Consider the following 513073-nt stretch of genomic DNA (forward strand, 5'->3'; position numbering starts at 1 on the left):
ACATGACCCCTGTGGGGGCAGGACAGGAAGAAGAGGAGGAGGTAGAGGAGGACATTTGTGCTCAGGAATTATTGAGTGAAATGGGTGGTTTTTCCACTCAGCGGACAGGAGTGGAGGAGCAGGAGCATCTGGTAGAGGAGGAGGAGGAGGAGACAGAGGACCCAGACGCACCGTGGCAGTATGCTGTGGAGATGGAGGCAGGGAGTCCCTCGCATTCCTTGGCACAAATGGCCCATAGCATGCTCGGTTGCTTGCGTAGCGACAGCCGAATAATAACCATCAGACAGAGGGATGACTTTTGGCTGTCCACCTTGTTGGACCCTCGCTACCGGTCCAAAATGGTGGCCTTTTTCACACCTGCTGAGAGGGAGGCCAAAATTACGTACTATAAAAACCACCTATGTAGTCAGTTGGTCTCTGCCTTTGTGCGCCAACGTCCATCCTCAGACACTGTGGGCCCTGTGCGCTCGCGTTCCGCTGGCATGGCAGCAGGGGAGGGGTGGGGTGGTAGGAGCAGTGGCAGCTCCACCAGCAGCGGCTGCCTCAGTCTGCAGTCGATGATGAGTAGCTTTCTTCACCAGCGCAGTGAGGAAACTACTAACCAGCCGCAGCAGCAGCAGCAGCATCAGGTGGACCTGGAGCAGGAGCTCAAACAACAGGCTTGGGCCTACTTGGACAGCACCCTGCCAACCGAGGTAGACAATCCCCTTGACTACTGGGCAACGAAACTTGACCTTTGGCCCCAACTAGCTGAATTTGCCCTTGAAAGGCTGTCATGCCCGGCCAGTAGCGTGGCATCGGAGCGCGTGTTTAGTGCGGCAGGAGGTATTGTAACTCCGCGGAGGACACGACTGTCCACCCAAAGTGTGGAGAGACTCACGTTTGTGAAAATGAATCAGGCGTGGATTAGTCTGGATTTCAAACCACCAGTTCCTGACACAACTGACTAAATCCGCCATGAATCATGCCTCAAACATGTGCCACTTTCAGGTCTCCTCACACTGCTGGTGTGTTTAATTTTTTGACATAGGGTGCTGGCAGATTACGGGCCTCCTATAGCTGCTGCCAGGCCCCTAATCTGCCATAGGCCCCTATATACCGCCTCCTCATGCTGCTGCTAGGTCCAGAGTCTCTCATGGGTCCCTGTACGGCCTCCCATTGCTGCTGTCTCCATCGCCACACTCTGCTGCCATGTGCCACTTTCAGGTCTCTTCACACTGCTGGTGTGTTTAATTTTTTGACATAGGGTGCAGGCAGATTACGGGCCTCACATAGCTGCTGCCAGGCCCCTAATCTGCCATGGGCCCCTATATACCGCCTCCTCATGCTGCTGCCAAGTCCAGAGTCTCTCATGGGTCCCTGTACGGCCTCCCATTGCTGCTGTCTCCATCGCCACACTCTGCTGCCATGTGCCACTTTCAGGTCTCTTCACACTGCTGGTGTGTTTAATTTTTTGACATAGGGTGCAGGCAGATTACGGGCCTCACATAGCTGCTGCCAGGCCCCTAATCTGCCATGGGCCCCTATATACCGCCTCCTCATGCTGCTGCCAAGTCTAGAGTCTCTCATGGGTCCCTGTACGGCCTCCCATTGCTGCTGTCTCCATCGCCACACTCTGCTGCCATGTGCCACTTTCAGGTCTCTTCACACTGCTGGTGTGTTTAATTTTTTGACATAGGGTGCAGGCAGATTACGGGCCTCACATAGCTGCTGCCAGGCCCCTAATCTGCCATGGGCCCCTATATACCGCCTCCTCATGCTGCTGCCAAGTCCAGAGTCTCTCATGGGTCCCTGTACGGCCTCCCATTGCTGCTGTCTCCATCGCCACACTCTGCTGCCATGTGCCACTTTCAGGTCTCTTCACACTGCTGGTGTGTTTAATTTTTTGACATAGGGTGCAGGCAGATTACGGGCCTCACATAGCTGCTGCCAGGCCCCTAATCTGCCATGGGCCCCTATATACCGCCTCCTCATGCTGCTGCCAAGTCTAGAGTCTCTCATGGGTCCCTGTACGGCCTCCCATTGCTGCTGTCTCCATCGCCACACTCTGCTGCCATGTGCCACTTTCAGGTCTCTTCACACTGCTGGTGTGTTTAATTTTTTGACATAGGGTGCAGGCAGATTACGGGCCTCACATAGCTGCTGCCAGGCCCCTAATCTGCCATGGGCCCCTATATACCGCCTCCTCATGCTGCTGCCAAGTCCAGAGTCTCTCATGGGTCCCTGTACGGCCTCCCATTGCTGCTGTCTCCATCGCCACACTCTGCTGCCATGTGCCACTTTCAGGTCTCTTCACACTGCTGGTGTGTTTAATTTTTTGACATAGGGTGCAGGCAGATTACGGGCCTCACATAGCTGCTGCCAGGCCCCTAATCTGCCATGGGCCCCTATATACCGCCTCCTCATGCTGCTGCCAAGTCTAGAGTCTCTCATGGGTCCCTGTACGGCCTCCCATTGCTGCTGTCTCCATCGCCACACTCTGCTGCCATGTGCCACTTTCAGGTCTCTTCACACTGCTGGTGTGTTTAATTTTTTGACATAGGGTGCAGGCAGATTACGGGCCTCACATAGCTGCTGCCAGGCCCCTAATCTGCCATGGGCCCCTATATACCGCCTCCTCATGCTGCTGCCAAGTCTAGAGTCTCTCATGGGTCCCTGTACGGCCTCCCATTGCTGCTGTCTCCATCGCCACACTCTGCTGCCATGTGCCACTTTCAGGTCTCTTCACACTGCTGGTGTGTTTAATTTTTTGACATAGGGTGCAGGCAGATTACGGGCCTCACATAGCTGCTGCCAGGCCCCTAATCTGCCATGGGCCCCTATATACCGCCTCCTCATGCTGCTGCCAAGTCCAGAGTCTCTCATGGGTCCCTGTACGGCCTCCCATTGCTGCTGTCTCCATCGCCACACTCTGCTGCCATGTGCCACTTTCAGGTCTCTTCACACTGCTGGTGTGTTTAATTTTTTGACATAGGGTGCAGGCAGATTACGGGCCTCACATAGCTGCTGCCAGGCCCCTAATCTGCCATGGGCCCCTATATACCGCCTCCTCATGCTGCTGCCAAGTCTAGAGTCTCTCATGGGTCCCTGTACGGCCTCCCATTGCTGCTGTCTCCATCGCCACACTCTGCTGCCATGTGCCACTTTCAGGTCTCTTCACACTGCTGGTGTGTTTAATTTTTTGACATAGGGTGCAGGCAGATTACGGGCCTCACATAGCTGCTGCCAGGCCCCTAATCTGCCATGGGCCCCTATATACCGCCTCCTCATGCTGCTGCCAAGTCTAGAGTCTCTCATGGGTCCCTGTACGGCCTCCCATTGCTGCTGTCTCCATCGCCACACTCTGCTGCCATGTGCCACTTTCAGGTCTCTTCACACTGCTGGTGTGTTTAATTTTTTGACATAGGGTGCAGGCAGATTACGGGCCTCACATAGCTGCTGCCAGGCCCCTAATCTGCCATGGGCCCCTATATACCGCCTCCTCATGCTGCTGCCAAGTCCAGAGTCTCTCATGGGTCCCTGTACGGCCTCCCATTGCTGCTGTCTCCATCGCCACACTCTGCTGCCATGTGCCACTTTCAGGTCTCTTCACACTGCTGGTGTGTTTAATTTTTTGACATAGGGTGCAGGCAGATTACGGGCCTCACATAGCTGCTGCCAGGCCCCTAATCTGCCATGGGCCCCTATATACCGCCTCCTCATGCTGCTGCCAAGTCCAGAGTCTCTCATGGGTCCCTGTACGGCCTCCCATTGCTGCTGTCTCCATCGCCACACTCTGCTGCCATGTGCCACTTTCAGGTCTCTTCACACTGCTGGTGTGTTTAATTTTTTGACATAGGGTGCAGGCAGATTACGGGCCTCACATAGCTGCTGCCAGGCCCCTAATCTGCCATGGGCCCCTATATACCGCCTCCTCATGCTGCTGCCAAGTCCAGAGTCTCTCATGGGTCCCTGTACGGCCTCCCATTGCTGCTGTCTCCATCGCCACACTCTGCTGCCATGTGCCACTTTCAGGTCTCTTCACACTGCTGGTGTGTTTAATTTTTTGACATAGGGTGCAGGCAGATTACGGGCCTCACATAGCTGCTGCCAGGCCCCTAATCTGCCATGGGCCCCTATATACCGCCTCCTCATGCTGCTGCCAAGTCCAGAGTCTCTCATGGGTCCCTGTACGGCCTCCCATTGCTGCTGTCTCCATCGCCACACTCTGCTGCCATGTGCCACTTTCAGGTCTCTTCACACTGCTGGTGTGTTTAATTTTTTGACATAGGGTGCAGGCAGATTACGGGCCTCACATAGCTGCTGCCAGGCCCCTAATCTGCCATGGGCCCCTATATACCGCCTCCTCATGCTGCTGCCAAGTCTAGAGTCTCTCATGGGTCCCTGTACGGCCTCCCATTGCTGCTGTCTCCATCGCCACACTCTGCTGCCATGTGCCACTTTCAGGTCTCTTCACACTGCTGGTGTGTTTAATTTTTTGACATAGGGTGCAGGCAGATTACGGGCCTCACATAGCTGCTGCCAGGCCCCTAATCTGCCATGGGCCCCTATATACCGCCTCCTCATGCTGCTGCCAAGTCTAGAGTCTCTCATGGGTCCCTGTACGGCCTCCCATTGCTGCTGTCTCCATCGCCACACTCTGCTGCCATGTGCCACTTTCAGGTCTCTTCACACTGCTGGTGTGTTTAATTTTTTGACATAGGGTGCAGGCAGATTACGGGCCTCACATAGCTGCTGCCAGGCCCCTAATCTGCCATGGGCCCCTATATACCGCCTCCTCATGCTGCTGCCAAGTCTAGAGTCTCTCATGGGTCCCTGTACGGCCTCCCATTGCTGCTGTCTCCATCGCCACACTCTGCTGCCATGTGCCACTTTCAGGTCTCTTCACACTGCTGGTGTGTTTAATTTTTTGACATAGGGTGCAGGCAGATTACGGGCCTCACATAGCTGCTGCCAGGCCCCTAATCTGCCATGGGCCCCTATATACCGCCTCCTCATGCTGCTGCCAAGTCCAGAGTCTCTCATGGGTCCCTGTACGGCCTCCCATTGCTGCTGTCTCCATCGCCACACTCTGCTGCCATGTGCCACTTTCAGGTCTCTTCACACTGCTGGTGTGTTTAATTTTTTGACATAGGGTGCAGGCAGATTACGGGCCTCACATAGCTGCTGCCAGGCCCCTAATCTGCCATGGGCCCCTATATACCGCCTCCTCATGCTGCTGCCAAGTCTAGAGTCTCTCATGGGTCCCTGTACGGCCTCCCATTGCTGCTGTCTCCATCGCCACACTCTGCTGCCATGTGCCACTTTCAGGTCTCTTCACACTGCTGGTGTGTTTAATTTTTTGACATAGGGTGCAGGCAGATTACGGGCCTCACATAGCTGCTGCCAGGCCCCTAATCTGCCATGGGCCCCTATATACCGCCTCCTCATGCTGCTGCCAAGTCCAGAGTCTCTCATGGGTCCCTGTACGGCCTCCCATTGCTGCTGTCTCCATCGCCACACTCTGCTGCCATGTGCCACTTTCAGGTCTCTTCACACTGCTGGTGTGTTTAATTTTTTGACATAGGGTGCAGGCAGATTACGGGCCTCACATAGCTGCTGCCAGGCCCCTAATCTGCCATGGGCCCCTATATACCGCCTCCTCATGCTGCTGCCAAGTCTAGAGTCTCTCATGGGTCCCTGTACGGCCTCCCATTGCTGCTGTCTCCATCGCCACACTCTGCTGCCATGTGCCACTTTCAGGTCTCTTCACACTGCTGGTGTGTTTAATTTTTTGACATAGGGTGCAGGCAGATTACGGGCCTCACATAGCTGCTGCCAGGCCCCTAATCTGCCATGGGCCCCTATATACCGCCTCCTCATGCTGCTGCCAAGTCCAGAGTCTCTCATGGGTCCCTGTACGGCCTCCCATTGCTGCTGTCTCCATCGCCACACTCTGCTGCCATGTGCCACTTTCAGGTCTCTTCACACTGCTGGTGTGTTTAATTTTTTGACATAGGGTGCAGGCAGATTACGGGCCTCACATAGCTGCTGCCAGGCCCCTAATCTGCCATGGGCCCCTATATACCGCCTCCTCATGCTGCTGCCAAGTCTAGAGTCTCTCATGGGTCCCTGTACGGCCTCCCATTGCTGCTGTCTCCATCGCCACACTCTGCTGCCATGTGCCACTTTCAGGTCTCTTCACACTGCTGGTGTGTTTAATTTTTTGACATAGGGTGCAGGCAGATTACGGGCCTCACATAGCTGCTGCCAGGCCCCTAATCTGCCATGGGCCCCTATATACCGCCTCCTCATGCTGCTGCCAAGTCCAGAGTCTCTCATGGGTCCCTGTACGGCCTCCCATTGCTGCTGTCTCCATCGCCACACTCTGCTGCCATGTGCCACTTTCAGGTCTCTTCACACTGCTGGTGTGTTTAATTTTTTGACATAGGGTGCAGGCAGATTACGGGCCTCACATAGCTGCTGCCAGGCCCCTAATCTGCCATGGGCCCCTATATACCGCCTCCTCATGCTGCTGCCAAGTCTAGAGTCTCTCATGGGTCCCTGTACGGCCTCCCATTGCTGCTGTCTCCATCGCCACACTCTGCTGCCATGTGCCACTTTCAGGTCTCTTCACACTGCTGGTGTGTTTAATTTTTTGACATAGGGTGCAGGCAGATTACGGGCCTCACATAGCTGCTGCCAGGCCCCTAATCTGCCATGGGCCCCTATATACCGCCTCCTCATGCTGCTGCCAAGTCCAGAGTCTCTCATGGGTCCCTGTACGGCCTCCCATTGCTGCTGTCTCCATCGCCACACTCTGCTGCCATGTGCCACTTTCAGGTCTCTTCACACTGCTGGTGTGTTTAATTTTTTGACATAGGGTGCAGGCAGATTACGGGCCTCACATAGCTGCTGCCAGGCCCCTAATCTGCCATGGGCCCCTATATACCGCCTCCTCATGCTGCTGCCAAGTCTAGAGTCTCTCATGGGTCCCTGTACGGCCTCCCATTGCTGCTGTCTCCATCGCCACACTCTGCTGCCATGTGCCACTTTCAGGTCTTTTCACACTGCTGGTGTGTTTAATTTTTTGACATAGGGTGCAGGCAGATTACGGGCCTCACATAGCTGCTGCCAGGCCCCTAATCTGCCATGGGCCCCTATATACCGCCTCCTCATGCTGCTGCCAAGTCCAGAGTCTCTCATGGGTCCCTGTACGGCCTCCCATTGCTGCTGTCTCCATCGCCACACTCTGCTGCCATGTGCCACTTTCAGGTCTCTTCACACTGCTGGTGTGTTTAATTTTTTGACATAGGGTGCAGGCAGATTACGGGCCTCACATAGCTGCTGCCAGGCCCCTAATCTGCCATGGGCCCCTATATACCGCCTCCTCATGCTGCTGCCAAGTCCAGAGTCTCTCATGGGTCCCTGTACGGCCTCCCATTGCTGCTGTCTCCATCGCCACACTCTGCTGCCATGTGCCACTTTCAGGTCTCTTCACACTGCTGGTGTGTTTAATTTTTTGACATAGGGTGCAGGCAGATTACGGGCCTCACATAGCTGCTGCCAGGCCCCTAATCTGCCATGGGCCCCTATATACCGCCTCCTCATGCTGCTGCCAAGTCTAGAGTCTCTCATGGGTCCCTGTACGGCCTCCCATTGCTGCTGTCTCCATCGCCACACTCTGCTGCCATGTGCCACTTTCAGGTCTCTTCACACTGCTGGTGTGTTTAATTTTTTGACATAGGGTGCAGGCAGATTACGGGCCTCACATAGCTGCTGCCAGGCCCCTAATCTGCCATGGGCCCCTATATACCGCCTCCTCATGCTGCTGCCAAGTCCAGAGTCTCTCATGGGTCCCTGTACGGCCTCCCATTGCTGCTGTCTCCATCGCCACACTCTGCTGCCATGTGCCACTTTCAGGTCTCTTCACACTGCTGGTGTGTTTAATTTTTTGACATAGGGTGCAGGCAGATTACGGGCCTCACATAGCTGCTGCCAGGCCCCTAATCTGCCATGGGCCCCTATATACCGCCTCCTCATGCTGCTGCCAAGTCTAGAGTCTCTCATGGGTCCCTGTACGGCCTCCCATTGCTGCTGTCTCCATCGCCACACTCTGCTGCCATGTGCCACTTTCAGGTCTCTTCACACTGCTGGTGTGTTTAATTTTTTGACATAGGGTGCAGGCAGATTACGGGCCTCACATAGCTGCTGCCAGGCCCCTAATCTGCCATGGGCCCCTATATACCGCCTCCTCATGCTGCTGCCAAGTCCAGAGTCTCTCATGGGTCCCTGTACGGCCTCCCATTGCTGCTGTCTCCATCGCCACACTGCTGCCATGTGCCACTTTCAGGTCTCTTCACACTGCTGGTGTGTTTAATTTTTTGACATAGGGTGCTGGCAGATTACGGGCCTCCCATTGCTGCTGCCAGACATGTAATCTGCCATGGGCCCCCGTACCGACTCGTCATGCTGTGACGTTGCAACAAGGTGTAATTCAACCCTACATATGTTAGACCGCCTTTACGAACAGCTAAAGGCCATCACAGATTTCCTGATGTTAAAAGCGGATAAAGGTACTCCCTGTGTAACTTAGATGTCAGCCATTGTCAGCTCATGTGTGACACCTGCGCTTGCTCAGGCCCTTTGAGGAGGCCACGCTATTCGTGAGTCGGCAGGACTATGGGATGAATGAGGTCAAATCGGCCATGGGCCCCCGTACCGCCTGTTCACGCTGATGCTGGTCCCACAGTGTGACCTGGGTCCCTGTACGGCCTCCCATTGCTTCCACTCTGCCATGTACCTCTTTGAAATCTCCTCACACTCCTGCGGTTGTCCATTTTGTCATAGGTTGCTGGCAGATTAGCGGCCTTCCATAGGTGCCGCCAGGCCCCATATCGACCATGGGCCCCCGTACCTCCTGGTCACGCTGCTGCTGAGCCCACAGTGTGACCTGGGTCCCTGTACGGCCTCCCATTGCTTCCACTCTGCCATGTGCCACTTTGAAATCTCCTCACACTCCTGCGGTTGTCCATTTTGTCATAGGTTGCTGGCAGATTACAGGCCTTCCATAGGTGCCACCAAGCCCCATATCGGCCATGGGCCCCCGTACCGCCTGGTCACGCTGCTGCTGGGCCCACAGTGTGACCTGGGTCCCTGTACCGCCTCCCATTGCTCCCACTCTGCCATGTGCCACTTTCAGGTCTCCTCACGCTCCTGCTGGTTTCCATTTTGTCATAGGTTGCTGTATGGCCTCCCATTGCTGCTGCCTCCACCGCCACACTGTGGCTCCAAACACTGGTTTTGGCCCCGTGACTGGCCAAAGGAGTGAAGTGTGCAGTGATTCTAAGATCGACGGCACTCATCTGCATGTCATACTGACAGACAGTATTATTTCTCTTCCCCAGCAGACTCCAAGGGCATTTAAATTAAAGGTACAGTGTTCTGCACTAATATTAAGTCTCTCTGAAGCCTAGAAACACCCTTTTTTAAGTTAAATTCACAGCGAATTTATTCGACTCGAATCGAATATTGTCCACGAATTCGCCGAATCAGTCGAATCGAATTTTTCATTTCTTCGCTCATCTCTAATAATGATCAAAGAAATCACCCAAATGACCATGATCAAAAGGAATGTTTGGTACAGTTGGTACAGACACACAAGGTGACACACACAGGTTAAAATGGCAATTAAAGGTTAATTTTGCACGTCTGCAGCTTTTTAAATTGCAGTTAGTTTTTGTGTATAAATAATCAATTAGTCTGTTAGCTCTCATGTGGATGCACTGAGCAGGCTAGATACTGAGCCATGGGGAGCAGCAAAGAACTGTCAAAAGACTTGCGTAACAATGTAATGTAACTCTAAAAATATAAAAGGATATAAAAAGATATACAGTACAAAGCTTTCGAATATGCCAGTCAGTAATGTTTAATCACTTGTTAAGAAGTGAAACATTCAGAAATCTCTTGATACCAAGCCAAGGTCAGGTGGACCAAGAAAGACTGCAGCCACAACTGCCAGAAGAATTGTTTGGGATACAAAGAAAAACCCATAGGAAATATACAGGCTGCTCTGAAAAAAGACGGTGTGGTTGTATCAAGGAGCACAATATGACGATACTTGGACAAAAATGAGCTGCATGGTCAAGTTAACATAAAGAAGCCCCAATGCCATAGAAATCCTAGTTACAATATGCCAGACAACACACTGACACACCTCACAGCTTCTGACACACTGTCATCTGGAGTGACAAGACCAAAATAGAGCTTTATAGTCACAAACATATGCACTATGTTTGGAGAGGGGTCAATAAGGCCTAAAGCGACAAGAATCCCATCCCCTTTGTGGAGCATGGTGGTGGCTCACTGATGTTTTTGGGTTGTGTGAGCTTGTGAAAATTTATGGCAAGATGAATGTGGCATATTATCAGAAATTACTGGCAGACAATGCACAAAAGCTGTACATGGGACGCTCTTGGACTTTCCAGCACGACAATGACCCTAAGGACAAGGCCATGTTGGCCATCCAGTAATTACAGCAGAAAAAGGTGAAGGTTTTGAAGTGGCTCTCACAGTTTCCTGACCTTAATATGTTCGAGCAACTCTGGGGAGATCTCAAATGTGCAGTTCATGCAAGATGACCAAAGACTTTAAATGACCTGGAGGCATTTTGCCAAGATGAATGGGCATCTATACCACCTGCAAGAATCAGACAACTAATACAAAAGACTGCCCACTGTCATTGATTCTAAAAGGGCAATACACAGAATTAAGAACTAAGAATGTGCAGACCAGGGGCCATTTCATTTGTTTGCCATGTTTTGTTTTATGATTGTGCCATTCTGTTATGACCTACAGCTGAAAATTAATCCCAAAAGAAATAAAAGAAATGTGTTTTGCCTGCTCACTCATGTTTTCTTTAAAAATGGTACTGAATATTACCAATTCTCTAAGGGTATGCAAACTTTTGAGCACAACTGCATATATAATATGTTTGTATAAGTGTATAACACATCTCATGAGTTTTGTTTGCAGAGAACATATATGGTTAATTCATTGATCATGTGTAACTTACGCTAATTTAACATTTATGGATAAAATCTGCCTGCTCTCTCCCTCTGAAATAGCAACCTATCCAAATAGGCTTAAAAGCTGTTGTGCAATTATGTAAAATTTTTCTTTCAGATGCACTCTGCCTGTTCTCTCTCTCAGAAATTGCAGCCTGTCCAAAAAAGGCCTTAAAAGTGTGCTTGAAATTGGTACAATTGTTCTATTTTCAAATTAAAATACAAAGACCATTTTTTTATTTACAGATGAAATTTTCTTGCTATATTCTTCAGAAATTGCAGTTTGTCCACAAAAAGCTTAAGACTTAAGGCTTTGGTTCAAATCTGAACTGAAAATCAGTAAAAACATTTTCTGTTTTCAAATTAAAATAAAAAGACAGTTTTTCCACATGTAATCTGCTTGCTCTCTTCCTCAAAAATTGTTGCTTATCCAAACAGGCTTAACAGCTATGCTGCAAATCTGTAAAACTTTTCCAGTTTCTAGGTACAATATGCTTGTTAAAACCCTTGAAAATGCAGCCTGTCCACAAAGACTTAATAGCTGTGATGCCAATGTGTGACATTTTTTGGTCTTCAGTCCAGATGCAATGTGCTTGCTCTCTCCCTCAGTAATTCTGACCTAACAAATAAAGGCTTAAAGTAGTAGTAAAGTCTCATTTCTATTTTTACCTACAGGTAAGCTTATAATAAAGCTTACCTGTAGGTAAAATTAATATCTCCTAAATGTGCACCGTTTAGGAGATATTTTACAGATCAGCAGCCGGTGACATACCCGTGCCGATCCTTCACAGGCGTGTGCCGTGGCCGAAACTCCCATGCGCATGCGAGGAAGTGACGTCATCGGCAGCTCAGCCATTGATGCAGCTGCAGCCCAGAAAGAAGATCGGGTGAAGATGGAAGCCCTGTCAGTGGAGACAGCGCACTGCTGGAAAGCTTTGTTTTAAGGTAAGTTTCACATAATGTGAAATGTAATGTATACTATCATATTATGATATTACCTTTCAGGGGGAAACTTTTTTTTTTCGAATAAGTTTACTACTGCTTCAAGGGATGTGTTGCAAATCTATACAATTGTCCTATTTTCAATAAAAAGTAAAAGCCACTCATTTTAATTAGAAGATGTAATATGTCTGCTTGGCCCCTTAGAACATGAAGCCTGTCCAAAAAGGGTTATTAGCTTCAGTCTTCATGCTTCAGTCCTCAAAAAAAAGATACAATTTGTTTTTGTATTTCCAAATGTGATGTGCTTGCTTTCTCCCTCAGTAATTGCAACCTAACAAATTAAGGCTTAGAATAGGTGCTGTAAATATGTGGATTTTTTTTGTTTTAATATAAAAACAAAAAGACACCCATTTTCGTGTTCCAGATGCAGTATGCCTGATCGATCCCTCAGAAATTGCGGCCTATCCACAAAAACCTTAATAGCTGTGGTGCAAATATTTTAACTTTTTCCACCTTTCATCTCTGATGTACTTTATTATGAAAATAAATCTGCCTACTTTCTTTGAAAGAGTGGACTATCAAAAAGATTTTACAACCTGCAAATATGTACACTTGTGTAATCTTCAGTCTCAGAAAAAAACATTTGTAATCTGCATACTCTTACCCTCTTACATTGTATGTTGGAAAAAAGCAGTACTGTTTAACAAATCAGTTTTTTTGTCTGCCTTTTGGACAGTTTTATCTGTCATTCTTCCATTGCAGCTTAGTAAGATTTATTATTTGTTGTGCAGCATGTGCTTGCAATATTTCTGGCTGTTGACTGTGGCATAATAAATTTACCTGTTTTTTCCACAATAACGTATGCCTCACCTCTCCCTCCAACATGTTTACATTATGTACAACCATTTAATACAATATTTCTGGATGCTGTTTTTGAAATAACACACTACAATTGTTATTTCTTGATAGAAAATGACCCATCTCTGCAACTTGCATTGCTTCCCAGTGCCCATTTAAGCTGCTTACATACTCTTCGGCCACTGTGCTGTATGTTTGACAGTTATGTTCACAATATGGAACTTTTTTTTTTTTTAAATTAGGCATAACAACTGCCTGATCTCTGGAATTTGTGTTTGTGGTTTCGAGGTGTTTAGGTGTGTTGACATTTATTAAACTTTGTACACAATAGAATGTGGTAATGAAAATTAGTTCAATTTATTGTGTCTGTGGCTTTGATTGCTGACCTATTGCTGTTATATAAACAATTACTTATCTTTGCAAAAGGTACTCATTAAACACTTTGTTGAGTGGACATCAATCATATTGGTTTGCTTATTCTGTATGTAAGTAAAGGAATACTGTATAAGTAAGCAAAATATTACACATGCAATTTATGTGATGCCAAAATGTGGTGTTGCTGATGCTGTCCAAGAGAATTGTACTTGTCTGTCTTGTATTACACATGCAATTTATGTGATGCCAAAATGTGGTGTTGCTGATGCTGTCCAAGAGAATTGTACTTGTCTGTAAAAATATGTATAGCTTTGAGACATCCGCCAATCACATTATTTATTTGGATTTTTTGTATTTTCAATGTTGTTCTTTAACTGCTTGCAGTCCAGCCACTGTAGAAAAATGGCCACAAGGTGGCACCACTGGGCAAAGTCACGTTTTAAAATGTCACTTTGCAAAACAGGTAGGGGGCGCGGGCGAGGCGTGCGCCCGCCCTACCCGTCCTGCCGATCGCGGCAGTGGGAGTCAATCACCGAGTCCCAGCCGGTCATTGCCCGCCGGATCCCGGCGATTGCCGGCAAACAGTGACACAGAGCACAGCTGCCTTGTTTACAAAGCAGCTCTGCTCCCTGTCAGTTCCAAGTACACTGATCTTGAGAGAGGAGTTTATCTCTGGGGATCAGCGTGTTCCTGTGAAGTACACACCCTCCGCCCACTAGTAAAACACTCCCCTCACACAGTTAACCCCTTGATTGCCTAAAAAAGTTAACCCCTTCCTCTCCAGTGCCATTAGTACAGTGTCAGTGTTTTTTTGCACTGATCACTGTATTGGTGTCACTGGGGATGTCAGTGACCCCAAGTCAGTTCCCCCCCAGTGTCAAAATGTCCACCACAGTCCCTCAGTCCCGCCATAAGTCACTGATCACTGTCATAAATCGCTGATCACCGCCATAAGTCGCTGATCGCCGCCATTATTAGTATAAAAAAAAATCCCAGTATCTTTCCCGCCATTTGTAGACACTATAACTTTCACGTAAACCAATTAATTTACACGTATTGGGATTTTTTTTAGCAAAGACATGTCGCAGAATACATTTTGGCTGAAATTTATGACGAAATTTGATTTTTAAATTTTTTACTGGACATGTTTTATAGCAAAAAGTCCAAAATATTGTTTTTTTCTCAAAATTGTCAGCCTTTTTTTTTTTATATCACAAAAAATAAAAAATGCACAGGCAATCAAATATCACCGAAAGAAAGCTCAATTTGTGGGAAAAAAAGGCCCTAAATTTAATTTGGGTGCAGTGTTGCATGACCGCGCATTTGTTAGTTAAAGTAATGCAGGTTCCTGACCGCCCTATAGCAGAAATACTGCTACAGGGCGGCATGGGTGTGCACACATATATACTGTGTATATATATATATATATATATATATATATATATACACATGATTTGCGCTCCCGTGGTTTTCACGCCCCTCCCAGATACCGTCAGATTGCCCGTCAGTACACCAGTCATCACATTTAACCCCTTGATTGCCAGGAGCACGCTCATGCACAATAAACCTCCATTGCTAGTATAGTGTCTGAACGGATCAATATCTTTGATCAGATCAGCACTATACCACATTAGTATAGCGTCCCCAAAAACGCAGCGTTAGCGGGATCAGCCCCGACACCTGCCAACACCTGCCTTTAGCCCCTACTCTTACCCCCCCTCCTCTCCCAGCAAGTGCAGTGTCAGTAGGTCACTGTCACTTGATACATTGCACACAAAACCGCAGTGTTGGCAGAATCAGGCCTGATCTCTGTTAGCACTTGTCAGTAAAGTTTGATGACTCTCATATGCAGCAGAGTGCCAGTACTAGTGCCACGCTACCTTCTGTTGAACTGGTGAGTACTAGTGGCCTAGTATATCCTGGTCTTTCACATACCTCTTGGATTGTAAGCTCCCAAGATCAGGGAACCCCTAACCCACTTGTATTGAACTGTATTGTTGCTGTATTGTCTCCCGTTATACTGTAAAGCGCTGAGCGAATTGTTGGCGCCAAATAAATCCTGTATAATAATAATACCAGCACTGCAGTATGACTTGGTGATGTGATGAGTCCCATAAGTCCAGTACAAGCCGGTGCGGTGGCAAGCACAAGTTTTGTCCAGCAGCCACCAAGAATTCGCACACAGGCCCACTGAGCTCCTAGTATCCTTCCGCATGTGCTTGCAAATCTCAATTGATAGCCCACAAATTCTGCAGCACCCGTACTTCCCCCATTCACTGCCCAACTCGGAATTCAGGTGGAAATAGCAAATTTAACTACTTCCCTTGATTTTTGGAGTTGATTTTCACGGAATATCTGTATGCGTTGATTGTGGATCAAAGCAATTTATATGCACAACAATTTATCGCCGCCAACCCAAATTCAAACCTTTCCAGACCAGTTGCATGGAAACTCATTACGGTTTCCGAATTTACATTTTTTTGGGCCTAACCCTCAACATGGGCATTACTAAAATAAATGAATTGTGGTTGTATTGGTCCGCAGACTAAATTCATCATATGCCCATGTTCTCTGCTGCCATGGCCAGGCATAGATATGAGAGTATAATGTGTTTTATGAATTTCAACGACAATACACTCTGTCATCCTCGGGGTGACCCTGAATTTGATTGGCTCCACAAAATTCAGCCCCCCGCAAATCACCTTAACCAAAAATTTGTAGATGTCTATACTCCCCAGTAAAACATCTGCGTTGATGAGTCCCTGATTAATTTTTCTGGCCACCTTGCATTCAAACAACTTCTCCCCAGCAAGCGTGCCAGATATGGGGTCAAGATGTAGAAGACCTGTGAGAGGACAACAAGCTATACTTATAAGTTTCGGATTTACGAGGGAAAAGATAGTCACTTGGAGCCCCCCGGATGCCCAGACTACAAGGGGAGCAGTGGCAAGATAGTTTGGGACTTGGTGTCATCCTTTTTCCATATGGGGTACCACTTTTACGTGGACAATTTTTATTCAAGTGTGCCACTATTTAGACATTTGTACAATCTTGGAACTGGCGCATGTGGCAAAGTGTGATCTAATGTGTGCCCACCATTAGAAGTGGGTGGATGCAGGGAGGAATATTTTAATGGTAGGCATACCACACACTTTTTCTGGCAGAGATTTCTTCTCTTTTTTTCATTCAGTCCACAGGCTGCATACAAAAAAAAAAGAACATAGCATATACACCCAACAAGGACCAGCGACGTACTGGTACATCACTGGACTTTGAATTGTTATACCAGGATGATGCCTACAGCTGCAGGCATCATCCTGGTATTGTTTTTTTCAGCCGGCGATCGGCTTTCATGTAAAATCAATCCTAGTGGCTAATTAGCTGCAGAATTACTTTTACAAGCAGCGGGATATGATGCCCCCCTCCTCCGCTGCCTTCCACGGCCTTCTCGGGGAGTCCCGTACCATCGGAGGAACCTGAGAATGCAGCCGGTGTTTCTGCCAGCTGACCATAGAGCTGATTGGAGACCAGAGTGGTGCCAATCATCTCTATAGTCTAAGAATTCGGAAACTACAAGCATTTCATCACTTTCACAGGATATAAACAGCGCCATTTGTAAATTGGGAAAGCATCTGATCACACCGATTTTTGTTTGCTTAGATAATATAAGGGCAGAGGAGATATCTAGAGCCTGATAGACCCCAGATTTCTCAAAAAAGAATATATGACAATGCCCATTGAAGTTATAGGGGATATTTGCATTCCCTGTGATAGCATTAAAAGTGATCAAAAAAAAAGTGAAAGGTACAGTGTAAACGTAATTAAAAAAATAAAAAGAACTTTAAAAAGTTTACATACCGACACAAGCGTTGACCTTGTGTCGGTATGTAAACAGCAGTTGCACCATACATGTGAGGTATCGCCATGAAAATCAGATCAAGGGCAGTAATTCTAACACTAGACCTCCTCTGTAAATCAAAAATGGTAACTTTTAAAGCGTTGCCTATGGATATTAAAAATGTATGCAGTTTGTCGCCATTGCATGGGGCATGCAAACGTTTTAAAGCATGTCATGTTTGGTATCTATTTACTCGGCATACCATCATCTTTTATATCTTACCAAATAATTGGCCAATATATTGTGTTTTTGTGCATTAAAGGTAAAAAGTGTATTTGTTTTTTTAAATTGCTTTTGAAAAATCGCTGCGCGAGTACTATGTGCCATAAAAAATTGTATTACCCACCATTTTATTCACTAGGGCATCTGATTTAAAAAAAATATATAATATTTGGGGGTTCAAATTAATTTCCTAGTAAAAAATACAGATTTTTTTCATGTGAACAAAAAGTGTCAGAAATGGCTTGATCTTCAGGTGGTTAGAAGAGTGAGTGATGTGTGGCATAAACTTCTAATGCTGGGTATAAAACGCCCTTACCCTCCAAAATGACCCCTTTTTGGAAAGTAGACACCCCAAACTATTTGCTGAGAGGCATGTTGAATCAATAGAAGAATTTATTTTTTTACCACAAGTTTTTGAAAAATTACACAAATTGTTTTTTTTCCACAAAATTGTCACTTAAATGATTTACTGCTCACACATGCCATGGGTATATGTGGAATTACTCCCAAAAAATACATTCTGCTACTTCTCCCGAGTATGAGGGTACCACATGTTAGAGACATTTTGGCAGTTTAGCCAAGTACAGGACCCCAAAATCCAATAAGCACCTTCAGGCTTTTAAAGGATTTTATTTCCTCATTACACTTCCAGACTACCTATCACATCATCTTTTATAGGATTATATTTCCTCATTACACTTCCAGACTACCTATCACAGTTTCGGAGGCCCTGAAATGCCAGGATAGCACCTAACCCCCCCCCCCCCAGACACCCCAAGGAATTTGATAAGAAGCATGGTAAGTATTTTGCAGGTCTCATTTGTTGCCACAAGTTTTTGAAAAATGAAGAAAAAAAACAAAAACATATTTTTTCTATACTTTTTTATATTTCAAAAGCTTGTGAGAAAAAATGAGATCTGCAAAATACTCACTATGCCTCTTTTTAAATTCCTTGGGGTGTCTACTTTCCAGAAAGGGGTCATTTGGGGGGGGGAGGGTTGATGCTATCCTGGCATGCCAGGGCCTTCAGAACTGTGATAGGTATTGAGGAAGTGAAATGAGGAAGTTAAGCACCTTCAGGCTTTCAAAATGGTCATTGGATTTCAGGCTCCTGTATGTGGCTAGGCTCCCAAAAAGTCTCACACATGTGGTATCCCCATACTTGGTAGAAGTAGCAGAATGTATTTTGGGGTGTAATTCCACATATACCCATGGCTTGTACAAGAAATAAATCATTTAACCACTTGAGCTCCAGAGGATTTACCGCCCTTAATGACCAGGCCTCTTTTTGCTACTCGGCGCTGCACTAATTCAACTGATAATTGCGCAGTCATGCAATGCTGCACCCAAACAAAATTTACGTCCTTTTTTTCACACAAATAGATCTTTCTTTTGGTGTAATTTTATCACCTGTTTGCTTTTTATTTTTCACGCTATAAACAAAAAAAGCCCAAAAATTTTGAGGAAAAACAATATTTTTTACATTCAGCTATAAAAATATATAGTAAACTCAAAGTTGGTTATAAATTTAGGCCAAAATGTATTCTGCTACATGTTTTTGGCAAAAAAAATCCCAATATGTGTGTATATTAACTGCCGCCCTATATGTACAGTGGCTGGGCGGAATGCGGTTAAATGACAACTTTGTGTAAAAAAAAAAAAATGTTTTTGTCATTTTCTAGAAACTTGTGGGAAAAAAATAAATCTTTCATGGACTCAATATGCCTGTCAGCAGAAATTTTAGGGTGTTTACTTTCCATAAAGGGGTCATTTGAGGGTGTTTGTACTACCCTGGTATTTTAGCACCTCAAGAAATCTGATGAGCAGTCAGAAAGTAAAAGCTGTGTAAATTCCATTATCTATACCATAGTTTGTAGACGCTATAGCTTTCACACAAAGCAATAAATATACACTTATTGGGATTTTTTTTAACCAAAAACATGTAGCAGAATACATTTTGGCCTAAATTTATGATGAAATTTTAGTTTTTTTGAATATTTTTTATTACCGAAATGAGAAAAGCTAACAATCGGTTGCCCCGCAGAAGCTGTCATATTTACTAGCATTAGTACTACCACTGCTAAATGTTATTTTTCCATGCAGCCGGGGTTTCAGGGCTTGCAAAATGGCCAACACCCTATTCATTTAGCCAAACTCCTAAGAGCCACAAATTGGACTGAACATTAGTTTGGTCCACACCTGAGGACAATCCCCAGTTTGAACTTTCGAGCAGTTTGATGAATGGTTTTGGCTCATCCCTACTCACCAGAGTTTAAACCATGGATAAACCAATCCATACTGTATGCCTTTGGTGTCAAAGTAGCTTAAGTGGTCAGGAAGCCCATCTATCAAATGCAACAAATGGACTTCATAGAAGTCAGTCATGATGGTTTTCAATCATGGGAATTTTTTTTTTTAACAAAAAGTTTTTTCAATATGTTGGAAAGCTTATTTGTAAAGAAAGAAATTATTTCTATTTTACATGGAGCAATGAAGCTTTTGCACATGTCAAATGTCCTTATATCAACTGAGTTGGGAAGATGATGTAAGGTTCTAGCAAAAAGCAGTTAATTCAAGGACTAGCATCTGTCCCCCTCAGTCTCATTCAGACACCTAACAGACTCTGGCCACACTTAGGGGTCTATTTATATATCATTTGTTGCATGAATGTCAGAAACATTAGTACAAGCTGAGTGAAATGTCTCTGTAATTTTTCTAAGAGATTAATGCCTGTATCGTCTGCTCCATCTAGTGGCCAAAATTTGGTATAGTTTTCTGAAATACCCCAATGAGAAAACTATATTGTGTTTTGGCAACTAGATAGGGTTGATGATGCAGAAATCTCTTAGAAAAATTACAGTGAAATTTCATTCAGCTTGCATGAATGCTTCTGACATTTTTTTCATAAATAGACCCTTTAGTCTCTCTTTCCTATGCTAAATACCCTTTGTAATGCAGATTTTGTGAACAAAAACTGCAGTCCTATTATTTAAAAAATTCTAAAACCCACTAAACTTCTGCTTTTTACTGATGTAAAGAGAAATGTGCAAAGTTTATTTCCCCACAGCAATCAAATTATCCTATATTATTTATACTATACAAAACCATTGATAGATGAAATCTGATTACAGCAGATTGCTCCACTCGTAGGAACCTATAGGTATATCTATCAGTGTGCATGCTTAGAACTTACAGTATTTCATATTTCACAGACTGGTGAGTTTGAAAGTACAAGCAAAATAAAAAATTGCTTTACTTTTTTTTCTGCTGTCAGTCAAATTCCAATTCAAATTCAGTTTGTATGAGATTACATTTTAAATAATAGCTCCAACATATGCACATAAAATACAGCACACAATAAAACATATAAAAAAAATTTAGACAAGTTTCATTACAAATCTAGCTTCATAAAATTTGAAATTGTTCTAACAAGAATTCAGATGCATAATAATGCTGTAAGAATTATATACATGGATACAAAATAATATACAGAATAAAACAATGTGCAGCACAGAATAAAAAAAATAATATGCGTCTGTAACTTGCTGTTCAATTTCTGTTCTGCAACCCCCCCTACCTTCCCCAGTGCTGTGGTAGCAAACATAAAGTGCAATATATACCAAACCCACTTTTGTTTTAATTACATTTTTACTTCATCGTATAGAGAAATAGAAGCTTGTAAGAAAAAAGCATCAATGTTTTTTTTTCCTGAAGCTGGCAAAATTGAACGCAATTCAACTTTTGGCTGTAGAGAGCTGAGATGTATAATGAAGCAATAACATCCACTGCCTGGCCACCTGTTCCATACCTCCAAGGGAAACCTTTGTTTAGTAAGAAACAGGCAGCAGTAATTTACTGTGTAGACTTTTATTGTGCCTTGGCAACAGGATGAAAGAACAACTTGTTACAGATTGATTCAGGATAAAAGGAACCAAAACCTATGACATTACACTAAAACAATAATAACTTCTCAAATTACCTTGCTGGGTCTAGAAACTTAATGTTCACTTATGTCAGATAAGGTTTTGTGTTTTGATCCATTTTGTATGTAAACATCTGAGTATGAAATACTTAAGAATGAAAAAAAAAATGTTACATACTGTAACTGTACATAAATGAGTAATGTGAAAAGATTAAACTGGACATGCAAATTACATTTTATCATAGTGTTTAGTAGATAATACTGCTGACATAATATTCAATTCCCTGTAGAGCAAACACCGTGGTAACAAAAGAAAATATAAGTACATTACAAATGCACAGAGGTGTTTATGATACAACTAAGCAACCAGGAACCATAAATGAAAAAAATAAATATTCTTCTAAATAATAACATTAATTTTAAACCAAAAGAAAATATATTTTGTGTATTAAAATTATAATTTTTTTATAGGTGCCAAGAGTGCAGTGTTATGAGAACTTCTCTCTGTAGTCCTATGGAATCCTATGGAACTCCCTACCCCCAATCTGTCCAGCTGTTTCCTAATCTTTCCACCTTTAAACAATCCCTGAAAACCTTTCTCTTTAGAGAAGCCTATCTTGCTTCTACCTAGTAAACTGCCATTTATTTCTTCCATCAGCTCATTCCCCACAGCCAGGGGTGGACTGACAACTCATGGGGCCCCCGGCCAAAGGGGATCATGGGGCCCCTGTGTCCTTGCCCAAACTCAAAAAAGCCTATGAAAAAGGTACCAGGGGCATCTCATGGGGCCCCCTACTGACCCCGGGCCCTCAGGCAGTGCCCGAGTTTCCAAATGGTCAGTCCGCCCCTGCCCACAGCTATTACCTTTTGTATCACTCAACCCTTCCTCCTAGATTGTAAGCTCTAACGAGCAGGGCCCTCTGTTTCCTCTTGTTCCAAATTGTATTGTAACTGTAATGTCTACCTTCATTTTGTAAAGCGCTGTGCAAACTGTTGGCGCTATATAAATCCTGTATAATAATAATAATAGTCTTTTGACAGGTCAAAATGTAAAAGTCAAATCTTCAGCTGATGAGCTCATGTCAGAGGCCAATTTGATCATCTATCATTACAAACTGTACTATCTCCTATATGCAAGTGAAAGGAATGTTCTGATTTTTTACCCCTTTACCCTTCAAGTAAAATACAGAAAGTCTCCCTGTTTCACTGGTAATCACTCCTCCAGGGTCTGTTCCTCCCACAAAAAACTCAGCAAAGTTCTGGAACCACTTCCAAAGGGTAAAAAGTCAACCTTATTGTTCAGGCCAAGCACAGACACTCCAGCCAGAATCTTCCACCCACCTTCTACTGGGGCTTAATCATAGAGCAAGAGGAGAAGGAGGAGGAGAAGCGCAAGAGGACAAGGGAGAGTCAAAATTTATATACAGTGGGTATAGAAAAAAACATATTGAATATATTTTAATTAGGTAAATATGGAAAAGGGTATTGAAAAAGAAATATTATTTACGATGCACAATGAACATCCCTGGTAATGTTCAATTTGCAAACTAACTAAATTGGAGAAACTTTTTTGGTTAGAAAAGAATCACCCCCTCTAAAATAATTTTGTTCCACTGTTTTATTTTATCTAGCTGTATTTACTCAATAGAACTTATTTTTTTAAAATCAAAACAATCTTTATTAGAGATCTGTTTCGTTAACAGTTCAACAATATGTCAAACTGGTAAGATCCCATGTCAGCGTTTTAACAATGTATAAAGAACGAAAGCCAGGTTCTATATTCAGTTCATCTAATGACTACAGAGCTGTATTGTTAAAAGACAAGTGTCGTACATAAACCAGATTAGGCTGACAATGAACTACATAAAACTGAGCTCATGTATCCTGGATTATACAGTTATAGTAGACGGGAAGTCTAATGGACATGTAAGACATATTGGGAAAGCTAATTTGGATGGCAGGAATGTATAGGGAAAGTTAAGGAGTAAAGTGGCAGAATCTCATTCCTAGATCGGGGAGGCATTGCAACTTATAACATCCAAGTGAAATCTGTAACACCAACATGTCAGAAAAATCAATCAATCAATCAAAAACAGAATCACTGAGTTGGAAAAAGGTTCACTCCCTTGTGCCAGTATTTTGTTGAACCACCTTTTTAATTACAACCTTTAGTCTGTTGGGATATGTCTCTACTAACTTTGCACATCTAGCCTTTGCAATATTTGCCCACTCTTCCTTGCAGAACTGCTCACGTTCAGTTAAATTTGATGGTGACTGTTTGTGAACTGCAGTCTTCAAGTCATTCCACAGATTTTCAATGGGGTTTAAGCCTGTGCTCTGACTAGGCCATGCAAGGACATTCACCTTTTTCTACTTCAACCACTGTGTAGTCATTTTTGCTGTGTGCTTTTTGTCATGTTGGAAGGCAAACCTTCTTCCCATTTTTCTGGCAGAGAGCATCAGATTTTCCTCAAGAATTTGACAGTATTTTGCCCCATCCATTTTTCCTTCTATCCTGACAAGTGATCCAGTCCCTGCTTCAGAGAAACCCCCATAACAGGATATTACCACCTGCATGCTTTACTGTGGGAATGGTGTTATTTGGATGGTGAGCTATATTGGATTTCCACCAGACATATCATTTAGTATATCACTCAAATCATTCAATTTTAGTCTCATCTGACCATACCATCTTTTTCCATGTGGCCTCAGAATCTTCAAGGTGCGTTTTGGAAAAGCTCAGTCATCACTGCATGTGGCCTTTCTTGATGAGTCGCTTTTTATCTTGCAATCCTCCCATACAAGCCACATTTGCGGAGAAGTTATGATTATTATTATACAGGAATTTATATAGCGCCAACAGTTTGCTCAGTGCTTTACAATATAAAGGGAGACAATACAGCAACAATACAGTTCAATAGAAGAGGGATAGGAGGGACCTGCTCCTTGAAGCTTACAATCTAGGAGGGAGGGGTTAGTGGTACAAAAGGCAATAACTGTGGGGGATGGACTGGTAGGAAGAGTAGAAGATTCCATTATTAGCTGAGGGCAGGATAGGCTTCCCTGAAGAGATAGGTTTTCAGATATCGCCTAAAAGTGAGCAGAGTAGGCGATAGTCTGATAAATTGGGGTAGAGAGTTCCAGAGGATGGGGAAAGCTCTGGAGAAGTCCTGGAGATGAGCATGGGAGGAGGAGACAAGGGAGCTAGAGAGCAGGAGGTCTTGTGAGGAGGGCAGAGTACGGTTTGGGTGATATTTGGAGACAAGATTGGTGATGTAATCTGGGTTACAAATGGCTTTATATGTTATTGTTAATGTTTTGAATTTTATCCGATGGGCAATGGGAAGCCAGTGGAGGGATTGGCAGAGAGGGGTGGCTGATAAAGAAAGGTTAGTAAGGTGGATGAGTCTAGCAGCAGCATTCATGATAGACTGAAGAGGGGAGGTAGGCCAATGAGGAGGGAGTTACAATAGTCAAGGCAAATTATAACAAGGGAGTGAATAAGTTGCTTAGTGGTTTCCGAGGTTAAGAACAGCCGTATCTTGGAGATGTTGCGGAGGTGAAGTCTACAAGATTTGGAGAGCTTAGTAGGTTAGTAATGCGAGAGGAGACTGAAGGGGTGAGGTGAGGAGTAGAAAGATAGATTTGTGTGTCATCAGCATAGAGATGGTACTTAAAGCCATGGGAGTTTATCAAGTGACCAAGGGAGGAGGTGTAGATGGAGAGGAGTAGGGGCCCAAGGACAGAACCTTGAGGGACCCCTACAGAAAGAGGGAGTGAAGAGGAGGAGCCAGAGTTATAAGTAACGCTGAAGCAGAGCTGTTATAGGTAGGAGGAGAACCAGGAGAGAGCAGAGTCTCGGAGTCCAAGAGAATGGAGTTTTTTGAGGAGGAGGGGATGGTCAACCGTATCAAAAGCCACAGAGAGGTCGAGTAGTTAGAGTACGGAGCAGTGGACATTGGTTTTAGCAGTTAGTAGATCATTAGTGAGTTTTACCAGGGCAGTTTCAGTGGAGTGTAGTGAGCGAAAGCCAGACTGTAAAGGGTCAAGAAGGTTTTTGTCAGTGAGGTAGGAGCTCAGGCAATTTGTAGAGTAGGCGTTCTAAGAGTTTAGAGGTAAATGGGAGCAGGGAGATGGGTCTTAAGTTGTTCAGGTTGGTTGGGTCCAGGGAGGGCTTTTTAAGTATGGGAGTGATGTGTGCATGCTTTATAGGGGAGGGGAAGGCACCGTTAAAGAGGGAGAGATTGAAGATGTGAGTGAGGGAGCATAAGACGGAAGAAGAGGGTGACCGTAGTAGTTTTGAGGGGACAGGATCCAGGGGGCAGGTAGTGAGACGGGCTTCTGAGAAAACCTTAGTGACCTCTTCAGGAGTAGCAAGGTCAAAAGAGGAAAGTGTTGAGGGAGGTTTAGTATAAGGTATGCTAAGTGGGATGGATGTCTGTGCAGTGGCAATACCCCTACAAATTGCATCAATCTTGCTTTTGAAATGATTTTCAATCTCGTGAGCAGTGAGTGAGGTGCTGGGTGGAGGTGAAGGTGGAGAAAGTAGAGAGTTAAAAGCAGAGAAGAGACAACAAGGACTGGATGATAAGCTATTGATGGGAGTGACAAAGTAGGCTTGTTTGGCAGCATGGAGGGAGGAATTGTATGTTGAGAAAGTGATAGTGGGTAATTAAGAGGAGAGAAAGTAGGGTAGCCAGGCAGAGAAATCATCAAGAACGCGTGACACCGGTCCAGGAGGCCGATAGATCACTGCAATCCTCAGAGAAATGGGAGAAAACAGCCGAATGCAGTGAGTCTCGAAAGAAAAGAAGCATAGAGAGGGAGATTTAGGGAGGACTTGACAAGTGCTCAGTGGTGATAGAAGCAAACCAACCCCTCCTCCTTTCCGACCACTGGGTCTGGGTGAGTGGGCCCAGAGAAGGCCTCTATAGGAAAGTGCTGCAGGAGAAGAAGAATCTGCTGATTGAATCCAGGTTTCTGTAATTGCTAGTAGCTTAAGGGAGCAGGAGACAAAAAGGTCATGGACAGAGGTGAGCTTATTACAGACAGAGCGGGCATTCCAGAGTGCACATGAAAAAGGGAGGGTGGTTTTTTGGAGCATGGGGATTGATATTAAATTGAGGGGATTGCAGCTATTCCTGGAGGAAAGAGGGTGGCTGGTGTGGGGGTGAGATACTGGAGGACCAGGGTTTGGGGCGATATCCCCAGAGGTTAGGAGAAGAAGAAGGGTGAGGAAAGTAAAATGGGAGTGGGATGTACATGAGTGTAAATGCCTTCCAGTCCTGTTGTTTGGGTCAGCAGGAGAGTGAAGTATCAGCAGGAGGTGATGAGAGCAGTAGTAGGGAGATGGTAGCAGTGAGGGTGAGATGTGTAATCTTTGGGGTAGAGCAGAGGGGTAAAGAGATTTTGGGAACGCAGGATAGTGACCTGAAAAGGAGGAGTAGAGACGGCATATTTAAAGGCAGATGGAGTGAGACTTGTAGGAGATGTTTCCCAGGGTGTTTGCTTGCAGATCATCCAGCATGCAGTAGAGTTCTTTGCTGTATCTTCCTGCTGCTTGAGTTAACCTGCTTTAGTTAAACTGCTGTGTTCAACTGCTGCTGATTTGCACTCCTGCAAAAACCGCACTCATGCACAAAACTGAACTCCATCTGTGACTGTGCCCCCCTTTCTGTGACCTCCCCCCATGAGCTCATCTAAATTTATAGGGAGATGATAATGTTGTCACATATAAACAACTATCATAAATTCATGCACCTGCTTCAGAGTTGTAGGCCTCTTGGTAGCCTCTCTGTCCATTTTCCTCCTGGCTCTTTCAACCAGTTTGGGCAACATCCTGATCCAGGGAGGGTCTGTGTTGTACCAAATACCTTCTATTTCCTAATAATATACTTCACTGTGCTTCTAGGCATTGCTAAAGCCTTCACATATTTTTTTTATCCATCTCCTGATTTATGCCTGTCCAAAACTTTATTCAGCAGATCTTTCGGCAGTGCCTTCCCACCCATAGTTCATTGTTTGCTTCAGTTGCACTGCCAGGGACTGAAGTGCTCCAGGAAAGCTGAAGTGATCAGCTACACATGATTGAGTTAAGTCGTTTTTAGCAGGGGGTGATCCTTTTTCCATATAGTGATTCTGTTTTTGAATTTTTGAATTTTTTTTCTGACATGTTGGTGTTATATCTTCCACTTGGATGTAATAAGTTGCACTGAGTAAATGCAGCTGGATAAAAAAAAACTGTGTCTGTCTTCATTTCAGGCTGTAAAGCAACAAAATGTGATTATTTTAGGTAGATTATTATTATTATTATTATACAGGATTTATATAGCACCAACAGTTTGCACAGCACTTTACAAAATGAAGGTAGACATTACAGTTACAATACAAAGAGGAAACAGAGGGTCCTGCTCATTAGAGCTTACAATCTAGGAGGATATGATTCTTTTCTAACCAAAAAAGTTTCTCCAATCTAGTTTCATTGCAAATTGAACATTACCAGGGATGTTTATGGTGCATTGCAATTAATAATTCTTTTTCAATACCCTTTTTGCATATTTACTTAATTACAATATATTCAATATGTTTTTATTATCTTTTTTTTATTACAAACCAAAATAATATACAAAAAATAATCAAAGCAGCTGAAAAGGGTAAAACAGGTAAAAAAAAGTGGGAGACCAAGGGGAAACCCAAAAGGGAAGGGGGGTAGAAGGGGAAGGGGAAAGGGGTAATGAAAAGGGGTGCCCTAAAAGCAGAGGGGGGTCAAAAAAGGGAATAGAGGAAGAGTGAGGAGAGTAAAGTGGAGGGGTAGGAGAAGTGATAGAGGGGGGATGAAGAATAAGGTTAATGTATATAGAAGTGGAGATAAAGAAAGACCCTCTTCATTCATAATAGAGCAAAATATGCTATCCATAGCTTAAACCTTGTGGAATCCTTGTTTCCTTTCCAAATATCTAGTATACCTCCCTCCAATTCAGCAATGCTATTTTACCACCTTCTCTCACTATTCCATCCACTCTCTATATAGCCTATACCATTAAAGAATCAGTTTTCTCATCATTACGTTGTTTTCAAAATCTGGTTACACTGATATATTTATTTGATTTGATATCATACAAGTGATGCCTAATCATATCATGAGCCTAATACTTGTTTTACCCACATACTGTAGCTTGCAATTCTTGCAAGTCAACAAACATATAACAAAATTTGTATTACTCTTGAAAAAGTTTTTCTCTCTTATTTTAGTAGTGCAGGAAGTTATGACTATGCAGTCTCCCAAAAGGGTGCAAATTGAACATCTCCAGTATTACCGCATCTATGCCCATAGTGGATGATTTACTAAAACTGAAGCACTCAGAATCTGCCGCTGCTGTGCAGGTAGCCAATCAGTTTCTAACTTCAGCTTGTTTAATTAAGCTTTGGTTTTTATGCAGAGCTGGAAACACTACATGATTTGCAGGTGTGAAAGTGAAGACATGTTTTGTGTTGAAAGCGGAAGTGATGTAACATTCTTTTGCTTCCGCTGTGTGATGAAATACCTAGTTAATAGGTGGTAAGCCTCACTATTATCATTCACTGAGCTTCTAGAAATACAAAGTCATGTCAGAGCTTACAGAGCTTCAAAGAGGGCAAATTGTTCGTGCCTGCTTACCTGGTGCCCCCTTGACTAAAGTTGCCAATTTATTTGTGAAATACAGTATACAGTAAAGTTCATAATGGCATATATAGTTTCTGGGAAAAATTCATCTGATAAGCATAATTGCGGTCGACATGGCCAACTGACCGCAAGAGACAAAAGGACATTGCGCAGGATTGTGACCCCTGAATAAAAAAAACATCTGCTGCAAAAGTGACTGCAGAGCTCAATTTCAGTCCTGTAAGACTGAGATTGAGCTCTGCTGTCACTAATCTAGAGGGTGCCCACCACCAGATTGTAGGGATATTGTAATTATATATATATATATACTTTATGTGGTGTATTCTCACATTATTGACTAAGCCAGAATATGACTGAGCTAGGTGTATTTTACACAACAAAACCAACCAAGAACTCTTTGCGATGTTAATTTTATGCAAGATAACCTGGGCACTCACACTCCTTATATTTCAAAGGAGGTAATTTGCAAATTTGCAAGGGTGATAAAATGCAGATAGCTCAGTCAGACTTGAAAGGAGTTGGTCAACATCTTCTAAAAGAGGTATTAAGTATGGTAAATAGCATTCTTCAAAGGGTAACTTGTTTATCTAATTGATAGTAAAAGAATGTAGTTTAGGAAATATCTGGACAACTTTGATTGAAATTATGACTGCAGCTGTCCAAGCCCAAAAGGCATTACCTGTCACCCAAAAGTTCAAAGGGGCTGCTAAAAGTGGCCCATGAGAGTGCTTGCCATTGTACTGATAGGACACAGGAGAAAGGGGTTCTCTGAAGGTTTCTAATAATTGCATGAATATTCTAAGTATCCTGTCATCTGCCTTGTTTGTACCTCTACTTTACGAATTGTTTCTGGGCTGAATAAATGCATCTCTCTAGAAAAGAACTGTTGGACTAATTGCTGCGGGAAAAGTACATTTATAAATATGCACTGGTCATATGTCCTACTTCATTAATGTAAGACAACACAGATGTAAGAAAAAATTACAGCGACACCCTGAGAAAGAAAGGGGGTTTCTTTCCAAAGCACCACCAAAAGATGGTGCTTCCAGATAAAGATACATGTATTTTATATTTGTCAGTGATTCCACTATCTGTTTTTGGTTATGTATTCTCATGTGTCTGCACATCCAGCAGTTACTTCCAATTAGTAACAGTTACATGTGGATACATTCTTACAGCTACAAACAACACAAACACATTTTAGCCTGTCATTGGCTGTAAAGGCTGAATGGCTGCCTTTGCAGCACCTATAATAACAAATAACAGAACCCATCCCAGTCACTATGACTCAAACTAAAAATGGTATCGGTGAATTTAAAAAGAACTGTCTCCACAAGCCAGACATGTTACAAAATGAGACTAGACCACAGCCATCTCACAAACTGACTGTAAATTGCCAAAGAGTATATCCAGGCCTGTATTAGATAGATTAACAAAGTCACCTCTGTAAAAGCCAAATATACCACTTTCCAATTATACAGTAGGTGTCTTAATGTGAAATCTCTTAATAAAGGTATAAACTTCTCAATTGCCCTAATCACCCTTTTTTTCTATTTACTCCAGTTGTCTCAAAAACTGAAAATTCGAACTAGCAAAGGCTGTGAATAATCTAAGAAAAGACAGTCATCATATTTGGGAAATTACGTTTTTTTATGTCCACTGTCATTGCCCCCAAGGTGTAACATTAGGATGTCAGCGGCCAGCCATAACTGAAATGAGTTAACAAAGTCAAAAAATAAATCATCCCACAACACATCCCTCCTGCCAGTCCAAATGTTTTTTTTTTACTATGTAGGATTAAAAGATAAATGATCAGGTTAAGACTTCCTGGAAGTTCAATTTGGGGCCAAAAATGTAGGTTTCAAAGATGTAAGTTTAAAAGATGTAGGGTGGATATAAAGTTTTTATTAATCTGAACTCCATCTCCCTATTCCTTTAATGTTCCCCTTTTCTAGACCTAATCGATATGCCTGTTTCAAGAAAATAATAAAATGAGAAATATATGATATGATCCAGATTCAAAGCCTTTAAGCATTTTTAAATGCACTATTGAACTGGTATTTAGTTAAAGGAAGCCCATCTTAATGAATAAAAATGCAATACCAGCCATAGACTTCATTTAAATTATTTTAATAAAATAACAGGGCAAACAACAGAACGGAGTTTACAAAACCACATTCCTTAACCCAAATGCTATCCTTTTTTTCTTCAAATAAAACCTCATTTAGGAAAATACCAAATTTACCTTACTTTTTTTAGAGGCCATGTCATAAATCCTTTAAGCTGCAAAAACGACTAGAGTAAAAGCTGTTCTAAATAAAAGTGCTTTAGAGCTATAGATACACACAGTGCTGATAATAGAGCAACACTTAGACATCAAGTTTAAACTATGTTTTTTTTGTAGGTACACAAGGCTTGTCTCACTGAAAGGAAACTGTTACAAGCAGGGATTTTTTAAAATGTAAGCGATACCTGATTTTGTTTTATTATTATGATTAGAGATGAGCGAATCGAACTTGGCGAAGTGGAATTTGTTTCGAATATTAGAAAAAATTTGCGAATCGAAATTTTTCCAAAAATGGCGGCGACATGTGTGGCGACGGAGCGGGGATCTCTGGGAAGGCAATCAGCAGCCAGCCAGCCAGCACTGTGTAATGGTGGAGCTATAAATTGCAGCCATCTTACAATTCTCCATTTGCCTCCGGTCATTCAAGAGAGACAGACCTCTCTGTATTAGGGACAGAGTTAGGGCCACAGATACTTTAGGGACACAGAATCGTTACTTAGGGACACAGAATTGTTACTAAGGGACACAGAACTGTTATTCAGGGACACAGAACTGTTACTCAGGGACAGACACAGAATTGTTACTGAGGGACACAGAATTGTTACTGAGGGACACAGAATTGTTACTGAGGGACACAGAATTGATACTCAGGGACACAGAACTGTTACTCAGGGACACAGAACTGTTACTCAGGGACAGACACAGAATTGTTACTGAGGGACACAGAATTGTTACTGAGGGACACAGAATTGTTACTGAGGGACACAGAATTGTTACTCAGGGACAGACACAGAATTGTTACTGAGGGACACAGAACTGTTACTCAGGGACACAGAACTGTTACTCAGGGACACAGAATTGTTACTCAGGGACACAGAACTGTTACTCAGGGACACAGAATTGTTACTCGGGGACAGACACAGAATTGTTACTGAGGGACACAGAATTGTTACTGAGGGACACAGAATTGTTACTCAGGGACAGACACAGAATTGTTACTGAGGGACACAGAATTGTTACTCAGGGACACAGAATTGTTACTCAGGGACACAGAATTGTTACTCAGGGACACAGAACTGTTACTCAGGGACACAGAATTGTTACTCAGGGACAGACACAGAATTGTTACTGAGGGACACAGAATTGTTACTGAGGGACACAGAATTGTTACTCAGGGACACAGAATTGTTACTCAGGGACACAGAACTGTTACTCAGGGACACAGAATTGTTACTCAGGGACACAGAATTGTTACTCAGGGACAGACACAGAATTGTTACTGAGGGACACAGAATTGTTACTGAGGGACACAGAATTGTTACTGAGGGACACAGAATTGTTACTCAGGGACACAGAATTGTTACTCAGGGACACAGAACTGTTACTCAGGGACACAGAACTGTTACTCAGGGACACAGAACTGTTACTCAGGGACACAGAATTGTTACTCAGGGACAGACACAGAATTGTTACTGAGGGACACAGAATTGTTACTGAGGGACACAGAATTGTTACTCAGGGACACAGAATTGTTACTCAGGGACACAGAACTGTTATTCAGGGACACAGAATTGTTACTCAGGGACACAGAACTGTTACTCAGGGACACATAATTGTTACTCAGGGACACAGAATTGTTACTCAGGGACACAGAACTGTTACTCAGGGACACAGAATTGTTACTCAGGGACACAGAACTGTTACTCAGGGACACAGAACTGTTACTCAGGGACACAGAATTGTTACTCAGGGACAGACACAGAATTGTTACTCAGGGACACAGAATTGTTACTCAGGGACACAGAACTGTTACTCAGGGACACAGAATTGTTACTCAGGGACACAGAATTGTTACTCAGGGACACAGAACTGTTACTCAGGGACACAGAATTGTTACTCAGGGACAGACACAGAATTGTTACTGAGGGACACAGAATTGTTACTCAGGGACACAGAATTGTTACTCAGGGACACAGAACTGTTACTCAGGGACACAGAACTGTTACTCAGGGACACAGAATTGTTACTCAGGGACAGACACAGAATTGTTACTGAGGGACACAGAATTGTTACTCAGGGACACAGAATTGTTACTCAGGGACACAGAACTGTTACTCAGGGACACAGAACTGTTACTCAGGGACACAGAATTGTTACTCAGGGACAGACACAGAATTGTTACTGAGGGACACAGAATTGTTACTGAGGGACACAGAATTGTTACTCAGGGACACAGAATTGTTACTCAGGGACACAGAACTGTTATTCAGGGACACAGAATTGTTACTCAGGGACACAGAACTGTTACTCAGGGACACATAATTGTTACTCAGGGACACAGAATTGTTACTCAGGGACACAGAACTGTTACTCAGGGACACAGAATTGTTACTCAGGGACACAGAACTGTTACTCAGGGACACAGAACTGTTACTCAGGGACACAGAATTGTTACTCAGGGACAGACACAGAATTGTTACTCAGGGACACAGAATTGTTACTCAGGGACACAGAATTGTTACTCAGGGACACAGAATTGTTACTCAGGGACACAGAACTGTTACTCAGGGACACAGAATTGTTACTCAGGGACAGACACAGAATTGTTACTGAGGGACACAGAATTGTTACTGAGGGACACAGAATTGTTACTGAGGGACACAGAATTGTTACTCAGGGACAGACACAGAATTGTTACTGAGGGACACAGAATTGTTACTGAGGGACACAGAATTGTTACTGAGGGACACAGAATTGTTACTCAGGGACAGACACAGAATTGTTACTGAGGGACACAGAATTGTTACTGAGGGGCACAGAATTGTTACTGAGGGACACAGAATTGTTACTGAGGGACACAGAATTGTTACTCAGGGACACAGAACTGTTACTCAGGGACACAGAATCGTTGAATTAAAGAGTATGTCAGACAACACGCAGAGGAGTGTCAGAGGAGGCCATGTTTTAGGAGCGAGCAGACGTGGCAGCAGAGGAAGGGGTCGAGGCAGCACTAGTCGCAGCCAGAGGCCAGTGCTCCCGGTGTCATCCAGCGGTCGTGTCTCCACCGACAACCCTGCCGTCATCGATTGGTTGGCTCGGTCGTCTTCCTCTTCCCAGGTCACCTCTGACACCTACAGCCAACGGTCGGTGGGTACGTCAGACACAACCGTTAGTTGGCATGGCCCGGGAGCAAGCCCACTGAAATCACGTGTCCTCTACCTGCCCCTGTCCTTTGGTGTTCCCTCACCAAGCGAAGTATCGCATGCTGTGGGCTCAGCCCCACTGTACAGTGAGGAAGAGCTAACAGAGGGCGGTCAGGAACGGGGGGAGACATCCGCCTCTTCAGCAGCCAGGTGAAGAAGTACTGGCGAGGAGAGTGGCTCGGTAGCCGGTCTAGAGACAGGTCTGTCTCCTGACCCACACGCAGCCGAGGAGGCTAGTAGTGAGGCGGAGACCCTAATGGATGATGATGAGGCTGATCGCACTTGGCAGCCTCGTCGTCATCAGGCTATTTCTTCCGCATCATCAGGAGAAGAGGGTGCCAGCTTGGCAGCGAGCAAAACAGTCGGTGGGTTGCCCAGGAGGCAGCAGGGTCGCAGCAGTGTCAGTGGAGGCAAACGGCCACGGAGTAGAGCACCAGCTCCACTGCAGCCTACCACCACGGCCAGTAGTGGTGCCGGTGTGCACGGAGGAAGTAGCAGTCAGCCAGTGAGCAGTCAGCCCTACTCGGCGGTGTGGCAATTTTTCGTCAAGCCGCCCGAGGAAGTAAACGTAGCCGTATGTCGACTATGTGGGCAGAAAGTCAAGCGTGGCCAGGGGGCCCATGTTGGGACTACAGCGTTGCGTCAGCATATGCAGCGTCGCCATTCGGTGGCCTGGGAAAACCGTGATAAAGATATGGCGGTTCTGCCTGCCCCAGCCCCCGCTCCATCACCCGCTCCGTTACTTGCTCCATCACCCGACGTCAAACGCCCTCTATCAGCCAGTCAAGGCTCCAACACCTCTGCTGAGGGGAGTTGTCGCTCGTTGGCATCTTCCGCTCGTTCAGATGCTCCTTCTCCTGCTACTCCTCTTCACGGATTCCGTCAGCAGTCTTTCTTGGAATCCGTTTCCAAGAGACAACAGTTTGCGAACATGCACCCGACGGTGCAGAAGCTGAACGTCCTCCTGTCCAAGTTGCTGGTGCTGCAGTCCCTCCCTTTCCAAGTGGTGGACTCAGCACCTTTCCGAGAAATGATGGCTTGTGCCGAGCCGCGGTGGAGAGTGCCAAGCCGGCATTTCTTCGCCAAAAAGGCAGTGCCAGCCCTGCATTCACATGTAGAAGAGATGGTGGGCCAGTCTTTGAGCATGTCGGTCTCTGCCAAAGTGCACGGCAGCGCCGACGTGTGGAGCTGTAACTACGGTCAGGGACAGTACATGTCATTTACGGCCCACTGGGTGAACGTGGTGCCGGCACAGCTGCACCAGCAACTTGGACAGGTCACGCCGCTTTTGCCTCCACGTTTGCACGTCCTTGGTCCAGCAAAGATGTCCGCCTCTACCACCTCTTCTTCCGCCGTGTCCTCAGCCGCCACCCCCGTGCCAAGTCCCATTACCCGATCGGCATATCACATGTGCAGGGCGCAACGGTGTCACGCTGTGCTGCACCTGGTATGCCTTGGCGAACGTAGTCACACAGGGGAGGAACTTCTGAGTGTAATGAACAGAGAAATCGACAGATGGCTGTCTCCGCGCAAACTGAAAATCGGAACCATGTTGACCGACAACGGAAAGAACATGGTGTCTGCTCTGCGTCAAGGAAGGTTGTGCCATGCGCCATGCATGGCTCACGTGTTCAATCTGGTTGTCAAGCGGTTCCTAAAATCCACCATCCCACTGCAAGACATCCTTAAAATGTCACGTAAACTTTGCATGCATTTCAGCCATTCCTACACCGCAAAGCACACCCTCCTTGAGCTGCAGCGGCAGAACGGAATTCCACAGCATCGCCTGATCTGCGACGTTGCAACAAGGTGGAATTCAACCCTACATATGTTAGACCGCCTTTACGAACAGCGAAAGGCCATCACCGATTTCCTGATGTTACAAGCGGATAAAGGTACTCCCCTGTGTAACTTAGATGTCAGCCATTGGCAGCTCATGCGTGACACCTGCCGCTTGCTCAGGCCCTTTGAGGAGGCCACGCTATTCGTGAGTCGGCAGGACTATGGGATGAACGACGTCATTCCTCTGTTGCACGTCCTGGAACAAATGCTGTTAACAATGGCTGGTCAGGGTGCGGTAGACGTGGCGCACAGATCTCAACGCCACATGACCCCTGTGGGGGCAGGACAGGAAGAAGAGGAGGAGGTAGAAGAGGACATTGGTGCTCAGGAATTATTGAGTGAAATGGGTGGTTTTTCCACTCAGCGGACAGGAGTGGAGGAGCAGGAGCATCTGGTAGAGGAGGAGGAGGAGACAGAGGACCCAGACGCACCGTGGCAGTATGCTGTGGAGATGGAGGCAGGGAGTCCCTCGCATTCCTTGGCACAAACGGCCCATAGCATGCTCGGTTGCTTGCGTAGCGACAGCCGAATAATAACCATCAGACAGAGGGATGACTTTTGGCTGTCCACCTTGTTGGACCCTCGCTACCGTTCAAAAATGGGGGCCTTTTTCACACCTGCTGAGAGGGAGGCCAAAATAACGTACTATAAAAACCACCTATGTAGTCAGTTGGTCTCTGCCTTTCTGCGCCAACGTCCATCCTCAGACACTGTGGGCCCTGTGCGCTCGTGTTCCGCTGCCATGGCAGCAGGGGAGGGGTGGGGTGGTAGGAGCAGTGGCAGCTCCACCAGCAGCGGCTGTCTCAGTCTGCAGTCGATGATGAGTAGCTTTCTTCACCAGCGCAGTGAGGAAACTACTAACCAGCCGCAGCAGCATCAGGTGGACCTGGAGCAGGACCTCAAACAACAGGCTTGGGCCTACTTGGACAGCACCCTGCCAACCGAGGTAGACAATCCCCTTGACTACTGGGCAACGAAACTTGACCTTTGGCCCCAACTAGCTGAATTTGCCCTTGAAAGGCTGTCATGCCCGGCCAGTAGCGTGGCATCGGAGCGCGTGTTTAGTGCGGCAGGAGGTATTGTAACTCCGCGGAGGACACGACTGTCCACCCAAAGTGTGGAGAGACTCACGTTTGTGAAAATGAATCAGGCGTGGATTAGTCTGGATTTCAAACCACCAGTTCCTGACACAACTGACTAAATCCGCCATGAATCATGCCCCAAACATGTTAACTCTGCCATGTGCCACTTTCAAGTCTCCTCACACTGCTGGTGGGTTCCATTTTGTCATAGGGTGCTGGCAGATTACGGGCCTCCCATTGCTGCCTGCAGGCCCGTAATCTGTCATGGGCCCCTGTACCGCCTCCTCATGCTGCTGCCAGGTCCAGAGTCTGTCATGGGTCCCTGTACGGCCTCCCATTGCTGCTGTCTCCATCGCCACACTCTGCCATGTGCCACTTTCAGGTCTCCTCACACTGCTGGTGGGTTCCATTTTGTCATAGGGTGCTGGCAGATTACGGGCCTCCCATTGCTGCTGCCAGGCCCGTAATCTGTCATGGGCCCCTGTACCGCCTCCTCATGCTGCTGCCAGGCCCGTAATCTGTCATGGGTCCCTGTACGGCCTCCCATTGCTGCTGTCTCCATCGCCACACTCTGCCATGTGCCACTTTCAGGTCTCCTCACACTGCTGGTGTGTTCCATTTTGTCATAGGGTGCTGGCAGATTACGGGCCTCCCATTGCTGCTGCCAGGCCCGTAATCTGTCATGGGCCCCTGTACCGCCTCCTCATGCTGCTGCCAGGCCCGTAATCTGTCATGGGTCCCTGTACGGCCTCCCATTGCTGCTGTCTCCATCGCCACACTCTGCCATGTGCCACTTTCAGGTCTCCTCACACTGCTGGTGGGTTCCATTTTGTCATAGGGTGCTGGCAGATTACAGGCCTCCCATTGCTGCTGCCAGGCCCGTAATCTGTCATGGGCCCCCGTACCGCCTCCTCATGCTGCTGCCAGGTCCAGAGTCTCTCATGGGTCCCTGTACGGCCTCCCATTGCTGCTGTCTCCATCACCACACTCTGCCATGTGCCACTTTCAGGTCTCCTCACACTGCTGGTGTGTTCCATTTTGTCATAGGGTGCTGGCAGATTACGGGCCTCCCATTGCTGCTGCCAGGCCCGTAATCTGTCATGGGCCCCTGTACCGCCTCCTCATGCTGCTGCCAGGTCCAGAGTCTCTCATGGGTCCCTGTACGGCCTCCCATTGCTGCTGTCTCCATCGCCACACTCTGCCATGTGCCACTTTCAGGTCTCCTCACACTGCTGGTGTGTTCCATTTTGTCATAGGGTGCTGGCAGATTACGGGCCTCCCATTGCTGCTGCCAGGCCCGTAATCTGCCATGGGCCCCTGTACCGCCTCCTCATGCTGCTGCCAGGCCCGTAATCTGTCATGGGTCCCTGTACGGCCTCCCATTGCTGCTGTCTCCATCGCCACACTCTGACATGTGCCACTTTCAGGTCTCCTCACACTGCTGGTGGGTTCCATTTTGTCATAGGGTTCTGGCAGATTACGGGCCTCCCATTGCTGCTGCCAGGCCCGTAATCTGTCATGGGCCCCTATACCGCCTCCTCATGCTGCTGCCAGGTCCAGAGTCTCTCATGGGTCCCTGTACGGCCTCCCATTGCTGCTGTCTCCATCGCCACACTCTGCCATGTGCCACTTTCAGGTCTCCTCACACTGCTGGTGGGTTCCATTTTGTCATAGGGTGCTGTATGGCCTCCCATTGCTGCTGCCTCCACCGCCACACTGTGGCTCCACACTCTGGTTTTGGCCCCGTGACTGCCCAAATGAGTGAAGTGTTCGGTGATTCTAAGATCGACGGCACTCATCTGCATGTCATACTGACTGACAGTATTATTTCTCTTCCCCAGCAGACTCCAAGGGCATTTAAATTAAAGGTACAGTGTTCTGCACTAATATAAAGGCTCTCTGAAGCCTAGAAACACCCTTTTTAAAGTTAAATTCGCAGCGAATATATTCGCCTCGAATCGAATTTATTCCTCGAATTCGCCGAATGAGCCGAATCGAATTTTTGAATACTTCGCTCATCTCTAATTATGATACTAGAAATTTTTGAGAAAAAAATATATACTGTAGAGCATTGCTATACAAGCCATTTTAGAATTTACTGTTATTCAATTTTTTTTTCCATTTCAATCTGCAATGCTGAAATTTTCAGTATAATTCAAAGCAATAGGGTGTTAGGTACACCATTGGTGTACAACATGCCTCCAAAAATGTAATTTCAAGTAAGATTTTAGCCATTCTCTGGAACAGAAATGTCATTTTATTGAGATACTCCCTAGGGGTTAACTACTTCTAAGGGGATGCACAGACTTCAACTTTTCTCATCAGAACACAGAACATGCACCAACTGATTATAATGGGCCAATCGCTCCCATTCAGAATTATCCAATGGACATAGTTAAAGAAACAGTCATTTCTTCAGGGCAGAAACAGATAGGAATTTAGAACAAAGTTTGTTCAAATGCAATGTACATTGATCATTCAAGAATGAATTCAAGGACAGCCATAAAACCCTCACTGCTTAGCAAACAGCCATCGGGGAAGGTGATCCTTTATTGCTTCCATAGATGAGGCCCAACTAAAATCCCATAGATGCTGAGAACACAACATTCCCTTCTTTTCTAAAAAAAAAATATTTATTGAATGAACTAAAAGGATTTTTGTATCCCTAAAACCATCACCCCAAATTTCAATTGCTATCTGTCACAAAATCCTTTTGAAACAATGATCTACTATTAAAGTGTAACTAAAGGCAAATATTTTTCTTTTTTGTTTAGTTTTGGATAGAGTGGAGAGGGATTAGAATCCCTGCTATTTTTTATCGCTGTCTGTACCCTTGTTAGGGAGATTTACCCTCTCTATTTGACCTGTTTACCATTAGCATTGAAAAAAAAATAAAAGAACATCCCAAATTCTGGGTTGTCCCAAAAAAAGTATTATAGGGAACTCCTATAATAGGCACACTAGTTCTGGTGGTCTATGGGTCCCCAAGGGATTCCCTTAATTTGCAGGGATTTTCTCTCACTTCATGTTTTGACTATGGGACAAGAAGTGAAGGTAAATCGCTACAATGGGGCACAGATGGCAAACAATAAACCAACAGGGGTTATAACCCTCCCTTACTCTATCTGAAATGAGAAAAAATAGCCTATAGTTCTACCTTAAAATTAACCAGAAAATATGACCAAAAAAGCATACATTCTTGCATATATTATTTATTCAAATATAAGAGGAAGAGAAATTGAGACCAGAAATAGATAAATATAAAATTTTAAAAACTGGGAGGACTCTAAAAGTAATAGCTAGGACAGGGCTTGAAATTTCCACTTGCCTGCTCACATTTGGCTAGTGAAAATAACATGTGGGCAAGTGTGTCCCAGGCGCCGCATGGGAGGGTGGGGAGCAGGTGCTACCAACAGCACCAACCTGCCCCAAGCACTGTGTCGAGGGGGGGCGCACTGCTGGTGCCGCTCCTCAATGACCGGAGTGATCACAGTTTCACTCCTGTCACAGGGAGCAGATGCTGACACTTGCTGGAGGGAGGACTAGGCTTTCTCCTCCCTCCTGCCTTCAGGGGGCAATAGACAGCCGGCACTAAGGAGTGAAGGCAGAGTGTCCTTCCTCTCTCCCCTTGTCATGTGACTTATCACATGACCGAAGGAGGGAAAGAAGGAGAAGCTGCATTCACAAGAAGATCTGTGAGTGCAAGGGGGAAGGGTGAGGTTATACTTATGGGGAAACCTGATGTAAAGGGGGGCTCTGATGAGAATATCTTATATAAAGGGGGACTCTGATGGGGACACCTGATGTAAAGGGGGACTCTGATGGGAACAACTTATATAAAGGGGGACTCTGATGGGGACACCTGATGTAAAGCGGGACTCTGATGGGAACACCTTATATAAAGGGGGACTCTGATGGGAACACCTGATGTAAAGGGGGACTCTGATGGGAACACCTTTTATAAAGGGGGACTCTGATGGGGACACCTGATGTAAAAGGGGACTCTGATGGGGACACCTGATGTAAAGGGGGATTCTGATGGGGACACCTGATGTAAAGGGGGACTCTGATGGGGACACCTGATGTAAAAGGGGACACCTGATGTAAAGGAGGACTCTGATTGGGACACTTATTTTCATTTTATGTTTACATTGTTTTATGTTAACTACTTGCTCTCTGGACTCTATTAAGCTATTGCTGTTATGTTTAAATTGACATAATAAAGCTATGTTATAATTGTTGTTTTTTATATTTTGGACTCTTTATTCTAAAGAAAAATATAATTTCATAATCTTTAAGGGGGTGTGGTTGGGGCAGGGCTGGGGGCGGGGTTGGGGGATGGGCCTGGGGTGGGGTTGGAGGCGGACCTGGGCAAGGTTTGGTGGGGCAACTGGTGGAGAGTAAGGTTTTTGCCTGGCTAGTAGGTCTAGACTTGAAATTTTAAACCTTGAGCTAGGATACCAAATAGAGATTGCATACATTTGAAAGAGTTAGTTCCCCATTTCAGAAAAATGAAACTGAAAAAAAACTTACAAAGCAGTGTGCTTACAGTTGAAAGCACACACAGCACATAATGTGAAACAGCCCACGGCACACAGTTAACCCTTTGATTGCCCCACATGTTAACCCCTTCCTGCCCAGTGCCACTAGTACAGTGTCAGTGCTTTTTATTAGCACTCATCACTATATTGGTGTCACTGGAGATGTCAGTGACACCAAGTCTGTTCCCCCCAGTGTTAGAATGCCATTACTACTAAAAGAAAAAATCCAGTATATACACCGCCATTTGTAAATGCTATAACTTTCACATAAACCAATTAATTTACACGTATTGGGATTTTTATTAGCAAAGACATGTAGCAGAATACATTTTGCCCTAAATTTATGACAGAAATTGATTTTTTAAATATTTTTACTGGACATGTTTAATAGAAAACAGTCAAAAATATAGGGGTTTTTTTCAAAATTGAAGATTTTTTTTGTTTATAGTGCAAAAAATAAAAAAAGCAGAGGCAATCAAATACCACCGAAAGAAAGCTCAATTTGTGGGAAAAAAGGACGTAAATTTAATTTGGGTGAAGCGTTGCATGACCGCACAATTGTCAGTTAAAGTAACAGAGCGCCGTATCACAAAAAAAGGGCCTGGTCATGAAGGGGGGTGGGGATCCCTTGGAGGGCAAGTGGTTAATGACAGCTTCTTCAAAAGACACAGTTAACGGATGATACATTTTCATCTATTTGATCATTTAAGAAATTTCCTCTCAGGAATATAAAGATGATGGATGGGTCTATAGGTATTCAGTTCTTTCTTTGTTATAATCCCTTGCATAGAGATCCTGGTTTTTTAAAGAAGGGGAACTCAAAGGGCCAGCAACTTATCCTTTCTCAATGTCTAATTTTCCCCCTAAGTGGGCAGATTTTATAGTATTCATCACAGTAAAACCTTCAAATTTAAGAAGTAAAAAAAAGTTCCTCAAAATCTTTACAAGTCACACCCCTTTTTAAGTCTTTGTACTGAAGCAATTAAGGCAGCATATTTGCAGCTTCCCTGGCATGTGTGCGTTTGGGGAAAAATAATCCCTACCCTGCTGCTGATTTGATGGTCATCATTGTTTGAAACACTTTGAAATAGGGTGGTCTGCTGCACAAAAAAATACATTGATATATTTATACTGTTTAAGCCTGGCCATTTACACTGGTCATTGTTGAAAGAAGTAACAGATTCCTTTTTTACAGCTAGACACCATGGCCCCATCATATGTTTTCCTAGCAGCAGCTGATTTTTGAATAAGGAAGAGGTTAAGCCATAGCCCAACAACCACTAATCCTCACTTTAAACTGGGATGAACTGCTAATTTCTATATGAAAGATTCATCACAAGGAAACCAAGCAATTCCTTTGAAATTTCTATAAGCAAAAATTATGTTATTATGCTGAAAAAATTGCACTTTTTATTAGTAAACGTTTTACAGATAATGCTTGCATATATCCAAAAAGTCTGTAACTAGTTACAAAAAGTATAGCAATAGGCTCTCTTTATCAAGTTTGTCATGCTTCCTATATTTCTTAAAAGAAAATTCCTTTGATGAAATAAAAAAAAAAACATGTAAAATATAACTATAGGCAACGTTTTGTTTTTCATTTCGGATAGAGTAAGGCAGGGTTATAAGCCCTGTCATATTGTTTTTACTGTCTGTGTCTCATTGCAGAAGTTTCTCAACCCCATAGAAAACCTTTGGAGGCAGTTGAAAGTCCGTGTTGCCCAGCGACAGCCCCAAAACATCACTGCTCTAGAGGAGATCTGCATGGAGGAATGGGCCAACATACCAGCAACAGTGTGTGCCAACCTTGTGAAGACTTACAGGAAACGTTTGACCTCTGTCATTGCCAACAAAGGATATATAACAAAGTATTGAGATGAACTTTTGATATTGACCAAATACTTATTTTCCACCATAATTTGCAAATAAATTCTTTCCAAATCAGCCAATGTGATTGTCTGGATTTTTTTTCTCATTTTGTCTCTCATAGTTGAGGTCTACCTATGATGCCAATTACAGGCCTCTCTCATCTTTTTAAGTGGGAGAACTTGCACAATTGGTGGCTGATTAAATACTTTTTTGCCCCACTGTACTTGCATGAATGGATCTTCTGATTTTCCAGCACATATCACTCTGCACTTACTAAATAGTGTAATTGCCCTGAAAAGGCAATATTAAGTAGAAATTTAACTATTTTCCTTTAATTAAAAATAGTTAGGTATTCACATCTTTGATACAATATCATAGATGCCACCAACAATTCAAGAGCACACAGGGTTCCTTTATCAAGTAAATCTCTCATAACATAACCCAGTACAGTTCTAAAACCTTGGTCGACTGCATCATGACATATTGAAGATGTCTTTTAGGTGAGTCACTTTGACTAAACTAGCACTCATTCTGTACCATTACTTAAAGGGGAACTGAAGAGCAAGACCAAATGTAAAATGTTGGACCCCAAGGAGCTTTCGTCATACTGTGCAAGTACAAACAGCATACTTGCTCATTATGGCAGACTAACCTATCAAAGTGATTATCTCTGGTGTACATTCAACTCCTGCACGTGTGCATGTGAGTTACTACAGAATCATAGTGCGAGTGTACACTTAGCTGCACATATGTGGCTCAATATACAGTCTTGCCACATTTTTGCACGAAGGTTTATGATAGCCAAAAAAGATAAGGGGGAAAATAAGATTTTCTGGTGTATTCAACCCATTTACAATGAGCCACAGCTTGGAATGGAGGTGAAGGCTGGGCACATGGTCTTAAGTGCTAGAGGGCCTTGTCTTGTCTCTGTTTTTCTGTTTTTAACATAGCCAAAGGTAATATAAACATTTGGCAAATTGTGGAAAATGTACTTTTTAATCACAGTACAAAGGACAATGACACAAAAGTAGTCTGTGTGTGAGATTTTACTATCAAAGTACGAAAAGTCCTCCTGTATAAGATAGTAACATTAAAAAATGATATTTAAAAAAGAGGTTTGGATGATTTCTCTAATAGAATCCAAAACAAAATCTACTAAGGACAGTTTAGTATTATTTCCAAAGAACAATTCCAACTGCCTTATAGGGAACGTAACAGTAGTTTCTTTCCTTATAGTCAAAATGAACATAGTTGCCTGGTTGTCTTGTCTTTCCTTTCTCTGCATCAAAACTGTTGGAGTTTGTAATAGGTTAAACTTCATGCAGCTGATACTAGCAATAACAAATTTTGTAGAATTTCTTTGAGGGCAACAATATATGTTTTTTGATATGGCATTTGCAAAAGCATTTTCCCTTGCCTGTTTGTTACTGCGGAAGTAAGAATGTGTAATCACTGCAATTTAAAAATCCTCTACCAATACCAAAAAACCTACTGGCTTAGACTGATGTGAAATTGTACGCTGTAAAGGAGACTACATGACATTTTACCCACCTGCAAGGCACAGCATTGGCCCAATCAGTGAACAGCGGGGACCATAACTTGGAGTAGGCAGTTACAAGATCAAGCTGAAGAGGACAATTTTGCAGTGACAGAGAATGCAATGAAACATTGGGGTTTATTTACTAAAGCTGGTTCACTCAGAATCTCAGGCAATTCTGCATGGAAACCAATCAGTTTACAGGTTTTATTGCTAAAGCTTAATTTAACAAGTCAAGGTTAGAAGCTGATTGGCTACCATGCACAGGTGCACGAGATTCTGAGTAAACCAGCTTTAGCAAATCTACCCCATTGTGTGAATAATGACACAGAAACCTACCAGTAAAGAGACTGTAAGTGATCTCTGTAGCAGGTGTAACAGCTCCAGAACAAGTCTGAAGGTGATTCTGCTGTTAGAATCTCAGATTTGCAGTTATCAATGTCAACTTTCTTTTTCTTTCCTTAAGAATGAGCATAATTGGTGAAGCAGTCAGTGTCGAATAAGAAAACCCTCAGAGACAGAAATTGTCACTGAAGAAGAGAAGGAAAGAGGGAACTGTATTGACAGGCAGTCATATGATATTTAGCCATCGCGGAAGTTACTGACTAAAGTGACAATTTATGTCTAGAGAGAATAATTTTAATTTGTACGGGGATGCTAGTACAGCAGTTACTGAAAGGAGTAAGAATAATCTGACAAAGTTGTGAAAGATACTTAAAATAGGCACCAGGAAAGAGGTTACTTGAAACTGAACTCCAAACAGATTTTAAGCACTTTAATCCAGTCAAACATTCATTAAAAAGTAGCTAGGTGTATACAATACATACCTGAATCTGTCTTTATATTAGCAACACATAATTTGAACAGAAGAACCCAGACTTGATGAAGGAGGGTCAACACTCTGTACTGTTATTGTTGTGGATCTGATACAAAAAATTCTGTAAGTTACCTTTTCAATTTTATGGGAAGTATTTGACCTCTTGTTACAAATTTTGGAGGTGTAACTGTTTGACCTTTCTTCAGCTTGGTCCTTGTGTACCCCCTGTGATCATTTGGTGGACTCCAAACCTTGCCTGTGAGACATTTTGAGTAAGCTTGACAGACTATAGGCAGCAGATAAAAATGAAAAACTATATGGATTGTTATTTATGTGGTTTTTGATTGAATATGTTTAGAACTTGTTGTATATTTTTGTATGTAGCTTTGGAATAATCAGCAGTCATCTCCACAGTAAAGTCTTCTTTCTGGCACCTCGACCATGCAGCTAATTTTTGTTCAAGTGTCATCATATTGTGATCCTTCAAAACAATCACATTGTCTTTTTGCAGAGCAGCCTGTATTTTTCTTCTGGTTACCTATGGGTTTCCCTTTGTATCCCAAACATTTCTTCTGGCAGTTGTGGCTGCAATCTTTCTTTGTCTACCTGACCTTGGCTTGGTATCAAGAGATCCCTGAACTTTCCACTTCATAATAAGTGATTTCACAGTACTGATTGACATATTCAAGGCTTTGGACATCTTTCTATGTCCTTTTCCATCTTTATAAAGTTCCATTACCTTGTTACGCAGGACTGATGACAGTTCTTTTCTGATCTCCATGGCTCAGTATCTAGCCTAGTCAGTGCTTTCATGTAAAAGCTAACAAACTCATTGACTATTTATACACTGACACTAATTGCAATTTAAAAAGCCACAGATGTGGGACATTAACCTCTAACTTGCATTTTAATCTGTGTGTGTCACCTTGTGTGTCTGTACCAAGACCAAACATTCCAGGGTGTGTAAACTTTTGATCATGGCCATTTGGGTGATTTCCGTTATCATTATGATTTAAAAAGGAGCCAAACAACTATTTGATAATAAATGGCTTCACATGATCATCATCCTTCAATAAAAGAGCATTTTGTGGCATGATCAGTCGTATTTTCAATATCAATGCCAATATTTCACAATTTCTGCCAGGGTATGTAAACTTTTGAGCACAACTGTATATATATATATATATATATATATATATATATATAGTGCATATTCACGTTACTGACCAAAAGAATAGCCAAGGACTCCTTAGTATGTTAATTTATGCACGAGGTAATTACCGGTACCTTACCTTTGTTATGTTGGGCTAACCTGTCTTTGGATAAATATGTGGAAAGTCAGGGGGAGTTTCAGAGCAGGTTATTTGCAATCTACCAGCATTGTAAAATGCAAGTTTATCTTATTAGATTTGGAAAGGTCTTAAATATTCATGAGGCCCTTGTTTATGAGAAATTGCCTTTTAAAGAAGTGGAGTCTTTACCTATACAAGAAAGGTAAAAACATGCAATTTTCCCTTAAACATTATGAGAAGTATATGGTAAATATATTTAAGGTGTCCTAAATATTCATAGTGTACTTGTTTATGGTACAGAGAATTTCAAAGTGGGTGTCCTGTCCACCTTTGTACAAGGATGTTAAAGATTGCAGTGTTGCCATAAACAAGACAAGGAGTATCTATTTAACTTTTTAATTAAAATCTTTGCATACAGCTGTTCTAGACACATTGTTTGTTAGCACATAAGATCAAACATGCTCATAATACCAACCAATCAAATTGCTCGAAACTTTGGTCAGTGGGAAAAGGTGTATATTAGGGAAGGTTTTTTGGTTGAGTGGGGACAGGAGAAAGTGGATCCTCTGAAGATGTCTGATGGTTGCATAAATATTCTAAGTACCCTGTCATCTGCTTTGTCTGTATCTCTGTCTTATGAATTGTCTCTGAGCTCATTAAAACTCTCTCTGGAAAAGAACTGTTGGACTTGTTGCTGCGGGAACATACATTTATAAGTACACTCGTCATCCTTCAATTGATATAAGACAACAGAGGCGGGTGGGAGCAAATAAACCCTGAGCAGACCAATGCAATCAACCTTTGCACCATTCGCTACAATGGAGCCAAAAATGAAATTTACCTAGAAACCAAACCAGAAGTGTGCACTACAGGTTTACAAGAGGGGGGAGCAATGAATGACTTAATTTATGTGCTGCTATTTTTTTACTGTCCATTCACAGGATGGAGTGGATCCTTGACCAGTCTATGTTGCTTCAGTTCAGTCTACAGGGAGGTTGCATATCAGGCTGTGTTATCTGGCAGAGGTGCCTGGATCATTTAACTGGCTAGAATGAAAAATCTTTTGGATATTAAAGCAGTTTATATTTAGTATGTGTGTGTGTATTTTGAGTGTGTGTTTAGCCGCTATTTCTTTTAGTGAAAATAGCCATCAGTTGAGAAAATGCACTACACCTTCACCCCAAATTATTCAGTTTAAAAAAATAAACTACACCATTGTCCCGAAAAACCTAATAAACTGCAACAAGGATTTTAAAGAAGACACCCGGAGTTGACTGCAGGTATATTTGTTTACCTTTGTGAGCACTCCTGGAACCTCGAAACAAGATCATGCTCAGTCATGTAAATTCCAATTGAATGTACCTCTATACCTACTTTACAATCTTAATTGTAGTCTAGTATTATCATTCTGGACATGGTTTATTTTCAATTCTGGTACTGGGTGCAATAGGTTAAAAACACATACAGTTGCTTCACACTTCCCTGAACAATTTGCTGGCTACAGAATTCACAAAAGCTCACAAAAAAATCCCTACATATATAATGAATTCTGTGCTTATTTCATACATGACTCATCCCAGTGAGAAATTTGCTCATGTCAAATGGCGTGATAGGGTACAGTTCCTGTAAAACCCATAAAATAATACCATACTGTAACATTTTATAGTAACATTACCACAAAAGTACATATTTGTACATATTTTAAGTTGAAACAGAATAATGAGGAAACCCTGCTTAAAATTTCAAACTTGGTTAATTGAATTTCTTTCTGAAGTTCCTCAGTCTTAGTAATTTACAGAGAATGGTTCCAAAATTTGAACTTTCAAGAACATTTCACCAAAGTAGTAAAGCAGAGTATAATTGCTTTGATGAGGTTTTTTAGGAGCTAAGGTGTCCCTTACATAGTAAACTTCCTATTAGGGAACTGATTATAATAGGGATATTTTATTGCTTAGCTATCTAAAGGATCATGATAACTAAACATGGTGAGGCTTTTTAAGAACAATTGTATGGTATATTCAGATTCTTTCTTCAATAAACTTTCTCTGTCGCACATGTGTATGTGGGATGCTTCAAGGTTTTAGTGACAGATAATGCCTAGATCATTTTCTTTTTGCAGCTACCTGTAGGATGCTGTTCAAACAATACTGTACCATGCATTCATGTCCACTTGTATGTATCATTTACCTTTTCAAAAGTTGACTGTCAAAGGCAGACAGCCTGGGAGCATTCTAAAATATAATTTATTGGAATTAACCCAGACTAACCTTACCACACGCCTGCACATCCAAAACAAATAAAAAATGTATATATATATATATATATATATATATAAATATATATATATATATACACTGTATCATCCCTGAAACATATATTAACCTTGTAAGCATGTCAGCTGTTTTCTCTGTCATTTAAAGACAGTACATTAAGCCATGTTGTAAAGTTGACAGTGATTCAACTGTAAGATGATTAATGGAGCTCATCAATTGGAGGTAGACCATAGAGCTGGCGGGTGGGCTTACAGACTCCCAGAATAGTAGAAATGACTGGCAAGTTTATGTGTTTGTTCTCTTGTCCTTCTTTTTGATGGATTGTTCTCTACACAAAATATCAATAAGAAGAATGGGATAGAATAAGTTGGCTTTTTAAACACGTGGGGCTTTCATGGTGCTGCTACTGATTATAGCAACTTCCAGCTGTGTGAACTGATTATTTACTGAAACCTGATCTCATAGTATTCTATAGTCACATACACAAAACCGAACTACTATTCATTATATTCTAACTGATTGAATATCAGTATTGTGACAAAATAGTAGCCAACCTGATGCACTACCATGGCACCAAGAGGGCGGCCTTTTCCTGGGCAAAGAATATATTGACCCCTAATCTCCTCCTGTATTCCATAGCCTGTTGGGGCCTGTAGCTCAGAAAGTCAGCTTTTTCATTATATGGCCTCCACCTCGAACTACATCTTCCAAAATTCCAGATGTCTTGCAAGGAAGTCTATGGATTCACATTGACTTCACTCTTCCCCTGCTGGCCGGAGGAGAATTTTGTAGCTCAGCGTTAACAACCCAAACGAGTTGAAAAATTATGACAGAGCAATGTTTTTGGCTCCATATTTGGCTCCAAGTACCTGGCTACATACGAATTAAAATATACTGTATATATAAATATGTCACACTCCTTTCTCCTGGAATCCAGCACAATTTCCTTTCCAGCACAGGGCCCCTGTCTCAAGGTCCTACCTTTCTTCAGAGCTTGTGCATCTCCATGAGCTGGCATCCATCTTGGATTTCTGCAAAGCATGGTGGGAACCTTTATGCCTTCAGGCTTCTGCGGCTCCTCCTCAGAAGGGTGTGGTTGAGCACATTTAAACCTCCTGTCTGCAAGTGTGCGCTGCACTTGTGTCCTGTATGTTGCCCTGTTGCAAGCTCTTGTGTTGTTCCCATTTCTCTCCTGGTAACCGACTCGGCTTGGACAAGACTACTCTCTGCGTTAACCCTTTAACTGACCTCCCGTTGCTGAACCCGGCCCGTGACCTGAGTATTCTTTGCCTACCGTCTAGTACTGTCTGCTCCGTTGTTATTGACCCGGCTTGTCTGACTACTCTACTCGTGTTCCCATCTAGCTCCCACCAGCTGTACGCCATTGGCGGCAGTCGTTATCGCAGCTGGGGTCACTCGGGGGCCGCGACCTGGTCTCAGGCTGCATCAAGTCCATCCCCACCATCAGGGGCCCTGGTGAAGGGTAGCCTGGGGCTTAGATTCCGCGCCCTGAGGGACTCTGGTCTGTGGGTAGTGGCTGTCGTCAGTCGCAGCGTGACCTTACCATAGGCCTGCCTGCCCATTCCAGCGTTCCTGCCCTGACATTACACAAGTGCCATGAATCCTGACGGTGCAGGTACGCCTTCGATCCCTATGTTACTCGCCAGACTTGACCAACAGGATCGCTTGTTGGATCAGTTCGCTCAGGCGTTGCAGGCTCTGCTTGCACGCACAGCGCACCTTACCCCTGGGGCTATTAGGTCAGTTGTTACTCCGGTGGACTCTCCCACTGTTGCTCCGGTTGTTGTACCTACCTCCGCATCTGTTGCGGAACCCGCGGTACCCAGAGGTATGACTGGTTCTGCCCCTCTTCCTCAGCGATTTGGGGGGGAACCGAGTCAGTGTCGTGGTTTCCTTAACCAAGTGGGGATTTACTTTGAATTAATACCTCACGCTTTCCCTACTGAGAGGGCAAAGGTGGGCTTCCTAATCTCGCTACTCTCTGATAGGGCCTTGGCCTGGGCTAATCCCTTATGGGAGAGGAATGACCCGGTGATTCACGTGTTTACACGTTTCGTTGCCTCCTTCCGTACGGTATTCGACGTGCCCGCTCGCTCCGCTTCTGCTGCCAAATTGCTCATGTCCATGCATCAGGGTTCACGAACCGTTGCCGAGTACGCCATCGAATTTCGTACTTTGGTGGCAGAGGTGGGTTGGAACAATGAGGCTCTAGTAGCTGCTTTCTCTCATGGTCTCTCTGATGCGTTGAAGGACGAGATCGCAGCCAAAGAACTGCCTGTGGAGTTAGAGGCGCTCATCTCCTTCCTAATCTTGATTGACACCAGGCTCAGAGAGAGGCCTTCATTTAAGGAGCATCTGCGGAGGCCTCCTAACCGTTTGGCGCCTACGTTTTCTGTCCCACCCGTGCCTCCCTCTCCTCCCACGCCTCCTGGGGATGGTTTGTCTGGTAGTGAGCCCATGCAGCTGGGGTTTGCTCGCCTTTCAGAGGGGGAGCGGGCCTCTCGGCGTCGGGAGGGTCGCTGCCTGTACTGTGGTCTCGGGGGCATTTTTGGCAGTCCTGTCCCGTCCATCCGGGAAACGCCCGCACCTGAGATCCTGTCGGGGGCAGATCTTGGGTGGAGTTTCCTCGTCCCCGGTTTCCCGTAAAGATAAACCGCTTATCACCGTTGTCCTCTCTTGGGCAGGAGGCTCGGTGACGGCCCAGGCGTTGGTAGACTCTGGGGCAGGCAGTTTGTTTATGGACAGTTCGTTTGCTGCCCAGTACTCCATTCCTCTGCAGGCTCAAGAGACTCCATTGGTTCTCGAGGCGATAGATGGCAGGCCCTTGCAGCCGTCGCAGGTTACCCACGAGACCCTGCCGGTGGAGGTAGCTATTGGGGCTGTTCACAGGGAATTGGCCTGTTTTCAGGTAATTTCTTCCCCGCACTACTCCGTGGTTTTGAGCTATCCGTGGCTTCAGAGGCACAATCCGACCTTTGATTGGCGATCGGCCGAGATTCTCTCATGGTCACCACGGTGTGGGGCTGGTTGCATTCGTGGTCCGGTTAAGGTGCTGTGCACCTCCTCGGACTCTGTGCTGCCCACTGAATATGGGGAGTACCTGGACGTGTTTGACAAGGTGCGCGCCGGTGCTCTGCCTCCTCATCGTCTATACGATTGTGCCATAACCTTACAAACTGGTGCCACTCCTCCGCGTGGCAGGGTGTATCCTCTTTCGGTGGCAGAGAATCAGGCCATGGAGGAATGCATTGCGGATGCGCTTTCCCGGGGGCACATTCGCAAGTCTACGTCTCCAGGAGGAGCTGGGGTTTTTTTCGTGAAAAAGAAGGGAGGTGAGCTGAGACCCTGCATTGATTTTAGGGGTCTCAATCGGATCACGATTAAAAATGCTTATCCTTTTCCGTTGATCACCGAGTTGTTTGACCGCCTCAAGGGAGCAACAGTCTTTACTAAACTCGACCTTAGGGCTGCCTACAACCTCGTACGGATCAAGGAGGGCGACGAGTGGAAGACCGCGTTCAACACCAGAACCGCCACTATGAATACCTGGTTATGCCCTTCGGGTTGTGTAACGCACCCGCGGTCTTTCAGGAGTTTATTAACGATGTCTTACGTGACTTGTTGCAGCAGTGCGTGGTGGTTTACTTGGACGACATCCTGGTTTACTCTGCGTCTATGGAGACTCATATCCAGGATGTTAAGCGGGTGCTGCAGCGGTTACGTGAAAACGAGCTTTTCTGTAAGCTCGAGAAGTGTGAATTTCACCAATCCCAGGTTGCCTTTTTGGGCTACATCATTTCCCCGGTGGGTTTTTCTATGGACCCTGAGAAGGTTTCAGCGGTTCTGCAGTGGCCTCGTCCCAGTGGTCTTCGGTCCATTCAGTGCTTTTTGGGATTTGCCAACTATTATCGGAAGTTTATCAGGAACTTTTCCACACTGTCCAAGCCTCTCTCAGATCTGACCAAGAAGGGCAGTAACCCTCACGAGTGGTCACCCGAGGCCATCTCAGCTTTCAAGGCTCTGAAAGCCGCCTTCACTTCGGCCCCAATTCTGTCTCATCCCAATCCTGGGTTGCCTTTTGTTCTCGAGGTTGATGCATCTGAGACAGGAGTAGGCGCCCTCTTGTCCCAGCGTCGGTCACCCGAGGGACCCCTACTTCCTTGTGGGTTCTACTCCAAGAAGCTTTCCTCTGCAGAGTGCAACTACCAGATTGGAGACAGGGAGTTGTTGGCCATTATTCTGGCTCTCAAGGAATGGAGGCACCTGCTTGAGGGTTCTGTGGTCCCAGTCCTAGTTCTCACTGACCACAAGAACCTCACATATCTCTCGGAGGCTAAGAGGTTGACACCCCGTCAGGCCAGGTGGGCTCTGTTTTTGTCACGTTTTAACTATGTGGTCTCTTACTTGCTTGGTTCCAAGAATGTCAGGGCCGATGCCTTGTCGCGGCAATACTCTGAGCTGTCCAGGGAGGACACTGAGCCGACCTCGGTCATTCCTCCAAACCAGATCCTGGCTGCCATTCGTACCAACCTGACTTCTCCCCTTGGGGAGCATATTTTGGCGGCTCAAACTAACGCTCCCCCTGAGAGACCGGCTGGAAGATGTTTTGTACCTGAGGGATTGCGTATTCGCTTGCTACGTACCTACCATAATTCCAAGACTGCCGGTCATCCTGGTAGGAACCAATTGTCCTGGGTCGTTTCTCGGTTATTCTGGTGGCCATCTCTTCGTTCTGACATCGCCTCATATGTAGCAGCTTGTTCGGTCTGTGCCCAGAATAAATCTCCTCGGTACCTTCCATTGGGCCTTCTGCAACCCATTCCCAATGGGGAGCGTCCCTGGTCACACCTGGGCATGGATTTTATTGTGGATCTTCCTGCGTCTCAAGGTCATACGGTCATTCTTATGGTGATCGATCGTTTTTCTAAGATGTGCCATTGCGTTCCGTTCAAGAAATTGCACAAGAACTGGCTACGGTTTTCGCAAAGGAGATCTTTCGCTTGCACGGGTTGCCCAAGGTGATTGTCTCGGACCGTGGGAGCCAGTTTGTGTCCAGGTTCTGGCGCGCCTTCTGCTCCCAGTTGGGTATCGAGCTTTCCTTCTCTTCGGCCTACCACCCTCAGTCCAATGGGGCTGCGGAGCGTTCCAACCAGGCCCTGGAACAATTCCTTCGTTGCTATATATCGGATCATCAGGACAACTGGGTCGATCTCCTGCCATGGGCAGAGTTTGCGAGGAACTCGGCTGTCAACTCCTCCTCTGGGATGTCCCCCTTCATGGCCAACTATGGGTTCAAACCCGTTGTATTGCCTGAGTTGTTCTCTCCACAGGACATTCCGGCTGTGGATAACCACCTGGCTGCTCTGAGCTCCTCATGGGGGCAGATTCAGAGGTCCTTGAAGGACTCAGCACAGCGCCAGAAGCTCCAGGCTGATCGTAGACGATTGCCCGCTCCCTCATACCAGGTCGGAGATCGGGTGTGGTTGTCCACTCGCAACCTCAAGCTTCGGGTGCCCGCACCAAAGCTGGCCCCCCGTTTTGTTGGTCCTTTCCGCATTCTTCGCAGGGTGAACCCGGTTGCCTATGCCCTTGCTCTTCCTCCTGGGATGCACATCTCCAATGTCTTCCACGTATCCCTGTTGAAACCTCTGATCTGTAATCGCTTTACTGCCTCTCCGCCTCGGCCTCGTCCTATCAGGGTCGACGGCCATGAAGAGTATGAGGTGAGCCGCATCTTGGATTCTCGGTTGGTCCGCGGTCGGGTACAGTTTCTGGTCCATTGGCGTGGTTATGGTCCCGAGGAACGTTCCTGGGTTCCTTCCGCGGATGTTCATGCTCCTGCCCTCCTCCGCGCATTTCACGCCCGATTTCCTCAGAAACCTTTTGTTGAGCCGCGGAGGGGGAGGGGCCCTTGAGGAGGAGGTACTGTCAAGGTCCTACCTTTCTTCAGAGCTTGTGCATCTCCATGAGCTGGCATCCATCTTGGTTTTCTGCAAAGCATGGTGGGAACCTTTATGCCTTCAGGCTTCTGCGGCTCCTCCTCAGAAGGGTGTGGTTGAGCATATTTAAACCTCCTGTCTGCAAGTGTGCGCTGCACTTGTGTCCTGTATGTTGCCCTGTTGCAAGCTCTTGTGTTGTTCCCATTGCTCTCTTGGTAACCGACTCGGCTTGGACAAGACTACTCTCTGCGTTAACCCTTTAACTGACCTCCCGTTGCTGAACCCGGCCCGTGACCTGAGTATTCTTTGCCTACCGTCTAGTACTGTCTGCTCCGTTGTTATTGACCCGGCTTGTCTGACTACTCTACTCGTGTTCCCATCTAGCTCCCACCAGCTGTACGCCATTGGCGGCAGTCGTTATCGCAGCTGGGGTCACTCGGGGGCCGCGACCTGGTCTCAGGCTGCGTCAAGTCCATCCCCACCATCAGGGGCCCTGGTGAAGGGTAGCCTGGGGCTTAGACTCCGCGCCCTGAGGGACTCTGGTCTGTGGGTAGTGGCTGTCGTCAGTCGCAGCGTGACCGTACCATAGGCCTGCCTGCCCATTCCAGCGTTCCTGCCCTGACACCCTGGTCCTAGGTTTAACCAAGAGCACTCGCACCATGGCCATTCAGGAGACAGCTCTCCTGATTCGCACTGCAGACAATTGGAGGACAGCTCCCCTTATTGTCACTGCCTTCGGTTGCAAAGCAACATGTGGGTTGACATTCGATCAATGTGTATTCCCATGTCTCCTGATTGCTCTGTATCTGCCTCCAGGTCCTGGGAATTCAGATTCACTAAGTGCATCCCTAGGACTCCATTATTTACACTACTCTTTTTTAGCACAGACCCCCTATTGTGGTTACCACCTATATTTCGATTCCTCCTGTGTCTGCCATATCTGCTTCCAGTCTCTGGCAACTCAGTGTTATACTATAAGTTTTCCCCTGAGACATCAGTTTTCCCAATGTGCCCTGCATCATTTAGTGACCCCATGTGCACCCCTATCAGCCCCTTTGTCTCCAAGTTCACCACAGTGTTCCCCTGTGTGCTCTGTGACTGCAAGTGAGCCCCTGTGAGACTTTGAGTCTCCAGGTGCACCCCAGTGCACCCCATGTCATCTAGTGGCTCCAAGTGTGCCTCTATGTCTCCAAAAGCACTCCAGTGTGTCCTGCATCTTCATGCAGCCTCCAATACTCTCCTGCATCATCTGAACACTTCTTCTCTCAGTGTATATGGACCAATGATAACAAGAGTTTTCTTGAGCCTGAAGAACCCCAGTAGCCTAACGATCTGTACAAGAGGCTCTCTCAAAGAGTTGATGCCCAGGAAGTCAGGCAAGTCCATGTGATTCAATATGTTTATGCCTTCCCTGCCCAATCAGATCAATTTTAGGCCTATTTTTCAACCCTTTCTCTGAACTTTCATCACATCGCACCCTTCTCCTGCTCAGCCATTTGTTATTTCTTTGACCTCTATGCTTCACTTGATGCCTCCTTCATGCTTTTCTGGGAGTTCCAAAGGTCTCTTCTCTATGGGGAACTTTGGCCTGGGCATCACAACTCTGGGGAAAAAAAGGTGATCCTGTGACAAGAACTGTTTTTTTCTGATTCTCTTCCAAAGAATCTTAGAAAAGCCTGCTTGAGCCTTCTCTTTGGTTAGTGTCCTCCTACGCTGCTGCCAAGGTTCACTCACATTAGGACAGTATGTGATACAGCTTCCAACTCTTGCAACTGAACTCACTTAGAATAATCTGGCCCTCACAGCCACCTTTTAGCAGAGGTGAATTAAATGCAAACTGGCTGGATAAAAAAATTCTGGTGTGCCTAGAATAAGGAGTGCTGAACCACGCTTCTCATCCATCTTCCCAACAACCTATGATTCCAATGCATCGGCATCTTGGAAGCCTTCATGGATTCAGAAGTAGCTAGCAACATAATTTCTGCAATCCTAATCAAAATATTTGCCTGGCCCCTTGCGTTTCTTTCTAAGTCCCTTCAAACCTTTGCAGAAAATGGGCAAACCTTTCTTGTGGATCTATCCATTCTCAAACCATGCCTACTAAGATGTCCTTTGATGTGCTTCATGAAGAGGCCATTCACTTCTTATTCTGACACAATGTACTTCCACTCTCCTCCTGGGATTCCCCTGGTTCCAATTACACTCCCCAGTTCTAGATTGGTCTTTCTTCCAGTTAGTCAGCTGATGGCCCTCCTGTTATTCTATGTACCTCACCAAAGTCATGCCTGCCAAGTCTCTTCATTTGATTATCTCTGAGGTTACCTTCTCCATTCCAAGAGCAATGCAGATCAGTTACCACCAGATCGTCCCTATGATTGTGTCATCATCCTAATTCTGTAATGTACTCACTTTAGAGGATGGGTATGTCTGGTTTAGTCTTCCATAGACCAAAGCCACATTTGTATATATCTCTTAATCTCAAATCTCTAAAAAGACTTTATCCACAAATCTTTTTCTCCTGCTGTAACATGATTCTTCTTTGTAGAAAAAAAGAAGGTACTCTCCGCTCCTGTATTGATTACCAGGGACTAGACACCATCATTGTAAAAAACTACTACCTGTTGAGACATATTAAAGAGCTTTTTGATTGGTTCCATGGAGCCCAAATGTTCACTAAATTAGATCTATGAGGTACATACAACTGAATTCACATCAAGGAATAATGAATAGACAACTGTATTTATTATCAGGGACTTTCAATACCTGCAATGCCTCTGTCAAAATGGACACTTTGCTAATAGACACTAAGCTAGCTTTATTTCTGAGCTAGTCTCTAAAGATGTTCTATCCATGTACCCTGAGACAGTTGCTGCTATCTCCAACTGGCTCCATCCCAGAGGTCTCAGCAGTACACAGTGCTTTCTAGGATTTAAATTATTATCAGCAGTTCATCAACAACTACTCTGTTCTTGTTGCTCCTATTACCACTCTCATCAGGAAAGATGCTGACCATTGAAATTGCATTCTGATGAAATTGAAGCATTAAACACCTTGAAGCAAGACTTCCTTTCTGGTCCAGCCCTTATAAGATCCAACATTGCAAGAAACTGCTGCATTGAGGTCAATGCATAATCTGTAAGACCCAGTAAAGTCCTTTTTCAATGCCCCTTAAATGAAAGGGCTTAGGCCTTGAAGAATGATCCTTGGGCCTCACAAATAATGTTTTGGCTACCCAGTAAATAAAATATATTTCCGCATTCATTTTAAATCAGGATGCATTGTAAAAAAGGATGAGGGAGGGAAGTGTTAACATTACACTCCAGCACTAGGTCTCCTCTTCAGTGTGTGATGGTACTTTTAGGTTTTAGTTCGAGGCCTGGCACTTTGGCCAATCAGGAGATAGCTTTCCTGATTGGTGCTGTTCTACTTGAAAGCTGTTAGAATGCCAATATCAGTATGTGACTCACCTTCCATTCTTAGTATTGAGATTCTGACAGCTTACGAATGCTCTGGAGCTGAGCAGAGGTGCAATGTTATGCAGAGGTACTGGGTGTGTTGAGAGACGCTTGATACAAATGTGATACATTTGTTTGCATTGGTACTGAGGTTTAATCAAATTAATCTCATCATGTGAACACAGACTATTGCACCATAGAATGTGAGTTAATGTACAAGTGGTGTTTTTGTTTGTCATTTTAAATAAAAGGTGTTTTAATGTATAACACTATTTGGAGCATTGTATATTTTTTACATGATGTCTGGGTCCAATGTGATGTGGATATTACAGCAGTGAACCAGAGGAAGAATCATACCAATAGTGGGTTGATACCACACAAGACCTAAAATAGTTAAGTCACTTAGCCTTGGTGCACAAAAACATAGGAACTGAGGTACATAAAAATGGCAGCAGGTGCTCTGGACTGATGAGTCAAACTTTTGAAATATGTGGCTGTAGCAAGAGGCAGTTTGTTCTTGAAGGGCTGGAGATCAGTACAATAATGAATGTCTACAGGCAACAGTGAAGCCTGCAACAACTGAGGTTGTTTGGAAGTTTGAAGCTGCATTTCTGCAAATGGAGTTGAAGGTTTGGTCAGGGTCCATGGTGTCCTCAATGCTGAGAAATACAGGCAGATACTTATCCATTTTGCCATACCATCAGGGAGGTGATTGACCCCAAATGTATTCTGCGGCAGGACAACGACCGCAAACATGCAGCCAATGTCATTAAGCACTATCTTCAGTGAATAGAAGAACAAAGAGTTGCAGAAATTATGGTTTGGCCCAGAGTCCTGATCTCAATATCATCAAGTCTGTCTGGGATTACTTGAAAAGACAGAAGGATTTGAGGCAGTCTGCATCCACAGAAGATCCGTGGTTGGTTCTCCAAGATTTTTGAAACAGCCAACCTGCTGAGTTCCTTCAAAAACTGTGCAAGTGTACATAGAAGAATTGATGCTGTTTTGAAGGCTAAGGTTGATCACACCAAATATTGATTTGATTTGGATTTCTCTTCTGTTCATTTACTTTCCATTTTGTTAATTGATACAAATAAACTATGACTGTAACTTCTGAAAAGCAATTTGTGAAAGCATTTTTCCACATCTGCCTAAAACTGTTGCACATTACATTTCCCTGGAGGCTGCAGGATCAGTACACAGAGCAGCTGGTGAGTGGGTTGGATGTGTCATTGGAGGTGGCTGCTGCACCCAGAAGAGGTAGCCAACTGAGGAGAACCAAGATGTATGGCACCTGAACAGTGGATCACAGCAAGACAATGCTGGATTCGCTAAGTGGGTGAGTATGCTGCACTACAAGTAAGAGGAAAAAAACATGGGCGGGGAAGTTGAGTACCACTTTAAGAATCCTAGAGTGCACATTAATCATAAAAGGTATGGTATTGTATTTATTGATTGATCACAGATAATATAATATTTAATGGTGGATGAACTAAATATACATTAATTAGTCTTTTGGGGGCATCGTCCTGGTAGAATACGTATGACTATGGTCAACAAAGAAAAATGTGACTTTAAATTATGCCACCAAGAAACCTACAACAATTCATTATAAAATAAAAATGGATAAGAGCTATACAATATTTTTTATTACCTAAACAATGTCATAAAAAACCCACAAGGGCTTAGTTAAAGTGAATATACATAGGAGATACAGAATATATTGTGATAGACAGAATGGATGTCCTCACTATGTAAAGTCTACGCATTTCATGGGTAACCTACTTCTTCAGGACTAGGACATATTGCCCATATCTTTAAGTATGTATATATTCAGTCTAAAAAGAAACAGATACACAGTAACAGAAAAATACAAAAAAATAATCTAACAATATGATATAAAAAGCAAATAATTTATTTATTACAGGTACTTATATATTGCTGTCAATTTATGCAGTGCTTTACATATATATTGTACATTCACATAAGTCCCTAACCCTCAAGGGGCGTACAAACTAAAGTCCCTAACTTACATTCATACATACACAATTAGGGCCAATTTTAACAGGATCTAATTAACCTACCAGCATTTCTCTTGGGTATCAGAGGAAACCCAGGCAGGCACGGGGAGAATATGCAAACTCCAGGCAGGTAGTGTTGGGGTTTGGATTTGAACCAACAACCCTAGTATTGCCAGGTGGAAGTGCTAACCATTTAGCCACTGTGCTGCCCGCATAGTGAAGCAGCATAATAGTAGGACTGTCGATCACAGCAAGGTGGAAGGAAAAATATATAATAAAAAAAATAAAAGACCCTTATCTAACAGAAAAGGCCTCTTTAGAGGACATGAGCAGCTATGGGTGGCAAACACACTTCCCCTGGCCCATGTGGAAACCCTGTGGTTCCACAGACAGCACTAATAATGGCCAAAACAATAAATTATATAAACAATAAGAAATGAAAATCCATAGGCCTAAAAGGGCTTTGCATAGTACCTATAATGCAATACTCACCTCCATGGGGAGTGTGGAGAAAAAGGCCACAGTCCATGGGTCAGAAATTATGTAGATGGAATGTCATACTATTTATTAAAAACAACTTTAATGCTACCTGATAAAAAAAGAAACATAAATATTTAATACATGTTGGAATTTAGAAAAATACTAATTACTTCTAGTAAAAACAAAGCTATCTACCACTCTGCTTTTGAGGTTACACTCTTGTTGGTTATTCTAGACTGCTTCCAATGAGCTTGAGGAAAGATGTTAAGTGATAATCTCCCCCAATTGCTCAGTGCTGCATTATAATTTCTTCGCATGACCTTCAATTCATTAACTCCTCCTTAGGTTATTTTAGGCAGGAAACACTCATTAAAGAAGGAAACAAGAACGTTGTGTTTTTCTTTTTTTTGATGATTACTCTCATGAGATTAATCACATTTAATTGTACCTAATCACACTATTTTGTCATAAGTGGTACTTTTTGCAGCATTAACATTGCTACTATGGCCTAGGCTCAAGTATTTCTGTAACAGGAATCTCATGAACCCTTACATATTTCTTAAAGGGTAAACATAGCAAATAAAAAAAAATATAGCGTATAAATGTGCTACGCCAGTCATATTGTAATTTAATGTTATTAAAAATTACCTTTCTTTTTCCATCTGTAGAGCTGTAATTTTCTGTAATATACAATACAATATGGCAACCTGTAAATGTTATGTAATGTAATGTCCTGCTTGTGTGACTGGCTCACTGTTTTTTCCCAAAAGTCTGCACTAAGATATGTCAGAATAGGTCATCTTCTGCAATGAAAATGTAATTTTTGGTGAAATACTCTCAAAGGTTTAATAACTTCTAAAGGGATGCAGACCCTGTGACATTCCTCATTAGAACACTGAAAGTGTATCAGCTGATTGATAATTAAAAAGCCACTCCCATGCGGATTCACTCAGCACACAATACATAGCTACAGTATGTCTTCAGAGCAGAATCCAAATCAAAGTTTATTAAGGTCCATGCAATGTACATTGATCACCTGGAGGGGATAGTTTTTTTCTCAACAAAACTGTTAAGCAGGCCATAGTTAATGCAATTTTCTTTCCTACAACCAGCCCCGGAGGAGCTATTGTGTTTCCTGGTGGAGGAGTGCAGGGCACCGTCCCTGCCAGGAGAACACAATGGTTTTTGCAAGTGGCTATAGCCGCTGGCAATAATCACATGCTTCGATCGACTTGGGTGAAGTCAGCCTATCAATAGATGGAACAAATCTCGACTGGTCCCTGCAGAAACAGCTGAAATTCAATCCATCTATGGCTGGCTTTACTCTTTAACTAACTAAGGTTACCTAACTATAGGTAAGTACATATACATCGCATATATCTAAATATACTTTCATTTTGGGATGTTTGACCATTTTTACAAATTAAAAAACTGCACTCATACATGAACATTTTCGGAGTTAGATAACCGGGAGACATGACCTACTTTGACTTGAATTCTCGATATACCATTTACCTTCATCATCCGGCAACCGTACTAGTTAAAATTTCATGAATGCCAGAATCCTAATCTTTGGCATGGTTCCAGGGCTGAATTGTTACCATTATGGGCCATGGTCTAGGGTGGGCCATGGTCAAGGACTGCCAGGGGCAGCACAGAGCTAACTACGCATTAGAGTCTATTTATAAAAAAATTGCCGTGCAAATGTCTCATCTTTTTTATAAAATTACAAATAATATATGTAAATGTAATGTCTCTTCTGCAGTAAGACAAATGTACCTGCTTGTTAGAAAACTTGAATGTACACTGAGCTGCAAATGCAGACATACCCAGCATATGGGTGGCCTAGTGTCAGATTGAATGACTCCTGTCCTCAAGTCAAGTCATCACCAGCTGACCAATCAAGAGGCAGAAGGCTCAACACACACAATAGAAGCCTGAGGAAAAGGAAATTTGCATCACTGGAATGGACGATGAGTATTCTTTAAAAATATTCAACCAAAAGAATTAGAGAACATTTGACCAACAGAGAAAATAGACTAATAAAACTTGACTGGAAGAAAACAATAAAAAGGAGACCTTTGTACTGAGTACAAAGTGTATAGAGATTCATGTGCTCATCCCCGACTGTATAATAATTCAGATTCTGTGAGGAGTGAACGGTTATACAGAATTGATACACTGTTTCAGAGACAATATTGTGGACAGGGGCGAACTGACCAATTGGAAACTCTGGCACTGCCCGAGGGTCAGTAGGGGGCCCCATAAGATGCCCCTGGTACCTTTTTCATAGGCTTTTTTGAGTTTGGGTAAGGATACAGGGGTCCCATGATACCCTATTGCCCGTGGGCCCCATGAGTTGTCAGTCCACCCCTGATTGCGGGTAATGTATTCTGGGCATAGGACCCTAAATGCTAAACAGCTAAATGCTAAACTCTATCCAGCTGCAGTATTTTTTAGCCTGGCATAGGCTTTGACAAGAAGCAGGCAGCAAGGCTGAATGTTGCACCTGTGCCTCCTGGACCCACTAAAATGCAGGGATTCCAACTGCAGGCGCCAGATGCCATATGTACAAAGGGTCTAACCCAACAATACACACCAAAAATGGTGTATGCACTATATTTTGTAATGCAGCATACCACAAAGAATAGTATTTTCAGTTACTCACCATGCTCAGATGCAGGCTCAGGCACCTTTAACTCAATTTTCCCTTGTGTTACTAGACATTCCCAGGCAGTATAATTTCCTAAGCTTCCCTCCCTGAGTTCAGAGAGGCCACACCCGATTAAGAAGAGGTAGCTGGGCAAGTGATCTACAGCCAGATGCTAGGCCCTCCACTGTCAGAAATGGTGTGTAGGCAGCCCGGCTTCTCTACGAACCCAGATACTATGGGAAGCTCCTCCCTGATTGCTATCAGAGTACTCCAGTTCCAGTGAGGTATCCCTTTGTCCTTGGGCCTTGGATCCCTCCAGTTGTGCACCTGTGTTAAATGAGCTCCCCTGAGCTTCACTGAGAGAGACCATGTTTATGAGGATAATCACTAGAGATGAGCGAATCGAAGTAGGCGAAGTGGAATTTGAGTCGAATATTGGAAAATTTTTCCTAAAATGGCGGCGGACATGTGCGGCGACGGAGCGGGGATGTCTGGGAAGGCGCGCAGACAAGGCGCGCTGACCCATAATGCATTCCTTAATGACATGTGATCGCATTAGCCAATCAGCAGCCAGGCAGCCAGCACTGTGTAATGGTCGAGCTATAAATAGCGGCCATTTTAGAATTCTTCATTTGCCTCCAGTCATTCAAGAGAGGCAGACCGCTCTGTATTAGGGACAGAGTTAGGGCCACAGAAACGTTACTTGGGGACAGAGAAACGTTACTTAGGGACAGAGAAGCATTACTCAGGGACACAGAATTGTTAATGAGGGCCACAGAATCGTTACTTAGGGCCAAAGAAACGCTAGTTAGGGCCACAGAATTGTTACTCAGGGACAGACAGAATTGTTACTGAGTGCCAGAGAATTGTTACTTAGGGCCACAGAAACGTTAGTTAGGGCCACAGAATTGTTACTCAGGGACAGACACAGAATTGTTACTGAGGGCCACAGAACTGTTACTTAGGGCCACAGAACCGTTACTTAGGGCCACAGAATTGTTACTCAGGGACAGACAGAATTGTTACTGAGTGCCAGAGAATTGTTACTTAGGGCCACAGAAACGTTAGTTAGGGCCACAGAATTGTTACTCAGGGACAGACGCAGAATTGTTACTGAGGGCCACAGAACTGTTACTTAGGGCCACAGAAACGTTATTAGGGCCACAGAATTGTTACTCAGGGACAGACAGAATTGTTACTGAGTGCCAGAGAATTGTTACTTAGGGCCACAGAAACGTTAGTTAGGGCCACAGAATTGTTACTCAGGGACAGACACAGAATTGTTACTGAGGGCCACAGAACTGTTACTGAGGGCCACAGAAACGTTAGTTAGGGCCACAGAATTGTTACTCAGGGACAGACACAGAATTGTTACTGAGGGCTACAGAACTGTTACTTAGGGCCACAGAAACGTTAGTTAGAGCCACAGAATTGTTACTCAGGGACAGACACAGAATTGTTACTGAGGGCCACAGAATTGTTACTTAGGGCCACAGAATTGTTACTCAGGGACAGACAGAATTGTTACTGAGTGCCAGAGAATTGTTACTTAGGGCCACAGAAACGTTAGTTAGGGCCACAGAATTGTTACTCAGGGACAGACAGAATTGTTACTGAGTGCCAGAGAATTGTTACTTAGGGCCACAGAAACGTTAGTTAGGGCCACAGAATTGTTACTCAGGGACAGACACAGAATTGTTACTGAGGGCCACAGAATTGTTACTTAGGGCTACAGAAACGTTACTCAGGGACACAGAATTGTTACTGAGGGCCACAGAACTGTTACTTAGGGCCACAGAAACGTTATTAGGGCCACAGAATTGTTACTCAGGGACAGACAGAATTGTTACTGAGTGCCAGAGAATTGTTACTTAGGGCCACAGAAACGTTAGTTAGGGCCACAGAATTGTTACTCAGGGACAGACACAGAATTGTTACTGAGGGCCACAGAACTGTTACTTAGGGCCACAGAAACGTTAGTTAGGGCCACAGAATTGTTACTCAGGGACAGACACAGAATTGTTACTGAGGGCCACAGAATTGTTACTTAGGGCCACAGAATTGTTACTCAGGGACAGACAGAATTGTTACTGAGTGCCAGAGAATTGTTACTTAGGGCCACAGAAACGTTAGTTAGGGTCACAGAATTGTTACTCAGGGACAGACAGAATTGTTACTGAGTGCCAGAGAATTGTTACTTAGGGCCACAGAAACGTTAGTTAGGGCCACAGAATTGTTACTCAGGGACAGACACAGAATTGTTACTGAGGGCCACAGAATTGTTACTTAGGGCCACAGAAACGTTACTCAGGGACACAGAATTGTTACTGAGGGCCACAGAACTGTTACTTAGGGCCACAGAAACGTTAGTTAGGGCCACAGAATTGTTACTCAGGGACAGACACAGAATTGTTACTGAGGGCCACAGAATTGTTACTTAGGGCCACAGAAACGTTACTCAGGAACACAGAATTGTTACTGAGGGCCACAGAACCGTTACTTAGGGCCACAGAATTGTTACTCAGGGACAGACACAAAATTGTTACTCAGGGACACAGAATTGTTACTGAGGGCCACAGAACCGTTACTTAGGGCCACAGAAACGTTACTCAGGGACACAGAATTGTTACTGAGGGCCACATAACCATTACTTAGGGCCACATAATTGTTACTCAGGGACAGACACAGAATTGTTACTGAGGGACACAGAATTGTTACTGAGGGCCACAACCGTTACTTAGGGCCACAGAATTTTTACTCAGGGACACAGAATTGTTACTGAGGGCCACAGAACCGTTACTTAGGGCCACAGAATTGTTACTCAGGGACACAGAATTGTTACTGAGGGCCACAGAACCGTTACTTAGGGCCACAGAATTGTTACTCAGGGACAGACACAGAATTGTTACTGAGGGACACAGAATTGTTACTGAGGGCCACAGAAACGTTAATCAGGGACACAGAATTGTTACTGAGGGCCACAGAACCGTTACTTAGGGCCACATAAAAGTTAATCAGGGACACAGAATTGTTACTGAGGGCCACAGAACCGTTACTTAGGGCCACAGAATTGTTACTCAGGGACAGACACAGAATTGTTACTCAGGGACACAGAATTGTTACTGAGGGCCACAGAACCGTTACTTAGGGCCACAGAAACGTTACTCAGGGACACAGAATTGTTACTGAGGGCCACATAACCGTTACTTAGGGCCACATAATTGTTACTCAGGGACAGACACAGAATTGTTACTGAGGGACACAGAATTGTTACTGAGGGCCACAACCGTTACTTAGGGCCACAGAATTTTTACTCAGGGACACAGAATTGTTACTGAGGGCCACAGAACCGTTACTTAGGGCAACAGAATTGTTACTCAGGAACACAGAATTGTTACTGAGGGCCACAGAACCGTTACTTAGGGCCACAGAATTGTTACTCAGGGACAGACACAGAATTGTTACTGAGGGACACAGAATTGTTACTGAGGGCCACAGAAACGTTAATCAGGGACACAGAATTGTTACTGAGGGCCACAGAACCGTTACTTAGGGCCACATAAAAGTTAATCAGGGACACAGAATTGTTACTGAGGGCCACAGAACCGTTACTTAGGGCCACAGAATTGTTACTCAGGGACAGACACAGAATTGTTACTGAGGGACAGAGAATTGTTACTGAGGGCCACAGAACCGTTACTTAGGGCCACAGAAACGTTAATCAGGGACACAGAATTGTTACTGAGGGCCACAGAACCGTTACTTAGGGCCACATAAACGTTAATCAGGGACACAGAATTGTTACTGAGGGCCACAGAACCGTTAGGGCCACAGAATTGTTACTCACGGACAGACACAGAATTGTTTCTTGAGGGACACAGAATTGTTACTGAGGGCCACAGAACCGTTACTTAGGGCCACAGAAACGTTAATCAGGGACACAGAATTGTTACTGAGGGCCACAGAACCGTTACTTAGGGCCACGTAAACATTAATCAGGGACAGACACAGAATTGTTACTGAGGGACACAGAATTGTTACTGAGGGACACAGAATTGTTACTGAGGGCCACAGAACCGATACTTAGGGCCACAGAATTGTTACTAAGGGACACAGAATTGTTACTGAGGGCCACAGAACCATTACTTAGGGCCACAGAATTGTTACTTAGGGACACAGAATTGTTACTGAGGGCCACAGAACCGTTAATTAGGGCCACAGATTTGTTACTTAGGGACACAGAATTGTTACTGAGGGCCACAGAACTGCTACTTAGGGCCACAGAATTGTTACTCGGACAGACACAGAATTGTTACTCAGGGACACAGAATTGTTACTGAGGGCCACAGAACCGTTACTTAGGGCCACAGAATTGTTACTCAGGGACACAGAATTGTTACTGAGGGCCACAGAACCGTTACTTAGGGCCACAGAATTGTTACTCAGGGACACTGAATTGTTACTGAGGGCCACAGAACTGTTACTTAGGGCCACAGAATTGTTACTCGTACAGACACAGAATTGTTACTCAGGGACACAGAATTGTTACTGAGGGCCACAGAACCGTTACTTAGGGCCACAGAATTGTTACTCAGGGACACAGAATTGTTACTGAGGGCCACAGAACTGTTACTTAGGGCCAGAGAATTGTTACTCAGGGACACAGAATTGTTACTGAGGGCCACAGAACTGTTACTTAGGGCCACAGAAAGGTTACTCAGGGACACAGAATTGTTACTGAGTGCCACAGAACTGTTACTTAGGGCCACAGAATTGTTATGCGGACAGACACAGAATTGTTACTCAGGGACACAGAATTGTTACTGAGGGCCGCAGAACCGTTACTTAGGGCCACATAAACGTTAATCAGGGACACAGAATTGTTACTGAGGGCCACAGAACCGTTACTTAGGGCCACATAATTGTTACTCAGGGACAGACACAGAATTGTTACTGAGGGACACAGAATTGTTACGGAGGGCCACAGAACCGTTACTTAGGGCCACAGAATTGTTACTCAGGGACAGACACAGAATTGTTACTCAGGGACACAGAATTGTTACTCAGGGACACAGAATCGTTGAATTAAAGAGTATGTCAGACAACATGCAGAGGAGTGGCAGAGGAGGCAATGTTTTAGGAGCGAGCAGACGTGGCAGCAGAGGAAGGGGTCGAGGCAGCACTATTCGCAGCCAGAGGCCAGTGCTCCCGGTGTCATCCAGCGGTCGTGTCTCCACCGACAACCCTGCCGTCGTCGATTGGTTGGCTCGGTCGTCTTCCTCTTCCCAGGTCACCTCTGACACCTACAGCCAACGGTCGGTGGGTACGTCAGACACAACCATTAGTTGGCATGGCCCGGGACCAAGCCCACTGAAATCACGTGTCCTCTACCTGCCCCTGTCCTTTGGTGTTCCCTCACCAAGCGAAGTATCGCATGCTGTGGGCTCAGCCCCACTGTACAGTGAGGAAGAGCTAACAGAGGGCGGTCAGGAACGGGGGGAGACATCCGCCTTTTCAGCAGCCAGGCGAAGAAGTAGTGGCGAGGAGAGTGGCTCGGTAGCCGGTCTAGAGACAGGTCTGTCTCCTGACCCAGACGCAGCCGAGGGGGCTAGTAGTGAGGCGGAGACCCTACTTGATGATGAGGAGGTTGATCGCACTTGGCAGCCTCGTCGTCATCAGGCAATTTCTTCCGCATCATCAGGAGAAGAGGGTGGCAGCTTGGCAGCGAGCGAAACAGTCGGTGGGTTGCCCAGGAGACAGCAGCAGGGTCGTGGCAGTGTCAGTGGAGCCAAACGGCCACGGAGTAGAGCACCAGCTCCACTGCAGCCTACCACCACGGCCAGTAGTGGTGCCGGTGTGCACGGAGGAAGCAGCAGTCAGCCAGTGAGGAGTATCGGGGGCAAAGTTTCCTACTCGGCGGTGTGGCAATTTTTTGTCAAGCCGCCCGAGGAAGTAAACGTAGCCGTATGTCGACTATGTGGCCAGAAAGTCAAGCGTGGCCAGGGGGCCCATGTGGGGACTACAGCGTTGCGGCAGCATATGCAGCGTCGCCATTTGGTGGCCTGGGAAAACCGTGATAAAGATACGGCGGTTCTGCCCGCCCCAGCCCCCGCTCCATCACCCGCTCCGTTACTTGCTCCGTCACCCGACGTCAATCGCCCTCTATCAGCCAGTCAAGGCTCCAACACCTCTGCTGAGGGGAGTTGTCGCTCGTTGGCATCTTCCGCTCGTTCAGATGCTCCTTCTCCTGCTACTCCTCTTCACGGATTCCGTCAGCAGTCTTTCTTGGAATCCGTTTCCAAGAGACAACAGTTTGCGAGCACGCACCCGACGGTGCAAAAGCTGAACGTCCTCCTGTCCAAGTTGCTGGTGCTGCAGTCCCTCCCTTTCCAAGTGGTGGACTCAGCACCTTTCCGAGAAATGATGGCTTGTGCCGCGCCGCGGTGGAGAGTGCCAAGCCGTCATTTCTTCACCAAAAAGGCAGTGCCAGCCCTGCATTCACATGTAGAAGAGATGGTGGGCCAGTCTTTGAGCATGTCGGTCTCTGCCAAAGTGCACGGCAGCGCCGACGTGTGGAGCTGTAACTACGGTCAGGGACAGTACATGTCATTTACGGCCCACTGGGTGAACGTGGTGCCGTCACAGCCGCACCAGCAACTTGGACAGGTCACGCCGCTTTTGCCTCCACGTTTGCACGTCCTTGGTCCGGCAAAGATGTCCGCCTCTACCACCTCTTCTTCCGCCATGTCCTCAGCCGCCACCCCCGTGCCAAGTCCCATTACCCGACCGGCATATCACATGTGCAGGGCGCAACGGTGTCACGCTGTGCTGCACCTGGTATGCCTTGGTGAACGTAGTCACACAGGGGAGGAACTTCTCAGTGTAATGAACAGAGAAATCGACAGATGGCTGTCTCCGCGCAAACTGAAAATCGGAACCATGTTGACCGACAACGGAAAGAACATGGTGTCTGCTCTGCGTCAAGGAAGGTTGTGCCATGCGCCATGCATGGCTCACGTGTTCAATCTGGTTGTCAAGCGGTTCCTAAAATCCACCATCCCACTGCAAGACATCCTTAAAATGTCACGTAAACTTTGCATGCATTTCAGCCATTCCTACACCGCAAAGCACACCCTCCTTGAGCTGCAGCGGCAGAACGGAATTGCACAGCATCGCCTGATCTGCGACGTTGCAACAAGGTGAAATTCAACCCTACACATGTTAGACCGCCTTTACGAACAGCGAAAGGCCATCACCGATTTCCTGATGTTACAAGCGGATAAAGGTACTCCCCTGTGTAACTTCGATGTCAGCCATTGGCAGCTCATGCGTGACACCTGCCGCTTGCTCAGGCCCTTTGAAGAGGCCACGCTATTCGTGAGTCGGCAGGACTATGGGATGAACGACGTCATTCCTCTGTTGCACGTCCTGGAACAAATGCTGTTAACAATGGCTGGTCAGGGTGCGGTAGACGTGGCGCACATATCTCAACGCCACATGACCCCTGTGGGGGCAGGACAGGAAGAAGAGGAGGAGGTAGAGGAGGACATTTGTGCTCAGGAATTATTGAGTGAAATGGGTGGTTTTTCCACTCAGCGGACAGGAGTGGAGGAGCAGGAGCATCTGGTAGAGGAGGAGGAGACAGAGGACCCAGACGCACCGTGGCAGTATGCTGTGGAGATGGAGGCAGGGAGTCCCTCGCATTCCTTGGCACAAATGGCCCATAGCATGCTCGGTTGCTTGCGTGGCGACAGCCGAATAATAACCATCAGACAGAGGGATGACTTTTGGCTGTCCACCTTGTTGGACCCTCGCTACCGTTCAAAAATGGTGGCCTTTTTCACACCTGCTGAGAGGGAGGCCAAAATAACGTACTATAAAAACCACCTATGTAGTCAGTTGGTCTCTGCCTTTGTGCGCCAACGTCCATCCTCAGACACTGTGGGCCCTGTGCGCTCGCGTTCCGCTGCCATGGCAGCAGGGGAGGGGTGGGGTGGTAGGAGCAGTGGCAGCTCCACCAGCAGCGGCTGCCTCAGTCTGCAGTCAATGATGAGTAGCTTTCTTCACCAGCGCAGTGAGGAAACTACTAACCAGCCGCAGCAGCAGCAGCAGCAGCATCAGGTGGACCTGGAGCAGGACCTCAAACAACAGGCTTGGGCCTACTTGGACAGCACCCTGCCAACCGAGGTAGACAATCCCCTTGACTACTGGGCAACGAAACTTGACCTTTGGCCCCAACCAGCTGAATTTGCCCTTGAAAGGCTGTCATACCCGGCCAGTAGCGTGGCATCGGAGCGCGTGTTTAGTGCGGCAGGAGGTATTGTAACTCCGCGGAGGACACGACTGTCCACCCAAAGTGTGGAGAGACTCACGTTTGTGAAAATGAATCAGGCGTGGATTAGTCTGGATTTCAAACCACCAGTTCCTGACACAACTGACTAAATCCGCCATGAATCATGCCTCAAACATGTGCCACTTTCAGGTCTCCTCACACACTGCTGGTGTGTTCCATTTTTTGTCATAGGGTGCTGGCAGATTACGGGCCTCCCATAGCTGCTGCCAGGCCCCTAATCTGCCATGGGCCCCTATACCGCCTCCTCATGCTGCTGCCAGGTCCACAGTCTCTTATGCCATGTGCCACTTTCAGGTCTCCTCACACTGCTGGTGTGTTCAATTTTTTGACATAGGGTGCTGGCAGATTACGGGCCTCCCATAGCTGCTGCCAGGCCCCTAATCTGCCATGGGCCCCTATATACCGCCTCCTCATGCTGCTGCCAGGTCCAGAGTCTCTCATGGGTCCCTGTACGGCCTCCCATTGCTGCTGTCTCCATCGCCACACTCTGCCATGTGCCACTTTCAGGTCTCCTCACACACTGCTGGTGTGTTCAATTTTTTGACATAAGGTGCTGGCAGATTACGGGCCTCCCATAGCTGCTGCCAGGCCCCTAATCTGCCATAGGCCCCTATATACCGCCTCCTCATGCTGCTGCCAAGTCCAGAGTCTGTCATGGGTCCCTGTACGGCCTCCCATTGCTGCTGTCTCCATCGCCACACTCTGCCATGTGCCACTTTCAGGTCTCCTCACACACTGCTGGTGTGTTGAATTTTTTTACATAAGGTGCTGGCAGATTATGGGCCTCCTATAGCTGCTGCCAGGCCCCTAATCTGCCATGGGCCCCTATATACCGCCTCCTCATGCTGCTGCCAAGTCCAGAGTCTGTCATGGGTCCCTGTACGGCCTCCCATTGCTGCTGTCTCCATCGCCACACTCTGCCATGTGCCACTTTCAGGTCTCCTCACACACTGCTGGTGTGTTGAATTTTTTGACATAGGGTGCTGGCAGATTACGGGCCTCCCATAGCTGCTGCCAGGCCCCTAATCTGCCATAGGCCCCTATATACCGCCTCCTCATGCTGCTGCCAAGTCCAGAGTCTGTCATGGGTCCCTGTACGGCCTCCCATTGCTGCTGTCTCCATCGCCACACTCTGCCATGTGCCACTTTCAGGTCTCCTCACACACTGCTGGTGTGTTGAATTTTTTGACATAGGGTGCTGGCAGATTACGGGCCTCCTATAGCTGCTGCCAGGCCCCTAATCTGCCATAGGTCCCTATATACCGCCTCCTCATGCTGCTGCCAAGTCCAGAGTCTGTCATGGGTCCCTGTACGGCCTCCCATTGCTGCTGTCTCCATCGCCACACTCTGCCATGTGCCACTTTCAGGTCTCCTCACACACTGCTGGTGTGTTGAATTTTTTGACATAGGGTGCTGGCAGATTACGGGCCTCCTATAGCTGCTGCCAGGCCCCTAATCTGCCATAGGCCCCTATATACCGCCTCCTCATGCTGCTGCCAGGTCCAGAGTCTCTCATGGGTCCCTGTACAGCCTCCCATTGCTGCTGTCTCCATCGCCACACTCTGCCATGTGCCACTTTCAGGTCTCCTCACACTGCTGGTGTGTTGAATTTTTTGACATAGGGTGCTGGCAGATTACGGGCCTCCTATAGCTGCTGCCAGGCCCCTAATCTGCCATGGGCCCCTATATACCGCCTCCTCATGCTGCTGCCAAGTCCAGAGTCTGTCATGGGTCCCTGTACGGCCTCCCATTGCTGCTGTCTCCATCGCCACACTCTGCCATGTGCCACTTTCAGGTCTCCTCACACTGCTGGTGTGTTGAATTTTTTGACATAGGGTGCTGGCAGATTACGGGCCTCCTATAGCTGCTGCCAGGCCCCTAATCTGCCATAGGCCCCTATATACCGCCTCCTCATGCTGCTGCCAAGTCCAGAGTCTGTCATGGGTCCCTGTACGGCCTCCCATTGCTGCTGTCTCCATCGCCACACTCTGCCATGTGCCACTTTCAGGTCTCCTCACACACTGCTGGTGTGTTCAATTTTTTGACATAGGGTGCTGGCAGATTACGGGCCTCCTATAGCTGCTGCCAGGCCCCTAATCTGCCATGGGCCCCTATATACCGCCTCCTCATGCTGCTGCCAAGTCCAGAGTCTGTCATGGGTCCCTGTACGGCCTCCCATTGCTGCTGTCTCCATCGCCACACTCTGCCATGTGCCACTTTCAGGTCTCCTCACACTGCTGGTGTGTTGAATTTTTTGACATAGGGTGCTGGCAGATTACGGGCCTCCTATAGCTGCTGCCAAGCCCCTAATCTGCCATAGGACCCTATATACCGCCTCCTCATGCTGCTGCCAGGTCCAGAGTCTCTCATGGGTCCCTGTACGGCCTCCCATTGCTGCTGTCTCCATCGCCACACTCTGCCATGTGCCACTTTCAGGTCTCCTCGCACACTGCTGGTGTGTTCAATTTTTTGACATAGGGTGCTGGCAGATTACGGGCCTCCTATAGCTGCTGCCAGGCCCCTCATCTGCCATAGGCCCCTATATACCGCCTCCTCATGCTGCTGCCAAGTCCAGAGTCTGTCATGGGTCCCTTTACGGCCTCCCATTGCTGCTGTCTCCATTGCCACACTCTGCCATGTGCCACTTTCAGGTCTCCTCACACTGCTGGTGTGTTGAATTTTTTGACATAGGGTGCTGGCAGATTATGGGCCTCCTATAGCTGCTGCCAGGCCCCTAATCTGCCATAGGCCCCTATATACCGCCTCCTCATGCTGCTGCCAAGTCCAGAGTCTGTCATGGGTCCCTGTACGGCCTCCCATTGCTGCTGTCTCCATCGCCACACTCTGCCATGTGCCACTTTCAGGTCTCCTCACACACTGCTGGTGTGTTGAATTTTTTGACATAGGGTGCTGGCAGATTACGGGCCTCCTATAGCTGCTGCCAGGCCCCTAATCTGCCATAGGCCCCTATATACCGCCTCCTCATGCTGCTGCCAAGTCCAGAGTCTGTCATGGGTCCCTGTACGGCCTCCCATTGCTGCTGTCTCCATCGCCACACTCTGCCATGTGCCACTTTCAGGTCTCCTCACACTGCTGGTGTGTTACATTTTTTGTCATAGGGTGCTGGCAGATTACGGGCCTCCCATAGCTGCTGCCAGGCCCCTAATCTGCCATGGGCCCCTATACCGACTCCTCATGCTGTGACGTTGCAACAAGGTGGAATTCAACCCTACATATGTTAGACCGCCTTTACGAACAGCAAAAGGCCATCACAGATTTCCTGATGTTAAAAGCGGATAAAGGTACTCCCTGTGTAACTTAGATGTCAGCCATTGGCAGCTCATGCGTGACACCTGCGCTTGCTCAGGCCCTTTGAGGAGGCCACGCTATTCGTGAGTCGGCAGGACTATGGGATGAACGACGTCATTCCTCTGTTGCACGTCCTGGAACAAATGCTGTTAACAATGGCTGGTCAGGGTGCGGTAGACGTGGCGCACAGATCTCAACGCCACATGACCCCTGTGGGGGCAGGACAGGAAGAAGAGGAGGAGGTAGAGGAGGACATTGGTGCTCAGGAATTATTGAGTGAAATGGGTGGTTTTTCCACTCAGCGGACAGGAGTGGAGGAGCAGGAGCATCTGGTAGAGGAGGAGGAAGAGGAGACAGAGGACCCAGACGCACCGTGGCAGTATGCTGTGGAGATGGAGGCAGGGAGTCCCTCGCATTCCTTGGCACAAATGGCCCATAGCATGCTCGCTTGCTTGCGTAGCGACAGCTGAATAATAACCATCAGACAGAGGGATGACTTTTGGCTGTCCACCTTGTTGGACCCTCGCTACCGTTCAAAAATGGTGGCCTTTTTCACACCTGCTGAGAGGGAGGCCAAAATAACGTACTATAAAAACCACCTATGTAGTCAGCTGGTCTCTGCCTGTCTGCGCCAACGTCCATCCTCAGACACTGTAGGCCCTGTGCGCTCGCGTTCCGCTGCCATGGCAGCAGGGGAGGGGTGGGGTGGTAGGAGCAGTGGCAGCTCCACCAGCAGCGGCTGCCTCAGTCTGCAGTCGATGATGAGTAGCTTTCTTCACCAGCGCAGTGAGGAAACTACTAACCAGCCGCAGCAGCAGCAGCAGCAGCATCAGGTGGACCTGGAGCAGGACCTCAAACAACAGGCTTAGGCCTACTTGGACAGCACCCTGCCAACCGAGGTAGACAATCCCCTTGACTACTGGGCAACGAAACTTGACCTTTGGCCCCAACTAGCTGAATTTGCCCTTGAAAGGCTGTCATGCCCGGCCAGTAGCGTGGCATCGGAGCGCGTGTTTAGTGCGGCAGGAGGTATTGCAACTCCGCGGAGGACACGACTGTCCACCCAAAGTGTGGAGAGACTGACGTTTGTGAAAATGAATCAGGCGTGGATTAGTCTGGATTTAAAACCACCAGTTCCTGACACAACTGACTAAATCCGCCATGAATCATGCCCCAAACATGTGCCACTTTCAGGTCTCCTCACACTGCTGGTGTGTTCCATTTTTTGTCATAGGGTGCTGGCAGATTACGGGCCTCCCATAGCTGCTGCCAGGCCCCTAATCTGCCATGGGCCCCTATACCGCCTCCTCATGCTGCTGCCAAGTCCAGAGTCTCTCATGGGTCCCTGTACGGCCTCCCATTGCTGCTGTCTCCATCGCCACACTCTGCCATGTGCCACTTTCAGGTCTCCTCACACTGCTGGTGTGTTCCATTTTTTGTCATAGGGTGCTGGCAGATTACGGGCCTCCCATAGCTGCTGCCAGGCCCCTAATCTGCCATGGGCCCCTATACCACCTCCTCATGCTGCTGCCAGGTCCAGAGTCTCTCATGGGTCCCTGTACGGCCTCCCATTGCTGCTGTCTCCATCGCCACACTCTGCCATGTGCCACTTTCAGGTCTCCTCACACTGCTGGTGTGTTCCATTTTTTGTCATAGGGTGCTGGCAGATTACGGGCCTCCCATAGCTGCTGCCAGGCCCCTAATCTGCCATGGGCCCCTATACCGCCTCCTCATGCTGCTGCCAAGTCCAGAGTCTGCCATGGGTCCCTGTACGGCCTCCCATTGCTGCTGTCTCCATCGCCACACTCTGCCATGTGCCACTTTCAGGTCTCCTCACACTGCTGGTGGGTTCCATTTTTTGTCATAGGGTGCTGGCAGATTAGGGGCCTCCCATAGCTGCTGCCAGGCCCCTTATCTGCCATGGGCCCCCGTACCGACTCCTCATGCTGCTGCCAGGCCCGTAATCTGTCATGGGCCCCTGTTGTCGCTTGTTGGAATATTCCGCTCGTTCAGATGCTCCTTCTCCTGCTACTCCTCTTCACGGATTCCGTCAGCAGTCTTTCTTGGAATCCGTTTCCAAGAGACAACAGTTTGCGAGCACGCACCCGACGGTGCAGAAGCTGAACGTCCTCCTGTCCAAGTTGTTGCTGCCAGGCCCGTAATCTGTCATGGGCCCCTGTACCGCCTCCCCATGCTGCTGCCAGGTCCAGAGTGTGTCATGGGTCCCTGTACGGCCTCCCATTGCTGCTGCCAGGCCCGTAATCTGCCATGGGCCCCCGTACCGACTCCTCATGCTGCTGCCAGGCCCGTAATCTGTCATGGGCCCCTGTACCGACTCCTCATGCTGCTGCCAGGTCCAGAGTGTGTCATGGGTCCCTGTACGGCCTCCCATTGCTGCTGTCTCTATCGCCACACTCTGCCATGTGCCACTTTCAGGTCTCCTCACACTGCTGGTGGTTTCCATTTTTGTCATAGGGTGCTGTATGGCCTCCCATTGCTGCTGCCTCTACCGCCACACTGTGGCTCCACACTCTGGTTTTGGCCCCGTGACTGCCCAAATGAGTGAAGTGTGCGGTGATTCTAAGATCGACGGCACTCATCTGCATGTCATACTGACTGACAGTATTATTTCTCTTCCCCAGCAGACTCCAAGGGCATTTAAATTAAAGGTACAGTGTTCTGCACTAATATTAAGTCTCTCTGAAGCCTAGAAACACCCTTTTTTAAGTTAAATTCACAGCGAATATATTCGACTCGAATCAAAATTTTTCCACGAATTCGCCGAATCAGTCGAATCGAATTTTTGAATACTTCGCTCATCTCTAATAATCACAAGTAGCTGTGTGCTAGACTGTTTTACTGAAGTAGTGATTCTCAGTTTGAACACGTGTTGCTATAGAATTATAAAGAGACTATGATATGCTGCCACATGTTACCCTGACTGTGTGACAGAGACATAGCTATGAAGAGTCCATGTCTGTGCATTTTTCCTATGTTTGTGAAGTGTAACATATTTTGTTTTCCATCCTGAACCTGTTTTGCATTAGTGCTTCTAAATGTGTACCTGCTTGGTAAATTGCAAGTTACAGTTATTCTGATGCCTGATTATTCAGTTGACTGCTTATTTTGTTAAAGTGTGTTATTATGCATTGTGGTGCACTTTGGGGACTATTAGGGATGAATTGGGCTGCAGGTCATTAATGTAAATAGCAATGAATTGTCAACACAGCATAAAGGCATGCACGAGGACTTAAAATTAACCTGTGCCCAGACTAGGCACAGTACAGTATTTACATAGTCAGGTCAACCTGTTACACAATCTGCTCAAGCAGTAGCAGCACTTTAAAACAGACCCTTAAGAACCTCTGTAGCTATAAGCATTGTGGAGATGTTCATCCTCAATATTCATAACAGGAGCACAGAAATCTAAGTTTGCACCCCTTTTAACTTCTGTGGAGAGCAGATTCTTTGCAGCTTGCCAGCTCTATAATGTAAACACACAGCCATAATGAACAGCTTGTTATATTTTATTATCAGCAAAGTTAACATTTGAAATGGATCTATAATATGAATGATATATTATTAGACTGTTCATCCTATTATTATTATTATTATTATTGCTGCCGATGATGATGATGACAATGATAGTAATACTAATAACAACAACAATAATAGTAACAATATTTCTATAGCACTTTTCTTCCTGTGGAACTCTGATCAAGCCTGTTTTGGGTGACAAATTACAAAGGAGCAGTCCTGGGGGTGGGCTGCAGTGTGCTATGTCCAGGTTTAACCATGTAAAGACTGGCATTTTAAATCCCTCTCCTACCCAGGCCATTTGTTCAGTTTTCAGCACTGTGATATTTTGACTTACAATTACTGGGTCATGCAACAGTGTAAAAAATAATTTGATATCATTTTTTTAGATATAGAGAATTTTAATTTGGTGGTATTATTTATTACTATATAAAGGGAAAAGGACCAACATTTTTTAAAGAAAAACTTTCCCTTCTTCGGAAACAATGTTACAAACTTATATGTAGCACTTTAATGTTGGCTCAAAATCACAAAATGATGTACCTTGTGGGCCTTTGCAGTTCTTGGATATGTCTATAAACATCTACATATCAGACCCTGCTGTAGCCTTTTATCTTGTAACCTGCTTCAAAGGTACAATGTTGCCAAGGTTTTCTGCAGCAGGCTGGTTACACCATATTATCCTACACAAAGCGACTCAACTGGAGCTTAGGAACTGCTTTTTAATTATACAAAATACAGGTTTTTGGAAAATTATACTATTGATATATATTGTGATATGCTAGGAATGTATTCATAAAAACTTGTGAAGTTACTGATAGGCCTAATTTAAATTATTGCACACAGATGTCATCATTACAATAATAGCAGTTAACCTTTGTTTATAATAATATATTGTGTTGCGGTCACTAGGTCAACTTCCATACGATGTTTAAGGGAATACTTAATTCCACTTTATTTGCCTCAAAATCAGTCAATATTTGAAGATACAGAGATTCCCGTTCTCCATTTTTTTATTTAGCTGTGTTTTTAGAAGATATGATCTGCATGATGCCTTTGTTGATCTAGCAGGGCATTCTTAGGTTACAACTTCAATGTGGCTGTGAAAGATAACAGATGTGCTGCTCTTTTCCCATGACACTATGGAAGACCCTGAAAAGACTGTGAAGATGATTATGGAAACGGATCTTGATAGCAATGCTAAAACAAAAACAATCCCTTTATCATATGTTATAATATGGTACATCAGGAAGCTGCGTCTCCATCAGGAGTCTGCAGGCTGATCCTCCTGAAAGCCCCAACTCATTTATTAACTAAATCTATTTAAACCCTTTCTTTCTCAGCATGTAACGGTAAAAACATAGACTGATTTTCCTTTCCAAGATCATACACCTGCAACTTGCCCAGCACGCACAGCTCATCAGATACAAGCAGCATGACACAAATGATAAGCCAGCAAATTTAAAGCACTCAGAGGGAGAACTATGATTGTCCGAACTGGTCTGAGAAGTCAAGTGTAGCTGTAGGTGGTGAAAAAAAAAAGAAAAGTTTAATACATTGTTCAAAATGAAGGCCACTTTGAAGGATATACACTATATTGCCAAAAGTATTGGGACACCCCTCCAAATAATTGGATTCAGGTGTTCCAATCACCTCCATGGCCACAGGTGTATAAAATCAAGCACCTAGGCATGAAGACTGCTTCTACAAACATTTGTGAAAGTATGGGTTGATCTCAGGACCTCAGTGAATTCAAGTGTGGTACCGTGATAGGTTGCCACCTGTGCAATAAGTCCATCCATGAAATTTCCTTGTTACTAAATATTCCATGGTCAACTGTTAGTGGTATCATAACAAAGTGGAAGCAACTGGGAACAACAGCAACTCAGCCACCAAGTGGTAGGCCACGTAAAATGACAGAGCAGGGTGAGCACATGCTGAAGTGCACAGTGCACAGAAGTCACCAACTGTCCATAGAGTTGATAGCGAAAGACCTCCACACTTCATGTGGCCTTCAGATTAGCACAACAGTGCATAGAGAGCTTCATGGAATGGGTTTCCATGGAGAACAGCTCCATACAAGCCTTACATCACCAAGTGCAATGCAAAGCGTTGGATGCAGTGGTGTAAAGCATGCCGCCACTGGACTCTAGCACAGTGGAGACGTGTTCTCTGGAATCACACTTCTCTGTCTGGCAATCTGATGGATGTGTCTGGGTTTGACGGTTGCCAGGAGAACAGTACTTTGCCTGACTGCATTGAGCCAAGTGTAAAGTTTGGTGGAGGGGGGATAATGGTGTGGGGTTGCTTTTCAGGGCTTGGGCTTGGCCCCTTAGTTCCAGTGAAGGGAACTCTTAAGGCATCAGCATACCAAGACATTTTAGACAATTTCATGCTCCCAACTTTGTGGGAACAGTTTGAGGATAGCCCCTCCCTGTTCCAACATGACTTTACACCAGTGCACAAAGCAAGGTCCATAAAGACATGGATGAGTGAGTTTGGGGTGGAGGAACTTGACTGCCCTGACCTCACACCTGACACCTTTGGGATGAATTAGAGCAGAGACTGCGGGCCAGGCCTTCTCATTTGACATTAGTGCCTGACCTCACGAATGCACTTCTGGAAGAATGGTCAAACATTCCCATAGACAAACTCCTAAATCTTGTGGACAGCCTTCCCAGAAGAGTTGAAACTGTTATAGCTGTAAAGGGTGGGCCAACTCACTATTGAACCCTACGGACTAAGACTGGGATGCCATTAAAATTCATGTGCGTGTAAAGGCAGGCGTCCCAATACTTTTATCAATATAATCTGTCCATGGCTGGTTACTAGATTTGATTGTAGATATGTGTATAAGGTTACTAGATTACCATTGCTAAAAAAAATGGTGTCATTCTATCTGGATTCAATTCACATAGAATTTGGCAAATCTTGTTCGTAATTGGGTGACCCTAAATTAGAGGTGAATGCATTTCAAGTCTACAGGGAGAAATCTTGTCTTTAAAGTGTTACTAAACCCACAACAGTAAAATCAGTCTGTATATTCAGTAAAGCATGCTTGTTATACTCACTGTGGAACCTAAGGGGTTAATCCTCCGCATTGTGTAAAAAGGCCATTTGATCTTGTCTTCTTTGCTCCTCCTCTTGTACAAATGTCCATGTCTTATCTCCTGATAAGGCAGACTGAACCGTAGCCACTCTGCACATGGTTAGTTTGGTGTGAGAGGTTTTTTTTTTTTCTTTGGAGAGTGCATGTTATCAGTACAGGGCCAATCAGCACTCTAGACAGAGAGTCAGGGGTTCTTCATCCTCCTAGAGCAGAAAGAAAACTCCTCCTACAAACTATAACAGACATTTGCCTGCCCCTAAATGCCCCTCTATGTTAGCCTATCTGTCCATGCACACATAGGCATTTAGAGGTGCTTGGAGGCAGGGGCATTTAGGGGCATAAATCTGACCCAACCCGCATAAAGGAGAAGCGCTTTTGAGCCGAAAAGTTGCTCAACGCATCTAAACACCTGTAAATGCATCTAAACACACCTAAACGCTAGGCGCCTTTAGCACTTGAGGGTTTTTCATTTCAATGGCCAGAATAAATTAATATTCTGGCCAGTGAAACAAATAAATGCCTAGGTGCATAATGCTCCTAAATACAATGATAATGTAATAACACTATGGCTGTGACCCCCTCCCCCCACTTCCGTTTTTCCATTTTTATAGTGAAGAGGCTGCCTAAACCAAAGACTCTCTTATTAGCCATTCTGAGCCTGCTGGCCATAGTTCAAAGGCTATGCAGTGCATTATGGCTTGAAGAAAAAATTCACCCCCACACATTTTGCCACCTAACCTGTTTTCTCTCCTGCTGGGGTTCGCCTCTCTATGAGGACTTTACATCAGTCACGCAAAGTCATAGGTGCTCGACGTTTCCTTGCTAGATAACATATGTATGGCCATGCAGGCAAAATGTTCTTTCCAATGGCATAATTGTCTTCTGTACCTGGAAATCAACCTTACCTCTTCTCACCAAACTTGATATGCAGCCAATTATCCATCTTTTATCAAATCCTTCATCCAAATGTTTAGCTCGTGGGACATACCCAGTATCACTTGGATTGGCTGTATACATGAGGTGACACATGTACGTGACCCTATCCCTTTTTCTTCAATACCATGGAACCATTACTACAGAAACTTCTCAACCCAGTACTGGCACACACCTTAGTGATCTGGGACTCTATTAAGTATTCAGCCTGTTTGCTTCCCCACCCCAACTTACCATTATTGCCGCTATTCAACTGCCCTCTCTTCTCCCCTGGGATGGATAACCCCCAAAGTTACCAATGGTGGAGCACCCATGGTTTTACATTGGTCTGCTCCTTCATAATCATGAGGGGTGTTTATTAAATCCAACAGCTCTGGGAATCTTATGACCTTCCAGATTCTAAAGGGTTTTATTATCCTCAGATCTGCCACTTTGTTGAATCCTTGCCTAAAAACTATGACTGGACTCGACCTTCGACAATATTTCAGTCAAATCTGATGACTCGAGGCTTATCTTTTCCTCTGTTCAGGGTAATATTGATGATCAGGCTTCGTCATACTGTATGCGATGGGAGCTTGACTTCGAAACCACTTTGCCTCCCACAACTTGAAGAAATAATTGGGAAGCTCTGTTTAAATTCTCATGCAATGTCCTGGCTTTGGATAATTCTTTCAAAGTTTTGTCCCAATGGTATTACACTCCTGCCAGGATAGTGTGTTGTCTTCTTACGTTTAATTCCTCCTGTTTCTGAGGTTGCCCTAAAGTTGTAGATTGCGGATATGGGTATACGCTATGGTCAATACAATACTCCATGCCAATTTGCGAAAGAATCCCTGGGAAGCGCTCTTGTACCAACCGATCAAACGATGTCACTCATTGAGAAACATACTTTAATTACTCATATTTTCATGGCAACAAACAAATGATAGTGAGGGTGTGGAAATCACCAATTGTTAGCTTTGATGAGGTTAAACACTGCATACAAGGTACAATGGTTAATGAAAAACTTACAGTGAACCTTAGCAATACACATGACAAATTCTTAAGTACCTGGCAGCCTTGACTTGACTACTTTCCACCTTCTCAACTGACTGTGTGCTTTTTGAAGTTTTGATTATATGCCGTACACTATGCCATCCATAGTACCAGCCTCAGAGGCTTCCCTCAACCCCCCCATATTTTTTTCCTATTCTTTTACTTTCTTTCCTCCTCTTGTCCTCATTTTTCCTCCTCCCCCTTTTTCTTTCCTTTTCTTTTTCCATTTTTCAGCTGATTATTCTAGGCACCTTCAGATGGATTGATGGGCCCACTTTTGCTCCCTTTTTTACCTACCTGTGGGTGACCATTAACTAATAGTTAGACCTTCCCACATCTATGAAATATCAGAAAGATCTATGACCTGTCAAAATTTCCTGAGCTCATATGCTCATGGCCTTACTTGTGAATTTACCTTCACAGTTTTACATGGTCACAACATTGTTGAGCTAATATGAATATGCTAGACTCCATTACTGATGGGTTCTTTACTTAAGGTTACCTGCTCTAAAAACCTGTGGTCAGCTGCACCAATGAGTAGAATATTTTGTGTTATAGAATTGTATACAATCCTGTTTATATGATGACCATCTCCACTGGCTGTATTTCAAACAAATATATAAAGTGGGAATAAACTCCCTTGGTTGATATTTAACCGTTTAGGAGATATTTGCTTTAGAAGCAGCCGTTGAAGTCACTAGCACATGCACTCTGAAGGAACGGCATACCCGTCCCATTCCTTCAGGGCCCTGTGCCGTAAACAATGACTCCTGCGTGCATGCATGGGAGTGATGTAATCGCGGCTTTCGGCCATTCAGACTGCTGAAGCCCACGAACCTGGAAGGAAGACCATGTGAAGATGGAAGCACCTACAACGGTGACAGAGTGCCGCTGGAAGGCTTAATTTTCAGATAAGTCTTGTCACAATGCGCTAGTATGCGGTGCATACTAGCACATTATTACTTAAATTGCCTGGGGCCCAATTTTTTTTCTTTTTGTTGCTGTGGTCTACAACCACTACGCTTTAATGAATATTGATTCTATGTTCTTTTTAATTTTCTCTTAATAAAAACCAAGTGAAAAAAAAAAAAATCACCAAGGCATATCTGCATATAAATTCACCAGGACCACGAATCATGAACCTGAAGGATTAGCGGCACCACTCCATCAGCATTTCCACTGACAAGCAGCTTCCCTCCTCATACAACTCGGTAGCCTGAGCTCTTGGAGTATCCATCCTGCTTTATTCCTGCAGGTATAGAGCAGGATGGATACTTTCCAAGAGCTGAGGCTGCCTGTTTCTTGCCCATGTATGTTCACGGTTTCCCAATCTCTGGTATCTGTGACACTTGTGTGGTCCATTCTGCCCTTGTGGTTGTGTGCCTTGCCTCTTGACTGTGTTTGTGAGTGCGTATTGTTTGTTTTTTATAATGAACACTCTGTTTTCAAACACAATACACTATTGGCCTTTGCGTTTTCTTTCTGTTTATTTTTTGCATGCTCCAGAGCTCCCCATTGGCCACCCAGCAGCAATGGATGTTTTCTATTTAGCTCAGCTGTCAGTTGTTTAGTGCCTGGGTACGCAAGACCTACACACCATTTATCCCTGTAATTTGTACATAGTCTGTGGGGTATTGTTATTGTACTGCATTTTTACATTGTTTTATATTATTTATTATTCCATTTATTGTTCTGGGTCCTCTGGTTTTCACCTTTTTTTATGGCAAGGAGGTAGAGAAACAGGTGAAAACCTCTACTTGTTAGATTGAAAGGAGAATACAAGTACTTAAAAGAGAAGTGTGGATTTTTTTTGCCCCCATTTATACTTACCTAAGTGGATGCAGCATCGGTCTGATGCTGCATCTGTCCACCACTGGCTCTAATTGTGAGAACTCAGTGATCACATGACCACTGATCACTGAATTCTCACAGCTGCTCTGAGCAGAGAGCGGTGACTGTCAGTCACCAGCTCTCTGCTCTGCCCGTGGAGGGGAGGGAGTGGCTGGCTCAGATTTTCTTAGGCTTGCTGAGAGCCTGAGCCAGGTGCCGCTCCAGACTCTGGGGTGGATTCTAACTTTGAAACTGGGATCTTTCCCCAGCCTGGACCGGCTGAGTGAAATCAGCCAACAATGGGCTGAAAATGAAGAATGGGCAGAATGAACTGCACCCCTGTGATCCACAGGAGAAGTACAGCCCCCCCTTTCCTGACCTGCCAGGCTGCATGCTCGGATAAGGGTTTGGTGTGGATTTTGGGGGGATCCTAAACCATTTTTGGGGGGTTCCCCTCAAATCCATACCAAACCCAAAGGGCTTGTTATGGATGGGGGGACCCAGTGCCTTTTTCTTAAGTTTTAATTGTCTCCAATTCTTTTTTTCTTTTCTTTTTTTTTTTACATTCAGCTGTCAGCAGGGAACCCTGCTGACATCTGATGACTCATCGGTGGTTAAGGATGCCCGCTCCTTAACAACCAGTACATATTGCATGCCTCAACCACTACTTAATTACCACATGCATTTACTTATTTATTTCCTTCTGTGAATTGACTTTAAGGTCTTTTCATGCAGTATTTACAGAGCGTTTTTGCTATTTGCGGTAAGTACTGCATACTAGCGTTAATGAATTGACATTGTCACTATCGCATGCGATATGCAGTCACCTGACCGTCATAGCGCATGCAATAACCTTTAGTGAATTGTCCCCTTTATGTTTTATAAAAATTATATTTATGTGTAATTCACAGTATATTTTGTTTTCAGAAACCGTGACAGGTTATAAGAAAAAAATATGCTAATTAAAGGTAAATGCAAGTGAAATTCTACAGATAAAAATAATTTGCGATTTTCCTGCACTGTAAGCTTACAATATATCTAACATATTAATGAGTAGATTTTCAATTAAGAGTACTCGTGCATATAGTCTCTGAAGACCATATTGCAGATTTCAAACACAAGATTAATTTCCCCTGCAAATTTCAGTTCATTTTCTGTAAGTTCAGCTTACAAGGTAAGCAATGCATGTAGCCAACCACAGTATACTCCAATGTTAGAAAAAACTTGCCCTCCAGAAGATTTACCCCCCTCCTGACCAAGCCATTTTTTGCTATTCAGCACTGCACTATTTCAACTGGTTATTGCAAGGTCATGCCACACTGTAACTAAACAGAATTTATGTCGTTTTTTCACACAAATAGAGCTTCCTTTTGGTGGTATTTGATCACCTCTGGGGTTATTTTTTGCATTATAAACAAAAAAAACAATATTTTTCTAATTTCTGTTATAAAATATATCCAATAAACTAAAATTTTGTCATAAATTTAGCCAAAATGTATTTTGTTATATGTCTTTGGTAAATCCCAATATGCGTATATTAATTGGTTTGTGTGAAAGTTATAGCGTCTACCAACTATGTTATAGATACTGGAATTTCTACAGCTTTTACTTTCTGACTGCCTATCTCATTTCTTGAGGTGCTAAAATGCAAGGGCAGCGCAAAATCACAAAGTTGTCACTTAAATTATATATTGCTCATATATGCATATAGTTACATATTTACATAGTTAGTCTGGCTGACAAAAAAGTTATAATCCTATACCCACCATTGATCCAGATGAAGGCAAAAAACCCCAGCAAAGCATGATCCAAATTGCTCCTGCAGGGGAAAAAAAATCCTTCTTGATCCCCCGAGAGGAAATTGGATATTCTCTGGATCAACCTTTACCTATAAATATTAGTATCCAGTTATATTATGTGCATTTAGGAAAGAATCCAGGACTTTTTAAAGCAATCCACTGAGCTGGCCAGAACCAACTCGAGGGAGTCTATTCCAAATTTTCACAGCTCTTACTGTGAAGAAACCTTTCTGTATTTGGAGATTACATTTATTTTCCTCCAGACATACAGAGTGCCCCCTTGTCCTCTGTGATGACCTCAGGGTGAATAGCTCTACACTGAGTTCACTATATGAACCACTGATGTATTTATACATGTTGATTATATCCCCCCTTAATCTCCTCTTCTCAAGAGAGAATACATGCAGTTCATCTAATCTTTCCTCTTAGCTGAGCTCCTCCATGCCTCTTATCAGTTTGGTTGGCCTTCTCTGTACTTTCTCCAGTTCCCCAATGTTCTTTTTGTGAGTTGGTGTCCAAAACTGAACTGCATATTCCAGATGAAGTCTTACTATTAATTTGTACAGGGGTAAAATGATATCTCTCTCTCTGGAGTCTATACCTCACTTTAGAAACCACAGCTTGGCATTGCATGCCATTATTAAGCTTATAATCTACCAGAACTCCCAGATCCTTCTCCACCATTGATTCCCCCAGTTGTACTCCCCCCTAGTATGTATGATGCATGCATATTCCTAGCTTCCAAGTACATAACCTTAGATTTATCAACATTAAACTGCATTTGCCACATAGCTGCCCAATTAAACAGAGCATTGAGGTCAGCTTGTAAGTTGGAGACATCCTGTAAGGACGTTATTCCACTGCAAAGCTTGGTCATCTGCAAAGACTGGAACTTTGTTTATAAATATATTAAAAAGTAAGGGTCCCAACACTGAACCTTGGGGTACACCACTGACAACTCTAGATCTTTCAGAGTATGTATAATTAACCACTACTCTTTGAATATGATCTTTTAGCCAGTTTTCTATAAATTTACATACGGATTTTTCCAAGCCTGTAGACTTTACCTTACACATTAGCCGTGTGTGGGGAACTGTGTCAAACGCTTTTGCAAAATCCAAGTATTCCACATCCACTGCCTCCCCTCTGTCCAAAGTTTTGCTCACCTCCTCATAAAAAGAAATCAGATTTGTTTGACAACTTCTGTCTTTCATGAATCCATACTGTCTGTTGCTTAAAATATTTTTTTCCAACAAAAACTCATCTGTGTGGCCTTTTATTAAACTCTCCAGTATCTTCCCAACTATAGAAGGTAAAATAACAGGTCTAAATTACTTGTTAATGATTATTATTTGTGCTATTTTTCAAGGTCACATGAATTGACTGTTATTTCAAGAAGCCCCCCTCCTGTCAGAATGCAATGGCACATCAGGGAGGATTCCTGCATCCTCCTCAAATGTGTGGATGGGGAGAATTGGTTTAGTTTCTTCTGTTCAGCTTACACACTGAACAAAAAAATCTGAACCATTTATGGCTAGTTTTAGACTCCTTTGGCTGAGGAAGATTGGTGCTCTTGTCATCTGAGGCATCGTTAATGAGGGCATCAAGAGCAAACCCAAAGAGACATTGCTTAAAGACCATCAGGGTTCCACAGTGAATTGACAGTGCCTGTCATCACTGTAGTTTAGAGCTACAGTCAGTTGTTCCAAAGGTTCTATTACCATGGGATCAAATGCAATAGTAACTGGGGCCCTTGTAATAGCCTAGACCAGTCAGTCAAGGTTTGACAGATCAGGGAAAATGAGCTCTAGAAAGGGCCTCCAGATGCTTACTGGTGGGGTCATTGAAAAATCTTCCAACAGAAAGGTGGATGCTTTGTTAAGACATGACACTGCCAGATCTACAGAGGTAACAAACCACTTTTTACAAAGCGCTCTTTAAATGGGTACAATGCTAACATGTGCTTGTCAGGATGTTTTGTAATCTCTATAAAAAAAGACTTGGAACAGAAGGTAAACTGGAAAGATCTCAGTAGTCTTAAGGGGCTCTAAAGAGACTGGTGACATAAATTGAAGAGACAGGCTGATCCTTTTAGCTTCAAGGTGGTGTGCACCACATCAATAAGAGCCAAAGTTGTTTTTTTAGTTTGAGAGTGATGACAGAACACTGCAACTCCTCAGAGGCAGGTTTGTCCAGCAAGTACTAGAGACTCAGCATCATCCATGCTCAGAGACAGCAAACATCTGCGCTATTTGGCCTATAAGGTCGAGCATGACTAAGGTAAAAACCTACTTAGACATAGCAAAAAAGGCAGTCACACCTGACAGAGTGATAAGACATGGGAGACTCTGAAAATGACAGGTGGTACAGGGGGACTGTCGCCACAGTGTCCAGCATCACAGACATTGCAACCTTCAAGCAATAGTGCAACCTATCTCAAGGTATGAGGCAAAGCCTCAGGTATCCAAAAACCCAACAGCTGGTAGCATGTACATTGTCAGAAGGCCAGAGGTGACCAAGTCACTTTAGGCTGCCACAAGATCAGACTGATTACCAGATTTCTACATGGCACTTAAAAAGAGGGGCAGCAGTAGTAAGGTGGATCCTCAAATCTAAATGGTGTAAATAGAGTGTAGAGTGTGCTCACACTACACTCCAACCAGCGGATGATGTCATCACTCAGCCGCTCAGAGTAAACGCCTTCCATGGTAAAGTCTGAAGACACTCAGTAGTTCAAGTAATAAGATAGCTGCTTGCCTTGATCAACCTCACAAAGGGAGTCTTCAAAGACAAGCGCTGTGATAATTGCCTGTGGCTCTTGACCTGTAAAACACTACATGGCTAATATACCAGAACAGGGTCTGGAGATCGGCCTAACTGAATCTCATGCCCCAAGGTCACTTCCAGGCTAGCCCTGCTATGTCCGCTCCAGCAAGCTCTGGATATGGCACTCCAAAGCTAGGATGTGTAAAGATGGATTTAGATAGCTGTCAGACCATCTCAAACACCAGCATACAAAGAATCTTGAACATGTGCACCGTTCCAGGACACTAACGAAAAACTAGGGCATGCTGGTAGTAGGAGAGGTTGTCCTGGACTGACCTATGTTTTTTCTACTTGCCAGTGTTCAGTCCTTCTATATTCAGCAGTATAACCCTGACAGTAAAGACTTTCTGTGCCCCTCAGTGGATGAGAAAGGAAAAGGATTTAAAAAAGAGCTGAACATATTGCTAATAGAGAAATGGTTACTTATGCTTAATAATATACAGTACATAGCGGGGTGTTGATAAAAGGATTGTCAAACTGTCAACAGAAGTTAGAAAAATATATCCTCCTCATTATAGCAAACAGGACCATAAGGCTTGTTAAAATACAAACAAAAATCCACACACAATGGTGTCTTCTCATTCAAAACTCTAATCTGCTGACAAGCTTCAGCACATGATCATGCCCCAGGCAGGGGTGGACTGACCATTTGAGCACTTGGGCACTGCCCGAAGGCCCGGGGTCAGTAGGGGGCCCCATGAAATGCCTCTGGTACCTTTTTCATAGGCTTTTTTGAGTTTGGGCAAGGACACAGGGGCCCCATGAACCCCTATTGCCCGGGGGCCCCATGAGTTGTCAGTCCTCCCCTGGCCCTAGGACCACCCCTCTAGATCATAAGGTTTATTTAGTTTTATTAAGCCTTTCTCTGAATTGGCTAGGGTTTTAAAGGTGCCTAATGTTTTTTTTTGCTTTTGTTGAAACAGAGAGCCTAGTTACACTAGTATGAGCAGCCAGAAGATAGTGGGACTTAGACAAAAAGGGTAAGGCTCTTCAGTTGCCAGGATAACATGACATACATCAGATATTGCTAGGCATGCATAGTAAGGCTACTCCTTGATGGTGTCAGTTGGTTGCAATAGAGGAGCACTTTAAAGCCGCCCATTCACTGTTCCCAGGGTCTTATGTTCCACCAAGGAGCCTAGGATCACAACGAGCAGTTGGGTTAGCTGAGCACAGAAGTGAACGAGGAACATCCATTTCCCTCCCTCTCCTCTGGGACGAATGAGACCCAACAAGGATTTTTATCACTTCCACTTTCTGTTCTTAATTTACTTGGCTTTTACTGCTCGGGGGGCAGCTGATCAAACTGATCTGTGTTTGATCAGCTGCTTTGGAGGGTAGATGAGGAATCATAGGTCTAAAAGACTCCTAATCTCTGAATAAAGAGTGCTTGCTACTGCCCAAGCTATCACAAGGAATGTTGTTTATCTGATAACAAAAAAGCTGAATTAAAAAAAAAAAGTTTAAAAAAATGTATTAAAATAATATAGATACTAAAATGAAAAAAATGTAAAGCACCTCCGCATGCTTATGTAAACAATGGTTGCACCACACGTGAGATATTACTGTGAACATCAAACTGAGAGTAATAATTCTAGCAACAGAGCTCACATTTAATTCCAAACTGGTAACCTGTAAATGCTTTTAAAGCGTGGCCTATGGACATTTTTAGTTACCATAGTTTGTCGCCATTTCCTGGGCATGCAAAATTTTAAATCTTGACTTGTTTGGTATCTATTTACTTGGCGCAACACCATATTTTATATTTTACAAAAAACAGTAGGTATTATGTGGTGTCTGTGAGCACTAAAATGCATTTAAATGTATTTTTTCCTGAAAATGTGCGCAAACATTGTGCAAATTAAAAACAAATGCAACAACCATAATTTTATTCTCGAGGGCCTTTGCTTTCAGAAAATACATAATATTTGGGGATTCTAAATAATTTTCAAGCCAAAAATGCTGAATATAACATATATGTGAGAAATGTCAAAATTAGCCCAGATAGCAAGTAGTTAATCAAAAGCTTTTGTACAAATTTCGTAGTGTATGGCCAGCTTAAGCAGCAGGAATTCTCTAAAACAGCTAGACAGGCTGCTGAATAAGATGCATAGATATAAACAAATCAAAATATAGCGAAAACTCAAAAACCCAAACTCATCATTCTGCAAATAAGGACAAACCCTTACAATTTCTAGCATCTTAAAGGCTAAATTCACCATTTAACTCTTAATTCCAGCTTCCCTATGGATCAGTATACCATTAATCTACCTCTGTTGCGGAAAAGAAAAATCTTTCTTTATATTCTAGGACAGGCATAACCTCAGCCTACAGTGTCTCCTATAGAAAACTCCTCTATTACTCCCTGCTATTCATCCTGGTATTTGGGATGGGAAACTGATAGTGAACTAAGGAAGTAGCTCAGCAGCTGACCTCATTAACACACACTCTGCACCTACCCTCCCCCTCCAGGACATTACTCTGCCCCCCCTCTGAAATTACATGCAAGCAATGTTAGCACCGCTCTCTCAAAATACATTGCCAGTGTCTTTCTCTATTAAACAACTGTTTTGCATGTTACCATCATCTTGCATAGATCACTCATTTGGCAGAGTGTGCAGGAGCTGACTGATCATATAACAGCCTATGTGGAGCAGAACTGTAGTATTAAAAACAGGGGAAGTGTGTCCCTGGAAGTATGGTCCACAGAAGTAAGGCAGTGCATGATGGGATATGACATTTCCTGGATGGTCATATGATGCCACCAGAAGTGATGGGATCAGAATGCATTTTTTGAATTTTGAGAATTTATGAAAAGTGAAATCCTGCCTGAAAATGTGAACTTAACCTTTAAAAGAGAAGTATTGGATTTTTTTTAAATCATACTTAGGTGGATGCAGCATTGATGCTGCATCTATCCCCCACCTGCTCTAAGGGTGAGAGCCAATTGATCAAAACCGCTCATTCCTCAGTTCTTCTAGCCGCTCTGAGCAGAGAGCAGTGACTGTCAGTCACCACTCTCTACGTTGCCCCCCCCCCCAGCAAGCAGTCATTGCAGCACTGGGCTGTGGAGGGGGCGGGAGAAGCTGATTCAGGCTCTCAGCGGTTCACTTAGAGGCTATGCCAGGTGCTGCTCCAGGCTTTCACCGGCCTGGGCTGGCTCTGTGATGTCAGTTGACAGTGGGCTTTAGTCCGCTGTTAGCTGACAATGGGTCACAGGAGTGCAGTTCATTCCACAGGAGAAGTACAGCCAAACAAACGTTGGCTGTACTTCTTCTTTATTGCTGTGAAATAGTGGGTGGCAGGCTGACCATTTGGAAACTCGGGCACTGCCCGAGGGCCCGGGGTCAGTAGGGGGCCCCATGAGATGCCCCTGATACCTTTTTTTTTTTAGTTTGTGCAAGGTCACAGGGGCCCCATGATCCCCTATTGCCCGGGGGCCCCATGAGTTGTCAGTCCGCCCCTGGTGGGTGGTTGCCTGCACACATGGACATTTAAAGGTGGCATTTGTATAAGGCTACAACTACTTGTTTAAAATCTATATAACAATTAACTTGTAATTTGCTTCGCAAGTATTCTGTTTGTAGCCTTATACAGTCTAACATGTAATATATCATGACAATAATGGTGGTCAAATGTGGAAGAAAAAAAAACCTTTTATTTAAAGGGTTTTTGTTTATTTCTTAATCTGATGTCATGGTTTCTTGTTCACTTCACCAACACTTTCCAGTTCTTTGTAACTGAATGCTGTTAATTCTAACACAGATTGAGATGAAACGCTTGTCAAGCATCTATTTACAGTTAGTAATTTCACACTAACAATGACACATATCATATGTAGTACAGCTTACGCACAACCTAAAATTATAAAAGTGTTCCACCAGGTGAGAAATTTACATGATATCTATTTTTATGCGTACAATAAAATACATATTATCTTTTAAGACACTCTGAAATGAAAAGCAATAAAAGCTGTCTTAGGTGGCCTTTTAGCAGTAGAAGAAAAAAAATCCGAAAAGCTATCGGTTTTACAGGCACATAAATAAATGCAGATACATTTGCATGTAATTGGGTTATATAATGAACTTCATTGGAAAACACGTTGTCCTCTGCTGTTTAACAAGTTTAAAATTTTACAGGTTTCTCATATTTCCATAATAATGGCAAACACAAGGGTAACTAAATGGAGCCAATTTTTCATCCAAAAATAATGGAAATGAGAACTATATGGCAGAATGATGGTTTCTATTAGAGATGAGCGAATCGAAGTATCCGAAGTGGAATTCGAGTCGAATATCGGAAAAATTTCGATTCGTGCCGAATCCGAAAAATAGCCTAATTCGGACGCGCGAATCGAAATTTTTCAGAAAATGGCGGCTGACATGTGCGGCGACGGAGCGGGGATGTCTGGGAAGGCGCGCAGACAAGGCGCGCTGACCCATAATGCATTCCTCAACTACATGTGATCGCATCAGCCAATCAGCAGCCAGCCAGCCAGCACTGTGTAATGGTCGAGCTATAAATAGCGGCCATTTTGGAATTCTTCATTTGCCTGCAGTTATTGAACAGAGGCAGACCGCTCTGTACTAGGGACAGGGACAGAGTTAGGGCCACAGAAACGATAATTGGGGACAGAGAAAAGTTACTTAGGGACAGAGAACCATTACTCAGGGACACAGACTTGTTAATGAGGGCCACAGAATCGTTATTTAGGGACAAAGAAACGCTAGTTAGGGCCACAGAATTCATAATCAGGGACAGACAGAATTGTTACTCAGTGCCAGAGAATTGTTACTTAGGGCCACAGAAACGTTATTAGGGCCACAGAATTTTTACTCAGGGACAGACAGAATTGTTACTGAGTGCCAGAGAATTGTTACTCAGGGACAGACAGAATTGTTACTGAGTGCCAGAGAATTGTTACTTAGGGCCACAGAAACTTTAATTAGGGCCACAGAATTTTTACTCAGGGACAGACAGAATTGTTACTGAGTGCCAGAGAATTGTTACTCAGGGACAGACAGAATTGTTACTGAGTGCCAGAGAATTGTTACTTAGGGCCACAGAAACTTTACTTAGGGCCACAGAATTGTTACTCAGGGACAGACAGAATTGTTACTGAGTGCCAGAGAATTGTTACTCAGGGACAGACAGAATTGTTACTGAGTGCCAGAGAATTGTTACTCAGGGCCCCAGAAACTTTACTTAGGGCCACAGAATTTTTACTCAGGGACAGACAGAATTGTTACTGAGTGCCAGAGAATTGTTACTCAGGGACAGACAGAATTGTTACTGAGTGCCAGAGAATTGTTACTTAGGGCCACAGAAACTTTACTTAGGGCCACAGAATTGTTACTCGCACAGACACAGAATTGTTACTCGCACAGACACAGAATTGTTACTGAAGGCCACAGAACTGTTACTTAGGGCCACAGAATTGTTACTCGCACAGACACAGAATTGTTACTCGCACAGACACAGAACTGTTACTGAGGGCCACAGAACTGTTACTTAGGGCCACAGAATTGTTACTCGCACAGACACAGAATTGTTACTCAGGGCAACAGAACTGTTACTTAGGGACAAAGAAACGCTAGTTAGGGCCACAGAATTCATACTCAGGGACAGACAGAATTGTTACGGAGTGCCAGAGAATTGTTACTCTGGGCCACAGAAACTTTACTTAGGGCCACAGAATTTTTACTCAGGGACAGACAGAATTGTTACTGAGTGCCAGAGAATTGTTACTCAGGGACAGACAGAATTGTTACGGAGTGCCAGAGAATTGTTACTCAGGGCCACAGAAACTTTACTTAGGGCCACAGAATTTTTACTCAGGGACAGACAGAATTGTTACTGAGTGCCAGAGAATTGTTACTCAGGGACAGACAGAATTGTTACTGAGTGCCAGAGAATTGTTACTTAGGGCCACAGAAACTTTACTTAGGGCCACAGAATTGTTACTCGCACAGACACAGAATTGTTACTCGCACAGACACAGAACTGTTACTGAGGGCCACAGAAACTTTACTTAGGGCCACAGAATTGTTACTCGCACAGACACAGAATTGTTACTCGCACAGACACAGAACTGTTACTGAGGGCCACAGAACTGTTACTTAGGGCCACAGAATTGTTACTCGCACAGACACAGAATTGTTACTCAGGGCCACAGAACTGTTACTTAGGGACAAAGAAACGCTAGTTAGGGCCACAGAATTCATACTCAGGGACAGACAGAATTGTTACGGAGTGCCAGAGAATTGTTACTCAGGGCCACAGAAACTTTACTTAGGGCCACAGAATTTTTACTCAGGGACAGACAGAATTGTTACTGAGTGCCAGAGAATTTTTACTCAGGGACAGACAGAATTGTTACTGAGTGCCAGAGAATTGTTACTCAGGGACAGACAGAATTGTTACGGAGTGCCAGAGAATTGTTACTCAGGGCCACAGAAACTTTACTTAGGGCCACAGAATTTTTACTCAGGGACAGACAGAATTGTTACTGAGTGCCAGAGAATTGTTACTCAGGGACAGACAGAATTGTTACGGAGTGCCAGAGAATTGTTACTCAAGGCCACAGAAACTTTACTTAGGGCCACAGAATTTTTACTCAGGGACAGACAGAATTGTTACTGAGTGCCAGAGAATTGTTACTCAGGGACAGACAGAATTGTTACTGAGTGCCAGATAATTGTTACTCAGGGCCCCAGAAACTTTACTTAGGGCCACAGAATTTTTACTCAGGGACAGACAGAATTGTTACTGAGTGCCAGAGAATTGTTACTCGGACAGACAGAATTGTTACTGAGTGCCAGAGAATTGTTACTTAGGGCCACAGAAACTTTAGTTAGGGCCACAGAATTGTTACTCAGGGACAGACACAGAATTGTTACTGAGGGCCACAGAACTGTTACTTAGGGCCACAGAATTGTTACTCGCACAGACACAGAATTGTTACTGAGGACCACAGAACTGTTACTTAGGGCCACAGAATTGTTACTCGCACAGACACAGAATTGTTACACAGGGACACAGAACTGTTACTGAGGGCCACAGAACTGTTACTTAGGGCCACAGAATTGTTACTCGCACAGACACAGAATTGTTACTCGCACAGACACAGAATTGTTACTGAGGGCCACAGAACTCTTACTTGGGGCCACAGAAACGTTAATCAGGGACACAGAATTGTTACTGAGGGCCACAGAACTGTTACTTAGGGCCACAGAATTGTTACTCGCACAGACACAGAATTGTTACACAGGGACACAGAACTGTTACTGAGGGCCACAGAACCGTTACTTAGGGCCACAGAATTGTTACTCGCACAGACAGAATTGTTACTCGCACAGACACAGAATTGTTACTCGCACAGACACAGAATTGTTACTCAGGGACACAGAACTGTTACTGAGGGCCACAGAACTGTTACTTAGGGCCACAGAATTGTTACTCGCACAGACACAGAATTCTTACTCGCACAGACACAGAATTGTTACTCAGGGAAACAGAACTGTTACTGAGGGCCACAGAACTGTTACTTAGGGCCACAGAATTGTTTCTCGCACAGACACAGAATTGTTACTCGCACACACACAGAATTGTTACTGAGGGCCACAGAACTGTTACTTGGGGCCACAGAAACGTTAATCAGGGACACAGAATTGTTACTGAGGGCCACAGAACTGTTACTTAGGGCCACAGAATTGTTACTCGCACAGACACAGAATTGTTACTCAGGGACACAGAATTGTTACTCAGGGACACATAATCGTTTAATTAAAGAGTATGTCAGACAACATGCAGAGGAGTGGCAGAGGAGGCAATGTTTTAGGAGCGAGCAGACGTGGCAGCAGAGGAAGGGGTCGAGGCAGCACTATTCGCAGCCAGAGGCCAGTGCTCCCGGTGTCATCCAGCGGTCGTGTCTCCACCGACAACCCTGCCGTCATCGATTGGTTGGCTCGGTCGTCTTCCTCTTCCCAGGTCACCTCTGACACCTACAGCCAACGGTCGGTGGGTACGTCAGACACAACCGTTAGTTGGCATGGCCCGGGACCAAGCCCACTGAAATCACGTGTCCTCTACCTGCCCCTGTCCTTTGGTGTTCCCTCACCAAGCGAAGTATCGCATGCTGTGGGCTCAGCCCCACTGTACAGTGAGGAAGAGCTAACAGAGGGCGGTCAGGAACGGGGGGAGACATCCGCCTTTTCAGCAGCTAGGCGAAGAAGTAGTGGCGAGGAGAGTGGCCCGGTAGCCGGTCTAGAGACAGGTCTGTCTCCTGACCCAGATGCAGCCGAGGGGGCTAGTAGTGAGGCGGAGACCCTACTTGATGATGAGGAGGTTGATCGCACTTGGCAGCCTCGTCGTCATCAGGCAATTTCTTCCGCATCATCAGGAGAAGAGGGTGGCAGCTTGGCAGTGAGCGAAACAGTCGGTGGGTTGCCCAGGAGACAGCAGCAGGGTCGCAGCAGTGTCAGTGGAAGCAGTGTCAGTGGAGCCAAACGGCCACGGAGTAGAGCACCAGCTCCACTGCAGCCTACCACCACGGCCAGTAGTGGTGCCGGTGTGCACGGAGGAAGCAGCAGTCAGCCAGTGAGGAGTATCGGGGGCAAAGTTTCCTACTCGGCGGTGTGCCAATTTTTCGTCAAGCCGCCCGAGGAAGTAAACGTAGCCGTATGTCGACTATGTGGCCAGAAAGTCAAGCGTGGCCAGGGGGCCCATGTTGGGACTATTTGGGCCATGTTGGGACAATGGGAGACCTCCCATTGCTGCTGTCTCCATCGCCACACTCTGCCATGTGCCACTTTCAGGTCTCCTCACACACTGCTGGTGTGTTGAATTTTTTGACATAGGGTGCTGGCAGATTACGGGCCTCCCATAGCTGCTGCCAGGCCCCTAATCTGCCATAGGCCCCTATATACCGCCTCCTCATGCTGCTGCCAGGTCCAGAGTCTGTCATGGGTCCCTGTACGGCCTCCCATTGCTGCTGTCTCCATCGCCACACTCTGCCATGTGCCACTTTCAGGTCTCCTCACACTGCTGGTGTGTAGAATTTCTTGACATAGGGTGCTGGCAGATTACGGGCCTCCTATAGCTGCTGCCAGGCCCCTAATCTGCCATAGGCCCCTATATACCGCCTCCTCATGCTGCTGCCAGGTCCAGAGTCTCTCATGGGTCCCTGTACGGCCTCCCATTGCTGCTGTCTCCATCGCCACACTCTGCCATGTGCCACTTTCAGGTCTCCTCACACTGCTGGTGTGTAGAATTTTTTGACATAGGGTGCTGGCAGATTACGGGCCTCCCATAGCTGCTGCCAGGCCCCTAATCTGCCATAGGCCCCTATATACCGCCTCCTCATGCTGCTGCCAGGTCCAGAGTCTCTCATGGGTCCCTGTACGGCCTCCCATTGCTGCTGTCTCCATCGCCACACTCTGCCATTTGCCACTTTCAGGTCTCCTCACACTGCTGGTGTGTAGAATTTTTTGACATAGGGTGCTGGCAGATTACGGGCCTCCTATAGCTGCTGCCAGGCCCCTAATCTGCCATAGGCCCCTATATACCGCCTCCTCATGCTGCTGCCAGGTCCACAGTGTCTCATGCCATGTGCCACTTTCAGGTCTCCTCACACTGCTGGTGTGTTGAATTTTTTGACATAGGGTGCTGGCAGATTATGGGCCTCCTATAGCTGCTGCCAGGCCCCTAATCTGCCATAGGCCCCTATATACCGCCTCCTCATGCTGCTGCCAGGTTCCAGAGTCTCTCATGGTTCCCTGTACGGCCTCCCATTGCTGCTGTCTCCATCGCCACACTCTGCCATGTGCCACTTTCAGGTCTCCTCACACACTGCTGGTGTGTTGAATTTTTTGACATAGGGTGCTGGCAGATTACGGGCCTCCCATAGCTGCTGCCAGGCCCCTAATCTGCCATGGGCCCCTATATACCGCCTCCTCATGCTGCTGCCAGGTCCAGAGTCTCTCATGGGTCCCTGTACGGCCTCCCATTGCTGCTGCCTCCATCGCCACACTCTGCCATGTGCCACTTTCAGGTCTCCTCACACACTGCTGGTGTGTTGAATTTTTTGACATAGGGTGCTGGCAGATTACGGGCCTCCCATAGCTGCTGCCAGGCCCCTAATCTGCCATGGGCCCCTATATACCGCCTCCTCATGCTGCTGCCAGGTCCAGAGTCTCTCATGGGTCCCTGTACGGCCTCCCATTGCTGCTGCCTCCATCGCCACACTCTGCCATGTGCCACTTTCAGGTCTCCTCACACACTGCTGGTGTGTTGAATTTTTTGACATAGGGTGCTGGAAGATTACGGGCCTCCCATAGCTGCTGCCAGGCCCCTAATCTGCCATGGGCCCCTATATACCGCCTCCTCATGCTGCTGCCAGGTCCAGAGTCTCTCATGGGTCCCTGTACGGCCTCCCATTGCTGCTGCCTCCATCGCCACACTCTGCCATGTGCCACTTTCAGGTCTCCTCACACACTGCTGGTGTGTTGAATTTTTTGACATAGGGTGCTGGCAGATTACGGGCCTCCTATAGCTGCTGCCAGGCCCCTAATCTGCCATAGGCCCCTATATACCGCCTCCTCATGCTGCTGCCAAGTCCAGAGTCTGTCATGGGTCCCTGTACGGCCTCCCATTGCTGCTGTCTCCATCGCCACACTCTGCCATGTGCCACTTTCAGGTCTCCTCACACTGCTGGTGTGTTGAATTTTTTGACATAGGGTGCTGGCAGATTACGGGCCTCCCATAGCTGCTGCCAGGCCCCTAATCTTCCATGGGCCCCTATATACCGCCTCCTCATGCTGCTGCCAGGTCCACAGTGTCTCATGCCATGTGCCACTTTCAGGTCTCCTCACACTGCTGGTGTGTTGAATTTTTTGACATAGGGTGCTGGCAGATTATGGGCCTCCTATAGCTGCTGCCAGGCCCCTAATCTGCCATAGGCCCCTATATACCGCCTCCTCATGCTGCTGCCAGGTCCAGAGTCTCTCATGGGTCCCTGTACGGCCTCCCATTGCTGCTGTCTCCATCGCCACACTCTGCCATGTGCCACTTTCAGGTCTCCTCACACACTGCTGGTGTGTTGAATTTTTTGACATAGGGTGCTGGCAGATTACGGGCCTCCTATAGCTGCTGCCAGGCCCCTAATCTGCCATAGGCCCCTATATACCGCCTCCTCATGCTGCTGCCAAGTCCAGAGTCTGTCATGGGTCCCTGTACGGCCTCCCATTGCTGCTGTCTCCATCGCCACACTCTGCCATGTGCCACTTTCAGGTCTCCTCACACTGCTGGTGTGTTGAATTTTTTGACATAGGGTGCTGGCAGATTACGGGCCTCCCATAGCTGCTGCCAGGCCCCTAATCTGCCATGGGCCCCTATACCGACTCCTCATGCTGCTGCCAAGTCCAGAGTCTCTCATGGGTCCCTGTACGGCCTCCCATTGCTGCTGTCTCCATCGCCACACTTTGCCATGTGCCACTTTCAGGTCTCCTCACACACTGCTGGTGTGTTCAGTTTTTTGACATAGGGTGCTGGCAGATTACGGGCCTCCCATAGCTGCTGCCAGGCCCCTAATCTGCCATAGGCCCCTATATACCGCCTCCTCATGCTGCTGCCAGGTCCAGAGTCTCTCATGGGTCCCTGTACGGCCTCCCATTGCTGCTGTCTCCATCGCCACACTCTGCCATGTGCCACTTTCAGGTCTCCTCACACTGCTGGTGTGTAGAATTTTTTGACATAGGGTGCTGGCAGATTACGGGCCTCCCATAGCTGCTGCCAGGCCCCTAATCTGCCATAGGCCCCTATATACCGCCTCCTCATGCTGCTGCCAGGTCCAGAGTCTCTCATGGGTCCCTGTACGGCCTCCCATTGCTGCTGTCTCCATCGCCACACTCTGCCATGTGCCACTTTCAGGTCTCCTCACACTGCTGGTGTGTAGAATTTTTTGACATAGGGTGCTGGCAGATTACGGGCCTCCTATAGCTGCTGCCAGGCCCCTAATCTGCCATAGGCCCCTATATACCGCCTCCTCATGCTGCTGCCAGGTCCACAGTGTCTCATGCCATGTGCCACTTTCAGGTCTCCTCACACTGCTGGTGTGTAGAATTTTTTGACATAGGGTGCTGGCAGATTACGGGCCTCCCATAGCTGCTGCCAGGCCCCTTATCTGCCATAGGCCCCTATATACCGCCTCCTCATGCTGCTGCCAGGTCCAGAGTCCCTCATGGGTCCCTGTACGGCCTCCCATTGCTGCTGTCTCCATCGCCACACTCTGCCATGTGCCACTTTCAGGTCTCCTCACACTGCTGGTGTGTAGAATTTTTTGACATAGGGTGCTGGCAGATTACGGGCCTCCTATAGCTGCTGCCAGGCCCCTAATCTGCCATAGGCCCCTATATACCGCCTCCTCATGCTGCTGCCAGGTCCACAGTGTCTCATGCCATGTGCCACTTTCAGGTCTCCTCACACTGCTGGTGTGTTGAATTTTTTGACATAGGGTGCTGGCAGATTATGGGCCTCCTATAGCTGCTGCCAGGCCCCTAATCTGCCATAGGCCCCTATATACCGCCTCCTCATGCTGCTGCCAGGTCCAGAGTCTCTCATGGGTCCCTGTACGGCCTCCCATTGCTGCTGTCTCCATCGCCACACTCTGCCATGTGCCACTTTCAGGTCTCCTCACACACTGCTGGTGTGTAGAATTTTTTGACATAGGGTGCTGGCAGATTACGGGCCTCCTATAGCTGCTGCCAGGCCCCTAATCTGCCATAGGCCCCTATATACCGCCTCCTCATGCTGCTGCCAGGTCCAGAGTCTGTCATGGGTCCCTGTACGGCCTCCCATTGCTGCTGTCTCCATCGCCACACTCTGCCATGTGCCACTTTCAGGTCTCCTCACACTGCTGGTGTGTAGAATTTTTTGACATAGGGTGCTGGCAGATTACGGGCCTCCCATAGCTGCTGCCAGGCCCCTAATCTGCCATAGGCCCCTATATACCGCCTCCTCATGCTGCTGCCAGGTCCAGAGTCTCTCATGGGTCCCTGTACGGCCTCCCATTGCTGCTGTCTCCATCGCCACACTCTGCCATGTGCCACTTTCAGGTCTCCTCACACACTGCTGGTGTGTTGAATTTTTTGACATAGGGTGCTGGCAGATTACGGGCCTCCTATAGCTGCTGCCAGGCCCCTAATCTGCCATAGGCCCCTATATACCGCCTCCTCATGCTGCTGCCAAGTCCAGAGTCTGTCATGGGTCCCTGTACGGCCTCCCATTGCTGCTGTCTCCATCGCCACACTCTGCCATGTGCCACTTTCAGGTCTCCTCACACTGCTGGTGTGTTGAATTTTTTGACATAGGGTGCTGGCAGATTACGGGCCTCCCATAGCTGCTGCCAGGCCCCTAATCTGCCATGGGCCCCTATACCGACTCCTCATGCTGCTGCCAAGTCCAGAGTCTCTCATGGGTCCCTGTACGGCCTCCCATTGCTGCTGTCTCCATCGCCACACTTTGCCATGTGCCACTTTCAGGTCTCCTCACACACTGCTGGTGTGTTCAGTTTTTTGACATAGGGTGCTGGCAGATTACGGGCCTCCCATAGCTGCTGCCAGGCCCCTAATCTGCCATAGGCCCCTATATACCGCCTCCTCATGCTGCTGCCAGGTCCAGAGTCTCTCATGGGTCCCTGTACGGCCTCCCATTGCTGCTGTCTCCATCGCCACACTCTGCCATGTGCCACTTTCAGGTCTCCTCACACTGCTGGTGTGTAGAATTTTTTGACATAGGGTGCTGGCAGATTACGGGCCTCCCATAGCTGCTGCCAGGCCCCTAATCTGCCATAGGCCCCTATATACCGCCTCCTCATGCTGCTGCCAGGTCCAGAGTCTCTCATGGGTCCCTGTACGGCCTCCCATTGCTGCTGTCTCCATCGCCACACTCTGCCATGTGCCACTTTCAGGTCTCCTCACACTGCTGGTGTGTAGAATTTTTTGACATAGGGTGCTGGCAGATTACGGGCCTCCTATAGCTGCTGCCAGGCCCCTAATCTGCCATAGGCCCCTATATACCGCCTCCTCATGCTGCTGCCAGGTCCACAGTGTCTCATGCCATGTGCCACTTTCAGGTCTCCGCACACTGCTGGTGTGTTGAATTTTTTGACATAGGGTGCTGGCAGATTATGGGCCTCCTATAGCTGCTGCCAGGCCCCTAATCTGCCATAGGCCCCTATATACCGCCTCCTCATGCTGCTGCCAGGTCCAGAGTCTCTCATGGGTCCCTGTACGGCCTCCCATTGCTGCTGTCTCCATCGCCACACTCTGCCATGTGCCACTTTCAGGTCTCCTCACACACTGCTGGTGTGTAGAATTTTTTGACATAGGGTGCTGGCAGATTACGGGCCTCCTATAGCTGCTGCCAGGCCCCTAATCTGCCATAGGCCCCTATATACCGCCTCCTCATGCTGCTGCCAGGTCCAGAGTCTGTCATGGGTCCCTGTACGGCCTCCCATTGCTGCTGTCTCCATCGCCACACTTTGCCATGTGCCACTTTCAGGTCTCCTCACACACTGCTGGTGTGTTCAGTTTTTTGACATAGGGTGCTGGCAGATTACGGGCCTCCCATAGCTGCTGCCAGGCCCCTAATCTGCCATAGGCCCCTATATACCGCCTCCTCATGCTGCTGCCAGGTCCAGAGTCTCTCATGGGTCCCTGTACGGCCTCCCATTGCTGCTGTCTCCATCGCCACACTCTGCCATGTGCCACTTTCAGGTCTCCTCACACACTGCTGGTGTGTAGAATTTTTTGACATAGGGTGCTGGCAGATTACGGGCCTCCTATAGCTGCTGCCAGGCCCCTAATCTGCCATAGGCCCCTATATACCGCCTCCTCATGCTGCTGCCAGGTCCAGAGTCTGTCATGGGTCCCTGTACGGCCTCCCATTGCTGCTGTCTCCATCGCCACACTTTGCCATGTGCCACTTTCAGGTCTCCTCACACACTGCTGGTGTGTTCAGTTTTTTGACATAGGGTGCTGGCAGATTACGGGCCTCCCATAGCTGCTGCCAGGCCCCTAATCTGCCATAGGCCCCTATATACCGCCTCCTCATGCTGCTGCCAGGTCCAGAGTCTCTCATGGGTCCCTGTACGGCCTCCCATTGCTGCTGTCTCCATCGCCACACTCTGCCATGTGCCACTTTCAGGTCTCCTCACACACTGCTGGTGTGTTCAGTTTTTTGACATAGGGTGCTGGCAGATTACGGGCCTCCCATAGCTGCTGCCAGGCCCCTAATCTGCCATAGGCCCCTATATACCGCCTCCTCATGCTGCTGCCAGGTCCAGAGTCTGTCATGGGTCCCTGTACGGCCTCCCATTGCTGCTGTCTCCATCGCCACACTCTGCCATGTGCCACTTTCAGGTCTCCTCACACACTGCTGGTGTGTTCAGTTTTTTGACATAGGGTGCTGGCAGATTACGGGCCTCCCATAGCTGCTGCCAGGCCCCTAATCTGCCATAGGCCCCTATATACCGCCTCCTCATGCTGCTGCCAGGTCCAGAGTCTGTCATGGGTCCCTGTACGGCCTCCCATTGCTGCTGTCTCCATCGCCACACTCTGCCATGTGCCACTTTCAGGTCTCCTCACACACTGCTGGTGTGTTCAGTTTTTTGACATAGGGTGCTGGCAGATTACGGGCCTCCCATAGCTGCTGCCAGGCCCCTAATCTGCCATAGGCCCCTATATACCGCCTCCTCATGCTGCTGCCAGGTCCAGGCGAACGTAGTCACACAGGGGAGGAACTTCTCAGTGTAATGAACAGAGAAATCGACAGATGGCTGTCTCCGCGCAAACTGAAAATCGGAACCATGTTGACCGACAACGGAAAGAACATGGTGTCTGCTCTGCGTCAAGTAAGGTTGTGCCATGCGCCATGCATGGCTCACGTGTTCAATCTGGTTGTCAAGCGGTTCCTAAAATCCACCATCCCACTGCAAGACATCCTTAAAATGTCACGTAAACTTTGCATGCATTTCAGCCATTCCTACACCGCAAAGCACACCCTCCTTGAGCTGCTGCGGCAGAACGGAATTGCACAGCATCGCCTGATCTGCGACGTTGCAACAAGGTGGAATTCAACCCTACACATGTTAGACCGCCTTTACGAACAGCGAAAGGCCATCACCGATTTCCTGATGTTACAAGCGGATAAAGGTACTCCCTGTGTAACTTAGATGTCAGCCATTGGCAGCTCATGCGTGACACCTGCGCTTGCTCAGGCCCTTTGAGGAGGCCACGCTATTCGTGAGTCGGCAGGACTATGGGATGAACGACGTCATTCCTCTGTTGCACGTCCTGGAACAAATGCTGTTAACAATGGCTGGTCAGGGTGCGGTAGACGTGGCGCACATATCTCAACGCCACATGACCCCTGTGGGGGCAGGACAGGAAGAAGAGGAGGAGGTAGAGGAGGACATTTGTGCTCAGGAATTATTGAGTGAAATGGGTGGTTTTTCCACTCAGCGGACAGGAGTGGAGGAGCAGGAGCATCTGGTAGAGGAGGAGGAGGAGGAGACAGAGGACCCAGACGCACCGTGGCAGTATGCTGTGGAGATGGAGGCAGGGAGTTTCTCGCATTCCTTGGCACAAATGGCCCATAGCATGCTCGCTTGCTTGCGTAGCGACAGCCGAATAATAACCATCAGACAGGGGGATGACTTTTGGCTGTCCACCTTGTTGGACCCTCCCTACCGTTCAAAAATGGTGGCCGTTTTCACACCTGCTGAGAGGGAGGCCAAAATAACGTACTATAAAAACCACCTATGTAGTCAGCTGGTCTCTGCCTGTCTGCGCCAACGTCCATCCTCAGACACTGTGGGCCCTGTGCGCTCGCGTTCCGCTGCCATGGCAGCAGGGGAGGGGTGGGGTGGTAGGAGCAGTGGCAGCTCCACCAGCAGCGGCTGCCTCAGTCTGCAGTCGATGATGAGTAGCTTTCTTCACCAGCGCAGTGAGGAAACTACTAACCAGCCGCAGCAGCAGCAGCATCAGGTGGACCTGGAGCAGGACCTCAAACAACAGGCTTAGGCCTACTTGAACAGCACCCTGCAACCGAGGTAGACAATCCCCTTGACTACTGGGCAATGAAACTTGACCTTTGGCCCCAACTAGCTGAATTTGCCCTTGAAAGGCTGTCATGCCCGGCCAGTAGCGTGGCATCGGAGCGCGTGTTTAGTGCGGCAGGAGGTATTGCAACTCCGCGGAGGACACGACTGTCCACCCAAAGTGTGGAGAGACTGACGTTTGTGAAAATGAATCAGGCGTGGATTAGTCTGGATTTCAAACCACCAGTTCCTGACACAACTGACTAAATCCGCCATGAATCATGCCTCAAACATGTGCCACTTTCAGGTTTCCTCACACACTGCTGGTGTGTTCCACTTATTGTCATAGGGTGCTGGCAGATTACGGGCCTCCCATAGCTGCTGCCAGGCCCCTAATCTGCCATAGGCCCCTATATACCGCCTCCTCATGCTGCTGCCAAGTCCAGAGTCTGTCATGGGTCCCTGTACGGCCTCCCATTGCTGCTGTCTCCATCGCCACACTCTGCCATGTGCCACTTTCAGGTCTCCTCACACTGCTGGTGTGTTGAATTTTTTGACATAGGGTGCTGGCAGATTACGGGCCTCCTATAGCTGCTGCCAGGCCCCTAATCTGCCATAGGCCCCTATATACTGCCTCCTCATGCTGCTGCCAGGTCCAGAGTCTCTCATGGGTCCCTGTACGGCCTCCCATTGCTGCTGTCTCCATCGCCACACTCTGCCATGTGCCACTTTCAGGTCTCCTCACACACTGCTGGTGTGTTGAATTTTTTGACATAGGGTGCTGGCAGATTACGGGCCTCCCATAGCTGCTGCCAGGCCCCTAATCTGCCATGGGCCCCTATATACCGCCTCCTCATGCTGCTGCCAGGTCCAGAGTCTCTCATGGGTCCCTGTACGGCCTCCCATTGCTGCTGCCTCCATCGCCACACTCTGCCATGTGCCACTTTCAGGTCTCCTCACACACTGCTGGTGTGTTGAATTTTTTGACATAGGGTGCTGGCAGATTACGGGCCTCCTATAGCTGCTGCCAGGCCCCTAATCTGCCATGGGCCCCTATATACCGCCTCCTCATGCTGCTGCCAGGTCCAGAGTCTCTCATGGGTCCCTGTACGGCCTCCCATTGCTGCTGTCTCCATCGCCACACTCTGCCATGTGCCACTTTCAGGTCTCCTCACACACTGCTGGTGTGTTGAATTATTTGACATAGGGTGCTGGCAGATTACGGGCCTCCTATAGCTGCTGCCAGGCCCCTAATCTGCCATAGGCCCCTATATACCGCCTCCTCATGCTGCTGCCAAGTCCAGAGTCTGTCATGGGTCCCTGTACGGCCTCCCATTGCTGCTGTCTCCATCGCCACACTCTGCCATGTGCCACTTTCAGGTCTCCTCACACTGCTGGTGTGTTGAATTTTTTGACATAGGGTGCTGGCAGATTACGGGCCTCCCATAGCTGCTGCCAGGCCCCTAATCTGCCATGGGCCCCTATACCGACTCCTCATGCTGCTGCCAAGTCCAGAGTCTCTCATGGGTCCCTGTACGGCCTCCCATTGCTGCTGTCTCCATCGCCACACTTTGCCATGTGCCACTTTCAGGTCTCCTCACACACTGCTGGTGTGTTCAGTTTTTTGACATAGGGTGCTGGCAGATTACGGGACTCCCATAGCTGCTGCCAGGCCCCTAATCTGCCATAGGCCCCTATATACCGCCTCCTCATGCTGCTGCCAGGTCCAGAGTCTGTCATGGGTCCCTGTACGGCCTCCCATTGCTGCTGTCTCCATCGCCACACTCTGCCATGTGCCACTTTCAGGTCTCCTCACACTGCTGGTGTGTTGAATTTTTTGACATAGGGTGCTGGCAGATTACGGGCCTCCCAAAGCTGCTGCCAGGCCCCTAATCTGCCATGGGCCCCTATACCACCTCCTCATGCTGCTGCCAAGTCCAGAGTCTCTCATGGGTCCCTGTACGGCCTCCCATTGCTGCTGCCTCCATCGCCACACTCTGCCATGTGCCACTTTCAGGTCTCCTCACACACTGCTGGTGTGTTGAATTTTTTGACATAGGGTGCTGGCAGATTACGGGCCTCCTATAGCTGCTGCCAGGCCCCTAATCTGCCATGGGCCCCTATATACCGCCTCCTCATGCTGCTGCCAGGTCCAGAGTCTCTTATGGGTCCCTGTACGGCCTCCCATTGCTGCTGTCTCCATCGCCACACTCTGCCATGTGCCACTTTCAGGTCTCCTCACACACTGCTGGTGTGTTGAATTTTTTGACATAGGGTGCTGGCAGATTACGGGCCTCCTATAGCTGCTGCCAGGCCCCTAATCTGCCATAGGCCCCTATATACCGCCTCCTCATGCTGCTGCCAAGTCCAGAGTCTGTCATGGGTCCCTGTACGGCCTCCCATTGCTGCTGTCTCCATCGCCACACTCTGCCATGTGCCACTTTCAGGTCTCCTCACACTGCTGGTGTGTTGAATTTTTTGACATAGGGTGCTGGCAGATTACGGGCCTCCCATAGCTGCTGCCAGGCCCCTAATCTGCCATGGGCCCCTATACCGACTCCTCATGCTGCTGCCAAGTCCAGAGTCTCTCATGGGTCCCTGTACGGCCTCCCATTGCTGCTGTCTCCATCGCCACACTTTGCCATGTGCCACTTTCAGGTCTCCTCACACACTGCTGGTGTGTTCAGTTTTTTGACATAGGGTGCTGGCAGATTACGGGCCTCCCATAGCTGCTGCCAGGCCCCTAATCTGCCATAGGCCCCTATATACCGCCTCCTCATGCTGCTGCCAGGTCCAGAGTCTGTCATGGGTCCCTGTACGGCCTCCCATTGCTGCTGTCTCCATCACCACACTCTGCCATGTGCCACTTTCAGGTCTCCTCACACTGCTGGTGTGTTGAATTTTTTGACATAGGGTGCTGGCAGATTACGGGCCTCCCAAAGCTGCTGCCAGGCCCCTAATCTGCCATGGGCCCCTATACCACCTCCTCATGCTGCTGCCAAGTCCAGAGTCTCTCATGGGTCCCTGTACGGCCTCCCATTGCTGCTGTCTCCATCGCCACACTCTGCCATGTGCCACTTTCAGGTCTCCTCACACACTGCTGGTGTGTTGAATTTTTTGACATAGGGTGCTGGCAGATTACGGGCCTCCCATAGCTGCTGCCAGGCCCCTAATCTGCCATAGGCCCCTATATACCGCCTCCTCATGCTGCTGCCAGGTCCAGAGTCTGTCATGGGTCCCTGTACGGCCTCCCATTGCTGCTGTCTCCATCGCCACACTCTGCCATGTGCCACTTTCAGGTCTCCTCACACACTGCTGGTGTGTTCAGTTTTTTGACATAGGGTGCTGGCAGATTACGGGCCTCCTATAGCTGCTGCCAGGCCCCTAATCTGCCTTAGGCCCCTATATACCGCCTCCTCATGCTGCTGCCAAGTCCAGAGTCTGTCATGGGTCCCTGTACGGCCTCCCATTGCTGCTGTCTCCATCGCCACACTCTGCCATGTGCCTCTTTCAGGTCTCCTCACACTGCTGGTGTGTTGAATTTTTTGACATAGGGTGCTGGCAGATTACGGGCCTCCCATAGCTGCTGCCAGGCCCCTAATCTGCCATGGGCCCCTATACCGACTCCTCATGCTGCTGCCAAGTCCAGAGTCTCTCATGGGTCCCTGTACGGCCTCCCATTGCTGCTGTCTCCATCGCCACACTTTGCCATGTGCCACTTTCTGGTCTCCTCACACACTGCTGGTGTGTTCAGTTTTTTGACATAGGGTGCTGGCAGATTACGGGCCTCCCATAGCTGCTGCCAGGCCCCTAATCTGCCATAGGCCCCTATATACCGCCTCCTCATGCTGCTGCCAGGTCCAGAGTCTCTTATGGGTCCCTGTACGGCCTCCCATTGCTGCTGTCTCCATCGCCACACTCTGCCATGTGCCACTTTCAGGTCTCCTCACACACTGCTGGTGTGTTGAATTTTTTGACATAGGGTGCTGGCAGATTACGGGCCTCCTATAGCTGCTGCCAGGCCCCTAATCTGCCATAGGCCCCTATATACCGCCTCCTCATGCTGCTGCCAAGTCCAGAGTCTGTCATGGGTCCCTGTACGGCCTCCCATTGCTGCTGTCTCCATCGCCACACTCTGCCATGTGCCACTTTCAGGTCTCCTCACACTGCTGGTGTGTTGAATTTTTTGACATAGGGTGCTGGCAGATTACGGGCCTCCCATAGCTGCTGCCAGGCCCCTAATCTGCCATGGGCCCCTATACCGACTCCTCATGCTGCTGCCAAGTCCAGAGTCTCTCATGGGTCCCTGTACGGCCTCCCATTGCTGCTGTCTCCATCGCCACACTTTGCCATGTGCCACTTTCAGGTCTCCTCACACACTGCTGGTGTGTTCAGTTTTTTGACATAGGGTGCTGGCAGATTACGGGCCTCCTATAGCTGCTGCCAGGCCCCTAATCTGCCATAGGCCCCTATATACCACCTCCTCATGCTGCTGCCAGGTCCAGAGTCTGTCATGGGTCCCTGTACGGCCTCCCATTGCTGCTGTCTCCATCACCACACTCTGCCATGTGCCACTTTCAGGTCTCCTCACACTGCTGGTGTGTTGAATTTTTTGACATAGGGTGCTGGCAGATTACGGGCCTCCCAAAGCTGCTGCCAGGCCCCTAATCTGCCATGGGCCCCTATACCACCTCCTCATGCTGCTGCCAAGTCCAGAGTCTCTCATGGGTCCCTGTACGGCCTCCCATTGCTGCTGTCTCCATCGCCACACTCTGCCATGTGCCACTTTCAGGTCTCCTCACACACTGCTGGTGTGTTGAATTTTTTGACATAGGGTGCTGGCAGATTACGGGCCTCCCATAGCTGCTGCCAGGCCCCTAATCTGCCATAGGCCCCTATATACCGCCTCCTCATGCTGCTGCCAGGTCCAGAGTCTGTCATGGGTCCCTGTACGGCCTCCCATTGCTGCTGTCTCCATCGCCACACTCTGCCATGTGCCACTTTCAGGTCTCCTCACACACTGCTGGTGTGTTCAGTTTTTTGACATAGGGTGCTGGCAGATTACGGGCCTCCTATAGCTGCTGCCAGGCCCCTAATCTGCCTTAGGCCCCTATATACCGCCTCCTCATGCTGCTGCCAAGTCCAGAGTCTGTCATGGGTCCCTGTACGGCCTCCCATTGCTGCTGTCTCCATCGCCACACTCTGCCATGTGCCTCTTTCAGGTCTCCTCACACTGCTGGTGTGTTGAATTTTTTGACATAGGGTGCTGGCAGATTACGGGCCTCCCATAGCTGCTGCCAGGCCCCTAATCTGCCATGGGCCCCTATACCGACTCCTCATGCTGCTGCCAAGTCCAGAGTCTCTCATGGGTCCCTGTACGGCCTCCCATTGCTGCTGTCTCCATCGCCACACTTTGCCATGTGCCACTTTCTGGTCTCCTCACACACTGCTGGTGTGTTCAGTTTTTTGACATAGGGTGCTGGCAGATTACGGGCCTCCCATAGCTGCTGCCAGGCCCCTAATCTGCCATAGGCCCCTATATACGGCCTCCTCATGCTGCTGCCAGGTCCAGAGTCTGTCATGGGTCCCTGTACGGCCTCCCATTGCTGCTGTCTCCATCGCCACACTCTGCCATGTGCCACTTTCAGGTCTCCTCACACACTGCTGGTGTGTTCAGTTTTTTGACATAGGGTGCTGGAAGATTACGGGCCTCCCATAGCTGCTGCCAGGCCCCTAATCTGCCATAGGCCCCTATATACCGCCTCCTCATGCTGCTGCCAAGTCCAGAGTCTGTCATGGGTCCCTGTACGGCCTCCCATTGCTGCTGTCTCCATCGCCACACTCTGCCATGTGCCACTTTCAGGTCTCCTCACACACTGCTGGTGTGTTGAATTTTTTGACATAGGGTGCTGGCAGATTACGGGCCTCCTATAGCTGCTGCCAGGCCCCTAATCTGCCATGGGCCCCTATATACCGCCTCCTCATGCTGCTGCCAGGTCCAGAGTCTCTCATGGGTCCCTGTACGGCCTCCCATTGCTGCTGTCTCCATCGCCACACTCTGCCATGTGCCACTTTCAGGTCTCCTCACACACTGCTGGTGTGTTGAATTTTTTGACATAGGGTGCTGGCAGATTACGGGCCTCCTATAGCTGCTGCCAGGCCCCTAATCTGCCATAGGCCCCTATATACCGCCTCCTCATGCTGCTGCCAAGTCCAGAGTCTGTCATGGGTCCCTGTACGGCCTCCCATTGCTGCTGTCTCCATCGCCACACTCTGCCATGTGCCACTTTCAGGTCTCCTCACACACTGCTGGTGTGTTCAGTTTTTTGACATAGGGTGCTGGCAGATTACGGGCCTCCTATAGCTGCTGCCAGGCCCCTAATCTGCCTTAGGCCCCTATATACCGCCTCCTCATGCTGCTGCCAAGTCCAGAGTCTGTCATGGGTCCCTGTACGGCCTCCCATTGCTGCTGTCTCCATCGCCACACTCTGCCATGTGCCTCTTTCAGGTCTCCTCACACTGCTGGTGTGTTGAATTTTTTGACATAGGGTGCTGGCAGATTACGGGCCTCCCATAGCTGCTGCCAGGCCCCTAATCTGCCATGGGCCCCTATACCGACTCCTCATGCTGCTGCCAAGTCCAGAGTCTGTCATGGGTCCCTGTACGGCCTCCCATTGCTGCTGTCTCTATCGCCACACTCTGCCATGTGCCACTTTCAGGTCTCCTCACACACTGCTGGTGTGTTGAATTTTTTGACATAGGGTGCTGGCAGATTACGGGCCTCCTATAGCTGCTGCCAGGCCCCTAATCTGCCATGGGCCCCTATATACCGCCTCCTCATGCTGCTGCCAGGTCCAGAGTCTCTCATGGGTCCCTGTACGGCCTCCCATTGCTGCTGTCTCCATCGCCACACTCTGCCATGTGCCACTTTCAGGTCTCCTCACACACTGCTGGTGTGTTGAATTTTTTGACATAGGGTGCTGGCAGATTACGGGCCTCCTATAGCTGCTGCCAGGCCCCTAATCTGCCATAGGCCCCTATATACCGCCTCCTCATGCTGCTGCCAAGTCCAGAGTCTGTCATGGGTCCCTGTACGGCCTCCCATTGCTGCTGTCTCCATCGCCACACTCTGCCATGTGCCACTTTCAGGTCTCCTCACACACTGCTGGTGTGTTGAATTTTTTGACATAGGGTGCTGGCAGATTACGGGCCTCCTATAGCTGCTGCCAGGCCCCTAATCTGCCATAGGCCCCTATATACCGCCTCCTCATGCTGCTGCCAGGTCCAGAGTCTCTCATGGGTCCCTGTACGGCCTCCCATTGCTGCTGTCTCCATCGCCACACTCTGCCATGTGCCACTTTCAGGTCTCCTCACACTGCTGGTGTGTTCCATTTTTTGTCATAGGGTGCTGGCAGATTACGGGCCTCCCATAGCTGCTGCCAGGCCCCTAATCTGCCATGGGCCCCTATACCGACTCCTCATGCTGTGACGTTGCAACAAGGTGGAATTCAACCCTACATATGTTAGACCGCCTTTACGAACAGCAAAAGGCCATCACAGATTTCCTGATGTTAAAAGCGGATAAAGGTACTCCCTGTGTAACTTAGATGTCAGCCATTGGCAGCTCATGCGTGACACCTGCGCTTGCTCAGGCCCTTTGAGGAGGCCACGCTATTCGTGAGTCGGCAGGACTTTGGGATGAACGACGTCATTCCTCTGTTGCACGTCCTGGAACAAATGCTGTTAACAATGGCTGGTCAGGGTGCGGTAGACGTGGTGCACAGATCTCAACGCCACATGACCCCTGTGGGGGCAGGACAGGAAGAAGAGGAGGAGGTAGAGGAGGACATTGGTGCTCAGGAATTATTGAGTGAAATGGGTGGTTTTTCCACTCAGCGGACAGGAGTGGAGGAGCAGGAGCATCTGGTAGAGGAGGAGGAAGAGGAGACAGAGGACCCAGACGCACCGTGGCAGTATGCTGTGGAGATGGATGCAGGGAGTTTCTCGCATTCCTTGGCACAAATGGCCCATAGCATGCTCGCTTGCTTGCGTAGCGACAGCCGAATAATAACCATCAGACAGAGGGATGACTTTTGGCTGTCCACCTTGTTGGACCCTCGCTACCATTCAAAAATGGTGGCCTTTTTCACACCTGCTGAGAGGGAGGCCAAAATAACGTACTATAAAAACCACCTATGTAGTCAGCTGGTCTCTGCCTGTCTGCGCCAACGTCCATCCTCAGACACTGTGGGCCCTGTGCGCTCGCGTTCCGCTGCCATGGCAGCAGGGGAGGGGTGGGGTGGTAGGAGCAGTGGCAGCTCCACCAGCAGCGGCTGCCTCAGTCTGCAGTCGATGATGAGTAGCTTTCTTCACCAGCGCAGTGAGGAAACTACTAACCAGCCGCAGCAGCAGCAGCAGGTGGACCTGGAGCAGGACCTCAAACAACAGGCTTAGGCCTACTTGGACAGCACCCTGCCAACCGAGGTAGACAATCCCCTTGACTACTGGGCAACGAAACTTGACCTTTGGCCCCAACTAGCTGAATTTGCCCTTGAAAGGCTGTCATGCCCGGCCAGTAGCGTGGCATCGGAGCGCGTGTTTAGTGCGGCAGGAGGTATTGCAACTCCGCGGAGGACACGACTGTCCACCCAAAGTGTGGAGAGACTGACGTTTGTGAAAATGAATCAGGCGTGGATTAGTCTGGATTTCAAACCACCAGTTCCTGACACAACTGACTAAATCCGCCATGAATCATGCCCCAAACGTGCCACTTTCAGGTCTCCTCACATTGCTGGTGTGTTACATTTTTTGTCATAGGGTGCTGGCAGATTACGGGCCTCCCATAGCTGCTGCCAGGCCCCTAATCTGCCATGGGCCCCTATACCGCCTCCTCATGCTGCTGCCAAGTCCAGAGTCTCTCATTGGTCCCTGTACGGCCTCCCATTGCTGCTGTCTCCATCGCCACACTCTGCCATGTGCCACTTTCAGGTCTCCTCACACTGCTGGTGTGTTCCATTTTTTGTCATAGGGTGCTGGCAGATTACGGGCCTCCCATAGCTGCTGCCAGGCCCCTAATCTGCCATGGGCCCCTATACCGCCTCCTGATGCTGCTGCCAGGTCCAGAGTCTCTCATGGGTCCCTGTAAAGCCTCCCATTGCTGCTGTCTCCATCGCCACACTCTGCCATGTGCCACTTTCAGGTCTCCTCACACTGCTGGTGGGTTCCATTTTTTGTCATAGGGTGCTGGCAGATTACGGGCCTCCCATAGCTGCTGCCAGGCCCCTAATCTGCCATGGGCCCCCGTACCGACTCCTCATGCTGCTGCCAGGCCCGTAATCTGTCATGGTCCCCTGTTGTCGCTTGTTGGCATATTCCGCTCGTTCAGATGCTCCTTCTCCTGCTACTCCTCTTCACGGATTCCGTCAGCAGTCTTTCTTGGAATCCGTTTCCAAGAGACAACAGTTTGCGAGCACGCACCCGACGGTGCAGAAGCTGAACGTCCTCCTGTCCAAGTTGCTGCTGCCAGGCTCGTAATCTGTCATGCGCCCCTGTACCACCTCCTCATGCTGCTGCCAGGTCCAGAGTGTGTCATGGGTCCCTGTACGGCCTCCCATTGCTGCTGCCAGGCCCGTAATCTGCCATGGGCCCCCGTACCAACTCCTCATGCTGCTGCCAGGCCCGTATTCTGTCATGGGCCCCTGTACTGCCTCCTCATGCTGCTGCCAGGTCCAGAGTGTGTCATGGGTCCCTGTACGGCCTCCCATTGCTGCTGTCTCTATCGCCACACTCTGCCATGTGCCACTTTCAGGTCTCCTCACACTGCTGGTGGTTTCCATTTTTGTCATAGGGTGCTGTATGGCCTCCCATTGCTGCTGCCTCCACCGCCACACTGTGGCTCCACACTCTGGTTTTGGCCCCGTGACTGCCCAAATGAGTGAAGTGTGCGGTGATTCTAAGATCGACGGCACTCATCTGCATGTCATACTGACTGACAGTATTATTTCTCTTCCCCAGCAGACTCCAAGGGCATTTAAATTAAAGGTACAGTGTTCTGCACTAATATTAAGTCTCTCTGAAGCCTAGAAACACCCTTTTTTAAGTTAAATTCACAGCGAATATATTCGACTCGAATCGAAATTTTTCCACGAATTCGCCGAATCAGTCGAATCAAATTTTTGAATACTTCGCTCATCTCTAGTTTCTATAAAATAGCTGGATTTTTTTACCTCTGCAATAAAGATTAAAGCAATGTCCAGCAGTATACAATTGCAAACTGTAAAAAATGGCTGTTGAAATTGTGAAAAATTTACCAAAGCAATTTTGGTCAATTTCCACCATTTTCTAGCAGAAGTTTCAAATCAGGCTGGTGATGGTAGAGCCTGCGCTAGTTGCCTAAGTGAAAAAGGAGGGGTGGGAAAGGAACAATTCAAAGAAATATCTGATATTCTTCTGGCCATTATATCTGACAGAGTAATATTTCAAAAGTGATTTCACAATGGGTTGGTATTTAGCACACAAAAGGTCAAATAAAATGTCAAAAATTCAGATTTAGATTTATTTACTAGTAAAGAATGCAGAAAAGCATCCAAAGCTTCATTTTTGGTTCCAGTTCTGTTCCATGTTCTATGCCCTTTGGATGGTGGGAGGGAAAGGGCATAGACAAGATCAATGAAAAAAAAGAGAACCAGCCATTTAAATATAATGCAATGTGTAGCAAATGCTTCATTGCCTTTCTCTGTACAGAACCATTATACTTGAAGCATCTTTTTAGCCCCATATCTAATAGGGAAAGCAATTAGAATGCTTTTGGTGCTTTAACTACTGTAGGTACTAGTGTAGTTATATTCCCTTTGTCATTTGTTTGCCTTGTCATGCAATGATGGGCTCACATGTTGTGGCTGTAGTTTGTAGTGTCATGGCTTATTGATTCCATTTTGCCAATGTATTCATTCACCTAGCTTGTCCCTATTTACTAAAGGGACAGGCAACTTCTTGATCAGGCAGCCTCCAATCAATGCCCAGCCATTTCTTTGTATTGCATCACAAACGTGGGAGTGCTACTTTGATTATTAATATTATACAGGATTTATATAGCGCCAGCAGTTTGTGCAGCAGTTTACAAAATGAAAGGGAAGACATTATAGTTACAATACAATTTGGTGCAAGAGGAAACAAAGGGCCCTGCTCACTAGAGCTTACAATCTAAGAGGAAGGGTTGAGCAATACAAAAGATAATAGTTGTGGGGGATGAGCTGATAGAGGAAATAAGAAGCAGTTTACTAGTTAGAAGCAGAATAGGCTTCTTTAAATAGAAGAATTTTCAGGGATCATCAAAAAGTGGATAGATTAGGAAATAGCCAGACATGTTGGGGTAGGGAGTTCCATAGGATGGGAGAAGCTCAGGAGAAGTCCTGGAGGCAAGCATGGGAGGAGGTGACATGGGACTAGAGCAGAAGGTCTTGGGAGGATCAAAGAGAGCTGTTTGGTAGATATTTTGAGACCAGGTTGGTGATGTAGCTGGGGGCAGTTGTGGATGGCTTGTAAGTTGTTGTTAGTATTTTGAATTTTATTCGTTGGGCAAGTGGAAGCCAGTGGAGGGATTGGCAGAGAGGGGTAGCAGATACTGAATGGTTGGTAAGGTGGATGAGCCTGATAGCAGAATTCTTGCAGTACTGGAGGGGGATAGCCTATGTAAAGGTAAGTCAATGAGGAGAGAGTTGCAGTAGTCGAGGCAAGAGATAACCAGGGAGTGAATTAGGTGCTTTGTGGTATCATTAGTTAAAAAGGGGCATATTCTGGAGATGTTGTGGAGGTTGAGGCAGCATGATTTGGACAGGGATTGAATGTGGGTCTGAAAGGATAGTTCAGAATCCAGGGTTACACCTAGCACCCTGGCATGCGTGGATGGGTTGATAGTCATGCTATTGATCCTGACCAAGAAATCAGGGGAAGAGGCACGTGGGGGAGGAAATATTATGAGCTCAGTTTTAGATAGATTGAGTTTTAGGAAGCGGTGTGATATCCAGTCTGATATGTCTGTTAGTAAATCGCTGATACGTGATGAGGTGAGCTGAGGAGTAGAGAGATAGATTTGTGTGTCATCAGCATAGAAATGGTATTGGAAACCATGGGAAGCTATCAGCTGATCCAAGAAAGAATTGTAGATGGAGAATAGGAGAGGTCCAAGGACAGAACCTTGGGGGACTCTGACGGTAAGAAGAATAGGAAAGGAGGAAGTAGAGTTGTAAGTGACATTGAAGGTGCGGTGAGATAGGAAAGATTTAAACCAACGGAGAGTCACAGTCACGGAGGCCAAGTAAATAGAGTTTTTTGAGGAGCAGGGGGTGGTCAACTGTGTTAAAGGTAGCGGAAAGGTCCAAGAGTAAGAGTACGGAATAGTGACCATTGGTTTTAACTGTTAGCAAGTCGTTTGTGAGTTTTAGGAGAACAGTTTTTGTGAAGTGTTGTAAGAGAAATCCAGACTGAAGGCGATCAAGAATGTTATTCTCAATGAGGTGGCAGCTCAGCCTGTTGTAGACTAGACATTCAAGGAGTTTGGAGGTAAAAGGGAGTAAGGAGATGGGTCTTAGGTTGCTAAGATTGGTGGGGTCCAGTGAGGCCTTTTTAAGTATGGGGGTGACTAGCACATGTTTTAGAGAGTTGGGGCAGATGCCATTAGAAAGAGAGAGATTGAAGATATGAGTTAAAGAGTGAAAGAAAGAGCCAGAGGGTGTCCACAGTATTTGTGAGGGAACAGGGTCCAGGGGACAGGTGGTTAGGTGGGCTTTAGAAAAAGTTTACTATCTCTATAGTAGCTGAGTTAAACAAGGGAAGTATTGATTGTGCAGGTGGGAAAGGAGTGTAGGGTGAGGGAGATATCTGTACAGTGGAGATCTCGTTACAAATTGTGTCAATCTTATTTTTGAAGTGATTAGCAATCTCCTGGGCAGTGAGTGAGTTAGTGGGTGGAGGTAATGAAGGGAAAAGTAGAGAGTTAAAGGTGGGAAAGAGTTGACGGGGACTGTGTGAGAGGGTGTTAATGAGATTGATAAAATAGGTTTGTTTGGCAGTGTGGAGACAGGAATTGTATGTATGAAGGGCAGATTTATATTGGTCGAAGTCTTGCTGGATCTTAGTCTTACGCCATAAACGCTCAAGAGCACGGCTATGTTTTTGAAGCATCTGGTATTGTCTGTTTTCCAGGGCTGTAGCAGTCAGGGCCTAATTCTGTGTGTAGTGAGGGGGCCAATGTGTCCAGGTGGATGACAGTGAATTGTTGTAGACAGAAGTGGCCAGGTTGGGGCAGGACAGGGCTGAGATTTTGTCATAGAGACAATCTGTTGCAGAAAAATGAAGAGAGGGACTAAGATAGAGAAGGTTTCTTCAGGTAACTGTTTGGTAGTTGGAAGACAAGGAGGAGGAAGCCAAGGAGAGAGTGAGTCTAATAAGAGAATGATTAGAAAGAGGAAAAGGAAAGTTGGTGAGGTTGCAAGGAGTTCATAGGTAGGAGAATACAAGGTCAAGGCAGTTACCATTAGAGTGAGTAGAAGCATGTGTCCATTGTTTTAGGTCAAAAGAAGTGGTTAGGCTCAGAAGTTTAGAGGTAGCAGGAGTGTTAAGATTAACAGGGATGTTGAAGTCACCGAGAATGATTGTGGGAATTTCAGAAGAGAGAAAGTAAGGCAGCCAGGCAGAGAAGTCATCAAGGAATCTTGATACCGGTCCAGGAGGCTGATAGGTCACAGCAATTCTTAAAGAAATTGGAGAGAATAGACAAATGCAGTGAACTTAAAATGAGGAGAGGGACAGAGAGCGAGGTGAATGAATGACCTGAAAAGTGCTTTCGGCCAGGAGAGGGAAAGTCAGATTCATGAAGCCAGGTTTCTGTATTTGCAAGTAGGTTAAAGAAGTTTGCAATAAAAAGGTCATGGACAGAGGTGAGTAGTTACAGACAGAACAGGCATTCCAGAGGGCACAGTAAAAGGGGAGGCTGGTTCTAGGAAGAAGAGGAATAGTAACCAGATTGTGTGGATTGCAGCCGCTGTTAGAAGATAGGGGGTTCCAGGTGTGTTGGTCAAAGGAAAAAGATGGTGACCCGGGATTTGGGGAAATGTCTAATGTTAGAAGAAGCAGGAGGGTGAGAGAGGTAATATGGGAGTATGACTTATATGGAGGGACAGGTCCCAGTTTCCTGGAGGTTTTTTTAGCATGTGCGTTCAGAATTAGCAGAAGTTGATGACTGCAGTAATAAAGTGAAGACAGGAGTGAGGGTGATATATAAGCTGTGGTGTGGAAAAGAGGGGTGAAGGGCAGAGATTTTGAAGAGAGAGGATACAACTGTGAGAAGTGGGAGTAGGGCGTGCATGTTACAGAGTGGTGAGATGAAAAAGTAGGCTGGGTAAGAGATGAAAGAGCTGGATGGGGAAACAGGTCACCTGCAGTCTGTTTAGTATTTAGAGTTGTCTGCTATGGTTTCTCGCTTTATTCTTCGCTGAAGTGAAGAGCCGAAGTGCAGTGATTAATACTTTATCCAATATGATAGTTGCCAATGCTACCCCTGGCTGTGCCTCCCCAAAGGAAGGTCTAAATTTATACTGAGTTGGGTGGGGGTATTGCCAATTAATCAATTAGGAATGCATAGGAGAAACACATGGCTAGCAGGGGAAACTTCTCATACCAAAGGAGGACTATAAGAGACAAGAAAGCAGGAGGGTAGAGTTGTAAAGATTAGGATCAGTTCATAAATTTGGGTTAGACAATAAGAGCAAAATAAACATCACAGTAATATAGACAGAGCTAAAGCTTTTGGAAGCAGAAAAACTTTCCAATAATAACATTAATAGTTATGAATCAGCTTCAGTTAGAAGTGGATTTTGAAAGCAGTATAGATTACCATATAGCACAGCAGGGTTAATTAGCAGTCATACATGGCATGGGTGATAGTACAGATGGCTATTGCTCACAGACATTTACCATATAGTGCAGCAGGGTCAATTAGCAGTCACGCAAGGCATGGGAAATAGTGCAGATAGATATTGCTTGCAGACATCTACCTGTGATGGGATAGAGAAGAGTTATGCAGATGGTTCAGAGCCGAAGTGCAATGCTCAATACTTAATCCAAGATTAATACTTTAGCGAGGATGATAGTTGCCAATGCTACCCCTGGCTGGATGAAACACATCTCTTCCACCATGGTGATCTCTCTGTGAATGTGCTGCCTATTTGTGTCTGTTTCAGATCCAATTATTGTGTAGCTTTCACCTGCAGAGCACTAGAGTGAGGGACCCACAGATTTTGGGATATGTAGTTTCTTCACAGCAGTTGTCACTTCTTAAACTACAGACAGAAGTCCTGCATTAAATTGTGCAGTACCATGCTGCATGCCTCATTTTTTAACAGAAACAGAAATTTTTAACACTGGAAGGTGAAGATTTACTCTACTATAGGCTGCGTGTAGTGAGCAACAAATGACTCAATGAAACTACATTATCAAAGTACATCTTATGCAGGTGAAAAACACACAGTGCAGGCAGATGGGTTTATTGTGATGGCTCCTCTGTATGTAAAGCCTATGTTGTTCACTGGTTAAATGTTTTTTTATTATGCTGCTACCTTATGACCATTTTTTTGTATTGCATGTTATATTCTGTATTTCCTTCCCCATCTTGTGAGGCAATTTTCTTTTCCTCTATGTTGGCTTCTCTAATGCTTCCCCCTTTCAAGACACACATTGCAGCTAGGAAAGTCAATACTCATTTTGACCATCTTAAACACTTATATGTCAAATTTACCATAACTTATTGTATTGCCTCAGCATTCTGCATACAATAAAGTTATTTGTGAATTCCAACTGTTTGGTGAGTTTGACTATCTGATGAAGATTGCTCGCAGTGGTTGTCTCTGCCATATTCAGGCCAGGCATTGAGGTCTCAAGAACGAATAATCACTATTATAACAATTGGAATCAAAATATTTATATAGACTTCAAATCAAACCTGTGCTCTTTAAGTTTGAATTAATCCCCCACCACTACTCCATATATTTTTTTTTCCTTCATTCCCCTGCCACTCAGTTCAGTGCCTGGAGCTGAAATAAATACCCAGTGCTTCTGGGTAAGAAGGAGCATATGACTTTTTCTGTGTGGCAGTGTTGGACCACTGCAGGTAACCTCTAATCATGCTTTTATGTCGATTTGAGTTGTCCAGTTCTGCAACAGATTAAAAGATAAGTTCACTTAAAAATAAAAAAAAACAAATTTTTTGCAGGAATTTTTTTTCTTAGGATTTTGCAGAGCATTGCACCTATGAGTAGATCATGGGTTCAAAGTCAGACTCTTGCAGACTGCCAGTACAGCTGTCTTCACATACCTCCTGTATGGGCAAACAGTTACTGAAGTCCAGGATGATCAGTGAACTACGAGAGCACTCACCGGTGCCTTTGCAGTTCATTGAAAACCACAAGGCGGCTGCCGTGGTGGCAGATAATACATGTTGTTAATTAACTGACAGAACTCTGTAAATGAATTACACAGCTGCGTGGGCAGAACTCAATGACAATTTTAAAATGGTGCTGTGGGAAACAAATGTGATCTCAATGCCTTTTTCTATTTCAATAAGTTCTTATTAAAGTTTTCAAATACAAAAAAGATTATAGAAGGGAAGTACAAAAGTGATTAAAAAAGATACAAAAGTAACCCTCACAGCTAGGGGAAGTAACATATAACAACAAACACCAAGTATGCAATACCATCGCAAGATACAGTGTGAACAATACGTTTACAATAACTTATTTTTTATACCAGTCAACCCATATTTAAAAAAGAATTAACAAAAGCAACATGTTTAAAAGATCTCAAATAAAATAAGTACTCAAATGAGTAGTTTTGATTTATGTGGGTAAGCACTTCTGAGGGATTAGGTACCAGTGTTTTTCCCCAATGTCTTGTTATAGTAATACATAATAGAAGCAGGATATGTGTGACTACTGTACAATATGCATGGGGGAAACTATCAATGGCCAAATTGTGTACTGCCAGTCCGGAGCAGAAGATTTTAAAATTCCTGTGGCTTCGGAGATAATCTAGAAGATCTTTCAAGAGCTTATGAGGCTAGGACATGCCCAAAAAAAGTGCATCAGACGTCCTACTTGACCTCACCCCCATCAGCATAAGAGAGAGGTGGAGGAAGAGAATTTAGCTAAATGGTATGGAGTATAGTACCATTGGTTTATTATCTTGTGTGCTAGTTCCCAATGACTGACACATTGGATTGCATGATATATGGAATGGAAGGCAGTCTGCCATTAGGAGGGAGCGATGGTAGCTCGAAGGTCTGCCCCCCATTTTAAAATTGTGGACGTTTTACTAAATGATAGTTCATCATGTAAAAAGGGAGATGGCTTTCTGAAGCATCATGGGTGACATGAAAACTTTCCATGCTTTAGGGTAGGAAGTGACTACAGGATCAGGGCGGGTAGCCAGAAAATGTAAATTATGGGTACAGATAAAGTGTGCATCTTTGAGCAGCCTGAACTCTTCCACTACATTGTCCAGGCTTTTGGTGTGGGTTCTCGGAAACTATCATCTATCAGTATCATGCCATGCAGTTGTTGCACAGAGAGCATGGGGATTACTGATTCAAGGAACAAGCTAGGGATGGAAACAACCTTGTTGTGTATGTTATATACTGCCATGATGTTGATAACTCTCCATACCATTAACCACTTTACGACCACCCACCCACAATGTACCGCAGATGGGTAGCCGCTGTAGGAAAAGCAACCTACAGGTACGTCTCTGCCTACTTCTGTTTTTTTGACCTCCCGGCACCTGCTGTGATTGTACACAGTGGCAGCCTGTCAGCAAGTCCTGGCCAATGATTCACAGCCAGAACCTGCTAATTGGTTCTGTACATATAAAGCCCAGAGCTCTGTGTTGGTAAACAACACAGAGCTCTGTACACAGGGAGTGATCTGTCAGATTCTCACCCCTGCAAAGCAAACTTTACACACACTACATATAGTTAGGCACACATTTAGTGCTTTGATCACTCTAGATGTTAACCCTTTCCTAGCTAGTGTCATTAATACAGTGACAGTGTATAGTATTATAACTGATCACTGTATCAGTGTCACTGGGGATGTCAGTGTCAGATTTCCCGCTGTACTCCCACAGTCCAATTATAAATCACTGATCACTGCCATCAATAGTGTAGAAAAAAATTCCAGTATATATACCATAGTTTGTAGCATAGTTTATACTTTTCACACAAAGAAAATATACATTTGTTGGGATTTTTCTTTCATTAAAGACATGTAATAAAGTACATTTTGTCCAAAATTTATGAAGAAATGTGATTTAACCACTTGCCTACCGGGCACTTATACCCCCTTCCTTACCAGGCCAATTTTCAGCTTTCAGTGCTGTCGCAATTTGAATGACAATTGCACGGTCATGCAAGATTGTACCCATATGAAATTTTTATCATTTTTTTCTCATAAATAGAGCTTTCTTTTGGTGGTATTTAGGCGTCGCTGGGTGTTTTACTTTTTGTGCTATAAACAAAAAAACTGCAAAAAATTTGAAAAGAAAAAAAAGTTTCTTTGTTTCTATTATAAAATTTTGCAAACAAGTAATTTTTCTCCTTCACTGATGTGCATTGATGAGGCAGCAGTGATGGGCACTGATAGGCAGCACTGAAGGGCACTGATAGGCAGCACTAATGAGGTGGCACGGATAGGCGGCACTGATAGGCGGCACTGATGATGGGTACAGATAGTCAGCACTGATAGACGTCACTGACTGGTGGCACTGCTGGGCACTGACTGGTGGCACTGACTGGCAGCACTTCTGGGATGCACTGATGGGCACTGATGTGTGGCACTGGTGGGCACAGGTGGGTAGCCCTGCTGGGCACAGGTGGGTGGCACTGATGGGCACAAGTGGGTGGCACTGCTGGGCACAGGTAGGTGGCACTGCTGAGCACATGTGTGTGGCACTGCTGGGCACTGGTGGGTGGCACTGGTGGGCACAGGTGGGTGACACTGCTGGGCACAGGTGGGCGGCACTGCTGGGCACAGGTGGGCGGAGCTGGTGGGTGGCACTGCTGGGCACTGATCATCAGGGCACTGATGATCAGTGCCCTGATGATTGGTGCCGATCCCTGCTCTGACAACTGCCAGTTCTCGGCAGTACTTTCCTCACGCTCTGACAGCGTGAGGAAAGTGCAGCCGAGAACCGGCAATTGCATTTCCCTGTGATCAGTGTGTCATTGGACACGGCTGATCATGTTGTAAAAGGCTGCTGTGATTGGCCTTTTACCACATCACATGGACACAGCAATCACGGAGATTGCTGGGGGCGTGCAGGAGAGCGCGTTCTGGGAGGACATCATATGACGCCCTGCCAGAACTGGCCGGCTAAAGTGGAGCTGTCATTTGGCTATCTGCGGTCGGCAACTGGTTAAAAAAAATTTATTGGATGTTTTATAGCAGAAAGTAATTTTTTTTTCTACATTTTTGGTAGTTTTTGTTTATATCTCAAAAAAATTAAAAAACCCAGTGGTGATCAAATGCCACCATAAATGTGAAAAAATTATATACATTTTGAGTACAGCATTGTATGAACAGGTAATTACCGGTTAAAGTAGTGCGGTATAGCAGAAAATAGCCTGGTCATGAAGGTGGTAAAATCTTCCAGAGCTGAAGTGGCTAAAGAAGCCTTATTTGGCAGATCCCAATGCCTTTTCTTAACAACACCTGGCACTCAAATGGATAAAGAACTTTAGCATTGAGACAAACCTGAACAACAAAAAAAGACCTTTAGCACACAGGGCTTCCTCCATGACATGGCCAATAAAACTGTTAGGACCTGATCTGGATTTCAGGAATGCTGATGGTTCCTCCTGTATTATCAAAGACATCAAACTGTGTTTGCAGGCTTCATTCAGAAATAAATTATAACAATATTGTCACAGTTGATTTTTTATGGTTATGTGCGAACTAAAACCTTTTCATTGTATATGCACCTTAAGTGCATTCCAAAGAATTTCACATTAGTACAAACAAATGCTTCTTTTTAACTGTTTATTAACCCTTAGTTAACCAAAAAAAGCCAGTGGAAGTTGTGCCCCAAGTAAAACATCCATTAAACAAATGGCTAGTTATAAATGATGTCTGTGGTCTCCCTGCATTTGATCATTTCTTCATTCTTAAAGTGGAACTACACTTCATCTCAGCACCACAAACCAAAAACACAATTGAATTAATTTATAATATTATAAGAAAACTCCTCCTTCCATCCATGTCTCCATGCTTTATGTTGCTGAGAAATCACTTTGAAAAACACCTCTTAGCATTCCTGGCATGTATTCCTCTGTTCTTAGCACAGACATGTAAACAGGAGGTAAACAGCCTGTGGTTTGCATAGGTCTGAAAACCAGGAAGTAACTGAAGAAATGTAAAAAAAAAAGTTTCCATTAAATATTGTGTAAGACCCTGCTATAATACAAGATGTCAGTGTCCTGCAATTCAGTGGCACTCAAGCTCTGTAGAGCAGCCCCATGGATCTTGTTTGCTGAACCACAGGACTTTGCTGGGGAGCAGTGTACCAGAGGACTACATTTCCCAGAGGAGCTTCCGTGAGGGCAGGTGCATTTATATACAGAAGCCCAGGAGACTGGACAGATGGAGAGAGGGAAGAGATCTGGAGAGCAGAAGTGGAGAGAGAGAGAGTTGTGCTGACTGTCGGAGTACCAGGCCAGGCCGCAGAGCAAGAGAGAAGAGAGGCAAGGAGGAGTCGCTGAACGCCAGCCTTACCATCCTGTTCAGCCATGCCAGCAGATGACCAGGAAGTCCTCTGAGGGACTGTCACCTTCATCTCTTCCTACTTAAAAAGGTCTGGATCATGGTAGTGCACCAACTGGGCCCCAATGAGCGTGCAGAAGATTCCTCACTGCATTTAAAGGGACATTGACTACCCTAATTAATGAGCTTTTTCCTCTCTCAGATTTAAACCTTGCCATCAGATCCTGAAAGCCCTAAATGAGCTAGTTCAACCTTTGATAGTTTTCCTTGCTCACTGGGGACTAGAAACTTTGGGTTAACTTCTGAATAGCAGGCCTGCCAACACTGATTGAGATTTTTCTGTATGTGTTGTTTTCTTTGCTTAGAGTTGCTAAGAGTGGTAATTGCCATTACGTACACATATACCACTTTATGTTGTTGACTGAGCTTACAGTCAAGTTTAATATAAACATCATATCAGTTCGCTCTAATCTGTGTACAAGTATATCTTCTGGTGGTAATTTACTTTGGTCAGATGAATACTCTGGTGTCAGCAGAGGTTGAGCTTTCAGAGAGGGGTTCAGAGCGTCAGGGAGCCTGAAAATAACTCAGCAACTCCTAAGGGGGTAGTGCTACAATAATATACATTCCTATCTATTTACTAAGGCTAGCAGCATAAAGACTAAAAAATGTCAATGTTGATTGAGAGGGTGAAGTTCCACTCTAACTTACAATGCCTTGTTCTGCACTATCTCTGTGTGAAGGCCACCATCTTGGTTGGAGGGAAGGGTTGCTTCCTTATGTCAGGGATTTCTGAGGAACGGGAACAGTGAGCAGTATACTACTGACACCAGGTAATCTCCTGAGACTAACAATCAGAGCCATCAGTGTCTAGATCTCACTTTCACACACAGGAGTGCCTAGGCACCCTAACATATCAGGAATTGCACTGGAAGAATTCCAAAACTAAGCTCCACAATATCGCTTCTAAATGCCCTTTGTAAGCTCTGACATGGAACGTACAAAAGGTTTGGGGTTTGTGTTCCAGTAGAGGAATGGAGAGACAGGAGAGAGCAGGAAGAGTATCAGCAGGTGGTGTGTTTTTTTTTGTTTGTTTTTTTGCAAGATAACCTGCCATTTAGCATTAAATATGAAAAGTGACAGAATACCTTTAAAAACGTAAGCGAAACATTTTAAAATGACAATCTGGTGGATTCTAACACTGATTTCAGATTATTCAACCATGGATGAGAGATCTGCCAGAGGTGTTGATGTTTTTTTAATGAGCAGTGAGGAAAATACAGCAGAGACCTCCTAAGCGCCGCTACAAGTGTAGGAGATGAAATGCTTGTATAAATGAGTTTCTCCCTCTGAAGAGTAATCCGTGGCGGCAGGGCAAGTGCTACCACTAGGCAAGCTAGGAAGCCACAGAGGGTGCAGGCACGGCCAGGGGCACCAAAAGGGCAGTACAGCCGGCCCTGCTGTTACATTAATTATATTTTCCCTGGCCTCCATCAGTTCACCAGAGGGGCCCAGGAGGCAAGGAGCAGAGGGGTACTCTTTTTTTTAATTTTAGGCGCAGGTGGCTAAAGCTGTGTTTTGCAATGCTGATCAGTGCCTACCGCCCGCAGCTGCTCAGAGTCTTTCACTGGCAGAGTAATTATTTTACTGGTGAGGAGATTCTTTCACTGGTGGAGTGATTCTTTCACTGGTGGAGTGATTCTTTCACTGGTGAAATGAATATCCCTTCCTTCACTGGAGGACGGAAGACAAAGGCAAGGCTGTAGCTCGGTAGTGGAAGGCACAGCCACAGGCCAAGCGCACGGGCAACTATGGGAACCCGGTGCACAGTCAAACTCACAATTTCTGTTTTCTGAAGCACATACAGAGATATAGCCATACACTGCATACAGACAGACATACAGCACCTTCTGTACTGTGTGATCATCATCATTATAATAATGATGATCACATAAGCAGTGAGATGCTTCCTGTTAGTTCTTATTTACATGTGTGTTTGAGGGACTCATTTTTAACATCCCTCAAACACAAGAATAAATAAGAACTACCAGGAAGCATCTCATTGAGTGTGAGGCTGACTGTCAAGTGGAAATGATCCAATAGCTGTGCAGCCTACAGATCGCTTCCACACCCCCCCATGTGCCCTGCCATGCTTCCCAGGCTCCACACTCCCAAAAGCAGACCTGGGACCTGCATGAATGGTGCCACCGGTGGAAGGGAGGGAGGGAGATCAGCGAACACCTGTTCACTGATTTCCCCTTCCAGTTAATGATCCGGAAACAACATGCAAAACGTCATTCTGGGTCCTGGTGTCACTGTCTCTAGATAGGATTGGATGATATTAGCTGGAGATGAAGCTGTCTCCTGCAAAATTCAACCAGTCTGAGAGGAAGAGGTATCCAGCCAATGAGGTGCTGCACAAGATGTGTTTCCTCCCAGTTCCCCAGTCCGTATGAAGCTAACATTGGCAAAGATTAGCTCTGTGCAGGGGCGGACTGACCATTTGGAAACTTGGGCACTGCCCGAGGGCCCGGGGTCAGTAGGGGGCACCATGAGATGCACCTGGTACCTTTTTCAAAGGCTTTTTTGAGTTTGGGCAAGGACACAGGGGTCCCATGATCCCCTATTACCCGGGGGCCCCATGAGTTGTCAGTCCGCCCCAGGCTCTGTGTGGAGTTTTGTTATAAAGTTTTATCTGAAGTTCAGTTTTTTTTGGAGGGGGAGGTGCAAGTAGCTGGTCTTGCCTAGGGTGCAAAATCGTCTAGCACTGGCCCTGCGTGGCAGATTTCTTCTCAGAGGGCATTTGACAGGTGGTGAGGACACATTGTGTTGTACATCCTGTACACACTGTATCAAATAGCTAATGTGTAGCATTTCTTTATTACAAAAAGACAATTAATCGTTTGATTGTTAGTGACATGGGTCATCTTGACAAAGCTTCAGCATGTCCTGACCACCCTTATACTAAACTTTCAAGCCAGCATTTGCAATGAAAATCCCAAATGTCAGAGTCGTTACTAGCACTATTAATTGTTATATTCCTCAATGAGCTTTTTATTTCACATGAGGGAGAAAAAAAATAAGAGGATTTAAATGTGTGCAGCTTTAGAAAATCTTCTTTAGAAAAGAAGGCTTTCTGCTTTATACAAGTGATAACCTATAAAGCACTGGGTGGAAAATGCAATTAATATGATAAGTTAGATGTTCCAAAGCAGAATGCATAGCTGAACTCAATAGGGCCAAATTCTAAGCAGTCAGAAATACAATTTAAGGGAACAAAATAGAAGAAGGTGAATAGAATAGACATCAGGAGTGAGAATTCAAACAGTAATGCAGATTTTGTTTCTTTTTTTTTGGATTGACACATTTCTGCAGACAGAATAACAATCAAGTCAACCTGCTTTACTCCATGCAAAATCAAAGGGCTTGAGATGGGCTTGTCAATCTTCCTGAGCAGCCGGGTCCCCTGAGAGAACTACTGAGGTGGAAAGAAGCTCTAACCTTATGTAGTGATATGACCGCAGGATTCCATTAACTGAAATGAAACGTATATGTTATAGATATATATTTATTCAGGGTCATTTTTCTGACACTTGTGCCACATCATACATAGCTAATGAAATGTTCAAGAAGCTGAGAGTCTTGTACAGAACATGCTAAACATCATATGGTTGTATGTAGGGGTCCATCATGTCTCATATCTTAAGAATATACGGGGCCAAAGAGATCCCAGCAGATGGATGCTCAGCAAAGTGTTTGTATCAGTTTCTATTGTTTTATAATAAGTTGACGTTGTAACATCAGTTCGTAATGACATTCATTTTTATGGAGGATGATTCTGCTGTGAAGATGCTCTTTGCTGGGGGAAGGGGATTATTTCTACTGTTGAGGGTGCTTTTTTATTTTGGGGGGGGGGGTGGGTTATATGAGGACCAACTTTTTGTCAGGAAAAGGTGATTATGTTGCTAGGGTTCTTAAGGGGAGCTCTTTGCTAAGGGGGTGATTCTACTTTGAAGGGATCTTGTAGGGAGGAGTTCTTTGTGTGTGGGGGGAGATTTCTGCTGTATGTATTTGGGGGAGGGGCTCTTTCCTGGGGGGGGTAGATTTCTGCTCTGGGTGGGAGCACTTTGCTGGGGGTGATTTTTTTCTGTGTGTGTATGGGCAGAGGGGAGTATTCTTGTAGAATGGAACTCTTTCCAGAGAATGAGGGTGATTTCTGCCGTGGGTTTTTTTGTGCAGGTGAAACGCATTAAAAGGGGCAGTCCAAGGGTGCAGACTGTTATTGCCATGCTCGTAGATGTCTCATACAATAAACATGGATGTCAGTGATTTATCCAGTGAGCTGCGGCCCTTTCTTTCTGCACTGTCTATTATGGGGGTTTAATTTCTGCTGTGGGGGATACTTTTTGGGGAGGAGCTCTTTGCTGGGAGGTTAATATCTCCTGTGGGAGCACTTTCTGCTGTGGGGATTATTTTCTTGTAGAGGGGGGGACTCTTTTCTTAGGGAGGAGGGTATTTTCTTTTGGGGAAGAGCTCTTTGCTGGGGGAAGTTGCTTAAGGGAAGTGAGAAGTTTGCTTTGAAGAGGGGTTGGATTCTGCTGTGGAGTTGGTTGGGGTGAGGAGAGGGATTTTTGATGGTGGTGGAGATTATGGCAAGTTCTATAGAATGACACTTTGCTTTAAGTACATCTGGCCTCTGCACTTTGTATGATGAAAGTGCCCTTATGTGGAGTGTGCAAAATACAGCATAGCATACAGAGTTCAGAGATCAGATATGTAACGATTTATGATTTCACTCTGTATGCTGTGCTGTATGGTACATAACGCTTATTGATCTATGCTACTGTATGCACTTACAGTGCTCAGAATAAATGAGTACACCCCAAAAGATTTGTCAGAAAACCTTTACTTTCCTTTCAGAATCAATATTTTTTATGGGACACTATACTACAAAGTACTCCTAAAAATTCAGGACATTGATTGCAAACAAGATTTGTTCATTTGCCCACACAAAAAAATATTTTTCCTAATAAATTAACTGAAGACCATGTTGCAAATATGAAAGTTTTAGGCGCAAAGCTAAATTTTAGACAACAAAATCCTAATTAACAAGAATTCAACTACAGGTGAGTCTAATTATTTATTAAACAGATGTACAGCAGACAGCTGATTATAGAAGGCTGTTACTTAACAAAGAAAATCCCTAATTTCTTTACACAAGAAAGGTAAAGGCTACAAGATCAGCAAAGCTTTACTTATCAGTCAGAATACTGTAGCAAAAGTGATACAAAAATTTAACAAAGATGGAACTGCAACCATCTCATAGACACATCTCCGCTGTCCATGGAAGTTAACACCTCGACAGGAGCGTCTTCTGATGAGAAGGAATGAAGAAAATTGTCATGCAAATTCACTGCAGTTACAAAGTCAGTTATTAAGCCTTACTCACACTGGCTTTGTGAGTACTCCTTTATATCTGGCTGTGTGAAAATTGCTTTATAACTGGCTTTATGAGTAATGCTTGATAACTGGCTTTGTAAGTACTCCTTTATATTTGGCTTTGTGAATAATGCTTTATAACTGGCTTTATAACCACTAGTTTAGACATTTTAAAGGGAACTACACTTTATAACAGGGTTTGGTAGTAGCTCCCAAACCCTGTTCTAAGGCTACATCCGCAAGAGCATTTAGGCATGATGCAAATTTCAGGGGCAGGAATCTGTTTATTACTACTGCTATTTTTGATACCCGTGAGTACCTGCTATATTTGATACCTGTGTTGCCTTTTGATTGTTCTGAAGATGCAGGAATGGAGATGATCTTAGGTGTGCAGGTGCAGTAATTGGACATGATCTGAGGTGTGAAGGTACAGGAATTGAGGGGTGAAGGTGGAGGAATTGGGGTAATTTGAGGTGCAAAGGTGCAGGAATTGGGGCTGACCTGAGGTCTGAAGGTGCAGGAATTGGACATGATCTAAGATGTGAAGGTGAAGGAATTGAGGTGATCTGAGGTGTGAAGGTGCAGGAATTGGGGCTGACCTGAGGTCTGAAGGTGCAGGAATTGGTGTGATTTGAGGTGTGACGGTGCAGGAATTGAGGTGATCTGAGGTGTGAAGGCACAGGAATTGGGGCTGACCTGAGGTCTGAAGGTGAAGGAATTGAGGTGATCTGAGGTATGAAGGTGCAGGAATTGAGAGGTGAAGGTGAAGGAATTGGGGTAATCTGAGGTGTGAAGGTGCAGGAATTGGGACTGACCTGAGGTCTGAAGGTGCAGGACTTGGGGTGATTTGAGGTGTGAAGGTGCAGGAATTGGAGTGATCTGGAGTGATAATGTGCAGTAGTTGGTGTGATCTGAGGTGTGAAGATGCAGGAATTGGTGTGATCTAAGGTGAAGGTACAGGAATTGGTGTGATCTGAGGTGTGAAGGTGCAAAGCTCAGTATTGATTTCCTACTTATTATTCAAGTGGTTTACAGCATTTGCTTTATAAGGACTCCTTTTCGTGATTGAGAGTATGATTTTTTTTTTTAATGTTGGTGTAGGGTGATGTCAGGAGGGAAGGTCGTATGCAGCTTCAGCTACCTATTGGCTCAGGAGGCAGCAATGGCTGCAACTAAATATTCATCTCACAGGTTTCCTGTCAGTACTGGTGCGGGATGGAGCCGTGGTTGAGATGCGGGGAAAAGCCTGCAGACAAGCACTTGAACTGAAAGCACTGAAGCTCCTGCAATGAGCAATGCACCAGCAAGAAACTGTTTTTCCCCAATAGAAAAGAAGGAAAAACAGGGAGCTTCTAATAGCCTGTGCCCCACCTTAATAACACTCATTGCAATGCCTTCCACATTCCTGCATTTTTACAGGGTGAAAGCAACATGACACTTGTGCAGCATAGGTGTCAGCTTATGGTCACCTAGTTAAAAGGACAGGAATATGGGTAGCATTACAATGAGTGATTGTTATTAGGCTTGGTTTACAGTAGATCTGAATTGGATCACTTTTCAGTTTGCAGTTAAGCAGCTGGAGGCCAAATGGCAGTATATAATGATGCTAATGTACTGAGGGGTGAGCTGAAAGGATGGTTTGTACTGAGGGAGAGGAGGTATACGCTGACGGGTGTCTTCCTTACTGACAATAAATTCTTTTGTAATGGCGCTTGGCTCATGGTTGTGGCACAACGCTACTAAGTTTGATAGTCATCACCAGGGGTGGACTGACAACTCATGGGGCTCCCAGGCAATAGGGGATCATGGGGCCCCTGTGTCCTTGCCCAAACTCAAAAAAGCCTATGAAAAAGGTACCAGGGGCATCTCATGGGGCCCCCTACTGACTCCGGGCCCTCAGGCAGTGCCCGAGTTTCCAAATGGTCAGTCCACCCCTGGTCATGACGATGTGCCACATTTAATTTTCTGTGGCTGAAGGAGGCTGTAGTATTTTAGACTTCAGGTGGGTGGCCAGGGGGCAGTAGAATTGGGGCTCAGGCCCTCTGTAAAGAGCCTGACAGACTGACCTCTTTAGAAATCAGACATTGAAGCCTAAATCCATGTTTACTATTGCATCACTAACAGATGTTCCTGCTGGAGCACTGTGTAGACTGTATGGAGCATCACCTACATGCAGTATACAGTGCTGTGTCCTGACAGCAGGATGAGGACTTTCCACCCCATTATGGGAAAAAAAATTCAGGTTGGGCGCTGCTGAGCCATTCACAGGAAGCCTATGAATTTTATCAACAAATAACAGGTTAATTGACTGAGCAGGGCGGATAACGTCACTATCTCCCCCTCAGCTTTGTATTTGTTAATAAAAGACAAAACTTAATCAGTGGGATGAGAAGGCTTCAGCCACCCTTATTTGTTTCATATTTGTTTGTTGTCACAGGGATTTTCTGCCACCAGTAGAGGTCTGCCTAAAGGCGATTGCATATGTTACGTAGTATATAACATACTCCTGACCCCTGCATTATTTATGCTATATTGTACAATAGATGCTGATTGCTCAGCAGTCACTGTTAATGAAGTTCTTCTTCATGGTAGACTGTGCAGTAAAAGCATATGTAATGGTAGGTAGCATTTCATATTTCACAGATCAGTGTGCTAAAGTTTGTATATGTCTGTTAGACTCTCGCTTGGAGTACAGTAATTAAAGCACATTTATTGAGTACAAGGACTGTCATATATTACTGTGTACACAGGGAACAGGGTCAAGTTTTAAACCCCTCACATTATTAACACAATTTGCCACACCAACTATTTGTCACATTGTGGCAGATGTGATGTCAAATTATTGTTCACTAGGTGCCCAAGGCTGACCCCCCCCCCCCAAAAAAAAAGATCTACGGCCCTGGCTAATACATAAGAAATGCTTATGCATTCCACATAAATACCCATATTTCCCAAACTGGGGAAATAATTAAAATGTATATCATAATTATTTATGGCTTCAGTAGATCTCCAAAAATGGGATGCACTATACCATACATGATGATATTATGTTGTCTAGTTTGGGATATAAGGGTATTTATGTGACATGTATAAGCACTTTTTATGTATCAACTTTTATACTGTATATTTTATGTGTGTTAACTGGATTTACAAAGACATGATTTTATGAAAAGTATTGTGACACATGTTGCCTAAAAACTTCCATGGGAAGTTGTTACTTTTGAACGCCTGACTTGCCTAGCACTTACACAATAAGCAGTCTCTTTGTTTGTCTGATGTCTCACCTGATTGCAGAGTTCTGTTCAGCCAGCAGCCCAGTCTTTTTCTCACCCCCTGCTAGATTAAGACTGTTCTCCCTTTTCCTCCTAGCAACCTACAGGCACACTTATCCTTGCTTTCTTACATGAGCCAATCACAGTCCTCCAGGATCGATCCAGACCCAGCCAATATGGCTGCTCCCTTCACTGGAGACAATCCATAGAAGAGCATTGCAAAGTGGTCTCTTTAAAGATGAATGCTGCACTTCTGCATTAATGAATACTCAGTTTAACCCTATCCACACTACAGGAGGACACTACAGCAGTAATGAAAGAAGTTCCACAACAGTTATCAACTACAATCCAGGTTACATATGTATAGCTAATACTTTTTAATCCCTTCTCAGGAGAAGAAACATCAAAAGGAAATCTCTACAAAGCAGAATTCCCACTCTTAGTTGTTACCAGAACAGGTATCCCCAATGGAAGATTTACCCTTGCCTCCTGAAAACTGTAAAATTAGGATTGCCTTTCACTTTCTGTCTTTCTCACAATGTGCACCAGCACACATAAATGAATAAAGCTACCTAGTGAGAGCACAGATTGCAATAAAACCTTAGCCTACTCTATCCAAAAGTTTAAAAAAAATCATTGGCTTTGCAAAAACATTAAAATACTTTGTGGATATGAGAAATGTCACCTATGTATGCCATTGCAATATGGCCACACCCACCATTCATTGGAGTGCACTATGCATGCTGCATCATTCTTCTCTCCACAGCACCCCAGGTCTTCACCTAGAGCAGTGTTTCTCAACTCCAGTCCTCATGGACCCCCAACAGGTCATGTTTTCAGGATTTCCCTCAGATGAAACAGCTGTGGTAATTACTAAGGCAGTGAAACTGATCAAATCACCTGTGCAAAATAATGGAAATCCTGAAAACATGACCTGTTGGGGGTCCATGAGGACTGGAGTTGAGAAACACTGACCTAGAGAAACCTCTGCTAGCAGAATTCATCCTTTTCATTACCCAGGGTTGGCATAGTGTTTATTAGCTCCAGCACTACTTGCTTACTGAGTTAAAGATAGACTTTAGTCATAAAAAATAATGGTCAGGCTACTGACTGGTAAGATAGGCACCTGGCAGACTGATCATTTTTCTTTAATAAGTCATAACATAAACAATAGAGAAAGTTAGGGTCCAAAATGAATAAGCCTTCCTAATTTGGGGGTTAGATTTATTACAACCAAAGGGACTAAATCATGAGCTTGGGCTCATGACAAAATACCGCTAGTGCCAGAAAATTGCATCCTCTTGTTGAATCCTCACTCGCTCAGAAAGTGCAAGGTTAGTTCATAGGTAGGCTATACTGTATAACAGGCATACCTCAGCTTATGAATTTAATTGCTGGACTTTTCGTATTGCGAAAAATTTGTAAACCGAAACGCGTTTTCCCTTAGGAATGCATTGAAAACCAATTAATCCATTCCGGAGGTCTGTTAAAAAAAAGTATTTTATCTGTTCAAAACTCTTTATAAAGTGCACTTTAAAGGCATAAATACTGTACAGGGACATGATTAAAAATTAAATTGTAAATGCATTGAAAAGCAATCCGTTTCGGAGGTCAGTAAAAAGTTAAAAAAAAAGTCTTATCGGTTCAAAACTGTTTATAAAGTGCACTTTAAATGCATAGCACTGTACAGGGACATGATTAAAAAAAAATTTGTATTGAAAACCAATTAATTCATATTGCGAAAAAATTTATAAACCGAACCATTATTTTCAATAGATTTTCATTCGTAAACCAAAAATTACGTTAACCGAGGCACGCCTGTATATGTGTATATATATATATCCCTTCCCCAGCATCAATACTCTTCCAGTATCATACTTTTTGCCGCATAGTCATGCTCTCTGATTGGATGTTTCTCTAGTCAGAGGATGCCACCATCCAGCACATATTGGGATGTGTGCTGTTCTAGTTGCAGAGGCTAGAGCATTGTGGGCTCTTAAAAGTGAATCTGATCTGAACTCACTCTTTTCTTAAAAAAAATAATAAAAATATACATCTCTTCCACTTAAGTGGATGTCAATTACCCATAAGCAATTTCTGCTTTTGACTCTTCCAATATATGCCTATAGCTATGCTGTGGATCTGCTGAATAATGGATGAGTCTGAATGAAAATGAAAAATGACTATTGAAATTATTGCAAATAGTAATCAGCAACAGCTTCATGATATTGGATTTCTCTCTAAATTTCTTTGGAGTGACGCATAATTAAACCAGCTGCAAACACATACTGAGCATTTATATGTAGCAGTAGTGCAGAGTGATAAAAATAATGGTATCAGAAGTGATGGGTTGTAAGAATGATATTATATTTAGATGTTCTTTTGATTTAAAAACAGAAATGGATAAATTATTGCTCACAAAAAAATGTAGGCATTTTTCTATATAGGAGAGCTATACGATGTCTTATTTCAGTTCTTCAGTACTTTGTTGTTAAAGCGGTTGTAAACCTCAGTCATGAAATCTGAACAAAGCATATATACCTATAATGTCTCTCTCCAAAGCACTAAGTGTTGTTTCTCTGTGGTGCTTCGTTCCTCGGTTGTCAGCATGAGTCTTCTGAGAAGTTTTCCCGACACCAGAGATAAATTTGCATCAGGGAGGAGGGGAATGGGGGAGGGGGTGACCTCAGCAGACAGCTTGCCTATAGAGAAGCTCCAGTGTGCTGTGTGAAGGGGTGTTTGTCCCATTCCTCCAATCAGCTCTCACAGAGCTCTAACTGCAGCTCCCTGCCCCCTCCTCGGCGATAATGACAATATGCAGAAGGATTTTACCTAAAATCAGCCCCTTTGAAAGGCTGTAAAGAAGTGAAGACTGCAGATAATCAAGTAAAACGTATGTAGGAGGATTTGTTTCATCTCTGTATCACCTGAGGCTATTCACTTCACTGGGTATATGACAGGGTTTACAACCCTCTCAGTGGAATGATGATGACTGCTTGTAATTTCAAAAAAGTATACATTTAAGTTAAAGTGCATCTAAACTCAAAAACAAAAATGTATTATTTTGCATTTTACCAATTCTTAGGTGTTGTGGGTACATTTCTAATCCTAGAATGTCAACATTGGATCACTTTTCATGAGGAGGTTTACATGCATCCAGGATATGATACTGTTGCCTCTTAATGCCTGTGGGTTTTTTTTAACTGCTGAAAGGATATTTTGCATTGCAGGACTGTGTTTTTGGCTGGAGGGTTGGGTGCAATGCCATTCACCCTGAACAAAAATTAAAATAGAGGGACATGCATACTGACAGTCTGCCCACCACTTACTTCAATCCATTTGACTTGAGCTTTCCTTTTCTCCCAAAAGTATTTTTGCTTGGCCTGCTCCCATCCTCTCTCTTTAAAACCGCTAAAAAAATGGCACGTCACATTCTTACCTATCTACCCCTGCACCCACTGTATGCCAGAATGAAAGCTGTGGAATTTATGCAGTCTTTTATGGCACGCCTTACCAATAACCTTGAAAGCATAATAAGGTTTGGGAGCTTTGGCATTATATTGAAGATTCACCATAATAGGTTTCTCTGGATAGTTCATGATTCCTTTTTTCTGGAGAGAGGTTACAGCTCTGGAGACTTCTACAGGTGAAACTCGAAAAATTTGAATATCGTGCAAAAGTTAATTTATTTCAGTAATGCAACTTAAAAGGTGAAACTAATATATGAGATAGACTCATTACATGCAAAGCAAGATAGTTCAAGCCGTGAATTGTCATAATTGTGGCTTACAGCTCATGAAAACCCCAAATCAACAATCTCAGAAAATCAGAATATTGTGAAAAGGTGCAATATTCTAGGCTCAAAGAGTCCCACTCTAATCAGCTAATTAAGCCATAACACCTGCAAAGGGTTCCTGAGCTTTTAAATGGTCTCTCAGTCTGGTTCAGTAGGAATCACAATCATGGGAAAGACTGCTGACCTGACAGTTGTGCAGAAAACCATCATTGACACCCTCCATAAGGAGGGAAAGCCTCAAAAAGGTAATTGCAAAGAAGTTGGATGTTCCCAAAGTGCTGTATCAAAGCACAATAATAGAAAATTATGTGGAAGGGAAAAGTGTGGAAGAAAAAGGTGCATATGCAGCAGGGATGACTGCAGCCTGGAGAGGATTGTCAGGAAAAGGCCATTCAAAAGTGTTGGGGACTTTCACAATGAGTGGACTGAGGCTGGAGTCAGTGCATCAAGAGCCACCACACACAGACGGATCCTGGACATGGACTTCAAATATTGTATTCTTCTTGTCAAGCCCCTCCTGAACAACAAACAACGTCAGAAGCGTCTTACCTGTGCTAAAGAAAAACAGACCTGGTCTGTTGCTCAGTGGTCCAAAGTCCTCTTTTCTGATGAGAGCAACTTTTGCATCTCCATTGGAAACCAAGGACCCAGAGTATGGAGGAAGAATGGAGAGGCACACACTGCAAGATGCTTGAAGTCCAGTGTGAAGTTTCCACAGTCTGTGTTGATTTGGGGAGCCATGTCATCTGCTGGTGTTGGTCCACTGTGCTTCATTAAGTCCAGGGTCAATGCAGCCGTCTACCAGGAGATTTTGGAGCACTTCATGCTTCCTTCCGCAGACGAGCTTTATGGGGATGCTGACTTCATTTTCCAGCAGGACTTGGCACCTGGCCACACTGCCAAAAGCACCAAAACCTGGTTCAATGACTGTGGGATTACTGTGCTTGATTGGCCAGCAAACTCGCCTGACCTGAACCCCATTGAGAATCTATGGGGCATTGCCAAGAGAAAGATGAGAGACATGAGACCAAACAATGCAGAAGAGCTGAAGGCCGCTATTGAAGCATCCTGGTCTTCCATAACACCCCAGCAGTGCCACAGGCTGATAGCTTCCATGCCACGCCGCATTGAGCCAGTAATTGCTGCAAAAGGGGCCCAAACCAAGTACTGAGTACATATGCATGTTTATATTTTTTAGAGGTCCGATATTGCTCTATGTACAATCCTTGTTTTATTGATTGCATGTAATATTCTAATTTTCTGAGATTGTGGATTTGGGGTTTTCATGAGCTGTAATCCATAATCATCACAATTTTGACAAATCACGGTTTGAACTATCTTGCTTTGCATGTAATGAGTCTATCTCATATATTAGTTTCACCTTTTAAGTTGCATTACTGAAATAAATGAACTTTTGCACGATATTCTAATTTTTCGAGTTTCACCTGTATATGTCTTTTATTTTCTGTTACTTCTTTCCTTTCTTTCATCTCCCCTTTCTTATTAATAAGATGGTAAACTTTGTACGTTTATAGTAAAGATGGACATCGAATAATCAAATTGTCTGAATAATTGCCTGCCAGTGAGGCAGAGTGTTTGTTTAACTATACCATTTTTGGTCTTGGGTTGGATTTTCAAGGTTGAATTTTCTCTATAAGTACTGCTGATTGGTTTATGGACCGTTGGACATTGTTTTGCACTCTATCCGCCTGCATGTGGTGCTTACTTACCCAGCTTTTGTAGAATGCTGTACTACTCCTATTTCATTGAAACATAATAAGAAATTGTTAATTATATAAAAAAAATAGAGGGACATGGCTCTGAAGTCTTGGAGAACAATGTAATTGATAGGAGTGCAGCACAGGCAGACAACACAAAAACATTATCACCTCACAAGATTTCTGACAAGATCAATAGGTTTTTTGTGAACATATTAAACAGATTTAACAATTATTTCATGGTATATTTAACTGCTTCCCGTCTGGCCTATAGCAAAATGATGGCCAGGTGGGACCTTTGTTGTTCTGGGTGGATGTCAAATTACATTCTCCCGGAATGGGCAGCACTGTGGGAACGATCTGTCACCGGCTGTGTCCCGCTGAGGGTACCATGTGATTGCTGTGACTAATCACAGCAGATCACATGACAATTGTAAACAATGAACAATTGTGTTGCTAGCTGGTATTGGTTACAGTGATAACATGGTACAGGCAGGGCCAATCACAGCCCATCTGTACCATGTGATTAGCTGAAGCCAGTCACAGCTAATCACAACAATACACACTAAATTAATTGATTTGATTCAGTAAAATGCTTGCTTATAGCAGTGAAATTCACTACTATAAGCAATTGTAATGTGTAAAAAAGCAAAAAAAACTAAATCCTGATCACTTCCCCAGAGTATTACAATGTACTATGGTAACATTTTATTGCTCTGGTCACAGTGTATTAAAATAAAAAAAGGAATAAAAGAAGCAAAAAAAAAAGTAAATTAAAATAAAAAAACTTAAGTTTTGTATTTTGGGTTTTTTTTTCATACTGTCACTGGTCAGTGTTCCTGTACACCACCACACCAATTATATGATGACGCTGTACTGCACTGGTGATAGTATGTTACAAAAAACAATTGTGACATTTTTATTTTAATTTCTCTTACCATTTCATTTTCCACAAAATTATGACAAAAAAAACTACAACTTCAAAAAATTTGCCATGCCTCTTACTAAATACCTTGGACTGTCTCCTTTCCAAAACGGGGGCATTTGGGGGATATCTGTGCTGTCCCGACATTTTTGGGCCTCAAAAAATGAGACAGGCCAATCAGTAAAACAAGACTGAACAATTTTCAGATATATACCATAGTTTGTAGACTCTATAACCTACAGACTAAATAATAAACACTGATTTGGGTTATTTTCACCAAAGAAATGTGACAGAATGCATTTAGGCCTAAATTTATGAAGAATTATTTTTTTCAAAACTTTTGGATACATTTTTTTCCGTTTATTTAGCAAAAAATAAAATCCCGTGGTGATTAAATACCACCAAAAGAAAGCTTTATTTGTGTGGAAAAAAAAAAAGGATAAAAAGGGACCAAAAAGACATTCATTAGGGTTTACACTTAACAAGGATATATATATTTTCTTAAATTGTATTACATCTAAAACTACAAAAGTATATATTTTTTTAAATGTTTGAGTTGTTTAATAAGGTGTCCCTTACTGCTTTGTATCTCTCATAAGGCCCAATTCACATTAGTGCGGGCCGTGCAGCCCATCTTTGCTCAGGCACAGTAGTCCATTCACTTGATGCATTCAATGCATATACCTGGGCATGCCAGTGGGCACCCGGCTGTGAAGCTGCAAGCTGTCCCAGCAGGGTGCCCACACCTAAGATGCCAGCATCTGGGAGCAAGGGTGACCGATGAAACTGGATGTGGTGAGTACACCACTGGATCAAGGGATAGGTGAGTGGATGCTTTTTTAAAATTCAGCAGCTACAGTTTTTGCAGTTGCTGGCTTTCATTTTTTTTTTTTAGCTTTTACTGGAACTCTGCTTTAAATCTGATAACGAACAGCTCTTTACACTATTCTTTTTGATGTTTTCTTAACTACTTGGGGCTGATGGGATGCAAATATGCATCCCCTCGGTGGCTGGGCCTTGGCGTACCCAATGCAAATAAAATATGTGCTGAGAGCGCATGCCTTGCATGCTCCTGGTACATTTACTGGTGCCTCATGGAAAGGTCCCAATCGCTATTTGCGGTCAGGAGCTTTCCGATCATGTGATCACCGTGACAGCCAATCATTACAGTCACATGACCCTAAACCCTGCCCTGCCTCCAAGCATCACAAACCCCTTAAAAGGCTGGGAGCCAAGGGGTTAATCTTGATTGTATCCCCCTTTTTTTATTTTATGTTTAGAATATTGTGTTTGGTTGTGCGGGTGTAAGGATATTACAGACAAAAACAAGACAAAAGATTATACAACTATTTAAAAAACAGATAACAAAACAGAAGTTTTTCACTATGCCTTACACAATGAACTGCATTTGTTCTCAACTTTTCCACCACCTGAAAAGGTGATTCTACCACAGGTGTTGAGTTGGGTAAGCAAAGTTAGCTGGTGCATTCTCATCAAACTCATCTTTGTCCAGCAATAGAGCAATGTTGGATTTGACAGTCATAAATTATATCCATGAACTTTCATCTGCTTGGCCTCATATCGATGCCACAACAAATAATGCTGGATAGAGGGCCTTTAGCAGCCGCATTAGTCCTCTTTAGATCTGGAATTATATTTGGTTTGAGTTTAATATTGTTACAGATACAGGGCCATAGCAAGATTAGTCCACAGGTAAACACTTATGTGGCAGCCGAAGGATTTTGTCCTGTCTTTTACACGGGAGCTCTTCAGAGCAGGAAACAATTGGAGGTGACAGCAATCTATTCTGCAACTCTAGTACAATCAAAGTCAACAATTATTCCTCTCTCTAGGTACAGCAAACACATTGGGGTAGATTTACTAAAGGAAAATAGAGGGAAAAGTGCAGTTGCTCCAGAGCTTAGTAAGTGAGATAAAGCTTCACTTTACATATAACCAATGACAAACAAGGTAAATTAAAAAAAACAGCATTTTCCTTGCACTCGATTGGATGATGGAAGGCAGCAGAGTGTCCCCTCATTTACTAAGTGCTGGAGCACCTGCACTTGGAAGGTTCAACTGTACTTGCAAAGTCTATTTGCCTTTAGTAAATCAACTCCATAATTTCCTGGTAGAGAATCAATATTTAAATTGGCTGCATGCAGGCTCTGCATGCCTTGTACCACTCAACTACTTTTACATTCTTATAAAAATTCAAAGGGCTAATAATCTGGACAATGCCCAGACTTTCCAAAGTATAAAAGGCAACAATCAAACAACCATAGGATCATCACTGGTACATCTTTGGCTCCCAGTAGTCCTGGATATGGTCACATTTAAAAAAATTCTAAACTGTAAATGTTAAAATTACCCGTCACCCCCTTGATATGGCTATGCTCAGCAGCCATACCTTTCAGCTCGTGCACCTAATGTGCAGACTTGGCAAATGCACAGCATACAATTTATTTATATCACATTCCTGGCATTGCTCAAAGTCTCAGTGGCTAATATGATGCTACAATGTTTCTGAATATGGAACTTGAACATGCCAATCGTTTTGTCAACATAGGTGGACAAACAGGGACATTTCAAATGGTGCACTAAATACTCAGTAGTACAAGGCACACAGCCTCAAATGCTACAAGCACAACCCTCATAAGGGAAATACTGCATTCTGGACAGCAGTATTTGCACAGGACCAGCTGCATGAGGCTGTGCAGATCTTTCTATTGGATTTCTAAGGACATTTTTTTGTACACATGAATGTAGAGATCCATCACTTTGAAGAATATTTCTGTTTCTTTATTTTTTTTTAACCATCCTTTTAAAAATTATTTGAAGCTTGATTAAAGCGTTCTAAACCCACAACAGTCAAATCAGTCTGTATATTCAGTAAAGTATGCTTGTTATACTCACTGTGGAACCTAAAGGGTTAATACTCTGCATTGTGTAAAAAGGCTGTTTGATTTTGTCTTCTCCGCCCCTCCTCTTGTTCAAATGTCCACACTGATAAGACAGACTGAAACTATAGCCCTTCTGGACATGCTCAGTTTAGTGTGTATTGCTAGATTGTTTGTTTTTTTCTTGTGAGAGTGCATGTGATCAGCACAGGGTCAATCAGCACTGTCCAGACAGAGGTCAGGGGTTTTATGTTCTCCTAGAGCTATTCTCCTAAAGCTCCTCCTACAAGATTTAACCAGGGTTCTGCTGAAGTCACACGACTGCTCTAACTGCTGATGAGAAAAGGTATTTAGCAGTTTATATTTACTAAAATAATTGCATTTCCATGTTCTGTGTACTGTGGGAGACAAGATATAGTGAATGCAGGGACCTGGGTTTAGTAACACTTTAAATGTCTACAAAAAAAGGGCATGATCCTAAGAGCCATCATTATTCGATCGAAGCATCCCTATTCTTTCTACTGCTGTGGTAATTGCTTGGTTGAGTACATGTTACAGGTAACTCCTGTTCTAGAAATTCAAAAATATATTTTCAATTTTCTTTTAGAAAGCATGTTTACCAGAGCAGTTCCTCATAACCCTTATAATTTAAGTAAGGCTAACTCTTTACTTAAATGATTTGGGTGTGCACTGCCAAACTGCAACAATATGTTAAGGTCAGTGGGTTTGGAATACAGGTAAGTACAACACTTGTTACAGATAGATACCTCCATGTCCAAAAATGTAATTCAGGAAGAAGAGTGCTTCAAATTAAATTCCAAAGTAAAAATTCAAATGATCCCTTGAAATAGAGAATTTCAAAAATGGGAAAACTCAAACAGACCTGGCATAGTTCCATACAAGGTAAGAAAAATGTTATCAATGAATTTCCACCCTATTTAGACACAATTACAGAAGTACTCTGAAGGGTATACAGTGGAGAAAAGAATTTAATCCCCTGCAGAATTTGTAAGTTTGCCCACTTACAAAGAAATTGGGGGTCTATAATTTTTTATCATAGGTGTATTTTAAATGATAGAGACAGAATATCAACCAAAAATCCAGAAAAAAACATAATGCAAATGTTATAAATAGAGTTGCAGTTCAGTGAGTAAAATAAGTATTTGATCCCCTACCAACTAACAATAATTCTGGCTCCCAGAGCCTGGCTATTTGTTCATGTGGTACACAGATTAGTCCTGTCAAATTAAGAAGGTGTTCCTAATGACAACTTGTTATGTGTATAAAAGACACAGATACATAGAATCTCATTCTTCATCAGCATAATGGGCAAGACCAAAGAGCTGTCAAAGGGCGTCAGGGACAAGATTGTAGACCTGCACAAGGCTTGAATGAGCTACAAGACCATCAGCAAGAAGCTTGCTGAGCAGGAGACAACTGTTGGAGCAATTATTCGCAAATAGAAGAAATACAAAATAACCATCAATCACCCTCGGTCTGGAGCTCCATGCAAGATTTCGCCTCATGGGGTGAGGATGATCATGGGAAAAAGTGAGGGATCAGCTCAGAATGGGAGGAGCTTGTGAGTGATCTCAAGGCAGTTGAAACCACAGTCACTAAACAAACCATTGGTAACACAATATGCTGCTATGGATTGGAATCTTGCAGCGCCTGCCAGGTCCCCCTCAAGAAGGCACATGAACAGGCCCATCTGAAGTTTGCCAGTGAACATCTAAATGATTCAGAGAAGGATTGGGAGAAAGTGCTGTGGTCAGATGAGACCAAAATTGAGCTCTTTGGAATAAACGTGACTCGCTGTGTTTGGAGGAAGAAAAATGCTGACTATGACTCTAAGAACACCATCCCTACAGTCAAGCACGGAGGTGGAAACATTATGCTTTGGGGCTGTTTCTCTGCTAAAGGTACAGACTGACTTTACTGCATTGAGGGGCCAATGGATGAGCCATGTATTGTAAAATCTTGGATGAGAACATTCTTCTCGCAGCCAGAACACTGAAGATGACAGCATGACAATGACCCAAAACATACCACCAAGGCAACAAAGGAGTGGCTCAAGAAGAAGCACATTAAGGTAATGGAGTGGCCTAGTCAGTCTCCAGACCTTAATCCTATAGAAAATTTATGAAGGGAGCTGAAACTTTGAGTTGCCAAGGGACAGCCAAGAAACCTTTAGATTTAGAGAACATCTGTAAATAAGAGTGGACCAAAATCCCCCTGAAATGTGTACAAACCTGGTAACCAACTACAAGAAAGGTCCTACCTCAGTGCTTGCCAACAAGGGCTTCTCCACCAAGTACTAAGTCGTGTTTTGCTTGAGGATCAAATACTTATTTTACTCACTGAACTGCAACTCAATTTATAACATTTGTATCCTGTGTTTTTTCTGGATTTTTGGTTGATATTATGTCTCTGTCATTTAAAATACACCTATGATAAAAATTATAGACCCTTCATTTCTTTGTAAGTGGGCAAACGTACAAATATTTGCAGGGGATCAAATAATTATTTTCCCCACTGTACTTATTGACACCAAAAGTAACCCAAAAAGAGATTTTCAAATGATGAGACAGCTGAGCTCGTCAAAGAGCATTTAACAGTCAGTAAGAAGGCATTGTATTGCCTCCTCCCCACGAGCTTTAACCCCTTGGACCCCACACAAGTACCCCCATTCACTTGAATGGGTCACAATCAGCAGGCATACAGGAGGCATAATTCCTGTGAAGCAAAGCATTATGGCCACAGCATGTGTATACCCTTGGCCGCTGTGTAAAGAAAGTGGTTGAGGGGCACTAAAACTACACCTTAACCACAAGGTTTTACTGCCCCCAACTTCATGTGTGAACAAGTACTAATAGTGCAGATTGCCACAACAGCCACAGTGTCACCAGACCAGTGTAGCAATTAGTGTTGCCGATTGCCACCACACCCAGGGGCGGACTGACCATTTGGAAACTTGGGCACTGGCCGAGGGCCCGGGGTCAGTAGGGGGCCCCATGAGATGCCCCTGGTACCTTTTTCATAGGCTTTTTTGAGTTTGGGCAAGGAGACAGGGGCCCCATGATCCCCTATTGCCCGGAGGCCCCATGAGTTGTTAGACCGCCCCTGACCACACCAGACCAGTGCAGAAAGCAACAGTTTTTCTGATCACCACCACACTAGTCCCAGTGTCACTAGACCAGTGTACGCCAGTAACAGTGTTCCTTTTCACAACCACACCAGTTGCAGTGTCTGCACACCAGTGTAAGCCAGCAATGGTTTCCCTGGTTGTCACCACACCAGTCCCAGTGTCTGTCACTAAACCAGTGTAAGTCAGAAACAGCATTCCTGATCACCGCCACACAAGTGCAGTGTTGTCTCTACCTGCTGCCTGTACTAAGCCTGGCCTGTTTTTTGACCATGTTTATGCTTGTTGCCTGGACCCATCCTTTGCCTGTTTGCTGGCCATGGGGGTGATTCACTAAAACTGGTGTACACAGAATCTGATGAAGCAGTGCATAGTAACCAATCAAATTCTAGGTTTTATTGTCAAAGCTTAATTGAACAAGCTGAAGTTAGAAGCTGATTGGTTACTATGCACAACTGCCTCTGATTCTGTGTGCACCAGTTTTAGTAAATCAAATTTGTCTCTGTGTGCCACCTGAACTGACTCATCTGCATGTTTCACTGAATATGTTCCGGTGATACACTAGTCCTGCTTTCTCCTGCTGACAACTGCACTCCTGGAAACATTTTTTTTGTCCTTCCATTCTTCAGTCTCCTGCACCTCCTGGCCAGTGAACATGGCATTCCTGGCTGTAACCGCATACCAGTAGGCCGAGCTTACTTGCTTTATAGGAACTGGGACTGCTTTAGGTTAGGCTACAGTAAGCCATGCATACAGAGGCAACCATTACAGTACATCCAAAAATTTGTGACAAGAAAAACTCTGTAAAAAACTCACCATGCCACTTTAATACCTTGAGATGTTTCCTCTCCCAAATGTAGCCATTTTGTAGTGGTTTTCACTTCCCCAATGCTTCAGGACCTCCATAAATATTATATGTAGTCAGAAAATTAGCGACCTAATTTATACCCCCAAAAGCCTAGAAAAAAAAAAAAAAAAAAAAGCTTATGGTACCCATCATACTCAGGAGGAGTAGCAGAATGTGTTTTGGAGTGCAATTCTAAGTGTGCCATTGTGTGAGCTAGACAGATCTTGACAGTTTTTGTATTTAAGTGCCTGAAGGTGCTGCATGGATTTTGGGTCTATCTATGAATCTAGGTTGTGAAAGTCTCACAAATGTGGTATCCCCATAATCAGGAGGCATAGCAGAATGAGTTTTGGGGTGTAATTGTAAGTATGCCTTTGCTGTGTATGTGATTTGTTAAAAATGACAACTTTGTGGAAAAAAATGTTAACTTGTGACAAAAAAATTACAACTACAAAAATTAAAACCTCATATTAAATACTTTGGACTGTCTACTTTCCAGAAAGGAATAATTTGAGGGATATTTGTGATGCCTTAAGATGCCTGCCATTTTAGGGCCTCAAAAAAGAGAACATTTTTAACAGAAACTAAAAAAACATTTTCAAGATGTTTTCATTTATATAGCAAATAAATAAATAAACACAGGAATCATTTTATTGCAGTGTTGCATGAATGAGCAATTGTCAAAGTGTGACAGTGCTGAAATCTGAAAAAATGGCCTCGGCAAGGAGGAGGGGGGATGTGGTGAAAGTGTCTGATCTTGAAATGGTTAATAAAGGGGATTTTTGGGTCCCTTCTCGGATGGTGGAAGTAAATCCCCCAGATTTTTCCATTTTTTATCAGGGAGGGGTGAAGCCTTCCCAAAATAAATCTCCTCTCTGCCATCACCTCAACATTTTCCTCATCCTAACCACCAACACTTCTCCTCATATTCCTCCTTTGCCTCCTGCTGCCTCATGGCATTCCACATCCTACTGTAGGGTAGGAAATGGCCTTCTGTGCAATATAAGGGTGCTGGCTTGACCTTTTGGTCAAAATAATGGTGACTGTGTACCTGCCACTGTGGTATAGCACAAAATAGAGTGCATTAGCAGTCCCAAAGAAATGGCTGCTATGCATCTTTGAGAAGGAAAATAAAGAAAAGGGTGCAATAGCAGTCCCAAACAAAAAGAGCTGCTATGTGCCCTTGTGAAGGTGAGAGGAAAAACTGCACATGAACAGCATGATAATGCCCCTTATTTGACAATGTCTTGCCTATTACCCTTGAAAATGGTCAGAATTGCTCAGCAAGGTTCTCCTCCAAGGACTTCAGTGGGGTTTGGTACTAAAGTATTTCTACCTTTGCAGTCAAATTTGAAAAAACTCAATTATATGTTTGTTATATGTTCCCATTACACAGCATGCCTAAACATTTTTTAAATATTTTTTATCATTTGGATGTTTCTTAACAGAAGGTGTCATTGGCAGACAGCAAACAGTTATGAAGAAATTCAGAATGGGTCTGCCCCATCAAAAAGGCTTAGAACAAGGCTGAGTTCCTTCTTATTAATATAAAATGAAGACCCTTAGCTACTAAATCATTATCCTTTTGCTAAGACAAACAGTGTTCAAATGTAGTATGCAACTGATACTCAGATCTGCCAGCACAGTATAGACATAGTGAATTATGTTATTCAGCTCCCCAGCCCCCTCATAAAACAAAAAAACAAAGTAGGATTTTTCAGTGCTGGAGCTATCAGAAAAAGAGCAATTTTTAAACAGGTTTATATTTTTAGGTTATGATGCACAAATGGGAACATGTAATAAATTAGGTATTATCCTAATTTGGAAGCAAAGTGGAAAGTTTCAGACTTTAAGCTGGGTTTAACACCAGCCACATTAGCCCATTCCTTATAAGCACCCTGTGTCTTCGAGTACATGATTGTTTTAGACATTTATTAACAAGAGATAACCAAATATTTAACACCATATACAAACTTTTTTAAAACATGTTTATTTTATTCACATTTATTTTAAAGCACACATCAGATTATTTTTTGAAAAATTCACAGTTTTAAACAGCTGTATATTTTTTTTTTTTAATGGCACAATTTGTATAGCATCATTGTGTTATGTCCAACTGAATAGTCCAATTAAACAATACCTGTAAATACCTGTATATAAAATAAATATTACTTTGGTAACAAAATTCCTTGAAACAACTTGGGATGACAAAAAAATGACTAATAAGGTTCCTTTGGACTATAACACGACAATCTACTGTATTACAAGACAGTTCAAGCAAAATATATGAACTGGAATGCTTAGTATACAATGACCTGTGGAATCAACAAAGTAATCCTACAATTTAATCTGTCACCAACTAGCTTTGTATAACATAAAACCAGCTGGTGGCAATTTGCTTCAGCAAATGGGAAAGTGGAATTGATTGTGTTACTGAACAAGTAATCATTTTTTTTCTAACAAATAACCTGATGTTTTCATTTTCAAAGATGGCTGTACAGGTTAGGGAGAATTCAGTGCACTAGACAATGTACAATGCTGCACCATTTTAGTGGTCCAAAAGGGATGCACCAAAAATAAAAAAGTGCAAACATAATGAATATTCTTAATCCCAAAATGTTCCTAACTTCATGTAATTCACAAACAAAGTAATGCATACAACTAAGGCATGTGTGTTCACTGGCCCTTGCGTCAGTTGTGTAAAAGAGGCTCCACAAGAAAAAGTAAAGTGAAAGTTCATTATGTATGCACTGAAAATCAAAAAAATACTGTATAATTTTAAACACATTTTAACACTACTCAAATCTATTTTTATTACTTTCCCTTATTCGTCTGTACCTGAAGGAGGAGAGTCAGCACTCTTAGCCAATCTGCACTTCTAACACTATTGGGTTTGATTTACTAAAAATGGAGAGTGCAAAATCTGGTGCAGCTCTGCAGAGGAAACAATCAGCTTCCAGTTTTTCTAATCAAAGTTTAAAGTGGAACTCCAGGCTCCCCCCCAAAAAATAGATTTTTAATATAATGACACTTACCTGCCCAGGGATCCAGTGATGTCCTCTATCGAGCAGATGCTTCAGGCACAGGTGTCAGCATCCTAGGTAAAGGAAACCAGCAGTGAAGCCTTGTGGCTTCACAGCTGGCTTCCTAGCATGCTATGCTTTGTGAATGGTCCCACAGTCTTCTGGGACCTGTGAAGTCTCTCAAAAGGCTGCAGAGTAGGACAGGGGGGGCCTGTCAAAACCAGGTACTCTCTCCCCCCTCCCCTACAAAAAGTGCCAAATGTGGCAGTGGAGGAGAGGAAGATGCAAAGAAGGAAACTTCCCCTTTTGGGTGAAGTTCCACTTTAATTGAACAAGCTAAAGTTAGAAGCTGATTGGCTACCTTGGATAGCCGCACCAGATTCTGAGTGCACCAGTTTTAGTAAATCAACTTTTTTGAATATACTTACTGGTGGCAATAGAACAGGAATGACTACATCAACCTACTGCGATCCGTTGTCTAAAAAGTTGCCTGAGGAAGGAGAGGTGACTAAGACAGCCCAAAGAATATAGAGGGCATCGAACCCATTGGGCTGCGTTTCACCAACTTTAGAGCAGTGAAATCTCCTAAATGCTGCAGGGTACACCATAAACTTGTATGATTTGAGGGTGCGGAGGTGAGCAGGTCTGAAGGTGCAGGGGGCCCCTGAGATCAGGTTTGTAAATAAAGTTCTACAGAAAAATGTAAACTGTAACTCTGAGCAAATGTTAAAAAATAGTCAATTAAGTATGTAGTTATAACACATTTTAAAATGATTTTTTTACAACAGCTAGCAAAACTGCACAAATCTATATTTTGTTTCCCGTAATCATCTCTACTGAATATAGAGAGGGACAGACGTTTAGACAGCATTTTACTGCTTTTAGAGCAGTGAATCTCCCAAAGTGCTGCAGAGTAGTCTATTAACTTGTACAATTTTGTGGCTGTCCACTTGGAATATACATATAACTGAAATTCTAAGATAATGACTTTTGCCTGGAGTTCGGCTTTATACTTTTGTCACTTGTAAAGCCGGATATTCAGTGACTTACTTCCCTCAGATCATTAACTGTCAAGCAAAAAGATGTGAGGCATTGCACATCCAAAGACTGTAAAACACTGGCCATACCCACTCTATAGGTAAAGACATTTTTATTCGAGAGTTTTGACACAATTGCCTCGCATTTTTGAGCCAATTAGAAACCACAAAGATACAGGTATAACAAGACATACAAAAAACCCTTCTACAATTCCAAAAAAAGATAAGAGTACCTTTATAATATATTCTAAAACACATTTAAAAATTACAAGCTGTCTTTTATATGGAAACATGCGCTTATTAATAAGCATTGATTTCTTAATGAAATATTTAAATGAACATTCCTCCTGGCTGCTGCAGGAAACACAGGACACAGTAGATTTATTCATGGCACGTAATGTTGCAAAGTCTTCAGTGATGTAGTTGGTTTAAAAATTAAAGGTCTACATGAGTTCAAATCTTTATTCACTTATCTAACGTCGTAAATTTGCACTTCCACGGTGTTTTCCTTGAAGGGATAAAGCATAATAAAACATAAAATTATCCAAACGTCCTTTGTAGATATATTTTATGGCAATGCATACAAACTTTGATCATAACATTGGTTGGTTATAAACTCTGGTATATTTCACAGTTGAAATACATTTGTTTACCTGAATATTACCTTTAAAGATAAATGTGATATTTTCTAGCCATTAATTAATAACTATGTAGTGCTCACCTAAATAACAAACAAATGTGCAGTGAATATCCCCTTAGTGAGAACAGTAAAATAATAATATCTCAAAGTGAAATAAAACAATGTTCCAATCCACATAACATCAATAGAAAATCCTCCTTAAAAAACATGATTGTGTTTTCTTAGTCTAATTGTGCTGCTCACACCATCCCTCCACCTCAAACTGAACACTCACTTACCCTTTTTATTACCTGTCATGGGAAGGTTACCAACGCTTACATATTTCAGTGCAGAAATCTTCCAATTATATATGCTTCCCTTTTTTTTTTTAATAACAAATCTTCTCCATTTCACTTGCATTAAAATAAAAGATAAAAGTACTAACAGTGTAAAATCTTCCACTTAATAGCATTTAAAAACCATAACAAAGTGACAACTCACATGATACTAGTGCATACATGCACTCTTAAAAAAGCCAAAAACAACAACTTTAATACTGCACACAAATCATGCACACAGCTCTGTCCATTCCTGTGGCATGTTTACCCTCAGTTTAAGTTTGCATAACTAGGGTCTGCCCCGGCATGTTTCGTCAGAGATTACTTCAAAAAGGGGACAGCCCAGTTATGCATAGCACTTCTTAAATATTATATATCCATGGCAACCCTGTTGAATTCTGTATATGCAGTAAAGCATGATTGATATACTCACTGTGGAACCTAAGGGGTTAATTGTCTGCATTGTATAAAAAGGCTGTTTGATCCTGACTTCTCTGATCCTCCCCTTCTTCCAGTGTCCCCCTCTTATCTACTTCTAAGAGATATCATGTGGAGTCAATCTGCACATGCTCAGTTTGGTCTGTATTACTAGAGAGGTTTTTTCTTGGGAGAGTGCATGTGATCAGCACAGGGCCAATCAGAGGTCAGGGGTTCTGCATCCTCAGAGCATAAAGAAAACTCCTTCTACAAGCTTTAACATGTGCTCTGCTGAACACTGATAGAAGTCACAAGACTGTTCTAACCGCTGATGAGAAAAGGTATTTAGCAGTTTATATTTATTAAAATAATTGCATTTCCATGTTGTGTGTACTATGGGAGACCAGATAGAGTGAATGCAGGGTCCTGGGTTTAGTAACACTTTACCTTAGGAGCACTTTAATCACTTGTATACTAGGGCAATTTTTTATTTTTGGTGCACGTTAAAATATTAATTTTTTATTGGAAATTACCTCAAATCCCCAAACCATTATATATTTTCTGAAAGCAGAGGCCTCATAATAGAATAAAATGATGGCAGTCAATTTTTTTTTAATGTGGCACAGTTCCACAACTTTTTCTCAAACGCATATTTTCTGGAAAAAAATATACTAAAATTAATTTTAGTACATACACACTATTATACCCATTTTCTTGTTAAAATATAAATGATGGGGTTGCATCGAGTAGATACCAAACATGTCAGGCTTTAAAGAGGAACTAAACACTCCTACAATTTACAGCCAAGCACAGATCTTGCTTGATTAACTGTATCCTCAAACAGAGAATAATGGCTGTGAACCTGGAAGTGATGTAATGCAATTTGCTTCTGGGTTCATTATTTGCAGGGGGGGGGGGTTCTCAAAGTTACTGTCATTTACCACGGGGGATCCCAGGAACCACTAAGGGTCCCAATGGTAGGGGTGGCAGCTTTGGGGCCCTTTAAAAGTTATTGATCAGTGCTAGAGCTGCCCAGATAACTTATACTTTAACTTGTTGTTACAGTTGTCTCTAAAAATCAATACCAAAGCTCATGGCTGTAGGTCTGTGGTACTTTACAGATCCATGGGTACTGTGACAGCCTCTGAGCATTTTCTTCAAATCCAGAGCTGTTTCACTGCTGCTGGCATTAACCACTCTCTGACAAATTGTTTTTTCAAAAAAATAATAAGCACAGGAACATGGTAAAGATTGACTTGATATGTCACCTTGAGCTCTGCTTCTTGGCATTTCCAGACTTCTCAGTCTACTGTATCTGTTACCAGCATAGCATTTTTCCTACAAATCCAGAGCAGTAGCACAGCCACTGGCACAACCCAGTCTCTGCGGTCTTATCAATCACCACTGTTAATGTTGAAGCAGAACTTGGAAAACACTAACCGTACCTTAATTATCTGGTAATTTGTGAGTTAATTTAGTTTGTGACATTCACTCTCTGCATTCTAGTACTGTCAAGACCTCAGGTAATTTGTTTGCCACTTATCAAACCTCCTGAAGCAGTATAACCCATATGTCCAAGATTTTGTACAGTCCTGTGTCCCTCAATGGACAAGAAAGAAACCTATACACTTTCCTTTCAAACACAGCAAAACAGCTAAATACACTATTGCAATACATATATGATAGTGGTTTGTAATTGACAAAATTATTTCTATACATCTAGCCCTGAGATTTACATGTCCCTGTCACATGACTAAGGCTGGTCATACACTATACAATTTTCTGTCCAATTTCTGCCCAATTTTCTTTAGATTTACCTTCAACTATGTAGTGCAAGGGCCTGCTTAATTGGATACAAATGAGATTTGACCTCATATTATATGGTTTTTGGTAAATCTAAATCAAAATTCTCAAAAAAATTGTATAGTGTATGGCCAGACATAGTCCTGTCTGACAGGAGCCTGACCATTCTCTGCTGCAGTTTTACTTTCACACCCCTGCTCCTTGAAGGGATAGTGAAAGGAAAAGGAGCACAATTATATCCTCATCTCAGTGACCCTCTGTATATTCTACAGATCAGCATGCACTGAAATGCATCTGATTGTCTCTTGTGCTGTTTCTCCCTCCCTCCATGAGCTCTGCTGTACAGGGACTGCAAGAAATTGATATCAGGTCATGTTAAGGTTCATATGCTTGCTTTAAAAACTACATTTAATAGTGTATTAATGATTAGAGAGCTGCATTAATTTGTGTATTTTAAATCTACCTAGAGATTAGCTATTATGGATCCTTCCACCAAAAAGTAATTTCAGTTTCTGGCAGCTAGGTAGTATAATTGCTTTCCTTTGTCTCTTGGGAAAACCAGTATTGAGATCACTGCACTTAGTGCTTAGGTCTGCTCACGTGCTGCAGCCATTTTAAATGGTTTTGGACTCGTTTTAATATTTGTTATGTTTTTCAGAGTGCAGCAGGAGGATTTAAACTTGAAGCAGAGATGTGAACTATACCAGCGTGGTCTAACTACTCATCAAAAATCTGTTTTTGGTCCATAACATCGCGTACCCACCTTACATTGCACAAAATAAGTTTGCTATGTGCAAATACAGTGTATTAGAATTGTGCATGGGAAGAATAAAGATTACAAGAAAAATCTTGCATGAAGTGTAACTTTCTTTCTGCTTGGTACATAAATTTTGCCAGCATGAAAATACACTCAGCCAGCTTCATATTTTCATGATCACATCCATTAATCAGGCTGCAAATTTCAGATAATCGCAGGATGACAAACAGAGAAAATGTGCACAGTTGCTTACAACAGTAGACCTAAAGCCATCAATTTGTCTGATAAATCCAACTGAGGACCTAAAAAATGATGGTATTAGTAAAAAAAACAAACTCCATGCACTTACAGGAGCATAATGGAGAGGTCGTCTGGGAACATGGCATCAGACTCATTTAGTGCGGCCAATTTACTTCTCAGCAACATTTCTTTTTTACTTCTACACACTGATTTAACTGGCTGACTATTCAAATTAGAAAACTCAGAATAACCTTGAATGACTTTTAAACCACTTAAAATGTGACAAGCACAGTGAGAACAGTGATTTACCACTATTCTTTTTCATAGATCCAGTTTAAAATCTGGATTGGTAAATAAAAATGATTTATACCTGCTGAATCTGCCTTGTCCATGTGTTCTTCTAGCAATGTATAAAACTCTATAGAATAAATATGGCTCAGTTTGCATTAGCTCAAAGTCATGGAGTTCAGCGTGGTTCAATCTCTACCAGAAAGGTTTTTAAAGCCCAAACATTTTTTGGTTTAGGTAGAGTGAGGAAGGAATAAAACTGTTTTTTTATTTTTTTGTCTGTCTCCACTGGAGACATTTTTCATAATTTCCTGTCAAAGACACACAACAGGAAGTTAGAGAATAACTTTTCCCTCTCAGACAGTTCTCAAGAGAACAGGTATCCCTATTGTAAGATTTCCCCTCACTTCCTGTCTTCTTACAACTTTATTATTTTGGACTTCACTTCTGTCCAAGTAACAATGGTCATGGACAGAGAGAGAGGGCGAGACTCCCTAGCAGGGACAAAGACAGCAATAAAAACCTGACAGGAGATCTATCACTTCCATTTTCATCTAGAATAAAAAAAAAGTTTTGGATAGAGAAACTTTCAAATCACCATTGAATTCTAAGAGTTGTGCTTTTTGCATTTTTTTCAAATTTGTGGTTTAAGCCATTTACTGTATTGTCATTTCTACTTGGCCAACAACAGTGATAATAGGGTAATAGAAAACAATGACATAGGGGCCTTGTATTTTAGCCTTAAATTGGAAAGTCCCACCATTACTGAAAAGAGAATGTCACCTTGCTTGCAACCCAGCAATCATCAATCAGAATGCCATCATGCTTAACTACACTAACAGCTCTATACACCCAAAAACATTGCCCTTCAGTTTGTCAGAACAGAAAATATTTGCTCAGAAATTGTCAGAGCAGAGAGATCCCGTTGTCTGCTACTTGACCTAGGAACACTTTGGTATAGTGTACTCCACAAAGAGCTCAGCACTGGCCTCCTCAGTCTTCAGCACCTGGGAAGCCCTCACCCATAACTCAGCTGAAAATGATTGACAATGCAAGGTTGGTATTCTATTAGAACATTCCTATCTTAATCATAATGGATATTAATTGCTATGCATATTCTATAACATAATTCAGTAATTTATCTTTGGTTTAATATTTAAGGCAATTAAAAAAAAAAGATCAAACATATTGAATAAAATGTCATACATATAATTCTGTAAGAGTAACAGTGTTTCAGAAAGAGTGCCCTACACCATCATGCATCGACTTTGGTTAGACTCTTTGGTAAAAATGGTTGGTTAGTTGGTATGAGTTCCAAATGAGGTAATAGCTAAATTGCAATGTATTAGTCAAGGATTAATAATGTTACAGAAGTAGATAATTCAACCCTGACATAGGCAGCAGGATTGATGTTAGCAAAAGAAAATTGCTTTTAGTGGTGAAATATTATAGAGGATTAGGGCATATTTAAAGCAGTACCCATTTTGTGGCGAGCTGCATTTCTTCTTCTCAAGTATTGTGAAATCTTCTCTTCTGATAAAATACATAAATATGTGATACTGAAATTTAGCATGCCAATAAAAAGTACATTAGTAACCTGGGTTTTGTTGAACATCATCTGTTACAATGGTAATTGTATGAAGCATTATTAGTATGATCATGACGAGTAACCGTATTCTCTCAGCAACTCCTAAAAGAAGGTCTCCATCATCCATGTAATTATCCTATTTTTGTTTTGTATAGACACTGATAAGGGCAAGCAGTGTGTAACATTTTAATCCTTGGATAAAGCCTAGCCTTGTAAGTACATATCTGTTCATGTTGTCAAGATGAGTAAAGTTACTAGCTTTGAATTTTCTTTGGCGTACAGTCAATTTGTCCTCTGGATTTGTGCAGTCTGTGGGGCATAGGACGAGCCCCTGCTGGCATTCAGCAACCAGTCTTCCATAAGGGTGGCCCAATCATTCAGGGCTTGGAAGCAGCTTTCCCCTTACTTTTGCCTCTTTTCAGTCTATCAAAGATGCAATTCCATGGAGTTCATACACAAAACCTCTGATGTGCTGCTGCTCCTTGTCAAAATGTTAATTACCCCCTGTGCAGTATCCACTGTGTAATACATCATTGTGATTCAACAAATCAGAATAAAACAGGCCTTTTTTGCATACATTTGCAAATACAAATGAAGCCACACTGTGAAGTCACCTCTGAGGGATCCCTAACTCTATGATTAACTGAATTCCAAATTATAGGACATATGGACCAGTGCATAAAGAGAGAGCATTCTTACCTGTAGGAAGCCCTCCCCTCCTTCAGCTGTCTTTATTATTATTATTATTATTATTATTATTATTATAATACAGGATTTAGCTAGCACCAACAGTTGGAGCAGTGCTTTACAATATAAAGGGAGACAGTACAATATAATAGGGTGGGACAAGTGGTACAAAAGATTAACTGAGCTCATGGAAGTGATAAATATTTAGTTGGAGGTGTGATAGGCTTCCCTGAAGAGATGAGGTTTCAGGAATTGCCTAAAGGTAGCAAGAGTAGGGGATAGCTGGACAGATTGAGGTAGAGAGTTCCAGAGGATGGGAGAGGCTCTGGCAAAGTCCTGGAGGTGAACATGGGAGGAGGAGACAAGGGAGCTTGAGAGCACAAGGTCATGAGAAGAGTGCGGAAGACAGTTTAGGAGACAAGATTGGTGATGTTGCTCGGGGCAACGTTGTGAATGGCTTTGTCTCCTAGATTGTAAGCTCGAAAGAGCAGGGCCCTCAATCCCCTCATGTTTTGCATTGTATTGGTATTGTTCTGTCACATGTTCTGTCCCCCTTTGTAATGTACAGCGCTGAGTGAACTATTGGCACTTTATAAATACTGTATAATAATAATAATATGTTGTTAGCATTTTGAATTTAATTTGCAGGGCAATCCGAAGCCAGTGGAGGGATTTGCAGAGAGGGGTGACAGACACTGAGCGGTTGGTAAGGTAGACGATTCTGGCTGCAGCATGCATGATCGACAGAAGAGAAGATAGCCTACAGAGAAGTAGAACTATGAGAAGGGAACTGCAATAGTCAAGGCAAGAGATAACAAGGTAGTGAATGAGTAGCTTGGTGGTTCATTAGTTAAAAAGAGGTGAATATAAGAGATGTTACGGAGGTAAAGTCTACAAGATTTTGACAGCGATTTTGATTTGGGCCCAAAAGGATAGGTCAGAGTCTAGGATTACACTCTGGCTTGAGGGGAGGGACTGATATTTACATTATTGATCTTGATGGAAAAGTCACAGAGGAGGGCATGAGTGGGGGGGGGGGATATCATCAGTTGAGTTTTAGAGAGATTTAAGTTAAGGAAGTGGTGCAACATTTATACTGATATGCCGATTAGTAAGTTAGTAATGTGAAAGAAGACTGAAGGAGCGAGGTGTGGAGTAGAGATAGATTTGGGAGTCATAGGCATAGAGGTGGTATTTGAAGCCATGGGAAGTTATCAGTCGGCCAAGATAGGAGTTGTAGATAGAGAAGAGAAGGGATCCAAGAACAGAGGAGTCTTGGTGGACCCTACAGAAAGAGGAATTGGAGAGGAGACAGTGTTATACAAGTAGGAAACACTGAAGGAGCACTGTGATAGGTAAGAGGAGAACCAGGACAAAGCTGAATTTCGGAGACCAAGGCAGTGAGGTCAACAGTATCAAAGGCTGCAGAGAGGTCTAGTAGCAAGAGTATGGAGTAATAGCCATTGGTTTTAGCAGTTAGTAAGTCGTTAATGTGTTTTAGTAGGGCGGTTTCTGTGGAGTGCTACCGAAAAAAGCCAGACTGTAAGGGGTCAATAAGGTTGTTTTCAGTGATATAGGAGTTAAGATGGTTGTAGACTAAGCATTCTAAAGGTTTAGAGGTGAATGTGAGCAAAGAGATGGGTCTTAAGTTGTTCAGGTTGGTAGGGTCCAGTGAGGGCTTTTTAAGTAAGAGTGATCTGTGCATGCTTTAAGGGGAAAGTGCCAGTAGATAGGGAGAGACTGAAGACGTGAATGAGATCATAGGATAGAAGAAGAAGAGGGTGACCGTAGTAGTTGCGAGGGAACATGATCAAGGGGACAATTGGTCAGGTGGGCATTTGAGAAAAGTTTGGTAACCTCTTCAGTATTAGCCAGTTCAAACAAGGAAAGTGTAGTTGCGAGGGAACATGATCGAGGGGACAATTGATCAGGTGGGCATTTGAGAAAAGTTTGGTAACCTCTTCAGTATTAGCCAGTTCAAACAAGGAAAGTGTAGTTGCGAGGGAACATGATCGAGGGGACAATTGATCAGGTGGGCATTTGAGAAAAGTTTGGTAACCTCTTCAGTATTAGCCAGTTCAAACGAGGAAAGTGTTGAATGTACTGTAACAAGGTATGTTAAGTGGGGAAGATATCTGTACAGTGGAGGTGTCCACACGTATTGAGTCACTCTTGTCTTTAAAGTGATTGGCAATCTCTTGGGCAGTGAGGGAGTTAGTGGAAAAGGGGGTGGGGGACAAAGCAGTGGAGAGAGTAATTGTATTTTAGGAAGGCAGATTTATATAGAGAGAAGTCCTGCAGCGATTTGGTTATATGGTACAGTCTTTAAAGAGCATGACAGCGTCTCTTAGGATTTCTGGTTTTGCCAGTTTGCCAAGGTTGTAATGGCCGGGGCCTCATTCTTGTGTAGTTAGAGGAGCAAGTGCATATAGTGAGGATGAGAGTGAACTGTTGTAGACAGAAGTGGCCAGGTTAGGACAGGAAAGGGATAAGATTGTGTCATAGAGGTGGTCAGTAGTAGGGAAGGGTTAGATGGTGAATGTTTCTACAAGTACTCGTTTGCTGCTTGGAGGGATAGGTGGTTGGAGACAAGGATACCGTGAAACTGATGAGGCTGACTGATGAGAGTTGGTCTTTGGAAGCAGGGGGATATGAGGTTTGCAGTTCAAAAATGGAGGGCTAGGATTGGGGGAAATGTCCCCAGAGTTTAAAAGAAGGAGGGTGAGGGAAGTAAGATGGGAGCTGGATGTATATGAGCGCAAATATCTTACTGCCCTGGTGTTTGTCTCAGCATGTGGTTTCAGTATTTGAAGGAGGTGATGGATGTAGTAAAAGGGAGAGGGTAGGCGTGAGGGTGATATGTATAAGCTGTGGGGTGGAGATGAGGGGTAAAATAGGGATAATTTGAGGTCAGAGAACACTAATGTGAGAAGAGTAGAGGGAGCATATTAGTGGGCATCAAACTCTATAGGAAAGTAAATATCAAATGTTCATTTGCTTGCTGTTCTTCCAGATCGTGTTGTATCTTCATACAGCTTTAGTTATCCTGTTTTAGTTAAACTGGGGGTTGAAACTGTAACAACACACGTAAACGAAACACTCAGAAAAGAAACATTCTGTTCACGACTGACCCCTGTCTGCAACTTCCCCATCAGCTAAACTACATTTATAGGGAGATGGGGCTGGCAAACATTTGTCAATTGATGACATAAGGGTCTGATAACAGACACTTGAATGGGAGGGGGAGGGAAAAAAAACAGACCAGTCACAGACACAGGCTACAGTCATAAAAGGTAGCTAATTATATGATTACAGAGGCAAAAATCAAATCACCAGTTATATAGACACGTTTAAAGGCTATTGCAATCAGACATTTACCATATAGCATAGCAGTGTCAATTATCAGTCAAACATGGCATGGAGGTAGTACAATGTTTGGCTTCTGCTGAGTTGCTGAGCCTTTAAGTGGACAGGGCTGATTTTAAGCAAGTCTATCAATTCATGCATTGCTATATATGTTCCATAGCAATCCAAACCTTGACAGTTTAAATTTAGTGAAAATTTATAAAGGTGACTTGAAGGGCAGTCTAGCTTCCCATACAGTATATTTGCAAATGCATGCAAAAACAAACTCTGTTTTTAACCTGAGATGTTGAAATACGTTAGTTTTTTTTGTGCTAACTACCTGAAGAGTGCGTTGATGAACTTTTGCATTGCTAGCCCAAAGCTATCTATCAATACAACATAAGGCAGCATTGCATATTGATTGGCAGTCAACATCAGAAATTCTGTCACGGTATTGGCAAACTTAGGTTAAGTATGTATAAATTTCCATAGGCAGTGGAGCTGGTCTAGCAGAATAATACATCAAAGGCTGCAGTATGACCATGGTGATGATTTCCACTCACTTCCTGTCCTGATGACCATGTTTTACCAGACAGGAAGTGAGGGAGAATCTGCAACAGCAACACATACAAAAATAAAAATGATTTTTCTTTATTAGTGTAGGGGAAGGCTAGAACCCCTAATATTTTTTTTTTTGGCCATTTTGAAGATTTTCCCTCACTTGCTGTCCCAGGGTTACATTTTCCACCCCATCCAAAAGCTAGACTGAAAATGTTTAAATAAATGTTAATGTATACAGTTCAGAAATAGCCAAGCACATGCAACAGTAGTGAACAACAGAACAGTATTAAAATTAGTATGCTGCAAATCATCTTTCTGACAAATTTCATTTAAAAATTCTCACCTGTCCCCCGTCTGCTGATGTCACTATCATAGCCTTCAATAAGTTCTCCTGGATAACTCTCAGAGGCACTCACTGTACCCCCTCGATCACTTCCCAGACTAGTCAGACTGCCAGACAAGCCACCAGAGTGGATGCCTCCAAAGTGTTTCCTGCTGGTAGGTGTCAGTGTGGGTTCAGTACTTGAAACTGGGGACGAAAATATGAAGATCTACATTAGTGTTCAGTATAGACATTTCCTTTTCACACTTAAGAAAAATCTTTATTTTTTCATTTTGGACAGAGTAAGGAAGGGTTATAGGCGTGGCACCCCTCCTAGTTAGCTAGGGGGAGCTAGCTGATTATTTTTCAGACAAAAAGGCCAAGTAGCAGCTTGGGCAATAGCCAGCTAGGTCAAATTCAGGTCAGGGCTGAGAGGCTCTGCAGACCAGTTCCTTGATACCTTCCCTTGCTCCAGAATCTTGGAGGAGATTCTAGAAGCAGTGGACGGGGATGAGGAGGGGCTGGTCTGCATACCCAAGGGACTCTGGCCAATACCCAAGCGGGAGGCTTGGCATGGGACCAGAGCAGCCCATAAGTATGACCGAGCCTGCTCAGTAGCAGGAGAGTTCAGGTGGAAGATGTGAGAAAGACCGAGATGCAGGAGCTTGGGAGGGGGCCCAGAGGGAAGAGGTCTACCAACAACCAGGAATATGAAAAGGAGGATAGCTCAGCCTCAGCAGCCCCCAGAGCAAGGACCACCTGTACAGCCAGGAAAGGAGCCAGCCCAGGAGAAGGTCTGAAGGCAGCCAACTACCTACACCAGCTCACAGGAGAGATACTGAGTAATTCTACACCCTCTGGGCCAGTTAAGAGGAAAAGAGCAGTCTGGTGAGGAACCTGATGAGCTCCTTACCTGGGACTGTTCAGCTTACTGTGGCAGGCATTGGATCCCCTTGCCAAGGGATTCCCTCAGGCAGCTGGATAAGAAGAGGATTTATCTGGGGTGGTACACTAGCAGAGACTGGAGAGCTCTCCCAGAAGAGAAACCCTTCTATGGACTTGTACATAGTTGCTAAGGATTTTGTCCTCAGATCACTGTTCCTTGGGCAACCCATACACCCCTTACCCCACCGAAGTTCAATACCCCTGATAAAAAAAAACAAGCTCAAGGACTGTTTACTGTATCTGGAATGCAAGTCTGTGAAAAATGTGTTTTGTTTGGCTGTGCAGAACTATAGGGGGATTTCTACATAGATCATGTTATCTTTTTTTCCTTTTTGCCATCTGTGTCCCATTGAGAGGATTTCCCTTTACTTGCTGACCCATCACCAAACAGGAAATGAGAGGAAATCACTGGTTGTCAATGGGGTTGTTAAAACTAGTGTTCCTATTGTTAGATTTCTCTATTCCCATTTTGGCAACAACCCAAAATTGGGAATATTCTTTTACTTTGATTCTTGGCAATAAAGGTATATGGGACAAAAAGAAAGTGTGAATCTCCCTAATAGGGACACAAACAGCAAAAAAACTGAAAAAGGTGTTCTTGTCCCTTTGTATTATATCCCAAACTAAAAAAATGCCTTTAGTTATACTTTATCTGTTTCCTTTCAAGTCAAACAAATAAAGTGAACAATCAAAATGTCATCCCTGTTGGATCTAGTAAAGGAATATATTGCCAAGTATGTGATCAGTATTAGAAACTGGCAGAACAGAGAACAAAAATATTCCCCCAAAATGTATATAGGCATTTTATAACCACGGTGTACATTATTACTAGAGATGAGCGAATTTTTCAAAAATTCGATTCGGCTGATTCGGCAAATTCCAGGAAGAAATTCGATTCGATGCGAATTAATTCGCTACGAAGTTAACTTATAAAAAGGGTTTCTAGGCTTCAGAGAGCCTTTAAATTAGTGCAGAACACTGTACCTTTAATTTAAATGCCCTTGGAGATGAGGAAGGAGAAGGAGAAGGATGAGAAGAAGGAGAAGGAGAAGGATGAGAAGAAGGAGAAGGATGAGAAGAAGGAGAAGGAGAAGGATGAGAAGAAGGAGAAGGATGAGAAGAAGGAGAAGGATGAGAAGAAGGATGAGAAGAAGGAGAAGGATGAGAAGGAGGACAGTTCTGTGACAGTTTCTGTCTATTTCTGACAGTTCTGTGACATTCACTCCATACAGCGGTTTCAACCGCTGTATGGAGGGAATGTCCCAGAACTGTCAGAAATAGTCTATTTCTGACAGTTCTGGGACATGTATGGAGTGAATGTCCCAGAACTGTCAGAAATAGTCTATTTCTGACAGTTGTGGGACATTCCCTCCATACAGCGGTTTCAACCGCTGTATGGAGGGAATGTCCCAGAACTGTCATAAATAGTCTATTTCTGACAGTTGTGGGACATTCACTCCATACAGCGGTTGAAACATTGTATCTATTTGTTTCCATAAATGGATCCATTTATGGAAACAAATAGATACAATGTTTCAACCGCTGTATGGAGGGAATGTCCCAGAACTGTCAGAAATAGTCTATTTCTGACAGTTCTGGGACATTCCCTCCATACAGCGGTTTCAACCGCTGTATGGAGGGAATGTCCCAGAACTGTCAGAAATAGTCTATTTCTGACAGTTCTGGGACATTCACTCCATACAGCGGTTGAAACATTGTATCTATTTGTTTCCATAAATGACATTCTGCAGATACACTTTTTGCCGGCTTGGAATTATTCTTATTTTCATCCTACTTCTTCTTCTTCTTCTTCTTCTTCTTCATCCTCATCCTCATCTTCTTCTTCTGAGGATGAGGATGAGGATGAAGAAGAAGAAGAAGAAGAAGTAGGATGAAAATAAGATTAATTCCAAGCCGGCAAAAAGTGTATGTGCAGAGCTCCTCTAAGTGTATCTGCAGAGCTCCTCTAAGTGTATCTGCAGAATAGAGGAACTCTGCACATACACTTTTTGCCGGCTTGGAATTATTCTTATTTTCATCCTACTTCTTCATCCTCATCCTCTTCTTCTTCTGAGGATGAAGAAGAAGAAGTAGGATGAAAATAAGATTAATTCCAAGCCGGCAAAAAGTGTATGTGCAGAGCTCCTCTAAGTGTATCTGCAGAGCTCCTCTAAGTGTATCTGCAGAATAGAGGAACTCTGCACATACACTTTTTGCCGGCTTGGAATTATTCTTATTTTCATCCTACTTCTTCATCCTCATCCTCTTCTTCTTCTGAGGATGAGGATGAAGAAGAAGAAGAAGAAGAAGTAGGATGAAAATAAGATTAATTCCAAGCCGGCAAAAAGTGTATGTGCAGAGCTCCTCTAAGTGTATCTGCAGAGCTCCTCTAAGTGTATCTGCAGAATAGAGGAACTCTGCACATACACTTTTTGCCGGCTTGGAATTATTCTTATTTTCATCCTACTTCTTCTTCTTCATCCTCATCCTCTTCTTCTTCTTCTGAGGATGAGGATGAAGAAGTAGAAGAAGAAGAAGTAGGATGAAAATAAGAATTCCAAACCGGCAAAAAGTGTATGTGCAGAGTTCCTCTATTTCTGACAGTTCTCTGACAGCTTCTTCACATGTACAGCGGTTGAAACATCTGTATCCTAAATGGAAACTAATAGATACAATGTTTCAACCGCTGTACATGTGTTCCTTCTGTCAGAGAACTGTCAGAAATAGCGGAGCTCTCTGCAGGGACACTTTTGCCGGCTGATCGGGAAAAATCCGATTCGCGCACCCGAAGTAGGCAAATATTCGGATTCGACGCGAATCAAATTTTTCCTGAAATTCGTATCGAATTCCGGTTCGCCTGGTTCGATTCGCTCATCTCTAATTATTACCTAATAGGGGCACCGATACCCAAAATTCAGCTTACCGTTCTACCTTTTTGTACAGAACAGTTTTTCTAGCAAATCCTATCATCATGAGACAAAGAAACAAAGCAGGAGCATGATTTTTAAATTTTTGAACACCATGAAATGAAGAAACACTGGCGCTTTTGAAACTAGTCTTTTCACCTATAACTCACGTACCATTTAATATCTTTCCCCTTCAAATCAACAGGCTGCAACCCCCTAACAGGAGAAGGTAAGAGCTGATCATGCATGAAATGTGCTTATTCATCTGGTCAAAGAACTCTTCCCTTATGAAACAAGGAAAGGTAAAGATGAAGCTACTATTGAAAAAAGCAGAAAGAACAAATATTACATGCAGGTCATGAAACTAACACTGAAGGAAAATGCCAGCTCCAAATCATACAGTCTCAGCATAGCCAACTTGCAGTTGTCTTATCAGACGCAAAGAGGACCTTCTCTCAGTACTTTAAAAATTAAAAGTCCTGCAGCTACAAATACTGTAGCTGATGACTTTTAAAAACAGGTACGTCCCAGCCCATGGGAGTCCAGCGCTGTCTTCCGACCGCCGATTCTTCTCACCACTGCTGGATGTCTGGCGACACCATCTTGAATTTGGAAACTGGCTTGTGACTTCCTGATGAATCACAACTGGCTCCCCCAGTGCATATGCACAAGATATTGCATGGAATAAGATATTAACCACATTCATTAATAACACCCTGCTTTCCATGACATACTATGTATATTCTTGGATCCAGAAACAGGCTTTCCCCTCTGTGCACGGTACACAGTATAGTTAGGATTTAACTAAACATTGACAAAGCGTTGCAAAAAAAGATACATAAAGTAGCATGGTATGAGAAGCAGGTAGTATGTGTAATCAAAGTGGAAGGTTTCACTTGCATGGAGAAAGGTAGATAAGCTGTTCTACGTATGTGCAAAGCATGGCTTGTGGAGCAGCTGCAATTTGAAATTTTATATACACATAAGATATATTGTGTTTATATAATTAAATATGGATAATGGCATTAGAAATATACATAACATGGGAAGCCACAGATTTTTATAATTGCCATAACCATACGATTACTGATAGTAACGTATAGTCTATTTCATTTTAAAACTTATTTGATTAGGTATAGATGAAATATTGCATTGAGTATTTCTATTTACATTTACCATCAATTCTTTCCATTTAATTTGTTTACCTGGCCAATTTTTCAAACACAAAATCCAATACAAAAGGTGCAGCGCTTAAATATGTGAAATATAAGCTAAAACTGATAAAATGTCCAGATGAGATGACAAAATTATATTGTATACATATGCTCCGATGCCGTGCATGTGACATAAATATGCATCAATAAAGCGTAAAAAATGTGAACAGTCCACACATAAAAAGTGACTGATGTGCTCCACGTTAATTGATAGTGAGTGATCCTTGCTTCTCAGACGATCAATCAGGTGATGTGTCAAAGGGGTATTAAAAACGCACACTCACCAGAAGAAAGATCATGTAGCGCATGGTATGAAAGATAAAGCCGGAAGTCCCCCTTAAGAGGTGGTCAGCCGGTCAGGTCCAAGAACTCTTCTTCCTCCCTGGTACTCTGCCCCACAGCTATCGTCCTCCAGGAATGGGCTCTGCGATGGTGTTGGCTCATGAAGAGCCAGAAAGAAGAATGCCCATAGTGTAGTATTTCAACATCCAAAACGTTTATTCAAAGTATAGCAACTCAGTATGAACAGCAAAAAGGAATCAGCACTGACCATGTACAGTATTAAAGATGGCCGCCGGACCTCCTTGTGGTCTCGACGGCGGCGCGACGTCACCGCGTATGGCTCCTCCTCTACGCGTTTCGTGCACGAGGACGTAATAATGAGGGGTATGCACATAGAGCCGGGGATGTCATTCAATTCAATATATAGTCGGGTTGAAGGATGTAGATCTTATTTTATCTTACCATTATGATCATGGTTTTTCCCCATTTTTCTGACAGCAGTAGATGATTTAGCACATTTTTTATATATATATTGGTATATACGTAATTTTACTCAGTTTTGAGGTTTAGTAGTATATTTATCCTTTGGATCTTGTATTTAATGATTCTCCTTCCTGATCCGATAACTGTTTACTTATTCAACATACGTCATTATCTTTGCGCCAATGCTAGTTCTCTTTTCACATCTGCTGTCAGTTATTCTATGAGTAAAACCTATGGTACAATTGCACTTTAGTCAGCACGTGTATGTACTCCAACAAAATGTCGGATCGGGAGTGCGCGTCCGCCACCGCGCCCGCTCAGAGGTTTCCTTGTGCACACGCGCCACCCCGACTATATATTGGATTGAATGACGTCCCCGGCTCTATGTGACGCACATCAGTCACTTTTTATGTGTGGACTGTTCACATTTTTTACGCTTTATTGATGCATATTTATGTCACATTCACGGCATCGGAGCATATGTATACAATATAATTTTGTCATCTCATCTGGACATTTTATCAGTTTTAGCTTATATTTCACATATTTAAGTGCTGCACCTTTTGTATTGGATTTTATGTTATGAGGTTTTTTGGTTGCCTTTGGTGTATCAGCTGCTAGTTAGTATTGGCGCTCGCTTTGTTTCCAATTTTTCAAACACAGCTCAGTGAATGAATAAGGTGACTGGCCATTCCTCCCCCCCCCCCCCCCACAACACACTTTACATATGAAGCAATATGGAGATTCAATTAGTCACAGTGTGATAACATACAGTTAAAAAAAAATCAATGAAAACCCATAAGACTCTGCAAATCAATCATTATACCCTATATTAATTTTTTTTTTATTTGATAAATACTTGCTAAATACTGTAAATCATTAGATCTACAAAACAGTATAAACTTAATGAAAAAAAGTATTATCATTAAACTTCACACCATTAGCATTTCCCTTTAATTCATTTTCTGGTGACTGTGTGCCTTGGGATGTTCTATGTCAATGGGCAACAGGGATGTGCATACAGTAAATATGCAAGAAACCTTTACAGTTCTTGCAATATTTGACAGTCTCTTGTAATGTTTAAACATTATTTAAATAAAACTCTAAGGTGCCCTTAGCGAATTAAAGTAACTGTGTCATAAAAAAAAAAGTACAGAAATGTTAGACTCCTAGTTGTCATGAAGACACTTTGACTTGAAGATTAACTCCACTTTTGTTGAGGTATAAAAATTCTCTCTGGGTGATCAATGTACATTTCATTTTTGTTGCTCTGATTAAATAGCGGTTTGCTTCACCACAACTTTTGCAGACTGAATGGGAGGAACTCATTCTTTATAATCACCTACCTGCATTGCACCATGCACTCCCAGTGTTCTAATGAAAAATTTGCATGGCCTGTATCCCTTTAGAAGTATTGAAGCCAAAACCGAAAATTCCTATTGAAGGAACTATCTAGAATGTGACTTGTATCTAAGTGCAGACTTCTGGGAAAATCACTGAGCCAAACACACAAGCAGGAAATTGTATTTCTGCTTGGGAACCCCTCAAGATTGCCAAATTGCACTGAATTTTACAGAAAATTACTGCGGGCGCAAATTGAAAATGAAAGGTAATTTTTAATAACATTAAATTACATGGCTTATATAGCAATTGTATACGCCATGTTATTTTTTTTTTATTTGCTATATTTCTTTTGCACGAAAGTGGAGTTACCCTTTAAATGCTGAGTCTCTGACCTGACACAAGTACAGAGATAAAGAATGTGACACTTTGACACTCATTTACTGCCTACATGTTCTGGGTCTTTGACTCAAAAGCACTGAAGCCAGACCAGGGGCGGACTGACAACTCATGGGGCCCCCGGGCAATAGGGAATCATGGGGCCCCTGTGTCCTTGCCCAAACTCAAAAAAAGCCTATGAAAAAGGTACCAGGGGCATCTCATGGGGCCCCCTACTGACCCCGGGCCCTCGGGCAGTCCCCGAGTTTCCAAATGGTCAGTCCACCCCTGAGCCAGACACAGCCAAGGCTTCTAGCATATGCAAGAGCCAGCAATATCAACGCCCATACTTTTTACATGACAGAATCACTTTAACCACATTCACTTATTACAGGCCTTGCCCACTTTTCAGTGCTTTGGAAGAGTGAACCCTGACTCTCATTTTCTCTGGTGGGCCTCAGGAATTATAGTATGACCCTGGACAGAAAGAGTTATGTAGCACCCTTCCTGTATGGGGGCATTACAGAGGGCTCGTCTCCAGCAGGGAGAAGGATGGCATTTACATTAGGGTGAATCCATGGCCACAGTAGGGAGCATTACGAAACAAGGAAGGGCACCAGTCACTTTAGGATTTTTCAAAGTTTTATTGCTTTGGCTCACAGGAAGAGAGGGTTAGACATTTAGTAGGAACCAGGCTTCCAGACTCCATTGCTTTGAGCATTTGCCAGGACTCTTCAAAAGCAGACATCCATCGGGCAAAAGAAAGGCCAGGACTCCCCAAGCGCAACAATCATTGCCCCTTCAGCATATATCCATCGGACTCTTCTACACCAAAATGAACCTTCCTTGATTAGGCAGGGTGGCTCAGCTAAACCTGTGTTAGGCCCATAGGGCTCAGGCCTACACAGCACAAATTCAAAACATGTCCTCCCCAGGCTGAGGCATAGGGTAGAGAGAGCTCGCCAGGCCACTCGATGAGCTTTTATAACCTCACCCAGCATGCACCACTGCAGAAATTACTAGTGGAAGCAAGCAGGGACATAAAGGCTCAATAGCAAACTACTTACCAAGCCCCATAGCTATGGCCCAAAGGCATCAGGGACACCTAGTGGTGACAATAGCTTGCCACAGCAACTCTACAACATAAGGGAAAGACCCAAGTCCTGGGGACAGAGAGCTTGCCAGGCCCACTCCCACTCCCTGAGCTTTTATACCCTCTCCCAGCATACACCACTGCAGAAACTATTAATGGGAGCCAGCATGGACATAAAGGCTCAATAGCAAACAGCAACTCTAAAACAGAAGGGAAAGGCCCAATAAGCAGCTAACTATTGTCACTGGTTAGTGTTGACACCCAAAAAATATAAATTTAGACCCCCCTAAAATACAGTGTGGCTAAAGTTATATTTGTTTAGGTTCCTATGACTCACAGATACATTTTCACATTCTAAAGACACATTTGTAGAATTAGCAGCTGAATGAAAAGTACAAGGGATCCTTGCTTACTTTGTCATTTAGTATTGGCGGCAGTAATATTACAACAGTATTGTTCAAGTGGTACAAGTAGTGCGGTTTTAACTTCCGGATCATTATGCCATTACATATAGTATATTATATATAATGCATCACATTTCATATACTGTAAAAAAGGCATTAATGCACATTTAGAATGAGAGCTTACCTGAATCTATCCTAATATTTCTAGTTTTTTCTTCTAGCATTGAAGTTTTGTCATCCAAACTTGATGTGCTTAATTCAGAGTCACTTTCACTGTCACTGAAGGCCGCTGAAAAGAAGATAGTGCCTGATTAACGTAATAAGCTTTAGTCATTGTACGTGTTGATTTAGCAACTGAGTGAACTTTCTGCAATTATTTGCTCTATTTGCTCAAAGAATACTCATTATTTGTTTCATAACAGGCAATGTCCGTGTGAATAATGTGGTAATAAAACACATTAGCCAAGAACACATCTTTGCATTTCTACATAAAGGACAATATAGATGCTGAATTGTGTATATTTCTGCTTCAATAAACTGATAAGAGTTGAGATGTGCTTTCCCTGCTCTGGCCCCAGATCTTTACCGTCAGGAAAAGTAGATTCTGTTGATGGAAGTGGAACTGCAACCAAACGCTGGCTATACCCTGAAAAATCCAGTGCGGTATAAAAAAACTTTATTGTTCTGGACAAAAACATGATAGTCCTGCCTAGCACCTCCTTGTTTGTCATGTTTTGCCCAATGACAAGCAAAATCAGGGCCCATGTAACTGTAAAAGTCTAATTGTTCAATCAGACAGGATAATACAAAGCAAACTGCCCTATTTCTTTTTCTCTTTATATAACTCTTAGTGCTTTGGGATGCCTTTGTTGTGTACTAAAGGTTACATTTGTAAAACAAAGATTTAATATATATAGTGAAAAATATTAAATAGTAGTTTAAAAACTGCCTAAACAATTTATAAATTCATTGCAAAGGCTCAAAACCTTCTCTGTACAGAATCTCACCTAAGCCCCCTCTCGATTCAGTGATGTGCACTGAAGTCCTGGCTATCCCGGGACTCTCTCCCCCCCTTTGGCTGAGACAGTAGTGGGAACCATTGGCTCCCACTGCTGCCAATCACAGCGAGTGAGCCAATTAGAAGAGGGGACAGGGCCAAGCTGCTGCTTGTGGGTGAATGGATACACAGAGCAGCGACTGGGGAGTGTATATGCTCGGGTTCCCCCATAGCAAGCTGCTTGTTGTGGGGGCACCCAAAAGGAGGGAGGGGCCAGGAGCAACGGCGGGGAACCCAAGGAGAGGAGGATCCGGGCTGTCCACCTTTTACAACATGGTAAATGTTACATCCGTATTTAGGGTGTAACATGTTACTGTGCATCAGCCGACCTCTCCCCATCATCCCCCATGACAGCAGGCATATATATTATCTGCTCTGTGCAACAATATTGCACAGAAAGGTCACACACCTTCTCTGACAGTGCTGTCTGCTCTTCCCTTCTTTGGGTGTATTCTGTAGCAAACCAGATGCTCAGAAGGAACCCTTGTGTGCACGCTCATGAGCCAGGCTTTGTGCATCTATAGGCACATACACACACAGCACCAGTAAGTCACACATCCATTCCATCCACACAGTTTGACTTACAGTAGCAGGAGCCTATGGCTCCTCTGTTCTTAGTTTCAGCAGGATGTGGTGGTGTGGAATAATGCTGGAGCTGGATGCAGTGATGGGGCAGTGACAAGAAGCCCAGTGTTTAGGGAAAGGGGTAGAAAGCAGGGTCATATTTTAGCTTAATGAATAGTATTTACACTTTAGAACCACTTTAAAGAACAACTAAAATAAAATTGATCCAAAACAATTATTGTTTCCCCGTAAGCATAGCATGTCTGATTCTACTTCAGTTGAACTGCTCCCCACACCTTAAGCAAATGAATATGAAAATAAACAAAAGCAACACACATGCTAGCCATTATTTGGAGTAAGCAGCTGAAAACATCCTTCATGAGTAAGCCCAGGGACAGGGTGCAATGCGTCAGTGAGGTGGCTTGATCGGAGACTGCCGAGACTGCTTTTACCCTTATAACATATGGATGTGCATAGTGTGCAGCAATTGAAACCTTTTTCACTTCTTGATCTGAAAATATGGTGGATGGGTTTATAATTGCAAATATGTTTGTGGGTCCGGGGTGTACAAGGTGGCCAGTACGGGATTGTTATCCCTTTTTTTTTGCTGGCCTGGGTGCACCCTGAATGCATTGGTATGGATACCCGGGTTTCCAGAATGTAAGATGGCCGTGGCTTTGCCTCCCTAGCCAGTGATATTTAAAGAGAGTGAGGAGACACGTCCGTATCCCTGTTGAAAAAGTCCGGATGTGACGAAACGCGTCCGGGGCACGTGACGTGGTGACGTAGTGACGCTCTTCCGGAAGTGCTGTGGCGGCCATCTTAGATCCTGGAACACGCGGTTGTGTTTGTCCTGGAATCCTCTACATGCGGTTGTGTTTTTCTTGGAATCCTCCACCGATGATTTGTCTCTCCTCCAGAGTGGTATGGTGATGATACCTTGGTGCCACTCAGGAGGGGCGCTATTGTGGAACCATTTTCACTGTATGGAAGCTGATCTCATCATATTTTAACGTAAGTTGCTACAATAAAGTGTAATTATTATCTATTATATACACTGATCCCTGGTCTGTTTATGAGGTCTGTGGGAAGTGGCTGGAAAGGTTGATGAAAAAAAAGGCTGAAAATAATCTCATCTATATGATGGATCCTATGATACTATCTTTAGGGTAATTATGCACTCCTGATATTTGTGTGCAGGGGATTGATAATTAAGGCATAGAAGTTTTTTGTTATTTCACGGTTGCTGTGGCACTTTAGTTTGTTCAGTATCTTTTCCTTTGAGGTATATGAAGATTTTTTTTTTTTGGACTATACCACTAATATTGTTTGGAGACACGAAGAATTGTGAAATCACCGGCAAAGATTATTTTTTTGGGACTTTCATTTGGGACTTTAAACACTATATTTAGGTTTATTGAAATCAAGTCTGCTTAATTTTGATTTATTGATCTGAAAATACGTTGCATTTGATTTACATCTATGTCTGATGCCAATCTGCGCAAACCCTGACCTTGAAAGAGCTTAGCCAGTTGACAGTTTGTTTTAATACTTTTGGCTAGAGTGATGTGTGGCTTGCCTGGATTTTGAGAGAGACTGCCTCACTGTAATGTGCTTCAATGAAACACAGCCCAGATTAGGAGCACTTTATTGGTAAGCACTTGCTACTGAACCTTAGACTACCTGTTAGACAATAATATATTAAACCAAGAATAGAACATACAGCTTACTTTTTAGATGATAATTCATTCATTCATAAAGACCCACAGTCAGTGGGTTTACAGTACTTTTGCTCATTACCGAGCAGTATATTTTTACAAATTGGTTTAATATGCATTACAAAACGATAGAAAATTATGATGTCTAACGTGCAGTTTTCTGTATCAGAAATCATCTCAACTAAGCTAACCATATAAACATTAAACCTGATTGACTGCTATGGGTTTCTGCATTCTGCCTATCACCGTTGGAACCTGCAACATATTACTGAAAAAACACATATTTTGGTTTAAGTACATGGTTAACAAAATAAACTTAAGTTTACAGTTTATATAACAATTACAGTACTTGCCATTTGTTATGCAGCATTAACATTCCTATCTAAATATGTAAATGTTTCAAATAACCTTTTTCCTTCATGGTATTCTTAATAGAATGCAGACAGGCTCAGGTGAATGCATATTCCTTTCACCATCAATATGAGCTTAGGGAATGTGCAAAGCCCAGGCCATGGTAATATGCAATATAGCTACCTTTAAGGGTATAGTAACCCTAACAATGAATTTCTTGTTTTTGTACTGCTTGTATATGTAGCACCCTCTAGTTTAGGTAGGATTTTTGTGTTTAGTTAGAGGCTTGTTAGAAGCCTGGGTATGAGTCAGCAGGGTCACTTCAGGTTAGACTGGGATGCTCTACAGGTCAGGGCTTCTGGAGCCCTCCCACCCTTCTAGAAACTGTTGGCACTTTCTAGAAGAGGGGAGGAGGAGGGGAGGAGGCCTGGATTTGCATGTTTGAGGGAACCAGGCCAAACCCCAGGCAGGAGGCATGGTGGCTATGACAACCCTTAAATATGGGAGAGCCTGATCATCAGTGAGCTGTTAGAGTCAGGTAGAAGATAAACTGAGGAAGGTGCTGCTGATATGGAACCTGGGAAGGGGGCACAGAGGAGAGGGGCCTGCCTTCAGGCTGAAGCTGTGCAGAAGACCCTCCACTGTCCCACAGTCTGCTTAGGAAAGACAGCCTGTCAGCAGGGAGGGAGCCAGCCCAGCATAAGGCCTGAAAGAAGCGACAACCCATTAAACTGCAGACACCTGACAGTGTGAGTACTTATACACCGCCTGGGCCAAAGAAGGGAGAGGGTAGTCATGTGCAATACCAAACTAGTTCTCCCTGGTACAGCTCCAGACAATTTTTATGGGGGGTGCTGTGCTGGAAATGCACGTGGGGGTGCTGATATAGTGAGCGAAGCAAGCCAGCTACCTTGCGTTTGTGGGCATGGCTAAAAGTGGGTGTGGTCCACAAGTGGATGTAGCCAGAAAGTGGGCATTTCTGCATAGTCTATGGCTTGTAGTATGACACTGTTCTCCATTTGTATAGATTAAATAAGACATGGGGTGAACTGAAGAAACTGCAAATAAAAAAGGCCCATTTGCAGCCGAAATCATAACCCCCCCATCACAGCAAAATAATTAACTCTCAGCACCCCACAATAATTTACACAAGGTAAAACACAGAACAGTAATTAACCGTCAAGAATGCTGCTGCTAGACTCATCCACCTTACTAACCGTTCCGTATCTGCCAATCCCTCCACTGGCTTCCCATTGCCCAACGGATAAAATTCAAAACATGAACATATAAAGCCATTTATAACTCTGTCCCAAATTACATCACCAATCTTGTCTCCAAATATCACCCAAACCCTACTCTCCACTTCTCACACGACCTCCTGCTGTCTAGGCTCCCTTGTCCTCTCCTCCCATGCTTGTCTCCAGGACTTTTCCAGAGCTTCCCCCATCCTTTGGAACTCTCTACCCCAATCTATCAGACTATCGCCTACTCTGCTCACCTTTAGGTAATCTCTGAAAACCTCTCTCTTCAGGGAAGCCTATCCTGTCCTCAGCTAATAATGGAATCTTCTATTACTCCTACCAGTCCATCCTCCAGTTATTACCTTTTGTACCACTAGCCCCTCCCTTTAGATTGTAAGCTCCAAGGAGCAGGGCCCTCCTAACCCTCTTGTACTGAACTGTATTGTTGCTCTGTATTGTTGCTCTCCCGTTATATTGTTAAGCACTGAGAAAACTGTTGGCGCTATATAAATCCTGTATTATAATAATAGTAATAATAACCAGGACATGGTTCACTTACTTAAAGTAGAACTATAGACAAAACTTTTTTTCATGTTGAATAGAGCAAGGGAAAGTTTATAACCCCTGTCAAATTTTCTTTTTGCCACCTGTGAGATTTCCCTTTAGTATACCCTCTGTATACTGATAGCCAGTGGCCCTGCATACTGGTGGTCAGAGTACCCCTGTTTACTGGTAGTCATTTCTCTTATATACTGGTGGTTAGAGCTTTTTTTCTCAAAGAATAGGTGCAGGAACACAACTACGCCCCCTTCCACAATACGAACGACCCCTCTCCACTAAGGAGGAAAGCATGTCACATCAAAAAGTGAGTCTGGCCAAACTGCATGAACAGTGGGAGAATCTTAAAGGGCATTGTTAAATAGCAGAAGTGTGTTATACACAGGGTGCAGGGTTCAGGAGTGCGTTCCATAGAGAATGCAGGGTTCAGGAATGTATTACGCACAAAGTGCAGAGTTCAGTGGTGCGTTCCATAGAGAATGCAGAGTTCAGAAATGCATTACATACACAATGCAGGGTTCAGGAGTGCGTAACACACAAATTGCTGCATTCAGGGGTGCATTACATACAGAATGCAGGGATCAAGAAATGTTGCATACAGAATGTAGCATTCAGTGTGCTGTGTACAGACTATAGAGTTGAAGAGTGTTACACACATGGTGCAGAGTTCAGATGAGTGTTACATACAAAAAGCAGGGTTCAAGAGTGGCACACAAAGTGCAGAGTTCAGGGGTGCACACTGTGGACCAATGGTCAATGGTCAACACCCACCAGCAGTAATATATAAACATATATTCTCTTTGCTTGCTGAGTGCACACAGGGTCACCCATACAGAGCATAGGCAGGCTGTTGTATTACATTTAAATCACTGCAGCACAAGCTTGTAAATTGCAGGATCAGGAACAGTTTACCTCAAACCAGGGGCGGACTGACAACTCATGGGGCCCCTGGGCAATAGGGGATCATGGGGCCCCTGTGTCCTTGCCCAAACTCAAAAAAACCTATGAAAAAGGTACCAGGGGCATCTCATGGGGCCCCCTACGGACCCCGGGCCCTCGGGCAGTGACCGAGTTTCCAAATGGTCAGTCCGCCCCTGCCTCAAACCATCTCTGGACACTGGGGAATTCCATAGCAGCGTGAACCTCCCTCCTCGCTCTGCAGGATTAATGTACAAGCTGCTGCCAGACTGTCCACTTACCCCGTCCCCTCCCTCCTGTAGAGCCATGCAGGCACCCAGGGTTCTGTACCTCACAGAATATCACTCCGCCGCTCTGTGAGAGACTGTGTAGCTGAGACATGGCAAATCCCTCCTCAGTCACATTGCTTTGCAAATTTGTATCAATCCAGGGTGGATTGATGCAGATTTGCAAAGCACTGTGTGTGATTCAGGCAGGTACATCTATGGGTGTGCTTTGGAGGTGCTGCAGGAAATTATTGGGGTGCTCCAGTACCCCAAAGCACCTACCTAGAGCCGACCCTGCCCTGGGACTACTTAATTTGTATGTCTCAGAATTCTTTGCTTGGGGACACTCTTAAGACAGCCAGGTGGATGAGGAGATTTTCATCTGGGGGGTCTGAGGAGGTTCACTAAGGGTATCAAGTGCTCCTTGGAAAGACTGCTGCTGATTTTTTGTCCTTTTTCTGAAGAAGTTTGTCCTCCAAAGTTGTACAGTTCCACTGGGCATCCCATATATAACCCTAGACCTCATCCAAGTTAAATCCCCTAATAAAACAATAAAAACCAAGCTCAAGGACTATTTTACTGACATTGGATGAAAGTGTGGAAAATACATGTTACCTGGCTGCGCGGAGCTTATGGGGACCCAAAAACCTCAGCAGCCCTCGAGAGGGTAGCACTACATATACTTCTTGTCCCTTTTGGTCTGGATATCCTTCCCAAGGCTGACAAGGCAGACAAGGAAAACCAGCTGCCTAGCAGTAATGGGGCACACATCACCAACCTGTTTTAGGGGGGCACACACACTGCCGACTAGAGAACCTCAGTGTTCGAACCAATTGTAAGATTTTTGATCAATTGTCTTTATTTTTCATTCTTGCTGTAGGATTGCTGACTTTTATAAAGAAAAAAAAAAAGAACAAAAAGACCCCTCCAAAGGTCCCTCAATATACATAGCAGAATCTTGAAGGGGGTCTGTTTCTTTTTTCTTTTTTTAAGAAGCTGGCAATGAAATGTCATTTGCTGGCAATTTTAAATACTTTTCCTCTGTAAATATCAGTGTTGAAACAGCACTTTTTGTACATCACAGGTAGGATTAGGACCCCCCCCCCTTAAGAATGTTATTGAAAGGAATTGTGTGTTTTTAAGGTTTCACTTTAGGCACTTAAAAAAAATCACTGCTCCTGGCATAATGGAATTTTTTTAATCTTTTTTGCATTGGTATATGTTCCCCAGGGCAGTGTTCACCCACCTATACCATTTTTTTTAAACACAGCTTTGCCTATTAGCCCAGAAAATAGGCATTTTTAATTTAACATTTTGACTCCAATTAATTTCAACAGGGTTCATGTTTGGCATCCTATCTCCTTTGGAATTCATTGAATCCTTCTCAAACCGAACCCAAGGGAGTTTGGTTCATCTCTATTGTGGACCACCAATGTGGGAACAGTTCCAAACTCCAGGGGGCACACAAAGTCGACCACCAGTAAGTATAGTCAGTAAAATTAAGAGGTGGGTGCTGGGAGCTGGGGAGGGGCAGAGAAAAGGATGGCCCAGGGAAGGGGGGATTACTATTCTCTTCAAATAAACCCTGGATAGAAGTATTTTTACATAGTTGTATATAAAGAGCATTAGCATCTCTGTCCAGGACAGTGCAACGTTCTGAATACAGGTGTCTGACTTCCCCCACTGATGAAATGTTTTAAAGTTGACAAAACTATCCATACCCACATTTACATCTAGCCAGGAGGAAAGGATTTAACATCCACCATTTGCTTGTTCTAAAAAATGCACAGTGATTTTGTGTTTCTAAAGAAAAGTTCAATGAAATGATTGCAAAAAAAAAATAAAAAAATTCCTAGCTAGTTATTTTCCCTGACATTAGCCATATTCATGCTCGCTACATCTACTAGATGCACTAACATGCCTCTTTCTCTATACGACCTCAATCATATACTTAACAAAGATATGTAATCATTTATTCTGATAAAACATCAGGCTGCTAAAAGCAACTGTATGAATAGAGAAGGTCTCTGGTAACTGATTAGCAAGTCGACCTTTTCTGCAGGATACTGTTTTATGAGCAGAGCTGAAGTGAAAATTTTACCGAGTACATTTGCTAAAATGATTTGCCCCCTTTACTTATAATTGTGGGTGTCTGCTTGCTGCTTTTTAAGTCGCATTATTGACCCAAGTGACCTGTGCTTGGCAGAGAACCATGCTAAATGTGTAAGATGTGCACTGCTCAACCTTAATTTATTACTTAATGTAGTTCACAAACTACATTAACCTTTAGCACAGCTCAGCCTATATGTGTCTGTAATGATGCGTTAGTCAGACACCCACTTATTCCACTTGCAATTAGTAGTTCAAGGAAACATGCTGCATCAGGTCTTTGTTTCTACATGGTTTGCTGATCATCTCGTTTAGCTTCTGTGAAGCAGAGTGCCAGGTTGTCTTCCTGAGTGTCTGAGACACAAACAGAGTATATGGGGGGAGATTTAGTAATACATTTGCGACAGTAGCATTTATTACTGTGCTCCAGTTAGTGTATATGTTGCAGACTTGCAACGGATTTAGAATGTCGCATTTCATATAATAAATGTGCGTAAAACATTTTGGTCGTTGTTTTGTTGCATTATGCAATTACCCACAATTATTACCTTTTGTATCTCTTGACCCTCCCTCTTAGATTGTAAGCTCTAACTAGCAGGACCCTCTGATTCCTACTGTATTAAATTGTATTTTACTGTCTGACCTAATATTGTAAAGCTCTGCATAAACTGTTGGCGCTATATAAATTCTGTATAATAGTAATTCATTTTCGGATAATGAAAGGATTCAATCGGTTCATGGCATTTTTCTTGGTGGGTTGAACTAGCATCCAAAAATATTGAATCTGTCCAATTCCATATATCAAATATATAGCAATCTTTCAGAAAAACTGCAAAAATTTGCAAATTCACCTGGACCAACGAATATACGAAATGAATGCCAAAGATATGAAATGAATTCCAAAAATGAAACGGTTCAAAATAACGGATATTATGAAACAAATTTCTTCAGTGAACAAACGCATCCGAAATTAAATTCAACGTGCACATGGGTAATGAAAAAAAAAAAACCTCTGTCCTTATCAGACACTCTGCTCTGTCTCAGAAGCTGTCTAAAGATGGAACCTACTGAACTGAGAACACTATATGAAAATACCCTGTGATCGTGGCACTGATGTAGACTTTATGACTGCTGCCCTCTATGTATTTTATGCATCCTTCTTCTGTCCCCTGGATGAAATAATGTTAGATCTTTAGCACTCCAGGTGCAGTTTTGTTCTGTGAGTTTTGCTAGGTATTTTAGATTAAAGATAAATCTGTGAGCAAAGAAGTTTGCTCAACATAAAAAGCAAACTCCTCTCATTCAAGATTTTATTTACAGAGCGCTAAAATGAATCTCCTGTTGTCTATTTTCACTGTTCCATTCTAAGTCCCCAATTTATTGAAAAAAAACAAAGATGGGGGAGGCATCTTTTCTCTGAAATATCTAGCAGTCACCTAAATTAATCTCATATGGGGGAGATTTGCTAAAACTGGTGCATTTAGAATCTGGTGTAGCAGCACATGGCAGCCAATCAGTTTCTAACTTCAGCTTGTTCAATTAAGCTTTGACAATAAAACCTGGAAGCTGATTGGTTTCTAGGCAGAGCTGCACCAGATTTTGTACTCGCCAGTTTTAGTATATAACCCTCAGAGTCTAAATTATATAACAGAAGAACAGGATCTTGTGAAACTTGCACATTCCAGCTCATACTTTGTTCTTGGGTTTTTTACTTTATTTATTCAGTAGAAGCATATTAACTGCAAGGTCTGCTATTGATTGAAGTAATTCATTTTAGCTAGGTCTGGAAGTCCTGGAGTGAATGTTTGGGAAATTTGCTCTCCTAACTTGAAACCTAGATGTAATTAGTCAATGAATAGGTGTCCCAGCATGGACCTAGCATGGGTTAAGGAAGGAATAGGATGCTTTGGGTTTTGTTTTTTCTTCCTGCATAACATTGTAGATGGTTTTGGGGGTCATGCGAATATTGAATACATTTTAATTGAAACTAGTCTTGTTTTTCTTTTTCATTTGAAATGTATTTTATTTTTTAAATGCATTTGGCTGATGAGGTAAAGTGCCTATCATCACCAAGATCACGTTTTACTTTAAATTGTATAAGGGAATTAAACAAATCACCACTGGAGCAGATGGTAAAGAGTTCAAAGAGCAAATGTAATTCCCCACCTCCCCCAAAAATGTAGAGATAGTCAAGTAAAAAAAAAAAAAAAATTGTGCAAAGTCTAGTTCAGAAGATCAGATGCAGGACCAATTGGGAATAAAACATTTTATGCCATTGCTAGGAGGTGATATCTATTAACCACATGCCACCCAGCCACTGTAGAAATACGGCGTCGTGTGTTTTCAAAACAGGTAGGGGGCGCGCGAGGCGCACCGTCGCCCTACCTGTCCCGCCGATCATGGCCACAGATGTCAGTCGCCGGGTCACAGCCAGTCGTTACCGGCTATGTCCCAGCGATTAGCGGCAATCACTGAAAGAGAGCACAGCTGCAGTAGCTGTGCTTTCTGTCAGTTGCCTGACAGCTCCTGACACGCTGATCGGGACAGAGGAGTTTATCTGTCCGGATCAGTGCAGTACACACCCCCGCCCCCTAGTAAAACACTCCCCTCACACATTTAACCCTTTCACTGAATAATAAAGTTAACCCCTTCCTCCCCAGTGCCATTAGTACAGTGTCAGTGTTTTTTTTTTTGCACTGATCACTGTATTGGTGTCACTGGGGATGTCAGCGACCCCAAGTCAGTTCCCCCCCGAGTGTCAGAATGTCCGCCGTAGTCCCGCCATAAGTCGCTGATCGCCGCCATAAGTCACTGATCGCCGCCATAAGTCGCTGATCGCCGCCATTTTTAGTATAAAAAAAAAAAATCCCAGTATCTATCCCGCCATTTATAAACGCTATAACTTTCACGTAAACCAATTTACACGTATTGGGGGTTTTTTTTTCAGCAAAGACGTCGCAGAATACATTTTGGCAGAAATTTATGACTATATTTGATTTTTAAATTTTTTTTTACTGGACATGTTTTATAGCAAAAAGTCCAAAATTTGTTTTTTTTCCTCAAATTGTCAGCCTTTTTTGTTTATAGCGCAAAAAATAAAAAACGCACAGACGATCAAATACCACGGAAAGAAAGCTCAATTTGTGGGAAAAAAAAGGTGGTAAAATTTCATTTATGTACCGTATGCAATTGTCCGTTAAACTAGCTCAGCGCTGTATAGCAAAAAAATGGCGTAAATTGCGTAAATGGCGTAAATTGCAGTATCTATACCATACACTTATTGGGATTTTTTTTACCAAAAACGTGTAGCAGAATACATTTTGGCCTAAATTTATAACTAACTTTAAGTTTACTATATATTTTTTATAGCTGAAATTAAAAAATATTGTTTTTCTTCAAAATTTTTGGTCTTTTTTTGTTTATATCGTGAAAAATAAAAAGCGCACAAGTGATCAAATACCACCGAAAGAAAGCTCTATTTGTGTGAAAAAAAGGACGTAAATTTCGTCTGGGTGCAGCATTGCATGACCGCGCAATTATCAGTTGAATTAGTGCAGCGCCGAGTAGCAAAAAGAGGGGGGTAAATCCTCAGGAGGGCAAGTGGTTAAAAAGGCATAAAACACAGATATTAGTGTATTTTTAAATGTGTCACTGATAAGGCAAACACCAGACAAAATCCAGTTGTATTCGTTTTTAACAGCTCATTATTACTGCTCATATAATGGTTTAATTTAAGCCGAACTTCCAGCACAAGAACTTTGATTTCAATTGCTCAATAGCCACAAAGAATATGAATCCAATTTGTGTGCACCACATGCCTTTGCTACCCAGTTATTACCTTATAAATATAGCAGTGTTATCATTACTTGTGCAGAAACTTCTGTGGGAGAGACACAGCATTCACTACATACCCCCTGCACAAAACTACAGGAGGCGGCAAAGTTTCACACTGGATACTCCACAGGTCTGGAACATAAAATGCACAAAGCACACAAAGATACACATGAGAATATACATGGCTCTTGTGTTTAGATAATGCCCATGAACACATTTTAGGTCTGTTTTTGTTTTTTTTTAATGATGAACTAGTATATTTCCCCCCTTATCTGCAAAAAATTGGGCATTTACCTAAAAAGATGAAATTTGGGTTTCTATACCCTCTTAGATATAATTTCCCTCTTAAAGAAAAGCAAATCTACAGACACATGAAACAAACTCAAAACATATACTAAATGTGACCTATCACTTCCCCTGGATTTGTTGTTTTTTGGATGTACCTCCACTTCCTATATGGTAGATACTGAAAAAGGAACTCCAGTTAATTGGATCTGTTTACAAAGTGCACCGAACAACTTGAAAGAAAGCTGTAGGGGCATATGTCTGAACACACCATAGCACAAAATCCCATCTACAGCTAGGTTCGCACTATGTCGGTGTCCCTGCAGCTGTGTTTGCATGGGCGCAACAGCCGATTCAGTTGAGTAGGCTGATGTACCTATGGAAAACGCAGGGAAAAGGTCCATACACTTTTTCCAAAAATTGCAGCTGCAAGGAAACAACACAGTGCTATGGGGTTCCCAGCACAGAAAAATGCTCTGCGGTTTCCAGTATGTGGGGGTGCCAGTAAAAATTAATGCCACCCCCACATGTCTGCTAACAGCAGCATGTTTTTTCTGCAGGTGTGGGAAAGTGTGCAATTTACACACAGTCCCATACAAGCAGAAGTATGAACCTAGCCTTAGAGGCATCTTTTTTTAAATCAGCAATATCCTGACAGTGTCTTGTTTCTCGTTTTGGAAGTGATGTCCTTTATACTGTATGTAGGGCATTTATATATTGAAACTTACCATCTCTTATATGTGGTAATTGCATACATTTCCTTTTTGAAGGCTTTTTATTTTTTATTTTCATCTGTGACCCTGTTAGTAACCCTCTTCCTGACCTAGGGTGGCAATGCTCACGCACTGTATTGTATCACCCAAATTGCTCTCCTGATTTGGAATACGAACACCTTCCTCTCTCCTAATCTATATGATATAGCTAGAAGTACTTTTTCTTTTTATGTTTACCAAAGATAGCTGGGAACAGGCCCAGATCTAGGGGGGTGCTGGGGTGGGCTATGCCTTCCCCAGATTTTAGTTGTGCACCCCCACACCTCTGAGAATGAATTCCCAAATTCATGAGACCTGATAGGGACAGTTGATGTAAGGGGACACTCTGATGGGGACAGTTGATGTAAGGGGGCACTCTGAGAAGAACTCCTGATGTAAGGAGGGACTCTGTTAGGGACACCTGATATAAGGGGGCACATGTTCTGTTTAATCACCCTAAACTAATGACAGAATTCCCAGTTCACTCCTGCACCCCCTCTGCACTACCTGTAAGATGTTACTTCCAGGTTATGACTCCATGGTACAAAAGTGTGCCGAGTGAACAGGGAATACTGCTTCCATGCATCCCAGTCACACTACTGACATTATGCCCCCTGACTTTTTTTTACTGCACCCCCAGATCAGACAGGCTAGATCCGGCCCCGGCTGGGAAAGCTTATAACATGGTTTAGTGCAGGGGTGGGCAAACTTTTTGACTTGAGGGCCGCAATGGGTTCATATATTGGACCCGGGGGCCGGACTAGCTGCTGGCCGGCCCAGCCACTACCATGCCATCCATAGTAAGTATAGTAATATTCCCCCATAGTAAGCATAGTAATTAATCCCCCATATAGTAATTCATCCCCCATAGTAATTCATCCCCCATAGTAATTCATCCCCCCTATAGTAATTCATCCCCCATAGTAATTCATCCCCCATATAGTAATTCATCCCCCATATAGTAGTTCATCCCCCCTATAGTAATTCATCCCCCCTATAGTAATTCATCCCCCATATAGTAATTCATCCCCCATATAGTAATTCATCCCCCATAGTAATTAATCCCCCATAGTAATTAATCCCCCATATAGTAATTCATCCCCCATAGTAATTCATCCCCCCTATAGTAATTCATCCCCCATATTAATTCATCCCCCATATAGTAATTCATCCCCCATATAGTAATTCATCCCCCATATAGTAATTCATTCCCCCCTATAGTAATTCATCCCCCCTATAGTAATTCATCCCCCATATAGTAATTCATCCCCCCTATAGTAATTCATTCCCCCTATAGTAATTCATTCCCCATATTGTGTCAATTCACTTACCTTTGCTCCGCGCGTTCCTCTCGCCGTGTTCCCGCGCCGTTCCGGTCTTCAGGGCGGACTGTGAGAGGAGAGGAGTTCGTCACGCTGCCCCGCCTACATCCTGACAGCCAATGTTTGCCACGCTCTGCGGGCCGAATTAAAAGGTCCGCCGGGCCGTATACGGCCCGCGGGCCGTAGTTTGCCCATTGCTGGTTTAGTGGTTTCAGTTCAGTTCATGGGACATTGCAATGGAACTGGATTTCTGACACATCCAACAGGTATTTTCCTGTACATGCAGGGTCAGGCCCTGGACTTGAACCGGGGACTTCTACTGTGTCAGGCAGTAACTCTTCTCACTGAGCTACCTGGGATGCTGAACAACACTTTGCCCAATCTATTGGACAATCCTGCATTGTACCTTGTTTTCTGATGAACCTTGAACTCCTCCCAGGAACTTCCTGATAAAAGCCATGTCCATGCACTTCCTCCTTGCCAGATTATTATGCCTTCCAGCCAATATCCTGCTTATCCTTACTGCTGCCGTCTATATCTGCTTCTGTCTGATCCCTAAACGGTTTGATCCACTATTGGTTTCCAGCTTGCCCTTTCCCTGGTGGGGTGATCCTGAGATCTGCAACCTGGTATTCACACACAGCCATATCCATCTCCACCATTAGGAGCTCTGGTGAATACTTAGACCCCGCACCTCAGGTGAGCCTGCGTCATTCCCAGGGTGACCCGCTGGTGTACCTATCCTGCTGGTTTCAGGTAAGCCTTACACTGCTGTAGCAACTGGTCTCTGAACCTGACCTCACACCGTGACATGCAGAAAATGCAACTCACCTGAAAAGTGGTAAAGTAAGCAGAGAGGGACTTGTAGCAGCATTAGTAGTATTTCAAGCACAAGATGGCACATCTAGGTGCAGAGAATATCTCAAAATTCTCTCTACTATTGTTATCTTTACCCATCACAATTGCTAAAAAAAGTTTTTGCAAGTGCTGTAGAGACCCCTAAATATATGTGGTGTTAGCTGAGATTACATATATTAATCCCTTACTTGGACAAGTTCATTGCAGCTGTAGTCATGTACATTGTGGACAACAACCAGAACTGGGCTTCCATTGCAAAAATGCAGTCCCAAATTGCTATTGTACAGGAAATTGTACTGGAAATCAAGGCAATACAGGGTTTACAAAGATTAAATCGAACATCTTCTTACTGCTCGTCATTCTTAGTTTTTTCATTTTTGGGGGGGTGTTTATAGCTTTGCTTCAATTACCAGGACTTCAAAGGCTAGTGATTATTTCTATCAAAATGCAACAAGACAACCGTTCAATAAATAATGGGGTAGGCAAAACTCTTATTGCACTCGAAGACTCAATTACAATAAAATGAATATTAATGAAAACAGGGGACACTTCAGGCAAGTAGGAAAAATACACTCAAAAGACACTTCATAGGAGTCAGTGTCTAGTCACCAAAATGTAGTTAAAAACAGAGTAAAACAAACTTGTCAATGAAGAATTTGGAAATTCAGAACATACAGATCCATGAATCTGTCAAAGAAAGTCTTTGTATGAACATATGTCTAAGGATGCTAAAGGTGACAACTGTTGTCTTATGTGACGGCTTTATTATGAATCATCATGGTGATTGACAGGGTCAGATTTATACTTCCTTCCCCCCAGGTAAGTTGTCTTGCCATTTTACTCCTGCTGGAGTCACGTGACTAATTTTAATAAACTCCCTGTCACTATTAGTCACTAATAAAATCAGAAATCATTGCGTACCGAGGCTGAGGGTGAAATAACTGAACCACAGTTTTTCCATTTTGTGCAAGGATACCAGGAGCCAACAATTAGAAGTTTAAGGCAAACTGTCACTCTTGTCTACTAGCAGTTCTACTCTTGGTGTATGGAACCAGAGTGGTTAAACTAAGTATATAGTACACTAATTCTCTAACAAATATGTGAAAAACAAATTGTATGGGTGTAGTATTACCTATTTACCTATCACATAGGTACCAACATCCCTATTACATAAACCACACACTATAACATAGTGGGACTTTTGATGTAGTAACATAGGTCATAACAAAATTCAACAGTGCAAATCATTATTTAAAACTTATAAAAAATTTACTCTGATGCTATTCATACTTCTAGCTCCATGTCTCTCCCACCCACGTTTTTTCTTATGCAACAGTAATATTGTCTGTATCATTTCCAAAGGGGGAACCTGGAGAAACAATATATTCACTGCACATTCTCAGATCTATTGTCTGCTTCTTTAGTAGAACCAAACAGTAGGAACTAGTCTACAGTAAATATGAATATCATTATGATAATTGTAGAACTGTTGACATTAACATTTCTCTATGGTCATATAAACACTCACATATACCGCATCAGATAATTCACAGAACACAGTTATAATCTTGCATCAGTGTCCCTGCTTGCCATCCCATTCCTACAGAGGAGTCCGTAAAGGATATTTAGGAAGATGGGAGTTGGCCAGAACCATAATTTATAATGTAATAGGCAGTTACATTCATTATATAGAACATATGAGCTATTAGTAGTCTCTCTAAAGTGGCTGTGCACTAGTTCGTTGCTTTTTTTTTTGTTTTGTTTTTAAAGGGGCCCTTCTGTATAGCATTTCTGGAATTAATCTGATGAATTGCATCACTTCAGGATATGCCATGAGCATATACCAGTATTTATTACATTTCTAATTTGTCTATGTTGAAGTATATGTCTGGGCATATATTTTAAAGTTTCAATGGTCACAACAGAATTTTCCAATCGCTGAATGTTCACAGGAATGACTGCTGTTGACTGGGAACAACCACAACCGGGATCATCACTGATGGATGTACGGCCATCTTTGACATGTGTACATCATTCAAATGTCTTACTGTGGCTGAGAATCTCATCACTGTGCTATGCTAGAAGTCTTCTGTAGAAATCCTTGGATTTTACACCTACGTTCACAGGAAACTTCATTACCACACGCTGTGCCATGCACACACTAACACTGTTGTCTGCCATCTTGACTCTGGACTGGCCAGGGACATGTACGCCTCCCATCAGTAATAGGACACACTTGGCACTTACTACTGCATGTAGTATTGTCATGCTAGCATCCCTTCTTATACTTGTAAAATTAAAAGTCCAGGTTTGACTTAAACACTCCTCGTACATGCTTGTCTTAGGTGTTGTCTGTCTTGTTGTTTCTGCATTAATGTTATGAGTATTGTATTCTATAATTCCTTTGTTTAATCTTTTATTTTTTCACTTCCTTCTGTAAATAGATAGCATTTTGTGTGTTAGTTTAGATCTATATACTATGTTCCAATAAATGTCTGGTGTTGTGTTAAAGCCTTCATTCATGGTCAAAGCATTCTCATTAACCAAATCATATGTAAGAGATATTAAATCTCAAAAATATAAATAGCAGGTAACAGATTCCAGTGATGGAGATGGTTTTATGCAGAGTGGGGTAGGCGGTTTATTAAATTCAGTAAGCATTTTGTGAAACGAAGTATGTTGGCAAGTTGATTGGTAGGTGGACAACATGTAAAGATAGAAATTTAAGTAGAAAGAAAAAGAAGAAACCAAAATGAAGAGAAGTGGGGGACATGCTGAAAAGGCTTGTGTTCAAGGAATGCCATTTGTTGTCAATAACCAGAAACATGAACTCTGGAATCTATCCAGAAATTAGAAAAAAACTTGGTAAAGATTAGTTAGAAACATGATATCATCCACAAACAGAGAAGTATTAAAAATAAAGCCTACAAAATCGAGACCTTGTATATTCAGCTTAGCCTAATAGTTCCAATGGCTAAACTGCCAAGGTGAATAGCAGTTGAGATGATGGGCAACCATGTCTGGTGCCTCTGCCATTATCAAAAAGAGGGAATGGAAGCTCCGGTATCGTGCAGTATCTGGAAAAAGTTAATGGGGATGCAGGTTAGTGAGAAGTTCAAGAAGAATGGTCTACACTAGCAGATTCTTGGTTGAAAGTTGTGCTGGCCTAGTATAGCTTAGCAAGATGTTTATGAAATTTTCAAAGTATCTTGACTGGATTGCTTGTGAATTTGGTTTTACAATTTTTTAGGCCTAGGAGTTTCATGAGGGGCCAGGTCTAAGTAATCTATTAGCCAGGACAGTATCCGGTTTTTGGCTGTAGACATAGTGTTTGTTTTTAGTCAATACTATCAAATTTTCAGCCATGAAGGCTAAACAGAGGTTTATTTGGGTTTGGCACTCAGGAGAGCAAATTCTGCTTCTACTTGTTTAAGTTTCATAGTGCTTTGTTTTTTAATTTACAAAGACAAAAACATGGTCTCTGGAAGAAAATACTCAGAGTGAGCATGAGCAATGTGTGAATTCTTTTTTTAGATGAGCAGAACTCTCTCCAGGCACAAACTAGGTAGTATTGCAATAAAATGGCATAGAGGACTTGGAAGGGGGAGTCTGTACAGAAGGGCCAGGTAAGGTTTTTGGGTGGTGTCAGAATTTTCATTGATCATGAAATGTCCCTTCCCCAGGAGTTTAAATAAGCTGAAACAGTGGATAAAAAAGGTAGCTTGTGTTTGGGGGAACAGTGAACTGTGCATCATTAAGTTGCATTCTGAGGAGGACAAACCTGCCTCAGGGATCCAAGAGAAAATGTGTAAATATGAAGGAATGTTTTTCCTGAAGCTTATGAGAACCCACCTTTGTTTAGTTGGCCATATTTGTTGGGAAGAAGCAGGAAATTCATAAATTATTTTCCTGTAAGCAGATATCTGCAAGGATTTAAATTGACAAAAGGCTGTTTTTCAAGGATTTCAGGCCTTGGTCATTTAACAATAAGATATTTAGAGCTATAGTGGTGGAAATATGGAATGGAAGTGAGGGGATTAAAGGGAAAGAAATCTAACGTAACAGAGACACAATGAATAGAAGTAGAAAACCAAAGAAAAGCATCATGGAGTTATGTGGTTCCATGCTGGAAATCTTTTAAAGTATAATGGGTGTCCCCTCTAAACTACTAAGTGAGGTTGACAGTGTCTACTAAACAAAGGAATAGATGGAAACTAAAACTATGTTTTGTGTTACTGAGCAGCAGGATCTAAGTGGTAGTCTGTGTTAAGATGGTATATCCTGATTGGAGATCTGGGGAAGCCATGGGAGAAAGACTGACTTCATATCCTAGGGACCTGGTGGGGAGAACGCTTAGCTACATGTGGTGTTAGACAAGGTTTTAACAAATCATGAAGACATTTATCAATTTAGCCCATTTTGTGAAACTTGTCAAGTGTTGGAGCTTGAGGCTTATCATGAGGGAGCACCTGAATTAAAGGATGATACTTGATGAGTTGGAGTACACAATTTGCTATATTTAAATATCAAATGCATACATAACTTCCTCTTCTTGAGAAATTGATGGTAATGCTTGTTTCTGTAATCATATTGAAATAAGAAAGGTGCTATATACTGTTCATTAAAATGTTCTACTGCTCCAGGAACATTTTTTTATTAAAGGGATTTTCTGCTACATTAAATAGTTGATAATGCTTCAAGCAAAGAAAGGGACAATGCAGTGATAATTCAATTAAGACTTTCAATTTAGGAGACAATCACAAAACAAACATCTTCATGAAATATTAAAGTTGTGCTTGCAGTTTGTTTGTATTTAATTACAGTGTCTGAAGTATTGCCGTAGTGGAGCTGAGAAAGGAACTAAATAATGGTACAATGGTTCATAACGGAATCCTAAATTTGAAAGATTATTTTGTACTGTCAAGGCAGACAAAACAAGGCAGAAAATGTCTTTTTATTGTTTCTTTCTGTTTTCCTTGAAACCTTTGCAGCAATTCTACTAGATTTAATTCTCATCTGCCACCCCAGAAGTTTTTTGTGTCATGCTAAGCTACTAGTTTAAAATAAAAACCTGTACTTTATCATCACTGGTTTAAAGGATAACTTCACCTTTTGGACAAAAATAATAAATGCACATATTTTTGCAGGTGGGTAAAAAATAAAAGGTGGATAAAAAACAAAAAATAAGCAAGCTTCAATGAATTACCACAGCGCTCCACAGCACCGTGGTAGTTCACTGAAAACTACAAGACCACAGCCGTTAGGGCAGTTGGGACTTGTAGGCACTCATTCACAGAACACTGTTAATGAGTGACGCTGCCATGTGGTCAGCGCCCCGTATGACCAAGCAGTTTTGAAATCTGACACTTAGTACGGGGAAACTTCTCTCCATACGATCTGTTGGGGGGGGGCAGCAGGCATAGCTGCTATGGGAACATGTTACACGTTCCACCCTAAAAATGGGTGAAACTTGTACAATGTTCCAAAGGTGAACTTATCCTTTAAGTAACATTTAAGTAACAGGTTCATTTTATGGGAAGTTGGTATTATTTACTATCCCTCTGGTTCCCAGCCACTCCAATATGCCACCACATCACTGAAAATATATATGCTGTGTCTGGTTATGGGGAAATATTGCAGTCCCTATGCCTCATCTCAGTGTCTGAGAGGCTACACAGACCTGACCAACATGGGATTGCACTGTGATACAGAAAATCATGTGTTTTCCCAGGCTAAATAACAGTTAATTTAACAAGTTTCTGCACAGTGCAGTTTGTAAATAATAGATGACACTTGTGTGGGGCTGCTGCTGCAGTCCTATGGTGTTCTTTAACCACACTTAATGCTATTGAATTGTAAAAAGTTGCTAATGTTACAGCAACTACCAACCAAACCATGCATTGTCCTCTTCTACAGAAAATGAAATGGCAGCACGCTTGGACTCTCTTTTATAAGAGGAAATGCCTATTCACCAATTGCATTCACCATAAACTGGAGTTCTGTTTACTCATCCTGGATGAGCCCATTATCAATATGTGTATATTTGCTTTGGGCTTCATTAACTGCTAAGAAGAGTGCTTTCTCTGCACTTCATATGGACGTTACTGAACTCAACAGAAAACTGTTGGACAAGCAAGTTACATAGTTAGTCTGGCTGAAAAAATACAAAAGTCCATCCAGTTTAACCATAAAAAAAGTAATAATCCTATACCCACAGTTAATCCAGAGGAAGGCAAAAAAAACCCAGCAAAGCATGATCCAATTTGCTCCTGCAGGGAAAAAAATTTCTTCATGATCCCCCGAGAGGCAATCGGATATTCCCCAGATCAACTTTACCTATAAGTGTTAATATCCAGTTATATTCTGTGTATCTAAGAAAGAATCCAGGCCTTTTTTAAAGCAATCCACTGAGCTGGGCAGAACCAACTCTTGAGGGAGTCTATTCCACATTTTCACAGCTCTTATTGTGAAGAAACCTTTCTGTGTTTGGAGATTACATTTTGTTTCCTCCAGACGTAAAGCGTGCCCCCTTGTCCTCTGTGATGATCTCCGGGTGAATAGCACTACACCGAGTTCACTCTATGAACCATTGATGTATTTATACATGTTGATCATATCCCCCCTTAATCTCCTCTTCTCAAGAGATAATAAATTAATTTCCTCTAATCTTTCCTCATAGCTAATTTGCATTTGTCCATGCTTGAACAGTGGAGGAATAGAGTACATCCTTTTTTCATGCCATGCAAATTGCTAATGAGGCCAATTTTTTTTTTGCATATACAGGAATGAGCATTCACAGACAGAAACCTGTTACTTGTCCTCTAGACAGCATTCTACTGAAGTACATTTTTTATATATTTGATTTTGCTGAATACATACAGTGAAGCAGTATACCAGCCACAGCTACTGCCATCAGGTTATCTGACAGCTTTTTTTTTTTTTTTTTAGATATTTTTGTAGAAATATTTGTGGACAAGGCATGATGGGAGCAGAAAATAACCACTTTATAACCATAAAGGAGAAGGGAGTAGGGTCAGTCTCTTTAGTGAGTGGGATAAAAGTTTTTACGGTTCTCCTCAACTGTATGGAAAATAAACAATTTGGCGATGCCAGAGAGAGAGATTATTAACCAGTTTCCAACTGCGCTATAGCCGAAGTACGGCTACAGCGTGGTTGTGTAATCCTAGGACGACATCCATGGCCCCCAGCAGTGCGCACCCGGCCCTGCACCGGGGTACGGTAATCGGCCAATCACTGCCTTCTACCACGTGTTCAGCTGTGTCAAATTACACAGTGATAACCGGGTAAATGCAGTTGTTGGTTATTGTCTGCACTTTCCTCATGCTTTCACAGCATGAGGAATGTACTGCAGAGAACCGGCAATTGACAGCAGTGCCGCCCACCTGTACCAATCAGTGCCACCCACCTGTGCCCGTAAGTGCCACCCACCTGTGCCCATAAGTGCCACCCACCTGTGCCCATAAGTGCCACCCACCTGTGCCCATAAGTGCCACCCACCTGTGCCCATAAGTGCCACCCACTTGTGCCACTCAGCATTGCCACCCACCTGTGCCCAGTGCCACTCAGCATTTCCACCCACCTGTGCCCAGTGCCACCTACCTGTGCCACTAGTGTTGTGGTGTAAACAAGGCACAGAAAACAATTATTTTATTTCATAATGGTGTGCACCATGCTGTGAACGAGGCCTAATAGAATCAATAGCCTACATGTTTAACAGAAAATATAACACACAAGTGTAGGCACACAAGATTGGATGCATTGAAGAGTGCAGGGGTCAGGAGTATGTCATATACAGTATGGTTTACTGGACACTGTGATAAGGGACTTGTCTTATATAGCTTGCCATACAAAGGTGAGGATTATGTTATATACAGCCCAGCTCAGCATAGAGAGTGCTGTGGTCAAAAGCATGTCATATACCACCTGGCATACAGAAGTCAGGAGAAGGTCGTATACAGTGGTCTGAACTATATCATATACAGTCCAGCATACAGACTGCAGTGTTCAGCTGTATGTCATATATCACCCATTGTATAGAGGACAGTGTTCATTTACAATTCGAAATACAGAGGTCAGGAGTATATTATATACTGCTCAGCATAAAGACTGCAGTGGTCAAAAGCATGTCATATAAATCCCATAATACAGAGTACAGTGGTCTGAAGTATGTCATATACAGCCCAACATACAAAGTGCAGTGGTCAGGTGTATGTCCTATACAGCATGTTGTACAGAGTGAAGTGGTCAGGAGCGTCTCATATATATTGCCCAGCATACAGAGTGTGGTTGTTAGGAGCATGGCTCATACATTCCAGCATACACAGTGCAGTGATCAGAAGCATGTCATATATAGCCCATCCTGCAGTGCTGTTCTCCCTCCAGGCCCAATGTGATTTTCTCTGTTCACACAGCACAGCTCATCTGAGTGCTCTCTCTGGTTCTCTTCCTATACAACAGCTGTTTCTCATTTATCTGGCTCCCATGCAGCCAACATTTATTTCCATTGGGCAGGGCTAAAAGTCTATCCAAACATTCAGTAAATCAGGTTCCCCCTCTCCTCTTTCCTGGTCCAGCTGTCCATCTATGGAGCAGAGGAGAAATAAGCTGCCAGTAGTTTGCCAGGGCTGTGCACCTCCTGCCTTTAAAGTGGCAACAGACCTGCTTTATGGATGGACGCTCTGGGCGAAGTTTGAACCCCCATTTCCCCCTTCATCTATGCCCCGCTAGGTTATTCTATGCTAAACATTTCTCTCTAGAGAGGAATAGGATCATTAAATATTAGCTTCATCTGTATCTCTCTGTCTAAATGTTTTGTATGCAATGTGAACTAGTTTTTTTCTCATCATTGTTGTATAAAAAAGATAATGAAAAAACATAAAAAAAGACTACAATATCTTAGAGCATGGATGCTCTCTATGCAAAACACAAATTGTGAAGACGTGACCAATTTACTAAGCATGTAGGGTAAAGTTTAGGGTTTGTGTATACAAGCATTACTGGTTTACATAAGAGTTGCTTCAGACTCCTCTAGACTGACATCGACCCAATAATGCATTTTGATATTTGCACAACTCTCAAGAGTCCTCAGCCCTGATGCAAGCAGTGGGCTAGCTCTTAAATTGTTACTAAACCCAGGACCCTGCATTCACTATATCTGGTCTCCTACAGTACACAGAACAAGGAAATGCAATTATTTTAGTAAATATAAACTAATAAACAAATACCTTTTCTAATCAGCAGTTAGAGCAGTCTTGCGACCTTTATCAGTGTCCAACTGAGCACATGTTAAAGCTTGTAAACTAAGCATGTGCATTGTCTCCACAGATATGCCTTATCAGGAGATAAGAGGGGGACACTGGAAGGGGAGGATCAGAGAAGTCAGGATCAAACAGCATTTTTACACAATGCAGAGGATTAACCCCTTGGATTCCATGGTGAGTATAACAAGCATGTTTTACTGCATATACAGACTGATTTTACTGTTGTGGGTTTATTAGCACTTCAAGAGCAGTATCAAGGCTATGTATAGCTCCTTGCACCAGCCATGGTCTGACTGCATTGCACAGAGAAACATGAAGTCACTGGATTCAAAATAGGGCCAGTAATGAAAAGAAAAAGATTTTATTTAAAAATTGATGAGGGGGTAAAGGGAGGAACAAAGGAAAGCTAAATATACAGTAAGTAGAATACATTTTGAACTAGGTTTCAAGATGAAAATTGTTATAAGCTGTAGAAGAAGATCTTTCATGCAAAAGATTAATAAACTCTTCAGCATTCAACTGAAGATGAGATGGAATCCATTGCAGCATAGGGAAAACTCTCAAAGCCATATAGGGGGGAATTAAAAATACAATAATTATGAACTAGTGTTCTCAGATGTGTAGAGAAGAAGCAGAGCAGGACTTAATTTATTTTAATGAAAAGCAATGCACAAGAACAGTGCACAAAGAGCTAAATCAATCTATATCACAGGGAACACAGGTAATGCAATTGAAATTTATTTGGCATTCATTTTGCTGCCACAGGTGGATACCTTTTCCTAATTTATTACATATGGCTGTTTAGTGGAGAAATGCCATGTCATTGCTCACTGTGAAATTATTCATTTGACATATTTATGTTATCTGTTGGAAACAGGAGCAACTGATGGTGTAAGCGATTGAGTTGTAAGGCTGGACTTAAAGCAGAACTAAACCCATCGATTTAACGGTTTCCCAAATCAGTTTAATGCAAGGCATGTCGTGATTGATATCAGTCACAGGCATTTGTTCTCTCAACCAAACTGTCAAGCCATCAAAAGGCTGGTGTCATAACTGATCACATATGCAGCATGGCCACTTCCTTGGCTGTAAAGGATAGTAGGGTTTAGTTCAGCTTTAAGTCATGAGACACATCATGGCTGGACTATCAAATTGCTAATTATCAGGGGATGTGCAGCCACTAGGTAGGGCAAACCGCTGAAGAAAAAAAATTGGCAACTGCTTTAATCAGTTAATATTCAGATTTTTAAAATAAGGTGCGCATGTACAGAGAAAAGCACTGACAAAGCAAGGTGGAGATAGCAGAAAAATAGCTCCTTCACTGAGAATCAGCTTAAAGTGAACATGCAAGAAGCCACACCTGATACAGTATGCAATTTTTCAGAAACTCTTCTAGAGTATTGTTCTGATAACCATCACAATAAGGCTTGGTTCACACTGCTGTGATCTAGGTGATCCAAGTGAAGTGGGAATGGGTACCTGTCAAAACCTGGTACCAGCTTCCCCCCCTAAAAAAAAATATATGCCAAATATAAAAGAGGAGATGGGGAATAGGAGGAAAAGCAGAACTTCCCCTTTTTGGTGAAGTTCCACCTTAAAACAGTTGTTTTCCAATGAATAGATAAGAAAAAAAACAAAAAAACAGCCAACTCACATTGTGAGGGCTTGAGCCACAAATTCTGTCTTAAAGTGACACTAAACCTTATTTTTTAAAAATTAAAATAAAAGATGTTATACTTGCCTACTGTGTGCAAGGATCTTGCACAGAACGATTGCTTACCTCCTCCTTTTTTGGTTCTCCAACGGCGCTGTCTCCTCCTCCTTCCTACGAGTGCCTCCTTAACAAGATTTTTGCTGAAGGAGCACCAGTGTGGGTGTGCTCCAGAGCCATGCTGTGCATGTCAATAGACACACACAGCACCAAGTAAGTCACACCACCACTCCCTCACAGAAGTTTGACTGACAGCAGAACCTATGGCTCTTGCCACTCTCATATTGTCCTGTGAAACCAGAAAGCAAAGCGGCGGTGCTGCAGATGGAAGAGTGCTGATCGTGAAAGTACTGAAGTGTTTGGGGGAGGTGGCACAAGTGCTGGGACGTTTTTTGCCTTAAAGCATTTGTAAAGGTAATTTGATAAACATGTTATGCTTACCTGCTCTGTGCAATGGTTTTGAACAGAGTGGTTCTGAACCTCCTCCTCTGGGGTTCATCATGTGCACTCTTGGTTCCTCCTTTTCTTGGTGTGCCACCATAGGAAGCCGCTTTCTATAGTGGCATACCTGTGGGTTCGATCCTAATCCAGGCTGTGTGCATCTATTAACACACACAGTGCGGTTCAGCCCTCACTTCTCTGCTCACAGGATTTGATTGACAGCAGTAGGAGCCTCAGCCGCTACAGACAGGCACAGTGCTATATCAAGATAAGACCCAGGCATAAAAGTGGGTGAGGGGGACAATACAAACACTGGGACATTTTTTACCTTAATGCACGGAATGCATTAAAGTGGAACTTTAGTCAGAAAAATAAGTTCTGCTAGATAACTTTAGGCTGGCCCCTTTTTGCAGGTATTGCTATGTAAATCATTAATATAAGTGGCTATACTGTTTATTATCCAGTCACCCTGTTTTACACATGCTCAATTATTCTCAAATTTTGGCATCTGTTGACAGCCTAAGTCCCGGTTCACAAATACGTGGGTGGGAAATGCAGCGAATCCTGAGTGTTTCCATGCAATCCACCATTAGTATCAATGTTAAATTAATGACACCCCAAAACAGGTTGCAAAGCGCAGTGCAATTGCAAGAATAATCGGACCGCAAGGGTGTGAACTCCCATGTGATCAGATTCTGGAGCAAAAAAAAAAAAAGAAGAACCTGCTCCGTTTTTGTGCGGGTGTGGTGTGACTTGAGCCCATATAAAATGAATGGGCTCAAATTGCACTGCAAAGAATTGCATGTGACTCGAACAGGAATGTTGTGCGATTCCTGACCAAATCACATGCAATTTCCTGCACCGCTATAGTGTGAACCCAGGCTAAAGTTTTACTGCTAGTATGAGTCAGCTGAGAGCTGGTTTTATAATTCTGAGCTTTTTTGTTAATATTTTCCAATCTACTAATTTGAGATAGTAAGTCATTAAGGTGTTGATTCATAAGAATCCTTCTAATATACACTTTATGTGAATTCCATGTTACAAATGGGTCTGTTACGGGTCTGGGTCTGTTACGGAGGGAACATTAATTTTAAAAAATTCATTTATGCCATTTCTCCATCTATTCGCTCTAGTTTCGGTTTGGGAACCTGATATAGTTATTGAAATTGGAGCATGGTCATACCACTTTATGTTGTATATTGCAGAGCTACTGACTTTTTGTAGTAGAAATTTTACAATAAGAAACTTGTCTATTCTGGAGTCCGTATGGTGTGCACTTGAAAAGAAAGAGTAATCCCTCTCCGTCAAGTGCTGACACCTCCACACATCATACAAATCATTAGATGCCTGGAAATGAGTTAAAGTTGCTCTACTGTAACTGTTTCTTAGCAGGTCTGACAAGTCCAATTGTTTGTTAGAGATAGCATTAAAATCCCCACAAAAGATTACATGTCCTTATTGCCTAGCTTGAACCAGCTGCATTGTGAATGTAATCGAAAAAACACTCAAAACTGGTACAATAACTATATGTATAAAAAAGACGAGTCTATGCGAATCTGAGCAGAAACATGTCTGCGTATCAAAGGAGACAAAAACAGATTAAGATAGTTTCCATACGTTTACCGAATGGTAGAATTAAAGCCTGGGTCATTAGCCTTCCATTGCATCATGCCAGGAAGAACAGCGCTGTGGATGAGGAGGAAGTGCTATGTTCCTATTTTCATCTAGTTCTAGAATGCGTCAATCTTAAGAGTTGAATACCTTTTTCAGCTGTTTTGATGATGTAGGTCTTGCCCTCTTTGGTCACTTGGAGATTAGCAGGATATGACCTGAGATCTGGTGTTTCTGAAACAGCTTAGTTAATGTTGCCATTTTCTTTCTTTCTTTGCATTGTGTCAGCAGATAGATCTGGGAAGGACAGACCTTGGTGCCGCTTTATCAGTGTTCCTTGTATTCACAAGAAATTTGTCTTTTATGTGAATAAAGTGTATACGAACAATAGTGTCCCTTGGTAGATTGTTTGAGAGATGTAGTGGTTTGGGAAGTCTATAAATTCTGTCAATTACTAGTTTTTCCAGTGGCACATCAGGAAGGACTTCTTTCAAGATATTTTGAAAGTGAGCGTGTAGGTCAGAATTTTTGACCGTTTCTGGTATTCCGCAGATTTTAATCTTATTCCTTCTCGACCTGTCCTCTAAATCTACCAATTGAGCTTTCATCCAATGTAACCCATCTTCTCTGTCATTATTGGCATCTACGAATTCATTAAAGGTATTAGCGAACTCTCCTATTTTGTCAATATGTATGACTTTTCCACTTACATCATTGATCTTAGATTTAAAATGTTGTGCTAATGACATATCTGCATGTATGGTACTGCACAGGGAGACCAGCATATCTTTCAGTGTAGTATTAAGACCATCTTGGTCTCTGGTGGGGAACTCTAATATGGAATCTTGAAGTTCCCTTGTGTCATAAAGAGAGTTTTCGAAGTTACTTCCTTCCAATCCTACAACAACCTATTCTATGTTTTGTATTTTAGCTTTAACAGAGCTAGAAGATGCGGACAGCTGGGAGAGAAAGCGATTTCCTAGGGACAAATCTGTTGCTGTTTAGGGAAGAGTGCTGTGGTTTATCTCTGTATTCCATAGCTTTACTGTGTGCTCAGCATGCTTACCGGTGCCATCTTAGCTGCAGTGTTGGCGGGGCTGCTGAAAAAAGTCAGTCATTCTGCCTGGTCTCCCAGTCTCTTTCCTCTTTATGGACATGATGGCTAGTGTTGCTCGATACTCTGTGTGGTAAAAAACACCGCAATCCGAGGCTCTGGAGTGTTGTAGTTTGCTATGGTTCGCCGCTGTGAAGGAGGACTCTGCTTCTATGCAGCTATATACTTCGGCAGCCGGTCCACCCCCTAAAGATTTACTGCTATAATCCCCCTGATGAAGCCACGTGACCCTGTGGCGTAACGCGTAGGGGAGGGGCTCTGACGTCACGACGCCGCGGTGGACGAGCGGCGCCAGCTACACAGGACTGACAGACACGCCAGCTGATTACTGAACTGATGGAATAAAATGTGAGTGGCGTTTCCTTTACAATAAACGGGCTCTGGCCACACAAAGGATAAGGCACCATTTGTGGTTTCTTATTTCTTACATGGTGCAATTGAGAGGAGAAATACCATCTTTACCATCCCCATAAGAAATCCATTGAGGTCCTAGTGTGGAAGGAGGGAGACCTCTGGTGGCAATTAGGCAACCCAGCATTGGATGGAGACACGCAGATAAAGCAAAGATTCCCACCTTGTCCAGTGAGGACAAAAAGTGTGTTTAGTCAGCTTGTCTGGCTGACAAGGAGGTGAGCGCACACCTATCCACAGAGCACAGGAGTGTGGCACTATATATTTCACCTATCACTGGAACGTTTATAGAAGTGTAAAGAGGACTGTTATACATATTGGCAGAATCACATCTTTACACACTTCATGTTTATGTTGCACTTGTTTGTAGCACTGTGTTTTCACGTTATTATTATCACTATTATTTAATATATTTAGTTTTTGTTATTAATATGGAGCGCGGCACGTATATGTATATCTAGATACATATCATTATTTATGGTTTAGTTTTCAACACAGTTCATGAGGTATGTGTATAGTGCTGAAGCACCAGTAGTAAATCTATGGTTTAAAGTTAATACATATCACGTTAAGGGAAGTATCTTGTTTTGGCTCACGAGTATAATTTATCACATTAAGGGTTCTGGGCTGCAGAAAAATGGCAGCCTCTGGCAAGAAGAAGCAGGAGAGATGCTAGAGGCAATTTACAGCACATACTAATTTTGGTAGCATAATTATTAATGTGGAATGTACATTCTTTGCTGAACTATATTATTTTTATCAAGTTGTTATGGGAGAAGTTCCTCATTAAGGTAAAAAAATGTCCAAGCTGTAGAATCACTAGCGCAGGGAATGCAACTGGGTAAAAGATGTTTTCACTTTAGAACCACTTTAACCTCCCTAGCAGTCTGATTATCTCAGTATTTCTGTGCTCAATGCGGTACATTGTTTTCAATGGAAATATATTGTTTTTTTATTGTAGGCCTGTAATTCTTAGGAATAACTCACTGAAATCTTTCCGAACAAGAGTCTAGTAAACATCCCGGGTATGATAAAATTTTAAACATGAAATCATAAATTATAATATAATAATCATAAAAAATAATAATATAATAATAATAAATTTAATTCAATAATGTAATCAAACCAAAAACACTGAAATTTGAAATAGAACACCAAGTTCGCTCATCGCTGAGCTCAGTCACAGAATCGTTTTCAGTGTCTGACGACGAATTTCCCCACGAATCATTATCGCTCAATTCTGCAAGTGGTTCCAATTTACTATCGCTGTTCTCTAGCTGGTCTAAAACCGGTTTTGACCTAAAAAGATGCTTTTTGGCCGCCATGGACTTTTCTCAGTTTCAAGGCAGAAAGAACAGTAAAAATGCAGGCAGGGCACAGGACAAAGCATTTGGGACAAAATGTATGTGAAATGGTTTGATACAGTAATGTAATACTATCAGATTTTTGTGTATTGCGTGAATGTCACATTTTTACATTTTGTAATTTCCCGCCGGTTCCGTCCCTCATACGTCCAGATGCTCGCAGGGAATGGAACCCGGAAGACGGATGCCGGCATCGGCTGGAGGACATGGCCGGGGGACACTGCAGGAGGGACATCGCGGGAGCGCAGGACATGGTAAGTGCTGGAGGGATCCCTGAGCAACACTGCAGGGTAATCCCAAGTGTAGCTCGGGGTTACCGCTTCTGGTACTGAAAGTTAACCCCAAGATAAACTCAGGAATACCGCCAGGGAGGTTAAACAAATTCCCTAACAGCAGAACTTACATATGTACAGTACATGGTGGAAAATAATGGGGGATTTTTTAAGCTCTACATAGCGAATATAACTGCCTGTGAAGACCTGGCCCTATAAACCTCCTAAAGATCTTCATCAATACTACTAAAGTATATTTTTTATATAACAAGAAATAGACATTACTTTTTTATCCAGCATACACATGCAAATTAATTACAAAGAAAATGTAAATATTAAATAAAAACCCAGTCATCATGCAAAAAGCCTTATGTAAGAAATCCTCCCCCTCCCAAAAGAAAAAATTATGTCCAATGACGTACAGTATATTCAGAGTTGTTTGCATTGTCCAGCAATGTAGATCCAGCATCAGTTGCGTTAAGCGATACCCACTAATACAATGATGATGCTCCACCGATAAAGACAGTTCTCTGCCACTAGTCAATTATGTCACCTGGGAATCCCCGCCAGCATGTTTACAATTCAAGGAAAACTGGTGGGAATCTGCCATTTATAGCTGGTAGTGATACCATTGTTAAGTGACAGACTTTCGGTTGCATCAGTCTTTGGTTCAGGCTGGCAGGTGAACTGTCCACATCTGGCCAGTCTGTTTGCCAAACAACATACAGACTAGGTTTGCGTCGAATGCATGTTCAGCCCTAATGCGAAGCTCTTCCCTAATATAGAGTAGTCACTGTGCAACAAAAATGACATCACCCTGTTTATATGGGGGAGGAGTGTTTCTGCTTTGTCAACACTTTTAAAAAAAAAAAAAAAGGAGAGTCACAAGTTTTTCTTTATTATAAACAGCTTCAGCATACTCACCGACCGCGCATAGGAAATGCGCATATGTGTATCAAATCCCACAGATGTCGTTATCCTCCAGAAAGAGGTGTCATCAGTCGATCTGCTGGGCTAACAGGGCCTCCTTAGATTTGGATCAGCCAAGGTATATGTTCCTTCCAGGTGCAGGATTCCCTCCTCTGGATAAGATATGTAGCTGTGTCTGCCAACCCCTCAATGAAGGGTAAAAATAGGGAAAGTACCCATAGTGTAGTATGTAAATGCTTTATTGGTGCATGAAATCTTAAAAATCAGGTCAGTGAACAAAATTCTGGCACATTGCCAGAAGAACACACAGTGAGGAGTTGATAAAAGAAGATAAATACTGACCCTAGTAATGGTTGGCCGCCAGACCTCCACGTGGTCTGGACGGCTAAATCAGGCGTCACAGGCTGTCAGTTCCTCCTGAGGCCTTTCGTGCTAAGGCACATCATCAGAGGGGATACTGACAGCTCTGTGACAGACGCCAAATGCTTAAATGCAGACCATTTAAGGGATTCGCGCATGCGCACTGAATCGCCGCCATTTTGCCGAAGACCACGCTACTGCGCATGCGCGCAGATCGAAGCGCCATTTTTCCATAGATATACAAAACTGTCAGCCGAGGCACATTAAGCCAGGCTGACAGCGCACAGACATCAGCGCGATTGAGCCTGGAAAAAAGGCTCTTTGTTCCCAGGGAGGTGAATGCAGTGACATCACTGAACAGGTTGTTATGGCCACCTCCCTCCTCCCAGTCAACACCCATTCGGGTGAGAATAAAGGGAATGGAGCTACTATACCCACGTTATAAAGGGGTGCTCCGAATGTTTGGGTCTCCGGCTGATGGATTATATAAAGCATATAAAATAAATAAAAATGAAACAAAGATAAGACAGGCATCAGTATGTATAGCTAAACAGCGGTAACTCAAAAGGGGAAATCTGAAGAACTATCAAATTCTCCACCGCCGTTTGCCATCAACTGATAATTTGCATCTAGAGGCACCATTCATTTGCCAGCTTAACATAAGAAATAGCAGTAAGCGCTGCCATCCTAGCGTATAAACAAACGCTGATATGCCACTACAGAGTGGTTAAACAATCTCAGGGAGGTAATAGTATCAATAACACATCCCCTATTTGGTGATTCAACACCGGAAAGGTGAGTTATATGGATGACATGGTATAGGTTCATAGCATATGTAGGTACTCCAGGTGCAAAATGGATAAAGTCCAGTCGAAGGACTCCATAAGTCCCTACATGAGATGACCGGATACATCAAATATAAGTCATTCTTAATTAAAACAACATAGCAAATTGACAAAATAATAATATAAATTAATAGGATAGCTAAAAATATCATAAAACACATAAAATCTGTTTAGGGATATTGTATAGTGTATACCATATCTCGTTCTTGTTTAATTTTGCATTGGTAAACACCATCTGCTCTACCGAAGAGATATACCCGATTGTGTATAGTGCATATTATGCACAATCACTCTGCCACATAGGGATATATTGTGTGCCATTTATGGTGAGAAATGATCTCACAGAAATAATGATAATATCCAATCCTTTATATAATAATTAGTCTTGAAACATGATAGGTATGTGGGAGAAGGTACCCTTAATAAATCCTTTGGCAGATATGGGTGTTTAAATGCGGTAGTAAATAACGCTAATGTGATACAGATAAAAGTTAACCACCCACCGATGTGGGGAAGAGGATAGATATATACATAGGACTAAAAAATTCCCTATGGAATAATTAAAAGATGTTATTTCCATAAATGAATAAAAATAACTCTAAAACTGAATAGGATAACTGAATTGAGTAGGGTAGCTAAAATGAATAATAGCTTATAGATGAAAAGGTTGAAATGGAGGTATAAGATCTATATTCGTCAGTCTAATGCTAGTATACTCTGTAAAAATTGCAAAGCAATAGTGCAAGAGGGGTTTGTGCAAACCAGTCTATTGCTGGATGTCCATGATGCTAATTATTTGTTATATAACAATTAATATCGATTTCGATATTATGTCCTTTGGGATGTAAAGTGTCTAGTTCAAACACCCATTTTGTTTCAGCTTGTGATACAGCCCTAGTTTTGTTCAGGCCTCTCCAATATGGTGTTATTACCTCGATTCCCACAAATTTGAGGGAAGAGGGATCGCAATTATGAAAGCGCCTATAATGATTTGAGAGTGAGTGCTCTCTATAGCCCTTCTTAATGTTGGCTACATGTTCTCTCAATCGATCACGGAGACGTCTGGTCGTCCGCCCTACATACTGCATGTGACACGGGCATTGGAGAAGGTACACTACAAACTTGCTGTTGCAAGAAATAAATTGTTTGATAGTGTACGATTTACTGGTTCTGGAAGATGTAAAGTTGTTAATCCTGTGTTTCCTAGTTCCATTACACTTACAGATAACACATTTGTTACATGGGTAAAACCCTTTCAGTTCTTCAAAGAATGTGGTACCAGTTGGAGGGTTAATTGCATTAGGGGCTATTTGATGCCGAATTGCTGTCGCTTTCCGATAGATGACCTCAGGCTTGTCTGGTAAAATTTTAGATAATATGGGATCTAATTTCAGTAAGTCCCAATTCTTTTTTATAATTCCCCCAATCTGTCTGAATTGCGTGGAGAATGTCGTGATAAAGGGACAGACCCTCGTTTTGACTGGTCTAGATGTGTTAGATAACATCATGTTCCAAAAAAAAAAAAGAATTGGGACTTACTGAAATTAGATCCCATATTATCTAAAATTTTACCAGACAAGCCCGAGGTCATCTATCGGAAAGCGACAGCAATTCGGCATCAAATAGCCCCTAATGCAATTAACCCTCCAACTGGTACCACATTCTTTGAAGAACTGAAAGGGTTTTACCCATGTAACAAATGTGTTATCTGTAAGTGTAATGGAACTAGGAAACACAGGATTAACAACTTTACATCTTCCAGAACCAGTAAATCGTACACTATCAAACAATTTATTTGCAACAGCAAGTTTGTAGTGTACCTTCTCCAATGCCCGTGTCACATGCAGTATGTAGGGCGGACGACCAGACGTCTCCGTGATCGATTGAGAGAACATGTAGCCAACATTAAGAAGGGCTATAGAGAGCACTCACTCTCAAATCATTATAGGCGCTTTCATAATTGCGATCCCTCTTCCCTCAAATTTGTGGGAATCGAGGTAATAACACCATATTGGAGAGGCCTGAACAAAACTAGGGCTGTATCACAAGCTGAAACAAAATGGGTGTTTGAACTAGACACTTTACATCCCAAAGGACATAATATCGAAATCGATATTAATTGTTATATAGCAAATAATTAGCATCATGGACATCCAGCAATAGACTGGTTTGCACAAACCCCTCTTGCACTATTGCTTTGCAATTTTTACAGAGTATACTAGCATTAGACTGACGAATATAGATCTTATACCTCCATTTCAACCTTTTCATCTATAAGCTATTATTCATTTTAGCTACCCTACTCAATTCAGTTATCCTATTCAGTTTTAGAGTTATTTTTATTCATTTATGGAAATAACATCTTTTAATTATTCCATAGGGAATTTTTTAGTCCTATGTATATATCTATCCTCTTCCCCACATCGTTGGGTGGTTAACTTTTATCTGTATCACATTAGCGTTATTTACTACCGAATTTAAACACCCATATCTGCCAAAGGATTTATTAAGGGTACCTTCTCCCACATACCTATCATGTTTCAAGACTAATTATTATATAAAGGATTGGATATTATCATTATTTCTGTGAGATCATTTCTCACCATAAATGGCACACAATATATCCCTATGTGGCAGAGTGATTGTGCATAATATGCACTATACACAATCGGGTATATCTCTTCGGTAGAGCAGATGGTGTTTACCAATGCAAAATTAAACAAGAGCGAGATATGGTATACACTATACAATATCCCTAAACAGATTTTATGTGTTTTATGATATTTTTAGCTATCCTATTCATTTATATTATTATTTTGTCAATTTGCTATGTTGTTTTAATTAAGAATGACTTATATTTGATGTATCCGGTCATCTCATGTAGGGACTTATGGAGTCCTTCGACTGGACATTATCCATTTTGCACCTGGAGTACCTACATATGCTATGAACCTATACCATGTCATCCATATAACTCACCTTTCCGGTGTTGAATCACCAAATAGGGGATGTGTTATTGATACTATTACCTCCCTGAGATTGTTTAACCACTCTGTAGTGGCATATCAGCGTTTGTTTATACGCTAGGATGGCAGCGCTTACTGCTATTTCTTATGTTAAGCTGGCAAATGAATGGTGCCTCTAGATGCAAATTATCAGTTGATGGCAAACGGCGGTGGAGAATTTGATAGTTCTTCAGATTTCCCCTTTTGAGTTACCGCTGTTTAGCTATACATACTGATGCCTGTCTTATCTTTGTTTCATTTTTATTTATTTTATATGCTTTACATAATCCATCAGCCGGAGACCCGAACATTCGGAGCACCCCTTTATAACGTGGGTATAGTAGCTCCATTCCCTTTATTCTCACCCGAATGGGTGTTGACTGGGAGGAGGGAGGTGGCCATAACAACCTGTTCAGTGATGTCACTGCATTCACCTCCCTGGGAACAAAGAGCCTTTTTTCCAGGCTCAATCGCGCTGATGTCTGTGCGCTGTCAGCCTGGCTTAATGTGCCTCGGCTGACAGTTTTGTATATCTATGGAAAAATGGCGCTTCGATCTGCGCGCATGCGCAGTAGCGTGGTCTTCGGCAAAATGGCGGCGATTCAGTGCGCATGCGCGAATCCCCGCGGTCTGCATTTAAGCATTTGGCGTCTGTCACAGAGCTGTCAGTATCCCCTCTGATGATGTGCCTTAGCACGAAAGGCCTCAGGAGGAACTGACAGCCTGTGACGCCTGATTTAGCCGTCCAGACCACGTGGAGGTCTGGCGGCCAACCATTACTAGGGTCAGTATTTATCTTCTTTTATCAACTCCTCACTGTGTGTTCTTCTGGCAATGTGCCAGAATTTTGTTCACTGACCTGATTTTTAAGATTTCATGCACCAATAAAGCATTTACATACTACACTATGGGTACTTTCCCTATTTTTACCCTTCATTGAGGGGTTGGCAGACACAGCTACATATCTTATCCAGAGGAGGGAATCCTGCACCTGGAAGGAACATATACCTTGGCTGATCCAAATCTAAGGAGGCCCTGTTAGCCCAGCAGATCGACTGATGACACCTCTTTCTGGAGGATAACGACATCTGTGGGATTTGATACACATATGCGCATTTCCTATGCGCGGTCGGTGAGTGCGCATTTCTGCCATTTTCCGGATTTGATACAAGCTGTGTTCACCTTATTTATGAATCAATCGCAGGATTTGTATGAACATTTATCTTTGATCGAACTATTTAGATCGAATTTTATCGTATTTTATATTGTGTTATTTAGCGCTGCACTTTTCTTATTATTTTTCTTGTATAGAGGTGGTTGTGATCATCTTTAGTGCTTTGAGCTGCTTATGTGACAATTTATCAGTAGCGCTCACTTTGTTCTATATCAGCTTCAGCATACTGTTGTACCATTGTTTCATGTGGTGGCTGAAGAGATGAAATTGGCAATAAAAGAATAAGAAACTTGAGAAATAATTCTAGTTATGGGCTATGTACCAAAAAAGACTAACACAGAGAGACCCTTGGCAAAAATAGAGCCTGGCATTAATGTACATGATGATGGCACATTGTGCGCTATTTGTGAATATGTATTCATTCATTATCAAGGCTGCTGGATATTGTAACACTCACAAGTATATGCATATTTAATATATCGAGCTGTCCATTTTACAAAAATGATTCTTAGTTACTGTCACAGGAGTAATGGATAGTTGCTACACAAAGCTATGAGATTTGCTTCATGTGTGCATCAGCTCTTGCTGTTCATATTAGTGGAAGACTATTGGGTTTGACCTCATCAGCTGGAAGAGACTAACCTCTAGTGACAGGCTTTATCATAATATCTCAAAGACCAACATTTCAGGCTGTCAGATAGTTTCTTCCTTCACCCCAGCTCATTTCTAGTGGCATAATCTTTTATTGCATTTTTGATTCGTTTGGGTTGTCAAGCCTGAACATTGCCATTTTAACATCTACCTGAGAGCATCAGAAATCACATTTCTAATCTGGTTTAACAAATCTGGCTGTGATAAGAGTGTTATCTATTTGCTACCAGTGAGTGAAATTACATTACAAATAGGAATAATACATCATTGCCAGAAACTTTAGCATCGGGACCTCAAAGCTACAGCCAGCAATGTAAATGGCTGTTCATTATTTTCTGCATCCGCTGACTCCCAGCATCCCTCTGCACTCGACTTAATTGAGCCTGCCATTTCTTTTATCACATGCTGACTTCAATTTTTTCTCACTGAAACGTCATAATTTGCTAAGTCTCAGTAGTGAAACTAGTATTGTGGACTCTGTGGGTGGTCCTTGATACAAAAGTGCATTTATCTCTCTGTGGTTCCATTAGGCTGCTGTTTCTTATCATTGTTCATGTATATCTGAAGTCAGAGAGAGGAAAATGGTTTATTCAGTATAGCAATAAGGATGTGCAAAGTGCAGTAACATATATTAACCACTTGACCTCAGGAGGGTTTTACCCTTTTACGACCAGGCCATTTTTTTTTGCTATTCAGGACTTTGCTCCTCTAACTAGCAATTGCTCAGTTATGCAACACTGTGCCCAAAACAAATGTATATAATTTTTCACACAAATAGAGCTTTCTTTTGGTGGTATTTAACCACTTCACTAACGGACACTTTTACCCCCTTCCTGCCCAGGCCAATTTTCAGCATTCAGTGCTTCACAGTTTGAATTACAGTTGCGCAAGCATGCAACATTGCACCCAAACTAAATTTTTACCATTTGGATCACACAACTAGAGCTTTCTTTTGGTAGTTTTTAATCACCACTGGGTTTTTATTTTTTTGTTAAACAAAAAAAGACCGAAAATGTTGAAAGAAAAACAAACAAACATGTTTTTTCTTCATTTTTATCCTAAAATTATGCAAAAAAATAATTGTTTGAACATGTTTAAAAGTCCAGGTTGTGTGGAAACTATAGCTACCTCCATAAATACCATGGAGAAGTGAGGGTAGACAGGAAGGGACAAGATGTGTGTTGGTTGCAGCATTAGCAGGTAAAATTAAAGGGAAACTATCTGAAAAAAAGAAAACTAATGCAGTCACCACACCTAAGCGTTGGTAACTTGCAATATATAACATTTTTGTTTTGAGTTTAAATACACTTTAATGTGAAACAGATGAGATATGAAGTTATGAATTGGGAAGAACACAGTGCAGGATACATAAAGTTTGAAAGCGGTAAACACAGTTTCCACAAACACTGAGTGAAGAGGCAAATGGAAAAAAAATCACCTCTTCGTTAAATGATCTGTGGAATGGTGACAGTTGTATAACGTATGAAAAATTGCTTTCTAATACAGTCGGCTGTTGTATGATAAGCCAGGCGAAAAACTGAACTGAGAGAACATCCTACTACACTGAAATTATACACTGACCTCTTTATTCTATAAAAATGTAATAAAACAAGGTCAAGCTGTAATTTCCTTTGCAAACTTGCCTGCATAGCCTGTAAAAGAACCAGCCCAGCGGAAGGGCTGAACACAGTTCTATCCACAGCTGCAGGATAAGGACAGTATGATTGCCTCTACACCCCCACAGCCTATGAGGGAGAAGTCTGCTATATGAACATTCTTGGCAAGTCTTCAGGGGGCAGTCTAATGCTTACCCAATCCTTTGTCCTGGGATCAGATACCATAGCCAGGTGGGCTGGTGTTTTGTTCACTAAGGGGATCCAGAGTTCTTATGAGTTGTCACTTTGCCGAAAAAGTGCTCCCCACTCAAGGGAAACACCGTATTCCTAGGAGGAGATTACTTTCCTAAAGAGGTTTATGGTTCCAGATGGAACACAGTTGAATATCTGTCATTTTGAAATGTGCTAGAGAAGGAAACTGTCCTCATTTTGTTATTCTTCAATCAGATTGGGCATCCCAAAAACCCCTTTCCCTATTCAAGTTGCAATCCCTAATAAATACAAAAAAACAAGCCCATGGACTGTTTCTTTGTGTCTGGACACAAGTTGGAAAAAGTGTGTTGCCTGGCTGTGCAGGAAATGAGGACCCAAAGCCAGTGGCTCTCAAGGGGTGTGTTGATATGGATATTTGGTGGTTTTTATAGCTTAGATATTTGTTTGTTAGATTTTAGAACCAGCTGCTGTTTTAGAAGCTAAGCCTCCCCTATTGATATACAAAAGAACCACTCTGACTTGTTTATGAGTTCAGCAGAGGACATGCTGTAGAGGAAGTTAGAGGGAGGGGATTACTTTTGAACAGGCATGTGGGCAGACAATCATTGTGGTTGTGGGAGACAGCACAGATGTTTTTGTGCTGGACTCTGAAGGAAGATCCTGGAACTGTGAGAAGACTCCATTACCAGAAAGAACTAAGTTAAGTAACTTTTAGTGTATACCTATCACATAGATCGTAAGCTTCCTTATTGCAAGAACCTTTAAGTAGTCACCAACACAAAACAAAGGGATAGCGCTACATGTATTTTTAGATATTTGTCTTGAGTTCAGCTTTAAAAGCTTTTCCCCTCTGAGCAGCTAAAACACTGTTTCCAATTCTGTGACACAAGACACAATAGACTCTAGTGACCAAATGTTCACACAGTAAGCTTATGTAACCATGTATGAATTGTGGTTGCCATAGCATTCTCTTCCACACCTAATATACATGTGCTTCTGTGGGAATCACTTGACCTTGATAAGTATGTTCTCTCAGTGGCCCTTCTATCGCCCTACATAAGTTAAAAGGTACACCCTTTGTAATACGAAAAAGGGCCTTGTGTAGAAAAGAGAAAAAGCATTCATAAGAAAAGAAGGCAAGTGCTCAGAGACATCCTTATTCTCCTTTTCAGCTCTTTGAAAATATGTAGTCTCAAACTTCATCCTGATAGTAATCCTGAATTATGTGCTATAAATCCTAATAAGCAGGACTTTTCAAAAGGCTTATAAGAAGAAACCTTGCAGTAGTTGTGTAGCTGATGCTTTTTGGAAGAAAGGACATTTTTTATACAATAGTATGCTCTGGCTCGCAGAAAAGTCTTGAAACTTTTGTGCAAAAAAGAATACACACGCAAGAAAAAAAGAATCACATAAAAGAAAAAGGAATTCACACACATAAGAAAAAAGAATTCACACAAGAGAAAAAAAAAATCACATACAAGAAAAAAAAAAATCACATACAAGAAGTTACACTAGACCAGAATAGTACTGACTCATTAGATAAAGAAAAAAAAAAAGTTTTGACTGAAGAAGAAAAAAAACAAAACATTGTACATCTTCATTAGGCAAATGCGTTCTTTTTATAGTTCATTTTTTTTTACATGAAATTGGGTTTGTATTGCATCTGGAATGGTTTTCTTTTGATTTTCCTCACACTTTTGTTTGGTCTCAAATTACAATCAATAATGCAATAATTTCCATTACAGCTTAAATCATCTTTTTTTTGTTGTTTTGCAAATCATAAAACATCAAATGTGACAAAAAATAGCTTACCATGCACTAATGCACCCAATTGAAAATGATAGAAATCCTTTAATGTGATTGCTTCCAATATCTAAAACCTTGAAGCCAAAGTTATACAAACTTTCTCAAAGTTGTGCACTTTATCCATGATAGTGCCTAGGCCTTCCCACTGTTCAGTTAGCAGGTAAGGTATACAGTGCCCTCTTAAAGCAGAACTAAACTCTCTCAGTCACCGACTATTTTTATTCTTTATGCTGGTAGGATAAGCAATTAGATAGTAATATTTTATTTACTTTTTTTCATTTGTTTTACATTTCTTAATTTGGTTTCTGGTCTCTAGCCTATGGCAAAATTATGTCGTACATCCCAAAAGTCTTCATGGGCATTTTTTTTTTCTCTTTCATCTGGAGGAGGGGAGGAGGGACTTTCTCACTTAAGCACACCCTCCTGCATGCATGCCTGAGCTAAGGGCAGATGGATTCCAAGAAGTAAATGCTACATGAATCATCTGCTCTTACTCAAGATGGTCATGGCTAAAAATGTGGGGGGTATGTTTTCAAAGTGATTTCTCAACAAAATAAAGCATGATGGCATGGATAGCTGGGGGAGTTTACTTTGAAAATGCTATTTAAATCATTTTTAATATACAGTTTGTAGTGCTCAGATACAGTTTACTTCTGCTTTAAGAAATATAATAAAACATATGAATACGTTTCTGTAGCAGAGTAAATCTGGCCATACAGGAGTCATGTTTTTTCCTTCAGCCAGTGGGCTAAATGAAAAAAACTGAATGGATTCCCCCATCCACACAAACGAGGTGTATGGAGGAATCCTTCCCATTGCATTAATGCAATCTAAGAGTGGGGAGATTCCCTCACTGTCAGAATATACAGATCAGTACTGCAACATATTGCATGTGGTGCTCATCGAACAGCTTTTATCCTACAGTACGGCTGAACAGAAGTTAAATGATAGATCAACTTTTGTTCAACCACAGTGGCCACATATGGATCAAAATTCAGACAGTGCCCGCTCAATCGGCAGAATTTTGATCCAAGTATGGTGACCTTAAAGTGATGTTAAAGGCTTATTTTTTTTAATAACTAACATGTCATACTTACCTGCTTTGTACAAGGTTTTGCAGAGAGCAGCCACAATCCTCCTCTTCTCAGGTCCCCCACCTGTGTTCTGGGCTCCTCCCCCTTGCTGACTGTCTCCATAGCAAGCCACTTTCTCTGGAGGCATTCCTGCATGCTTACTCATGAGTCTTGCCCCAGAATGGGCTCGGCCCAGCCCCTGCTCCCTCCTCACTGGCAGTGATCGACAACAGTGGAAGTCAATGGCTTCTGCTGCTGTCTCAGAACCAATGAGGAGGCAGATAGCCAAGAGAGCAGCCAATTTGGTGCACATTTCTGGATCAGGATCGGGCTTGGGTAAATATTGTGGGGGGCTGTGGGAAGAGCTGCATACTGAAGGCTTCTCACCATCATGCATAGAATGCATGAAGGCAGGGGCGGACTGACCATTTGGAAACTCAGGCACTGCCCGAGGGCCCGGGGTCAGTAGGGGGCCCCATGAGATGCCCCTGGTACCTTTTTCATAGGCTTTTTTGAGTTTGGGTGAGGACACAGGGGCCCCATGATCCCCTATTGCCCGGGGGCCCCATGAGTTGTCAGTCCACCCCTGCATGAAGGTATAAGAACCCTTCAGGCTTTACATCCACGTTAAGTGATGATCCACAAGCATACACGCAGATGAATAAAGGAAACCCGTACTACGAGAAATATGGAGGCTGTTATTGCTCAGCTTCTCCTGAAAATACTATATACTATACCCTCCTGGTAATCCAGTGGTATTAAATACTTTCTAAGCCAGGTCAGTGACTCAGACTAATGAAACCAAAGACAGCTATGCAACTAGCACTTTTGAAATAAGGTCAGCACTGGCAGTCCTCTCATTTCTTTCTGTACAGCTTCATTTAACAAACTCTGGCTACAAAAAGTCTGCACAGAAATCTCCTAGGTTACTTCTCTGGACTGACAATTGCATGAGAAAATAAACTTAGAAATGTCTTTTAAATGGCATAATGCCTGTTCCATCAGGTTCCTGTCTATCAAGAGGCCTGTTAAATGTGTGTTGTGTTCAGTTAAGGAGGTAGCGGACTAGAAGAATGAAATGTAACGACAACACCTGAAGCCTTTTACACGGACTCCAAATTGACAGCATAGAAAGTCATTTTTGTATCATGCCGAAGAATATACAGCATTTTTTTAAAATCAGTAGTAAATAGTTTTATATAAACCCCAATTCAGGATGAGTAGGCTACAGTGAACTCCATGGATCAATCTGTTAGTAGCAGAGGAAGGGAGTTATTAAGAGAACATGTTACTTTGCCCTGCATAGACAAAGTGATGGGTTCACTTTTAGGCCCCTTTCACATGAAGGGTCTGATCAGGTCTGTGTCAATTTTTCAGGCGAACCTGATCGGACGTTCCATTCACCCCTATGGACAGGCGGGTGCAAATGGACTTGTGTCCGTTTACACCCCTTACCTCCAATTCAATCTGCTAAAAAAAATAACAAAAAACAGAAGATCTACCTCCCTCCATCTAGGCAGATCGGATGCAAGTCGGAAGTGTACAGTGGAGTCTGTTTACACCCGGCTGTCCATAGAGCAGAACTGGCTCTGTCCATGTCCACTCTGCATAAACAGTGGACAGGGACCTGTGATCCGCCTTCTCTGCTCAGATCAACAGGGGATCAGCAGACAGATCCCTGCTGATCTAATCAAAATCAACCCCATGTGAAAGGGGCCTTAGGCTATGCTTACTTACAAACCTTTTTAATTAAGCAGCTAATGTCAGTAACTGATTACTGAGCATAGCTCCAAACTGTCCCCGATTTTGAGGGACTGTCCCTCATTTGGAACAATGTCCCTCTGTCCTTCTTTGATCCTCCTTTGTCCCTCATTTTGGTCTGAGCTATATAATTGTATATAAAATGCACTTATCTATCAAGTGCTTTACAGTGCTAAATTTTTCATTCAATTTCAAAATTGCTGCATTTGTAATTTTAAAAGCCAATATAAAGGAAAAAGTAGTGATAAAAATGTACATGTGGGTTTAACCAATCATTTTTTGTACAACTCTCCTTTAAGGGGGACGTGGCAGGTGCTGTGTCCTATGCCTACATACTTTTGACAGTAGTTGTCCCTCATTCCCATCTCAGAAAGTAGGCAGGTATGTTACGGAGTAGTCTTGTTCAATTTAGCATTATTACTTAGCATTTAGAGTAGTCCAGCCGATGAAGAATAATAATGCTTTTAATAATGTCGGTGAGATTTGGCCCCTGCCCATACCTGGCTGATTCACTGCCAGTTGCTACCTCATTGTCTAATCAGCAGACTGCAGGTGAAGAGATGACACTAGAATATTTCATACTGTTAACAGGAAAAGTAGTTTCACCATCCTGGCTGTGTTGTCTGGCAGATATGTATGCATCACAAATGTTTGTATTTAGCTGGAGTTCAACTTTATCTTAGTCAGAATTGCTGAATGTAACCCATATTGCCCATTCACACTATTGCACTGTGGTAACAGATGTTGGTACAGTGCAGTACCATTCATTCTGAATGGCATACCAACACACCTTCTCAATCCACCAACATGAGCTGTACTGCCAAAAATGCTGGATGCACCTTTTTTTGGTGCATGCAGAAATTTTAGCAGGCCATTCAAATCAATGTTTTAAAGCAACACATGGCTTAATGTGGTGTGTGATCTTGGGGGATCAGTGGTAAAGTCATGTGTAGTCCATGCCAGTTTGCACTGTGATTTAGGACTTGGCAGACCACTTTTATTAAAAAAGGAGCTATTCGTTGGTCGTTCCGACAACCTCAACCAACTTTCCTCTCTCTGTGGGCTTGCCTGGTTCTCTCAGTCTTTTAGTTGCAGCAGCCTGTTGAAAGGGGCCATTCCCTGGGCTATCAATAGGGGATCTCCTGGCACCCTGGAACTCTCACTCCTCTGAGACCTCCAGATTCCCTCAGTTTCCTAGACTCGCCTAGTTGTCTCAGCTCTCTCAATCTTCCAGACTCACCTTGCCATCTCAACTTCCTCAGTCCTATAGGCAAGCAATCTCTCCTCCTGCATGGAGTGCTGTCTCTTGAGCAGATCACACCTGTCTCTTAACGGGAACCTTGATCTATGGCCAGGTTTCACTTATGTGTGTGCAAACCTGCACACTCACTCAGCCTGCAGGTCTCCAGGAAGATGTGGATACAGAATTAGAAGCTTCTTCCCATCCAAAACGCTTTGAAGCCTCTAGATTACAGACCCTAATCTGGGATTACAAAACCCAGAGAAAACTTAAAGCCCAGTCTTCTCCACTCAGACACAACACTCTGGAGCCCCTCAAGCTGTATCTATGAGAACCCTGTGTCTTCTGTCTATACTCACACAATAGTAGGGTCTATCATGGTCATAGGTGGTATTATGATCACGATTCACGATAATGTTAAAAAAAATAGATAAAACAACATTTTTCTCTCCTCTATACATCAAGTTATGAACACAGAAAAATCTGCACCCATGTGTCCACACCCAAGCCAAATGATCTGATATGCAAAAAGATTATGCCTTAGGGCACAGTTGATTCTCAGATGATAGTGGCTTGATCTATGATTTTTTCACTTCATTGTATATACTGTACACTGTATTTTTGTTGAACAATTTCTTTCATCTAAAGGATTTCCTGGAAATAATGAATGCTATACTTTTTAAAAAAAATAACTTTGAAAAACATCATACTAAACACTTTTGGAACACTTCAACATTTTGCTTTCCTAATTTTTCAAGATAAACAACCTTTTTACAATATAAATCCACTTATAGTCAGGAAAGCCTCTAATCAATTGTAATTAACATTGGCAATTAAATTTAAAATGTCAGGCATGGGTTTGTCACAAACTGAACATTCAAGAAAATGAGGATTGCCAATTAGCATAGATTGGTTAACATTAACAGTTATATTTGCTTAGGATATTAACAGCTAAAGTAAAAAAAAAGGCCAACTTAAACATGCCAATGTATTTATCTTTTGCCTTGCAATAACCAACCCTTCAAAAGTTAATTTTATCCATCTGATGTAGGTGTGTGTGTACGTGTGTTCGTGTGTGTACGTGTGTGCAAAATGCTTTTGTTACCGATCAAACTGCAGACTGAGATTTTATTTCAATTCATCTGTCAGTTGTAATGAGGAACAATAAAGAAGTGGTCATTTATTTTATTATTTATTTCGGATACTTATATAGCTCCTTCAATTTACGCAGCGCTTTACATATATATATATATATATATATATATATATATAGTACATTCACATCAGTCTCTAAAACCCTCAAGGGGTGTACAATCTAAAAACCCTAACTTAAATTCATACATACACATACTAGGGCCAATTTAGACAGGAACCAATTAACCTACCAGCATGTCTTTGGAATGTGGGAGGAAACCGGAGTACCCGGAGGAAACCCACGCAGGCACAAGGAGAACATGCAAACGCTAAGCAGGTGGTGCCGTGGTGGGATTCGAACCAATGACCCTAGTATTGCCAGGCAGAAGTGCTAACCATTTAGCCACTGTGCTGCCCATGTCATCATATGTTTCAACCCACCTGATTGATTGTCTTTCTAGTATATGTCCCAAAATATTCTATTGTAATCTTTTATAACATCTTCTGACCTCCATTAACAACCAAAATATATAGCATTGGCAGTCAACTTAATATACAGTATATAGGGGTCCTACACAATAACTTCGTATGAAACAAAATCGCCTTACATTTTGTGTTTTTATATTGATTAGGTTTTAAACAGCAGTTTACTCACAATCATACAGGTTTCACACCCCAAAGCACATGATTAATCATATAAATAGGCGCAGTGATACATAACTTGATTTTCCCACGACCGGTATTATCCTCCAAAAACATAATCACCACCATATCACTCCTTCTGTCACCTTGCGCTTAATCACCAATGTGATTGTGCTCTCACCTTTTCAAAATTACCTGTGCACATTGTAGAGGTCAAAGCAAACCTTTCCCCTTAAGGGGTCTAATAAAGTCATGTGATGCAATGTAATGCGTAGGGTGGAGCTGAGTGACACGATCACGCACATCAAGTAATCTGTTTGAAAAACTGACAGTTGGACCTGATCAGATCACTGTTGCTGGCACAGTGAGAATGTGAGCAGGAGCTGCCAATTGGGAGCCATTGCAGTTGTGTTTACCTGGTGCCCAACAGTCAGCTGGCTGCACATAGGGGTTGGCGGGGCTGCATGTAGCCCACGGGTCGCATGTTGAGCACCAGGGTTATATATGCTCAATTTACAGAGCTAACCAACCAGGTTAGGTAAATTTCAGAGGTAACCTTAAAGAATAAGTTCACCTTTCATAACATGTTACGCCCATATTCAAGGTGTAATATGTAACGATCGGACTAGCCCCCTCACCCCCCATCGCCATTGTAACAGCTAGCGGGGGATCTTCTCCCCAGTGTTAGCTGTCAAAATAAAAAAAAAAAATACTCAGCACGCCGAGCCACATCGCTTTGGAGCGCTGTGGTAGTTCATTGGGTATTCCTGTCAGTAAGTATCTACTTGCTCGTATGGGATGTACGCGCAAGCAGATACACTGACAGGTCAGAGGGAGACCTGCATGGCACCAACGATCTGCTGATCTTTGGTGCAATGCTTTAGAGGCTCCAGAAACAAAAAATAATCAAAATAGTTTACCTGCAAAAAATGTTGAGGTTGCATACTCTATAAAGCTTTATGAACTGAGCCATATGTATGAGCCTACATACAAGAATATTGATCTTTTAGCACCAACTTCCTCAGCTGCAAAACACTTAAAATTAGTATGTTATGCTCTCTATTGTATTAAACTGATCCAGCTGAATGGCATAAAAGCAAACTACATAGTAGTTAAAGCTCCTACAAAGGCACAGTCAAAGTTAACATTACTCAGGAGTTTCAAAAAGTATGTGGTCATTTACAGTTGGTATAGAAAAGAATAGAAAATAAATGAAGACAATTTTTTTTTTTTAAATAAAACCAAAAACAGAATCACTGAGTTGGAAAAAGGATCTCCCTCTTGCATCAGTATTTTGTTGAACCACTTTTTTTTCTTTAATTACAGCCTTTAGTCTGTTGGGATATGTCTCTACTAACTTTGCACATCTAGACTTTGTAATATTTGCCCACTCTTCTTTTCAGAACTGCTCAAGTTCAATTAAATTTGATGGTGACTGCAGTCTTCAAGTCATTCCACAGATTTTCAATGGGGTTTAAGTCTGGGCTCTGAATGTGCCATGCAAGGACATTCACTTTTTTTTCCCAACCACTGTGTGGTCATTTTTGCTGTGTGCTTTTGGTCATTGTCATGTTGGAAGGTAAACCTTCTTCTCATTGACAACTTTCTGGAAAAGGGCAGCAGATATCCTACAAGAATTTGCAGCATTTTGCCCCATCCAATTTTCCTTCTATCCTGACAAGTGCTCCAGTCCCTGCTTCAGAGAAACCCCCAAAACAGGATATTACCACCTGCATGCTTTACTGTGGGAACGATGTTGTTTGGATGGTGAGCTGTATTGTATTTCCTCCAGACATATTGTTTGGTGTCGAGGTCAAATAGTTCAATGTTAGTCTCATCTGACCATAACACCTTTTTCCAAGTGGCCTCAGAATCTTCAAGGTGCATTTTGACAAAGTACAGTCGTGACTGCATTTTTGCAACCTTCCCAAGCCACCATTTGTGGAGAATTTGTGAGATTGTGGTCACATGCACACAGTGACCACTCTGTCATAAATTCCTGCAACTGCTTCAGAGTTACTGTAGGCCTCTTGGAAGCCTATCTGACCAGTTTCCTCCTGGAGTGATATTCTAATCCTGGGAAGGTCTGTGTTGTACCAAATACCTTCCACTTCTTAATAATAGACTTTACTGTGCTTCTAGGAATTTATAAAGTCTTTGACACTATTTGTATCCATCTCCTGACGGTTTACAACGTTATCTTGGAGATCTTTTGACAGTTCCTTGCCAGCCATAGTTGACTGTTTACTTCAGGTGTACTAGCAGGGACTGAAATGCTCCAAGAAAGCTCATGCTGAGCTAATCAAAATGACCACAGCTGATCACAGTTCAAAGTCAAGTGGCTTTGTATGCCATTGAGAAGGTGATTAGCATGAATGTGTTTTTGATTCTGTACTTGATTTTTTTTTTTCTAACATGTTGGTGTTATATCTTTCACTTGGATGTTATAAGTTGAGTAAATACAGCTGGATAATACAAAAACTGTCTGTCTTCATTTTAGGCTGCAAAGCAAAAAATTGTGATTATTTTAAAGTAAGTGATTCTTTTCTATGCCCGCTGTGTAAGAAAAATGTTTATTGACATACTTTTTTCATTTAGACAAAAGAAAGGAGTAAAAATTTCTGGTCAGTAAGGACCTTATTTATAGAACTCTACTCAAAATTTCAAACCAACCAATCAAGTGTGAACATCCACCACAAAATAACAGTTTAAATGAAAGTTTAAATGTGGTTCATCCAAGCTCTTTAAAGCTAATCTCGAAGCATAAAACAACTTATCTAAAAGGAATCATTCAGTGTTAGTTCACACATGTGTGGTGGGGATTGAAGCTCAGGTTTCACATCTAATTGATACAGTTGTGGTTCAAAGGTTCACATCAGGTTTACATCAGGTTCAGGACAGGTATAGATCAGGTTCAGGACAGGATTTTATCCTGTTCACAACTGATGACATGTGCAGTTTAGAAACGGTTCTTATAGAAGTCAATAGGCTGTAATCTGCACCTGAACCGGACCGCACTGCTCAAAAATTGTAAATGACGCTTTTCAATCCACACTGAATCCGCACTGCCAGTACACTGGAGATATGTGAACAGGCACCATAGGAGCAATGTCATTTCACATATCATGGGAATTGGGTGTGGTTCAAACTGCATCCAATCTGCATATATGTGAACCAACACTCACATCTGTATGCTATGAAATCACATGCAAAATTGAACATGAAAAGTAGCATTTTTATTGCAGGTGCACTATGGCACCATTAACTCCAATTTTACTAGCGCAGATCTGTTGCAGCGCACTGCAATGCATGGTAATTTATTAGCATGCCTTCTGATGCACTATGTTTTAAATAAAGCTACATGCAGTTCTTTGGTACTATTCCTGTGCATTGGACAATCTATTTAAATGAATGGGCTGCCTCAACAAAACACACTGCAATGCAGGTAAAAATACACAATAACACATGTGCATTGTCACAAAGACCTCGCTCTATGAAACTTTCTTACAAATTTTCCTTATCCTTTTACCCCCACCCTCTAATCAGGAATAGCCAACTCTCCCCAAATCACTATACCCATCAAGATCTTACTCTGACGCCTACAACATTGTTTATATTCATCAGCCAATTTCTTGATCCAATGTCCATGCAAGCACAGTTTCACTTGCACAGAAAGTCAAACGAATTATGGCTACAGTGCTGTTGTTCAGTTCTTGGAGGGCATCATATGACGTCCCCCCAGAACATGCCCTTCCGTGTGCCCCAGCGGTGCGCACCCAGGGCTCTCCATGATCGCTGTGTCCTATAGACACAGCTGATCACATGATGAGGTAAAAGGCCAATCACAGCAGCCTTTTACCATGTGATCAGCTGTGTCCAATGACACAGCAGTTCACAATGTACATACAGTTGCCGGTTATCGGCTGCACTTCCCTCACGCTGTCACAGGCAAATGACACAGAGGACATCTACACTGATCATCAGGGAACTGATCATCAGTGCCTTGATGATCAGTGCCCAGCAGTGCCACCCACCAGTGCCCAGCAGTGCCACCCACCAGTGCCCAGCAATGCCACCCAGCAGTTGCGCCCAGTGCCATCAGTGCCGCCCAATGTCACCTGTCAGTGCCCATCAGTGTTACCTATCAATGCCCACCAGTGCTGCCTCATCAGTGCAGCCTATCAGTTCCCATCAGTGCTTCCTATCTGTTCCGGCACACACCTGTGATTGACAGCTACAGCTGTGTATGTTCCCCATGTACTCTGTGGAGGGAGATGTATCCCTTCCCTCCATTAATTCCTCATGCACATTGAACATTTTTACAGCTGCTGTTTTTGGCTTTTGGCTTCTACAGCCAATAAACCCCCCAACATGTTATCCTGTGTGTCCATGCACACATAGGCTATAATCAGCTCTTTTTTGGCAGGGGTGTTTTTTGGCTGTAAAAAAACCTCAGAACTAGTGGGTTTCTAGAGGAGTTTTTTTAGCTGTAAAAACGCTCTACTGCTGAAAAACACGGTTAGACGTGGCAAACCGGCATTTTTGGACTTTTTTTGGTTAAAAAAAAAAGTGGCTAAATGCGAATGCAAAAACACTAAAAAACGCAGAAAAACTTTCATTGTTAACGTTACTTTACACAGCTATCGCTACCAGCGTTAAAACGCCCAGTGTGCATGGAGCCTTAGGGCTCAGAGCTGTCCTTATTGAGCTGTGCAGTGTGACACATCAGATCCCTGCTCCCTGCTTTTCAGAGATCAGAGATAAATCCACTTTGTGTACACTAAATGACTCTGCAAGCCCAGATATTACCTTGTAAGTTTAGTAGTAATATTAGAACTGTGCTGTACATAGCCTGCATAGACAGCAGTGGTATGGATGGTGTAGCAAACTTGCTCGTGGATCCGTGACAGATGGGACAAAGCAGACCCTCCCACCACAGGCAAAAGACTACAGGAGGGGCAGATACAATACCAGTCAGCCTACACTGGCCAAAGAAGATGTAATGTTCTTTTCTGAAATAGCTTGCTTGATTCCCCCATCAGCACAGCACAGTGATTATTGCTAGCTCCTTTAGCAGCTGGCAATAAATTGCATGCTAGAATTCCGAAATGATGGTTGTACCCAAGTTGATTGATGGATCAACTTGGGTACAAATCAGCCTGCCCATACATAGATTGAATCTTTTGATTCTTGTTTTGAACCATATGTGACCGGCTTTAAAAGCAGTGGTGAGTGCATTATAGGTAACTCCTACACAGAGGCAACGTGCAATAAATGCAGTGTATTTAGGTTTTGTGCTGCCCTAGGCAACACAAAAATTGTCTGCCCCCACAGACACCGACCAACACCCCTGCCCCCCACCTGGGAGAGCCTTCTACTACCCCCCCCCCCCCAGATAGAGAGGAAGATGCTCATTTTCAAAGCTCCAGACATCCCCAGGAATGAGAGTCAGGTTCTACATACACCATCAAGCAGCCCACAGCCTCTCTCAGATCCCACCTGGTTCTCATGGTGTGCTTGTCCCTTCTTTCATCCCTTCTTCTGGGGGGAGGTGCTGCCCCCCTGAAAATTGCTGCCCTAGGCAAGTGCCTTGTTTGCCTTGTGGTAAATACACCCCTGATTAAATGGTTCATGCTGGAGTACTGCAGCATCGCTGGTGGTCCATATCACAGTTTACAAAATATAATAAAGTTTAACACTTTGGGGACACAACTCTTTTTTGCATGCTCATTCATTTAGACTGCAGGTTGCTACAGGTGGTTGAATTTATATTAGTATGAATCAGTTATATTGTATGAAGGGCTACCCACTCTGATACTGTGGTTAATCCTTGTGACAAATCTCAGTAGAAATGGCTAAAACATCAACGCAAAGCTTTGCTCCTGATACAATCTCCTCCATGTGATTAATAATTGGCATTTTTGACTGCTAATCTTCTGGTTCGTGCGCAGATGTTTAATTGCTGAAAATATCAATATTATTGATTTTTTTCTTCTACGTATGGGATAGGTTGATATCTGAAAACAGCTACGTTTTATTCAAGATCCAATAAAAAAACAAATATACCCACATCTCAAACTACAGTGTATGCCCTAATCTTGTATAATTCTGGAACGTAGCCTTAATTATGTTGTAAAAAAATAACTATAATATCATAAAACACCATGCACAAATAACTCAGAGAGGGAAAGCATCAATACTTGTTGCTTGTTTGGCTCACAACTGCTTTAATCATTTATTTATGGTTTTTAATCCAGACGCAAAACACAACACCTGTCTATGAGTTAATTTTATAAACTGAAGGATACAGTTGGAGGTATTGCCCCCCCACCAACCAGCTTTCGTTAAATCTCCAGTCTACGCTAGAAAAAAGTGCAACAAGTTGATCTAGACAAACTTTAGTCTTCATTCATTTTTATGGCTACATTTTTTCAGTTTTTTTTTCACTCATTTATATAGTGATAAAATTCTCCCACTGTGCTTTATGGAGAATTTTGTGCCATTCTCATCAGCCCCTGCTCCTGAAGCAGCTTACAGTCTAATGTCCCTACCACTTATACCTACACAAGGGACAGCAATATACTGTTAAATCTTTAGCATTTTTGCATTGTAGGAGTAAAGGACACCCAAAAATGTAGGTCATACAAGCAGATAATGTTGATGGCAAGGAACTCGGGACTTGGGTGCCAAAAGGCAAATACTAACCATTTAATGTAAATTTAAGCAAAGTAGGCAGAAATTATAATAACAAATAGCAGAATAAAGTTAAAATTAGTTTAGGTTTTAATTGCTTATGAGTTCTTTATTCAGTTGGAGATCCAAGGGCTCCTGAGTTTTAGATTTCCATTATGTTAGAACTTTGTTGCATCAATAATTGTTCACATCTCACAGAAAAGAATGAATAGACAAATCTCAGAAAAGATTTTGAAAAGACCTTTGCATAAAACAGATAATTTATACTGCAATGCTTTCTTGAAGATTGCAATGCAAATGCATGCAAAGTTAATTATAGACTCAAAAGGACATTAAGGCTGGCCATAGCAATGAAAGACAGAACACATGTATTTTTATGTCTTCCACTCCTGTAGCATTTACATGAAAAAAGAAAATGTTTATTTAAATTCAACATTTTCATCTACAAAGAAAAGGTTTTTCAAGTTTTTAGAGAGACACACAAATTATAGAAATAAAGTTATTACTTTACAGAGTGATAAATATAGAAGAGACCTTCACGCATTTCAGAGCAGTACAAGACAGACTGTTCTGTTCAATGGATAAAAGACAATTTCTAGTACAAAAGAGAACAAGACAGTTGCCACAGGCAACCATTATGCCTGTATGGCATACATGATTGACACGCTTTCCTCAATATGACATTTGTCTAAAACCTTCAAAGCATAAACAATACATTTGATCCTTTTTACAATAGATATACACACTATTTCACTGAGATTTATTTTTCTGAAGCTGTGTATAATAAACAAACTTTATTCACATAGTTTTCACATTTTTCATTTTTAGTTGCATCTCAATGATGCCAATCTACTGTAGCTTCTTCCTGTCTACATGCATGCATCCTGTCTACATGCACACACTATACTCAGGAAAGCCTTGGTAAGCAATTTTATTTTGTTAAAAGAGTAAAGTTTACTGTTGAATAAAGTTCCTTACAAAGCATGATCTCTATAACAAGACCTACAAAGCCTTAAACCAGTGTAGAAAGGTGACATCAATAATATCATGAGGTAATAGCAGTATGAAATCTCAAAAAAAAAAAAAAAAAAAAAAATCAGTGAGCACCATTTGCTTATATGTACACACTTACAAAGAGAATGACAAACTTAACAGAATAGTGCCTAATAGATCATGACATAACCAGGTATACAGTGAGGGAATCACGGTAGCAGATAACAAAAAGCGTTGATTAAAGTTGAAGAAAACATACTCAGTGCCAGCAAAGGGGACCATTAAGAACACAAATCTACAGACTGTAACCATCTGTCCAAAATCTTAATAGATTTGTTAGAACATCCCCCTATTGGCATATAAAACTTTCTTGTAAGGCATGGAATTGCTCACTTCCACTATCCAGGCAGGTAATCTGGGGGGCAGAGCATGAATCCAGCCACAAGCCACCAACTTCCTGAAGCCAAACTGAGTTTTATGAAGAAACATGAACAGATTTTTATCCATATCAGGATTAGGGAATAAACCCAGTAAACACTGTTTGGGGTCCAATGATAGTGGGAATCCCATATGGTCATGAAGAAATTGAATGACCTGCACCCAAAACCCTTCCATACGGGGACACTGCCAAAGTAGATGACTAAACGTACCAAGAGCAATTAAACATATAGGGCACATAGGACGAGAGGAACAAAATTTAGCTAGTTACACAGGGGTAACATACACCCTTTGGACAATATACAATTGTACGAGACAATCAGATACTTTGGGGAACACCAATTTACATGCTTCCAACACTTCACCCCAATCCTCATCATTTATGACCCCTGTATCGCCATCCCAGAGGGTCTTAATAGAATATGCAAGCTGAGAGGTGGCTGGAGTAAAATATCATAACATACAGATATCAATTTATGTGGCTCATCACTATAAATTACCTCCAGAGCATCTACACTTGATAGATTAGGGAAATGGCCAGCAAATTGAGTGTGTAGAGTGTGTTGTGATTGAAGGTAACAAAATAACATATAGTTTGGGAGCGCAAATTCTGATTTCAAAAGCTCAAAAGGTTTAAGTGATCCATTAGAAACTATACAAGAAGGCAGATACACCCTTTTGAAATGAAAGAATACATTGTTAAAAGCAAACTGTCTGGGATATGCTACCGTACTACCCCAATTTGCCCTTACTAATTATTGCAATATAATAAATATATCCATTTACTACACCAATGGAGTATTTATTACTTATTCATTTCTATTCAATGCAAAACCTAAGGATGCTGGCCTCATACCTTTCACAAGCATATTTTCAGTATTCTATTTCCAAAGCATTTACTCCCTCTAACTATAAAAGCCCAATTCAGAATTAGTTTTTTCAAAAGGGATTTATCAAGCAAAGTATAGAGAGAATCAAGTTAATATATCCTTAAAATCCAGTCACAGCTTATTTATTAAGGGAGGAAGAGGAGGGTAATATATGAAACTACAAACTAGATGTAAATCACTTTCATATAATTTACTATTATGTACTTCTTTTCTATCTGCTTAGGTTGATAAATCTCCCCCTGAGCTTTTTCTTTTGCCGTGAGAATGACATTACTAGAAAAAGAGCTAATTAAACTTTACTTTTGTGCACAAAGAACCATAACTATAGCTTACTATGGAGCATACATACTGTAGAAAGGGCAAGTTATATTAACCTATATACCTTTTCCGTTATAGCTTTACTGCACTTTATTTCTAAAGATTGACAGCTGTTAAAGAGAGAAAGATTTGTAATAAAAGTACAAGATTTGTCCATTGAAGATGGCTGGATAAACAATTCTTAAATCCTCCTGCTAACAAACAGCTTTCTAAAGAAAGGTCAAACTGACCAGGAGCTGCAATTTTAATAAGTTTACAGTTTGAAAGCTCCTGAACTTAACAATCGTGTCACCAGTCCATTATCACTGTACATTGATTAAACTGCTTCTTTTACTATACTTGTAGTTTCAGTGTGTACCTTTACTATTTAAACTTTATAATGGAAACTTGGAACTATAATTAAAGATGCTACTTAAATATAGCAAACATTACCAAAATGTAAAGCAAACAATACAAAAAACACAAATATAGCCAATGATGTAATTTGATAATCTGTGCAAAAAAACTGTCACGGATACAGAAATATAAATATTGAGATATCAATCAATAAAAACTATACTGCAGAAAGATTGAAAGAACCCCTAAAGCTAGGCCTACATTTGCAATTCACCCCTCATTTTTCTTTCAGCTAAACATATTTCAACTAGTCTTATATCATCAGAACCCAGATGATAGCAGTGTTCAGTTGAACATTTCCAACCTCAATTCAAACTGTTAATTTTAGTTTTGGGTAGAGTAAAACTTACAACCTCTAAAATACCTTTCTAACCCATTTTCAGTCTATTTGAAGGGTGTTAGAACATAAAATAATCCAACTGGGATGAACAGCAATACAAAATTGTTCTATATAACTGATATAAGAAGCAATCTATTGAGGATGTCACTAACACAGATGGGATACAGAAAGCATTTAAAACAAAAACAAAAGTTTTAGCCCTTGCCATCTTTAAAGTATAAAGTCAGAAAAGTAGGTCCTGCTACAAAAAAAAAATAAAGGCTGGACCCTTTTGCAGGTGTAGCTATTTAAAACCTTAAATACAAGTACCTGTACGGTTTAAAATCCTGTAATACATTGTCTCACCATGCTATGCACATGCTTAGTTGTTCTCTGTTTCTTGGCACTGTCCCAAATTTGTAGAGGCCGATCTGCTGACAGCCTAAACATTTACTTAGGCAAAATTGAAGTCTCTGGCAAGAAGAAACAGGGACAATGAAGGAAATTTCCAGCACACACATTTTGGCTGCATCATTAATGTGGGATGTATGTTCCTTGCTAAAGAACATTATTTTTTTATCAAGTTGTTATGGGTAAAGTCTCGATTTAAGTTCTGACCATTTATTTCCCTCCTGGTGATGAGCAGACCTGGGAGAGGAGTCTGTGCGCAGCAATCGGCTACTGTTGCAGCTGTAGAGAACCCAGCCCAAGCAATCCTGTAGCAAGAAGGAACCTTATTGCCCAGAGGGTCAGGAGACCTGTGGTTATCCACTGGCATTGTAAGCCCCAACCACCCAAGAGCCCAGGGACAAAGCAGGCCTTCTCTGATAGCACCCTGGGATTTTCTTTTTTTGCTTTTTACAGTGGCGCTTCTTTTGTTTAGATTTTGCTGTCAGCTGGCTACTCCCCGCTCCTTAACAGCTATTAACAAAATCAATTCAGATTACTTGCTATTTCAGATGCTTCAAAGATCTGAACTAAACAAATGAATTTTGTTTCATTATAATTTATTTCAGATCTGTTGAAATTTGTTACTGTTATTCGAATATATTCGAATCTCTGAATAACCAACATTTTGTTCAAATTTAGATTTGTAGCGAAACAAATCACACAGGTCTACCCAAAGACTATATGACATTCCAAAGTTTTGGGCTTGGTGTACCCCAAGAACTCAGTCTCTACTGTGAATATTTGCTGCTATGAAACTAACTGGAGAGGTCTATGTTGTAAAATTGGTGACAGCCATAGATCTACTAGTAGAATAGTCAAGGCTTTTCCTTGTACAAAAATAATATTCATAGTAGACATATCCACGGTATATTCTTTAATTACATTCTGTCTCTCTGTCTTCCATGTACTGCCTAAGGCAAAGATGTTCTGTAATCATTTCTTCCACAGGGACCTGTCATGAAATACACCCTATTCTATAAATATTGAACAGTCTAATGTAGCAGATTTACAGCTCAATTCCAAGCATCCCTTCAATTTGTTTTCAAATTGATTAGAATAAAGCAGCTACCCAAAATGTATTATAACACACCGTTATTTGGCAGTTTTACATGTGAGCCAGCATATGCCCACAGCATCTACATTTATCACAAGCATAAGCAAACAGGCCTCTTGGTTATCAGCCAACACATTACAGATGTGAGCTGTATCACAGATGTCACGGTCTAGATATAATAGTAAATATAATGTGTGTAAACACTATGGTGAATTACAGCTTGAAAAAGAATAGAGGAATTTTTGCCGAAAACAATGTTCTGTAAAACTAAACAGAAGAATCGATGAGTGGTGTTTGTCTTCCAGTAATTATTCCAAGTTAGTTCCCCGCTGGCAGATGATCCAGGTTAAAATGAAAGACCTGTCACCATGCACGACCAGAGCTAACTTTCATTTAATTTCTGCCATAAAACAACAGCTGCAATGTAGCCGTCAGTGGGAGAAATAATTAAATCTCAGCTAACCAAACTCAATAAATCAGACTGAAGCAGCACCTCACTATTTTCTTTTAATGCTGAGAATTGCCTATTCCCAAACATACACACACAAATCCACCGCAATATATATATATATCTATATACATATATTTATTATATATACACACACATTCACACACACACTTATTATAGTAAATGAAGCAGGCATTGGAAGATTGTATAATTGATCTTCATTCCTACACTAGTTTTTTTCTGGCTATTTGAGGTCTCTCCATGTGCAGAGGTCACTTTTTATTTTAACTTCCTGTGTACTTGACTGAATGTTTGACGTGACCACAAATTCACTCCAAGTAAGCCTGTCATGAGAGAAAATATGGGGGCTGCAGCTGTTGACCTGTTCTGGAAAACACTAGTTGCCTGGATGGTTTACTCACCTATGATCTGCAGTACTTTCTTAGTCACTGAATTAAAGCAAGTATGTGGATCAGGAAAGTCAGAAAAAATGCAGAAGTCCTTTTTACATAATTGCAAACTGTTGCTGTCACGGTATAGGGGCCCAGCCAATTATTAATTCCTGATTAATGATCTGGAGTGTCACGAGTTCTCTGCCAGCCCAGTTATTAATTCCCAGTTATTAATTCCTTGTTCCTTTAATCCCTCCTGGCCATAGGGAGAGCATCCTCCAATTAGTATTCTACTCATGTGTGCCAAAGGCCCCTAGCTGTAATTAACGTGCCCCCTCCACAAAAGGTCCCAAATTCAATTAGTGTATCCTCCCCATTGGTATCCTGTTTACAACTACAAATCCAATTATTGTGTTTCCTTGTCCATCCTGTCTTGTGCCCAGAAGTCCTACATTCCTAATTAGTGCCTTACTTTTGTATTAATGTATTCTCCCCACTGTTATCCTGTTTACAGCTGCAAATTCAATTTTTGTGTTTCCTTGTCCATCCTGTCCAACCAGTCTTTTGCCTAAATATAATATCCTCCCCACTGTCCTCCTGTTTACAGCTACAAATTCGATTACTGTATTTCTGTTTCTGTCCATTCTCTCCATTGTCATCCAAAATGTCCCTAAACTCAGTTAAGGCAGTCCCTCCATTGTCATCCTGCTAATGACACCCCTCCCCCTCTCGTCCTGCTCAGGGGGTTAAAGAGGTCAGTGCTGGTCTCTCCAAAAAAGCCATTCTGCTGTGCAGCCACTGAGGGGTCCAGCTGCGGCTGGACTCTAGTGGCCCAGGCTCTGCCTGAGCCCCATTGGAGTAAGGGGGACCCCAGAAGCTACATCAGCCCTGCCTGAAATGCTGTCAGCTTTGCCTGAGACTACCACACCAGCTCTGCCTGAGACGCTGCCAGCTCTATCTGGGACTATCAGATCAGCTCTGCGTGAGTGTATGCTTCTCCTGTGTTATCTGACCTGTTTATGAACTGCCTCTTACCTCTCTGTTGGATTACAAAGTGCTGTAAAGACTTTAACTTTGTCCACCGGGGTTGGACTACAAAAGTTCTCCTGTGTTATCTGACCTGTTTATGAACTGCCTCTTACCTCCCTGTTGGATTACAAACTGCTGTAGATACTTTAACTTTGCCCACCGGGGCTGAATTACAAAGTATTTTGGGCTCTCTCTCTGCACTACTCCCCATTGAGTGACTGTTGTCTCTTTAAATAAAGCTTTAAGTGTTTGCCATCTGCCTTGTGTGTTCTGTCTTGTCTACCCTCCGTCACAGTTGCAAATGAGATTTATGACAGTGAGGCTATTAGCACTTTCAGTAGTTAAGTATGTAGGTGTCCTCTAGTGTTGTAAGTGCCAGCAGATCGAACCAAGGCACATAAAGAGATCCACAAAACACACCCAGAAATGTCGGATGCCGAAAGCTGAAGCTCCTTCATCCACCATAGCTGTTCAAGGGTGAGGACTGGCAGCATGGGACAAGTAAGCATTGAAGAGATACTTGCCTAATTAAGCAAAGACATCATCTTTGTAAAGGGTCCACCTAAAATCCTGATTCTCACCTAGCCAGTGCTCCATCATCGCTCTTGCCTCCGTCACAGCAGGGATTACATTTCCTAGTGTTGGCTGGTGCTTTAAAGCTGAATTCCAGGTATTTTTTTCCTTACATAGTTACATTGGTCCAGCTTGAACTAATGCAAGTATACATATTTTAGGTCTGGCTGATCACTGTGGAAGCAGAGAATCACTGTAGTAGACCTCGCTGATACAGCAATCTTCCCTGTCTTCTGAATCTCGTGCTCACTTGGCACAAATGCCATTCAAAAATGCTTTGCACTATCTCAATAAATGCAAGGCATTCTCTGATTGGATGAAGTGAAGTGGAGAAGTGGGTGTGGACTTCACAATCTCCCTTTTTGCTCAATCACAGATTGCCTTGCATTATTTGAGAAAATGGCAAGGCATTCTCTGAATGAAAAAAAAAACATTCCTGGAATTCAGCTTTATGTTAAAGGGAGCACTGAAGTCCCTCTTTGTTCCAATGCTCTGGCCTTGGCACTGGATTCAAGAACTGAGCACTGTCACGGGGGGGGGGGGGTCAAATACTCTCCTATAGTAGGAAAAGCAGGTATTTAAGCATACTGTTATGGAGACAGGAGTGTCAAGGGAGGGCTGGCAAGAGAAGTATAAATGGGTTGAGGATGGGACTTTATAATGATGTGTACCTGCCCATTTAGAAGACTTTAAAGGACAAGGTGACAGTCTGTGTGTGGCTCAGAGAGCACATTGACATCCCAGTAAGGTAATCAGTCTCCATGGTATTGCTGACAATCATTATAGCCTAAACATTTAGTGTTATATTCGTAATGGCATCATCTCAACATAGCAGTTTGGAAAGCCTGCTTTTCTGGCATCTAAAATACTGAGAATAGTAGACTAACCATGTATCTGCAGCAGAAAGCTGAACTGAAAAAGCATAGAGGGCACTTCATATGTGCTCACTGAACAGGTTTCAGTGCACCTTACATAACAGGATTTTCAAAAGTTCTTTTACTTAAACCTGTAGTCAGCATATACAATCCTGCATTTCTGTGCAAAATTCTTCAATCACAATATTAAAATATACTTTTTTTCCTTAATACTCCACAACAAGTGCTGCGCCTGCATCAACAAAACAACAAAAAGGATAAACAGACTGCTAAAAAATTTTTTGATTCATGCCACTACTAATCCACTCTTGGACAAATATACTGTATTTCCATCATATATGGAATAAATAAGAAAACTATTCCTACTTTCAAGATGCCAGCATTTGGCCAGAGAGCATCTAGAGCTGATAATGTATAGTGCAAATGTAGCCTAAAATTAGAGAGCCATTTATTTAAAACTGCATACAGCTATAGTTAAACTGTAAAGTCAAAAATCCCTCTTTAAAAAGTTTTTAATATTCTAGAACAACCTGGGGTTTTTTTATAGTAACTTTCAGTCCCCACTCATTAGGGGTTAGTTACTAAAACTTAAGAGTGCAAAATCTGGTGCAACTAATCAGCTTCCAGGTTTTATAGTCAAAGCGTAATTGAACAAGCTAAAGCTAATTGGCTACTACGCACAACTACACCAGATTCTGAGTGCACTAGCTTTAGTAAATCTACCCCATAATGTCTGAAGCCCATATACTGTATCTGCTATGGAAAAGGAAATCACAATGAGAACCTGCATACGTATGGGTGTAGATTTCTACTAAGTAAAGATGCTCCACCTAGTGGCAACATCTACAAAAATTCTTAAAAAAACCAAAAACCAATTCAATGACCAAACATATAAGAGACTTTATTTAAATTAACTTAAATAAAGCAGCAAATTTGAAACTGCAAGAAGTCTTAAAACCTTGGTTGCCTTGTCAGTACTAACATCTACTTTACAGGTATAAGAATTGGTTTGTTTTAAAAATGTAATTCACAGCAGATGTATACTAGATACAAATAAAACAGAGGTCCCTTTGGAAAACAGTTACATACTAAAAAAAGAGACAAGCTTCTATTTATTTGCTGAAAAATGTAAAACAACAGTGAGACTTAGATAATAGATTAAAGTAACAACCAAAAACCCAAAAAATATTAATTTCTGTAACTAATATTCATAGCAGAAAAAATAAAGGGAAATTAAATATTTACTTTAGACTTTTTTTTTTTAAAAGCAAACCGTTACTTGATAGAGTGCTTCCCTCCCCATCCCTACATTCTTTTCTTTCCCAAGTCCCTGCATCTCTATTTACAAGCCGAAGCCCCAGTGCTGTCAAAGTTATTAAGATATCCGTGCATGTTGGTAGTAGGCACAGATGCCGTTGCTCCATGACTGCCCCAATGAATCAATCCAGAACCCCAAATGCCACCAAGTGACATCACTTCGGCATAACAGTTGGTTGCCCAGGCACCAAGCATTGCATTGTTGAAGGTAGAGGAAGTTTCACAAGTGCCCCATACCAACAAATGTTGGGTTTTTCTAGGATTAAAGTAGTGGATCGGACAACAGTGGAGCACTGATGGAAAAAATAGGCACCTATAAGGCCTGCTACAAAGTTGCACTGGTATTTCATACATGGCTGCATAATCCATACAAAAAGTGCCAGCGCTGTGTCTCCTGGTATTTTAATGCTCATCTATGGAGGAGAATAATTTGGTGAATTCAAGCACAGCATCAGCAGACGATGAACAGAGCAGTTCTCGTTCACTTCAACGCTAAAGTTGCAGCACTAAGTCAACAGTTAATTGAGCATATTTTTCTACACTGAACATTCTAGCCAAATACAAACCTTCTGTTGTGCCAGATAGCAGGTGGAGTGGACCAACCAATATGTGTCTTTTTTATATTGAGGAGGAAGCTTTAGAAATGCAGTAGGTAAGGGTTACCTATTTGTAAGCTGTATATTTTAGTGTGCTGAAGATCACAATTGTAAAAAAAAAAAAAAAAAAAGTCTATTGGTCATGTGTATTCTTCCTTGAATCTTGGTGTGCTTTGATTATTTCATTCAGTTCTGTGCAGTAATCCAGTGTGGAAGTTTTCCTCTGTGCAGGAACTTACTGTAATAAAGACCAGTCACTGCTGCTCTCTCCCCTTGTGCAGGGGGACTGGTCTTGTATCCTCCCCGCCTGTAGTTTTCTGCAGGCAGCCTGTAGTGGGTGTAGTTACTGGGCCCCTCCCACTGCTCTACTCTCTTCATAGGCTATGAACAGCACAGTGATGATGTCCCTGCTACTATTACAGGGTGATATCTGAGTTTTCAAGGGCATTTGGTGCATGCAAAGTGAGTTTATATCCTTTGTGGCTTTTGAGGAACATACAGTATTTAAATGAATGTTTTTGGGTCCAGGGTTTAGAAGAAATTGGGTAAATGGAGCAATGGTATGCAAATTAATTTGAAATATTACCCCAAACTGGGGTTCTTCTTTAATATTGCTGCACAGAGCCAACATATGCAGTAAAATATAGGAAACACAGTGAGTGAAAATTCATTGATGCCATTGATTACTACACATAGCTGCTCTTTGCACTTTGCTAATTTCAGAATACCAAAAATCTAAAAATGCACACATATACATAATATATACAACTATATACTACATAATTATTGTTAGTTAACTTATCCAATGATTAAACTATTTACCATACTTGCTTATTCCATGACACTATAGCTTAGAGTGGCTTTGGCGTATAGCAAACAATTCAAAAGCATAAAACATATTCATAAAAGGAACACCTCCAGAATAATTTGTCCTTATGTAATACTGTTTTGTCCAGCATTGCAAACAATAACTGAATTTTTAGGATGACAGCATCACATGACATCAAGAGCAGTGTACAGACAGTGGCCAACTCACCTCTTCCTTTTGCCCAGGTGTATGCTCGATTAATTGTAGCAGTTCCTAGTTCTTGAGGCTCAGCTTGTATATTTCTTAAGTGAATATCACTTGTTTTGTTTGAGATTTTTAATGGCAAAATGTATTTTGGGATAGCTTTGTAAAACCAAGCTCCAGACCTCTTCCAGACCTATAGAAAGGCACAGGAAAATACTATGTTAAATATTACTATTTAAAAAGGTTTACAGGAAAAGGTTATCTAAGCCAGCAACTCTCAACCATTTATAATGTAATCTGACAAACACATCTGGTTAATAAAAGAGAACTGTACTTGTATATGAATCATCTTTGGGCACAGTCATGGCCAGGGACGGACTGACCATTTGGAAACTCGGGCACTGCCACGAAGGCCCGGGGTCATGAGATGCCCCTGGTACCTTTTTCATAGGCTTTTTTGCGTTTGGGCAAGGACACAGGGGCCCCAAGATCCCCTATTACCCGGGGGCCCCATGAGTTGTCAGTCCACCCCTGGTCATGGTTTAATACTAAAGATGGCAAAGTTCCCGGTGGAAAGAGTGAAAAACCAAAAGAAAGAGTAATGTACCCCTGAAAATGGGGACATATACTGTGTGTAATGTGCATACCCGTGATCTGGGACATAAAAAACAAAAAACAAAAAACATTTATTAGGTATACAAAAAAACAAAACAAAAACACTTATTTATAGGTATACAAAACATGTATATGCACATACTGTACATTTTGCACTTTATTAAAAGACCTCATCATTATTTCCAACCCCAGGATCTATTATATGTCAAGCCAAATGACGTAAAGCAGAATTCACTCAAAACATTTTTTGTCTAAATACAGAACACATGTGTATGCTTCCTTGAATCTTGGTGTGCTTTTTAAGTATTTTGTTCCAGATCTGTGCAGCAATCCAGTGTATAACTTTGCCTCTGTGCAGAAGCTTCCTGTGATAAAGACCATTCACTGCTGCTCTCTCTCCTTGTGCAGGGTGACTGGTTTCATCTCCACCTTTCCTGTAGTTTTCTGTAAGCATGTAGTCAGTGGGGTCTCCCAGGTCCCTCCCACAGCTCTGCTTTCTGAACAGGCTATGTACAGCACAGTGATGAGGTCACTGCTACATTTACAAGTTAATATCTGGGTTTATAAAGACACAAAAAGTGGATTTAAATCCTTTTGAAGCTATTGAATATATATATAAAAGTTTTCTTTGTCTGAAGTTCACCTTTAAGAAAAAAAAAATGTGCAGGTACCAAAATGTCTATTCATTATTCCCATTATTTCATATGTAAAGACTGATGATACTGTTCTTGTCCACTACTCTACTCTCTTATAATTGCATGGAAATGTTATATTACAAGTAATGATATAATTACACATTTCAGACAGTCTGTCAATTGAAAGAAATATAACAAGCACAGTTTGTGCACATTGTGATCAGCAGCTGAGGAGGATAAAATCAAATTTTCTATATTTAAAAGCTCAGGCAAGAGAAAAGCAGACATCATTGCCCAGGCAGCATTACCAGCACTTGAAATCTTGCCTACGGTGTAGATCAGTAATGTTTGAAAACACAAACCATTCTGAACCTGGAATCAAATGAATAATTATTTTTACAGAGGAAAATGATGCTTGCTTGCAAATAATACATTACAGGAATAATGCAAGCTTGCAACTGAGAAACCAACACTATGTTCTCTGAAAACCATGGTCCATTCAAAGAAGGGTTTTTAAGAACGACTAAGTAAGATATTCTACTATTTACCTGAACTTGTCATTTTTTCGTAAAATCACAATTGTGTAGCAAAGCATAGCTACAAGATTCCTAAATAAGGTTCACATCTGTGCATTTTTTTTTACTGTATCTGCTGAAGCACAGAAACAAACTAAATCTATTTAACCATATTTCTTCTGGGTCCCATTCACATCAATGCACTTTCCTGCAGTACATTTTTTTGGAAAGGTACAAGGTCTTTTTTATATGCAGAATGGTGCATTATCGGCTCTATAGACTTCAATGGAATCCCAAAAACAAATGAAAAACCCATGTACATGCATTTTTGGTGCATTTTGGTAAGATTGTGTGTTCAATCAGTCTCCTCCTACAAAAACAAATAAACATATGAAGAAAAGAAAGTGAAACATGCACTTACAAAATACACAAAAAACACATTAAACCTAACCTAAAAAGTACTTTTCAGTACTTTTGTTCATTTTTATAGCTATACAAGTTGTCGATTTTCATTCCTGCAATCAGCACTCTTGCTATAGGTGTAGGCCATTTATGTACCTCATGAAGCCTGAATATAAACTACCAGGACATTGCTAAAACATTGCTAAGTAAGTCCCAGCTATTAAAGTGTTACTAAACCCACAACAGTAAAATCAGTCTGTATATGCAGTAAAGCATGCTTGTTATACTCACTGTGGAACCTAAGGGGTTAATCCTTCAGATTGTGTAAAAAGGCTGTTTGATCCTGACTTCACTGATCCTCCCCTTCTTCAGTGTCCCCCTCTCTTATATCCTGATCAGACATATCGTGTGGAGCAACTCTGCACATGCTCAGGTTGCCTATTGCTAGAGAGTTTTTTTCCTTTGGGAGGGTGAATGTGATCAGCACAGGGCCAATCAGCACTGTCCAGATAGAGGGTCAGGGGTCATGCACCCTCATAGGACAGTCAGAGCAGAATGAAAACTCCTCCTACAAGCTTTAATCAGTGCTCAGCTAAGAAAAGGTATTTAGCAATTTATATTTATTAAAATAATTGCATTTCCATGTTGTGTGTACTGTGGGAGACCAGATATAGTGAATGCAGGGTCCTGGGTTTAACTTTAATGTTCAGCATCACAGGAGGGGTCCCTCAAACTCTGAGCTACTGCATCAGGGGAGAGAAAGTGCACGTGAGAGGATTTAAATCAGAGAGAGCTCACTCTTATGATTGTGAACCTGAACAGTAATAGCTGAGACTCTCTTAGCAACGTCCTAGCAACATCCTGGAAGTTTTCAGGTCTGTATGTAAATGGCCTACACCTATAGTGAGGACATTTTTACATTTTAGTCACAGCTACACAGTTTGTTTTCACCTACAAATGTCCTTTACCTGCAGTGGAAATTTTTTGGTAAACCGGAATTATGCCTTTAATAAATACATTTTTATTTGTGTTCCAGGTTGAGGTTTTATAAACAAAATGGTTTGCTGTATCATTCGCTCTATGATTCTATTGGCTAATTGGCTATTTTATGGTTTTATTTAGTCTCATGCTAATTATTCTTGTCATATCCAATATTCTGTTCTTTTACATAGCATAGTTTTACAGCAGGGGCGGACAGACCATTTAGGCACTCAGGCACTGCCCGAGGGCCCAGGGTCAGCAGGGGACCCCATGAGATGCCTCTGGTACCTTTCATAGGCTTTTTTGGGTGTGGTTTGAGTGTGGGCAAGGACACAGGGGCCCCATGATTTCCTATTGCCCAGGGGCCCCTAGAGTTGTCAGTCCGCCCCTGTTTTAGAGCGAACTTACTTTTTTTCTGAAATAATAATTACTTTAGTTAAAAGTGTATACACCTATATACACTGTATATTGTAATTTACTGGTTTAAACCCCTTTTACTCTTTGTTCATAATGTTTTTATTTGTTTCTCAGCCCTGATGGAAGGGGAGAGTTTGGCCTCAAAAAATGTTGACTGTTTTACTTGATCATTTGATGAACAATCAAAGCAATTTGGACGCCTTTAACATTCAGTCAGGTGCTCCTGTTTTATGTTTTATGCTATAAAGATTTGAGGCCACTACTGTAGGGTATATTCTGATTCAAAGGGAAGATCATTGCCTTGTTGCTATTATTTGGATTGGAACACTTTGTGAAGACACCTATGCCTTCTGAGGATTGCAAATACTTTGATGAAAAGATTGAGATTAAAGTGCCCCATCACCAGCAGACTCTGATAGTTTATCCACTGGCCAAGTGGTTAGGCAGGGCTAATATATTTCTATTCCCCCCCCCCCCCTTAGACCATATACCTGTATATTAAATAGTGTATTATTGGTATTGTTTTATTGCTGTGTCCAGAGTTACTCCCTCTTTGCCTACAGTGTTTGAGGCAAGGCTTCTCACCAGCCATTCTCAACCATTTAATACAGAGGAACTCTTGAAATAACTTCCAGTCTCAGGGAACCCCTGCCAATAATTAATATATCTAAAGCACATTATACATTCGTGTGATGGTCAGTAGGGAGAATGCTCCTTAAATTTCTGGTCAGTAAGAAGAATCACCCTCTTTCAGATAACTAAAAAGATCATTGGTGTCCATGGTTTTGTATCATAGAGGCAGAAATTGCCCATAGCTCAAGGAACCCCTAGCAGCCTCTGGAAGAACTTATGCTTCCACAGAACCTTGGTTGAGAATGGCTGATGTACACTTTCTTTAGTGGTTATACTATATTGCTATTATTGTGTTGCTTCTATTAATACTGCTACCATTGCTTTTCCATTATTTTTCTGTAGGGGTTGTCCCTGTGTTAATAAACTTCAGATTCTGTTATTGGTGGATTGATGTACTATTGGGTCTGGTTACAGAGCAAATCCCCAATAGAAATGGTAGGAGAACCTAACATTTTCAGCATCACCTTCAGGGGCAAGTGCTATATTTACTAAAGGCTTTGTTTCATGAATCAAACGCATTCACTGCACCATGTTATATTTAGTTTTGCTATAATTTGTACATAAAGGTTAATTCCCAAAACACATAGGTTTTCACTTTTTGACATACAGTATATTCCTCACATGTGACTGGCATACAATTGTAAGTTTCTAAAGCTGGCCATAGATGAGTAAATTTGGCTGGTTTAGCAGACACTGGCCAAATTCGATCCATCTATGGTCGTTTCCTTTAGAGAGAGGTTGATCTAATGATGGACTCCTCTCGAATGGGACTGTTATGTAGGTCATAGACGGGTCGAAAATCGGCCGTTTGATCGGCCGACGTTACCACCAATGGTAAAAAAATCAGCCAATTTTCATCCCATCTATGGCCGACATTTAACCCCATAATTACTTCTGTCCCTTCCAGAGACAGGGGAGCACACAGGGGAGCAATACATAAGAATAAGAAGAATTAAAGAAGAATTTATTTATTTTTAAATCAGCCCATTGACTGATCAAAAATAGAAAAAAGAAACAAACAACAAAAAAAAAAAACAATTCATGTATGGCCAATTCAGAAAGCGTTTGTTGTGGAGAGCAGTCAATGAAGTAATTTAAGGTGGTGATAAAAATGTTTCATGGGAAGAAATACAGATTCATGAAAAATAAAAGGAGTACAATGGGTAAAGATCTATTCTATGGCAAAAATAATGATTGCAGACCAATGTGATATGTATACGATTAGAACACTCCCAACACTTCTATAGGTGAGAAGGTACTTGAGAGTTTAAGAAGAGTTTTTCTAGAAAATACTATTTAAACAATAGTTAGCATGGATTCATAAAAGACAGAAGGGGGTTTATTTACTAAAGCTGGAGAGTCCAAAATCAGACTCCCTTCTGCATAGAAACCAATCAGCTTCCAGGTTTCATTGCCAAAGCTTCATTGAACAAGCTGAGGTTAGAAGCTGATTGGTTTCTATGCAGAAGGGAGTCTGATTTTGGACTCTCCAGCTTTAGTAAACAAACCCCAAGTTGTCAAACAAATCTGATTTCTTTTTATGAGGAGGTAAGCAAAAGCTTAGACAAAAGGAGTGGGTGTGGATACAGTATACTTGTTTTTGCCCTAGCGTTTGACAGAGTTTCACACATGCAGTTAAAGTGTACATTAAAGTCTATAGGATTCGAAAATTCAGTTTGCAAATGGACAGAAAACTGACTAAAAGACTGTTTTCGGAGAGTAGTGATTAAAGATTCATACTCTGAATGGTCTAGGGTTGTCAGTGGCGTACCCCAAGTTTCAGAGTTGGAACCCTTACTTTTTAACATATTTATAAATTATATAGGGTCTGGAATTAAAGTGGTTCTAAAGCCTAGACATTTACCTTAATGTATTCTCTGCATTTAGGTAAAAAAGGTTTAGGTATTAGAATTGCCCCCTCCCTCTCATACTTACCTGAGCCCTTACTCAATCCAGTGTTGTGCCTGTCTGTAGCAGCTCTCCCCACTCTCACAGGCTTGGCGGAGGCATCCATTGGCTCCCATTGCGGTCAGTCAAATCATGTGATGAGGAAGTCTATAGACTTAGGCAGTGTGATTCGGGAATAAAATCTGCAGATGTGCCATAATAGGAAGCAGCTCGGTGGCACACCAAGAAGAAGAGGAGCCTGGAGAGCCAGAGGGGGACCGCTGAAGATGAGCATATGGGCCACTCTGTGCAATTCTATTACACAGAGCAGGTATTAATAACACGTTTGTCATTTAACCACTTCCCGACCTTTCTATAGCAGAATTACTGTTACAGGGCGGTAGGGCTGCGTGAAATCATGTAAATATACGTGACTTCGTATTTCCGGGTAGGGGATGCGTGCCCTACCCATGCCGCCATTGGCGGCTTCAGCTGTCAATCACAGGGTCCCGACCGGTGATTCCCCGCCTGCATCCGATGATCGCCAAGTATCACTGACAGGGGAGAGGTCTGTATATAAACAATACAGATCTCTCCCCTGTCAGCACCTGCACTCTGCTTTGTATTGCTCTGCATAGCAGAGCAATACAAAGCAGTGTGCTTACACAGTAAGCATAGCACACAGAAAAGCACACACAGCACACAGTTAACCATTTGATCACCCCAGAAGTTAACCACTTCCTACTCAGTGTCATTAGTACAGTGTAGACTTTAGTACACTGATCACTGCATTCGTGTCACTGGGGATGTCAGTGATAGTTAGTTAGTGTCAGAATGCCCATTGCAGTCCCGCTATAAGTCGCTGATTGCCGCCATTAGTAGTATCAAAAACAAGAAAATTCAGTATATATACTACCATTTGTATATCCTATAATTTTCACCTAAACCAATTCATTTACACGTATTGTGATTTTTTTTTTTTTTTTTTAGAAAAATGTAGCAGAATACATTTTGGCCTAAATTTATGATGAAATTAGATTTTTAAAAAATTTTTTACTGGATGTTTTATAGCAAAAAGTCAAAAATATTGTTTTTTGTTTCATAATTGTCTGTCTTTTTTATTTCTAGCACAAAAAATAAAGTGCACAGGTGATCAAATACCATCAAAAGAAAGTACATAAATTTAATTTGGGTGCAGCGTTGCGTAACCGCGCAATTGTCAGTTAAAGTAACGCAGCACTGTATTGCAAAAAATGGCCCAGTCAGAAAGGGGGGTAAATCCTCTGGAGGGCAAGTGGTTAAAAAAAAATACTTTACAACTTTAAAAGTACCATTTCAGTCTTTGCAGATGACACCAAGCTATGCGGTGGAAAAATGTCCTTCCAGGATGTCTGCAACTTAAAAGCCGACTTCAATGCACTGTTTAATTGGGCAACTATGTGGCAAATGAGCTTTAATGTTAATAAATGCAAAGTTATGCATTTGGGGGCTAAAAACATGCATGCATCATATATTCTAGGAGGATAACAACTGGGGGAGTCAGTGATGGAGAAGGATCTTGGTGTTCTGGTAGATTATAAACATAAAAGCATCCAATGCCAAGCTGCAATTTCTAAAGCTAGCAAAATACTTTCTTGTATTAAAAAAATATACGGCCCACAGACAGAGAGAGTGAGTTCATTAGTTAGACCTCATCTGGAATATACAGTTCCATTTTGGGCACCAATTCACAAAAACAGATATCGGAGAATAGAGGAAAGTACAGAAAAGGACAACCAAACTGATAAGAGGCATGGAGGAGCTCAGCTATGAGGAAAGATTGGCTGAACTGAATTTATTCTCTCTTGAGAAAAGGCTATTAAAGGGGGATATGATCAACATGTATAAATACATACGTGGCCTATATACAGTAGCAAACTTGGTGTAGAGTTATTCACTTTCAGGTCATTACAATGGACAAGGGGGCACTCTTTCCATCTAAAGTAAAAGAGATTTAACCTTTACATGCGGAAAGGTCTTTTCACAGTAAGAGCTGTGAAAATGTGCAATAGACTCCCTCCTGAACTGGTTGTGGCCAGCTCAATATATTTATTCTTTTTCTAAACAGAGCTGGATACAGTCCTAAATAAACAAATTATAACTGACTACTAGTATTTATAGGTAGTAACACCATGGGTAATTGACCCAGGGTATATCCAATTGCCTCATGGGGGATCAGAAAGGACTTTTCCCAACTTGGATCAATTTGGATCATGCTTTATTGGGTTTTTTTGTCTTCTGCTAGGTCAACTGTGGATATAAGATTGTGTATATGGAGTGTTTTGTGTGTGTGTGGTTTTTTTTTTTTTAATTGGTTGAACTAGAATGGATCAGTGTATTTTTTCAACCTATCTAACTATTTTGTGGTAAAGTCATGCAGTTTGGTGAACTGATCCCCAATGACAGGTGTTGTTGCACTTCAAGCTCACCTGTATTTTGCATTATTGTATGTGGACATTCTGTAACGCACTATCCATTTTTGCTCTGGAGCTACACAAATCTCAAAAGCCAGTTCACAGAACAGTAAACTGACATGCCCTTTATATAGCAGAGATGATCTGATTACTGGCAGACAGTCACAAGGGGAATAATTATAACTCAATAAGGTCATGCCAAGCACTCAGCAGCCAGATAACAATTTGCCTTGGGCAGTTCTGGAGACTCCAATCTATGAAGTCACTTAATCACAGGGCCATTCTCTAGCAACCACCATTCCAAAGGCAACTCAAGTGTCAAAATGGATGCCTATTATGTACCTTTCAAAGCATCAAAGCTGACTTCACGTTAACAACAAATTAGTCAGGAAGAGTAAAGACCCTTTGTAAGGGCTATGGCAGGTAGCTAGATGTAGAAATTTGTGTGGTGAGACACAGTATCTCCACCAGGGATATATGAAGCCTTTGGGTGATTCAACCCGCTGCCATCTATCCACTATAATATCAGCTTTGGGTGGGTTAACTCTTTAGTGTTGTACTGCAGCATTTCTTTGTACTAGTTTGTGTCAAACAGTTTAGTTTTGTACTGTTGTGTGCTATAGATAGTTGCAATTATATAATGTCCCATTAACACAGCTTTGGTTAAAATAAAATATCTAGTCTTTGCTGTGTTTACTGTATGAAGTTTTATGGACTGCGGAAGCTATTTCTGATTTCTCTTCAACACATTGGCAGTGTTGGAATACCCTTGTCCCCACCCTAAATCTACTTTCCAAAATTTTTGCAGAGCTAGATATGATGGCATATATACAGTATTTTGCAATACTGTATTTCCAATCATCAGTCACTAGTTATAAAACATTTAACTGTACCATATATAAGAATCTGCATCAGAACGGGGGTAAACTATTCTATATTAAAAAAAGAATCACTAATTTGCACATTTTGATTCCTCAGAATGTCAGCATTTAGATCTGTGTTACCCAATTATGCAATTTGGAAACCCAAGCAATCCTGATTTAGGAAGTATATGTTGCATAGATTAGGTGAAATTCCTGACAGAATCACCTTATTTGCAGAAACTGGGGGTAATTTACTAAAGCTGGTTCACTCAGAATCTGGTGCACCAGTACATGGTAGCCATTCAGCCTCTAACCTCAGCTTTTTCAATTAAGCTTTAGCAATAAAACCTGTAAGCTGATGGGTTTCTATGCAATAGTGCATGAGATTCTGAGTGAACCAGCTTTAGTAAATAAACCCCATTGATATAGCAGAAATAGCAGCACAGTGGCTAAATGGTTAGCACTGCCACCTGGCAGTACTAGGGTCGTTGGTTCGAATCCCAGCCATGGCACCTCCTGCCTGGAGTTTGCATGTTCTCCCTGTGCATGCGTGGGTTTCCTCCGGGTGCTCCGGTTTCCTTCCGCACTCCAAAAACATGCTGCTAGGTTAATTGGATCCTGTCTAAATTGTCCCTAGTATGTATGAATGTAAAGTTAGGGACCTTAGATTGTATGCCCCTTGAGGGTTAGAGACTTATGTGAATGTACAATATATATGTAAAGTGCTGTGTAAATTGACGACGCTATACAAGTACCTGAAATAAATAATAAATAAAAGCCAGTAATTCAGAGTGACAGTCAGGCAGCCAACATTTTCTAATGAGATCAGTGATTACAGCCTCTGTATTTATTTACTGGAGGGTTTAATTTATTAGTGCCACTAAAAGGAATCTTCCTGCTGCAATGTCCATTTTTAAATTAGACACAAAACGTAGTGCTAGCTGTAAGACTACAAAGCATTTCAAAAGTTTCAGGGTATTTTGTTATCAATTTTTCTTTTCAAATTATGTTATGGATACCAGATCTTTCATCTGTAAAATGTTGTTGTATCCCTACCAGGGGCGGACTGACCATTGGGGAACTCAGGCACTGGCTTTTTTGGGTGTGGTTTGAGTGTGGGCGAGGACACGGGCCCCATGATCCCCTATTGCCCAGGGGCCCCATGAGTTGTCAGTCCGCCCCTGATCCCTACAAATGTAGTTCTTCACAGATTAGGTTTAGGGTCAGGTGTAAAAAATAAGTCAGCAGCCTAGTCTTTCATCATCACTTCCAGTCTTGCAACAAAACGAATCTCGGGATATCAATTTTACACCCACCATACATATTCTACCTGATTTCAGATATGGAAGGCTTGCCCCTTGAAGCACATGAGCTGTGTGACAAGAACGCTGAGAAACTGACAATATATTCTTTCTTCCCTATGCTGGACTTTATTTTATGGTGGAATGAAAAAGGAGAGGAAAGGCTGGTTCTTGCTTGAATATTTGGGTCTCTTGGCACAACTGAAAGCTCCTAACATGCTTGCTCTGTTTTGAGCAGATGATTTAAGTTTAATAAAGTATATTTCTTTAAGATTGCTACCATGCTTGGTGACTCTTTACTTTTATCCTATGTTACTATTACTTTGGCAATGGGTTTCTAGTTTTCAAAGAAGTACACAAACACAAGAAAAACTGTGTTATGAAGCTCTTTAATGAAGGTTTTATGTGAACACAGATCAAAATAATGGATATAAAATGTTAATACTTAGTCTCCATTATCATAACAATGTTACAGTTGATTACAGACCATGCAACACGCTGTTGCCTTGTGCTTATAGTGGAACCAAAATTTGCTTTCACTTGTACCCACTCACTTTGTATAACATGTACACATAAAAAACAGACTTGAATTTGGGCTACAGTACTCCCTTGACTTCATGCCAACTAGGGCCTCACAGCATCTCTTTAGACTATGATGGCCTGTGTATCTGGTAATGGATGAGTGTATGTGCTTGTCCAGTATTAACCGTGGGGCCACAGTGCACATGCACAATCCACATCTCTAAAATAAAGAGGTATTCTGGACAGGCTAAAGACAGGCCATTTTTTTCTGAATGGCGAGAAGGGACAATCACCCCTTATTTGTGCACCGATAGCCCAGTGGTCGAAATGATACACACTGGTTGCCTGAAATGGAGGAAAGAAGGTCTCTTTATTGTGGGCACAGACAGCGACAAACGCACTATTTTTATAGTAAAGCAAGGAAGGGATACAAACTTTGTTTTTACTCAACATTTGTGCTTCCTTTGTGAGGATTTTTTTCTTGAGTGGGGAAAGACAGGAAGCGAGGGGAAATTTCACTGTGGATACAAACAGCAATACAGCCCCAACAAGAGGATTCGACCTTCCCACACTTTATCTAGACAAGTTTTTTTTGCTAGACCTCTATTGACAATACATACCCTTGTAGCATTCTTGCAAAGGTATATCACCCTGAAAAGAAAACATAGCGGTGTTCACCAGATCAGGTTGCATTAGCCACATGCCTGATTTCCCCATTCTTTAATGGGAAATCCAGATTTTCAGATCACTATATTCTCAATATGCCAACTTTTTCAGCCACTGACCCCGATTTCTGTTCACAATTTGCAAATTAGGATGGTAATTCATGGTACGGTACTTATGTACATTTACTGCCATTCCAGCTTTCCACCCACCGTAGTTCTATGCTACAACAACCGCAAATCAGCAAACCCACAGTGATTGCACCTAGAATTGTCTTTTTATGTATAATAATATCCCTATGTCTTTAGGTGGACATTTTCTAAAATAAAATTAAATGCCAGAATGACTTCCTCAGAATTAACAATGAACATTAACCAGTAGGCAGATCTAGTAAAATAGGTGCAGAAATCTTGATATGGGTCTAGGATATGGGTCAAAAAATCTTTGTAAAAGGAAACAGGAGTATATATAAACAATGGATGATAATGATTCAAATTAAATTAATATAAAGTTATCAGGTTCTAGTGATTTTTATTTTAATTTCAGTAGTTATTCGCCATAGATAGAACACAGAATATCATAAAGCAAAATCTAGATCACTGTGTTACAGTGACAATCTACATGGTAAAGTCTTATCGAAAATTTAGCATTAGTCATGGCTTATTAAATGGGTGACAGAAGACACCCTGTCAGGAAGAGATAAGCTCCAATAGACAAGAAAAGAAATGCAACTGCTGGAAATAAACCCAACATTGTGATTTCAGCCAATGCTGTTTTTTTTCTCTATGTCCCTTCAGCCCTTTGCAATGCCTCTGATCCTTTTGATCTTTCAAAAGTTCATGGCAAGTTTGTTAATTTTCCAGGGAATATGATCTGAATAGAAAATGATGGCTCAAGAAATAACCCACCAGAAATACTCATCCTAGTTCAGTCCTGAGCTTTGAAGTGGAAAAATCAAAGCTCTGTGTGAATAAAGTGATTGAAGGAAAAGTGTGAAACGCAACAGCTAAGGTTAATGGGTATTTGTGTTGGGTGTAAGCTTAGATGCTGCTCAACATTTAAGTAAAACTTTAGTCAAACAGCTAAATACTGTACATATTGAAATGTGTGAATGGTTTTACCTGCAAGAATAGTCTACATAAAAATAGAATGCAATCATTTGCAAATCTCATAAACCCATATTTTATTTATAAAAGAAAATAGGAAACCTCTCACATGTTTAAGCTGAGAAAAATGTACCATTTTAAGAAACAAATAAGGTAATTTTGAAATTGATGGCAGCAACACATCTCAAAAAAGTTGGGATAGGGCCATGTTTGCCATAGTGTAGCATACCTTCTTTTAACAACACTCTATACATCTCTGGGAATTGAGGAGACCAGTTGCTGGAGTTTTGGGAGAGGAATGTTGTCCCATTCCTGCCTGATATAGGATTCTATCTGCTCAATAGTCCTGAGTCATCTTTGTTGTAATTTTTCTTTAAAGATGTGCCAAATATTTTCATTTGGTGGAAGGTCTGGACTGCAGGCAGGCCAGTTAAGCACCTGGATTCTTCTACTACGAAGCCATGCTGTTGACATAGATGCAGTGTGCGATTTAGCATTGTCCTGCTGCAGTGATGGCTTTTAATTTTTTTTTTCAGCCGACTATTCCCCTCACTGTAAAAGTAATTGCTATGCAGCTGCTGGATTACTTTACAGGAGATGGGAGGCGGAAGGAGGTAACCCCCCAAGCCATATGTAAAGATGTAAAGATGTAACAGGCGACATCGGATTCCTAGGACACACAGTGGGAAGAATTGATGTTGTTCCTCACACTGTGTGATGTTTGAAACCAGAAGCAAAGAGGATTTTAGTCTCTTTTAAATAAGCCGTTACCCACTTGTGAAAGCATTAGATCAAACAGATCTCCGTTTGATCCAATGCTTTGGAGGCCAGAGGAGAGAAATGGTGTCCAATAGAAAGGAGGACCTGTCACAACCCATGCTATTACAAGGGATGTTGTTTATCCCTTGTGATAACAATAAAGATGACTAAAAAAAAAATAAAAATCAGAGACATTGTTAACAAAAAAAAAAAAAAAACGCCCCTGTCCACTCACGCAAATACCAATTTGCACATCGATCCCACACACATATGCAAATGGAATCACACGTGTGTGTAACTCTAAACTACTGTTGTACAGGAGGAGCTGTGATTTGATGGCCCAAATGTTGATCCAAGCCTGATTGCAAAAGATCATGATTTTTCCCACAGAGTATTTCCTGGGTGAAATCTTCCTCCTCGCACCTCGCAATAGAAGCTTTCCATGTGCCATGGTAAAGTTTGTAAGACGTAGACTTCTTAGTTTTTATTAGTGTGAGAATTACCAAACCAGGGAGACCCCTTTTTCTCAAGACTGGGCTTCAACAGCAATGCTATTAAAATCAGTGATTGTGAAGCATGGTGGTAAATCACTCATGGAAAAAGAAAAGCTAGATGATCTGGAAGGACTCAAGGAATATATGCAAGCAATGTATTCAGGTCAGAGTACCACAGTTTGTCTGGGCCAGTGCTACAAGAACCACTGGAATACCATCTACTCCGATCCTCCTGAGTAACCAAGGAAGGAGTTTTAGAAGATGAAAAACAAATCAGGTTGTACCGAACCATGGATCCACCAGATCTATTTGCATACAGCTGGGCTAGTATGCCTGTCAATTGCCTATGCCTGGTGGGTAAAGAATGGACAAGGTGGAATCATGAAGTTCTGCCTAGACTAGAATCCGTTCATGCTGCAAGCCAACCTTCTGGAACCTCCATGGTGGTTGATGTGCATTACTGCTGTGGCATTGTTCAACTGAATTCTGATTGGGTCTGGGTGACCCTTTAGATGGAATATCCAGTGTTGTAGGGACAGTCAAATCACTTAGAGCTCTAGAATTTTGACTGAAAACTGAATTACTCCAACGTAAAGGCCTCCTTCACTGACTAGATGTCGAAGACTCTTCCCCCAGACTGGCATCCATTGGAAGGACTGTCCAAGAGATTAGAAGGAAGGATTTGCCAAACTCCAGGAGGTAGATTCCTGAGCCGCCAAGCCAGGGAAAATCTAGTTTTTGGTGTTAGTTAAGTCAGGTTGTCCATAGTTGGAACTGCGTAGGAGGAAACCACCAAGTCCAGAACTCTCATTCAGAATCACAGAATTGGACAGCTCCTGGGCTGTAGAGTACTTGTCTGAGAGCAGAGAGTCAGAAGTTTTCTTGAGGGAAAAAAATCTATCTAGGATAAGGCCCGGATAGAGTTTGTTCCAGCATCAACCTTGAAAGATTCAGAATCCACATCATTGTCTTTCAGTATTTAAGCGGACTATTCCGTCAGAAGGAGGTCATCTTGATACCTTACATGAACTTTGGTAAAAGCTAAAATGTGCAAACATGCCACATTGCAGGGCTATGAGCTAATAGTGTTCAGTGTTCATGACAAAACAGATTATGTTGATGTGCTGAAATGGACAGATGGAGACATGCAAGTGCGCATCCTTGTTGTCCACAGAGGCTAGAAATTCTCCGTGGTGAAGGAAGACTATGATTGACTCGGTGGATTTCATGCAAATCTCTTGGATTCAAATGAAGACATTTAACGCCTTCAGATCTAAGATCAGTTGAATGCCATCTTTTGGTTTTGGAACAACCACAAAGTGTGAGTTGTCAATTAGGGGACAACAATCCAGGTCATCGGTGCTTCCTTTTTGTTTTGGTTCCAACATCTAGTACTGCATAAAGTGGTATTAAACCCAAGACCACTCATTACATGTGGTGGCTGCATTAGTTTTTTTTTAGCCTTTTCCCCTTCTCTTTTCACCTGGTAATCTAGGCAGTAGCACACCTGTATTAGAGTGGATGAAGGCACAACAGAGAATACTTTGGACAGCAGCATTATCAGTCTGGGAGGAGGCGATTGTTAGATGTACTAGCAGATTTAGGTAAACTGACAAATCAAAGCCAAATTCCAACTCACACTTTATTAGCCATTGCTAACAGTATTTTCCTTTTGGGATAAAGGTTCTACATACAAGCTGATTATAGTAAGCACACCCGTTACATCTGCTGGACAGGTTGTTCTTCTGAAAACCAACAGACTTACCAGCCAGATCGCCAGGTGAAAATAAAAGGCAGAAAGCCTAAAAAGAAAAAGTAATGCAACCATGACATCTAAGAATTAGCAAGCTGCAATATAATAAATGTTTGATTTATTGTAAAATTATATTAATTTTTCAGAAAACATACAGATTAACAAAAAACAAGTTATGACTACATCCAACAAGCCAGGTAGTTATCCAAGTACACAACAAAAATAAAAAAGACAATACAAAAGAGAGGAGAAACATGCTTGTGTTGTATAGGCATCATCAGTATACATACACATTCAGGAGAAATACACATACATACTACAGGTTACAAAGAACTCTCTCCACACCATTTTGATAGGTAAAGGCATTGTTGTCACATAGTCCAGGAACAGGAATTCACTAGCCAACAAGACCGCTAAACAGTGTACATGAACAATCCAATATAATTATTATGTGAACCAAAGTGCAGTACTCCTCAATCTGCCACTGAAAGCGGGAAAGCAACCCAGCTGCCCTAGACTTTATCAAATTTACAGGGTACCCCTCTATAAGCATAAGTGACCTTATAATAATATAATATTAATTATTTATATATATATATATATAATATTATAATAATAATTGGAGGGCCTTATTTATAAGAGCTTTCCAAGATGCAACAGAGCCTCGGGTTTCTTCCAAGACAGTACGAGTTTACGTGCATAATAGAAAAGGAGAGTGAGAAAAGTACAAATGGCCTTAGTGGGGGGCCAAGTCATCCACCAAACTCAGGAGACAATGTCGTACAGACAGATTAAGTAGTATGCTAGTGACCGACTGGACACACTGGATTACTCCAGACCAGTATCACTGTAGAAAACATGCATAAAATCGGCCCCAGAGACTGAGCAACACCAGCAGGAGGATGAGTCGTTACCAAATATTTTAGCTAGCCTAGCAGGAGTCAGATAAATATGGTGAACAAATTTATAATGGATAAGCTGATCCCGAGCAGAAATGAGCCTGACAAACAGAGCATCCCAAATATCCTCCAATCCTCTGTATCAAGATCGGGAACCACTGCCTCCCAGTTGGTCATACATTTAGTGAGTAAGCTATGAGTGGGAGGAAACAGGGACTTATATGCAATAGACAAGGGTTTCAGTAGATCTTCATCTTGTAAAATAGTTTCTATGTCTGAGGGGGCAAAGGCGACTGGGACCCTCCCAAACTGCGATTGATATGCATGTCTGAGTTGGAGGAACCTAAAGAAATGCGTATTTGGCAGGCGGTGTATAGCTTTCAACTCGTCAAAGGATCAGAAGGACCCCATTGTGTACTATATCCCCAATGGTCTTGACCCCATAGCGTGTCCACACTATCAGATCTACATAAGTAAGAAAATGGGATAAATGGGCATTTTTGCAGAGGCGAGCATGAGGAGAGTGGGGGAGGGATCCCCCAGGGTGCCTCCCATGCGCTGTCATACAGGTCCGCAACACAGATCTCATAGACACAGTTTGGGGGTGAGGGGATTTGAAACCTTGATGAACCAAGTGTGTTAAGGCTTCATAAGAACCCACTGTGGCTGCCTCCAAGGCGACCGCTGCATCATCAAAAGGTTTTGTGAGCCATCTATGTGCAAACACCAACTGCCTAGCTAGAAAATATTTGTCGAAACCCGGGACCGCCATTCCCCCCCCCTGCTTCCATGGCTGCTGCAACACTGCCAGCCTAAGCCTAGGTGGGCCCCCCTGCCAAATACAGCCAGAGATTGGGCTATGTATAGACTGAGAAATGGATTAGGGTATCCAAACTGGTGAGTTAAGTATGACATAAAAGGAAGACAGGGAGAAATTTAATTTTGAGCAGATTAATTTTCCCTATCATGGAAAAAGGGAGATTCTTCCAGGCATTGATTTTATGTTTAAGTAGGGAAACTATAGGTGTGACATTCAGCCTAATGAAATCAGAAACTGGCCTAGTAATATGTAGCCCCAATTATTTAACCTGGGTCACCCATCAGAGGGCCGAAGTAGCCGCCGGAAGCTGACAGAGGTCCCTACCCAATGGCAGCACTTGAGACTTGTGCCAATTCACCTTCAGGCCAGAAAAGGAGGCCGCATAATCTAAAATGTTCAAGGCAGCAGGTAAGGAGACTATATGATTCTCTAAAAAAAGCACTACATCATCAGCTTATAATGCTGTCTTTTCAAGCAAACTTCCTACCCGTATGCCCTGCACCAAGGGGAAACTTCTCAGGGTCAGTGCAATAGGTTCCATCATCAGGGCAAAAAGACCGGGTGACAATGGGCAACCCTGTCTCATGCCTCTCCCGACAAAAAAAGAAAGATGATATTCTACCTCCAGACCTAATGGCTGCTACTGGATGGTCATAAAGCAAGCACCTCCCCAAAACCCATACGGGCCAGGACTTCCTTCATATAACCCCAGTCCACAAATTTAAGAGCTTTCTCCAAGTCTAAAAAGACCAGAGCACACATATTCAGGCCCACAGGATGTAACTCCATGTGTGTAAAAACCCTTCTCAAGTTGATATCAGTTACTTTGAGTGGCATAAAGCTGGTTTGATAAGAGGACACCAATAAATGCAATACTGTGGATAATCTGGTAGCTAGAATTTTAGTAAGTATTTTGAAATCTTTATTCAAAAGGGATATGGGCCTAAAAGGAACCACATTGCAGGGGATACGTATCAGGTTTGGCCAATAGGACCACATGAGCTTTATAAAAGGATTGTGCAAACAGTTCTCATAGAGGTGGTACAGCCTGGGGGCAAATCATCCATGTAATGCTTGTACCATTCTATTGGAAGCCCATCAGGGCCTGGCGATTTACAATTAGGAAAGGAGGCACTAGCATTGGATATCTCCTCAACTGAGAACGGAGCATCCAGACAGGTCTTAGCTTCTTCCATGAGAGTGGGGAGCGGGAGATCTGCCAGGAAGGTATTCAGGACAGCTGCGTCATACACTGGTATAGGGGAGTACAAGTTACTATATTAGTCTACAAATTCCTGGAAGACTCCCTCATCCAAGGTTTAAAGCATACAATTTGGCAAATAAACACATGGTATAATTGTAGGAGCATAAGAATCAGCTGTCAACAGGGCTAAAAATTTACCGTTGTTATCCCCTTTTTCAATGCAACGCTCAGCACTCCTTTAAGCAATACATTGCATCAGATTCTGGTACTGTATGGAGACATCTCTCCTAGCCTGCTGGAGCTCTGCCAACGTGGCTGGGGATGGGTTAGCAGTATGGAGTTGAGCACAAACAACCTCCCCGTCCAACAATTTTTTGAGTGTACCATTATGACTTACTCTTGCGGACTTAATAGCCAAGATATATTCACCTTGTGTGACTGCCTTAAAGGCATCACATACATTCTGTGGGGGGAGGAGTCCTCACTGACTGGCCAATAAACTGGCCAAGTGGGCTGTAATTAAAGGCTTTACTGTGGGCTCTGACACCCAACCAGGATGTAACCTCTAGGATCGCAAACCTCTGGTGACAGTGTAATACAACCAGGAGAGTGGTATGATCAAATATACCAGCTGCCAGATAGGAGGCCTCAGCAACCCAGAGCAAAAGAGCTGCATTGGCAAAGGCCAGATCAATTCTGGAGGAGGAATGAGATACTGCTGACAAAAAAAAAAATTGTCTGACAGCAGGATGTTTCCACCGCCAGAGATCAGTAAGCCTTGCTGTGTCTGGCCATGCTGCAAGATCTAAATTTAGTGCTCTAGAGGGATTGGACATATCCAGTGTGTAGTCAAGGATATTATTGAAATCACCCATGATGAGGAGCTTGGTAGACAGTAGGGGAGAAAGTTTCTCCAAAAGGGTATACAGAACAGCATCCTGAAAGGGAGGGGGGATGTAAACATTAGCCACCACTACCTTATGATCTCCTAGACCACTGCCATATAACGTCCCTCCAGGTCTGAGATTACATTATGTACCGCACAGCTCAAAGATTTATGCAATAGTATAGAGACCCCCCTGGCATAAGTAGAAAATGTGGCAGGAATGGTTCTCTGTATCCAGTTCCCCTTCAGAGAGAAGATCCTGTTGCCCATCAAGTGAGTTTAATTATTGTGCATCTTCAAGTATTGTAAAATGAGGGATATTTAAAAATTGAGGTCAACCCCCAGACATTCCAGGAGATAACATGAAGATCAGTTGCCATAATTCAGTGGGCAGGAAAAAGATAGAGGGGGTGGTGGGAGGTGTGACTCACACGACACTGGACGCCCCATTAACTCCACAGGCATAGTGCTCATAAGAGACTTCCTTTCAAACAAAAAGGAAGAAAAAAATAAAACGAAAAGACCCCAAAAAGTTAAAAAATAACATCCCTGTTTCTCCAGCCAGCAATTCAACTCAGCCAGGAAACTATCTCCCTAAACATGTGAAACATTGGAGCATATGGCAATGGTGGGAGGAAGGGAACCCTCCCCTCTCCAGCAGAATGTAGGACCAACCTCGTTTCTTCCATCTGTTAACCAAGGCCGTGTAGCAAAATGAGAGGGGGGATAAAAAGGAGAACATCTCACTGACCACATCCTCAGAGAAAGATTAGGCACATTTGTAGACTGTAAGGGAATCCCAGTAAGACGATTGGCATATAGAAGTGCACAGAAATGCGCGATCACGGTGAAGATTGGCACCAGACTGACTATTTACAAGGTGCCTCTGCTTGTGCTGAGTGCTGACTGGTCTTCAGCTGTTCACCGTTTCCTGCTCGTTCCTGTGCGATTTCCTTGTTGCTGACCCGTCTTGTTCCTGACCTGACTCTTGATTACTCTCCTGCTTGATACTTGTTCCTGACTTTGGCTCTGCTCCTGACTTTGGCTTGCTTATGATTTGGTACCTCGCTGTCCACCCGTTGATGACCCCGGCTATTCCTATGACATCCCAGCTTCCTGCCTTGCTCTGGTGCACACCTGGCGACTTACCATACCAGCTCTGCATATCACTACTGATCCTAAATCGGAGGTTCAGCAGTCTTCCAAAGTCTCCAGCTGCAAGAGCTGCAAACAACATCTGCTGGCGCTCTTGTGCCCCTGGTCCCTAGACACCCTCTGTTCCACTTCCAGTGGGGTCAGGGCTAGTGACACAAGTGAGGCTGACCTTGTCATTTCAGTCTCTAATCAGGTACGTGATAGAGACTTTCAATCGGAAAAGGGAGTCCAACCAGTCCACCGCAGAAGCAGGCGTATCAAAATAATGATTGGTGCCCTTATATTGAACCCGAATCTTGCTGGGGTACAACATACTGTATTGAAGACCCCTTTCCCTGAGACTTTTTCAGACATCAGCAAAAGGATCTGCAACATTTTTAAAGCTCAGGTGAAAAATCAGGAAAAAAATTGCAGATCAGCATTTTCAAACCTCAGGGATTGTTGTTTTCTTGCCTCTGCCAAAATGAGGTCCCTGAAATTCAGTAACTGGACCAGGAAGGAGCGTGGGGGGGGGGGGCGGGGGGTCCTGGATCCCATTGGGACTCTATGTTCCCGTTCCACCTGGTAGGCTGGGGAGGCTGATTGCAAATTTAACACTTGCCTAAAAAAAGCCAGCGGCAAAGACAACAGGATTGTCCCATTCAGCACCCTCAGGCAGGTCCACTACATTATTCTGGCGCACTCTGTTTTCAACATCAGAGCGGGAAATAAGGAGGGTAACAGTGCAATGTAAGTCGGGCCTGAGAGGATGTGGTATCTTCAACCTTAGAAATGTGGGTTTTCATGGTGCCCAGGCGGCCCCTAATCTTGTCCAGGTCTTTTCTGATAAGCCCATATTGCCCTGATAAGCCCTAATGCCAAAGAATCTATCTTGAACATGAGGGATGATTTACTTGCCTCTATGGCTGCCAGGATAGTAGAAGTAGTGGAATCCCCAGGTAGAGCCTCCACAGGAAAGAGGGACACATCTTTGGGCTCAGCAACCCCATCCATCATATCCCTCCAGGCAGTCTGCAATGAGCCCCAGTACAGGGGTATTTCTTTGCCGGTGTCTTTCAGGAAGGCATGGGCAAAGAGGGCTCAGGTGCCCAGGCAGAGCGGAGTGGTTGGCTGAACAGGATGATGGGTAGGCTCTCCCCCTAGACAGGATAAAAGAGCCGGATAGTTGGAGCCTCAGGAAGATGGTGCTGGTTCACATCCCGGCCCGCCCCGTAAATGTTTGGTTTTGGCTTCAATATCACTTTAATGGGATCAAAAGTAGAGGGAACCACCAAGTCAAATTCTTGATTAGAAAATTTGCTTTGCGTTCTACTTTTCACTAACTAAATGACACTTGATTCTAATTAGTCATAGACCAAAGAATAATACTTTGCTAGCGCTAGGATCTCCAACGCAAGGTGGATTCCTACTTATTTACGATAATCCTTTTTAGTGTGCAGTAGTGAGACATGCTACTTTCTGACATCTTAACAAACATTATTTTATTCAACTCCTCTTCTAAAGGATATTTTTAAAATAAGCATCCTGTCAGGAATCAAGGAATGACCAGAAAGGTGTGGACTGACACAGGGAAACGCAGGTTTCAGGTATAGTATAATACAGGTTATATTAGCCACCCAGATATATATAAACGCACAGTGAGCAAACTAACCTTCCACTAATCTTAGGAGGTGCAGGAACACAGGCGTAGTCAGGGCTGGAGAGGTGGAATGGTCAGGCCGGCCGTAGGGTTCTGTAACGACTGCCTGGTGGTACCTCTAGCGGTCCTCAGGGCAGGATTCCCCAGGACGCGGAGTCTAAGTCCCAGTCTGCTATTCACCAGGGCCCCTGATGGTGGGGATGGACTTGGAGCAGACAGGAACCAGGTCGCGGCCCCTGAGTACACCTGCTAGTGATAGAGGGATCCGCCAGAGGTATGTGCAGGTACGGCTGGATCCGTGCAGGATGGATGGATGGCAGAGTAGTTAGCGTGGTCAGACGGGCCAAGTCAGCAACGTGCGGGCAGCAAGGTATCAAAGGAGCAGGCAGAGAATGGTCAAGGTCACAAGCCGGGTTCAGTAACTCACGGACAGCGCAGTACAGAGGATCAGGCAGAAGGATGGTCAGGGATGAGCCAGTAGTCAGAACAGGAGACGGTCAACAGGAATCAGGATCAGGCAGGGTCGGCAACAAGGTATCTTCTCACAGGAACTAGGAACAGGATACAGGGGCTCATGGGGAAACATACACCAAGGCCCAGAGCACAGGCCTGGTCATGCCTTATATACACCTTTCTGTAATCAGCCCCAGGTTTGGCTGATTGTGAGCTTCTGGCTGCTAAGAGCACCCGCTGGTCAGCTCTGGTACTGCAGCCCACACGGCAGGAGAGTCCCACCACCAGTGCTGAGAGCACCCGCTGGTCAGCTCTGGTACTGCAGCCCACACGGCAGGAGAGTCCCACCACCAGTGCTGAGAGCACCCGCTGGTCAGCTCTGGTACTGCAGCCCACACGGCAGGAGAGTCCCACCACCAGTGCTGAATCCATTCCTGACACATCCAGTACATTTATTATAGAAATGAACAGGAGTTAATTTGCATGCATATTGTGCTTATTAGAGAAATCAGTTTTTTTTCTAGTATATCCTGTATTGATGGGGTGCTAAGCACAGACGTGCTTACTGGCCTCTGTGCTCAAATATTGTGAAGCACCTAGGAGAAAGAGGGAAAAAAGATTTTTGGCAGAAGAAATATGCAAAGCCTGTTCTGCCAAAAAGCTATAGTTTGTGGAGCCTGATATTATAATGATTTCTGCAGTCTTATATTGCTGATGTGGATACTGAAATAGTCACTATTTAACTGTACTCCGTAAAACTGCTCTCACACAGAGCCAAATGAACTCCATATCTACAGTGCCAAATGAACTCAAACACGTATTCTGTGCATGTACACTAGACCTAGCAATGTGTGTTCATGCTCTACATTTCAGTGCTCAGATTTAGTTGTCCCTAATCGGATATAATAATGCATTTTTAAAAATTACTGCATTTAAATTGTAGGGTTCTTACACTCAGAAAGATTTGTTTTGGTGATATATGCAGAGCCTAGCTTGGCTCCAGAGGTTTTCCCCCCTGGGGGGGTAATACTTTCCTTAAAAAAAATATATATGTATATACCAATATATCCTATGCATGTTAAAATGTCAACCATAATCTCCATTACCAGCAGAATATCCAGTAAAATATAATAGAATATAATCATTCTATTAAGTATAATGTGACAGCATTTACATATTTAATATGTACTCCCACTCTTACCTGTTACATTTTCTTGTTTATACCAAATGTATGTTTAGCTATTCCATTTTCACCAAATGTACCTTATGCTACCCTTTTATCTAGGATTTGTAAAATATATGTATTAACATATTGGCTAAGTGGTTAGCACTCCTGTCTGGCAGTACAAAGGTCATCAGTTTGAATCTCAACCATGGCACTACCTGCCTGGAGTTTGCATTTTCTCCCTGTGCCTGCGTGCGTTTCCTCCGGGTACTCCGGTTTCCTCTCACTTTCCAAAGACATGCTGGTAGGTTAATTAGCACCTGTCTATGTTGGCCCTAGTATGTATGAATGTGAGTTAGGGACCTTAGATTGTAAGCTCCTTGAGCACAGGGACTGATGTCAATGTACAATATAGATGTGTAAAGCGCTGTGTAAATTGTGGGTGCTGTATAAGTACCTGTAATAAATAAAATAAACATATCTCACCAAAAAAGTCACAATTATTTTCTGCAAAGTCTAATTATATTTCAAATTTACTGTCACATGGCTAAAATAAAGCTCCTTATCCTTGTGTTAACGCTTTGTGAAATGATCCTAATGTGTGTAATCTTATATGATGAACTACTTAGGGGCATAGTTATAAAGTAGTGAATGTGACATTCCACAAACATTCATTGGAGGTGAACCATTCGCTGTATATTAGAATACATTTACCAGAAAGAATTAACTGCAGTGAATGTTTGATGATTGTCACCATTACTGCTTTAGAGATATGACTTTTATTGTTTTTAATGCTTATATAACCAATTCAGATATCATTTTATGATCTGGTTATACCATATTCTGTATATGGGAGGATATATCAAAATCCTAATGCAAAGGTTTAAAAATTGTTTTGTAGTATTAATAAAGGGGAGCCATTATAAACACCCAAAACGCAATTGCTCTCCTTAAAGTGCAACTTCACTCTCTTAATCAACATTGACTATTTTCAATCCTTATGCTTCTAGTATTAGTAAATAGATGGAAAGTATATTAACTTGTTTTAAATTTTATGTTTCTTCAGTTACTTCCTGGTTTCCATGCCTAGGCAAATTATGTTATACATGCCAGGAGCCTTCAGGAGGGGAGGAGGGTTCTCAGCTCAGCCAATGCCTTATTTCTGGCACTGCCAGAAATACCAGTGTGAGTTTTTGAAAATTAATTCTCAGTAAAATAAAGCATGGAGACATGGATGGATGGGAGAGTTTGCATTGAATATTAACAGTGATTTAAATGGCATTTTTGGTTTGTAGTGCTCAGATGCAGTGCAGTTCCACATTAACTGTCAATACTATCATTGTCAATAGTCTAACTCTTTTACTCTTTTTAACTCCTTTGCTTTCCACCAGTTTTGAGCCATCCACTCAGTTTTGCAAAGGCAAATTAAACTGCCATACCAAACAGGATACACACATACACTCCCCAGCTACTTTATTAGGTACACCTTGCTAGTGCCAAGAAAATGTCCCCCACACCATTGCACTACCAGCCTGAACCTTTGATACAAGGAAGGATGGATTCACGCTTTCATATTAACGCCAAATTCTGACCATCTGAATGTTGCAGGTGAACCAGTCTGCCCATTTTCCTCCAACCTCTGACATCAACGAGGCATTTTTGTCCACACAACTTCCACTCACTGGATATTTTCTCTTTTTTGGACCATTCTGTGTAAAACCTAGAGATGGCTGTGTGTTGAAATCCCAGTAGCTCAGCAGTTTTTGCCCGTCTGGCACCAACAACCATGCCACGTTCAAAGTCACTTAAGTCCCCTTTCTTCCCCATTCGGATGCTCGGTTTGAACTTCAAGTCATCTTCACCACGTCTAGATTCCTAAATACACTGAGTTGTTTCCAAGTGATTGGCTGATTAGCAGCTTTTGTTACCAAGCAATTAAGGAGGTGTACCTAAAAGTGGCCGGTGAGTGTAGATAAGAGTCCAGTACCCAATCACCCCATCCTTATAATAATAATAATAATAACAATAATAATACCCTGACAGTATCTTCAACATTAAAAAAATGCTCTGTTGCAGTCTGTATCAGCTTTAAAGATTTCTCATCACCTTTTGTCCCAATAGCATAATCAATAGAATAGGAACCTGTTCTAATTTAGTGATACTTTATGTTGAGATAAGTGACACATATCATTGCAGTTGATTCTGTAAGGTACCACACATAGGGATCTCCAGATGGCATCACAATTATGTATGGGGCCCCATAGTCTCTGAACCCGTTAAGGCCCTACTACCCAGGGTTCCTTAAAATTTTACCTCCCCCACAAACCCAACCTGTCAGAGATGAAAAGAGATTTTCGACAGGAGTAACAGGTATTTTGTTATACTCATCTAACAGAATAAACACTTTCAATTATATATTTAAAAGACTAAAAAGGCAGCATAAAAGAAACTGATTGTTAGGTTTTACATACGCTATAAAAAAAACTAACTCACAGGAACATTTCTGCAAGAAATTTTCGATTATGAATGCATGTCAATATTACTGAAGTATGAACAGGGGCATATGCTATTATAGTTATGTGTGGATGTTGGGCAGTGGGGTACTGAATCCACCCCTGAAATAACATATAGACCACTGTAAACGCATGGCTATAAACTCGAGAAAATAAAAGTGAAGTTTCTGAATATAGCAGCTAAAAAGCATATTCCATTTTTCCAGGGCCCTGAAGAATTCGCCCCCCCTACGCCACGTATCCAAAAACTAGCCCCAGTTGCCGTGGAAACCCATTTAGACAAAAGCACAGTAGGAAAAACTTTATCAATTAGTAGGTGTTTATTTTAAATAATGAATTAAGGTAATGCACATTGCTGTATATTTATGGAATTATATTCGCTCATATTGCTTCAGGAAAATTTACAGGTGCAGAAAAAAAAAAAAAAAAAAAAAAAAGACTATCTAGCTAACAGCATGATTTCCTGTTACTTCACGGTTGCTTTGTTAGAAAATTACTCTAGGTAAACAAAATTTTTGTAGAACAGGAAAATTCAACTTCTCAGCTCCGGTGAAACGGTACAGCAGCATTTAATAATTGCAAACTCAGTGAGGCTATTTGTCACACAGCAGGGAAAATAAAAATCATTATTTTCTTTAAACCAGAATGGAACTTGTGATTACTATCTCATAGGCAAGTACATGGTGGGATTGCCTCAAATGCTTCAGTTTTACTGCTTAAGACAAACAGTACATTTCAGAACATTGTTTCAAACACGGACGTATCTCTTTTTGTAAGGCTATCTATATATTGACTGATCTGTAGATTTATTACTTGTAAAGCACATATATAATTATGTGCTAATGTGATTAATTCAGATAGGCACAGCCATTGTTTCAATTTAGCTTGTTAATTGTAATTTAAAGAGCCTCAGAATCAGGAAATCACTAATAAGCTTCAAGCTTAAGCTGGCCATAGACGGTTTGGATCTCAGCTGGTTCAGCAGGGACAGGTCGAAAATCGATCTATGGGCATGACTGCTTGTAACCAAGTTGATCCATTGATCCACTTGGGTACAACCAGCATGTCAGATTTTTAGCATGCAATTATTGCCAGCGGCTATAGCCGCTAGCAATACTCACTGTGTTCTTGGGGCAGGGAAGGCTCCCGCACCCCCTGTGGGGAGAACACAATAGCTCTATGGAAGGGTTTTCCCCATTAACACTGACCGTGTTGATGGGAGATGCAAGCAATTTTCTTTCCTTCAATCAACAATTGCGGGGAAGCAAGCAATTTTCTTTCCTTCAATCAACAATTGCGGGGAAGCAAGCAATTTTCTTTCCTGCAACCCACGGCTGCAGGAAAGAAAATCACGTCTTCTATGGACTGCCTTAGCCCATAAAGGCTATAGCATTTTCAATGTTTGCTGTTTCATATAGATTTTTCTGGGTTTTGTTTTTTTTTTTTTCTTTAGATCAGGTGACTGTAAACAATTATTTTAATGCATTTTTACATACAGTATATCATTTTTATTATACATGTGGGCAGACATACTCTTTACATATGCAGTCCCTGATTTCTACTTTGCAGAACTACATATTATATATACCTTACTGCTTCCTTTTACAAGTCTACATAATCATTGAAAACAATACTCTTTCTGCCTTATATTTGATTTCAACAGTCATCTACAGAAAATTAAAGTGAAACTTCACTTTCTCAATCAACACTATTTTTATTCCTTATGCTCTTGGCATTAGTAAATAGATAAGTATAATATATTTACTTGTTTTAAACTGTTTTTTACATTCCTTTAGTTACTTCTATGGTTTCTATGCCTAGGCAAATTATGTCATACCTACTAGTGTCTTTGGAAAGGAGGGGTTCTCTTAGCTATGCATACCCTGCCTGCATGCCTGAGCTAAGGGCAGATGAATTCCAGGAAGTAAATGCTACATGAATCATCTGCCCTTACTCAAGATGGCCACAAATGCTAGGGGGTGTTTTTCAAAGTGATTTCTCAGCAAAATAAAGCATGGAGACATTGTTGAATGGGTGAGTTTGCTGTGAATATTAAAAATAAATAAAACAGCACTTTTGGTTTGTGGTGCTCAGATACAGTGTAGTTCTGCTTTAAGAAGTTGTGTTGCACCAATGAAAGTTCCTTCTTGGTATTCATCTACATTTTTTCATATGTTTAATAGTGACAGAAACATGGAAGCATAGGTAAAATGTGAAAGTAATATTAACATTTATTTTAAAGTAAGTGCAATAACAAAAGCTCACCAATCTTCAATATATTTTCAATTTAAATTAAAATTATACTGAGTTTACTCTGTAAACAGATATGTCACTGTCAACAGGGATGGAACTTCTGAAAAAGAAGACCTTGAAGCCTGGGCAAAGGGCAGTTGTCTGTGACCTTAGGGATGTGTATTAGAGACAATCTGGCTTCTGCTCACCCTACCATAACCAATGTCATTTATCCATTCTGTTATTATGGTGCAACCATTAGAGCTGAATTTCTGCATAGCCAACATAGGCTGTGGCCTAGGGTGGAAGGGCTGTGAAGGTCAGGGAACAGTCACCTACAGATAATGACTTTTAGTAACACATTACTGCACATAATAATAGAAATCCTGCCTGCTAGTTCAGTGTAGCCAGGTCCCTATTGTTGTCCCAGTGCATGTTGTGCCTCTTTGTTAGTGGAATAAGGTAATGTGCAAGTACTCTTTATGCAGTCAGTAGCCTTTAAGAAAGGCCTGTCAAGTATTTGGGAAGCTGCATTATAATTTTAAATCTGTGAAATGATGTACAATTTATTAGTACAAAATTTTCACCTTCTATCTTTCTCCACAATCCGCAGATAGCAGTACAGCTGCACAGCTCCAGGCAGGCTGATGATCAGTTGCAAGATATTTGTCAGGATTTATGGTTTATACCCATTTCTTTGGTGTGCTGGCATCTTATTAAAAAGTCACAAAAAAGATAAACTATTTTGTAGAATGATTTCTGATTAGAAATGTAAACTTTTCACAGAGATCTCATTGTGCAGTGAGAAACAAGCATTTTGGCCATGCATTTGACAAGTGACTGTCTCAGGGCTATATAATTATAAAGAAGAGATGACAGTAATTGTTGGCAGCCTTGACAAAAAGGTGGTTATCTGTCAAGTTGTTTCTATTTTTACCATGTAGAAAATCTGACTTATTTCTCGCAGGCTTTCAAAAAATATTTTCCAAAGTACAAATTATATTTTTGTTCATCCCTAAACTTTGCACAGTATAAATCTGAGGCTCTCCCAACTAAATGTAAATACATATTCCTCATTTAAAGCACGGTTAGATAAAAATGAGATTGCATTATAAACACAAAAAATAATAGCCTTTTCACAGGCATCTGTCAGATGTGTGTACGGTTTTCACTGATCCACACAAAATGGATCAAGTAATATCTAAGTAATATTTATCAATTTTAATGTAGTGATATCTTCTATCAATGAGCTCCACAAGCTACATAGAAATAAAACAGGCTGCTCAAGCCATCTCAGGCTCAAACATAGGTAGGCTGGTCTTCCCTCTGACTCATGGGTCAAGGAAAAATCTAATACTAAGACAGATGTGGTCTTTTAAGCCACCAGTGTTTTCACGTCACCCTTTATCTCATGGAATAGATCTAAATCAAGAAGGTTGGGAGCTGTTCCTTTGGGCTTGTGTTTATAAGCAAATGCTATTTGCTTTCAGGTACATGTGCAGCACCCTCCTAGTTAGCTAGGGGGAGCTAGAATCCTGATTGTCACAAAGGAGGGCTAAGTAGTCAGGAGGACAAAGTTAAGTCAAGGCTGAGGACATAAATTTCATTAACGCAACGCTGTATCACAAAAAATGGCCTGAACAGGAAGGGGAGTAAATCTTCTGGAGGGCAAGTGGCTAAGGGATCCTTGCCAATCCCCAACAGGAGGCTTGGTAAGGGGCCAGGACAACCTTTAAGGGTAAGGGAGCCTGTTCAGCAAGAGAAGGAGGAAGGAGGTGAAAGAGAGGTTGAGGTGCAGGAGCCTGGGAGGGAACCAAGGCTGAAAGGGGCTCACCTCCAGGAGTGATGCCTGAAAGGACAAAGGCTGTGGACTTCACCAACCCCCTGAGAGAGGACCACCTGGCAGCAGGGAAGGAGCACCCCAGCTTGAAAGTTTGATAGCAGTCACCAACCCACCAACAGCCAAGAAGAAGGACTCGGTGAGTACACCTACACCCCTGGGCTGGAAAGGGAAGAGAGCATTTGGTTGGGAAACTTTACTCACTCTACAGCTGGGACTATTGCCCTCCTGGTAGTTACTATTTGATTCCCTGTCCAGGGCTTCATCCATACAGCCAGAATGAGGAGCATCTGGGGTTGGAGAGGTACATTGGGAGATGCTGGTTACCTCTCTAGAGGAGGATTTTTGTGCAATATAGTTTAAGGAAGTTTGTCCTCAGTTGCCATTCCATTGGGCATCCCATATACCCCTTACCCTATCTCAGTTTAAAACCTCTAATAAAACTTCAAAACAAAGCTCAAGGACTGGTGTCTGTCTCCTGGTACAAGTCTGAATGGAAAAGTGTGTGTTGCCTGGCTGTGCAGAACTATAGGGGGACCCAAATACGCAGCATCTCCTAAAGGGATAGTGCTACATGTGGGGGCTTGTTTGGGATTTTCCTATAGCAATCTGCCTGCCATTACCCCTAGGAACCGAAGAGTCAAGAAAGTGATATGGTTACCGACGTTGCCCATAGCAGCTACACCAGGCTTATCTGGAGACCTCCCTGCTGCTCTACAGGTGGCTGGTGAAAAGCTCTGTGATTTTGATTAATCTTCTCAAGTCAGTGTATTACTGTCGCTATTGCCGTTGCCCGGAGCAACTGGGATGATCAGTAAAGTTGCAAATGTCTTTTTGCTGCTCTACATTACTGTCAGCCTGCTTGCCATTGTCCGGAGCAACCGGAGCAGCCAACCAGTCTACACAAGTCCCTTTGCTGCTCAACAGGTATGGCTCCTATAAGACACTATGTATGCAGTGTACCAGCTAATGACAGTGAACTGTCTGTCGCTTCACTGCATGCCATTGCCAGGAGCAACCAGGTGGCTAATCAGTGTTCATGAGTCTTTCTGCTTCTCAACAGGTGGCTACTACAAAAAACATTGTTCTGCCAAGCTCATTGTTGTCTTCAAATGTCAGTGCTTGCCACCTGTCCTTGCTGGACCTTGTTCGGGGCAACCAGAGTGGCCTGCTGCCTTGTGGATTGCAAATGCCCCACTGTTTTACACAAATTGGGCCCAGAGATTTTATTTGTACAACTATGTTCAGCAGGGGGTGTGCTTTGTACCTCGCTGCTGTCCATAGCAACCGCTGCGCAACGTCCTTGTCACAGTTCCTGCCAAGTCAGTAAGTTGAATACTGCCTGGAACTTCAGGGGTTAAACGTTAGCGCGGGAAAATTCCTGCACGGCAGACTGGCTGGTGCCAAGAAGTCATAAGGAAGGGGGTAGCCACACCCAGAAGAACATCCATATATCCACCAAGTACTCCCAGCATGCTGTGAGAGGAGGAAGATGGTGGTTCTACTTCCAATGGGTCTGCTGGACTCTGTACTGGAGGCTACCCTGGTGGACACCGGTACGCCTGGAGCATAGCGGTTGCTTTGCTCTGGTACTCGTGGTGGGGATGGAGAGACTTTTTATTTTATGTCCTGAGTGCAGGAAACTGACTTCCCTGATTGGAGCATGGATAAGGTGTGGGCACTGTGAGGTGCCATTGACCAGGCTGCTGCCCATCGATTTGGCGCCGTGCACATATACGGCCAACCTACAGCAGATGTTCCAGAGAAGCCAGCCTCACCCTCCAGCCCTGCACCATCTGTCTGGGAAGAGCCAGTCAGTGAAGACAGCCATTCCTCAGGGGAGCTGGCAGAGAGTGTCAGTGGTAGGGAGATAGATTGGGGGTCACTTAGAATCAGCCAAATTTGGGCCCCTAGAAGTAGAAGAACAAGAGGACTGGCCCTTAGAGCAGTCTGAGGAGGAGTGGGACTGGGGGGGAATTACACAGAGGACTATGAGTCCTTAACAGGCCCATCATGGAGCTTATATACCCCAGAACCTGCTGGACCTTCCCAAAAGGACTGAGCCTGTCCAAATTCCCCTCAGTTGGGGCCTGAATTCATTGCCTCTTGGCCTAGAACCAGAGCCCCTAAACCTTGTGTCTATCTAGGACTGGGGAGCAAGGAAAAGTTGCCTCGGTTTTTTAGGTTCCAGAGGTTAATACAGCAACGAGTGACTCTGGAGTGGGGATGGGACTACCCGTTTCCCAAACCATAAAGGACATCATTGATGACTCCAGGCAGGAATGGGATGACAAGCTTGTCTGCGGCTATTTGCGTGTCCCCAAGTCCTACCGCACTTGGGTTTTGTCTGTGGTTTTTCATATGGACTAAGTCGGACTTCATTGTTGCTACCTCCAGACAGGCTGGTCTAGGAGTGTCCTGAGAAACCACTCAGTCTTTGTTGTCTCTTTAGGAGGGGCTCCTCTCCAAATAATATTGCTACATTATATAGTTAGCTAGCTAGTGCTAGGATTGCATTTTTCTTCTTTCTTATCCACTGTTCTGCAAGTTCCAGGATGGCTGTCTCTCTGCTACAGAACCAAGAAGATGATTTCTGCACATCATGAAGTATTTCCCTTAAGGGGAAGGTACTTCATGTACTTGTTTGCTCTTCTGCATATATGTTTATGTGCATATTTTACACACACACACACACACACACACACACACACACACACACACACACACACACACACATATATACACATATATACACACACACACAAAGTATATATGTGTGTGTGGATTTGCATTTATTTTTCTACGGCATCATTTATTTGTATATATATTTTATTATATTTCCCCTATCCAGTTTTATACCCTTGTGAGGGATGCCCTTCTCCTGGGCTCAACAGCCATTTTTGTTTTGCCCCCAGCAAATGAGGACATGGCTGTGTTTTTAGTGGGGGGTGAATGTAGCGTCTTAGTTAGCTAGGGGGAGCTAGAATCATGATCGTCACAAAGGAGGGTTGAGTAGCAACCTGGGTGTGATAGTCAGGTCGTCAAATTTTGGTCAGGGCTGAGAGGCTCTGCAGGCCAGCTCCTCTGGAATTTCCCCCTGCTCTAGAGCTTTGGAGGAAGGTCTAGAGGCAGTGGGTGGATCTGAGGAGTGGCTGACTTGTACTCTTGAGGGATCCTGGCCAATCCCCAACAGGAGGCTTGGCAAGGGGCCAGGACAACCCTTAAGGATAAGGATAAGTCTGCTCAGTAGGAGTAGTAGGCGTAGGATGGAGGAGGTGGAAGAGAGAGGTTGAGGTGCAGGAGCTTGGGAGGGAGCCTGAAAGGAGAAAAGCTGTGGACTTCACCATCCCCCTGAGAGAGGACCACCTGGCAGCAGGGAAGGAGTGGCCCAGATTAAAGGCCTGGTAGCAGCCACCGCCCCAACAGCAGCCCAGGAGAAGGACTCCGTGAGAATACCTACACCCCCCTGGACTGGAAAGGGGAGAGAGCATTTGCTTGGGAAACCTGATTTGCTCTACAGCTGTTTAGCTAGCAGAGAGGATCACAAAGCCCAAGGGCCCCGATTGTCATGTGTGCTGCCACGGACAGATGGAATTAATATGTGTGGCATTCATGTATTCATGCAGGCTAATATGTATGCGGTGAAGCACAGTGGCTACATGGTTAGCACTTCTGCCTGGCAGCACTTGGGTTGCTGGTAGGTTAAATGGCTCCTGTCTAATTTGGCCCTTAGATTGTATGCTCGAGGGTTAGGAACGGATGTGAATGTACATGATTTTTTTATATATATAGATAGATAGATAGATAGATAGATAGATAGATAGATAGATAGATAGATATACACAGAAATATATACATACACACACCTCAAAGATGAAAGGTACACTTTTTAATCAGAGTATAACATCAAGTCAATTAAACTTCTGGGATATTGATCTGGTCAGTTTAGTAGTAGAGGGGGTTGTTAATCAGTTTCAGCTGCTTTGGTGTTAATGAAATTAACAGGTGCACTAGATGGGTAATAACAAGATGACCCCCAAAACAGGAATGCTTTACAGGTGGAGGACACTGACATTTTTTTCCCCCACTCATCTTTTCTGACTTTTTTTCACTAGTTTTGCATTTGGTTAGGCTCAGTGTCACTACTGGTAGCATGAGGTGATACCTGGACCCTACAGAGGTTGCACAGGCAGACCAACTCCTCCAGGATGGCACATCAATATGTGCCAGAAGGTTTGCTGTGTCTGCCAGCACAATCTCAAGAGCATGGAGGAGATTCCAGGAGACAGGCAGTTACTCTAGGAGAGCTGTACAGGGCTGTAGAAGGTCCAGCAGGCCACTGGTGTGAACATCTCTGACCAAACAATCATAAACAGACTTCATGAGGCTGGCATAATGTCCTCTAGTGGGCCCTGTGCTCACTGACTGGCACCATAGAGCTCAATTGGCATTTGCCATTGAACACCAGAATTGGCAGGTCCACCACTGGTGCCCTGTGCTTTTCACAGAAGAGAGCAGGTTCACCCTGAGCACATGTGACAGACGTGAAAGAGTTTGGAGAAGCTGTGGAGAATGTTATGCTGCCTGTAACATCGTTCAGCATAACCGATTTGGTGGTGGGTCAGTGATGGTTTGGGGAGGCATATCCATGGAGGGATGCACAGACCTCTACAGGCTAGACAATGGCACCCGACTGCCATTAGGTATTGGGATGAAATCCTTGAACCCATTGTCAAACCCTGGTGCAGTGGGTCCTGGGTTCCTCCTGGTGCATGACAATGACCGCCCTCATGTGGCAAGAGTATGCAGGCAGTTCCTGGAGGATGAAGGAGTTGATATCATTGAATGGCCCCCATGCTTGTCAGATCTAAATCAAATAGAACACCTCCGGGATATCATGTTTTGGTCCATCCGATGCTGCCAGCTTGCACTTCAGACTGTCCAGGAGCTCAGTGATGCCCTGGTCCAGATCTGGGAGGAAATACCCAAGGACACCATCCATAATCTCATTAGGAGCAGGCCACGGAATTGTCAGGCATGTATACAAGCACGTGGGGCCATACAAACTACTGAATACCATTTTGAGTTGTTGTAATTAAATTTAAAGCAAAAATGGACTAGGCTGCTGCATCATGTTTTCACTTTGATTTTCAGGGTGTCTTTGAATTCAGTCCTCTGTAGGTTGATCATTTTCATGTCCATCAAATGATGGGGCATCCTTACGTTCCTAACAAGTTCATATTGGTATAGATATCCAGCATGATATTTTTCCCCATTGAGATCTGATGTGTTTTCAAAGTGTTCCTTTAATTTTTTTGAGCAGTGCATATTAAAATATATGTAAATTTAAAAATATATTAATTTAGATTATGTAAAGCACTGCATACATTGATAGTGCTATATTATACTGTAACTACCTGACCTGTATTAAATAAAAATATAACAACATTTTTAAAAATAGGTGTATGGAGGGGTATTTGAGGACTGGGAAGCAGGACAATAAAGAGGAGTTGGAATTTAAGCTCTTTGATGGGTCCTGCCCTGGAAATGTCTTCATGCTCTCCCCATTTTTCTTTCCCCACTGCAGTCTGACCATCTTCCTCTGCTTCTGTTGGTAGGTCCTCTGCTGAAAAACATCTACAACAATGCAGAGTATATTTTTTGACTAAGCAGTACCTTACAGGGAATGTAGGCAATAAGACTCCAGAGGGCAGCTACTCTTGATGCTGTGCAAGGACCTCCAGCAGTGTAATGCACATAAAATATAACTAAACTACCACTAGAACATCATTCTAATTATTTGCATGGGGTCTTCCTAAAACATTTGACTTACTTTAAGACAGTGGAAAAGATACAGGTTATCCAAAGTAAAGCAACAGCATCAAGGCTAACAACACAAAGGTTCAAGTGGAAAATAACGCATACTCTACACAGCATTGTCAGCAAAATCAAACCTATAAATTCTTCAAAATCTCAGCTGTGCAGTTGACCTCTACATAATTACAGTACAAACCTTGCTCATAAAATAGAGTCTCCTAGCTACAACAGACACATATTATTCCAGCAATGCATCAAATAGATGTTGCTCTATTGTACACATTCATCTAGAAGATTTCACAACCCTAAAGTTCAGGCTGGCAATTATATACTGCTAAACTGTCAGACTGTGCATTACTTATAAAATTAGATATCAGTAATGTCTCTACCATCAAGCAGTCTTAATTCATTATGAACACACCATTAGTTATACATCTCCATACATATGAAGAGCTCATCACCATTTAAATGCATTTCTCAAGCTACTCATTTCAACATACTAATTCATGTTCAGATGATGCTCTGGGGCATTTTAGATCTAAATGCTTGCCTTTAAATTAATATGCTATTTTTTGTTGTCTATTAAGAAAATGGACTAACCGAGAAGTTTTAAAAGACTATGAATCCTGCTATGAGCGAAAAAAGATGTACAATGCCATTAAAATTAAATGTTATATGTATTGCATGTTAATTTATTGATTAGTATATTTGTGTAACAGATTAAGTGGTGGGTCTTTGATTTTTTGTTTTTGTATTCAGTTTATTTTTGTTATATGCTGCTTCTTCATCTACTGGTAAAGCGGTTTATTTATAATTTTTTACATTTTTTTTTTTTGGTGAGACTGGTGTAGTGGGCATGCTCTAGTTTACTGGCCACTCACTCCGCCCCTCCCCATGATATTCAAATTTTATAATCCTGTCTCCATGTTTAGCTTGAAAAAGAGACTGCACCTCAAATTGCATTGCTGGAAATGGAGGGACACTTTTTATGGTTTCCAGGAAGTGATGTAGAATGTGGCAGCTAGCTGATGCGTTTCCGACTGGCGTGCAGGGGACTGGTGCTTGCACAGTTCAGCCCCGTTGGCACTGGTGGCCCGACGTGGCGAACCGCTTCCTCTGGCTGTGGCTCCTCCTACTCCCAGCTGATTGGCCATTAGGTGGGAAGTTGGATTTCTCTTCTACAATACGCCACACAGCTGTTTTTAGACCGGGTCCCTGGTGTAAGTGGATGCTATCATTTTGTTTATAATATTCATTTGGAGTCCCTTTTGTTTCCTTACCAGTCACACAAAATTTGGTTCTTTGGGCACATCGATGTAGTATCTGTGAAGTATCTCTTGGCCTTCTTGAGAGGTTATGGACTAACTAAAGGGCTGGTTTTGATCTATGCATGTTTTTTGGAACCTTTTATATTTGCAATAAATGTATTATCCTGTGCAAATATATCACATGTGTTTATGACATTTGATATCTGGGCGGTTTCTCTTATCTTTTCATTCATGTGTCAAAGAGTTTGCAGTAAAAACATCAAATTGTATGTTACTTTGTGAGCAGCATCAAATATTAATGACTATGTACTCTGTAAAAGGCTGCAGAAATGGTTGCTCTGCTGTCTCTTAGCCGTGAAAACATTACGGTGCTGCCTCTATAGAAATAAAAAAGACATGCCTTTTTCATAATAAATAAGTCACTGATATGACTCAGCTATTTGAAATTACTGCTTCATGTACCACTAGTGGAGAAGCCCTGGTCTAGTGTTGATGTGGTAGGTATATGTCAGTGTGCTCCTTCATACACTTGGAAAACATATCCTATAATCCTTAGGTTTGCAGAACCAAGATGGTGGTTAAGGCTGTACTCTGACTGCCATGAACTACATTTGCCATGTGAATTCTTCTTGAATCATAGTGTATTTCTTCCAGATTTGTGCAGTAATCCAATGTAAAATGTTTCCTCTGTGCAAGCGTTTCCTGTAATAAAGACCAGTCACTGCTACTGGTCTTGTCTCCACCCTCTCCTGTAGTTTTCTGCAGGCAGCCTGTTGTGGGTGGGGCTTGCTGGGTCCCTCCCACAGCTCTGCTCTCTGCACAGGCTCTGTGCAGCGCAGTGATGATGTCACTGCTACTTTCATGCAGTAATGTCTGGGTTTCCCTGGGCATTTAGTGCAATCAAAGTGGATTTATACCCTTTGTAGCTATTGAGGTATATATCTCAATGAAAGCTTTTGTGCCTGGAGTTTAGCTTTAAAGCACAGTTAAGCATACTATATTCTTTGTTACCGCTCTGCTAGTTTGACAAAACTTCCCAATTTAACAGAACAAAAAAAAAAATATGACTTTCAGTTACAATCCTTGGCAATTATAGGTTGTAATAAAGTTAATAGAAAAGCATTTTCTGTTTGTTATGGGATTAAACAAATGGTGCACAAAACATAAGGAGAACACTCAATTTACCTCTCTCTGCTCACTACATATTTTACAGAGCCATGTGGGTCGCTTCAGGCTGCCAACAGTTTCAATTCCACATTTAGTGCAGACTTTCTGTGGGAGAAAGAAACAGATCAGTGCACTTTTAGCTTATCTATTTTTATACTCCAGATTTAGTTATTTCCTAAAGGTCTTTACTTGATTTAAGGAAACTGGTAGGATGCACAGACGTTGCAATAAAAAGGTCTTGTCTAATTTAAATATCTTCTTCCTGTGTAGCTTTGTAGGGCTACTTTTCCTTGTAGCTACCTTTCATGTAATGGCCAGCTTTCTTTAATTAATCGACAGAGAAATTTTACAGATTTGACTTTTCTATTCTGCCTGCTGGATGTTTTTCAGATGATGAAACAGTAGTAAAAATAGTTTCTCATTGTGCTACATTTAAGTTAAAATATTAAAAATTATCTTGTTGGAGTTGGTACATACTTTGTTTTTGTGTGGTTTCCCTGATGGTGCTCCTATTTCTTTCCACAACACATTCGTATTTTGCAGTTTTAAGTTAATGTACATTAATTTTTTCTTTCATTTTGGAAACTTCTCTGTACATGACAAGCTTAGAAATCACAATGTCCCTGAAGTTAACTGAGAATCAGATTAAATGCTAACACGTTGTTACACCCATATTTAAAATGGCTGTATAGGCAGAAGTTTTTTTTTTTTTTTACCTTACTGCAGATGGTGTAAACCCAGTCGTAATAAGATTACCTTACAATATGCAATAAAAATGGCCAACAGTGGATTCAGTGTATAAAGGGAAACATCTAATCTTATCTCCATCTTTCTTCTTGTTCTGAGAGTTTATCAAAGACTTAATCAGAGCTAAAAATGACCCAAGATTCTCAATGATTGAATTAAGCATTCTTAGCACTACAACTACCAGAAAAGGAAACCTCAACCCTAAATACAAAGGCAAAGGGGGGGATTTACTATAACAGGTGCACTCTGAATCTGGTGCAGCTATGCATGGTAGCCAAGCAGCTTCTAACTTCAGCTTGTTCAATTAAAATTTGACAATAAAACCTGGAAGCTGATTGGTTTCTATGCAGAGCTGCACCAGATTTTCCGCTCTCTAGTTTTAGTAAATCCCCTCCATTGTCTTAAATGTTAAGACAGGAGTTACATCCACTTTCACCACTACCAGTGGTGACCATGATCAAAGGTGAAAAGACCAAAGCTCCTACTGTCTCATTTGCAGCAAAGCACACCCCCCTCTGAAAATGTTGTGTATTCAAGGAAAAGCACTTTGAAGAATGCAGGTGGTTTCTAAGGATCCATGCCATTTGCTTTAGCGGTTGTACACCCACAGATGACTTGATCAGAGATTGCTAGGTTTAGGTTAAGTGTTTTCAGAATATAACAGTGATATGCATGTGTCAGCCTTTCACAGAAGCCCCTTCAAAATACATACACTTAAAAGCATGGTGAGGAAAAGCATGAGCAATTGGCTCCAGTGATGGTTTCAAAATATAATGAACTATGTCACATGGGACATTCAGAGAAAACTAGTGCCAAAAAATGTTTGGTCAAGGTGTTTCCTTGAGAGGAACCAAAGAAAGCTGGATGTATGTGGTTTTGGACAATGAAAACAGTCAATCATTTGTCACTTCAGAGTTCTTCAACATGCTTAATGTTTTGTCCTAAATACAAATACATAATGATAGAGAGGAGTCCCTACACCAGAAGATATACATCACGTACACTTCATCAGTTTGAATGGTTACATCTCACCACTTGACAAAAATCATTCTCCTGCTGGGAAGAGACATCCAAATTGTGCACAAAATACACAAACAGTTGGGAACATGGTGCCTTTGCTCTTAGTAGTAACTAAGGTTGGCTTATTTTTGACGCTGCTTGATCCAGTGAGTGTGCACTTGTAAAACTGTTATAGTGATATTAAACACACAGCAGTTCGCTGTCATTTAAGTGCTATAACAATATCTACAAAGATCAATGGCAGTGAACTGCTGCAAAAAATACCATGTAAATACCTTACTTTCCAGTTTGTTTTGTAGAGGTGATCTTTTCCTGCTTGATCCATCTGAAAGGAAAGATCAGTGGGAGGAGCCTCCAGTAAGCTGATGACGTATGGTATATAGGTCATCTAAACAAGTTTGAGATATCAACCCGTTTCTGCAAAAATTGAGGAAGTGAATTGATTGCCCGTGCCCTGAAACAGGTACATGCACACTAATGGTGGCAATGGCCACTCCATAGGATCAGAATCTGAAGCAGGGACACGGATATTAAGGTAGTACTGCTGAATGGTAAAATCAGCAAGGTTTATTTTACGTTACATAAAACAAATGTAAAAATGCTGAGGTTGTGTTGTATACCATGCAATATTTAATGTGATTATTATTTTTTTTTACATTCTGGTTTTAATGACGCTTTAAGACACCCCTTTCACCTCTCAACATGTATGCTATGTGGATTCAAAAAAAGTATTAAATCTGAAAATAGGTCTTCTCATGAGTAATCAAATAGGAATGATATTCGAGTTAGCCGCTACCATGGGTTTGCAGTGAATCCTGCACATTTGCAGTTTGCAGACCTGACAAATTATGGTAATGTGGAATTTCACTTATGTATTCACAGTGTTCTGCCTGGCTCTTGAATTTCGGTCAACTGGCTTCACAGGGTCAATAAGGAGGCTTTTGATTAAGCTAGCTCCCTTACTATAAAAGGGGGAATGCCCAGCAACCTTACTGACAATGTGCTTTAGCTGTGATAGATAAAGCAAATCAAAGAGAACAGAGTACTGGATGCAGGGGTACAGGGAACTGGAAGCAGGTCACAGGATACAAGGCACAGGATCAGGTAGCGAATGGTTCAACAATGAAGCACCAATCTTCATCAAGGAAGGGATTAAATTCCCAGTGGCCAGTATCAGGTGCAGCCTAATTACTAGGATAAGCTGACTGCTGGGAGACACCTGCTGGTGGCCACTGGAATGGCACCCTTAGGCTCTGAGAATCACGTCTGCTAAATATGAAGTTCTGTGTGAAACTGGGCAAATCTGCCACAGAGATGTTTGACGTGATTTGGCAAGTTTATAGGGATGCTGCAATGAGTCGTTCAAGGTGTTTTGAGTGGCACATTTGCTTCAAGATCTGAAGGACATCACTGAAAGACAAGGAAAGATCAGGAAGACCTTCAACGAGCTCAACCTCCAAAAATGTTGAAACAATTTGGCAGCTTGTGCATGATGATCATCTGAGAACAATCCACAACACTGCTGCCATTGTCTGCGTGTCATACACAACAGTCCAGGCAATCTTCATGTGTGATTTAAACATGCACCGTGTTGCTGCCAAGTTCATCCCCAGGCTGCAATGATTTCCCTTCCACACCTACCCTTCTCACCAGATTTGGCTCCTGCAGACTTCGCCCTCTTCCTGAAGATGAATATCCAGCTCAAAGGTCGCTGTTTTGACAACATTGTGGAGATTCAGCTTTGAAAGCAGAAGGTCCTTGACAAAGAAGACTTCGTAATAAAGCTAGTTTCAAAACCTTTTGATACCACCGTGTGTGTGTGTTTATTTATTGGGGGGGTTGCGTACACCTGAGTCTACCATGGTCCTTGTATTTAAAAGATTCTATTGTTCCCAGGCTTGGCAAAATTTGGGCATATTGCCATGGAGCCAAGCGGAAAGTTTTTTTTGTGGAGTAGGGTCCAATATACATGCAATTTGACCTCTGAGATCGACAGGTGCCCAGAGAGCCATTCTTTCGCAATCTCCTGCTCGTGGCTGTAAAGATAGGCATCATGAGAGTAAATTGGGATTTGGGATAGGCCATCTGGTTTACGGTTAAGGAGGGCCTCGAGCATATGTAGTTGCACCAATTGACAGAAAGGTGTGTTCAGCATATCATAAACCTGGCACCACAAATGCTGCCCTACCAAACAGGTCTCCTAAATATGGACAAAGGTGTCTCCTTTCAAATTGCCATGATAGCATGTGCAGAAGTGTTAGGATTGATGAAGGCTAGCCTAGTGGGGACCATGTACCACTGGAGTAGTACTTTGTAACTAATGTCCACCCCAGCAGCATTACAGGAGGAAGACTTAGTAGTTGCTCAAATTTGAGTAGTTGCTCAAATTTGAGTCTAGTGGTACAACCTGTAGTTGTAGGTCACTTTCCCATTTTCCAGCATAGCTTAGGAGTGTAGCCTGGTAGATTTGCCACAGTGTCCACACAGACTGGGTCTAGGCTGCATATATCAGCATTTGAAATCTCACTTAAACTTTACACCTCAGTAAAATTGATTATGGAAGTTCCAAGCTGAATTAATTCCCTAAACCTTTAGCATAAGCCTTGTCTGGGGCAAGACCCAGGTCGGAAACACTCTGGAAGGTTTCTCTAACATTTATCACTTTCCCTCAGCTCACACCACTGAACAAATTCCTCAGTGAATGGCTGGGGTAAACAAGTATTCTTAACTCAGTGATTGCCTTACACTTGTTACTGGAGATTCCTTCTCAAAGTTATGAGGCAGAAGCAAACACACTCAGTTTAGGAAAGCCTGCAGAGTCCAGAAAATGTAAACATACGGTATCTCAAGCTGGCTACATACAGCTGTAAGACATATTGCATTTAATTAGGGATACTTAATGCTTAATCTCCCTACATGAGGTTATAGTGACTGAGGCCCCAATCCACGCAACTAAAGTGGATGGAGGAAATCTCCCTGCTATGCTATTATTTTCTGACAGCAGGGCTGTTTTGCTGTCAGAATACACCTATCAGCTCTGCAGCCGATTGGCTGCAGGCGCTGATTGAACAGAAGTTGCCACCAGTCCCATTTAAGAGAAGTTGCTCGTTAGATCGACTTGTGTCAAGTGGGAGCATCCGTAAATGGATTGAAATTCAGCTGGTCCCTGCTGAACAGGCCACATTTTGATTCATCCAATTTCTTACAACTGGCTGCTTACTGAAATTATATACATTTTGGTTTCTTTTATGAGTGTGTGTGACATTTTGAAAAAAAAACATGAAATATATTTTCCTTTAATAAAAGTCTTTAAAAATTTATTATATTACCTTCTTACAGTCTTGACAGAAGACAGACGTTGTGCCCAATAATCCAAGGTGCTCTCCACAAAGCAAACACTGTGACATCCCATTTCCCATCACATTTTTCCGCATGTTTTCTAATCTCTCCACAAGGCGCCTGCAAGCAAAAGGAATAAATTCATCATCATAATGGATTTGATGGATGCTGATATCTTCCTACACGTAATGCTGATAACTACAATCTTAACTTGTTTTCACTGCTGCTGAGAGCTGGAGTGGTTTACTAAAGAATAGTGTACCGGGATTCAAAAGAATGCCATCTGTACAGCAGCACATAAAATATGCACAAAATAACTGAACAGAAATGTACCCAACGTCATCAAATATTTTGCCATGTTGAGAAACCCAGCAAAATATTATCTTATTAAAGGTTTTGCCTGAATAATTAAACAAGTTGGGATAATCTAATAAAAAGAATATATTGATTCTTACAAATTGTTGTACCTTAAACCTGATTTTATAATTGATATGGCAATTACTAGCATGACTATTTTTTTCATAGTTTTAAAAATACAGCCTTTGGTAGATCTAACTATAACCCCTTAAAGTAGTCATAGACAGAGAGATATCTACCTTAGAACAGGTAGGGAGATCCATATTTGAGAACACTGCACCCGCCACAATGTACGGTATTTGTCTGTCTGTCTGACATCATAGTAACTTCTTTGAAACTCAACTATTTTTTGCTAGTTTTGGATAGGGCTGGGGACCTTGGATAGGTTGAAAAGATCTCCCCTCTGGGACACAATGTATCAAACTTTACTGTGCTCCCTTAGGAAGATTTCCTCTAACTTCTTTTGCGGTCAACAGGATGGAAAGTGAGGGGAAATCCCCTAATGGGATCACAAACAGAAATAGAAACACATACAGAGTACAGTGCTGGGAAAATGTATTTGCCCCCTTCCAGATTTTTTTTTTTTGCATATTTGTCACACTTAAATGATTCAGATCATCACAAAATTTTAATATTACACAAAGATAACCATAGTCAATACAAAATGCAGACTTCAAATCATAATTTAATTTATTAAGGGAAAAAAGCTGTCCAAACCTGCCAGGCCCTATGAGAAAAAAGTAATTACTCCCCCCCTTCCCCATTACTAAATCATAAATGAACTGCGATTAACCACATTTTTTTGGAAAACTGAGTTAAATTTAACTTGCTACACCTAGGCCAGATAACTGGGAGACCTGTTGAATCAAGAAATCACTTAAATAGAATATGTCTGACAAAGTGAAGCAGGCTAAAAAAAAACAACTCACAAACCATCATACTACGATCCATAGCAATTCAAGAACGGGTGAGAAACAAAGTATTTGATATGTATCAGTCAGGAAAGGGTTACCCAGCCTTTCTAAGGCTTTGGGACTCCAGTGAACCACAGTAAGAGCCATTATTCAAAAATGGAAAAAAGAGCAGTGGTAACCCTTTCCAGGAGTGGCCGGCCTACAAATAAACCCAGAACATCTAAAGAACTGCAGGCCTCACTTGCCTTAGTTAAACTCAGTGTTTATGACACAACAATAAGAAAGACTGGCATTATATGAGAAGAAAAGAGATTTTAAGTGCTCAATTTGATAGTTCGTATGTATTAAAATCAATACAAAGCTTAATTCCATATTAACATAGAAAAAAAACTACATCACATTAGTAGCTTTGAAAAATATAAACCAACATGATACTTCATATGGCTTGAAGTTCACAATGTAACAATTCCAACTCCACATGTTTAACCAAAGTTCTGGCTTCTTCAGGAGTTTTACAGGTAGTTACATGTAATTGCTACTAGAAAACTACGATACAACAATAAACAATTTTAACTTTACAGAATTACAAAAAAATAGTAACAGAATCATCAATACAATACATACAAAATCAATATCTACGAATATCTACTAAATGTGGGTTTTTGTGGGGTTAATCCACCAAGGCCGTCCTTACCAGGTGTGTCTTTATATATTAAAAACCTGAACAAAAGATTGATTGCTTTGAGTTGATTAAAGATGTGCACTTGTTTGCCCAGAGATTGAGTTTAAAGGTCCTCTATGACAAAAAGAATTCAGAATCTGAATTCAAATCTTTGGATAATCATCTATTAACTAGTATGACAATAAATGATATGAAGGCATTGAATGGCTTAATGGAGCTGTGGGATAAAAGAAACTATTCAGATGAATCTGGTGCCCTTGTGGCAATTGGAGATAAAGTTGGGCCTCTTTCAGGAGCATCTGCTTCTACTCCATTAATTTTCCCTCCCCCCAACTTTACAAAAAAAAATCCAAAGTATTTCCCACTTTACAAGGGAATCCTAATATTTGGGCATTTACCCAGCAGGTTACCAAGGAAATTGAACGAGTAAAATGGAAAGGAAGATCAACATACAACTTAACATCAGGTCAAAAGACAGCCGTTTACATATCTTCTGGAGCTGCCCTGTTATCAGAGGTACTGGACAAATGTTGTTGACATTATATCCTCTATAACCACGGTTCTTGTACCACTATCTATTGAGGTTTGTCTGTTGGGTTTGATTCAGGCCTTAGCTATCTCTCGCACCATGAGAACCTCGATTGGTTTCTTGCTTTTTTATGCTCGCAAAGCGATACTATTAAAGTGGATGTCTCCTCATGCTCCCACATCCAGTTTCTGGAAACAACTGGTTAATATGGTTCTCCCCAGGGGCGGACTGACCATTTGGAAACTCGGGCACTGCCGAGGGCCCGGGGTCAGTAGAGGGCCCTATGAGATGCCCCTGGTACCTTTTTCATAGCCTTTTTTGAGTTTGGGCAAGGACACAGGGGCCCCATGATCCCCTATTGCCCGGGGGCCCTATGAGCTGTCAGTCCACCCCTGGTTCTCCCTATGTATAAATATACTTCTGAATCTCGGGGGTGTCCCGCTAAATTTATGAAGGTGTGGCATATCTGGATTGACTCTTTCGAATCAGTCCCTTCCACCTCTGATTAGGATCAAGTGATGGTTCTCTACCTCTTGTCACAGAATTGCTCGGTGTGGGTTGTCAGTGATCTTCTTCTGTGGGAATTGTCTTCTGCCATATCTAAGCCCTGTGATCTCATTGGGTGAGGTTGTCATTGTGACTGTGCGTGGCGTCAGACCCCAGCCCTTCTCACCAACTCGTGAACGAACGACCAGCTGATCTCACATCACGCGGTCACTTGCGTAACAATGCCACTCTCAGCTGCGCCCTGCACAAAGATTTTGCAGCTCGCAGGACCACAATCTATGTGACAGCAGCCTGAGAGCAAATGTTCCTGGGTCAGGTTAATTACGCAATTAACCCTTCACACTGCCACCACCACCTTTTTACAGAGGAGTTGGAAACTCACAAATCTTAGCAGTAACACTATTAGTATAAGCTTCTGTAATACACACTGTCACCACAGACAGATGTAATCAGAGGATTATTACATACAGTAGCACTCTTCAGAGACAGGGATTCTTTAGAGACAGTTCAACACTTTTCAGAAATTAGGATTTATTACTAAAAAGGTCAAACTGGTGCAATTAAAATATTTACAGAAAAAGATGTAACAAAGATATAAAGAGAGCAATAAAACAACAGGAAAATAAAAGAAAGAAGTTCAGAAGGCAGAATACTTGCAAAAGTCCTTGGTTTGAGCAGAGTCCAATCGTCCAAACAAAAGGCTGCTTTGGCTCTTAGATGGTTCCTAATCAATGTTAAAAGGAGAGCTCATTTTTCTCCAGGCTGACAGTCTTTTTTTCGATCATCTCAAAGGGGTGTCTCCTGAGAACAAATGGCCAATCATCCAATTTGGGGATGGGTGTTAGGCGGTAACCAAGGTTGTGACCAAATCCCTTACAATTTCATACTACGGTCAATAACCTTCAATCTCCTACATTGTAAGCTTGAAAGAGCAGGGCCCTTGAACCCATCGTGTATTGTATTGTACTGTTTTGTCTCAGGTTCTGTCCCCCCCCACTATTGTACAGCGCTGAGCAAACCCTTTGGCGCTATATTAATACTGAATAATAATAATAATAATAATAATAATAATAATAATAATAATAATAATAGGTACAGGTAGCAACTGGCAGATTAATATTTAGAATTATATTCCAAACACACAGGTACCAAACATAGCATATCCTGCCACTCTGGATAAAAGATTACTTTCTACTCTCTTGTAGGCGCTAACATAGAGATGTAAGGTGTCATGTGACTCATATTAAAATGACCTATCCGAATATATACTTCATATTAATGTGCCCAGTTCCTGAAGTTTATAAATTTGTATGAAAAATGACATGTGGAATGTACATTTTATGGCACACTCTAACCCTAATGGGCTAACAGGTCATGACTGACTGAGTTATTGTTTTACAATCGGGCAGAGGAAAGTGGTTTTCAAGCAGACCCCCTGGAACCAGACTAATTAGTGGTTTACAGCCATGGAGCTCATCTAGCTATGTTCATTTAGGATAAGAGGCACTTTTGACCTCTGTTCACTTACAGCTTCACATTCCATTCAAAAGGGAAGAGGGAGGACAGGAGAGACAACATGGCTGTGACCTAACAAGATGGCTGTTCATGTACAGCATCCATGGCTCTATGGCGCACAATCGTCACAGTCATCTGTTTCTTGTCATTCACCTTATGCTTTGCCTCGTTTTTTTTTTTTTACTATTATTTGTGATTTGATCAAGCCTGGGTATGCCCAATAGGCTTTGTTTTGTATTCTCCACTTTAAAAGTCATTAAAGATAATTTTCAAAACATTTTCAGCCGCGGCAAGTTTGAGCCATAACCGTCAGATTGTTATCAAACCATCCGATAAGGGTTGTAATCTGATGGTAATGGACTCCAAACAGTATGAGGAAATGGTTATGGATATTTTAAACAACCGAGAATGGTATAAGCAAATCTCTGCTACTCATTTTGATCAAATAACAACTAAGTATAGAAGCCTAATCAGTTGATCTTACAATGCAGGTGTTACTGATAAGAAAACATGGGAATTTTTGAATGTTAAGACTTCTTGAATGCCTACCCTGTATGCTTTACCTATATTCATAAAAATTTGACTCATCCCCCTGGAAGACCTATTTTGTCAGGCAAAGGTTGCCTTACAGAATCTGCTAGTCAATACAATCAATTCATCCTTGATCTTCTATGGTTTGTTTTGACCAATAATATGTTTATGTTTGGATGCTCCCACTACCTCCAGGTGAAGGGGGTTGTGATGGGGACAAGGTGTGCCCCATCGTATGCCAACTTGTACCTGGGGGTGAGCGGGAGCTCTTTTTTAGCTAGGATATTCAGGAATATCTTAATAAGGTACTAATCTGGCGCAGTTTTGCTGATGATGTCTTTATGATATGGCCTGGGTCACTAGCTGATTTACAGTCATTCATGTCCATTTTGAGGCAAAACAGCAATAACCTAAAATTTACAATGAATTGTCATCAGGAGACAATCTGTTTTTTGGATGTTCAGATCTTTATTGAAGGAGGTGGTTGTAAAGGCTCCACCCTCTTTAGAAAACCATCCTCAGGCAATGCCATCTTACTTGCCACCAGTTCCCATTCGGCGCCTTTGGTGTCACGCATACCCTATAGCCAATATCTTTGGTTGAAGAGAAATTGTACTAATCAAGATGATTTTGAAGTGGAGGCAAAAGTCCTCCAAAATCATTTAAGAGAAAGGGCATACAGCAAGTCATGCCTCAAAAAAGCATATCAAAGGGCTAATAGTCAGGATAGGCAATCATTAATTCATAAGAAGAAAAAGATAAAATTATGGTACTAAAAATGTCAAGTTAATTACAAGATATTCGATGCAGCACAGAGAGGTTTGTCAAATATTGAATAAATACTGGTATTTACTAAAGGCGGATAGCACAGTATCCAAATATGTGAATAACTATCCTGAAATAACCTATAGGAGGTCTTCATCTCTTAACGATCAGTTGGTTCAGAACCATTATTCAAATAAACCAAGGGATAGACCAAAAGAGAACTGGCACAGCCCCATGTGGAAGGTGCAGTTTTTGTAGATTTATTCCTCAAGTAGGTCAAATTACTTTACCCAATGGTCGCACTTACTGTATACTCCAAGATTCTTTGCGAATTGCCAGACATGTGCAATAATATACCTTATGAGATGTGAGTGTGGTGCTTTCTATGTAGAAAAAAACAAAAGACCGTTTGAGAGTTCGCGATCATGTAGCACTAATTTCTAAAAAGAAAATGGAAACACCCATCAGTCAACATGTGGGTTTGTACCATAGGTTTGACTTAGCTAAAATTCAGTTTTTTGCTCTGAACCATATACCTCCACATGAACGTGAAGGTGATGTGGACAAACCTCTTTTACAATGTGAAACAAAGTGGATATATATGCTATCTGCCAAACAAATTTCCCGGACAAAGGGCCCTGGTGCAGCTCTGGTGAAAGTGCTATGGATTGGTCCATGAAATGGTGTCTCAATTGGATCTTGTAAATTGTAAATAATAAATATTAATCTTTTTTGATTGTGAATTATATATTGAATTTTTTAAATACAGCTCATGGCTAGGTTAATAATGGGGCTTTTTTGTGGGTTTACTTGAGAGGTTGTTCCAATTGTTTACCAGGTGTAGGTGTTGTAGATACCACATCGATCTTTGCTGCTGATATGCTTTTTCTATATTTATTGATTTCCTATTTGTGAATAGGGATTTTTTTTAGCGTTCTTGATCGACCATCGGCCACCTGGGAGCGCTATCCAGGAGGAGGGTGCTGTGTGTCCCCTTATGGGGCAGTGCACTCTAGTGGGTCTGTCTGCCACAAGGTTCCAACTTCCAGCCTTTTGGTTGGCTTAGGCGAACCCTACTTGGACTCTGTGTTTGGGCAACAATGGATGTTCCAAGATGGTACCGTGGGGTTTCTGCACACGTGTGTGATGTCACTTCTGGAGGGCTTGTGAGCATGTATGGGCCCAATATGGGCATCTGCACCTGGCTGGTAATTATTGGCAGGGGGGGATTTTTAAGCCAGCTTTTGCTGACAGTATGGCTGTTACACCCAGCCTGTGACCTCGGAAGCACATAGTATGTAAGAAAGTTTTAGGGTGGTTAATTTCGTTTTGTCATGTTTAGTTGAATACCTTTTTTTGTTCCTTTTTTTCTGTCCTAAATTTGAAGGTCTCTTTGACTGTTTGGTGGGGTTTCTCCTCCAACCTTAAAAGTATTTTGTTGCTGATTTTTATTGCTGGATTCCCTGAGGTAAATAAGCTCGCCAATTTAATATTTTATATAAATATCCTATATATATATATATATATGTTTTTTTTTGTTGAGGTGGTGGGGCATAGGTTTTTCCCTCTTTTGGCTCATCTTGCTCTCTTTTGAGGATATAGACGTGGATGCTTGTTTGCTGGGTTTTTCATATATCAAGACACACCTGGTAAGAACGGCTTCGGCGGGTTAACCCCACAAAAAAACATATTTAGTAGATATTGATTTTGTATGTACTGTGTTGATGATTCTGTTACTATTTTTTGTAATTCTGTAAAGTAAACGTACAATATATATATATATATATATATATATATATATATATATATATATGTAAAGCGCTGTGTAAATTGACAGCCCTATATAAGTACCTGAAATAAAGTTAAAATTGTTTATTGTTGTATTTTAGTTTTCTAGTAGCAATTACATGCAACTACCTGTAAATCTCTTGAAAAAGCCAGAACTTTGGCTAAACATGTGGAGTTGTAATTGTTGCATTGTGAACTTCAAGCCATATGAAGTATCATGTTGGTTTTATATTTTTCAAAACTACTAATGTGATGTACTTATTTTCTATGTTAAAATGGAATAAAGCTTTGTATTGATTTTAGTGCATACTAAGTGTCAAATTTGTTGAGCACCTAAAAAAATCCCTTTTCTTCTCATATAATGCTGGATATTCATAATATAGGATGTGGTGCTAGCTGCTCTCCAGTCCACCTGAAATAAACATAGAATAAGAAAGAATAGGCAAAAATGGCATGCATGGGAGAGTTCCAAGGAGAAAGCCACTGTTGACCAAAAAGAATTCAAAGGCCAAAAACATCTTGGTTATTCACAAGAATTTTGTGAAAATATTCTGTGAATTGATGAGACAAAATTTAAACATTTTGGCAGGTGTGCGTCTCGTTACATCTGGTGTAAACTAACACAGCATTTTATAAAAAGAACATCATACCAAAAGTCAAACATGGTGGTAGTGTGATGGTCTGGGACTGCCTTGCAGCTTCTGGACCTGGACAACTTGCCACAATTGATGGAGCCATGAATTATGTGCTCTACCAGAAAATCCTAAAGGAAAATTTCCAGCCATCAGTTCAAGAGCTCAAGCTCAAGTGCACTTTGGTTATGCAGCAGGGGGTTGGGGGGCAATTACTTTTTCACATTGGGCCAAGCAGGTTTGGACAGCTTTTCCCCTTAATAAATGAAATCATCATTTAAATCATGCAATTTGTATTTACTTTGGTTATCTTTGAGTAATATTACAATTTATTAAATGATCTGAATCATTTAAGTGTGACCAATTTGCAAAATATAAAACATCAGGAAGGGAGCAAATATGTTTTCACTGCTCTGTATATATTTATATATTAACATGGTAAAAAAGTACTGCTTGAAAAAGGAGTGCACTTCCGCCTTCCACGGCCAGTGCATGCTCCTTAACGCGTCGCAGTGCACCCTGGGATCTGACGTCATGACGGCCACGCCGCCGCTACGTTCCAGCATGCGTTCCATCCGGCTTTGAGGGAGGACGTGCATGAAGGCTGGCCTCACCGCTGTTCCCCCTCCAGCCACCACACTGTTCCAGCCGAGAGCTGACCTCCCCACATCGCAGAGAGATGACGGCTCTTCACCCGGGTTACCACCCCACCGTTAAATATTGTTAACCACGGTTTTTATGCTTATGATTACTTCACACATGTGAGTGTTTCTACATTTAGACTTGAATTAAAAGACTTATTGCACTTAGAGGCGCTTCTCTCCTTTTTCTCATCTACAGAAGTTGCTACAGCTTATTTGGAAGCCTTGCCCTCAGTGCCACACGGAATCCTACGCTCTTCATACAGTAGCCACTAATACCACCATCACCCATACTACCATTTCCCAGGACTTTGCAGTGTTTGCGCTGTTACAACCCTTCCTCATGGTAAAAAAGTACACCCGTGGAAATGTATGACTCAGAATAGGCAAACATAAAATTTTTACTCTAACAGTGTTTTCAGAAAAATTAACCCCTACACAAAAAGAAAAGAAAATACTCTTGATCACTTTTTCAGTGAGACTATCAACAGAGGTAATGGTGCAGTTAAGTACACCCTTGTCCTCAGAGGCTGGTACTGTGTCTTCTAGCAGAATTTACATTTTGTATGTATTTACATAACAACCCACCAGTCACTTACATCGATTTGGTGAAATTTTTGATTGCTCCTTCTCCAGATGTTTGTGGGTTTAAGTGCATGAACTGCCTATTTCAACCTCACCCACAAAATGTCATCAGTATTTAAAATCTGGGCTTTGATTTGGCCACCCAACCATCCATTTCTTCTTTTTGAGCTATTCCTTGATCGATTTGCTAGTGAGTTTCTGATAATTATTGTGCTTAAGGATCCATTTCTGGTTTAACTTCAACTTGGATGGATAGCCTCACATTCTCATCAAACACTCTTGATATGATGGAAAATTCATAACAGACTCTATGGGTATGATTTACTCAAGGCAAAAAGGATATTCATTTTGCAAGGGAACTTGCAATTTTCACTGAATGAGAAGGTCTGCTAATTTCCATCATCCAATCACGTGCAAGCAAAAAATATGGTTTTATTATTTTTCTTGCATCCGATTGAATATTTTGTGCAAAAAGAATTTTCACCACATTCATCAAGCAAAGGGAAAATTCCCTTGCAAAGTACAAATTCCATTGCAATCAACTCATAAGTCCTGCAAGCTGCCCAGGTCCTGAAGCAGTAAAGCAACCCCAAACCACAACATTTGCATCACCATGCACCACAGCTGGTATGAGGTCTACATTTTAAAAAAATGGTGTGCTTGGAGACTGTGTTTATTCCCAAAATAATTGTAGCATAAACCTTGGAAACAACAGGTGGTGGGCATTGTAGGGTACACAAATATAAATTTTTACAAAATTATTAAAAAAAAAAAAATACAAATCTTTATCAAGCTTAAAATCCACAAACTGTAGAAGTATATCCCACATGGTGTACAGTGCCATATATACTATACATCATTTATTTGTAATCTTCCCAAAAAGGGGAAAGAAATTACAATGTGAATGTATTTTAAAAAAAAAAAATTCCTGCCAAAATGCCTGATGCATTTTGAGACTTGCTCTTCTTCAGGACACCAGATGGACCTTAATATTCAAGGTAAAAATAAAAAATAAAATATACCAACCATATACATTCTAACATAGTAATGCAAAGAAATCAAAGTCTGAAAATAAACAAGTTACACTGTTGTTGTAAAATGATGTAAATTACACCAGATTTAGTAGGAAAAACCTGGCCTGTACATACATAATAAAAGCCAAGAAAGGTCAATGCACCGCATCCAGACCAACCAGGAGGCAGCATGGGAAACCTAGCACCGAAACATACGCAAAGATCCCCGAGGATGTTGTAACACACAAAAAAGGAATTGTCTAGCCATAAAATAATAATAAATGCTGTAAAGACCCCAATAAAATAAAATGTATAAATATGGTTGGTATATTTTATTTTTCCTCCTTACCTTGAATATTAAGGCCCATCTGGTTGCTCCTTGAAGAAGAGAAAGTCTCGAAATGTGTCAGGAGTTTGGGCAGGGGTTCTTGTTATTTCTCTATAAATTCACAATGTAATTTATTTCCCTTTTTTAATGGAAGATTTCAAATAATATATCAGGTATATTTTATGGTCATTATTGTGGATTTTTAAATAAAGCTTTGTGTGTATTTGTATTTTTTTTACTCGTTTATATTTGTGTGCCCTAAAAATCCCCACCACTTGTTTCCAAAGTTTATGGTATAAGGTTTTTCTCCAGAAATACTGTCTCCTGTTTGCAACAAAGATGTCTACAATGGCCAAACAGCTCTCTCTGATTCAACAGTCCACATCACATTGTCCTGGAAGGCCTGTTCTTTATGTGTCCAATGGTAAACTGTAATCTTGCTATAATGTTCTTTTTGGACAACAAAATTATCACAAAATATTGAGGACGTTAAAAAAAGCATTGCTAGAACAGTATCAGACCATGTATATGGTTCCACTAACACCTGCTAAATGCACTGAAATTGTCACATGAAATCTAGTTTTTGACCAGGAGATGGCACAATTAGACATGTTACTGCCAATAGAAAAATCAAGATGTGCTCTTTTTTTCCCCACAATGGTTATGGCATAATATAGCTGCAAACAATAAACACACAATTAATTAACCAAAATATGATCCACCCATAAACAAACAAAACAAAAAACTGAATGGATGATATAGGCTAACCGTGTGGCCTGTTTTTATGGACAATACAGCATTTAGAAATATGTTACAAATATATTTTAAAACAAATAATCAGAAATGCACAAGTAACTGCATCGTACTATTAAGAATGCACTTTTGATGTATGTATCCACTACTTTTACTTTTCAGTGTTTATACAACTGAAAGCCTAACTACAGTTTTGAATAGACCTGGGAAAATAAAGGCTTTATTTTCGTCTGGGACCGTACTAGAAAGGTTCCCCTCACTTTCTGTTCCCATGACAGCAGGAAATAAAATGAAGGGATTGGTTGTCACTGGGGCAGAAGGACGCAGACAGTTACGATAAAACTAAACAAGCTTTTAACCCTTTCACATTTTACTGATAAATACGTTTTGTTTCTGTGTGTCCCGCTACTGGAGAGATTTCCTGAGAAGACGTGAAGGGAGTTGAGCTTGAAAAGTACCAGTTACACTTACCGGTAACAGTGTTTCCGGGAAATCTTCCAGGACGGCACACCTGAAAGATGACTAACTCCACCTGACAGGAAACACAATAAAACAACTAGAGAGTTTAAATTCCCCGACCTTCCTGCCACTCCTCAGTTATGCAAGAGTATTCCTGCACCTTGGAACACGAAAGGTATTCTGCCTCAAATTGATCAACACCAGATATGGGTGGGAAGTAGGCCTACCGTCCTCGAAGATTTCCCAGGAACACAGTTACGGGTAGGTGTAACTGGTACTTTTCTCTAGTCATCTTCCAGGACGGCATACCTAAGATGAGAAGCAAGGAACTCAGGCCTACCTTAGGGCGGGACCACTTCCTGTAATACTTTCCCGCCGAGCACCAGATCCTGAGGTGATAATAGCTCTACCCTATAGGGTCTCACGATGGTGTCCTGGCTTGTCCATGTGGCAGCCTGGCAGATTTGTTCAATCGATGCTCCAGCCCTCTCCACCCAAGAGGTAGCCAGCAATCTAGTAGAGTGAGCCCTCAGGTGTATGGAAACCAGAACCCTACTGCTCATAGGCTAAGGAGATGGCTTGTCTGATCCATCTAGCTACTGTTGGCTTATTTGCTTGCTGTCCCTTCCTCTGGGCACTAACCAAAAGGTGACTCGACTTCCTGAAGTCACTTACTCTATCCAAATATGTCAGTAAACTTCGTCTGACATCTAAAAAATGAAAACTCTCTTGTTCCTAGGGTTTTGATCGAAGGACAGTAGGACAATCTCTTGTGTCCTTTGAAACCATGAGGCCACCTTGGGCAAATAAAGAGGGTCTTGCCTAAGCCCTACCCTGTCCTCTAACACCACCAGGAAGGGTTCCTTGATAGACAGGTTCTGAAGGTCACCTATCCTCCTTGCCATTGTGATGGCTAAAAAGAATGCCAACGTAAAAGATAAAACCTTAACAAAAAGTTGTGCCACTGGCTCAAACAGTGACTTGGTTATAGCCTCTAACACGAAGGTCAAATCCCAAGCTAGAAAACTATGTATCTTAATAGGGTTCACCATTTCCCTGGCCCCCAAAAACCTATTAACTAGGGGCTCCGATGCAATCTGGTCCAAAAAGACTGACTTGCACCTTTAGGATGTTTACAGCTAAACCTTTATCCGCCGCTGCTTGGAGAAAGTCTAGGATCAAGGAGACTGTGGAAAAGGCAGCCCCCTTCTCCTGACACCAACTAGAAAACACTCTCCACACTTTGGTGTATATTTTTCTAGTGACTGTCTTTCTACTGAGAAGAAGAATCTCTATCACGCTCTCAGAACACCCCCTTCTTCTAAGGATCTCCCTTTCAAGACGCTTTCATGGATCACTTCCTCAAAGTGGCAAACCAGGCTCTTCTTGGCCACCACGGGGCCAGCAAGACCAGTCTGTGGCTTGACCAGCTCAGCTTCTGTAGTACCCGCATTATCAATGCCAAGAATTGAAGCTCCCTTGAATGTAACTGTGCCAACTCTATGGCCGGTATGCAGGCTGTCATGAGTCCTAGGACTCTCATGATGTGCCTCTGAGAGCAATCTGGAACCACTACCAACCCACTACTTTTTCGGTCTTCTCTTGGGGTAAGAAGAGATTCTGGACTCTGGAGTCCACTACATACCCCAGGAACACATTGGTTTGGGAGGGAGTAAATGAGGACTTCTCCCGATTGGCAATCCACCCCAAAGATTCCAAGGTGAGGGTTGCTTTCTCCAGGTCTCTCAAGACTTGCTGCTGAGAGAGGCTGTAGATCATCAGATTGTCTAGGTAAGGGATGAGGGAAATCCCCTGAAGGGGGAATAGGCTTCCACCTCAACCTAGACTTTGGTGAATATTCTCAGACTGGCCACCAGCCCAAAAGGAAGGGCTCAGAATGTTACATGAAAATAGCGAACCACAAAAAGGCTTGGTATTTTGGGGCAATGGGAATGTGGAAGTAGGTGTCCCTGAGGTCCACAGTGGCCATAAACACTCCCTAGAGAAGATGTTTCCGTACACTGTAAATACTTTCCACACAGAACTGTTTGTATCACAGGAAACTGTTCAATCTTCTTAGTTTTATGATCAAGTGGAATTTCATTAAGGGCTTTGGGACCACAAAGATGTGGGAGTAAAACCCCCGGAAAAGCTGATCAGCAGGAACCGGGACAGACACCTCCTATTCCGATAAATCCCTGATCTCTCCCAAGAGACCCTCTGCCCTTGTCCTGTCTCTGAGGGGATAAATGAACAGAAAAAAGGTATGAGGGGGGAGTGAGGAGAATGGAGTGACAATTCCAAGTGGTACCATTTCCTTATTAATGGCATGAAGTACGATCTCCAAAATCCTCTCCCATTGCTGGAGGAGCCTGGACAGCTTTCCACCCACCCTGAAATCTATGTCATTTAGGATCCTTACTGGTGGTTTTGGGGCCAGAAAAAAGGAAGCTCCCTTTTGGTCTATCCTTGTTGGCCCAATTCTTGGGCAAGTCCTTCCAAAATCTTTGTCAGCCCTGATTAAGGGGGGCTCAAAAAACTTCTTCCCCTTATCCTTTTTGGCCTTGATAGGGAGCTTTTTCCCCTTTTTGGCAGAAACCTCAAAAGGGCAGACCACAGAGTCGGACTTTTCACATCCATTAGCCCTCCCAGGCCTTAACCCACACTGCCCTCTGGGTTGAGAAGTGCTGCCGTTTTAGCTGATGTCCTGACCATCTCTACCGCAACGTCTGCTAAGTAGGAGACTGCCTTATTGACAACCTCCAGGGATTCTAACACCTGTTCTGTCTGGTACCCCTGGAGACATGATCAATTACGCTATGCATCCAAGCATTATTATTCCTAGCAATGCAGGCAGATGTCAGGGCTGGGGCCATAGTAGCGGCATTGTCATTCGAAGCTCTATGCAACAGCATCTCAGACCTACGGTCCATCTGATCCCTGATGTTACTTGCATCCTCAAAAGACAGGTCAGATTTTTTAGATGCTTGCAACAATGCAGCATCTAGTTTAGGAGTCAAAGAATGTATCTTCCTCTTTCCCAAAGGGGTACCGCCTCTTCCAGGTTTTTAATTTAAAACCTCCCAGGATCCTTCCACTCTCTCAAAACAATATCTTTGAGCGTTTGATGCACCCTAGCCTGAGGTCTATCCAACCCCCTGTACATCTTATCATGGGCTGAGACCTGCATTGGTGGTTCAGGGATATCTTTTGAGACATAAATAGCACTTAGGAGCCCCTCCATAACTGCCACCGCAAAAAGGTGTCTACCCAGCATGGATTCCTTGCTAGCCTGGCTAGCACCTTCCAGATCTTCCCACTCTTCCAGGCAGCTTTGGTCAGAGACACCAGCCTCCTCTGTGACCTGAGAAGATGAGGGTCCCAGACCCCCCCATTGCTTCCCCATTCAATTCCCCTCCTGGGAAGATGAACCTTCCCTAGAGGATCGTGTATCCACCTCCCTGGATGTCAGAGCTGTCTTAAAGGATTGTAAGGTTATTATTATTATTATTATTATTATTATTATTATTATTAAACAGGATTTATATAGCGCCAACAGTTTGCTCAGCGCTTTACAATATAACAAGAGACAATACAGCAACAATACGTTCAATACAAGAGGTATTTGAGGGCCCTGCTCCTTGGAGCTTACAATCTAGGAGGGAGGGGCTAGTGGTACAAAAAGGTAGTAACTGTGGGGGGTGGACTGGTTGGAAAAGTAGAAGATTCCAGTATTAGCTAAGGGTAGGATAGGCTTCCCTGAAGAGATAGGTTTTCAGAGATCGCCTAAAAGTGAGCAGAGTAGGCGATAGTCTGATAAATTGGGGTAGAGAGTTCCAGAGGATGGGGGAAGCTCTGGAGAAGTCCTGGAGACGAGCATGGGAGGAGGAGACAAGGGAGCTAGAGAGTAGAAGGTCTTGCGAGGAGAGTATGGTTTGGGTGATATTTAGAGACAAGATCGGTGCTGTAATTTGGGGCAGAGTTATAAATGGCATTATACGTTATAGTTAGAGATGAGCGAATCGAAGTAGCCGAAGTGGAATTCGAGTCGAATATCGGAAAAATTTCGATATTCGCGCCGAATCCGAAAAATAGCCTAATTCGGACGCGCGAATCAAAATTTTTCCGAAAATGGCGGCTGACATGTGCGGCGACGGAGCGGGGATGTCTGGGAAGGCGCGCAGACAAGGCGCGCTGACCCATAATGCATTCCTCAACGACATGTGATCGCATCAGCCAATCAGCAGCCAGCCAGCTAGCACTGTGTAATGGTCGAGCTATAAATAGCGGCCATTTTGGAATTCTTCATTTGCCTGCAGTCATTGAACAGAGGCAGACCGCTCTGTATTAGGGACAGGGACAGAGTTAGGGCCACAGAAACGATACTTGGGGACAGAGAAACGATACTTAGGGACAGAGAACTATTACTCAGGGACACAGAATTGTTAATTAGGGCCACAGAATCGTTACTTAGGGACAAAGAAACGCTAGTTAGGGCCACAGAATTCATACTCAGGGACAGACAGAATTGTTACTGAGTGCCAGAGAATTGTTACTTAGGGCCACAGAAACGTTATTAGGAACACAGAATTGTTACTCAGGGACAGACAGAATTGTTACTGAGTGCCAGATAATTGTTACTTAGGGCCACAGAAACGTTATTAGGGCCACAGAATTGTTACTCAGGGACAGACAGAATTGTTACTGAGTGCCAGAGAATTGTTACTTAGGGCCACAGAAACTTTAGTTAGGGCCACAGAATTGTTACTCAGGGACAGACACAGAATTGTTACTGAGGGCCACAGAACTGTTACTTAGGGCCACAGAATTATTACTCGCACAGACACAGAATTGTTACTCGCACAGACACAGAATTGTTACTGAGGGCCACAGAACTGTTACTTAGGGCCACAGAATTGTTACTCGCACAGACACAGAATTGTTACTCGCACAGACACAGAATTGTTACTCAGGGACACAGAACTGTTACTGAGGGCCACAGAACTGTTACTTAGGGCCACAGAATTGTTGCTCGCACAGACACAGAATTCTTACTCGCACAGACACAGAATTGTTACTGAGGGCCACAGAACTGTTACTTGGGGCCACAGAAACATTAATCAGGGACACAGAATTGTTACTGAGGGCCACAGAACTGTTACTTAGGGCCACGGAATTGTTACTCGCACAGACACAGAACTGTTACTGAGGGCCACAGAACTGTTACTTAGGGCCACAGAATTGTTGCTCGCACAGACACAGAATTCTTACTCGCACAGACACAGAATTGTTACTCGCACAGACACAGAATTGTTACTCAGGGACACAGAACTGTTACTGAGGGCCACAGAACTGTTACTTAGGGCCACAGAATTGTTGCTCGCACAGACACAGAATTCTTACTCGCACAGACACAGAATTGTTACTCAGGGACACAGAACTGTTACTTAGGGCCACAGAACTGTTAGTTAGGGCCACAGAATTGTTGCTCGCACAGACACAGAATTGTTACTCGCACAGACACAGAATTGTTACTGAGGGCCACAGAACTGTTACTTGGGGCCACAGAAACGTTAATCAGGGACACAGAATTGTTACTGAGGGCCACAGAACTGTTACTTAGGGCCACAGAATTGTTACTCGCACAGACACAGAATTGTTACTCAGGGACACAGAACTGTTACTGAGGGCCACAGAACTGTTACTTAGGGCCACAGAATTGTTACTCGCACAGACACAGAATTCTTACTCGCACAGACACAGAATTGTTACTGAGGGCCACAGAACTGTTACTTGGGGCCACAGAAATGTTAATCAGGGACACAGAATTGTTACTGAGGGCCACAGAACTGTTAGGGCCACAGAATTGTTACTCGCACAGACACAGAATTGTTACTCGCACAGACACAGAATTGTTACTGAGGGCCACAGAACTGTTACTTGGGGACACAGAAACGTTAATCAGGGACACAGAATTGTTACTGAGGGCCACAGAACTGTTACTTAGGGCCACAGAATTGTTACTCGCACAGACACAGAATTGTTACACAGGGACACAGAACTGTTACTGAGGGCCACAGAACCGTTACTTAGGGCCACAGAATTGTTACTCGCACAGACACAGAATTGTTACTCAGGGACACATAATTGTTACTCAGGGACACATAATTGTTACTCAGGGACACATAATCGTTTAATTAAAGAGTATGTCAGACAACATGCAGAGGAGTGGCAGAGGAGGCAATGTTTTAGGAGCGAGCAGACGTGGCAGCAGAGGAAGGGGTCGAGGCAGCACTATTCGCAGCCAGAGGCCAGTGCTCCCGGTGTCATCCAGCGGTCGTGTCTCCACCGACAACCCTGCCGTCATCGATTGGTTGGCTCGGTCGTCTTCCTCTTCCCAGGTCACCTCTGACACCTACAGCCAACGGTCGGTGGGTACGTCAGACACAACCGTTAGTTGGCATGGCCCGGGACCAAGCCCACTGAAATCACGTGTCCTCTACCTGCCCCTGTCCTTTGGTGTTCCCTCACCAAGCGAAGTATCGCATGCTGTGGGCTCAGCCCCACTGTACAGTGAGGAAGAGCTAACAGAGGGCGGTCAGGAATGGGGGGAGACATCCGCCTTTTTAGCAGCCAGGCGAAGAAGTAGTGGCGAGGAGAGTGGCCAGGTAGCCAGTCTAGAGACAGGTCTGTCTCCTGACCCAGACGCAGCCGAGGGGGCTAGTAGTGAGGCGGAGACCCTACTTGATGATGAGGAGGTTGATCGCACTTGGCAGCCTCGTCGTCATCAGGCAATTTCTTCCGCATCATCAGGAGAAGAGGGTGGCAGCTTGGCAGTGAGCGAAACAGTCGGTGGGTTGCCCAGGAGACAGCAGCAGGGTCGCAGCAGTGTCAGTGGAAGCAGTGTCAGTGGAGCCAAACGGCCACGGAGTAGAGCACCAGCTCCACTGCAGCCTACCACCACGGCCAGTAGTGGTGCCGGTGTGCACGGAGGAAGCAGCAGTCAGCCAGTGAGGAGTATCGGGGGCAAAGTTTCCTACTCGGCGGTGTGGCAATTTTTCGTCAAGCCGCCCGAGGAAGTAAACGTAGCCGTATGTCGACTATGTGGCCAGAAAGTCAAGCGTGGCCAGGGGGCCCATGTTGGGACTACAGCGTTGCGGCAGCATATGCAGCGTCGCCATTTGGTGGCCTGGGAAAACCGTGATAAAGATACGGCGGTTCTGCCCGCCCCAGCCCCCGCTCCATCACCCGCTCCGTTACTTGCTCCGTCACCCGACGTCAATCGCCCTCCATCAGCCAGTCAAGGCTCCAACACCTCTGCTGAGGGGAGTTGTCGCTCGTTGGCATCTTCCGCTCGTTCAGATGCTCCTTCTCCTGCTACTCCTCTTCACGGATTCCGTCAGCAGTCTTTCTTGGAATCCGTTTCCAAGAGACAACAGTTTGCGAGCACGCACCCGACGGTGCAAAAGCTGAACGTCCTCCTGTCCAAGTTGCTGGTGCTGCAGTCCCTCCCTTTCCAAGTGGTGGACTCAGCACCTTTCAGAGAAATGATGGCTTGTGCCGCGCCGCGGTGGAGAGTGCCAAGCCGTCATTTCTTCGCCAAAAAGGCAGTGCCAGCCCTGCATTCACATGTAGAAGACATGGTGGGCCAGTCTTTGAGCATGTCGGTCTCTGACAAAGTGCACGGCAGCGCCGACGTGTGGAGCTGTAACTACGGTCAGGGACAGTACATGTCATTTACGGCCCACTGGGTGAACGTGGTGCCATCACAGCCGCACCAGCAACTTGGACAGGTCACGCCGCTTTTGCCTCCACGTTTGCACGTCCTTGGTCCGGCAAAGATGTCCGCCTCTACCACCTCTTCTTCCGCCGTGTCCTCAGCCGCCACCCCCGTGCCAAGTCCCATTACCCGACCGGCATATCACATGTGCAGGGCGCAACGGTGTCACGCTGTGCTGCACCTGGTATGCCTTGGCGAACGTAGTCACACAGGGGAGGAACTTCTGAGTGTAATGAACAGAGAAATCGACAGATGGCTGTCTCCGCGCAAACTGAAAATCGGAACCATGTTGACCGACAACGGAAAGAACATGGTGTCTGCTCTGCGTCAAGGAAGGTTGTGCCATGCGCCATGCATGGCTCACGTGTTCAATCTGGTTGTCAAGCGGTTCCTAAAATCCACCATCCCACTGCAAGACATCCTTAAAATGTCACGTAAACTTTGCATGCATTTCAGCCATTCCTACACCGCAAAGCACACCCTCCTTGAGCTGCAGCGGCAGAACGGAATTCCACATCATCGCCTGATCTGCGACGTTGCAACAAGGTGGAATTCAACCCTACACATGTTAGACCGCCTTTACGAGCAGCGAAAGGCCATCACCGATTTCCTGATGTTACAAGCGGATAAAGGTACTCCCCTGTGTAACTTCGATGTCAGCCATTGGCAGCTCATGCGTGACACCTGCCGCTTGCTCAGGCCCTTTGAGGAGGCCACGCTATTCGTGAGTCGGCAGGACTATGGGATGAACGACGTCATTCCTCTGTTGCACGTCCTTGAACAAATGCTGTTAACAATGGCTGGTCAGGGTGCGGTAGACGTGGCGCACAGATCTCAACGCCACATGACCCCTGTGGGGGCAGGACAGGAAGAAGAGGAGGAGGTAGAGGAGGACATTTGTGCTCAGGAATTATTGAGTGAAATGGGTGGTTTTTCCACTCAGCGGACAGGAGTGGAGGAGCAGGAGCATCTGGTAGAGGAGGAGGAGGAGGAGACAGAGGACCCAGACGCACCGTGGCAGTATGCTGTGGAGATGGAGGCAGGGAGTCCCTCGCATTCCTTGGCACAAATGGCCCATAGCATGCTCGCTTGCTTGCGTAGCGACAGCCGAATAATAACCATCAGACAGAGAGATGACTTTTGGCTGTCCACCTTGTTGGACCCTCGCTACCGTTCCAAAATGGTGGCCTTTTTCACACCTGCTGAGAGGGAGGCCAAAATAACGTATTATAAAAACCACCTATGTAGTCAGTTGGTCTCTGCCTTTGTGCGCCAACGTCCATCCTCAGACACTGTGGGCCCTGTGCGCTCGCGTTCCGCTGCCATGGCAGCAGGGGAGGGGTGGGGTGGTAGGAGCAGTGGCAGCTCCACCAGCAGCGGCTGCCTCAGTCTGCAGTCGATGATGAGTAGCTTTCTTCACCAGCGCAGTGAGGAAACTACTAACCAGCCGCAGCAGCAGCATCAGGTGGACCTGGAGCAGGACCTCAAACAACAGGCTTGGGCCTACTTGGACAGCACCCTGCCAACCGAGGTAGACAATCCCCTTGACTACTGGTCAACGAAACTTGACCTTTGGCCCCAACTAGCTGAATTTGCCCTTGAAAGGCTGTCATGCCCGGCCAGTAGCGTGGCATCGGAGCGCGTGTTTAGTGCGGCAGGAGGTATTGTAACTCCGCGGAGGACACGACTGTCCACCCAAAGTGTGGAGAGACTCACGTTTGTGAAAATGAATCAGGCGTGGATTAGTCTGGATTTCAAACCACCAGTTCCTGACACAACTGACTAAATCCGCCATGAATCATGCCTCAAACATGTGCCACTTTGAGGTCTCCTCACACACTGCTGGTGTGTTGAATTTTTTGACATAGGGTGCTGGCAGATTATGGGCCTCCCATAGCTGCTGCCAGGCCCCTAATCTGCCATGGGCCCCTATATACCGCCTCCTCATGCTGCTGCCAAGTCCAGAGTCTCTCATGGGTCCCTATACGGCCTCCCATTGCTGCTGTCTCCATCGCCACACTCTGCCATGTGCCACTTTCAGGTCTCCTCACACACTGCTGGTGTGTAGAATTTTTTGACATAGGGTGCTGGCAGATTACGGGCCTCCTATAGCTGCTGCCAGGCCCCTAATCTGCCATGGGCCCCTATACCGCCTCCTCATGCTGCTGCCAGGTCCAGAGTCTCTCATGGGTCCCTGTACGGCCTCCCATTGCTGCTGTCTCCATCGCCACACTCTGCCATGTGCCACTTTCAGATCTCCTCACACTGCTGGTGTGTTCAATTTTTTGACATAGGGTGCTGGCAGATTACGGGCCTCCCATTGCTGCTGCCAGGCCCCTAATCTGCCATGGGCCCCTATACCGCCTCCTCATGCTGCTGCCAGGTCCAGAGTCTCTCATGGGTCCCTGTACGGCCTCCCATTGCTGCTGTCTCCATCGCCACACTCTGCCATGTGCCACTTTCAGGTCTCCTCACACACTGCTGGTGTGTAGAATTTTTTGACATAGGGTGCTGGCAGATTACGGGCCTCCCATTGCTGCTGCCAGGCCCCTAATCTGCCATGGGCCCCTATACCGCCTCCTCATGCTGCTGCCAAGTCCAGAGTCTCTCATGGGTCCCTGTACAGCCTCCCATTGCTGCTGTCTCCATCGCCACACTCTGCCATGTGCCACTTTCAGGTCTCCTCACACACTGCTGGTGTGTAGAATTTTTTGACATAGGGTGCTGGCAGATTACGGGCCTCCTATAGCTGCTGCCAGGCCCCTAATCTGCCATAGGCCCGCCCCTATATACCGCCTCCTCATGCTGCTGCCAGGTCCAGAGTCTCTCATGGGTCCCTGTACGGCCTCCCATTGCTGCTGTCTCCATCGCCACACTCTGCCATGTGCCACTTTCAGGTCTCCTCACACACTGCTGGTGTGTTCCATTTTTTGTCATAGGGTGCTGGCAGATTACAGGCCTCCCATTGCTGCTGCCAGGCCTGTAATCTGCCATGGGCCCCCGTACCGCCTGGTCACGCTGCTGCTGGGTCCACAGTGTGACATGGGTCCTTGTACCGCCTCCCATTGCTCCCACTGCATGTGCCACTTTCAGGTCTCCTCACACTCCTGCTGGTTTCCATTTTGTCATAGGTTGCTGTATGGCCTCCCATTGCTGCTGCCTCCACCGCCACACTGTGGCTCCAAACACTGGTTTTGGCCCCGTGACTGGCCAAATGAGTGAAGTGTGCGGTGATTCTAAGATCGACGGCACTCATCTGCATGTCATACTGAGTGACAGTATTATTTCTCTTCCCCAGCAGACTCCAAGGGCATTTAAATTAAAGGTACAGTGTTCTGCACTAATATTAAGTCTCTCTGAAGCCTAGAAACACCCTTTTTTAAGTTAAATTCACAGCAAATTTATTCGACTCAAATCGAATATTGTCCACGAATTCGTCGAATCGAATTTTTCATTTCTTCGCTCATCTCTAGTTCTAGTTAATGTTTTGAATTTTATCCGTTGGGCAACGGGAAGCCAGTGGAGGGATTGGCAGAGTGGGGTGGCAAATACAGAACAGTTAGTAAGGTGGATGAGTCTGGCAGCAGCATTGATAGACTGAAGAGGGGATAGCCTGCGATGAGGTAGACCAATGAGGAGGGAGTTTCAATAGTCAAGGCGAGATATAACCGGGGAGTGAATAAGTTGCTTAGTGGTTTCTATGGTTAGGAACGGGCATATCTTGGAGATGTTGCGGAGGTGAAGTCTACAAGATTTGGACAGTGATTGGATTTGGGACTGAAAGGACAGATGGGAGTCTAGGATTACACCTAGTACCCTGGCATGAGGGGAGGGACTGATGATTGTGTTATTGATCTTGATGGAGAAGTCAGGGGAGGGGGCACGGGCTGGGGGGAACACCAAGAGCTCAGTTTTGGAAAGATTGAGTTTGAGGAAGTGGAGTGACATCCATGCCGATATGTCACTTAGTAGGTTAGTAATGCGAGAGGAGACTGAAGGGGTGAGGTGTGGGGTAGAAAGATAGATTTGTGTGTCATCAGCATAGAGATGGTACTTAAAGCCGTGGGAGTTTATCAAGTGACCAAGGGAGGAGGTGTAGATGGAGTAGAGAAGGGGTCCAAGGACAGAACCTTGAGGGACCCCTACAGAAAGAGGGAGTGAAGAGGAGCAGGCAGCGTTATAGGTAACGCTGAAGGAGCGCTGCGATAGGTAGGAGGAGAACCAGGAGAGAGCAGAGTCTCTGAGGTAAAGAGAGTGGAGTTTTTTGAGGAGGAGGGCCTGGTCAACCATATCAAAAGCCGCAGAGAGGTCAAGTAGTAAGAGTACGGAGTAGTGGCCATTGGTTTTAGTAGATCATTAGTGAGTTTTAGTAGGGCAGTTTCAGTGGAGTGTAGTGAGCGAAAGCCAGAATGTAAAGGGTCAAGAAGGTTGTTGTCGGTGAAGTGGGAGCTCAGGAGATTGTAGACTAAGCGTTCTAGGATTTTCAAGGTAAATGGCAGCAGGGAGATGGGTCTGAAGTTGTTCAGGTTGGTGGGGTCCAGGGAGGGCTTTTTAAGTATCGGAGTGATGTGCGCATGCTTTAGAGGGGAGGGGAAGGCAACAATAGAGAGGGAAAGATTGAAGATGTGAGTGAGGGAGCATAGGATGGAAGAAGAGAGTGACCGTAGTAGTTGTGCGGAGACAGGATCCAGGGGGCAGGTGGTGAGACGGGCTTCTGAGAAAACCTTAGTGACCTCTTCGGTAGTGGCAAGGTCAAAAGAGGAAAGTGTTGAGGGAGGTTTAGTATAAGGTATGCTAAGTGGGATGGATGTCTGTGCAGTGGCGATGCCTCTAAGAATTGCGTCAATCTTGTTTTTGTAATGATTTGCAATCTCGTGAGCAGTGAGTGAGGTACTGGGTGGGGGTGGAGGTGGAGAAAGTAGAGAGTTAAAAGTAGAGAAGAGACGACGAGGACTGGATGGTAAGGTAGCTAACATCTCCATTTGCACCTACAAAAAAATCCTTCATATCGGCAGAGGTTTCTTTCCCTGACAACTTGTGGATACATTTATAACAAAAAGGGTCTGGCATGGTCTTGCGGTACTTTATCATTTTTTGCAATAACCACACTGTTTGGAGTAGGGGGGGGGGGGGTTTAGACTTAGGTGTCTTGTGGGCGCTCTTTTCCTCCACCAGCCGAGTCAGACTTGGCACCCATGGTCTTCTCATTGACTGCAGCCACTGCCACTCCTCAGCAGGGCCCCTTGGGACTGCTACCCCTTCACTGGGCTCCTGGGTAAGCACTCCCAGTGGCAACTCCTCTAGGCTCCTGACTGGTCTCATGGGAAACAAAACATGGTGCCACCACCTTTAAGGTGGAAGTCCCGCCCTCACGGGAATACAGCTGAGAACAAGACTTGGCTTGCAGCCTCGCTCCCACTTCCGGTCCTGCAGAGAGCTGACGGCGAACTCCATTGCGGCCACCCCGCCCCCCTACGGGCAGTCTCACGGCCCAGTCCTTTCCTGGAACACCAGGCACACTTCCCCTGTGCTTGGGAAGCTCCTACAGACTGGGACCCCTGGAGTGGGTGAGTGAACCCGGCTACACAGCATGGCCTCCCCGGCTCAGCTGCTTAACCCCCCAGGGGGGACCTTTCAGCCCCAGGCCTTAGGTCTCCAGATAAAAAACAAACGTTTCGCTGCCAGGAAAACACAATCAAAAACTGAAGGGTGGAGAGAAGGGCGGGGAATTTAAATTCTGTCATTTGATTGTGTTTCCTGTCAGGTGGAGCCAGTCATCTCTCAGGTGTGCCGTCCTGAAAGAGGATTAGAGAAATATCACTTTTAGGTGACTTGACCTATCTTTAGCCTGTCTGTATATCTTCCATGTCAGTTCAAACAACTCATCAAAAGTGCATATCAAATGACTAATGTAATACTTTGATGATATGCACAGCAAAGTCATTAAATAATATAAAGTTTTGGTTAGATGCTGAAAGTCTGAATGCTTAGACTGGTCTGATTTTTGCTTTTGCCCCCTTTCATACTGCAGTCTTAATCCTCCAGCTATAGAATATGAAATTCATATCTTCCTGCTGTTTTCTCTTCAAAGTATATACAGTACATGAATAGTCTAACAAGTAAGGCCTCCAATGCTATGACTTCAGCCAGCATGTGGATCTGTGAAACCAGGCACAGAAATATCCTATTGCCATTCTGAAGAGGTGTAAGACACCAGTGTGTCAATCAAATTGTGAGCATATTTGGAAATTGGGATATCTCTTTGTTGCAGTGACCTATTAACTTTGGACGCGGAGACATACCCGATTCTCTGCTGCTCCAGAGTGTCTACTTTTTCAGCTCTTCTGATAACGTCTACGATTGATTCTATTTCAGTTGGGTTCAAACATTGATGCTTTCTCTGCTTGTCCGTCCGGTAAGTGTGAACTGACCAACCGGTGTGCAACCTGCAAGTAAAATAAATGTAATAAGGATAGACTTCATGCTTTTACTATTTACTGTCAATGTGCTAGTAGCAGATCATTACACTATTTAAGGTGACCCAGTCACATTTTTAAAAAGTCTCAGTCGAACATGTGCCTGTAAAAAAGAAATTGAATGAAACCTTTCCTGCACCGCAGAATGCCACTCCATTGATGAGAAATGCTCTCTAGAAGTTCATTTAGAAACTGTCAGTTTTGCCTTATAACACTGAATTGATTAGAGGAGTGGGCAAAAGAAAGGTGAATATATGCAGCTGGGGATATCAGAAGTTAAAGTAGTATTAAACTCTGCCCTTCTTCACAAAATTTTCCCACATACAGTGGGGATCGAAAGTTTGGGCACCCCAGATAAAAATTTGTATTAATGTGCATAAAGAAGCCAAGGAAAGATGGAAAAATCTCCAAAAGGCATCAAATTACAGATTAGACATTCTTATAATATGTCAACAAAAGTTAGATTTTATTTCCATCATTTACACTTTCAAAATAACAGAAAACAAAAAAATGGCGTCTGCAAAAGTTTGGGCACCCTGCAGAATTTATAGCATGCACTGCCCCCTTTGCAAAGCTGAGACCTGCCAGTGTCATGGATTGTTCTCAATGATCGTCTGGGAAGACCAGATGATGTCAATCTCAAAGGTTTTAAATGCCCAGACTCATCTGACCTTGCCCCAACAATCAGCACCATGGGTTCTTCTAAGCAGTTGTCTAGAAAACTGAAACTGAAAATAGTTGACGCTCACAAAGCTGGAGAAGGCTATAAGAAGATAGCAAAGCGTTTTCAGATGTCAATATCCTCTGTTCGGAATGTAATTAAGAAATGGCAGTCATCAGGAACAGTGGAAGTTAAAGCAAGATCTGGAAGACCAAGAAAAATATCAGACAGAACAGCTTGCAGGATTGTGAGAAAAACAATTCAAAACCCACGTTTGACTGCACGATCCCTCCAGAAAGATCTGGCAGACACTGGAGTTGTGGTACACTATTCCACTATAAAGAGATACTTGTACAAATATGGTCTTCATGGAAGAGTCATCAGAAGAAAACCTCTTCTACGTCCTCACCACAAAAATCATGGTTTTGCAAAATCACTTTGCAAATGAACATATAGACAAGCCTGATGCATTTTGGAAACAAGTTCTGTGGACCGATGAGGTTAAAATTGAACTTTTTGGCCGGAATGAGCAAAGGTACGTTTGGAGAAGAAGGGGCACAGAATTTAATGAAAAGAACCTCTGTCCAACTGTTAAGCATGGGGTTGGATCAATCATGCTTTGGGGTTGTGTTGCAGCCAGTGGCACAGGGAACATCTCACGAGTAGAAGGAAAAATGGATTCAATAAAGTTTCAGCAAATTTTGGATGGTAACTTGATGCCATCTGTGAAAAAGCTGAAGTTAAACAGAGGATGGCTTCTACAAATGGATAATGATCCTAAACACACCTCGAAATCCACGGGGGATTACATCAAGAGGCGTAAACTGAAGGTTTTGCCATGGCCTTCACAATCTCCTGACCTCAACATCATTGAAAATCTATGGATAGACCTTAAAAGAGCAGTGCGTGACAGACAGCCCAGAATTCTCAAAGAACTGGAAGACTTTTGTAAGGAAGAATGGGCAAAGATACCTCAAACAAGAATTGAAAGACTCTTGGCTGGCTACAAAAAGCATTTACAAGCTGTGATACTTGCCAAAGGGGGCAGTACAAGATATTAACTCTGCAGGGTGCCCAAACTTTTGCAGACGCCATTTTTTTGTTTTCTGTTATTTTGAAAGTGTAAATGATGGAAATAAAATCTAACTTTTGTTGACATATTATAAGAATGTCTAATCTGTAATTTGATGCCTTTTGGAGATTTTTCCATCTTTCCTTGGCTTCTTTATGCACATTAATACAAATTTTTAGCTGGGGTGCCCAAACTTTTGATCCCCACTGTACCTCAGACCTTTGCTGGAGGTGTGGAGATGCCAAGGAGATATCCTGCACATCTTCTGGAGCTGTAATGACCTTGGTGCTTTTTGGTCTAAAGTGCAAATTTTTTTTAAAAAAAGTGGTTCTACTGGCATCATTTTATATATTCTAATATAAAAACATAGAAACTATTTGAGGATTTTTGCTCTTCTAAGCTTTCGGGTCTCAATGTGGGAGCCCCCCCCCCCCCTCTGTTCTCCCTTTTCATCTGAGCTTCAGACAGGTATAAAAACAAACTCCAAATAATGCATGTATGCATTAAAATATATCTTTAGGAAAGGCTGATGGTTGGGGAGATTCACCACACTTTTTCTACCAGTGACCAAAGTTACCAAAACGAAGTAAGGGAAAATCCAAAATGTTACAGCTGTCCCCAGAACAAGAGGTGGAAGGAAATCTAATGGGGAAACGTGTTCCACAGACAACTGTCAGAGGATATTCTATTAACTTTCTATTGTGACTGTGGGAGAGGAGGTGGAGTTAAATGTATGGTACACAGGCAGCACAAAATTAATAAATAGAGGTTTTAACCCTTCCCTACTTAAAAAAAAAAACAAATGTATAATGACTGGATCCTGCAGCTGACATACAGTTGATGGAGCAGCTTGAGGGAACAAATGGAAAAACGCTTCACATTTTGGATTCCATGGTTCATTTACAGAGACTCCCCGACTGTGGGAAGTGACACTTAAGATGGATTCAAGGGCGACAGGTTATGGGAGCTGACCACTTTTTCCTCCCTTTCTCTTCCTCCTCCTCTCCCCCAGCCACTTTTTTTTCTCTACCCATCTTCTTTTTTGGTTTGCATTTCCCTCTGCCCCCCAGAAAGAGTTTGTTGCTGAGATATATATATCCACATACACACACACACTGCCTTTTATTGTTGTTGATACAAATTTTAAACAATGTGAATTCATAGGTGCCTTTGGTACCCTATGCGTGCTTTGAAAAGTAAACGTGTGCTCTGTACTCTATTGTGACAGTGTTCAAAATAAATAATTTTTTTTTTTTTTAAATGCATGCATACATTTTAAAATAAATGTATTTTTAAAAGTAACTAATGTAAATACCTACATGTGACTTCTCTTCTTATCACCCCCTTTATGGCATTACTCCGACTGGGAATAGGAGAAGTAACACTAGGGCCAATCAGGTGTGCTGTATGCACTTGTGCCAAGGAACAGGATGATAGCAGGAGGAAGCAGAGGGGTAAGCGTATCCATGTGCTGCATTTCCTTAAGGCCCCATGCACATTGAGTATTTAGCCCCAATGCATGGGGCTTCAGCACATAGCTTTGGGTGGAGGGCACAGGGGTCACATGCAGCCCTGCTGCCTGCTTCATGTCAAACGCTGCTGAGGCTGGTTGGGGCTGGACAGTGCACCTAGTGTGCGAACATTTAGGGAAGTATGCTCCTAGGGATGAATACCCAGAATCAGGGGTGCTGTTAGAAATCACGGGGCCCCATACAGCCAACCTGAAAGGGCCCTCCAATAAAACATAGTTTTCTATGCTTCAGTTATGAATGAACACCATAAGTGATCGGTACCAATCACTCATTGCGCTCATTCAGGAAAGGAAGGGGCTTCCCCCACTCTCCATCCTGAAGGATTCCATTGTGTTCTTGCAGCTGCCGGTGTAAAGGAGAGGAGGGAAGCCAGCAGCACTGTGGGGGTGGGGGCATGGGATATGGGGATTGGTTCCAGTAAATGCCATTCCCCCGCATTGTGCCAATCACCCTCCCTGCTCACATCCGATTTACCCAGCTGCCTGGACCCCATACAGGAGGACTGGTGGTACCCCCTTATCCACAGCCCTGTCCAGAATGCAAGATGACACATGTGTCCTCCACCCAAAGCTAAATGCTGAATCCCCATGCACCAGGGCTAAACACCCGGTGTGCATGGAGCCCTACTACCCAATCACAGGCTGGGGCAGGAAGGTCATCAAGCTGTACTGCTTACCTGTAATAACCTTACCTATGGAAAATTAGGTCACCAGTCTAGTTGCGCTGTCTGTAGGGCTGTGTAAATCTCAGGACCAAATCATCAGAAATACACATCGTTTGACAGGTAAATCGGCTTTCTATTTGTGTTTTATTTATGCATTTAGCCATTTGTCTGGAGTTCAATTTAAATTATATACATCATTCCCTTTTTAAGCCCTGCTACCGTTGCTATTCTTTTAGAATATACAGTATTGCCATCTGTCTCAAGGTAATTCTTCAGGTTTATATACAGTATGCTGCTTTAATTACATACATTGAGTTCAGGTTTAATGGTAAAATACATTTCCTTTAAGCTTAGTTACCATTGTTATTCTTTTACATTTTACATTGCTACCTGCCTCAAGTTACTTGTCCTTCAAGTTTTACCATTTTACATGCTTTGAGTTCCTTAAATTGTATTATGCAAACATTTACAAAAGCTCAGTATTTGATGTGTCATACAAGAGGACTTCTTCAAAACCAAGATATGTAACAAGGTTAAAAGAAAAAAAAAATCTACTGCTTATCACTAACTACCAACAAAAAAAAGGCTTTTTATGATTTGAAGATAACTGTAGAAAAAGTGGTGCTGTTTAATGAAATCTGAATGCTCAATGACCTGCAGCCTCAACTGTTGCTACAGTGTGTCATGAACAAAAGATAAACAAATAAGATCACTGACACCACTGATAGAAAGAGGTTTACACTCTCTCTATTGGATGTTTTACTGTGTTGAGACTCACCTTTCCTATTTTTCCCAGTAACCTCTGTAACCAGAACTGATTGTAAAGAAAAATCCAAAATTTTAGGTTACCACTGTAATAAAATTAAAAGGAGAAAACTTCAAATGCAAACACTTACCCTGGTGACAACTGTCTCAGCGAGGATTTTCCTCACATTGGAAACATTTCCTCTTACTTCTTTTATACATTAAATAAAGGTTAATCTCCTCAATGGGCCACAGGTGGCTAAAAGAACTCAGATGGATTTAATTCTACCCTCCTCTATCCAAAACTTATAAAAAAAAAAAATACTTTGAACACGGTTTAAAAAAAAAAATTATTATAGATATCGCAGCAATTACAACAATTGCAGATAAAATATTTTTATTTTTTAAACAAAAAATTGTTTTTTTCCCCCCAATATTGTGAATTTTAAATGCAACACTAAATAAAAAATTAACAAAACTAAATAAAAATTTAAAAAACTGAAAACCTGTACCTAGATATGGACAGATATGGACAGAGAACCAAATCTAGATACGTAGATAGATAGTGAATAGTGCATAGATATGGACAGACATAAAGAATCTGAAAAACAGCCCTAAGAAGCCAATACACACCCTTTTCTTATCCTGGAAAAATGTGTGTTTTTCTTTTTATTATCCCTTTATTATGGGACTTTAACATGTAAGTCAAGAACATACAAAGTAACAATAATAATATATCTGAATCATGCTACAAAAAATGCTTAAAACACTGATCAGAAGGTCAGTTCTTGACAGCAGTGGCTGGTTGTTGAATTTACACACCTAGTAAAACCAATTGGGGAAGGAATTGCAGCAAGAGATGGTGTGTGGAGAGGCCATCCTACATATGCCTTGTGTACTTTGATTTTTTTTGGAGAACATAGCATGCCTAAGGTACAAGATTGGTTAACTTGGAGAATATTCGATCCACAGCCTCATTTGGCTTGGTATATAACTTGTTTACTGACTATATTATGAACTTCAGATGCAGAAGCAAGCTAAATACCCTAAACTTTTTAAACACAGTGTCCCCAGTACTACTTAAAAGGTCCATTGCTGCGTTCACCCCAGCTCACATTTCTGGCATCCCCTCCTCCCAAATCAGTCCACAAAGCATTGTAGGAAACTGAACACCGCTGTTCCATTAGGCATAAAAATAAACGCCATTGTTCCACCACCATAGAGGACACGGGTGGAATGTCTTCAACGGTGTTGGAACAAAGAAGTAGTGTGCAGCTTCCAACTATGCTACATGGAATTCTTTTTTGTTGTTCTGACTCACATTTGAGTTGGTTTGACCTGCTTTTGACTTTGCAGGTGCTTATGATTAGTACCGTATATAAAGTTGTCTTATGTTGTTTTTGAGATTCAGGCTGCTTTTGTATTCAGGGTAATTTGTGTGAGGGGGAATAGACAATAAGACACAAAGATAGGCCTGTGTACAGGAGTATGTTTTTTCTAGAAGCTGCATAGAAATAGAGACAGTTTAGCAGCAAGTAAATCGAACCGATCTCAAATGCAAGCTCAATGCAAATAAAATCATGATGTATAAAAAAAACACAAGAACTTGGGTATAAATTTCTTTCAAGATGGTACAGAACCCCACTTAAACTAGCATGTTATGACCCAGGAGCATTCACCAAATTTCTGGAGAGGGTGTACCCAACCCGGAACCTTTATACACTTATGGTGGCATTGCCCAAAATAACAAATACTGGGAAGATATTCTAACTTGGATAAATAGAATCTCACCCTTCCCAGTTAATAAAGAGCCTCTTCAAATGTTATTTCTTAACACGGCAATGTCAGTTACAAGATACAAGAACACTGTACTACCCTTCCTATTAAATGCATCCAAAATCTCATACCTCGTCACTGGAGGAGTGTGAGAAGCCCTACACTGCTGTAGTGGAGGTTGGAGGTAGACAGGATTAGGGAGGCAGAATGTTGGGTTCATAAATGTAAGGGAAGTTATGAAAAATTCTGCACAATGTGGGCTACATGGATTCATTACTCCCCACAGATGTAAATTTAGGAATAGGATGTGTAGGATTATTGAATGTTATTTATGTACGCATATGCTTTACTATTGGCTTGCTTTTGGGGGCTGAAATATGTATTCCTGTATATTTCCATATTTGCCATTTAAAGTACACAGTGTTGTAATATTTGTAATTTATAGTATTTACTGTATTCCCCTCCCTCCCCCCCCAAACTCAAATTTGTATTGGAAAATGAATAAGAGAAGTTATTATACAAAAAAAAAAAAAGCATGTTGCATTTGCTTACCTACACAAGCCCTAACACATGACCTCAGCTTACCTAGCTTACTGAGAACTCTTATATAAACAGAGAAATAGTTGGCTTCAGTAATGTCTTGGTAAATAGAACATTTTGCAATGTGAAAACATATTAATGTAAATTGCTTAACTGGAAAAATTGTTTGATTTGGTTCTTTGACTTAAGTTTTTTTCCCCATAAATTGTTTATTAAGAACACATGCTAACAATTACAGGCCAGGATTATAGATAAGTAAAATCACAACAGCAAGAAAAGGAATACAGAAAGGAAAAACAAAACATGAATAATTAGGTTACAGCATAAAACCAGCAAGTAAGACCCATAATTTTTCAGTGGAGAAGCATTCAAGTCTTACTGTGCAACAAAAATGCGCAAATCTCAAAAGTAGGTCTATCATACCACTGGTGTCGGTAGAAAACACAGCCAATTATGTTGCTCACTTACAATGGGGATCGAAAGTTTGGGCACCCCAGCTAAAAAGTTGTATTAATGTGCATAAAGAAGCCAAGGAAAGATGGAAAAATCTCCAAAAGGCATCAAATTACAGATTAGATATTCTTATGTCAACAAAAGTTAGATTTTATTTCCATCATTTACACTTTCAAAATAACAGAAAACATGGCGTCTGCAAAAGTTTGGGCACCCTGCAGAGTTAATATCTTGTACCGCCCCCTTTGGCAACTATCACAGCTTGTAAACGCCAGCCAAGAGTCTTTCAATTCTTGTTTGAGGTATCTTTGCCCATTCTTCCTTACAAAAGTCTTCTAGTTCTTTGAGATTTCTGGGCTGTCTGTCACGCACTGCTCTTTTAAGGTCTATCCATAGATTTTCAATTATGTTGAGGTCAGGAGAGGTGAAGGCCATGGCAAAACCTTCAGTTTACGCCTCGTGATGTAATCCCCCGTGGATTTCGAGGTGTGTTTAGGATCATTATCCATTTGTAGAAGCCATCCTCTCTTTAACTTCAGCTTTTTCACAGATGGCATCAAGTTACCATCCAAAATTTGCTGAAATTTTATTGAATCCATTTTTCCTTCTACTCGTGAGATGTTCCCTGTGCCACTGGCTGCAACACAACTCCAAAGCATGATTGATCCAACCCCATGCTTAACAGTTGGACAGAGGTTCTTTTCATTAAATTCTGTGCCCCTTCTTCTCCAAACGTACCTTTGCTCATTCCGGCCAAAAAGTTCAATTTTAACCTCATCGGTCCACAGAACTTGTTTCCAAAATGCATCAGGCTTGTCTATATGTTCATTTGCAAAGTTCAAACGATGATTTTTGTGGTGAGGATGTAGAAGAGGTTTTCTTCTGATGACTCTTCCATGAAGACCATATTTGTACAAGTATCTCTTTATAGTGGAATAGTGTACCACAACTCCAGTGTCTGCCAGATCTTTCTGGAGGGATCGTGCAGTCAAACGTGGGTTTTGAATTGTTTTTCTCACAATCCTGCGAGCTGTTCTGTCTGATATTTTTCTTGGTCTTCCAGATCTTGCTTTAACTTCCACTGTTCCTGATGACTGCCATTTCTTAATTACATTCTGAACAGAGGATATTGACATCTGAAAACGCTTTGCTGGCTACAAAAAGTGTTTACAAGCTGTGATACTTGCCAAAGGGGGCAGTACAAGATATGAACTCTGCAGGGTGCCCAAACTTTTGCAGACGCCTTTTTTTGTTTTCTGTTATTTTGAAAGTGTAAATGATGGAAATAAAATCTAACTTTTGTTGACATATTATAAGAATGTCTAATCTGTAATTTGATGCCTTTGGAGATTTTTCCATCTTTCCTTGGCTTCTTTATGCACATTAATACAAATTTTTAGCTGGGGTGCCCAAACTTTCGATCCCCACTGTATTAGCTCAATTCGCTGGACCTACAAATTCAAAGGAGCTTCAGAGAACGAAAAACGAGAAGAAAAAAAAATGCACACATGTAACTGGGGGTGGGGGTGGGGCAGGAGAAAAGGAAAAGGAAAGAAGAGAGTGTGCACCAGCCAATTTCCTAAATTTTGTTAACTCGCAAGAACCATTCTCTAATTGTTGGGATAATCTGTGAGTGCCAGTGGGTTGGTATACACATTCTAGCCTCATTTACCATGTGCATAGCAAGGGATTTGAAGTATAACCTCCTTGGGAGAGTAGAATGGTGCAATAGATATTGAGACGCGGTTTTGACTTAAGTTTTACCAGAACAGAGCACAGTGACAGATCTTGCACTTAAATTGAAAATTGATGTCCTTGTGCATGTATAGTATATTTTCAAATCTTCACTGAACCCTTACTCAGAAGGTCAGTATAACCAAAACTGCACTACTGAAGTCACAGGAAAAATTTAAAGCCCAGCTGAACCTTCAATTTAAGGCAGCTAAATACATTCTAGGTACACCAAACCAAAAGGGTCTTCGATGTCTTACAGTTCCTTTTCCTTCAAAAGCAGCCACAGTTGAAGTAAAAAAGCCTGTCCATCATCCACCTTAGCCTTTAGGAAGTCAGACCTCGAGCTCTACAATCAGCTAAACTCATGCTCACTATGAATGGTAAGCTCTAGCTCTGACTCAGCAAGTGTTTTGTGAGTTATGGACCGTAGATTGTACACCCCTTGAGGGTTAGGGACTGATGTGAATTTACAATATATATATGTAAAGCGCTGTGTAAATTGACAGCACTATATAAGTACCTGAAATAAATAAAATAAATGTTTTGTCCTTGCTACACATTTTCCTGTATGAAACTCGACATGCAGCTAAACCCTCCTATTCTGCAGTAAGCCAGACAGAATGTAATCTTGAAGCAAAACAGATAAGAAGTACATACAATCAATTTAAGAAACATTCAAACACAATGAAACGACTTGCAGTAGATGGCAACAAGTCCATGCTCACCAGCAGTGCTGCCTGTAGGGGATGTAGGTTTAGTCCACAACATGTGGTCCAATGGCTGGTACCTTCTCTCTCAGTTTCTAACATGTATCCTGAGCTCCAAGGATGCATCTATTTCTCTCAGAATGATTTTATTAACTCTTCGCTCTTAACTAAACAGTCTCTAGTTTAAGTAAAATAGTAAATTTTTTGCGGGTACTGGACTTTCCTGCTGGAGGCAGGTCAGCAAGAGATTCCTGCTTCCCACAGAGAGCATGGCCCCTACTCTGTAGCATGCTGCAGGACACATGCTTTCTACTTAAGATGTTATTTTCTAAAGAAAACAGACTGTAAGGGTGCTCCTCGAGTGTATTTAACCACTTTCCAGCCGCCCGATAGCAGAAGTACTGCTACAGGGCAGTAGGGCTGTGCAGGGCAGTAGGGCTATGCAAGTCATGTAAATATATATGCCTTTGCATTTCCGGGTAGGAGGCGCACACGCCGCTATTGGCTGCTGGACATATCAATCACCGGGTCCCAGCTGGCAATCCTTGGCCAGGGCTCAGTGATTGTCCGCAGAGCAGACAAGGGAAAAGACCTGTGTGTAAACAACACAGGTCTCACTCCTGTCAGCAAGTACATGCTGCTTTGTATTTCTCTGCACAGCAAAGCAGCATGTCTCCATAGTAAAAAACTCCAAGCACACAGTTAACCCTTTGATCATCCCAGATGTTAACCCCTTCCTGCCCAGTGTCATTTGTACAGTTCCAGTGCTGTTTATTAGCACTGATCACTGTATTAGTGTTACTGGGGATGTCAGTGGCAGTTAGTCAGTTCCCACCCAGTGTCAGAATGCCCGCCGCAGTCCCGCTATAAGTCGCTGATTGCTGCCATTACTAATATAAAAAAAATAAAAACAAAAATTCCAGTATATATACCATTTGTAGGTGCTATAACTTTCACATAAACCAATTATTATACACTTATTGGGATTTTTTTTTAGCAGACATGTAGCAGAATACATTTTGGCCTAAATTTATGAAGAAATTTGATTTTTAAATTTTTTACTGGATATGTTTTATAGCAAAAAGTCAGAAATATTGTTTCTCAAAATTGTCTGTCTTTTCATGTTTATATCGCAAAAAAATAAAAAATGCAGAAATGATCAAATACCACCAAAAAGAAATCTCTATTTGTGGGGAAAAAGAACATAAATTTAATTTATGTACAGCGTTGAATGCGGAAATGTCAGTTAAAGTAACGCAGTGCCGTATTGCAAAAAATGGCCTGGTCAGTAAGGGGTGTAAATCCTCTGGAGGGTAAGTGGTAAAAGCTTAATCAGGCTTTAAATGGGGTTTCCTTTATATCTTACACTAACACCTTTGTGTATTCCTACAGCCACTTGAGGCACACATTTTTATTCTTCCTGGTCCCAAGATATGTTACAATGCTTGTAGTTGCGACCTTGAATGAAATGGATCATGTGATCTCTCATGCGGATTTCTACCTGTTGCATGACACTGCCAATAGCAGAAATCAAGAATACGACTGCACAAAACTCATTGCAAACAACAGAAAGTATATCTGCTGTTCTCAACATAGATGCAATGTGAAACCTAAATGTGTGAGTGCTTTATGAAGGAAACAAGTCATATAATTTACAGTAATTTCTCAGTAAATAGATTAACAATAATATTGTTCATTCACACAATCTGGATGTTGTCCAGGCAATAATCACTGAACATTGTACTATGTAACAGAAAATCTTTTGATCCCTGGCCAAACAGCAAAACAATCAATTGAAATACATACTGTATACATGCCAAGTAATGCATATACTCTTGCAAGACACTTACCCCTGCTGTACCATATCCCCCCTCTCTATACTATGGCTGTAAACACAAGAAGGGAAAGGAGACTTCAATTCTGCCGCTCTTTATATTCTCTTTGAATAACGAATGACCATCACCTTACTTCTCATGCCTACCCTCAACTCTCCCTGTCAACGTTCATCTCTTCTCCTGCAGCCATCAGCTTATAGAACGGGGAATTCTGCTGTAAGTCTAAATTCAACTTTCAGCTCAAGAGTGTGGCAGCTTTCAGGTAACTTAAAAAAAAATAAAAATTGAATAAGGGTGTATTATATTTTTAGTGGTGCACTGAAATAAAACTTCTGGTGCCGAAACCAAAAAATTCAAAATGCACTTGGCCAAAAAGCGCAGTTTTTAAAAATAATATATTTTTTGGAAAAAGATACACTTAGATTAAACAAAAAAAAAAAAAAAAAACAATATACACCCCAATTTTTTTGTAAAATATGAAAGAGGATGTTACGGCGAGTAAGTAGATACCTAACATGTCACACTTTATAATTGTGCGCGCTCCTGGAATGGTGTGAAACTGTGGTACTTAAAAATTTCCATGAGTGAGGTTTTAAACATTTCTACAGGTTAGCATGGTAAAGTTACAGAGGAGGTCTGGTGCGAGAATTATTGCTCTTGCTCTGATGTTAATGGTGATACCTCAAGTGTGTGGTTTGAACACCATTTACATATGTGGGCATAGCCTACGTATGCATTCCTCACTACGTGCGAGCACAGGGGGACTTTTTTTTATTATTGTTTTTTTTTTTGCACTGTCCCTTTAAAAAAAATTTTAAATCACTTTTATTCTTAATCACAATAAATGCATGCATCCCATGTGATAGAAATAATTATTGACAGGTCCTCTTTATGGAGAGATATGAGGTCAATAGGACCCCACATCTCTCCTCTGCAATGTAAAGCATTGGATAAAGAAAAAGCAGTGATCTAGTGCTTAAAAAAAAAATAAAAAATGGCCGGAGCTCGAAGTGACATCGCTCCGGTCCTCCAAGGGCAGAGAGATGAGTGGAGGCCATCTTTCCTTCACTCATCTCTATGCCCAGCACCGGGATCATTCAATGGTTTCTCAGGCTGAGAACTACCGAGCGGCGGCCAGTGGCAGCAGCGGCAGGCAACGGTTAGGGGAGGGTTTATTTGGCACCTGTATCGGTTCTTTTTTTCATTTCGGCCAACGGCCGAAAATGGGTATTTTTGGCAGAAACGTTTTGGTCACCGAAATTTCGGTGCATCCCTAATATTTTTTTTGCATGAAGCTGTTATTTTGTTCTACCAACTCAAGGTAATTTATCTGCATTCTGGAGCTTTGATAATTTGGAGTAGCACATCATTACCTATTATATGTGAGCATATACGGTTATACTGTTAACATGACAAATGAGGCTAAAGTGCTGTGGTTTTTATGCCCAGTAAATGTATGTGAATTAATGTATCAAAAATAAAGACATCCCTTACAGACCACTAAACTAGAACCAACAACACAGCCTAGACACCAATTTCCTTGTGCCCAGGATACATATAGGAAGGACACTGAAAAAACTAGTGTGTGACATCCATAGGAGGGAACATTTTTGCTTTCTGTAGACTTACTTTGCTCGAAGAGCTAGCTGTCTGTCATTAGGGCACACCCATTGATCAGTTCCATTGCCAAAAATGGTATCTGTCATGATGATCTGCAAGTGCAAACAAAAAAGATATGCATTAACAAAAAATAAATGAAACCTCTTTAAAACACATCTAGGAAAAAAAAAGGTCAGGGCGGGCTTCATATCTCTCTAGCTTGTTAGAATACTTTACGTCATTTGATGGCAACTTGTTCAATTTACTTCTATTTAGCATCTACTGCAAACATTATTAAACAATTGCTTAGAAAGACCAATATTTAACATCTTGTTGAAAATATATTGCTGCACTTGTACATAGTGCAAATAACTACAGAATATACAACGAATGATCAGCAATCAGAATGTATAACTACATTGAAATTTGCATGTTCTTCATGTGTCTGAAAATATTTTGACTGGGAGTTCTAGTTTCCTATGATAAACGTATTGGTTAACTAGCATCTGACTAAATTTCCTACTCTACCAATACAATAAAAACAGTTTCCTGATGCCCCATTGACACAGGAAGGGCTCAAAAGCAGAACTCCATCAAAGTTTTTTTTTAATTTTATAAAGAATGAAAAAGGGAATAGAAACACAGTGCCTAGGTTTCTTTTGCTAATATCAGATATGCCTTTTGCCTCATAAAAGTTTATGGTGACTTGTGAGAGATGCTGTTTGTGATTTGGCGGGGAAGGAGGAGCCAGCTGATTGATTCCGTGCTGAGTGCTGCTGTATGCTGACACAGACTGCTGGACTGAGCTAGATGAGGCCTGCACTGTTGGCTGCTCTGGGGCTAGTTTGAATCGCCATCCAGCAATCCAAGTTGCTGATGACCGGGCCTGCTACAGTAGCAAGGGAGGCGCCCTGCTGCTATTGTGCCCACCACCTTTCCTGCCAGAGAGAAAAAGTACGTCAAAGGGGGGCCCCATTGAACTTCTTGGCTAGTCGCTGAAAGAAATCTCAACAGAGAGCAGGGAGAAAGTCACAGAACCACAGTTAAGCTGGAATTTTTACATTGTTTAAATTGTTCACTTACAAGAAGCTTGTGTTTCTCAAACTGCTATATACAGCTGTTCTAGCGTTCTAATGAACTAGGTCCATTTGGTCAATCCCCCCTGTTCTTTTCAGTCAACTGCTGAAATTGTATCTTAAAGATTCCGTATACCTTTCAGCCTGACCTATTGGGTGAGGGATTACAACCACTCACACCATAGCCATACCTCATTCACACTCTCACACACACACACACACACACACCCCAACATCTTCAAGGGCCCCAATGTAGCTAGCAGAAGATTAATGCTAAGGACTGTATTCAGATCACTTTAGCCTGAGGGCAGATCTGTATTTGTAAGAGCTCCCAAGTGACCTAGTCCATATCCAGGTTTGTTAGTACTTTGTGACGTGCTGCAGCTTCTTTTATTAGGAGAACTATAGTTTACACTGCTGGGGGTCACAAGACATGCTAGGAATTAAAATATCTGCAAGGAACTCTGCGATTCTGGTTGTGTCCTAATTACTATGCTTTATGTTGTATGGCTTTAACTTGCCAATGTATTTTGCGATTTTCTGGTGTGTGTGTGTGTGTGGGGTGTACCGCCCCTTAAGTGAGAGGGAAAGGGTGTTGAAGAGACACCTAGGAGCAGGCGAAGAAGAGCCAGGGAGGAGAACTGTTAGGAGGGTAGGGAAAAGAACTTTGCCATGGGGGACATCAGCCTGGTCCTGAAAGCTAGGAGGAGGTGAAGGGGATATACCATAAGCTCTCAGACTATAACTGGAGCAACTGTGTAGTGAATCAAGAGACCGGTTGGTGATCAAGCTACTTTTGCCATATAGGTAGGAATTTATCAAATCTATCCTTCAGGATCGTGGCAAGTTTTTCATTATTAAAAAAGTCTCGTATTCTAGATTTAACCTCTTCAAAACTAAGGGTAGGGGATTTCCATGCATGAGCTATGGTTTGCTTCATTGCCATAAAAATGAAGGTGTTCAAGGTGCAAGACCACTGCGGCACATTTCCTATTGGTCTGTGGAGAAGTTCTTCCCAAGGGTTTCTCCAGACGTTGACTCTGATCCACAGGTGACCCGTCACTGGACAGGACCACTATATGTGAAACATTTCTCCATCAACCTCACAGCCCTGAAAGCAAGAAGACTTAATTAGGAACATATTTAGCAATGTGTGTTGGTGTGAAGTACCATCAAATACTTTTTTTTTTGTTGTTGTTTTCAGCCTACAAACTGAAAAATCTAACAGATTCCTCCATTCTACAGAGCATAGATGGACAAATCTCCTACTGTGGCTATTGTATTTCGACAGCCGGCCCACGCCAGCTGTCAAAATACCCAAATGGTGCCTGCACTTGATAGGATGCAGGTGCTGTTCAGCCAACAATTTTCTGCCCACATCTTCAATTTTTCAATCAAGTAATGTCAGGTGGGTGGAGGCCAACAGGGCCACCCAATGAGTGAATTTTGGATTGCTCATCAGGAATTATTGGTTTTGCTCTGGCATCTATGTAGATGCCTAATATGTATAGTACAATAGTTGTTTTCATACATTTGTGTTTGTGGTGGATGGGAAGTTTTTTTTTAATTTAAGGGATTTATACTCATTTTGTTAAACTTTATTTTTTAAAAAGTATTACCTTAATTTTTGCCATCGTATAGGAGCAGAGAGCAGCTAGGTGCCATCATCTAGAGGTCTCAAAGAAGCTATATCAGCCAGCAGTCAGTTTAAAGAGCTGTGCTCCCACGGACAAAGGATTTATGAGAAGTAGAGATATGAGCTGGGAACAACAGAAGACATCCGGATGGCTGCACTCCAATATGATCCACTTTATTGTATAAACCTTGACATATACATCAAGCTGTCACGGACACAGTGGGGTATAAAAAGGTTAACACGCTTTGCGCTATTTGCACTTCATAATAATCTACTGGGACTAGATTGCAAGTTGAAACTTTTATACAACTGTTATTAATTAACATGCATTGTATATGTCAATGTGTATACACTAAAGTGAATCATATTAGAGTGTGGCTGTCTGGATGTCTTCTGTTGTTCCCAGTGCAGTCTGCAAGCTGGGTCGGTACCCAATTGGAAGATGTGTGGGGTGTGTTCTATGAGTGGACCTACTTGGAGCAGCATTCTCTTGTTAGACATATGAGCTATCATTGGTATCACTGTGGTCATGAGCAGGGACGGACTGACCATCCGGGCACTCGGGTGCTGCTCGAGGGCCCGGGGTCAGTAGGGGGCCCTATAAGATGCCCCTGGTACCTTTCATAGGCTTTTTTGGATGTGGTTTGAGTGTGGGCGAGGACACAGGGGCCCTATGATCCCCTATTGCCAGGGGGCCCCATGAGTTGTCAGTCCGCCCCTGGTCATGAGTGAAAGCTAAATTCCAGCAAAATCTTTTTTAATTGTGCATACAGCATGAAAACATTACTTTTGTTGTGCCTATAGTGTTGTTTGACCCTACTGTGGCGAACCCCACCCACACGCTTTCTGTCCATAGGTCACCAAGGCAAAAAATAAGACTGGGTGAATCGGGACAAAAAGACAGTGAAGTAAATACACAAGAATTAACAACGGTCAAAAAGTCATTATTACGCCCCATACAAATTACTACTCTCTCGTAAGAATTTTAGTAGACATTCTAGTCTTCTGCACAGTCTTTATTACCACTTATTTTCACAATTTCCATCTTTATGTATATACAGTATCCAATAACAATAGAAACCATTCAGCATCCTTTTATATCCTGAATAGAACACACAACTTAAAGCTGAAGGTTCCCCTTTATGTCCTCCTCCCCTCTACCACATTTGGCACATCATTTTTGGGGGAAACCGGGTACCTATCAAAACTAGCTTTAAGAGTTTTCTATTCAGGATATAAAAGGATGCTCACCTTGGTGATCCAAGGGGATGTTCACCCTCCCTCTTTGCCCACAGCCTTCTGGGACACATCACAGGTTCCAAAAGCATGCAGGCCCACTCACAAAGCACAGCATGGCCCACACCTGTGCAGTGGGAAGCCAGCTATGAAGCCGAAAGGAGTCACACATTAAACATGCCGACACCAGGGACCCAAAGACCAGCAATGGTAAGCATCCTTTTATTAAAAGTCTACAGCTTCAGTATTTGTAGCTACTAATTCTTACTAGGGTGAAGATCCTTTTTATGTTTGCATACAGTTTGTGTCCACCATAGACAAGAGAAACCTGCTGCCCTTATGCATGTTCTGTATATCACAGAACCTTCTTGTGAATAGACCACTATATATTTTTATTGTTCTGGTATCAAAAGTCAATACAAATCTATGCCTGACTAGAGAGTCAGACAAAACTGATAAACCCATAAATCCTTGAAATGTCATGAGTCTGAACTTAAAAGGTTACAAGTAAATCAAAATACCAGATTACTAAAGGGTATCATTTATTACAAAAGAATAATTGCATTAGGAGAACTGCCACTATTTAGAAGCATTCCCTTAAACAAGATTAATTGCTTTTACGGAATAATCCTGGAGACAAAAGGTTTCCAAGTGACAAAGCCAGAGTAACAATCTTATTGTGGTCAGAAAAGTTTGTGTCACATTCTTTTGTGAAGCAGTATACAATAAATGTCTGTCATGTATAAAATACACCACAAGAGCAGAAGTCTATAAATTGATACAATGGTAACACTGAAACACCACAATAATCAATAGCGTATCCTTAGATTCTACTTTTAGATTTTGTTTGTGCATTTAGGCTTGCCATACACTATACAATTTTCTTGAGAATTTTGCTTTAGATTTACTAAAAATCATATAATATGAGGTCAAACCTAAACAGCACTTTCAATTGTATCCAATTAGGCAAGCCCTTGCACTACATAGTTGAAGGTAAATCTAAAGGAAATTGGACAGAGATTGAACAGAAAATTGTAAGAAATGTGTATAGTGTATGGCCAGCCTTAGCTACACTTAATGCATCCTACATGTACAAACAAAATTGTAACATTGCAGTTTACACATTGTTAGAGGTTTTCACAAAATTATGACAGTCTTTACAGAGAAAAATTGCAACACAAAAGAAAGTTGCTGGTGAACTTGTCTGAGTCCATTCTTTAATAAGAACTCCAGCAGCCAGCCAATCCTTTTTCATTTTGGATTAGAACGGGTAAGTTTAGAATTTTTAATCAGGTTTTTATTTGTGTTTCCCCAGTAGAGGGCTGATCTTCACCATGTGTCTTCGTTACTACTGACCGCAAGGTAGAAAGTGAAAAGAAATCCAATTTTTTTTTTTTTTTTACATCTGTGTGGGGGCCACTGTGTATCTCCAAACTCACATGGTCTGCATTTGGAGAAACACACCCATACCCACACAGTTGTCAGACTAGGGTAGCATCTGTCTGTGCAGCCACTGCATCCCAATTGATATGAAGAGGGCAACACCTGTGTATCCCATGCAGACAAGGCTTTTTGGCCCTCAAAGTATGCCTGTGTGAATGAGACCTTATTGGCAATAGCATCAACTCCAAATCTGGCATTGCACCCTGCAAGGGTACTGCTGGATCACTGGAAGCCTGCTGGGAAATTGGCATTTACAGAATTAAAATGATCAATGACAGCCTATACATTTCTCTTAGCACAGCTAAATTTAGGTATTATTTTCTATGTAACTATGCATATCTCATACCTGACTGTTCCCTGGAGAAGCTGTAGTAGTTGCCACTTATAGTAGTTGCAGAGGTCTTCCAGGTCCAGTGCCAGGTGGTTACCCTTCTGCATAGTAACCACAAGGGGTTGCTCGCTTGGCACTGTCCCCATTTATGCTCCATTCACACCAGGACATTTCAAATCATGGTTGGAATTGCCCCAATTCTGCCTGTGATTTGAAAATGTGCTATGAATCTGCACATTCACATGTTCAGGTACTATTCATTTCAATGCCCAAAAATGATTCCCAAACTGTTTTTGGGCATCGCACATCCTGCAATTTTGTTTGTGCGATCATGTTTGTCATGCAGTAAAACGCGATCATGGCAAGAACACCACACATTTTCAGGTTCCATTGAAATGAATGACATTTGAACATGCAAATGCGCAATTCCACCAGTGATTTGAAATGCTCTAGTTTAAATGGAACCTTCGAGAACAACTTGGGGTTGATTTACCAGAACTGGAGAGTGCAAAATCTGATACAGCTGTGCACAGTAGCCAATCAGCTTCTAACTTCAGCTTTGGCAATAAAATCTGGAAGCAGAATGGTTTCTATGCAGAGCTGCACCAGATTTTACACTCTCCAGTTTTAATAAATTAACCCCCTTGTATTTTTTTTTGGGAATGAATACAAGCCCTTTTCTGATTGGACAAGGTGGATATCATGATGCAGCCCCAACACTCAACCTTATCCAATCAGAAAATGCATAGTTTTCATTGACAAAAATACAAGGCTTTCTCTGAATGGTGGCAGTCTCAAGAAGGCAACTCTCTGTGGTTACTATGCAAAGGGACACTGGACCTGCTGCTATCATTGTAGTAGCGAAGACTAGTACAGTGATTTGCAGCTTCTCCAGAGATTGGTCAGGTATGATATATATAGTTTGGCCTTCCCCTGTGTGGCTGTGATTTGATAAAGGAGGCCACGCCTCCAAAACATGCTGTCATAGCAACCCCCTCTAGGTCCCCCACCCTCTCCTGTCACAGCATTGATGGAGGAATTCTCTGGTGCGCGTCGCCAGCTGCACCGGCCGCATGTGCAGTAGACCAGGCCCGCCAGCAGTTCTACCGTGGTGGGCTGTATGCATTAGGAGCCCATGCTGACTCCCTAGGAGACTACTGGGAATCCCACCTTTTGAGATCTTGCAGCGGCCACCCAGGAGTGAATGTGGACTCCTGTCATGTACCTCAATTTCATCCTCCTTTGTGAGTGTATCTATTGAGTACTCATTTTATTGCTTTTATTAAACTGGATTACACTAGGGCGGAGGTGTGCGCTCTTCCTTTCTCTGTTTTTGGATGAGATATGAATACTAACCTTGGCCCAAGCTGGAACAATGTAACTATACAAAAAAAAATATATACCTAAACTTCATCTTTAAATATGAAATGAAATTATCTTCCAAAATATCACTTAACCCTAAACTAGAGTCCTCTCACCAGGCATCATGGAGATTTGTGAAGCATATAAGCTAAAATATGCAGCATACGGTAGTTATATCCTAAGCTGCCACACAAGAATCTCTTCTTGCGTAGAAAAATAATTAGTGAGCATCAGATAAGTAATGCAACAAAATAATAAAGTAAATAATAATAAAGTACTATTAAGCCGTCGCCATATTTTAGCTTAGCCGAGCACAATAAAATAAACATTCCCCAGTAGGCTATTTGTTCAAATTCCTACTTGTAGTTTACAAATGTCAATACTTCTGGCTCCTGCTCTTTCAGTGCTGTTTTCCTGAGCTTCCAGTTTTCAAATAAAAAGAGTTAACAGTGGACAATGCGGTCTCGGAGGAGTGTGGCTCAACATCCTAGGCTACTGGGCTGTAGGTTTCCATTTATGTACACAGTGTAGGGAGACAAATCTAGGTTCTGCATGCGAGGGTGACACCATAGAGCACTGCAAGGGAATGAAGCCACCCTGAAAAAGGAAACCTTGGGCAGTCATCACGGCACCAGCCTAAACTGGAACATAGCCATGGATTCAAACATAAAGAAGCTGCATACTCAGTAGGTGATTAAATCAGCTACTGAAAGTGCTTATAAAAACAGAATTTAATATCACTTTAAGCCCAACTCCAGACAAAACATTTTTCTTTTGTTTTGACAGCTGTACACTCTGTTAAAATGGAACTTCAGCCAAACTGATGTTTATTACTTTTTTTTCTACTTGGGGGTGGGGGCTAAAGGGAATTGGTAAAAAAAAAATGCTGGATTTGTGCTTTAAGAAATTAAGGAAATGCCGGAGAGTATGGGAATTGGCAAATTGCACATTTTTAATTTCTGGATTAGGAGAACATAGCTAATTGCTATATTAATTAGCAAATATACAAGTATGAACAAACAAACCAGATTGTTTTCTGTTGCTATAGGTCAGGGTTATCCAACCTTTTGACTTTCCTGAGCCACTTTAGAAGAAGAGGAATTGTCCTGGGGCTCGAATAAAATACACTAACAATAAGGATAGCAGAAAACGTTGGGCACATCACTAATTAATCACGGATATAGCCAATGTACCAGAGTAATAAAACTTCATTTTTTTGTAATATTTTTATAATTAAAGTAAAAGGGAAACATAAAACTAGTGCAACATTTGACACTGTTATTGGTAAACTAACACATCAATATCTGGTTGGATGGATGTAGTAGCAATTCTCAAGGTGCTCATGAGATACTTTGTTTCTAATGTTGCCTTTCGTGTGCTTCATCCTTGAAACATGTTGCTCACAAATATAGGTGCTGCTGAAAACGGATGACATGAATAAGGTGTGAATTTGAAGAGTGGGATAATTTTCTTTAGGAAGATAAAAGATAAAAGTCCATAAAAGAGACACTGTCCATTTCTTCTTCATCCCTTAATGTCTAAGTGCAAACCCACTCCAAAAATATCTTTTTTTACCTAAAACACACTGACACCAATTTTTTTTTTTTTTAAATCCTGACCTTTGACCCTGACCTTTTGACCTTGAACCAAACACTAACCCTGGCACTGAACTAGATCAAACCTTGATCTAGGTATTTTTTCTTTAATTTTTATTTTGTAATATTTATTTTTTTACAGTAGGTAGAGTGATACAATGTATCTCTCTCCTCCATTCATAGAGCGAGGAAAAAAAAGCAAGAGGGCCGGCTGTACAGTGACTGATCAGTGTGATAGCCAATCAGAGGCTATCATAGCGATCATGTGACCCGGAATCGGGAGTCCCAGGTCCCGTTCGTTAGAACCGGACCTCGTGCTCTCAGTGACACCCCAGTCTATGTGCTGGGAGCGTGCTGCGCAACGCGCTCCCAGCATAAAGACAGGTACGCAAATATGCGGTCCCACGGAAAAAAGTCCAGTTCTGTGAGGCCGCATATTTGTGTTACGTTGGCGTCAAGGGGTTGAGCTACACTAAATTACTTTTTACACATTTAATGAATGGATGAATGTCATTCCAAAATTGTCTTTTGCTTTGAACATTCGATTTTAAAATGAATTTAATTTCTGAATGAGAACCACATACACTTGCCGAAAATTCCTTTGATAGAGAAAAGTTTTCCTTCCTGCCCCTTCAAATTTTTCAGTCACTGCTGTTGAAAACAAACATCAATTTGACCCCACTAATGGTTAGAAAATCAAATGAATATTCTTGAAACAAATATTCTCGGAAGAAAACCTACATGTGTATGGCCAGGTTAACTTTTCGGCTGAAATCTTTTCGATTTCGAACGACTTTTCGAATTGTGTGGAATCAATTTCGAATTTGGTTGAACCAATTTTGAATGTGAATGGCTTTTCGAATTTGGTTGAAATGTTTTCAAATTGAATACAAAATTACCAAAACCGAAAACAAATGGAACAAATTTACCAAATCCAACTACACGAAATTTGTATGATTTTGAATTGAAACGAATTTGTTCATTTTACACGAAATTTGTATGATTTTGAATTGAAACAAAATGTTTTCATTTTGCACATGTCTAATGGTGACCGAGATAGTAAAGCTTCTCAGGGAGCAGGAACGAAAAGAAATTTGTACATCTAAAGGCTGCATGATTCTTCAGCATTAACACAGAGTGATAAATTGATAAAATGGTTTTCATCAAGGTGATCTCTTTTATGCAATTATATAAAAACACACACACTAAAATGTTATTGCATTCTATTTAAACTGAATTACTGGTTTTCACTATGTAGCTGTAGCTCACGTATTACATTATTCTCCCTGTATTTTCTGCAGACATATCAGCTCTTTTCTAGATTACAATGTCGGCAATCCCTAAAACACAAAAGCAAGCTTTATAAAGGCTACAATGCCAGCAATGTAATGGAATGAACGGTACACCCCTTTATAAGAAGAGCTATAACTATAATCATTAGATATCACGACATAGACTTTGATTCAGTAAGGATGGTAATATAGGATTTTGCTTATTTTGAGGTTTTATTTGGTTACCTTGGTGCATAGCGGCTGATATTCTTTTATGTGCGCTCACATACACCTATTGTACATTAAGTAAGGATGGGTTCTGTAGGACCTAAAACAATTTTCTAAACAGTTTTTGCATTTTTGGGAGGCTTTGAGTATTCAAAAAAAAAAAAAAAAAAAAAAAAGCATTGGGAATGGAGGCAGAGTCCAGCATTAGGCTCCTTGCACATGAGGCCATCTAGTAACAGTGCACCTCGGCATTTTAGTGCGCCCAGGCTGTGGCTGGATATACATGATCACTGTACTGAGTGGCACCAGCATTTAGGGCCCAATGTGTTGAGGAACAAATGCCTGGAATGCAGGTCTTCTGCTTTCTGGGCATTCATCTGGGCACACCAAAATGGGGAGGGATGCACTGAAGCTAGGCGGGCCCTGGGTTCAATGTGCCAAACTGAACACTCTTTAGAACAATGGTTGCTATTAAAATGTAGATGATTTTTCTTTGATGTCATAAACATTTCCTCCAACCTTAGATTGTACGCCCCTTGAGGGTTAGGGATTAATGTGAATGTACAATATATATGTAAAGCGCTGCCTAAATTGATGGCGCTATACAAGTACCTGAAATAAATAAATGTGGAATCCATGCTTCAAGAATATTAATTTGGGAAAGTAACACCATCTTTAGTCATATGGATAAAGTACATTATAGGCATTTGTATTACCTGTTAGCGTTTCAATCTTTCATATAAACCCCCATCTTTTCTTCTGGTATTACATAAATAAATACATACAGTACACAAAAAAAACTGTGTGGACAGGAGCTCTCTCATGCATCCCACAGCTCTTAGGCCCCATTCACATTTTGCGTAGCAGGAACACACGTTCCTGCTTACGATTTTTTTTCTCTGGAATGACTGCACCACAAAAAGCAGACCCCCCCCCCCAGGCAGAGTGAGCCTGACACCGACCAACAACAAACCCCCCCCCCCATGTAGAGAGCCTGACAGTGACCAACAACACCCCTGCCCCCGCCCGAGAGAGCCTTCCACTAACACCCACCACCTTCCCCAGCAACAGAGAGGAAGACACTCACCTTCATGGACATCCCTGGGAACAAGAGTTGGACTCTGCATACACCAATAAGCAGCCTCTTTCGGGTCCCACTTGGTCCTTATGCCACATATATCCCTTCTTCCTGGGGGGGTCCTGCCCCCCTGAAAAATGCTGCCCTAGGCAAATGCCTTGTTTGCCTTATGGTAAATACACCCCTGGTCCTACGTACATCTGTTGTGGCAAAGAAGCTCAGAGCCCATATTTTGGCCCTCAACCAGGTGTGTTTTTACATGCTCTTTTTGCAACAATTCTTGTGCAACAAACATGGCAAATGTACAATACAATCTCACACGCTCCTGCATTAAAAATGGCTGCGTGTATAAGTGGGTGCTGCAGCGACCGTCGGCTAGAACCGAACAGAATCAGCAAGGGATATTATCACCACCACACCGAGGATCACCAATATGGGTCCAAAAGTTTTAATGAACGATCACATCGTTACAAGCAAGGCAACATTTCGGAGTCTTGCAGGACCCCTTCATCAAGCATGTGACCCTGATGAAGGGGTCCTGCGAGACTCCGAAATGTTGCCTTGCTGTAACGATGTGATCGTTCATTAAAACTTTTGGACCCATATTAGTGATCCTCGCTGTGCTGGTGACATTTTCCCTTACAAACATGGCAAAATCACACTATGTTTGGGGGGGCCATTAAGGATAAATGGCAGCCAAATGCATGCAGCCTGTTTGGCCAGGATTTCAGCATGATTTGAAATCGGGGCACAATCGTGCCAATTCTGCTCCCCATTCCAAATAGCTCAGTGTGAATGGGGCCCTAGTATGCTGCCACAGAAACATACCTTCCAACTGTCCCTCATTTGGAACAAAACCCCTCTGTCCCTCTTTCTTCCACATTTGTCCCTCTTTTTGGCTTGAACGGAGAATCTCTATAAAATATTATTGTATTATTTAATAATCAGAAGTGCTTTACTTTGTTATTTTCAAAAAATAAAAGTAGTGACTGGAAAGTAAAAGGGGTAAAGCAATATTTTTTTGCACATTAATACTCATGGTTAGTGTTACTGGAGGTATACTTTGTGAAATGGGAAAGATGGACACATTATAGCACAATGTTCAGAGGTATACAACAGGATATGTACAACAGGCAAGGCAGGGCTACTAGATCATTTGCTTTTCACTGCAGTTTGATGGCATGGTCTTCTCACAGGACAAAAGCTGAGTAGGGAATGAAGTAATGAGTGTGGAATCATCAAAAGGGAAAGTTCTATTAATAAACCATTGTTAAAAAAAAATGGAATACACCATTAGTGGACAAAATAACGAGGATAAAAAAAAACACCTGCTCTCACACGGTTTAAAATCATTACAGCTCCTTTTTCAATATCCTCTGATAAAACAAACCCTTCAACAACAAAGCTAACTGCACTGTTTGACACACAGATAGTCAGTGTCTGTATGTGAAATACCATCATGAAAATAAGGCTCAAAAGTACTCTAAATCTGAAAGTGCTATCAGAAATATCCGGTACAGTAAAACAACAACAACAAAGGAAAAATTCCAAGCTCATTTACCAGCCAGCCTGCAACAAACCAAACTGTCTTGTCTAACAGCTCACATTAAAACCAAGGGGTTTAGTATGCACACATTTGCAAATATATGTGTAAACTGCAGGGTCACTTCACGGCACCCTAGTGTACTGTAATCCTAACTCTAAATTTTTAGAGCCTCCAAAAGTGGAGCACATATATAATAATGGATAGATTAAGGGCAGGTATGCCTGGAGGGAGCCCACACCTCCTTAAAAAGGTACACCGAGAATTGTCCTGTCTAATAGGTCATATTAAAACCAGTTTGCACACATTTGCTAATATATGCGTAAGCTGCAGGGCCACTTCACAACATGCTAGTGTCCTCTGCAGCTTACGCATATATTTGCAAATGTGTGCAAACTAAACCCCTGGTTTTAATGTGACCTGCTAGACAGGACAATTCAGTTTGTGCAGGCTGGCTGGTAAGTGAACTGGGAATTTGTCTTGGTTGATGCGTGACATGCGTCGCCCTTCCATGTGCTCCTTGATGCAAAGGCCAGTTATAAATTGGGGTGGCTGCCATTTGTTTGCACTGTTGGTTAATTGGGGAGGAGACGCATTGGACACCTTCGCTGCCATTGTGCTATTGCTGGGTGCAGGGGTGCACTGCCCCTGTACTTTAAAGGAAGGGTGGGCTCCCTCCAGGTATAACTGCCCTTTATCCATTATTATATATGTGCTCCAATTTTGGAGATTTTCAAAATTTATATAGTTAGGACTGCAGTACACTAGGGAGCCGTGAAGTTGCCCTGCAGCTTACACATAAATTTGCAAATGTGTGCAAACTAAAACCCTGTTTTTAACATGAATTGTTAGACAGGACCGTTTGGTTTATTGCAGGCTGGCTGTTAAGCAAGTTGGGAATTTTTCCTTTGTTGTTGTTTGACATGCGTCACCCTTCGCTTCTTGCTGCAGAGGCCAGTTATTGATTGGGGTGGTTGCCATTTGCTTGTACAGTAAATTACCCCAAAACTGCCCTTTTTGAAAATATTATAGTTTGCTCTCAACGTGGCACTCAATCAAAAAGTGATACTCTACTATGTTATAGGGAAAATCTAAAAGATAACGGTGATTAAGCAGCAATCTGAACATGTACCTTCAGTCTGGAATTCCTCCTATAAAAAAAATCTGTACGCTCTTGTGTATGGAAGTGTACCTTGACCAGCAATGGGCAAACTACGGCCCGCGGGCCGTTTAAGGCCCGGCGGACCTTTTAATCCGGCCCGAGGAGCTAGGCTCCCGCTAGGCTCCTCTCACAGTCCGCCCTGAAGACCGGTGTAGCATGAAAATCTGTCTCCTATGAGGATCTGTCCCCCTCGACGTATCTGCGCATGTGCCGGAGATCGCCGATCGGCTGCTAATGCCTGAAACTGGCACATGCGCAGATACGTCGAGGGGGACAGATCCTCAGAGGAGACAGATTAGCTACACCAGATGCTACATGCTACACCAGAACGGCGCGGGAACACGCAAGAGGAACGCGCGGAGCAAAGGTAAGTGAATTGACACAGGGGGGACTTGGGGACTTAATATGGGGGATGAATTAATATGGGGAATGAATTACTATATGGGGGATGAATTACTATATGGGGGATGAATTACTATATGGGGGATGAATTACTATGCTTACTATGGGGGAATATTACTATACTAACTATGGATGACACATACACATCATTCATCTACTCTTGGTCCGGCCCCCGGGTCCAATATATGAACCCATTGCGGCCCTCAAGTCAAAAAGTTTGCCCACCCCTGACCTAGACACTTCTAAGGGTACAGTATCATAGCAGTATATCTGTGTAGCACCCTCTAGGTAACTAGGCTTTGTTGTTTTTATTAGATAGAGACTGGGTAGCAGCCTGGGGTGAGGCAGAAATTCATCCCAGGACAGGCTGGGAGGCTCTACAGGTCAGGGCTGGTGGAGCGATCCCACCTTTCCAGAAACTTGGAAAACTTTCTGAAAGAGGAGCAGATGAGGCCCAGATATGCATGTTTGAAGGACCTTAGCCAATCCCGACGCAAGAGGCTGGGCATGGGGACCAAGGACAACCCTTAAATTTGGCAGAGCCTGAGCAGCAGGAGAGTCAGGTGGAAGATGGATTGAGAGGAAGGCTGGAGTGTGGAGCCTGGGAGGGGGCCCAAGGGAAGAGAGCATATCTACAGGCTGGTTGCTGGACAGGTGGATATCCACTGCCCAAAGTCTCCTAGGGAGGACATCCTGAGCAGCAGGGAAGGAGTCAGCCCAGTAAAGGCCTGAAAGAAGCTACTAACCCATCACCCTGACAGGACAGTGTGAGCACTCCTACACACCCTTGGCCAGATAAAGGGAGAAGGAGGTTAGGCGCAAGACCCAAACTAGTTCTCATCCAGGACTACATAACTGGCAGATCTTGGAATCCCTTGCCCAAAGATACCCTCAGTGCAGCTGGGTGAAAAGGAGGAATTCATCTGGGGTCTGTGGAGGTACACCAAGGGGGCTTCAGTGCTCCTTAACAGAGACAGTTACTATTTTCAGATCCATATTTTTGTACAGATTATATCCCCCTGATGAAGTCACATGACCCGGTGATGCAACGTGTAGGGGAGGGGCTCTGACGTCACGACGTTGTCTCGGATAAGCAAGGCGAGTATAGCAGACACTGCAGGCTATGCTCTCACTATCCCAGCTCATTGCAAATTACACAAATGTGAGTGGTATATTGATCAGCAATAAATTACAATTTTTAAAAAGGATAAGGCACCATGGTTTCTGTTTTCTCTTATGATACCCATCTGTGATACATCGGAGAGAGGCTAGTACAGGAGGAAGTAGACCCCTGGAGGGGAAAAGGGAGATATCCATCCATCCATTTCCTTTACACAGCAGATCTATTGATTGCAGAGACCCCAGGTGGAATAATACTAAACTACAACTATCCATTTGTCATTGGGAGAAATCTCACACAGGAGGAATATGGTCTCATCAGTCCTATAGGGACAAAAAGCGAGTTTTGCCTATAAACTTAGGCAAAACAGAAGGTGAGCCCATACTAAGATCACACTGCACTTGGATTTTGGGAGTGGTATTCCACATTTGAAATTTGAATTGGAAGAGGACTTTATATGTATTTGTATATTGATTTTGGTTCACTGTTATTGATTTCAGATCTCACAAAGGATAATCAGCACAATAATTTGATTTATTTAGGGTGTTATATGTATTATACATTAGACTTCTGATTTATATAGAATTTATAATTTTTAAACTATTTTATAAGATATTTAAGATAATCTGTATGGGAGCGCGGCACTATTAATATGTTTTAATTTTCACAAACACTATTTAATGAGTTGGTGTGAGTGCCAGCGAACTACAGGTGTGTTTATTTATGCAATTAATTTGACTATCACAGGCACCATTCACCATAGTAGCTCACAAGTATATATTATATTATATTGTTCCTAAGCAGTTTGTCCTCAAGTTTACAGTTCCATGTGGATCCCATATACCACTATACCCCATCAAAGTTTTAAACCCCTTAATGAAAACAACCAAAAACCAGCTTAAGGACTGTTTACTGACTCTGAATGTGCAAGTATAGAAAAATACATGTCTGGCCATGCATAGTTTAGGAGGACCAAAAACAAATCCAGCAGCCATAAACAGGGTAGTGCTACGTCTGTACTGTGAGATCTAAGGTACTGTACCTCTGACTGCAACTCTCGGGATATTTGAAGTTAGATTTGGTGATCTCTCTGTGTGCTGCTCACAGTTCTCCTTGCTTGGAGGCTCTGATATGAGGAAGCAAAGCCCTGCCTCTACCAAGATGGTCACTTCCACACAGTGACAATGCAGAGTAAGGTGTCCCAAGTCACTAATGGGAAAAAGATAAGCTGCAGGGAGACACAATAACTACTGGTGACTACTTCTTTGCTTTCTGTCTCCTTTTTTCAGGCACATCTCCTATAGTTCAGCTTCTCTTTAATGTGAACCTGTGCTTTGTCAACACAAGGCAACAAGGTCCTCCTCACATACTCACAATTCCTTTGCTTCTCTGCCACACGGTTTAACTACCAGGAGACATGCTCAAGTTGTAGATTATACTGAAATAGAAACCTTTCTGGGGTGACAGCACAGATACTTGGCAATCAGCAGAGTGCTGCCACATGGGGTCACATAATGTTCCTTCATACCCCAAAATACTGGGTATTTTCTTTGTACTGTAGCAGATCACATTGGGGAAAAAGAAAGGTGAGAGGAGGATTAATGCAAACATGTTGCTTTTCCTACATGAGTAAACCTAATTAAAACAATCCTAAAGCATAACCCTACATGGGCCTACAAGTCTATTCATCCAAACGGTTTTTAATTTTAACTGCAGCTGAAAAACATGCACCTAAAAATGTGACGCATTGGGGTTTATTTACTAAAAGCAAACAGGCTATTCAATTTGCAATTGAATTTTCCCCAGAATAGTGAATGTGGTGCAATTTCACTTTGCAAAGAATATCCAATCACAAAAAACTGCATTTTGGCTTGTGAATGATTGGATAATGGAAAACAGCAGAGCTACACTAAGCTTTGGGGATAATTCCTTTGCAAAGGAATGTACACTTCACATAGCAATTTTACGCTTCCTAAACCATTTTAAAATGCCATTAATCAGGTCTATTAACATTGCTGTAAACATATAAAGGATTTTCAGGGCCCTGCAAATACTAACATTAGTGATTTTAGGATTTAGGATTAGCTAAAAAAAAAATAAAAATAAATGAAAAGTTCAAAGTCTATATGGGGTTTCAAGTATCTGCTAGTATATCTTAATTTCCAAAAGACATGTTAATAGAAGAGCACCTTGTACCATTTGGACATCCTGTCTATTGTGAAAAGGAGGTTATGACTAATTATCAGGTGCTTCTGTTGTCAAGGTGCCTGTGCTTACGTATTACACTCTATTTTCATGTATCTCTTTTCCTGATCACAGTGTCTGCAATCACTGCAACACAAGAGCTAGCTTTATAATGTTGACAATGCCTAATCACATGATTTTATTTGAAGAAACGCTGTGTCCACTTTTAAGAATAATATATAGCTATAATTATATTACATAGCAAAGTCTTTGATCAAGGAATAAAGAAAAATATTAAAGCTCAATTTTGGGGAACATTAAAATCCTCCCATGTGGTGGAGATTATGTCTACGGGACAAGAACTTTGACTTTCCTGATGTGCCGCTCCCACAAGCTCCCTCCACACTGCTAGACCAGTTCCTGCAGACTCTTTTCCCCTGCTCTCTGGTATCAAGTGCAATGCAGAGCCCATAACTCTGCATTGGACATGAGAACATTGAGGGACACAGTTCACCCCCGGAGTAGATGAGAGTGCCGACTCGGGTAATTTCTAGTCCTCTAGACCTAAACAAACATTTAACCCTTGCACTGTGGGTGCAGCACCATTGCAAGGGATCATTTATACTTTCCCCAGAGACAAACTTTAGTCAAATACAAAAATAAGTAACCTTACATAATATAAAATGTTTTATGAATTCCTGGCTAAGGCCTCATTCACGTTGGCATTCTATAGTGTATGCCCATGCGAGGACCAGGTTTGCTCGCATGGGGATGCACAGATGTTTTGTGTATCTGCGTACAGGCATATATCTGTGTCAGTCGATTTGGGATGCAGTGGCTGCACAGTGACAGCTGCTGCTACCAATTTGACAGGCATATGGGTCAGATTGGGCACACTGTCTGCATTTTGGGGCCATGCACCTGCACTCACATGGCTGTCAAACTGTGAGCAGCAGCAATGTATGTGCAGCTACTGTGCCCCATTTGACATGAATTGGAATACCTGCACAGAACACCTGAAAATCCCCATGCTAGCAATCAATCTCTTTCTCTCCTTCTTTCTTTCTTGTCATCAGGGGGTTTGTGGGCAAATAAAGGCCTCTGATTATTCACTTTTTAGTTAGAAAGAGAGATCAAGGATAGACAGATAGATTTTTTTTTTGTGAAAGGCTGCAATCCCTGTCTTGTTAGCTGCTGAGCACATCTATTAAACAACAGAGTCTAGGTGACCCTTTATCTACATGTTCATGGCCTCTAAAGCAACCATAAGCTCATAGCCTCAGAGAACGCAACCGCTGTAAAGCTTACCGAGCTAGTGAGCTGCAAGCAGTTCTGTTCGGCCATAACCCTTAAGTCAGGTAAGTGAAAGTGTTGAAGCTAATTGAGAAGAAAGGGGTGGGTGGAGGGAAACAAGAGGACTTCAAATTTGCAATTGTCTTATTGTTTGTGTACTGTGACTTTATATAATTTTTAAAGTTAAGGAGCTCCAAACAGTTTTGAAGCCATCACTTGCCTTGCAAACCTAAGACCGGGTTCACATTAATGCGGTGCGGGACACCGCAGCTAATTCACACATGAATCACACCACATTCCTGTGCAAATTACAAGAGATGTCTGTGTGGTGTGATCTGAGCCATACATTTTGCATGGCTTAATTCGTATTGCATCCACACCAAAGAGGTCCCTTTTTTTTACCCGCACGTGAATCGAATCGCATGGATGTTCTCAACCAAGTGATGTGGTTTCTGACAATCACATAGCATTTTTCAATCTTTTTTGGGGTGTCGTTAATTTAACATTGATACCTGCACCAGATCGCATGAATGCCATGTGATTGCAATGCGGTGCAGAAAACACGCAGGATTTGAAGCATTTCCAGTACCGCATTAGTGTGAAACCAGTCTAAGCCTCCACCAAAAGCAAGCTCCATGAAATATATAACAAATCAGGTTAAACAGAGCAAAGGAACCCCCATACAGTAGAACCCACACCTGTATAAAATTGTTTTCCGTGACACAATACAGTACACTGCAGAGGAATGGAATGCATGGGTATCATCCACGAAGGAAGCCTCTCCTAAAGCCCATTCATTCATTAGAATGCCCATCTAGAATTTGCCAGGGCCCTTGATGAAAAAGAAGAGGACTACTGGGATGCTGTACTCCTCACCTTTGGAACACCATACAGTTTTGAAGCCATCAGTTCCAAAAACATTTATCTTGGTCTCATCACTCCAGGGTACAAAGAAAAATGCATGGTGCCTACGGTGAAACATGGTAGTGGCAAAGTCCTTCTGTGGGGCTGCATGAGTGCTGCTTGTGTCGGGCAGCTGAATTTCATTGATGTTATCATGAATTAATAGATGTACTGCTCTATATTGAAAGAGAAGATGCAACTATCACTCTTGGTCATCGTGCACTTTTCCAACATGACAGTGATCAAAAACACACATCTAAGGCCACTGTTGTATTTCTGAAGAAGAGCAGGGTGAAAGTAATTCAATGGCCAAGTATGTCTCTTGATCTGAACCCAATCGAACACCTATGGGGAATTCTGAAGAGACAAGTTGAGCATTACTCTCCATCTAGCATCCAGGCTCTAAAAGAGGTCGTTCTTGAAGAATGGAAAAAAAAAAGATAGATGTTGCAATATGTCACCAACATGTTCATTCCATACCTAGGAGACTTGGTGCTGTCCTTACAAAACATGGAGGTCATACAAAATATTAGATGTAGTAGTTTTTGACTTGGGGTGTGTTCCTTTTTGCATCAACTAATTTGAGTAAAACTGAACATGTTGTAATCTAAGTTACATTTAGAAACTTTACTTTCATGTGTTGAGCTAAACGAATGTTTTAGAGAAATACTCAGATTTGTAAAAATTTTGGAAATTGTTCTTGTGTTCATTAGATATTGATTGAAATCTTACTTTTCAAAAAGGAAGTACTCATTTATGCTGAGCACTGTACATATAATCCTGCCAAGCTTCATAAATCTGAAATGGACACAGCTAAACTTGACCCTAGCAGAAAATATGAAGATTGTGTCATAAGTTTTATCATACAAGCAATAAGGGAGGACACAATACTTCTCTTTAGATCCAACATTTAAACCCATCAAGCTATGCATAGGCCGACATACATACACAACTAATCATAAGAAGTTCCTTTATGAAATCAGAAAACACAGGGCCAAACCGTACAGTAACAGCTCAGATGCAGACAACCTGTTCTTCCACAGAGAATCAAATAGAAATGTGGTGAGCATTTCTTCTCAGGCTCTTGGTTATGTCATCAGTGGTTTCAAGGAGAGAGAGAGAGACAGAGCTTCCGAGTTTGCTGTATTATAGGCTAAAGACCAGCAAGTTTTCTGGTGAGTGTATAATGGTGGAGGATTTTGCAAGGAGGAGTAACACTCTTTGGATCTAGCAAGTTTTGGAATTTCTCCACACATTTTCTTTTGGACTGTCACTTGAAGGACATGCTTTTATATTATTGCACATGGCACTTTATGCAGCACTAAGTGCATGCATTTAAAAGGACATTTTCTTATAATATTGCACGTGGCACTTTATTTAACAGTGGGTACATGCATTTGAAAAACATTCCTTTCATATTATTGCACGCAGCATTTTATTTATCACAGTGTACATATTCTTTGTATTGATTATATTTGATTCATTTATTTGGGTAATCACATATACAACAGCGCTGCGCTATTTTGATACACAACCTGTTCTTCCAATTTAACCTGCTTACCATGCCCCTGACCCCAAGAGCATCACTGGAACAGGAAGTCATTGAAATGTTACTACTAAAACAGCCTAAACCAAACAAAAAATGTGGGCCTATTGATTTTAGTGCCATATAAGATGATTCCGCACTTATGAAAGCCTAAAATGCCCTACTGAAAAAGACCACTAACTGCAAGAGCTTGTCTGGTACTGTCAGCCGGACCCTTAAACCTAACACAGATTGCAAACATTGGGTCCATTTCTGTACCTGAAATGACTGACTGGCTATTAGATTAATTCTGGCATAAGTCATTTTATACATACAGTATATATTAGGTTTATGCCCACACAACAGGCAACGTATACATCCGCAAAACCAGCCCTCCTTACCCATGCTGCTAGAAACATTCCAGCTAGGTTACTTTTTGATGACATATGAAAAGTATTTGGCACGGTTTCATGACCTTAGCTTTTCTATATGCTACATAATTGGAACTTCAGCCGTTTTTGTACATGGATCTTTATTGTGGTAGTCTGCCTCAGCCTGTCTACGATTTTCCAGATTCATATCCACTTCATTCCTAATATCTTGTGGTACAAGGGAAGGATGTTCCAGTTGTCCTACCTCCTCTTCATATTGCCCATAGGACCTCAAGCCCATATGATTAACCATTTCAATACCGGGCACTTTTACCCCCTTCCTGCCCAGGCCATTTTTCAGGTTTCAGCGCTCTCACACTTTGAATGACAATTGCGCAGTCATACAACATTGTACCCAAACTAAAATTTTATCATTTTCTTCACACAACTAGAGCTTTCTTTTGGTGGTATTTAATCACCACTGGGGTTTTTATTTTTTGCTAAATTAACAAAAAAAGACCAAAAATTTAGAAAAAAACAAAACACGTTTTTCTTTGTTTCTGTTATAAAAGTTTGCAACTAAATAAGTGTTCTTCATAAATTTAGGCCGAGATGTATTCTACTACATTTCTTTGGTGAAAATAATCCAAATTAGGATGTATTTTTTAGTTTGTAGGAAAGTTATAGAGTTCACAAACTATGGGATATATCTGAATAATTATCAATTCTGAAGTACTGACGGCCAATCTAATTTCTTGAGGTCCAAGAATGTCAGAACAGTACAGATATCCCCCAAATTACCCCTTTTTGCAAAGTAGACAGTCCGACGTATTTTATAAGAGGCATGGCGAGTTTTTTGAAGTTGTATTTTTTTGTCATAATTTTTCGGAAAATGAAAAAAATGAAAAAAAATTATTTTCACTATTGTTTTTTTATATCCTGTCACCAGTGCAGTACAGCATCATCATATAACTGGCATGGCGGTGATCAGGGACACTGACTGGTGAAAGTATGAAAAAAAAAAATATATATATTTTTTTTTTTTAATTTTTTATTAAATTTTTTTCTTTTAAGATTTTTTTTTTTTCATATTTCACTATGACCAAAGTAGTACAATGTTACCATAGTAACATTGTACTACTTTGGGGAAGTGATCAGTATTTTTTTTTTTTTTTTTTTTTTTTTTACACAATTTGCTTATAGCAAAGAATTACTTTGCTATAAGCAAGCATTTACCTGAATGACATCGATTCATTCAGGGTTTTTTTTTTGGGCTTAGCTGTGATTTGGCCACGGATAATCACATGACACAGCTGGGCTGTGATTGGCCCAGCTTGCGCATATGATCGCTGTGACCATTCACAGCTAGACACTAGTATACAATGGATAGCATGAATGAAGCCATCCATTGTATACAACTTTCATGTGGCCTGCTGTGATTGGTCACAGCAGGTCACATGGTACAGGCAACATGGCCGGTACTTAGATCTGTCATCCCGGACATGTGCAGTTTGCGTGCCTGCAGAGCGCAAACCTCGGATATGGCCGGTGACAGATCGCGCGGCTCTGCAGGCACGCAAACTGCGCATGCCCGGGAGGACACCATATGGCGTCCACCCGGAACGCTGAAGGATTTTGCCGGCTGCCAAACGGCCATTAGCCGGGCGGCTAATGGTTAAAAACAACTTTAATATCAATGGCATTGTATTAATGGGCACTCATTATAAATTGAGCCTTTTACACACAATGCACTACTCCTCCTCACAAACCCCATCACTACAATACCTTAGCTCCTAGAAACACTTCAGAATTTTGGTAATATTTCAAGTCTTGAAATCAACTATTGCAAATTCAAAGATTTAAATGTCTCTTACCAGCTTCCACTATAAACCTTTTGAAACAATTGTTTGACTTTCATTGTGAAGCCTAGACTCGCCAAAATCGCAACATACCTGCCAAAACTGATTGAAGGGCTAGGAGTACCTCAAATCTCCAAATTTTACCAAGTGTACAACTGATTTAACTCATAAAATACCATTGCACCTACAAAATCCCACTTTGGGTTTACAATTGCTAGACCTCCACCCCTCCACACTGACAATTTACTATAGCTTCTTCCTAAAGACAGGCAGAAAATTCTCAACCCAGTAAAGGCCCACTCTTCTAAAATCTGGGATAATGTTAAACACTTGAGAGCCCTTATATCCCTCTTCATAAACCTTTACATTCCAACTTTTACTCCGTGCCTGCAAAGTAGAGGCCTCATTTTCTCTGGGCATAACTTACTTACATCAACTACTGTATGCACTGGATCTGTAACTAAATGCCTTGCCACCCCACCCATTTTGAGCTCTTTTGCTATCTATTGCAAACAATTATTGTTACCTCATTCTTCTCCACCTTAGTTCCTACATTTGAACACTTGAACAAGTGACATCTGAAAGCTGTGGTATCACTCTCGCACTCTTCTCTTCTAAAACCGTTACTTTCCACACCACAACATACACCCTCAAGTGGGATGAGCAAATTAGAACATCTCTGGAAGTGGAAGAGTAGTCCCAAACTTGGCAAATAAATCCATCTCTCCAGCAAATATAAAAAGACAAATGAATGCGGCTAGGTAGCTCTTAATACATCATTATTAATTTTTTTTTTAAGGCAGGTAGTATAAGTTACTGAAGTTGACTTACTATCCACCTCTTGCAGCAAAGTAATGTTAACACACCGCAAACTGCTAAAGTGTGAATCAGCCCTTAGAGCCCATTCACACTATTCTGTTGCAATACATGTATTTTTGTGATACAGTGCCATTCATTCTGAAAGGCATTCCAACACACCTTTTCAATAGACATGCAATACTGAGAAATGCACAGCAATGCCCTAATGTGCATTGTAGTGCACTGCAAAAAATACATGCACAATTTTTGGTGTGTTTTGGTGTGTCAGGTATCCCATTCAAATTAAAGGATTGCCTTAATACGATGCACAGTAAAGTACATAATAACATGTATGTACGAACATAATGGTGTGAGTGGGCTCTTAGGGTTTCTTTACAGCATATTAAGTCAGCTGGCTAAAAGTGTAATGTGTATCATTGAAATTAAAAGCAAGGAGTTTAATTTACCAGTCAAATTGCAAAGTTATTATGTCCTGTATGGTTTACATCTTGGGCTGATGGGAATTATGAAATGTAACATTTTTCTTTTCTTTTTGCAAAGAGGATAGAGGATACTGTTATAATGAAGGATGGCAGAATGCAGATTCCTAAAGTTTCTATTTGCATCACTCAAATCAAAAAGGGAGCTTTGAAACATTTAAAATATATTTTATATATCAGTGATTTTTTCCTGTGATTTTTTCCTGTGATCTTTGTGATCCAAAAGATCGACATACCTTTTCCTAAATATAATATTGTTCTTTTTTTTTGCTTTTTGTATACTCTCAAAAGTTATTTCGAACAGTAAAAAAATAAGTTTTGTACTGTTTAAATATTTTTTGGAATGTGATTTGTAAATATTACTTTTGAATGCAATCTTATGGGAAACCATTGCTCAGACAATATTCTTTCAAAATTGTAAGTTAACGCATTATTTACAAAAAAGGGTTAAACATAATTACTACAGCAAATAAGGTCTAATTGTCGGCAATTAGTTAATCCAATTATGGAATACTAGAAGTATTTTCATTATATGCTTAAATAGTACATTAATCTGTCTTTGCTAGAAACATCTTATTTCTGTACAATAACATGCAGACTAGGAAAGAAAAGCCAGCAATGTAAAACAGACTCTACTGAATTGCACAGTGCTGAGAATGTAAGAACTGGAGCTGACTGATTGGAGAACAGGAAACACATGACCTCATTAACGAGCTGCTCTGTTTTGTTATCAAATCTCAGTCTTGACCAAGCTATAATATTTTGACTGCAGTGCAGAAAAGTAACTTGTCTTATACAATTATTCGATAAAAAAAAACAAAAAAAACACAGATCATTTAAAGCAGGTAAGACCAGATCCAGGTCTTCCACAAGGCAATGCTGGCAAGAGACAAGGCCCAGTGGATGTTCAGAGGCCAAGCCACATTCTTCATGCTCCTGACGGCACAATTGGTCAAAGCTATTGAGCGACCCATTACAAGTGAGGATAAAGTGAAAAGTATAAAAGTAGGCCACAGGTTGCAGGAGACAAAATTGCTTGATTCCCTCATCACCACAATTCATGTTGATGGGAGAATCCCTTCCATGAAGCTTTTGTATTCTGACAGGCAACTGACTTCAGTACAACCAGCCTGCCCATACATGAATCAAAATTTGTCCAGTTCCTGCTGAACCAGCCAAATTTCAATCCATCTATGGCTGGATTTAGGCTTACACTTGGGCAGCTAGGTAGCCATTGTCAGGTGTTCAGGAGGTGATCCTGATTCCTCCTGAATGTCCGTTTTATTTTTTTCTGAATGGCCCTTTTTAACAGTGAGCAAAGTATTTAACACTTAGTGGTAACACAGCCCTATTGACTTGAGTGGGTAAGTTTGACAGGCAATGTCACCTGTGAACTCAACCTGCCATGTTAAATTTTCCACGACACAAAGCATTGTGACCATGGCATGTGTGCATCTCCCTCTGGTTGTATGGTATCATTTAGATGGGTAGTTGGGGAATGGTAAAAGCCTGGGTAATCTGTGTGTTTCTACCTTCCCTTGGCTGTCTGTATGAAAGAGGCCTAACGGGAATTAACCAGATATAGAAATGTCAAAAAAGTAAGTACTCTTTAAACTATAACACCACTATAGAATGTTTATGTAGTTAAAAGAGAAGTTTTTCCCCCCAGTTATACTTCCCTAGGTGAATGCAGCATCGGTGCAATGCTGTATATGTCCACTGCTGGCTCTAAGTGTGGCTAAGAGGCTGAGCCAGGTGCCGCTCCAGACTCTGGTGTGGATCCCGACTTTGAAGTCGGGATGTTTCTTTCCCTAGACTGGACCGGCTGAGTGACTTCAGTCCGCTGTCAGCTGAAAACAGGTCACAGGAGTGCAGGACGGACTGTACTCCCGTGATCCACAGAAGTACAGCCAAAAGAGCTTTGGCTGCACTCCTCCTTTAAACACTTGTCAACCGCGCTATAGCCGAAAGGTTTGTCTAGTTCTGGGAGGGCGTCCATGGATGTCCTCCCAGAGCACGCCCCCTGCGCGCCCCAACAGCGCGCACACAGCGCTGTCACCTACGAACACAGCTGACCACATGACAAGGTAAAAGGCCAATCACAGAGGCCTTTTACCATGTGATCAGCTGTGTCCAATGACACAGCAGATTAAAAAGTAAATACAGTTGCCGGATATCGGCAGCAATTTCCTCACGCTGTCACAACGTGAGAAACTTACTGCCAATAACCGGAAAATGTGACAATGTGAAAAGATCTGAACTGATAATCAGGGCACAGATCATCAGTGCCACCCAGCAGTGCCCAGCAATGCCGTATGTCAGTGCCCAGCATTGCCGCCCGTCAGTGCTCAGCAGTGTCTCTCGTCAGTGCCACCTATCAGTGACCATCATTGCTGCATCATCAGCACCTCCTCATCAATGCCCACCAGTGCCGCCTCATCAACGCACATCAGTGAAGGAGAAAAATTACCTGTTTGCAAAATTTTATACATCAAAACAAAGAAACATTCTTGCTTTTTGGTAATTAAATACCACCAAAGAAAGCTCTATTTTTGTGAAAAAAAATTATGAACATTTCATATGGGTACAGTGTTGCATGACCGCGCAATTGTCATTCAAAGTGCAACAGCACTGAAAGCTGAAAATTGGCCTGGGCAGGAAGGGGGTAAAAGTGCCTTGTAGACAAGTGGTTAATACACTAGAAAATAAATCCTTCCTGAAAAGCGACACTAGATGTAGACTATCAGCTCTCATTTCTATAGCCATAGTTGCTGGCATGCTTCATTCAGTCATTATAAAGTTTTAAATCAGAATTCATGGTTTAGTAACAAGATTTCAGTTTACTACAATTAATTTTCCAGCATTTACTCACCCAGCCTTTAATCCTAGGTCCTGTAAGTTAGACAGCCTTGGCTTAATTTAAGGAAGTAGTACAACTTGTTCAAACAGACTTGACAAATAAAGTCTATGTACATGATCTACTGTGCAGAGTCACAACGCCATGTAGTGAAAAGGAAAGTAGAGAGAAAAAAAAAAAACACTTCTACTGCACCAAGAAATATACAATAGGAATCTTGTGGGAAAACAAGTTCTTCTAGTAAGAACATGAAAACCTGACAAGTGAGATGGATCAGCCCTTAGACTGATATAAAATGTCATTAGCCAAGTGCCTATGAGAATAGCTTTACTAATCACTGACAACAAATACAAATTAAAAATACAGAATAAGTCCTCATGCACACTGGGCATTGTAAAAATGCAGGTAGCGTTATCTATATAAAGTCATGTAAAAAACGTAAGTTGTTCTGCATGTTTTAGCATTTTTGCATTAGCGTTTAGCAGCATTTTTCCTCGTTTTTAGGCTTTTTTTGCTGAAAAAAACAAACCAAAAATGCTGGTTTGCCGCATTTTACAGCGTTTACCATTTTTCCAGCTAAAAACTCATCTAGAAACCCACTAGTTCTGGGGGGTTTTCCAGCCAAAAGACTTCCCTGCCAAAATTGCTGATTAAAGGCTATGTGTGCATGGAAACCTAGGATAACATGCTGGGGAGTTTACTGGCTGTAGAAGAAAAAAAAAAAAAAAAACGCAAGAAGAAAAAAACAGCAGCTGTAATAATGTCCAGTGTGCATGAGGACTAACACTCAAATACTGGCTTGATAAATACAAAATTATTTTTTTAGGAAAATGTATATGGGGAGACTTGATGCCAAACATACTGAAAAATAAAAATTTACCAGTTTACATACAGTACATTTTAATAACAGGAGTCACTGGAGATTATTAGTATAACAGTGTACACCCTGGCTGATGTGGTCTAAAACCCCACAGAAACTCCCATTTGCTGTCTCATGTAAAAGACATGTAAAAGGCTGTGCATACATTACTATATTTTAACTATATAATAATACAACTTCAATATACTTAATTTAATAGATCAGGGGTCATTGCAATGCAGTTGATATAGGAATTTGAAAATTATTAGTAAGCTGCATGCACTGATCGAATGCTGGTTTTCCAGCATGACCGTTCAACAAAAGCTGGTCTAACAAACAAGGTTACACACATACCAAAATGTCGCTGCATTTCAAATTCCTTTTTTTTTTGCTGCTGTGATGCAACTTCCTGTTAGAGGGTGGCTACATTAATCCTCTATGGTCCAACTGTATGTGGGAACCTAGCCTCTGTGGCTTGCTCCCAACATGCACTAGGGACTATGAGCTATGGTATTTGTGACCACTATTAATATACATTGCTCTTTCCAAACAAACAGAAGTCGAGGGAAAAGAAGTGGTTCAGGAGTTCACAGAGGATGTTACAAGGAGGCAGAAAAACACAGTAAGAAATTATTTAATGAAAAATAGATTATAGGGTCATTATGTACTGGCTGTGCATGCGTTATCTTTGGAGAAAAAGGATATGGTTTAGTGTCTTCTGCACAAGGAACAACAGGGGGAATTTTGGAAATTTCCAACCTAATCTACCTTTTATTCTAATTTTGAACCTAAAAGGTTATCCTTTGATGGCATATAGCCCTTACAATGCTCGATTACCATACGGGCTCATGAAAAACATTTGAAGCAGTACCAACTCTTCCTCCAGTCATAGGGGAACTGCAATGCATCTCAGCAGCACAAACCAAAAATTCATTTTTAAATATTTAAAGCAAACACTCCCATCCATCCATGTCTCCATACTTTATTTTGAGGAGAAATCACTTTGAAAAACATCCCTCTAGCATTTCTGGCCACAGCCATCTTAAGGGCAGATGAGTTTACTTGCTGGAATCTGCAATCCATCTGCCTTACTTAAAACAAGTAAATATATTATACTTTCCTATCTATTTACTAATGATAGCAGCATAAGGATTAAAATAGTCATTGCTGATTAAGTGAGTGATGTTCCGCTTTAATTGCTAGCTTTAGTCAATAACTAATCATCACTTCAAACTAGTGGTGGTTTATAATCAAAAAGATAACTTATTTTTAGAAGAAATCATGCCACCAAAGTTCCTTGACTAGTTTCTATTGAAAATAATGAATACCTTATTAATTAGGCATAATAATCAGCAAAGCTTTTTACAGGAAAAAGCCTAAGTAAATTGATGAAGCTCATCTGCAAATAAAATTTTATGTAATAGAGGTTTATGTTCACTTTACCAGCTGGAAAGTGAATTCCTTTTGTATGTTAATTTACTGCTAATACTGTAGGAAGAAGAATTCTCATTAAAAAGACAACATTTTAATCTCAAATTCATAAACTGTCCCTATTAGTATAGAATATTCATATCTACCACCTACTGAATTCTCCCAGCTTTATACACACTTTTTAAAATGACCCAAATTTGCTATATTTGAAGTGCAGGCCACCAAAACAAAGGAGCACCAGGCATCAATTGAAAGACAGAATAACTAGGATGGAAGTATCCCATCATTTACCATTGCCCTGACACAACTGCACTCACGGAGTATATGTATGAACTATAAAGATGGCTATACCCTAGTAAAATTCCATTAAAAAAAATCTTCATTTTAAGAATGTTCATTCAATTTTCCAGTTGTTAGTGGGGTCAAATCGATGTGCACTTTTATCTGTAATTTTTTATTGAGTGAACAAATATCTAACAGTGTATGTGGTTTTAGTTCTGGAAATTTCATGTATTCCAGAATGGAACGTTAAATGCATAGGGTCCCCATCTCATCCCAGTTGTGTATTTGGTTTACTTCTGGAAGGCACTGTTCATTACTAAGATAATCTTGCATAAGGCTTTCATTTCATTTAATAAAATATTAATGCCAGCAATTAAAAACCTGGGAAAACCTTTTAGAAGTCAAAGCAAATTTCATGAGTTTGGTGATATTGGGAGATAAAATGTGGAGCGTGAGATGTTATCAGGAACCACCTGTCTGCTGTTTCCTCTTAATTGTGTATTGCTGGTGTTTCCAGAGTCTAGAACACTTTTTTCTGCACTTGCTCCAGAGCTATAGTCTGTATTATTTATAGACATTTATGAATTTTGAATCATTGAATATGTACAGTAAAATTGCACTTCAGTTTATACTGATGTTACAAATTAGTTTTACAATACTTGGAACTGGAGTAGTAGGAACAATTGGAACCACAAAGATGGTGCCAGCAAATTCAAAGACGGTGGCCGTAACCTGGCAACAATGAGTAAACTACTGTCACAGCAACTATTATCTTGAGGAATTCAGGGGCAAATTTGATAAAATGCATTGGTGCAGAGCATTGTGATTTGATCACATCAACCCAGAGGTGACCAGGCGGAGTTTGCCCAGTAAGCGGATGCCAATCCCCAGGCTTTAAGGGGACATCCTATGCTATTTTAAAGTGATACCACTGCTGTGCACTCAGATTTAACGTGCACCAATTTTGTGAGTGGCCTTTTATTTTTCTTTAGTTTTAATAAAATCATTTTTAAAAATGAATGTTGTTTTTCTTATGTTCTTGACTGAAGGAGCTATTCTTAGGTGCTGATTCTTTGTGGTGTATTAAAATAGATTGAAGATCATAGTGGAGGAAATGGAAATGGTTGGAGATAACATTGCCAAGGTCCTTCTTAAGTGACCTATTTCAGGTCAGTGGATTGAGGCAAGCGCATCAAGCTCGGGTGATATCACATAAATGGAAGTAGAAATTCTCACTATACACATGGAGGTGTTTTTGGACTTTATTCAATACATTTGATAATTTGGACAGTTAAAAAGAAAAGGATGATTATATATTACTTTTTGTTTTATTAGGTTTAGCTTGTGTAAGCACTAATAGCTATACATCATACTTTGTTTAGTTTGTGTAAGAAATAATTATTAGTCCTGTGACAGACCCAACCGTGACAGGGGCTTTTGGAGGGGACTAGCCTTCTACCCACTGATTATGGCCCGTGGAGACAGCAGATCATTCTCTAAATGATGGACAATAACATTTGGATAAGACTTGGATTACTTCTCTGCATAAATACAGTAAATCTTCCATTCTGCAGTGGATGGAAAGATGTATTATTAATCTTGTATAGGTTAATGATCAGAGGAAATATGGTGGTCCTCATGAGGATTGGGTTGCAGAAGCTCCTCAATTTGGGACAAAATTATTTATCAACAATCTCCCTCAAGAAATTTAAGAAGATAAAATAATTACACTTTTTCAAACTTGGAATATGTTGAGTTTTGTCTTATGATGGACAGATTATACAAGTGAAAGCAAGCACCTGAAAGACAGCACATGCAATGGACCTTGTATATTCAGGGTGTGGACTTATTGCCAGTCAGTCTGAAGTGGGTTCCCTGATTATCAAAGCATTGATCAACTGGCTGTTGATTAGCTTAAAGGACAACTTCACCTTTGGGAACATGTTACATGTTCCACCTGTATATAGGGTGGAACATGTTCGCAATGCTGCTGCAGCAGCTGCCGCCAGCCGCCCCCCCCCCCCCCCCCGCCCGACAGATAGTACGGGGAAACCTCTCCCTGTGTTATCTGTCAGATTTCAAAACAGAGGCCACACAGCTTTGCTATTCATTCACGGATGTCTGTGAATGAATGAACTGTAAGTCCCTTATAGACTGTGGGCTTGTAGTTTTCAATGATCTACCACTGCGCTGTGGAATGCTGTGGTAGTTAATTGCAACTGTCAGAATATCTGCTTGGCCATACATACTGTATAGCAAGCAGATATTCTGACAGGTCTGCAGGAGACCTGCATGGCAGCAGCGATCTACTGATCGCTGTTGCAATGCTTTCTAGGCTCCTGCAGACAAAAATAATAATGTGCATTTATTATTTTTGTCCAAAAGGTGAACTTATCCTTTAATGTTAATTAGATCACTGTTAGCTGTAGTGCTTACCATTTGCATTGTTAAGGATAATGTGAACAAGCTCTTACCGAATAAATGTGGAATATTTATTCTAATGTACAATATTTGTGTTTATTGTTCCTGTGGGCACTACCCCTATTTCGGGAGTGTATAAAAACCTGTGTTTTCTATTCAATAAAGAGTTCCAGTTTGTCATCTAAGCTAGTCTCGTCTAGTCTTGAGTGCAATGCCTGGCTATAATACCTTGAGTCACTCAGTCGGGGTGACAGACATTCCATCACATTTGGTGGCAGCAGTGGGATGCTTCTTGCAGTCTAGGCCATCCAAACCACCACTGGGATTCGAGGTCTGGGTGGCAGAAGAGGAGAGGAACAGATACCTTTGCTCTGCACAATGGTTTTGCACAGAGCAACCCAGATCCCCCCCTTTCACGGGTCTCCTGATGGCGCTTCCTATGGTGGGCACTTGTGCAGGCTCACTCCCATGCCTGGGTGCGTGTGCCTATTCAACCTGCCTCAGCCCCACCGCCCACTCTCTGCTCACAGGTTTTGATTGAGAGCAGCAGGAGCCAATGGCTTCTCTTAAGCCTGTGAGAGCAGGGAGAGAAGAAAAGAGTTGCTGTAGATGGCACAGTGCTGGACCATGATTGGGCTCAAGTGAGTATTTAGGGGGGGCTGCAAGTAAAAGGTTCTTTACCTTAATGCAAAGAATTCATTAAAAGAGAAGTATGGACTTGCTTATAGTCACCTAGGTGGACAATGCTGCGTCTGTCCCCCGCTGGTTCTGCAGTGAGAACTGCAAACACCACTGATCACTCTGTTCTCCACCCCACCCACTCGCTCTCAGCAGAGAGCTGTGACTGTCAGTAAATGGCTCTCTGCTCTGCCCCTCCAGAGCTCACTGAAGTGCTGGGCTGTGGAGGAGATGGGAGGAGCCGGCTTAGGCTCTCGGCGGATCACTGGCATCTCAGGCATCTGGGTGGATCCTGACCATATGGTTGAGATCTTTTCCAAGTCTGGACTGACTGAATGATGTCAGCTGACAACAGACTTTAGCCCACTGTCGGTTGAAAACTGGTCACAAGAGCGCAGAATGAGCTGCACTCCAGTGAGCTATAGAAGTATAGCCAAAAAAGCTTTGACTATACTTCAAAGTAAAAATCCTTTTACCTTTGCAACCACTTTAAGCTCCACGGTGCAATGGGCACACACAAAACTGACACCATGTGCAAAAGAAAAAGCAAGCACTCAAATGTATGCACACAAAAAAAGTGCACAAGGTGTAAAACATGGTAATCCTTCAAAAGAAAAAGGACCCTAGCCCTGAATCCCCATGCCACAAGACTTCTGATGGCGACTGAGTATTCATGGTCCACCCATAGAGGGGAGTATAGATGTTAATTATTTTTCTGAAAACCCCAAACATCTCCTTTTAATCCTTCAAGAGAACTGTCCAGAACTGAATTATGGAAGCGGTCACTGCTGGAACAAGCATGTTCATATTAGGTGTTGCAGCACCTGAAATCACATACTTGTTTCAGGTCAGTGACTTGCCAAGTAGTTAGGTAGGATTTAGATGACAGCCCTGAGCATATTTAAAAAGTAAACGGTGGGAACTCAAACATATTTTTGTCTTGATTGGTTCCTGAAGGTTCTTTTTTTTCCATGCAATACAGGAAGGTGGTAGATGATATGGTGAAAAAGGACATCAAGTATCTAGACATTCTGTTTACTCTGAGTAGAATAAAAAAAAAAAAAAAAAAGAATCTTACAATCAAAATTTCAAATTATTATTATAATGTAACATTTCAAGCATGTCTGACCACAGGTTCATACGGCTACATTGAGTAATAGGCTACACACACACTTCTGTGCAATTTAAATTTAACAGGATTTACTCCAAGCTGAAGTGCTCAGACCAATGTAAAGATTTCCATATATGTATACTCTATTTTTCCTAATCTATATATCTATTGCCTTATATATAAATAATACAAAAATAAATACACTATCAAAAGGTCTAGCTAAGCCTTTTCAAAAGGGCCACTTATGTGATTTGGTAACTGGCGTTGGTCCACAATTAAAGTAAATGGTTCAGAATTAAACATTTTTTATTTTGAATATTTTCCATCTGCAGCAACTGAACTCCAACAGGACAGGGAGGAGAAGATGACTTTCAGCGGTTGCAGGATGAAAATGGAGGGGATTAGGTTCTGTATATGCCTCCCCCACTGCCCCTCCTGTCCAAGTGTAAAACAGAATGTGAAAGGGAGGCCACACGGGCCCCCTGGAGTATGGGGTGGGGTTGTCATTGTGACCCATGAAGCTACACCACTGGTTGGGGATGGGGTAAAAGCACATCTAAACTATGGAGTTATACTACCCCTCCAAAACTGTAAACGAGCCCTCTATAAACTTGCTTCCACACTGTTGTGCTGTGGTTTACCCGCAACACGGGTTCAGCAGTGCACATGTGGCTTTCCTGCAGGTTAGCTGATCTTTGCCATAGAATTCTATTATATCTTGCAGGTGTTGCGCGCTTTCTGAAAGCACACTAAGATGCCTGCATTCAAGAGTTTTGGTGTGCTTTCAGAAAGCGCACCAAAGCCACAGGTTATAATAGAAGTCTTTGGGTGCACCCGAGGATCAGTGTAAAAGCAGCCTAAGTTGTAAACCCTATTATAGGCTGTAATATGTCCATTACAAAAGAACAGTGTATGTGTTGTTTAATACACTTACGTTTTCCTCTTCCAGATTCTGCTGGCAATGCTCTCAGTCTCCAGGCTGCTAGAAAGGTCCCAGGTGAGAGGCACTTGATAACACTCCGCCTTGGACAGAAGCCAGCGCTACAGAGGAAGCATTGGATTATGTGGCTTCTACTGCCTCTGCAGCCACCTACTTCCTCCACTGCCAGCACTGGCTCGATGCATTCTGATGCTCTGGGATGACAGGTCAGCAAGCCCAGACTGCAATCAATGGGTTGACAGCGTTGACATGCACTTACCTGGTTTGAGGTCGAGGGCCACAGGTTCAGCACCACTGGTCTAGTACAAGGGCCTACAGGCCTATTTACAGTTTTGAATTATTTATTGTAAAAAGTGTATTTTTCTGTGCATTACCACAAACACACAAATTGCACACAGCACACATTAATACAGAAAAAAATACAAACCCACAGACATGCACTTTTTTGAAAATTCTAAGGCCCCTTTCACATGAGGTAGACTCCGTTTTGATAAGCAAGGGATTGGTCTACAGCCATATGGACATAGACTCTGCTATCCGTTTATACCCAACTGCCCTGCAATCCACCTAGATGGAGGGTACGGATCCCCTTCCATTTATTTATTTTTTTTTAGTAGACTGGATTAGACCAGAGGTAGGCAGGCATAAACAGATATATGTCTGTTTATACCTACCTACCTCTGGTCTAATCCAGTCTACTAAAAAAAAAAAATAAATGGAAGTGGATCCGTACCCTCCGGCCCAATCTGGTCTGCCTGAAAAAGGACAGGTTGACCTGATGAGGTCCTTCGAATGAAAGGAGCCTATGGCAACACACCATAACACACAGATGGTTCACATCTGTGCTTTGCAGTGAGCTACAAAGCAAATACATTATGTCGCACAGTCTAGGAGCTTTGGTGGGCCATTCAAAAGGAATAGCCTTCTAATGGACCGCAATGTTGGCACATGTTTTACCAAGCATTACTGCAATGCAAAGGTGTAATCGGCTTCTTAAACTTGGCTAACGTGCCAGGTCATGAGCAAATAAATGACCTAATGCCATGGCAAACACTAACTTTCACAGAAGCAAAACAAATAAATGAAAACTAACAAAGCTGAACGTATGCGCAAGCAAGCAACATGCAAATCGGGACAGACTGTCACCTTGGAAACAAAATTACACACAGAGAAACAAAAGGTCATCCCAAACACATCAGCAGCCATACTTTTCATTTCAATGGACATAAGCTCCAAAAACAGCACAAATTTGTATTTCCAAAATTATTGTACTCATCACTATATACTGATATTTATAAATACATGTGATTGGAGGTAAGCGTGCAAGCTAGACAATGACAGATGGTCTGATGCACTTGAGCACGTATTAATTTTCACGGTCAAATATTGATTCATCACAGTTATACGTTTGGGACTTTGTGCTATATGGTTTATGAATATTGTTTATTTATGATCACATGTATTTATATCACCTATCACTTATATTTAGTCACATTCTTGATGGCATATTTTTGGGCTACACATTAGGTGCACCATTGTACACCTATATATTCATTCATATAATTTATGTATTCACCCATTTAGTATCGAGTCCTTTATTTTTTATGTCTATTATCACATGGTATTAGCGCTACACCACCTTATCTACTTACATGACTATTGCACCAGAGATAGGCTTGTCCACTCCCCATTACCACCATGACCGTTCCGTACAAACCCCCCTTTCCCCTTAACCAATTATACTTACAAAAAAACATGACACCAATTTTGGAGTAAATGGCCAACATGGCCTTTTATTAACAACACAAATTTAAATACACCAACCATTCCTTATAACAGAAACCCAAAGAATTGTTGTTGGTCTTCGAAGGCACCCCCAAACAATCTGAAATGCACCTGCGGACAACCATATACACTAGGCCTCCAGCCGCAACCAACCAGCTCAGAGACAACCATACCGTCCGCAGTGCAGCACCACCACCTTCCAGTTAAACCTTGGTTAACTGGGAATGTCCCCGGGCATCCCATACCACCGATGGGTCCCACACCATTGTTTTTACCTTCCAAGATAAGAACCGCCTCCAAAGACCAACAACCGCCCAGGAACCAACATAACCCCCCTTTACCTGGAGGGACCCAATACTCGCCAAAAACAGGGAGGGCGGGAGGGAAGCTCTCACTCCTGACGTCCAGCTCAAACTGACGCCCCCTCACTGAAACCCCCCACCCCAAGGTGCAGGAAACCCCACCTACTCTCAACCTTCCACCAACCCCCACTATCAAAAACAAACCCCTTGGATCTGCCTTAACCCTTTCTGTTCCTCCTTCCCCACTCTGGGCCTAGTCATGTATGCCCTGCGCCATTTCTTCTTTCTTTTTTGCTACGGGCATTCCTATTCATTTACACGTATTGGGATTTTTTTCTTAGCAAAGACATGTAGCAAAATACATTGGCCTAAATTTATAACGAAATTTGTTTTTTTACTGGACATGTTTAACAGCAAACAGCCAAAAAATTGTTTTTTTCTCAGAATTGTCTGGCTAGCACAAAAAATAAAAAATGCACAGACAAACAAATACCACCGAAAGAATGCTCAATTCGTGGGAAAAAAAGAACGTAAATTTCATTCAGTGCAGCGTTACATGACCACACTAATGCAAAAAATGGCCTGGTCAGGAAAGGAGGTAAATCCTCTGGAGGGCACTTGGTTAACACAGTCCAAAAGGGGAAGGATGTGCAGTAAACCAAAAACTTAGTATTTATCTTTCAGCTTACTGTGGGTAGAAAAATTAAAGTGTATCCAAACCCAAGAGCAATGTATTATAGTAAACCAGTTCTTAGTTGGGGTAGCTGAATTTGTTTTCTTTTTTTTCACCTTATAATCCGATCAGTAATGGGCTGTTCACATGTGGCATATGAATCTATGCCCCATGGAACCTGGGAAGGGAACCAGGGTGTGTTCAGGGCATTACACCTGCTTGGATGTCACATTGGGTTGCAGAGGCTGTGTCCGTACTGCTGTTGTGCACCAACTAACTGCAATGGGACTGCCTTTAGGGATGCATGGAACTCCTGTGCACCCCTGTGCAGATTAACATGACCCTTGCACAGGGCATGGATTTATACATCACGTCTGATCGAGGCCCTAAAAACACAGGATTGCAGGATTGTCAACCTAGAAAAGTCTTTTTCAACCAGGGTGCCTTGAGGTCTTCAGGGGTGTCTTGGCAAAATGTCTAAAAATTGTCCAAAACTTTTATACAAGACAGTGGGTGGAACAAGCCTGCCTTTTAGTTACACAAAGCCACAGGTTTTTATTGTGCATCATTACAACCTTCTAGCCACCGGCATCCTGACAACCAATTACATAAATTGATAAGGAGGATGTCGGTTGCCTGCACACCATCCTTGTTTGGCCCTCCCCTGCCCCTCTCCGTCAGCACCAGGGTCACATTAGCTCAGTGATGGAGAAAAAAAATGAGAGGAAGAGAAACATTGGAATACTCGCCAGTACCAATGTGCAAAAGTGTATTTGCTTTGGAAGAACAAATCCCATCTAACGTTGGGTGTCCTACATGTGTGGGTGTTGCTGAGTTATGTAAAACTATTAGAACAGTTTTTTACATTTTAGAATGGGGTGCCTCAAGACCATCATTTTAAAGGGTGCTTCGGAACTGCCCATAGCATAGAGGGTTCCTTGACTGAAAAAGGTGGAGAAACACTGCCCTAGAACAATAAACATGCTGGGACTACAGAACACCTCCCGCTCGCCTACCTAACATAGGGGGATTCTGTAACTTAGAGTTACCTAGGCAGGAAGAGAAGACTGCTGAGATAACACTGTAGAGTGCAGAGTATACATGACATCACTGGGTTTCCCACATGATTTTGTTTTTTTTTCTCACATCAATCATATGCAGCAACACTTTCAATTGTATGATCCAAGCTGAACCATGGGCTGAAGAGAAAAAAGTTACCTACAGGCATCCTCCTTACAGTGTTACTAAACCCAGGACCCTGCATTCACCATATCTGGTCTCCCACAGTACACAGAACATGGAAATGGAATTATTTTAGTAAATATAAACTACTAAATACCTTTTCTCATCAGAAGTTAGAGCAGTCTTGTGACAGTGTCCAGCAGAACACTGGTTAATCTTGTAGGAGGAGTTTTCATTCTCTTCTGACTGTCCTATGAGGCTGCAGGGCACCTGACTCTCTGTCTGGACAGTGCTGATTGGGCCAGTGCTGATCACATGCATTCTCCCAAGAAAAAAAAAACTCTATCAATACACACCAAACGGAGCATGTGCAGCTTGCCCCCAAGGATCTGTTCTATCAGCAGATGAATTGGGGATTGTGGAGGATGGGGAGGATCAGAGAAGACAGGATCAGACACCTTTTTTTCACAATGCAGAGTATTAACCTCTTAGGTTCCACAGTGCTTTACTGCATATACAGACTGATTTTACTGCTGTGGGATTAGTAACACTTTAATGTCAGTCCCCCAAAACTGCTCCCCTTTGTATGCAATTAGTCGTGCATCAATGCAAGATCATCAGCCTTAGGCCTCTTTCACACGGATGTTCCATATGTCCATCTTCATCTGTCTGTTTACAGATGAAAAAAGGACACCCGTGTATTACTATGGACTGGCGGATGTAAATGGATGATCATCTGTTTACATCCATTAATGTCTGCATCCGTTAACATCCATTTTTTTGAACAGAAGAAAACCCTATTTTTCTTGTGTTAACAAAAAAACCACAGAACAGATGAAAAACAGATGTAAAACGGGCAAAAAAAGGATATATAAATGGATGAGAAAAAAAACGGATGTGAACTGATGAAAAAACGGATGTGAACTGATGAAAAAACGGATGTGAACTGATGAAAAAAACGGATGTGAACTGATGAAAAAAACGGATGTGAACTGATGAAAAAAACGGATGTGAACTGATGAAAAAAACGGATGTGAACTGATGAAAAAAACGGATGTGAACTGATGAAAAAAACGGACGTGAACTGATGAAAAAAACGGACGTGAACTGATGAAAAAAACGGACGTGAACTGATGAAAAAAACGGACGTGAACTGATGAAAAAACGGACGTGAACTGAGGAAAAAACGGACGTGAACTGAGGAAAAAACGGACGTGAACTGAGGAAAAAACGGACGTGAACTGAGGAAAAAACGGACGTGAACTGAGGAAAAAACAGACGTGAACTGATGAAAAAACAGACGTGAACTGATGAAAAAACAGACGTGAACTGATGAAAAAACAGACGTGAACTGATGAAAAAACAGACGTGAACTGATGAAAAAACAGATGTGAACTGATGAAAAAACAGATGTGAACTGATGAAAAAACAGATGTGAACTGATGAAAAAACAGATGTGAACTGATGCATTTTTTTCTTGGAAAAAACGTGACTGAACTGATGAAAAAAATGGGACGCCCGTGTAAAAGGGGCCTTACATTGTAGGCTGGGATGCCAAGGGCCTGCCCACATCTCTGGATCGTTGGAGAACAGAATTGAACACCAACTGCCAGGGAAGCAAGGAATACGCCAAGTAGTATACCTATTCCTGTCCTAGAGAAAATTGACCCTTGCAGTGAGAAGGGGGCCCCACATTTTCTGCAACTCGGAGTTCAACTTTAACATGCCAAAAGGAAGCAAATAGAAGTTAAAGCAGAACTAAAGGAAACATATAAAACTGTGAGTAGGCAGCTCTTTATTGCAGAAGAGCATGCAAAGTCTCTTCTACACCAACAAACACTTACCTGCCTGCAAGCAGTCTTCTATTGAATGACACCCTGCTGCTCATGAGCAGCTCACCATGCATTCCCGGCACACCCACACTGGAATGACAGACTCCTGTGCGTATGCTTGGAATGATATCACTTCACCACCAACCGATCAAGAGACTGGAAACCTGGCACCCAGAAATGGCGGGGGAGAAAACAACAGAGGCTGATGAGGGATTTAACCGCCGCATTACTGGAATGAGGTGGTGAGTATTATTATGAGTTTCGTTCACCTTAACTGGTAAAGTTTACATAGATGAGAACAAAGGACGTCTGTTCGGCTGCACACCAAACAATCCACTTTATTGAACCAAGATAAAACCAATACAGACAGTAGAAATACAGTGGGGGACTGGCAGGTTTCAAACAAAAAAAAGGTGACTTTTTAGATGCGAGTTACTGTAAGTGGACAAAAAGTTACCTTCCTTTATATGTCACTCTTCTCACCACCTTACTGATCTAGCTGGAGCAACTAAAGGTGTGAACTTTACACAGGATAAAATAAAGGCTTCAAAACAGACTCAATCCATTATTCACGACCACTCAAGATACAGTATAGCAAACACTACCTTAAAAGCACTGATGACAGCATAAAGAGAAATCAAATAACATCCAAAGCAATATACTTTTCCCAGAAGTATACTTGCCCCCTGCACAAGCTTTAGTAAACACATATCCATTAAAACAATGATTGAAGAATGAACTACTTACCTATCCAACGTTTACAGAGTGTCTTGGATTGGTACCACTTTCTTTACAAGGAAGTGCTAGGTTCAAATGAAAGACGACTGCCGAGACATTTTACCTTCCTGTGCATGTACATTCTGGATTTCATGTTACAAGGTGGAGTTATTACAGTGGAAATCCACGCCTAAAAGAGAAATACAACCTCCCAACTCTTTACAACCAGGGAGCAGAAAATCACGTGTCTCCATTGTTCCATTGACAACATCCTGTTACGACTTCACAAGTACTACTGCAGTAGTTAAAGGTGCTGTCATTCCAGACACACAGGATCTCCTGCTAATATTTAAATAAGCTTTGTACAGGAGCAAAGAGACCGTGACGGAAATATTCCACTCAAATCTTTAGCTTCACTGAAATAGATTATGCATTAATATATAAATAACACACACACTGCGAGGCATTTACTAAAACTGGAGAGTGCAAAATCTGAACAGAAGCCAATCAGCTTCCAGGTTTTATTGTCAAAGCGAAATTGAACAAACTGAAGTCAGAAACTGATTAGCTACCATGCACAGCTGCACCACATCAGTCACGACTTGGCATGCGATTTGCCTGCCATGCGACTTGCAAATCGTATGCCAAGTTGCATCCTATTGTCTGCAATTACAGCAGTCAAATCAGTGCGTTTCCAACTTACCCCTGGTTCACATATATGCGGCCGTACGGGCCGCATTTTGCACGGGCACAAGAGCCCATTCATTTGAATAGACTCCCCGAGCCCCGTGACACGCAGGGAAGAAGTCCCTGCACTTCTTTGGAAAACGCAGCCCATGCGGGAACCTTGGTTCCCAGTACGATTGCGTTTTCCAGTGCAGGCGGCATGCCAATAGAACTAAATGGCACCCACCCACAGGTCTGAAGTTCTCTGTGCAGGTGGTGTGGCTGCACTGATTTTCATGCGGATCCGCAGCGGCACCACCCACACATATGTGAACCTAGCCTCAGTTGGAGCTGCACCGATTTCTAAAGTAGTACATGCACTACTTTGGGTGCGATTTGCATAGACATCTGTGTCAGATGTCTTGCAAATCGCACCTGAAATCGCCATCTCACCCGAACGAAGTCGCACGATTTCAAAGTCGGGCTTGATGTGACCAGGGGGTAAGCTGGCCATGAACTATAACATTTTCTGTCCAATTCCTGCCCAATTTCCATTAGGGAAGGTCTAATTGGATACGATTGTTATTTAGGTTTGGCCTCATATTATATGGTTTTTGGTAAATCTAAAGCAAAATTCTCAAGAAAATTGTATAATGTATAGCCAGCCTTAAGCCAGCCATACACGGGTCCAGGGGCGGACTGACCATTTGGAAACTCGGGCACTGCCCGAGGGCCCGGGTTCAGTAGGGGGCCCCATGAGATTCCCCTGGGACCTTATTCATAGGCTTTTTGGAGTTTGGGCAAGGACACAGGGGCCCCATGATCCCCTATTGCCCAGGGGCCCTATGAGTTGTCAATCCGCCCCTGCTTGGTTGAATTTCAAAATCAATGTTGCAACATCGGATTACAAAAAGGGCACAAAATTTCTGATTTTCTAAAGAAAATCTGTTGTAATTTGACCCATGTATAGCCTGCATTAGACTAGGTTGACTCCTATGCAGGTTGTGTTTGAGCTGTTTCTGCATTGCATTTTGCATTGCGTTTTTGCCGCTTTTTTTTTTTTTCATTTTTCTTGTTGCTAGGCAGATTTAAAACGCAAAATGCAAAACACATCAAAAATGCGGCAAAAAAGCATTACATGCTTTTCTGGCAACTTTTTGCATTAAAAAAAAATGCACCAGGTGAAAAACGCAGAGATGTGAACCTGTCCCATAGGAAATCATGTTAAATGGACTGTACTGTGCTTCAGCCAAATGCTGCAGAAAAAGCTTAGGTGTGAACCTAGGGTAAGGCTAGGTTCATACCTATGCAGGTTGTGTTTGACCCCTTTTTTGAATTGCATTTTTTGTTGCATTTTGCACCTGCGTTTTTTTATGCATTTTTCTTTTTTTTTGCTTTTATCTTGTTGTTTTTTATAATTGAAGTTTATAGATCCAAAACCACAATGTTTTGCATTTAAAAAAGTCCTTGACCCTTTCCAAAAATCGCACCAGGTGAAAACACGGAGATGTGAACCTGTCCCATAGGAAATCATGTTAAATGGACTGCTGTGCATGTCTGCAAAACACAAAACGCATAGGTGTGAAACTAGACTAAGGGCCGGACACTATAGAAACAGTCCAAGTGCGTTTTTTATGCATTCCAGTTCATTTTTTTCCCCTCTCTTTTTTTTTCAATTTAAAATAGGGAAACGTGCATTCCAATACAGTTCTGCGCAGAAAAAAAACGCAGCCTGTTTTTTTTTTCTGCAACTGGAACGCACTTGAACTGCAAGCACTGATGTGAACTATGACATTGACAACCATATAACCTACTTTCTGTGCATTTTGGATACAGAAAAAAAACAATTAAAACAAATGTAGTGTGAACTGGCCCAATATGTATTGGAAATTTTTTAAGAAGCTGCAGTTGTAGGATTTTGCAATAGTAAAGAAGCATTCACTTTCAAGTCATTGTACAGGATTATGCTTATATCTTTTCTGTGTATAGCACATACCTATATACAGTATCTCACAGAAGTGAGTACACCCCTCACATTTTTGTAAATATTTTATTATATCTTTTCATGTGACAACACTGAAGAAATGACACTTTGCTACAATGTAAAGTAGTGAGTGTACAGCTTGTATAACTGTAAATTTGCTGTCCCCTCAAAGTAACTCAACACACAGCCATTAATGTCTAAACCGCTGGCAACAAAAGTGAGTACACCCCTAAGTGAAAATGTCCAAATTGGACCCAATTAGCCATTTTCCCTCCCCAGTGTCATATGACTCGTTAGTGTTACAAGGTCTCAGGTGTGAATGGGGAGCAGGTGTGGTAAATTTGGTGTTATCGCTCTCACTCTTTCACACTGCTCACTGGAAGTTCAACATGGCACCTCATGGCAAAGAACTCTGAAGATCTGAAAAAAAGAATTCTTGCTCTACATAAAGATGGCCTAGGCTATACAAAGATTGCCAAGACCCTGAAACTGAGCTGCAGCACAGTGGCCAAGACCATACAGCAGTTTAACAGGACAGGTTCCACTCAGAACAGGCCTCACCATGGTCAACCAAAGAAGTGGAGTGCACGTGCTCAGCATCATATACAGAGGTTGTCTTTGGGACATAGACGTATGAGTGCTGCCAGCATTGCTGCAGAGGTTGAAGGGATGGGGGGGGTCAGCCTGTCAGTGCTCAGACCATACGCCGCACACTGCATCAAATTGGTCTGCATGGCTGTCATCCCAGAAGGAAGCCTCTTCTAAAGATGATGCACAAGAAAGCCCGCAAACAGTTTGCTGAAGACAAGCAGACTAAGGACATGGATTACTGGAACCATGTCCTGTGTTCTGATGAGACCAAGATAAACTGATTTGGTTCAGATGGTGTCAAGCATGTGTGGTGGCAACCAGGTGAGGAGTACAAAGACAAGTGTGTCTTGCCTACAGTCAAGCATGGTGGTGGGAGTGTCGTGGTCTGGGGCTGCATGAGTGCTGCCAACACTGGGGAGCTACAGTTCATTGAGGGAACCATGTACTGTGACATACTGAAGCAGAGAATGATCCACTCCCTTCTGAGACTGGGACGAGGGCAGTATTCCAACATGATAATGACCCCAAACACCCCTCCAAGATGACCACTGCCTTGCTAAAGAAGCTGAGGGTAAAGGCGATGGACTGGCCAAGCATGTCTCCAGACCTAAACCCTATGAAGCATCTGTGGGGCATCCTCAAATGGAAGGTGGAGGAGCGCAAGGTCTCTGACATCCACCAGCTCCGTGATGTCATCATGGAGGAGTGGAAGAGGGCTCCAGTGACAACCTGTGAAGCTCTGGTGAACTCCATGCCCAAGAGGGTTAAAGCAGTGCTGGAAAATAATGGTGGCCACACAAAATATTGACACTTTGGGCCCAATTTGGACATTTTCACTTAGGGGTGTACTCACTTTTGTTGCCAGCGGTTTAGACATTAATGGCTGTGTGTTGAGTTATTTTTAGGGGACAGCAAATTTACATTGTTATACAAGCTGTACACTCACTACTTTATATTGTAGCAAAGTGTCATTTCTTCAGTGTTGTCACATGAAAAGATATAATAAAATATTCACAAAAATGTGAGAGGTGTACTCGCTTCTGTGAGATACTGTATATCTCCTTATAATAATGTCCCTCCTAACCCTCTTGTATTGAATTGTATTGTTGCTATATTGTCTCCCTTTATATTGTAAAGTGCTGAGCAAACCGTTAGCACTATATATATATATATATCCTGTATAGTAATAATGATCATGGCTATACTATTCACAATATACCTGATTTTAAAACCTTATCAGCTTTAAAAGACACCTGAAAGGAAGAGCACTATTTTTTCTGATACAGCTAATTACAGTTCACTGAAAATCACACAATCATTTCAAGTCATATTTAATTTTGCGATTGGATTTCTTATTATTCTGTAAAAGGCTGTGAAGTCAGATTTTTGAGGTTTTTGCTATTGTTGCTCCCCATGTCTGCCATCGGGTCATTAAAACATCCTGATGGTACAGTCAATTTTACCAGCAGGTGGTACTGTAGGTGCAAAATGATCAAAAGAGGTTCACTCTTTCAGAGAAATAGAAATCAAACAGTAGAGGTAATCAAATATCCAGTATATGAAGCAAAGCTCAAGTACAAGTGAGAATAACCTCAAAACAGCAGATGGAAGTTCAAAAGTAACAACAGAAGGTGTTATCTCCTAGATTGTAAGCTCGAAAGAGCAGGGCCCTTGATCCCCTCATGTTTTGCATTGTATTGGTATTGTTCTGTCACATGTTCTGTCTCCCTTTGTAATGTACAGCGCTGAGCGAACTATTGGCGCTTTATAAATACTGTATAATAATAATAATATTTCACTGAAAAAGTAGCAGATGCTTGGAACTAGGGTTGCCACCTCATCCCTTTAAAACCAAACACATTAATTGCACAGGTCTGAGGCTAATTTAATGCAGATAAGGCACTAAGGCTAGGTTCACACCTATGCAGGTTGGGTTTGAGGCATTTCTGCATTGCGTTTTTGTACTGGTGTTTTTGACATGTTTTGCATTTTTTTTCCTTGTTGCTAGGCAGATTTTAAAAACGCATCAAAAACACGGCACAAACACATCAAAAACGCAATACATGCTTTTCTGCAGCATTCCCATTGAAGTCTATAGAACCAAAAAAGCAACATTTTGCGGTCCAAAAAATGCACCAGGTGAAAAACGTGATGTGAACCTGTCCCATAGCAAATCATGCTAAATGCACTGTACTGCGTTTCTGCAAAACGCTGCAGAAAATGCTAAGGTGTGAACCTAGGGTAAGCGAGTTTAATCACCACCTTAAATCAGCCACACAACCTGTGTAATTAATGTGTTCAATTTTAAAGGGATGAGGTGTCAACCCTGCTTGGAACAGACCTCCAACAGAGGTAGGGCATCAATGAACAGTACGCCTGGGTTCAGACATACGCAGTGCGGGAAGCCACATGATTCGTATAGGAGTTGCACCACATTCCTGTTCAAATCACAAGCAATTCTATGCAGTGCAATTTGAGCCTATTTATTTTATATGGCTCATATCACACTGCAAGTGCACAAAAAAGGTGCAGGCGGATTTTTTTTTCTTTTGCTGCATTTGTATCGAATCCAATTCTGGCAATCGCACTGAGTTTTGTGATCGGTTTTTGGAATGTCTTTCACATTGACAACCGCAGCAGATCACATGATCACGGGATTTGGATGTGGTGTTTCTCCCACATTGCACATATGGGAACCTAGGCTAAGGCTTAGTTGACACTTGCAAGTTGGGGGGGGGGGGTAAAAACAGGGTTATACACATGCTGCGGCTACAGTGCTTGGCATCACAAAATGTCCAAAATTATCCCTGCTGTTGTGGTTGGCAGGCAGTATCAGCCATTGAATGCAACCCACTCAAGTGAATGGGGGCTGTGCTGCAACCGCCCCATAACCACGTGCAATGGTGGTGCAGGCTTTTAGGGGTTACAACAGGTGGTAAAAAGGCACCATAATGCTTTCTCATCACAATTCAAATGTATAACCAAGCCATGTTCTAACAGCTTTGATGGAAGATTTTCATTTTTACATATGTCCAATTTACACGTACTTAAGAAAGTCTGAACTAAACATTTTATTACCAACAAAAAAAATTAAAACAAAAAGGAATGCTGGTGACTTTAACACAGAACTAAAGCACTGAAATTGAGAGAAAATATTGGGCCCCCAGTAGCTTTTTTTTTTATGATAATGAGCAAGTGTGCACAGCATATTTTCACAGAATGATATTCTTGCAGTCCTACCTTGCAAAGTGCCAGTACCAAATGCACCCCCCCAGTTCTGCATTGCCAGTGCTTCAATTTTCCCCTGGTCGTCTTCCAAGCTCGAAGTCTTCTTGATTATCTAAACCTGGGTTCACACTGATGCGGTCCTGAATTCACAGCGTTTTCTGTGCGAATTCTGCACCGCATCAGAATCTCACCCCATTGATGTGAACCACTGCGGGTGTGTATGTTAAGTTAACAACACCCTGAAATTGGTCCACAAAATGCAGTGCGATGTGCAGAGTTGGATCGCATAGGTGTGAATACCCATGCGATTCGATTCTAGTGCGGACCCAAAAAAAGGTTCTGCGCCTTTTTGATGCGGGGTGATTTGAGCCATACATAATGCATGGCTCAAATCGCACCGCACACAATTTGCATGTGATTTGCACAGGAATGCGATGCGGTTCCCATGCAAATCACATGCGATGTACCGCACCACATGAGTATGAACCTAGCCTTAGCCACAATTAGAAAGCTCTGGTGCACACAAATGTGAGTTTCTTTGTCCTGGCACAAAATCATGCTGGAATTGCTTGATGAGCTGAGCATGCACACCTCAGTGTATAAAATGCTGGCTGGCAGGTAAAAGCATTTATGGCAGAACAGAACAGTCTCTTCTGATATGGAAAAACAAAGCTTACCTATCAGCATTATTTGCAGAACTGTCTTTAATTCCACTTTAAAACCTGCCTTATGAACCCTAGATTAATCCCTAAAAGTATTTCAGAAAATCCATCAAGTTCTGCAGAAGGGACCAGCATCTTTAACCTCAACAATGGCAATCAGGATAGAAAATCTACCGTAAAATGCAAAGCGTTTGGTGCAGATTTCACATTTTTAGCCAAATGTTTAACTTCATGCACCTCAGCATAAATTATGAAATTATTTCACAATTGGCTCAAACTTGGTGGGCAAGCAGTTCAGTGCACATCCAAACATAAAAGAAAACGAGCGCTAGATCTATGCAAATGGAGCAGCTAGCATGAAAGGTAATGACCTCAGAACCTTCTGTAACACAATATATAAAACAACATGCAGCGCTGAAATGGATAATAATTACCATAAATAGTTATTATGATGCGTTTCAAAATACCGTGTATTATACGGATATATATAGCGTCTCTAAATAGCAGAGAAAAATATGTGATTAAACGGCACTCCACAACGGTACAAATATGTGATACGATCGTGACAGTCTTACAAAAAGTCAGGATATTAATGGTGACATTGGTGGTAGATATAGATGTAGATTGCACTAACCAGATAGCGCTTATTGTTGCGCATATAATTGATGATAATGGATCATCTAAAGTTGGACATCTGGTATTCGGATCAACTGATGAACAGCACCAGGGATTGCAGCATATCAGCCAGTGTTTCCAGATAATAAAAGATGCGGTCTGAGTCCACCAGAGGGAACCAGCGATCAAGATGTCATCCAGGATTTTTAGCCCAGTGTCAAGATGTGTGTCCAGTGCACATAGAATGACATTATTAAGCCGATTTACTAAAGCTGGAGAAAATAAACTGAAGTTGTGCTCATAGCAAATATTCTTGTTTAAGTTTCCCCATCCATTCCATGAAAATATTAATTTGTTGCAGTCAAAAGCAACTCTAATACCAAATTAAAAAAGAAAAAAGCGCCACTTACAAAAAACACCAAAGTGTCAGCAGCATATCCCACCCAAAATAAATTTTGGCAACAATAATCCAAATTAAAAGGTATGCGCTAATAAAAAACTTATACAAAAGTGTATGTCATCATCCAGAAAACATTAGTGTTTTAAATAAATTATAGTGTCCAAACATAAATTAGTGTCCAAAAAAAATATATATCTTCAGTGACTTGAACCAATTGTGAGAAATCCACCACCAAAGGAGATTAAATAAACTCACCAGAGCTAATGGCTGGTCAGATTATAAACCAGCAACAGCGCTTGTTCTCTGGGAGCAATGAACCCGATGTCCAAATAGATATGGTGATGTTTCAGATACTTCCAGATAATAATCACAGCCAAACAACTTTGCAGCCCAAGCTCTTATGATGAACTTCTCCACTCTCTCATACCTCCATGAGAGCATGCAGTACACTCAGGGAAAAAAAGAGAACATAATGGTGCAATACGTTTTTTTCATTTATCTCTTTAATAAAAAAGGTATAAGGAAACTCACAAAGAAGGTGTCCAACAGACACCAGCTTCAATCGCAAAAAAGGGTTGAGATACAGTTAACGCTCACCGCAGATCTCTCCCATACAGCACAGACCAGCAAGGCTCTCTAACGGCCACGTCAAATAGGCTACGCCCTATTTGATGTGGCCGTTAGAGAGCCTTGCTGGTCTGTGCTGTATGGGAGAGATCTGCGGTGAGCGTTAACTGTATCTCAACCCTTTTTTGCGATTGAAGCTGGTGTCTGTTGGACACCTTGTTTGTGAGTTTCCTTATACCTTTTTTATTAAAGAGATAAATGAAAAAAACGTATTGCACCATTATGTTCTCTTTTTTTCCCTGAGTGTACTGCATGCTCTCATGGAGGTATGAGAGAGTGGAGAAGTTCATCATAAGAGCTTGGGCTGCAAAGTTGTTTGGCTGTGATTATTATCTGGAAGTATCTGAAACATCACCATATCTATTTGCACATCGGGTTCATTGCTCCCAGAGAACAAGCGCTGTTGCTGGTTTATAATCTGACCAGCCATTAGCTCTGGTGAGTTTATTTAATCTCCTTTGGTGGTGGATTTCTCACAATTGGTTCAAGTTACTGAAGATATATATATTTTTTTGGACACTAATTTATGTTTGGACACTATAATTTATTTAAAACACTAATGTTTTTTGGATGATGACATACACTTTTGTATAAGTTTGTTATTAGCGCATACCTTTTAATTTGGAAAAGCAACTCTAATGCTGAACATAATTTTCTATAAATAATGAAAAAAAATTCTCACCCCAAAATCAGACTGTCAAAGCATCTTATCAATGAACAAAGGACCAAAAAATTATCCAATATCCACATATCCCCTTTAATCTTCTTGAAGATGTCACATATGCCAAAGGGACCTTCTAGAAGAAAAATGTTCCTGTAGCAAATTCTCTGGAAGAGAACATCAACAAAACCAAAAAAAGACTAAATGCTGTATGTATGTAGCACCCCCCTAGTCGGGTGTTAAGATCGGTAAATTTAGTTTGGGCCCATTGTAGTCAATGGGGTTAATCTGTTCTGTTAGGCAAATTTAGTTTGGCTCACTGTACCCAGTGAGGCTGAAACGCTATTTGGGGTTTTTAGCCAAGTGTTAGAGTAGGTAAGATTACTTATAACCCACTGTAAACTGTGGAGTTGGGTTTAATTATTTTGGTCTGGTCTGTGTCCTGAGGGCTGCATGACTGTTTGCTCCTCCCTGTTCACCTGAAATAGCTCTGGGTAATAGAGACATGAGCATATCAATTAGCAGCCTAATATTCATGTAGCCCCAGCCAATCCCTTGGAGGTCTGGCCCAGAGGATTCTGGAAGAAAGCAAATACCCTGGAGCAGAGAGCAGTCTTCATCTTTGTCAAAAGGGGGAGATCATCGCTTAGGGGGATTGTTTGCCTCTCCTCGACACTTTGCCATGTGCTCGTCGAGTGGAGGTCGGAGGGGCCTGAAGCCACTGTTTGCTGCTGAAGGATGACTGAGAGGATTATCATCTGAGGATTTAGTCTGGTACCACTGGAAGAAGCTGCCTGCAGGATACTGGTAGGAGGCCACCTTTTATCCAGAGGCGTTCTGCGAGTACAGGCAGTGAGAGATCCTGGAGACCACCCTTCTTGTGTGCTAGGAAGTCAGCTGTATGTTTGCTAAGAATTTTTTTCTGTCCTGAAGAGCATAGCTTATCCATTCCTTAGGAAGGAGGCTGCTGCTTGGACTGTCCACTGAGGAATGCTCAGCCACCTCAATACTGTCTTGCAGAACCTGTTCACTCTCTGCTACACAGGGACAATGTTCAGCGTTACAAAAGTTCCAAGTTTCAAGAAGCAAGTTTCAGTGTCCTCAAAGTTCATTATAGCAAGTTATTTTGTATTGTTTCGGGTTTGTATTGTGGAATATTCTGCTTTCCCAATCCCCATCCAAGTTCAACCCTTTATTAAAACATCAAAACCAACAACCCTAGACTGTTTGAGTCAAGAGAGAGAAAGTGCATGTGTGCCTGGCTGTGGGTCGTCTACAGGGAAAAGGATCCTGGGGCATATTACAAGTGGCTCCTATGGGGGTACTGCTGCATGTGTAAGGGCAATCCTTCCTCCTTGAAGAAGAAATACAATCAAGTTTGTTATCCCAGTAAACCCCAGAGTCCACTCTTGCACCAAGGCCTTGTCTATTTTACCAGAAAGCATCAGGTAAGTGTAAAGAGAGACTGTAATTCACCATAAATAAAGAAGTTGCAAATAAATAACTGATATTCAATACATTTGGACAAAAGCTCTAAATTAAACCAAATAAAACAGGGCCAACATAAATCTCCTAAACAATAAAATCTCCTAAACAATAAAATCCCTCAAAATCCAATGGAGTAAAATAGAAAAATATCAAAAACACAGAAAAACCCATAGGGAGACATTTTGTCAAAATGGAAGCAAATCAAAACATCTGTAACAAAAAAATGTTAATTCAAAGATATAAAAAGGTATATAAATAGAGTCAGTCTTTTAATTCAGTGGACACAAAGAATAGGACACATGATGAATTAATGGGAAAGTGCTCAGTTTTTTCATAGCAGCAACCCCTAAAGCAGACAAATTTAAATACGTAGGAACAAAGCTCTTTTGGCTATGAGTCTCCAGGTGATCACAGGTGTGCACTTTGTGCTGCACTTCTGTGACCTGTATTCAGCCAACAGTGGGTTTAAGTCTTCTGTCGGCTGAAGTCACTGAGCCAGTCCAAACTCTGGAGAGATCCTGACTTTAAAGCTGGAATTCACCTAGATGCCTGGACCAGCAGCTGGCTCAGTCCCTCAGTGCACCGCTTTGAGTTTAAGTCACTTCTCCCCTCCACAGACTGGTGTTCCAGTGAGTGCTGGGGGGCAGAGCTCAGAGCTGGAGACTGATACTGCTCTGTGAAGACTGAGAACTGAGCGATCAGAGGTCTTTGTTCACTAAGTTCTCAGTGTAGAGGCAGCAGGGTACAGATGCTGCATTCACCTAGGCGAGTATGTGTGTTTGTTTTTATACATTCTCAAACTTCTCTTCTAAGCTTTAATAAGAAAGGAGAATGAAAGGAGACCCAACACAAATCTCTACTGATTTTGAAAAATGATAAGGATAGAGAAGTTTGAACTGTTGCATAATTGTATCATATTAAAATCACGTACATGTAATGGGTATATTAATAAGAACTGCCGAGAGCCTTAGGCACCTAGTTAGGGCACATTTTCCAGATTTCATTTAGTAAAGAACATGCAATTATTTTTCAATTTGTTTTAGCAACCCCTGTGTCTACAAACGTAGACAGCTTTCACACTTTAGCAAACATAAATGCCAGGTTTATTATTGCGTTTGCTAAGTATATTACTTAAAATATGTATACACAAATAATGAGGGGGGTCTTTTATATTGATGTACTTTTGAATAGAAGATGGCTATTGTTGGCTTTTTGGCCCTAATAACACTACTGGAGCAGGGCACGACATTTCACAGGCTGAAAGTTAGGCAAATGTGTGTTATAATTATGCTAATAAATTTTGTTTTACAGAATAGTAAAAAGTACACAGTTGTAAAATGATAAAAAAATACACATAAAAACATGCATGCTGCAGAAATCATCTCATTTTCAGTGTATATACATTTATGTATTCCAGTGAATGTTGCCCAGGACTGAATTGCAGTCCATAATTCCCATGGAATCATGAGCATTCATAAATAGTGTATTTAAACAAAAGAATCCTGCAGCAGTAGCTCCTGACATTTAGCAAATGCCAGAGCCATATATTAATTTGAATATCCTCTCACAATAAACATTGTGAATCAGTAAAATAGAAGCCTTGTTTTATCTTGATTTAGAGTGAGGTGTGCAATTGGAAATTATTTGGAAGGCTGTGACAGATTTTATATTCAACAAAGCTTGGGCACTTACAAAAATATTTTGAAAGTGCAAAATTACGTTTTAAACTATATAATGCTTAAATTAACAAAGCATTTGACATGATGGAATTTTTCCCAGGCACAACACAATTGTTCTGTTAAAACATACAGATTAGTTGTACAAAAACACTTGTATTTTTGAAAGTATTTTTAACATCATGTTTAGTGTCTAAAACCACATTCATGTATTTAAACTTGCATTACATCTCAAATACAATGCAAATTACATATTCAGATTCTCGAAAGCTCAACGTGTTTCTTGGATTTTTTCCACTTCATCAGGAGATGAATATCACTGAATATAAAACATGCATTAACACATATTATATTTTACCCATACACAGTTTTTACAATTCCCATTTACCTGAATATGTCCAAAAGAAAGAAAAGGAAGGAAAACTTTTGGAGGCTCAGGCAGGGAGGCAGATCTGGATGTTGCAATCCCACCTTAATAATTATAGGGCATGCTGCACAAGCAAGTTGATGGGTTATCCCGCACATTAAACTTATAGACTGAATGAAGAGGCGGTATGTTGTCAGGATTATCTATGATATATAGAAAAGATCTTTTATAATTATCTCTTAAAATATATCCCCAAATATATACGCGTATACACATACACACACACACACACACACACACACATATCCCTTTAATACCAGTTGATTAAGTTTACCTAATATACTTGCTGGCTCCTCTTGAGGGTGTTTCAAAACCTCCCCCAAGGTTCGCAATAATAAGGATCCTAGTAGACAGCCAAACATTAGAATGCTTTGTGATATATGAGGATCAACCTGCAAAAAGGGTTAAAAGAGCCTGCTTCGCGACAACAAACAAAAAACAAAACACAAGCAAGATCCACCTACCATAAATGCCTAATAGTTGTCAAGTCGAAGACCCAGTTAGTGGGGGTCACCTCCCCAGCTCCTTTCCCTGTTCACCCACCGAACCATAAGGGCTATCCAACCCCAAATGCATCCCCCATATATATGGCTGCTGAGATAATACACCTGTGGATGCCAGCCAGCATCCTGGATGCTTCCAGATAGCAGACGGAGCATCAACGCTTGGTGCGCATGCTCGCACCCTAAGTGGGCGGACCAGGGACGGTGGTCATATCCTGTCCCAATGGCCAGGATTCCATTACACATTCACAGTCCCTTTTTAGGTCCTATAGGGGGAGTTCTGTTGAAGGCATTAGGTTATTGCTTTGGAGCCAAACTCCTGTTTTCAGGACAGTAGGATGCTGTCCGCCTTAGGATGGTCTCATCCTTGTTTATGGGCAGCAGGCTGCTCATGTGCACCCTGTCGGGACTGTGCTTGAGCGCCTCTGGGACAGGACATGGCCACCGTCCCTGGTCCGCCCACTTAGGGTGAGCGCATGCGCACCAAGCGGTGATGGTCTGTCGGCCATCTTGGAGCATCCAGGATGCCAGCTGGCGTCCACAGGTTCATTATCTCAGTGGCCATATATATGGGGTATGCATTTGGGGTTGGATAGCCCTAATGGTTCGGTGAGTGAACAGGGATAGATGCTGTGGAGATGACCCCTGCTGACTGGGTCTTTGACTGAAACCATTAGGCATTAATGGTGAGTCTTGCTTGCATTTTGTTTTTTGTCTGTTGTCGCGAAGCAGGCTCTTTTAACCCTTTTTGCGGGTTTATCCTCATATCACAAAGCATTCTAATGTTTGAATGTACATTTGGGCGGAATATAATGTGTGTTAATGTATGTTTTTATATTCAGTGATATTCATCTCTATCTCCTGATGAAGTTGATAAAATCCAAGAAATACTTTGAGCTTTTGGGAATCTAAATATGCAATTTGCATTGTATTTGAGGTGTAATGGAAGTTTAAATACATGAATGTGGTTTGACACTAAACTTGATGTTAAAAATACTGAAGTGTTTGTGTACAAATAAACTGTATGGTTTTAATAGAACAATTGTGTTGTGTCTGAAAAATCCCACCATGTCAAATGCTTTATTAATTTAAATGAAATAGGGATGTGGTACGTTCTGGGCCATCTGTACTGTGTATATAATGCTTAATTTTCACTCTCCCTTGAATGTATGCAGCAAATATTTGTTTTATGTCAACTGTAAGTTTTCCTTAAATTGGCCATAGATGGGAAGATACCTCCCTGAGAGAAACAGGCAGAGATATAATGATCTGTCTTTGAAAAGCGCATGTGTAACAGGAACCAACTGTGATCCTCACCTCATGATGACACTGACAAATCTGTACTACTTTCGAGCAGAAGATCATTCAACACAAGGACATTTTTCCAAGGTACAAAAATCTCCTAAGCGATTTATTATGCCTTATGGGGATCACCTATGTTTAGTTAAGGGGTTGCAAATTATTTCAATGCAAATACAAGTGTATTTGGAAGGTCCAGTATTGTATTACAGCCTATACCATTAAGACAAAAGAACAGTTTGATCAACTCGACAAAGGTTATAAAAAAAAAGTGCAAACCAGGGAACAGATACAAGAACATATTTAAAGTTACTGAATATCCCTTATAGCACAGCTATTAACAAATGGAAAGGGCATGGCACAGCTGTAAATCTGCCAAAAACAGGCTGTCCACAAATGGTAAGTGCCCAAGCTAGAAGATTAAGTTGGCCACCAAAAGACCTATGACCCTTCTGAAGGAGGTATGGGCCTGATGGGCTGAGATCAGAGTGTCTTTGTATACAACTGTTACTAGGGTGCTTAGCCATTTAAAGATTTGTGGCAAAAACTAAAACTGGTATAACACCTTACCTAAAGTTTTCCAGAAGGCACCTGGGAGACCCTGAAGTCAAAAAGTAGGCTTTATGGTCTCATTAGGCCAACATTTAAACAATTTACTGGATATAAAAGGAAAAAAAAAAAAAAAAAAAACTTTCCAGCACATTCATCAATATACTGTAGCGAATACATATTCTTACTTTGTTTTAGATATATTTCTTTATGCTTTAATCAATGCACCAGAACATATTTAAGCAAGCAAAGCTCTGCTCAAAAGCATTATATCCATAAAAGAAGATAATCCAATTTAACCATATAATTATTGACACGCAGTGAACCTCAAACAATCTAATTAACCAAAGTCTACTGCTATAAATTCAATAAAGTAGATCAAATGTTTTGTATTTTACAGTTTCTCCAAATCCATGTAATCTTGCTAAAATGAACTTCTTGCTCAAAGTGCTTTCATAAAATACAACGTGTGGGTTTCCTGATAATTATTTTCTTATCCATTCAAACCATATACTTTGACTGATCGAAATATTCACTTATACTAATATTTAATAGTAAAACTTAATCCCTTCAATTCCTAAAGGGTAAGATACATAACCAGCTGTGAGAAACGACTTGAAAACAACTCCAGATCCAATGATAGGGTTACTAAGCTTTACTCAAAGTCTGTATATTTTTGGCTGAGGGTGAGATCTCTCCAGGGAGTCATGGGGTTCATCGATTATAGCCCTATTTGGCATAGTTCCATCTATGAAGAACTGGAGAGGTTGCCTTGTGCAGGGATGTGGATACACTGGGGAATTACCTATTTGTGCCAAATCTTCTGGAGTGGCTCTCTTCTCTCATTCAAAAAGGACCTGCGGACTGCATTCCACCTCCCTCCCATGTCACAGTTTTACTACCTCCAAATATGCCATGTTGTCCGCTCTCAAGGCCCCATGACTGACTGGTATTTATCTCCCACACCTATTTTACACTACACCTTTGTAACGATAAAGAACAGTGGGAGCAAGATGTAGGTCCCTTAGAGGAAGATATGTGGGATAATGCTTTAGATTCAGTTTTACTCTGTTCCCTTAACACTAATCAAAGGCTCTCTCAGTTATACATTGCTCTATGCGCTCAGTACACGCCTCTTAAATTGCATCATATGGGTATTCTGCAGACTCCTCTATGTGCCAAGTGTGCTGCTGCGCAAGGTGACCTTCTTCACCTTTTATGGCACTGCTATTGGTCAGATGTGATAACTACTATTAACGCCATTTTTTCAAATTACCATACCTGTTTAACCCACTCATTATACTTTATGACCTCCCACTAACCGAGTTTCAGAATGCAGATGTTAATAGGGCATTTTTTCAAGAAAGCTGACTATTCCTGCAACAGTGGAAATCCAATAGGGTTTCCACTCATAAAGAAACAACAAAACTCTGGGATGATTGGCTGGCAGCTTACTTACTGATGGAAATGTCAGGATCTTCACCAAAGGTGGGCATGTCTTTGCAGTTATTGTAGTCTCCCCCTTCTGCCCATACTCTTTACCAGTCTTGATTAACCTATATGGGTGTACTTTTAGCGGTGACCACTGTTCCCTGGACCTGTAATATCTCCTGTATTTTATGAGTACTTTGGAACACCACTACTGCTATGTGTAAAGGTTGTATGTGCTTTGTTTATTGGTTGTAACTCAAACTTTATTTCTGATTTAAAAAAAAAAGGATGCATTATCACATATTACATATATAATTCAGTCACAATTCTGCTCCAGACCAAGTCCAATTGTGCGGCCTCTCAAATCACAAGAGGCATCCTCCATTCTGTAGTTGAAAGTCATATTAAGGAGTGTGTGATGTAGTATACAGAAGCAGTATAATTGATTGAGATTTATGTGATATACTCCTTATGACCAAGTGTTTGAGAACACCTAACCATCACACCTTTGTGAGCTTGCAGGACATCTCATTCTCAACCCAAATCACAGGAACGGGCGGTCTGACCATTCAGGCATTGCCGAGGGCCCAGGGTCAGTAGGGGGCCCCCGTGATAAACTCACTCTCCGGTGACAGTGTGGGGAGCGGAGAAGAAGGCAGTCTCAGATCCCAGAAGTAGCTCACCTTTCATGTCACGTAGTGGCAGAGTGAGTCGGGATCCTGGGCAGTGGTATTGCCTTGTACACACTGCTGGTGATAGAGCTGGTGGGCAGTAGGAAGGTGAGAGGCATATCATCCATGGTTGCAGGCTCTGTGCCATAGGTGCAGGGTGTTTACTGCACACACCCTGCCCCCATGGATGACGTGCATCAGGAGCAAAGTTAGAGATGATAGGTTAGTTTGCAGCAGAGGGGACAGTGACAAGCACTGACCTCCCTGTATGGCTTTCAATGAAGCAGCTGGAAGCCACGGGAGGGAGGGGAGGCGGCTCAGCTTCCAGCTGCTTCATTGAAAGCCATTCAGGGAGAGTGGTGCTTGTGACTGTCCCCACCTTTGTACCAATTATCCCTGTCTGTGCATCGGATTTCCCTTCTGGGCCCCACCTGTGTGCTCCTCAGTCCCGTCCCCCCCAGGTCTCTGATGCCTCATGTTCTCTGACAGTGCCCAGCCCCTCCCCCCATCCTCTGTTATAGAGTTATTATGCAAATACTGTGACCCTACTTGCATATGGTAATATTACATTGCCTTATACTTCCTGTTTCCTGTTCTATGCTGACCTGGATGTAGTTCTGTTGTTCAACATGATTCCTCACACCAGCAGCTTGTGTTGTCTTCATTCCTGTGCATGAAACATGGTGTCAGAAGTGACCTGAATCAGGACTGAGCCTCTTGTTTGGAGCACAGCAGCTTTGGGAAACACAGGTTTGTGAACTACAGCCTGAGACTGAGGATTTTCTGATATTTGATAGCTCAGATGCTTACTGACAATATGGCTGCCATGAATTGCATACCTCCCCCAGAGGGGATGAGAATGAGCGGGGATTGGAGCAGCAATTGGGAATCTTTCAGAGCTGAATTTGCAGATTATTCTCTGGCTACAGGCTTGAATGAGAAATGTGCAGTAGTGCAGGCAGCAACTCTGAGAAGAGTCATGGGCAGTGAATGCAGGCATGTGTATAAACACAATGTGACCCTCACAGCAGATCAGCAACACAATGTTACAGCCATTCTAAATGCACTGGAAGCTTATTTTAAACCTGCTAAAAATGTCATTTATGAAAGGTATGTGTTTGGATGCTGCAAACAAGCAGAGGGAGAATCTTTTGATAACTTTGTTACACGCTTGAGAGAAAAGGCAGCAACTTGTGAATATGGTACACTCAGAGACGAATTGATAAGGGACAAAATTGTTGTTGGTATAGCTAGTGAGAGCACACACAGGTGCCTCCTAAGAGAACATGAGTTCACTCTAGACACAGCCATTGAGACGTACTGTACAGCAGAGCTCACTGACATACGTCTGAAAGTTATGGAACAGGACAGACAGCAGACCGACAGCATAAACAATGCAATCCAGCATCGCAACATAAGCAAACTACAGCAACCCTGCCTGATTAGCACAAATACTGCCAACCCTACAGCTTGCAAATACTGTGGGACTGTGCATCAAAGAATTAAAGAGCAGTGTCCAGCTTATGGGAAGTCTTGTAAGTCTTGTGGAAGAACAAACCATTTTGCTAACGTTTGTTTGTCCAGTAAACGAGGGCCATCAATAGGCAAATTACACAACGTGGAGAACACATCCGCATATGAGGAAGAGACACACACCACTGAAGTTATATACAGCAGTGAATTAATCGGCGCTGTGCAATCCAGAGGAAAGAAATGGTTTGTCAATTTACATTTAAATAATAAGCCCCAATCCTGTCAGCTCGATTCAGGAGCAACTTGTGATGTGATGTGCTTAAGAGACAAAATGGTGTTAGCACCAGAAGCATGTCTACTGCCAAGTGACACCAGGTTAAAGTTATACTCAGGTGCGATTATGAAATCTCTAGGGCTCTTCAAGACAGAATGTGCCATACGTGGACTAACACACAAGCTGGAGTTTGAAATTGTGGAAGCCTGTCAAAAGCCACTGTCTGGCTCAACCTGTGAGCGTCTAGGGCTGACACATTTCTCCATCTCTGCAGAGCTTAATGTGATGGACAATCTATCCAAGGGGCCCTTGACAAAACAACTTCTGCTAAAGGAATTTAGTGATGTGTTTACTGGACCAGTAGAATCTGTACCAGGGGAAGTTAATTTTGACCTTGATGTGAGTGTCCATCCAATGTGCACCACACAATGTGCCGGTGGCATTAAAACAGGCAGTTAAGGCACAGCTTAACCAGTATGAGGCCAATGAACACTTGGCACCAGTGACTGACCCACCTGACTGGATAAGTAACACAGTGATTGTAAGGAAGCCAAATAAGCTATGAATATGCATAGATCCCAAATTCTTAAATATGGCACTGAGACGATCTCACTACATCATGCCAACTCTCGAGGATGTTTTGTACAAGCTGCCTAAGGCACGTCTGTTCACGCCTGTTGATGCCCGGAATGCATTTTTACAGTGTAAGTTGGATGATGCAAGTAGTTACATGACAACCTTCTGGACTCCATGGGGCAGGAAAAGATGTCTCAAACTGCCTTTTGGAGTATCAGTTGCACCAGAGGTGTATCAACATAAACAACATGAACTATTGGCTGGACTCAGTGGTATTGAACCAATAGCTGATGACATCCTTGTGGTTGGCTGTGGGGACACAGATGAGGAAGCAGAGCAAGATCATGATGGCAAACTGCTGGAACTGATGACTCGTTGTAGGCAGGTAAAATTGAGACTTGGCATGAAAAAGCTGCAATTCAAGGTCAAAGAGGTCCGCTTTCATGGACACATTCTAACCTGGGAGGGTTTGAAGGCTGACCCAGAAAAAAATCAGAGCCATACTGGAAATGCCTCAGCCAGCAAATATGAAATCCCTGCAGTGCTTCATTGGATTTGTTACCTACCTAGCAAAATTCCTACCACACCTCTCAGAGGTCTGCGAGGCCTTGAGAAGGCTTCTGGACAAGGACGCTGTTTGGCATTGGCTTCCTAAGCATGATAATGCAGTGCAGGACATCAAACACTTGGTCATGGATACACCTGTCCTGAAGTACTATGATGTTACAAAACCTGTAACTATTCAAAGTGATGCAAGCAAAACTGGACTTTGGGTGTTGCCTATTGCAAGCTGGCCAGCCTATCGCTTTTGCTTCAAGGGCACTGACTCTTACTGAGCAAAGCTACGCACAAATAGAAAAGGAATGTCTGAGTATAGTGTTTGCCTGTCAGCGCGGCGAGATCACGGCAGAAACTAAACATAAACCTCTGATTTCTATTTTCACTTTTGTACACCCAAACGTCTACAGAGCATGTTGCTCATGTTACAAACCTATTGCCTAAATGTGGTCTATAAACCTGGTCCTGAAATGTACATTAGTGACACTCTTAGCAGAGCTACAGCAGCAGGTGGTACATCTGAGTATGCACAACACACAGTTTGCAATGTTCAACGGGACCTGGATGTCCTGTCACAGATTAATCATTCAGACTATTTAAACGTCACGGACCAACGATTGCTCCAGATAAAACAGCACACTGAAACTGATGAAAGTTTGCAGGCTCTTAAATATGTTGTTCTGAATGGTTGGCCTGATTCCAAGTTGGAAGTGCCATTACTTGTGAGAGAATATTGGACTTTCAGAGATGAAATCGCCATTCAAGATGGTATACTGTACAAGGGGCCAAGGGTCATCATTCCTAAATCTTTAAGATCGGAGATGCTGACTCTTATTCATGCCAACAGATAGAATCTGTGATGTCGCATGTGCTGCTCACTCGGCCTTGGCAAATTGTAAGCATGGACTTACTGAATTATGCTGGGCAGGATTTTCTACCAATTGTTGATCACTATTCCGACTTTTGGGAGATTGAGCTACTTCCTGACCTGTCTGCTAATACTACCATCAAGCGTTGTAAAGCAGTTTGAATTCATGTAAGAAGGCCAAGTTTGATGGTAATGATCCATGGAAGGCCATTCTACACTTTGGTAACACCCCATCTGAAGGCATGGACAGTAGTCCTGCACAGCGCTTGATGTCTAGAAGGCTGAAGACTTCATTGCCTGTGGCCAACAAATTACTTGATCCTTGTGTGGTTACAGGTGTCCCGACGAAACTGCAGCGAAGGAAACAGATTACCAAACTATCATACGATGTGTCTGCTAAAGACTTACCTGAACTAAGCATTGGAGAGCCAATCCGTATGAAGCCACTTCCAGGTGACAGGGCTGGTCGCTGGAGACTGGGTTCCTGTGTTCAGAGGGTTGCTCCTCGATCATATCTTGTGGATGTAGAAGGCAGTCTTTACCGCCGCAATCGAGTGGACCTGCGAAGGGCAGAACGATTCACCGCACAAGCCTATGAGCATCCTGCACGCGATCCTCCTGAGGTGCTCAATGCCCCGAGTCCTACTGGACCATATACTCAAAGCAGAGAGAACGCTGCTGTCATATCGGGATACATTGAGGATGACATAATGCAGCCACATATCCCATCATGTTCTTCTGTGCCAAACACACCAGCCAGGAAAGAAGTAGCTCCTTATCAACACCTTCTGGAGCTGAACGGATTTCCCCAGGCAAAATCCCTGTGGCCTTGCGTAGTGGTTGAGTTTCAAGACCACCAGATAGACTCAATCTGTAGTGTATCTACCAGTAACACAGTATGCCATGTTCAAGACTGTTCAGGATCTGTTTTAGTTTAATTGTTTACAAGGTTTGAATTGAATGTAAAAAAAGGAGATGTTATAGAGTTATTATTTAAATACTGTGACCCTACTTGCATATGGTAATATTGCATTGCCTTATACTTCCTGTTTCCTGTTCTATGCCTGACCTGGATACAGTTCCGTTGTTCAACATGATTCCTCACACCAGCAGCTTGTGCGGTCTTCATTCCTGTACCTGAAACATCCTGTACAACAATGGCAGAGCAGAGGAGAGAGCCTGGATCTGCTCTTCCTCCCCTGTGCCCGCTCACACTCCAGATCAGCTGGCAGTAATGTGTCAGTTAGTTCAGGAACCATCCACGCAAGTCCTTCCCTACTTTCCTTCCATCTTTCCTTCCCCCCTCCATCCATTCCCTCCCTTTCTCCCTCCCTTCCTTCATCCATTCCCTCCCTTCCCTCCTCTATCCCCTCCCACCCCTCCTTTCATTTCCTTCCTTCCTCTCTCTCCCCCCTTCCTTCCTCCGTCCATTCCCTCCCTCCCTTTTCTTCCTCCCCTTTCCTCCCTCAATCAAATTCCTTCCTTCATCCTTTCCCTCCCTCTCTATCCCCTCCCTTCATTCTTTCCTCCCTCCCCCACCTTTCATTTCCTTCCTTCCTTCCTCCCTCCCCTCCTTCCTTCCTTCCCCCCTTCCCTCACCTTCTTTCCCTTCCTCCCTGCTATCATCCATTCCCTCCCTTTTCTTCCTTCCTTCCCCCCTCCCTTTCCTCCATCCATTCATTAGATTCATCCAAATCTAATGACAGCTCAACATATACTAGTGCTCCCTATTCACTCTCTATTAACACTGTCCCGACAAAATCATTGTGAAAAAAATACAAAAATAATTAAACAATTAAATAAAAATGTTAAAAAATTGACGCCAATGTTACTGACACCATCCACTGGCCACCTAAAAGCATTGTGAAAAAATTATAAAAATAAAACATTAAATTGTAAAAAATAAAAAAAAATTGTAAAAAATAATAAAAATGAACTACAGACACCATCCTGCACATACTACCCACCGCCATACACTCTGCACTTCTCTCCCTGTACATACTACCCACTGTCATACACTCCACACTCCTCTCCTGTACATACTACCTACCGCCATATACTCTGTACTCCTCCGTAAGTAATCTAAGACACTAACCACACCCCTTTTAAGCCACACCCAATTTTTTGCAATTTAAAAACACACCCCTCTCTCTCGCCCCCTCCTCCTTACCCCCTCTCACTTCCCCCACATGGCAGCCATCTCTAAACATGGAAGTTCCCTGTGGCTTCTACAGAAAGAAGCTGGGAACATTAATGCAGTCTTTGCTGAAGTAAATATTTAAATGCCCCTTCTATGCAGCTGTGCTGCAATATGTAGCTGGGGCGTTGTGTAGGTGTGGCTTGACTGTAGGCGGGGACACAGGGGGCCCCATTATCTGTTATTGCCCAGGGGCCCCATGAGTTTTCAGTCCGCCCCTGCACAGGAATTACTATGGAGTTGCTCTCCAGCACAATTTGCAACTATAACTACTTCCACTCCCCTGAGATTTTGGAGTGCGTCTGTAGGAATTTGTGGCCAATCAGCGAATAGAGTATTTGTGAGGTCAGGCACTAATGTTCAATAGAAGAGCTAGCTCACAATCTAAGTTCCTGTTCATTTCAGAAGTGTTGAGATCAGGGCTCTGTGCAGGCCAGTCAAGTTCCTCTACACCCTTCAGCAGTCATTTTGGAACAGAAAAGGACTGTAAGAGGTATGTAACATATAGCACAGTATAGATAGTATAGTGGTTCTGAGCACTATATGTAAATTACAAAGAATGTACAAAATCCTGACCACTGCACCACTTCCCAGCCACAACTCATCTCTTCTCCCCCATCTACATCTCACCTTTGTGCCCCCGCCCACAGCTCACGTCTCCACCCCCCACTCAAACCACAGCTTATTTCTACCCTTACAGACACAGCTTTTGGCTGTATAAGGTGAGAGTTGTTTTGTTTTTTTGTTTTTTTTAAGCACAGTGCTGGTCAGCTCTGCCTATCCGAACTATAGCACTGAGCCAAGAACAGGTTTCATAGCATTTCACTTGGCTCCATGCTACATGTCTCACAGGCACCAGGTAAGGACAGAAGCCGCCTCCTGAAGCGCCATAGAAGTTGGACAAAAATGTAGGCGGTTGCGGTTTTGGAATCAGGGGCGTCCACCAACAGATATGCAGCAGGTGTCCTGGGATCCTGACGCTAGAAACGCCCCTGGTAAACACAAAAGCTGGTAGAGGAAATGAGTAGTCCAGAAAACTTATACTGTCTTCTGTGTTTTAACCCAATTTTTTAATAGTTTGTCCTCTCATTTATTGATTGCCCCATATTATAAGGTCTGCGCCCTTAAGCTAGTGTGTAAAGTATTGCCAACATCTACTAGCCCAGATCAAACATTTTCAAGTCTACTACATCTATATGAGGAAATAAACTTCTCTCAGCATAATTAAATAATAATAATAGTAAACATTAATTTTCTTTACTGTCACACTCTGCTGGCTTATGGACATTACTTTACATGAATTTCTAGCTATTCAGTACAGTTGGTAATTTTCAAACCCATAATGCTACACAGAGCATATGCAGCGATTGCATATTTCTTCATGGCTTACAACCGTGTTTTTTTTGTATAATCTGGTGATTTTATTAATAATAGAAACCACACTTCAAAATCCTTCTAGACCTCCAACTAGCAGATATTTCTATAATAACAAAAATGTTTTATGTACAATTATAGGGATACACAGTGTTCAAAATTTCCAAAATTCCGTATCAAAAGTAAAAGTTCAATTGTTCTGTATCCTTAAACAAACACAAATGCAACTTCTAAAATACAAAAATGAGAGACAGCTGTAATAAAATGTGTGCCTTTGTAATAGCATTAAATTAGTACCATAAAGCTCTTCTACCAATGTAATTCACCCTGAAATATAAATCAGGAAAAGATCACAAATGCTGTATCAGCACAAACAATGCTATATAACTATAGAAATGAGCTACATCCAATGACTACTGCAGTACATGTTCTGGAGTCTTGGCTTTGAGCTCCCACTGCTCTCTTCGTGTACTGGAACATGGAGAAGATGCATTGCTCTAATTTGATCTGATTATAACTTACACAGACCTAATAAATCTCCCTGCTCTCATTTGACAGCCCTATTGCCTAGTGAGAGTTACATGTTCCCCATACCCTAAAGTACCAGGTATTTATTTTGGTCAGTTCAAGTCCTATTAATAAATGTTTCAGTCATTTAGACCAGGGATAATTCACAAACCAGCATCTGGGGTCTGCTGCAGGCCCCCCCCCCCCCCAACAAATGCTCATACATCTTGGAAGGGGGGGCACCAAAATGTATGAGCGTTGTGAGTCAACAAAAATCCCTCACAATCCTCCAAAAATGTGAGCACTAATCTTCACACTTACTCCTTAAGCATAAATTACCTTTGAAAGCCAAATTCCCAAACAAAAATTCCCCCTCTTTCCAGTACAAATTCCACCCCCTCATTGTAATCCCAAACCCTGCATAAATCTATGCCCCACCCACCCCCAGCTAAAATCCCTACTAGTGTAAATCGTCCCCCCAATCTCCCCCCCCCCCAGCACAAATCCCTCAAAATTACCCTTCCTGGCACACCCCCCCAAATCCCCTCCAGCACAAATCCTCTCCCCCACAAATTTCCCCTCCTAGAGCAAGTCTTACTCCCCACCACCCCCAACACAAATGTCCCCTCATATTCCCGTCCAGCTCAAGTCCCCCTTCCTCTCTTCCAGCACAAATCCCCCCAGCGCATATCCCTTCCCCTCCCCCCATGATACCTACTAGCACAAATTCTCCCCCTCAATTTACCCTTCCTAACACATATCCCCCCCCCCCCCCAAGTTTCTCCTCCTAGCACAAATGCTCCCTTCCCAAATCACCCCTTCTAGCACAACCCCCCCCCCCCAGAAAGACCACCTCCCAGCACAAATCCTCCCTCCTAGTTCTGCCCCCCAAACTCCCCACAGCACAAATTCCCCAACTGCCCAAAATTTTTCTTCAAGAACAAATCTTACAGCCCCCCCCCCCCCAATTCCTCCTCCCTGCATAAATCATCTTCACCAATTCCCCTCTGCTAGCACAAATGCCCCCCTCTTCTAGCACAAATCCCCCCAGACCCTTTTCTACCACGTCTCACCCCCTCCCCAAACCCCTCCTCCTACCACTAATCCACTTCTCCTTCACCCTCTTAGCTCAAATACGATTCTCTCCAGCACACATATATGCTACTCCGCTCCCCCCTCCCTCAATATGCGTACCCAGTTCAATTCCCCCTCCCTCACACACCTCACTTCCTCCTTACCTGCCGCCATCTCCACCCGACAAAGAATGTGGGTAGGGAGCGGGTAAGCAAACCCTGCTCAGTCTGATGTGACAGTCCTGATCGAGGCGTGTGGCAGTGACCTGTCAGATTGTAGAAACTCTTCACAGGGAGCCGCCCCTTCCACCCACCTCTAGTTCTAGTCCTGCATGCACATGTGCTGACAAGGAATATGCTAACAGGAGGAAAAAGAAGAGTAACAAATGTCTTTTTTTGCCCTTTCATTGCACAATCATAAAATAGGGAGGTGATCAGACTGTATTTCTTAACTACCAAAGAACTTATGAGTAAAGGACCCACATTAGGAGGTTCCAAAGAGAACCAAACTGAGGCTTGGAAAAATTGTATTTATTGAAAATCTCAAAATGTAAATGATACAATAACATCTCCACCCTACACAATAATAAAAGAAAATGACGTTATATCATAAAAAACACCCGACCAGGCACACAGGCATATTCTCCACTCACACCATAATGAACACTATTTATGGGGATGAGGCTATGATTATTGTTATTATGATGCTAAACCAATGGATAATAATCATCTACAACAATGGTGCAATGAAAGGATGTAAAGATGCTGACCCCTCAGATGGAAAAACAGTGTATTGATCATGGGTTGGCAGTTATGCAGTTAATTGTTGAGGAAGAGAAATTTCAATTAACTGAGCTAAAATCTCAAATTGAAGAGAGCACCAGACTACTTGAACCCTATAGGGAAAATCCTAAGTTTATGGGATTTAATGACCTCCTTGAAAAAAAAAAAAAAAAAAAAAGTTAGAAACTGACTAAAAAAACCCTGCAAACTATCAAACAAGCCAAATTCAAAAGGGACTTAGATGATTGGGCCAGTGGGGAAATATTCAACCTCACTAATCAGTGTGGACGGAGCGAATCTCAGCGATGCCGTTACCGCTCTCATACACCATCAAGGAATAGGCCCATATCATCTGAGAGTGAAGAGGAAGAATCTAGAATGATTAGTTTTTTAGATGACAATCTACCAGTATTTGAAGATGGTGTCCCCGGCTGGGGTATTCTCAGGGTAGTAGAGAGGGGGAGAGGTGTAGGCGGAGGAGGCAGTGGAAGAGGAGAAAGAGACAGAGAGAAAGAGGCAGAGAGAAAGAGGCAGAGAGAAAGAATCCCATTCAGAAACATCAAAAACAATCACCAGGAGTCAGAAACGGAAATTAGCAAATGTTACCATACAGATCCATCATACAGGGAGCTGCTAGATATGAGAGTTATTAACCTTTCACAGCTTGACCTACAGGAATGACATTTACAGTTACTCTGTAGAGGTCTGTCTTTTTCACCTACGGATACCATCAATCTCCTAGATTGTAAGCTCGAAAGAGCAGGGCCCTCGAACCCCTCGTGTATTGTATTGTTACTGTCTTGTCTCATGTTCTGTCCCCCTTGCTACTGTACAGCGCTGAGCAAACCCTTTGGTGCTATATACTGTATAATAATAATTTTGAGATCTATAAGAATGTCCATATCTTCCTTAGGAAAGTATATCTAAGGTTAATACATTCAGGAAAAACAAGTGGGAGGTATCCATCTAGTGAGTAATGAATTTATACCAAAAAATGATGAACAGGATGAAACCTTCTCTCATTGATGGAAGATTATTTCTTTGAGTTGGATGAGGATGTTGATCCTAGTGATTCACGGAAAAGACAGTAAAGTCTAGTAATAAAATCTACTAAGATGCCCCAGATTCATAAAAATCACTGGTTGGGTGTTTTCATGGATCTGGTCCAACATGATCTATCTAAACTTGATTGGAGATTCACTGGTATGGATAACCTCTCAAGAGATGAGAGGCAGGCGTTAAGAGAACTCAGGGAAGCACCTAACCTAGCGATCAAGCCTAGTGACAAGGGTGGGAATGTGGTCCTAATGTCAGAAGACGCATATGAGTTGGAAGTTAAAAGGCAACTCCAAGATTCAGCCACATATACAAGACTAGGAGGGAATCCTTTCCCCCTGCTGGTTTTGTCCCGCAATTAGAAATTATCTTTGGCATGTGAGGAGGGTCTCATCACCAAAAAAGAATGGAGTTATTTACGTGTGGAGGACTATAATATCCCCATCATGTATACTATTCCCAAGGTACACAAAAACTTGGAGAATCCACCAGGAAGGCCCATTAGATTGGCTATAAGAGGACACATGGAAACTCACAGGGAAATATCTGGATGCTTTAATTAAATAGATGGTGATGGGACTCCTGTCATATGTCCAGGACACTAGAGATGTCCTGTTAAAGATTGCCCAGGTGGAGGTTCAGACAGGGACAATACTGGTGGGTATAGCTGTGGAGTCCCTCTATACCTCCATCCCCCATTCTTTGGGGGATTGGTTTGGTGGCTCATTTTTTTTTTTTTTTTTTTTTTTTTTTTAGAAGTGAGCTACCCCAATATGGGAGCCCAGAAATAATTCCTTCTGGAGTTATTGGACTTTGCTCTTAATTAAATAACAATTTCTTTCAATTTCTTTTGGATTTATTACAGCCAGCTTCGAGGTTCTTCGATGGGGGCCCCTTGGGCTCCAGCATATGCTTGCCTCCAGTTTGGATGGTGGGAGGAAGAAATTGTATACCATTCCTCGACCATACTGTACATCCTTGTGGCTGAGGTACATCGACGATGTCCTCATGCTTTGGGAAGGAACAGAGCAGGACTTCATGATTTCATGACTGAACTCAATGCTAATAAAATCGGAACATCAGACTCATATACACCTTTGACCTCAGGGAAATTTAGTTTCTTGATCTCCTGAGATCTATTGAGGGCAAGAACTTGAGAACCAAAACGTATCATAAATCTACGGCTGCCAATACTTTGCTTTTGGTCTCTAGTCAACAATTGCTGTTTTGCCTATCGTGATGTGTCAGACTGCTATCTCCATTAATACCTTTGTGATACCTAGCATGGTTTGACTGCATGTGGGGACTATCTACCACAGGATTGAATTGTCAGCATTGACTAAATACACCTTTTCAGGTTTCAAGGATTGCCATTACGATCTATGATCATACATGCCGATATGTGGCATACCCTCAGTACCATCTGAGGGGCCAGCATCTTTACATCCTTTCATTGCACCAATATTGCAGATGATTATTATCATCCATTGATTTAGCATCAGAATAACAATCATCATGGCCTTATCCCCATAATAGTGTTCATTCTGCTGTGAGTGGAGAGTATGTCTGTGTGCCCGGGCGGGTGTTTTTAGGATATGGCAACGTTGTAATTTTCTTTTATTATTGTGTAGGGTGGAGGGGTTATTGTATCATTTACATTTTGATACTGGTCAATAAATACATTTTTTCCAAGCCACAGTTTGGTTCTCTTTGGGACCTCTTCTCACAGGTTTTTTGGTACGTGTCTCATTGGTCTCGAGGACCCCACCCTTAATCTAGTTGGTAGTTGTTTTTATTATTCAAGTGCCTGTATTTGTTAACCGCAGTAGAAAAAAAAAAATCTAGTCACTAATCTAGCTCTGAGGTCTGGCAGGAGTGTACAAAATCTATAGCTGGTCATACATGTATAGATTTCTTTAGTTTAGACTGAATGAAAGGCATCTATCAGATATCTCTATCCATGCTAAAAACAGAAAATGGATGAATTCACCTCCTGCTGATTATTGTATAGTGTACTTGAATAATGCCGGCATCTGATTGGACTCCGTCCAACAATTTCCCAAAAGGCAAAAATGTGTATTTATGATTTGTTTTTCAAAAAAGGTGACTGTATCCTTTAAGGAATGTATAAAAAGAAATACATATCCTTTGTCAGCTAAAACAGTTGCCATATATATGCATTTCAGCTGTTTATAGATTCTTGTCTGGAGTTCAGCTTTAACTTTGCCCCCACATCAGTGGGCCCTTAAAGTTAAAAATCTAAGCTGGCTACCTGGTACAGCAGTGCAATTCTGAAAATTAGTCAATAGTTCATTTTCGAAATTGCGTCCTATTCACACTTCATACTATAATTCTTAATCAGTTAAAGTATATGTTTAGACAATTTATAGTTTTATAGAGAGTAAGGGTTAAAGCCCCCTGCAAAATATATTTTTTTGTCTGGCTGTGTACCATTTGGGAAAAAATTCCCTTTAAATTCCTGTCCCGGAAATATAAAGGGAAGTTATTGAGGGTTTGTTTTCATGGGATCACCGCCGGGGGCTTTAGCCACTAGCAGTGATCATTGTGTTCTGCGGGCTGGGAAGGCTCCATGCCGACAGAACACAATAGGAAAGGATTTCCCCAGCAACACAGTCAAGCAATTTTTTTTCCTTCCACCCATGGTGGAAAAAAAGAAAATTGTATAATATATGGCTTCCTTAAAATGAAGAGAATTCCTATCTTAGCCAGTTGTCCACAAAACAAGTGTCCCCACTGGAAGAGGTCATCTTACCCTCTTGTTCTGGAGATATCTGTAACACTTTGGATTTCCGATCTCTTTTGTTCTCAGTGCAACGCTCCCCAGTAGTAATGGTGAGGGGAATCTCCCCAGTGGGGATGCAGACAGCACAGAAAACTTGTATAAAATAAACCCAGGCCTAAAAATAATTTATACGTTCAAAAAATTTAATAATATATATTTATATATTTTTTTTATCACTGATGGTAATATATTATTTAATGTTTGTGCCATAGCACTGAAAACTTATCAGGAGGTCTATTCCTTCCCCACTCTATCAAAAAGAAAAAAAAAACACACACAACACACACAAGATTTTGCCTAGAGATGTATCATAATAAATCTTGTGTAGTTTTTATAGGGCATCAACGTTAAGATGAATATTACAGCATAGAGGACATCATAAATAGAATGACAGAATAGCATCCTTTTATTTACCCTATTCTGTCCAGCCTTCATTCATCATGAGAATTATCTTGCTGAAACACTGTGCAGTCTTCCTATTCCAGCTGGAGAAATATAGCATGCCTCATAGTTCCAGGAATCTTTTTGTTGCTGTTCCTGCTAAGCTCAATTAAAGTTCTTCCATTCATAAACGGAATAAACACTGTACTTAGCAGTGAATTCACTCCATAAACATAAAAGCAGCAGTATATCACCAACATGCATGTAAGAAACATTAAACATGAAGGTAAAAGCTGTATGTACACATTTTATTAACGAAGACTGATGATACAGGTCAATATGAAAAGGAATCCTAATATGACAAGCAGAGACGATGATAGATAATTAAAAGAAACCATCCTGTGCCTAGTCTGAGATATACCCACAAACAAGAGGATGTCCAGCATAAAGCCAGGCAAGCTAATTCAGTAATATGGTACAGGGAACGATATTTTACAAAATAAATGTGACCCACATAATCAGATTTCACTCTCCTGTTCTCACATCGGTAAAGATTAATCCTAATTAGCTGGCTTGTTAGTGCACACTGTTGTACTTTTTCTGGCTAGTACATTCCTGGTGGTGGAAATACTAAAGCCAGGGTTGCCGCCTCATCCCTTTCAAACTGAACACATATTAATCACACAGGTTATGAGGCTTATGTATTGCAGATAAGGCACGAAGTGAGCTTAATTACCAGCTTAGTCAACCACAGAACCTGTGTAATTAATATGTGATTGGTTTTAAAAGGATGAGGTGGCAACCCTAACTAAAACCTAGTACACATTGACGACAGTCCAATTTCACCCAAATGTTCGTACCGTACTGAAAACAAGAAAGTCAATAACAGTATGAAAATTCCTGAATGACGGAAGAAAACTTTCCACGTACATAGCTACGTTCCAGGTACCTTATTGCTTCTGATCATGAGCAGTCTTGCACATCAGATTTTTTAAAGACGGATACTGTACTAATTAAATGAAAATAATTTATTCTGCTAACTAATGAGAACATTTTTGCAACATGCCCATTCAGAAGTTTTCATTTGAAGAGTCGACATCAGATCTCATATGTAGTATACTAACAAATATTCCGAATAGAAAAATAGATACTTTGGGCCAATTTTCAAATAATGTATATTAGGCTCAAGTTTAGCTAAAATCAAAAACATAAATAGCAGCATAAGGGTAGTTTGATGTGTCCCTTGTGCCGATTCTTCTTTTTTAAAGGAGAAATCTTCCTTCGTCCTAAGCACCAACCCCCTCCACCATAATCTTCTGGTGTGGCAGAGGTTACTACAGCTAAGGGGCTGTGAGGAGAGGTCATCAAGAGAGTGACTATGCCAGTCCTTTCCTTCTACATCTACAATTTCTAGAAGCCATACTACAGGGAAACAGTGGGGGTAGGACAGAGGGGGAAAAAAAAAAAAAAAGAAAAAAAAAAAGAAAAGAAGAATCTACACAAGGGACACATAATACTAGCTGTAAGTTATGTCCATTGTGCTGATTTTTATGTTTTGTATTTTAGATAAAAACTTAGGCTTCATTCTTGAATTCCAGGTAGAGCAACTTTATATTTGGACTCATTTTTGGTCCGGTTTGGCCTAATGTAAATATGCATGTGCCAACCTGTGGAAATTATTGTAGTAGACACAACTACTACAGTAGTAGTAACTAACTTCTAGTGCCATGCTGAGCTGTTGTCCTGCTGCATTGCAAACACAGGAGGTCATTTGCTTGTCACAGCTGCCATTTAGGGAACACTGCAATTTCTCAATGCAATGGGGAGGTGGCATGGTAACATCACAATTTCAACCTCATCCAATCACAGAACACTTTACATTAACTGAGAAAATCCAAAATGTTCTCTGAATGGTGCCTGTGCCTAGCATGCAACCTCCTGTGTTCACAGCAGGGCAGCTGCTCTGCACAGGACCCAGAACTTAGTTGAGATCACTGTAGCACTGTTACCTACAACATCATCGATTTCCACCTTCCATGAGGGATCCCACAAGTATTGCACAAACATATTACGTTAGACAAAGCTTAACCAATATACCTATGCAAAAAATGCAATGAATTCACCATGAAACTCTTTTCCTAATTCCTGAGTACTGCTGTATCATATGAAGAGGCGATGACCAATAAGGGTGATTCCATCTTTTGCTGAGTGCCCTCCTGCAGAGTATTGCTCCCACACCAATTGAATATTGCTGACCAATTTCCTGCAGAACATTACTCCCAGAGCAAAAAGCACTTATGCCAGTTTATAATTTAATCAGCATATAGCTCTGGTGAGTTTATTCATTTTATCTAGTGGTGGATTCTGTCACGGTGGAATTATTTGAACACTGCAAATTAGAATTTGAATAGAATTTTATTTATCACTGTTTTTTGGACTTTGACAGTTTTTTTGCACATTTATATATATTTTTTATGAGCTGGACATTTTTGATTCATTTGACACTGTAGATGATATGAGATCTATATAAGCGCATACCTATTTTATTTTATTTGATTTATGCACCTTTTTTGGTTAGGTTTGCAGCTGCACATATAGTTTGTATATTTGTTTCTTATTCTTATTGGCGCTATTCTTATTATAATTACTGTGTTGGAGATTGCCAGAGAAAAGCAGAGGATTGCAGCCAGAGCTGTTCTTTATTATCTTACATGCCAGACCATTGTTTTTTTTATTCTACAAGGTTGAGTTGCAGTTGAGCTTGAACCTATTCTCAAGTGTACTCAACCACAAAACTTACTAATATTCTCCTATAATTCTGAATTAACTGAATAAAGTGGAGATCAAACAATCTTTAAGAGAGTCCTATTTTCCTAGAGATTTAATTTAGCAGAGCAAGAAAAATGTGTGAAGCATCCAAATGGATAAAATATAAAATTTCTTAGCGGTGGTAAACAATTTATGTATGGTTAGCAAAATCAAGAGCAGCAACGCTTCATAGATGGCCCATACAGAATATGAAATAAGGACATTTATACTTAATTGCCTATTGGTGTGTGCATTATTCATTTCAGTATGGCACAAAGCTAGACACGCCAAAAATGGAACCTTATCATTTACTACCATACAATTCCTTTCATTAGTTGCACCTGCAAACACAACTCAACTGCATGCTTGAGAGAATGTGTCAACTAAAATGAAGTGAAAATACTTTCTATAGATTCATTTCATCTTGTAGTTTGTACTTCCGTAAATAAAAGGCTTTACAATATAAGTTTAAAAGTGACGTTATTTGTGTTTTCGAACTGAGTAGACAAACATTGCTTGAACAACATACGATATCCACAGAGTGATTTGTAAGTTTCTTAAACAGGGATATAGTTTAAAAAGTGGATCTACTACCTACTGTAAAAGTAAAAAAATACAAAAAAAAAAAATACAAAAAAAAAAAAAAAAAAAAAACAGACTTGAGCTCTTCATTCTCCCAATTCTACTCTCACCCAAAGTTTAAAAGTTGCAACCCTAAAATACCTACCCAAAGTTTTAACGTAACAACCCTAGAATACCTGCCCAAATTTAAAAGCAACAATCCTAAAATAGCGAACCAAAGTTTTACAGCAACAACCCTAAAATACAGGTAGGTCCATATATATTTGGACACAGGAAAAATTTTAGGGTTTTTTTTTTGTTTTCTTTAAAAGGAGCTGTCCATGCAAGTGAAACAGACCATTGTAAGGCTTCAAAAATGAAACAAATTCATCAGAGAGATAGCAACAACATTAGGAGTGGCCAAATCAATAGTTTGGTATATTCTGAGGAAAGAAGAACGCACTGTTAAAGCTCAGCAACATAAAAAGGCATGGACATCCACTGAAGACAACAGTGGTAGATGATCCCAGGATCCTCTTTATGATAAAGAAAAACCCAGTCATAACATCCAGAAAAGTGAAGGACACTCTCCAGGAGGTGGGCGTATCATTGTCAAAGTTTACAATCAAGAAAAGACTTCAGGAGAGCAAATACAGAGGGTTCACCACAAGCCTGAAGAATAGAAATTAGACTTTGCCAAGAAACCTCTAAATAATCCAGATCAGTTCTGGAAAAGTATCTTTGGATGGATGAAACTAAGATTAATCTGTACCAGAATGAGGGGAAGAAAGCAGTGTGGAGAAGACTTGGAACAGCTGATGATCCAAAGCACGCAATGTCATCTGTAAAACATGGTGGAGACAGCGTGATGGCATGGGCATGCATGGCTTCCAGTGGCATTGGGTCATTGGACCTAACTGTACATACCCAAAAGTTTAAAAGTAGTAACTGTAAATTACATAGCAAACATTGAAAAATAACCCTAAAATACCCACACAAAGTTTAAAGGCAGCAATATTAAATACCTGCACAAAGTCTAAAAGTAGCAGCCATAAAATACCTGCCAGACTTTAAAAGCAGCAATCCTAAAATAGCTACCCAAAGTTTAACAGTAACAACCCTAAAATATCTACCCAAAGTTTCAAAGTAAAAACCCTATAATAAACTACCCAATGTTTAAAAGGAACAACCCCAAAATACTTACCCAGTAGGTTCCCAGTGTATCTGATTGACTGCCAGTTCCAACATCTTTGCTTAACCAGACTCTGGGTGGACACAGTTACAGTTCAGTTGATCATTTTCCATCTGGTTTAGTCAAGGTAGCGCTTGCAGGGTCACCCACAGCTCAAAATTCAGCAGAAATCAACAGAAAGTAAAGCCATCTAGAGGAGTCTTTAGTTTGGGGAATTCATCCAGAAATGAAATGGACCTTTTAATGGTTCACTGGTTGAGAACAATTGCAAGACAATTGCTTCCTTTGTTAGGCATTAATTTTTTTATCTGTGTATTCCAAGAGTTTCCATAACACTGAATGCTTGAGCTAAAAATATTGCATTTTTTCTTAAAGCAGACAGAGGTATAAAAAGTGTAGGCACCTACAGGTGTCATCCCATACAGTACCTGTAAGTCTTCCAACCCCCCTGGCATAGCTATGTGCAGAGCTTCTCCAACAGGCTTGCATGCCCCCCTCCTACACATTCTTATTGGTCACTGAGGCTGTCTCTCATAGGGATGGCCAATTAAAAAGTGTGGAGGTGTGGCTTATCAGCAAGCGCTGACACGAACTGGAATTGGACCTTGCCAGGGTAGTTTGGGAGGCTGTTGCAGATATCTTGTACTTTATGCATGCAGCAGGTTTGGAAATTTTTTCCTTATGAGTCTTTTCAAAGCAAGCCTTCACTCCTTTTTCACTTTTTCTCCTCTTGTTCCTCATCCCTCCCTCTTAAACATTTGGAGACTTTTTTTTCCATAGTAAATACCTTTTTATTCTTCTTTGCAGCCCACAATTCAAGATTCCTCACCTAGGTGAGGTTGGCTTCCATCAACCACCCACTGCCTCCTGGGAAGTCCACATCACACATCCCAGGCAGGAGCAGTGAAGCAAAGCATCATACAATGTTATGCCCCACACGCGCAGACACATCACAAGCCTCTGCCAGGTCCTAGCAGAGGCCTGCAGCATGGCTGTGCATGTGGCGGATGGAAAACCAGTAAGAGGACTTTCAGATTGTGGTGTAGAAACTGACTGCTGCCAGGGGAACCCTAGCTGCAAAGTAGAAAATGCTGGTCATTATTATACAGGGACAAACATTAGAAATAGTTAATTTCATTTTACTTTTTTATAGTGACCTTCCACCTTAACATTGCTTTCAGTCAAATACAATAAAAAGGGTATCGCTGAAACTCTTTATTAATAAACCCTCATTTTTAGCACTTTCAGCAGGTGATTGAATCACTTAGTATCCGGCCTGAAGTATGCAGTTTCTTCATCTTTTTATCCTTGCCTATGTACCTGTTTAAGCAGCATACATTTATGATGCTTGATTAAAAGAACTTAAAAGCACATGAGAGAATAATCTCCCTTGAAAATTGATTAGCTTTACTTTCTTGTAGACACTTTTCACTTTGGATTTTTGTGCACAAAATGGAAAGTTACATCCTTGACAGAAACACCTTAATCTAAAAATTGACGAAAGTAAACAAGTATCAGCTCTATCAGCAAATGATGCAAGAAGCATTCTTTACTAGGCTCCACTTCATACCAAATCATTGGTGTCCTCATATCTGTACAAAACAAGTGATGTATTATGTATTTAAGAACATTGTGTAGGAAGATATACTGCAAAGACGCAATGGGACTGGAGCTTTAAAAACCTGATGGGAAAGCTTTAATAAATATGGCATTATGGATTTCATTTTGCAGTTATTTGAATATAATGTTTGTGTCAGATTTTTCCTATAACCAACCATGTCTCAGAGAGATTTACCTACAGTTCCTTTCCTGTAGATTCAACAGGAAGTGAGAGGATATCTATCCAATGGGAGAGAAATCGGTCATGAGAACAATGGATGGATGATTCCCCCAATATTCCTGTTTTGGTGGCAACTGCAAATCTTGGATCTATATTCACTGTCTCGGTGAAACTGGTGACAATAAAAGATAGCAGATGGGAGGAGTCCGTTTTTTTCAGTGTGTTGAATTAAAAAACTGACCAGATTTCCTCATCCACACATTCAAGGTGGATGGGGAAATCCTCCCTTCTGAGCTATTGCATTCTGACAGCAGGGAGACTTTCCATCAGTGTTGCAGGTTATAGCCTGCTGTGATGGACTGCCTAGCACTTCGCTTGTGCGCTTCCGTCCAAGAACTGCTTCCTTGCTGCTGGGACACAGAACCAAGATATTATAGCCGGGCATCGCACCAAAGACTAGGAGACACTAGCTTAGATGCCAAAACGGTTACTCTTTATTGAATAGGTTTTATTCACTTCACAAATAGGGGCAGTCCCCCCATGAATAATAAAACCAAATATTACACATTGGGTAAACACCCCACACTGAGTAGATAAAGAAGTATAGTTGACACCAGACCAAGGGCTGACTGACCATTTGATAACCCGGGCACTGCCCGAGGTCAGTAGGGGGCCCCATGAAATGCCCCTGGTACCTTTTTCATAGGCTTTTTTGAGTTTGGGCAAGGACACAGTGGCCCCATGATCCCCTATTGCCCAAGGGGCCCCATGAGTTGTCAGTCCACCCCTGTACCAGATTAATCCCATCATATAGGAACCTCCAGAAGGACCAAGCAATAGGCGACGCAATTAAATCAATTAACATTGGGACAAACGCATCACACCTTGTTAAACAGATTACAGCAAGAGTCCTCAGCATCAGGTTGTTTTGAGTGGGGGGTGGGGGGGAGAGAGGGTAGTTGAAGCTGTCAAGGTCGGTTTGGGCACAGAGACCCCTAATCTGAATGCTGGTCCTCCAGTTCTCAGAGTCAGTCTGTTTTGGGGATACATGGAATTGAATCCGAAGTAAAAAGGTCCTCCCATTGAACAGAGACCCGTCAGATGCCAGGGCCCATTGTCAGTAGGCAAGAAGCTTGCCTGCAGTCACCTCCAAAAACTCGAGTGGGGAAAATAGATTGACTTCTATTTAACCACAGGGACCAAACATGAATCAAAATTCAACTGATACCTACTGAACTGGCCGAATTTTGATTCATGTATGGCCAGCTTTAAAAAGGATGAATCTCCCTAAAAGACACAAATAAAACCCAACAGAGGTTCTCCCCCTCACCACTTTATCCAAATTAAAGAAAATATATATTTTGCTTTTAGTTATATTAAAAGTGCACTAGAGTCATTTTTTTTTATTTTAAGCAATGATTAATTGTAACACTTGATGTAATTGTAACACTTACAAGTTGCAGAGATCACAATGCCTTCTCCCCCAGTAGGCTGACACCTATTTTGTTCAGGCACTAACCAGGGTCAGTATCTACTTTTTGTATTAAGATATTGGCTCAGACCTCACAGTCATGTAAATAACTATCTACACACACAGATCTCCCTCTCATTTTATGGCTTGCAAGCTGGGCGTACTTGGCCGAGTCATTTAGGCAAGTGATCGTCTGGTTTTCCTCGATATTTAAACCTGTACAAAAATTCTCAAACAATAAAGGATTTTTTTTTGTTTGACATAGAAAGGTTGTAGCGTATATTGTTTGTTTGTTCCTGATCATACCCATTCTTTCATATCTGATTTTTACTGTATGAAAACAGTACACATTAATGTCGAAAGCCGTGTACACAAACGATACGAAAATCGAGTGATCATTCCTCATACGGAATTTTTCTTACGATTTTCTCATAGTGTGTACCCCATTTTACATTATTGCTATCACTGGGGAAAATGTGGAAATGCTCCTTCTTGTCTGCAGGAGAAAGGTTCAGTTCAGCCTAGGCAAAAATCAGGGCTTGTTGGCACCACAAGGCACGTAAAACCCCACAGAATGTACACGTCTTAAAGCATGTCTGTTGAAACGCATTTTTAAAAGCTTTATGTACAGGACAAATCAAGGGTCAAAATACTAACAACATTTTTTGGAGTTTTAGGTGCTTGGCGTTGACACTCGATTTTGTGCGTTACATTGCAGAAAAATGCAGCATATCTACATATTCCAGAATACATATCAACACACTTGTATGGTGTGAATAGGGCACATAGAGAACAGTTGATTTTTCTGTGCCCTTGCATTGAGTCTGCAGCTCAGTGCACCTGGTGTGAATGACCCCTCATTCTCAAGGACTCATTCCTCAAGGACTGCTTTTTAATAAAATGAAAGGGCCCCTGTACACTTATGATCAAGGGGAAGTAAAAAGGAGAAGAGTGAGCTGTATTTTTACTTCCCCCTTAAACAGCTCTCAAAGTTCCATAAACACAGCAACAAAAATTATACCTGACAGTACCTCTGCTTACAACCCACTTAAGAGAATGGGGCCACACCAAAACCTTGTAACCACGTGCAATTCACATAATTGCATTGTGGTGCAGCACTTACAGGGTTAAAGTGATACTAAAAGCCTAACACACACACTATCCTATATGTATATTCTTATTGAAGTGCATTCAATGGACTTCTGTTACCAATTGCTATGGGCTAGCTCACACCTTTGTGGTTTAGGCAAGGTGTGTTGTTAGTGTGCTTCATTAAATATGCATTTTAGGTGCATTTGACAATCGTTACCAATGAGCCGTATATAAGAGCCTATAATACATAAATACAATAAACTATGTAAAATGCATTTTGATTAAACAGACCCTTGGGGCCCATTCACACCAGTGCATTTTAGATAAAGAAAATAAAAAAATCTTGAAGCATTTTTAATGTGTTCTCATCAAAACATGGGCAGCACAGTGGCTAAATGGTTAGCCCTTCCACCTGGCAGTACTAGGGTCATTGGTTCGAATCACAAACACGGCACCACCTGCCTGGAGTTTGCATGTTCTCCCTGTGCCTGCGTGGATTTCCTCCAGGTACTCTGGTTTCCTCCCATACTCCAAAGACATGCTGGTAGTGTTTATGTGTATGTATGAATGTGAGTTAGGGACCTTAGATTGTACGCCCCTTGAGGGTTAGGGACTGATGTGAATGTACAATATATATGTAAAGCGCTGCATAAATTGACAGTGCTCTATAAAGTACCTAAAAACATTCATTATATACAGTTCAATAATAAAGCTTGCAAAACACACCTACAATGCATGTAAACGCAACTTGTATAAAATGCACTGTACCTAATGTGCAAATGTTTGCACCAGCTCTTAGGGTGTAGCTAACAGATGCAGAGGAAGCAATTGCTCCTGGACCCATGGGGGCCAAACAATGACTGCTACTCCTTTTTACAAGCAGCAGTGGGCTCAAAATTATACTCTACATTGAATGAAGGAACACATTAAGGGCTCGTTCACACTTGACTGTTTTACCAACGCTTGCCAAACGCCCCTATAGCGTTTGGCAAGCGTTGGTCCGGCGTTTGCGGAGCGTTTTGTAACGCTCGGCAAACGCTGCATGCGTGGTTTAGCGGAAGTTGCTAGGCGTTTGCCGAGCGTTATAAAAGCCCCACAAATGCCTGTAATGAAGTTTAAATGGTGTAACTACTCTGCAAACGCCCCGCAAATGCGTCGCAAACACCGGCCGGGCGTTTGTGGAGCGGCACCATAGACTAGAATAGGAGGCTTCAACGCCTCCTGACTCGACCAGAGGCGTCCGTTTTGCCGCGATGCAACACGAACGCTCCCGTTAGAACAGCACCATGTGCTGCAATGTGCAGAATTGTCCAAGGCGTTTGGGAAGCAGTAAAAACGCTTCCCAAACGCCTCTCTGCCGCTTGCACACAACGCTAGTGTGAACGTAGCCGAAGTTATTTTTTTTTCTCAGTTTTGTAAATGAATCCTTCAGCCTTTAGTAGGCTGATGGAGACTGAAAAATTCAGAGTTAAGTAGGGTATACACAGTCTGAAAATTAGCCGGTTCAGCAGGAACAACCAGCTTCTGTTAAATAGTCATGCTGGAAAACCAGCATTCGATTAGTGCTTTCAACCAATGGCTGCAGCACTGTTCAGTGTATTCTGATAGACGGGAGGGGGAAGGAGTCACAAGAAGAAAAAACAAAACGTGAAAAAACGTGTACAAACACCTAAAAAAAAAAAAAAGCAAAACAGAGAAAAGGCAGATGCACAAGTGTGAGCTTAGTCTTACCCTAGGTTCACAACAATGCAGTTTGCGTCTGATCCGTTTCTGCAGTGCATTTTGGTACTTGCATTTTTGCTGCGTTTTGCTTTTTCTCCTTGGAACAAGAAAAAAAGCAAAACGCATCAAAAACGAACTACATGCTTTTCTGCAGCGTTTCATTTGAAGTCTATAGAACCAAAAACACAGCTTTCTGCATTAAAAAAAAGTCCCTGACCCTTTCAAAAATGCACTGGGTGAAAACACGGAGATGTGAACATGTCCCATAGGAACTCATGTTAAATGGACTGTAGTGTGTTTCTGCAGAAAACACATAAGTGTGACCCTAGGGTTAGGACTGGTTCACATATGTGCAGTGTATTTTAGGGGAGTTGGGTTTTAGGCACGTTACCATTGAACTCTATAGAATGTGTGTATTCATGAAAGCACATCAAATCATAATCACCACTCACATACAAGATCCCAAAACAAAACAAACATTCTGTTTGACCAGAGCCAGACTTTTTGCATGGATTGCTCAGACAATAAGCAAGCATGGTGGAGATGATTACAGGTGACAGATCAGCTTGGCTGTAGAAAAGACAACCAGAAACAGACATTTAGCTTCTGGCGTTTAAGATCTCAGAGATTCCCAGCTGCACTCTGAAGATTTCTATAATGTTCAGGAAATATATTGCAATGACGAAGAAAAAAAAAGTTTAAAGCATGTCAGATTCGAACAGAAAGGGCCCATTTTGTGTTAGCACATGCAGGGGCGGACTGACTATTCGGGCTCTCGGGCAGTGCCCGAGGGCCTGGGGTCAGTAGGGGACCCCATGAGATCCCCCTGGCACTTTCATAAGCTTTATTGGGTGTGGTTTGAGCGTGGGCGAGGACACTGGGGCCCTGTGATCCCCTATTGCCCGGGGGCCCCATGAGTTGTCAGTCCGCCCCTGAGCACATGCACTTTCATACATTGAGGTGTTCTACGTTAGGTTCATCCTGAATAGGCTGTCAGCCCACCTCAGCTTATGGAAAAAATGGATTTGTACCATTTTGAATAACGCACCGCATCATAAACACATAGTTGGCTCACATCTCTGTGTTTTCCTGCACTAAAATGCAAATACATTGTGGTACGGTAGGTATGTACTTTAGTATAATATTCTTATTTATGCACTTTAGGATGACACTCAAAATTAATGGCACCTCTATGCATTGCACTAATGTCCATATGTTAAATGTGCATCACGGTAAAGGTACAATAAAATGTGGTCCTAAAGGAAATGGATACTATAATGAAAAAAGGTTATCATTCAGACAATTGTATATCATTTGGTAAAAATAAATTGCCTGACTAAATCAAATTACATAAAGTGACCTGCACGCAATCCTGTGTAGGTGACACCATATGGCAGAATGGCAAAAAAGAAAAGAAACAGTGCATACATAAATATATATTAAAATAATTTCATGAAATCAAAAGTCCTAGACAACAGAAAAATAAAATCCAAGTGATGTTGTTAAACATAAGAAAGTCCTTGAGCATCCACACGTCTTCCAAACTCCAGAGTGCACCATCGCCATACATTTCAAGGACTCCTACCAGAGCATGTGGACTGTTTTTTGGACAGAAAAAAGTCGGAAAGGCATATGTTTAATTCATCTGTAATGGATCTCATAACTCTTCAGCTTCTCCATATATAGCCATCAGGAGTTCATATCCCGTTTGAAATCTCCACACCTTTCCTCAAAATCGGTAGAATACTACATCCAATAGATGTAAGTCATGGCATGAAAAAGAAGTGAGAAAATGCATGCAAAACCATAGATGCATGTTCATTAAAAAAAAAATAATACACTGCCCAAAAAAATTAAAAAAACACTTTTAAAACACATCAGATCACAATGAGGAAAAATCTCATGCTGGATATCTATACTGATATGGACTGGGTAATTTGTTATGAACATCATAAGGATGCCCCATTGTCTGATGGAAATGAAAATGATCAACCTACAGAGGACTGAATTCAAAGACACCCCAAAAATCAAAGTGAAAAAAAATGATGCAGCAGGCTAGTCAATTTTCCTGAAATTTCATTGCAGTAACTCAGAATGGTACTCAGTAGTTTGTATGGCCCCTACATGCTTGTATGCATGCCTGACAACATCAGGGCATGCTTCTAATGAGACAACGGATGGTGTCCTGGGGTATTTCCTCCCAGATCTGGACCAGGGCATCACTGAGCTCCTGGACAGTCTGAGGTGCAACCTGGCGTCGTCAGATGGACCGTAACAGGATATCCTAGAGATGTTCTATTGGATTTAGGTCAGGCGAGCGTGGGGGGTCATTCAATGGTATCAATTCCTTCATCCTCCAGGAATTGCCTGTACACCTTTGCCACATGAGGCCGGGCATTGTCATGCCCCAGACGGAACCCAGGACCTACTGCACCAGTGTAGGGTCTGACAATGGGTCCAAGGATTTCATCCCAATACCTAATGGCAGTCAGGGTACTATTGTCTAGCCTGTAGAGGTGTGTGCGTCCCTCCAGGGATATGCCTCCGCAGACCATCTCTGACCCACAACCAAAATGGTCATGCTGAATGATGTTACAGGCAGCATAATGTTCTCGCAGCTTCTCCAGACCCTTTCACGTCTGTCACGTGCTCAGGGTGAAGCTGCTCTCATCTGTGAAAAGCACAGGGTGCCAATGGCGGATCTGCCAATTCTGGTGTTCATTAGCAAATGCCAATCAAGCTCTATGGTGCCGGGCAGTGAGCACAGGGCCCACTGGAGGATGTCAGGCTCTCAGGCCATCCTCATGAAGTCTGTTTCTTATTGTTTGGTCAGAAACATTCACACCAGTGGCCTGCTGAAGGTCATTTCGTAGGGCTCTGGCAGTGCTCATTCTGTTCCTCCTTACACCAAGGAGCACATACCGGTCCTGCTGATGGGTTAAGGACCTTCTACGCCCTGTCCAGCTCTCCTAGAGTAGCTGCCTGTCTCCTAGAATCTCCTCCATGCTCTTGAGACTGTGCTGGGAGACACAGCAAACCTCCTGGCAATGGCACGTATTGATATGTCATCCTGGAGGAGTTGGACTGCCTGTGCAACCTCTGTAGGGTCCAGGTATAGCCTCATGCTACCAGTAGTGACACTGACCCTAGCCAAGTGCAAAACTAGTGAAAAACAATCAGAAAAGAGGAGTAGGGAAAAAAATGTCAGCGGACTTCACCTGTAAAACCATTCCTGTTTTGGGGGTTGTCTCATTATTGCTCACCTAGTGCACCTGTTGTTAATTTCATTAACACCAAAGCAGCTGAAACTGATTAATAACCCCCTCTGCTACTTAACTGACCAGATCAATATCCCAGGAGTTTAATTGACTTGATGTTACACTCGGAATAAAAAGTGTTCCTTTAATGACATGTGAGTGGATATACACTGCTCAAAAAATTAATCATAAAAATGCTTAGAAATGAAGAATACTGCTCATGACGTCATCACGCTGGTTACTACAAAGAAACAGTCTAGATCAGCTCCTGGGGCCGGTATTATCAATTTTTAAGCATTTTTATGATTGACATGTGAGTGGAGATATTATCTTTTTTAATAAACATGCATCTATGGTTACACACTATGCAAGTTTCCTCACTTCTTTTTCATGCCACGAATGACATATAGTACTATTGGATGTAGTATTCGATTGATTTTGAGGAGTGGTGTGGAGGAGACTTCAAAACGGGATATTCACTCCTGATGGCTATATATGGAGATGCTGAGGAGTTATGAGATCCATTATAGATTATTTAAACATATGCCTGACTCTTTTTCTGTCCAAAAAACAGTCCACATGCTCTGGTAGGATGTCCTTGAAATATATGACGGTGCACTCTGGTGTTTGGAAGATGTGTGGAAGCACAAGGACTTTCTTACTATGTTGCACAACATTACTGGGATTTTAATTTTTCTGATGTCTAGGACATTTCATGAAATATTTTTTGTATAGATTTATGTATGTACTGTTTTTTTTTTCTTTTTTTGACATATATTGTATCATCTGCACAGGACTGAATTCAGGTCAATTTATGTAGTTTGATTTAGCGTGGCAATTTATTTATACAAAGTTGTACACAATGTGTCTAATTGTTTCTGCCAGCTGCTTTCTTTGATCTACCAGCGCGATTTCGGTAAATATAGAAGTTAAGTGTATCATTATCTAACCAATGACTTGGTCGCATCCGTCTACATTCACATGCATGGAGCTTCTGACGGGTCCACCTGAAAAACCTGACAGGTGGACCTGCAGAAGGAGAGAGTGCCATTCATGGTCGCAAAAAACAGATCAATGCCAGACAAAATATGCAAGCTCATTGCCTGCACCTGTCTCTTTTATTAGACCCTGACAAAGGAGATTAGACATGTACACTGCCTTGTAACACTGCAGGAACAAAGTACTGAAAATATAGTTAACGTATAAGCCATTCTGGATAGCACGGGGAGGTTAAAACCATTTTTTTTAGCAGTATGTGTCTATATAGGGAGATTTCCCCTTCTATTCCTGCTCTGGTGAGGATTTGAAATTTTGGATTTACCTTTACTCTTGTTCCAGGCAATATGGAGGATTGAGCTTGAGCATCTTCTGAACGCTAAACCTGCAATCTTTTTTTACTCCAAGCCTTCCTGCCTATTTGTTTACATGAGCTGCTGGGTGGTAATGACATAAAATGAATGAAATTGGAAAAAAAAAAAATGCAAATTTAGAGCTCTGCTAGAGAGAAGTAAGGCCTCATGTACACTGCTGCTCCTAAATGCGAGTTTAGGTGCTTTTGGTGTTTTATGCCAAAGGTCTGTGTCCATGCACGCATAGGCTTCTGCCAGAGTTTAACAGCAGCAGCATTTAGGGGCAGTTAAACTTCACTCTCCTGAATGTAGAAGAATGCATTCAGGGGAGGAACGCGTTGACCAAAAAATGCAAAACACATCAAAAAAGCATATAAACGCACCTAAGCGTTAGCCGTGTTTAGCACTTGGGCATTTATTCATTTCAATGGCAAGTAATGTGGACACAGACAGCAAAAAAACCTATTGGAAGTTGAAGGGTAGTGTTGAAACTCTAGGATTATCCAGTTGCTATAGGAGTAGTAGTACTGATTGGATGAGGTATCTGGATTCTGAGATGGCAGTTTCTCTACGCCAAAAGATTTCCAGTTTCCCTGGTTTGTAAAGAAGTTAATCTGAACCACTACACTCGAAGTTAGTCTTCCAGATATGAATTTTTGTTCCAAAATAGAGCCAATGCATTTCAGGGGTCAAAGAGCACCCCCTTCATAAGGGCTTGAAGTGGGAAGTAATATACGCTGCAATCAATACAAAGTATACGGTTTTCAAACCAGGCGATTAATGAAGCACACTATTTGCAGATGCTTCATGCAGCCCACTTCAAGCCCTGATGAAGGGGGAATTCTGTGATCTTTGAAGCATGTTGGCTGTGATAAATTTAACTAGGACTTTAGTAATAAAAGCCTCAGCAATAAAACCGGACAGTGTTTAAAAAAAAAGCATGTTTTGCCTTTAGTTATAGTTTAAAGCAGCACTCCAGTTAAAAATTCTACTTGATCCACACAAAAAAAACAAACAAAACGTTTTTAGTTAAGATCAACCTGTGCGCAGTCCTGATACAATAGCAATAAATGAAAAAAAAATCTGCTACCGCTATGTCCTCATATGATCACACATATCTAATGGACAGTATAGTTAATGGGACAGCACTACAGATAATATACGGATAGTCCGGAAGAATTAATATAACAAATTCTATGTACATATCAGGATACTTACTGAATGCATATTATAAAAGTATCATAATAATAGCGTAACAAACATTCATCACAATAGCATATATAATGTTCAAATAAAAGTCTCAATCAGCGGTTGTAAAAAAGTTCCCTTCCGTCCAAGTGCTCAGAAAGACATAGACAGGAATCACCACTGGTGAGGAACCTTCACCTTCAGCCTCTCACCTAATGGTTAGACCTACTGAACTTCAGTCTTATCACGCCTTTAACCCCATTATCCCTGGGTTAAGGAAATATCCATCAGGTATGAGTCCTCCAAAGTTCCAATGTAAACGATTTTAATATAAACAATATATAAAAGAGATAATCTAACATAGTGTGTCCCCATATATAAACGTTATTGGAATAAATTAAAAACAACATTCACAAATAAAGTGCGCGTTCCTGGTGCACTACAGATGACAGCGGTATTGGAATGGTTTTCCTCTGACTGCCGCAGCTGGTAGAAGCTCCATGATTGGAATCAATATGCTCTCTTCCCTCTCATCCCCTGATGGTGTCCTGTGACTATAGTCCGTATGGTCCTGTCAGCAGAATTTGTGGGACATGGTATATGATAGGGATCCTACAGGTTTCTGGTACAAGATACTCCCATTCCTTTTTATTTAGAATGTTTTTATCCAGTCCTTTTATTAGCTTTTGTAACTCCTTTTTATATTTAGATGTTGGATCTTGTGCACGAATATGGTAGTTATTTGCATCCCCCAATAATCCCTCCATTTCTTGGATGTAATAATCTTTGAACAACAACACTATCCCCCCTATTTGTCTGCTGGATCTATGATCACGTCACGCCTCTCCTCTATGCTTTTAATACCCTTCCTGATATATGTAGAGTCCCTATGTTTATTAATGTTAATTTTATCCAAATCCTCTGGGACCATTCTATTAAAAACCTCTATGAATTAATTATCCTTAATTTGAGGATTAAATGCAGATTTACTTTTCAATTCACTATGAATTATTCTAGAATTGGACATTGTTTGGGTATTTGACCTACCTTTTGGGTTAGAAATGAAATATTTCTGTATATTGATTTGTCTAATGAACTTTTGTAAGTTTACATACCTTTATTTAATAATGTTTTTCTTGGGGGCAAATTTTAGGCCTTTATCTAGAAGTCTAATTACCTCTGTGGTGAGATCTACACCACTGAGATTGTAGATACCCTCCCCTAATGTTCTCTTTTCCTTTTTAGCTCTCTCTCTCTTTCCTCCTCTACATCCTCTGTCACCACCCCACACACCCTCCAACGAAACCATGAAGGCATAACGTGTAAGGGTGCATAGTGGAGTGAGTGACGTTTATATACCGGCATACTGGTTCACCGCTGATGGGACCATATGGACTATAGTGACAGGACACCATCAGGGGATGAGAGGGGAGAGAGCATATTGATTCCAATCACGTAGCTTCCACCAGCTGCGGCAGTCATAGGAAAACCATTCCGATACTGCTGTCACCTGTACTGGACTTTCAGTATATTATCTATTATCTGTAGAGCTGTCCCATTAACTATACTGAAAAAAATAAAACACGTTTTGCCTTTAGTTATAGTTTAAAGCAGCCCTCCAGTTAAAAATGTTAATTTTCCTGTGCAGCGAGGCTGTTCCTGTGCATGGGTTAATTGCTCGTTTTGTCTAGGGGCTCAGGGTAAAGCTATACTTACCCATTCCTCTGATGCTCCAGAAATTTGAGCTCCCCCACATCCAGCTGTGGACTGTTCCTACCGTCCTCACATCTGGAGCTGGTCTATGGGCATGATTGCATCAGGAACAGCCCATTCAGAAGACTGCTAGCGTGCGGGGGGGCAGCAGCGGAGGGGACTGGTCTTGCGTTCGGAGGATCAGGTAAGTATATCTTTACTTTCTGAGCCCCTGGACAAAAATGAGCATTTAACCTATGCAGTGTGGGCACAGCCCCACTGCATGGGAAAATAAAAATTTTGCCCAAATTTTTTCTTTAAGTCAAATATCTGACATTCAGAGAGGACAAGTGGGGCACCCATTGAATTTTACACCCAGACTTGATCAATAGCCCAAGTACTACTATACTGATATAATAAAAGCAATTTCTTTATTTGATACTGTAGATTACTGCACATCACTACTGTTTGAATAGTTCCAAAATTATACATACAATATAAATACACACACACAAAAGATACTTCTTTTGAATAAGTCAGCAAAAAAAGTATACATGGTAAGTAAAGTGCAGCAGCCCACAGTAATCAGATTTCACTTAACAACTGCCTTAGTAATATCATTATTGCTGATAAATTGTTATGGGTTGTTGCATACACATATTGAATAAATTAAATAAACTCAGATAGTGCACAACCACAAAAGGGTAGCAGTTTCTTATGCTATGCATTGATTTCTAACATAGGCAAAATGCACAGATATGAGCAAATACATCATTTTCATTTTGTCCTATGCAACACATCATACACGTTCATTTGGTTGGGTAGACCGTCATAAACACAGAGCAATGTGTCTAAAAAAAAAAAATATATGGCAATATGCATTAACTCATTCCACATTTTTTGTTTTATAACAGGCATCTTTTATAATCCATATATCCATAACAGCAAAAGTTATTTTTTGACCTATTCTTACACTAGTGACAAAAAAAAAAGAAAAAAAAAAAAAAAAACTTTGCACATCAAAACCCTAAATAACAGGAATAAACGTAGAAGGAAGCTTTTTCCGTGTCTCCTAATGACAGTGGCAAGAAGTACAGAAAAATAAAGAGAAATAATCCAGGACCTATGTAATGCTGCCAGAAAGCAGAGCTGTAATAAGGCAATAAGTGACAGGCACTGAAAGGAAACTTACCAAAGCAGATGTATGTGTCAGGTAGGATGTCGCTTGGTTTCTTCAGTTCAGTAGCAGGTTTGAAAAGATCAGTTGCTTTTTAGAAACAGGAGGCAAACATAAGACAACTAGTATCACTCAAATGCTCAAATAAAGGTTTCAATTAGCAGTCAAGTGAACAGCTGCAAACAAGCACAGACCTGGACTGGCAGACACACAGGAGCTTAGTGCACGTCACAAGGACAGCTTGATGACTGAGTCAGAGGTGGGGAACTACATGCGTCTCATTATTTGCCATCCCTGGGGACAGAAAGGACATATGTCAATTACATTGAAATCTTAAAGCTTACAGTACTTTAACCGGAGACATTGGTTCCTGTCCTATTTTACATCTCATGCTTGAAGTGATTGTAGCCGTATTAGTACAATTGCAACAATACAGCTGGATAATCATGTGTTATCTTTTTTTTTTTAATTTGCACTAACCGTTACTTTTTCAGGACTAGCTTTCAGGGGCTACCCTACGGTTGCCGCCTCATCCCTTTCAACCTGAACACATTAAAGTGTTACTAAACCCACAACAGTAAAATCAGTCTGTATGTGCAGTAAAGCATGCTTGTTATACTCACTGTGGAACCTAAGGGGTTAATCCACTGCACTGTGTAAAAAGGATGTTTGATCCTTTCTTGTCTGCCTCTCCTCTTGTTGAAATGACCACCTGATACAGACTGAATCCATAGTCGCATGCACATGCTCAGTTTGGTGTGTATTGCTAGAGGTTTTTTTTTTTTCTTGGGAGAGTGTATGTGATCAGCACAGAGCCAATCAGCACTGTCCAGACAGAGGTTCATAACTTTCACATCCTCCTAAAGAAAACTCTTCCAACAAGCTTTAACATGTGCTCTGCTGGAGTCACAAGACTGCTCTAACTGCTGATGAAAAAAAGGTATTTAGTAGTTTATATTTACTAAAATTACTGCATTTACATGTAGTGTGTACTGTGGGAGACCAGATATAGTGAATGCAGGGTCCTGGGTTTAGTATCACTTTACACAGGTTCTGTGGCTATCTTAATGCAGATAAAGCACAAAGTGAGTTTAAATTACCATCTTAATTAGCCAAAGAACCTGTGTTATTAATATATGTTTGGGTTTAAAGGGATGAGGTGGCAACCCTAGGCTACCCCCTTCTTCTAAGGTCCAAGCAGTACAAATCTTGCTGCTGTCATTACAAAGCATTTTAAAAAGCTATTTTACATATCACAAATAAAGACATCATTTAAAATATCAAATATTTGCAGTTGTAATAAATTACATGATCAAATCACAAAGAGGGCTTTTTTTTAAATAAAAGCATGATGTTTATTATTTCTACCTTCAGAGGTCAATTTCTTAAATTTCAAATGCAAAAGTGATCCAACAGTTTTTTGTAGGGTTCCAAAGCTCCACACCCAATCTCTAATTACTATACAATCCTTTTCATCTCGAAGTTTGACAAGACAGGACAAATTTCTGTAGATAAATAGGTACACCACACTGGGTATAGGTAAGGGTTTACAATCACTTTGTATTTCAATAGTGTTTATTAGTTTTAAGCAGTATAAAACAGAGGCGACAAAACATGCCCCCACAGGGGCTATCAATTGCACCGATAAGATAAAAAACATAATAATAAAAGAAAAACAGTGCTCTAACTTCAACAAGGCAGAAGGTACGCCCACGCAGGGGCTATCAATGGCACATAGGTTACAATGACGGTAATGAAATTCCAACTGCAATTAAAGGCAACTGTCAACTATCACCCAAAAAAACTAACAGAAATGGAAAGAAAGAAAGAGAAGAGAAATAAGAGGAGAGAAAAAGAAAAAAAAGAGAAGAGGGGGCAGAGATCCAGGAGCGCCACCATCAAACGCCAGTCCCTAACGCCAGTACATCCCCATACTAGCCAAAGGAAGCGTGGGAAAGGCATATTGCAACCATGGTTCCCATATTTTCGAGAATTTACATTGGGAGTCGTTGCATATGCTCGACATCTGCTCATTAAGCATCATATTGGTCATACGATCCCGCACCCCCTGAAAAGGGACAAACGGACTCTTCCAGGCCTGAGCAATTGTTCTGGTGGCCGACAGAAACAAATAGGACGCCAGCTTCTGCTGATGAGCAAAGAGACCCGGTATGGGGCAATGAAGCAAGGCATACCGAGCATCCCAGCGTATGGATAGATGAAACAACGTGAAAAGGAGGCCAAATACACAAGACCAAAAACGGACCAGTCTCGGGCATGACCACCAGATATGCAAGACATCGCCACGATGGCCACAACCCCGGAAACATCGATCACTACAAGCGGGATTAGCCTGGGCCAAACGAGCCGGAACCCAATACCAACGAAACAATACCTTATAGGCTGCCTCCAGCGTGGTGGTATTGAATGAGCATTTAGCGATGAGTGACCAGGCCCTATTCCAGTCCTCCGGATCCACATCCACCCCCAGGTCACGCTCCCACTGAACATATGAAAGAGAAGTATGCGACGGGCGTCTGTTCAAGGCTGCATAAAGAAGGGAGATAAGGCCCGGGGCGCCCGGGCGCTGCTGACAAAGCTGTTCAAAGGCCGATTTCTGGTATGGAAAAGAAGAAGTGCCCCGCAGCGAGAGTAGCCAGTGCCGCAATTGAAGGTATCGAAAAAATTCCGCCGGGGGAACATCCCGGGACTCCCGAAGGGTTTACAATCATTTTGAAGTAATAAAAAAAAAACCTTCTGTATTTTTCTCACCCTCCAGCTCCCCTAGATACTTACCTGAACCCGATCTTGGGGCCAGTTCACACTACATGAATTTCAGTTGCTTTTTTTCTGCATCCAAAACACACAGAAAGTAGGTCATATAGTTGTCAATGTCATAATTCACATCAGTGCTTGTAGTTCCAGTGCGTTCCGGGTGCAGAAAAAAAAAAAAAGAAGAAGAACATGCTGCATTTTTCCTGCATAGAACTGTACCGGAACGCTGTAAAATGCATCAAAAACGCACATGTCCCTATTTAAATTGAAGAAAAAGAGATGGGAAAAAAATGAACTAGAACGCATCAAAAACGCACTGGAACATGTCAAAAATATGCATGCAGAAACGCATCCAGAACACATTTGGACTGCGTTTCTATAACCCTCAATCCAGTGCTGTGTCCAAGAGCACTGGATCTCTGCTCTCCCTCTCTCCTCACTAGACATGGAGCCATTGGCTTCTGCTGCAGTAATCACAGCCAGTAAGGAGAGAGCTGGCGGTGGGGCTGGGCATGGGGAGGAGCTAGGAGCACCAGTGGGGAAGCCCCAGAAGAGGAGGATTGGGGCCTCTCTGTGCAAAATATGACATATTTGTTAATAAATGTTACCTGTACAATCACATTAAAGCGGAACCTCACCCAAAAGAGGAAGTTTCTATTTTCGCCCCCCCCCCCCTCCTTCCCATATTTGCAATGTTTTTTTTTGGGGGGGGGGGGAAATTGGGTACCTGATTTTGACAGGTACCAGCTCCCACTTCTGCTCTGATCACCTAAGCTGCCTCCCCCCCTCCTTCCCCACAGCCTCTTGGGCCAAGTCCCAGCAGACTGCTGGACCATTCAGGAGGTGCAGCAAGGTTCACACATGCACAGTGGGCAGCTGGCTGTGCAGCCACAAGTTGTCAGAGTTGGCGGCCCACAATCAACATGTCGGTGCTTGGACCTGAAGACTGGCAAAGAGCTGGGTAGGGTGAGGACATTCCTGGATCCTGGGACAGATAAGTGTTTGTTTTTTAAAAGTCAGCAGCTACAGTATTTGTAGCTGCTGACTTTTACATTATTGTTTACAGAGTGGATATCCTCTCTTAAGTCCATCAAAACCTCCCCCAAAAAATGTAATATATTGCAGCTTACCAGTTCTTAGGTGTGGTAGTTTTCTTTTTTAGCCTATTTCTTTTAACTTTATCACCTGGTGATCCAACCAGTAACACAACTGTAATAACGTGGCCACACTAACTCTTTCACTGTACTCATGGAGGCACAAAGTCGGCAACCAGCAGCATTGTTGATCTATAGAGAGGGTAGTGTACAAGGTACTGGCAGAGTTAGATAGGATAAAGGTTTCACATAAATGAATACAAGCTGATCATTGTAAGCACTCGTTAGTGTTAAATGGTTTGTCTCAACCCTTTAATTGACTTTTTCCTTTAATTTAACTTTTTCTGCACAGCTTGGTCTGTTAGAGGAAGTTGAAAAATAACATGTGGGGAGGTGCAGAGTAGTGTGGCGGCAGTAAAGACACAGAGTTGGGTTGCAATAAAACTTGGAACTTGTATTGAAGAGACTGCCAAATACAAAGAGCCCAGCGGGAGAATGTCGCTTGGGGATAACACTCACAGTTCAGTTCACACAGGCAGAGATGCACGGACAGTGTCTGTTTCAGAGGGTGAAGTGTGGCCTATCCAGTCCCAAAAGGGGAGACTTCTTAAAGATAGCCGATCGCTAACCTGTTCCTCCTCGTCAGGAACCTTCTCCTGCCACTAGTCACTTTTCCTGTCAGACGGGGTCTCTCTACCTACTTTACCCACTTTGCAAAAGCACCACAAACCATGGGGCAAGGACTTATATAGACCCTGATGACCCAAGATGTCCGCCAGGGGTCACATGGATGCAGCGTAGCCAACTGGTACTCTGCTCCGTGACCCAGGAAACCAGGTTTCCCCTGACTTCCTCTCCAGGCTGTGGTAGCACTCCTTTGAGTGTCATCTACAATGAAGTGAACAGACTGCACCTGCCTACAAACACACTTACTGGCAAGGTCAACCAAATATTAAAGAAAAAAAAACAAAACAGCTGTGTTAAAGCAAACCTAAACCCTCCTGTCCTTTACAGCCATGGAAGCTGCCATCCTAGCCTCTGTATGATCTACAACTGCCATTGTGCTGCACATGTGATCAGTTATGACACCAGCCATTTGGTGACTTGACAGTTCAGTTATCATTAAGCCTGGGTTCACACTGATGCGGTGTGGAATTCTCAGTGTTTTCTAAACTAAATCCACACCACATCAGAATTGCACCCCATTCATGTGAACTGCTACGGGTGTGTATGTTAAGTTAACAACACCCTGAAATCGGTCCACAAAATGCGGTGAGATATGCAGAATCGGATCACATAGGTGTGAATACACATGCAATCAGATTCTAGTGCGGACCCAAAAAAGGGTCCTGCACCTTTCTGGTGCGGGTGCATTGCAATTAGAGCCATACAAAATGTATGGCTCCAATCACACCACACACAATTCGCATGTGATTTGCACAGGAATATGGTGCAGTTCCTGTGCAAATCACATGCGAAGTACCGCAATGCATATATGTGAACCCGGGCTCAAGATGCGCTTGTACCTGTTTTAGGAAAACAGTTAAAGGATAAACTCCACTTTCGAGGAGAAAAAAAGCAAATAATAGAAAAATAAATAAATAAATATATATATATATATATATATATATATACACACACACATAATACAATTGCAACACAAGATTCAGTTACAAAATGACTTCTCAATCTATCTTCAGTTTGTAGCCCTGTAATTTTCTGTAAAATGCAATACAATATGGAAAACTGTATGGGTTCTATACACAGATGGTGTACAGAACACCCCATGAAAATGTCATTTCCTGCTTGTGTGATTGGCTTAATGACATTCCCAGAAGTCTGCACTTTGGTACAAGCCAGATTTCTGGCATATCCTGCAACAAAAATGTCATTTTTAATGAGATACTCCCAAAGGGAAATCATCCCTATAATGAATGTAAATTAAGGACCTTAGATTGTGTGCTCCTTGAGCCCTGGTTCACACTGATGCAGTGCGGAATTTGCAGTGTTTTCAGTGCGAATTCCACACTGCATCAGAATCGCACCCCATTCATGCGAACCGCTGCGGGTGTGTATGTTAACAACACCCCAAAAGTGGTCTGCAAAACGCAGTGCGATGTGCAGAACCGGATCCCATAGGCGTGAATACCTATGTGATCCGATTCTAGTGTGGACCCAAAAAAGGATCCTGCATGTTTTTGCTGCGGGTGCTGTGCGAACAGAGCCATATAAAATGTATGGCTCCAATCGCACCGCACACAAATGTGATTTGCACAGGAATGCAGTGCGGTTCCTTTGCGAATCTCATGCGATGTACCGCACCGCACATATGTGAACCCAGTGTTAGGGTTAGGGACTGATGTGAATGTACAATATATATGTGTAAAGCTCTGCAGAAATTGATGGCGCTATATAAGAACCTGTAATAAATTAAAATGTGTGCATATAATTGCACTAACATCCTTCCCCTTTGTTTACTCATGCTGTGGGTGGGGAAAAGCCTGGCCTGCAACTGTTGGAGGAAAAAAAAAAAAAGCATGATTTTGATGTTTGAATAAAGAGGAGTTCCAGGGGTGCCCAAGCTCACCTCTAGAACCCATCTATGGCTAGCCATACCCCTATGTTGAGTAGTTACAGCAATCATCAGCTTATTTTCATATTGTTTTGCACATGAAATAAAAGAAGGCAGCATGGAATGGCCTTGTCTGCCTACCTAGAGTTGAGTTAACCGCAACCCTGAAGAGTAGCAAAAAATCTGTGTCAGGTGTAGCTAGGCTCAGTTCACACTAGCTTTGTCAGCAAGCACCAGACAGGCCTTTGGGAAGTGTTTCTAACACTTCTCAAACGCCTATGAAAATTCTGCACATTGCAGCACACAGTGCTGTTCACACTGTTGCGTCGCAGCAAAACTGATGCCTAGTGTTGAGTCAGGAGGATTTGAAGCCTCCAATTCAAGTCTATGGTGCCACTCCACAAACGCCTGTGGTTGCGGAGCGTTAATACCATTTAACTTCATTATAGGTGTTTGTGGTGCGGTTTTAACGCTTGGCAAACGCCTATCAACTGCCTCAAAACCGCGCACAGGGCGTTTGGGGAGCGTTAAAAACACTTCCCTAACGCCTGTCAAACGCTATAGGGATGTTTGGCAAGAGTTAGAAATAAAGTCACGTGTGAATGAACCCTTATACTGCTTGATATTTCCACAACAGGAAAAGTAAGTTAGAGAGAGTGGGAAAACAATATGGGCTAATCTAAGTAAAATCTAGTTCCATGCAATAAATAAAACCAATTTACCTGGAAGATTAAGCTGGGATAATGCACTGGGCTGCTGCGAATAGTGTCCTAGCCTTGAGCGTTCATGTCAGCTGCTGTGCCGCTCTCACATCCTGTCAGCTTGTTATTTCCACCTGTATTGAAGTGCCTCAGCCAGAAAATGGAGCATGAGTCAGCCTGATTGAAGGGGAAGTGATAGGCCGCTGCTGAATTGGATTTGTTCTAGGAATTACAAAGGCTGCTATGTTTGCTGTGACCAGTCTTTTTGGCAATTATGGATTCTATATTCTTTTATAACTATAAGTACACCTTTGGAATATGCCATGTTAACATAGTGTGTTCTGCATGGTTTATGTTTCTTTACCTCTTCCCATAGATTCATACTGGTATGGCCCCGTCTCCTTTTTTCTTTTTTTTTAAATTGCCATGTGCGCTCTATCATCATATGAAACCACTTTCTGGATGCGAAAATATTCAATGGAACTATCCTAACCTAATTGTCTGGCAACAAAATCAGTGCACAATAGAATCACAATGTCTGTCAGAGGTTTCTTGATGGTCCTGTTGCAAAGAGTTCTTCTATCCTAGTGACACCCTATCTCACAGCTTTATACACAGGTTGTCACTGGGGCAGGAAACACGGGAATACAAATAGCAGCAAAGCTGGAAACAATGTATTCTTTTGGAACCATAACATTTTACAGTTGTCTGTGACAAATTAGCTTAATTACATAGTTAATCTGGTTGAAAAATTCCATCTAGTTCAACCAATAAAAGAGGAAAAAAAAATGTATACAGTCCTATATACACGATCCTATACCCACTGTTGATCCAGAGGAAAGTAACTGGCAAACGAAGGGACACAATAAAAAAACGATTACATTAAAAGTCATTCAGACTAAAGGTTTGTGTATGCTTTTGATTGCCATAAGTAGTTCCTAATATTTTTAGTATAGTAAAAAAGTCTAAGAGCCAGATTGTCGGTATAAGGTATACACGGACGTTGTCGGTATAAGGTGTATACGTACGTTGTCGGTATAGGGTATACACGTACATTGTCGGTATAGGGTATACACGTACGTTGTCGGTATAAGGTATACACGTACATTGTCGGTATAAGGTATACACGTACGTTGTCTGTATAAGGTATACACGTACGTTGTCGGTATAGGGTATACACGTACATTGTCGGTATAGGGTATACACGTACATTGTCGGTATAGGGTATACACGTACGTTGTCGGTATAAGGCGTACACGTACATTGTCGGTATAAGGTATACACGTACGTTGTCTGTATAAGGTATACACGTACGTTGTCGGTATAGGGTATACACATACGTTGTCGGTATAAGGAACACACGTACGTTGTCGGTATAAGGTATACACGGACGTTGTCGGTATAAGGTGTACACGTACGTTGTCGGTATAGGGTATACACGTACATTGTCGGTATAGGGTATACACGTACATTGTCGGTATAGGGTATACACGTACGTTGTCGGTATAAGGCGTACACGGACGTTGTCAGTATAAGGTATACACATACGTTGTCGGTATAAGGTGTACACGTACGTTGTCTGTATAAGGAACACACGTACGTTGTAGGTATAAGGTGTACACGTACGTTGTCGGTATAAGGTATACACGTACATTGTCGGTATAAGGCGTACACGGACGTTGTCAGTATAAGGTATACACATACGTTGTCGGTATAAGGTGTACACGTACGTTGTCGGTATAAGGAACACACGTACGTTGTAGGTATAAGGTGTACACGTATGTTGTCGGTATAAGGTATACACGGACGTTGTCGGTATAAGGTGTACACGGATGTTGTCAGTATAAGGTATACACATACGTTGTCGGTATAAGGTGTACATGTACGTTGTCGGTATAAGGTATACACGTACGTTGTCGGTATAGGGTATACACGTACGTTGTCGGTATAAGGTGTACACGTACGTTGTCGGTATAGGGTACACACGTACGTTGTAGGTATAAGGTGTACACGTACGTTGTCGGTATAAGGTATACACGTACGTTGTCGGTATAGGGCATACACGTATGTTGTCTGTATAAGGTATACACGTACGTTGTCTGTATAAGGTATACACGTACGTTGTTGGTATAGGGCATACACGTACGTTGTCGGTATTAGGTATACATGTACGTTGTCGGTATAAGGCGTACACGGATGTCGTCGGTATAAGGTATACACGTACGTTGTCAGTATAAGGCGTACACGGATGTTATCGGTATAAGGTATACACGTACGTTGTCTGTATAAGGTATACACGTACGTTGTTGGTATAGGGTATACACGTACGTTGTCGGTATAAGGTATACATGTACGTTGTCGGTATAAGGTATACACGTACGTTGTCGGTATAAGGTATACGCGTACGTTGTCGGTATAATGCGTACACGGATGTTGTCGGTATAAGGTATACACGTACGTTGTCGGTATAAGGCGTACACGGATGTTGTCGGTATAAGGTATACACGTACGTTGTCTGTATAAGGTATACGCGTACGTTGTCGGTATAGGGCATACACGTACGTTGTCGGTATAAGGTATACACGTACGTTGTCTGTATAAGGTATACACGTACGTTGTCGGTATAAGGTATACATGTACATTGTCGGTATAAGGTATACACGTACGTTGTCGGTATAAGGTATACACGTACGTTGTCGGTATAGGGTATACACGTACGTTGTCGGTATAAGGTATATACGTACGTTGTCGGTATAAGGCGTACACGTACGTTGTCGGTATAAGGTATACACGGACGTTGTCGGTATAAGGTATACGCGTACGTTGTCTGTATAAGGTATACACGTACGTTGTCGGTATAGGGTATACACGTACGTTGTCGGTATAAGGTATACATGTACGTTGTCGGTATAGGGTGTACACGTACGTTGTCGGTATAAGGTATACACGTACGTTGTCTGTATAAGGTATACACGTACGTTGTCGGTATAGGGCATACACGTACGTTGTCGGTATAAGGTATACACGTACGTTGTCGGTATAAGGTATACGCGTACGTTGTCGGTATAAGGCGTACACGGATGTTGTCGGTATAAGGTATACACGTACGTTGTCGGTATAAGGTGTACACGGACGTTGTCGGTATAAGGTATACACGTACGTTGTCGGTATAAGGCGTACACGGATGTTGTCGGTATAAGGTATACACGTACGTTGTCTGTATAAGGTATACACGTACGTTGTCGGTATAGGGCATACACGTACGTTGTCGGTATAAGGTATACACGTACGTTGTCTGTATAAGGTATACACGTACGTTGTCGGTATAAGGTATACACGTACGTTGTCGGTATAGGGTATACACGTACGTTGTCGGTATAAGGTATACACGTACGTTGTCGGTATAAGGTATACACGTACGTTGTCGGTATAAGGTATACACGTACGTTGTCGGTATAAGGTATACACGTACGTTGTCGGTATAAGGTATACACGTACGTTGTCGGTATAAGGTGTACACGTACGTTGTCGGTATAAGGTATACACGGACGTTGTCGGTATAAGGTATACACGTACATTGTTGGTATAAGGTGTACACGTACATTGTCAGTATAAGGTATACACGGACGTTGTCGGTATAAGGCAGGGGTCTGCAACCTTTAAGACATAAAGAGCCACTTGGACCCGTTTCCGAGAGGGAAAAAAAGACTGGGAGGCGCAAAACCATTGCAACATTTAAAACAAATCCGACACTGCATATATTGCAAAAAGCGCTCTGGTCATGAAGGGGGTTTAAGGGCCCAGTAAGCAAAGGGTTAATCAGGGCCACAGTGTATCGTCATAATCACAATCATAGCCTTAGGTCAGTGGTGGGCAACCTTTTTTTTCAACTGAGCCAAATCTCGCCAAAACCACGATTGAAATTTATTTTGAGAGCCACATTTTTAAAACTGAAAATACATCCCCCATATAGTAATTCATCCCCCATATAGTAAATCATCCCCCATATAGTAATTCATCTCCCATAGTAATTCATCCCCCATATAGTAATTCATCCCCCATATAGTAATTCATCCCCCATAGTAATTCATCCCCCCTATAGTAATTCATCCCCCATATAGTAATTCATCCCCCCTATAGTAATTCATCCCCCATATTAAGTCCCCCCTGTGTCAATTCACTTACCTTTGCTCCGCGCGTTCCTCTTGCCGTGTTCCCGCGCCGTTCCGGTGTAGCATGAAAATCTGTCTCCTATGAGGATCTGTCCCCCTCGACGTATCTGCGCATGTGCCAGTTTCAGGCATTAGCAGCCGATCGGCGATCTCCGGCACATGCGCAAATACGTAGAGGGGGACAGATCCTCATAGGAGACAGATTTTCATGCTACACCGGTCTTCAGGGCGGACTGGGAGAGGAGCCTAGCGGGAGCCTAGCTCCGTGGGCCGGATTAAAAGGTCCGCCGGGCCGTAGTTTGCCCATTGCTGCCCTATTGCCTGTCACCTGGTGGGCAGTGTGCTCCGGAGCCGCAGCCAAGGTGAAAAAGAGCCCATGCGGCTCTGGAGCCGCGTGTTGCAGACACCCGGTATAAGGTATACACGGACGTTGTCGGTATAAGGTATACACGTACGTTGTCGGTATAAGGTATACACCTACGTTGTCGGTATAAGGCATACACCTACGTTGTCGGTATAAGGTATACACGTACGTTGTCGGTATAAGGCATACACCTACGTTGTCGGTATAGGGTATACACGTACATTGTTGGTATAAGGTGTGCACGTACATTGTTGGTATAAGGTATACACGTACATTGTCGGTATAAGGCATACACGTACGTTGTCGGTATAGGGTATACACGTACGTTGTCGGTATAAGGTATACACGTACATTGTCGGTATAAGGTATACACGTACATTGTCGGTATAAGGCGTACACGTACGTTGTCGGTATAGGGTATACACGTACGTTGTCGGTATAAGGTGTACACGTACGTTGTCGGTATAGGGTATACACGTACGTTGTCGGTATAAGGTGTACACGTACGTTGTCGGTATAGGGTATACACGTACGTTGTCGGTATAAGGTGTACACGTACGTTGTCGGTATAGGGTACACACGTACGTTGTAGGTATAAGGTGTACACGTACGTTGTCGGTATAAGGTATACACGTACGTTGTAGGTATAAGGTGTACACGTACGTTGTCTGTATAAGGTATACACGTACGTTGTTGGTATAGGGCATACACGTACGTTGTCGGTATAAGGTATACATGTACGTTGTCGGTATAAGGCGTACACGGATGTCGTCGGTATAAGGTGTACACGTACGTTGTCGGTATAAGGCGTACACGGACGTTGTCGGTATAAGGTATACACGTACGTTGTCAGTATAAGGCGTACACGGATGTTGTCGGTATAAGGTATACACGTACGTTGTCTGTATAAGGTATACACGTACGTTGTTGGTATAGGGTATACACGTACGTTGTCGGTATAAGGTATACATGTACGTTGTCGGTATAGGGTGTACACGTACGTTGTCGGTATACGGTATACACGTACGTTGTCAGTATAAGGTATACGCGTACGTTGTCGGTATAATGCGTACACGGATGTTGTCGGTATAAGGTATACACGTACGTTGTCTGTATAAGGTATACACGTACGTTGTCGGTATAGGGCATACACGTACGTTGTCGGTATAAGGTATACACGTACGTTGTCTGTATAAGGTATACACTTACGTTGTCAGTATAAGGTATACATGTACATTGTCGGTATAAGGTATACACGTACGTTGTCGGTATAAGGTATACACGTACGTTGTCGGTATAGGGTATACACGTACGTTGTCGGTATAAGGTATACACGTACGTTGTCGGTATAAGGTATACACGTACGTTGTCGGTATAAGGTGTACACGGACGTTGACGGTATAAGGTATACACGTACGTTGTCGGTATAAGGTATACACGGACGTTGTCGGTATAAGGTATACACGTACATTGTTGGTATAAGGTGTACACGTACATTGTCAGTATAAGGTATACACGGACGTTGTCGGTATAAGGTATACACGTACGTTGTCTGTATAAGGTATACACGTACGTTGTCGGTATAGGGTATACACGTACGTTGTCGGTATAAGGTATACATGTACGTTGTCGGTATAGGGCATACACGTACGTTGTCGGTATAAGGTATACACGTACGTTGTCGGTATAAGGTATACGCGTACGTTGTCGGTATAAGGCGTACACGGATGTTGTCGGTATAAGGTATACACGTACGTTGTCGGTATAAGGCGTACACGGACGTTGTCGGTATAAGGTGTACACGTACATTGTCAGTATAAGGTATACACGTACGTTGTCGGTATAAGGTATACACGTACGTTGTCGGTATAAGGTATACACGGACGTTGTCGGTATAAGGTATACACGTACATTGTCGGTATAAGGTATACACGTACGTTGTCGGTATAAGGTATACACGTACGTTGTCGGTATAAGGTGTACACGTACGTTGTCGGTATAAGGTATACACGGACGTTGTCGGTATAAGGTATACACGTACATTGTTGGTATAAGGTGTACACGTACGTTGTCGGTATAAGGTATACACGGACGTTGTCGGTATAAGGTATACACGTACATTGTTGGTATAAGGTGTACACGTACGTTGTCGGTATAAGGTATACACGGACGTTGTCGGTATAAGGTATACACGTACGTTGTCGGTATAAGGTGTACACGTACGTTGTCGGTATAAGGTATACACGGACGTTGTCGGTATAAGGTATACACGTACATTGTTGGTATAAGGTGTACACGTACGTTGTCGGTATAAGGTATACACGGACGTTGTCGGTATAAGGTATACACGTACATTGTTGGTATAAGGTGTACACGTACATTGTCAGTATAAGGTATACACGGACGTTGTCGGTATAAGGCAGGGGTCTGCAACCTTTAAGACATAAAGAGCCACTTGGACCCGTTTCCGAGAGGGAAAAAAAGACTGGGAGCCGCAAAACCATTGCAACATTTAAAACAAATCCGACACTGCATATATTGCAAAAAGCGCTCTGGTCATGAAGGGGGTTTAAGGGCCCAGTAAGCAAAGGGTTAATCAGGGCCACAGTGTATCGTCATAATCACAATCATAGCCTTAGGCCAGTGGTGGGCAACCTTTTTTTTCAACTGAGCCAAATCTCGCCAAAACCACGATTGAAATTTATTTTGAGAGCCACATTTTTAAAACTGAAAATACATCCCCCATATAGTAATTCATCCCCCATATAGTAAATCATCCCCCATATAGTAATTCATCTCCCATAGTAATTCATCCCCCATATAGTAATTCATCCCCCATATAGTAATTCATCCCCCATAGTAATTCATCCCCCCTATAGTAATTCATCCCCCCTATAGTAATTCATCCCCCATATAGTAATTCATCCCCCCTATAGTAATTCATCCCCCATATTAATTCATCCCCCATATTAAGTCCCCCCTGTGTCAATTCACTTACCTTTGCTCCGCGCGTTCCTCTCGCCGTGTTCCCGCGCCGTTCCGGTGTAGCATGAAAATCTGTCTCCTATGAGGATCTGTCCCCCTCGACGTATCTGCGCATGTGCCAGTTTCAGGCATTAGCAGCCGATCGGCGATCTCCGGCACATGCGCAAATACGTAGAGGGGGACAGATCCTCATAGGAGACAGATTTTCATGCTACACCGGTCTTCAGGGCGGACTGGGAGAGGAGCCTAGCGGGAGCCTAGCTCCGTGGGCCGGATTAAAAGGTCCGCCGGGCCGTAGTTTGCCCATTGCTGCCCTATTGCCTGTCACCTGGTGGGCAGTGTGCTCCGGAGCCGCAGCCAAGGTGAAAAAGAGCCCATGCGGCTCTGGAGCCGCGGGTTGCAGACACCCGGTATAAGGTATACACGGACGTTGTCGGCATAAGGTATACACGTACGTTGTCGGTATAAGGTGTACACGTACGTTGTCGGTATAGGGTATACACGTACGTTGTCGGTATAAGGTGTACACGTACGTTGTCGGTATAGGGTATACACGTACGTTGTCGGTATAAGGTATACACGTACGTTGTCGGTATAAGGTATACACGTACGTTGTCGGTATAAGGTATACACGTACGTTGTCGGTATAAGGCATACACCTACGTTGTCGGTATAAGGCATACACCTACGTTGTCGGTATAAGGTATACACGTACGTTGTCGGTATAAGGTATACACGTACGTTGTCGGTATAAGGTATACACCTACGTTGTCGGTATAAGGTATACACGTACGTTGTCGGTATAAGGTATACACGTACATTGTCGGTATAAGGTATACACGTACATTGTTGGTATAAGGTATACACAGACGTTGTCGGTATAAGGTGTACACGTACGTTGTCGGTATAGGGTATACACGTACGTTGTCGGTATAAGGTGTACACGTACGTTGTCGGTATAGGGTACACACGTACGTTGTAGGTATAAGGTGTACACGTACGTTGTCTGTATAAGGTATACACAGACGTTGTCGGTATAAGGTATACACAGACGTTGTCGGTATAAGGTATACACGTACATTGTCGGTATAAGGTATACACGTACATTGTCGGTATAAGGTATACACGTACGTTGTCGGTATAGGGTATACACGTACGTTGTCGGTATAAGGTGTACACGTACGTTGTCGGTATAGGGTATACACGTACGTTGTCGGTATAAGGTGTACACGTACGTTGTCGGTATAAGGTATACATGTACGTTGTCGGTATAAGGCGTACACGGATGTCGTCGGTATAAGGTATACACGTACGTTGTCGGTATAAGGCGCACACGGACGTTGTCGGTATAAGGTATACACGTACGTTGTCAGTATAAGGCGTACACGGATGTTGTCGGTATAAGGTATACACGTACGTTGTCTGTATAAGGTATACACGTACGTTGTTGGTATAGGGTATACACGTACGTTGTCGGTATAAGGTATACATGTACGTTGTCGGTATAGGGTGTACACGTACGTTGTCGGTATAAGGTATACACGTACGTTGTCGGTATAAGGTATACGCGTACGTTGTCGGTATAATGCGTACACGGATGTTGTCGGTATAAGGTATACACGTACGTTGTCGGTATAAGGCGTACACGGATGTTGTCGGTATAAGGTATACACGTACGTTGTCTGTATAAGGTATACACGTACGTTGTCGGTATAGGGCATACACGTACGTTGTCGGTATAAGGTATACACGTACGTTGTCTGTATAAGGTATACACGTACGTTGTCGGTATAAGGTATACACGTACGTTGTCGGTATAGGGTATACACGTACAGTTGCAAGAAAAAGTATGTGAACCCCTTGGGATTACGTGGAGTTTTTCATGAATTGGTCATAAAATGTGCTCTGAACGTCATCTAAGTCACAACAATAGAAGAACACAGTCTGCTGAACATAATACTACACAAACATTAGATGTTGCCATGGTTTAATTGCACATAACATGTAAACATTCACAGTGCAGGGAGGAAAAAGTATGTGAGGCCCTAGCTTAATGACTTCTCCCAGAGCTAATTGGAGCCAGGAGTGAGCCAACCTTGACTCCAATCAGTGTGATGATATTGGATGTGTTGCTGACAGCTGTCCTGCCCTTAAAAAACACACACCTGGTTTGGGTTTACCGGTTTCAAGAAGCACTGTCTGATGTGAACCATGCCTCGCAGAAAAGAGCTCTCAGAAGACCTACGATCAAGAATTGTTGACTTGCATGAAGCTGGAAAGGGTTACAAAAGTATCTCCAAAAGCCTTGATGTTCATGTGTCCACGATCAGACAGACTGTCTACAAATGGAGAAAGTTTAGCACTGTTGCTACTCTCCCTAGACGTGGTCGTCCTGTAAAAATGACTGCAAGAGCACAGCGCAGAATGCTGCATGAGGGAAAGAAGAATCCCAGAGTGTCAGCTAAAGACCTACAGAAATCTCTGGCACATGCTAACATTTTTGTTGACACATCTACAATAAGGAAAACATTAAACAAGAATGGAGTACATGGGAGGACACCACGGAGGAAGCCATTGCTGTCCAAAAAGAATATTGCAGCACGTTTGAAGTTTGCAAAAGAGCGCCTGGATGTTCCACAGCACTACTGGCAAAATATACTGTGGAAAGATGAAACCAAGATTGAGTTGTTTGGGAAGAACACACAACACTATGTGTGGAGAAAAAAAGGCACAGCACACCAACATCAAAACCTCATCCCCACTGTGAAACATGGCGGAGGGAGCATCATGGTTTGGGGCTGCTTTGGTGCCTCAGGGCCTGGACGGATTGTTGTCATTGATGGGAAAATGAATTCCAGAGTTTATCAAGACATTTTGCAGGAAAACGTACGACCATCTGTCCGCCAACTGAAGCTCCGCAGAGGATGGGTGATGCAACAGGACAATGACCCAAAGCATACAAGTAATTCAACAAAACAATGGCTGCAACAGCACAGAATACGCCTTCTGGAGTGGCCCAGTCAGAGTCCTGACCTCAACCCAATTGAAACGCTGTGGCATGACCTTAAGAGAGCGATTCACACCAGACATCCCAAGAATATTGCTACACTGAAACAGTTTTGTGAAGAGGAGTGGTCCAAAATGAGTCCAGATCGTTGTGCAGGTCTGATCTGCAACTACAGGAAACGTTTGGTTGAGGTTATTGCTGCCAAAGGAGGGTCAACCAGGTATTAAGTCCAAAGGTTCACATACTTTTTCCTCCCTGCACTGTGAATGTTTACATGTTATGTGCAATTAAACCATGGCAACATCTAATGTTTGTGTAGTATTATGTTCAGCAGACTGTGTTCTTCTATTGTTGTGATTTAGATGATGTTCAGAGCACATTTTATGCCCAATTCATGCAAAACTCCACGTAATCCCAAGGGGTTCACATACTTTTTCTTGCAACTGTACGTTGTCGGTATAAGGTATACACGTACGTTGTCGGTATAAGGTATACACGTACGTTGTCGGTATAAGGTGTACACGTACGTTGTCGGTATAGGGTATACACGTACGTTGTCGGTATAAGGTATACACAGACGTTGTCGGTATAAGGTATACACGTACGTTGTCGGTATAAGGTATACACGGACGTTGTCGGTATAAGGTATACACGTACGTTGTCGGTATAAGGTATACACGTACGTTGTCGGTATAAGGTATACACGTACGTTGTCGGTATAAGGTGTACACGTACGTTGTCGGTATAAGGTATACACGTACGTTGTCGGTATAAGGTATACACGTACATTGTCGGTATAAGGTATACACGTACGTTGTCGGTATAAGGTATACACGTACGTTGTCGGTATAGGGTATACACGTACGTTGTCGGTATAAGGTATACACAGACGTTGTCGGTATAAGGTATACACGTACGTTGTCGGTATAAGGTATACACGTACGTTGTCGGTATAAGGTATACACGTACGTTGTCGGTATAGGGTATACACGTACGTTGTTGGTATAAGGTATACACAGACGTTGTCGGTATAAGGTATACACGTACGTTGTCGGTATAAGGTATACACGTACGTTGTCGGTATAGGGTATACACGTACGTTGTCGGTATAAGGTATACACGTACATTGTCGGTATAAGGTATACACGTACGTTGTCGGTATAAGGTATACACGTACGTTGTCGGTATAGGGTATACACGTACGTTGTCGGTATAAGGTATACACAGACGTTGTCGGTATAAGGTATACACGTACGTTGTCGGTATAAGGTATACACGTACGTTGTCGGTATAAGGTATACACGTACGTTGTCGGTATAGGGTATACACGTACGTTGTCGGTATAAGGTATACACAGACGTTGTCGGTATAAGGTATACACGTACGTTGTCGGTATAAGGTATACACGTACGTTGTCGGTATAAGGTATACACGTACGTTGTCGGTATAGGGTATACACGTACGTTGTTGGTATAAGGTATACACAGACGTTGTCGGTATAAGGTATACACGTACGTTGTCGGTATAAGGTATACACGTACGTTGTCGGTATAGGGTATACACGTACGTTGTCGGTATAAGGTATACACGTACATTGTCGGTATAAGGTATACACGTACGTTGTCGGTATAAGGTATACACGTACGTTGTCGGTATAGGGTATACACGTACGTTGTCGGTATAAGGTATACACAGATGTTGTCGGTATAAGGTATACACGTACGTTGTCGGTATAAGGTATACACGTACGTTGTCGGTATAAGGTATACACGTACGTTGTCGGTATAGGGTATACACGTACGTTGTCGGTATAAGGTATACACAGATGTTGTCGGTATAAGGTATACACGTACGTTGTCGGTATAAGGTATACACGTACGTTGTCGGTATAAGGTATACACGTACGTTGTCGGTATAAGGTATACACAGACGTTGTCGGTATAAGGTATACACGTACTTTGTTGGTATAAGGTATACACAGACGTTGTCGGTATAAGGTATACACGTACGTTGTCGGTATAAGGTATACACGTACGTTGTCGGTATAGGGTATACACGTACGTTGTTGGTATAAGGTATACACAGACGTTGTCGGTATAAGGTATACACGTACGTTGTCGGTATAAGGTATACACGTACGTTGTCGGTATAAGGTGTACACGTACGTTGTCGGTATAAGGTATACACAGACGTTGTCGGTATAAGGTATACACGTACGTTGTCGGTATAAGGTATACACGTACGTTGTCGGTATAGGGTATACACGTACGTTGTTGGTATAAGGTATACACAGACGTTGTCGGTATAAGGTATACACGTACGTTGTCGGTATAAGGTATACATGTAGTTTCTGACTGTTTCATCATTACCTCTGAAGGGAAGCAGTGATGATAAGGAGCAGACAACTGTCTCTGCACATATAGATTCCATATAAATATAAATTGCTCCTTTCTGCAAAGGCCAGTTATAGGTTGGGGCAGTTGTCATTTGTTTGTAATATAAATCCCCTTTACTGAGGAAATTACAGAGAAGAGAAAGCTTTCTTGTATAAAAGGAAATTGGATTCCAAGCTACATTAAAGAAGCTGTCTTGTCACCTTAGATGCTGCTAAGGCCTTTGACTCAGTGGAATGGTGCTACCTTTGGCAATGCTTACATCAGTTTGGCCATGATTTTATAAAATGGTTGAGTATTCTCTACCAATCACCTAGGACTAGGGTCTTGGCCCATGGTCGGATCTCTGAGGTGTTCCCCCTTTTCAAGGGGTTTGCGTCGGGGCTACCCACTTTTGCTTTCTCTTTTATGTCTTGCTGGCTGAACCTCTAGTTATATCCATTACGTTCCCACTCTGGTATGCATGGATTGAGGGATAGTGACTTTGTTGATTCCATGGGGCAATATGATGGTGATATGTTACTATATTTGGAAGATTCGGGTCCCTCCTGGGTGGAAATCTTGCAAATCATTAAGTGGTTTGGTAGCTTCTATGAACTCAGAGAGGCTGTCCTGTTTGTTGCAGACCTTCTGTGGGTGTTCAGGACTGGACTTGGCTAAAGCTTAAAAAATAAAAACAGAACTTTTTTACACAGAATATAACTGGTTCCTAACATTTATAGGTAAAGTTGATCCTGGGAATATCCAATTGCCTCTTGGGGGACCCGGAAGGAATTTTAGATTATGCTTTGCTGGGTTTTTTTCCCTTTTTTCTGCATCAACTTTGGTTATAGGATTATAGCTTTTTTTTTTCCTGTTGAACTGGATGAACTTTTGTCTTTTTTCATCCAGACTAATTATGTAACTATGTAACTATGAAGGTAAAAAAAAAAACAAAAAAGCATGAGTCAATTTGCTCCAGCAAAAGAAAAAATTCCTTCCTGATCCCCCAAGAGGCAATCAGTCTTTCCCTGGATCAACTTTACTTAGAAATCTTAGTATTCAGCTATATTATGTGCATTTTGGGCAGCACAGTGACTAAGTGACTAGCACTTCCACATAGCAGCACTAGGGTCGTTAGTTTGAATCCCAACCATGACACTACCTGCATAGAGTTTGTCTGTTATCCCTGTGCCTGTGTGGGTTTCCTTCGAGAACTCCGGTTTCTTCCCAAACTCCAGACATGCCAGTAGGTTAATTGTCTCCTATCTAAATTGGCCCTAGTATGTGAGTTAGGGACTTTAAACTGTGCACTCCTTGAGACCAAGGAATGATGTGACTGTGTGATAAATATGTAAAGTGCTGTGTAAATTGACAGCACTATATAAGTACATAAAATAAATAAATTTAGGAAATAATCCAGGTCTTTTTAAAAACAATGTTATGAGCAGGCCAGGAACAGCTTTTGAGAAGTCTATTCCACATTTTCGCAGCTCTTGCTGTGAAGAAGCCTGTATTTGGAGATTACCGTATTTGCCGGCGTATAAGACGACTGGGCATATAAGACGACCCCCTACTTTTCCTGTTAAAATATAGGGTTTGAGCTATACTCGCCGTATAAGACTACCCCTCTTCCAACGCACACCAAATAAAAATGAAAAAACATCAGATTTGATTTCAATATGGTATGCTATTTCAGTATGGTATTCCAATGATGGGGTGCTATTCCTCCCACTGATACCAATGATGGGGCGCTATTCCTCCCACTGACACCAATGATGGGGCACTATTCCTCCCACTGATACCAATGATGAGGCACTATTCCTCCCACTGACACTAATGATGGGGCACTATTTCATCCACTGATACCAATGATGGGGCATGATTCCTCCCACTGATACCAATGATGAGGCACTATTCCTCCCACTGACACCAATGATGGGGCACTATTCCTCCCACTGATACCAATGATGGGACACTATTCCTCCCACTGACACCAATGATGGTGCCCCATCATTAGTGTCAGTGTGTGAGGAATAGTGTCCCATCATTAGTGTCAGTGGGAGGAATAGTGCCCCATCATTGGTCAGTGGGAGGAATAGTGCCCCATCATTGGTGTCAGTGGGAAGAATCGTGCCCCATCATTGGTGTCAGTGGGAGGAATAGTGTCCCATCATTACTGTCTGGGAGGAATAGTGCCCCATCATTACTGTCTGGGAGGAATAGTGCTCCATCATTAGTGTCAGTGGGAGGAATAGCACCCCATCATTGGTGACAGTGGGAGGAATAGCGCCCCATCATTGGTATCAGTGGCAGGAATTGCGCCCATCATTGGTGTCAGTGGGAGGAATAGCGCCCCATCATTGGTATCAGTGGAAGGAATAGCTCCCCATCATTGGTGTCAGTGGGGAGGAGGAATAGTGCCCCATGGTTGGTGTCAGTGGGGGAGGAATAGTGCCCCATCATTGGTGTCAGTGGGGATAATAGTGCCCCATCATTGGTATCAGTGGGGAGAAAAGTGCCCCATCATTGGTGTCAGTGGGGGAGGAATAGTGCCCCATCATTGGTGTCAGTGGGGGAGGAATAGTGCCCCATCATTGGTGTCAGTGGGAGGAATAGTGCCCCATCATTGGTGTCAGTGGGAGGAATAGTGCCCCATCATTGGTGTCAGTGGGGGAGGAATAGTGCCCCATCATTGGTGTCAGTGGGGAGGAGGAATAGTGCCCCATCATTGGTGTCAGTGGGGGAGGAATAATGCTCCATCATTGGTGTCAGTGGGGGAGGAATAGTGCCCCATCATTGGTATCAGTGGGGAGGAGGAATAGTGCCCCATCGTTGGTGTCAGTGTGGAGGAGGAATAGTGCCCCATCGTTGGTGTCAGTGTGGAGGAGGAATAGTGCCCCATCGTTAGTGTCAGTGGGGGAGAGGAGCGGCTGCTCCTTCTTTCAGTTCGGCCGCTTGATTTTCGCGGGGCCGCTCGGCTCCGCCTCCTCGCCGGTGATTGGTCGCCTGTGTGCCTTTCCAGTGCTGGCGCCCAATCACCGGTGAGCAGGCGGAGCCGAGCGGGCGGCGGGACCATCGAGCGGCCGAACTAAAAGAAGGAGCAGCCGCGCTTCCTGGACCGGATCGTCGTGGGACCGGGACCGGAGCCAGGTAAGGTACAGCAGCCCCTCTGCCCACCCCTGTACTTGGTGTCCGTTGGAGGAGGAGGGGGGGCGGCGCCGCCCCTCGAAAAAGTGCCGCCCTGACACCGGCTCGCCGTATACCGGCGTATAAGACGACCCCCGACTTTTCAAAAGATTTTCAGGGGTTGAAAAGTCGTCTTATACGCCAGCAAATACGGTAAATCTCTTTTTCTCCAAACATACAGAGTGCCCCCTTGTCCTCTGTAATGATCTCAGGGTGAATAGCTCTACACCGAGTTCACTATATGAACCACTGATGTATTTATACATGTTGATCATATCCCCCTTAATCTCCTCTTCTCAAGAGAGAATAAATTCAGTTCCTCTACTCTTTCCTCATAGCTGATCTCCTCCATGCCTCCTATCAGTTTGGTTGCCCTTCTCTGTACTTTCTCCAGTTCCCCAATGTTCTTTTTGTGAATTGGTGCCCAAAACAGAACTGCATATTACAGATGAGGTCTTACTAATGATTTGTACAGGGTTAATATGATATCTCTCTCTCTGGAGTCTATACCTTTTTTAATACAAGAGAGGATTTTGCTCGCTTTAGAAACTGCAGCTTGGCATTGCATGCTATTATTCCGTTTATGAAAAAGGGGAAGTACTGCTTGTTTGCCTCCTTCCTCCCTCCACTGCCACATTTGGCACTTTTTTGGGGGGAGGGGGGAGTGGGTACCTGGTTTTGACAGGGACCAGCTCCCACTTCAAGGTCAGATGCACTGTGGCAATCTGAGCCGAAAGTCCCCCCCCCCTTTCCCCAACAGCCTTCTGAGAACTTTCACAGGTCCCAGAAGACTGCGAGACCATTGACACATGTGCAGTAGGAAACCGCCTGTAAAGCCACAAGGCTTTACTTCCAGTTTCCCTTACTGAAAATGCCGGGTCCTGCACCCAAAGCTGACTGAAGAAGACATCGCTGGATCCCTGGTTAGGTAAATGTCCTTACTGTATATTAAAAGTCAGCAGCTACAGTATTTGTAGCTACTGACTTTAATTTTTTGGGGGAGAGCCTGGAGCTCTAAGTTTCACAAAAACAGGCTGACAAGAGTGCATATATATATATATATATATATATATATATATATATATATATATATATCACTTTATAAAGGGGTAACTACACATGAGCACTGATTGATACTATGCATCTGCCACTCTTGTAATTCCATGCTTTAGGGGACCTACTAAGGGGTATGGAAATGATAGACCAATGCTGCAGCTCACATTTATCTGGACACAGAGCAATGAAGGTAGTGTGTCCAGAGACAAAAAATGCAAATAATGGCAAATTCTTAAGAAGTAACAGAATAAACTATGTTCAGCTTTCCTCAGTGTTTATTGATGTCTGCAGTTAATTTCAGAAATAGAGACTTCATATACAGTATATAGTTCTCTCACTTTGAGACCTCTGAGCATAGTCACATATAAGGTACCATATATACCTAGAACCCTGGTGCCCAACCTGTGGCTCGAGGACCACATATGGCCCTTTGGTATATGATGTGTGGGCCTTGGACCTCAGCAGTTTGTAGTGGGAACACTGATTAGGGTAATAGCATTGATCTCTACTAGCCACATGTAACAGTATTGTATGGTCTTCTGTGGCATATCCCCAGCCAAAAATGTTGCATGTCCACACTACCTGACCCTCATTTCCTCTATGAAGTCTGCATTTTCTGACGATCCTCTTAAGCATTACATATATTGAGCATCATGTCCAGCCCTTTGGGAATGTCAGGGGCCGCATTTAGCCCAGACGTTGACAACCACTGAAATGAACAGGGGAAGAAGCTTATAATCAAATAATATATGTGTAGTACCAAAGAATTGTATGTATCCATCTCAGTTTTACAACTTCACATGTATCATTTAAGATGAGTATAGCCTTCATTTTACCTACTGTATATTTTCTTTGTAAATTGTAAATGCAGCAACAATTTGATACTAGTATTTGAACAGCTGTACCAGGAATACAAAGGTTATACTAACACATGTCCAGTGCGGGAAAGCTTTCTCTTACTTCACCTGCAGATAACAAAAAGCACTTTCTATACTGTGCTAGCCAATGACTGTCCATCTGCTCCTTAGCAGCAAACAATGGCAGTCAGTACACTAACATGTAAAAGTAAATATTGAATTCGGGTTTGTGCGTTATAGTAAATATCATTTATTGACATTATGCACAAATAGCATGCATAAAAAGATACTGTATGTATGTTAATATAAAACTATCTTATTATATTTAATTATAAATGAAAACTAAAAATAAATAAATATCCAATTGTGCCCACATGCGTGGCTATTATGGTTCTTACATTTGCTCACCACTGTTTTGTTATACTTGCTAGTTCTGCTATGATTGTCGATATTATGTTTTTCACGTTATAAGGCCCATTACTGGGACATACAGTGTATTCAATGTTCTTTATGTTTTATATTCAAGCCTCCTCTCACACTCTGTAAAGGTCCTCTGTGCCTTCTTTGTATGTACACCTGAGATAGTTTCATTATTTTTAGAGTGCTTATGGTTTATTTGAAAAAAGTAATAAAAAGATTGGAATATAAAATAAATAAATAAAATGACTAGCATACTGGAAGTGATATATATATATATATATATCACTTTATAAAGGGGTAACTACACATGAGCACTGAATTTTTCTTTTAGAATCCAGGGAGACTTGTGTCTGTTTGCTGTGAGAGCAAGAAAAAGTTTCTTCTTTGTTAAGCACATTACCATATGTGACTTTTAATAAGGCAAAAAGCAATGGTAAAATGTCAATAACCCATAGGAATGCATATGAAGATGTATTAATAGCAGTGCTTACATTGTATGTTTTTTTGTTTTAGATATAAACCTGAGACTCCCGACTGTGAGAAGCAATTGTGACAGGGGATCTTATACAAAAATTCCAAGCAGGTGGCAAAACTATTACAGCGTAATGTATAGAAATACAGAATCACTAATAATCTCACCAATTTGAGCATTTCCCTTAACCACTTCAAGCCCAAACACTTTTACCCCCTTCCTGTCCAGGCCAATTTTCAGCTTTCAGTGCTATCACACTTTGAATGATAATTGTGTGGTCATGCAACACTGTTCCCATATGAATATTTTAGCATTTTTGTGAGACAGATAAAACTTTATTTTGGTGGTATTTATTCACCACTGGGCTTTTTATTTTTTTTGCTATATAAATGAAAAAGTCCAAAAAATTAAAAAAAAAGTGTTTTTCTTATAACATTTTGCAAATAAATAATCTTTCTTCACAAATATTGGCCAAATGTTATTCAGTTATCTTTTTGAGTAAAAAAAATAATAACCCAAATTAGTTTATAACCAAAATGTATAATTTTTCAAAAATTTGTTTTACATTTTTTTTTTATTTTTTTATATTATTATTTTTTTATTTTATTTTTTTTTACATACTGTTACCCTAGCAGTACACTGTACAACTTGTGGGGGGCTGTAAAAGCAATAATTTCTCCTTCTCTCTGACTGCATTCTTGCAGCCATTGAGAAATATTGTGTGAGCTGTGATTGGTCACAGCTTGTCACATGGTACAAGGCTGTTGTGAATAGCCTTGTACCATGTGACCTCTGTGATCATTCACAGATTTCACAAGTAGTAAGCAATGATGGCAGGAAGTGACATCTTGCTTACTACTATTCATATGATCACTGATTGGCCAATCAGTGATCACATGAATGGGGACCTCAAACAGAGATTCCGTACAGCGATCGTTGTTTTGCAGTGTCCGAAGGACACAGCCGTCACCGGATCACGGTGCCGCGTGCTCCCAGGGAGCGCACACAGGCTGTGAATGCGGGCGCCGTTTATAAACGGCAACCTGCTCCTTCACTGCTCCTGTCTAGCCCTTTATGTACATGGGCCGGACGGGAAGTGGTTAACTAATACTACATAATCCTGACTGCTGCGATATATATACTGTGGCATATGATGCACATTCCTGACCACTACCTCTGTATACTGTGTTATACATTATACATTTGTGACCCCTGCTCTCTTGTTATACTATGCTATACTGTATATTACTTATTCCTGACCACTGCACTCTGTCAGTTGTACCGTACATTACATATTCCTGACTGCTGAAGTCTGTATGCTGAAATGTATTTTGCAAGCTCTTTACTGCTGCACTTCCAGCATACTGAGCAGTCAGTGTTATGCAACATATAGTTCCGTGTTTACATAGGTGATATTTAGCATTCAGAATGCTGTGGTAAAGAGTATGTGATGTGCATAGACTTCAGGGATCAGGAATGTGTTATGTTAAACCCAATGTACTGAGTGCAACTGAGTATGTCGGTTCTGTCCTCTCCAAGAAAAAATCTCACCCCCCCCCCCCAAATGCTCACCTCTGTACACCTCTTTGCTTACCTCTGCACCCCCCCTCCCCAGCCATAGCTCAAATCTGTGCCCCACACCTCATTTCTGTACCCCCTGTCCCCACCTCACCTCTGCAACCCTTGTCCACAGCTCACTTAGCACCCCCCGCCCCTCATCCATAACCCACAGCAGCTCACCTCTTCTCCCCCTGTCCTTGGCTCACCTTTTCTCCTCCCATCTACAGCTCACCTCTTCTTCTTTCCCGCAGCCACAAGTCACCTCTTCTTCTCCCAACCACAGCTCAACTCTTCTTCACCTCTGTACCCTTGTCCACAGCTCAACTCTGCACACCTGTCCAGAGTTCACCTTAGCACTCCCCTTCCCATCCACAACTCATCTTTGTATCTCCTGTCAATATCTCACTTCTGCGCCCTCCCCATCCACAGTTTGCACCCCCATTTCACAGTTCTCGCCCCTGCAACCCCCCATCTTTCACCTCTGCAGTTGCAGCTCCCCCACAGATTTCAACATCTGCACAACCCCCCCTCTTTCTTCCTACAACATTTCTCACCTCTGCTCAACATGCCCCCTCCCCAACTCTCACTTTGCACAACCTGCCCTCTGCCCTCCACAGCTCCCACCTCTGCACAAATTCCCCCCACCACTTCCCAGCTCTCACCACTGTACAACCAACCCCCCTTCTGCCCTCCACAGTTCTCACCTCTGCACAACACCACACAGCTCCCTCTCTGCAACCCCCAACACACACACAGGTGGCCGGTGGCTTTAGAAGATGCCTCCTGAATATAAAAAATTGCATACAGTTGTGGTGTCAGGACCTGGGGCACCTACCAACAGATATGAGGCAAGTGTCCTGGGTGCCAAGTGCTAACACACAGAAGCCAGCAGAGAAAGTAAGTAGTGCAGAAAACTTCCTCTGCTGGCTTCTGTGTTTAATGCCAGGTTGGAGAGGACAGGACTCCTGGAGGTGGTGGAACAGAGTTCCACTTGTTCCAGCTGAAAAAAAGCCCTGGGTTGTTCATTTTGCAAGGGGATTATCCCCAGAGCTTTGTGAATATAAATTTGAGAATGTGAGTTAGTGAAGGTTTACTTTTCAAAGCATACCCAATCACATGCAAGAAAAAACAAAAAAAAAAAAGGATTTTTGCTTGCACATGATTAAATAATGGAAGCTAACAGAGCATCACCTCATTCTCTAAGTTCTGGGGATAATTCCTTTTCCTTGCAAAGTGAACAGCTAATTTGTCTTCAGTAAATCAGCACAAATGTACTGTATTTATTGTGCAGGTAAAGTGTGCAACTGCATACATTTGCTACAAATTCACCATCCTGAAAGTGCACACCACAAATTTTGTAGAAACACACATTTCCACTTACCTTAGCAGGTTGTTGAAAGACAAAGTTGTGGAGCAGAAAAGTGAAAAGCTAATGTATTCTGAATAAATAAATATGACTAAAAACAAGGAACGGATTACTGAGAGTTATTTGAATCAAATTTTGACTTTCCTGGCTCTTCTCCTACCTCAAATAAAATAGGTATGCGCTTATAAAACTCATATAATCTACAGTGCTAAATGAATCAAAATGTCCATCTCAGAAAAGAATATAAATGTGCAAAAAATAAAAACTGTGTCCATAAAAGTCCAAAAAACAGTGATAAATAAAATGATATTCAAATTCCAATTTTCAGTGTTCAAACAATTCCACCGTGACAAAATCCACCACCAGATAAAATTAATAAACTCCCCATATCTATATGCTGATTAAATTATAAACCAGCATAAGCGCTTTTTGCTCTGGGAGCAATGTTCTGCAAGAAATTCGACAGCAATATTCAAATAGTCTGGGAGCAATACTCTGCAGGAGGGCACTCAGCAAAAGATGGAATCTCCCTTTTTGGTCATCGCCTCTTCATATAATTATAGCAGTACTTGAAAATAAAGTATGTTGAAGTTGGATCAAGGTCTTCTCTGGCTGTGTGGCTCATGTTTAAGAATTTGTCCTGTTTACATAGTCTGATATTGCCGCGGATATGCACAGAACAGGTTTAATATAACCAAATGTAAGTATGCTGTAGTCGACATTTGCTCTGAGGATCTGGAAGTGGTGTTAGCAAAGGGAGGAGAAAGAGAACGATGCAAATGTACTGTATTTATTGTGCAGTTAAAGTGTGCAACTGCATATATTTGTTACGAATTCACCATCCTGAAAGTGCACACCACAAATTTTGTAGAAACACACATTTTCACTGACCTTAGCAGGTCATTGAAAAACAAAGTTGTGGAGCAGAAAAGTGAAAAGCTAATGTATTCCTGAGAGTTATTTGAATTACATTTTGACTTTCCTGGCTCTTCTCCTACCTAAGTGCTCCTTCAGCAACTCTACCTTCTTCTTTCCTCTTCCGCTTTCGATAGGGGTCCCTCAAGGCTCTGTCCTCGGACCCTTTCTGTTCTCTATCTACATGTCATGGTCAGTTGATAACCTCACATGGCTTCCAGTACCATCTCTAAGCTGATGAAACCCAAATCTATCTCTCTACTCATCAGCTTACCTCATAAGTCTTTTTTGGCATCACTATAACCTGATAATTAACATATCAGTATGGATGTCCAACCACTTCCTAAAATTCAGTCTTTCATAAACCGAGTTCATAATATCTCCTCTCCTACAGTATATGCCTCCACTTTTCCATCAAGGTTATAAGCACAGCTACAAATCCCTCCCCTCATCACAGTGTGCTAGGTGTAATCATAGACTCTGACCTGTCCTTTCAGGGCCAAATCCAATCCCTGTCCAAATCTTGCCGCCTTCACCTCCATAACATTTCCAAAATATACCCTTTCCAAACCAACAACATCACCTAGCTGCTAATTCACTCTCTTGTTATCTCTTACCTTGACTACTGAAACTCCATCCTCATTGGCCAACCTGTACACAGGCTGCCCTCCTTTTGGTCTCTCAATAATGGTGCAGCCAGGCACAATCACCTTACCAACCATTCATTGGCTGCAATCCCTTTTTGCCAATCTCTCCACTGGCTTCTGATGGACAAAAATCTACAAGTCTGCCCCCAGTTACATCACCACCTCATCTAAAAATATCAAGCAAACTGTCCATCCCCCTCCTTCCAAGACTTCCTGCTCTTTAAGTCCCTTGTCACCTCATCCCATGCTTGCCTCCAGGACTTCTCCAGAGCCTCTCCTGTCCTATGGAACTCCCTACTCCAAATTGTCAGATTATTTCTCTGCTTCCCTTTAGGTTATCTCCGAAAACTCATCCCTTCAGACAAGCTCACCATAGCTAACAACTGAATCCCAAAGCAGCCTGAATGTATGAAAGACTACCAGCTCATCTGTTTCTGAGACTTTGTAGCCACTTACTGATACTCTTGGCAGAAAAACATGAATTTGGAATAGCCAGTAGCAAGTAGTTAGTTGGTATGTCACAGCAGTAGAAGAATCGACAACTTTGTCCAGGCAAAGCATTTCAATGTATTTACAGATGTGAAAGGAGTCCTTGGCCTAGGTGCAGTGGCTTGAACAGCTAGAAGGACAATGAGGGACAGTATAACTGGTCATTTTGTATCTGTGACCCTGTTTGTTCAAAATCTTTTTCATTTGAAGGGATCACTCTGTTGTAGCCCTTTGTCTCAGAACAAAGACACAGTAGTCGTAAATACACAAACAAAAACGTTGCATATGAGAGGCAGCCTTATTTGCAATAGCATTAACTTTCACTGCCATGATCACCAATGTTGAGGGGTAACTTTTTCTGCCATAACCACCAAATTGGAGGTGGGGGGGGGGACATTCAAAACCTTAACAACCAATGCTGGAAGGGGGGATGGGGGGGTTAACTTTCACATCTATAACCACCAGTGTCGGGGGGGGGGTTCATTTAATAGCCATGACCATCAATGTGGGGGAGGGTGCTTAACAGCACTAACACCAATGCTGGGGGCTAATATTGCGGTAACTAACAAAAGTGGTGGTGTATTGTGTCCATTGACACAAATGCCGGGGGTAATTATTGCACTCACTGGCACCAATGTTGGGGTTATTGTTGCACTCATAGACAGCAATACTGGACGATATTGTTCTCCAAATTCTTGTGACATTAGCACTGGGCAAACATTTTGTCTCTTTCCAACCAAGCTCTGCAAGGCAGTTTATAAATGTATACTGTCTGGTATGGGAGTTATTTCATTATTTAGAATTTCAAAATGCTGAAATACACGCATTTGTCTCAGAAACTATATAAGAATAAGATTTTGGATGCAGACACATCGGCTGCCCAGTGTCCAGTTAGAATTAAACAGGATCTAAATGACCGCCCCTAATTGTAAAGCACACACATTAATCAGTTTACGACTGCTGGCTTGCAATGTACTGCGGACGTACGGGTATATTGCTGCGTATTTCCAGGTTTCGGGTGCCACCCCCCCGCCAGCACCCACTATGATTGTACAGAGCAGGAGCCTATCAGCAAGTCCTGGCCAATGATTCACAACCAGGACCTGCTGATCGGCTGTGTACAATCACAGCCCAGGGCTCTGTGTTAGTAAACAACACAGAGCCCTGTACAGAGGGAGCGATCTGTAAGTTTCTTTTCCCTGCTAAGCAGGGATGAGAAACTTAGAGATTATTTAGTAAAAGCAGTATACTTTACACACATTACACATAGTTAGGCACATATTTAACCCCTTGATCACCCTAGATGTTAACCCCTTCCCAGCAAGTGTCATTTTTACAGTGACAGTGTATAGTATTATAACCGAGCACTGTATTATTGTCACTGGTGATGTCAGTGGCAGTTAGTCAGTGTCAGCTAGTGTCAGATTGCCCACTGCACTCCCACGGTCCCATTATAATTCGCTGATCACCGCCATTAGTAATATACAAAAAAAAATTGAGTATTTATATCATAGTTTGTAGGTACTATACCTTTCAGGCAAACTAATGAATAATTGGGATTTTTTTTTGTATCAAATACATTTTGGTCAAAATTTATGAAGAAATTAGATTTTTTACATTTTTTATTGGTTATGTTTTATAGCAGAAAGTAAAAAATAATGTTAATTTATAGCGCAAAAAATTAAAAACCCAGTGATGACCAAATATCACCTAAAGGAAACTTTATGAGTGTGAAAATAAATTATATAAATTTCATTTGGGTACAGCGTTGCATGACCACACAATTACCTGTTAAATTAGCACAGTGCAGTAGAGTAAAAAATGGCCTGGCCATGAAGGGGGTAAAACCTTTCGGAGCTGAGGTGGTTAAAGCATTCTGCTTTGGTTCAACACTGTCTTTTTACAATATCTCGTATATTCTAAATGAACAGTTCCCTTGCTGAATTATGACTGTAAGGTTAAAAATGTTTATAAAAATAAATGAAAAAAAAAATGATACAAGCCTTTTCACTCCTGGCTGGATCATGGCACGTAGGCAAAACAGCACATTTGTTAATATTCTAAAAAAGAAACACATACATTATTAACATGCAGTGTCTGTTTATGGCATAAAATGGCAATTTTGCATATTATTACTGATGGTTCTGTGCCAGTCCCTCATAAGTTTATTTTCTAGTGGACCCTGCATAACTCAGTACATCTTTTCTCATTATGAATGTGTTCCAGTACTATTGGCAGTAACCAGATTAACATCGGACTTCATGGTATGTTAATGATAATTTCAGAATTTACTGTGGTAATACACGTTTTCAGAAACATTACCGAGGAAATTTTTGCAAAACTAGCTACAATGTCAACATCCTGCTAATTATGGAGTATTAATGAAATAAGGAATTGACATGAAAATAAAACATGACAAGCAAGGCTAACACATTTCTCAGTTTTATAGTGTTAAATTAAACTGTGAGAATTAGGGAAAATTAATTTAGCATGTTATTAAATGTGTATACTGTATATTTTAGAGTAAAAATCTGTTGATGTCTAGCTGTGTTACTGCCATTGCAGAACACTTAAATTATTCTTTGTTAGAAGATCAGTGAAAGCTTTCTTTAACACATAAAGTCATGGCCAAAAATATTGGCACCGCTGAAATGTTGTCAGATAATGCACCACTTCACCCAAAAATGTTTTACAATTACAAATGTTTAGGCATTCTCATGTTTATTTCTTTTCTTTGTATTGGTATGACACAAAAAAGTGGAGAAACAAAATGTCAAATCTGACATATTCCACTCAAAACCCCAACAATGGACTGGACAAATGTATTGTTACCTTTTCCAAATGGTCAGAAACAAATGGCATTCCAAGTTTGTAATGCTCCTATAATTTGTAATTAAACTTGCATATATCAATTAACAGGTGCTGACGATATGGAAATCACTCCAAAAACCAGTTAAAATGGTGAAAAAATGACTCAACCTTTCTGGTATGTATCTCTGTGTGCCACATGGAGAATGGAGAAGAGAAAGAGCAGCAAAGAATTGTCTGAGGATTTGAGAACAAAAATTGTGGAAAAGCATGGACAATCTCAACAAGTCCATCTCAAGAGATCTTAATGTTCCTGTGTCCACTGTGCGCAACATTGTCAAGAAGTTTACAGCCCATGGCACTGTATCTAATCTCCCTGGACATGGATGAAAGAGAAAAATCGATCAAAGATTGCAATGAAGGATTGTTTGAATGGTAGATAAAGAACCTCAATCAACTTCCAGACAAATTCAAGCTGACCTTCAGGCACAGGGTACAACTGTGTCAGCTCACACTATAGGTAGCCATCTGAATGAAAAGGGACGCCGACAGAGAAACATAAAAATCCAGATTGGAGTTTGCCAAAACTTACCTGAGGAAGCCAAAATCCTTTTGGGAGAATGTGTTGTGGACAGATGAAACAAAATTACAGATTTTTGGTAAAGCCCATCATTCTATTGTTTTCAGAAAAAGCAATGAGGCCTTTAAAGAAAAGAATACAGTCCCTATAGTCATACATGGTGGAGGTTCACTGATGATTTGGGGTTGCTTTGCTGCTTCAGGCACTGGATGTCTAGACCATGTGCAAGGCATTACGAAATCTGAAGACTACCAAAGAATTCTGGGGTGCAATGTAGGGCTCAGTGTCAGAAAGTTGGGTTTCCGTCAGAGATCATGGGTCTTACAGCAGGACAATGACACAAAGCACACGTCAAAAAGCACCCAGAAATGGTTTCAGACAAAGTGCTGGAAAGTACTGAACTGGCCAGCAATGAGTCCAGAATTTAATCCCATAGAGCACCCGTGGAGGGATCTCAAAACAACAGTTGGGAAAATGAATCTTTCCAATCTGATAGACCTAGAGCAGCTGACGAAATAAGAGTGGCTCAAGATTCCATTGGAGACATGTAAGAAACTTAGTGATGTTTACAGGAAGCCATTGATTTCAGTTATTTTTTCCAAGGGATGTGCTACCAAATATTAAATTGAGGGTGCCAATCACTGTCCAGTCCATTTTGGGGTTTTGCATGGAAATTGTCAGATTTGGCTTTATGTTTCTCTATTTTATGTGTCATACCAATACAAACAAAAGAAATAAACATGAGAATGCCAAACGTTTGTAATTGCAACAATTTTCTGGGCGAAGTGGTGCATTATTCAACAGAAATATAGGAGTGCCAATATTTTGGGTAATGACTGTAGGGGTATATTTATGCACCAAACATTCACAGGTGAATCAATTACTGTCATGCACCAGGAAGATTCACCTGAAGTGGATGTTTGGTGAATGTCACATTCACTGCTTTATATTTAAATATGCCTTATAGTATTCAGATGAAGAATTGAAAAGAATTGTTGGAAAATATATCTAGGACCTGTGTGTCCTTTCTGGTTATGTCTATGCTAGCTGAAGGTTAACAACACAAGTACAGATCTATAACTATAGCAATATGTCCAATGTAAAGACAGATGGTTTGCAGGTTTACATGCACATTAGTCTGGATGACAACATTGACATTTCTGTCAATAGCAGTATCAGGTATAACAAACAATAGCAATTTTAGTGCTATGCATTTTAGATTTGTGGGCTATAATCAATATATTACTAAACAGGAAAGAGAGAAATGCTTGGTCCACTAAACCAAAATGTAATATATTACTAATCCTTGGTGTTTTGGCTGTAAATAACACACGTCCTATCCCTGAGTGGCTACATCACTTCTCCACGGTATCTTTGCAGGGACTAATAATTGTCACCCTAGGCTGCTTTCCTGATATGGACTATAAACATGTCCTTATATATTCATCTCCATTAACCACTTCCAGACTGCACACTTTTACCTTCTTCCTGACCAGGGCAATTTTCAGCTTTCTGCGCTTTCACACTTTGAATGACAATTGCGCGGTCATGCAACACTGTACCCAAATGAATTTTTTACCATTTTTTTGAGACAGATAGAGCTTTATTTTGGTGGTATTTATTCACTGCTGGAATTTTTATTTGTTTTGCTATGTAAATGAAAAAGTCCAAAAATTTTGAAAAAAAGTGTTTTTTTAATAAACTTTTGTAAATAAATAATATGTAATCATAAATCTTGGCCAGAATGTATTCCGTTATCTTTTTAGTAAAAAAAAAAATCCAAATTAGTTTATAACCAAAAATTATAATTTTTAAACATATTTTTTACATTTTTATTTTATTTTTTTATATTATTATTTTTTACTTTTTTTTACATACTATCACCCTAGCAGTACAGTGTCACCATGGTGACACTGTACTACTTGAGGGGGGTGATGAAGATTTTTTTTTTTTTTTTTTACACTGATTGCTTTTACACCCATATAGGATATAAAATCAATCATTTCTCTTTCTGCCTGCATTCTTGCAGTCATTGAGAAGTACTGAGTGAGCTGTGATTAGTCACAGCTTGTCACATGGTACAAGGCTGTTGTGAATAGCCTTGTACCATGTGACCTCTGTGATCATTCACAGATTTCACACGTAGTAAGCAATGATGTCACAAGTGACATCTTGCTTACTACTTTGCATGTGATCACTGATTGGCCAATCAGTGATCACATGATCGGGACCTCGTACAGAGGTCCCGTCCGACGATCGGTGTTTCACTGTGTCACGGAGGACACAGCGGGCACTGGATCACGGTGCTGCGCGCTCCCAAGCAGGGTGTGGGGAGGACGTTTATAAACAGCCACCCGACCCTGCACTGCCACCGTCCGGCCGTTTATATACAACGGATGGACGGGAGGTGGTTAAATGGGGGGGGGGGGCAGGAACAACAGGTGTTTTCTGTATTTGCTTAAAATTTTCTTAACTGTAAAAAAAGAAAACTAATCCAACCACCACATCTAAGCATTGTAACTGCAATTATTGCATTTTTGTTCTTGGGTTCAGTTTTCCTTTAAACCTAAAAACGTATCAAATTGCAGATGACCAGTTCCTAGATGTAGTGTTTGTATTAGTTTTCTTCTTTAAGCTTTTTTTCTTTATTTTCATATTCCTTTTTTTTGTCTGTCTTTTCTTTATTTTCACCTGATGATTCAGCCAGCAAGTCTGTTGTTTTTCAATGTACATCAACAGGCCAAACTGTTCAATGTAGCAGTTAGAGGACGGAGACAAACCATTTACCACTGACAATGGTCAGGTTTTATTAATTAAAGTAAAACCTTTATCTTTAAAAAATAAATGATGCTATAACTGCTTACAATTTGTTAATCAAGTATATCTAAATCTGCATCTAACACTCCCCTCCCCTGAGACTGACAATGCTGTTGTCTAAAGGAGTTTGCTTCATGCCTATGGCCTTGTTCACATCTGGGCATTGCAGAAATGCGGGTTTATTTCTTAATGGCACTTCAAACACAGACGGCAGTCACACATTTTTCAGTGCTTTTTCCATGCGATAAAACTTGCAGAAATCGCATAAAAATACCTGTCACAAAACACACTTGGCTCAGTGCCAATGAGCTTCTTTAGCATGTTTTTCTAATGATTGGTACGCTGAAATATTACATTTTTGTCTTTGGGTTTTATACTGCTTTCACATATTCAGATGTGTTCGTGTATGGCCAGAGATAAAGTTGCACTTATTCTTTTATATTTAATATTACTAAATCAAGATCCATAGACAAGCAACTTTTTGGTAATGGTTTTGAATCTATAAAGCCGTTTAACCACTTCCCGTCCGGTCGTTGTATATAAATGGCCGGACAGTGGCAGTGCAGGGTCAGGTGGCCATTTATAAATGGACTCCCCACCCCCTGCTTGTGTGCGCTCCCTGGGAGCGTGCAGCACCGCGATCCTCCGGACACAGTGGAACACCGATCGTCGTACGGGACCTCTGTGCGAGGTCCCGATCATGTGATCACTGATTGGCCAATCAGTGATCACATGCAGAGTAGTAAGCAAGATGTCACTTCTGACATCATTGCTTACTACGTGTGAAATCTGTGAATGATCACAGAGGTCACCTGGTACAAGGCTATTCACAACAGCCTTGTACCATGTGACAAGCTGTGACCAATCACAGCTCAGACAGTAATTTGCAATGGCTGCAAGAATGCAGCCAGAGAGAATGAGAAATGATTGCTTTTACAGCCTTTATGGGTGTAAAAGCAATAAGTGTAAAAAAAAAAAAAAATCTTCATCACCCCCCACAAGTAAAAAAAAACAAAAAAACCAAATAATAATATAAAAAAAAAATAAAAATGCAAAAAAAAGTTTAAAAATTATCATTTTTGATTATAAACTAATTTGGGTTATTTTTTTTTTTTACTTAGAAGATAACAGAATAAATTTTGGCCAAGATTTATGATGAAATATTATTTATTTGCAAAATTTTATAAGAAAAACACTTTTTTCAAAATTTTTGGACTTTTTCATTTACATAGCAAAAAAAAAAATCTGAGTGGTGAATAAATACCACAAAAAGTTTGCGCAGCCCTGCCACCCTGTAGCAATAGTTCTGCTATAGGGTGGTCGTGAAGCAGTTTTAAAAACTGAATAGCTGAATCTCAAAATATACATACAGTTGACTCATCCTACCTCCATTTCTGCCACGTAAGGCTTTCCATGAAGTTTCCAATAGAGATCTACAGACACAAAGGGGGAAGTTACTGTTGTGTTATGTATCTTGAAAACCAAGAATGCTCTGCAAAATGAATGCCATGTCTTAATGGTTATCACTTCTGCCTTACAGCACTGCGCTCCTCAGTTGAAATCCTGGCCAGGAAACTATCTGCATGGAGTTTGCATGTTGTTGCCTGTGCTTATGTGGGGGTACTCCACTTTCCTCTTGCACTCAAAAGATATGCTGGTATATTATTTGGCTCATGTTTAACCCCTTTGCGCCAGCGCCTCCCAGCCCTTTAAGAGTTTTTAGGGTCATGTGACTGCCGTGATTCGCCATCATGGTGGTCACATGATCTGAAAGTCCCGATCGCAAGGAGAGATCGGGACCTTTCCGCAGGGCGCGCTCTCTTAGCACATATGTATTTTCTAATGGCATGCAAATATGTGGCAGCTCGGCGTCAAGGCCCAGACATCGAGAGGCCGCATATTTGCGTTTGCTCAGCGTCTAGGGGTTAAATTGGCTTTAGTATGTGTTTGTGTAAATGACACAGGGACCTTAGTTTGTAACCTGGAGGCAGGGACTGATGTGAATGTACTATACGTAAAACGTTTGTCAGAATTATATAAATGCCTGTAACAAATAAATAGTATAACATTATATCAAGCATCAGTTTACGAACTTAAAAACAAAAAAAAATAACCTACAGCTATTATAATCTACCGTTTAAGACCCACCCTTACTTGTGACTGGACAATAGAGGAGTAGCAGTACATGGATGAGGTCAACCCTGTGCTCTCTGTTCATGTAGAGCAATAGGTTGCTGAGCCTCCCCCTTGCATTCTGATGTACAAGGAGAACAGAAGCCGGATGTCAAATTCAGGTACCTATGCTAACTCTACGTACAAATACAACATATCTATTGAATACATAACTGGAGTTAATGTTTTTTTTTATTAGTGCCAAGTCCAGCATCTAGTTACACAAGTATTTTTATTCATTGTAAATTGTATTAGTGTTATTGTAATTATTATACCAGTTTTTCATGAAAATGTGTTAATATGTGCATCACCATAAAACAATGCTGTCTCAGTGTACAGATAATCACCTAGCTAAAAGAAACATTTCAAATTAATTTTAGGTTTACGCGTTAATTAAACATTAGCATAACATATAAACAGCTCACTGTTTGTGCATTTAATTTGCTTTTTTACATAATTAAGAATAATAAACTTTGACTCATTCTGTGCACAAACATGCTCACAATTCTAATTCGAGTGTGTGGGAGGAATGTCAAACAGATGTAAATGGTAAGACAGATGTTATTCTGTATTATTACATAAAGGTTATACCCAATGCACAGTCCATTCACAGCACCACAATGGCAATTCACAGAACCATAGCACATGTGCTTTTTCATTTGCTCAATTTAGTCATCATTTTGTTTTACAGTGACTGAAAGGGTTTTTTTTTCCCATAAACCTGCTTAATTTACTGCAAAAAAAAAGATTAGCGCATTAGCGCACTTAAAAATACTGCTACTGTCTGGCATGAGTATGTATGAGCTGTCTGCTGAGCAGAGCACAAAAACTGGATGGAGCTAAATGTTGGCTCATGTGTTGGAAGACATTTAATGAACACAAATAAAATATTTATTTTTCTGGACATTATGATGCAAAAATGATCATAAATAATAGCCACCATGTAACATAACTTGTGAATTGACCCTTGCGTGTTTGAAGCTACATTTATGTCTGACAAGCATACAGGTTTATATCAACATAACAGGGGACCTTCAATGCTGCAAGCCTTCTAGCATTGGGGACATCACATGAAATGATAGATAATCATAGTATATTAAACAGCTGATGTTGTTAAGGTATTAAAGTGACACACTGGGGTTTATTTACTAAAGCTGGAGAGTCCAAAATCAGCCTCCCTTCTGCATAGAAACCAATCAGCTTCTAACCTCAGCTTGTTCAATGAAGCTTTGGCAATGAAACCTGGAAGCTGATTGGTTTCTATGCAGAAGGGAGTCTGATTTTGGACTCTCCAGATTTAGTAAATAAACCCCACTGTGTCCATGGAAGATTTATTTTTTTCCACAAGTTTCTGGAAAATGACAAAAACGTTTTTTGGGGTTTTTTTTTTTACACAAAATTGTCATTTAAATTATTTATTTCTTGCACAAGCCATGGGTACATGTGGAATTACTATGAATGGGGTATGAAGCGCTAGAGAACAGATAATAAACACGGGACTGTTTATGATATGAAGTACCAATACAGCAGTTCATATAATAGTTCATATATTCCAGCCTGAAAAAATGGAAACGATCCAATGATGTTCCAGATCACAAACGATGAAATAAGAGAAATTAGTGAGGTTGTGCGCTTACCACAAATACACACAATATGAGCATTGTATGTAATTAACAGCAACCGGCATCATGGTCTGGTCAACAGCCTGGGCACCATCTGGTCATATATCTCCTAGATTGTAAGCTCGAAAGAGCAGGGCCCTTGATCCCCTCATGTTTTGCATTGTATTGGTATTGTTCTGTCACATGTTCTGTCTCCCTTTGTAATGTACAGCGCTGAGCGAACTATTGGCGCTTTATAAATACTGTATAATAATAATAATATATGGACATCCAGGTCACAGGTACAACGCTATCCAGGCCCCTTCTGGCTTTCAAATCCAAAACGCCACCTTGCATAAGCTCATTACAAACGAGCCGGGAGGCAAGAAAGCGCTAATAGTAAAGTACGTTTATTTAAGAACACAAGACAAAAACCAAGCAACCAGGACTCACATTGATATAATATAAATCCAGGCCCACATAAATCAGCTCCCTGATGGTCAGTGGTTCACTCAACATGCAACGCATACAGATCAAAGTCCAATCGATAGGACCCTGGTGGCCAGTGTTATCACAAATACAAAGCCATAGAGTATAGTGAGTATTATTAGAAATATACTCATCCAGGTCAGGTGAGGTAGTTCCCTGGTGGCTAGTGGATCCCTAGTAGCAAAGGCGTCAATAGGGTGGATCCCCTAACATGTTTCGAGCTAAAGCTCGTTTTCAAAGGGGTGAATCCTGCCCCTAGACGCCGATTTAAAAATGCCGCGGTCGCGCATGCGCATTACGCACCACGCGCCGCTCCGGAATACTGCGCATGCGCGAATGACGTCACTCGCTAACTCGTAACGACTGCGCATGCGCGAGCGCATCATCAATATGGTTTCTGCACCTTTGAGCGTTAGCTTTTTTATATGGAAAAATAATAATGTCAGTATCAATAATACCGTACATTTATAACCTCTTTACATGATATTACATGATCATTAGTATCGTTTTGACCGTTTGTCATGAGTATGTGACACTTATTTTTGATAATAGCACATATAAGTCATCGAAATGTGTCATGATTATATTGTTTCATTTAAGATTCTCTTCATGTTATTCCTGGGGAGCAGGAACTAATGGATCATTGTAAGGACTCTAATTATATGTGATCCGTCAGTGTGTATTTGTACAACATTGAACATATGCTGTTCTTTTAAATTTTATGTTTTTTAAATTCATGCCATTATTATTGATATAAATGTTTTTATGGCTTTGATATATTTCCCTGGTGATCTAGTGTATCTAGATCGAGTTTACATTAATAAAAGCTGCTGCTCTGGTCTCCGCTTCTATGGAGGACAAGAGCAGCCGTCCAGACCCGCCCTAACCCTGCCTATGTGTGGGCAGACTTCAACATTGGGCCTCAGTGTCCATATTGATGATGCGCTCGCGCATGTGTAATGCGCATGCGCGACCGCGGCATTTTAAAATCGGCGTCTAGGGGCAGGATTCACCCCTTTGAAAACGAGCTTTAGCTCGAAACATGTTAGGGGATCCACCCTATTGACGCCTTTGCTACTAGGGATCCACTAGCCACCAGGGAACTACCTCACCTGACCTGGATGAGTATATTTCTAATAAAACTCACTATACTCTATGGCTTTGTATTTGTGATACCACTGGCCACCAGGGTCCTATCGATTGGACTTTGATCTGTATGCATTGCATGTTGAGTGAACCACTGACCATCAGGGAGCTGATTTATGTGGGCCTGGATTTATATTATATCAATGTGAGTCCTGGTTGCTTGGTTTTTGTCTTGTGTTCTTAAATAAACGTACTTTACTATTAGCGCTTTCTTGCCTCCTGGCTCGTTTGTAATGAGCTTATGCAAGGTGGCGTTTTGGATTTGAAAGCCAGAAGGGGCCTGGATAGCGTTGTACCTGTGACCCGGATGTCCATATATGACCAGATGGTGCCCAGGCTGTTGACCAGACCATGATGCCGGTTGCTGTTAATTACATACAATGCTCATATTGTGTGTATTTGTGGTAAGCGCACAACCTCACTAATTTCTCTTATTTCATCGTTTGTGATCTGGAACATCATTGGATCATTTCCATTTTTTCAGGCTGGAATATATGAACTATTATATGAACTGCTGTATTGGTACTTCATATCATAAACAGTCCCGTGTTTATTATCTGTTCTCTAGCGCTACATACCCCATTCATAGTTTATGTTCCAAGGTATTGAGGATTACCCTGTATGTTAGCTGCTTACCTGATCTGTTTGCGCTCACTTACCCACCTTTGATATCTGTGACATGTGGAATTACACCCCAAATAAATTCTGCTACTTCTACCGAGTATGAGGATACCACACGTGTGACACTTTTTGGGAGCCTAGCCACATACAGGTGCCTGAAATCCAATGACCACTTTGAAAGCCTGAAGGTTCGTAACTTCTTCATTTCACTTCCCCACTACCTATCAAAGTTTCGGAGGCACTGAAATGCCAGGATAGTACCAAACCCCCCAAATGACCCCTTTTTGGAAAGTAGACACTCCAAGGAATTTAAAAAAAGGCATGGTAAGTATTTTGCAGATCTAATTTTTCTCACAAGGTTTTGAAATATAAAAAAGAAAAGAAAAATATGGTTTTATTTTCTTTCTTCATTTTCCAAAAACTTGTGGCAACAAATGAGATCTTCAAAATACTTACCATGCTTCTTTGGGTGTCTACTTTCCAAAAAGGGGTGATTTGGGGGGGTTTGGTGCTATTCTGGCATTCCAGGGCCTCCGAAACTGTGATAGGTAGTCAGGAAGTGTAATGAGGAAATAAAGCCCTTTAAAAGCCTGAAGGTGCTTATTGGATTTTGGGGTCCTGTGATTGGCTAGACCAGTGGTGGGCAACCTTTTTTTTCAACTGAGCCAAATCTCGCCAAAACCACGATTGAAATTTATTTTGAGAGCCACATTTTTAAAACTGAAAATACATAGGATGGTACACTGTTTTTAGTTTCAATAAGTTTTTATAGTAATTCATCCCCCATAGTAATTCATCCCCCATATAGTAATTCATCCCCCATGTAGTAATTCATCCCCCCTATAGTAATTTATCCCCCATAGTAATTCATCCCCCATATAGTAATTCATCCCCCCTATAGTAATTCATCCCCCCTATAGTAATTCATCCCCCATATAGTAATTCATCCCCCATAGTAATTCCTCCCCCATATAGTAATTCATCCACCATAGTAATTCATCCCCCATATAGTAATTCATCCCCCATAGTAATTCATCCCCCATATAGTAATTCATCCCCCATATAGTAATTCATCCCCCATAGTAATTCATCCCTCATATAGTAATTCATCCCATATAGTAATTCATCCCCCATATAGTAATTCATCCCCCATATAGTAATTCATCCCCCATAGTAATTCATTCCCCATATAGTAATTCATCCCCCATAGTAATTCATCCCCCATAGTAATTCATCCTCCATATAGTAATTCATCCCCCATATAGTAATTCATCCCCCATAGTAATTCATCCCCCATATAGTAATTCATCCCCCATATAGTAATTCATCCCCCATATATTAATTCATCCCCCATATTAATTCATCCCTCATATAGTAATTCATCCCTCATGGTAATTCATCCCCCATAGTAATTCATCCCCCATATAGTAATTCATCCCCCATAGTAATTCATCCCCCATATAGTAATTCATCCCCCCCTATAGTAATTCATCCCCCCTATAGTAATTCATCCCCCATAGTAATTCATCCCCCATATAGTAATACATCCCCCATATAGTAATTCATCCCCCATATTAATTCATCCCTCATATAGTAGTAGTAAGTAAGTAGCAAGTAGTAAGCCAAGTCCCTCCCGTGTCAATTCACTTACCTTTGCTCCGCGCGTTCCTCTCGCCGTGTTCCCCGCACCGTTCCGGTCTTCAGGGCGGACTGTGAGAGGAGCCTAGCTCCCCTCACGTTCGTCACGCTGCCCCGCCTACACACATCTTGACAGCCAATCACTAGCTATCAGGATGTGAGTGGCAGCGAGGCCAATCATTGCTGGGCTAGCTGCAGAGTCCTCGGCCGCCCGAGAGGAGGGAGGGGAGCGGGCGCCCGGCACACAGAAGAGCCGCATTAAAATGTGTAAAGAGCCACATGTGGCTCGCGAGCCGCGGCTTGCCGACCACTGGGCTAGACTGCCAAAAAGTCTCTCATATGTGGTACCCCATACTCGGGAGAAGTAGCAGAATGTATTTTGGGGAGTAATTCCACATATACATATGGCTTGTGTGAGCAATAAATTATTTCAATGACAATTTTGTGTAAATTTTTTTTTGTCATTTTCCAAAAACTTGTGGTAAAAAAATAAATTCTTCTATTGATTCAACATTCCTCTCAGCAAATAGTTTGGGGTGACTACTTTCCAAAAAGAGGTCATTTTGGGGGGTGGGGGCGTTTTATGCCCAGCATTAGAAGTTTATGCCATACATCATTCACTCTTCTAACCACCTGAAGACCAATCCTTTTTGTTCACATGAAAAAAATCATTATTTTTTGCTAGGAAATTAATTTAAACCCCCAAACATTATATATTTTTTTAAAGCAGACACCCTAGTGAATAAAATGGTAGGTACTACAATTTTTTATGGCACATAGTACTCGCGCAGCGATTTTTCAAAAGCAATTTAAAAAAAAAAATACACTTGTTTTACTTTTAATGCACAAAAAACACAATATATTGGCCAATTGTTTGGTAAAATATAAAAGATAATGGTATGCCGAGTAAATATATACCAAACATGACATGCTTTAAAACTGCACATGCCCCGTTCAATGGCGACAAACTGCAAACATTTTTAATATGCATAGGCAGCGCTTTAAAAGCCTTTAAAAGCCACCATTTTAGATTTACAGAGGAGGTCTAGTGTTAGAATTACTGCCCTTGATCTGATGTTCATGGCAATACCTCACATGCATGGTGCAACCACTGTTCACATAACGGCACAGGGTCAAGGCTTGTGCACACAGGTGTGCTCGCATGGGAGGGGCAAATTTTGTTTTTTGTTTTGTTTTTTTTGTTTTTTTAGTTATTTTGATTTTTTTTTATTATTTTTACATTGTACCTTTCATTTTTTTTTTTTATCACTTTTAATGCTATAACGGGGAATGCAAATAACCCCTATAACTTCAATGGGCATTGTCATATATTCTTTTTTGAGAAATCTGGGGTCTATCAGACTCTAGATATTGTCAAGGTCCTACCTTTTCCCAGAGATTATGTTTCTCCATGTAGTGGCATCCATTTTGGAATTCGGCAGAGCATGGTGGGAATCTTTTATGCCTTCTGGTCTCTGAGGTCCATCCCCCAGAGGGGTGTGGCTGATTACATATAAGCCTGTGGTCCGCACATGCCCTTTGCACTTGTGTCTTGGTGTTGCTATAACTCTGTTCTGACTCTTGTGACTCTCCTGGAAGCTGACTTGGCTTGTGGCCTGACCATTCTTTGTGTTCTCCTTTGATCTGACCCTCCATTGCTGAACTCGGCCCGTGACCCGTGATTCTCGTCTGCTGTCCTGTACCGTTTTGTCCCGTTGTTGTCGACCCGGCCTGCCCGACTACTCTATTGTCTTTTCCACTAGCTACACGCCATTGGCGGTGGCCATTACCACAACTGAGGTGTCTCGGGGGCCGCGACCTGGTTTCTGGCTGCGTCAAGTCCATCCCCACCATCAGGGGCCCTGGTGAAGGGCAGCCCGGGACTTAGACTTTGCATCCTGGGGGACTTCAGTCTGTGCGTGGGGGTTGTCGCCAGCCAGTGCGTTACATTGTTATTAGGCCTGCCTGTCCGTTCCTCAGCTCCGGCCCTGACAGATATCTCCTCTGCCCTTACATTATCTAATCAATCCAAAATCGGTGTGATCAGATGCTTTCCCAATTTACAAATGGCGCTGTTTATATCCTGCGAAACTGAAGTGATGAAATGCTTGTAGCTTCCGAATTCTTAGACTATAGAGATGATTGGCACCATTCTGGTCTCCAATCAGCTCTATGGTCAGCTGGCAGAAACACCGGCTGCATTCTCAGGTTCCCCTGATGGCACGGGACTGCCCGAGAAGGCCATGGAAGGCAGTGGAGGAGGGGGGACATCATCTCCCACTGCTTGTAAAAGCAATCTTGCAGCTAATTAGCCACTAGGATTGCTTTTACATGAAAGCCGATCACCGGCTGAAAAAAAACAACACCAGGATGATGCCTGCAGCTGTAGGCATCATCCTGGTATAACCCTTCAAATCCAGTGATGTACCAGTACATCGCTGGTCATATATGCTATGTTCTTTTTTTTTTTGTATGCAACCAGTGGACTGAATGAAAAAATGAGAAGAAATCTCTGCCAGAAAAAGTGTGTGGTATGCCCACCATTAGAATATACCACCCTGCATCCACCCACTTCTAATAGTGGGCACACATTAGGTCACACTTTGCCACAAGTGCCAGTTCCAAGATTGAATAAATGTCTAAATAGTGGCACGCTTGAATAAAAATTGTCCACGTATAAGTGGTACCCCATATGGAGAAATGATGACACCAAGTCCCAAACTATCTTGCCACTGCTCCCCATGTAGTCTGGGCATCCGGGGGGGGGGGGGCTCCACGTGACTATCTTTTCCCTCATAAATCCGAAACTTATAAGTATAGCCCAGGGGCGGACTGACCATTTGGAAACTCAGGCACTGCCCGAGGGCCTGGGGTAAGTTGGGGGCCCCATGAGATGCCCCTGGTACCTTTTTCATAGGCTTTTTTGAGTTTGGGCAAGGACACGGGGGCTCCATGATCCCCTATTGCCCGGGGGCCCCATGAGTTGTCAGTCCGCCCCTGGTATAGCCTGTTGTCCTCTCACAGGTCTTCTACATCTTGACCCCATATCTGGCACGCTTGCAGGGGAGAAATTGTTTGAATGCAAGGCGGCCAGAAATTAATAAGGGATTCATCAACGCAGATGTTTTGCTGGGGAGTATAGACATCTGCAAATTTTAGGTTAAGGTGATTTGCGAGGGGCTGAATTTTGTGGAGCCGGTCAAATTCAGGGTCACCCCGAGGATGACAGAGTGTATTGTCGCTGAAATGCATAAACACATTATACTCTCATATCTATGCCTGGCCATGGCAGCAGAGAACACGGGCATATAATGAATCGGGTCTGCGGACCAATACAACCGCAATTCATTTCTTTTAGTAATGCCCATGTTGAGGGTTAGGCCCAAAACAAATGTAAATTTGAAAACCGTAATGAGTTTCCATGCGAATGGTCTGGCAAGGATTGAATTTGGGTTGGCGGCAATAAATTGTTGTGCATATAAACTGCTTTGATCCACAATCAACGCATACAGATATTCCATGAAAAACAGCTCCAAAAATCAAGGAGGTATGTGAAAGACCAAGATGTACTAGACCGCTGGTACTCGACAGTTCACCAAAAGGTAGCGCGGCACTAGTACTGGCACTCTGCTGCATGTGAGAGTCATCAGAATTTACCGACAAGTGCTAACAGAGATCAGGCCTGATTCTGCGAACACTGCGGTTTTGTGTGCAATGTATCAAGTAACAGTGACCTACTGACACTGCACTTGCTGGGGGAGAAGGGGGAGTAAGCGTAGGGGCTAAACGCAGGTGTTGGCAGGTTCTGGGGCTGATCCCGCTAACGCTGCGTTTTTGGGGACGCTTTACTAATGTGAACGCTGGTATAGTGCTGACCTGGTCAAAGATATTGACCCGTTCAGACACTATACTAGCAATGGAGGTTTATTGTACATGAGCGTGCTCCTGGCGATCAAGGGTTTAAATGTGATGACTGGTGTACTGACGGGCAATCTGACGCTATCTGGGAGGGGTGTGAAAACCACGGGAGCGCAAATCACGTGTATATATATATATATATATATATATATATATGTGTGAGATTTTGCGTACCCATGCCGCCCTGTGGCAGTATTTCTGCTGTAGGGTGGTCAGGAAGCGGTTACAGAAGAGGTTTGTGTTACGTCGCTGCGTTACTTTAACTGACAATTGCGCGGTCATGCAACACTGCACCCAAATTAAATTTACATCCTTTTTTTCCCACAAATTGAGCTTTCTTTTGGTGGTATTTGATCGCCTGTGCATTTTTAATTTTTTGCGCTATAAAAAAAAAGGCTGACAATTTTGAGAAAAACAATATTTTGGACTTTTTGCTATAAAACATGTCCAGTAAAAAAAATTTAAAAATCAAATTTAGTCACAAATTTCAAACAAAATGCATTCTGCGACATGTCTCTGCTAAAAAAAATCCCAATACGTGTAAATTAATTGGTTTACATGAAAGTTATAGCGTTTACAAATGATGGGAAAGATACTGGGATTTTTAATTTTTTTTATACTAATAATGGTGGCGATCAGCGACATCCCCAGTGACACCAATACAGTGATCAGTGAAAAAAAAACCCACTGACACTGTACTCATGGCACTGAGGAGGAAGGGGTTAACATTTTTAGGGTTTACTGTGTTAAGGGAGTGTTTTACTAGGGGGCAGGGGTGTGTGCTGGACAGGGACAGGCTGATCGAGAGAGAGAAACTCTTCTCTCCCTCTTCAGCTTGTCACGAGCTGTCAGGGAACTGACAGATAGCAGGGCTGTGTATAAACAATGCAGCCCTGCTCTCTGTCAGCGATCACCGCGAATCGCGGGGAAACGGCCGGTAATGACCGTCCGTGACCCGGCGGCGGAGACCCGCTGCTGACACCCGTGGGACAGGTAGGGCAGGCGCGCGCCCCCTACCTGTTTTGCAAAACTACGATTTAAAACGTGGTTTTGCGCAGCCGTGCCGCCCTGCAAACGTACATATGCAGTGGCTGGGGCTGAAGAGGTTAACCACTTCCCTCCTGGCAAACAGCCGAATGGCGGCCAGAAAAACGCTCAAGATAGCAGCGGCGCGATCTGTCACCGGCAGTGTACCTCGGACACGGCCTATTACAGATCTGAGTACCGGCCCCCGTTGCTGGTACCATGTCACTTGCTGTGACCAATCACAGCAGGTCACATAACAGTTGTATACAATGGATGGCTTCATTCATGCCATCCATTGTATACTAGTGTCTAGCTGTGAATGGTCCCAGAGATCACATGCACATGTCATGTGATTAGCTGTGGCCAAATCACAGCTAAGCACAAAAAAAAAAAAAAAAAAAAAAAACCTGAATGAATCGATGTCATTCAGGTAAATGCTTGCTTATAGCAAAGTAATTCTTTGCTATAAGCAAATTGAGTTAAAAAAAAAAAAAAAAAAATACTGATCACTTCCCCAAAGTAGTACAATGTTACTATGGTAACATTGTACTATTTTGGACATAGTGAAATATGAAAAAAAAATCATAAAAAAGAAAACAAATTTAATAAAAAATTAAAAATAATAAAAAAATTAAAAAAAATTTAAGAGAAATATATATATATTTTGTTTCATACTGTCACCAGTCAGTGTCCCTGATCACCGCCATGCCAGTAATATGATGACGCTGTACTGCACTGGTGACAGTATGTAAAAAAAAAATTGTGAAAATTATTTTTTGCATTTGTTCATTTTCCGAAAAATTATGACAAAAAAATACAACTTCAAAAAACTCGCCATGCCTCTTATGAAATACGTCAGACTGTCTACTCTGCAAAAAGGGGTCATTTGGGGGATATCTGTACTGTTCTGACATTCTGGGTCCTCAAGATATTAGATTGGCTGTCGGTACTTCAGGATTGATCAATTTTCAGATATATCTCATAGTTTGCGAACTCTATAACTTTCCTACAAACTAAAAAATACATTCTAATTTGGGTTATTTTCACCAAAGACTTGTAGCAGAATACATCTCGGCCTAAATTTATGAAGAACAATAATTTATTTGCAAACTTTTATAACAGAAACAAAGAAAAACGTGGGTTTTTTTTCAAAATTTTCGGTCTTTTTTTTGTTAATTTAGCAAAAAATAAAAACCCCAGTGGTGATTAACCGCTTGCCGTCCTGCCACTGTATATATACGTGTGCAGGGCGGCACTCAGGCGCAAAACCACGTTTTAAAACGGGTTCCGCGCTCCCGACGTTTTCGCCAGCAGGGGGCGCGCGCTTGCGCTCCCGCCGACCTGAGAGTGACACCATTCCCGGAGGGATCAATCATTAGATTTCAGCCAGTGATGTCTGGCTGAAATCAGATGATCGGTCCCTGTCCTATCCTGTCCTGTGTTGAAGTTTACACAGGACAGGATATGATGTCATTCTTCTCTGCCTGGACACATTTCGTTCCAGACAGAGAAGAAGAAACAGTAAAAGTGAGTAAAACACTACACATTTACAGTTAGAACACACCTAGGTCACATTTAACCCCCTGATCGCCCCCCCCCCCGTTAACCCCTTCACTGCCCGGTCACCAGTGTCACTGATCAGAGAATCGATTTTTACTGATCACTGTATCAGTGTCGCTGGCGACTTCCGATAGGGTTAGCGCCCCTCCCAGATAGCGCCAGTTTGCCCGCCAGTACACCAGTAATCCCGTTTAACCCCTTAATCCCCCCCCAGTTAACCCCTTCACTGCCCTGTCACCAGTGTCACTGATCAGTGAACCGACTTTTACTGATCACTGTATCAGTGTCGCTGGCGACTTCCGATAGTGTTAGCGCCCCTCCCAGATAGCGCCAGATTGCCCGCCAGTACACCAGTAACCCCGTTTATCCCCTTGATCGCCCCCCCCCCCAGTTAACCCCTTCACTGCCCTGTCACCAGTGTCACTGATCAGTGAACCGATTTTTACTGATCACTGTATCAGTGTCGCTGGCGACTTCCGATAATTTTAGCGCCCCTCCCAGATAGCACCAGTTTGCCCGCCAGTACACCAGTAATCCCGTTTAACCCCTTAATCCCCCCCCCCCCAGTTAACCCCTTCACTGCCCTGTCACCAGTGTCACTGATCAGTGAACCGATTTTTACTGATCACTGTATCAGTGTCGCTGGCGACTTCCGATAGTGTTAGCGCCCCTCCCAGATAGCGCCAGATTTCCCGCTAATACACCAGTAATCCCGTCTAACCCCTTGATCGCCCCCCCCCCACCGAGTTAACCCCTTCACTGCCCTGTCACCAGTGTCATTGATCAGTGAACCGATTTTTACTGATCACTGTATCAGTGTTGCTGGTGACTTCCAATAGTGTTAGCGCCCCTCCCAGATAGCGCCAGTTTGCCCGCTAGTACACCAGTAATCCCATTTAACCCCTTAATTCCCCCCCCAGTTAACCCCTTCACTGCCCTGTCACCAGTGTCATTGATCAGTGAACAGATTTTTACTGATCACTGTATCAGTGTTGCTGGTAACTTCCAATAGTGTTAGCGCCCCTCCCAGATAGCGCCAGTTTGCCCGCCAGTACACCAGTAATCCCATTTAACCCCTTGATCGCCCCCCACCCCCCCAGTTAACCTCTTCACTGCCCTGTCACCAGTGTCATTGATTACAGTGAACAGATTTTTACTGATCACTGTATTAGTGTTACTGGCGACTTCCAATAGTGTTAGCGCCCCTCCCATATAGCGCCAGTTTGCCCGCTAATGCACGAGATTTTTTTTTACCAAAAACATGTTTTTTTTGTTTATAGCGCAAAAAAAAAAAAGCGCACAGATGATAAAATACCACCAAAAGAAAGCTCTATTTGTGTGAAAAAAAAGGACGTAAATTTCGTTTGGGTACAGCATTGCATGACCGCGCAATTATCATTTGAATTAGTGCAGTGCTGTATAGCAAAAAAAGGCATAAATTACAGTATCTATACCATAGTTTGTAGACGCTATAACTTTCACACAAAGCAATCAATATACACTTATTGGGATTTTTTTTTACCAAAAACATGTAGCAGAATCCATTTTGGCCTAAATTTATGACTAACTTTGAGTTTACGATATATTTTTTATAGCTGAAAGTGGAAAATATAGTTTTTTTTCAAAATTTTTGTGTTTTTTTTGTTTAAAGCGCAAAAAATGAAAAGCGCACAGGTGTTAAAATACCACCAAAAGAAAGCTCTATTTGTGTGAAAAAAAGGATGTAAATTTCGTTTGGGTACAGCATTGCATGACCGTGCAATTATCATTTGAATTAGTGCAGCGCCAAACAGCAAAAAAAGGCCTGGTCATTAAGGGGGGTAAATCCTCAGGAGCTCAAGTGGTTAAATACCACCATAAGAAAGCTCAAGTTGTGTGAAAAAAATGGTAAAATTTTAGTTTGGGTACAATGTTGTATGAGCGCGCAATTGTCATTCAAAGTGTGAGAGCACTGAAAGCTGAAAATTGCCCTGAGCAGGAAGGGGGTAAAAGTGCCCAGTATGGAAGCGGTTAAGCACTGCACTATAGCTACTTGACATTGGGCAGGTGACAGTTGGCAGTTTTTGAAAACAAGGGTCAGTTTGACAGAGTCTATACCTGGTAACAGACATAGCACAGTAGTGAGAGTGCCCGTCTAAAGAGTGCATGGTCGTAGGTTCGAGGCTTACCTCTGCCAAGTGCGTCTTTCAGCATGACTATGTAGTACTAGACATGAGATAAATGGATGTTACCAAATTTTTTTTTTTTGGGGCTTTGTTTATTTTTTTTAACATTCATTTTCTCTAATTTTATCTATTTGGAAAGCCTTTCATGGTCCCAGTGCGAGTAAAAGAGTCCGGACTGGAAGTGGTTAACCACTTGAGCTCCTGAGGATTTACCCCCCTTAATGATCAGGCCTTTTTTTGCTGTTTGGCGTTGCACTAATTCAAATGATAATTGCACGGTCATGCAATGCTGTACCCAAACGAAATTTACATCCTTTTTTTCACACAAATAGAGCTTTCTTTTGGTGGTATTTTAACACCTGTGCGATTTTTATTTTTTGCGCTTTAAACAAAAAAACACAAAAATTTTGAAAAAAAACTATATTTTCTACTTTCAGCTATAAAAAATATATCATAAACTCAAAGTTAGTCATAAATTTAGGCCAAAATGGATTCTGCTACATGTTTTTGGTAAAAAAAAATCCCAATAAGTGTATATTGATTGCTTTGTGTGAAAGTTATAGCGTCTACAAACTATGGTATAGATACTGTAATTTATGCCTTTTTTTTGCTATACAGCACTGCACTAATTCAAATGATAATTGCGCGGTCATGCAATGCTGTACCCAAACGAAATTTACGTCCTTTTTTTCACACAAATAGAGCTTTCTTTTGGTGGTATTTTATCATCTGTGTGCTTTTTATTTTTTTGCGCTATAAACAAAGAAACACGAACATTTTGAAAAAAAAACAATATTTTCTACTTTCAGCTAAAAAAATTTATCGTAAACTCAAAGTTAGTCATAAATTTAAGCCAAAATGTATTCTGCTACATGTTTTTGGTAAAAAAAATCCCAATAAATGTATATTGATTGCTTTGTGTGAAAGTTATAGCATCTACAAACTATGGTATAGATAATTTGAAATTTACACAGCTTTTACTTTCTGACCGCCCATCACATCTCTTGAGGTGCTAAAATACCAGGATAGAACAAACACCCCCAAATGACCCCTTTTCGAAAAGCAGACACCCTAAGCTATCTGCTGAGAGACATATTAAATGATATACATAAAAAAAACACATCCATTACCTAACGGTCATATAATCTATTTTTCATTAAATCAATTCTTACTGTGTTTTTCTGCCTCATTGTAACATCCTTCTCATGCTCCCCTAACATCTCCTTTTCCCCTTCACTTCCATTTGTTTGGAACAAGCAGTACATGTTAGTTGCAGTTATGTACACTGGTCTATACCCACTAAAAGTCCCATAGTCCATCTGTGGAGCAAACAAGTGAGGGTGGCTACATTCCTACATACAGTGGGACTATGGAGAATGAACGTAGTCAACCTCAAACGGGAAACAGGATCACAGCAGCAAAAAAAAAAAAAGAATTTAGGATTTGGAGGAGGCTGAGAATGATAGAAAGTAGATGTAAGCAAATATAGATGGCGCTACAGAAAAAACTATAAATTCACAAATATAAATAAATTCTACCAGCTGCAAAATCCACCCTATACCATAAGGCAGGGGTGTCCAAACTTTTTTCAAAGAGGGCCAGATTTGATGAAGTGAACATGGTGGAGGGCCGAACATTTTTCCAAACATTCTTTGAACCATTACAATTAAATGCAAATAAATTATTTTATGCCAAGTTACCGTATTTTTCGCCGTATAACACGCACCTGACCATAAGACGCACCTAGGTTTTAGAGGCAGAAAACAGGAAAAAAAAAATTCTGAACTAATGGACTGCAGACACAGTACAGGAGATGACCAGAGACTGCGGACAGCACAGGGATGACCAGAGACTGCGGACAGCACAGGGATGACCAGAGACTGCGGACAGCACAGGGATGACCAGAGACTGCAGACAGCACAGGGATGACCAGAGACTGCGGACAGCACAGGGATGACCAGAGACTGCGGACAGCACAGGGATGACCAGAGACTGCGGACAGCACAGGGATGACCAGAGACTGCGGACAGTACAGATGACTGCTGACCTTTGGGGAGGTGGGAAGCGGGTACCTGAATTTGACAGGTACCCGCTCTTACTTCCGCAGTTGTTCCTTGATCTTACCTGTTCCTCGATCCAGCCGCGCGCTGTCTTCCCGGCTTCTGTAATGGCACTCGGCATGACAGCCGGGTGCCCAGTGCGCATGAGCGAGAAGCACTTGCGCTTTGTGATTGGTCCGGCGGCTTCTGGGATCTGTCATGTGTCCCAGGTACCGCCTTACCATTCACAAAAAGCACTGCTTCTTGCGCATGCGCACTTGGCACCCGGCTGTCATGCCCAGCGCCCACACTACAGAAGCCGGGAAGACAGCGCGCCGCTGGATAGAGGAACAGGTAAGGTCCCGCTGCAGAGCTGAGCGGCCGGCCCGGTATTCTGACACGGCCGCAGTGGAAATACCGGACCGGCCGCTCCATATTCGCTCCATAAGACACACTGACACACTGACATGGAGGGCCGTATTAAACCGACCCTCGGGCCGTAAATGGCCCGCGGGCCGGACTTTGGACATGCCTGCCACAGGGTGTACAAATAATAAACAAACAAATTGCGCTAGTGAAAAAAGAAAAATTAAATTAAAAAATATCACTTATCATAAGGAAGAAAGAAATTGTCCCATAAATAATAAACATAAAAAAGTCCCAAAAAATATAACTTTTCAATAATATAATTGGTGAAAAAATGTTCAAACGAAATGCACCAAAAGTGTCAATCCACCACCAAATGAAATGAATAAACTCACCAGAGCTATATGCTGATAATGTTATAAATCAGCATAAAACGCTTTTTGCTCTGGGAGCAATGATCTGCAGACTGATGAGGCAATGCTTGACTAGGAAATCGATATCCAGGGAGCAATACTCTGCAATAGGATGTACCACTAAATTATAGAAAGTACTTTTTGGGTTAAGAATATGTACTAATTTTCTTTTTAAATCAGAGTTTTGTGTCACTTTAAAACTGTGGCCACTCCAGCATCCCAATGAAAGTATATGTGAACCCTTACCTTGTGAAGCAGCCCATTCCATTTAAGTCTCATCAGTGCCACCTATCAGTGCAGCCTATCAGTGCCCATCACTGCAGCCTCATTAGCACACATCAGTGAAGAAGAAAAATCACTTATTTACAAAATTTTATAACAAAAACTGAGAAAATACTTTTTTTCAAAATTTTAAGTTGTTTTTAGTTTGTTTAGCAAAAAATAAAAAAAACCCAGAGGTGATTAAATACCACCAAAAGAAAGCTCTATCTGTCTCAAAATAATGATACAAATTTCATATGGGTATAGTGTTGCATAACCGCCTCAATTGTCCTTCAAAGCGTGAGAGCGCTGAAAGCTGAAAACTGGCCTGGGCAGGAAGGGGGTATAAGTGGCCTGTAGGCAAATGGTTAAATAATTAAATAGGCCAAGCATAGCCTGAAAAGAAAGCAGAGAGGATAAGTGCACTTATACAAACAGTCAATAAGACTACACCATTACTTTGAGAGATATGGTTAAACACCTGCAGTGTTCTGACTAACAGAACTGAAATGTATTTACCTAGCAAAAGTACTGTATATAAAGACAGTCCTAACTTACTATAATAGTCCCCGTTTTATCCCACTGGCCAGTGACGGATGGTAAAAAAATGTTGGCTGGCAAAGTTGGGGCCCTTAAAGAAAGCGCAACAGTTCTCAGCAGACAACATATTAACTTGTGCAATGTTAGTCTGTTATCAGACTCATGGAACCCTCTTCTGGGTCTCACATGCTCTAGTTCAGTCAAGTTCAAGTCAGAAAGGGGTAGAAGCTGCTGTGATTTCTCTGTTTCAGTCCTGCTGAGACAGTCCCTCCTTTCCTTGCTCACAAGTGGTAGGAGTGCTCTCCAGTACACAAGTGGTAGGTGTGCTCTCCAGTACACAAGTGGTAGGAGTGCTCTCCAGTGCACAAGTGGTAGTTGTGCTCTCCAGTACACAAGTGGTAGGTGTGCTCTCCAGTACACAAGTGGTAGGAGTGCTCTCCAGTACACAAGTGGTAGGAGTGCTCTCCAGTACACAAGTGGTAGGAGTGCGCTCCAGTACACAAGTGGTAGCAGTGCGCTCCAGTACACAAGTGGTAGGAGTGCGCTCCAGTACACAAGTGGTAGGTGTGCCCTCCAGTACACAAGTGGTAGGTGTGCCCTCCAGTACACAAGTGGTAGGAGTGCCCTCCAGTGCACAAGTGGTAGGTGTGCCGTCCAGTACACAAGTGGTAGGAGTGCCCTCCAGTGCACAAGTGGTAGGAGTGCTCTCCAGTACACAAGTGGTAGGAGTGCCCTCCAGTACACAAGTGGTAGGTGTGCCCTCCAGTACACAAGTGGTAGGTGTGCCCTCCAGTACACAAGTGGTAGGAGTGCCCTCCAGTACACAAGTGGTAGGAGTGCCCTCCAGTACACAAGTGGTAGGAGTGCTCTCCAGTACACAAGTGGTAGGAGTGCCCTGGAGTACACAAGTGGTAGGAGTGTGCTCTCCAGTACACAAGTGGTAGGAGTGCCCTCCAGTACACAAGTGGTAGGAGTGCCCTCCAGTACACAAGTGGTAGGAGTGCTCTCCAGTACAGTCTGATCTCACCAGGTGTCCCAATAACACCTCACAGCCTCACAGGGAGAAGTTTATCAGTCAACTTGCTTCTCTGAGTTCTGACCTGATTGTAGTCAGCAATGCAGCATTAGCTCAGTCTTTTCCCCACACACCTGCTTGCTTCAAGGCAGTCCTCTTTTTCCTCAGCAGCCTGCAGACCCCCTTCTCTTTGTTTTGTTGCATCATCCAATCACCATCCTCTAGAATGGAATAAGACCAGGGGCGGACTGACAACTCATGGGGCCCCCGGGCAATAGGGGATCATGGGGCCCGTGTCCTTGCCAAAACTCAAAAAAGCCTATGAAAAAGGTACCAGGGGCATCTCATGGGGGCCTCTACTGACCCCGGGCCCTCGGGCAGTGCCCAAGTTTCCAAATGGTCAGTCGACCCCTGAATAAGACCCAGCCAAGATGGCTGCCCCATGCACTGGGGACACTCCATAGATAAGTATTGCAGAGTGGTCTCCTTAAAGATGGTTGCTTCACTTCTGCATTGATGAATGTTCAATTGAACCCTGTCCATACTGCAGAAGAATAATACAGCAGTAACAAAGGAAGAAGTTCCACAGCAATTATCAGCTACAGTCCAGGTTACATTATACATATACTATACTATATATAATAAAATATATTAAATATACACTCACTGGCCACTTAATTAGGTACACCTGTTCAATTGCATGGTAAAATAAAATGCTAATCAGCCAAATACCGTATTTTTCGCTCCATAAGATGCACTTTTTTCCCCCCAAAAAAGGGGGGAAAATGTCAGTGCATCTTATGGAGCGAATATAAAGCGGTTGATCCGGTATTTCCGCCGCCACCATGTCAGAATACCGGGCCGGCCGAACAGCTGTTCTCTGCTGCAGGACTTTACCTGTTCCTCGGTCCAGCGCTGCACAATCTTCACGCGCCAGCTTCTTCCCGCGCCGGCATCTGTGACAGCCGGGTGCCCACTGCGCATGCACGAGAAGCGCTGCGCTTTTTGAATGGTCCGGCGTCCTCTGGGACACATGACAGGTCCCAAAGACGCCGGGCCATTCACAAAGTCAAGCGCTTCTCGCGCATGCGCAGTGGGCACCTGGCTGTTACAGCCGGGTGCCCACAGTAAATGGAGGACAACTCCGCGGAAGTGGGAGCGGGTACCTGTCAAATTCAGGTAACCACTTCCCCTCCCTCAAGGCCCGCAGTCTCTGGTCATCCCCTGTACTGTCTGCAGTCTCTGGTCATCCCCTGTAAGTCTGCAGTCTCTTGATCATCCCCTGTACTGTCTGTAGTCTCTTGATCATCCCCTGTACTGTCTGCAGTCTCTTGATCATCCCCTGTACTGTCTGCAGTCTCTTGATCATCCCCTGTACTGTCTGCAGTCTCTTGATCATCCCCTGTACCGTCCACAGTCTCTGGCCATTCCCTGTGCTGTGTCCGCAGTCTCTGGTAATCTCCTGTACTATGTCCGCAGTCTCTGGTCATCTCCTGTACTGTGTCCGCAGTCTCTGGTCATCCCCTGTACTGTGTCCGCAGTCTCTGGTAATCTCCTGTACTGTGTCCGCAGTCTCTGGTCATCCCCTGTACTATGTCCGCAGTCTCTGGTCATCCCCTGTACTGTGTCCGCAGTCTCTGGTCATCTCCTGTACTATGTCCGCAGTCTCTGGTCATCCCCTGTACTGTGTCCGCAGTCTCTGGTCATCTCCTGTACTGTCTGCAGTCTCTTGGTCATCCCCTGTACTGTGTCCGCCGACTCTGGTCATCTCCTGTACTATGTCCGCAGTCTCTGGTCATGTCTTGTACTATGTCCGCAGTCTCTGGTCATGTCCTGTACTGTGTCCACAGTCTCTGGTCATTTCCTGTACTGTGTCCGCAGTCTCTGGTCATGTCCTGTACTGTGTCCACAGTCTCTGGTCATTTCCTGTACTGTGTCTGCAGTCCATTGGTTCACAATATTTTTTTTTTTGTTTTTCTCCTCTAAAACCTAGGCGCGTATTATGGTCAGCTATGTCTTCTGGAACGAAAAATACGGTACATGGCAGCAACTTAGGCATCTAGACGTGGTGAAGATGACTTGCTGACATTCAAACTGAGCATCAGAATGGGGAAGAAAGAGGAATTAAATGGCTTTGAACAAGGCTTTGAACAAGGCATGGTTGTTGGTGCCTGAGGGCTGGTCTGAGTATTTTAAAAACTGCTGATCTACTTGGATTTTTATGCACAACCATCTCTAGGGAAATCGAGACTCATCAGATCAAACAATGTTTTTCCAATCTTTTATTGTCCATTCTTTGTGAGCCTGTGTGAATTGTAGCCTCCTTTTCCTGTTCTTAGCTGACAGGAGTTGCAGCGGGTGTGGTCTTCTGCTGCTGCTTCAAGGTTCGACATGTTGTGTGTCCAGAGATGGTATACTGCTCATCTCGAACCAGTCTGCCCATTCTCCTCTGACCTCTGACATCAACAAGGCATTTTCGCCAATTGATATTTTCTTTTTTTGGACCATTCTCTGCAAACCCTAGAGATAGTTGTATGTGAAAATCCCAGTAGATCAGCAATTTTTAAAATACTCAGACCAACCTGTCTGGCACCAGCAACCATGCCACATTCAAAATCCCCTTTCTTCCCCATTGTGATACTCGGTTTGAAATTCAGCAGGTCTTCTTCACCACGTCCAGATGCCTAAATGCATTGTGTTGCTGCCATGTGATTGGCTGATTAGCAAATTATGTTACCAAGCAATTGAACAGGTGTACCTAATAAAGTGTCCAGCGAGTGTATATATACAGGGGATATACAAAAAAAGGAAACACTACATGATTTGCAGGAGTGAAAGTGACAACATGTTTTGCGTTAAAAGCGAAGGTAATGTAACATTATTTTGCTTCCGCAAGGGGTGACTGGGAAGGGGAGAGTATCTGCACCTATTCTCTAAAAAATATACAGTATATTTAAAAATTATACACTGCTTTTTCATAAGTAATCAGATGACTTTTGTTCTCAGCTGCTTAGGCCATAGAGAGCTGTGGGTAGAGACTGTAAATAGGCATGTCAGCAGGAGGCACATAAACAGCAGTACACTGTACGTCTCAGTGATTAGCTGTGCAGGGGTGTGTGTATCAGCACAAGTCTGACCACTGGAGTACAAGCAGGCCATACTCCCAAGTAGAATGAAAATAAGAAAACTGACCATGCTGGGAAGGATGTGTTTCCATGCCCATGGTGTAATTAGTTGGAAATAGGAATGCAGGGGGACTGGCAGGATCACCAGGGATTTCACACAAAGGAAGGAAAGCAAAGAGAACAGGATAATTTGTCATACAAGTACATGGCAACACAGACACATTTCAGAAACCTGAAATGTTGGGGTAATTTACACCTTAACCACCTCCTGCCCGCCATATAGTAATATAACGGACACAAGGTGATTCTCTCGTTCTGGGAGGACGTCATATGACGTGCTCCCATTCTAACCGCGCATGTGCGGCTCCCGGAGCGCGCAGCGCAGCAATCGTCGGTGCGCTGTGTCCCTCGGACACAGCGGATCACCAATCCACGGAAAGAGACGAATATGTAAACAGGGAAATGCCAGTTATCGGCATTTCTCTCCCCACAAGCTGTCACGCTGACAGCTCGAGAGAAGAGGAGAGCAGGTAATCGGCATTGCTCGGAGGGGACATGTACACAGATCATCAGAGCACTGATGATCAGTGTGCCCTGATGATCTGTGTAGCCTCAACAGCACCACCTCTCAGTGTCCATCAATGCCAGCTCTCAGTGCTCATCTATGCCACCTGCCAGTGCCCATCAGTGCCACATTTCAGTGCCCATCAGTGCCACATTTCAGTGCCCATTAGTGCCACATATCAGTGCCCATCTAAGCTGCCTTTCAGTGTCACCCATCAATGCCAGTCAGTGCCACCTATCAGTTCCAGTCAGTGCTGCCTATCAGTGTGCATCAGTGCCACCTATCAGTGCCCGTCAGTGCTGCCTATCCGTGCCGCCTAAAAGTGACAGTCAGTGCCACCTAACAGTGCCTGTCAGTGCCGCCTATCAGTGCCAGTCAGTGAAACCTATCAGTGCCGCCTATCAGTGCCATATATGAGTGCTGCCTTTCAGTGCCCATCAGTGATGCCTGTCAATGCCCATCAGTGCCACCTACCAGTGCCTCCTCATCAGTACCCATAGTGCCACCTATCAGTGTCCATCAGTGCAGCCTATCAGTGCCCATCACTGCAGCTTCATTAGCGCACATCAGTGAAGTAGAAAAATCACTTATTTACAAAATTTTATAACAAAAACTAAGAAAAAACTTTTTTTTCAAAATTTTCAGTGGTTTTTGGTTTGTTTTAAGAAAAAATAAAAAACCCAGAGGTGATTAAATACCACCAAAACAAAGCTCTATCTGTCACAAAAAAATGATAAAAATGTCATATGGGTACAATGTTGCATGACCGCGCAATTGTCATTCAAAGTGCAACAGCGCTGAAAGCTGGAAATTGGCCTGGGCAGGAAGCGGGTATAAGTGCCCTGTAGGCAAGGGGTTAAGGAACGGCATTCACTGCTATTCTGTACAGGTCATGCAAATTTGCCTATAATCTTAGTGAATACGGCTAGTATGTTTACATGCAGTGCTTCTGCTTCCTACACAGCACACATTCCATACTGAATAAATAAAAAGTGACTGGACTGGATGTTCTCGTGTTTTGAGTATCAATCATCATCACATAGTAGGGGGCGATAGTTGTGACACAACACAAGCACAAGTAATTACGCATGTTACCTAGCCAGGTCCAGGTCTGAAATTGTTGTTTTACCTGTGAAGAGGAACGCAGCTGTAGTGGTCTTTCAAGCCTAGCTGGGAATCACTGTTTTAATTTAATACTTAAAAGGAGGATAGTTTCAGAAAAAAATGATTACACCATGCAATAGAAAAAATAAAAGCTTAATATCAGCTACAAAGCTAAGGCACTGCGGTGCAAGGTAATAACTTTTCAAAGCATGAATGTTAGTCAGCATGTCTCTATATAAATACGGTATATATGGGGGGAATCTGGGGAAGAAAATCTCCACAGGTGTGGAGCTCATGGACATCTTTTGTTACAGAAACCATAGCAATGCTTGTCTAATTTGTTGTGCTTGCGTCATCACATCAATCATAAGCGGCAAAAGCAAAGAAGATCCTTACCTATGATTTTGTGAAGATATTCCATTTTTTCACAGTGGGACTAATCTGGGGTAGGAGTAGTCTGCTAGCTACATCATCTATGTGGCATTTAGTTTCCTTTAATTAATAAAAGTGTATAGTTCATTTATAGCATTTATTAGAGTGGTTATGATTTTTTAAATGTATTTTTTAATGTCAATACCGCTAAAAGTAAGATACCAGTTACAGAATCCCAGCAATGACTTGGACCACTTAGCTGCCTTTCTGAAAGATTTTGTTTATGGTGTATGGACTTAAAATGGGTTATACAGTGGGGCAAAAAAGTATTTAGTCAGCCACCAATTGTGCAAGTTCTCCCACTTAAAAAGATGAGAGAGGCCTGTAATTGGCATCATAGGTAGACCTCAACTATGAGAGACAAAATGAGAAAAAAAATCCAGACAATCACATTGGCTGATTTGGAAAGAATTTATTTGCAAATTATGGTGGAAAATAAGTATTTGGTCAATATCAAAAGTTCATCTCAATACTTTGTTATATATCCTTTGTTGGCAATGACAGAGGTCAAACGTTTCCTGTAAGTCTTCACAAGGTTGGCACACACTGTTGCTGGTATGTTGGCCCATTCCTCCATGCAGATCTCCTCTAGAACAGTGATGTTTTGGGGCTGTTGCTGGGCAACACGGACTTTCAACTCCCTCCAAAGGTTTTCTATGGGGTTGAGATCTGGAGACTGGCTATGCCACTCCAGGACCTTGAAATGCTTCTTACGAAGCCACTCCTTCGTTGCCCAGGCGGTATGTTTGGGATCATTGTCATGTTGGAAGACCCAGCCACGTTTCATCTTCAATGCCCTTGCTGATGGAAGGAGGTTTGCACTCAAAATCTCACGATACATTCTGTCCTGTACATGGATCAGTCATCCTAGTCCCTTTGCGGAGAAACAGCCCCAAAGCATGATGTTGCCATCCCCATGCTTCACAGTAGGTATGGTGTTCTTTGGATGCAACTCAGCATTCTCTCTCCTCCAAACACGACGAGTTGTGTTTCTACCAAACAGTTCTATTTTGGTTTCATTTGACCATATGACATTCTCCCAATCCTCTTCTAGATCATCCAAATGCTCTCTAGCAAACTTCAGACGGGCCCGGACATGTACTGGCTTAAGCAGGGGGACACGTCTGGCACTGCAGGATCTGAGTCCCTGGCGGCGTAGTGTGTTACTGATAGTAGCCTTTGTTACGTTGGTCCCAGCTCTCTGCAGGTCATTCACTAGGTCCCCTCGTGTGGTCCTGGGATTTTTGCTCACCGTTCTTGTGATCATTTTGACCCCACGGGGTGAGATCTTGCGTGGAGCCCCAGATCGAGGGAGATTATCAGTGGTCTTGTATGTCTTCCATTTTCTAATTATTGCTCCCACAGTTGATTTGTTCACACCAAGCTGCTTGCCTATTGCAGATTCAGTCTTCCCAGCCTGGTGCAGGTCTACAATTTTGTTTCTGGTGTCCTTCGACAGCTCTTTAGTCTTCACCATAGTGGAGTTTGGAGTGTGACTGTTTGAGGTTGTGGACAGGTGTCTTTTATACTGATAACAAGTTCAAACAGATACCATTGATACAGGTAACGAGTGCAGGACAGAGGAGCCTCCTAAAGAAGAAGGTACAGGTCTGTGAGAGCCAGAAATCTTGCTTTTTTGTAGGTGACCAAATACTTATTTTCCACCATAATTTGCAAATAAATTCTTTCCAAATCAGCCAATGTGATTGTCTGGATTTTTTTTCTCATTTTGTCTCTCATAGTTGAGGTCTACCTATGATGCCAATTACAGACCTCTCTCATCTTTTTAAGTGGGAGAACTTGCACAATTGGTGGCTGACTAAATACTTTTTTGCCCCACTGTATGTTATTTCATTTCATTTAATTAATATACATTTGGATTGATTTTGAACAATGTATGTATTTTTCTCTGTATTATTTATTTTATTGATTTTGCGCATTTAATGATTTGTTTTGTATGGGGTTTTTTTTTTTTTTGCACTATATAAATTTAAATTTTTTTTGTAGGTTGGGGAGCACTGTATGTCATATATAATACACTCAGCTGCCTTGTCAAACACTGTACAATAAAAGGATTGCACATATAATGATTTGTTTTGTATGAGGTTTTTTTGCACTATATAAATTATTACATTTTTAATTTTTTTTTGGTGGGTAGGGGAGCGCTGTATGTCATATATAATACACTAAGCTGCCTTGTAAAGCACCGTACAATACAAGAATGCACATTTAATTATTTGTTTTGTATGAGGTTTTTTTGCACTATATAAATTTTAAAAATAATGTTGGTGGGTAGGGGAGCGCTTTATGTAATATATAATACACTAAGCTGCCTTGTCAAACACCGTACAATAAAAGGATTTCTCATTTAATGATTTGTTTTGTATGGGGGGTTTTTTTGCACTATATAAATGATTTTTTTTTTTTGGTGAGTAGGGGAGTACTGTATGTCATATATAATACACTAGGCTACCTTGTCAAGCACCGTACAATAAAAGGATTGCTTCATAAACTGAAAGCTGATAGCTTCACCCTGATTGTATCTCAGTATTCAGCATCCTTTACATAGAGCATACAGGTATATCCACGTAGAACACTAGATATAGAGTTGTAATACTAGTGTGCTGTCAACTGCTGACTGCTGTCTCAGTCCTAGTACTGGATTAGTGAACATCTATGTACATTTCATTCATTAGAGCAAAAAATGTACACAGACCAAAGCTATTCTGCTGCGGATTAGCAAGAAAAATTACTGCTGCTTCACAGTCTGATGGATTTCTGTTTTTTTTTTTTTTGTTTAATTCCCACATATTACAGTCTGCTGTAAGACCCAGGCAATTAAAAATAAAGTAAAGAGTGGAAGTGTTTCCTATAACAAATATTTAAAGTGATATTAAACCAAAAATGTAATTGCAGCTTATCAATCATTAGATGTGGTGGATGTATTAGTTTTCTTTTATTTGGCTTTTTTCCACTCTGTTCTCACCTGGTGATCTGGCCAGTAACACACCTCCTATGTTAGTGGGACACAACTCTGGATGAATTAACACAGGAGGCACAGCAGCATTGTCAGTCTGTGGGGGAGAGGAGTGTTAGATGCACCAGCAGATTTAAATACATCAGCAAATTGAAGCTTATACATTATAAGCTGTTACAACAACCGTTTTTTCCTTTTAAGATAAAGGTTTTACATACATAAATAAAAGCTGATCATTGAAATCACCCCTGCCAGTGTTAAATGGTTTGTCTCAACCATCTAACCGCTACATCTGAAGGACAGCGTGTTCTGTTGAAAAACAACAGATTTAATGGCTAGATCAGTTCCAGGGAGCGTTAGATGTAGTAGAAGATTTAGATACACTAAACAAATTGAAGCCAAACTCCAGCTAACACTTTATAATCAGTTAGAAACAGTTACAGGATAGAGATTTTACATGAATAAATAAAAGCTGATGATTTTTAGCATCTTGCCATTATTGAATGGTCTATTTTTCTCTGTAACTGATACAGTCAGCTGGAGGGCTTTCTGCTTTAGAAAAACAACAGATTTACTGGCTGGATCAACAGATGAAAATGGAAGAAAGAAAGCCTAAAAAAAGAAAGCTAATACAGTCAATGCATCTAAGAATTGGTAAGGTGACAATGGGAGGTGGTCCCAGCACTTGCCCATCCTACATGTAATGTAAATGGGCCCCTAAATCCCTGAAGGCCCTTGTGCAACTGCACAGTCTACACAAATTGTGTGTTCACCCTGATCCAAGTACTATGTGAATAAAATTGCAACAGTTTTTCTGGTATTCCCAGATATCAGTAGTTTGAATCATTGACAGAAGAGAACTCTGAGTAACATCCATATCTCCATACCTGTACCAGGTCAGTGACTCAGAAAGCATTAAAGTTGACGGATCAAAATTACATGGAAGGAACTAGCGTTCTCTGAAAAAGAGCAAGCTATGTGTTCTGTCATTACAGTTATCTTACACCCTTTCCCGCCGTCTCCCAGTGGCCCTTTGAGTGGGTCTTAAAGCGGAGCTCCACCCAAAAGGGGAATTTCGCTTTAAGGGCCAGTTCACACTATAGAAACGTAGTCCAGATACATTCCGGATGCGTTTCTGCATGCATGTTTTTGACGCATTCCAGTGTGTTTTTATGCATCCCAGTTCATTTTTTCCCCTATCTTTTTTTTCAATTTAAATAGGGACATGTGCATTTTGGTGTGTTCCAGTGTGTTCCGGTGCTTTTTTTAATGTTACATAGTTAGTCTGGCTGAAAAAAGACAAAAGGCCATCCCGTTCAACCATACAAATGTGTTTTACTGCGTTCCAGTACAGTTCTGTGTAGAAACAATGCAGCATGTTCTACTTTTTTTTCTGCAAATGGAACGCACTGGAACTGCAAGCACTGATGTGAACTATGACATTGACAACCATATAACCTACTTTCTGTGTGTTTTGGATGCAGAAAAAAAGCAACTGAAATGGATGTAGTGTGAACTGGCACAAAAGCTTTGTCCCCTGCTCCCCATTAAGGATTGGCACCTTTGGGAGCGGGTACTCGAATTTGACAGGTACCCACTCCCACTTCTTCTGCAATCGCCTAGGTGATCAGAAGATCCCCCCCTCCGTAGTCTTCTGGAACACATGACAGGTCACAGAAGACTACGGGGCCATTCACAAGGCGCAGCACTTCTCACACAGTGGGCACCTGGCTGTGAAGCCGAATGATGTCACAGCCGGGTGCCCACAGTGAAGATGCCGGCTCCGGGGATAGAAGACGGCCGGTGAAACCAGACATGGTGAGGACACTGCTGGACCGAGGGACAGGTAAGTGTCTATTGTAAAAGCCAGCAGCTACAGTTTTCATAGCTGTTGACTTTTATTTTTTTTTTAATTCAACTGGAACCCCGCTTTAACCCTGGGTGGCAGAAGCGGTGTTCTATCATATCATTAATGTGATTTGCTGTCACAGCAGTCACATGATCAGTAGCCCTCCCACTGGCTTCCAATCACAAAAGGAGATCGAGAGCTATGCTGGGAGAATGAAGTAAGTGCACTCTCAGCACATGCGCTCAGACGCCATAGGTACCTATGTGCGACGGTTTTGCGTTAAGGCCCACCCTCCCTGTGGCAGCATATAGTCATTACGGTGACGGGAAGAGGTTATGCACACTACAGCAATGCTTTAATTTACAATGATAAGTAAATAATTTTCTAAAACTTTAAGCATACTGCCTCTCCACTGCTAGCAATTAGGTGTGTCCAGTGGCGGACTGACAACTCATGGGGCCCCCCGGGCTATAGGGGATCATGGGGCCCCTGTGTCCTTGCCCAAACTCAAAAAAGCCTATGAAAAAGGTACCAGGGGCATGTCATGGGGCCCCCTACTGACCCTGGGCCCTGGGCAGTGCCCGAGTTTCCAAATGGTCAGTCCGCCCCTGACTCTGTCTAATGGAAAAAAAGATATTCACAGAATTTCATGGTTAGTATTGCTACTTTGTTTTGTTCACTTGAGGATTATGACTGCGGCTGCCTATAATAAGGCTCACAAGCCAAAATGTAAAAAATTAGGGAACACTGTCCACTAGTTTATTGTTTAAATTTTTCATCCAGGCACAGCAGTAATGTAGCAGTGCGCCTTTCATTTTTTCATATGAAGATCTAAAAAACCTTTGTTTACCTATATATAATGCGAGAGACATATACTCTCCGGCCACTTTATTAGGTACACTTGTTCAATTGCTTGGTATGCTCGCCATGAAGACATGGTGAAGACGACTTGCTGAAGTTCAAACAGAGCATCAGAATGGGGAAGAAAGGGGATTTAAGTGATTTTGAACGTGGCATGGTTGTTGGTGCCAGACGGGCTGGTCTGTGTATTTCAAAAATTGCTGATCTACTGGTATTTTCACGCACAACCATCTCTAGGGTTTACCAAGAATTATCCAAAAAAGAGTGGGTTAACCCCTTTTTCAGGACAACATTAAAGAACATGCATATATTATATAAATATCTTAGTCAGTCAACCAGGTAACTTGGCTATGTCCTTCCGGGCTGTGGGGGGGCTTAAAAGGAGACACCAGGGAAATGTCACATCGTCCAAAAAGGGGAATCTCAAGCATTATAATGTAGTTATACCATAGTAGCTCCACTCCACACTACCAGACTTCTAACATCCTAGAATTCTTCTGATACAACCAAAGTTACACCCACAGGTCGTGTCAACATTTTACATTTCTTAATAGAGGATATTTGTCATCCAAGACTCCTTCAACTAAAAATGTACTAGAGGAGTAAGCCTGCAACAGCCTTGCAAAGGCGACCACAAATCCTGTCCTCCACGGATGTCCTCATATTCACCAGCCACTGTCATGTATCAAAGCATCCTGGATCCTTTAATACGTTTCACCGATACGGCATCTTCAGAAACTTCCTGAAGGTGTCATATCTGTGAAACGTGTTGAAGCGTGACCATAGCCGTTACTTTTGGTCTTCTAGTGAGGTCACATCTGAGTGCGGACTTCCAGGTTTTGAAATGCACGCTGGCTCTAGGGATTGAAGTGACAGAGCAATGTCTATGCACAGAGGCTGTTTACATTGGCGCTGTTCTGAAGCACTTTTAAATGTGAATGGACCTACATGTTCCTTACATTTAAATAAATACTGCACTATGATAAATCATTTTGACATATGTTGCTGAATAGTGTATGAGGGAGGATTACATGGCACAGCAGTGAAGGGCTAGAATCACTCTTGACCACCCAGAATTGTGACATTCAGTGACATCTCTAGTCAATAAGTGCTTAATGAATGCCCAACCGTCGCACATAGGTACCTATGGGGTCTGAGCGCATGTGCTGAGATCACGCTTACTTCATTCTCCCAGCATAGCTCTCGATCTCCATTTTGGATTGGAAGCCAGTGGGAGGGCTACTGATCATGTCACTGCTGTGAGAGCAAATCACATTAATAATAGGATCAGAACACCGCCTCTGCCACCCGGGGTTAAAGCGCAGTTCCAGCTGAATTCCAAAAAAAAAAGTCAGCAGCTACAAAAACTGTAGCTGCTGACTTTTACAATACAGACACTTACCTGTCCCACGGTTCAGCGGTGTCCTTACTACGGCTGGTTTCACGGGCCATCTTCTCTCCCTGGCATCTTCAGTGTGGACACCTGGCTGCAACAACTTGTGGCTTCACAGCCGGGTGCCCATTGCGCATGCACGAGTAGCGCTGCGCTTTGTGAATGGTTCCGTAGTCTTCTGGGACCTGTCATGTGATCAGAACACCGCCTCTGACACCCAGGGTTAAAGCAGAAACAAAGGGGTCATCCCCATGCGGTGATTGTACATTTTTTATACATGTGATGGCACAAGCATGCAATTATTTAAAGAAAAGAGAAAGAACCACAAGTGCATGAATTACTTACCTATATAGTGGCGGAATACAGGTCTGTGGGTTTTCTTTTGGATTTTTGTTAGTTTACTGATTATTAGTATTGTATTTGTGTATAGCGCCTTACCTTTGTTGCAATTCTAAAACTTTTAATTAGATGTGTAGGTTGGTCCAACTGCACATTTTCACCTGGACCTGCCTAAAACCAACATTTACTAGCACCAGTCTACACACAGTCTACAACCCAGCTCTGCGTCTGCCGCACATGGGCACATATAGTGTGTCTGAGAAATGGAGTGCCCCAAACACCCGCTCATGCCTACACCAATAATCCGAAAGACTTGAAATTTGTAAAGATCCCCGCACATTTACTTCCATGAATTCTGTGATACGTATTCACTATATACTGTGAGTAGGCACTGCCGTGTCACACATTTCACAAAGCCTGCCTTCTGAACTACAGAGTTGCTGAGAGGAGGAGTTTCTAGAGTCAGAACAGAAATCACTGCTTGTAGGCAGCAAAGTACTATGGGATATGTAGTCCCTAGAAATTGAAAGTAAACAACAGAGGAGAAGAGAGATGCCCAGCAGACAAAACAGAAAGAGATGACCAACAGACAGGCAGAACTGAAAGGAGGGTTTTCAAGTAAGCTTATACTTGACTAGTGTAGAAGAGATGTGCTAGTTATGACCCATACACCTCTGTATGCCCTTAAATATACCAATAATGGAGTAAAATGGCCATCACGGCCTTTTATTACCAATTCAACTTCAATAACACAAAAACATTCCTTAAAACAGAAACATACAGGAGAAGTTGTTAGTCTTCGAAGGCACCAAACAAAAAAACGATATCCCCCTGTGGAACCTTAACCATATTATTAATACTAGGGCTTCAGCAGAGACAAAACACACCATCCGCAGTGCAGAACCAGTTAAACCTCCGTTAACCGAAATGCACCCGGGCACACCATACTAACGTTGGGTCCCAACCATTCGCTTTAGCTTAAAAGTATGTACCACCTCCAAAGACCAACAACCACCCCCAGAGCAAGAACAAACCGAGAACTGAAAAAACCTAAACAAACCCCAAGGGAGAGAGGGAAGCTTGCTCTACCACTGCTGATCCTGCACTGGATTGTCCAACCCCCACTACTCCCCAAGGTGTCGAAGACCCCACCCCGAACACCCATCACCAATCAGGTAACCTACACGTTTCACTACCTCTCACCTTTACTTAACTCTTTCCTGTCTTTCCTACCCCCTCTTCACCTAGTCATGTCTGCCCTATGCTATTTTCTCTTTCTTTCTCTTTTCACTACAGGCACAGCTGGATTGTCAAATATAACAATTATTTGTATTTTTATTAAAATACAGATTTTTTAAAATGAAAGTGTACGCTGTGACTCCTTTTAGAAGGATCGCCAGTTCTCAATGTAAGACAGTCTGGAGCAGGTCAGAGTTTTGGTTTGGTTTTTGGGCAAGGGCTCACTGATTAGTGTTGGCGGTGAGACACTTTAACTACTTTCCCGCTGCCCTATAGCAGATGTACTGCTACAGGGAGGCAGGGCTGCAAAAAAATCATGTATATATATTCATATTTGGGCAGCACAGTGGCTAAATGGTTAGCACTTACGCCTGGCAGTACTAGGGTCGTTGGTTCAAATCCCAGCCATGGTACCTCCTGCCTGGAGTTTGCATGTTCTCCCTGTGCATGTGTGGGTTTCCTCCAAAGACATGCTGGTAGGTGAATTAGCTCCTGTTTAAATTGGCCCTAGTATGTGTATGTATGAATGTAAGTTAGGGACCTTACATTTTACGCCCCTTGAGGGTTAGGGACTGATGTGAATGTACAATATATATGTAAAGCGCTTCGTAAACTGACGGCGCTATATAAAGTACCTGAAATAAATAAATTAAAATAAATAAAATTCATGATTTGCATTTTCAGGTAGGGGGTGTGCCGATAGGGATGTCAGTCACCGGGTCTGGGCGAATCCTGGTTGGCACTCAGCGATCATTGGGGAAAGCTGACAGGGGAGAGACCTGTATGTAAAAGACATAGGTCTCTCCCCTGACAGCATGGACATGCTGTTTTGTATCTTTCTGCACAGCAGAGAAATACACAGCAGCATGTCTCCCTAGTAAAACACAGCACACAGTTAACCCTTTGAACGCCCCAGATTTTACCCCCTTCCTGCCCAGTGTAATTAGTACCATATCAGCGCTTTTTATTAACACTGATCACTGTATTAGTGTCACTGGGGATGTCAATGGCAGTTAGTCTGTTCCCCCCCCCAGTGTCAGAACACCCACTACAGTCCCACTATAAGTCGCTAATCACCACCATTACTAGTATAAAAAAATAAATAAATAAAAGTTCCAATATATATACCATCATTTGTAGACACTATAACTTTCACTTAAACTAATTTATTTAAACGTATTGGGATTATGTTTTAGCAAAGACATGTCGCAAAAAATATTTTGGCCTAAATTTATGACGAAATTTGATTTTTACATTTTTTATTGGATATGTTTTATAGCAAAAAGTCAGAAATATGTTTTTTTCATAAATTTTTTTCATGGTATTTTTTGTTTATAGTGCAAAAAATAAAAAACAGAATGGTAATCAAATGCTACCAAAAGAAAGATCTATTTGTGAGAAAAGAATTACATACATTTAATTTTTGTACAGCATTGCATGACCGCACAATTGTCAGTTAAAGTAACGCAGAGCCGTATCACAAAAAATGGCCTGGTCAGGAAGGGGGGAAATCCTCTGTAGGGCAAGTAGTTAGGAAGGTACCATCTCCTTTTCACTTTGCAGCAGCTCAGTATGGTTCTTGCAAACAATACATTTCAATACGGGAATATTATTATTATCATAGCTATTATTTCTCTAGTGGTATCAGCCAGCTAATTTATTTAACCACTATAACATTGAAGCCTTGAAGTCGCAGTGGGTGAAACACATATGTCTGACCCAAACAACCTTTGGAAGCACTATTATACAGATATATAAATCATCATAATTATCAGCACATGTCATTGATAGTCATTTTTGGAGACTGTCACATTGCATCTGACAGTGTGACTGAGAAAAGATCACAGCATTAGGCAGCTCATTAAATCACATCTTCCTCAAATTGACTAAAGTTTTAACTAACACGATTTTGGAATGCTACCTACATTTCACTGTCAATCACTGTAGACTAGCTACAATTTCTATTCACCTCCCAATAATGAGATCATTTTAGATGCACGGCTAACCTTTTGTTAGGATGACAGATCACAATGTAATGATAAATATAATCTCCCATTGTTTATCAGGGGAAATCTAAGTGTGCATCTTCAATTTAGATCCAAGCAAGCTGTGGAAAGCTCACATTTACACAATTTGATTGAAAATGATATAATTATAAATGGAATGCTGTTGTTTGCATTAACGTCATGTCATTTTAAAATGAACAGGTAACCAACCAGCTGAGATCACTTATCTTTCCTACAGCTAATATGAAATGAGTGTTTCAGTATATAGTGCCATACTATGGCACTATCAGGCAAATGTATATTCAAGGAACAGAAGTCACCTTTATAAAAACAGTGGAGAACATGCAGAAAATCATTAATGACCTGCCACCATTAATACCACCATCTTCAAAATAATACATGCAGATGGAATGTAGGGTCATAGATTGCACCAAAAGAAAATTTGTAGGATGACACTGGATTTTAAAAGGACATTTACACCCTTCGTAAAAAATACACTAGTTCTCCCTACTTATACAGAGGTCCTAAACCTAAATCAAGATGGAGATTCCCTATCTAGTATCAGAAATTTGCTGTGTGTTAAGGTTCTATAGCACGGGTGTCAAACTGGCGGCCCTCCAGATGATGCCAAACTACAATTCCCATGAGGCATTGCAAGATTGACAGTTACAAGCATGACTCCCAAAAGCAGAGGCATGATGGGACTTGTAATTTTGCAACAGCTGGAGGGCTGCCAGTTTGACACCCCTGCTCAAAATACTACACTCCCTCGGCCTCAGAGATTCTGCTCTCTCCTGGCTCTCATCCTACCTGTCACAACGCTCTTTCAGCGTTACCTATAATGCTACCACCTCCCCCTCACTCCCCCTCTCTGTTGGGGTCCCTCAAGGCTCTGTCCTCGGGCCCCTTCTCTTCTCCATCTACACCTCCTCCCTTGGCCAACTCATACACTCTCACGGCTTCAACTACCACCTCTATGCCGACGACACACAAATCTATCTCTCAACCCCCCACCTCACCCCCTCGGTCTCCGCCCGAATCAGACACCTACTGAGCGACATATCAGACTGGATGTCGCTCCACTTCCTTAAACTGAACCTCTCCAAAACCGAGTTTCTGGTCTTCCCCCCAGCCCGGACACCACCCCCCATTGACTTCTCCGCCACATCCAACAACGCCACCATCAAACCCGCCCCGCAGGCCAGAGTACTGGGTGTCATTCTGGACTCCAACCTATCCTTCCAGCCCCAAGTCCAATCTTTAACAAACTTGTGCAGACTCCACCTCCGCAACATCGCCAAAATCCGCACGTTCCTAACCCCAGAAACCACTAAAAAGCTCATCCACTCCCTCATCATATCACGACTCAACTACTGCAACTCCCTCCTCACTGGCCTGCCTCGCCGCTGGCTATCCCCGCTTTAGTCGATCCTGAATACGGCTGCCAGACTCATTCACCTTTCCAGCCGCTCCATCTCCGCCACCCCCCTCTGCCAATCCCTCCACTGGCTTCCGATTGCGCAACGGATCAAATTCAAAATCCTAACACTGACGTACAAAGCTGTCCACCATACTGCCCCGTACTACATTACTGACCTAATATCCAAGTACCGCCCAGCACGCACACTCCGCTCCTCACAAGACCTCCTTCTCTCTAGTTCCCTGGTCTCCTCCTCCCATGCCCGCCTCCAGGACTTCTCCAGGGTGTCACCCATCCTCTGGAACTCCCTGCCACAACCCATCAGATTATCACCTACTCTCCTCTCCTTTAGGCACACCCTGAAAACCCATCTCTTCAGGGAAGCCTACCCCACCCCATGCTAACTTGCCGACCTCCTCCACTCTTCCTACCACTCCATCCCCCACAGCTATCTCCTCCTGTACCACTATCCCCTCTCTCCTAGATTGTAAGCTCGAAAGAGCAGGGCCCTCAATCCCCTCATGTTTTGCATTGTATTGGTATTGTTCTGTCACATGTTCTGTCCCCCTTTGTAATGTACAGCGCTGAGCGAACCATTGGCGCTTTATAAATACTGTATAATAATAATAATAATAACAGGGTTCGGACTTTACTTTGATTTCTGCTTCTTGGTTTATGGTCTATGATCAAAAAGGACAGGGAGCAGAAACTGCCAGCCATTTACAGTAGGGGGTCAGCAGTTGCAGTTTGCAACACAGGAGGTCACTTGCTCAGCACAGGTGCCATTCCAAGAAGGCTTTACATTAGCTCAATGAATGCAAAGTGTTCTTTGTTTGGACAAGGTGGAGATCGACCACCAAAAACAAAAACTTAAAACATTGCAGCTTACTAATTCTCCACTGCGGTGGCTGCACTTGTTTTCTTTTTTAAGCTTTTTTCCTTTAATTTCATCTGTTGATCTGGTTAGGTGATCTGGCCATACATTATACAATTGTCTTGAGATTTTTGCTTTAGATTTACCAAAAACCATATAATAGGTCAAACCCACTTTCAATTTTATCCAATTAGGTAGGCCCTTTCACTACACCGTTGAAGGTAAATCTAAAGGAAATTGGTCAGAAATTGGACAGAAAATGGAATAGTGTATGGCCAGTCTTAGGGTGTTTCTGCTTTGGGTGGAGGAGCGACAGAGACATCTTTGGACAGCAGCATTCTCAATCTGGGGACAGGATAGTGTAGACATTTCCTGTAGGCCTGACCTTTAGGAATGGGCTATCTGGTGTGAAAACGTGTGTTCTGCTTGCTATATGATCTTATGTATTAGGTTACCAACTAATAAACACAGCTGGTTTTTGCTATTAAGCCCAGGTTCACACCGAATGCAATTTCTAAGTCCTCATGCACACTGGACGATTTTACAGTTGCTGTTTTTGGCTTTTGACGTTTTTTTCTACAGCCAGTAAACTCCCCAGCATGCTATCCTATGTGTCCATGCACACATAGACTGTAATCAACTTTTTTTGGCAGGGACGTTTGGCCAGCTCTACAGTGAAGTCAGATGATTTCAAAGACGGATGACATGCCGATTTGGTGCGATTTGCAAGACATCTGACACACTACTTTAGAAATCGGCATGACTCTGATCAAGTGGGAACCGCACAGATATGACTTTTGTAATTGCAGACAATACGATGTGACTTGGAATGTAATTTGCAAGTCGCATGGCATGAAAATCGCATGCCAATTCGCAGCCAGTGTGACCACGGACTTAGTGTCATTCCAAGTGGGAGTTTTAAGTGGGTTCCATATTTCTGCAAAGACTTTGGTATGCAGAACCCTTGACGGAATTGTTAAATATGCTTTGTGCGTATCAGTTTTAAAAAATGATTCTGTAGCCTCAAAATGTATTCCAACAAATACATTTATCTGCTTCTGGTTTCATTCTCTTTTTTTTTTTATTGATTATTCTGTGAAGGTGATTATGTTGTGCAAAATATTACATTTCTATATAAATGACACATCTCCTTCGCAGGCTACAAAGATTTCTGTAGGAGGATCAAAGAAGTCCAATCACACTATTAACAAAAGAAATAATTGTACGAGCAGATTTCAAAAATTCATAATATAAAGCACATTAAGTGCTAAATGCTCCTTGAATCGGACTAAATGTGCTTACTGGCTTTTCAATTGTGTTTTGTTTTTTTTTTATTTTATACCATAGAAAGAATGGAGCACTCATTCACATCTACGCCTGTAGCTCTGGCTGCCTACTTTAGAACATGACGATCGACAGCAGGTTGTCATGGCAACTCTCATTCATGGAAGAAGAGTAGAGAAGCTTTTAATTGCTATTACGCCATTTAAAAGCAGGGACAGAAATCATAACAAAAATCATGTATTCACTCTGCCAAGAAATTTCCAGTTGCTATAAATTGATAATACTGCTCAGATGTTACAAAACAAGAACAAACATTTGCTGTTGTGGTTCTTATTAATCGCTATATTTGCTATTGTAGACAAAGCTGTTCAGAAAGTTCCTAATATGTAACTGATATATTAGAATACGCTGCAAACTGTACCTATTGGTTCAGTATGTACGAGCAAACTAAGACTTGGGTTCAGCAGGTTTTGATCTATAAATATCAAAGAGAACCTGTCATTTCAACAAAAGTGTTTAGAGCCACAGGTACTCAATATATTGAGAGGACTACTCACCTAATACGGACATTTTTTGAGCTATATTTCTATAATTGTTTATTTGGTTTATTGGATTTTTATTGAATTATATATATATAAATATATATATATATATATTTTTTTTTTTCACAAATTATGTATTTTTTGGTTTAGGTTAACAATCATGTTTATTATATGAAAACCAGTCACATATATATATAAATTTATTTTTTATTAATTTGATGATCACATGATATCAAGGGTTAACACTATTAATAGCACAGGAGCACAGGAGCACAGGAGCGCAGCACTAATATTTGGATTGATGTTTAGAGCCACAGCTGACCATAAATTAGATCAAATGAAATGCATCTGCTGGTTTGGTCATTATCTGATGTAATGTTACACCAGAACGCTAAATCGACACAATTAGGGGTAGGAAACCTGCTGCTCTCCAGCTGTTGCAGGACTACAAGTTCCATCATGCCTCTGCAAGTCATAGCTGTTACTGTCAGCTTTGCAATGTTGCAATGCCTCATGGGAAATGTAGTTCCACAACAGCTTGAGAGCCGCAGGTTGCCTACCCCTGGCACAATCATGCTGAACAACTACTAGCAGAGTCTGGGTGTAGAGAAATTTAGACAAGTCACCTCAAGCTGCTTTTGAATAACTTTTACCACTTGGCCTTCGGAAGATTTTACCCCCTTCATGACCAGGTAATTTTTTTGCTATTCAGCACTACGCTACTTTAACTGACAAGTGTGTGGTCATACAACACTGTACCCAAATGAGATATATAATTTTTTTCTCACAAATAGAGCTTTGTTTAGGTGTTATTTGATCACAGAAACAACACCTCCTGCGCTCTAGGACTCAAACCAGGGGTGGAAGGATCAAAGGAACCTCGAAACAATTCCACCAGTGCATGTAAGGTTGTGCAGCTCTAGAACAAGGCTGGGGAAGCCTGACCAATACTGTGAAGTGAAGCAAAAAAAAAGAGCGCACCAACCTTGCGCATTACCTCAGTAAATCTGTGATTTTATTAAATGAAATATATATACTCACAAACAAGGAAGTAAAACAAGCATTACAGATCCTCAAAGGAACTAAGGAGTGTAGAGCCAGTGGGAGTCACGTCTTAAGGATAGACTCTCAAAGCGTGTCAGCGTTACCTAGAGAGTCTACCCTCGTGACGTGATTCATACTGGCTCTACACTCCTTAGTTCCTTTGAGGATCTGTAATGCTTGTTTTACTTCCTTGTTTGTGAGTATATATATTTTATTTAATAAAATCACAGATTTACTAAGGTAAAGCGCAAGGTTGTTGCGCTCTTTATTTTTGATGCACTTCACGTTATTTGATCACCACTGGGTTTCTTATATTTTACTATATAAATGAAAAAAGACCAAACAGTTTGAAAAAAAAACTATATTTTTTTACTTTCTGCTATAAAATATACCCAATTAAAAAAATAAATAAATAAATCTAGGCCAAAATGTATTCTGCTACATGGTTGTGATAAAAAAAATAATCCCAATAAGTGCATATTAATTGGTTTGTGTGAAAGTTTTAGCATCAACAAACTATGAGATGTATACTGGCATTTTTATTTATTTATTTATTCATTTATTACTAGTAATGACAGCAATCAGCAACTTATAGCGGGACTGTGATAGTAATGGCAGATGGCAATCTGACACTAACTAATACTGTGTGGGAACTGACAAGATGACACTGACATCACCAGTGACACTAATACAGTGATCAGTGTGCTAATAATATACACTGACACTGTACTAATGAAACTGGCTGGGAAAAGGGGTTAACATCTAGGGGCAATCAAAGGGTTAATCATATACCTAACAAGTGTAAATTGTTTACTGTGTGCTGATTCTGCTAAGGGATGTGCCAGTTTTTATCCCCTGCTTTGCAGGAAAACAAGAAGCCGACACATCACCACTGCCAGGACAGAGCTCTGTGTTGTTTGCAATCACAGAGTTCCCTCCTGTCACCCGCTCTGTCCCAGCCATAAATTGGCCATGACCCACTGATCACCTTGTGTTGTAACAAATCACAGCACAGCCAGGGCGGCGCGCGCGCGTGCCCTATAAGAGCAGGATCATGTATCAGATATATGATCCACCGCAGAGCAGCCGCCCTGCAGCAGTATATTTGCATAGGGTGGTCCACAATTGGTTAAAGAAGTTACTAAAGATCTAAGGTGTCCAACATTTGTTTTTAAAATGCTGACTACTCAACAATAAAAGCATTAAAATGATATTAAAGCCTTTTTTTTTTCTTAAATCAGATTAAAATACCATAACTCCTCCAGGATATAATAGAGTCCAATAGGAGTCCCCTCAGTACTGCAACTGTACATGCAGCCGTTCAAAATACCGCACACACAGCCAAATCCTTCCCTGGTGATGCACTGCACTGCTCGCATTTAAATAAATGGATGGATGGATGAACGACGCTACAAAGCTGCTAGTGCTCTGCTTGCCAAAGACAACCATGGGACATGGATCCATCCATCCATTTATTTAAATGCGAGCAGTGCAGTGCATCACCAGGGAAGGATTTTTAATATTTAATATATACAGTATGTGTAACTTTCTACTTATTTTTTGCACACTTCTGATGGTTCATATGATTTTATGATTGTCACTAGTTTCAATGGTTTTATTTATACATATATATTTATATATATTTTTATAGATTTTTTGTGTTTACTTATACTATGTCAATTGCCCCTGTGACTCCTCCACCTGCATAGGGGAGTGTCCAGGATGGCCCATGTGACCTTTGGTTCAACTAGTAGTGAGCATATAAAAGAGGGAGCAGACATTTGGTCAGTTGGCTCTGAGGAAGAGGAAAAGTCCTTGAAACGCGTCAGCCTTTTGGATGTCTAAAGTCCTTATTACGGACTGTTACTTAGCGTGGTGTTGTCCCAGCTGTTCTTTTATGATGTGCCTTGACTATATTGTCGTTTGTGAGTACAACACATACTTTATTTTTTATTAAACATTTTTTATGGTAATGCACTAGGCCTGTGCACCCTCTTTTTTTTCTTTCCTCATTCACTAAAAGTCCATGTGTGAATGGACACATAGGATAACATGGAGGGGCGTTTGGGAGCCTGATGCCCCTAAAAGTGGCTGCAAAAACGCCCTGTGTGCATGAGGCCTTATATCTAGTCCCTCTGCATTGCATTCTGTTTGATACTCTGGGATGGCGGGTCAGCAAGCCCAGGCCGTGATTTACCAGTCACCTAGCAATTATGTACTGGTAGATCTACAGTTTAAGCTGATCAGGATGTATTATTAAACCAGGACCCAGTTACCCAGTTTGTTTGTTTTTTGCTCTCCACACGAAAATTTAGTACAGAAGGTCTCTGTATAGAAACAGGGGTTATTGCATCTTTGTTCACTGTTTGTGTTACTTTGCTTTTGTTTGACCAGTTTGGCTTTATTATATACAGTGTCCTTCTCACTATGTGTTGTTTATCTTACTGCATAGGGGTGTGTCAGAGTGATAGAGGCAGTATATCAACCTGGGAAATGAATCAGTCTCAGAAGATGTGCTGTTCTATTAATGGTTAGCCAAGAGCTAGCTAACAAAACTGACAGAAGTAGCATTGTGTTTCATTCCAAAATGAAATTTACCTCTGTGAATAGTTCTGTAAAACTGCAATACAATTACATAAACTGAAGTTACAATATGCTTGAATACATGTTTCTTATAAATGCGTACAATGAACACATTTCTTGCAAACAGCTACTTACAAATCACATTAAATATATTGAAATGCGATCTAGATATATATAGTATATATGACTGACAAACACAATGAAAGAACTTACAGTCATATGTGTATCAAAGGGAGAATGTAGGAGGCTTCACTGGTGTTCATCTGGAAGCTAAACTGGAACTGGATTGATGTGTGCGTGAAACTTCCTCTTTCCTTTTTCAGAAAAGAATAGACTGTAGTCGCAATGAATACCCAATAGATGGCTCCTTACTCAACACAATGATGAGCCATTTAATGGCTCCATTGGGGGTCTAACCTGTTCAATGTGGGGGAGCAGTAAAAAAAGTCAAGTGGCAGAGGATGGGAGGTCAGCAGGGCAGAAGACAGGGGTCACTGCTGGCAGGGCAGAGGACAAGGACACAGCTCCTTCTCCCATCCCTGTACTGCACACAGCCTGGGCCTAGGCAGCAGAGCTCCTCCTCTTTACACAGCATAGTAGCAGGTTAGGGCAGTATAGTGGCAGGTAAGGGTTGTATAGTGGCAGTATAGTGGCAGGTTAGGGTACACTTTTGGGGGGGCACAACTACAATCTGAGGGGGAATAGCCCACCCCAGCACCCCCCTAGATCCAATCATGCTACACTACAGTATTACTTTACTGTTTGTAGAATGAAATGTTCTTCCTAGAAGAACTACATGGTTATGATTTCATTTCCTGTTTCTGTGTCCCTATTGTTTTCCAAAAAAATAGGTAGGGCTTCGCCATGTGTTCATTAACATCTTGACTGCTGTTATTTGCAGCAGCTTTCAAACAGACAACACCACTGAAGTCTTATAAAATGAAGGCTGCCTGCATATACACATTTAATGACTGCACCTTAGAAAAATGTAATTTCTCTTCTTACCAATTTATTAGTGTAAGATATACGGGGTGTGACAATTTAATTCCTGGAATCCCCGCAGTGTAGCGCTATGGTGGGGAGTCACACAGCCATGTGCACTCGAGCGTGTTCTGACATGTTCTAACTTGCAATTGCTTGGGTTACAGACCAGTTGACTCAGTCTTTACAGAGTAGTTGAAGAAAAAAACGTGTGTGCATTGCGCTGTTGGCAAAAAAGGAGTGACAGGAATCTGGAACAGCAAATTAAAATCTGATTTTGTGTAAAAATTGGCAAAAGTACAAGTGAAACTTTAGCTTTGTTACAAAAGGCTCACGGTGAACATTCCACAAAGAAATCCAGGGTTTTTTGAATGGCATAGGCGTTTTAAGGAGGGATGGGAAGATGTCCACAATGACGCAAGAAGTGGGCAACCAAAAACACAAAGGACAGATGCAAATGAAGGCCCCTTGACCCCACTCCCTCCTCCTAGGGAAAGGGAGCCTTGACTGCTGGAAGCTTGGCAGCTACATGGGAGTAAACCTAAAACAGGGATGTTAAGTGGTTCCGATAGGATTGGCCACCAAGACATGAGGTGACTGAGTGGAGCCTGAACTATAGAAAATGGCTACACAGGGGCAGGTCCCACCACTCTGAGGAGATTTAGACGTCACAAGAGCTGCCCAGCCTCCCACCCATTGGGAGTTTCATCAGAGCTTTATTGGCGGTTTTACCTTGCCAGTGGTTGATATTGCTTTATGGGTTATGCCCTCAAGTTTAATTCTGGGATCAGTTTAATGCCTGTCTGGCCTCCTAGACTATCTTTGTTTTTGTTATGGATGCTCAAGGTATAACCGTGACTGGCATGATTTCTTTGAATGTTGTTATATTTTGGAAAGTTCAATAAAGCTGTGGCCTTGCCCTAGTTCCAACTTAATCAGCCTTTTTGGTGGGCAAGGTTTTTTGTTACGTTAGTGGTCAAAAAGCACCTAGGATTCTCAGCAGTCATGTGGACAGAGTGTGAACCAGAGTGTTTGACCGATGTCAGAAGAATTGACCATGAACAGGGAAACAGTGCGGCAAATTATAAGAAGGATTTTGGGAATGAAAAAGATTTCCACAAAACTGGTGCCTCAAATCTTGACAGAAGAACATAAAGAACATCTTCTTCCAATTTCATCCAATTTTTTGAAGAACTCAGAGGTGTTTGATAGGGTTATTACGGGTCCATTCCGGGAATTAAATGGTGACGCCTCGTATATGTTTCTTAATTTGTTATATTTTACCTTGTATGCCAATACATTTGCCAACAGAGATTTTTTAAATTGCATTAGATTCCATAAACTGCTGTGTTTGTTAGGGTGGCTCAGGACTGTGTTCAGACATATACCAATCAAAGTTGTCAAGACAATTTTTTCAACAACATGCTGCTAACTTGCTTCGTATCATTATAGCAGGAGCCTGCATGTTCGTTGGCCCTCTAGCCATACAGATACCAGATACCATTTATTGCTGATGTTAATCCAGTAATTGTACAGTAACAGTGCTGAAGCTTTAATATTTTGTTTCCTTTTTCTGTAATTACAATGATTTTTTCATTATACTCTACCCAGGTTTGCACAATGTATTCTAAAGTCCTCCTAAATGACTAAATCCTCTTTAAATAAACCCGTTGAGTCAGTAAATAAATGCGGCTGGTGCATAGATTTAAAAGCAGACATGTAAAGACGCTTTCATTTCTTAATCTTCCTGAGCATCTCAAGAGTCCCCAGAGCTGCAGCATTCATTATGCAGTTCTGATTTCCAGATCTGAAGGCTTAGAATACAACTTCCTAGCTACAAGCTACTTAAGTGGGTGCCTGCTTTTAAATCTATATATCAGATTACTGAGGTTACTGATATATCAGATTTTATTAAAATGAAAAATATCATGGTTTCTATTTATGTAAATTGTACTGCAAGTCAACACTTAAAGTACAGATAAAGCCGCTATTTTCACTTTGTATTTCAATGATTTTTATTAGTATAAACATTTAAAAAAAAAAACAGAAGCAACAAGACACGCCCACGCAGAGGCCATCAATTGCACATAAAAAAATAAAGAAAACAGTGCTCTAACACCAACAGAGCAAAAAGTGCGCCCACGCAGGGGCTATAAATGGCACATAAATGACAAAAACATTGGTATAACATTGACAGTAACTCAAACCAAAGGCAGCTATCCAATGCCACACCAAAAACAAACAGAAATAGAAAAGGAAGGAGTATAAAAGGAAAAAGATGACAAGACCATGAGCAGGGGTTCGGGAACGCCAGTACCGAGCAACATCACAACCCCAGACTAGCTGGGGGAAGCGTGGGAAGGGCATATTGCAACCACGGCTCCCATATTTTCAAACATTTCTATTTGGAGTCATTACAAATACTCTACATCTGTTCTTTCAGCATCCTAGTGGACATATGGTCCCGCACCCCCTGAAGAGAGACAAACGGGCGCTTCCATACCTGAGCAATTGTTCTAGTGGCCGACAAAAAATAATAGGAAGCCAACTTCTGCTGGTGAGCCAAGAAGCCCGGAGTGGGACAATGAAGCAAAGCGTACCGAGAATCCCGGCATCTCTCCTTTGCCACATCTTGAACTAAACTGAACTATGAGTTATTTACTTAAGCTGTGCCCTCTCGGTAGGATGTTTGTAACCCTGGCATTCTGCTTAATACATGGTTCAAGTTTATTGCAACTACACTCTGTGTGTTCTATGCCGCCGCACCACGCTGCAGCTCCCCACAGAAATGTTTTCATTTAATCTTTACCTTGTAATCCAGCAATTAAAACAGTTCCTGTTCCTGGGTGGCTACACTGACTTCTACACTGTATTGTTTGAGGGAGTCACCTTGGATGGACTTCAAACATATTTGCCTGTGTTGATCTTCATTGCATGGGGACTGCTGGGATTAGTAGTTTACAAAAGAAAGCTAAGATTTTTTAACTTGCAGTGCAGCTCATAGGAAATGACAAGGACACTGCATTTCTGGCAAGATAAACAGTTGTTTTCTGTACTTGCAGAAAATGTTCTGAGCATGAAAAAAAGAAAACTAATGGAGCCACTGCATCCATGGATTAGTATGCTGCAATATAATACTTTTTTTGTTTTTGGGTTTTGTTGTCCACTTTAAAAATTAAGAAAATGGGTGCTTGCAGGTATCTCTCATTAACCATATCAGTACCCTGTAAACCCCCATCTATCTCCCACTTCTGACATTCTTATATGCATATATCATCTTTCTTGAAAAAAAAATATGGGCTCCCAACTTTTGCATCCCTGCTTATCAAACAAAGGTGCTCCCCATCAGGTTAGTCCAATAGGAATATTCTGAAAGGAAGATGGACACAGGGCAGCTCAAGAAAATTGTAATTGATCTCTTCAGGGAAGCCTGTCCTGCCCTCAGCTAATAATGGAATCTTCTGTTCCTCCTACCAATCCATCCCCCACAGTTACTACCTTTTGTACCACTAGCCCCTCCCTCCTAGATTGTAAGCTCCAAGGAGCAGGTCCCTCCTAACCGTCTTGTGTTGAAGGGTATTGTTGCTGTATTGTCTCCTGTTATATTGTAAAGCGCTGAAAAAACTGTTTTTTTTTTGATTGAAAAGATACTTTTATTACAGAAGCATCAAAAACAACATGATACGTGTAATCGGGGTACATCTCACCCTGTACTGCGACGCAGCGCACCACATAGCAATACAGTTCAAGCATACAATAAATACATTCAGAAATAAATACATTCGCTCAGCGGTATGATGCCTGACGTGATGTGCAGAGGATGAATCCCCAGACCGCCACGTCATGCATGACGCCGCTTACCCCAAAAACCATAGCATCCTGATACACAGTACTAAGTCATGCAATAAACGAAAGCGAAAAAACCGAAAAACCGAAAATCACAGTTTACAATAGGCATCGGGTGTGGGGGGGGGGGGGGGGGAAGGAAGGGGGGAAACACAGGCCCGAAGCTTTATTGAAAGACAAAGACAGGCAAGGGGGAGTAGGGGGAAGGGGGGAAATCTTCAGACTGAAAAAACTGTTGGTGCTGTATAAATCCTGTATAATAATTAAAAAAAAACATAATAGCACCCCAGGATGTGCCATGTTGGGGGGGATCTGGGAGCCTTGTTAAGTTAATGGGAGTTGCATGCAGGTGATTGCACTGTTTCCCGACTGTCATTTAATACTGTTTTCTACAGTGAGAAAAATTCCAAGATATACAATGGCTGTATTTATTAGTAACTGAGGGTTGTGAAGGACCATGAGCTACCATGGGATTAGCTGTGTGTGGCTCTGGAATGTCACTTGACTCCTCCACTTGCTGAATGTGGGCTTCACTGGAATAACATGAGGAGAATAAAATGTGTAAAAAATGACATAAAAGTTCCGGGTTTTACAATATGGCACTTGTTGACTTCTCTGATGTATCCAGATTTATAGGGTATAATTATAAATGTTTTAGGTTTTTACATTGATACATTTTTTTTTAATAAATAGGGGTACTATGAACTCCTTACCCATTCACATAGAGAGAGGCACTTATCTGGGGGGCCCTTATTTCTAAAGGGGGTTTTCAGATTCCATTAAGCCCCCACCTGCAGACCCCCACAACCATTGGGGCAAGATTGTGGGGAAGAGGCCCTTGTCCTCATGAACATAGGACAAGGTTTTTCTGCCAGGTGGCAAGGTACCTTCCCCATGATGAGGGCATGTGGCCTGGTACGGTTCAGGAGCACATGATTGTGTTTCCCCTTTACTGACCTGCCAAGCTGCATGCTTGAATAGGGTTCGTAAACAGTTCTTTGAGGGTACCCCATCCATTTTTTTTTGTGACATCCACGCCAGACTTAAATGGTCTGACATGAAGCCTTCCTTGCTCTATCCCCACCCTTTTGTTTGCATTTACCTGTCAGCTGGGAATTTCTAGCTGACAGCTGAATGGGCCAAGCAAGGTGACTCCCTGTTTGACAGGACACCGGCTTCCTAACAACCAGCCTTAGCAGGAAGCTGTCCCAACACTCCTTCATTTGATGTTCACTGAACCTCCAAACAGTGAAAATGTGTCCCAAGCCAGGGTTTTGACAGACCAGCAGCTCAGCACTAGTAACTAAACATATTTTGGTTGCTGCCATCAGAATAATTTTACATTATGCATTAAACCACACAAATGACCTAAACACACTGGTGGTCATAACAGACGTTGCATCTAAATTCTATTGAGTTTTAGGTTGGAAAAAGATAATAAAACACTTGACCAGTTGGCAAACATTGATACTTTTTCTTTACTTAGCAGTTACATAAACTTTTTTAATTAGCCCAAATGGACATTTAGGAACTGTGTCAACAGGCTTTTGGCTTTTGTTGTTGACATCAGTTTGAGACCTTCTGAGATCATTCAGAATTCATTGTCAGTTGCATTTGACCTGCAGTAAGCCTCTTTCTGACCTGCCTATGACCTGCTTCAAGCAGATTTTGCAGTCTCTTCATACTTCATGATAACGCAAATAGATGTGTATTATTGCATGGCGTGCATCCCTGAGGACACAGTAGGGTGGAGGTAATGTACAGCAACTCCAATTGGAAGAGTTTAAAAAAAGAAGGGGGGGCCAATCACCAACTGATCAGGAGATTCCAGATTCCATGTTCCAGATGTGGTCAGTAAGAGCTTGCTTGCCAAAGAAGGAGGAATATTTTTAAGGCTAGTTTTGGTAGCAGCAGTAAAAAAAAAAGAAAAAAGTATATGGGTAAGATCAGGGGTGGACTGACCATTTGGAAACTCGGGCACTGCCCGAGGGCCCTGGGTCAGTAGGGGGCCCCATGAGATGCCCCTGGTACCTTTTTCATAGGCTTTTTTGGGTGTGGGTGAGGACACAGGGGCCCCATGATCCTCTATTGCCTGGGGGCCCCATGAGTTGTCAGTCCGTCCCTGGGTAAGGTTCATGGGGAGAAGGAAAAGTGGGAAAAAAATCTCACAGGGTGACACCAAAAAGCTTTAAAGCAAGCTGATGATGCCCGCGAGATGGATTGGATCTGCGGTAACACGTGGTGTCACCCCTCCAGAGGTGGGCGTTCTCTGTCGTGCACACAAAGCCTGGCTCCTCCCCTCCCTGTGTCCCCATCACACCCCCCGGACCGGTGTTGCAAGCTCGGATTCCGATCCATTATGCTTCCCAATCCACAGATCCAATCCATCTTGCGGGGATAATCGGTTTCCAACCTATATGGGTTAACTAATCTTGCAACACTGGTCCTGGTGGTGCGACGGGGACACGAGGAGGGGAAGAGCCAGGCTGTGTGTGCACAACAGGGACCGCCCAACTCTGAAGGGGTGACACCACGTGTTACCGCACCAGGTGACACCAACCCTAGGGACGCCCCTGGGTGGGAGCATGGTTTGCAGACAAATGTCACTGGGGATTCAAAAGGCTTTAGGTCTGAATAGGTCACAAATTCTCAGGCACATGGTAGGATGGGGAAGATGAATTTATTAGGGATTTTATTAGGTATTATTTATTTGGGAGGTTTCAGCCCAGGTTTGAAACTCAATAGAGGGGAGCTGCAGTCACCATGGAGATCATCATGTGTTGTTTAAGTGGTACTAAACCCAACAAAACAAAAAATGTATTACATTTCAGATTACCAATCCAATAAAAAAATGTTATGGGGTTAATACCACGTTAAGTTTCAATATCGTCTATCCTAACCATATATGAATGAATGGGGCCATGTTGCCATTACTGATATGGATCAGTTCCTCTGTTGTTTTAGTTTTTTTCCTTTATTTTTACCTGATCCAGCCAGTAAGTCTGTTATTTTTCAACTTCCTTTACCAGACAAAGCTGTCCAACAACAATGGCAGTTAGAGGGTTAAGACAATCCATTTAACACTGACAAAGTTGCTTACAATGATCAGCTTTTATTCATTTCTGTAAAAAGGAAAATAAAACTGCTGTAACTACCTATAAAGTGTTAGCTGGAATTTGACTTTAACTTGTTAGTCAAGTCCTTCTAAATCTGTCAGTCTAACATGACCATCTCCCCAGACTGACAATGCTGCTGTCCAAAGGTGTCTGTTACTCCTCCAGTGGAATAAAGACACCTAAAAAAAGTAAGTCTGTTACTGGTCACCAGGAAAAAACTAAAAGAAAAAAAATCCTAAAAAAAGAAAATGAACGCACATCACATGTAAGAATTGGTAAGCTGCAATATGTTATATTTTGTTTTTGTATTTAAAGTGATTGTACACCCTTATTTTCAAAAAATGTCATACTTGCCTGTTCTGTACAATGGTTTTGCACAGAGCAGCCCCGATTCTCTTCTTCTGGTTGTCCCCCGCTGGTGCTCCTGGCTCCTCCCTCCCAGGTGCGTCCAATAGCAAGCTGCTATGGGGGCACTCATGCAAGCTCACTCCTGTAAACACACAGAGCCTGTCTGTCCCCTTCTCCCTGACGCTCTCTCACCACAGGCTGTGATCAACAACAGCGGGAGCCAATGTGTTTGCTGTTGTCTCTGAGCCTATGAGGAGGGAGTGAGTGGAGAGCGTGAAATAATCCTCCTACATAAGTTGTACCTGTTTATCTGCAGTCTTCTCTTCTCTACATCTGTTCAATGTGCTAAATATATAAAGCTTGTCTGGGAGTTCATAAAAAGGGGGGCAGAGAGCTGAAATTACACTCTGTAGAGCTCAGTAAGGAGAGCTCTGAGAGCTGATTGGAGGAAAGAGACACATCCTTCTTCTCAGGGGTGTATTTACCACAAGGTAAACAAAGCAGTTGCCTAGGGCGGCATTTTTTAGGGGAGCAGCGCTGCCCCCCCAAAAGAAGGGATGGAAGAAGTGACACATGCAGCATGGGGACCAGGTGGGATCTGAGAGAGGCTGCGGACTGCTTGATGGTGTATGCAGAGCCTGACTCTTGTTCCTGGGAATGTCCTGAACTGTGAAGGTGAGTGTTTTCTCTCTCACCGGGGTGGGGGGGGGATTACCAGTGTGTATGGGGCTTGGTGGAAGTGGAAGGCTCTCTCGGGGGGGATGATGGGGTCTCGTTGGTCAATGCCAGTCTCTCTACAAGGGGGAGGGGGTGTTGGTCGGTGTTAGGGTCTATCTATGGGGGGGAGCCGATTTGTGTGTTGCCTAGGGCAGCACAAAACTTAAATACACCACTGCCCCTTCTCACATCTCACAGGAACAGAGCTGAGGTTGTCACTCAGCTGGAGGTGTCACCATTTTCTCTTGGTGTCAGGAATACTTGTCAGAAGTGACTCATGCTGATAGCAGAGGAAAAAAGAAGTAGACAGAAATGACATTTCCTGCTCTGGACTGAGACAAGTAAACACTAGATATGGATATTATTGTTCATGTTTTATGTCTGAGGTCTACAACCACTTTAATGCAGATAATGAATTACATTGGTTCTAAAGGTAAAAAGTTTTTTTTATCCTAATGCATTTTCTGCATTAAAGTGATAAAACCTTCTCTGTGCTGCCCCCTCTCCCAGCCTTCTTTTTACTTTTCTGAGCCCGATCTCAATCCAGCACTGTGCATGAGAGCTCCCTATTCTCTTTCCTTCCTCACTGGGCAGATTGATTGGCTCCTGCCTCTGTCAATCAAATCCTATGTTGAGGGAGTGGGGGATGGGGCCAAGCCCTGTTGTCTGTGTCAATAGATGCAGGGAGTGTGGCATGGGATCAAGCCCACATGAGTACCCCCATAGGAAGTGGCTTTCTATGGGGACACTTGCTGAAAAGGAGGAGCCAGGAGCACCATCGGGGGGACCCCAGAAGTAAGACCATTGCACAGAGCAGGTGAGCAGGGGCGGACTGACCATTTGGAAACTCGGGCACTGCCCGAGGGCCCGGGGTCAGTAGGAGGCCCCATGAGATGCCCCTGGTACCTTTTTCATAGGCTTTTTTGAGTTTGGGCAAGGACACTGGGACCCCATGATCCCCTATTGCCCGGGGGCCTCATGAGTTGTCAGTCTGCCCCTGCAGGTGAGTATAAAATGTTTTTATATGTATAAAAAAATTATCTTTTAGAATTGCTTTACGGTAAAAAAAAAGTCAGCCTAAACATGGCCACATTCATTCATAACTGGTCGGGATGGACAATATTCAAATTCAAGTGGTTCTAAAGAATATTGTCCATCCTGACCAGTAATGAATGAATGTGGCCATGTTATCATTACTGATATGGGTCAGTTCCTCCATTTCTGCTATGTGTTCTATATGTCTGAATGTTAGACATTTCCAGAATTTGCAGTGTCATGGTTGTGTGATGCAACAAGAATAGAGCTGGGTAATAGGGAAGGTTCTGGCCATTAAAGAGACATCTTAAACACTCTTTAGCATGCCTATAGTGAAGTGAGCACACAGGCACTCCTGATCCTGTAATCCCATGGAAGGAACTTGCTGCACACGCTCATCGTACAATACAGATGCAGTGCCTGTATTACGCTGACAGCTGCCACACCCTCCGTGCACACGAGTCCGAGATTGTTATTGGAGGAGCTCCTACAATACAAGAGGCTCGCCCGGTTACCATGGAGACGCGTCCTATTCCTCCACGTGTGCCTGCACATCAGATGCCTGGAGCTGCTAGCAGAGGGGTGAGCACATCTGATCACTAGAAGAACTGCTAGGTGTTGTGGATGGGGGACACCCTGCATGGGCTCAGCTAGGGAAGACTTGTATGCTGTACTCCGGGCTAGAACTGTACTTCACTCTGCGGGCTTGAGAGTTGCTGGTTGACACCATGGAAATTGTCGGGGCTGATCAGCAAGTCGGAGTAAAGGTGCAAACTAAATCTGACAAGCAGTCTGTTCGATCCAAGGCCGATTGTGGCGAGAAACGCAAAAAGAAAGCAAAGAAGAAAGTCAAAAGTGATCAAAAGGCCACCAGTTTAACCAAGAAAAGAGGGCACACGTCCAGCACTCCACCTACCTCGGATGAAATAGGTAAGATGGGGGGGGGGGGGGGGGGGGGGCTACTGAGTACAGCACAGTAATGATTACATGTGTCATGCACAGCATCGTCGTCAGTCACCCTCATCATCACCCAATCATCATTAATCATTACCATAATCATTGTAAATCATAATCATTTTATAGCATAACCAATCACTCATCATAACCCGATCTTTATAAATAATAACACTGTTCAACAAATTTTTATTTTTTGCCAGTTTTGGAAACAAAAGGATCCATTTGTTATTGAATTTCACATTCTGAGTTCAAATATAACAATGAAATTTGTCAATTGGCTCTAGTTTTTCTGTAAACTGAATGTTTTCTACTATAGGCGTAATGACTACATAATGCACAATAATTATATAGATAGATGTCTTTCCACAAATATAAAGCAAGTGATATTGACTACATAACAAAGCCTAAATGGCATAATATATTGCATAGGATTACCAAGAAAAATTATAGCCATAAGCTAAGTTGAATCATTTTAATACTTAGGATTCTCACTAGTTTTGTCTTCAGTTTGTGTCGGTTTTGCTTCTCTTGGCTTTTCTCTTGTATTCGAGGAAAGGGCTATCTCTTACAACTGCACGTGACTACACGCTTCAGGTTCTTCCTCACTTGACTCAACCACGAAGGATTCTGGTGCTTTAGGAATTGGTAGCCCCTCTCCATGAGGAACTGGACGTATTGCCGATGGAATATTTGGATAGTGCACAGATAACTTTTTCTTCTTATTTAGCCCTTTTACAATTGGAGGCACCATACAAAAGTAACAATTAATAACATGATCTGTTGGCTCTCTCCAAATCATTGGCACAGCGAAAGGCATAGATGCCTTTTTTCCATTCAACCATTGCTCCAGTGCCGTCCCACAAGAATTGCAGCATATATGTGGTGCCCAGCTCTTGTCCTGGTCTCCTATCTTGCAGCCAAAATACAAGTTGTAGGCTTTCTTAATCATTCCTGTTATCCTCCTTTTTTGTGAGATAAAAGTTATTTCACCGCAGATGTAGCAGAAATTATCTGCTTTATTCACACAAGTTCGAGGCATTACTGAGTAGCCTATATAAGCATAAAACGAAATGTAAAGACGCTGTCGAACTACAATCAGCTACAGATACTGCAGCTTTTATGCAGTGAAGTGATGCAATTAAAGGCTAATATTGCATCATCTCAGTATACATGCAATTTTCTATTGGTCACCAGTATCAATTGCGCAATATGCAGCTGAAGTTGCATCATAATTTTGAATGGCTTACGTCATTAGATGGGTGAATATATCATGGAAACTAGAGCCAATCAACATTTTTTAGGGTCATTTTCGTTTTCAGCACCCCAAAATTATGTAAGATTAGCTAATTTTATGCCCAAAACTTTTTACCTGTTGAACAGTGTAATCAGTCGATCATCACCCAGTCATCATCAATCATAATCATTATAAATCATTATCAATCAATCATCACCCATCGTAATCTTTATATATCATAACCAATCGCTTCTCAACATCCAATCTTTATAAATCATAATCAGTTGATCATCACCCAGTCATCATTAATCATAACATCATGATTATTATAAATCATAATTAATCATCGCCCATCATAATCATATAAGTCAAAAACCATTCACTTATCATCACCCAATTGTCTTTAATCATCATTATCATCATAATCATAATATATCATTATCACTTATCATAACCCGATCTTTATAAATCATAATCAGTCAATCAATCATCATCATCCATCATAATCACTATATATTATAATCAATCACTCATCATAACCAGTTCTTTAATAATCATAATCAGTCAATCATCACGCAACCATCATCAATCATACTCATCATCATAATCATTATAAATCACAATCATTATAAATCATCACCCATCATAATCATTATATGTCATAACCAATCATTCATCATCATCCAATCATCATAAATCATAATCAATCATCATCATTATATAGCATAATCAATCACTCATCATAACCCGATCTTTATAAATAATAATCAGTCGATCATCACCCAGTCATCATCAATCATTATTATCATCATAATCATTATAAATCATAATCAATCAATCATCACCCATTATAATCATTATAAATCATAATCATTTATCATCATCCAATCATCATAAATCATAATCAATCATCGTCATCCATCATAATCACTCATCATAACCCGATCTTTATAAATCACAATCAGTCAATCATAACCCAGTCATCATCAATCATAACATTATAATTATTATAAATCATAACCAATCATCACACATCATAATCATATAAGTCATAACCAATCACTCATCATCACCCAATCATCATCAATCATAATCATTATAAATCATCACCCATCATAATCATTATAAGTCATAACCAATCATTCATCATCATCCAATCATCATAAATCATAATCAGTCATCATTATGTATCATAATCAATCACTCATGATAACCCGAACTTTATAAATAATATTCAGCCGATCATCACCCAATCATCATCAATCATAATCATTATAAATCATAATCATTAAAAATCATCACCCATCATAATCATTATAAGTCATAACCAATCATTCTT

The 513073-nt window shown here is 42.5% G+C and overlaps 1 protein-coding gene across 3 annotated transcripts; it reads right to left on the bottom strand.

Moving 5' to 3' along the window:
- Window positions 1–152883: 152883 nt before the first annotated feature.
- LOC149455059 (rab effector Noc2-like) lies at window positions 152884–417936 on the bottom strand. Of its 3 annotated transcripts, none has more exons than XM_089686700.1 (10): window positions 417691–417936; window positions 325030–325112; window positions 311509–311652; window positions 285418–285547; window positions 280340–280426; window positions 241289–241457; window positions 175168–175272; window positions 165959–166144; window positions 160914–160967; window positions 152884–155480 (listed from the first exon to the last, which is right to left on the bottom strand). In XM_089686700.1, exons 2-10 carry the CDS (start codon window positions 325104–325106, stop codon window positions 155446–155448), a joined length of 987 nt encoding a protein of 328 aa, XP_089542826.1. In that variant the 5' UTR covers window positions 325107–325112; window positions 417691–417936; the 3' UTR covers window positions 152884–155445. The 3 variants fall into 3 exon arrangements, with proteins under 3 accessions (XP_089542826.1, XP_089542825.1, XP_089542827.1); XM_089686699.1 differs by lacking the exon at window positions 417691–417936 and adding an exon at window positions 367016–367155; XM_089686701.1 differs by lacking the exons at window positions 160914–160967; window positions 417691–417936 and adding an exon at window positions 367016–367155.
- Between the last annotated feature and the right edge of the window lie 95137 nt (window positions 417937–513073).

This window comes from Staurois parvus, unplaced genomic scaffold, assembly GCF_062004578.1.
Source record: "Staurois parvus isolate SC_StPar_1 unplaced genomic scaffold, SC_StPar_1.0 ptg000408l, whole genome shotgun sequence".
Taxonomy (NCBI): Eukaryota; Metazoa; Chordata; class Amphibia; order Anura; family Ranidae; genus Staurois; species Staurois parvus.

What these genes read in the sequence shown, in the direction of transcription:
- LOC149455059 (XM_089686700.1), bottom strand. Translation starts at nt 325,106, where the DNA reads ATGACAGATACCATTTTTGGCAATGGAACTGATCAATGGGTGTGCCCT. An exon ending in TATGTAGTGAGCAGAGAGAG is followed by an intron (nt 241,458 to 280,339) that starts GTAAATTGAGTG and finishes GCCTTTCTATAG; the next exon opens with GTCTGGAAGAGGTCTGGAGC. An exon ending in CATCAGCAGACGGGGGACAG is followed by an intron (nt 160,968 to 165,958) that starts GTGAGAATTTTT and finishes GTATTTTATCAG; the next exon opens with AAGAGAAGATTTCACAATAC.